Source organism: Catharus ustulatus, chromosome 27 (genome assembly GCF_009819885.2).
Source record: "Catharus ustulatus isolate bCatUst1 chromosome 27, bCatUst1.pri.v2, whole genome shotgun sequence".
NCBI classification, from domain to species: domain Eukaryota; kingdom Metazoa; phylum Chordata; class Aves; order Passeriformes; family Turdidae; genus Catharus; species Catharus ustulatus.
Window position 1 is genome coordinate 3,858,617 of NC_046247.1, and position 546,193 is coordinate 4,404,809.

The 546,193-nt window shown below is 53.2% G+C and overlaps 36 protein-coding genes and 3 long non-coding RNA genes across 80 annotated transcripts in view; 16 read left to right on the forward strand and 23 right to left on the reverse strand.

Moving 5' to 3' along the window:
• Window positions 1-3,105: 3,105 nt before the first annotated feature.
• Window positions 3,106-15,494, reverse strand: STARD7 (StAR related lipid transfer domain containing 7). The gene is made up of 8 exons (XM_033081083.2): window positions 15,049-15,494; window positions 13,754-13,893; window positions 11,409-11,458; window positions 9,707-9,817; window positions 8,419-8,501; window positions 7,251-7,350; window positions 5,592-5,676; window positions 3,106-3,405 (listed from the first exon to the last, which is right to left on the reverse strand). Exons 1-8 carry the CDS (start codon window positions 15,492-15,494, stop codon window positions 3,272-3,274), a joined length of 1,149 nt encoding a protein of 382 aa, XP_032936974.1. The 3' UTR covers window positions 3,106-3,271.
• A 5,145-nt stretch (window positions 15,495-20,639) lies between these two features.
• On the reverse strand, window positions 20,640-25,350 carry TMEM127 (transmembrane protein 127). The gene is made up of 3 exons (XM_033081344.2): window positions 24,369-25,350; window positions 22,169-22,333; window positions 20,640-20,966 (listed from the first exon to the last, which is right to left on the reverse strand). The coding sequence occupies exons 1-3, from the start codon at window positions 24,595-24,597 to the stop codon at window positions 20,659-20,661; spliced, it is 702 nt and encodes a 233-aa protein (XP_032937235.1). The 5' UTR covers window positions 24,598-25,350; the 3' UTR covers window positions 20,640-20,658.
• Window positions 25,351-25,433: 83 nt separating this feature from the next.
• Window positions 25,434-29,759, forward strand: CIAO1 (cytosolic iron-sulfur assembly component 1). Its single transcript, XM_033081207.1, has 7 exons — window positions 25,434-25,609; window positions 25,872-26,020; window positions 26,245-26,356; window positions 26,614-26,705; window positions 26,889-27,078; window positions 27,547-27,625; window positions 28,264-29,759. The coding sequence occupies exons 1-7, from the start codon at window positions 25,471-25,473 to the stop codon at window positions 28,505-28,507; spliced, it is 1,005 nt and encodes a 334-aa protein (XP_032937098.1). The 5' UTR covers window positions 25,434-25,470; the 3' UTR covers window positions 28,508-29,759.
• LOC117007814 (leucine-rich repeat extensin-like protein 5) lies at window positions 28,512-29,759 on the forward strand. The gene is made up of 2 exons (XM_033081208.2): window positions 28,512-29,344; window positions 29,384-29,759. Exons 1-2 carry the CDS (start codon window positions 28,756-28,758, stop codon window positions 29,743-29,745), a joined length of 951 nt encoding a protein of 316 aa, XP_032937099.1. The 5' UTR covers window positions 28,512-28,755; the 3' UTR covers window positions 29,746-29,759.
• Window positions 29,760-30,330: 571 nt separating this feature from the next.
• Window positions 30,331-82,429, reverse strand: SNRNP200 (small nuclear ribonucleoprotein U5 subunit 200). Of its 3 annotated transcripts, XM_033081204.1 has the most exons (45): window positions 82,310-82,429; window positions 81,499-81,662; window positions 79,704-79,875; window positions 77,548-77,740; window positions 76,239-76,294; window positions 75,939-76,037; window positions 74,484-74,636; window positions 73,098-73,197; window positions 70,290-70,426; window positions 69,363-69,446; window positions 67,367-67,540; window positions 64,272-64,409; window positions 62,825-62,980; window positions 61,263-61,433; window positions 59,771-59,964; window positions 58,808-58,931; window positions 57,675-57,824; window positions 56,544-56,654; window positions 55,287-55,418; window positions 54,092-54,280; window positions 53,035-53,232; window positions 51,926-52,078; window positions 50,756-50,836; window positions 50,081-50,164; window positions 48,981-49,087; window positions 48,759-48,877; window positions 47,467-47,621; window positions 45,918-46,107; window positions 45,090-45,263; window positions 44,251-44,411; window positions 43,131-43,358; window positions 42,003-42,194; window positions 40,826-41,004; window positions 40,092-40,243; window positions 39,176-39,284; window positions 38,266-38,374; window positions 37,629-37,818; window positions 36,580-36,744; window positions 35,995-36,116; window positions 34,982-35,125; window positions 33,978-34,154; window positions 33,075-33,235; window positions 32,069-32,150; window positions 31,493-31,585; window positions 30,331-30,527 (listed from the first exon to the last, which is right to left on the reverse strand). In XM_033081204.1, the coding sequence occupies exons 1-45, from the start codon at window positions 82,352-82,354 to the stop codon at window positions 30,384-30,386; spliced, it is 6,411 nt and encodes a 2,136-aa protein (XP_032937095.1). In that variant the 5' UTR covers window positions 82,355-82,429; the 3' UTR covers window positions 30,331-30,383. The 3 variants fall into 3 exon arrangements, with proteins under 3 accessions (XP_032937095.1, XP_032937097.1, XP_032937096.1); XM_033081206.1 differs by lacking the exons at window positions 30,331-30,527; window positions 31,493-31,585; window positions 32,069-32,150; window positions 33,075-33,235; window positions 33,978-34,154 and adding an exon at window positions 34,223-34,300; XM_033081205.1 differs by lacking the exons at window positions 30,331-30,527; window positions 31,493-31,585; window positions 32,069-32,150; window positions 33,075-33,235; window positions 33,978-34,154 and adding an exon at window positions 34,391-34,468.
• Window positions 82,430-87,679: 5,250 nt separating this feature from the next.
• Window positions 87,680-99,277, forward strand: SEMA4C (semaphorin 4C). Its single transcript, XM_033081443.2, has 14 exons — window positions 87,680-87,811; window positions 89,766-89,914; window positions 89,998-90,060; window positions 91,305-91,403; window positions 91,922-92,018; window positions 92,091-92,207; window positions 92,774-92,925; window positions 94,311-94,486; window positions 95,312-95,456; window positions 96,335-96,557; window positions 97,306-97,421; window positions 97,520-97,677; window positions 97,930-98,000; window positions 98,421-99,277. Exons 1-14 carry the CDS (start codon window positions 87,682-87,684, stop codon window positions 99,260-99,262), a joined length of 2,538 nt encoding a protein of 845 aa, XP_032937334.1. The 5' UTR covers window positions 87,680-87,681; the 3' UTR covers window positions 99,263-99,277.
• Window positions 99,278-101,422: 2,145 nt separating this feature from the next.
• On the forward strand, window positions 101,423-103,708 carry ANKRD39 (ankyrin repeat domain 39). 2 transcript variants are annotated; one of them, XM_033081315.1, is made up of 5 exons: window positions 101,423-101,882; window positions 102,124-102,227; window positions 102,463-102,666; window positions 102,906-103,085; window positions 103,175-103,708. In XM_033081315.1, the coding sequence occupies exons 1-4, from the start codon at window positions 101,750-101,752 to the stop codon at window positions 103,041-103,043; spliced, it is 579 nt and encodes a 192-aa protein (XP_032937206.1). In that variant the 5' UTR covers window positions 101,423-101,749; the 3' UTR covers window positions 103,044-103,085; window positions 103,175-103,708. The 2 variants fall into 2 exon arrangements, with proteins under 2 accessions (XP_032937206.1, XP_032937205.1); XM_033081314.1 differs by having other exon boundaries at window positions 102,906-103,708.
• Window positions 103,709-104,298: 590 nt separating this feature from the next.
• On the reverse strand, window positions 104,299-105,788 carry LOC117007874 (collagen alpha-5(IV) chain-like). Of its 2 annotated transcripts, none has more exons than XM_033081311.2 (2): window positions 104,419-105,788; window positions 104,299-104,377 (listed from the first exon to the last, which is right to left on the reverse strand). In XM_033081311.2, the coding sequence occupies exons 1-2, from the start codon at window positions 105,786-105,788 to the stop codon at window positions 104,299-104,301; spliced, it is 1,449 nt and encodes a 482-aa protein (XP_032937202.1). The 2 variants fall into 2 exon arrangements, with proteins under 2 accessions (XP_032937202.1, XP_032937203.1); XM_033081312.2 differs by lacking the exon at window positions 104,299-104,377 and having other exon boundaries at window positions 104,650-105,408; window positions 105,481-105,738.
• Window positions 105,789-105,894: 106 nt separating this feature from the next.
• CNNM4 (cyclin and CBS domain divalent metal cation transport mediator 4) lies at window positions 105,895-116,753 on the reverse strand. The gene is made up of 7 exons (XM_033081313.2): window positions 115,193-116,753; window positions 111,293-111,436; window positions 111,083-111,220; window positions 110,127-110,296; window positions 109,944-110,043; window positions 108,226-108,404; window positions 105,895-106,113 (listed from the first exon to the last, which is right to left on the reverse strand). The coding sequence occupies exons 1-7, from the start codon at window positions 116,751-116,753 to the stop codon at window positions 105,904-105,906; spliced, it is 2,502 nt and encodes an 833-aa protein (XP_032937204.2). The 3' UTR covers window positions 105,895-105,903.
• A 1,044-nt stretch (window positions 116,754-117,797) lies between these two features.
• Window positions 117,798-131,881, forward strand: LMAN2L (lectin, mannose binding 2 like). Of its 2 annotated transcripts, XM_033081329.2 has the most exons (9): window positions 117,798-117,927; window positions 118,014-118,132; window positions 119,946-120,063; window positions 121,363-121,445; window positions 123,867-123,899; window positions 126,969-127,130; window positions 129,223-129,337; window positions 130,198-130,317; window positions 130,921-131,881. In XM_033081329.2, the coding sequence occupies exons 1-9, from the start codon at window positions 117,798-117,800 to the stop codon at window positions 131,061-131,063; spliced, it is 1,023 nt and encodes a 340-aa protein (XP_032937220.1). In that variant the 3' UTR covers window positions 131,064-131,881. The 2 variants fall into 2 exon arrangements, with proteins under 2 accessions (XP_032937220.1, XP_032937221.1); XM_033081330.2 differs by lacking the exon at window positions 123,867-123,899.
• Window positions 131,859-133,565, reverse strand: LOC117007888. Of its 2 annotated transcripts, XR_004420220.1 has the most exons (5): window positions 133,213-133,565; window positions 133,011-133,131; window positions 132,625-132,929; window positions 132,431-132,542; window positions 131,859-132,340 (listed from the first exon to the last, which is right to left on the reverse strand). It is a non-coding gene; the product is annotated as an uncharacterized LOC117007888 (long non-coding RNA). The 2 variants fall into 2 exon arrangements; XR_004420221.1 differs by lacking the exon at window positions 132,431-132,542.
• A 151-nt stretch (window positions 133,566-133,716) lies between these two features.
• FER1L5 (fer-1 like family member 5) lies at window positions 133,717-155,203 on the reverse strand. The gene is made up of 51 exons (XM_033081084.1): window positions 155,119-155,203; window positions 154,912-154,967; window positions 154,744-154,835; window positions 154,555-154,663; window positions 154,352-154,480; window positions 154,145-154,273; window positions 154,008-154,070; window positions 153,565-153,615; window positions 153,240-153,270; window positions 152,773-152,888; window positions 152,588-152,699; window positions 152,240-152,319; window positions 152,067-152,135; window positions 151,928-151,971; window positions 151,512-151,588; window positions 151,357-151,439; window positions 150,457-150,570; window positions 150,230-150,374; window positions 149,787-149,911; window positions 148,859-148,962; window positions 147,817-148,015; window positions 145,944-146,096; window positions 145,362-145,475; window positions 145,051-145,214; window positions 144,681-144,973; window positions 144,404-144,567; window positions 143,870-144,043; window positions 142,892-143,003; window positions 142,617-142,694; window positions 142,365-142,546; window positions 141,593-141,751; window positions 141,399-141,497; window positions 140,636-140,785; window positions 140,369-140,567; window positions 139,786-139,874; window positions 139,642-139,683; window positions 139,421-139,561; window positions 138,964-139,095; window positions 138,737-138,892; window positions 138,563-138,654; window positions 138,037-138,207; window positions 137,457-137,605; window positions 137,020-137,159; window positions 136,570-136,658; window positions 136,397-136,492; window positions 136,007-136,148; window positions 135,830-135,929; window positions 134,709-134,917; window positions 134,516-134,625; window positions 134,300-134,441; window positions 133,717-134,222 (listed from the first exon to the last, which is right to left on the reverse strand). Exons 1-51 carry the CDS (start codon window positions 155,201-155,203, stop codon window positions 134,112-134,114), a joined length of 6,165 nt encoding a protein of 2,054 aa, XP_032936975.1. The 3' UTR covers window positions 133,717-134,111.
• Window positions 155,204-156,104: 901 nt separating this feature from the next.
• On the forward strand, window positions 156,105-174,259 carry KANSL3 (KAT8 regulatory NSL complex subunit 3). Of its 6 annotated transcripts, none has more exons than XM_033081258.2 (20): window positions 156,105-156,356; window positions 158,154-158,324; window positions 158,855-158,945; window positions 159,482-159,667; window positions 159,775-159,906; window positions 160,495-160,611; window positions 160,710-160,811; window positions 160,921-160,992; window positions 161,901-161,975; window positions 162,706-162,863; window positions 163,252-163,315; window positions 164,013-164,213; window positions 164,582-164,738; window positions 166,245-166,322; window positions 168,644-168,826; window positions 170,899-170,977; window positions 171,613-171,761; window positions 172,017-172,129; window positions 172,588-172,807; window positions 172,996-174,259. In XM_033081258.2, the coding sequence occupies exons 1-20, from the start codon at window positions 156,124-156,126 to the stop codon at window positions 173,268-173,270; spliced, it is 2,856 nt and encodes a 951-aa protein (XP_032937149.1). In that variant the 5' UTR covers window positions 156,105-156,123; the 3' UTR covers window positions 173,271-174,259. The 6 variants fall into 6 exon arrangements, with proteins under 6 accessions (XP_032937149.1, XP_032937150.1, XP_032937154.1 ...); XM_033081259.2 differs by having other exon boundaries at window positions 164,585-164,738; XM_033081263.2 differs by lacking the exon at window positions 168,644-168,826.
• Window positions 173,675-175,538, forward strand: LOC122149458. The gene is made up of 4 exons (XM_042780014.1): window positions 173,675-173,706; window positions 174,252-174,625; window positions 174,679-175,292; window positions 175,518-175,538. The coding sequence occupies exons 1-4, from the start codon at window positions 173,675-173,677 to the stop codon at window positions 175,536-175,538; spliced, it is 1,041 nt and encodes a 346-aa protein (XP_042635948.1).
• A 184-nt stretch (window positions 175,539-175,722) lies between these two features.
• Window positions 175,723-182,195, reverse strand: ARID5A (AT-rich interaction domain 5A). Of its 4 annotated transcripts, none has more exons than XM_033081466.2 (7): window positions 181,859-182,195; window positions 179,677-179,776; window positions 178,329-178,542; window positions 178,189-178,241; window positions 177,803-177,900; window positions 177,582-177,717; window positions 175,723-177,440 (listed from the first exon to the last, which is right to left on the reverse strand). In XM_033081466.2, exons 2-7 carry the CDS (start codon window positions 179,737-179,739, stop codon window positions 176,235-176,237), a joined length of 1,770 nt encoding a protein of 589 aa, XP_032937357.1. In that variant the 5' UTR covers window positions 179,740-179,776; window positions 181,859-182,195; the 3' UTR covers window positions 175,723-176,234. The 4 variants fall into 4 exon arrangements, with proteins under 4 accessions (XP_032937357.1, XP_032937359.1, XP_032937358.1 ...); XM_033081468.2 differs by lacking the exon at window positions 181,859-182,195 and adding an exon at window positions 180,135-180,156; XM_033081467.2 differs by lacking the exon at window positions 181,859-182,195 and adding an exon at window positions 180,015-180,049.
• Window positions 182,196-183,868: 1,673 nt separating this feature from the next.
• On the reverse strand, window positions 183,869-195,187 carry NCAPH (non-SMC condensin I complex subunit H). Of its 2 annotated transcripts, none has more exons than XM_033081470.1 (17): window positions 194,979-195,187; window positions 194,578-194,668; window positions 193,661-193,753; window positions 192,770-192,908; window positions 192,079-192,200; window positions 190,845-191,037; window positions 190,475-190,566; window positions 189,539-189,705; window positions 188,315-188,463; window positions 187,695-187,798; window positions 187,423-187,545; window positions 187,198-187,305; window positions 186,529-186,690; window positions 185,796-185,903; window positions 185,579-185,661; window positions 185,038-185,113; window positions 183,869-184,483 (listed from the first exon to the last, which is right to left on the reverse strand). In XM_033081470.1, the coding sequence occupies exons 1-17, from the start codon at window positions 195,185-195,187 to the stop codon at window positions 184,424-184,426; spliced, it is 2,079 nt and encodes a 692-aa protein (XP_032937361.1). In that variant the 3' UTR covers window positions 183,869-184,423. The 2 variants fall into 2 exon arrangements, with proteins under 2 accessions (XP_032937361.1, XP_032937360.1); XM_033081469.1 differs by having other exon boundaries at window positions 187,695-187,801.
• A 3,910-nt stretch (window positions 195,188-199,097) lies between these two features.
• Window positions 199,098-213,389, reverse strand: TACR1 (tachykinin receptor 1). Its single transcript, XM_033081115.2, has 5 exons — window positions 212,998-213,389; window positions 209,260-209,454; window positions 207,021-207,171; window positions 205,561-205,757; window positions 199,098-203,548 (listed from the first exon to the last, which is right to left on the reverse strand). The coding sequence occupies exons 1-5, from the start codon at window positions 213,387-213,389 to the stop codon at window positions 203,254-203,256; spliced, it is 1,230 nt and encodes a 409-aa protein (XP_032937006.1). The 3' UTR covers window positions 199,098-203,253.
• Window positions 213,390-214,194: 805 nt separating this feature from the next.
• LOC117007775 (tetraspanin-15-like) lies at window positions 214,195-252,602 on the forward strand. 6 transcript variants are annotated; one of them, XM_033081110.1, is made up of 11 exons: window positions 214,195-214,270; window positions 215,129-215,383; window positions 221,268-221,343; window positions 222,969-223,087; window positions 226,452-226,637; window positions 232,010-232,084; window positions 233,929-234,024; window positions 236,782-236,895; window positions 240,244-240,297; window positions 240,889-241,005; window positions 248,332-249,228. In XM_033081110.1, the coding sequence occupies exons 1-11, from the start codon at window positions 214,220-214,222 to the stop codon at window positions 248,557-248,559; spliced, it is 1,371 nt and encodes a 456-aa protein (XP_032937001.1). In that variant the 5' UTR covers window positions 214,195-214,219; the 3' UTR covers window positions 248,560-249,228. The 6 variants fall into 6 exon arrangements, with proteins under 6 accessions (XP_032937001.1, XP_032937002.1, XP_032936999.1 ...); XM_033081114.1 differs by lacking the exons at window positions 214,195-214,270; window positions 215,129-215,383 and adding exons at window positions 217,388-217,428; window positions 217,461-219,726; XM_033081111.2 differs by lacking the exons at window positions 214,195-214,270; window positions 248,332-249,228 and adding an exon at window positions 252,404-252,602 and having other exon boundaries at window positions 214,614-215,383.
• Window positions 252,541-289,357, forward strand: SLC4A5 (solute carrier family 4 member 5). Of its 4 annotated transcripts, XR_004420215.1 has the most exons (27): window positions 252,541-252,622; window positions 254,785-254,878; window positions 255,203-255,397; window positions 260,681-260,810; window positions 263,844-264,004; window positions 265,217-265,372; window positions 268,940-269,035; window positions 269,729-269,784; window positions 271,704-271,861; window positions 271,944-272,031; window positions 272,175-272,329; window positions 272,932-273,078; window positions 273,551-273,725; window positions 274,036-274,169; window positions 274,276-274,547; window positions 277,054-277,115; window positions 277,739-277,939; window positions 281,151-281,264; window positions 282,181-282,342; window positions 282,803-282,981; window positions 283,722-283,794; window positions 283,956-284,024; window positions 284,730-284,903; window positions 285,633-285,794; window positions 287,096-287,163; window positions 288,583-288,967; window positions 289,194-289,357. XR_004420215.1 is itself a non-coding variant. In XM_033081106.1 (26 exons), exons 2-26 carry the CDS (start codon window positions 254,806-254,808, stop codon window positions 288,746-288,748), a joined length of 3,426 nt encoding a protein of 1,141 aa, XP_032936997.1. In that variant the 5' UTR covers window positions 252,541-252,622; window positions 254,785-254,805; the 3' UTR covers window positions 288,749-289,357. The 4 variants fall into 4 exon arrangements, 3 of the variants coding, with proteins under 3 accessions (XP_032936997.1, XP_032936996.1, XP_032936998.1); XM_033081106.1 differs by lacking the exon at window positions 281,151-281,264 and adding an exon at window positions 280,124-280,237 and having other exon boundaries at window positions 288,583-289,357; XM_033081105.1 differs by having other exon boundaries at window positions 288,583-289,357.
• A 2,664-nt stretch (window positions 289,358-292,021) lies between these two features.
• On the reverse strand, window positions 292,022-312,056 carry MTHFD2 (methylenetetrahydrofolate dehydrogenase (NADP+ dependent) 2, methenyltetrahydrofolate cyclohydrolase). Its single transcript, XM_033081433.1, has 8 exons — window positions 311,971-312,056; window positions 310,343-310,527; window positions 309,513-309,635; window positions 298,250-298,402; window positions 297,705-297,812; window positions 296,365-296,457; window positions 294,416-294,541; window positions 292,022-293,413 (listed from the first exon to the last, which is right to left on the reverse strand). Exons 1-8 carry the CDS (start codon window positions 312,054-312,056, stop codon window positions 293,274-293,276), a joined length of 1,014 nt encoding a protein of 337 aa, XP_032937324.1. The 3' UTR covers window positions 292,022-293,273.
• LOC117007957 lies at window positions 306,506-306,896 on the reverse strand. The gene is made up of 3 exons (XR_004420228.1): window positions 306,745-306,896; window positions 306,683-306,701; window positions 306,506-306,644 (listed from the first exon to the last, which is right to left on the reverse strand). It is a non-coding gene; the product is annotated as an uncharacterized LOC117007957 (long non-coding RNA).
• Window positions 312,057-312,577: 521 nt separating the features above from the next.
• LOC117007985 (wiskott-Aldrich syndrome protein homolog 1-like) lies at window positions 312,578-316,310 on the forward strand. Of its 7 annotated transcripts, none has more exons than XR_004420231.1 (7): window positions 312,824-312,957; window positions 313,039-313,149; window positions 313,231-313,340; window positions 313,624-313,733; window positions 313,816-313,927; window positions 314,393-314,502; window positions 314,586-316,310. XR_004420231.1 is itself a non-coding variant. In XM_033081479.1 (3 exons), exons 1-3 carry the CDS (start codon window positions 312,674-312,676, stop codon window positions 313,421-313,423), a joined length of 399 nt encoding a protein of 132 aa, XP_032937370.1. In that variant the 5' UTR covers window positions 312,578-312,673; the 3' UTR covers window positions 313,424-313,528. The 7 variants fall into 7 exon arrangements, 1 of the variants encoding a protein (XP_032937370.1); XR_004420232.1 differs by having other exon boundaries at window positions 314,623-316,310; XR_004420233.1 differs by lacking the exon at window positions 313,624-313,733.
• Window positions 316,311-317,018: 708 nt separating this feature from the next.
• Window positions 317,019-321,697, forward strand: MOB1A (MOB kinase activator 1A). The gene is made up of 6 exons (XM_033081445.1): window positions 317,019-317,356; window positions 318,017-318,183; window positions 318,900-318,993; window positions 320,320-320,453; window positions 320,530-320,693; window positions 321,144-321,697. Exons 1-6 carry the CDS (start codon window positions 317,343-317,345, stop codon window positions 321,219-321,221), a joined length of 651 nt encoding a protein of 216 aa, XP_032937336.1. The 5' UTR covers window positions 317,019-317,342; the 3' UTR covers window positions 321,222-321,697.
• Window positions 321,698-321,758: 61 nt separating this feature from the next.
• Window positions 321,759-323,313, reverse strand: BOLA3 (bolA family member 3). The gene is made up of 4 exons (XM_033081446.1): window positions 323,268-323,313; window positions 322,551-322,674; window positions 322,335-322,423; window positions 321,759-321,892 (listed from the first exon to the last, which is right to left on the reverse strand). The coding sequence occupies exons 1-4, from the start codon at window positions 323,295-323,297 to the stop codon at window positions 321,827-321,829; spliced, it is 309 nt and encodes a 102-aa protein (XP_032937337.1). The 5' UTR covers window positions 323,298-323,313; the 3' UTR covers window positions 321,759-321,826.
• A 3,069-nt stretch (window positions 323,314-326,382) lies between these two features.
• On the reverse strand, window positions 326,383-329,693 carry LOC117007846. The gene is made up of 2 exons (XM_033081266.2): window positions 328,140-329,693; window positions 326,383-328,024 (listed from the first exon to the last, which is right to left on the reverse strand). The coding sequence occupies exons 1-2, from the start codon at window positions 328,468-328,470 to the stop codon at window positions 327,342-327,344; spliced, it is 1,014 nt and encodes a 337-aa protein (XP_032937157.1). The 5' UTR covers window positions 328,471-329,693; the 3' UTR covers window positions 326,383-327,341.
• An 86-nt stretch (window positions 329,694-329,779) lies between these two features.
• TET3 (tet methylcytosine dioxygenase 3) lies at window positions 329,780-357,899 on the reverse strand. Its single transcript, XM_033081265.2, has 10 exons — window positions 357,654-357,899; window positions 339,464-341,690; window positions 336,966-337,056; window positions 336,025-336,118; window positions 335,437-335,645; window positions 334,866-335,016; window positions 334,489-334,578; window positions 334,249-334,386; window positions 333,571-333,907; window positions 329,780-333,254 (listed from the first exon to the last, which is right to left on the reverse strand). Exons 1-10 carry the CDS (start codon window positions 357,687-357,689, stop codon window positions 331,516-331,518), a joined length of 5,112 nt encoding a protein of 1,703 aa, XP_032937156.1. The 5' UTR covers window positions 357,690-357,899; the 3' UTR covers window positions 329,780-331,515.
• A 1,408-nt stretch (window positions 357,900-359,307) lies between these two features.
• On the reverse strand, window positions 359,308-362,702 carry DGUOK (deoxyguanosine kinase). Of its 2 annotated transcripts, XM_033081238.1 has the most exons (7): window positions 362,621-362,702; window positions 361,716-361,828; window positions 361,456-361,637; window positions 360,967-361,114; window positions 360,515-360,630; window positions 360,324-360,423; window positions 359,308-359,477 (listed from the first exon to the last, which is right to left on the reverse strand). In XM_033081238.1, the coding sequence occupies exons 1-7, from the start codon at window positions 362,697-362,699 to the stop codon at window positions 359,388-359,390; spliced, it is 828 nt and encodes a 275-aa protein (XP_032937129.1). In that variant the 5' UTR covers window positions 362,700-362,702; the 3' UTR covers window positions 359,308-359,387. The 2 variants fall into 2 exon arrangements, with proteins under 2 accessions (XP_032937129.1, XP_032937128.1); XM_033081237.1 differs by having other exon boundaries at window positions 361,456-361,828.
• A 1,066-nt stretch (window positions 362,703-363,768) lies between these two features.
• On the reverse strand, window positions 363,769-370,309 carry ACTG2 (actin gamma 2, smooth muscle). Of its 3 annotated transcripts, none has more exons than XM_033081235.1 (9): window positions 370,224-370,309; window positions 366,363-366,534; window positions 366,148-366,276; window positions 365,956-366,066; window positions 365,329-365,413; window positions 365,094-365,255; window positions 364,808-364,999; window positions 364,121-364,302; window positions 363,769-364,027 (listed from the first exon to the last, which is right to left on the reverse strand). In XM_033081235.1, exons 2-9 carry the CDS (start codon window positions 366,486-366,488, stop codon window positions 363,884-363,886), a joined length of 1,131 nt encoding a protein of 376 aa, XP_032937126.1. In that variant the 5' UTR covers window positions 366,489-366,534; window positions 370,224-370,309; the 3' UTR covers window positions 363,769-363,883. The 3 variants fall into 3 exon arrangements, with proteins under 3 accessions (XP_032937126.1, XP_032937125.1, XP_032937124.1); XM_033081234.1 differs by lacking the exon at window positions 370,224-370,309 and adding an exon at window positions 367,280-368,864; XM_033081233.1 differs by lacking the exon at window positions 370,224-370,309 and having other exon boundaries at window positions 366,363-368,864.
• Window positions 370,310-370,824: 515 nt separating this feature from the next.
• Window positions 370,825-385,932, reverse strand: LOC117007826 (STAM binding protein). 2 transcript variants are annotated; one of them, XM_033081232.2, is made up of 10 exons: window positions 385,852-385,932; window positions 382,648-382,877; window positions 377,764-377,839; window positions 376,752-376,847; window positions 375,779-376,103; window positions 374,988-375,112; window positions 374,146-374,283; window positions 372,646-372,758; window positions 371,643-371,742; window positions 370,825-371,249 (listed from the first exon to the last, which is right to left on the reverse strand). In XM_033081232.2, the coding sequence occupies exons 2-10, from the start codon at window positions 382,860-382,862 to the stop codon at window positions 371,193-371,195; spliced, it is 1,245 nt and encodes a 414-aa protein (XP_032937123.1). In that variant the 5' UTR covers window positions 382,863-382,877; window positions 385,852-385,932; the 3' UTR covers window positions 370,825-371,192. The 2 variants fall into 2 exon arrangements, with proteins under 2 accessions (XP_032937123.1, XP_032937122.1); XM_033081231.2 differs by having other exon boundaries at window positions 375,779-376,106.
• Window positions 385,933-386,203: 271 nt separating this feature from the next.
• DUSP11 (dual specificity phosphatase 11) lies at window positions 386,204-394,230 on the reverse strand. Of its 3 annotated transcripts, XM_033081453.1 has the most exons (10): window positions 394,157-394,230; window positions 393,519-393,594; window positions 392,180-392,311; window positions 390,783-390,906; window positions 390,296-390,356; window positions 389,995-390,041; window positions 389,332-389,407; window positions 388,743-388,871; window positions 387,241-387,586; window positions 386,204-387,144 (listed from the first exon to the last, which is right to left on the reverse strand). In XM_033081453.1, exons 1-10 carry the CDS (start codon window positions 394,189-394,191, stop codon window positions 386,608-386,610), a joined length of 1,563 nt encoding a protein of 520 aa, XP_032937344.1. In that variant the 5' UTR covers window positions 394,192-394,230; the 3' UTR covers window positions 386,204-386,607. The 3 variants fall into 3 exon arrangements, with proteins under 3 accessions (XP_032937344.1, XP_032937343.1, XP_032937342.1); XM_033081452.1 differs by having other exon boundaries at window positions 386,204-387,586; window positions 388,743-388,868; XM_033081451.1 differs by having other exon boundaries at window positions 386,204-387,586.
• A 2,229-nt stretch (window positions 394,231-396,459) lies between these two features.
• PROM2 (prominin 2) lies at window positions 396,460-402,426 on the forward strand. The gene is made up of 23 exons (XM_033081277.1): window positions 396,460-396,676; window positions 396,865-396,914; window positions 397,038-397,240; window positions 397,353-397,473; window positions 397,667-397,730; window positions 397,809-397,898; window positions 398,015-398,214; window positions 398,297-398,371; window positions 398,463-398,526; window positions 398,643-398,802; window positions 398,912-399,064; window positions 399,396-399,519; window positions 400,016-400,107; window positions 400,188-400,272; window positions 400,378-400,524; window positions 400,617-400,688; window positions 400,762-400,854; window positions 400,951-401,004; window positions 401,312-401,392; window positions 401,574-401,642; window positions 401,754-401,843; window positions 401,942-402,048; window positions 402,129-402,426. Exons 1-23 carry the CDS (start codon window positions 396,460-396,462, stop codon window positions 402,190-402,192), a joined length of 2,475 nt encoding a protein of 824 aa, XP_032937168.1. The 3' UTR covers window positions 402,193-402,426.
• A 12,332-nt stretch (window positions 402,427-414,758) lies between these two features.
• LOC117007834 (prion protein) lies at window positions 414,759-420,142 on the forward strand. Its single transcript, XM_033081242.1, has 2 exons — window positions 414,759-414,834; window positions 417,771-420,142. Exon 2 carries the CDS (start codon window positions 417,773-417,775, stop codon window positions 418,556-418,558), a length of 786 nt encoding a protein of 261 aa, XP_032937133.1. The 5' UTR covers window positions 414,759-414,834; window positions 417,771-417,772; the 3' UTR covers window positions 418,559-420,142.
• Window positions 420,143-427,379: 7,237 nt separating this feature from the next.
• Window positions 427,380-442,757, reverse strand: RASSF2 (Ras association domain family member 2). 2 transcript variants are annotated; one of them, XM_033081431.1, is made up of 12 exons: window positions 442,676-442,757; window positions 442,044-442,208; window positions 439,020-439,095; window positions 436,933-437,008; window positions 436,000-436,151; window positions 433,768-433,856; window positions 432,101-432,249; window positions 431,112-431,213; window positions 430,355-430,406; window positions 429,609-429,730; window positions 428,717-428,814; window positions 427,380-428,555 (listed from the first exon to the last, which is right to left on the reverse strand). In XM_033081431.1, exons 3-12 carry the CDS (start codon window positions 439,073-439,075, stop codon window positions 428,486-428,488), a joined length of 966 nt encoding a protein of 321 aa, XP_032937322.1. In that variant the 5' UTR covers window positions 439,076-439,095; window positions 442,044-442,208; window positions 442,676-442,757; the 3' UTR covers window positions 427,380-428,485. The 2 variants fall into 2 exon arrangements, with proteins under 2 accessions (XP_032937322.1, XP_032937321.1); XM_033081430.1 differs by having other exon boundaries at window positions 439,020-439,133.
• Window positions 442,758-446,376: 3,619 nt separating this feature from the next.
• SLC23A2 (solute carrier family 23 member 2) lies at window positions 446,377-497,324 on the reverse strand. The gene is made up of 16 exons (XM_033081037.1): window positions 497,224-497,324; window positions 475,487-475,755; window positions 474,221-474,319; window positions 471,280-471,396; window positions 468,538-468,695; window positions 464,189-464,277; window positions 463,152-463,222; window positions 461,856-462,037; window positions 458,959-459,079; window positions 458,228-458,384; window positions 456,040-456,187; window positions 455,375-455,480; window positions 452,682-452,811; window positions 452,445-452,582; window positions 451,296-451,391; window positions 446,377-450,956 (listed from the first exon to the last, which is right to left on the reverse strand). The coding sequence occupies exons 2-16, from the start codon at window positions 475,616-475,618 to the stop codon at window positions 450,724-450,726; spliced, it is 1,977 nt and encodes a 658-aa protein (XP_032936928.1). The 5' UTR covers window positions 475,619-475,755; window positions 497,224-497,324; the 3' UTR covers window positions 446,377-450,723.
• Window positions 496,857-507,860, forward strand: LOC117007727. Its single transcript, XR_004420214.2, has 3 exons — window positions 496,857-496,969; window positions 500,837-500,948; window positions 506,144-507,860. It is a non-coding gene; the product is annotated as an uncharacterized LOC117007727 (long non-coding RNA).
• A 102-nt stretch (window positions 507,861-507,962) lies between these two features.
• TMEM230 (transmembrane protein 230) lies at window positions 507,963-513,308 on the reverse strand. 3 transcript variants are annotated; one of them, XM_033081040.1, is made up of 5 exons: window positions 513,211-513,308; window positions 511,046-511,173; window positions 510,538-510,660; window positions 509,296-509,463; window positions 507,963-508,280 (listed from the first exon to the last, which is right to left on the reverse strand). In XM_033081040.1, exons 2-4 carry the CDS (start codon window positions 511,142-511,144, stop codon window positions 509,323-509,325), a joined length of 363 nt encoding a protein of 120 aa, XP_032936931.1. In that variant the 5' UTR covers window positions 511,145-511,173; window positions 513,211-513,308; the 3' UTR covers window positions 507,963-508,280; window positions 509,296-509,322. The 3 variants fall into 3 exon arrangements, with proteins under 3 accessions (XP_032936931.1, XP_032936930.1, XP_032936929.1); XM_033081039.2 differs by lacking the exon at window positions 507,963-508,280 and adding an exon at window positions 508,310-508,459; XM_033081038.2 differs by lacking the exon at window positions 507,963-508,280 and having other exon boundaries at window positions 508,310-509,463.
• Window positions 513,309-514,104: 796 nt separating this feature from the next.
• PCNA (proliferating cell nuclear antigen) lies at window positions 514,105-517,416 on the reverse strand. Of its 3 annotated transcripts, none has more exons than XM_033081462.1 (7): window positions 517,276-517,416; window positions 516,732-516,981; window positions 515,761-515,858; window positions 515,413-515,480; window positions 515,080-515,274; window positions 514,710-514,833; window positions 514,105-514,616 (listed from the first exon to the last, which is right to left on the reverse strand). In XM_033081462.1, the coding sequence occupies exons 2-7, from the start codon at window positions 516,950-516,952 to the stop codon at window positions 514,534-514,536; spliced, it is 789 nt and encodes a 262-aa protein (XP_032937353.1). In that variant the 5' UTR covers window positions 516,953-516,981; window positions 517,276-517,416; the 3' UTR covers window positions 514,105-514,533. The 3 variants fall into 3 exon arrangements, with proteins under 3 accessions (XP_032937353.1, XP_032937352.1, XP_032937355.1); XM_033081461.2 differs by lacking the exon at window positions 517,276-517,416 and adding an exon at window positions 517,220-517,238; XM_033081464.2 differs by lacking the exon at window positions 517,276-517,416 and adding an exon at window positions 517,124-517,142.
• A 182-nt stretch (window positions 517,417-517,598) lies between these two features.
• CDS2 (CDP-diacylglycerol synthase 2) lies at window positions 517,599-538,152 on the forward strand. Its single transcript, XM_033081252.1, has 13 exons — window positions 517,599-517,677; window positions 528,126-528,268; window positions 529,180-529,276; window positions 530,039-530,136; window positions 530,836-530,975; window positions 531,388-531,446; window positions 531,848-531,930; window positions 532,884-532,971; window positions 533,289-533,357; window positions 533,892-534,044; window positions 534,277-534,396; window positions 534,929-535,032; window positions 535,597-538,152. Exons 1-13 carry the CDS (start codon window positions 517,615-517,617, stop codon window positions 535,724-535,726), a joined length of 1,347 nt encoding a protein of 448 aa, XP_032937143.1. The 5' UTR covers window positions 517,599-517,614; the 3' UTR covers window positions 535,727-538,152.
• A 5,088-nt stretch (window positions 538,153-543,240) lies between these two features.
• ARHGAP25 (Rho GTPase activating protein 25) overlaps window positions 543,241-546,193 on the forward strand; it is a 19,079-nt gene continuing 16,126 nt past the window's right edge. For both annotated transcript variants that reach the window (XM_033081471.1, XM_033081472.1), the window contains exon 1: window positions 543,241-543,601. In XM_033081471.1, the coding sequence (XP_032937362.1) occupies window positions 543,541-543,601 (61 nt within the window). In that variant the 5' untranslated portion in view covers window positions 543,241-543,540. The remainder of the gene's footprint in view (window positions 543,602-546,193) is intronic.

The following is a 546,193-nucleotide window of genomic DNA, read 5'->3' on the forward strand; positions in this document are numbered from 1 at the left end:
TTCTTTGTGGTTTTGGGACAATTCCCAGGGTTTATTCCCAGTTTATTCCCCATACTTCTGAGTCAATTCCTGCATTTTTCCCAAGTTTATTTCTGCCATTTCTGCCCCCATCCCCGGGCTTATTCCTGCTGCCACTCCTGGGGATTTTTGAACCATTCCTGGGGATTTTTCCCAGTTTATTCCTGGTTTTTTTGGAACAATTCCCAGGGATTTTTCCCAGTTTATTCCCCACATTTCTGAGATAACTGCTGTGTTTTTTTCCAAGTTTATTTCTGCCATTTCTGAACCCATCCCCAGGTTTATTCCTGCTGCCATCCTGGGCATTTTGGAACAATTCCTGGAAGTTTTTCCCAGTTTATTCCCAATGGTTTTGGGACATTTTCCGTGTTTATTCCTGGCGGTTTTGGTGCCCCTCCTGGGGATTTTTCCCAGTTTATTCCTGGTGATTTTGGGGCAATTCCTGGGGTTTATTTCAAGTTTATTCACAGTGGTTTTGGGACAATTCCTGTGTTTATTCCCAGGGATTTTTGAGGCAATTCCTGTGTTTTTTCCCAATTTATTTCTGCCATTTCTGCCCCCATCCCCAGGCTTATTCCTGCTGCCATCCTGGGGATTTTGGAACAATTCCTGTGTTTATTCCCAGGTGCCATTCCCAGGGATTTTTCCCAGTTTATTCCCCATATTTCTGAGGCAATTCCTGCATTTTTCCCAAGTTTATTTCTGCCATTTCTGAACCCATTCCCAGGTTTATTTTTTGTGGTTTTGGGACAATTCCTGAGGTTTATTTCCAGTTTCTTCCTGGTGTTTGTGGGACAATTCCCAGGGATTTTTCCCAGTTTATTCCTGATGTTCCTGGGCCAGTTCCCAGGTTTATTCTTTGTGGTTTTGGGACAATTCCCAGGGTTTATTCCCAGTTTATTCCCCATACTTCTGAGTCAATTCCTGCATTTTTCCCAAGTTTATTTCTGCCATTTCTGCCCCCATCCCCAGTTTATTCCTGCTGCCATCCTGGGGATTTTTGAACCATTCCTGGGGATTTTTCCCAGTTTATTCCTGGTTTTTTTGGAACAATTCCCAGGGATTTTTCCCCAGTTTATTCCCCACATTTCTGAGATAACTGGTGTGTTTTTTTCCAAGTTTATTTCTGCCATTTCTGAACCCATCCCCAGGCTTATTCCTGCTGCCATCCTGGGGATTTTGGAACAATTCCTGTGTTTATTCCCAGGTGCCATTCCCAGGGATTTTTCCCAGTTTATTCCCCATATTTCTGAGGCAATTCCTGCATTTTTCCCAAGTTTATTTCTGCCATTTCTGAACCCATTCCCAGGTTTATTTTTTGTGGTTTTGGGACAATTCCTGAGGTTTATTTCCAGTTTCTTCCTGGTGTTTGTGGGACAATTCCCAGGGATTTTTCCCAGTTTATTCCTGATGTTCCTGGGCCAGTTCCCAGGTTTATTCTTTGTGGTTTTGGGACAATTCCCAGGGTTTATTCCCAGTTTATTCCCCATACTTCTGAGGCAATTCCTGCATTTTTCCCAAGTTGATTTCTGCCATTTCTGCCCCCATCCCCAGGCTTATTCCTGCTGCCACTCCTGGGGATTTTTGAACCATTCCTGGGGATTTTTCCCAGTTTATTCCTGGTTTTTTTGGAACAATTCCCAGGGATTTTTCCCAGTTTATTCCCCACATTTCTGAGATAACTGCTGTGTTTTTTTCCAAGTTTATTTCTGCCATTTCTGAACCCATCCCCAGGCTTATTCCTGCTGCCATCCTGGGGATTTTGGAACAATTCCTGTGTTTATTCCCAGGTGCCATTCCCAGGGATTTTTCCCAGTTTATTCCCCATATTTCTGAGGCAATTCCTGCATTTTTCCCAAGTTTATTTCTGCCATTTCTGAACCCATTCCCAGGTTTATTTTTTGTGGTTTTGGGACAATTCCTGAGGTTTATTTCCAGTTTCTTCCTGGTGTTTGTGGGACAATTCCCAGGGATTTTTCCCAGTTTATTCCTGATGTTCCTGGGCCAGTTCCCAGGTTTATTCTTTGTGGTTTTGGGACAATTCCCAGGGTTTATTCCCAGTTTATTCCCCATACTTCTGAGGCAATTCCTGCATTTTTCCCAAGTTGATTTCTGCCATTTCTGCCCCCATCCCCGGGCTTATTCCTGCTGCCATTCCTGGGGATTTTTCCCAGTTTATTCCTGTTTTTTTTGGAACAATTCCCAGGGATTTTTCCCAGTTTATTCCCCACATTTCTGAGATAACTGCTGTGTTTTTTTCCAAGTTTATTTCTGCCATTTCTGAACCCATCCCCAGGTTTATTCCTGCTGCCATCCTGGGCATTTTGGAACAATTCCTGGAAGTTTTTCCCAGTTTATTCCCAATGGTTTTGGGACATTTTCCGTGTTTATTCCCAGTGGTTTTGGTGCCCCTCCTGGGGATTTTTCCCAGTTTATTCCTGGTGATTTTGGGGCAATTCCTGGGGTTTATTTCAAGTTTATTCACAGTGGTTTTGGGACATTTCCTGTGTTTATTCCCAGGGATTTTTGAGGCAATTCCTGTGTTTTTTCCCAATTTATTTCTGCCATTTCTGCCCCCATCCCCAGGCTTATTCCTGCTGCCATCCTGGGGATTTTGGAACAATTCCTGTGTTTATTCCCAGGTGCCATTCCCAGGGATTTTTCCCAGTTTATTCCCCATATTTCTGAGGCAATTCCTGCATTTTTCCCAAGTTTATTTCTGCCATTTCTGAACCCATTCCCAGGTTTATTTTTTGTGGTTTTGGGACAATTCCTGAGGTTTATTTCCAGTTTCTTCCTGGTGTTTGTGGGACAATTCCCAGGGATTTTTCCCAGTTTATTCCTGATGTTTCTGGGCCAATTCCCAGGTTTATTCTTTGTGGTTTTGGGACAATTCCCAGGTTTTATCCCCCACATTTCTGAGATAACTGCTGTGTTTTTTCCAAGTTTATTTCTGCCATTTCTGAACCCATCCTCAGGTTTATTCCTGGTGGTTTTGGAACAATTCCTGGGGTTTATTTCCAGTTTCTTCCCAGTGTTTTTGGGGCAGTTTCTGGGTTGTTTTCCCAATATTTCTGAGATAACTGCTGTGTTTTTTCCAAGTTTATTTCTGCCATTTCTGCCCCCATCCCCAGTTTATTCCCGCTGCCATCCCGGGGGTTTTGGCTCCGTTCCCGTGTCCATCCCCGGTGATTCCAGAGCCGTCCCCTGTCCCTGGGCAGTGTCTCTGAGCTCTCCCTGTCCCCCACACCTCTCAGGCGTACTCCAGGTGCGCTCCAGGCCGTGGCTCAGGGCTCTTGGCAGGGCTCAGGTAATCCCTGAGCTCCAGCTCCATCTTCTTGGCCTTGAGCGCGGCCGAGTGCAGCTTGTCCAGGAACTCGGGCATTCCTGGGGGAAAAAAGGGGGAAAAGGATCTGCAACAATTCCTTTTCAATAATTTCCCCAAATTTCCCACCTATTTCCCCTTTTTTCCACCAATTTTCCCTTTTTTTTTCATAAATTTTCCTTTTTTTCACCACCAATTTTTCATTTTTTTTCACCAATTTCCCCTTTTTTTCACAATTTTTCCCTTTTTTTCCCAAATTTTCCCTTTTTTCCACCAATTTCCAATTTCCCTTTTTTTTTCACTGATTTTCCATTTTTCCCCAAATTTCCCCCAATTTTTCCTTCCCCAATTTTCCCTTTTCCCCCCCTATATTTCCATTTTTTTCCACCAATTTCCCCTTTTTTCATCAATTTCCCCAATTTTTCCCCCAATTTTTCCTTTTTTCCCAAGTGCAGGAATTTTCCTTGTCCAGGAACTCAGGCATTCCTGGGGGCAATAAAGGGGGAAGGATCTGCACCACTCACTTTGCACCAATTTCCACTTTTTTTCCACCAATTTCTCCTTTTTTCCCCAATTTTCACCCCAATTTTTCCATTTTTCTCCCAATTTTTCCATTTTCCCCCCAATTTTTCCATTTTCCCCCAATTTTTCCTGTTTTTCCCAAAATTTTCCTCCAGTTTTTCAATTTCCCTCCTATTTTCCCCCAGTTTTTCAATTTTTCTCAAAACTTTCCCCCAATTTTCCCTTTTTTCCACCAATTTCCTTTTTTCCTCACTAATTTCCTTTTTTTCCACCAATTTTCCCCTTTTACTTCCACCACTTCTTCCCTTTTTTCTACCAATTTTTCCTTTTTTTCACCATTTTCCCCTTTTTCCCCCCATTTTTTCCATTTTCCCCCCAGTTTTTCCCCCAATTTTTCCTTTTTCCCAAGTGCAGGAATTTTCCTTGTCCAGGAACTCAGGCATTCCTGGGGCAAAAAAGGGGGAAAGATCTGCAACAATTCCTTTTCAATCATTTCCAATTTTTTCCCACCAATTTCCCCTTTATTCCCACCAATTTTCCCCCAATTTTCCCCTTTTCCCCCCAATTTTTCCATTTTTTTCACCAAGTTTTCCTTTTTTTCCCCCAATTTTCCCCTCAGTTTTTCCATTTTCCCCAAATTTTCCCCCAATTTTTCTTTTTGCCCCCCAATTTTTCCATTTTTTCCACCAATTTCCCTTTTTTTCCACCAGTTTTTCCTTTTTTTCACCAGTTTTTCCCCCAATCTGTCCTTCTCAAACTTTCCCTTTTTCCCCCAATTTTCCCCTGAATTTCTCCTTCCCAAATTTTCCTTTTCCCCCCAATTTTTTCCCTTTCCCCCCCGATTTTCCTTTTTTTTCCCCCAATTTTCACTTTTCCCCCCAAATTTTCCTTTTTCCCAAGTGCAGGAATTTTCCTTGTCCAGGAACTCCAAAATTCCTGGGAGCAATAAAGGAGGAAAAGGATCTGCAACAATTCCTTTTCAATAATTTCCCCAAATTTTCCACCAATTTTCCCTTTTTTTCACCAATTTTTCTTTTTCTTTCCCCAATTATTCATTTTTTCCACCAACTTTCCCCATTTTTTTCACCAATTTTTTCTTTTCTCCCACCAATTTTCCCCCCTTTTCTCCCAATTTTTCCTTTTTCCCAAAACATTCCTCCAGTTTTTCCTTTTTTCCCCCAATTTCCCCAAATTTTTCCATTTTTTCCACAAATTTTCCCTCAACTTTCCCCAATTTACTTTTTTTCCCACCAATTTTCCAATTTTCCTTTTTCCCCCCAATTTTTCCTTTTTTTCACCAATTTTCCCCTTTTTCCCCCCAGTTTTTCCTTTTTCCCTCCCAATTTTTCCTTCCCAATTTTCCTTTTCCCCCCAATTTTTCCATTTTTCCCACAAATTTTTCCCCAATTTTTCCATTTTTCCCCAGTTTTTTCCCCCCAAATTTTCTTTTTTCCCCCCAATTTTTTCTTTTCCCCCCAATTTTCCCCCCAAAATCCCCAAATCCTCCCAACATCCCTCAAAATTCCCACTAAAATCCCCCAAAATCCCTAAAAATTCCATGAAAATCCCTAAAAATCCTCTCAAAATCCCTAAAAATTCTGCAGAAATTCCCCCAAAATCCCTAAAAACTCCCACTAAAGTCCCCTAAAATCCCTAAAAATTCCACAAAACATCCCCCAGGCTGTCCCACAATTCCCAGAATTTGGTTTTTTTTGGGAATTCTCACCGCTGGACACCATCCAGCTGAGGCAGTACCGGGGGAACACGGTCTGGGGGTTGTCACTGTACGTCAGCAGGTAATCGAAGCCGTTCTGGAAAACACAAAATTCATGGAAATTAAAAAAAAAATCCAACAATTCCAACATTCCCAAACAATTCCAACCATTCCCAAACAATTTCCAAATATTCCAACCATTCCCAAAAAAATTCCAACAATTCCAACATTCCCAAACAATTCCAAACATTCTCAACAATCCCAGAAATTCCAACAATTCCCCAAAACCCAGCAGATAATCAAACCCATTCTGGAAAATATGGAATTCATGGAAATTCAAATAAATTCCAACATTCCCAAACAATTCCAACCATTCCCAGAAATTCCAAACATTCCCCAAAATCCAGCAGGTAATAGAACCTGTTCTGGAAAACACAAATCACAATTCCAACAATTCCCAACGTTCCCAAACAATTCCAACAATTCCCAACAATCCCAGAAATTCCAACCATTCCCTAAAACCCAGCAGGCAATCAAACCCATTCTGCAAAACAGGGAATTCATGGAAATTCCAACAAATTTCAACAATTCCAACCATTCCCAAACATTCCCAACATTCCCAAACAATTCCAACAATTCCCAGAAATTTCAACAATTCCAACATTCCCCAAATCCCAGCACGTAATCAAATCCATTCTAGAAAACAGGGAATTCATGGAAATTCAAATAAATTCCAATAATTCCCAATCATTCTCAAAAATTCCATCAATTCCAACATTCCCCAAAACCCAGCAGGTAATCGAACCCGTTCTGGAAAACACAAATTCCAAACAATTCCAACAATCCCAACATTCCCAAATAATTCCAACAATTCCCAGAAATTCCAACCATTCCCCAAAACCCAGCAGGCAATAGAACCCATTCTGGAAAACACAAAATTCATGGAAATTAAAAAAAAAAAAAAAATCCAACAATTCCACCATTCCCAAACAATTCCCAAATATTCCAACCATTCCCCAAAATTCCATTAATTCCAACATTCCCCAAAACCCAGCAGGCAATCGAACTCGTTCTGCAAAATATGGAATTCATGGAAATTCCAACAAATCCCAACATTCCCAAACAATTCCATCAACTCCAAACATTCCCTGAAATTAAAAAAAAAATTTTTTGGGGGTTTTGGGGATTTTCCCACCCCCAAATTTGGGATTTTCAAAGGTTTTGGGTGATTATTTTTCCTTTCTTTTTCCCCCTCCTCCCACTTTTTGAGGTTTTCTTCCCTTTTTTTCCAATCCCAGGATTTTTGGGAATTTTGGGATTTTGGGATTTTTGGGATTTTCCCCAACCCCAAATTTGGGATTTTCCTGGGGTTGGGTCTATTTTTCCTTTTTTTTTTTTTTGTTTTTTTCCCATTTTTCTGGATTTTTCCACCCCAAATTCTGCAATTTTTGGGGTCCTACCTGTCCCCCAAATTTGAGTCTTTTTTTCTCAATTTTCATTTTTTTCCCCCCACTTTATGACTTTTTTCCCCAATTTTTGGTTTTTTTTTCCCCATTTTTTGGGCTTTTCCACCCTTTTTCCCCACTCCCAGCTGCAGTCACACCCCAAGCCCCAGGATTTGAGGGAATTTTGGGGAAATTTTGGGGTAATTTTGGTGTTTCTGGGTCCCACCTCGTCGAAGCTGCGGTGGGGCCGGATCACCATGTGTGACTCGTAGCTCCGAACCCGAACGTGCTCGGGGTCCTCGGGAATGCCGGGGTGCTCCACGGCCCTGGGGGAATTTGGCAATCCCAAAAATCCAAAATTCCAGAAATTCCCATCCCAGAGGGGCTGGGGAGGAGGGGAAAGAAAAAAATTCCACCCAAAAAATGATGGGAATTGTGGGGTTGGGAATTCCAGGAATTCCAGGAGTTTTGGGGTTGGGAATGTTGGGAATTCTGAGAATTCCAGGGGGATTTTGGGGTTGGGCATGTTGGGAATTCTGGGGATTCCAGGGGGATTTTGGGGTTGAGAATTCCAGGAATTCTGGGAATTCCAGGGGGATTTTGGGGTTGAGAATTCCAGGAATTCTGAGAATTCCAGGGGGATTTTGGGGTTGAGAATTCCAGGAATTCTGAGAATTCCAGGAGGGTTTTAGGGTTGGGAATGTTGGGAATTCTGGGAATTCCAGGGGGATTTTGGGCTTAAGAATTCCAGGAATTCTGAGAATTCCAGGAGAGTTTTGGGCTTGGGAATGTTGGGAATTCTGGGAATTCCAGGAGAGTTCTTGGGGTTGAGAATTCCAGGGGGGATTTTGGGGTTGGGAATTCTAGGAATTCTGAGAATTCCAGGAGGTTCTTGGGGTTGAGAATTCCAGGAATTCTGAGAATTCCAGGAGGGTTTTGGGCTTGGGAATGTTGGGAATTCTGGGAATTCCAGTGGGGTCTTGGGGATGGGAATTCCAGGGGGGTTTTTTGGGGGGGATTCCAGGGGGGAATTTTTTTAGGGAATTCCATGGGAGATTTTTTAGGAACTTCTAGGGTGTTTTTTTTAGGGAATGCTATGGAAGGTTTTTTGGGGAACTCCAGGGGGTATTTTTGAGAATTGCCAGAGGATTTTTGTGGAATTCCAGGGGGAATATTTTTGGGGAATCCCAGGGTGTTTTTCAGAAATTCCAGGAGTTTTAGGGAATCCCAAGGGGTTTTAGGGAATCCTAGGAGGTTTTTCAGGAGTCCCAGGGGGTTTTCAGGAATCCCAGGGGGTTTTTCAGGAATCTCAGGAGGTTTCTCAGCAATCCCAGGGAGTTTTGGGGGATCCCAGGGGAGGTTTTTAGGACTCCCAGGGGTTTTGGGACACTCACCGTGACACGAGCACCATGAGGTTGCGGTCGCTGTCGACGCTGTAGCGCCGAACGTAAACGTAATCACGGGAGTACATCGGGTACTGGGGGACAGAGACAGGGACAGGGACAGAACAGGGACAGAGACAGGGACAGGGACAGCAGAGACAGAGACAGGGACAGGGACAGGGATAGAACAGGGAAAGCGGGGTCAGGGCACGGCAACAACACCGAGCCCCAACACAGAGCCCACATCCCAAACCCTGACCCCAAACCTGAATCCTGACCCCAGTCCTGATCCCAGATCCCAAAGCCAGACCCCAAAGCCAGATCCCAAATCCTGATCCCAGATCCCAAATCCCAATCCCATCCCTGATCCCGATCCCAAATCCCACACCTGGATCCCAAGCCCAGATCCCAAATCCTGATCCCAGATCCCACATTCCAATCCCGTCCCACATCCCAAATCCTGACCCCAGATCCCAAATGCCAACCCCAAATCCCAGATCCCAAGCCCATATCCCTGATCCCAAAACCTAATTCCAGTCCCAGCCCCAATCCCTGATCCCAGATCCCAATTCCAACCCCAGACCCAATCCCCAATCCCAACCCCATGCACTGATCGGGAACTGCGTGACCCAGATCCCAGATCCCAATCCCAATTCCCAGATCCCAAATCCTAATCCCATTTGCTCTCACCAGGAACTGTGTGACCCAGATCCCAATTCCCAATCCTAGATCTCAAATCCCAAACCCCAACCCCAATCCCATATCCCAATCCCATTTGTCCTCACCGGGAACTGCGTGACCCAGATCCCAATCCCAATTCCCAGATCCCAAATCCCAATCCCATTTGCTCTCACCAGGAACTGTGTGACCCAGATCCCAGATCTCAATCCCAGATCCCAAATCCCAATTTCAGATCCCAAATCCCAATTCCAGATCCCAAATCCCAACCCCAATCTCATATCCCAATCCCATTTGTCCTCACCGGGAACTGTGTGACCCAGATCCCAATCCCAATCCCAGATCCCAATTCCCAGATCCCCAATCCCTGTCCCCTCACCGGGAACTGTGTGACCCAGATCCCAATCCCAAATCCCAGATCCCAATCCCAACCCCAACCCCAATCCCCAATCCCCAATCCCAATCACTCTCACCAGGAACTGCGTGACCCAGATCTCAACCCCAATCCCAATCCCAAATCCCCAACCCCAATCCCTGTCCCTCACCGGGAACTGTGTGACCCAGATCCCAATCCCAAATCCCTGATCCCAAATCCCAAATCCCCAATCCCCTTTGCCCTCACCGGGAACTGTGTGACCCAGTGCACGATCTCGGATCCCGTGGCCGGGTCCCGCTCCACCACGTCCAGTTTGAGCACCAGCGAGTCCCACTTCTTCCGGTACTCCGTGTCCAGCTGGGACCGCAACAAACCGGGTTACATTGGGATTGGGACAGGGGAATGGGATCAGAACTTGGGATTGGGGCAGGGGAATGGGATCAGAACTTGGGATTGGGGCAGGGGAATGGGATCAGAACTTGGGATTGGGGCAGGGGAATGGGATCAGAACTTGGGATTGGGGCAGGGAATGGGATCAGAATTTGGGATTGGGGCAGGGGAATGGGATCAGAACTTGGGATTGGGGCAGGGGAATGGGATCAGAACTTGGGACTGGGGCAGGGGAATGGGATCAGAATTTGGGATTGGGGCAGGGAAACCAGGATTAAATTTGGGATTAGGGCAGGGAAATGGGATTGGAACATGGGATTGGGGCAGCGAATAAACCAGGATCAGACCTCAGGATTGGGACAGGGAAACTGGGATTAAACTCAAGATTAGGGCAGGGAAACTGGGATTAAACTCAGGATTGAGGCAGGGAATAAACCAGGACCAGAACTCGGGACTGGGACAGGGAAATGGGATTAGAGCTCAGGATTGGGGCAGGAAAACAGGATCAGAACTCGGGATTGGGACAGGGAAACAGGATTAGAATTTGGGATTGGGGTAGGGAAATGGGGATTAAAACATGGGATTGGGGCAGGGAAATGGTATCAGAATTCAGGATTAGAACAGGAGAAATGGGATCAGAACATGGGACAGGGGCAGGGAAATGGGATTAAAACATGGGATTGGGACAGGGAAACAGGATCAGAACTCTGGACTGGGACAGGGAAATGGGATTGGAACTCAGAATTGGAACAGGGAAACTGGGATGAAACTCAGGATTGGGGCAGGGAATAAACCGGGATTAAAACATGGGATTGGGACAGGAGAAACGGTATTAAATTTGGGATTGGGGCAGGGAAATGGGATTAAAATACGGGAAACTGGGACAAGGAAACCAGGATTAGAATTCAGGATTTGGACAGGGAATAAACAGGGATCAGAACTCAGGACTGGGGCAGGGAAATGGGATTAAAATTTGGGATTCTGGGGAAATGGGAATTGGGAAATGCCAGAATTCCAGGGGAAAACAGGATCAGAGGGGGATGGGAAAACTCTGGAATTCCAGGGAAAACAGGATCAGGAAAAACCCAGAAACCCAAGGAAAACTGGGATTGGGAAACTCTGGGACTTCAGGGAAATCTGGGATGGGGAATGGCAGGAAAATCCCAGAATTCCAGGGAAATCTGGGATTGGAAATGTTGGGAAATCCTGGAATTCCAGGGGAAACCCAGATCAGGAAAAACTGGGATTGGGAAAACCAGGAAAACCCCAGAATTCCAGGGAAAAGCACAGAAAAATCCCTTTCCCCCCATCCCTGAAAACCCACAGGGGATCCAGAATTTCCAGGAATGTTTGGGAAAAACCAGGATCAGGAATTTTCTGGGATTCCCAACTGGAAATCCCCCAGGATGGGTTAAAAACTTTGAATTTTCCTGGTTTTTCTTGGATCCTGCCCAGATTCCACCTGGAATTGCCAAAGATTCCCAGCCCAGCCTCTGGAAGGAGACAAATCCTGCCCAAATTCCAGGAATTCTCAGGAATTCTCAGGAATTCTGCTCACCTGGACGTTGAAGAATTGCCTGGGAGTGACATCTGTGTAGGAGCCAAAAACTGTAGGGAAAAAAAAATCCCAAAAATCAGCAAATCCTGGGAATCCCAAAATGCAAATCTCAAAAATCAACAGAGTCCTAAAATTCCCAAATTTGAGGGATAAATAAATCCTGGGAATTGGCAAATCTTGGGAAGCAACAAAACCCCAGGAACTGAGGAATCCCAGGGATCCAAAAATTCCAGGAATTCGAAAATCCCCAAAATCAACAAATCCCAAGAAGCCATTCATCCCAAAAAAAATCACCAAAATCATGAAAATCAACAAATCCTAGGAATCAACCAATCCTGGTATCAATGAATCCCAAATACCCAAAAATCTGAGAAATCAACGGATCCCAGAAATTCCCAGAAATCAAAAAATCCCAAAAATAAAAAATTCAAAAATCCCAGGAATCAACAAATCCTGAAAATCCGCAAATCCCAGGAACTCAAAATTCCTAGAAGTCAACAAATCCTGGGAAACAACAAATAAATACATCCCCTAAATCCACAAATCCCAAAAATTCACAGATCCCAGGGATTTCAAAAAAAACCCAAAATCCCAAGAATCAGAAATATCCCAAAAATCAACAAATCTAAGGAATCAATGGATCCCAAGAATCCACAAATCCCCCAAATTAAAAAAAAATCCCAGGAATCAATGGAGCTCAGAGATCCACAGAAATAAAAAAAATCCCCAAAATCAACAAATCCTGGAAATTGAAAAATTCCAGGAATAAAAAGAAATAAATTCTGGCAACCAACAGATCCCAAAAATCCACAAATCCCCAAAACTGACAAATCCCAGGAATCAAAACATTCCCAAAATCCCAAAAATCCACAGATCCCAGAGATTGTCAGAAACTAAAAAATCCCAAGAATCCAAAAATCTCCAAAAAATCAACAAATCCTGAAAATCCACAAATCCCAAAAATCAACAAATCCCAAAAATTCCCAAATCCTGGGAATCAAAGAATCCCCAAAATCCTTGGAAGGAGCCGTTCCCCTCCTGGGGCAAACACCAAAGAAAAGGTTGAATTTTACTGGGAATTCCCAGTTTTTTTTGGGAATTTTTGGAATTTCAAGAACATTGAGAATGTTGAGAATTCTGAGAATGTCAAAAATTCTGGGAATGCTGAAAATGTCGGGAATATTGGGAATGTTGGGAATCTGGGAATGCAGGGAATGTTGGGAATGTCAGGAATTCTAGGAATGCTGTAAATATTGTTAATGTTGGGAATTTGTGAATGTTGGGAATGCTGTGAATGCTGGGAGTGTTGGGAATGTTGGGAATTCTGGGAATGCTGTGAGTGTTGGGAATGCTGTGAATTCTGGGAATGGTGGGAATTCTGGGAATGTTAGGAATGCTGGGAATGTTGGAAATGCTGTGAGTTTTGGGAATGCTGGGAATGTCGGGAATTCTGGGAATGCTGGGAATGCTGGGAATACTGTTAATGTTGTGAATTTGTGAATGCTGGGAATGCTGGGAATTCTGGGAATGTTGTGAACGTTGGGAATGCCGGGAATGCTGTGAGTGTTGTTAACGCTGTCAATGCCGTCAGTGCTGCCAGTGTTGTTAACATTGGGAACGTGGTGAGTGTTGTTAACGTCGGGAATGTTGTTAACACTGTGAATGCTGTGAGTGTTGTTAGCATTGGGAACGCTGTCAGTGCTGTCAGTGTTGTTAACACTGTCAATGCTGTCAGTGCTATGAATGTTGTTAATGCTGGTAACATTGTTAACGCCGTCAGTGCTGTCAGTGCCATCAATGCTGTGAGTGTTGTTAACGTTGGGAACGCTGTCAGTGCTGTCAATGCTGTGAGTGTTGTTAACACCATCAATGCTGCCAGTGCCATGAGTGTTGTTAATGCTACAAGTGTTGTTAACGTTGTTAGTGCCATCAGTGCTGTCATTATCAATGCTGTCACTGCTGTGAGTGTTGTTAACACTGCCAATGCTGCCAGTGTTGTTAACATCGTGACTTGTTAATGCCGTCACTGCACTCAGTGCTATGAGTGTTGTTAACACTGTCACTGCTGTCAATGTTGTTAACGTTGTGAGTGCTGTTAACGTTAACACCGTCAGTGCTATGACTGTTGTTAACACTGCCAGTGCTGTCAGTGTTGTTAACGTTGTTAACACTGTCAATGTCGTCAATGCTGTCAGTGTTGTTAACGTTGTGAGTGTTGTTGATGTTGTGAGTGTTGTTAACGTTAACGCCGTCAGCGCTGTCAGTGTTGTTAACACTGTCAGCATTGTTAATGTTGTGAGTGTTGTTAACATTGTGAGTGCTGTTAGCGCCGTCAGCGCCGTCACCTCGGTACTGGAACAGGGCCGAGCCAGGGATGGGGCGGCGCCAGAGCCGGAAGTGCTCGCGCTCCATGATCAGCTCCCAGGGCCGCTCCTGCTCCCGGAACTGCTCGGGCTGCTCCAGCTGCTGCAGCTCCTGCGCCGACCTGCACCAAAATAGGGCTGCTCAGGGAGCTGCCGTGGGGCTGGGAGGGAAATTCCTGATTCCCATGGGGGTGGGAGTGAAATTCCTGACTGCTGTGAGGCTGGGAGTGAAATTCCTGTTTTCCATGGGGCTGGGAGTGAAATTCCTAATTGCTGTGGGGCTGGGAGTGAAATTCCTGTTTTTTGGGGGTGGGAAGAATAAGCTGGATGCCAAAGCCTCATTATTTTATATGCCTGGATGGGGAAAATCCCAGATATTCCCCATGTCCCATTCCCAGTGTCCCCAGTATTCCATTTCCAGTATTCCCTCTGTCCCTGGAATGCCAGTCCCAGCATTCCTGATATTCCCAGTGTCACAATTCTGACATTCCCAATATGCCCAGTATCCCATTCCCAGTATCCCCACTGTCCCAATCCCAGTATCCCGATATCCCATTCCAGTATCCTAATATTCCGAGTCCCCAGTGCCCCATTCCTGCTATTCCCAGTACTCCCAGTACCCCATTCCCAGTATTCCCAGTATCCTCGCTGTCCCTGGCTTTCCATTCCCATTATTCCCACTACTTGCAGCACTCCCAGTAGCTCCAATCCCAGTCCTGCTATCCTCGGTATTCCCAAATTCCCACTCCCAGTATCCCACTCTTCCCAGTGTCCCAGTACTCCCAGCATTCCCAGTACTCCCAGCATTCCCAGTATCCTGCCATTCCCAGCATTCCCAGTACTCCCAGCATTCCCAGTATCCTGCCGTTCCCAGTATTCCCAGTACCCCCAGCATTCCCAGTATCCTGCCATTCCCAGCATTCCCAGTATCCTGCCATTCCCAGCATTCCCAGTACTCCCAGCATCCTGCCGTTCCCAGTATTCCCAGTACCCCCAGCATTCCCAGTACCCCCAGCATTCCCAGTATCCTGCCGTTCCCAGCATTCCCAGTACTCCCAGTATCCCCATTGTCCCAGTTCCATGCCCATTATCCCAGTGCCTTTCCTGGTGCCAGTCCCAGTACAATTCCCAGTATCCCCATCATCCCAGTGTCCCCAGTATGGCACATTCCCATTCCCGGTATCCCCGTTATCCCGGTACCATTGCCGGTACCCCACACTCCCGGTGCCATTCCCGGTATCCCGGTACCCCACGCTCCCGGCGCCGTTCCCGCTCACCGCCGCAGCTCCTCCTCCTCGATGCGCTGTCCGTCCCACACGAAGGCGGCGGGGCCGAGCGCGGCCATCAGGCGGCCCCCGGGGGCTCCCCACCGGCCCCGCCCGGAGGAGCCGCCGCTCCCGGGGCCGCTCCCGCTCCCGCTCTCAGTTCTTTTCCCGGTGCCGCTGCCGGTTCCCCGCCCGGTCCCTCTCCCGGTACCGCTTCCGGTCCCTCTCCCGGTACCGCTCCCGGTTCCTCTCCCGGTTGCACTGGAGATGTCCCGGTGTCCCCAGGCCCGCGGCGCTCTCCCGCTACCGCCGCGGCGGGCGAGCAGCGACAGCAGCAGCAGCAGCGGGCGGTCCCGCGCGGGCGGCCCGGCGGCGGAGCAGGCCCCGGGGCTGTTGCTGGCCCCGCCGCGGGCTCCGTTGGCCCCGCGGGCGGCGAGCGCGGCCAGCGGCCGCCACATGCCGCCCCCGCCGCGCCGCGCGTCGCGCTCCTTCTACGTCATAGGTGCGCGCAGCGCCCTGATTGGTTGCTGGGAGGGGAAGCCACGCCCACCCGGGAGTGATCCCGGAAGTGAGTGCGGCAAGGGCGAGCTCGGGACTGGGCGGGGCTTGAGAGTGGTCACGCCGCCACCGAGGCCGTTACGGGGTCTGGGGACTCTTTGGGGTCGGGCGGTGGAGGTTTACGGGGTCTGGGAGCTCTGCGGTGTCTGCGGGGCTTAGCTGAGGTCATGAAGGGGCCCCGCTTCTGACCCTACCGGTGCCTCCGTTGACCCAGCGGTCGGTTGCTAAGCGGCGCTCGCATGTTGCGTCATCAACGAGCGCCGCGCTCCTATTGGTGCGGGCAGCCCTGCCCCGCGCGCTGATTGGCTGCCGAGGGGAAGCCACGCCCACAGGCGCGTGACACCGGAAGTCAGGCAAGGGAGAGCGGGAAAGGGGCGGGGCTTCGGAGAGACCACGCCCCCGTTTGAGCTGCTGTGGGGTCGGGGGTTATGGGGGATTATGGGAGTTATGGGGTCAGGGGTTATGGGGTCATATTGGGGTTATAGGGCCAGAGGTTATGGGGGATTCTTGGGGGTTATGGGGTCAGGTGTCATAGGGGATTCTTGGAGTTATGGGGCCATATTGGGGTTATACGGTCAGGGATTATGGGGGATTTTTGGGGGTTATGGGGTCAGGTGTTATAGGGGATTCTTGGGGTTATGAGGCCATATTGGGGTTATGGGGTTGGGAGTTATGGGGCCATATTGGGGTTATAGGGTCAGGGGTTATGGGGGATTCTTGGGGGTTATGGGGCCATATTTGGGTTATGGGGCCATATTTGGGTTATGGGGGATTCTTGGAGTTCTGAGGCCATATTTGGGGTTATAGGGCCAGAGGTTATGGAGGATTCTTGGTGGTTATGGGGCCCTGTTTGGGGTTATGGGGTGTTATTGGGGTCATTGTGGGTTATGGGGTTTGGGGGCTGTTGGAGATTGTGGGGTCTGGGGGTTTACAGGGGGTTCTGGAAGCTCTTTGGGGTTTTTATGGGGTCTGGAGGGGTTCTGGGGGATTGTGGGGTCTGGGAGTTTTGGGGTCAGGGCTTGTTTGAGATTCAGGGCTTAGGGCTGCTTTTTGGGATCCTGAGCAGTTTTTTGGGGTTGAGGGGTTTTTTGGGATTTTCTATGAGATTCAGGACAGATTTTTGGGAAGCAGGGTTGGTTTTAGGGGCCATTTTTTGGGATTCAGGACAGATCTTTTTGGGATCCAGGGCAGATTTATGGGATCCAGGGTGGATTTGTGGGGTCCAGGGTGGATTTATGGGATCCAGCCCAGGTTTTTTGGGGATCCAGGATGGATTTGTGGGATCCAGGGCTGTTTTATGGGATCCAGCCCACTTTTTTTGGGATCCAGGGCAGATTTATAGGATCCAGAGTGGATTTATGGGATCCAGGGCAGATTTTTGGGATCCAGGGTGGAATTTTGGGATTCATCCCCCTCCCCTCTCCCACCCATGACCCCGAGACTCTTTCCACCCCTTTATCCCCCCAAAATCCCACTGCCAATCCCAAATCCCAATTCCTGCCCTCCCTCCTCCCACCCCTTTTTTGGTGGCGCTTTTTAGAGAACTCTTTCCCAAAAATCCCATTTTTCACAGATTTATTAATGCCCTCTTTGCATATCCAGGGAATCCCGAAGTTTTTCCTGTCAGATCCCAAATCCTGAGGGCTTTTAGGATTTTTTTAGGGGTTTTAGTGTCGATTCGGCGCCTCCTGAGCCTTTCCCAGGATTTTTTTTTCTTTTTCCGGGATTTTTCCAGGATTTTTCTGGGATCTCCATCCTAGGGGAGCTCTTGCATAGCCGGGGGGGAAGAAAAAATGGGGGAAAAAAGAGCAGGAAAATCAGGCTAAAAAGCATCAGGACCTACAAGGAGCCAAATCCTGGGGTTAAAATTCCCTAAAAATTCAGGAGCTTCCCTTAAAAAAATCCCCAGGAAAAAAATTCCAGGAATGGGAATTTTGGTGGGAATTTGAATCCTTACAGGATTTTTTTTTTCCTATTTTTTTTTGGCCCCAAAAATTTCTGGGATTTGTCCTGGGGGGTTTCTAGGGAAAAAAAAGTGGGAATTGTGTGGGGAAAAAGCAGGAAAAGTGGGATGGGCGTGGAGGGATTTGCATAAAAGCTCCAGGTTCTTCCAGCAGGGCTCATCCCGATCTCCCAGAGCCCAAAATTCCCAAATTTTGTGGGGTGAGGGATGGGATGATCCCAAAAAAAAAACCCCAAAGGCGATCCCGGAATTCCCAGAGCCTGGAATAAAGTGCAGAATGTCCATGGGGGGGAAAGGGGAGCAGGGATGGGAATTCCCAAATTTTTAAATAGGGGGATAAATATTCCTGTGGGAAAAAGGGGATCTGAGCTGGGAGAAGGGGCTGGGATGGGATTGGGGATCCCAAAGTTCTCATTCCATGGGATCCCAAAATTCTCAGTCCAAGGGAATCCCAAAGTTCTCATTCCAGAGGATCCCAAAGTTCTCATTCCAGAGGATCCCAAAGTTCTCATTCCAGAGGATCCCAAAGTTCTCATTCCATGGGATCCCAAAGTTCTCATTCCTGGGGATCCCAAAGTTCTCAGTCCAGGGGATCTCAAAGTTCCCAATCCACTGGGAATTGGGGATCCCAAAGTTCTCATTCCGGGGGATCCCAAAGTTCTCATTCCAGGGGATCCCAAATTTCTCATTCCAGGGGATCCCAGAGTTCTCATCCCATGGGGAACCCTAAAGTTCTTGATCCACTGGGAATGGTGGATCCCAAAGTTCTCATTCCATGAAGATCCCAAAGTTCTCAGTTCAGAGGGATCCACTGGGAATTGGGGATCCCAATGTTCTCATTCCATGGATAATTGGGGATCCCAAAGTTCTCATTCCAAGGGAATCATGGATCCCACTCCCCTCATTCCAAGGAAGGTCCCAACATTTTCCTCCTGTGCCCAAATCTCTCTGGAGTGATGGAACCAACACCGGGAACGAGGCCTTGGAGCAGCTCCCGGGATCCACCCGGGGAAATGAATCCTTCCTGGGAATCCTGGGATCCATTCTGAGAAATAAACCTTCTTGGGAATCCTGGGATCCACCCAGAGAAATAAATCCTTCCTGGGAATCCTGGGATCCACCTGGAGAAAAAAAAAATCCTTCCTGGGAACCTGGGATCTACCCAGAGCCTGGGAATCCTGGGATCCACTCAGAGAAATAAATTCTTCCTTGGAGTTCTGGGATCCAGAGAAATCCTTCCTGGGAGAGCTCCCAGAATCTGCTCCAACAAATCTTCCCCTGGGAGAACCTCCCCTGTCCATCCCTGGAGGAATTCCTGGGATCCACCTGGAGAAATCTTTTGGTGGAAGAGCTCTCAGGATCCATTTATTGGAAAAGCTTTTGGGATCCACCTGGGGAAATCCTTCACTGGCAGAACTGCCAGGATCCATCCAGACCAGTCCTTCCCTGAAGAGCTCTCAGCATCCATCCAGAGAAATCAAATCCTTCCCTGGGGGAGCTCTTGGGACCCACCTGGAGAAATCCTTCATTAGAAGAGCTCCTGGGATCGACCCCAACAAATCCTTCTCTGGAAGAGCTCCTGGGATCCATCCAGAGGAATCAAATCTTTCCCTGGGGGAGGTCTTGGGACCCACGTGCAGAAATGTTTTGCTGGAAGAGCTCTTGGAATCCATCCACAACAATCCTTTATTGGAAGAGCTCTGGGGATCCACCTGGAGAAATCCTTCACTGGAAGAGCTCCTGGGATCCATCCAGAGAAAGCAAATCCTTCCCTGGAAGAGTTCTGGGGATCCACCTGAAGAGATCCTTTGCTGGAAGAGTTGTTGGGATCCCACCAGATGAATCTTTCACTGGAAGAGCTCCTGGGATCAGCCCCACCCAACCCTCCAGCAGCGCCTCTCCCAGCCGCGCTCCCGGCCTGGTGTCCGGCTGTGCTGGGGCCAGGCTCTGACTGTGCCAGGGTCAGGCTCTGGCTGTGCCAGGCCCAGTGTCCGGCTGTGCTGGGGTCAGGCTCCGGCTGTGCTGGGGTCAGGCTCCAGCCCTGCCAGGCCCAGTGTCTGTGCTGGGGTCAGTGTCTGACTGTGCCAGGGTCAGGCTCCGGCTGTTCCATGCCCAGTGTCTGTGCTGGGGCCAGGCTCTGACTGTGCCAGGGTCAGGCTCTGGCTGTGCCAGGCCCAGTGTCCGGCTGTGCTGGGGTCAGGCTCTGGCTGTTCCAGGCCCAGTGTCCGGCTGTGCTGGGGTCAGGCTCTGGCTGTGCTGGGGTCAGGCTCCGGCTGTGCTGGGGTCAGGCTCCAGCCCTGCCAGGCCCAGTGTCTGTGCTGGGGTCAGGCTCCAGCCCTGCCAGGCCCAGTGTCTGTGCTGGGGTCAGGCTCCGGCCATGCCAGGGTCAGTGTCTGACTGTGCCAGGGTCAGTCTCCAGTTGTGCCAGGCCCAGTGTCCGGCTGTTCCAGGGTCAGGCTCTGGCTGTTCCAGGCCCAGTTTCTGACTGTGCCAGGGTCAGGCTCCAGCCAGGCCCAGTGTCCGGCCGTGCCGGAGTCAGGCTCCAGCCACACCAGGCCCAGGTGTCTGGCTGCGCCAGGCCCATTGTCTGACTGCGCCAGGCCCAGGTGTCTGGCTGCGCCAGGCCCATTGTCTGACTGCGCCAGGCCCAGGTGTCTGACTGCGCCAGGCCCAGGGGTCTGACTGCGCCAGGCCCAGTGTGTCTGACTGCGCCAGGCCCAGGTGTCTGACTGCGCCAGGCCCAGGTGTCTGACTGTGCCAGGCCCAGGTGTCTGACTGTGCCAGGCCCAGGTGTCTGACTGTGCCAGGCCCAGGGGTCTGACTGCGCCAGGCCCAGTGTGTCTGACTGTGCCAGGCCCAGGGGTCTGACTGCGCCAGGCCCAGTCTCCGGCCGTTCCAGGCCCAGTCCCCAGCTCCACCAGCCCCAGTCTCTGGCTGCTCCAGCCCCAATCCCCAGCTGCTCCAGTCCCAGTTTCCAGCCACTCCAGGCCCAGTCTCTGACTGCTCCAGCCCCAGTCTCTGGCTGTTCCAGCCCCAATCCCCAGCCGTTCCAGCCCCAGTCTGCGGCCGTCCCAGGCCCGCTGTCCCGCCCCACGCCGGGGTCAGGGCGTGTAGGCGGGCGGCGGCTGGAACTGATTGACCACCTCGTAGTCGGGGCCGTAGGGCTCAGCCTCCTCCATCTCAGAGAGCAGCTCCAGCGCCTGCTCCTCCTCCTCGCTGGGGTAGTGCCTCAGCAGGTTGGCGGCCGTGGCCAGGATGGAGGCGCCGCCCGCCCCCGCCACCAGGTAGAAGCTGACGGCGAAGGTGACGAACACCTGCGAGCCGTGGTACTTCTTGTGCTGCTGCTGCTGCGCCAGGAGCAGCTCCGAGGCCCAGTAACAGAAACCGATCACCGTGGCACACTGCAGCACTGAAAAAATGGGGAAAAAAACAGAAAAAATGGGTGAGATTGGGGAAAAATAGAGAAAAAATGGGTTGGATTTGGGGTGGGTTTGGGGTCTGGGGTCTCCAGGAGCAGCTCCCAGGCCCAGTAACAGAACCTGATCACCGTGGCACACTGCAGCACTGAGAAAATGGGGGAAAACAGGGAAAAATGGGTTAGATTGGGGAAAAACACAGAAAAAAAATGGGTTGGATTGGGGAAAAATCCAGAAAAATGAGAAAAACCACAGAAAATGGGTTAGATTGGGGAAAAACATAGAAAAAATGGGAAAAAACACAGAGAAATGGGTTAGATTGGGGAAAAACACAGAAAAATGGGTTAGATTTGGGTAAAATGGGTTAGATTGGGGTGGGTTTGGAGTCTGGGGTCTCCAGTAACAGAATCCGATCACTGTGGCACACTGCAGCACTGAAAAAATGGGGAAAAACACAGAAAAAATGGGTTAGATTGGGGAAAAATACTGAAAAAATGGGTTAGATTTGGGGAAAAATGGGTTGGATTGAGGTGGGTTTGGGGTCTGGGGTCTCCAGGAGCAGCTCCCAGGCCCAGTAACAGAACCTGATCACCGTGGGGCACTGCAGCACTGCAGAAATGGGGAAAAACAGGAGGAAAAATGGGAAAAAACACAGAAAAATGGGTTGGATTGGGAGAAAAACACAAAAAAATGGGTTGGATTGGGGTGGGTTTGGGGTCTGGGCTCTCCAGTAACAGAACCAAATCACCGTGGCACACTGCAGCAGTGGGGGAACGAGGAAAAATACAGAAAAATGTGTTAGATTGGGAGAAAAATACAGAAGTGGGTTAGATTGGGGAGAACACCGAAAAAATGGGTTAGATTGGGGGAAAATGGGTTATGCTGGGGGAAAAACATTGAAAAAAAAATTTTTGGGAGTTTTGGGGGGATTTTCAGGAGCATTTTAAAAATTTCTCACTGATTTTGGGGTGTTTTAGGGGTGATTTTGGGGTGGTTTTTGGGTGATTTTGGCTTGGTTTTGGGGTGGTTGTGGCTGATTTGGGGGTGATTTTGAAGTGGTTTTTTGGGTGGTTTTAGGTGTTACCTGTGAGGATGTGTGCGAACACGTAGCGCCACGTGATTTTGGGGCGATTATTTGTGATTTTTAGGGCTGGTTTTGGGCAGTTTTTTGGGCAGTATTTGGTGTTTCTCTCACCTGTGAGGATGTGAGCGAAGGCGTAGCGCCGCGTGATTTTCAGCGCCGGGTGCTTGGGCCCGAAGACGTCGAGCAGGAAGGCGCCGAGGCTGCACAGGATGCCCAGGAAGCAGAAGGCAGCGATGACCCTGAGCAGCAGCACAGTCTGGGGGTTCATGCAGAAATCTGGGGAAAACAGGGAAAATAAAACAGCTCAGGGGGAGACAAAAAGGAGTTCACAGCAAAAAATTGGAATTTTTCCTGAAAAAACGCCCCAAAATTCTGCTTTTCTAAGCCAAAAATTGGGAAAAAAATCAGATTTTTCGACCAGGAATTCCACCCAAAAATTCCGTTTTTCCAAGCAAAAAATAATCAGATTTTTCCAACCAGGAAATCTGATTTTTCTGCCCAGAAATTCTATTTTTCTAAGCCAAAAATCTTGAAAAAATCAGATTTTTCTGACCAAAAATTCCATTTTTCCAAGTAAAAAAAAAAATTAAAAAAAAATCAGATTTTTCAACCAGAAATTCCACCCAAAATTTTCATTTTTCCAAGCAAAAAATAATTTTTAAAAAATCAGATTTTTTCCAACTAGGAAATCAGATTTTCTGCCCAGAAATTCCACTTTTCCAACCATTTTTCTGGAAAAAATGGGGTCAGAGAAAGAGAAAAGAGGATTTCCCAGGAAAAATGGGATTTTTTTGTGAAAAATTTCACCAGAAATTTTAAAAAATCCCCCCTAAAATCACAGAAAATCCCCCCAAAACTTCCAGAAACTTGTTTTACAAAAAGCGATGAAATTTCCCCAAAACCACCCTAAATAAATAAATAAGTAAATAAATAAATAAATAAATAAATAAATAACCTTGTTACAAATCAGCTTTTCCCACCCAAAAAATCTGCTTTTCCACTATAAAATTCTGCTTTTCCACCCAAAAAATTCTATTTTTCTACCCAAAAAATCCACTTTTACCCCCAAAATTTTGCTTTTTCCACCCAAAAATTCAGCTTTTCCACTATAAAATTTCTACTTTTCCACCCAAAATCGCTGCCCCAGGTCCTTGAAGTCCCCAGCAGAGATTTTGGTGGAAAATTGGAATTTTTGGGGACAGGAACCCAAACATTCCTGGGAAAGCCAACACACTGTGAAGGCAGGAAATAATTAGTGAGGGAATCAGGGGAGATTTGTTAATTAGGGATGAGTCCTGGGCATGGGGGGGGTGAGCAAGGCTGGAAAAATGGGGCAGGAATGGGAAAATCCAGGGGGAAAATGGGAAAGGGACGGGACAGGAGGGGACAGGAGGGGATGAAAGGCCCCACAGGTTCCAGAAGGTTCTGGAAGGCCCGGGAAGGTTCCAGAAGGTTCTGGAAAGCCCTGCAGGCCTGGGAAAGTTCTGAAAAGCCCCTCAGGATCCAGAAGGTTCTGGAAAGCCCCTCAGGCCTGGGAAGGTTCTGGAAAGCCCCTCAGGCTTGGGAAGGTTCTGGAAAGCCCCGGAAGGTTCTGGAAAGCCCCTCAGGCCTGGGAAGGTTCTGGAAAGCCCCACAGGTTCTGAAGGGCCTGCAGGCCCAGGAAGGTTCTGGAAGACCCCGCTGCCCCAGGAAGGTTCTGGAAGCCCTGGGAAGGTCCTGCAGGCTCTGAAGGTTCTGGAAAGCCCCACAGGCCCAGGAAGGTTCCAGAAGGCCCCACAGGGTCTGAAGGGCCCGCAGGCTTCGGAAGGTTCTGGAAGGCCCCGCAGTCTCCAGAAGGCCCCGCAGGCTCCAGAAGGTTCTGGAAGGCCCTGCAGGCCTGGGAAGGCTCTGGAAAGCCCCGTAGGCCCAGAAGGCCCCGCAGGCTCCAGAACGTCCTGGAAAGCCCCTCAGGCCTGGGAAGGTTCTGAAAAGCCCCGCAGGCCTGGGGGAAGGTTCTGAAAAGCCCCGCAGGCCTGGGGGAAGGTTCTGAAAAGCCCCGCAGGCCTGGGGGAAGGTTCTCGAAGGCCCCGCAGGCCCAGGAAGGTTCCGGAAGGCCTCGCAGGTTCCAGAAGGTTCTGGAAGCCCGGGAAGGTTCCAGAAGGTCCCGCAGGCCCAGGAAGGCTCTAAAGGCACCGCAGCCCTGGGAAGGTTCTGGAAGGCCCCGCAGGCTCTGAAGGCCCCACAGACTTAGAAAGGTTCTGGAAGGCCCCGCAGGCCCACGAAGGCCCTGCAGCCCCAGGAAGGTTCTGGAAGGTCCCGCAGCCCCGCTCACCTCGCAGTAGCTCGGGCTGCACGAAGCCCAGCACATCGGCCACGCCGAGCTCCTGGCGGGCGCAGGTGCCGCCGTGGATGCGCAGCCAGGCGGGCTCGGCCAGCGCGGTGCAGAGCGCGGTGATGGCGAGGGCGCCGGGCAGCGCCGAGGCCAGGCTGCGCTCCTGCTGCTTCGGCAGCGCCGCCGCCCCGCGCCGCCGCCGCCCGCCCGCCGCAGCTGCCGCGTACATCCCGGCACCGGGAACACCGCAGCACCGGGGACAGCGGGCACAGGCAGCCGAGACCGGGCAGGGACAGAGACACACGCCCTGGGTCACCGGGACTGGCACCGGGACCACCGGGGACAGGGGGGTACAGGCAGCCGGGACCAGGCAGGGACAGCCAGGTCACCCGTACCGGGGTAACAGGCACCGGCTCCGGGTGACCGGTACCTACTCTGGGACACCCGCACCCACTCTGGCTTACCGGTACCGGCTACGGAATAACCGGCAGCGGGTCAGCGACACCCGCCCGGGATAACCGGTACCGGCTCCGGGTCACCAGCACCTGCTCTGGGACTCCCGACACCCGCCCGGGATAACCGGTACCGGCTCCGGACTCCCGACACCCACCCGGGATAACCGGCACCGGCTCCGGACTCCCGACACCCTCCCCGGGTCACCGGCACCCGCTCCGGGTCACCGGTTCCGGCTCCGGGATCCCCGACACCTGCCCCGGGCCAGCGGTAGCGGCCCTGGGATCAACGGTACCGGCTCCGGGATCCCCGACACCCGCCCCGGGTTCACCGACAGCGGCTCCGGCTCAGCCAGCAGCGGCTTCCGACACCGGCCCTGCGTCCCCTGGCACCGGCCCCGGTCGCTCCGAACCCCGGCACGCGCTCCGAACCCCCCTGACACAGGCTCGGTGGCGGTGTCGGTCCCGATCCCGGCCCGGCAGCGCCCGATCCCGGCCCGGGCCCCGGCAGCGGCTCCGGGCCCTGCTCAGCGGCCCCGCCCCGCCGCAGTTCCGCTTTTGGTTCTGTTCCGCTTCCGGTTTCTGTTCAGCTTCCGGTTCTGTTCCGCTTCCGGCCGTGCTCCGGTTCCGCTTCCGGTGCGGGTGCCGCCATGCCCGAGGCGCTGTCGCTGCTGTGCCGGGTGTCCGCGCACCCCGAGTCCCGCTGCTGGGCCCTGGCCTGGAGCCCCAGCGGGACCCTGCTGGCGTCCTGCGGCGGGGACCGCACCGTGCGGATCTGGGGCCGGGACGGTGAGCGGGGAACCGGGACCGAACCGCGTGTGGGGAACCGGGACCGAGCCGGGAATGGGTGTGGGGAACCGGGACCGAACCGCGTGTGGGGGTCCGGAGGGTCCGGGGCTGGGACCGGACAGTGCGCGGGACCAGGGTGGACACGGGATTGGGACCTGACCTGTGTCCATCCCTGTCTCCATCCCGTATCCATCTCTGTTCCATGTCTCTGTCCCTCTGTCCCCCTGATGTCCCCTCTGTGTCCCCCCCGTGTCCGTGGCAGGCCCGGGCTGGTCGTGCCGGGCGGTTCTGGCCGATGGGCACCAGCGCACCGTGCGCAGGGTGGCCTGGTCGCCCTGCGGCCACTACCTGGCCTCGGCCAGCTTCGATGGCACCACCTGCGTCTGGAAACGCCAGGAGAACGACTTCGAGGTGGGACCCCTGCCCTCTGCCACTGGGGCCACCACCGGGACACCCCTGGGCCACCTGGGACCCACCTGTGCCACCCCCAGAGCCATCCGGGGTCCCCTTTGTCCCCAGCCCCCCAAACTCTGCCTGACTCCCTGACCCTCCCCATTCCCCTCCCCATCACCCCTCGGCAGATTGTGGGGTGTCCCCAGCCCTGCTGTGTCCCCAGCCCTGCTGTGTCCCCACAGGTGGTGGCCACGCTGGAGGGCCACGAGAACGAGGTGAAGTCGGTGGCCTGGGCACCCTCGGGGTCACTGCTGGCCACCTGCAGCCGGGACAAGAGCGTCTGGGTCTGGGAGGGTGAGCGGGGCCGGGGGGAGGGAACCCCCTGATCCCACTGATCCCACCAGAGACCCCCTGATCCCACTGACCCCCATGGACACCCCCTGACCCCACTGACCCCTGACCCCAATGACCCTTGACTCCTGACCCTGCTGTCCCTGTCCCCACTGTCCCCTGTCCCCACTGTCCCCTGTCCCTGCTGTCCCTGTCCCCACTGACCCTGTCCCCTGTCCCTGACCCCTGTCCCTGACCCTGTCCCCTGTCCGTGTGCGCAGTGGACGATGAGGAGCAGGAGTTCGAGTGTGTCAGTGTGCTCAGCGCCCACACACAGGACGTCAAACACGTGGTGTGGCACCCCAGCCAGGAGGTGAGGGGACACAGGGGACACCTGGGGACAGGGGGACAACCAAGGGACACCTGGGGACACACACAGGACACCCAAACTCCCAAAGGGACCCCCAGGGACCCCCAGACTCCCCGCAGGTCCCATTCCCATGCCCTGCTCAGCCCCATGTCCCGCCTGTGTCACTCCTGTGTCCCCTGTCCCCAGCTGCTGGCCAGCGCCAGCTACGATGACACGGTGCGCCTGTACCGCGAGGACGATGACGACTGGGTGTGCTGTGCCACCCTGGAGGGTCACACGTCCACAGTGTGGGCAGTGGCCTGGGAGCGCTCCGGCCAGCGCCTCGTGTCCTGCAGCGATGACCGCACCCTGCGCGTGTGGGAGCGCTCCGAGAGCGGTGAGGGACAGGGACAGGGTGGGGACAGGGATGGGGACAGGGGACTCGTGTCCTGCAGCAGTGACCGCACCCTGCGCGTGTGGGAGCGCTCTGAGAGCGGTGAGGGACAGGGACAGGGTGGGGACAGGGATGGGGACAGGGACAGGGCACTCGTGTCCTGCAGCGATGACCGCACCCTGCGCGTGTGGGAGCGCTCTGAGCCTGGCCAGGGACACGGTGAGGGACAGGGAATGGGGACAAACAGAGGGGGAAGGGGACAGGGACAGAGGGAAGGGACAGGGTGAAAAAAGGGGAGAGGGAAAGGGAAAGGAGAAGGAAAAGTGGAAGAGGAAGAAAAGGAGGGAGAGAAGCAGAGGGAGGAAAAGGGGAAAAAGGAAGGGTGGAGAGAAGGAGAGAGGGAAAAGGGAGGGAAGGGAGAGGGAGAGGAGAGGGAAGTGCCCTGATGTCCCCACTGTCCCCTGTCCCCAGGCAGTGGCACAGAACACAGCTGGAAATGTGTGTGCACCCTGTCCGGGTACCACGGGCGCAGCATCTACGACGTGGCCTGGTGAGTGTGGGGACAGCAGGGACATTGGGACGTTGGGGACACCTCACTGAGGCCCTGTGACCCCCCGGGTGCCACCTCCCTGGGACCCTGTCCCATCCTGTCCCCTCCCTGTCCCCTTTGTCCACTCCATGATGCTCCGTGCTACCTCTCGGGTGTCACCTCCGTGGGACCCTGTCTGCTCCCTGACCCCCCTGTCCCCCAGCTGTGCCCACAGATGCCACCTGTCCCCTCCCTGTCCCCTGACCCCTCCAGGTGTCCCCTGGCCCCTTCCTGTCCCCCCAGGTGTCCCAGGTGTCCCCTATCCTCCCTGACTACTGTCCCTGTCCCCAGGTGTCCCCTGACCCCTGGCTGTTCCCTGGCTGTCCCCTGTCCCCTCTGTCCCCCTGAGTGCTGTCCCTGTCCCCAGGTGTCCCCTCTGTCCCCCTGACCCCCGTCCCTGTCCCTTTTGTCCCTTCTGTCTCCCCTGACTCCTGTCCCCTGGCTGTCCCTAGGTGTCCCCTCTGTCCCCTGACCCCTGTCCCAGGTGTCCCCTCTGCCCCCTTGACCCTTGTCCTGTCCCCAGGTGTCCCCTCTGTCCCCTGACCCCTGTCCCTGTCCCCAGGTGTCCCCTCTGTCCCCTGACCCCGTCCTGTCCCCAGGTGCCACCTGACGGGCGCGGTGGCCACGGCGTGCGGTGACGACGCCGTGCGGGTGTTTGAGGAGGTGGCTGCGGTGGCCCCGGGTGACGCGGTGACGTTCAGCCTGGCCGCCCACGTGCCCCGGGCGCACGCCCAGGACGCCAACGGGGTGGCCTGGCACCCGCGGGAGCCGGGGCTGCTGGCGTCCTGCGGGGACGACGGGGACATCGCCTTCTGGCACTACCAGCGCCCCGAGGGGCTCTGAGGGCACCGCCCGGCCTGGGGGTCCAGCACAGCCTGGGGGCTCCAGAGAGCTGGGGGCTCTGCGAGCCTCCTGTGGCTGCCAGGAACCTGCTGGGGCTATCAGGACAACTTGGGGGCCTCTGGGAGCCTCCTGTGGCTACCAGGAGAGCCTGGGGGCTCCATCACAGCTTGGGGGCTTCTGGGAGCCTCCTGGGGCTGCCAGGAACCTCCTGTGGCTACCAGGACAACCTGGGGGCTTTGGGGAGTCTCATGTGGCTACCAGCACAGCTTGGGGGACTCCAGGATCCTCTTGGGGCTACCAGGAACCTCCTGTGGCTACCAAGAGCCTCCTGGGGCTGCCAGGAACCTGCTGGGGCTACCAGGAGAGCCTGGGGGCTCCAGCACAGCTCAGGGTCTCTGGGAGTCTCCTGGGGCTACCAGGAACCTGCTGTGGCTACCAGCACAGCTCAGGGGCCTCTGGGAACCTCCTGTGGCTACCAGCACAGCCTGGGAGCCTTCAGCATGGCCCAGGGACCTCCAGGAACCTCCTGTGGCTACCAGAACCATCCAACATCCTCCAGGACAGTCCAGAAACTTCTTGTGGCTACCAGGGTCACGCCCTGGCCTCCAGGACACTCTGGGGGCCACCAGGAGCCACCCATGACCTCCATGACATTTCAGTGTCCCCAGGACATCTTCACATCCCTCAGGACCTTCCCAAGTCCTCCAGGACCCCCAAGTTCTCCAGAACTTTCCCAGTGGCCCCCAGGACCTTCTCAAGTCCTCCAGGACCCTCCCAATGTCCCCTTCACATCCTCCAGGACCTTTCCAAGTCCTCCAAGACCTTCCCAGTGTCCCCCACGTTCTCCAGGCCCTTCCAGTGTCCCCCAGTGTCCCCTTCACATCCTCCAGGACCCTCCCACTGTCCTGCAGGATCCCCCAAGGTGTCCAGAACTTTCCCAGTGGCCCCGAGGACCTTCCCAAGTTCTCCAGGACATTTCAGTGTCCCCCAGGATCGTCCCAAATTCTCCAGGACCCTCCCAGTGTCCCCCAGGTCCCCTTCACATCTTCCAGGACCTTCCCAAGTCCTCCAAGACCCTCCCAGTGTCCCCCAGAACCCCCCAGTGTCTCCAGGACCTTTTCAAGTTCTCCAGAACTTTCCCAGTGTCCCCCAGGTTCTCCAGACCCTCCCAGTGTCCCCTTGTCCCTCCCCAGTTGGGTTTGGGATCCCTGTGGGATGTCCTGGCCCAAAGCCAATAAACCCAAAAACATTTCCTGGGAGTTTGGGCTCTGGGGGTTTGGGATCCAGGGCTCAGGGATTTGGGATCGTGGCCAAGTCAGATCCTGAAGTTTATTCCAACCTAAAAAAAACTCTGTACAAAACATTCAAACCCTAAACAGGGACAAGGGGAGGGGATTTGGGGGCAGTGATGGGATTTTGAGGGATTTTTCTGGGATTTTATAGGACTTTACAGTGTTTGGGTGGGGTTTTTTCATGGGATTTTTCTGGGACTCTGGGAAATTTTTTTTATGGGATTTTGATGGGACACTACTGTATTTGGGTAGGGTTTGTTTTTCCATTGCAGGGATTTTGCTGGAATTTTTATGGCATACTTAAGGGATTTTTTGGGGGGATAGTTTGGGATTCTATGGGGTCTGATTCTGCTGGGATTTTAATGGGATCTTTATGGGATTTTTGTGGGACTTCACAGCATTTGGGTGGCTTTTTGCATTTTTTATGGGATATTTTGGGGTTTTCCTGGGATATTTTGGTGGGGTTTTGCTGGGACATTTTGGGATTGCTGGGATATTTTGGGATTTTGATGGGACATTTTGGGATTTTGCTGGGGTATTTTGGGTTTTTGCTGGGATATTTTGGGATTCAGTGGGTGTGGCTCTCAGTCAGAGTCAGAGTCACTCTCGGCCTCCTTGACGTCCACGCTGAACTTGTACTCCTGGTCACAGCCCATGTAGGCGTCGCTCATGAAGAACAGCGTGTAGTGCTGCGTGCCCGCCGCCGGCGCCACGAAATCCAGCTTCACCTGGGGACACGGGGACACACGGGGACACAGGGGGTCACAGGGGTCAGCCAGCCTGTACCATCTGCCCTTGGTGTCACCTCAGTGTCACTCCCCTGATGTCACCTGTGTGTTACCCCCCAGTGTCACTCACAGTGTGTCCCCTGTGTCACCCCAGTGTCACCCTCAGTGTCACTCCAGTGTCCCCCCAGTGTCCTCATAGTGTCCCAGTGTCACCCCCAGTGTCACTCACAGTATGTCCCCTGTGTCACCTCAGTGTCCTCAGTGCGACCCAGTGTCACTTGCAGTGTGTCCCCTGTGTCACCCCAGTGTCCTCAGCCACCCCCAGTGTCACTCCAGTGTCCTCAGTATGTCCCAGTGTCACCCCCATCACCCCGTGTCCTCACAGTGTCCCAGTGTCACCCCCAGTGTCACAGTGTGTCACCTGTGTCACCCCAGTGTCCTCAGACACCCCAGTGTCACTCCAGTGTCCTCAGTGTGACCCAGTGTCCCCCCAGTGTCACCCACATCACCCCCCGGGTCCTCACAGTGTCCCAGTGTCACCCCCAGTGTCACCTCAGTGTGACCCAGTGTCACCCCAGTGTCCTCAGCCACCCCTAGTGTCACTACAGTGTCCTCAGTGTGTCCCAGTGTCACCCACATCACCCCCTGTGTCCTCACAGTGTCCCAGTGTCACCCTCGGTGTCCCCCATTGTCACCCCCAGTGTCACTCACAGTGTGACCCCTGTGTCACCCCAGTGTCCTCAGCCACCCCCATTGTCACTTGCAGTGTGTCCCCTGTGTCACCCCAGTGTCCTCACAGTGTCCCCCCAGTGTCACCCACATCACCCCCTGTGTTCTCACGGTGTCCCAGTGTCACCCCCAGTGTCACTCACAGTGTGACCCCCCCTGTGTTCCCAGTGTCCCCTCAGTGTTCCCCCATGTCCCTGCAGTGTCACTCAGTGTGGCCCCCCGGTGTCCCCTCTCACCTTGGCCTTCTGCTGCAGTGTCAGGCGTTTGATGGAGATCAGGCTGTTGGACTTGGAGTCCCCGATCACCACCCACCAGCCCTCCTCTCGCTTCTGTGGGGACACAGGGACATGGGGACATCAGGGACACTGCCACCTCAGTGCCACCCACCCTCTGTCACCCAGCCCACTGAGACACTCTCAGAGCTGGGGACAGAGACTCAGACTTGGGGACAGTTCTGTCCCATCCAGCCATCAATCCCATGGATCCTGACCCCACTGATCCCAGAGATCCCCTGGATCCTGTTGATCCCAATCCCATTAATTCCATGGATCCCACTGACCCCATTCCCATGGATTCCATGGATCCCACTGATCCTGATCCCATTGATCTCGTCCCCATGGATTCCATGGATCCCACTGACCTCACTCCCATGGATCCCATGGATCCCACTGACCTCACTCCCATGGATCCCATGGATCCCACTGCTCCTGACCCCACTGATCCCAGAGATCCCCTGGATCCCATTGATCCCAATCCCATGGATTCCATGGATCCCACTGCTCCTGACCCCACTGACCCCCAGCCCCCTTTACCTGTGGGAACAGGGGGGCAATCACCGGCCCCGTGACCTCCTCCTCCCGCTCCAGCTGCACCAGCACCACCACGGGGCCACCGCTGGGGACAGAGCAGGATCAGAGCTGTGGGATCACATCCCAACCCTGATCCCATCCCAACCCCATCCCAACTCCAATCCTGATCCCAAACCCCATCCCAATCCCACCCCAAACCCACCCCAGCACCACCACGGGGCCACAGAGTGGGATCAGCAGCTGTGGGATCACATCCCAACCCCATCCTGATCCCAATCCCATCCTCACACTGATGATGATGATACAATCCCAGTGACCCCAGTCCCATCCCAATGGCTCCAATCCCATTCCAATGATCCCAGTCCCATCCCAATGACCCCAATGGCCCCAATCCCATCCCAATGACCTCAATCCCATCCCAATTATCTCAATTCCAATGACCCCAATGCAATCCCAATGACCCCAATCCAAATGATCCCCATGATCCCAATTCCATCCCAGTCACTCCAATCCCATCCCAATGGCCCCAGTCCCATCCCAATGATCCCAATGACCCCAATGGCTCCAATCTCATCCCAATTACCTCAATCCCAACGATTCCCATGATCTCAATCCCATCCCAATGGCCCCAATGATCCCAATGATCTGAATCCCATCCCAATGGCCCCAATCCCATCCCAATGACCACCCCAATCCCATCCCAATTATTCCAATGGCCCCAATCCTATCCCAATGACCCCAATCCCATCCCCATGACCCTAATCCCAATGATCCCCATGATCCCAATCCCATCCCAATGGCCCCAATCCCATCCCAATGATCCCAATGGCCCCAATCTCATCCCAGTGATCCCAATCCCATCCCCAACGACCCCAATCTCATCCCAATGATCCCAATGGCCCCAATCCAATCCCAATGATCCCAGTCCCATCCCAATAGCCCCAATCCCATCCCACTGATCCCAATCCCAATGATCCCAATGACCCCAGTGACCCAGCCCCAGTCTCACCTGCGGATGCTGTCCCTGTCCCCCACCTCGTAGGACAGCTCGATGTTGGGGTAGCGGTTGCAGAAGCGCGCCACGTCGGCGATCTGCGCCTCGGGCAGCTGCAGCAGCGCCGTGCGCTCCTCGTCCTCCATCTCCATGATGTCAAACACGCTCTCCACGCCCTGCAACCAACAATGCCGGGAGTTCTGGGAATTCCCACCTCCAAACACCCCCAGGAATCCCGGGAATTTTCACCTCCAACCACCCCCAGGAATCCTGGGAATTCCCACCTCCAACCACCCCCAGGAATCCTGGGAATTCCCACCTCCAACCACCCCCAGGAATCCTGGGAATTCCCACCTCCAACCACCCCCAGGAATCCTGGGAATTCCCACCTCCAACCACCCCCAGGAATTCTGGGCATTCCCACCTCCAACCACCCCCAACAATTCTGGGAATTTGGGAATTCCCACCTCCAACCACCCCCAGGAATTCTGGGAATTCCCACCCTCAATCACTCCCAGGAATTCTGGAAATTCCAGGAATTCCCACCTCCACTCACCCCCAGGAAACCCCAGCCCCACACCTTAAAAGGCCGATTCACCCCCAAACCGACTCATCCCAGTTCTGCTGTCCCCAAATGGATTTGATGATTTCAGATTTAGGAAATCGCTAAAACCCGCGGGAATTCCGAAATCCCAACTCAGAAATCCTAAAACTCCAATTGTGGCTTTTCCCAAAAATCTGAGCATGAGATTCCCGAGCCCTGGGTGTCCCTGGATGTCCTCAAGGTGTCCCTGGGTGTCCCCAAGGTATCCCTACGTGTCCCCTGGGTGTCCCTGTGTGTCCTCTCAATGTTCCCTGGGTGTCCCCAAGGTGTCCCTGGGTGTCCCCTGTGTGTCCCTGGGTGTCCCCAGGCCGTACCTTGTCCGTGCAGCGTTTGATGTGCTCGGAGGTGAAGTGGGGCAGCTGCTTCAGGTACGAGTCCTTGGACCACATGGCCTGAGTGACCATCTGGGCCAGCTCCATGGCGGCCAGAGCTGGGCTCAGCCACCCATTGCTGGACAGCACATCCACACAGGCCTGGATCAGCCGGATGGCCTGGACAGGGACAACAGGGATGGTCAGTGACACAGACAGGGATGGTCAGTGATGGTCAGTGACACAGGGATGGACAGGGATGGTCAGTGACACAGCCACTCATTGCTGGACAGCACATCCACACAGGCCTGGATCAGCCGGATGGCCTGGACAGGGACAACAGGGATGGTCAGTGACATGGACAGGGATGGTCAGTGATGGTCAGTGACATGGACAGGGATGGTCAGTGACACAGACAGGGACAGGGATGGTCAGTGACACACGCAGCCATTGCTGGACAGCACATCCACACAGGCCTGGATCAGCCGGATGGCCTGGACAGGGACAACAGGGATGGTCAGGGACATGGACAGGGACAGGGATGGTCAATGATGGTCAGTGACACAGGAATGGTCAGTGATGGTGGGGACCACATGGGATGGACCCAGGCTGGAGCAGTTCCTGCAGAGCTGACCCCATGGAAGGATGACCCCATGGAGCAATCCCTGCAGAACTGACCCCATAGGATGGGATCCCCATAGAACTGATCCCATGGGATAGAATCCCCACAGAACTGACCCCATGGGATGGAACCCCAGGAGAAGCTCCCCACCCCACTTCCCTTGGCCATAAACCCCACCCAGCCCCTGTGCTGCCTGCCCAGCCCCAGCAGGTTTGGGGTTCAGTCCCACCCAGCCCCAGCAGGGTTTGGGCTCAGTCCCACCCAGCCCCAGCAGGGTTTGGGTTCAGTCCCACCCAGCCCCAGCAGGGTTTGGGTTCAGTCCCACCAGCCCCAGCAGGGTTTGGGTCAGTCCCACCCAGCCCCAGCAGGTTTGGGTCGGTCCCACCTTGCTGAGGATCTCCTCGGTGTCGGACTGCAGCTCGGCGCTCAGCTGCATGCGCGACAGGTGCGCCTGCAGCAGCAGGTTGGTCTTGACGTGGGGGTCGTTGAATTTGGGGTTGGTCAGTTTGTGGGGCACCTTCTGGGACAGCTGTGAGGGGAGGGGAAACCCTTCAGTGATCAAGTCCCAAATCGGGGGTGGAGCCCCAGAACCAGGAGGGACAGATGTTTGGGGATTATGGAATGAACAGGGTTGGGGTTGTTGAGGGTTTATCCCATCCCAGTCCCATTGATGCCATCAATCCCATTCCATCCCATCATCCCCACTGATCCCTTCCCATCCCATCCCATCCCATCATCCCCACTGAACCCTTCCCATTCCATCCCATTCCATTGATCCCACTGCTCCTTTTGATCCCATCCCCAAAATCCCATTGACCCCAATCCCAGAAATGCCATCTGATCCCATCAATCCCATTCCATCCCATCATTCCCACTGATCCAAATAATCCCATGGATGCCATCAATCCCACCTGATCCCATGGATCCCACCCCAATCCCAGACCTGGCACACCAGGTTGTCCTTGTGGTGCCGGATGAGAATGTTCCGCTTGATCCCATCCCATACATCCCATCCATCCCATCCCACAGATCCCATCCCACAGACCCCATGGATCCCATAGAGCCCCTGACCTGTCGCAGCAGGTTGTCCTCATGGTGCTGGATGGGCATGTTCCCATGGATCCCACCCATTGATGTCATGGATCCCATTAATCCCATCCCATTGATCCCATCCCATGGATCCTACAGATCCCATCCCATTGATCCCATGGATCCCATTACCTGTCACAACAGGTTGTCCTTGTAGTGCCAGATGGGGATGTTCCCATGGAAGCCATGGATCCCATCCCATGGATCCCATTGTTCCCACAGATCCCACAGATCCCATGGATCCCATTGTTCCCACAGATCCCATGGATCCCATACATCCCATCCCACAGATCCCAGGGATCCCCATACCTGTCTCAACAGGTTGTCCTCGTGGTGCCGGATGGGGATGTTCTCGTACTCGGCGGCGTTGGAGATGATCTCCAGCAGCCCCCGCACCTTGGTCTTGGCATTGAGGGACATGCTGAACAGTTCTGGGGGAAAACACAAAAAAACTGAGAATTTTGGGCAGAAAGACACAAAAATTGGGAATTTTGGGAGAAACACACAAAAATCAGGAATTTGAGGAGAAAAACCAAACCCAAGAATTTTCTGGAGGGAAAAAAATCAACAAAACCAGACTTTTTTTGAGGGGAAAACACCCAAACCCAGGGATATTTTTGGGAAAACACCCCAAAATTAGGATTTTTTTGGGGGTGTAAAACCTGATTTTTGGGGGAAAACATCCAAACCCAGAGGATATTTTCTGGGGGGAAATCCCCAAACCCAGCAATTTTTTGGGTGGGAAATCCCCAAACCCAGGGATTTTTGTAGGGAAAACCCCTCAGGGCAGGGATATTTTTGGGGGGAACCCCGAAAGCAGGGTTTTGGTGGAAGAACCCTCCAGAGCAGGGTTTGGCACACCCCAGGGCAGGGTTTTGGTGTGTTTTGGCACACCTATGGTGGTGTAGTTGATGTAGTAGTAGGCGGCGATCATGCCCAGGTTGAGCGGCGCCACGTCCATCTCGTCCTCGATGCTGATGCACTTGGACTGCTCCAGGTCACTGAGGGTCTGCTCCACCAGCTCCGACAGGTGATCCGACAGGTGCCGGTGGGACACGCCTAGGACAGACAGACAGGGATGGGGTGGGACACGCCTGGATGGACACACGGACAGGGATGGGGTGGGACACGCCTGGATGGACACACGGACAGGGATCAGGGTGGGAGAGTGGGGGGAAGGGGTAAGGGATGGGAATGATGTTATTGGGATGGGATAAGGGGGTAATGGGGTAATGGGATAATGGGGTAATGGGATAATGGGATAATGGGGTAATGGGATAATGGGGTAATGGGATTGGGATAGGATGCAATGGGATGGGATGATGGGATAATGGGGGGATGGGATAATGGGATATTGGGGTAGTGGGATAAGGGGAAAATGGGGTGAGGGTGTAAGGGGATAGTGGGATAATGGGGTAAGGGGGTATTGGGGTAATGGGATGGGATAAGATGGTATAATGGGGTAATGGGGTACAGGAGTAATGGGATAATGGGATGGGATGGGGTGGGATGCAATGGGATGGTATGATGGGATAATGGGGTAATGGGATGATGGGATAGTGGAGTAATAGGATGGGATAATGGGGTAACGGGGTAAGTGGGTAAGGGGGTAATGGGATAATGGCATTGGGATGGGAATTAAGTTATTGGGATGGGATGGAGTGGGATGGGAATGATGTTATTGGGATGGGGTGGGGTGGATGGGAATGATGGGACTGGGATTTGATGGGGTGGAAAGCAATGGGATAATGGGATGGGGTAATGGGACAGTGCAATAATGGGATAACGGGATAGTGCAATAATGGGATAATGGGACAGGACTCAATGGGATGGGATGGAATGGGACAGGCCAGGCTTGGCAGCACCGTTACCACACCAGAACGCCCCCAAGGGCCGTTCCCAGGCCTCAGGACTCCCTCCTGCAGCACAGACCCCGTTCCCACCTTGCAGGTTGTAGTAGTTGGGGTTCTGGGTCATCCTGCGGTACAGGAAGGTCCAGGTCAGGTAGTCCACGGCATCCTGCTTGTTCTCAATGGTCTTGGTGACGATTTCGGCGTTGAAGTGGTCGTGCATGCAGTGGTCCAGGTGTGACTCCACCGGCAGCGGCTCGTACAGGAACTTCTTGAAGAAATCCTGCAGCAGGACAGGCAGGAAAAGGGAAAGAATTCAAGAATTCATCCCAAAAATGCTGTGGGAGTGCCCAGTGTGGTGCTCTGGGAGGGTTTGGATTGTCCCCATGGTGATCCCAACCCTTAGTGAGGGTCTGGATCCCATCCCATCCCATCCCATCCACTGATACCATGGATCCCATCCCATCCCATCGATCCCATGGATCCCATCCCATCGATCCTGCTGCTCCCATCCATTCCATCCCCTCCAACCCATCTCATTGATTCCATTCCACCCATTGATCCCATCCATCCACCCCATCCTGTCCCATCCCACTGTTCCTATGGAACCCATCCCATCCCATCCCATCCCATCCCATCCCATCCCATCCCCACGTGAGGCTCCTCCACCATCCAGAGGAGGCCGATATCTGGGCTGCAATCCCAGGAAGGTCCCTGGATCCGTGCCCACCTTCTTGGAGCCCTGGCACATGATGACGCAGCGCCCCTCGTCGTCCTGCAGCGGGCGGTTGGCGTGCCCGACCATCTGCAGCACGTCGTAGATGGGGTAATCCACGTACCTGCCACGGGCACGGGGTCAGCACTGGGAGGGACCCTGACCCCAACCCCAATACCAATCCTGACCCCAACCCCAATACCAATCCTGACCTCAACACCAACCCCAATCCTAACCTCAACAGCAATACCAATCCCAACCCTAATCCTGACCCAACCCCAATACCAATCCTAACCTCAACACCAACCCCAATCCCAACCTCAACACCAATCCTAATCCCAACACCAACCCTAATCCCGACCCAACCCCAATCCCAACCCCAACCATCCTAGCCCACCTGAGATCCCAATCCCATCCCAATCCTATCCATCCTATCCCACTTGGGAACCCAATCCCCATCCCCATCCAATCCCATCTCATGGATCCCACTGATTACACTGTGCACATTGATCCCATCCCATCTCATCCATCCCATGTGGGATCCCAATCTCAATCCAGTCCCATCCCATCCATCCCATCCTTTCTCACTGATCCCTGCTGTGATCCCTTTGATTCCATCCCAATCCCATCCCAGTCTCAACCTCAATCTCAAACTCACCTCAATCTCAAACTCACCTCAATCTCAAACTCACCTCAATCTCAACCTCAACCTCAACTCAAACGCAACTCAATCTCAAACTCAACTCAATCTCAAACGCAACTCAACCTCAAACGCAACCTCAAACTCAACCTCAATCCCATCCCATCCAACCCCAATCTGAATCTGAATCCAATCCCACCTCACCCCACCCCATCTCATCCCACTCTCAATCTCACTCCCAATCCCAATTCCACCCCAGCCCCAGTGGGATGGGTTGTGGCTCACGCGTGGATCTTGCCGTTGTAGTACTGCGTGTCCATGATGATCACCAGGTGGGCCGAGATATTCATGCCCCAGCAGAGGCTGCGCGAGGCCACCATCACCTGCACAGCTCCTGGGGACAGGGAGGGCACCTGGGCTCAGGTGGGGGGACAGAGACCCTGGCACTCGGGCAGGGGGATGGGGAACATCCCAGAATTTTTAGGGGGTGGGAGGTGGAGATTCATGGAGTGATGTGGGTTGGGAGAGGTTCCAGTGCCACTCCAGCCGTGGGCCGGGACACTTTGCTGTCCCAGGGTGCCCCTGCCTGGCCTTGGACACTCCCAGGGATCCAGGAGCAGCCACAGCTCCTCTGGGAATTCCATCCCAGCCCCTCACACCCTCATTCCTTCCCAAAGTCTCATCTAAACACATGGAGTGCATGTGGAACCCTGGAATGGTTTGGGGTGGAGGGACCATCCAGTCCCACCATGGGTCCCACACTTTCCACTGTCCCAGGTGGCTCCAGCCTGGCCTTGGACATTCCCAGGGATCCCAGCTGCTCTGGGAATTCCATCCCAGCCCCTCCCCACCCTCATTCTTATCCAAAATCCCACCCCAATCTCCCCTTTCCCAGTGGGAAACCATTCCCTGTGTCCTGTCCCTCCATCCCTTGTCCCCAGTCCCTCTCCAGCTCTTCAGGCCCTGAAAGGGGCTCCAGGTGTCTCCAGGGAAGTCACACAGAGCTTGGACAAGGTGTCATCCCAAATCCAGCACTCTGGACAGTGCTGGGCTTCAGGAATGGCATTTCCAGGTGCTGTTCCCATCCCATCCCAATCCCATCCCATAGATCCCATCCCAATCCTAGTCCCATCCCAATCCCAACCCATCCCATTCACCCCAATTCCATCTATCCTGTCCCACCCCAGCCCGCGGGTCTCACCGGAGCTGAAGAGCTGCTCCACCACACGCCGCTCCATGGCCGTGAGCCCCTCGTGCAGGTACCCAACGCCGTTCACCAGCGTCTCCTTCAGTGTGGGGTCACTCAGCTTTTCCAGGTACGGCACCAGGTCCTTCTCAGCACAGTGCAGGAACCTGGCCGGAGAGCCGGGAATCATTCTGGCTGGGAAGGGCCTTTGGGATCTCCGTCCCATCCCATCCCATCCCATCCCACCCCATCCCAATCCCACTCCATGATCCTCCTGTTCTCCAGGCCAAGTCCCCTCAGCTCCCTCAGAAATTCCCCATCTCCACCTCCAACCCCATATCCATCCCTGGACCCTCTCCAGCCCCATATTCCATCCCTGGACACTCTCCAACCCCAAACCCCATCCCTGGATGTTCTCCAACCCCAAACCCCATTCCTGGACACTCTCCAACCCCAAACCCCATCCCTGGACACTCTCCAACCCCAAACCCCATCCCTGGACCCTCTCCAGCCCCATATCCCATCCCTGGACCCTCTCCAGCCCCATATCCCATCCCTGGACCCTCTCCAGCCCCATATCCCATCCCTGGACCCTCTCCAGCCCCATATCCCATCCCTGGACCCTCTCCAGCCCCATATCCCATCCCTGGACCCTCTCCAACCCCATATCCTATCCCTGGACCCTCTCCAGCCCCAAAACCCACCCCCTGGACCCTCTCCAACCCCAGCCCACCCCGTGGTGTCCCCACCTGTGGCGCTGGACGTCGGAGGCGCACGTGGTCAGGATGTTGATGGCCGTGAGCCGTGTCTGTTTGCGGGAGGGGACGAAGACCAGGACGGGTTTTTTGGGCGAGTGCTTCATGATGGCGTGGTACACGGGCTTGGCCATGGACAGCAGCCGTGTCTGCGTGTGGCTGATGTTGAAACCCTGCCAAAAATCCCAAATCCAGCTGAATCCCAAAGGATTCCCTGCCAAACTGGCAGGAAATGCTGGAAAATTCGCTCAAATCTGGTTTAAAAATGGTAACAATTGATCCTTGCATTGGTGATCAATGGCCAACCCCAATCTCAATCCTATCCCACCCATCCAAAACCCAAACCCAATGAGCCCAAGGGATTTTACCAAAAATTCATTAGACAACAATTACCAATTATCCCAGAGGATAATTACCAAGGATTAATTAAACAAGAGCTACCAACAACCCCAATGGATTATTATCAAGGATTAATTGAACAAGAGTTACCAATGATCCCAAAGGATAATTACCAAGGATTAATTACACAAGCATTACCAATGATCCCAAAGGATAATTACCAAGGATTAATTACACAAGAGTTACCAATGATCCCAAAGGATAATTACCAAGGATTAATTACAGAACCGTTACCAGTGATCCCAAAGGATAATTACCAAGGATTAAATTAACAACAGTTAGCAACGATGCCAAGGAATTATGACCAAGGATTAATTAGGCAAGAATTAAGAAGAATTACTAATGATCCCAAAGGATTATGGTCAAGAATTAATCAGCCAAGAGTTCCCAACGACCCCAAGAGATTTTCCCAAGGATTAATCAGGCAAGAGTCCCCAATGATCCCAAGGGATTATGGCCAGGAATTAATCAGTCAAGAGTTTCCAACAATCAATCACACAAGAGTTCCCAATGATCCCAAGGGATTTTCCCAAGGATTAATCACACAAGAGTTCCCAATGAACCCAAGGGATTATGGCCAAGAATTAATTAAATGAGAGCTCCCAATGATCCCAAGGGATTTTCCCAAGGATTAATCAGACAAGACTTCCCAATCATCCCAGGGGATTATGGCCAGGACTTAATTAAATGAGAGTTCCCAACGATCCCAAGGGATTATTATCAAGGATTGAGCAGTCAAGGGATCCCAAAGGATCATTTCCAGAGTCCCCACCTGGATGTGCAGCTCCAGGGGCACGGGGCGCACGTTGGGGTGGAAGTTGAAGGTGGCGGTGGCGCTGCAGCCCAGCCAGTGCGCCACGTCCTTGGCGTTGGACAGCGACGAGCTGAGCGCCACGATGCGGATCGGCCGCTCGATCTGCGACGAGATGTAGCGCATGCGCGAGCAGATCACCTCCAGCACGGGCTGTGGGGGGAAAATGGGAACAAGAATGGCATCAGGAATGGGATTGGGATGGGATCTGTGAGCAGATGAGCTCCAGCACGGGCTGTGGGGGAAAAATGGGATCAGGAATGGGATCTGTGAGCAGATCACCTCCAGCACGGGCTTTGGGGTGAAAATGGGATCAGGAATAGGACTGGGATGGGATTGGGAATGGGATCTGTGAGCAGATCACCTTCAGCATGGGTTGTGGGGGAAAAGAGATCAGGAATGGGACTGGGATGGGATTGGGAATGGGATCTGTGAGCAGATCACCTCCAGCACGGGCTGTGGGGGAAATGGGATCAGGAATGGGATCAGGAATGGGATCTGGATAGAAGATCCCATGGAAACCTCTCCTGAGCTGCCCAAGGACATGGATGGAGCAGGACCAGGAGCGGGACCAGGAAGGGGATCAGGAGCTGGATCAGAAGTGGGACCAGGAGTGGTATCAGGAACAGGATCACAAATGGGATTAGGAGTGGGATCAAGAACGGGATCGGGAACAGAACCAAGACCAGGATTAAGAGCAGGATCAGGATTAGAAATTGGATCAGGAGCAGGATTAGGCCTGTTCCTGCCTGAGATCCATCCAGGACACTTCATGGAAACCCCTCCTGACCTTCCCAAGGCATTAACATATCCCATCCCATGAATCCCATCCCATCCCATGGATCCCATTCCATCCCATCAATGCCATGAATCCCATCCCATCTCATGGATCCCATCCCATCCCATCCCATGGATCCCATCAATGCCATGAATCCCATCCCATCCCATGGATCCCATCCCATGAATCCCATCCATCCCATGGATCCCATCCCACTGGAGCAATTCCCATCAGGACAACCTTCTCCAAACCCACTTGCAATCCCCTTGGGGATGTCCCACCCCACCCCACAACACCACCAGGGCTCTCACCCCGTTCTCGCCCCCGATCAGGTGCACTTCATCCACAATGAACAGGTTGACGTTCTGCACGTTCTTGCGCTGCTTCCAGCGGCGGGACAGGATGTCCCACTTTTCTGGGGTGCTGATGATGATGTTCCCCTTCCCCAGCAGCTTCAGGTCCGTGCTGGTCTCCCCTGTGAGCAGCACCACCTTCTTGTTGAGGCGCTCCTGGAATTTCTCATACCAGTCCATGAAAACCTGCGCCGGGAAAATGGGGATTGGCCTCGGATTGGGGAGGATCCCAACTGATTTATCCGGAATTCAAACAGGAGCAGTGGTGTGATCCCCAAAATGGGAGAGATTCCCACCAAATTCCTCTCAAAATGGGGCAATTCCCACCAAATTCCTCTCAAAATGGGCCAATTCCAACCAAATTCCCCTCACATTGGGGCAATTCCCACCAAATTCCTCCCAAATTGGGGCAATTCCCACCAAATTCAGGCAATTCCCACCAAATTCCCCTCAAAGTGGGATCATTTCCACCAAACTCCCTAGAAATTGGGACAATTCCCACCAAACTCCCTAGAAACTCGGACAATTCCCGCCAAATTCCCTAGAAATTGGGACAATTCCAACCAAACTCTAGAAATTGGGACAATTCCCACCAAACTCCCTAGAAACTGGGACAATTCCAACCAAATTCCCTAGCAATTGAGACAATTGCAATCAAACTCCCTAGAAATTGAGACAATTCCCACCAAATTCCCTAAAAGTTGGGACAATTCCCACCAAACTCCCTAGAAATTGGGACAATTCCAACCAAACTCTAGAAAGTGGGACAATTCCAACCAAACTCTAGAAATCGGGACAATTCCAACCAAATTCCCTAGAAGTTGGGACAATTCCCACCAAATTCCCTAGAAACTGGGACAATTCCAACCAAACTCTAGAAATTGGGACAATTCCCACCAAACTCCCATTCCCCTCAAACTGGAACAATTCCCTGTAAATCCCCCCGAACCCGCACGTTTCCCTCGGAATTCCCTCCGGCCCGTGCGCAGCTGCGGCGGGATGCGCTCACCCCGAGGTTCTCCCAAAAAATGGAGGCTGGAGGTGGAATTGTCCCCCCCAGGGAGCTGCTGGGGCTCACCTGCTCAGCCAGGGCCTCCATGGGGGTGATGTAGACGCAGCGGCCCTCGGAGTTCTGCAGCAGCATCCTGAGGATGGCGAATTCCGCGCAGATCGTCTTCCCGCTGCCCGTGGGCGCGCCCACGAAAACGTTGTCGTCGCTGTTGTACACCGTGTTGAACACTGGAAATGGGAGAATTCCAGTGGGTTTAGGGGAAAAAAAATGGGAATGGGGTAGGGAGACATGGTCTGGATTGTCCTGAGAAAGAGGAGCTCCAGGAAAGGGAATTTAGGGAATTTCAGGTTGGAATTTATAGAGGAAAATGCTGTTAAAGAAGCTGAAAATTCCCAGTTTCAGTGAGAATTCCCTGTGGGTTTCTGGTAAAAGTCCAGGAATGGGATGGGAAACATGGCCTGGATTCAAGGCTGAGCAAAAGGATCTCCAGGAAAGGGGATTAAAAACAGATTTCTAAACTCTGGGATGGGATAAACCACAGATCCCAAAACTCTGGGACAGGATAAACCACAGATCCCAAAACTCTGGGACAGGATAAACCACAAATCCCAAAACTCTGGGAATGGGGGATAAACCACAGTTTATCTGGGATGGGATAAACCACAGATTCCAAAACTCTGGGGGCAGGGAATAAACCACGGATCCCAAAACTCTGGGATGGGACAATCCACAGATTTCTGTGATGGGATAAACCACAGATCCCAACTCCCAGAAGTCCAGGTGGGATAAGAAGAAGGATCATCCCCAACTTCCACGAGCATCAGAAACTCCAAAGCCCTCAGGGCTCTGGATCCCCCACTCCCCACAACCAAAGCCCAGCAGATCCAGGCAGGATGGACACCCACCTTGTGTCTGGATGGGGTTGAAGAAGGGGAACTTGTCCTGGTAGAGGCTCTCGAAGGCGCTGTTGCGCAGCGCCGACACCGGCAGCGGCTGCAGGTCCAGCAGCTCGGTGGGAGGAGGGTATTTCTCCGGCAGGATCAGGTGCCGGAAGGACACGGGGAGCTGAGTCTCACAGGCTGGCCAGGGGAGAGAATTTTGGGATTTTAGAGGGTTTAGATTCATGGGGGTGAGGCACAGGTTGGAAGGAGGGAAAGGGGATGGAAAATGGATTCCGAAGGTTTGGGAGAGGGGATAAACCTGGAATGGCAAAGCTCTGGGAGATAAAAAACAGATCCCAAAGGTTTGGGAGGGGGGATAAACCTGGAATGCCAAAGCTCTGGGAGAAGGGATAAAAAACTCATCCCAAAGGTTTGGGAGAGGGGATAAAAAATACAAGATAGAAGGGGTACTCAAAGAGGCATAAAACCTGGAATAAAGCCCATAAAAATAGGAATAAACCCCAGGAAAACCAGGAATAAAACACAGGAAAAGGGGCACACAGAGAACTAGCAAACCCAGAATAAATCCCATGAAAAAATAGGAATAAATCTCCAGAAAAGGGGTACTCACAGCGCCATAAAACCCGGAATAAATCCCAGCAAAACCCAGGAATAAACTCCAGGAAAAGCCAGGAATAAGCCCCTGGAAAAGGGGCACTCAGCCATCAAACCCAGAATAAACTCCATAAAAAATAGGAATAAACCCCAGAAAAAGGGGAACCCACAGAACCATAAAACCTGGAATAAATCCCACAAAAAATAGTAATAAATCTCCAGAAAAGGGGCACTCACAGAGCCAGCGGTCAGACACCACCCTGATGAAATACTGAGGGGGCAGGGGCTCGAAGACAGGCACAAAAAATGTCACCAGGTGCTCATCCTGGGCATATTTGGCCTTGAGCAGGAAATATTCATGGTGCAGGATCACCTCGCTGTCCACATCCTCCACCAGGATCCAGAAGGCCTCAGAGGAGCCATGAACCTGGAATAAAAAAGGGGAAACTCTCAATTCCCTGTCCCAGCCCTCACAATTTCAAGTGTTCTGGCCCCAAAATGGCTCCTTTTTGTCAAAGGGTTGTGTTTTCTCTCATGGTTTTTACAGCTGAACCTCAGATTTTCTGGTTTTCCCCACAATCAGGGCATTTTCCCCTCATGATTCTCACACCCCAACCCCATAAATCCCATTTCCCTCCCCCCAACCAGGACAACTTCCCTCATGATTTTCAAAATCCAGTCCCAGAAATCCCATCTTTCCCCTAGTCAGTGAATTTTCCCTCATGATTCCCACCCCCAAGCCCCAAAATTCCCCGTTTCCACTCATGATTCCTACTCCCACCCCAAAATTCCCCATTTTCCCTCACGATCCCCACATCCCAACCCCATAAATCAAATTTCCCCCCCCCCAACCAGGGCATTTTCCTCTCACAATTTTTACAATCCACAGATCTCCCCATTTTCCCTCATGATTCTCACCCATATCCCCCAATTTCCCATTTCCCCTCACAATTCCCACCCCTCACATCCTCATATCCCATTTCCCCCTCACAATTCCCATCCCCATTTCCCCATGTTTCCCCTCACAATTCCCACCTCCACTTCTCCATATTCCCCTTTTCCCCTCACAATTCCCACCCCATATCCCATTTTCCCTCACAACTCCTCACCCCTGTTTCCCCCCACAATTCCCACCCCCCACCCCCATATTCTGTTTCCCCTTACAATACCCACCCCATGTCCCCTCACAATTCCCACCCCCATATCCCCATGTTTCCCATCACAATTCCCACTCCCACTTCACCCCACAATTCCCACCCCCATATCCCATTTCCCCTCACAATTCCCATTCCCAAATTCCCCATTTCCCCTCAGAACTCCTCACCCCCTTTCCCCTCATAATTCCCACTCCCCATATCCCATATCCCCTCACAACTCCCACCTCCACATCCCCATATCCCCATTTCCCTCACAATTCCCATCCTCTGTCCCCATATCCCATTTCCCCTCACAATTCCCACCCCCATTTCCCCTCACAATTCCCACCCCACATCCTCATATCCCATTTTCCCTGACAATTCCCACCCCATATCCCATTTCCCCTCACAACTCCCACCTCCACATCCCCATATCCCCGTTTCCCTCACAGTTCCCATCCTCTGTCCCCATATCCCATTTCCCCTCACAATTCCCACCCCACATCCCCATTTCCCCTCACAACTCCCACCTCCACATCCCCACGTTTCCCCTCACAATTCCCACCCCACATCCCCATGTTTCCCCTCACAACTCCCACATCTCCATATTCCCCACTTCCCCTCACAATCCCCCTTGGCTCTGCTCCCACCTTCTCGTCCCACTGGAAGTCGGGCGCGATGGTGAGCTCCACCTTGAGCGTGGAGCGCGTGATGGGCTGCAGGTGCACGGACAGCTCCAGCTTGGGGAACAGGTGCACGTACTTGTGGATGGTCTTACCCATCTTGGGCATCCGGATCAGCTCCCCTGGGGAAGAGGGGAGGGAGGGAAGGGTCAGGGCAGGGCCCTGAATTCCCCCATTGCTGAGGGGAAATGCTGGATTCCCCCACTGCTGAGGGAAATTCCCCCATTTCAGAGTGGAATTCCTCCATTTCTGAGAGGAAATCCAAGAATTCCCCAACTTTCTGAGGGAAATCCCCCACTTCTGAGAGGAAATCCTGAATTCCCCCATTTCTGAGGGGAAATCCAAGAATTCCCCCATTGCTGAGGGGAAATCCTGAATTCCCCCATTTCTTAGGGGAAATCTTGAATTCCCCCATTGTTGAGGGAAATTTCCTCAATTTCTGAGTGAAATTATCCCATTTCTGAGAGGAAATCCAAGAATTCCCCAATTTCTGAGTGAAATTCCCCCATTTCTCAGGGAAAATCCTGGAGAAATTCCCCAATTTCTGAGTGAAATTCCCTCATTTCTGAGAGGAAATCCAAGAATTCCCCAATTTCTGAGGGAAATTATCCCATTTCTGAGAGGAAATCCTGGAGGAATTCCCCCATTTCTGAGGGAAAATCCTGGAGAAATTCCCCCATTACTGAGTGAAATTTCCCCATTTCTGAGAGGAAATCTTGAATTCCCCAATTTCTGAGGGAAATTCCCCCATTTCTGAGGGAAATTCCCCCATTTCTGAGAGGAAATCCAAGAATTCCCCAATTTCTGAGGGAAATTCCTCCATTTCTGAAGGGAAATCCAAGAATTCCCCAATTTCTGAGGGAAATCCTCCCATTTCTGAGGGAAAATCCTGAAGGAATTCCCCCATTTCTGAGAGAAATTCTCCCATTTCTGAGGGGAAATCCTGAATTCCCCCACTGCTGAGTGAAATTCCCCCATTTCTGAGGGGAAACCCAGGAGAAATTCCCCCATTTGTCAGAGAAAACCCAGGATAAATTTTCCCATTTCTGAGGGAAAATCCAGGAGAAATTTTCCCATTTCTGAGGGGATATCCTGGATTTGGGGGATTTTAACCTGGATTTGGGGCATTTAACCAGCACTTGGGGGATTTTGGCCAGGATTTGGAGGGGATTTTAACCCAGATTCTGGACATTTTCCCGTGCCACGATCCCAAGTCCCTCCCCATCCCAGATCTGGGGGATTTTGCCCCGTTTCAGCACCGATCTCGTTGTGGTTGAGGTCGTAGAGGCGCTCGAAGGGGAAATTCTTCTTCTCGATCTTCTTCACCACCTCCTCGGGCAGCTTCTTGAACTGGCGCAGGGGACACATGGACTGCCACCTGTGGGGACAGCCAGGGGCTCAGGGGACACATGGACTGCCACCAGGGGCTCAGGGGACACCAGGATCTCAAGGATTTGGGAACTGTGTGGCTCAGGACTCACATGCGCTTGTCGATCATCTTGCAGAGGTTGAGGGTCTTGTCGGTGAGCTGGGCCCAGCCGCGGTTCAGCACGATCTCAAAGATGGCTCTCATCAGCCTCCCCGCCGACTGCAGCCATGGGAAATGTCCTGGGGTCACATCCCAACCATTCCCAAATTCCCATCCCACCCCTGGGCCAGCCTGGAGGGGTTTGGGGTGGGAAGGAGCCAAAATCCCAACCGGTGTCACCCCAGCAGTGACAGTCACAGCAGGGTGAGCTCAGCCTTGAGCATTTCCAGGGATCCCTGCTCCTCTGGGAATTCCATCCCAAAATCCCACCTAAATCTCCATATGGTATCCTGGATGGATTTAGGGTGGGAGAGATCTTAAATCCCATCCCATTCCCACTTTTCCAGAGATTCAGGTGGCTCCAACCTGGCCTGGGACAGTCACAGATTCTCTGGGAATTCCTCAGAGGGAGGAATTCCTTCCCAAAATCCCACCTAAATCTCCACTTGCAATCCTGGAATGGTTTGGGGTGGAAGGGACCCCAACATTCCCCCAGTCCCACCATGGGTCCCACTTTCCACAACCTGGCTGTGGACACTCCCAGGGATCCCAGATGTTTTGGGAATTCCATCCCAGCCCCTCCCCACCCCAAAAGGAGGAATTCCTTCCCAAAATCCCATCTAAACCTGCACATGGAATCCCAGAGTGATTTGGGTTTGGAGACACCTTCAATCCCATCCCATTCCCACCCCCTAAATCTCCCACTGTCCCAGGTGGCTCCATCTTTCCTTTTCAAGCATGGAATGATAATTCAAGATTTTCCACTTCTCCAAGAGGAGCAGCTGTTGGTTCCCAGACTCCCAAATTCCCAGATTTCCAGGCTCTGCTGCCATTTTCCCACATGAGACACAAACTGGGAGTTCCCATTCCCACACAGGGCTTCCCAACACTCCCAGTTCTGATTCCCAGTGGGAAATTTTTACCCAAAACCTCAATTTTTGAGGTGGGAATGGCCATGTCTCCACCAAATGGAGCAGCCGTTGATTCCCAGTTTTTCAAATCCAGCCTTTGTGGGCCAATCCCACTGGGAATTGCAGGGGAATTCCAGCTCACCTGGGTGACGTAGACCATGTCAGCCATGAGGGCAAATCCCTCCAGCTTCAGCTGTGAGATGAAGGCCTGGAGCAGGACATTGATCTGGGAATGGTGACAGAAAAGGTCTCAGGGAATATCCCAGGAAACCACCTTTTCCTGGTGTCCAATTTCCCAGGAAAGCTGCTTTCCTCATTCCAAATTCCCAAGAAATCTGCTTTTCTTTGCCCCTAATTTCCCAGGAAAGCTGCTTTTCCTGGCTCCTAATTCCCAAGGAAACCTCACTTTCCTGGTTCCCAATTTCCCAGGAAAGTTACTTTTCTTGATGCCCGATTTCCCCAAAAAGCTGCTTTTCATGGTGCCAAATTTCCCAGAAAAGTTGCTTTCCCTGTTTCCAAATTTCCTATGAAATCTGCTTTTCCTGATACCAAATTTCCCCAAAAAGCTGCTTTTCTGGTTCCAAATTTCCCAGAAAAGTTGCTTTTCCTAGTTCCCAATTTCCCTGGAAAGTTGCTTTTCCTAGTTCCCAATTTCCCTGGAAATCTGCCATTCCTGCCTCCCAATTCCCTTCTCCCACCTCCCTTTTCCAGCCTCCCACCAATCCCCCAGATCTCTCTGAGCTTCCCAGTCCCATCCAGGACATCCCAGAGAGAGAAGGGAGCAGAATTCCCTCTGGGAGTTCCTGGCAGGGCTCACCTTGGCACTGGGCTCCTCAATGCTCTCCTTCACCGGGATAGGGACTCGTTCCAGAAGCTTCTGCAGCTCCAGCTTCTCCTCCTGGGGGAAAACAGAGATGGAGAGTGGGATGATCCCTCTGGAATGGCTCTGCAGCACCCACAAATTCCAGGTTTTCCTCATTTTTCCCAACCTCTCTCCAAGAATTTATGGAGCTGGGAAAGGGTCTGGGGTCTCTCCAAGCAAAAGTTCCCCCCAGGAGAGCTGAATCCATGACTGGGGTGGAGGGAATTCCAACTCCTGAAGGAACTAAACCCGCCCGTTCCAGATACCCGGGAGGAAAGGCAGCTTTGGATGCACATCCTGAATTTAAGGATCCACATCCTGAAAATTTATGGATGCACAGCCTGAAATTTTATGGATTTTATTGGGAGCTTGATGTCGGAGCTGGGTGTTGGTCTTGGGTGTGGGTGCTGGTTTTTGTTTGGTGTTGGGTGTCGAACATTGGGTGTTATTGAGTGTTGGACATTGCCAGTTGTGGGTGTTGGGTGTTTGGTTGGTGGATGTTGTGTTGGGTGTCGGTTTTTGGTTGGTATTGGGTGCTGCTGAGTGTTGGTTTGTAGTTGTTGTTGATGTTGGCTGTTGGTTATTGGGTGTTGAGTGATGGATGTTGGGTGATGTTGGGCATTGGATGCTGTCTGTTGGGTGTCGCCAGCGATGGCGGTTGGGAGTTGGGTGTCCTTAGGTGATGGGTGTTGAGTGTTGTTGGGTGATGGGTGTTGAGTGTTGGCTGTTGGGCATTGTTGGGTGTTGAGTGATGCCTGTTGGGTGATGTTGGGCGTCGGGTGCTGTCCGTTGGGTGTCGCCGGCAATGGCTGTTGGTTGTCATTGGGTGATGGGTGTTGAGTGTTGGGTGATGGGTGCTGAGTGTTGGGTGAGGGCTGCTGGGCGCTGTTGAGTGATGGGTGTTGAATGTTGTGTCATGGGTGCTGAGTGTTGGGTGATGGGTGCTGGGCATTGCTGGGTGATGAGTGCTGAGCGTTGGGTGTTGTTTGTTGGGTTATGTTGGGTGTTGTTTGCTGGGTTATGTTGGTCGTTGTTTGCTGGGTTATGTTGGTCGTTGTTTGCTGGGTTATGTTGGTCGTTGTTTGCTGGGTTATGTTGGGTGGTGGCTGCGGCCCGCGCACGTACCTCGCGCACGGTGATGTTCCGGAACTCGGAGGACAGGGAGAAGACACGGAAGAGCTCGATCTCGCTCAGGGTGGGTTTCAGCAGCTGGTTGTACGTCTGCACTGTCTCATTGGTGATGTAGTAATGGCTGGCGATGCGACCCAGCTCCGTCACCTGCCGGGACAGCCGGGAAACACCGGGAACGGTCAGGATAAACCACGGCAATAGGCAGGATAAACCACGGCAATAGGCAGGATAAACCATGGGAACAGGCGGGATAAACCATGGGAACAGGCAGGATAAACCACGGGAACAACTGGGATAAACCATGGGAACAGGCGGGATAAACCACGGGAACAGGCGGGATAAACCACGGGAACAGGCGGGATAAACCATGGGAACAGGCAGGATAAGCCACGGGAACAACTGGGATAAACCACGGGAACAATTGGGATAAACCACCGGCAGGATAAACCATGGGAACAGGCGGGATAAACCACGGGAACAATTGGGATAAACCACAGGAACAGGCAGGATAAACCACGGGAACAGGCAGGATAAACCATGGGAACAGGCGGGATAAACCATGGGAACAGGCGGGATAAACCACGGGAACAGGCGGGATAAACCACAGGCAGGATAAACCATGGGAGTGGTCAGGAAATTCCCATTTTTTTCCACCATCCCACCTCGAAATTCTCTTTTTTTTCCGTCATCCCATGTAGAAATTCCCACTTTTTTTCACCATCCTACCTAGAAATCTCCACTTCTCCCCTTCTACATAGAAATTCCCATTTTTCATCATCCCATCTAGAAATTCCCATATTTTAGTCCCCTCCCACCCAGAAATACCCATTTTTTTCCCACCATCCCACCTGAAAATTCCTATTTTTTCCCTCCCACCTAGAAATTATTTTTTCTTTGCCATCCCACCTAGAAATTCCCATTTTTCATCATCCCACCTAGAAATTCCCATATTTTAGTCCCCTCCCATCCAAAAATTCCCATTTTTTTCCACCATCCCACCTGAAAATTCCTATTTTTTTCCCCTCCCACCAGGAATGTTTTCCCCTCCCCCATTTTTTTTCCACTATCCCACCCACAAATCCCCATTTTTTCAGCCATCCCACCTGGAAATTGCCGGTTTTCTTGTCGTACTTGACCAGGTTGTTCTTGTCGAGCATGAGCGCCGCGGTGTGGACAAGGTCCAGGCGCCGCTGCTCCAGGAGCGGATCAGCCTTCAGGTCATCGTGGGAGATGCCGTAGAGCGTCGGCGAGCGCAGCATGCGGATGTACAGGTACGTGTAGCCCAGCCAATTCACCGCATCCTGTGGAATTCCCAAATCCTGCCTGAGCACAGGGATACCCTGGCACACCCAGGAGTGGAGCTGAGCCCGGTTAAATCCCGTAAAACAGAGATGGGAAATGCAGGGAAAACTGATTTTCCCACAAAAGCTGCTTTTCTTCATTGCAAAATTCCAGAAAAGCTTTTTCCTGGCACTCAATTTTCCCAGAAAAGTTGGTTTTTCTAGATATTCCAGGAAATCTGCTTTTTTTTGTCCCAAATTTCCCAGGAAAGCTGCTTTTCCTGTATATAATTCCCAAGGAAATCTCCTTCTCCTGCTTCCAAATATTCCAGGAAATCTGTTTTTTTTTCTTGCCACAAATTTCCCAGGAAATCTGCTTTTTCTAGTCCCTAATTCCCAAGAAAGCTGCTTTTGCTGTACATAATTCCCAAGGAAATCTCTTTCTCCTGCTTCCAAATATTCCAGGAAATCTGCTTTTTCTTGCCCCAAATTTCCCAGGAAAGCTGCTATGCCTGTATGTAATTCCCAGGAAATCTACTTGTCTTGGTCCCTAATTCCTAGGAAATCTGCTTTTCCTTGCCTCTAATTCCAAGAAAATCTGTTTTTCCTGGTCCTTAATTCCGAGGAAGTCTGCTTTTCCTTGTTTCTAATTCGAAGAAAATCTGTTTTTCTTGGTCTATAATTCCCAGGAAATCTGCTTTTCCTGCTGCCCAATTCTCTTTCCTCACCTCCTCCCCCACTCCTGGAAAACATTTGGGATGTTATTAACCCTAAAATACCCCCACATTTTTCCCTCATTTTCCACTCCCACACCAAAAACTCTTCCAAAAAACATCCCAATCCCTAAAATCCCTATGGAAAACCGGGAATTCCGGCCGACCTTGGCGTTCTGGACGTTGCCCAGCACGGCCTCGGCGTTGAGCATGTCCGGGAGCTTGGCCACCATCTGGCTCTCGATGGGCAGCTGCTGGTTGAGCAGGGACAGGTAATACTGGAGCTCTCCATGGGAGGTGATCAGGATTCCCTCTCCTTTCGTGTCGTACTGGGGTCTCCCGGCACGGCCCAGCATCTGGTACGGGCAAAAACAGCTCAGGAATCTTGGAATTCCTCAGGGATTGTCTCAGGTGGGTTTGGGCATGGAATTCTTCAGGAATCATCTCAGGATCTGAGCATGGAATCATCTGGGATGGGTCTGGGCAAGGAATTCTTGAGGAATTATCTCAGGTGGATCTGGGCATGGAATTCTTCAGGGATTATCTCAGGTGGATCTGAGCATGGAATTCTCTCAGGGCAAGGAATTTTTGAGGAATTATCTCAGGATCTGAGCATGGAATCATCTGGGATGTGTCTGGACAGGGAATTCTTAAAGAATTATCTGGGATGGGTTTGGGTAAGGAATTGTCTCAGGTGCATTTGTGTATGCAATCATCTGGGATAGGTCTGAGCATGGAATTCCTGAGGAATTGTCTCAGGTGCATATGGGTAACAAATTCTTGAGGAATTATCTCAGGAAGGTCTGAGCATGGAATTATCTCAGGGCAAGGAATTCTTGAGGGATTATCTCAGGAGGGTCTGGGCAAGGAATTCTGGAGGAATTATCTCAGGATCTGAGCATGGAATCATCTGGGATGGGTCTGGACAGGGAATTCTTGAAGAATTATCTGGGATGGGTTTGGGTAAGGAATCGTCTCAGGTGGATCTGGGTATGGAATTCCTGGAGAATTGTCTCAGGTCCATCTGGGCAACAAATTCTTGAGGGATTATCTCAGGAGGGTCTGGGCATGGAAATATCTCAGGGGGATGTGGGCATGGAATTCCTGAGGAATTGTCTCAGGTGGATCTGGGAAAGAATTCTTGAGGAATTATCTGGCCAAGGAATTCTGGAAGAATCATCTCAGGAGGTTTAGGCATGGAATTATTTTAGGAGGATCTGGCCATGGAATTCCTGAGGAATTTTCCCCTTCCCCTCCAATCCCATGACAGCAGGAGGAATGAGGAGCACAGAGGAAACCCCCACCCATGATTTTCCCTGGGATTTGGGGCTGGGAAGGTCCCAGGATGTCCCCAGGTCCCACCTGGAGGATGTCCAGCGCTCCCAGCTCGGTCCAGCGCCCCTTCTCAGGGCTGTACACCTGCGTGCCCTTGATGATCACCGTGTGCGCCGGCAGGTTCACACCCCAGGCCAGTGTGGCCGTGGAAACCAGGACCTGCAGGAAAACTGGGATCAGATCCAGCAGGAAACTCCAAATCCATGCAAAAACTGGGATCAAGTCCAGCAGGAAGCTCCAAATCCAACCAGGAAGCTCCAAATCCTACTATGAAGTTCCAAATCCACTCAAAAACCTCAAAATCCACCCAAACCCATGGATTAGATGCAGCAGGAACCTCCAAATCCAACCAGAAACCTCCATATCCAACCAGGAACCTTCAAATCCACTCAAAATCAGTGATGAGATCCAATAGGAACCTTCAAATCCACCCAAAACCATGGATTAGATGCAGCAGGAACCTTCAAATCCAACCAGAAACCTCCAAATCCAACCAGGAATCCTCAAATCCACTCAAAACCAGGGATGAGATCCAATAGGAACCTTCAAATCCAACCAGAAACCTCCAAAACCACCCAAGAACCCTCGAATCCACCCAAGAAACTCCAAATCCAACCAAAACAAGGCATCAGGTCCAACAAGAAGCTCCAAATCCAACCAGAAACAGGGATCAAATCCAACCAGAAAGCTCCAAATCCAACCAGGAACCTCCAAATCCAACCAGAAACAGGGATCAAATCCACCCAAAAACCTCCAAATTCACCCAAAACCAGGGATAAGATCCAGTAGGAACCTTCAGATTCAGCCAGAAACCTCCAAATCCAACCAGGAATCTTCAAATCCAACCAGGAACTTCAAAATCCACCCAAAAATCCCCAAATCCACCCAAAACCAAGGATCAGATTCACCCAGGAAGCTCCAAATCCAGCCAGGAACCTTTTCCCAAGCGCAGGAAATAGCTGGAAATGCTTTGGAGAAGGGACAAAGTGGGAATGTCCCCATAGCCAAGCATTGGAAAAGCCAGAGAACAATGGGAACTTGGTTGGAATTTTCTGGGACAATCCTTTGCCTTCCTTTAGCAGGGAATTCCCCAGGAAATCTGCTTTTCCTGGTTCCAAATTTCCCTGGAAATCTGCTTTTCCTGGTTCCAAATTTCCCAGGAAATCTGCTTTTATCAATTCCAAATTTCCCAGGAAATCTGTTTTTTCTCAATTCCAAATTTCCCAGGAAATCAGTTTTTTCTCATTCCAAATTTCCCAATAAAGTTACTTTTCCTCATTTCACCTGGATGTGTTTGTCAGCAAACAGATCCTCCACCAGTGTCCGGTCCACGCGCGTCATCCCAGCGTGGTGGATGGCGAAGCCGTAGGGGAGGAGATCCTTCAGCTCCAGGTTCTGTGGGAAACATCCCAGGTAATTCCAGGAAAACACATCCCAAATCATTCTAGCAAAACACATCCCAAAGAATTTCCAGAAAACACATCCCAAATCATTCCAGGAAAACACATCCCAAATCATTCCAGGAAAACACATCCCAAAGTAATCCAGGAAAAAAAACCACATCCCAAATAATTCCAGGAAAACACATCCCAAAAAATCCCAGGGAAAATAAACACATCCCAAAGAATTCCAGGAAAACACATCCCAAAGAATTTCCAGAAAACACATCCCAAAACATTCCCCTCAGGATTTTCCCTTTTCCCCTCAGGATCTCCCCCTTCTCCATCAGGATTTCCACCTTTCCCCTCAAGATTTCCCCTCAAGATTTCCCTTCTCCCTTCAAGATTCCCCCCTTTCCCCTCAGGATTTTCCCTCTTTCCCCCTCAGGATTCCTCTCAGGATTTCCCCCTTTTCCCCTTAGGATTTCCTATTTTCCTCTCAAGATTTTCCCTCTTCCCCTCAGGATTTCTGATTTTCCCCTCAGGATTTCCCCTTCCCCCCTCAGGATTTCCCCTTCCCCCCTTAGGATTTCCCATTTTACCCTCAGGATTCCCCTCAGGATTTCCCCATTCCCCTCAGGATTCCCCCTTTTCCCCTCAGGATTTTTCCCCTTTTTCCCTCAGGATTTTTCCCCTCAGTATTTCCCCTTTCCCCTCAGTATTTCTCCCTTTTTCCCTCAGTATTTCCCATTTTCCTCTCAAGATTTCCTATTTTCCCCTCAGGATTTCCCCTTTTCCCCTCGGAATTTTCCCCTCAGGATTCCCCCTTTCCCTCTCAGGATTCCCCTCAGTATTTCCCCTTTTCCCCTCATGATTCTCCCCTTTTCCCCTCAGGATTTCCCCTTTCCCCTCAGGATTCCCCTCAGTGTTTCCCTTTTCCCCTCAGTATTTCCCCATTTTCCCCCCAGTATTTCCCCTTTTCCCCTCAGGATTTCCCCCTTTTCCCCTCAGTATTTCCCCTTTTCCCCTTTCTCACCTTGCACTGCTCGGCCTCAGTCCGCAGCACCTCGGTGGAGGCGGATCCCTCGCGCAGGAACAGCCCCAGCGTGTCCTTCTCCAGGCACAGGTCCCGCATGGCCCGCGCCGTCTTGCCCGTCTCCTTCCGCGAGTGCACGAACACCAGCACCTGTGGGATGGGGAAACTGGGAACTGGGGAAATGGGGGAACTCCTGGGGGAAACTGGGGGAAACTGGGGGAAACTGGGGGAATCCTGGGGGAAATCCTGGGGGAAATCCTGGGGGAAATCCTGGGGGAAATCCTGGGGAAATTCCTGGAAAATCCTGGGAAAACTCCTAGGGAAAACTCCTGGGGAATCCTGGGGGACAATCCTGGGAAATCCTGGGGGAAATCCTGAGGAAATCTGGGAAAATCCTGGTAAAAACTGGGAAAATTCTGAGGAATCCAGGGGGAAAACCCTGGGAAATCCTGGGGGAAATCCTGGGGGAAATCCTGAGGAAAACTGGGAAAATCCTGGGAAAATCCTGGTAAAAACTGGGAAAATTCTGAGGAATCCAGGGGGAAAACCCTGGGAAATCCTGGGGGAAATTCCTGGAAAATCCTGGGAAAACTCCTGGGGAAAACTGGGAAAACTCCTGGGAAATCCTGGGGGACAATCCTGGGGGAAACTGGGAGAACTCCTGGGAAAATCCTGGGAAAAACTTGGAGAAAATCCTGGGAAAAACCTGGGGAAAATCCTGGGGAAAAACTTGGGGAAAATCCTGGGGAAAAACTTGGGGAAACTCCTGGAAAATGCCTGGGAAAGTCCTAGGAAATGCCTGGGAAATCTTGGGGAAAGCCCTGGGGAAAATCCTGGGAAATCCTGGGAAAATCCAGGAAAAAACCTGGGGAAAACTGAGAAAACTCCTGGGGAATCCCTGGGGAAAGTCCTGAGGAAAACTGGGATATCCTTGGGGAAATTCTGGGGAATTCCTGGGGGAAACTCCTGGGAAACTCCTGGGAAAAACCCATTTTTCATCCACAAAAAAGCCAAAACCTCCAGTCCTTTAAATTTCTCTGCAGCATCAGGACCTCAAAATGGGGAGAAAAATGGAAAATCCAATTTTTTTTCAGGATTGAGGATAAAATAAATCAGGGTCTGAGGGGTCTGACCTGGTTCTTGCCCGCGTGCTCCATGATTTTCTCGTAGACGATCTCGTTCATGATCTGGAAACGTTTGATGGCTTTTTTCTCTGTGATCCCCACGTAGGTCTGCTCCAGGGGCACAGGACGGAAACTGCAGAGGGAAAATATCCATGGGAAAGGGAATTTTATGGAGAAATTGTGATAAAAAATATCCATGGGAAAGGGAATTTATGGAGAAATCACCAGGAAAAAAAACGCATGGAAGAGGGAATTAATGGAGAAACTGGGATGAAAAATATCCATGAAAATAGGAATTTATGGAGAAATTGTAACACAAAATATCCATGGAAATAAGAATTTATGAGAAACTGGAATGAAAAAAAATCCATGGAGAAGGGAATTTATGGAGAAACTCCAGGGGTGGAAAAGAGGGAAAATTCATTTTCCATCCATGGACAGGCTGGGAAAAGATCTGGGATTAGTCCAGGTGCAATTAATCCATGAATTCCCTCATCCTATACAGAGAATTCCTAATTAATCAGGGTTGGAAAAGAGGGAAAACTCATTTTTGGTACTCTCAGATTCCATGGAAAACCCAAACCCTTCCAACCCGAGATCCCAAACACACTTTTAATGATGCCTCAAAAAATCAGCAAACGTGCGGTGGATGGAAATCTGAATGGAAATCCGGGTGGAAAAGTGGGAAAAATCACTTTTTGTCTTCTCACATCCCATGAAAAACCCAAACCCTCCCAACCCAAGATCCCCAAAACGCTTTTAACCACACTGCCGAAAACGTGCGGTGGATGAAAAAAACAGCTGAAAATTTGGATGAAAATCCATGGGGAATAGTGGGAAAATTCACCTTTTATCCTCTCACAAAACACAACCCAACATGCCAAAAACACCCCAAAAAAATCAACACACGTGCAGCAGATAGAAACCCAGCAGGGAATCCAGCAGGGAATCATTTCCCGTTTTTGCCGGTACCTGTTGTCGAAGTAGAAGAGCCCCTTGGCCGGGTCCACGCGCAGGAAGGTGGCGACGTCCTCGTAGTTGGGCAGGGTGGCGCTAAGCCCCACCAGCCGCACGTCCTCCTGCGTCATCTCGATGTTGCGGATGGCCCTGGCCACCAGCGACTCCAGCACGGGCCCGCGGTCGTCGTGCAGCAGGTGGATCTCGTCCTGGAGAGGGAACGGTCCTGGAGCGCTCCCTGGATTTGGGGGGGTTGGGTTCTCCACCCCAAACTCCCTGAGGAACACCTTGAGGAACATCCTGAGCTTCTCCTGCCCCCAACCCCAGATCCATCTGCAGGAACATCATGAGGAACCCCACTCCAAACCCCAGAACTCTGAGGAACACCTTGGGGTTCTTTACCCCAAACCCCAGATCGACCTTGAGGAACACCTTGGGATTCTCCATGCTGAACCCCAGAACTCTGAGGAACACCTTGGGGCTCTCTACCCCAAACCCCAGATCCACCTTGAAGAGTACCTTGGGGTTCTCTACCTCAGACTCCAGGTGTACTTGGAAGAACACCTTGAGCATCTCCACCCCAAACCCCCTGAGGAACACCTTGAGGAACCCCCTGAGCTTCTCCCAACCCCAGATCCATCTGCAGGAACATCATGAGGAACCCCACCCCAAACCCCAGAACTCTGAGGAACACCTTGGGGTTCTCTACCCCAAACCCCAGATCCATTTTGAGCAGGACCTTGGGGTTTTCCACCCCAGACCCCAGGTGTACTTGGAGGAACACCTTGAGCATCTCCACCCTAAACCCCAGATCCACCTTGAGGAACATCCTGAGCTTCTCTACCCCAAACCCACCTTGAGAATTTGGGTTCTTCACCCCATACCCCAGAACACAGAGGAACATTTTGGGGTTCTCCATTCTGAACCCCAGAACACTGAGGAACACCTTGGGGTTCTCTACCCCAAACCCCAGATCCACCTTCAGGAACTCCTTGATTTTCTTCACCCCAAACCCTGGAGGAATCCCACGCCAAACCCCGGATCCACTTTAAGGAACACGGGTTTCTCCACCTTGAGGAATCCCTTGAGTTTCTCCCACCTCAAACCCAAGATCCACTTACAGGAACACCTTGGGGTTCTCCACCCCAAAGCCCAGAAACTTGAAGAGGCCCTTGAGGTTCTCCACCTCAAACCCACCTGAGAATTCCCTGATGTTCTGCACCCCAAACCCCTTGAGGACCCCCTGATGTCCCCACCCCACACCCCTGAGCACCCCCTGGTTTTTCCCACCCCAAACTCCACATCCACCTGAGGACCCCCCGATGTTCCTCACCCAAACCCCAAATCCACCTGAGGATTCCTTGATGTTCCCACCCCAAACCCCTGAGGAACCCCAGATGTTCCTCACCCAAAACCCCCTAAGGACCCCCTGATGTCCCCACCCCCCAGCCCTGCAGCACTCCCTGATGTCCCCAGCCCTGTCCCTCCCTGCTGTCCCTGCGCTCACCAGGATGACGAGGCGCACCAGCTGGGTGTAGGTGCGCTCCCCGCCCTTGCGGGTGATGATGTCCCACTTCTCGGGCGTGCACACGATGATCTGCGTGGCGCTGATCTCCTCCTTGCACAGCTGGTGGTCCCCGGTCAGCTCGGCCACCGTGATCCCGTAGGTGGCCAAACGCTGTGAACGACCCGTGGGTGAGTGTGGGGAGACCTTTCCATGGATCCAAAATCCCACCCAAACTTCTCCTGGTGTGCTTTGGGGAGACCTTTCCATGGATCCCAAAATCCCACCCAAACTTCTCCTGGGGTGCTTTGAGGGTTCTCAAAGCCCCCTCCTCACTCCTGTCCTGGTGTTCCTTGGGATAAGATCCCAAACCCCACCGGGATGTCCCCGCCTGTCAGGAGTTGTGCAGAGCCCCCTGATCCCCCTTTTCTCCAGGCTCAGCCCCTTCCCCAGCTCCCTCAGGAATTCTCCAGAACCGTCTCCTTGTTCTCCAGCCTCTTCCCTATCTCTGTTCCCAACTCCAACCCCTCCACAATCCCAAACCTCCCAGGGACCTGATCCCAAACCTCTCTTTAGATCAGATCCCAAACCTTCCTTCGGATCTGACTCCACTCATCCGAAATCTTCCCTGGAATACAACCCCACTCATCCCAAACCTTCCTTTGGATCTTATCCCAAACCTCCCTTTGGATCTGATCCCAAACCTTCCCTGGAATCCAATCCTGGTCATCCCAAACCTCCCTTTGGATCTGACTCCACTCATCCCCTTGGATCTGATCCCAAACCTCCCTTTGGATCCAATCCCACTCGTCCCCAGCTCCTCAAGGATCCCAAACCTCCCTTTGGATCTGATCCCACTCATCTCAAACCTCCCTTTGGATCTGACTTCATTCATCCCAAATCTTCCCTGGAATCCAACCCTGTTCATCCCAAACCTCCCTCGGGATCTGACTCCACTCATCTCAAAGCCCTCAAGGATCCCAAATCTCCCTTTGGATCCAATCCCAAACCTCCCTTTGGATCCAATCCCAAACCTCCCTTTGGATCCAATCCCAAACCTCCTCTTGGACCCAATCCCAAACCTTCCCTCAGATCTGACCCGAAACCTCCCTTTGGATCTGACCCCACTCATCCCAAACCTACTCTGGGACACAACCCCACTCATCCCAAACCTTCCCTTAGATCTGACCCCAAACCTTCCCTGGAATACAACCCCACTCATCCCAAACCTCCCTTTGGATCTGATCCCAAACCTCTCTTTGGATCTGATCCCAAACCCTCCCTGGAATCCAATCCTGCTCATCCCTTTGGATCCAATCCCACTTGTCCCCAAGCCCTCAAGAATTGCAAACCTCCCTTTGGATCCGACCCCAAACCTCCCCTTGGATCTGATCCCAAACCTCCCCTTGGATCTGATCCCAAACCTCCCCTTGGATCTGATCCCAAACCTCCCCTTGGATCTGACCCCAAACCTCCCTTTGGATCTGACCCCAAACCTCCCTTTGGATCTGACCCCAAACCTCCCTTTGGATCCCACCCCACCCTGTCCCCATGCCGTGTCCCACCTTGCCGAAGCTGCCGACCATCTCCTGCACCAGGGACCGCATGGGGGCGATGTAGATGATCTTGAAGTCGTCCACGTTGATGGTGCCGTCCATGTTGATGTGTTTGCCGATCTCCCGCAGCATGCACATCAGCGCCACGTTCGTCTTCCCCGCGCCCTGCAACGGCCCCGGGGCTCAGACCAAAATCCTGGAGTTCCCTGTGTGTCCATCCCAAAAATCCCAAAATTCCCTGTGTGTCCATCCCAAAAATCCTGGAATTCCCTTCATGTCCGTCCCAAAACATCCTGGAATTCCCTGCATGTCCATCGCCAAAAATCCCAGAATTCTCCACATGACCATCTCAAAAAATCCTGGAATTTTCAACATGTCTGTCCCCAAAAATCCTGGAACTCCCTGCATGTTCTTCCCCAAAAATCCCAAAATTCCCTGTGTGTCCATCCCCAAAATTCCCTACACCATCAGCCCCAAAAATCCCAGAATTCCCTCAGGAAAGGGTCACCCAGTGCCATGTTTGTCATGTCCATGCCCTGCAACGGCCCCAAGGTTTAGCCCAAAAAATCCTGGAATTCCCTGTGTGTCCATCCCAAAAATCCCAAAATTCCCTGTGTGTCCATCCCAAAAATCCCAGAATTCCCTACAGGACCAGCCCCAAAAATCCCAGAATTCCTGACACAACCAGCCCCAAAAATCCCAGAATTCTCCAGTGCCACGTTCGTCTTCCCCGCGCCCTGGAACAGCCCCGGGGCTCAGTCAAAAAAATCCTGGAATTCTCTGTGTGTCCATCCCCAAAAATCCCAAAATTCCCTGTGTGTCCATCCCAAAAATCCCAGAATTCCCTACACCATCAGCCCCAAAAATCCCAAAATTCCCGACACGACCAGCTCCAAAAATCCCAAATTCCCAACACAACCAGCCCCAAAAATCCCCAAATTCCCTACACGACCAGCCCCAAAAATCCCAAAATTCCCTGTGTCCACCCCCAAAAACCCCAAAATTCCCCATGTGTCCATCCCCAAAATTCCCTGTGTGTCCATCCACAAAAATCCCAAAATTCCCACAGGAAAGGGTCACCCAGTGCCATGTTTGTCATGTCCATGCCCTGCAACAGCCCCAAGGTTCAGCCCAAAATCCTGGAATTCCCTGTGTCCATCCCAAAAATCCCAGAATTCCTGACACAACCAGCCCCAAAAATCCCAGAATTCCCTGTGTGTCCATCCAAAAAATCTCCAAATTCCCTACACAACCAGGCCCAAAAATCCCAAAATTCCCTACACGACCAGCCCCAAAAATCCCAGAATTCTCTTGGGAAAGGGTCACCCAGCACCATGTTTGTCTTCCCTGTACCCTGCAATGGCCCCAAACATCCATCCCAAAACATTCTGGAATTCCCTGGAATCCCCAGGAATCCCCCCAAATCCCCCAAGCCCCCAGGCTCCCCCATCCCCACCGTGGGCGCACACAGCAGCAGGTTCTCGTCCGTCTCCAGCGCTGCCCTGAACAATTTGCTCTGGATCCTGTTCAGGGTTTTGAACCCCTCAAACCCAGCCTGGGCGTACTTGGGCAGCTTCTCCACAGAAACCAATTGCTGGGAAAAGAGAAAAATAAGGAAAAAAGGGGATTTGGGATTTGGTTCGGAGGTCACAGATGTTGGAAATGGGTTAGGAGCGGTTTGGGAGAGGAGCAAAAGGGAAAAGTGGAATCACAAAAATTCCACTCATCCTAAAAGGAGAATTCTGAATTAATCAGGGCTGGAAAAGAGGGAAAATTCATTTTTTGTCCTCTCAGATTCCATGGAAAACCCAAATCCTCAAAACCTAAACTGATCCCATAGTTCAGGGTGGGAAAAATCTGGAATTAATGGATGCACAAGAAATTCCCAAGTCCTAAAAGGACAATTCCTAATTTTTCAGTGGTGGAAGAAAAAGGGAAAAGTATTTTAAAAGTAATTTTTTAAAGTATTTTAAAAGTAATTTTTAGAAGTATTTTAAAAGTAATTTTTCCAAATCCTCCCAACCTAACCCCAGTGTTCAGGGTGGGAAAAATCTGGAATTCATGGATACACAAAAAATTCTTTTATTCTAAAAAAATCCCCTCTTTCTAAAAGGACAATTCCAAATTAATCACAGAGGGAAAACTCATTTTTTGTCCTCTCAGATTCCATGGAAAACCCAAATCCTCAAAACCCAAACTGATCTCTGTATGGATGCACAAAAAATTCCCTCATCCTAAAAAGATAATTCCTAATAAATCAGTGCTGGAAAAATGCATTAAAATCAAATTTTAAATTTATTATTTAAATTTATTATTTTGCTGAGGGTTCAGCAAAACCCCAGGAGGGGAAATTGGGCACAAGATGAGCAGTGGGAAAAAGGGAATGGGGAAGTTCCTGCAGAAATGGGGAAACTGGGGGGTTAAAAAGGGAAGGAGGGATGAGAAATGGGGAAAAAGGAATTGAGAAGTTCCTGCAGAAATGGGGAAATTGTGGGGTCAGAAAGAGGGGGAGGAAAATCACAGAATCCTGGGATGGTTTTGGTGGGAAAAGATTTTAAATCCCATCCCATCATATCCCACCCCAGGAGGCTCCAATTTCCCACAAAAGTTGCTTTTTCTGGTGCCAAAAATCCCATAAATCTGCTTTTCCTGGAGTCTGATTTCCCAAAAAAATAGCTGCATTTTATGTTACTCCATTTCCCAAGAAAGCTGCTTTTCCTGGTGCCTGATTCTCCAAAAAATCTGCTTTTCTTGGTCCCAAATAACCCAGGAAAGCTGTTTTTCTTGGCACCTAGTTCTCTAGAAAAGCTACTTTTCCATGTGTCAAAAATCCCATAAAATCTGCTTTTCCTGGAGCCTGATTTCCTAAAAAGCTAAATTTTCTGTTACCCAGTTTCCCACAAAAGCTGCTATTCCTGGTACCAGATTTCCCAGCAAATCTGCTTTTCCTGCTCCCCAATCTCCTGAATGAGCTTCCCTAATTTCCCACAAAAGTTGCTTTTCCTGGTGCCCAATTCCCTTTTCCCAGTTCCCTTTCCTGGACTGCAGATATCCCAGGAAAGCTGCTTTTCCTGGTTCCTGATTTCTTCTGGAAGCTGCTTTTCCTGGTGCCAAATTTTCCAAAAATCTGCTCTTCCATGTGCCAAATATCCCATAAAATCTGCTTTTCCTGGAGCCTGATTTCCCAAAAAGCTGAATTTTCTGGTACCCAATTCCTCAGGAAATCTGCTTTTCCTGTTAACCAATTTCCCAGGAAATCTGCTTTTCCTGTTAACCAATTTCCCAGGAAATCTGTTTTTCCTGCTGCCTGATTTCCCAGGAATGTTTTTGCTGGAGGGATTTTAAACCCCCCAAAAACCATCGAGCTTCCACTGGCCCAGATTCCAAACTGACCTTGGACATTCCCAAAAATCCAGGAAAAATTCCATCCCCAAATCCCATTTCCATCTCCATGTTCTCCATGTCCCTCCATCCCTGATCCCAGTCCCTGTTTGGGATCCCCTTCAGGCTCTGCAGAGCTCTGGGATCTCCTTGGAGCTTTCCCTTCTCCAAGATTTTTGGGAAATTTTAATTTGGAAAATCTGAAGCTCCAATTCCAACTGAGCTCAGAGCTACCAACACTTGGAAAAATCTGCGTGAGAAATGAAAATAAATCAATTTCCTGCTTTATTTTGGGAATAAAAGGGTCTGGAAAGGGCAGGATTGGCCCAGATTCCAACCTGACCTTGGACATTTTTCAGGGGTTCCAATCCAGGATGTGATCAAAGGTTTCTGTTCTATCTCCATCTGCTGAGGGTGGGGCAGCGATCCTGATCTCCGTGGGAGATATTCTGCTAATGGGCATCCATTGAAACCAGCTGGGGCAGTGTTCTTTATCTCATGGGATATCTCCTGTTCATGGCCATGGTTTATAAACCAGCTGGGGCAGTGTTCTTTATCTTTTCACAGCCCATCCTTCCTCCAGCCAGTCATTTTCTGCTCATGGCCATTGAGTCCCACTGTGGCACTGATAAAATTACTGCATCCCATTGGGAGTTGCTCCAGCCAGGGGAGGAGCCAAGCATTTCCTACCCTGATCAAATCTGAGATTTGGAACATCAGAGCAGCCTTTCCCACTGGATCCCAGAGGAAAACCAGACCCTTCCACATCATCCCTGGAGCTCCAGAGGGAAACTGCACCTTGTACAGGAGCAGTGCTCCAGCTGAGCCACATCTGTCACTGCAGGAGGATGCAGCCACCATGGGATGGGACTGCTGCCAACACCCTGCCTGACTGACGGCTGTCAGGTTGTACTCTTTGTAATTCTGTATTTCTATTTTAATTTCCCTAGTAAAGAACTGTTATTCCTATTCCCATATCTTTGCCTGGGAGCCCCTTGATTTCAGAATTATAATAATTTGGAGGGAGGGGGTTCCATTCACCATTCAGACATCACGCCAACACTCCAAAGCACCCAGGAGGGAATTCCCTCCCCAAATCCCATTTCCACCCCCATGCCCCTCCACCCCTGGAGCCCCCCTGGCTGTGGCAGTCCCATTTTGGGCACAGACCTCGTCAGGCCCAAAGGGTTTGGGTTTGAGGGCGGGCACGTGCACCTCCTCATAGCCCTTGCGTTGGCGGCGGAAGGAGCCGTCCGGGAGCTGGCAGCGCTTGTTGGCCATGAAGTGACTGCCCTGGGCAAACACCAGGTCCTCCAGGTCCAGCACCTGCCGAGGGGCCAGCGCCTGGAAAAGGGGGAGAGTGGGGAGATGAGTGGGGGGGGATGGGGGGTAAAAAATGGGGGACGAAAAAATGGGGAGAATGGAGAAAAGGGGAAAATAAAAAAATGCGGAAAGTAAAAAAAAAAATTGGGGAAAGCAAAAAAAAAAAAATTGGGGAAAGCAAAAAAATGGGGAAACAAAAAAATGGGGAAAATAAAAAAATGGGGAAAAAGGGAAAATGGGGGAAACAAAAAAATGGGGAAACACAAAAATGCGGAGAATGGGAAAGAGGGGAAAACAAAACAGTGTGGAAAGCGAAACAATGGGGAAACAAAAAAATGGGGAAAGAAAAACAATGGGGAAAATTTTAAAATGATGAAAAAAAATAGGGAAAACAAAAAAAATAGGGAGAACAAAAAAATGGGGAAAAGGGGAAAACAAAAAAATGGGGGAAATGGGGAAAATAAAAAAAATGGGGTAACAAAAAATGGGGAGAACAGGAAAAACGGGAAAACAAAAAAATGGGGAAAACAGGGAAACAGAAAAATGGGGAAAGCAAAACAATGGGGATATTAAAAAAATGGGTAAATGAAACAAAAAAATGGGGAAAATTAAAAAATGGTGAAAAAAAAAATGGGGAAAATAAAAAAAATGGGGAAACAAAAAAAGGGGAGAACAGGAAAAAGGGGAAAACGGAACAATGGGGAAACAAAAAAATGGGGAAAACAAAAAAATGGGGAAAACAAAAAAATGGGGAAAATAGGGAAACAGAAAAATGGGGAAAGCAAAGCAATGGGGAAAACAAAAAATGAGGAAAACAAAAAAATGGGGAGAACGGGGAAAATAAAAAAAATGGGGTAATAAAAAATGGGGAGAACACGAAAAAGGGGAAAACAAAAAATGGGGGAAACAAAAAAATGGGGGAAACGGGTAAAACAAAAAATGAGGAAAACAAAAAATTGGGGGAAAATGGGGAAATGGGACAAATGAGGAAAATGGGTAAAAGGGGAGAAAAGGGAAAATGGGGAAAAGGAAAAAACGTGGAAAATGGGAAATGAGGAAAATGGAGAAAAAAGGGGGAAAAAGGAGGGGGAAAAGGGGGGAAAAGGGGAAATATTTGGGAAAAAAATGCGGAAAAATGAGGAAAAAATGGGAAAAATGGGGAAAAAATGGGAGGGGAAATGGGGGGGAAAATGGGGGGAAAAATGGGGGGAAAAATGGGGGGGGAAAAATGGGGGGGAAAAATGGGGGGGGAAAAATGGGGGGGGAAAAATGGGGGGGGAAAAATGGGGGGGGGAAAAATGGGGGGGAAAAATGGGGGGAAAAATGGGGGGGAAAAATGGGGGGGAAAAATGGGGGGGAAAAATGGGGGGGAAAAATGGGGGGGAAAAAATGGGGGGGAAAAATGGGGGGGGAAAAATGGGGGGGGAAAAAATGGGGGGGAAAAATGGGGGGGAAAAATGGGGGGGAAAAATGGGGGGGAAAAACGGGGGGGGAAAAACGGCGGGGGAAAATGGCGGGGGAAAATGGCGGGGGAAAATGGCGGGGGAAAATGGCGGGGAAAAGCAGAAAAGTTGAAAATAGGAGAAAGTGGGAGAAATGGGGAAATGGGAAAAAAAGGGGAAAAATGGGGGGAAAAATGGGGGGAAAAATGGGGGGAAAAATGGGGGGAAAAATGGGGGGAAAAATGGGGGGAAAAATGGGGAAAAAAATGGAGAAAAAGGGGAAATGGGGATGGCTTCTCCTCGTGTTTGAAGGGAAAGGTGGGAATCCACATTCCCTGGGCTCTCTGTGCACACAGCACTCCAGACAGGTGTTTTTGTGTGAGTCCCTGCAGGGATCTCACCTCTCCCCCCTGGTCCAGATCCATGGATTCCAGGTCGGTGTCCATGCGGGACTGGCGCACGCGCTCCCGCCGCGAGCGCTCCTCCTGTGGGGGAAAATTGGGAATAAAGCCCCAGGGAAAGGGCTCAGCCTCCTCCAAAGTGCTCCTGCTCCCTCAATTCCTGCAGGAATGAACCAGCAAGAAGCTTTTGGGGTGGGAAAATTGAATTTCCACACAAAATGTGGGTCCTGCTGAGGGTTAAAATTCAGGATACAGGGACAGGGAAGAGGCTCAGCCTCCTCCAAGGGCTGCCAGCTGCTCCTGTTCCCTCAATTCCTGCAGGAATAGACATCCAGAAATCAGAAATAACCATTTTTATAAACCAGGAATAATAATTTTTTACAGGAAATCTGAATTTCCCTTCACAAATGTGGCTCCTGTTCCTCCTATGGGGAAAAATTTGGATTGAGCCACAGGGAAGAGGCTCAGCTGTGTCCAAGGTGCTCCTGCTCCCTCAATTCCTGCAGGAATGGGCAGCCATAAATCAGAAATAACCATTTTTATAAACCAGGAATAATAATTTTTTACAGGAAAACTGAATTTTCCCTCACAAATGTGGTTCCTGTTCCTCCTATGGGGAAAAATCGGGATGGAGGCACAGGGAAGAGGCTCAGCCTTGTCCAAGGTGTTCCTGTTCCCTCAATTCCTGCAGGAATGGTCACTCATAAATCAGAAATGATAGTTTTGGATATTCTGTGAGATTTTGGGGTGATCTCAGGGTGATTTGGGGCAGCATTTTGAAGGAATTTCCTGAGAAATCAAAGCCTGGGAAAGCAGAAGCGGCGACATCAGTGTCGCTTCCCACAGACCTTGGGGGGATCCCAGCCCCCATTTCCCACCCCAAAAAGGGATCCCACAAATCCCCCAAAGCCCTCAGAGCTTCCTGACCCGGATCAGATCCTCCTTCTCTGTCTCATGGAGCTGGTAGAGGAACTTGGAGAGCTCGGGGTCGGCCTCCATCTTGCCCATGATGCGCTCCTTCTCCGCCTCGCTCTGCGCGCTGGCCAGCAGCGTGCAGTACAGGACTGGGGAAAAAGGGGAGGCATTGTGGGGAAATGGGGGGGAAATCAGGGGAATAATTATGGGGATAATCATGGGGAAAGCATGGGAATAATCATGGGGAAAAACAGTGGAAAAACCATGGAACATATAATGGGAAAAGCATGGGAATAATCATGGGAATAATTATGAGAAAAGCATGGGAAAAGCATGGGGAAAGCATGGGGAAAGCATGGGGAAAGCATGGGAATAATCACGGGAAAAGCATGGGGAATCATGGGGAAAACAGTGGAAAAATCGTGGAAAAACCATGGAACATATAATGGGAAAAGCATGGGAATAATCATGGAGAAAGCATGGGGATAGCATGGGAATAATCATGGGGAAAACATGGGAATAATCATGGGGAAAACAGTGGAAAAACCATGGAACACATAATGGGAAAAGCATGGGAATAATCATGGAGAAAGCATGGGGAAAGCATGGGAATAGTCATGGGAAAAGCATGGGGAATCATGGGGAATAATCATGGGAAAAGCATGGAATAATCATGGGAATAATCATGGGAATAATCAAGGGGAAAGCATGGGAATAATCATGGGAATAGCATGGGAATAATCAAGGGGAAAGCATGGGAATAATCATGGGAATAGCATGGGAATAATCAAGGGGAAAGCATGGGAATAATCATGGGAATAGCATGGGAATAGCATGGGAAATCACGGGAAAAACAGTGGAAAAACCATGGAATGTATAACGGGAAAAGCATGGGAATAATCATGGGGAAAAGTATGGGAATAATCATAGGAAAAGCATGAGAAAAGGATGGGAATCATTATGGGATAGCATGGGAAAAGCATGGGAAAAGCATGGGAAAAGCATGGGAAAAGCATGGGAAAAGCATGGGAAAAGCATGGGAATAAACATGGGAATAAGCATGGGAATAAGCATGGGAATAAGCATGGGAATAATCATGGGAATAATCATGGGAATAATCATGGGAAAAACTGTGGAAAAACAGTGGAAAAACTGTGGAAAAACTGGAAAAACTGTGGAACATACAATGGGAAAATCATGGGGAAAGTATGGGAACAATCATGGGGAAAATCATGGGGAAAAGTGGAAAAATCGTGGAAAAAAAACAGTGGAAAAACCATGGAACATATAATGGGAAAAGCATGGGAATAATCATAGAAAAAGCATGGGGAAAGCATAGGAATAATCATGGGAATTATCATGCGAAAAGCATGGGAATAATCATGGGAAAAGCATGGGGAAAACTGTGGAAAAACCATGGAACATATAATGGGAAAAGCATGGGAATAATTATGGGAAAAGCATGAGAAAATAATCATGGGAATAATCATGGGAACAATCATGGAGAAAACATGGGAATAATTATGGGAAAAACATGGGAAAAGCATGGGAATAGTCATGGGAAAAGCATGGGAATAATCATGGGAATAGCATGGGAATAATCATGGGAAAAGCATGGGAATAATCATGGGAAAAGTATGGGGAAAACAGTGGAAAGACTGTGGAAAAACAGTGGAACATATAATGGGAAAAGCACAGGAATAATCTTGGGAATAATCACAGGGAAAGCATGGGAATAATTATGGGAAAAGTATGGGAATAATCATGGGAAAAACAGGGGAAAAACCATGGAAAAACTGTAGAAAAACTATGGAACATATAATGGGAAAAGCATGGGAATAATCATAGGAAAAGCATGGAAAAAATAGTGGAAAAACTGTGAAACATATAATGGGAAAAGCATGGGAATAATCATGGGAAAAGCATGGGAATAAACATGGGAATAAACATGGGAATAAACATGGGAATAAACATGGGAATAAACATGGGAATAAACATGGGGAAAACAGCGGAAAAACTGGAAAAACCATGGAACATATAATGGGAATAATCATGAGAATAATCATGGGAATAAGCATGGGAATAATGATGGGAATAATCATGGGGAAAGCATGGAAATAATTATAGAAAAAGCATGGGAATAATCATGGCAAAAGCATGGGAATAATCATGGGAATAAACATGGGAAAAGCACAGGGAAATCACAGGAAAATCGTGGAAAAATCTAGGAAAAATCATGGGGAAACCGCGGAAAACCATGGAACATACCATGGGAAAATCACAGGAAAAATAACAGAAAAATAATGGGGAAAATAATGGAGAAAATAATGGGAAAACCATGGGAGAAACCATGGGGGGAAAATCATGGCGGGAAAAATCATGGCGGGAAAAATCATGGCGGGAAAAATCATGGCGGGAAAAATCATGGCGGGAAAAATCATGGCGGGAAAAATCATGGCGGGAAAAATCATGGGGGAAAAATCATGGGGGAAAAATCATGGGGGAAAATCATGGGGGAAAATCATGGGGGAAAATCACAGTAGGAAAATCACAGTGGGAAAAAAACATGGGGAAAATTACGGGGGAAAAATCATGGGAGGAAAAGAATCATGGAAAATCATGGGGGAAAATAACGGGGAAAAATCATGGGGGAAAAATCATGGGGGAAAAATCATGGGGGAAAAATCATGGGGGAAAAATCATGGCAGAAAAATCATTGAAAATCATCAAAAATCATGGGGAAAAGATGGGAAAAATCATGGAAAAAAGATGGAAAAGTGGCTGCAAAGGCAGCAGGAGCCCATGGAAGGGGTGACTCACTCATCATGCGGTGCTGCCGCAGAACTTTGATGAAGTCGAAGGTGTTGAAGCCCAGCAGCAGCACCAGCTGGTTCTCACACTCACGGTCATCACTGGCAGTCTGGGGACAAAAAATGCCGTTTCCACATCCACAAAATCACCATAAAATTCCCATTAAAATCCCAAAAAATTTCCCATAAAAAACCCAAAAATTCCCTATAAAAATCTCCAAAATTCCCCATAAAAATCCTCCAAATTCCCATAAAAATCTTCAAAAATTCCCATTAAAAAGTCCCCAAAAATTCCCATAAAAATCCCCAAAAATTAGCATTTAAGTCCTCAAAAATTCCCATTAAAATCCCCAAAAATCCCCATAAAAATCCTTCAAAATTCCCATAAAAATAAAATTTCCATTAAAATAAAAAAAAAAATCCCATTAAAATCCCCAAAAATCCCATTAAAATCCTCAACATTCCCATTAAAAAAACCCAAAAATTCCCATTAAAATCCTCCAAAATTCCCATAAAAATTCCAAAAATTCCCATTAAAATCCTCCAAAATTCTCATAAAAAAATCCAAACATTCCCATTAAAATCCTCCAAAATTCCCACAAAGATCCTTCAAATTCCCATAAAAATCCCAAAAAATTTCCATTAAAATCCAAAAAAAATCCCATTAAAATACCCATAAAAATAAAAAAATTCCCATAAAAATCCTCAAAAATTCCCATTAAAGAAAACCAAAAATTCCCATTAAAGTCCCCAAAAATTCCCATTAAAATCCTCCAAAATTCCCATAAAAATCCTCCAAAATTCCTATAAAAATCAAAAAAAATTTCCATTAAAATCCCCAAAAATTCCCATTAAAATCCCCATTAAATCCCCATTCAAATTCCTATTAAAATCCCTATAAAATCTCCTAAAATCCTCTAAAATTCCTATTAAAATCCCCATAAAATTCCCATTAAAATCCCCATAAATTTTCCATTAAAATCCCCTAAAATTCCCATTAAAATCCCAAAAATCCCCACAAAAATCCTCCAAAACTTCCATTAAAGTCCCATTAAATTCCCATTAAAACATCCCGGAGGTTGGAAAAACCATCCCAAAAATTCCAATTTTTCCCCAAAATCATGGGAATAAAGAGGGGAGCATCCCATGGAGTTGGCTCCAGAGGGAAAAATAATCCTGGAGACTCAAAAACCATCCCAAAAATTCCAATTTTTCCCAATAAACACAGGAATCAAGAAGGAACATCCCCCATGGATGACGAAAAATCCCAGGAAAAATCCCCAGGAATTCCCAACCCACAATTCCATTCAATGGGACAAAACACAAGAATTAATTTGGATCCCAATTTTTTAGGTGGAGAATTCTCCCAGATCCCAAAAAGCTGAAGGTCACAGACCTTGAGGATCTCCAGGACCTCGTCTGCCTTTTTTTGGGACACGATGGCGTCGTCGTAGAAGCGGCTGAGCTGGCGCTGCAGCCAGAAGGCGTCGATGTCCCGGGGGTGCAGGTCCTTCTTCTTGGAGCTCATCAGCTCCCCTGCAGCCACCAGCTGGGGAATACCAAATATTCACATCATTTATGAGCCTTGAGGAGGGGTTAAGGAGTCAAAATCCCATTAAATCCCATTAAATCCCAAAAAACCCCACTAAAATCCCAAAAAAATCCCATTAAAATTCCAAAAAATCCCATAAAATCCCATTAAAATGCCATTAAACCACATTGAAACCCAAAAAATCCCATTAAAATAAAAAAAAAAAATCCCATTAAAATCCCATTAAACCCCATTAAAATAAAAAAAAACCATTAAAATTTCATTAAAATCCCATTACTATCCCAAAAATTCCCATAAAAACCCTCAAAAATTCCCAATAAAAGGCCCAAAAATTCCCTAAAAATCTCAAAAAAATTCTCATAAAAATCCCCAAAATCCCCACAAAAAATCCCAAAAAATTCCCGTAAAAATCCTCAAAAATTCCCATAAAAATCCCCAAAATCCCCATTAAAATCCTCACAAAAACCCCGTAACATCCCCCCAGTTCCCATTCCCAGCCAGCACTCCCGGTGTCTCCAGTGTCCCCAGTGCCCTAATGTCCCCGTGTCCCCAGTTGTCCCCGTGTCCCCTTGTCCCACGTGTTCCCAGAGTCTCTGGCTGTCCCCATGTCCTGTGTCCCCATGTCCCCATATCCCCACATCCTGGTGTCCCCGGTGTCCCCGTGTCCCCACTGTCCCTGTGTCCCTGGTGTCCCCATGCGCCCGTGTCCCTGGCTGTCCCAATGTCCCCATGTCCCTGTGTCTCCATGTCCCCGTGTCCCCATGTCCCCTGTGTCCCCGTGTCCCTGGCTGTCCCAGTGTCCCCGGTGACCCCATGTCCCCGGTGTCCCCATGTCCCTGGTTGTCCCCAGCGTCCCAGTGTCCCCACGTCCCTGTGTCCCTGGTTCTCCCTTGTGTCCCCCTGCCCCCACGTCCCCGTGTCCCTGCGTCCCAGTGTCCCCAGTGTCCCCATGTCCCCGTGTCCCAGCGTCCCCGTGCCCCAGTGTCCCCAGTGTCCCTGTGTCCCTGGTGTCCCCATGTGCCCGTGTCCCCGCTGTCCCAATGTCCCCATGTCCCCATGTCCCAGTGTCCCCATGTCCCCATGTGCCCGTGTCCCCATGTGCCAGTGTCCCCGGTTGTCCCCATGTCCCCATGTCCCAGATGTCCCCATGTCCCCATGTCCCCATGTCCCAGTGTCCCCATATCCCCGTGTCCCCATGTCCCAGATGTCCCCATGTCCCCATGTCCCAGATGTCCCCATGTCCCCAGTGTCCCCATGCCCCCATGTCCCTGTGTCCCCATGTCCCCAGTCCCCGCTCACGTTGGCCGACAGCGTGCAGCGAACGACGGCCTCGTCTCCCTCCAGGTCATCGTCGGACGCCTCGTCCCGAACCTCGCCGTAGATGTCCTCGTCCCCCTCCTGAGGGACACCCCGGGGTCACCCACAGCAGTTCTTTGTGCCACCCACAAACCCCATTTCTACCCCTTGGGGAATGGGGGATTGGGGAATGGGGGATTGGGGAATGGGGGACTGGGGAATGGGGGATTCACTCAGGAATGTGGGATTCAGGAATGTGGGGTTTATTCAGGAATGAGGGATTTGGGTCGGGTCCATCCCCACCTCCTCATCAGACTCGAACTGCACGTTCACCCCGTAGGTCTCGTCAATGTTGTCATCTGTGGGGAACAGGCACTGAGCTCACCGGGAATTCACCGGGAATTCACCAGGAATTCACAGTGAATCCCTGGGAATTCACCAATAATCACTGGGAAGCACCAGGAATCCAGCAGGAATCGCCAAGAATTCACCAGAAATCACCAGGGAATCACCAGGAATTCACCAGGAATTCACTGGGAATCATCAGGGAATCACCAGGAATTAACTGGGAATTCTACATGGAATCCACTGGGAATTACTGGGAATTCACCAAGAATTCACAAGAATTCACCAGGAATTACCAGGGATTCACTGAAAAATCACCAGGAATTAACAGGAATTTAGCATGGAATTCACCAGGAATTACCAGGAATTCATCAAAAACTCAGCATGGAATTCAACAGGAATTACCAGGAATTTGGCGTGGAATTCACTGGGAATTCACAGGGAATTAACTGAAATTAATTTAAAATTTAAAAATAAAAAATTCCTGAAAAAAAAAAATTAAAACTCAAAAAATACCCCCCAAAAAATCAAAAGCAAAATATATATATATATAACACATATAAAAATATTTTTTAAATAAAAATCCAACCCAAAAATTAAAAAATTCCAAAATCATGAAAAATCGCGAAAAAAAAATCCCTAAAAAATCCCTAAAATTTTTTTTTTAAATCACAAAATGTTTCCAAAAAATTCCCCAAAATTCCCCTAAAGCCCCCAGTGTCCCTGCCCATGTTCTGCATGTCTTTGTCCCCTCCACAGTTGGTGATTTTGTTGCCCAACAGCTCCACTCCCAAAAATCCCAAAAAATGTCCCCAAAATGGTCAAAAATCTCAAGAAAAGTCCCAAAAATCAACAACAAATAATAATTAAACTTATATATCTATATGCACAGACAGCTACATGTAAAATTTAAAAAAACCCTAAAAAAAAAAATTATTTCAAAATAACGCAAAAAAATCACAAATAATCGCAAAAAATCGCGAAAAAGTTGCAAAAAATTTTTTTTAATTTTCCCCAAAACCAAAATTAAAATGAAAAAAACCCCACATATTTTCAAAATCTAAAAAACGAAATTAAATTTAAAAAAAATTGAAAAATCCCCTCTAAAAAGAAAAAGAAATTATGAATAAAATTAGCAAAAAAAATCGCCTAAAAATAAAAAAAAATCCCTAAAAAATCTTGAAAAAAATCCAAAAAAATCCCAAAAAATTCTCAAAAAATCCAAAAAAATTCCCTAAAATCCCCAAACTCCTCCCAGTATCCGTACCCATGTTCTGGATGTCCTTGTCCCCCCCATAGTCAGTGATTTTCTTGCCCAGGTTGACCAGCACGTGGTAGCGCGTGTCGTCGGTGGGGCCCAGCAGCAGCTCCACCTCGCGGCGCCGCTCCTTGTCCCGCAGCTTCTCGTTCTTGAGCACGGCCAGCACCTCGTCAGCAGCGCCGCACAGGATGTCCCGGGGCTGGGGGAGGGACAGGGCACTGGGAATGGGGCACTGGACTGGGAATGGGCCAGCGGACTGGGAATGCTGGGACCAGATTGGGAATGCCAGTAGCAGACTGGGAATGCCCATCCCACACTGGGAATGCCAGCACCAGATTGGGAATGCCCATTCTAGACTAGGAATGCCCATCTCAGATTGGGAATGCCAGCACCAGACTGGGAATGCCCATCCCAGACTGGGAATGCCAGCACCAGACTGGGAATGCTCATCCCAGACTGGGAATCTGCCACCGGACTGGGAATGTGCCACCAGACTGGGAATGACCATCCCAGAGTGGGAATGCCCATCCCAGACTGGGAATGCTCATCCCAGACTGGGAATGCCAGCACCAGACTGGGAATGTACATCCCAGACTGGGAATGCCCATCCCAAACTGGGAATGCTCATCCCAGACTGGGAATGCCAGCACCAGACTGGGAATGTACATCCCAGACTGGGAATGCCCATCCCAGAGTGGGAATGCCAGCACCAGAATGGGAATGCTCATCCCGGACTGGGAATGCTCATCCCAGACTGGGAATGCTCATCCCAGACTGGGAATGCTCATCCCAGACTGGGAATGCCAGCACCAGACTGGGAATGCCAGCACCAGACTGGGAATGCTGGGACCAGACTGCCACACAGGACGTCCCAGGGCTTGCACAGGGACAGGGCACTGGGAATGCCCATCCCGGACTGGGAATGCTCATCCCAGACTGGGAATGCCAGCACCAGACTGGGAATGTACATCCCAGACTGGGAATGCCAGCACCAGACTGGGAATGCCCATCCCAAACTGGGAATGCCCATCCCAAACTGGAAATTCTCATCCCAAACTGGAAATTCTCATCCCAAACTGGAAATTCCCATCCCAGACTGGGAATGCCCATCCCAGACTGGGAATTTTGATCCAGGACTGGGAATGCCCATTCTCCAGGCTCTGTGGGAGTGGCAGCAAGGGAGAGGAGAGTGTGAAGGAAAATCGTCCATGAGGGAACTGGGACATCCCTGGATCCCTGCAACAGGAGGGGATTGAAGAGTTCTCCCAACCCAAACCACTGCAGGATTCCACATGGGATTTTGGGAAGGAATTCCTCCTTTTGGGGGTGGTGAGGAGCTGGGATGGAATTCCCAGAGCCCCTGGGATCCCTGGAAATATCCAAGGCCAGGTTGGAGCCACCTGGGACAGTGGAAATTGTGGGACCCATGGTGGGACTGGGGAACATTGGGGTCCCTTCCAACCCAAACCATTCCATGATCTCACACGCAGGTTTAGATGGAATTTTGGCAAGAAATACTGGGAGAGGGGCTGGGATGGAATTCCCAGAGGAGCTGTGGCTGCCCCTGGATCCCTGGCAGTGTCCCCAAGGCCAGGCTGGAGCACCTGGCACAGTGGGAGCTGTCCCTGCCATGGTGGCTCTGGAGGAGCTTTAAGGTCCCTTCCAACCCAAAACATTCCATGGTCTCATGTGCTGGTTTGGATGGGATTTTGGGAAGGAATTCCTGGTTGGGAAGGTGGGGAGGGGTTGGGATGGAATTCCCAGAGGAGCTGTGGCAGCCCCTGGATCCCTGGCAGTGTCCCCAAGGAGCCACCTGGGACAGTGGGAGCTGTCCCTGCCATGGTGGCACTGGAGGAGCTTTCAGACCCCTTTCAGTCCCAAGCATTCCAGGATTCAATGTTTAAATGGGATTTTGAGAAGGAATATTGGGAAAGGGGTTGGGATGGAATTCCCAGAGTAGCTGTGGCATCCCCTGGATCCCTGGAAGTGTCCCCAAGTCCATTTCGGAGCCACCTGATCCTGTGGAAAACATCCCAGCCCATGGTGGAACTGGATGATCTCCAAGATCCCTCATCTCCCCAACCCATCCCTGTGGGATTACAGGGCTGGATTCCCCACCCCAGAGGTGAATTCCCAAATCCCAGGGATGATCCCAGGCTCACCTGGTCCCCCAGGGCTGCCTGGATGAAGCTGAGCAGGACCTCATAGGTCTCCCGTGTCTCCTTGGTTTTGGGTTTGTAGATGATGCCGACCATCTCGTCGATGCCCTCGGACAGCAGAGTGTACCCCTTCATCTTATTGATGTCGTGCCTGTCCTCATCCCTCTTCCTCCTCCTGGGAAAAACAGGAAAATTTGGGAATCAGAGGTGCTCACAGCACAAATCCTGCTTTTCCAGACGCTTTTATTCCCAAAAAAAAGAAGGGAAATTAATTTATTTTCATTTTTTGCTACAGTTTTTCTGAGTATCAGCAGCTCTGTGCTGGGTGGGGCTGGAGTTCCAGGTTTTCCAAATTGAATTTTCCTAAAAATCTTGGAGAAGGGAAAGCTCCAAGGAGATCTCAAAACTCTTCTCCAGTGTCTGAAGGGGCTCCAGGAGAGCTGGAGAAGGACTGGGATAAGGGATGGAGGGACAGGACACAGGGAATGGATTCAAGCTGGGAAAATGGAGATTGAAATGGGATTTGGGAAGGAATTTTTCCTGGATTCTTTGGAATGTCCAAGGTCAGGTTGGAATCTGGGCCAATCCTGCCCTTTCCAGACCCCTTTATTCCCAAAATAAAGCAGGGAAATTGATTTATTTTCATTTTTTGCTACAGTTTTTTCAAATATTGGCAGCTCTGAGCTGGGTGGGGCTGGAGTTCCAGGTTTTCCAAATTGAATTTTCCTAAAAATCTTGGAGAAGGGAAAGCTCCAAGGAGATCCCAGAATTCTGCAGAGCCTGAAGGGGATCCCAAACAGGGACTGGGATCAGGGATGGAGAGACAGGACACAGGGAATGGCAACATGGAGATGGAAATGGGATTTGGGGATGGAATTCCCACAGGAGTTGTGGCTGCCCCTGGATCCCTGGGAATGTCCAAGGTTGGAATCTGGGCCAGTGGAAGCTCGATGGTTTTGGGGGGTTTAAAATCCCTTCAGCCAAAACATTCCTGGGAAATCAGGCAGCAGGAAAAGCAGATTTCCTAGGAAATTGGTTAACAGGAAAAGCAGATTTCCTGGGAAATTGGTTAACAGGAAAAGCAGCTTTCCTGGGAAATTGGGTACCAGAAAATGCAGCTTTTTGGGAAATCAGGCTCCAGGAAAAGCAGATTTTGTGGGAAATTGGTTAACAGGAAAAGCAGATTTCCTGGGAAATTGGGTACCAGGAAAAGCAGCTTTCAGAAGAAATCAGGAACCAGGAAAAGCAGCTTTCCTGGGATATCTGCAGTCCAGGAAAGGGAACTGGGAAAAGGGAATTGGGCACCAGGAAAAGCAACTTTTGTGGGAAATTAGGGAAGCTCATTCAGGAAATTGGAGAGCAGGAGAAGCAGATTTCCTGGGAAATCTGGTACCAGGAACAGCAGCTTTCATGGGAAATTGGGTAACAGAAAATGCAGCTTTTTAGGTAATCAGGCTCCAGGAAAAGCAGATTTTGTGGAAAATTTGGCACCAGGAAAAGCAGCTTCTACAGGAAATTTAGCACCAGGAAAAACAGCTTTTCTGGGAAATCAGGAGCCAAGCAAAGCAGCTTTCCTGGGAAATTTGGTATCTGAATCCACACCTTTTTTTGGAAAATAAAGCACCAAGAAAACACCTTTCCTTGAATATTTGGTGCTTCCTTCTCAGGAAATTCAGGACAAGCAAAAACAGCTTTCCCATCCAAATTCAAGCCGCAACTTCTCCAGCAGAACTCCCAACCTCTCCCCACTGCCCAATCCCGTTATCCCAGGATGAGAATTCCCAGCTTTCCCACTCACTTGGCCCTTCTCTCCTCCTGCATCTGGGGTTTGGTCCTCTGGGCCTTGTCCCCCATTCGTGTCCCCTCGAGTTTCCCCACCAGGGACAGCACCTCCCCCGTGGGCTCATCGCGGCGCGTGCGGTCGATCAGAGAGCGGTCGGCTTGGAGCACGAGGTTGGAGTTCTGGGAAAGAAAAAACAACAGGGAGAATGGGATGAGGGGGTGATTGGGGCTGGGAGGAGTGCAAGGGGTCTTAAAGTGGGATTAGGGATCTCAAAATGGGGCTGGGGGTCTCAAGATGGGGCTAGAGAATCCCAAAATGAGGCTGAGAAATCCCAAAATGGGGCACAGGGTCTCAAAATGGGGCTGGGAGGTCTCAAATTGGGCTGGGGGGGTCTCAAAACGGGGTTGGACAATGCCAAAATGGGGCTGGGGAATCCTAAAATGGGACTGGGGAATCCTAAAATGGGACTAGGGAATCCCAAAATGGGGTTGAAGGGGGCCTGGGAATCCCAAAATGAAGCTAGGAGAAATCCAAGCGATTCCAAAATGATGGGGTGGGTGTTCAAAATGGGGCTGGAGAATCCTAAAAAGGGGCTCAAGTGTCCAGAAATGGGACCGGAGGTCTCAAAGTGGGGCTGGGGAATCCCAAAATGGGACTGGGGGGGTCACAAAATGGGGCTGAGGGTGCTCTGGGGGTCTCAAAATGGGGCCTGGGAGGGGATCTGAGGGTCCTGAAATGGGTCCCAAAATTGCGGTGGAAAGGGCTCCCGGAACGGGATGGGTTCACGGTAACGGGAAGGGATTCAGGGCACCGGGCCCGCACTCACCGCCTTGTACTCGTACTGCAGGCTACGGGCGGTTACGTCCGCCATGGCTGCACGGGGAACGGGACCGGGAACGGGAGCGGGGCCAGACGAGGCCGCGCCGCAGCCGCGCCACAGCCGCACCGGAAGCTCTCTCAGAAGAACTTCCGGGCCATGCGGAAACGGCGGCGGGACCCGGAAGTACGCCTAAGCCCGCGAGAGCGAGGCTCCGCCCATTTCGCATTCTGATTGGTGGATAGACGCTAAATCCCGCCCCCATGCCGAGAGTTGCCTGTGATTGGCCAGGCAGCCAACCCGCCATGCTTTGATTGACGTTTAAACGCCTGAGGGCTCGGAGGCGACGGGGCGGGGCAGAGGGCGTAGTCAGAGCGAAGGCCGTCGCTTCCTATTGGTTCTTTTGCGTGTAAGCCACGCCCCCTCGGTTCAGACCACGCCCCCTTTCCGGTGAGCCCACACGTGGTGCCCAAAGAGGGGACGCGACACCCCCAAATTGTCCCCAAGTACCTCGCAGTGTCCCAAGGGGGGCTCATTGTCCTGGGGGGGGGTCCCTGGGCATCGAGGGGTACCCGGGCATGAGGGGGTCTCTGAGCTCTGTGGGGTCCCTGGGCATTTGGGGGTTCCTGGGTATTGGGGGTACCCGAGCATTGTGGGGTCCCTCGGCATTTGGGGGCCCCTGGGCACTCTGGGATCCCTGGGCATCGAGAGTGTGATAAATTAGGTTCACTTTTCTGGTAGATTTAAAAAAGTTTAATAAAAGACAATAAGAGATAATAAAGTAAAAAATTTTAACAACCGGGTGCTCGGCATTCAGCCAAGAGCACCCCTGTTGCTTTGGAGACACCCCTTAAATCCATCAGCCCATTGCATGTTCATAGACCCATTATACATCTTCAAACTTTTCTACAAACTATTTTCCATATTCTAAGAACCGTTTTACACGGCCACTCCTTGAATCTGCCTTTTTAGATCATCCATGTTTCTTGGCTGTGGTTTTAATTTATTTCTCTTATCAGCCTTAACTTGGCCTGTGGTCTTCAATTTCTGCAGACAGTTGGTGCTGGTGGCTGTGTATCAGCAGCAGGTGCCTTCACTGGGTGTTATCCAACCAAACAGGCAGTTCATTTATTACAAAGACACTTCAGCTTATGCTAGTCATAAAGAAAACCATATCTTAACCATTTCAACACCACACACATAGTATCCACCCTAATATTTGCCAAAAACCAACATCATAGTATGTATTTATAACAGGGGGTACCCGGGCATTTGGGGCTCTCTGGACATTGAGGGGTCCCTGGGCACTGGGGGATACCTGAGCACTGTAGAGCCCCTGGGCATTGAGGGGTCCCTGGGCACTGAGGGGTCCCTGGGCTTTGAGGGGTCCCTGGGCACTGAGGGGTCCCTGGGCACTGGGGGAGGTCTCTGGCCACTGAGGGATCTCTGGGCATTGGAGGGTCCCTGGTCTTTGAGGGGTCTCTGGACATTGAGGGGTCTCTGGGCATTGAGGGGTCCCTGGGCACTGAGGGGTCTCTGGGCATTGGAGGGTCCCTGGGCACTGAGGGGTCTCTGGACATTGAGGTGTCCCTGGGCACTGAGGGGTCTCTGGGCATTGAAGGGTCCCTGGGCACTGAGGGGTCTCTGGGCATTGAGGTGTCGCTGGGCACTGAGGGGGTCTCTGGACATTGAAGGCTCCCTGGGCACTGAGGGGTCTCTGGGCATTGGAGGGTCCCTGGTCTTTGAGGGGTCTCTGAGCACTGAGGGATCCCTGGACATTGAGGGGTCTCTGGACATTGAGGGGTCTCTGGGCTTTGAGGGGTCTCTGGGCATTGAGGTGTCCCTGGGCATTGAGGGGTCCCTGGACATTTGAAGGGTCCCTGGGCACTGAGGGGTCTCTGGGCTTTGAGGGGTCTCTGGGCATTGGGGGGGTCACTGGGCTTTGAGGGGTCTCTGGGCATTGGGGGGTCACTGGGCTTTGAGGGGTCCCTGGACATTTCAGGGTGACAGAGGTGACAGGGGACGCGGGCAGAGCCTCCCTCTGCCTGGAGCCACCTCGGTGCTGGCTTTGGGGACAGAGCTCAGTGCCATCTGCCCGGTGCGGTGCCTGCTGCGCGTGCCCTCGTTATCTCTGCCCCGTTAATTAGTGGAGTGCGGTGCCAGTGCCTGGAGAGGTGCCCGCTGGCCATGCCAGCTGGGCCGTGCCCCAGCAGGAGTGTCACCACGTGTCCCTGGAGGTGACCTGGCCGTGCTGTCACACTGATGGTGCCCACCTGGACTTCATCCTCGTCTTCTCCTTCCTCATCCTCTCCAGGGATCCTGGCGGGGGTACTGGGGGAGATTCTGGGAATGGACCCCAAGAGTGATACTGGAAATTATACTGGGAATGGGCCCAGGGGACCCAAAAAGAAAAACTGAACTGGGATTTGCCAAACTGGGCTGAACTGGGATGAGCAGAGCTCAACTGGGACTGACCAAGCTGGGCTGGACTTGGATGAGCAGAGTTGGAGTGGGCTGAAAAGAACTGAACTGGGATTGCCCAAACTGGGCTGAACTGGGATGGGCAGAATTGGACTGGGGTTGGGCAACCTGGGCTGAACTGGGCTGAGCTAAGCCAAACTGGGATTGGCCAAAGTGAGCTGAACTGGGATGAAAAGAGCTGAACTGGGACTGGTCAAACAGAGCTGAACTAGGATGAGATGAGCCGAACTGGGATGGGCCGAACCTGCCCAAGCTAGGCTGAACTGAGCCAAACTGGGTTGGGTAAAACCAGAGTGAGCTGAGCCGAACAAGGCCAGTGAAGCCAGCTGGGCCGAGCCTGGTTAAACCAAGCTGGGCTGAGCCAAACTGAGTTGAGCCTGGTTAAGGTGGCATGAACTGGGCTGAGCCCAACCAGGACACTCTGAACTGGGATGAGCCTGGTTCGTCCAAGCTAGGCCAGTGGGGCTGAACTGGGCTGAACTGAGCTGAGCCCAACTGGGACACCATGAGCTGGGCTGAGCTGAGCTGAACCAAGCCAGGCCCCTGGGGCTGAACTGGGCTGATGGGTTCTGGATCCGACCCAAACCGAGCCGAGCTGGGCTGAGCCTGGTTGAACCAACTGGTTCCAGCAAGACCCGACTGGTTCCGAGGCGATATGAGCCGAGCAGTTCTGAGCGATCGCAATTTGGACTGGACCGCGGTCCTACCGGACCCGAGCGGTTCTGAAACGATCAGACCCGCCTGAGCGGGCCCGAGCGGTTCCGATCTGACCTGACCCGAGCCGAGCGGTTCTGATCTGACCCGAGCCGAACGGTTCCGATCTGACCCGAGCCGAGCGGTTCCGATCTGATCTGACCCGAGCTAAGCGGTTCTGATCTGATCCGATCTGACCCGAGCCGAGCGGTTCCGATCTGACCCGAGCCGAACGGTTCCGATCTGACCCGAGCCGAGCGGTTCCGATCTGACCCGACCCGAGCCGAGCGGTTCCGATCTGACCCGACCCGACCCGAGACCCCCTCCCCTGAGGGGGCCCGTGACGTCACGGCGGGGCGGGGCCGCGCGGAGCCGCGCGGCGCGCTCCCGCCGCCGCCCCTCACGGCCGCCGCCGCCTCCCGCGCCCGGCCGGGCCCCCCCGCGCCCCCCGCCCCGCTCCGCCGCCTCCCTCCGCCGCCCCGCCCGAGCCCCGCCGGGCCCCCGCCCCGCGCCGCCGCCTCCCGCCCCTCGCCGCCCCGGCCGGGCCCCCCCCGAGCCCCCCGCCCCTCACGGCCGCCTCCCGCCCCGCCGGCCGCCGCCGCCGCCGCCGCCGCGCCCTGAGGTGAGTGCGGGCCCCCCCTCCCCGCCCCGCCCCGGTATTGTTGTGGCGGAGCCGCGGGGGCGGGAGGAGGAGGAGGCGCTTTGTTCCTCCCGGTACCGAGGATCGCCACCGGCTCCCCCCAACCCGTGCATGGGGGGGCCGGGATCTCCCCCTCGGCCGCGCGGATCCGTCGGTGCACCGGGAATCCCCCCACACTGCCGGCGACAGGGGAACGGCGGGGATTCGGGTGGCCCTGGGGACCCCTGGGATGGGCGGGCAGCGTCGTGGGGACCCTGGGGTGGCACCGCCGTGGGGACCCCGAGTGGCACCGCCGTGGCCCCCCCGCCCGAGGCCGCGCACCCCCGGCCCCTCAGGGCACCCTCGCTGTCCAGCACCGAACTTGGGCACCGCGGGGACCCGGCCTGCCTGTCGTGCCCTGAGGGTGCCTGTCCCCGCTGTGGGAGCCCCGCCGTGCCCCTGGCACCCCGGCCATGCCCGGAGCCCCCCGGCTTTGCCCGTGGCACCGCGATGGTGCCGGGACGCCCCGGCCGCGGCCGTGGCCTGTGGCACCCTCGCTGTGCTTTTGTCTGCGTCGCCGCGCCTGTTGCACCCCAGCTGTGCCTGTTGAACCCCGGCCGTGCCCGCGGCAGCTTGGCCGTTCGTGTAGCGCCCCGGCTGTGCCCAGGGCACCCCAGATTGGCCTGCGGCACCCCGACTGTACCCACGGCACCCCGACTGTGACCAGGGCACCCCAGATTAGCCTGTGGCACCCCAGATTTGTCTGTTGTGCCCCGACTGTGCTCCTGGCTCCCCGATTTTGCCCATGGCACCCTGGCCAGGCCTGTGACACCCCATCTTTGCCTGGGGACCCCGACACTCCCTGTGGCACCCCAGCTGTGCCCCTGGCACCCCAGATGTGGCTGTGGCATCCCAGATGTTCTTATGGCACCCCAACTTTGCCGGTAACACCCCAGATGTGCCCGTGCCACCTCAGCTGTGCCGCTGACACCCCAGATGTGCTCCTGACACCCCAGATGTGTTCCTGACACCCCAGCTGTGCCCATGCCACCCCAGCTGTGCCGCTGACACCCCAGCTGTGCCCGCGCCACACTCAACCCCACCCCAGGAAGCCCGGCCGGGGTGTCCCCCATTCCCACGCCCGTTCCCGGCCCCCCACCCTCCCGGAAATCCTTCCCGAGCCGTCACTGGGGGCCCCCCCAGGCCCCCCCAACTTCCTGCTTCCCGCCGGGCAGGACAGAACAATTCCCGGCCGCATCCTGCCCGGCCCGGGGCAGAGCGGGGGGGCTCGGCTGGGGCACTCCCGGGGCACCGGGGGGTCCCGGGCAGGACGTGGGGGGGCGGGAAGCGGCCGGGCTCCGTTTCCTGCTCCGTGGGCTCCCCCCGGTGAGGAGGGGCCGGGGTGGGGGAGGTTCGGGGTGTCCCCCGGGGCGTGGGGTGCCCTCGGCCTCGTGACAGCGCTGCCTCAATGCCGCCTTGTCCCCGCGCCGCCCGCGTGATGCCGCCGCTGCCCCGTGGCACTGACGGGGCCCCGGCGTGGCCGTGTCCCCCCCCAGGGACCCCGCGGTGTCCCCCCCACCCCGGCGCCATGGCCCCCCGCCGGCCGCTGGCGCTCGCCGCGCTGCTGCTGCTGCTGGCCCTCGTCACCGCTGTCACCACCGCCGGTGCCACCGGGGCGTCGTGGAGCGCTGTGCCCAGGAGGACTGTCCCCTATGCGGGTGAGTGCCAGGGGGGCTCGGGGACAGTGAGGGTGCTGGTTGTGTCCCTTGTCACGGTGGTGGCTGTTGTCACTGCCTCGGGTGGCTTTTGTCCCACCCCAGACTTTGTCAGCACTGTGGGGTGGGTGAGTGTCCCCAAATTTGGGATGTGTGGGGACACAGAGCAGACATGGAGGGATGCTGCTCTGTGTCCCCAGTCCTGTGCCAGTGCCTGGGGGCCACTGCCCTGTGCTCTGTCCCCATCCCTGTGCCATGTTCCTTGTCTCCATTTCTGTGCTGTGTCTCCTGTCCCATCCCTATGCCCTGTCCCCATCCCTGTGCCATCCCGTCCCTCTGCCATGTCCCCTGTCCATCCCTGTGTCATGTTCCCTATCCCATCCTCAGCCATGTCCCCATCCCTGTGCCCTGTCCCCATCCCCCTCTGAGATCCTTTGTCCTATCTCTCCTCCATGTCCCCTGTGCCCACGCCCTGCCACCATCCCGTCCCATCCATCTGCGTGTCCCTCGTCCCATCCTCTGCCGTTTCCTGTCCCCACGCCCTGCCATCATCCTGTCCCATCCCTTGGCCATGTCCTGTGTCCCCATCCCTTTGCTGTGTCCCCTGTCCCCATCCCTGTGCCATGTCCCCCCTGCCCTGCCAGCACCCTGAGATTCTGTCCCTGTACCGTGCCAGCAGTCTCTGTCCCTGTCCTGTGCTGTCGCCTTGTGTCCCTGAGCTGTGCCAGCTCCAGCATCCCTGTCCCCATGCCATGCCCTGTGTTCCCATTGCTCTGTCCCCATGTGGTGGCAGTGCCCCCTGTCCTCTATCCCTGTCCCAAGCCATTGTCCCCCATACCATGTCCCCTGTCTCCATGCCAGACCCCACCCCTCTGCTATGCCACTGTCCCCATGCTGTCCTCATGTCCCCACACCTGGAACTGTCATCCCCGTGCCCGTGCATGTCCCCACACCCAGGACCCCACCCTCAGCCGTACCACTGTCCCTGTGCAGTGTCCCTTGTCCCCACGCCCAGGACCCCACCCTCAGCCATGCCACTGTCCCCGTGCCGCCCCCGTGCCGTGCCAGCCCCGTGTCCCTGTCCCTGCCCGGGGGCCCTGGCGCTGTCCCATCAATAGTTCCTTTCTGCGGGGCCCGGGGGTGGCCGAGGGGCGTGGGGGGGGGGCGCGGGGGGGCCACGGGGTCCCTGCAAAGGCCACTGTGTTCGGCCAGCACTGCCGGTGACAAAGGGACCTTTGTGTGCCACGGGGCCGGGGGGGTCCGGCAGGGGCGGGGGGTGCGCGAGGGTCTCTGCCCTGGCTCCCAGCTCAATGTCCCTCAGAGCTGTGGGTGGGGATCTCAGCAGGGTGTCCCTGCAGAGCTGCAGGGGGGTCCCAGACGAGTGTCCCCTGTCCCCACAGAGCTGTGGTGTCCCAGCCTCTTGTCCCTGTCCCCACAGAGCTGTGGGTGGGGTCTGGCCGTGGTGTGGGTGCTGTGGGGTCCCAGCCCATTGTCTCTGTCCCCACAGAGCTGGGGTGTGATCTAACAGGGGTTGTGGGGCGCTGTGGGTGTCCCCACAGAGCTGTGGTGTCCCATCCCATTGTCCCTGTCCCCACAGAGCTATGGGTGGGATCTTGCAGGGATTGTGGGGTGCTGTGGGTGTCCCCACAGAGCTGTGGGTGGGGTCTGGCCATGGTGTGGGTGCTGTGGGGTCCCAGCCAGGACTCCCCACAGAGCTGTGGTGTCCCATCCCATTGTCCCCTGTCCCCACAGAGCTGTGGGTGGGATCCTGCAGGGGTTGTGGGATGCTCTAGGTGGGATCTGGCAGGGGTTGTGGGGTGCTATGGGGTGTCCCCACAAAGCTGTGGCATCCCCATGTCCCCACAGAGCTGTGGGTGGGATCTGGCAGGGGTTATGGGGTGCTGTGGGTGTCCCCACAGAGCTGTGGTGTCCCATGCCATTGTCCCTGTCCCCACAGAGCTGCGGGACACGGCCAAGCGCTTCTCTCAGGGCGGGGTCTCTCACTACCTGACGCTGATGCTGGATGATGCCGAGGGGCTGCTCTACGTGGGTGCCCGCGAGGCCGTGTTCGCCCTGGCCACTGGCACCGTGGAGCTCAAGGCGAGGGTGAGCACCCTGGGGCGCCCCAAAGCTGGGGGGGATTGTGGTGGGGGGTGACATACCAGCCCTGACCCCTGTGTCACCCCCAGATCTCGTGGGAGGCGCCCATGGAGAAGAAAGCGGAGTGCGTGCAGAAGGGCAAGAACAACCAGGTGGGCACAGGAGGGCGGGAGGTTTGGGACAGTGTGCCAGCTTCAGTGTCCCTGTGTCCCTGTCCCTGTGCCCCTGTGTCCCTGTGTCCCTGTGTCCCTGTGTCCTGTCAGCTCCAGTGTCCCTGTGTCCCTGTGTCCCTGTGTCCCTGTGTCCCTGTGCTGTGCCAGCTCCAGTGTCCCTGTTCCTGTGTCATGCTCTGTGTCCCTGTGTCCTGCAAGCTCCAGTGTCCCTGTCCCTGTGTCCCTGTGTCCTGTCAGTTCCAGTGTACCTGTCCCTGTGTCCCTGTCCCTGTGTCATGCTCTGTGTCCCTGTGTCCTGTCAGCTCCAGTGTTCCTGTCCCTGTGTCCCTGTGCCATACCCTGTGCCATTCCCTGTGCCATGCTCTGTGTCCCAGTGTCCTGCCAGCTCCAGTGTTCCTGTCCCTGTGTCCCTGTGCCATACCCTGTGCCATTCCCTGTGCCATGCTCTGTGTCCCAGTGTCCTGCCAGCTCCAGTGTCCCTGTCCCTGTCTTCCTGTGCCATGTCCTATGCCCTGCCAGCTCCAGTATCCCTGTCCCTGTGTCCCTGTGCTGTACCCTGGTGTCACTGTGCTGTGCCAACTCCTGTGTCCCTATCCCTGTGTCATGCTCTGTGTCCCAGTGTCTTGCCAGCTCCAGTGTCCCTGTCTCCCTGTGCCATACCCTGTGCCGTACCCTGTGCCATGCCAGCTCCTATGTCCCTGTGTCACTGTGTCCCTGTGCTGTGCCCTGGTTTCACTGTGCTGTGCCAGCTCCAGTGTCCCTGTCCCTGTGTCTCTGTCCCTGTGTCCTGTCAGCTCCAGTGTCCCTGTCTCTATGTCCCTGTGCCGTGCCAGCTCCTGTGTCGCTGTGCTGTGCCAGCTCCAGTGTCCCTGTCTGTGTCCCTGTCCATGCCCTGTGTCCCCATGCCATACCCATTCTGCTGTCCCCATGTGGTGGCAGTGCCCCCTGTCCTCTATCCCTGTCCTGTGTCCCCAGTGTCCCCTGTCCCCATACACTCTGCTATGGCACTGTCCCACGCGTGAGACTTTGGTCCCTTTGCTGTGCCACGGTCCCCATGCTGTCCTCATGTCCCCGCACCTGGAACTGTCATCCCCATCCCTGTGCAGTGTCCCTTGTCCCCACACCCAGAACTCCCCCTGTCCCTGTGCAGTGTCCCTTGTCCTCACACCCAGACACCCCGGCTGTGTTGTCACCCCTTTAATGTCCCCTGTGTCCCCTCCCAGACCGACTGCTTCAACTACGTGCGCTTCCTGCAGAGCTACAACAGCTCCCACCTCTATGCCTGTGGCACCTACGCCTTCCAGCCCAAGTGCACCTACATCGTGAGTGGGGGGCCCCAAAACACGAGGTCCCCAATTTCCCCCTGCCCTCCCCTGGCCATGGTGGCCCTGTCCCCAAGGCTGGCATTTAGAGGTGCCCAGGGGTTGGTTTTGTGTCTGTCAGGGCAGGTTGGGGGTGTCTCCTGTGCACTTGGGGCATCCTAGATGGGTCATCTTGGAGGGGTCCCTGTCCCCAGGGTGGTCCAGGGGTGTCCCTGTGTCCCAGAGGATCATGGATGGGTGTCCTTGTCCTCATTGAAGTGTCCCTGTCATTGTCATCCACGGGTGTCCCTATCCTCAAGAGAGTGGTCCAGGGATGTCCCTGTACCCAGGAGCATCATTTAGTGGTGTCCCTGTCCCAGAAGGATAATCCAGGGGTCTCCTTGTCCCTCCTCAAGGGCTGTCCCTGTGCCAGGAGGGTGCCCAGGGCTGTCCCTGTCCCCTGGAGGGGTGTCCCTGTACCTGGGCCCTGTCTGGGGGGGACATGACTTAGTGCCCCCCACCCACCCCTGTGTCCCCAGGAGCTGTCTGGCTTTACCCTGGACCCGGTGGCATTTGAGGACGGCAAAGGCAAATGTCCCTACGACCCCACCAAGGGCCACACCGGCCTCATCGTGGGTAGGTGACACCTCTGGGAGGGGGGGAAGCCCCCTGTGCCTGCCACCCCCCCCTTAAATCCCTCCCTCACAGACGGGGAGCTCTACTCTGCCACCTTCAACAACTTCCTGGGCACGGAGCCCGTCATCCTGCGCAACCTGGGCCCGCACTACTCCATGAAGACAGAGTACCTCACCTCCTGGCTCAATGGTGGGCATGGCAGGGATGGGGCAGGGAGGGCACAGGGCATGGCACAGGGACAGGGGCAGGAGAGGCAGCAGGGACAGGGGCACAGCAGGGACGAGGCAGGGGAGGGCACAGGGCATGGCACAGGGACAGGGGAGGGCACAGCAGGGACAGGGCATGGGGAGGGAACAGGGCACAGCAGGGACAGGGGCACGGGGAGGGCACAGGGCATGGCACAGGGACAAGGGGCAGGGGAGGGCACAAGGACAGGGGCACAGGGGCAGGGGCAGGGGAGGGCACAGGGCATGGGACAGGGACAGGGGCAGGGGAGGGCACAGGGCACAGCAGGGCCAGGGGCATGGGGAGAGCACAGGGCATGGCACAGGGACAGGGGCACGGGGAGGGCACAGGGCATGGGACAGGGACAGCGGCACAGGGAGGGCACAGCAGGGACAGGGGCACGGGGAGGGCACAGGGCACAGCAGGGATAGGGACACGGGGAGGGCACAGGGCATGGCACAGCAGGGACAGGGGCACAGGGAATGGCACAGGGCCTGGCACACACCTGTGACACCACTCTCCTTTCACAGAGCCCCACTTCGTGGCCTCAGCCTTCGTGCCCGAGAGCGCGGGCAGCGGCAGCGGTGACGATGACAAGGTTTACTTCTTCTTCAGCGAGCGCGCCGTCGAGTACGACTGCTACGCCGAGCAGGTGGTGGCACGTGTGGCACGGGTCTGCAAGGTATGGGGACATCTGGGCACACCTGGGAACACCTGGGCACACCTGGGGCGGCATGAGGGGCAGGAAGTTGGCATGGGTTTGTGCTGAGCAGTGATGGCATGGGTCTGCAAGGTACAGGGCACACCTGGGCACACCTGGGGCTGCTTGAGGGGCAGGAAGTTGGCACAGGTTTGTGCTGAGCAGTGGTGGCACAGGTCTGCAAGGTACAGGGCACACCTGGGCACACCTGGGGCTGCTTGAGGGGCAGGAAGTTGGCACAGGTTTGTGCTGAGCAGTGGTGGCACAGGTCTGCAAGGTACAGAGGACACCTGGGGACACCTGGGCGCACCTGGGGCTGCTTGAGGGACAGGAAGTTGGCACAGGTTTGGGCTGACAGCATTGGGTTTGTCCCCCTCAATGTACCAGTGCCAAGCGAAGCAGGGGGTGGAATTAATGTGGTTTTATTAACATTTTAAAATTTCTGATTATTGATGTCATTATCATGAATTGTCATCATGAGGTGAATGCATTTCTATTAGTTTTCATTATTATTGTTATACTAATGAATTTTCGTTAGTATTTTTATTATTATCATTATTATGATATTAACACATCTATAATAATGTTTTCACGATCATTGTTACTAGAAAACTAATGTATTTCTACTAGTATTTTCATTATTATCATCACCATGAGATTCATGCATTTCTATTAATGTTTTCATTATTATTATAATCGTCATGAAACTAATGCACTTCTACTGACATTTTCAGCATTATTATAATTATTGTTGTTATCACTGCGAAATTAATGCATTTCTATTAGTCCTGGTGCCCATGGTACCCACGGAGGTGGAAACCTAGTGCCCATGGTGGCCTTGTCCCAGTGCCTGTGGTGGCCTTGTCCCAGTGCCCATAGTGGCCTTGTCCCAGTGCCCATGGTGGCCTTGTCCCAGTGCCTGTGGTGGCCTTGTCCCAGTGCCCATAGTGGCCGTGTCCCAGTGCCCATGGTGCTCACAGTGCCTGTGGTGCCCATGGTGGCTGTGGTGCCCACGGTGCCCTTGGCAGCCATGTGGCAGTGCCTGCAGTGATGCAGTGTCCCTGTCCCTCTGCTGACTGTGTGCCAGTGCCTGCAGTGACGCTGTGTCCCAGTGCCCACAATGACACCGTGTCCCTGTCCCTGTGCCTGTGCTGGCCGTGTGGTGGTGCCCACAATGGCACCATGTCCCTGTGTCCTGTGCCCACACTGGCTGTGTAGTGGTGCCTGCGGTGATGCAGTGTCTCTGTGCCTGTGGTGACGCTGTGTCCCTGTCCCTATGCCTGCACTGGCTGTGTGGCAGTGCCCACGGTGATGCGGTGTCCCTGTGCCTGTGGTGACTCCCTGTCCCTGTCCCCGTGCCTGCACAGGGAGACGTGGGCGGCGCACGGACGCTGCAGAAGAAGTGGACGTCGTTCCTGAAGGCGCGCCTGGTGTGCTCGGCGCCCGAGCAGCAGCTGCACTTCAACCGCCTGCAGGCCGTGTTCACGCTGCCCGGGGCCCGCTGGCAGGACACCGCCTTCTTCGGCGTCTTCCGCGCCCGCTGGTGAGTGCCCTGCACCCTCTGTGCCCTGTGCACGTGGTGCCCGTGGTGGCTGTGTCCCCATGGGCATGGTGGCCTTGTGCTGGTGCCCATAGAGGCCATGTCCTGGTGCACATTGTGCCCATGGTGGCTCTGTCCCTGTGCCCATAATGGCCCTGATGGCCTTGTCCCAGTGCACATGGTGGCTGTGTCCTGGTGTCCATGGTGATCATGTCCTGGTGCTCATGGCGGCTCTGTCCCAGTGCCCATGGTGGCCCTGTCCCACTGCCCATGGTGGTCTTGTCCCAGTGCACGTGGTGGCTGTGTCCTGGTGCCCATGGTGGTCTTCTGGTACTCATGGTGACCATGGTGGCTGTGTCCCAGTGCCCATGGTGGCGCTGTCCTGGTGCCTGTGGTGGCCTTGTCCTGGTGCCCATGTTGCTCTTGCATTGGTGACCATATTGGCCCTTTGCCAGTGCCCATGGTGGCCGTGTCCTGGTGCCCATGGTGGCTTTGCTTTGGTGCCCATGGTGGCCCTGTCCTGGTGCCCATGGTGGCTGTGTCCCAGTGCCCATGGTGGCTGTGTCCCAGTGCCCATGGTGACCTTGCCTTGGTGCCCATGGTCACCATGGTGGCCGTATCCCGGTGCCCATGGTGGCTTTGCTTTGGTGCCCATGGTGGCCCTGTCCTGGTGCCCATGTTGGCTGTGTCCCAGTGCCCATGGTGGCTGTGTCCCAGTGCCCATGGTGGCCTTGCTTTGGTGCCCATGGTGGCTGTGTCCCAGTGCCCATGGTGGCCTTGTCCTGGTGCCCATGGTGCCCCTGGCTGCCACCCCTGGTGTGCCCGCAGGGGGGATGTGGACGTCTCTGCCATCTGCCGCTACCACATCCTGGAGGTGAAGAAGGCCTTCGAGGGGCCCTACAAGGAGTACCGGGAGCAGGCACAGAAGTGGGGACGCTACTCGGGCGAGGTGCCCAGCCCCCGGCCTGGCGCGGTGAGTGCGGCCTCAGCAACGGGCTGGGCTGTGGCTGTGGGGCTGGGGGTGTCCCTGAGGGGTTGGGGTCTGTCCCTGTTCCTGATGGTGCCCCTGAGGGGTTGGGGTCTGGCTGTGGGGCTGGGGGTGCCCCTGAGGGGTTGGGATCTGTCCCTGTTCCGGTGGTGCCCTCTGAGGGATTTGGGATCTGTCCCTGTTCCTGGTGGTGCCCTCCTGAGAGGGATTTGGGATCTGTCCCTGTTCCTGGTGGTGCCCTCTGATGGGTTGGGGTCTGTCCCTGTTCCTGGTGGTGCCTCTGAGGGATTTGGGATCTGTTCCTGTTCCTGGTGGTACCCCTGACGGATTTGGGATCCATCTGTGCCCTCTGTGTCTTCCTAAGAGGATCTGGGATCCCGTGTGCCCTCCTGAGAGGATCTGAGATCCATCTCTGTGCCCTCTGTGCCCTCCTGAGAGGGATTTGGGATCCATCTGTGGTGCACTCTTGAGAGGGATTTGGGATCCATCTGTGCCCTCTGTGCCCTCTTGAGAGGGATTTAGGATCCATCTCTACCATCCTGAGAGGATGTGGGACCCACCCCAGTGCCCCATGCTCTGACAGTGCCCTGCGCCCTGATGGTGCCCCCATGCCCTGACGGTGCCCCCTGTGCTCTGACGGTGCCCCCTGTCCCCCCATGCCCTGATGGTGCCCCCTGTGCCCCCATGCCCTGACAGTGCCCCTGTCCCCCATGCCCTGACAGTGCCCCCATGCCCTGACAGTGCCCCCATGTCCTGACGATGCCCCTGTGCCCCTGTGCCCCCATGCCCTGACAGTGCCCCCATGCCCTGACAGTGCCCCTGTCCCCCATACCCTGACAGTGCCCCTGTGCCCTCCCCTGCAGTGCATCACGGACTGGCACCGGCAGAACGGCTTTGCCAGCTCTCTGGAGCTGCCGGACAACACGCTCAACTTCGCCAAGAAGCACCCGCTGATGGACGAGCCGGTGCCGCCCCAGCGCGGGCGCCCGCTGCTGCTCAAGAAGGATTCCAACTTCACCCAGCTGGTGGTGGATCGTGTGACCGGGCTGGATGGGGCCACCTACGAGGTGCTGTTCATTGGCACAGGTAATGGCAGGGCACAGGGCACAGGGATGGGGAGAGAGGGCACGGAGACAGGGGACAGAGGGACAGGGGACATAGGTCATTGAGGGGACAGAACACAAAAGGAACAGGGCACAGAAGGTACAGGGGGCAGAGGGACAGGGGGCAGAGGAATGGGACAGAGGGACAGGGGACAGAGGGACAAGGGGCATAGGGCATTGAGGGGACAGAGCACAGAAGGGACAGGGCCCAGAAGGGACAGGGGACAGAGGGATGGGGACAGAGGGACAGGGGACACAGGGATAGGGGGCACAGGGCACAGAGGGGATAGAGCACAGAGGGGACAGGGCAGAGGGGACAAGGCACAGAGGGGACAGGGGGCACAAGGGACAGGGACAGGGGGCTCAGGGGACAGGGCTCTGAGGGGACAGAGCACAAAGGGGACAGGGCAGAGGGGATGGCACAGAGGGGACACGAGACAGAGGGGACAGGGGGCACATGAGACAGAGGAACAGGGCACAGAGGGGACAGAGGGCAAAGGGATGGGGACAGAGACAGGGGGCATGGGGACAGGGGGCACAGAGGGGACAGTGCATTGAGGGGAGAGCAGGCAGAGGGATGTGGACAGAGGGAGAGAGGGCACAGGGAACAGAGGGGACAAGGCATTTAGGGGACAGAGCACCAGGGGACAGGGACAGAGTGGACAGAGGGACAGGGCACCACGGGGACAGCCCCAAGGTGCACTGTCCCTGAGTGCCCACCCTGCCTGCAGGCGATGGCTGGGTGCACAAGGCGCTGGATTTGGGCTCCCGCATCCACCTGGTGGAGGAGCTGCAGGTGTTCGAGCCGGCACAGCCCGTGGAGAGCCTGGTGCTGGCGGGCACCAAGGTGAGTGTGCCAGGGGTGGTGGTGGCACCGTGGTGGCACCGGGCAGTGTCCCCTCACCGCTGTGTCCCCTCACCGCTGTTTTCCTCTCACCTTGGCAGAAGCTGCTGTTCGCCGGGTCCCGCTTGCAGGTGGCACAGCTGCCCCTGGCAGACTGCGGGCGCTACCAGTCCTGCACCGACTGCGTGCTGGCACGGGACCCCTACTGCGCCTGGAGCCGCAACGGCAGCGCCTGCGTGCGCACCGACGGGCACAACGGGTATGGCCAGGGGACAGGGGACGTGGGGACAGGGACAGCCACCAGGGCACCCTCAGGGTGCGGTCTGGGAAAGGTTCTGCCCCCTGAGGCTGCCAGAGCTCCAGGAGCGTTTGGATTTTGGGGTGTCTGCAGGGATGCCCAGGGTGGGAATTTGAGTTGTGTGGCAGGGCCAGGGGTGGGATCAGTGTCCCTGTGGGTCCCTGAGGAGGGGACACCACGAGGACCCCCCCTCACTGTGCCCTCTTCCCACAGGTCTCACCTGGTGCAGGACGTGCTGAGCTCTGACACTACTGCCTGCTCCGTGCCACAGGTGGCCAAGCAAGGTGAGAAGGCTGGTGCCACATGGGTGTCCCCATCCCATGGATCCCGTCCCATCCCATCCCATCCCAAAATCCCATCCCATCCCATCCCATCCTATCCCATCCCATTCTATCCCATCCCATCCCAAAATCCCATCCCCAAATCCCATCCCATCCCATCCCATCCCTGTATCCCATCCCATCCCATGGATCCCGTCCCATCCCATCCCATCCCATCCCATCCCATCCCATCCCATCCCATCCCATCCCATCCCTGTATCCCATCCCATCCCATGGATCCCGTCCCATCCCATCTCATCCCATCCCATCCCATCCCATCCCATCCCATCCCATCCCATCCCATCCCATGGATCCCGTCCCATCCCATCCCATCCCACCCCATCCCACCCTGCCCCGTTCCCTCTGACCTCCCGCTCCCCGCAGGGCCGCTGACTCCCAAGAACGTGACGGTGGTGGCGGGCACAGACCTGGTGCTCACGTGCCGCTTGGGCTCCAACCTGGCTCGGGCTCTGTGGACGTTCGAGGGCCGGGCGCTGGCGGCCGAGCAGGTGCTGGTGCTGGGCGAGGCGCGGCTGCGGGCGCTGGTGGTGCCCGGCGCGGGGGCGCAGCACAGCGGCACGTACCGCTGCCTGGCCGAGGAGCAGGGCGCCCGCCTGCCCGCCCAGGAGTACCGGGTGGCCGTGCTGGCGGGGCCGGGGGCGCCGCTGGAGACGCGGGCGCCGCTGGAGAGCCTGGGCGTGGTGTGGGTGCTGGCCGTGTGCCTGGGCGCCTTGTGCCTGCTGCTGCTGCTGGCCGTGCTGTCGCTGTGGCGCCGGCTGCGCCACGAGCTGGGCAAGGGCGCCAAGGCCATCGAGAGCACGCTGGTGTACCCCATCGAGCTGCCCAAGGAGCCGCCCAGCCCGCGCTTCGTGTCCAGCACCGCCTCCGACTCGGACGAGAAGCTCTGGGACCCCTCCAGTTATTACTACTCGGATGGCTCGCTCAAAATCGTGCCCGGCCACGCCAGCACGGCCGGCAGCGCCTGCTGCCGCAACGGCGGCCCCGGGGCCGGCTCGCCGCCCGCCGCCATCCCCGGGCAGCCGCTGCACTCGCCCACCCGCATCCACCTGGGCCCCCTGCGCGGCTCGGCCTCCAACGGCTACATCCGGCTGGCGCTGGGCGCCGAGGAGCGCCCGGCCTGCGCCGACCTGGCCGAGGAGCTGCGGCGCAAGCTGCAGCAGCGCCAGCCCCTGCCCGACTCCAACCCCGAGGAGTCGTCGGTGTGAGCGACGCCTTCCGCAGCTCCGGGAGCCAGCACGGGCAGCACGGAGCGGGCACGGCACGGCCAGCACTGGTACCGGGCTGGGATGGACACCTGGCATTGGTACCTGGATGGACACTTGGCATTGGTACCCAGCTGGGATGGACACCTGGCATTGGTACCAGGCTGGGATGGACACCTGAGTCTGGTACCCGGCTGGGATGGACACCTGGCATTGTCAGCTGGCTGGGATGGACACCTGGCACCGGTACCCGGCTGGGATGGACACCTGAGTCTGGTACCCAGCTGGGATGGACACCTGGCACTGGTACCTGGGGCTGGGATGGACACCTGGCATTGTCACCTGGCTGGGATGGACACCTGGCATTGGTACCTGGATGGACACCTTGCACCAGTACCGAGCTGAGGATGTACACCTGGGACCAGTACTGGGCTGAGGATGGACACCTGGCATTGTCACCCAGCTGGGATGGACACCTGGCGTTGTCACCAGGCTGCACACCTGGCATCAGCATCCAGCTTGGGGACAGGATTGCAGCGCTGGTGTCTGCCCTGAGAACAGCAGTGTCACCCCAGTGCCAGTGCCCACCGTAAGGACTGACACATTGGCACTGGGACCCATCTTGGGGACAGAATTGCCATGCTGGTACATGCCCTGGTGACGGCAGTGTCACCCCAGCGCTGGCCTGGTGACAGCAGTGTCACCCCAGTACATGCCCTGGTGACAGCAGTGTCACCTCAGTGCTGGCCTGGTGACAGCAGTGTCACCCCAGTACATGCCCTGGTGACAGCAGTGTCACCCCAGCGCTGCCCTGGTGACAGCAGTGTCACCCCAGTACATGCTCTGGTGACAGCAGCGTGACCCCAGCGCTGCCCTGGTGACAGCAGTGTCACCCCAGCGCTGCCCTGGTGACAGCAGTGTCACCTCAGTACATGCCCTGGTGACAGCAGTGTCACCCCAGTGCCGGTGTTTACGTCGGGGACTCACACGCTGGCACTGGTGCCCACCTGTGGGGACAGAATTGTCACTTTGGCACCTGCCCTGGGGACAGGGGTGTCACCCTGGCCCTGTTCCCACCCTGGGGACACTGCCCCGGGCAGTGCCACCACCGCTGTCCCCAGCCCTGCCCCAGGCCGTGCCACCCTGTCACTCTGGGGTCCCGGTGCCCCCCTTGGGTCACCGCCCCCGCCTTCGGTACCGTGTCCCCCTGGAGGGACAGACTTGGGGACACCCCGGGCGGTGGCCTCGGGACGTTTTTTTGGGCTGATTTCGGGTTTTTCTCCCTGACAACTTTTCTATCTCCACCCCGTTCCTCCGTGTCCCTTTCCCAGGGCTCTGTCCCCACCCTGCCCTGGCTGTTTGTCCCCTCCTTCCCCGCCTGTCCCCCCCTGCACGCCCCCCTCCCCTTTTGTATAACCCCCACCCCAGTGTAATTTATTTGTTACCGAAATATATTTATTTGCTGTAAATACGTGAGTATTTTTATATTAATAATAAAAGGACTTCCCAAAAAAAATCCAAAAAACAAATCCCTCATTTTGTATTTTTCTCTCTCTCCCTCTTTGCCCGCGGAGGTTCTGGGGGGGTTCTGGAGGAGATTTGGGCTCCCCCCGCCGTGCTGAGCTCATGGAAAAAGCTCCAGCGGGGCTAAAAAAGGACAAAGCGGAGCCGTTCCCAGGCGGGGGGGCCGGGCCGGGCTCCCCCTCCCCTCCCCTCCCCGGATGCCGGGGGTCAGCGCGGGGGGGTCCCCGGGGAGCCTCTGCTGGGAACAGCGCAGGAAACGGGACCGGGGGGCTGGGAACGGGCTCGGGGCCGTGGGAAATGAGGCTGGGGGTCTGGGGGGGTCCCCATTGCTGCTGGGGGAGTCCTGGGCCCCCCATTTCTGAGGGCGGAGACCCCAAAAGTGTGGGGGGTGACCCCTGGAGCCCAGGGGGGTGGGAGATGGGAGGGAGCCAGAACTGGGAGAGCTCTGGGACCCCCAGAATGAGGAGTGGGAGCTCTGGGACTGCCATTGCTGATGGGGCGGGGCTTGGGGACCCCAAAACTGGGGCTGGGAGGGGAGAGAGAGCGAGCCCTGGGTCCCCAAAACTGGGGGGGGGGGGGGGGGGGGGACATAGAACGAGCCCTGGGTCCCCAAATTGGGGGGGGGGATGAGAGAGAGAAGGAGCCCCGGGTCCCCATTGGGGGCTCGGGGCGGCCGCTGGCGCCCCCTGGCGGCGGCACCGGGACTCTGCGGGGGGAGGAATGCAGCGCCTTCGGCCCTTCCCGGCTTCCTTCGGCCTTTCCCGGCCCCTTTTCGGCTTTTTCCGTCCTCACTCGGCCCTTTCCGTCCACTTAGCCCCTCTCGACTCCCTTCGGCCCTTTCCGCCCTGTCCTCGGCCCTTTCCGCTTCCCCTCGGCTAATTCCGCCCGTCCTCGTCCATTTCCGCCCTCTCCTCGGCCCTTTCCGTCCCCCCTCGGCCCTTTCCGTCCCCCGGTGCCGCCGGTGCCATGGCCGGTGGTCGCCGTTCGCCGCCCGCTCCGTGCTGCCCGGGGCGAGAGGCGATGTCCGCTCCGTGCTGCCCGGGGCGGGTGGCCGTGCCCAGCGTGCACCAGAGCCTGTCCGAGATGGACTTCGAGCGGGGTCCGGGGGGCTCCGGGGGCGGGGGGCTGGAGGGCTGGGTTCCCGCTACCGGAGGGACTCCCAGGGACTCTTGGGGTAGCGGAGGGGGCAGGGGCAGGGCTGGGATAGCGGTACCGCACGGGCACAGGGGGAGGGGCTGGAGCACCGAAGGGGATGGGAGGGGGCTCTGGGCTGCGGTACCGGAGGGCTCGGGGCAGGGCCCGGGCTCCGTCCCCGGCTGAGGCGGCTCCGTTGCCTGCAGGGATCTGGGCAGCGGCGCGGGACGGGGACGAGGCGCGGGTGCTGCAGCTGCTGGAGCGGAGCGGGGACCCCGCGGAGCCCGACTTGGCGGGGTACACGGCCCTGGTACGGGGGGCACGGGGGAGCCTGACCCGGTACACGGCCCTGGTATGGGGGGCACGGGGTCCGGACCGGGTACACGGCCCTGGTGCGGGGGGCACGGGGATCCTGGGGTCCTCACCCAGTACACAGTGCTGCGGGCACGGGGATCCCAACCTGGCCCGGGGGTCCCGGGGGTCCCAGCCTGTGGGTACACGGCCCTGTCCCGGGGGCACCCTCACCCACGGCCCGGTGTCCGCAGCACTACGCCAGCCGGAACGGGCACCTGGGCGTGTGCCGGCTGCTGCTGGAGCGGGGCGCTCCGTGCGATGCCCGCACCCCCGGCGGTGCCACCCCGCTGCACCGCGCCTGCTACTGCGGCCACCGCGCGGTCACCGAGCTGCTGCTGGCACACGGCGCCGACCCCGCGGCCACCGACAGCGACGGCAGAACCGGCCTGCACAAGGTGCGGGCACGGCGTGGCCGGGAGGGGGGTGCCAGAACCAGGTGGGGGGCATGGGGAGATCTCCCTGCCCGAATTGGGGGGAGGACGGAGGGACCCCTGTACAAGGTGGGTGGGGGGCACAGCGGGATCTCCTGCCCGAACTGGGTGCGAGGCGCGGGGATTCTCCTCCCTCAGGGTGTGTGGGGGGGCTCGGGGTCCCCGTGCCGCTCTGGGGGTGACACCGGTGCCCGCCCCTCCAGGCCGCTGAGCAGGGACACCGCGAGCTCTGCGCCCTCCTCCTGCGCCAGCGCCCGGCCCTCGCTTCGCTCCGCGATGCCCGCGGCCGGACCCCGCGGGACGGAGCCCACCCGGCCGTGAGGGACCTGCTGGACACCTGAGGGGACCCGGGACAGCCGGGCCCGCTCCTGGGCGCGCTGCCGGTACTGCCGCTACTTCCATGTTCCGCCTGCAGGCCCCGCCCACTGCCCTCCCGCCCAACCAATCACCTTCCACCTCCCTCTTCCCGCAGCCAATCACACTCCGCCTTTTCCTGTGGTCCCGCCTCGCAGCCAATCACATCCCGCCTTTTTCCTGTGGTCCGGCCTCGCAGCCAATCACCGCCCGCGATACCCCCCGAGGGGCGGAGCCTCGCGGTGTAAACAACCCCCGGTGGGGGGGGGGGGGAACTTAAAGGCGCCGCGTCCTTTAAAGCGGCCCCGGTACCGGGCCCCTCCCCCGGTGCCCCGGACCCCCCGCACGGCACCGAGCACACCCAGGTACAGATATAGAATCTTTATTAACCCATCTGGCAAAAAAACCCCCTCCAAAAACCCCATGAAATCAAATTCCACGGTCGGTTTCACAACCGGGGGGAGAGGGAGGGGGAGAGGGGGAGGGGCAGAACCGGGAGGGGAGGCCCCGCCCCCCCCGCCCCTCCCCCCGGAGCTCCCCAAAAATACAAATCAAACCTGAACAATAAATAGGAATTCCCGGGGGGTGAGGGGGAGAAAAAGGAGGGGTTTGCATAGAGGAAGATTTAATAAAAAAGTTTTTTTTGTTGGTTTTTTTTTGTTTTTTTTTCCTGGCTTATTATTAATTATTAATTATTATTATTATTAATTATTATTATTATTACTAAAATCTCCCCGCGGAAGGAGCTAGGAACTGATCGTCGAGATGTGATTAACAAAAATAATTCAACCTTCTCCCAATAACTTACAGGAGTTCACCCAGGGGGAACTTTTGTGCTTATTTTTGTTTTTTGGGGTGGGGGGTCCCGGGGGGTTTTGGGGGGACCCTCAGCCCCCTCCTGCGTGTACAACTTTGGTCACTAGCGCTGTGTCACCCCAAAATCCAGACCCCAAAATCCTGACCCTAAAATCCAGGTCCCAAAATCCAGATCTCAAAATCCAGGTCCCAAAATCCAGACCCTAAAAACCAGACCCCAAATCCAGATCTCAAAATCCAGATCCCCAAAATCTAGACTCGAAATCCAGACCCCAAAGTCTAGATCCTAAAATCCAGACCTCAAAATCCAGATCCCAAAGTCCAGATGCTAAACCTAAAAACCAGACCCCAAAATGCAGACCCCAAAGTCCAGACCTCTAAATCCAGACCCCAAGATCCAGATCTCAAAATCCAGACCCCAAATCCTCACCCTGAAATCCAGATCCCAAAATCCAGACCCTGAAATCCTGATCTCAAAATCCAGACTCTGAAATCCAGACCCCAAATCCAGACTCTGAAATCCAGACCCCAAATCCTGACCCTGAAATCCAGACCCTGAAATCCACATACCAAAACCCAGATCTCAAAACCCAGACCCCAAAATCCCAAATTTGTCCCCACGTCCCCCGGACCCCCCGGGCCAGCGGGGAAAGGGGGGTGGGCGCAGGGAAGGGGCCGGGATTTATCCAGGAGATCCCAAAATCACCCAAGAGGGGCCGGGATTCCCATTCCAGGATATCCCAAAGTGGTGTGGGACACCCCAAAGGGATGGGATTCCTATCCCAAAGGGCTGCAGGAACCCTGAGGGGCTGGGATTCCCATCCCAGGGATCCCAAAGGAATGGGACATCCATCCCAGATTCCCTGGCAGGTTTGGGATGTCCATCCCAGATTTCCTGGAAGGTTTGGGATGTCCATCCCAGATTCCCTGGCAGGTTTGGGATGTCCATCCCAGATTCCCTGGAAGGTTTGGGATGTCCATCCCAGATTCCCTGGCAGGTTTGGGATGTCCATCCCAGATTCCCTGGAAGGTTTGGGATGTCCATCCCAGATTCCCTGGCAGGTTTGGGATGTCCATCCCAGGGGTCCTGGAAGGTTTGGGGTTCTTAGCAGGGTTGGGATTCCTGGAAGGTTTGGGATGTCCATCCCAGGGGTCCTGGAAGGGATGGGGGTTCCTGGAAGGATTAGGATGTCCATCCTGGGGGTCTTGGCAGGGTTGGGATGGACCCTGGAAAGTTTGGGATGGACCCTGGAAAGTTTGGGATGTCCATCCCTGGTTCCTGGCAGGGGTGGGATGTCCATCCCAAGGGTCCTGGAAGGTTTGGGATGGTTTGGGATGCCCATCCCGGGTCCCTGGCAGGGTTGGGATGTCCAACCTGGGGTTCCTGGAAGGTTTGGGATGCCCATCCCGGGTCCCTGGCAGGGTTGGGATGTCCAACCTGGGGTTCCTGGAAGGTTTGGGATGTCCATCCCAGGGTCCTGGCAGGGTTGGGATGGGTTGGGATGTCCATCCCTGGTTCCTGGCAGGGCTGGGATGGTCTGGGATGTCCATCCCTGGTTCCTGGCAGGGTTGGGATGCCCATCCCTGGTTCCTGGCAGGGTTGGGATGTCCATCCCTGGTTCCTGGCAGGGCTGGGATGTCCATCCCTGGTTCCTGGCAGGGTTGGGATGCCCATCCCTGGTTCCTGGCAGGGCTGGGATGTCCATCCCTGGTTCCTGGCAGGGCTGGGATGTCCATCCCTGGTTCCTGGCAGGGCTGGGATGTCCATCCCAAGGGTCCCCAGGGCGGCAGACTGAGACCCGAAGCTCCCTGAGCCGTCGGCGCCGTGCCGGCGGAGCTGGCGCCGCCCGCGCCGCTCCCGTCCATCCCGAATCCATCCGGCCTGGAAAAGCAGCAGCAAATCCCAGCTCCTCCATTCCATTCCCCACCGCGCCGCCTCCTCCTCCTCCTGCGGCCGCTCCGGCGCCGTTCCTACCGGGAAAGGTCCCTGCAGCGGGCACGCCCGTCCCCGGGACGCGCCGGGGGCCGGGGTCAGATGGAATTCTCCAGCCCACTGTGGTTGCTCCGGCGGCTCAGGCAGTTCCTCTCATTGAGCAAACTCGTGGTTTCGTCGGCCGGCGCCGGCGGCTCCGGTTTCTCCGGGATGCCCGGGTCCGGTTTGGGGGCGTTGCTGTCGGGGGACTGGGGACAACTGTCCATGCGTGAGGCCAGCAGCCCGTTCTGGTACTCCTGGCGCGTGATCTGTGCCGGAAGAGCAGCGAGGAGTGGAGGGGGAGACCCCAAAGGGTCGGGATTCCCACCCCAACATGGTGTATTGATGGAATTCCCATCCCAGGATGGTCTAGGAGACCCCAAAGGGTCAGGATTCCCACCCCAACATGGTGTATTGATGGGATTCCCACCCCAGGATGGTCTAGGAGACCCCCAAGGGTCGGGATTGGGACCCCTACACGGTGTATTGATGGGATTCCCATCCCAGGATGGTCTAGGAGATCTCAAAGTGTGTGGATTCCCACCCCAACACTGTCTATTTATGGAATTCCCACCCCAGGATGATCTAGGAGACCCCAAAGGGTCAGGATTCCCATCCCAACACAGTGTATTGATGGAATTCCCATCCCAGGATGGTCTAGGAGACCCCAAAGAAGTGTTGGGATTCCCACCCCAAACCGGTGCATCCATCAGATTCCCATCCCAAAATAGTGTATGGATGGAAGTCCCATCCCAATATGGCGTTATTTGATGGCATTCCCATCTCAAAATGGTGTAGAAGACCCCAAAGGGCTGGAATTCCCATCTGAAAATTTTGTAGAAACCTTGAAGGATCAGAATTCCCATCCCAAAATGTTGTAGGAGACTCCAAAGGGATGGAATTCCCAAAAATTATGTAGACGACCTCAAAGTGTCAGGATTCCCATCCCAACATTTTGGAGGAGCCCTGAGTAATGTGGAATTCTCATCGTAAAATTCCCATCCCCCTCAGGGAAAGGAGTGGAATCCCCATGCCAAAATGCTGCAGGAGCCCTGAGTAATACAGAATTCCCATCCCCCTCAGGGAAGGAAATGGAATTCTCATCCCAAAATGTTGTAGAAGACTCCAAAGTGATGGAATTCCCAAAGATGGTGTAGAAGACCCCAAAGTGTCGGGATTCCCATCGCAGAATTTTGGAGGAGCCCTGAGTAACACAGAATTCCCATCCCCCTCAGGGGAAGGAGTGGAATTCCCATCCCAAAATTGTGTAGAAGACCCCAAAGTGTCGGGATTCCCATCCCAGAATGGAGTATTTGATGGAATCCTCATCCCAGAATGGTGTGGGAGACCCCAAAGTGTCAGGATTCCCATCCCAGAATTTTGGAGCAGCCCTGAGTAACACAGAATTCCCATCCCCCTCAGGGAAAGGAGTGGAATCCCCATCCCAAAATGTTGTAGGAGACTCCAAAGGGATGGAATTCCTAAAATAGTGTAGAAGACCCCAAAGTGTTGGGATTCCTATGCCAGAATGGAGTATTTGGTGGAATCCCCATCCCAAAATGTTGTAGAAGACCCCAAAGTGTTGGGATTCCCATCCCAAAATGTTGCAGGAGACTCCAAAGGGATGGAATTCCCAAAAATGGTGTAGAAGACCCCAAAGTGTCAGGATTCCTATGCCAGAATGGAGTATTTGGTGGAATCCCCATCCCAAAATGTTGTAGAAGACCCCAAAGTGTTGGGATTCCCATCCCAAAATGTTGCAGGAGACTCCAAAGGGATGGAATTCCCAAAAATGGTGTAGAAGACCCCAAAGTGTCAGGATTCCCATCCCAAAATGTTGCAGGAGCCCTGAGGAACCAGAATTCCCATCCCCCTCAGGGGAAGGAGTGAAATTCCCATCCCAGAATTTTGGAGGAGCCCAGAGTAACATGGAATTCTCATCCCAAAATTCCCATCCCCCTCAGGGGAAGTAGTGGAATTCCCATCCCAAAATTGTGTAGAAGACCCCAAAGTGTTGGGATTCCCATCCCAGAATGGAGTATTTGATGGAATCCTCATCCCAAAACAGTGTGGGAGACTCCAAAGCGTAGAGATTCCCATCCCAACATTTTGTAGGAGACTCCAAAGGGATGGAATTCCCAAAAATGGTGTAGAAGACCCCAAAGTGTTGAGATTCCCACCCCAAAATGGTGTAGAAGACCCCAAAGTATTGGGATTCCCATCCCAGAATTTTGCAAGCCCCACCCCAGCCCCGGCCCCGGCGGCGCCGCGCTCTCCTCCCGCCTCCCCCCAGATCTGCCCAGCACCCGAGGGTGGCCCCACATCCCGTCCCTGGGGGTTCTCCTGGCAGAATTGCCACCGGGATCGCCGGGAGCGCTGACCTTGACGAACTGCAGGTCGGTGAGGGCGCGCACGCTGAAGTCGGCCACGTACTGGGCGCCGCCCGAGCTCAGCTGGTTGTTGCTGCCGCTCACCGGCGACGAGCACGAGTCCGAGCGCTCGTGGTAGCTCAGCGAGGCCGAGCGGTTCAGCCCGCTCACGTGGGACGGAGAGCGCACCTCTGCGGGGTGAGAAGGGCTTGGGATCGGCCTCTGGACTAACCCGGGGTTAGGAAGGGCTTGGGATTGTTCTCTGGCCTAACCTAGGGTTAGGAAGGGTTTGGGATCGGCTTCCGGCCTAACCCGGAGTTAGAAAGGGCGTGACATTGGCCTCCAGCTTAAATCAGGGTTAGGAAGGGCTTGGGATTGTTCTCCAGCCTATCCCAGAGTTAGGAAGGGCTTGGGATTTGCCTCCAGCCTAACCTTGGGTTAGGAAGGGCTTGGAATTGTCTCTGGCCTAACCCGGGGTTAGGAAGGGCTTGGGATTGTCTCCAGCCTAATCTGGAGTTAGGAAGGGCTTGGAATTATCTCCAGCCTATCCTGGAGTTAGGAAGGGCTTGGGATTGTTCTCCAGCCTAACCGGGAGTTAGGAAGGGCTTGAGACCAGCCTCCAGCCTTTCCTGGCATTCCCCAATCCTGGATTTTCTCCCCATAGCTCAACTCTGAAGGGCACACCCCTGAATTTGGGATTTGGCCCCCTGTTTAAAAGGCAGAAGGGGCTTCTGGAATTGCCTTGGGTTTGTGGAATTATCTTGTGGAGGTTTAGGGTTAGGATTAGGTTTAGGTTTAAGGTGGGATTCTAGAAGTTAAACTCTTCCTAACAGGGGAGGTGCTGCCCCATTCTGAAGCCAGAAGAGGTTTCTGGAATTCCCCTGTGGAGGTTTATGTTTAGGTTTAAGTTTCAGTTTTACAAGTTAAACTCTTCCTAACAGGGCATGTTTAACTGGAATCCCATTTTCCACCCCACTCTAAACCCAGAAGGGGTTTCTGGAATTCCCTTCGGTTTCTGGAATTTCCTCATGGAGGTTCAGGGTTAGGGTTAGGTTTAAGGTGGGATTGTAGAAGTTAAACCCTTCCTAACAGGACATGTTTAACTGGAATCTCATTTTCCACCCTGGATCCCTGGCAGTGTCCCCAAGGCCAGGCTGGAGCCACCTGGGACAGTGGGAGCTGTCCCTGCCCACGGTGGCACTGGATGAGCTCTAAGGTCCCTTCCAACCCAAACCATTCCATGGTCCCATGTGATGGTTTGGATGGGATTTTGGGAAGGAATTCCTGGCTGGGAGGATGGGGAGAGGCTGGGATGGAATTCCCAGAGGAGCTGTGGCTGCCCCTGGATCCCTGGCAGTGTCCCCAAGGCCAGGCTGGAGCACTGGGACAGTGGGAGGTTTAGGGGGTGGGACTGGATGGGCCCTAAAGTCCTTCCCAACCATTCCAGAATTCCATGGGAGCTCTGCTGTCTCCAGGATGGCTCTGGGGACACTGACAGGGTTTGGAACCTCTGGAATCTCCCATTCCCAGGGCAGATCCAACCCAGGGATCCTGGGAAGTGTCCCCAAGGCCACCAGGGACAGTGGGAGGTGTCCCCATGGAGCCCTAAGATCCTCCCCAACCATTCCAGAATTCCATGGGGAGCTCTGATGGTGTCAGAACCTCTGGAATCCCCCATTCCCAGGGCAGATCCCACCCAGGGATCCAAGGAAGGGTCTGGGGGTGCTCACCAGATCCAGGAGGGGGGCTCAGCGCCATCACCCCGTAGTAGGAGAACGCTCCCGCCTCGAACTTCATGCACTCCTTGCCAGCCTCCACCTCCACCTTGCCCTGCCAGGGGAAAAACCAACATCAATCCAGGCCCAGATCCCAAGGGATGGGCCAGATCCCACGGGAATTCCCGTTGGCAGCACCTGCAGGATGAGGATGAAATAATCGGCCGGTTTGTTCTTGCAGTACAGGAAGTGCCGCGGGGATTTCTTGTTCTCCTCATCGAACTTCAGCTCCTGGATGACGTCCGAGTACTTGAGGAGCCGCAGCAGGATCTTCTCCGAGATGAAGTTGGGGGTGAAGAGTGTCACCTCTGGAGAGGGGGTGGGGGAAAGGGTCAGAGGTGGAGTTGATCCCTCCAGGTGAGAGTGAATTCCTGTCTTGGGATGGTCTGGGAGACCCTTGGGGCTGGAATTCCCATTTGGGATGGTGTGGGAGATACAAAGGGATTGAATTCCCATCCTGGGATGGTGTGGGAGATACAAAGGGATGGAATTCCCATTTGGGATGGTCTAGGAGATCCTTGGGGCTGGAATTCCCATTTGGGATGGTGCGGGAGATACAAAGGGATGGAATTCCCATTCTGGGATGGTGTGGGAGACCCTTGGGGCTGGAATTTCTATCCTGGGATGGTCTGGGAGACTCAAAGGGGCAGAATGTTCATCCCAGCATGGTTTGGGAGATACAAAGGGCTGGAATTCCCATCCTGGGATGGTCTGAGAGACCCTTGGGACCAGGATTCCCATCCTGGAATAGTGTTGGAAACCCAAAGGTCTGGAATTCCCATCCTGGGATGGTGTGGGAGACCCTTGGGGCTGGAATTCCCATTTGGGATGGTCTAGGAGATCCTTGGGGCTGGAATTCCCATCCTGGGATGGTGTGGGAGATACAAAAGGCTGGAATTCCTATCCTGGGATGGTGTTGGACACCCAAAGGACTGGAATGTCCATCCTGGGATGGTGTGGGAGATACAAAAGGCTGGAATGTCCATCCTGGGATGGTGTGGGAGACCCTTGGGACCAGAATGTGACCAGAGGGGACACTCTGAGCTGCTGAGCCCCTCCCTGAGGTGCCCTGAGGCCAGCTGACCCACACTGACCGGTGGACAGGAAGCGGTGGGCGGCCAGCAGGAGCTGAGGGGACACCTTGACCTTGAGCTCGTTGTCGGGGTCCTTGAAGGCCGAGAAGTCGCGCCGGTTCTTCTGGTTGCACACCCTCTTCCTGCTGCGGTTGTCAACTGTGGGGAGCAGGGGGTCACACCCAGGGCCACCAGCAGGAACCCCCTCCCACAGGCAGCCCCAAAACCTACTGTAGGTGTCGGACTCGTCCAGGATCTCGGACTTGATGATCTCCTCGATGACGTCCTCGAGTGTCACCAGCCCCAGCACCTCGTAGAAGGGGTCACCCTCGCCCTCGTTGTTCACCTTCTGCACGATGGCCAGGTGGGACTTCCCTGGGGACACAGAGGGGGGTTGGGATGGGGACACAACGCCCTGGGGTGTCCCCTGGGTGGCCCTGAGATGTCCTAGCCATGGGTGTCCTGAGATGTCCTAGCCATGGGATGTCCCAACCATGGGATGTCCTCAGGATTTCCCAGCCTTAGGATGTCCCCAAGATGTTCCAACCATGGAATGTCCCCAGGATGTCCCAGCCATGGGATGTCCTCAGGATTTCCCAGCCCTGGGATGTCCCCAACATATCCCAGCCACAGATTGTCACCAGGATGTCCAAGCCATGCAATGTCCCCAGAATGCCCCAGCCCTGAGATGTCCCAACCATGGGATGTCCTCAGGATTTCCCAACCCTGGGATATCCCCAAGATGTCCCAGCCATGGAATGTCCCCAGAATGTCCCCAGGATGTCCCAGCCCTGGGATGTGCCCAGAATGTCCCCAGGGTGTTCCAGTCATGATCTCCCCAGGGTGTCTCAGCACTGGGATGTCCCCAGAATGTTCCCAGGGTGTCCCCAGAGTGTCCCAGCCCATTCAGTCCTTCCCTGGAGCAATAAACTCAATAAAACCTAAACGAGCCCTTGGGCTGGGTTCTCACTCCCACAGTAATGACACTAATTAAGCCTGAGCTCACTCCCAGGGTAATGACACTAATTAAATGACATGGGAAAATCTCCTGGGAGGAGGAAATTTCACCTGTTTTGTCCCAAAGTCACATGGGAAAATCTCCTAAGATGAGGAATTTTGCTCCTCCTCCCACAATCACATGGGAAAATCTCCTGGGATGAGGAATTTTGCTCCAGAGACAGGAGCCACGTGGAAATGCTCCCACAGGAGCAGTGTCCTTAACCTGGGGAAACTGAGGCACCACCCTGATCTCATCCCAAAATAAATCAACTTTTCCTCCTCCAGGCTTTTCCTGGAGTGTCCTGACCTCATCCCACTCCACCTCCATCCCAAACCTGCCCTCCCTGACCCTCTGCACTCTTTAATTCCAGAGCCAGCAGCCACAAGCTCCTGGTCACTGTGGGAAAAGCTGATTTTAGGGAAAGGCACACCCCAGATCTCCTTTTTCCCTCCTCTCTCTCCACCACAGTGCTGGGAAAAAGGTGGTGCCTGAAGGGGTGAAAAAAATTCTTTTATCCCAGGGTTGTTGTCAGGGCCACCTCAGCCCCTTTATGGCCACCTGGGTGGGGCCAGGTGAGGCAGCCCAGGTGAGTCAGGGATGAGCACAGGGAGTGGCTGAGGCAGAGCAAACACAGCCAGAGGCCAGGCTGGGGTCACTGAGGGGGGGGACACATGTCAGGACCACAAAATGAGGAGAGGGAGAACATCCAGGGGGACAGGGAGGTGTCCAAAGGGTGTTCATGGAATGATGAAGTGGTTGGAGGGATCTTGGGGATCCATGGGCAGGGACACCTCCTAAAGTCTCTGGTGGCTTTGGAGACACTTCCCAGGATTCCTGGGTTGGATCTGCCCTGGGAATGGGAGATTCCAGAGGTTCCAAACCCTGTCAATGTCCCCAGAGCCATCCTGGAGACAGCAGGGCTCCCCATGGAATCCTGGAGTGGTAGGGAAGGATCATAGGGCTCCATGGGGACACCTCCCACTGTCCCTGGTATCCTTGGGGAAACTTCCCAGGGTTCCTGGGTTGGATCTGCCCTGGGAACAGCAGATTTTAGAGGTTCCAAACCCTGTCAGGGTCCCCAGAGCCATCCTGGGGGACAGCAGAGCTCCCTGTGAAATTCTGGAGTGTTTGGGAAGGACCCTGCACCTTCCCCTGTCCCAGGTGGCCTTGAGGACACATCCAGGGATCCCTGGGTCAGAGCTGCCACCAGGAATGGGAGATTCCAGAGGCTCCAAACCCCATCAGAGCTCCCCATGGAATTCTGGAGTGGTTGGGAAGGACCCTATACATTCCACTGTCCTTGGTGGCTCCAGCCTGGCCTTTGGGACACTTCCAAGGATTCCTGGGTTGGATCTGCCCTGGGAACAGCAGATTCCAGAGGTTCCAAACCCTGTCAGTGTCCCCAGAGCCATCCTGGAGACAGCAGGACTCCCCATGGAATTCTGGAATGGTTGGGAAGGACTTTAGGGCCCATCCAGTCCCACTCCCTAAACCTCCCACTGTCCCAAGGGCTCCAGCCTGGCCTTGGGGACACTGCCAGGGATCCAGGGGCAGCCACAGCTCCTCTGGGAATTCCATCCCAGCCCCTCCCCACGTTTTCAGCCAGGAATTCCTTCCCAAAATCCCATCCAAACCAGCACATGGGACCATGGAATGGTTTGGGTTGGAAGGGACCTTAAAGCTCCTCCAGTGCCACCATGGGCAGGGACAGCTCCCACTGTCCCAGTGCTCCAGCCTGGCCTTGGACACTGCCAGGGATCCAGGGACAGCCACAGCTCCTCTGGGAATTCCATCCCAGCCCCTCCCCACATCACAGCCAGGAATCCCTTCCCAAAATCCCATTAAAATCTCCATTTTTCCATTTGAGGCCATTCCCTGTGTCCTGTCCCTGCATCCCTTATCCCAAATCCCTCTCCAGCTCTCCTGGAGCCCCTTTAGGGCTCTGAGCTCTCCCTGGAGCATTCCCTTCTCCAGACTGGACATTCCCAGCTCTCCCAGCCCCGCTCCAGAGGGAAATTCCCCACTCAGAGCCTCGTGCTGGGTCAGGAAGACTCTGGATGGGGGAACTGTCACCCCAAGGGCACCACCTGTGACATCCTCATGTCCCTGGGCAGAACTCAAACCCCACAATTAGCACAGCCAGCTAATTATTCCCTCTGGATGCCTCTCCTGCCTCTGATCCAGGTCCTGACCGGGGCAATGAGGTCCCAAATCCAGGAGGAATTTGCCTCCCCAAACCCAGCCCCGCAAATTCCCGGCTCAGTGGAATTTGTAGGGCTCACCTCCAAAACCCAGCCCCGCAAATTCCCGGCTCAGGAGCCGGCAGTGGAAAAAGAAAACAGCCCCAGGCTTTGTGGCCGGAAGGAAGGAGGGAGGTTAAATCCCTTAATCAGGATCCGGCCGGGGAAAGCCGGGATAACTCCAGCCCCAGCAGCAACTCCGCGTTCCACGCACTGGTTTTGGGAACTGGGGAGCCCAGGGCAGCATCTCCCAAATCTTCACCCTGCAGGAGGGGTTTAGAATCCCTAAACATCCCTGGAATGTCACACAAAGCTCAGTTAGGAATCCCTAAATGTCGCACAAAGCTCCGTCCGAGCCTCCCGGGAGCGTAACGGGAGCCGCGGGGTCACAGCTGCTCCACAGCCGGGAGCTTTCCTTCATCCCAGCCTGACGCAGGAGCTGGAAAACCTCGGGAAAAGACCCTGGCAAGGGCAAATCCCACCTCGGAGCTTTCCACAGCCAGCCCACATCCCGTTCCTCCTCCCGTGTTTTGGGATGGAGCCGGCTCCCCGCTCCAAAGCAAAGCCCGGAGGAGGGAGCCAAACCCAAATTAAGGAGCTCAGAGATTTTCCAGCACTTCTCCCAAAGCCTCTGAGAGGGCTAATCATTAAAAACAAGGAGCATGGAAACATTCCCGGCATGGGAAAGCTCCAAATCCAGGAAATCTGGATCGGGACTAAAGTTTGGAGAGCCCTGCCTGTCCCTGATGTGTGTCACTCATTCCCTGGGATCGTGGCCACTCCTGAGACCCTTGGCACGGGCAGCTCCAACTTCAGAGAACAAAACCCCCCTGAAATTTTAAATTTCACTTCCAGCCAGAAGGAAGCAGCAACTCCACGCCCCCTCCTCACCCTTTTTGAACTCCTCCAGCATGGCATCCAGCTTGGTGTCGTGGAAGACGACGTGCACGGGGTGGTTGTAGAACTTGGTGATGGTTTTGAGGGGCGTGCAGTCGTCGGGGTCCACGAAGGCCAGGTCCTTGACGTAGAGGATGTCCATGATGTTGGACCTCTCGTCCTCGTAGACCGGGATGCGGGTGTAGCCGCTCTCCATGATCTCAGACATGGTGTTGAAGTCCAGGATGGCGTCGCTGTTGATCATGAAGCAGTTCTGCAGCGGGGTCATCACGTCCTCCACCGTCTTGGTGCGCAGCTCCAGCGCTCCCTGGATCATGTTGAGCTCCTCCCTCACCAGGTCGTTGTAGGGCTCTGTCACCTTCAGCATCTCCACCAGCTTCTCCCGGTTGTAGACGGTGCCGATCTCCTGGCCCAGGATGCAGTCCAGGAGCTTGCTGATGGGGTAGGACAGCGGGAACGTCACCAGCATGAAGAACTTGGTGACCACGATGGTGTTGGCGCCCACGGCCAGCCCGTGGCGCGAGCAGAGCGCTTGTGGCACGATCTCCCCGAAGATGACGATGCCGATGGTGGAGGCCACCACGGCGCCGATGCCGGAGCCGATGAGGTCGTCCAGCAGGATGGTGAGCGTGGTGTTGACCAGCACGTTGCCCAGCAGCAGCGAGCAGAGCAGGTAGTTCCCTTTCCTGCGGATGGGCTCGATCCTGCGGGCGTAGCGCTTCTCCTTGTCGGTGCCGCAGTTCTGCACGATGCGCAGCTCCATGGGGTCCAGCGCCATCAACCCCAGGTTGAGCCCGCTGAACATCCCCGACAGCACCAGCAGCCCCGCGATCAGGATCACCTGCAGCCACAGCGGCAGCAGCGACTTCTTCTCCTCCAGCACCACCACGTGCCCGTCCGGCCCTTGGTGCGGCAGCCAGGGCTCGCCGGGCCGGCGCTGCGAGCACAGCACGTAGGTTTTGTAGCGCTCGTCCTTGCGCAGCGGCTGCACCCACACCCGCAGCAGCGCCGAGGTGTCGCGGGGCTCGGCGGGGCCCGGCCGCACCACCAGGTCCTGCGAGCGCTCCTGGCACGTGGCGTTGCCGCTCGAGGCGTTGCCGCCCGGCCGCAGCTCGGCGAAGGCCACGCGCTCGGCGGCCCGCGGGCCCAGCCCCAGCCCGTAGAGCCGCAGCAGCGCCTCGCTGCCCTCCGTGAGGCGGATGGGCCCGCGGGCCGCCCCCTCCGCCGCCGCCGCCGCCGCTGCGGGCTTCGTGCTCTCCTCCAGGCGCAGCCCCAGCACCACGGTGTCGGCCGCGGGCACGGCGCCGCCGGGCAGCGCCAGCAGCAGCAGCAGCGGCGGCAGCAACGGGCCCGGGGATAGCGGGGTCCCCCCACAGCCGCCGGCGCTCCCGCCGCCGCCGCCGCCCGCCGCCATGTTGGGCACTGGCGGGAGCGTCACGCACGGTAGACGCGCCCACGCGGTGACGTCACCCACTGAGACCACGCCCACCCGGCGAGCGACAACCACGCCCCCTGAGAGGCACGCGCTAGACCACGCCCCATATGATGACGTCATACATGGCACGCCTTGGAGGGGTCAATGAGGTCACGCCTATGGGTGACGTCACGTATAAACCACGACAGCGACACCCAGGCCGCGCCACATTAGGAAAAGACCACGCCCTCAGCGGTTACGTCACACAAAGACACGCCCCTCCTCGCGAGGTGTAGTAACCATGGCCGCTCCTCTAATGTGACGTCACACACTCTGGGCTCCGCCCCGCACTAGGATGAAGCGGTCGGGGGGCGGCCAATGCTACAGTTACGTCACCGTTTAGGCCACGCCCATTCAGAGGGAGTCACACGGCTGGCCACGCTCCCGAGGTGGGGGGGCACAGACAGGGACACACCCCTCGAGACGCCCCACATATGGTCACGCCCAGGAGAGCACACATGGCCACGCCCCTTTATGACATCATACGGTAAACCACGGCCGCCCTGGGACGTACACGTGGCCACGCCTTCTCTATGACGTCACACACTCCGCCCCCGGGGCGTCCCACCCATGGCCCCGCCCCCCAGCCCCGCGCCTTAAAGGGGCCGATGGTGGCCTGGCTTCGGGGGCGTCCCTCGGGGAACGGGACTGGGGGAGACAGGAGGCACTGGGACCTGGAGGGGTGGAATCAGGCTAGAGGATCAGTGGGTACACCGCTATCCGGGGGAAAACAGGGTCTGGGCGGGGGAATGGGACTCAGGGGTGCGCTTCGAATTTGGAGAGGGGAGCACCAGACCTGGGATGGCACCAGGACCTGGGATGATACCAGGACCTGGGATGGCACCAGGACCTGGAGGGCATCAGGATTTTGAGAGGCACTAGGACCTGGGATGGCACCGGGACCTCTGGGGGTTGGCACTAGGACCCGGGAGAAGGGGTCACCCAGCTCAGTGGCGCTTGCCATCACCTGGCGCCAGAACTACATTACCCATAACCCCCCTCGCGCCTCCAGTTAACAGACAGCCTGATTGACCAATCATCACTGGCAGTTCCGCCAGGGGGCGGGACCAGCGGTGCGGCCCAGCCAGTGGGCGCGCGGGGCGGGGCGCGGGGCGGTGGGGGAAGATGGCGGCGGCGGGCCGGTGGCGGGCCGGGCTGGCCCTGCTGGCCGTGGCGCTGGGGCTCTGCGGGACGGGCGCCGAGCAGACCGAGGAGCACCTCAAACGCGAGCACTCGCTGTCCAAGCCGTACCAGGGTGAGCGGGGAGGGCGGGCGGTGGTGGCAGACGGTGCCCGGTGCCCGTTGCCGGTGGCCGGTACCAACGGTGCGTGTGGGCCGCAGGTGTGGGCTCGGCCAGCTCGGGGCTGTGGGACCTGCTGGGCAACGCCATGGTCATGACCCAGTTCATCCGCCTCACCCCCGACGTGCAGAGCAAGCAGGGAGCCGTGTGGAACCGAGTGGTGAGCGGGGGGCACCGGGGAGAGGCTCGGGAGCGGAGGGGAACCGGGATGGGCCGGGGGAGAGGGTCGGGGTCCGGACAGGAGGGGACCGGGACCGGGATGGGGCAGCGGAATGGAAGGGGACAGGGGTTGGATGGGGACAGGCGGGGACTGGGATGCGATGGGATGGGATGGGATGCGGTGGGATGGGATGCGGTGGGATGGGATGCGATGGGATGGGATGGGATGAGATGCGGTAGGATGGGATGGGACTGGATGTGACTGGGATGGGATGGGGACTGGGATGGGATGGGATCAGGACAGGGTTAAGGTTAAGAGATAGAGAGGATTGGGAGAGGGTCAGGATTGGGATCAGGACAGGCTTACAGTTTGGAGAAGGACTGGGACAGGGTGAGGGTTAGGAGAGGGAGAGGATCAGGGGAGGGTCTGGATCAGGATCCAGACCGGGATCAGGACACAGTGAGGGTTAGGAGAGGATCAGAAGAGGGTCAGGATTGGGATCAGGACTGGGAGCGGGGCAGGAGAGGGTTGGGATCAGGACAGGGACAGAGTTAGGGTTAGGAGAGGGTCTGGATCAGGACAGGGACTGGGATGAGGTAGGAAGGGATCAGGATTGGGAGGATACTGGGATAAGGAGAGGGACACAATGGCTGAGGGAGAGGGTGTGGGATTAGGATGGGAAAGGACTGGGATTGAGGTGGACATTGGGATGGGATGGGATGGGATCAGTGGGGTTGATGGAATGGGGTGGGATGGGAGTGGAATGGGATGAGCTGGAGGACAGGGTCCTCAGGCAAGAAGGATCAGGGCAAGAAGGAATTGGGAATGAGGAGGGCACTGGGATGGGATCAATGGGAACAATGGGATCAATAGGAGCATTGGGATCAATGGGATGGGATCAATGGGATGGGATCGGTGGGATGGAATTGGGCAGATGGGAATGGGATCAGTGAGATGGAATAGGATGGATGAGATGGGATCAGTGGGTTGGGATGGCATTGGGATGGGTGTAGGGGAGCTGGAGAAGGGGGTGAGGATTTGGAGCAAAGTTTAGGATCAAGGGGTGACTGGAGCTGGAAGAGAGGGTTGGAATTGGGCCAGGACAGGATCAGGATCAGGAAAGGCACCAGGATAAGGGGAGAGGCTGGAGGAGACCAGAGTGGGACACCCAACTTTGGGGGGTGCTCTGGGGGGCTGTAGGGACATGGAGGGCATTGGGATGTTTGGGGATCAGGGCCCACCATGGGAATGGGATTCCCACAGCAGGAATTGGGGTGGGCTGGGGGCACCATGGGGACCTTCCAGCCCTTCAGCTCTCAGTTTTCCATACAAGAGCTGAGCCCCTCTGGGAATTTGGGGGACCCTGAAGTGGGTGATGTTTTCCAACCCAAAGAATTCCATGATTTGATGAAATTTGTGGATTTCAGAATCCAGCCCCCTCCACATTTATTTGGGAAACAGTCCTGGGAGATGATCCATTGTGCTCAGCTCTTGTTGCTCTTTTTCCTTGGAATTCTGACTCCCAAAAAACCTCTGTGATTCCCTCAGCACAGGGAATTAATTAGCAGCTAATTAATATTTGCAATTAGCAGCTGCTCCTGAGGTTTTCCTGCCTGGTAGCATTGATTTTGTTGGAGTTGCTCCCTCAGTGTTTAACCCTTGGGTGACAATCAATTCCCTGGGATTAATGATGCTTTTTGGGATTAATTAACCATGATAATTGGACAGTGAAGGGAGCTTGGGGAATGGTGGATGTGGGTGAGGGAATGAGGGAAAGATTCCTGAATTTCCCACCTTTTCTGCTCTGTCCCAGCCCTGTTACCTGCGGGATTGGGAGATGCAGGTGCACTTCAAAATCCATGGGCAAGGCAAGAAGAACCTGAACGGAGATGGCTTTGCCATCTGGTACACTAAGGACAGGATGCAGCCAGGTAAAAACTGTCCCTGCCTCGGGAAATGGGCTGGGGACACCTTGGACAGGGCTTGGGGACACTTTGGACACCTTGGACAGGGCTTGGGGACATCTTGGACACCTTAGGCAGGGCTTGGAGCAACCTGGACTTGAGGAACACTTTAGACAGGGGTTGGGACACTTTGGACAAGGCTTGAGGACACATTGGGCAGGGCTTGGGGACATCCTGGACACGGTGGACAGGGCTTGGAGCAACTTGGATTTGGGGGACACCTTGGACAGGGCCTAGGAACACTTTGGACACCTTGGACAAGGGATTGAGTATACCTTGGGGAGGGCTTGGGGGACAACTTGGGCATGTTGGACAGGGCTTGGAGCAACCTGGACTTTGGGACGCCATGGACAGGGCCTGGGGACACCTTGGAAAGGGCTTGGGGACACTTCAGACACCTTGGGCAGGGCTTGGGGACACTTTGGACACCTTAGGCAGGGCTTTGGGGACAACTTGGGCAGAGCTTTGGGGACAACTTGGGCAGGGTTTGGAGCAACCTGGATTTGGGGGACACCTTCACAGGGGTTGGGGACACTTTGGACACCTTGGACAGGGCTTGGGGACACACTGGGCAGGGCTTGGGGACACCTTGGGATGGGTTTGGGGACACTTCAGACGCCTTGGGCAGGGCTTGGAGCAACCTGGACTTGGGGAACACCTTAGACAGGGGTTGGGACACTTTGGACAAGGCTTGAGGACGCATTGGGCAGGGCTTGGGGACATCTTAGACACCTTGGACAGGATTTGGAGCAACCTGGACTTGGGGACACCATGGACAGGACTTGGGGGACACACTGGACAACTTGGGGACACCTTGGAAAGGGCTTGGGGGACAACTTGGACACCTTGGGCAGGGCTTGGGGACGCCTTGGGCAGAGTTTGGGGACATCTTGGACACCTTGGACAGGACTTGGAGCAACCTGGACTTGGGGAACACCTTGGGCAGGGGTTGGGGACACTTTGGACACCTTAGGCAGCGCTTTGGGGACAACTTGGGCAGAGCTTTGGGGACACCTTGGACAACTTGGGCAGGGTTTGGAGCAACCTGGATTTGGGGGACACCTTGGGCAGGGCTTGGGGACACCTTGGGCAGGGCTTGGGGACACCTTGGGCAGGCTTTGGGGACACCATGGACAGGGCTTGGGGACACCTTGGCCTCATGGCCTCCCAGGGCTGGAACTGGATGGTCCCTGAGACTTTCCCAACCCCTTCCACAAGTGACAAACTTTGTGCCTGAGCTTCCCAACTTTTCCTTTTCCCTGCCAGGACCCGTGTTTGGGAGCAAGGACAACTTCCTGGGGCTGGGGGTGTTTGTGGACACCTATCCCAACGAGGAGAAGCAGCAGGAGGTGAGACAGGGAGGTGACACCGATGTCACACTCAGCTCTTCATCCTCAGAGCTCCTCCTCCTCCCCCCACTCCTTTTCCACAGGGAAAAGCTGGGGGTGGTTTTTGTGAGGAGAGGATTTTAGAGCCAACACCCACACTGAGAATTCTGCAGCAGGAGCAGGGTTTGAGTAAAGCTGGAGTAGAGGCTGAGCAGCCCTTTCCTGCTCCCAGGTGCTGCTGTGCCTCTTGGAAAGGTCTAAAAATCATCACATTGATGTTTTTTGGGGGTTCAGTGCTGTGGAAAAGGTGGATGGATCCAGCTGGAGGGGACTTGGGACAGGTGCCACCACTTGGGCAGGGACAATTTCCACCAGCCCAGGGTGCTCCAAGCCTGGAGCAGCCTCAAAACCTTCCCCTAATTCCAATTTCCCCTAAAATCCCCCCCAGAAATTTATATTTTGAGTAACTCCCAGCTGTTATCCCAACACCCAAAGCCTCCAGCTCCCACTTTGTGCTGGGAGAACCTTGCCAAGAAGAGCCAGAATGGGTTTTAATTAGAGGAAATAATTAATGGAATGAATGATTTGGGAGCAGGAGCTGCAGACACTGGGAGAAGCTGTGGGGAGGTTCCCAGCTGCTCATTCCCACCTCCAAAAGGGACAAAAAGAGCCCAAAAAAGGTCAAAAAGAGCCCCAAAAATGTCATGAAGAACTCTAAAAGGTCAAAATGAATTACAAAGGGAACAAAAATAGCTCTAAAAGGAAAATAAAAAACCTCTAAAAGGTTAAAATGAGCTCCAAAAAAGAGAAAAAGAGGTCCAAAAAGGAGAAAAAGAGATCTTAAAAAGTCAAAAAGAGCTCCAAAATGACAAAATGAGCTCCAAAAAGGTGAAAATGAACTCCAAAGGGAGAAAAAGAGCTCCAAAATGACAAAAATAGTTCCAATAAAGAAAATAAGAGCTCCAAAAAGTAGAAAAAGAGCTCCAAAAGGTCAAAAAGATTTCCAAAAGATGAAAAAGTTTAAAAAAACTATCAAAAAGAGCTCTGAAAAGGAGAAAAAGAGCTCCAAAAGTTCCAGAATATCTCCCAAAAAGGCAAAAATGGCTCCAAAAGTTCCAAAATGTCTCCAAAAAATGTCAAAAATAGCTCCAAAAGCTCCAAAATATCTCCAAAAAAAGAGATAAATAGCTCCAAAAGTTTCAAAAATCTCTATAAAAAAGACAAAAATAGCTCAAAATGTTCCAAAAATCTCCAAAAAAGGCAAAAATAACTCCAAAAGTTCCAGAATATCTCCAAAAAAAGACAAAAATAGCTCCAAAAAAGACAAAAATAGCTCCAGAAAGGAGGAAAAGAGCTCTAGAAAGACAAATCCAACTCCAAAACGAGCTCAAAAAGCTCCAAAATATCTCCAAAAACCACAAAAATAGCTCCAAAAGTTCCAGAATATCTCCAAAAGAGACAAAAATAGCTCCCAAAGTTCCAGAATATCTTAAAAAAAGGCAAAAATAGCTCCAGAAAGGAGGAAAAGAGCTCTAGAAAGACAAATCCAGCTCCAAAATGGGCTTGAAAAGTTCCAAAATATCTCCAAGAAAGACAAAAATAGCTCCAAAAGTTCCAAAAAATGACAAAAATGGCTCCAAAGAAGACAAAAAAATCTCCAAAAGTTCCAGAATATCTCCAAAAAAAGAAAATGGTTCCAAAAAAGACAAAAATAGCTCTAAAAGTTCCAAAATATCTCCAAAAAAGACAAAAATAGCTCCAAAAAAGACAAAAATATCTCCAAAAAAAAAGACAAAAATGGCTCCAAAAGTTCCAAAATATCTCCAAAAAAGACAAAAATAGCTCCAAAAAAGACAAAAATGGCTCCAAAAGTTCCAGAATATCTCCAAAAAAGACCAAAATGGCTCCAAAAAAGACAAAAATGTCTGCAAAAAAGACAAAAATAGCTCCTGAAAGTTCCAAAATACCTCCAAAAAAGACAAAAATGGCTCCAAAAAAGACAAAAATAGCTCCAAAAGTTCCAGAATATCTCAAAAAAGACAAAAATAACTCCAAATGTTTGAGAATATCTCCAAAAAAGACAAAAATAGCTCCAGAAAGGAGAAAAGGAGCTCTAGAAAGACAAATCCAGCTCCAAAAATAGCTCCAAAAGCTCCAAAATATCTCCAAAAAAAGACAAAAATAGCTCCAAAAGTTCAAAAATATCTCCAAAAACCACAAAAATAGTTCCAAAAGTTCCAAAAAAAGACAAAAATGGCTCCAAAAAGCCCCACTGATCTCCAGAAAGCAGAATTAGGATTTCAGCCGCTCCCAGCCCCCGTTCCTGGCATTAACCCCTCCCTGCCCTGGCTGCTCTGGGGCAGTTCCCGGGGTTTTTGGGGACTCTGTGACGTTGTTGTTGCTCTGTGCTCTCTCCTGCTTTGCGCTCACCCTGGAGGGCAGGCTCAGAAGAGGAGGTACAGCCCTGGAAACCAGGTACTGCCTCCGGAATCGCCGCCTGGAATTCCCGATCCCGAGAGGCTGCACGGGCCGGGGGCGCTGCATGGCTGGGGCTGGGCAGGGCTGGGTGGGGCAGAACCTGGGGTTTGGGGTCCATGGGGATGGTGCCAGTGTCTCCTGGAGCAGATTTTGGGGTTTGGGATCCACAGGGATGGTGCTGGTGTCTCCTGGAGCAGATTTTTGGGGTTTGGGATCCATGGGGATGGTGTCACTGTCTCCTAGAGCACATTTTTGGGGTTTGGGATCCATAGAGATGAAGCTGGTGTCTCCTGGAGAAGATTTTGGGGTTTGGGGTCCATAGGAATGGTGTTGGTGTCTCCTGGAACAGATTTTTGGGGTTTGGGATCCACAGGGATGGAGCAGGGTGATCCCGGTTACTTTGGGGCAGATTTTGGGTTTTGGGATCCACAGGGATGGTGCCAGTATCTCCTGGAGCAGATTTTGAGGGATGAAGGAGTTTGGGATCCACAGGGATGGTTTCAGTGTCCTGTTGAGAAGATTATTTGGGATAAAGGTTTTGAGCAGATTTCTGTGGTGTGAAGACCTTTGGGATCATTCCAGGATTGTTTTGAGCAGATCTCTGAGCTGTGAATGCCTTTGGGACCATTCCAGCATGGCTCCTCAGGGCTGAAGGCCTTTGAAACCATTCCAAAATTACTGCTGTGGGGTTTAAGGCCTTTGGGATCATTCCAGTGTTTTGCTGAGCAGATTTTTGTGGGGTTTCAGGCCTTTGGGATCACCTTGGTCTTGCAGTGAATGGATCCTTGTGAGGTGAAGGCTTTTGAGATCATTCCAAAATGACTTCTGTGGAGTTTAAGGCCTTTGGGATCATTCCAAGATTGTTTTTAGCAGATCTGTGTAGTGTGAAGGCCTTTGGGATCATTCCAGCATGGCTCCTGAGGGCTGAAGGCCTTTGAAACCATTCCAAAATTACTCCTGTGGGGTTTCAGGCCTTTAGGATCACCTTGGTCTTGCAGTGAATGGATCCTTGTGGGGTGAAGGCCTTTGGGATCATTCCATAATGACTTCTGTGGAGTTTAAGGCCTTTGGGATCATCCCAAAACGACTTCTGTGGGGTGAAGGCCTTTGGGATCATGCCAGGATTGATTTGAGCAGATCTCTGAGGTGTGAACGCCTTTAGGATCATTCCAAGATTGTTTTGAGCAAATCTCTGAGGGGTAAAGGCCTTTGAGATCATTCCAAGATTATTTTGAGCAGATCTCTGAGGTGTGAAGGCCTTTAGGATCATCGCAAAACAACTTCTGTGGGGTGCAGGACTTTGGGATCACGCTGGTCTTGCACTGAGGGGATTCCTGGAGGTTAAAGGCCTTTGGGATCATTCCAGGATTGTTTTGACCAGATCTCTGAGGTGTGAAGGCCTTTGGGATCATCCCAAAACGACTTCTGTGGGGTGAAGGCCTTTGGGATCATTCCAGCATGGCTCCTGAGGGCTGAAGGCCTTTGAAACCATTCCAAAATTACTCCTGTGGGGTTTCAGGCCTTTGGGATCACCTTGGTCTTGCAGTGAATGGATCCTTGTGGGGTGAAGGCCTTTGGGATCATCCCAAAACGACTTCTGTGGGGTGAAGGCCTTTGGGATCATTCTGGGATTGATTTGAGCAGATCTCTGAGGTGTGAATGCCTTTAGGATCATTCCAAGATTGTTTTGAGCAGATCTCTGAGGGGTAAAGGCCTTCGAGATCATTCCAAGATTATTTTGAGCAGATCTCTGAGGTGTGAAGGCCTTTAGGATCCTTCCAGTGTTGTTTTGAGCAGATCTTTGAGGTGTGAAGGCCTTTGGGACCATTCCAGCATGGCTCCTGAGGGCTGAAGGCCTTTGAAATCATTCCAAAACTACTCCTGTGGGGTTTAAAGCCTTTGGGATCATTCCAGTGTTGCACTGAGCAGATTTTTGTGGGGTTTCAAGCCTTTGAAATCACTTTGGTCTTGCAGTGAATGGATACTTGTGGGGTGAAGGCCTTTGGGATCATTCCAACATTGATTTGAGCAGATCTCTGAGGTGTGAAGGCCTTTGGGATCATTGTAAGATTGATTTGAGCAGATCTCTGTGGGGTGAAGGCCTTTGGGACCATTCCAGCATGGTTCCTGAGGGCTGAAGGCTTTTGAAATCTTTCCAAAACTGCTCCTGTGGGGTTTAAGGCCTTTGGGATCCTTCCACTGTTGCACTGAGCAGATTTTTGTGGGGTTTCAGGCTTTTGGGATCACCTTGGTGTTGCAGTGAATGGATCCTTGTGGAGTTTAAGGCCTTTGGGATCATTCCAAAATTACTTCTGTGGGGTGAAGGCCTTTGGGATCATTCCAAGATTGTTTTGAGCAGATCTCTGTGGTGTGAAGGCCTTTGGGATCATCCCAAAACAACTTCTGTGGGGTGCAGGACTTTGGGATCACGCTGGTCTTGCACTGAGTGGATTCCTGGAGGTTAAAGGCCTTTGGGATCATTCCAAGATTGTTTTGAGCAGATCTCTGAGGTGTGAAGGCCTTTGGGATCATTCCAAAATTACTTCTGTGAGGTGAAGCCCTTTGGGATCATTCTGGAATTGTTGTGAGCAGATCCCTGTGGGGTGATGAACTTTGGGATCATCCCAAAATCACTCCTGTGGGGTGAAGGACTTTAGGATCTCACTTGTCTTGCACTGAGTGGATTCCTGGAGGTTAAAGGCCTTTGGGATCATTCCAGGATTGTTTTGACCAGATCTCTGAGGGGTGAAGGCCTTTGGGATCATCCCAAAAGTATATCTGTGGGATGAAGATCTTTGGGACCATTCCAGTGGTTTTTTGAGCAGATCTGTGTGGGTTGATGGACTTTGGGATCATTCCAAGATTGTTTTGAGCAGATCTCTGTGGTGTCAAGGCCTTTGGGATCATTGCAAGATTGTTTTGAGCAGCTGTCTGAACTATGAGGGCCTTTGGGATCATCCCAAATCGCCTCCCGTGGGGACAAAGCCCTTTGTGGCTACCCAGGCTCTCCTCTCCACAATCCCAAGGCTCCTCCCAGACCCAGATTATTTTTCCCCTCCCTGGCAGCGTGTGTTCCCCTACATCTCGGCCATGGTGAACAACGGCTCGCTGACCTACGACCACGACCGCGACGGGCGCCCCACGGAGCTGGGCGGCTGCACGGCCATGGTGCGCAACCTCAACCACGACACCTTCCTGGTCATCCGCTATGTCAAGAGGAGGCTCACGGTGAGTGCTGCCCCACGGCTGGACAGTGTGCTGCTTTGTGTGGCTTTTTTTTTGGTCCCTGGTTGTATTTACCAGGACCAGAGAGTCCTATTATGATTTAGCCATCTCTCAGAAAAGCTCCCATTTAGCCAGCAGAGAAATACCAAAGGCCTTACTTGATGAGTTCCACAAGAGTTTTTATTTCATGCCAAGGGTGGTCAAGCAGGGATTCTCTCAGAACAAAACCATATTTATAGGTTCAGGGAGGATTCAAACTACAACCAATAAAAGTCTATACAAAGAACAGCATCCAATCTAAGTGAGAAGTTCTAAAGGTAAACTTGTAACCCTATACCCTGATGCTTTGAGAATGGTATGTCCCTTTAACCCTGTAACCCCTGCAAGACCTATGGACTGACCCCCTGAATTCCTATTGGAAAGAAGCCAAGAAGCTATCCCCTCCCCTTTTCCTGACCCATAGAAAAACCCTCAGACCTTGAAGATCTTCCTCTTTTTCTCCTGCTCTGCCCTCATGGAAGCCTAAGAATTAAACTGAGAATAATTATCCCTGAGATTAAAGAGCCTCTAATATCTCATCTGTTCTACATGATAGCACCCCAGGCCAGCTCTGCAGAGTATTTGAGGAGTGGGGCAAGGCCAGGGTGTTGTATCATAAACTGACCAATTACACAGACTAATTTCTAGCCAATTATCTTCCAAAGTCTTAGGAGAGTGACCAAATTTTTAAGGAATTTGGCTCAACCTTGGTATCTAGGATACCTTATCTATTATAGCAAGTTCCAGGGGCCAGGGGAAAATGGCTTTGGAGGAATTGTATCATCCACAGCTTTGAAAAAGGCAGGTGTGTGCTGGGGAAAGCAGGGCCTGCCCTTGAAATGGAGAAAGTAAATCCCTCCCTCTGGGTTAGAATCGTTTTGAAATTAAGGGGGTCTCAGGGAAAGGAATAACAGTTCTTTAGCAGGATATGGAACAAGGCAAACAAAATAACAACAACTGTGGAATCAACAACAAGCAGAACAGGATCCCAGTTGTAAGAGCCAAAATGAAAGATGTGGGGATCCAGATGGCTCTTGATGCTGTTTATTGTGTCAGGTCGTGGGTGACAAGAGCCCAGTCACAGGTGTCAGCATCAGCTGTAGGTTTGTCTGAAGCCCCTCTAGTTCTGGTTACAGTGCATTATTTGCTTTTCTTTTAATACATAACAACCAATCAATGCTTTTACTATTACCTATAGCCTGCCATAACCACTGACATTACCATATTCATGTTACTGTTTTCCAATCACAAGAAGTTGGTATGTTACAGTTTAAGCTACAAGTTGTTTTTCAGTTTTCTTGCAGTGGAAAATTCTACTTGCAGCATCAGCAGTCTTGTTTACCTGTAGTATCTTTTTGCTTGGTAAAAACATCTTGTATTTGAGGTGGATTTATCCTTTTCTCTGAACCATAAGAACCCCTTCCAACTCACACACCTTTTGCTTTCTTAGTTACCCAGTAACAGCAATTCTTTTCTTCTGTATCAAAACTTGCTTTCATTTCTATTCCTTCTTCAGATTCTACAATCAAAGATTTTCCTGCTGTACAGACACATCTGAGACCTTCCTGTCAAATCCCAATTCACAGAGCATTGTTTTATTTGTCCTTGCTTTCTACATCTCATAGAACTTTTCATGCTGACCAATCTTGTGGCTGTTACTTATCTCTAATTGCAGTTCTGCTGTTTCTGAGATTTGCTTTTTACAGCTTTCTCAAAACCCTCTCATTTTAAGGATTCCCACAGGGGTGCAGGGTCCAACACCAGAAGAGGCAGCTCCTGGTGTTGGGATGGTGGGGGTGAGGTTTTCCAGCAGCCTTTTCTCCTCTGAGAACCAAAAATGAGCAAATGGCAGCAACTGCCCCCCATCCTTCAAATCTCGAGGTGTTCCCCCTCCTCCCCTAAGAAACTCCCAAAAAACACCACAGAGTTCTCCCTTCCCCATCTCAAGGACCTCACCATCAGTTCTCCTTAGCATGTCAGTGGGCAAAAATTCCACAGGCAGAGAGGAAATGAAAAAGCCAAACCCCAGCAATGAGGGTGCTGCTTTTTTGGGCAGGTGCTGATCGACATCGACGGCAAGCACGAGTGGAGGGATTGCATCGACGTGCCGGGCGTGCGCCTGCCCCGAGGGTACTACTTTGGGACCTCCTCTGTCACTGGGGACCTGTCAGGTACAGCCCTGAGGGCATTCCCAAATGGATTGGGGGATGGAGTTTGGGTTTGGAGGAGTTTCCTTGCTGGAAGGATCCAGCAGGAGCCTTGGGTTGAGCCCTGAGGAGGGGTTTGGGTGCCGAGGGTTTGTCCCGCATTTCCTGGAGTTCCCTGTGGGTCTCCAGGCTGTGGGAGGAGTAAAAGCTTGGGTTGAGCATGGGCTAAAAGCTTGGGATGAGCATGGGATAAAAGCTTGGGATGAGCATGGGATAAAACCAGGATGAGTATGGGATAAACTGGGATGACGTGGAGTAAATTGGAATGAGCATAGAATAAAACCAGAATGAGCATGGGAGAAAAGCTTGAGATGAGCCTGGAATAAAACCTTGGGATGAGCATGGGATAAAACTTTGGGATGAGCATGGAATAAACTGAGATGAGCATGGAATAAACTGGGATAAACCAGGAATAAAACCAGGATGAGCCTAGAATGAAACCTGGCCCAGCCCCTGGGATACCCCTAAAGCAGGAGCTGCTGGCATTATCCCCACTGTCCCAAGAGCCACCTTCTCCAGGGAATGATTTTACAGAGCACAAACCCTTTTTTCCCTCTCTTCCAGAGGTTTTCAGCCCCATTCTAGTTCTGCTCCCACAAAAACTCATTCCTGTCTTCCAACAAAAACTCCTTTTCCCTCCCAGATCCCAGACCCAGCAAAATTCCCGTGGCTTTCCAAGCACTTATTACTCGAATAACCTCCCAGATTTTTGGGGCTGGGTTTGAGAGATTGTTTTTTTTTTAAATTCCTGCTGTCCATGGAGCACTTCCTGCCATCCCAGAGAATTCCAGAATTCCAGGGATGGTTTTTGGTGCCTTTTGCAGACAACCACGACATCATCTCGCTGAAGCTGTACCAGCTGACAGTGGAGCGCACGCCGGAGGAGGAGAAGCGGGACAGGGAAGTGTTCCTGCCTGTTGTGGACAACCTGAAACTGCCAGGAAGTGAGTGGGAATTTGGGAATGGTGGGAGCATTGGGAATTTGGGGTGGGGTGTGGAGCTGAGGAGGGAGAACAAGCCCCACGTTTGGGGTCAGGCAGAGATGGACACGGTGAGGGTGTGAGGGCTGGGCTGGGGTGGGTGGGGTTGGAGTGTGAAAGATGGGTTCTGTGCCATCCCAAAATCCCACACTCCCATCCCAAACTCCCTATTTCCCATCCCAAAAACCCCAATTCCCAAATTCCCATCCCAAAGCCCAGAGTAGGGATCCACAGGGATGATGCTGGTGTCTTGTTGAGCAGATTGTTTGGGATGAAGCTGGGTTATCTCACTGTTTTTGGAGCAGATTTTGGGGTTTGGGATCCACAGGGATGGCGTGGGATTGGTGCCAGTTTCTCCTGGAGTACATTTTGGGGGATGAAGGAGTTTGGGATCCATGGGGATGGAGTGGGGGATCAGCGCAGTGGTTTTGGAGCAGATTTTTGGGGTTTGGGATCCGTAGGGATGAAGCAGGGTCATTCATCCCAATGGCTTTGGAGCAGATTTTTGGGGTTTGGGTCCAGGATCCCAGGGGGGCTCAGGGAGGTTTCCCTCACTCTGTCCCACAGTGGAGGCACCCCTGGAGCCCATGAGTGGCCTTGCCCTGTTCCTGATCGTCTTCTTCTCGCTGGTGGCCATCGTCTTCGCCATCGTCATCGGCATCATCATCTACAACAAGTGGCAGGAGCAGAGCCGCAAACATTTCTATTGACTCGGAGATTCCTGGCCTGGCCCATCCTGGCCTTTTGCTGGCCACATCCTGACTCCCAGGGCATGAGGGACCAGCCAAATCCCTGTGGGACTCTGGATCCAGGTGGGGATCACTCGCCTTCCCTGCTGGATTCCCTCGCTGGAGAGAGAGAATTCCCAGCACCTCCTTTTGTGTGGCCACCAGAGCCCCCCATGGACAAGCCCCTGTGGGCTGGGAGGAGCTGGGTGCTGCTGGATCTCCCAGAGGGATGAGTTTTCCCGGCTGGATGAGCCAGGTGCTGCCCCCTCCTCACTTTGGGGGTTCCCACTCCCCATTTCCCAGCATGTGGCTGCCCCTGCATGTGGTGTCCTGGCTCCAGGGCCACTGCTGAGCCAGGGAGCCGGGGGCATTCCTACCTCAGGGACTGCTGGCCTCTCCTTCGCCCCTGGAGGGGTCACTGGGTCCCCAGAGGGGTCAGCAGAGGGGGAGGGTTGGAGCAGGGCTGCTCTGGAGACTCAGAGTTTGAGATGGCAGCACCCTCCTCGCCAGGATCCAGGAGAACAGAGTCCAGTCCTGCAGCTTTGCAAGATATTGCCACCCAAAACAAATCCCCAAAACAATCTCAGTGGCCCCTGGGCCAGGGGAGGACTGGGGGGGGATTTTCCATGCTGGAACTGGTGTGGTGGGAGCTGTTTCTAAGTGCCCAAGGGGGGTTGTGGCACCCAAGATGAGTTTTCCTGGTGTTTTGCCTTTTATTTTATTTTTTGTTTTGTTTTTTTGGAGATGGCCTCTCCCTGGAGCTGTACCCGGTGTTTGGAATAAACGCTGAGGGCTGTGTGTGCCGTGGTCCTTGTCACTGGGACACCTCTGGATGGGGCAGGCAGATTCCCTGCAGCTGGGGGCTGTGTCCTGGTGGTGTGGTTGGTTTGGGTGGTGAGTGACTCGGTGGGAAAGCAAAGATCAGGCACAGCACTTGATGTGATTTTTGCCAGCTTTATTTTTTTGTCCATGGTGTCTTGATCGTCGTTGTCACCTTCGGTGAGATGCTCGCCCCGTATCCACCCTCCCCACGGGGCTGTTCTGTCCATGTCCCTCGGTGCCCCACGTGGGTGTCTCCGTCGTGTCCATCCTCATCCTGTGTTGAGATAAAGGGTGGTAAGGTCATGGGTGGTCTCTGTTTGTGCTTACCTTGGTGTGGGCTGGGGTGGGCTCTGTGGAGCGGAGTCACAGGTGGGGTCTCCGAGCCCTTTGCTGTCGCTCCTCTGCTATGGGGGGGCCGGGCCATCTCCGACGTCATCCTGTGTGGGGATGGGGGGGTCAGGACATGTCTGTCCACTTCTCATTACTGGGAGGGGGCTGGGTGGTCTGTATTTGCGGTTCATACTTACCTTGGTGTGAGTTGAGGTCGTGCCTGTGGAGCGGAGTCACAGGTGGGGTCTCCGAGCCCTTTGCTGTCGCTCCTCTGCTATGTGGGGGGGCCAGGCCATCTCTGACATCATCCTGTGGGGGGATGGGGGGGTCAGGACGTGTCCACTTCTCATTACTGGTGGGGGGGGGCTGGGTGGTCTCAGTTCGTGCTTACCTTGGTGTGAGTTGAGGTCACCTCTGTGGAGCGGAGTCATCGGTGGGGTCTCCGCGCCCTTCGTTGTCACTTCGCCCCTACTCGGGAGGAGCGGTCGGGATCATCTCCATTCTCACCCACTGTGGGGATTAAGGGGTCACGTCATGTCCGTGCTCCTCCCATTAGTGGGAAGGACCGAGTGGTGTCTTTGCTTACCTTGGTGTGGGTTGTGTTGGTCTCCATGGAGCGGAGTCACTGGTGGGGTCTCCGAGCCCTTCGTTGTCGCTCCTCTGCTATGGGGGGGCCGGGCCAGCTCTGATGTCATCCTGTGGGGGGTTGGGGGTTCAGGTCATGCTGTCCTCTACCCATTAGTGCTCACGTCATGGGTGGTTTCTGTTCGTGCTTACCTTGTTGTGGGTTGGGTTGGTCTCCATGGAGCGGAGTCACTGGTGGGGTCTCCGCGCCCTTCGCTGCCGCTCCTCCGATATGGGGGTGGGGGGGTGGGGCTGGGCCATCTCCGACGTCATCCTGTGGGGGCTTGGGGGTTCAGGTCATGTCGTCCTTCACCCATTAGTGCTCACGTCATGGGTGGTTTCTGTCCCTGCTTACCTTGTTGTGGGTGGGGGTGGTCTCCATGGAGCGGAGGAGTCTCTGGTGGGGTCTCCGCGCCCTTCGTTGTGGGGTGCACGGCTCAGAGTGGATCTGACGCAAGGGTGCCTCTCTCCCCCTGCACTGGGGGGGGGGTTTCCCCTCTGCCGCCGCCGCCGCCGCTGCTCCGGATCCCGAACTGGGGCACAGCAGCCCACCGGCCTCTTTATATACCCCGGCTGAGCCCCGCCCTCTTGGCCACAGCCAATAGGAGTCGAGAATCAAGCTGGCGCCCATTGTGAGGTCATAGAGAGGAGGCGTGACCGGAGCGATCTGATTGGTCGGGAGGAGCGCCCCAAAAGGGGCGTGGCTCGGGCCCGGAGTGGGGGCGGGGCCAGGTGTGAGGGCGGGGTGGAGGAGGGGCCAGGTGTGAGGGCGGGGCGGGGGAGGGGACAGAGACACCCCCCGGGCCACCCAAGGGCCGGGGCTCTCCGTCCTTCTCTGCACGGGACTCTGCACTGGGGCTGGCATTAGGTGAGGGTTGATGACGGTGTTGGGGTCAGGGCAGTGGCACTGGGGCTGAGTTCAGAAGCTGCAGCCGAACCTGTGACTGGAATAGGGGCTGGGGTGGAGCTGGAGTTAGGGCTGAATTTGGGATCGGGGCTGGGGCTGCGGATCTGCTCCCCGACTGGTGCCCGTGTCCCTCCCCAGCCCACAGAGACAGGGACGATGCTTTGGAGGTGCTCGGACACGACTTTGTTCAAAAGGGAACATCGATGGGCAGCTCCCTCGGCACTGCTGTCGGGACAGCAGCTCTGCAGCGGGGCCATCCCCTCCTGGCTGGAGAACCCACTGAGGAGAGGGGGAGCAGCTCGGGGAGGGGGTTCAGAGCCGAGCAAACGGGGAGCTGGGGTCGCTCCTCAGCTTTTTGCCCCACTCCCACTCGAGGGATGCTCCGTGGCCGGCTGCTCCTTGCTGAAGTAATGCAGGAACTGGCGCGGGTCAGGCATCTTCACGGTCAGAGAGGATCTCTGCAGAGGGACAGAGGGCACTCAGGGCACGCTCTGAGCTGTGGGGAGGAACGGGACACTGCTGGGGCCGTGCTGACCTGGAATAAGGAATGGAGGAGCACCAGGAGCAGCAGGAAGGCCACCAGCCCCAGGCCGATCCAGAGCAGGTAGCGCCAGCGGATGCCGTGGCGCATCAGCCTCAGCGGGGAGCGCAGCCACAGGAACGAGGACTTGGGGCGCCTGCGGGGGACACCGAGCTCAGCCACTGCCGGGTCCCCTCCCTGGCGGTCCCTCCCGCTCCCCTCGGAGCTCACTTGGGCTTGGGCAGCGTTGGGTGCTTGTTGGGCTCCTCTCGACCCTTCCCCACCGGCCGCTCCTCGGCTTCCTGCGCTGTCAGCAGCTCCAGGCTGAGCTGCAGCTTCCCCTGCGGGGCCCAGGGGGGCGGTTGGGGGGCAGGACCTGTCCCTGCTGTCCCCCAGCCCCGTCACCCCGATGTCCCCAACCTACAGAGAGCCGCTGGCCGCTGTCCTCCTGCATGGTGCAGGGCCACCATCCCCGAGCCCTCCGCCTGCGGAACAGGTCCAGAGGGGAGCGCTCCAGCGCCGGGGAGCGGCACCAGGCCCGGGACAGCCAGGACAGGTCCTGCGGTGTGACCCAGCACAGGCGGGCGCTGGGGGCCGGCTGGCGCAGCCGGGTGAGCTCCAGCTCCAGGATCCCTGTGGGACAGCGAGGGGGGAGAGCTCTGGCACCGGTGGGGGCTCCTTGTCACTAAAAAGGGCTCCCTGTCACCATCAGGGACTCCCTGTCACCAGTGGGGGCTCCCTGTCACCATCAGGAGCTCCCTGTCACCATCAGGAGCTCCCTGTCACCAGTGGGAGCTCCCTGTCACCATCAGGAGCTCCCTGTCACCAGTGGGGGCTCCCTGTCACTAAAAGGGGCTCCCTGTCACCATCAGGGGCTCCCTGTCACCATCAGGAGCTCCCTGTCACCAGTGGGGGCTCCCTGTCACCATCAGGAGCTCCCTGTCACCAGTGGGGGCTCCCTGTCACTAAAAGGGGCTCCCTGTCACCAGAGGGAGTTCCTTGTCACCAGTGGGGGCTCCCTGCCACCAGTGGGAGTTTCTTGTCACTAAAAGGGGTTCCCTGTCACCATCAGGGGCTTCTTGTCACCAGAGGGAGTTCCTTGTCACCAGTGGGGGCTCCCTGTCACCGGTGGAAGCTTCTTGTCATTAGAAGGGGCTTTCTGTCACCACTGGGTCTTTCGTGTCACCAGTGGGGGCTTCCTGTCACCAGCGGGGGTTCTCTGTCACCTATGGGGGCTTCCTGTCACCAGAGGGAGTTCCTTGTCACCTATGGGGGCTTCCTGTCACCAGAGGGAGTTCCTTGTCACCTATGGGGGCTCCCTGTCACCGGTGGAAGCTTCTTGTCGCCAGTGAGTGGTCCCTTTCCCCAGTGGCTGTCCCTGTCCCCTGCGGTGTCCCCTCTCCCCAGTGGCCACTCCCTGTCCCCTGTGGCTGTCCCCTGTGGTTGTCCCCCATCCCCACTGGCTGTCCCTGTCGCCAGTGGCTGTCCCCTGTGGTGTCCCCTGTCCCCTGCGGTGTCCCCCCGCCCGAGCACACGGGGTCTCACCCAGCAGATCGTCCGCCTTGAACTTGTCATTGTCCCACACCTGGAGGATGAGTTTGGGCGGCACCTTCAGCAGCGTCTCGTCCAAACTCCACACGTGCTCCTGCCGAGGGACACGGGAGGGTCGCGGTGTCCCCAGGCCGTGTCCCCGCGCTGTCCCCGCCCTGGCTGTCCCCTGACCTTGCGGCGGATGGCGCAGAGCTTCTCGGCCGCCAGGAACTCGAAGGGGAACACGAAGCGCCAGTTGAAGGCGCCGTTCCCGTCCAGGGAGCGATAGTGGATGTCGGTCTGCTGCCGCTGCTCGGGGAGCCCGTCCAGCCACCTGCGGGGACATCACTGTCATTGCCGTGCCACCCCAGCCACCTGCGGGGACACCACTGTCACTGCTGTGCCACCCCAGCCACCTGCGGGGACACTGCTGTCACAGTGCCCACATGGATGGGGACACCCTGGAGTGGCAGGAACCCTGGGGGTGGGTGACAGGGGCTCTGGGATGAGCAGAACAGATGCTGGGGGGTGACAGGGACACCACGGTGCTGGGGACAGGATGGGGACAGCCAAGGGACTCACCCAGTCACGTAGATGTCACTCATGCGCTGGCCCAGCAGGTTGACGTCCCCCAGGTCCGCGTCCTGCACCCTCCACACCACACAGCGCAGCTCATACCTCACAGGGGACAGGGACGTGTCACCTTCTGCCGGGGGTGGCCCTGTCCCCCCGGGGGTGGCCGGTCACTCACTCACCCCTCGGCCTTGCGGGGGTCGATGTTGATGGGGGGCCCGGGGGGGCCGAGGCTGGTGGGGAAAATGTCCACCCACATTTGCACCTTGCCCTGGAGACACACGGACGGGTTGGCAGCGGTCCTCGTGTCCCCTCGATGTCCTCTCACTGTCCCCACGGCCCCAGGGGCCTCACCAGGTCCCCCCTGCACCCACCAGCCCTCCCTGCCTCGGGGACCCATCACTGCGGGGTCCCTTTGTCCCCCCAGCCCCCATCACCCACTGCTGGGGTCCCTGACACCCTGGGGTCCCCAAAGTCCCCCTGGCACACCCTACACCCATGGTCCCTGTCACCCTGGGGTCCCATCGTACCCCCCCCCCATGTCTCTGTCACCACGGTGTGCCAATCCCCGCAGTGTCCCCGCAGTGTCCCCATGTCCCTCGGTGTCGCTGTCCCCGCGGTGTCGCTGTCACCTGCTCCAGCCCGGGCTGGGCGCTGCTCTGCAGGCTCCGCGTCTCCAGGTGCTCCGGGACGAGCTCGCACAGGTTCAGCACGTGCAGGGCCAGGCGCTCTCGGGGCTCCCCGGAGTGGCGGAGCCGGGAGTGACCCCTCTCTGTGACACCGACCTGTCACCCACCCAGACACTCCAGAACCCCCAAATCCCCAAAAAAACCCTAATTCACTTCACACCCCCTAAATCCCCCCAGAACATCCAATTCACCCCCGACCCCCACAGATCCCACACAGAACCCCCAAACGCCCACCAGACCCTCTCCACATCCCCAGAACCCCCCAAATCCCCACCAGATCCTCCTCAGATCCCCCAGAACCCCCCAGAACCCCCCACCAACCCCTCATCTGAATCCTCCAAACCCTCCCCAGACCCCCCGAACCCCCGTTCCCCGTTGACCGAATTGCTGCAGCTCGAAGCTCTGCCCGTCGAGGGTCAGGGCAGTGCCCTGGGGGTTGAAGAGGGGCCCGGGCAGCCCCCGGGACTCCGTGAGCAGCTCCAGGGTCCGGCTGGGGCACAGCTGGTCCCGCCAGCACGTGGGGCCCGTGCTGGGGACAGTGGCACGGTCAGGGTGTCACCTCTGCTGCCTGTGTCCTCCCAGCCCCCCGTGTCCTCCTGTGTCCCTGCCGTGTCCCTCCGTGTCTCCTCCTGTGTCCCCCGTGTCCCCACAGCCCCCTTTGTCCCCTCTCTGTCCCATCCCCCGTGTCCCCTCCCCGTGGTTCCCTCCCCGTGCCCCCCATGTCCCCGCCGTGCTCCCGCCGTGTCCCCTCCCTGTGTCACCCCAGCCCCGTTTGTCCCCTCTCTGTGTTTTCCCACCCCCGTGTCCCCTTTCTGTGTTCCCCCTGTGTCCCCTCTCCATGTCCCCGCCGTGCCCTGTGTTTCCCCCCCTCGCCCTCCCTGTGTGCCCACCCCGTGTCCCCTCCCTGTGTCCCCTCCCTGTCCCCTCCCGGTGTCCCCCCCGTGTCCCCAGGGCACGCACGTGCGGTACAGGGTGGGCAGCCCGCAGCGCGCACGGAAGTTGGACAGCAGCCGGTTCTCCAGGTCGATGGTGGTGCTGCCGATCTCCTGGTCCGGTGGCACCTTGTCGTAGTCCATGATTGTCACCTGCAGGTCCTTCTCCAGCGGGATGGTGGCCATCAGCTCGAACATCCTGGTGGCAGGAATGGCATCAGCTCCATGGGGACAGGGAGAGAGCTGGGAGCACAGGGACACTGCAGCACAGGGAATGGGACAGCTGGGGGCACGGGGACACTGCAGGACAGGGAATGGGACAGCTGGGGACACGGGGACACTGCAGGACAGGGAATGGGACAGCTGGGGACACTGCAGGACAGGGAATGGGACACCGGGGGCACAGGAATCTGGGGAGCTGGTGCCACCAGGCCAGCCTGGCACAGGGCCACACATCATCAGGAATGAGCCACCCCAGTACCCCCCGCTCAGAGCAGGGGCCCCCAGCACAGCACCACCCCGAGGGTGACACTGCCGAGGGCCACCAGCCCTACCTGCCGAACACGGGCTCCAGGGTGTTGGGCACGTACTGGTCCCGCTGTCCCAGCGTCTTCCTGCCCAGCGACACCCGCACGTAGGGATCGCTCTGGGGCACGGAGGGGACACGGGGCTGGCACCGCGGCCGGGAGCCCCTGCCCGGCGCCCCGGGGGTCCCGCGCTGTCCTTACCAGCCCGGTGACATCGCGGGGGGACAGGTGGAGCGCTCGCACGATGTAGACCCGCACCAGGCACTCCTGCGGGGCGCTGGGGGGCAGGCGCTGGAAGCAGCGGGGTGGGGGACACGCTCCGACCTCCTCGGGCACGGGGTAAATGCGGAAAAGCCCCTGAGAGACCCCGCTGTGCCCTCCGGGGGTCCCACCCCAGCACCGGGGTCCCACGGGGGGGTCTCACCCACCTTGAAGCTGCCCACGGGCTCGGGATCCTGCCCGGGCGCGGGGGCACGGCCCGGTTTGTAGAGGGGGAAGGTCTGGCAGAAATCCTGCAGCCCCTCGAACTCGGGCACCGCCTCCAGCTCGCAGTTGTAGATCTGCGGGGCCGCGATGGCCTCGGCTCAGCCCCGTGCCCAGTCCGGAGAGAAGCCTCCCCACCTCAGCCCCGGCTCCTTCTGCGTCTTTGTCCCTTCCCCAGCTTCATCCTCACCCCTGTCCCACTCAGCTTCATCCTCCCTGTCCCTTCCCCAGGTTCATCCCCATGCTTGACCCCGTTCTCATCCCCATTCCTTCATCCCTGTCCTCGTCCTCACCCACCCCCTTCATCCTCGCTGTCCCCAGCGTGTTTCCATCCCTGTCCTGTCGCAATCCCCACCTCACCCCGTCCCTGTCTCTGTCCGCAGGTCCCGGGCTCGGGCTCACCTTTAGTCTGTCCCTGTTGGCTCTCCGTGGGGATTTGGGGCCCTTCTCCTCCATGGATGAGTAGAATTTGCTCCACCAGTCCCTCTCTTCCTCCTCCTCCTCCTCTTCCTCCTCCTCCTCCTCCTCCTTGTCTTCCTTGTCCTGGTGGGGAGCAGAAGCAGGTGGGGACAGATGGCACTGGGTGCCCTGGTGGCCCCTGGTAGCCCCATTCCAGTGCCCACCTTGTCCTCAGCCCTGCTGTTCCTGAGGTAGCTGAGCAGGTCCTGCGGGGAGCAAAGGGCTCTTGGGGAAACTGAGGCACAGGGCCAGGCGGTGCCAGTGCCCAGCGGTGCCAGGGCTGGTGCCAGGTGACCTGGGGGTCTCACCTGAGCCATCCTGACTGGGGCTGTGGCGAGGAGAAAGGAACAGCAACGTTTCCAGTGGCTGAAGGAGATGGGCAGGGAAAGGAGCTCGTCTGTGGGAGAGAGGGACAAGCAGGGATGAGGGAGGGGACACTGGGGATGGGCAAGGGATACCAAGGATGGGGCAGGGGACATCTGGGATAGGGCAGGGGACAGCTGGAATGGGGCAGGGATGTCACAAGATGGGGCAAATGGTACCAGGGAGGGTCAGGGATGGGCGAGGATGGGACCGGGAGCACCGGGATGTGGCAGGGATGGGACAGGCAGTGCCTGGGATGGGACAGGGGACACCGGGGATGGGCAGGGATGGGACAGGCAGTGCCTGGGATGGACAGGGGACACCGGGGATGGACAGGGATGGGACAGGTGGTAACTGAGATGGACAGGGGACACCGGGGATGGGACAGGGAGCACCGGGATGTGGCAGGGATGGGACAGGCAGTGCCTGGGATGGACAGGGGACACCGGGGATGGACAGGGATGGGACAGGCGGTACCTGGGATGGACAGGGGACACCGAGGATGGGCAGGGATGGGACAGGCGGTACCTGGCATTGACACAATCGCATGAGAGCCATTGCCGGCATTGCCAGAGCCCAGGAGCTGTCCCTGGCGGGGCGGGTGGCAGCGGTACCGGCCCAGGTCCCTGACGCTGGCCTGGCCCAGCAGCAGTCGCCGCTGGGTGTCTGCCCGGTCCCAGAGGCGCAGCCGGATGGGCGGCACAAATCGCTCCTCCTCGGGCAGCGTCTGCGGGACACGGCCGGGTCACCCGTGGTGTCACCGCGGGTGAGGTGCCCCCATCGCTCCCCACTCACCAGGGTGAGCATGAAGGCGTTGCTGGGGAAGTTTGGGTTGGCGGTGATGTCTTTGATCGGTGGGGTCCACAGGCTCTGCTCCCCCCACTGCAGCTCCAGGCGCGGCTCCCGCACGGCCCCGCGCAGCCCCCGCAGCCCCCAGGCCAGCACCTGGCAGGACACGCGGCCCCTGTCAGCCCGATCCGTGTCCCTGTCCCCATCCCTGACCCCTGTGCTGTGCCTGTTCTCATCCTCGTTCTGTTCCTGTTCTTGTCCCTGTCCTGCCTCCATCCCCTGGCCCTGTCTCCAAGAAATCCCCAGGATCCTCTGTCCCATCCCCGTCCATTTCCCTGTCGTCATCCCACCTTTATCCCTGTCCCATCCCTGTCCCGTCCCACCTTTATCCCTGTCCCATCCCTGTCCCATCCCACCTTTATCCCTGTCCCATCCCTGTCCCATCCCTGTCCCCATCCCCGTCCCATCCTTGTCCCCGTCCCTGCGCCCATCCCACATTTATCCCTGTCCCATCCCTGTCGCTATCCCACCTTTATCTCTGTCCCAATCCCTGTCCCCATCCCTGTCCCATCCCTGTCCCCATCCCGTCCCCATCCCACCTTTATCCCTGTCCCATCCCTGTCCCCATCCCTGTCCCATCCCACCTTTATCCCTGTCCCATCCCTGTTCCCAGCCGGCCCCGCCTCCATCCCATTCGCTGCCTCCCCTTGTCCCCACCCCTCTCCCCACGCCGTCCCCACGCTGTCCCCTCCCTGCAGGTGGCTCCCACCTCCAGTGCCACCCTCTGCAGGCGCGGCCGCAGTTCTGGGGGGATGCCGAACTCGTCCTTCCTCAGGGGCAGGGGGCCGAGCGGAGCCGGGGACCCATCCTGCCGTGAGGGGACACAGCGACAGTGGCACCGCAGCCCTGGGTGCCCTCTGTGTCACCGCTGTCACCCCGTGCCATCCCGTGCCACAGCCTCACCTCGGGCTCCTGCAGGAGCTCGAAGGCGGCCAGCAGCTCCCCGGCCGGGCCCCGCGGTCCCTGCAGGGGGTGCGGCTGCAGCCGGGGGGGCTCCCGGTGCTCCACGTCCAGCCACAGCGGCGGGGTGCACACGCACCTCCCCAGGAAAACACCGGAGCCCTGCGAGGCAGCGCCTGGGAGGGGCTGGTCCAGCCGGGGGTGTGCATGTCCCTCATCCCTGACCCAGCATCCTTCCATCCCTGACCCAGCATCCTTCCGTCCCTGACCTCCCATCCTTCCATCCCTGACCCTCCTGTCCTTCCATTCCTGACCCATCATCCTTCCATCCCTGACCCTCCTGTCCTTCCATTCCTGACCCATCATCCTTCCATCCCTGACCCTCCTGTCCTTCCATTCCTGACCCAGCATCCTTCCATCCCTGACCCTCCTTCCTTCCATCCCTGACCCCCCATCCTTCCATGCCTGACCCTCCTGTCCTTCCATCCCTGACCCTCTGTTCCTCCATCCCTGACCCAGCATCCTTCCATTCCTGACCTCTCCATCCTGAATATCTGACCCCCCATCATCCATCCTTGACCCCCCCATCCTTCCACCCCTGAACCCCCATCCTTATCCATCTCCCATTCCTCATCCTTCCCTCTGCTCCCCTCCCTCTCCTCCCTCCCTCCCTCCCTCCCTCCCTCCCTCTCTCCCCTCCATCCCTCTCTCCACACCCCATCCCTCACCCCCCCCTTTCCCCCTCCATCCCCCCCGTGCCCGGAGTGTCCCGTACCTGTCCCGGCTGGTCCCACACCTCCACCACAACAGGCGGGGGATCCTCCAGGACGCGCCGGGGGTCCCCGAACAGCAGCACCCGGGGGAACAGCAGCGTCTGCTCCCACCGCGGGTCCAGAGCCCCGCGCACCGCCCGCGTGCGCTGGCTCAGCCACACGAACGACACGTGCGCGGTGGCATCTGGTGACAAGGGCACCGTCAGCACCCCGGGCTGCCAGCGGGCCGGGGGCCGGGGGGGGGAGGGTCCCACCTATGGAGGTCCTGGCGCTGCCGGGGGCCAGATCCAGTGCCTGGAAGATGTAACAGCGGAGCTGGAAGCAGCCGGGCCCTGGGGACAGGCGGGGGGTCAGGGGTGGCCGGGAGTCCCCGGGCCATCCCTGTGCCTCCCTGGTGCCTCCCGGTCCCTCCCGATCTCTCCCCGGTCCCTCTCTGGTCCCACCCAGCCTTTCCCGGTCCCTCCCGGTCTCCAGGTCCTTCCAAGCCCTTCCCAGTCCCTTCCTGGTCCCTCCCGGTCCCCAGGCTCACGCTGGAAGGTGCAGAGGATGAAGGGGGGTGGCTGCTGCAGGGGTGTCTGGGAGGAGCTCCCTGGCAGCTGTGGGGCCACAGCTGGATGGTTCTGGACCAGGTCCTCAGTGTCCTGGGAGAGGACAGGGATGGGTTGGGGGACGCTGCTGTTCCCTGGCCCCACAACCTCCTGTCCTGTGTGCTGCTGTCCCATCATGGCCCAGGTCCATGGGGCTCTGTTGATCCTTCCAACATTGCATCCTTCCTTCCATCTCTCCTCCATCCATGTATTCATCCATCCATCCCTTCATCTCTCCTTCATCCATCCATCCATCACGCCATCCACCATCCATCCATCATTCATCCATCCATCCATCCATCATCCATCATCCATCATCCATCATCCATCCATCCATCATCCATCCATCCATCATCCATCATCCATCCATCCATCATCCATCCATCCATCATCCATCCATCCATCATCCATCCATCCATCATCCATCATCCATCCATCCATCATCCATCATCCATCCATCATCCATCCATCCATCCATCCATCATCCATCCATCCATCCATCCATCCATCCATCCATCATCCATCCATCCATCATCCATCCATCCATCATCCATCCATCCATCATCCATCATCCATCCATCCATCATCCATCCATCCATCATCCATCATCCATCCATCATCCATCCATCCATCCATCCATCATCCATCCATCCATCCATCCATCCATCCATCCATCCATCATCCATCATCCATCCATCCATCCATCCATCCATCCATCCATCCATCCATCCATCCATCCATCCATCATCCATCCTTCCCTCTCCCTGCCTTTTCCCACAGCTCCATCCCCCATCCTTCCCCCTCCCCTCTGCCCTAATCCCTCCCTCTCCCCTCCCACCCTCCTCCCTCTCCCCACCTCCCCTTCCCTCGGGGTCCCTCCTCTTCCCCCTCCCCTCCCGGAGCCCCGTGCCCGCTCCTACCGGCACTCCCTGGAGCAGGAACAGCGGTGCCACGTTTGGGGTCTCTGCAGGGACCAGGCTGCGCTGCCAGCGGCGCCGGCGGCACCGGGGACCCGCGGGAACCTTGGGCTGGAAGGAACAGCCCCAGAAGCACTCTGGCTGCCAGGCCTCGTCCTCCCACAGCTCCTCGGGGTCCTGCAGCACGGGGACAGCGTCACATGGGGACAGCGTCACATGGGGACAGTGTCACATGGGGACAGCAGCCCCGTCATCCCCATCACCCCATTCCCTGTCATCATCTTCACCATCATCATCACCCCAATCCACTGCCCTCATCCCCCAGCACCCCCCTTCTGTCACCCCCATCCTGTCACCTCATCCTTGTCACTTCCATCTCTGTCACCCCATCCTTGTCACTCCAGTCTGCCACCCTCATGCCTGTCACCTCCATCCCTGCCACCCCTCCTGTCACCTCCATCCCCTCACCCCCACCCTGTCACCTCCCCCCTGTCACTGCCATCCCCACCATCCCTTCCCTGTCCCAGTGTCTGTCACCAGGGTGCTGAAGGTGTCCGTGTCCTGTTCCCACGTCCAGCTGTCGCTGTCCCTGTGGCAGAGCCGGACCCAGCGCCGGCGCCGGAGGGTGTGGCAGTGTTGTCCCTTGCTGTGCCACTCTGCCGGGGGGCTGCCATCCTCCATGCCCACACTGTACTGCCAACCTGCACACATGGGCCAGCTCCTTCCCTGCCACCCTGTCCCTGTCACCCCCATCCCTGTCACCCCCATCCCTGTCCCCTCCCACCCTGCCGTGCCCACCACGGACCCCACTCACCGTCCTCATCCACGTCCCCCTCCGTGTCCACGTACCAGTCACTGGCGACGCGCCAGCCCTGGGGACACGCCACCTCCTCCTTCAGTGGCACCGCCACTCCTCTCTGCAAAGCCAGGCGAGAGCTGAGCCCCGTCACTCTCATGTCACCCCCGCTGTCCCCCACTCTGTCCCCACTCACGCCGTCCGTGCTGGCTGTGCCGGACGGGCTCCAGTCCCCGCCGGGATCGCGGCTCTGCTTTTCGTACAGCTCCTCCAGCGCCGCGCTCACCGCGGGCTGCGGCCGTGCCAGCACCCTGGGGACACCGGGGGACATCGCTGCTGTCACCGAGGGCCCCGCGGGGGCAGGGGGTGGCTGTCCCCTCCCGCTCACCGCCGCGGCCGCTCCACGCTCCAGGGGCCGTCCCAGCGCCAGCCCTTGGGGGGCTGGATGTGCTCCGGGGGGAGCCCCGGCCGGCCGGAGCTGTCGGAGAACGCGGGGCGCCCCAAAAGCTTCCGGGGCCCCCATTTCCCCAGCAGCCGTGTCTGGTTCTCGTACTGCGGGGACACAGGTTGGAGTCAGGGGACACCGTGGGATGCTGTCCCCTCCCCGGCGCTGTGCCCTCCCAGGCATTGTCCCCGCTCTCCCCCGCGTCCCCTCCTCGCTGTCCCCTCCCTGCTGTCCCCGCTGTCCCCTCCTGTCACCGTCTCGCTGTAGAAGCGCAGGGTCCCCTCGAGCAGCTGGGCCAGGTCCCCGCTCTCGGCCACTCGTCCCAGCCACAGCTGGACCCGCACCTGGGCCTGGATGTCCCCGCAGCCCTGCGACACCGAGTGTCACCGAGGGGACACTGGGGACACGCGGGGGGGACAGCCAGGGGACACGGGGGATGTGGAGGGGACAGAGAGCGGACACAGGGGGACAGGGAGCAGAGATGGAGGGGACTTGGAGGAGATGAGGTGGGAATAGACAGGGGAGACATGAAGCAGGGACATGGTGGGGACAGAGAGGGGACATGGGGAACATAGAACAGGCACTAAGGGGACTTGGAGGAGATGTGATGGGAATTTGGAGAGGACATGGAGGGACATGGAGGGGGTATGGAGGGGACATGGAGGGGACATGGAGGGGACATGGAGGGACACAAAGGGACACGTAGGGACACAAGGGGGCACAGAAGGACACGGGAGAATGTGGAGGGACACAATGAGGACACAGAGGGACACAAGGGGACACGGAGGGACACAAGGGGACACGGAGGGACACAAAGGTGACACCAGAGCTCGCACCAGGAACAGGCTCAGGACCTTCCTGCAGAGGCGGCCGCAGGCGCTGGGGCCGCGTGGCGAGTGCAGCACGTCGGTGGCGGGGACACGAGCCGAGGCCACCCGCAGCTGGCCCCGCAGCAGCCACAGCTGCACGTCAGGGACACCGGCCTGGGGCTGCGGGGACACCGAGGGGACACCAAGGGGACACCAAGGGGACAGGAGGGGTGTGAGAGTTACAGCATATTATGTATCATGCTATGTTATAGGTAATTATATTGTGTTATGTAGTATTATACTATATTGCATTATATTATATTACACATTATAGTATATTGTAGTATAAAATAGTATATATAGTATAGTATATTTTGCAGTAATTTCAGGATTATAAGCCACACCTGATTATAAACTGCATGTCTGGGTGTCAACTGTCTTGGGTTCCAATACAGGATGTGATCAAAGGTGTCTGTTCTGTCACCATCTGTTGAGAGTGGGGGCAGTGATCCTGATCTCTGTGGGAGATATTCTGCTAATGGGCATCCATTGAAACCAGCTGGGGCAGTGTTCTTTATCTCATGGGATATCTCCTGTTCATGGCCATGGTTTATAAACCAGCTGGGGCAGTGTTCTTTATCTCATGGGATATCTCCTGTTCATGGCCATGGTTTATAAACCAGCTGGGGCAGTGTTCTTTATCTCCATGGGATATCTCCTGTTCATGGCCATGGTTTATAAACCAGCTGGGGCAGTGTTCTTTATCTTTTCACAGCCCATCCTTCCTCCAGGCAGTCATTTTCTGCTCATGGCCATTGAGTCCCACTGTGGCACTGATAAAATTACTGCATCCCATTGGGAGTTGCTCCAGCCGGGGGGAAGAGCCCAACATTTCTTACCAAGATAAAAACAGAGGTTTTGGGATACTAAGGGAGCCCTTTCTCCACTGGACTCCAGAGGGAAACGGGATTGCTCCACATCACCACTGGAGCTCCGGAGGGAAACTGCACCTTGTCCAGGAGCACTGCTCCAACTGAGCCACATCTGTCACTGCAGGAGGATGCAGCCACCATGGGATGGGACTGCTGCCAACACCCTGCCTGACTGACGGCTGTCAGCTTGGATTCTGACTCTGGCAGGGTTGGGGTTGTTCTTTGTAATTCTGTATTTCTATTTTAATTTCCCTAGTAAAGAACTGTTATTCCTAATTCCCATATCTTTGCCTGAGAGCCCCTTGATTTCAAAATGATAATAATTTGGAGGGAGGGGGTTTCCATTCTCCATTTCAAAGAGAAGCTCCTGCCTTTCTCAGCACACACCTGTCCTCCAAACTAAAACAGCAACTTTTCATTCTTTGTCTATACATAAGCCGCACCTGATTATAAGCCGCACTTCAGGTTTGGACCAAAATTTTAGTCAAAATGGTGCGGCTTATAATCGTGAAATTACTGTTACATTATATTGTTATGTAACATAATATTTTGTGGTTATATATTACACTATGTTAGATTTTGTTCTGCTAGGTTATGTTCTGCTATATTATACTGCAATATATTATATTACATTATATTATATTACATTATATTATATTACATTATATTATATTACATTATATTATATTACATTATATTATATTATATTATATTATATTATATTATATTATATTATATTATATTACATTACAATAATCTTGCATTATTATATTATTTATTGTGATACCATTTATATTATATCATGTTACATATATTATTATTTAGAACTATCACACACAAATTTCTTTGCTAAAAACACTCCACAAAGCGAAAAACTTCCCCATCAGTGCCCTTGGAGGCCGGAATTTCAGGGATAAATTCCTGACTCTCTGCAAGGGGAGGGTTGGGTTTGGGGTTTTGGGTCTCACCTCGATGGCCAGCGCGGCCACGCGCCGCAGCCACCCCCGGGCCACTGTCCCCAAGGCGTCCCCGCGCAGCTCCGGCGCTTTCTGGGGATCGGCCTCGGCCGCGCGCCGCAGCTGCCGCAGGAGCAGGAGCCGGGAGCTGCAGAGCTGCTGGTCCAGGGTGGTCAGGGTGGGCTGAACCTCCAGCCAGGCCAGGGCGTCCCTGCAGCACCCAGAGCAGCCAAGGTTACACCAAAATGCAACCCCAAAACAGCCCAAAAATCAGCCCAAAACAGCCCATAAACACTGCAAAATCATCCCGGCTCAGGGTATCCCTGCAGCACCCAGAGCAGCCCAAATCACCCTGAAATTGCCCTAAAACAACCCAAAATCACTCTGAAATCGCCCAAAACCAGCCCAAAATCACCCTGAAATTACCCTAAAACAGCACAAATCACCCTGAAATGGCCCTAAAACAGCCCAAAATCACCCCAGAAAAGCTCAAAATCACCCTGAAATCACCCCAGCCCACGGTGTCCCTATGGCACCCAGAGCAGCCCAAATCGCCCTGAAACCGCCCTAAAACAGTCCAAAATCACCCTGAAATCACCATAAAACAGCCCAAATCACCCTGAAATCGCCCTAAAATAGCCAAAAATCACCCTGAAATCGCCCTAAAACAGTCCAAAATCACCCTGAAATCACCATAAAACAGCCCAAATCACCCTGAAATCACCCTAAAACAGCCAAAAATCACCCTGAAATTACCCTAAAACAGCCCAAGATCCCCCCAAATCATCCCAAATCCCCCAAACCCCCAGTTGCACCCCTAAAATTCTTCCTTCGCCCCAACAATCCTCGGTTTTCCCTCAAATGCTCCATTCTCTCACCAAATCCCCAATTCCACCCCAAATACCCCACATGCCACTCACCCCATTTCCACCCCAAATCGCTCTCCAGAATGTCCCAAAGTGTCTCAAATTCCCCCAACTGCCAGCCCCACTTCCCCCTCAGTTCCTCATCCCCCCGGCCCCAAACCCCGATTTTGGGATGTGGGGTCACTCACGTGCAGTCCTGGGCCAGTTCCCGCAGCAGCCTCGCCCTGATGTCCCCAGCGGTGTCCCCAGCGGTGTCACCACGGTGTCCCCGCAGCTCGGCCAGGTTCCGCTCCTGGGAACGGCCCCAAACTGATCCCAAACGGGTTTGGGATCCATTCCACCCCAAACCATTCCTAAACAGGTTTGGGATCAGTCCTACACTGAACCACTCCCAAATGGGTTTGGGATTGATCCCACCCCAAACTGATCCCACCCGGGTTTGGGGTCAGTCACACGCAGGTTTGGGGTCAGTCCCACCCGGGTTTGGGGTCAGTCCCACCCCAAACCATTCCTAAACAGGTTTGGGGTGAGTCCTACACTGAACCGTTCCCAAATGTGTTTGGGATAAATCCCACCCCAAACCATTCCCAAATGGATTTGGGATCAGTCCACTCCAAACGGTTCCTAAATGGATTAGGGATTCATCCCACCCCAAACTGATCCCAAATGGGTTTGGGATCGATCCCAAACCATTCCTAAACAGGTTTGGGGTCAGTCCCACTCTGAACCGTTCCCAAATGGGTTTGGGATTGATCCCACTCCAAACTGATCCCAAATGGTTTGGGATCCATCCCACCCCAAACTGATCCCAAATGGGTTTGGGGTCAGTCCTACCCGGGTTTGGGGTCAGTCCTACCCGGGTTTGGGGTCAGTCCCACACGGGTTTGGGGTCAGTCCCAGCTGGGTTTGGGGTCAGTCCCACCCAGATTTGGGGTCAGTCCTACCCAGGTTTGGGGTCAGTCCCACCCGGGTTTGGGGTCAGTCCCACCTGGGTTTGGGGTCAGTCCCACCCGGGTTTGGGGTCAGTCCCACCCGGGTTTGGGGTCAGTCCCACCCGGGTTTGGGGTCAGTCCCACCCGGGTTTGGGGTCAGTCCCACCCGGGTTTGGGGTCTCACCAGGTGCTGGCACAGGGTTCGCAGGAGGTTCAGGCTGTCCCAGCGGTGCCCGGCGTCCTCCCACAGCGAGGTGACAGCGGCCACCGGTTTGTCCCCAAACCACGGCAGGTGGTGGTAGAGGTTCCCTAAATTCGGGAAAATCGGGAAAAATGGGGGAAATGGGGTCAGAACAGACTCGGCCACGCTGGCGAGGGGCAGCTGCGGCTTCGTGGGACCATCCGAGATTCCCAAAGTGCCCCCTAACCCACAGGTGGCATCACCCAGGTGACACCAATCCTTGTCCCCAATCTCAAGGCACCCTCGCGGCCACGGGGACCAAACACTTTGATAACTACACTAATTAACAATTCCCAACTTTCCCCCCGCCGCACCAACCCCTTTCCCAGACCCAACACGGCGGGTGACAGTGTCCCCGGTGCCACCCGGCCGTGTCCCCAGCTCACCGTCGGGCACGGGCAGTCCCTGCGCGGTGGCGGCTGCGGCGCTGCCGATGCCCAGCTCGAGGCTCAGCGGCTCGGGGCCGCCTGGCACCATCGTGGCCGAGTAGAAAACCCCGCAGAGCCCCAGCTGGCAGCGAGGCAGGCGGCTCTGCGGTGAGAAAAAACCCAAAAAACGCTCAGCTGTTCCCTCAGGGCAGAGGTGGCACCGCCCCGTGTCCCCGTGTCCCCACCTGTGCCCGCTCGATGTCCACGGGCGCGATGGCTTCACGCTGACGCCCGGGCGGGGTCCCCACGTGGGTGCAGAGCTCCAGCAGCAGCCGGCCTCGATAAACCAGCCCCGAGTCCTGGAAATGGGGTCAGGGTGTCCTGCTTGTGCCCCAAATGTTCCCCAGCAATCCCTGTTTTCCCTCAGCTGCCCCATTCTCCATGTCCCCCGTTCCATCCCATTCCCCATTTCCCCATCCCATTCCATTCCATTCCATTCCATTCCATTCCATTCCATTCCATTCCATTCCATTCCATTCCATTCCATTCCATTCCATTCCATTCCCTGTTTTTCCATCCCATTCTCCATTTCCCCATTTCCCCATTTCCCCATTTCCCCATTTCCCCATTTCCCCATTTCCCCATTTCCCCATTTCCTCATCCCATTCCATCCCATTCCATCCCATTCCATCCCATTCCATCCCATTCCATCCCATTCCCCATTCCCCCATCCCATTTCATCCCATTCCCCATTCCATTTTCATCCCATTCTTCATTTCCCCATTCCCCGTGCCCCCCATCCCATTTTCACCCCATTCTCCATTTCCCCCATTCCATCTCACCCCATTCCCTCTTTCCCCATCCCATTTTCACCCCTTTCTCCTTTCCCCCATTCTATCTCACTCCATTCTCTGTGTCCCCCATCCCATTTTCACCCCTTTCTCCTTTCCCCATCCCATTATCTCCTAAAGTCCTTAATTTTCCCCAGCAATTCCCCCTTTTTTCCCCCAAACGTCCCATCACCCTCAAAAACTCTTCTACCCCAACGACTGCTCATTTTCCCCACAAATCCCCCGTTTCCCCCCCAAAATCCCCCATTTCCCCCCCAAAATCTCCCCATTTCCCCCCCAAAATCCCGCTCATACCCTGGCAGAGTCGGGCCGGGGGCCGTAGAAGGGCAGGAAGCAGGGCCCGAAGGAGGGCAGGAACCCTCTGGGGGGTGTCCCCTCTGGGGGCAGAGAAAAGGGGGTTCAGGGTGGGAGGGGGTTTGGGGGACCCCAAAAGGGACAACTCTGCTCACCCTCGAGCTCGTCGGGGTCCCGGGAGATCTGGGACAGCCTCAGGGTGGCCCTGCCCAGGACTTTGCTCCGGCACGACCTGGCGGGGTCATGGTCAGGGATTCCCCGAGCACGGGGGTTCCCCAAACCTGGGGGTATCCCCCAAACCCAAGGGAGCATTCTCCAAACCCACCAGGTGTCCCCCAAACCTGACGGATGTCCCTCAAACCTGACGGATGTCCCCCAAAACCGGTACTGTCACCCAAACCCAGGGGTGTCCCCTAAATCCGGGGGTGTCCCCCAAACCTGAGGCAGTTCCCAAACCCAGGGGTGTCCCCCAAACCGGGAGTGTTCCCAAACCCAAGGGACATCTCCCAAACCCGAGGGGTGTCCCCCAAATCCAGTATTGTCCCCCAAGCCCGGGGGTGTCCCCGCTCACCCACGCAGGATTTCCAGCACGATCTCGTCACAGATCGGAGGCAGCTGCGGGTGTGGAAACGGGGGCGTCCCCGTTTTTGGGGTGCCCCTGTTTGGGGAGGGGGGTGCGGGAGATGTGCGGGGATGGGGACACTCCTCACCCGCAGGGGGAAGAACAAAACCTCGTTCCACTCGGGGCGGGCATCGGGGAGGATCCCGCGGGTGCAGAGCTGCGGTGGGGACAGTTGTGAGTCCCCGAAAGGCTCCGGCACCTCAAAAGCTGCTGGGTACCCCCGGTACCCACAAATTCCCCCATTCCCTGCCCGGCACTCACCGTCCTGCCCGCAAAGCCGACCCGCACCGACACCTTGGCCGAGCCCGTGGTGCCGCCCAGGCACGGCCGCGCCGGCTCCGCTGTGCCGGGACAGGGACAGTGAAGGTTTGGGGGACCCCAAATCTCCCCCGGTTCCCACCCTGCAGCGAGCAGGGGATCCCCAAATCTACCCTTCACCCCAAATTCTCTGCGGCAATCAGGGGATCCCCAAATCCACCCTTCACCCCAAATTCCCAGCGTCCCCATCCTGTGGTGAGCTGAGGGAATCCTCAAATCTGTCCCCACCCCAAACCCCTTTGTCCCCACCCCAAGTCCCCGCTGTCCCACCCCAAACCCCGCTGTCCCCACCCCGTGGCAGGTCCTCGGCGCGGAACACGCGGATCTGCAGCGCGGTGGCGCAGGGCGGTGGCCGCAGCAGGTTGGCCTCCACATCCTCGTCCCCCGCCGGCATGTCCTGCTCCTTGGGGGGGTGTGACAGGTTGGGGACCCCCTCAGGAAGGATATTTGGGTGCGGGGGAGGGCGGGGAGCTCACCTGGGCGCGCTCTCCTGCTCGGCGCACCACCAGGCTGAGCTGCAGCAAGCCCTGGGAGCGGCCGTCGCGGCGCCGCGGGTGCTGCAGGCTCAGCCACTTCCCGCTCAGGCTGCGCCCTGGCACGGCGGGGACACCGCTGTCACCTCGGTGGCACCGGGGCCACCCCGCTGTTACCCCAGGTTCTGCCTACAACCCCCCTAAAACGCGCGGTGCTCCCCCAAAATGAGGATTCACCCCTGGTCAGTGCCGGCCTAAAATATGTCCCAAAATGTGTCACCCTGGTGTCACCAGAGCCACCTCAGTGCCACCCCAGTGCCCATGTAAAACCCCCTGAAACGCGTGGTGTGCCCCCAAAATGAAGTGTCACCCCTGGGCAGTGCCTGCCTGAAACAGCCCCCAAAATGTGTCATCCCAAAATGTGTCACCCCAAAATGTGTCACCCAGTGTCACCTCAACCCTCTCATTACCTGGGGCAGAGTAGATGGTGCCAATGTCAAGCTGTGGGGACACCAAAGGGGGTGAGAGCGCTCTGACACCCCATTCTCAAATCCCATTCCTGACACCCCATTCCCAACGCCCCATTTCTAAATCCCAATTCCAGTGCCCCACTCCCAATCCCCATTCCCAAATACCAATTCCAATGCTCCATTTTTTATCCCACATTCCCAAACCCCAATTCCAATGCCCCATTCCCAACCCCACATTCCCAAACCCCAATTCCAATGCCACATTCCCAATCCCCATTCCCAAACCCCAATTCCAGTGCCCCATTCCCAATCCCCCACTCCTCACCTCGAAGACGCCGATGATGGGTTTGATGCAGACGTTTGGTGAACGGAGCACCTGTGACAGGGAAGGGGACACGGCTGTCCCTGTGTCCCTGTGCCTGTCTCTGTGTCCCTGTGTCTGTCCCCGTGTCCGTGTGTCTGTCCCCGTGTCCGTGTTCCTGCCCCTGTATCCCCGTGTCTGTGTCCCCGTGTCCCTGTCCCTGTGTCTGCATCCCTGTCCCCGTGTCCCTGTGTCTGTGTCCCTGCTCTTGTCCCTGTCCCTGTGTCTGTCTCTGTGTACCGGTCTGTGTCTGTATCCCCGTCCCTGTGTCTGTGTCCCTGACCCCATGTCCCTGTGTCTCTCTGTGTCTGTCTCTGTGTCCCCGTCCCTGTATTCTTGTCCCTGTGTCTGTGTCCCTGTGTCCCTGCCCTTGTCCTTGTCCCCCCGGTGCCACCGACCGCTCCCACCTGGATGTGGATGGGCTGTGCCACCAGCTGCTCCGGTGTCTGGCGGAAATTCTGGCAAAACACCTGAAAAGCAGCAGAAGGACAGTGAGGGCAGGCTGAGGGACAGTGGCCGTCCCCATGTCCCCTGTCGGTGTCACCTCATTGAAGTAGGGGTTGTTCCCGCTCCGGCTGCGGGTGCGGAAATTCCGCTTCCCGATCTGGACCTTCACCACGGGTTTGATGTCCTTGCCCCGCAGCTGGCGGCCCTTGATGACCCTCACCCGGACCTGCGGGGTGGCACTGACGTGGTGGCCGCGAGGGGACGTCACCTCCGGGTGCCACCGTGCCCACGGAGGGTGCCATACCTGGAAATCCTCTTTCCTGTCTGCAGGGGCCATCGCCGGTGGCTGCAGTGCCACCTGTCCGTGCGCGGTGACAGCGACATCGCCGGCCGTGCCGGGCGGGTCGTAGTAGCAGCGGAAGGTGACGGTGCACTGCGAAGGGACAGTGACACGGGGACAGTGCCCGCTGGCACCCTGGGGTGCTCTGGGGTGGGGTGGGGGCTCACCCCCGTGGGCAGGTCCCGGTGGTCCAGCAGCGGGATGTCCCTGACGGCCATCGGCAGGTTTGGGTTGGCCACCAGCTCGCCCAGTGACACGGTGACGGCACCCAGGTCCCTGTGGGAGCGGGGGACACGGTGAGGGTGGCCGTGGCGACGGGGGTGGCCCCAGGGTGCCCACCCAGGCCTGTCACTCACCCCTGGGGCAGCGGGCAGTCCCAGCGCCGCAAGCGCAGGCTCAGCGTGTCTGTGGCGCTCAGGGGACACGTGTCCAGCGGCCACACCAGCTCCTGACGGGGGTGACACAGGTCAGGGAGGGTGACCCGATGTCCCTGTGCCACCACGGGTCACCCGGGGCCACCTCACCTCATTCCAGGTGAGGCTGCGCTCCTCGGGCACCACCTGGGTTCTCCTGGGGACGCCTGTGTGGGACACGAGGGGTGGTGGCACCTCAGGTTGGGGACGCTGGGCTGCCGGGGGAAGCCTGGCACTGGCCACATGCAAGGGCAGTGAGCGTGGCCCTTGCCGCGCGGCAGTGGCCGGTGCCACCCGGTGTCCCCAAGCCCACGGTACCTCGGAAGCAGAGGGACAGCAGGACGCCGGGACCGAAGCCGGTGGCCCCGGGAATGTGGACGGCGACCACGTGGCACCGCAGCATGGCCACGGAGCGCTGGCACCGGGGACGGAGCTGTCACCAGGGGGCTGCCACCAACGGGCCACCCCCGAGGTGCTGCCATCAACGGGATGCCACCAACGTGCCAGCCCCTCTGTCGCCAGTGATGCCTTCAGTGCTGCCACCAATGTGCCACCCCGGAGATGGCGACACCGGCTGCGGGTTTGTCACCAAGGGACTGCCAGCCCCAGGTGCCACCACCCCCTGAGCAGCACGGCCGTTAGGGTCCCGTGTCCCACGGTGCCAACGGCGGGGCCGGCGCACCGACTGTCGCGCGAGCGGCTGTGTCACCCGGTAACTGCGGCCCCGTGTCCCCACGCGGGGCTCTCCGTGACCCCACGGGCCCGCGGAATGTCCTGTGCGGGGCTGGGTGAGCCTGGAGTGTCCCTTCTCATGGGGACATTCCTGGGGACATCCCTGATCCCCGCAGGTCCCTTGTCACTGAGACATTCCTGGGGACACCTCCGATCTTCTCGCGGGGACATTCCTAGGGACACCTCCGATCTTCTCGCGGGGACATTCCAGGGGACATCCCCGATCCCCGCGGGTCCTTTTCCACTGGGACATTTCTGGGGACACCTCCGATCCCCGCGGGTCCCTCCTCACGGGGACACTTCTGGGGACACCTCCGATCTTCTCACGGGGACATTTCTGGGGACATTCCTGATCCCAGCGGGTCCTTTCCCACTGGGACATTTCTGGGGACACCTCCGATCCCCGCGGGTCCGTTCTCACGAGGACATTTCTGGGGACATCCCGCGGGAGCGCGCCCCGCGCACGCGCGCTGAGGGGAGGCGGGAGCGCGCCCCGCGCACGCGCGCTGAGGGGAGGGGGGGAGCGCGCCCCGCGCACGCGCGCTGGGGGCAGGCGCGGTGAGGGGCGGGGAAGGGGGCGGGGTCCCCGCCATGTCGCAGCGCGCCGGGGACCGCGATCGCGACAGGGAGCGCGAGTTGCAGTGGTCGGCCCGCAGGATGGGCACGTCGCTGCTGCTGCAGCTGTCGGCGCACGAGCGGGAGCTGGACCTGGTGTGCCTCGACCACAGCTACGCCAAGCCCTGGAGCGCGCACCCCGACGCCAGCGCCGCCCGGCCCGCCCGGCTGCTCTTCCTCACCCCGCGGAGACACCTCGGCAGCGCCCCGTGAGAGCGGCGGGCTCGGAGCGGGCCTGAGCGGCGGGGAGGGGGAAACGGGGGGGATCCTGCGCGGCTGTGGGGATGTGAGGGGAAAGGAGGGGGTGCTGTGGGGCTGAGGGGAAATTGGGGGGGTTCTGGGGGGCTGATGGGTGTGAGGGGAAAGGAGAGGGGTCTTGTGGGGTTGTGCGGGGAAAGGAGTGGGGATGTTGTGGGTCTGAGGGGGAAATTGGGGGAATCCTGGGGGCTGTGAGGGGATATTGAGGGTCCTGGGGGCTGTGAGGGGAAAGGGAGGAGTCCTCCAGGGCTGAGGGGCTGTGAGGGGAAAGGGGGAGCAGTGAGGCTCAGGGCCTGTGCGAGGCTGTGAGGGAGGAGTTGGGGGGTCCTGAGGGATGAGAGGAGGAAGAAATGAGAGGGGGCTTTGAGGGTCCTGAGGAGCTGAGGGGTTTTTGTAGGGATTGGGGGGACGCTGAGGGTGGGTGGAGGGCTGTGAAGGAGGAGCTGGGGGTCCTGTGAGGCTGATGAGTGCGGGAGTTGTGACAGGGAAACTGGGGGGACCTGATGGCCTGGGGAGGGGGGTGGTTCTGATGGATGAGGGGGGCAGTGAGGAGTCTCAGTTTAGAGTGTCCAGTTTGGGGTGTCCAGGGGGCTCCAGGGGCCATGGTTTGGGGTGTTCAGAGGCTTGTTGCTTGTGGGCTCCAGAAGTCTCAGTTTGGGGTTCCAGGGGGTCTCAGTTTTGGGGATCTGGGTTTGATGGTCCAGGATGCTTGGTTTGGTGTTTCAGGGAGATGAGTTTGGAGGTCCAGAATAGGTTTGGTTTGGGGGTCCAGAGGTCTCAGTTTGGGCTGTCCAAGGTACTTGGTTCAGTGGTGAAGGGGTCTCAGTTTGGAGTGTCCAAGGTGCTCAGTTTGGGGTGTCCGAGGTGCTTGGTTTGGTGGTTCGGAGGTCTCGGTTTAGAGTGTCGAGGGGGCTCGGTTTGGGGTGTCCAAGGTGCTTGGTTCAGTTGTGAAGGGGGTCTCAGTTTGGAGTGTCCAAGGTGCTCAGTTCGTTGGTTCAGAGGTCTTGGTTTGGGGTGTCCAGGGGGCTCAGTTTGAGGTGTCCAAGGTGCTTGGTTTGTTGGTTCAGAGGTCTCGGTTTGGGGTGTCCAGGGGGCTCAGTTTGGGGTGTTCGAGGTGCTTAGTTCAGTGGTTCAGAGGTCTCAATTTGGGGTGTCTGAGGGGCTCAGTTTGGTGGTCAGAGGGCTCAGTTTGGGGTGTCCAGGAGGCTCAGTTTGGGGTGTCCAAGGTGCTTGGTTTGTTGGTTCAGAGGTCTCGGTTTGAGGTGTCCGAGGTGCTTGGTTCAGTGGTTCAGAGGTCTCAGTTTGGGGTGTCCAGGAGGCTCAGTTTGTTGGTTCAGAGGTCTCAGTTTGGGGTGTCCAAGGTGCTCAGTTTGGGGTGTCCAGGGTGCTTGATTTGGGGTGTCCAAGGTACTTGGTTCAGTGGTGAAGGAGTCTCAGTTTGGAGTGTCCAAGGTGCTCGGTTTGGGGTGTCTGAGGTGCTTAGTTCAGTGGTTCAGAGGTCTCAGTTTGGGGTGTCTGAGGTGCGTGGTTCATTGGTTCAGAGGTCCCAGTTTAGATGTCCAGCGGGCTCAGTTTGGAGCTCCAGAGGTCTCAGTTTGATGATCCAGGCACTGCCAGTTGATAGCCCGGTAGTACCGAGCTCCCGGATCAATCCCACCCTGGGAGCGCTGTCCAAACCCTCTGAATGCCCCAAAGCTGCAGCAGTGGGGGGTGCCCCATCCCTGCTGTGACAGCTGTGTTGGTGGCAGGGAGGCCGATGTCCCCATCGACGTGGAGACGGTGACGCCCACACCGGTGCCGCTGTACGACAACCAGAAGGCTCGGAGCGTGATGAACGAGTGCGAGCGGCACGTCATGTTCGCCCGCACCGACGCCGACGCGCCCCCGCCGCCCGATGACTGGGAGGAGCACGTCAACAGGTGGGGATGGGAATGTGGGCATGGGAAAGGGGGCTGGAAATGGCAGGGAACAGGGAGTGGGACAGGTGGGGATGGGAATGTGGGCTGGAAATGGCAGGGAACAGGGAGTGGGACAGGTGGGAATGTGGGCTGGGAGGAGCATGTCAACAGGTGGGGATGGGACTGGTGGGAATGGGAATGTGGGCTGGAAATGGCAGGGAACAGGGAGTGGGAATGTGGGCTGGGAGGAGCATGTCAGCAGGTGGGAATGGCAGGGAATGGGAAACAGGACAGGTGAGAATGTCAGGGAATGGGACAGGTGGGAATGGGAATGTGGGCTGGGAGGAGCATTTTGACAGGTGGGAATGGCAGGGAATGGGAATGTGGGCTGGGAATCCCAGAGAACATGAATGGGAATCTGGGCTGGGAATTCCAGACAAAGGGAATCCAGGGTGGGAGGAGCACATCAGCAGAGGGGCTGGCAGTCCCAGAGAAGAGGAGTAGGAGTGGTTTGGTGTTTTGTGGTGACCCCTGTGTGTCTGTCCCCGCAGGACAGGCTGGACCATGGCCCAGAACAAGCTGTTCAATAAGATCCACAAAGCGCTGCAGTCCGACAGGCTGGCCCGCCTGGCCAACGAAGGGGTGAGAGAGGGGCTGGCTCTGTCCTTGCCACAAATCCTGGGCAGGCAGCATGGAAGGCTCTGGCCCTTGGGTCATGTAGCCTTGAGGAACAATCAGCTCTGGGCTTCTCTGAGCCGTGGCTTCTGTGGGATCATGGAATGTCCTGGGCTGGAAGGACCCACATGGATCATCAGTGCAACCCCTGCTACTGCACAGACACCCCAAAATCCAAATGCTCCCGAGGCTGTGGCAGCCTCAGGGCTGTGCCCATTCCTTGGGCAGTGCCCAGCACCCTCTGGGGGCAGAACCTTTCCCAAAATCCAGTTTGACCCTGCCCTGGCCCAGCTCCTGCTGTTCCCTGGGTGCTGTCCCAGTCACACAGAGCAGGGATCAGAGCTGTCCTTGGAAGTTTTGGATTGCTGCGAGGGCTCTCCTCAGCCTCCTCTTCCTCAGACAGATGTTTGGGCAGCCCACACTAACATTTCCCTAAGGATGGGGCTGTGCTGCCATGCTCCATCTTCCCCTGAACTGTTCCTCTGGGAATTCCTGGTTGCCAGGCTTGCAACGAGCCCGTGCTGAGGAGGATCGCGGTGGATAAATGTGCCCGCAGGGTGCGCCAGGCTCTGGCCAGCGTGAACTGGGACACCAAACTCATCCAGTGGCTTCACACGACTCTGGTGGAGACCTTGAGCCTGCCTGTGCTGGCTGCCTACCTGGATGCCCTGCAGACCCTGAAAGGAAAGGTGAACAAGCAGTGGGAGGCTCGGCTGTCACGCAGCTGCCAGAGGGAGGAGGCTGGAATTGTTACCTCGTGGTTTGGCTGTGTTTTCTCACTCCCCTCCGCTTGCAGATCCCTGCACTGATCGACAGGATGCTGCTCTCCTCCACGGCCAAGACAGGAGCAGCAGGGGCTGAGGCACTGTCCCTGCTGCTCAAGAGACCCTGGGACCCAGCAGTGGGTGTCCTGTCCCATAATAAACCAGTGAGTGTCCCTGGGGATTGTGGGGTCCCATGTCAGCTTTAGTCTTCCTATACTCTGCCTCCATCCTCTCCCTGGGCTCTTGTGCCCCTTTACACTGCTCCATGAATGGAAGGGAACCACCAGGATCATCAATCCAACCCCTGCCCATGCACAGACACCCCAGATTTCCACCCTGGCAGCCCTGCACAGACACCCCAAATTCCCTCCCTGTCCATCCCTGGCAGCCCTGCACAGACACCCCAAAATCCAAACACTCCTGGAGCTCTGGCAGCCTCAGGGCTGTGCCCATTCCCTGGGCAGTGCCCAGCACCCTCTGGGGGCAGAACCTTTCCCAAAACTCAACCCAAACCCCCCTGGCCCAGCTCCAGCTGTTCCCTGGGTGCTGTCCCTGTCACACACAGCAGAGATAAGCTGTCTCTCAGCAAGGAGAGTCCATTCTGTTGGAGGAATTCTGGGTATCCTGAGAGTGCTTTGGCTTGAGAAAACAATTAAGGAGCTGTGCAAGATCCTTCCCTCTTCCTTGTGGGGCAGGGAGGCCTTTCCTGGGAATACTGCTGTCCCTGATATGGCTTTTGTTCAACTTTGCAGAGCAAACTGCCCGGATCCCCCCTGATCCTCATCGCTTCCTCCGGCCCCGCCAACTCCATGTTCCCCACGTCCCGACGGCACCGCTTCTGGCAGTCCCAGCTCTCCTGCCTGGGCAAGGTCTGTGGGGCTGGCTGCCTCTGTGGGGCTAGCTCTGGTTATTCCTGGTGTCCCCAGCCCTGATGGCTGTCCCTGACACTGTCCCCTTTCCCACACAGGTGATCCCCATCGCCACGTCCCTGCTGAACAATGGCAGCGGGGTGGGGGTGCTGCAGTGCCTGGAGCACATGATTGGTGCTGTCAGGGGCAAGGTGGCTGAGGTGAGGGACATCAGAGGGTCCCCTTGTGCTCCCTGTGCTGTGCCACCTTGGGCATCATCCCAGGGTCTGTGCCAGCTCTCCAGCTGTGACTTTGTTTTGTGTCCCACAGATCCACAACCACTTCTCTCACAAGCAGATCATCCTGATCGGGTGGAACACGGGTGCCTTGGTGGCCTGTCATGTGAGTGCCCCAGTCCTCTGTGTCCTCAGGGGGGCTCAGGAAGGGTGTGGATCTGTTAGAGCAGGTCCAGTGCTCCAGGGGTGGAGCCAGGCTGGGAGAGCTGGGAATGTTCACCTGGAGAGGAAAAGGATTCAGGGAGAGCTCAGAGCCCCTTCCAGGGCCTGAAGGGGCTCCAGGAGAGCTGGAGAGGGGCTGGGGACAAGGCATGGAGGGGCAGGACACAGGAAATGGCTTTCCCTGCCAGAGGGCAGGGATGGATGGGATATTGGGAAAGAATTCCTGGCTGTGAGGATGGAATTCCTGAAGGAGCTGTGGCTGCTTCATTCCTGGCAGTGTCTGAGGCCAGGCTGGATGAGGCTTGGAGCAGCTTGGGACAGTGGGAGGTGTCCCTGCCATGGCAGGGGTGGGCTCCAAGGTCCTTCCCAAACCATTCCAGGGTTCTGTGATTCTCCCAGAGCCCCCTTGGCAGCCTCAGCTCAGAGCTGGATTTCAGTGGCTGTTGGGATTCTCTTTGTCCCTGTGCTCAGTCCAGGGCCTGGCTTTGACCTCTGTGGTCGTGGGCCCTTTGAATTATGAGTCATTTCATGTTTTTTAATTACTGTGTTGATCACCAAGGTGTTGCTATTAAGGTGTTTCTGTGCCTGGCAGGTGCCTGGCAAAGCAGCCTTCATTCCTGGGATGTGCTGAGCTCTGGGAGTGCAGGCTTCTTTCTCCCTGCCCGGGTTTCTATTTTGGAATGTCACTGTTGGGCTCTGGGAATGCTGACTGCTCTCTCCCTGCCCAGGTTGCCATTTTGGAATGTCAGTGCTGGGCTCTGGGAGTGCTGACTGCTCTCTCCCTGCCCAGGTTTCCATTTTGGAATGTCAGTGCTGGGCTCTGGGAATGCTGACTGCTCTCTCCCTGCCCAGGTTTCTGTGATGGAATATGTTACTGCTGTCGTGTGCCTTGGCTTCCCTCTGCTCACTGTGGATGGCCCCAGAGGGGTAAGGACCAGATGGAGCTGCTTAAAGAACTCTACTTGTCTTTAAACCTCCCTGGATTGTTCTGTGGAATTGTTCTTGAAAGTCCAGCAATAATTGACTGTTTTTTTGGGGGAATGTGTGTGTGGTTGTTGTTGGGAGGAGCTGTTGCTCTCAGAGGAGGGGCTGTAGCAGCCCTGGTGGGATTCCTGATGCTGTAGCAGGTGTGAGGAGTGATCTTGGCTTGTCTTTGCTGTAGTCTGGTTTTGGAGCTCCTTCCTGGAGGCCTGTGTCCCTGGTTATCCATTTCCTGGATCCATTATCCCTGGCCTGTGTCCCTGGTTATCCCTGGCCTGTGTCCCTGGTTATCCATGGCCTGTGTCCCTGGTTATCCCTGGCCTGGATCCATTATCCATGCCCTGTGTCCCTGGTTATCCCTGGCCTGTGTCCCTGGTTATCCCTGGCCTGTGTCCCTGGTTATCCATGGCCTGTGTCCCTTTTTATTTCCTGTGTCTTTACACAGAGCTCTGATCTCTCCCTTTTGATCCCTGTGTGACTGGATAGGGAATGATGATGGGCACAGGCACACCAGGAAGTGCTGAATTCCAAGGGCACTGGAATTCCATTAGAAAACCATTTTCTGCTCCATTTTCTGGAGCACAGTGCAGCTCAAGCAGAATTTCCCTCTGGCCTCAATAAATCCCTCCTCAGCACATCCTGGCATTCCATCCCAGCCCTCCCCTTGCTCCCTCAGGATGTGGATGATCCCCTCCTGGAGATGAAGACCCCGGTGCTCTTCGTCATCGGGCAGAACTCGCTGCAGTGCAACGTGGAAGCCATGGAGGATTTCCGCGAGAAGATCCGGGCGGATAACAGCATGGTGGTGGTGGGAGGAGCAGATGACAACCTCAGGTGAGGCTCTGCCAGGTGCCTTCTCTCTTCCTGGGAATTCTGGGCAGCCCCAGATTTGGTGCTGGAATGAGGTGGGAATTGCATGAAAATATTCCAGGTTTATCTGTGTTTGGAATAACTGCAGGAAAAACCTGTATGGGAATGGGCCTGGTTAAAGGGTGCACCAAGCAGCACAGAGGAGATTTTGGAGCATCACAGGAGTTTCTAGTGGTGAAAATGAGTAAAGGAGAGGAAAGAGAAACCTAAAACTGGCGCTGGGTGTGAAGGCAGAGCTTTGAAATGTCAGGTTGACTTTGCAAAATGCTTTGGGGAGTCCCAAAAAGTATCTTTTTCCTCATCAGGTGAAGAATGATGGGAAAAGCGTGGTTTGGTTCTTTTTTTTCCCTAGGATAAGCAAAGCCAAAAAGAAATCAGAAGGCCTGACACAGAGCATGGTGGACAGGTGCATTCAGGTAACCACGGGGTGTCCCCTTTGCAGCTCAGGGAGGAAAGAATGTCACAGGTTACATGGGGTGGGGTGGAGGGAAGCTTCTCCTAGGGGGTGATGATTGAGAGAGATGGGGATTACTGATTTGTGATCAGAATCCAAATTTTACTGTGAGCTATAAATGCTTATCTACCATTTTTAGGAAGGCTAGTATTTCTTGACTACATTTAGTTAAACATCACAGACAGACTTTACATTTCTAGTTGGTTAAATCTTCTTTCCTGTCAGCCAGTCTTGATACAATCTTCTTGTAATCTTCAAAACTCTGCTCTTGCCAAGGAATCTTGGTTATCAGACTGCATGTGCTAATTAAATCTGCAATGCTGTCAGTGTGAGTTACCACATGGAAGGGAGCTGTGAGATCCCTGGGAATCCAGGGAGCACTGTCCTGAGTGTCCCAACACATCTGCTTTGGGCACACAGCAGCATTTTGGGAGAATTTTTCCCTACATGTCCTAAATCAGTGATTTGTGAGCTTCACTGAGAAATCAATCCTTGTTCTCTCTGGAAGGTTTTGGGGATTTCCTGCCAAACATCAAACCCACGGAGCCTTACCATGTATCCCCTTGGCAATGCTTCATTTCCTTGCTTCAAGCTGTGGAGATCCAGTGCTCAGAGACCTGCCCAGCACTGAGTGCCACTCTTTATCCCAAAATTGCCAGGATGAGATTGCAGACTTCCTGACAGGAGTGCTGACCCGGGCCGAGAGCCACTCGGGCTCCGAGCCGCGCGACCTGGACGCTGAGAGGAAGAAGAAACCCCGTGACTGCAGCAGGAGGGATCTGTCCTTTGAACTGCCTGAGAGGAGCAGCAGACCTGCCTCCCCTGCAGCCAAAGTGCCAGCCTCACCCTCAGGCTCTGAGGTAGGGCCTGTGCAAAGAGAGGTTTTTGTGCCACTAAAATCTCCAAAATCCGTTGGGTGCGCTGGGACAGGGAGGTGAAAGGATACCCAGGGGAGGTTTAGGTGAGAGATTTGGAAAAATTATCTCATGGAAGGGTTGGAAGGCCTTGGTGGAGTCACCACCCTGGCAGTGTTCAAAGCACAGCTGCATGTGGCACTGGGGGACAGGGCTTAGAGGTGCTGTTGATAATGACACTTGATGATCTTTAAGGTCTTTTCCAGCCTTAAAAATCCCAGGATTCTCGTGGTGAGGGAAATGAAACCTCAGCCACAGGCCTGGTGCTCAGGGTCAGGGCTGCCTCACATGGGCTGAGTGTCCCTCTGTCCCAGCAGGACCTGTCCAGCGTGTCCAGCAGCCCCACATCCAGCCCCAAGACCAAGGTGGCCGCCCTGGCCCTGCCCAAGCCCAGCCAGGTGGGCCCCACGCAGCTGCAGAGGAGGCAGGTGCCCAGGCCAGACGCTGTCCTGACCCACAAGCAAGCACAAGGTAATTCCCTACAGCTTCCCCACCCTTCCAGCTGCCAGATTTTTTGTTTTTTCTGTCTGGACCCGTGTAGGTTTTTATTTTCTGAGTTCTGTGTTGGCAGCTTTCCATGCAGCTCAGCCCATCACAGCCTTGGGGGTTGTTTGGAATTAGGGTGGAAGGGGCATTTCTGCAGCTTGTGGAACCTTCCTTCTGTTGGAAGTGGGAAGGATTTCCTCTCTGGCTGACCAAACCCCTGTAGCCATGCTCTGATCCTTTTGGGACGCCCTGGTGTGGTGTCTCCTCCAGGGCTGCCTGGGGAGGCACTGAAGGTGCTCAGGAGATGTTGAGGCTGTTGAATTGAGGTGGGAACTGTGGTATTTGGGGAATTACAGAACCATCCTGCAGCAAACAGCTGTGGATAAGGAAGCATCTGGAGCTGTGGGGTTTTGTGTCTGTCAGAGGCTGATGGTGAATGTGGGGAGTTCAGGAGGTGCTTCTGTGGCTGAGGATCCCTCCTGGCAAACTCCAGCAGCACCTGAGGGATGGTGCCCAGTTCTCCATCCTCCCTTCTCTCCTTGCCATGCTCAGATAGGCCTGGACAGGCTGGTGGGTGTCACCTGCACATCCATGGGTGTCACCTACACCTGTGACCCTGCACATCCATCCTGGCTCCAGTAGGAGGCTGGAGCTGGGTCTGCCAGAATTGCCAGGCCCATGGACTGAGGAGCTGTGTTGCTGTGCTGCTGTAGCTGAGGCAGGCAGGTCCCAGGGGAGCAGGAGGAGGCTCTGTGGGGGAGCTGTGTCCTGGTGCTGGTTTTGTTGGGAATGCTGCAGTGATTCCTGGTGGTGGGTTTATCAGGAATGCTGTGGTGATTGCCAGTGCTGGTTTTATCAGGAATGCTCAGTGATTGCCAGTGCTGGTTTTATCAGGAATGCTGTGGTGATTGCCAGTGCTGGTTTTATCAGGAATGCTCAGTGATTGCCAGTGCTGGGTTTATCAGGAATGCTGCAGTGATTGCCAGTGCTGGTTTTGTTGTGAATGCTCAGTGATTCCCAGTGCTGGTTTTATCAGGAATGCTGTGGTGATTGCCAGTGCTGGTTTTATCAGGAATGCTGTGGTGATTGCCAGTGCTGGTTTTGTTGGGAATGCTCAGTGATTGCCAGTGCTGGTTTTATCAGGAATGTTGCAGTGATTCCCAGTGCTGGTTTTATCAGGAATGCTCAGTGATTCCCAGCTGGAGTTGCTCAGGGGATGCTATCTCACACCTCCCTGCTGCTCTCAGGCTCTGGGTGCAGCTCAGCCAGGCTCAGCCCAGCTCAGCCCTGTGCTGGTGCCTGGGGAGGGCTCTGGGTTGGCAATGAGCCGTGCCAAGGCCAGGATGTGCCCCCTGCCATGTCCCCTGTGGCTAGATCAGCAGTCTCCAGAGCTCTGCCTGCTCCAGGGTCCCCACCTGGGGGTCACAGCAGTGTCCCCTGTCCCCTGCAGAGCCGGGCTGTGATTCTGTAATTCTCTCTGATTCATTTCAGCTCAGTTTGCTGCTTTTCTGAAACAAAACATGCTGGTGAGGAAAGCTCTTCCTCCTGGCACCTCTTCATGTCTCTTTGGTGAGTATCTCCTCACTCCTCACTGTCTCTCTCCCTGTCTCCCTCCTTCTCTATGCCTCTGCTGCCTTCCTCCACCATCCTCCTGTTCCCTGCCCTGGTTTGGGGCTGGCGTGTCCCCTTGTCCCCTGCTTTGTGCTTCTCTGCTGTTTGGAGCTCCAGCCCAGGGCCCTCTTTGCCAGTAGAGACCTCAGGCTTTGCTGAGCTCCTCCCTGCTCCCTGTGGATAAAGATGGAGTCTGGATCTGATGGACTGGAGCTCAGGGGATGTGGCTTTAACCCTTTCCTGTGCTGGGGCTGTGCAGGGACAGGGATGGCCTTGGGAAGGCCCTGATGGAGCAGGGAAGGCCCTGATGGAGCAGGAAAGGCCCTGATGGATCAGGGATGGCTTTGGGAAGGCCCTGGTGGAGCAGGGATGGCTTTGGGAAGGCCCTGGTGGATCAGGGAAGGCCCTGGTGGAGCAGGGATGGATCAGGGAAGGCCCTGGTGGAGCAGGGATGGATCAGGGAAGGCCCTGATAGAGCAGGAACAGCTTTGGGAAGGCCCTGATGGAGCAGGGAAGGCGCTGGTGGAGCAGGGATGGCTCTGATGGATCAGGGATGGCTTTGGTAAGGCCCTGATGGATCAGAGATAACTTTGGGAAGACCCTAATGGATCAGAGATAACTTTGGGAAGACCCTAATGGATCAGAGATAACTTTGGGAAGGCCCTGATAGAGCAGGGAAGGCCCTGATGGAGCAAGGATGGCTTTGGGAAGGCCCTGATGGATCAGAGATAACTTTGGGAAGGCTCTGATGAGTCAGGGATGGCTCAGGGACAGTGACACTCTCTGCACCAGGGGACACAAAGGTGACAGTCTGAGCACTCAGAGGTGACTGAGTGTGCCGTGCTCTGAGGGAATGGGGGAGAGGAGAGGAGGGGAGTGGGGCCCAGGCTGTCCCAGGATGTTTTCCCCCCTGAATGGCAGTGCCTGTGTGGGTCTGGGCTCAGCAGAGGGAGCAAAGTGCAGACCCAAGGCTTTGGGAAGCTGCAGTTGTCACTCGAGCTGTCACTGTCACTTCTCCTTCAGGGTGGCCCCAGGGCTGAGCTGCCCCTGAGCACCCTGAATGTTCTGCCCTCAGCTTGGTCCTGCTCCTGAGCCAGGCACTGCCCTGAGCTGGTGCTTTTGGGGTTTCTTTTCCTCTTGAGACATTTAAACTCAGTTCCTTGCTCCCTGGAGCCTCCTGTGAGCCTCACCCTGTGCCACCAGGGCAGAGCCACACCTGGAGGGAACCTGCAGTGGGTGTGGAGAGCCTGGCCACAGCATCAAGGGCTTATTAAGAGCTCTGGATTCATAGGAGTGCTGCCTTGGCTGCCTCCAGTGTGAGACAGGGTTTGGGCAGAACCTTGGATTTGGGAATGGGATGGGAACGCACAGCCAGCACAGGTGGGAGCAGGAGGGGACACAGAGACAGCTGGGTCACACCCAGGGGCACAGCTGGGTCACACCCAGGGGCACAGCTGGGTCTCTGAGCTCCCAGGGGACACAGCTGGGCCACTGGGCTCCCAGGGCAGCCCCAAATGCTTGGAGTCACCTGAACTTTGGGGATTTGGCTATAGGGAGGTGCTGCCCCCACAGCTGAAGATGTAAAGTGTGTAAATATGTACATGTGCACATCTCTGTTGATTTTATCTCATTGTTCTGTATCCAGGTGTTGTCAGTAGGAAGGGAGGGACATCTTGGCCTCAGGGCTGTTGAATCCATGGCTGGGATGCCCAGGGCCCTCTGGAAAGAGGGAATTCTCAGTGTTCCAGGCTGAGGCAGGGGGATTGTACCTGTGTGGATGGGCAGGATGTGGCAGCTCGTGGCTGTGGCCCTAGGCTGCACTTGTGGATCCTCTGTGCTTTTTGGCATCTCCCTGGCTTTGGGGGGCTTGTGCCACTGGTGTGCAGGAGAACTCTCAGCCTGTGGAGTTTCTGCCCCAGTTCCTTGCAGTGTGGGATTTTGGGGACTTGGCTTTGCTGCAGCACCTCCTCTGCTTCACCTGGTGCCTCTCAGAGCCTGCCCAGCTCCTGGCAGGGCGGCTGGGGCATCCTGTGATCTCTGTGCCTGCAAGCACAAACCCTGGCCCCTCACCTGGCCACCAGGGCTGCTGGAGAGGCCTGATGCCAAGATTTTGGGGTGCAAATATCCCTGTGGCTGTGGGGTCTCAGGCAGGACAGGCAGGGTTGCCGTGCAGGGAGCTGGGCAGGCTGGCACGGAGGGAGCTGTGTGCATGGGCGTGTTCCCTTCCCGGCACGCAGAGCCGCCCTGGGGGCTCAAAAAGCTCCTTCTGTGTCCCCCAGTTCCAGTGTCCTCAGAGCACTCGGAGGGGGCTGACAGAGATGATGTGCGAGTGCAGCTGAAGAGGCAGCAGAGCCCCAGCCCGACCCCGTGCACCAAAGCCTCCAAACGAGCCAAAATCAAGGTGACCATTGTCTCGCACGGAGATGGCGCGGGCGGAGCAGCCCTCGGCACCCAGGCAGAAAGTGAGTTGTGATGTACCCGGCTGTGACACCCAGCAGGGGCCAGGGAGGGAGCTGCGGGTCCTGGTCCCTCCTCTTGGGAGGATTTAGCTGCAGGGAAAGGTGGAGACTCCAGGAGTGAGTTGCTGGGGGAGTGTGGCAGGAGCCTGTTTTCCCGAGGAATTCCATCCTCCTGCAAGCCAGCCTGGAGCTGGGAGGGGGATCTTGCACTTGCAACTGCTGCTGGGAGCAGGGTGAGTGCTGCTGGGAGCAGGGTGAGTGCTGCTGGGAGCAGGGTGAGTGCTGCTGGGGGCAGGGTGAGTGCTGCTGGGAGCAGGGTGAGTGCTGCTGCTGGGAGCAGGGTGAGTGCTGCTGCTGGGAGCAGGGTGAGTGCTGCTGCTGGGAGCAGGGTGAGTGCTGCTGGGGGCAGGGTGAGTGCTGCTGGGGGCAGGGTGAGTGCTGCTGCTGCTGCTGGGAGCAGGGTGAGTGCTGCTGGGAGCAGGGTGAGTGCTGCTGGGAGCAGGGTGAGTGCTGCTGGGGGCAGGGTGAGTGCTGCTGGGAGCAGGGTGAGTGCTGCTGCTGGGAGCAGGGTGAGTGCTGCTGCTGGGAGCAGGGTGAGTGCTGCTGCTGGGAGCAGGGTGAGTGCTGCTGCTGGGAGCAGGGTGAGTGCTGCTGCTGGGAGCAGGGTGAGTGCTGCTGCTGCTGCTGGGAGCAGGGTGCTGGTGCTGCTGGGAGCAGGGTGCTGGTGCTGCTGGGAGCACGGTGCTGATCCTACTGGGAGCAGGGTGCTGATCCTACAGCTGCTGCTGGGGCAGGGTGCTGGTAGTGCTGGTGCTGCTGGGAGCAGGGTGCTGATCTTGCTGATCCTGCTGGGGGCAGGGTGCTGGTAGTGCTGGTGCTGCTGGGGCAGGGTGCTGATCCTACTGGTGCTGCTGGGAGCAGGGTGCTGGTAGTGCTGGTGCTGCTGATCCTGCTGGGAGCAGGGTGCTGATCCTACTGGTGCTGCTGGGGCAGGGGTGGTGCTGGTGCTGCTGCACCCCTTGCTCTGTATTTTTTCCGCTGCTGCCTGTGGGATCTTGCTGAAGTTCCTCCCTCTGGGAGAGTTTTGTGTGCTCCAAATCCCCAAGCCAGCTGTGCTGCCTGCTCTGCTGATCCCCCTGGGGCCTGCAGTCTGGGATTCACACCCAAGCAAATCCCAGCATGCTGCCTCTGCATCCCAGGAAGAGGTGATGGACTCCATTTCTCTCCCCTGAGCCTTCTCAAGAGAGGCCCAAACTCTGGCTGCTGTCCCCTGTGTCCCTCAGGACTCAGCACCTTCCTCGTGCCAGAGCCCCAGCTCCTCAGAGCACTTCCTGCTCATGGAATTTGTGGAATTTATGGAATCAAAGGCTCCGTTCTGCTCAGAAATCCGAGGTTTTCAAAGCTGGGAAATAACTCTGCTCCTTTCCAACTCTCTGCCAGTTCAACAGCTCTGAACTGTGACAAGACACAAACCCACATCCTTCTGGAAGGTTTCAACTGATCTTCTGGCAGCTTTGAAAACCTCTGGTTTCCAGAATCCCCTTTCTTTTTTTTTTTTTTTTTTTTAATTTTTTTTTTATTTTTAATTTTCCAAACTTTACTTCTTTTCACAGAAAGGAAATGAATTGCAGAAGTAAACATGAACCCAAACGAGAATTGCCTCTTTGCCTGGTGTGAGCAGGAGGAATGCACGAGGAAGGAATGCACTTGTATCCCCCAGTGCTGCAATAAACAAATTCCGTGACTTGGCGCATCCCTGTGTATTTTGTAAAGTGTCTTTAGCTAAGAATCCTTACAAAATCACCCATGGCAGGCATGGAACAGGAGGGGATTAGTGGAAAGAACCTTTTGTATTTGGTGACAAGTGCCTGAGGTTGTTTATGGATTTTGGGGGGCGATTCCTTCCCTCACTCCGCGCGTTTTTAACCGGATTTTGCTCCAGCACGGTGCCTCAGGCTGGGATTCCTGGAGAAGATCTCTGGGAGCTGGATGAGCCCCTGTGGGTACTTGGACAGAGGGGGATCCCAGAGGATTTTTGGGGGCAGGAACTCAACGTTCTCCTTTTTGTTTTGCAGTTGTGTCCGGGAAGCCGCTGCCCCTGGGCCAGGCCGTGCCCAGCACCAAGGAGCTCTCAGGGCTGCTCTCCACCCCCAAGTGAGTGGGAATTTGGGAATTTTGGGGGGTTTAACCCTTTCCCTCTGCATCTTAGCAATAAAAATAACATTTTTTTTGTTGTAAGGGCAGGGGAAAGGAGCCTCAAAGCAGCTTCTGAAGGGCATGAACTGTGCACAGGGAGTAAATCTCATGTTGACATTTTTTCCGTCCTAATGCAAGCTTTGGGGAGCTGGGCTCTTCCTGATCCCATTCCCAGAGGAGCCATGGAAGGGTTTGGAGTGATGTGGGACGGTGGTGTCCCTGCTGATGGCACTGGATGGCCTTTAAGGCCCTTTCCATCCCAAAGCATCCCAGAATCCTGTGGTCTGGGACAGGAGAGGAAAAAGAGCTGATTTTAAATGAAGAGTGGGTTTTGCCCTGCTGTGGTGACCCCAGGAGGTGCACACAGCTCCCAACTCTCTCCCAGTTTGGAAATCCATGGATTTCTCCATGCTCCTGCCCTGGACACAGAAACTTCTCTCAGAACTGATGATCTTTAAGGCTTTCTCCTCGATGATTCCCTCGCTGTCCTTGTGCAGCCCAGCTCCCTCCTCCTGCAGCTCTGGCTGCTGGGGGCAGTGCCCTGCCTTCCCTGTGCACTTCCAGCCCTCACTGGGCTCTCTCCCTCCCTTTAGACCGAGCTCAGGCACAGAGGCCTCGCTGAACCCGGCTCAGCCCTCGATCCCCAGCAGCTCCGCCCCCAGCGCCTTCCACGCCCTGCAGAGCCGGCTGGTGGCCAGCAGCACCCACGGCCTGCCAGCCCAGGCAGCCACTGCCCTGCCAGGTACCCACCCTGCCCAGGGAGGGAATTTGGGGTGTCTGTGCAAGGCCAGGGGCTGGATTGGATGATGGCAGTGGGTCCCTTCCACTCTGGATATTCCACAATCCCATGAACAAGCTGTGGGAGGATCCCCTCATGGTGCTGTGAGGATTCCCCATCACCTCAGGGTGCTGCTCATTGCAGAACAGCTCTGCAGCCCTGGAATTTGGTGCTGGTGGATCCATCCAGGCTGACTTTTGTTGTTCTCTGGATTTTCAGGAGCAGCCTCTGCCAGCAGCCTGCTCCAGGGGCTGAGCTTCAGCCTGCAGGACATCGGCACCAAGTCCTGCAGCCTCCCTGGCAGCGCGGCTGCTGCCGCCTCACCTGTGCAGGTGAGAGCCTCTGGAGATCCCCCAGGGCAGCTGGGAGGGAGAGGAATTTTTAGGAGGCAGAGGAAGCCTGGATAGACCTTCTGGACCAGAGGAGATGAGGGATGGGCTCTCTGTTCCTGAGGCTGGGAAGGGGGTCTGTGAAAAACTGTTCCTGTGCAGCCAGCCCCAAACTGCTGAGCTGGAGAGCAGATTGAGAGGAATCCCTGATCATTCCCTGTGACACCCTGGGAAAAGCCACACCTGGCACCTCTGGGCAGCCCTTCAGTGTGAGGGGCCCCCAGGGAGGCGAGTTTGTCCCACTCTGAGCTTCAGGCTGAACTGAGATGTGCAGGCTGGGAGGGACAAACCCACCAGAACTGAGGCCAGGGACAAGTGTGGAAACTCCTGCTGGAGAGGGGATGGCTATCCCAGCGTCCCCTGTCCCTGCAGGAGCTCAGAACTGCTGTCTGTCCTTGCAGAGCTCAGCTGGGAAGGCTCCTGCAGCCCTGCAGGGCCTGGCTGCCATCACCACGGACACCGGCGCCATCGTCCGCACCATCCCCGTGGCCACCTCGCTGGCCCTGGGGGCCTCAGCCAGCGGCAAACCCACGGCCATCCACCAGCTGCTGACCAACGGGGGGCTGGCCAAGCTGGCCAGCAGCCTCCCAGGGCTGGCCCAGATCTCCAACCAGGCCACAGGTGAGCAGCAGGGAGCATTCCTGAAGTTCATCCTGATCTTGGGCTGCTGCTTCCTGAGCAGGGAGGGCAGGGAGTGTTCCTAAAGTTCCTCCTGATCTTGGGCTGCTGCTTCCTGAGCACCCCCTCCAAGGGGAAGCTCCAGCCTGGTTTGGAGGTGACCTCAGGGACATTTTCTGTGTGCTCTGCAGGCCTGAAGGCCCCAACCACCATCACAGTGACACTGAGGGGACAGCCCGGCCGTGTGGGCACCCTGAGCCAGCCCAGCCTGAGCACAGTGCAGCCCCAGCTGGAGGAGCAGCCCCAGGGCCCTCAGGTAAGGGGACACCTTTCAGGGGACACCTTTTGGGGACACCTTTCCTTGGCAGTGTGGCCATGGCTGCTCCTGGCCCTGCTGGGTGCTGAGGGGGTGCCAGGAACCAGGGCAGTGTCACTGTTGTGTCTCTTCAGGTTTGATTTGCCTTGATGCTGTGGGATGGTTTGGGCTGAAAGGGACCTTAACTCCCATCCAGTGCCACCCTCCCACTGTCCCAGGGTGATTTGCCTCAGAGCTGACACACATCCAGCATTGCCAGGAGTTCCCAGGCAGGATCCTGGCTAAACCTTGGGATTTGGGAGCATCCATGAGCTCAGAACTAAGGCAGAGCTTGGAACCCTGAGCTGGTGACCCTCAGGCCACTGGGGACAGTCACTTGTGTATGTCTGGAATTCTGTGTTAGAGGCAGCTTTGCTGCTTTTCAGTGCCCCCTCAGAGGTGCTGTGCTTCTTTCTGTGTCCCTGTCACCCTCTGGAAAAGGGATGGAGCTGGGCCCAGCTGGACTGCAGGGGGAGGAGATTCAGAACAGGTTAATTTTTCAGTCAGAGCTCGATATGGATCCTGACTTCCCCTTCCAGCTGAGCTTGTGTGTTCAGAGCAGGGCTTTAATCGTGCCAGAGCTGCTCCAAAAACAAACTAGAAGCTGTGCTGGCAGGAAATGGGGCAGCTGCTGGTTTTGTTCCTAATTATAGCCCTGACATCAGCAGGGTTACGTAACCCTGGAACGGCCCCAATTCCCCCAGGGCTTCGTGCCTGGCGTGCTCAGCAGCAGCCAGAGCTGAGATTCCCTTTGGAATTCCAGCTGAGGGCTCTGCTGAGCCTGTGCAGGAAGCTGGGGTTTAAATTTGGGGCTGAGATGAGTTTTGGGGTGGGCTCTTGCCTTTCCTTCCCTCGTGGGCAGCACAGGAGGAATCTCCCCAGGATTCCTGTGGGAGGAGAAACCTGAGGGTTTGTGTGGCTGGAAGCTGAGAATCAGAGTCAAACTGGGTTTGTTTTTACCTGCTCCAGGGGGGTTGGATCTTGTGGGGTGTCCCTGCTGTGTCCTGGGGAGGCTCTGACAGCCAGGCCTGGAGCTGGGGCTGAGTTTGGGTGAGGATGGTGTGAGGAGAGCCCCAAGTGCAGCCCTTGAAGGCAAGAATTCCTTTCCCCTCCTGAACTCTCCCCCTCTCCACTCCCAGGGACACCCATTTCAGTCACAGCCTGTCTAGCCAGGGCAGGTCTGAGCTCTGAGGGCCTGGCCTTGCTGGAAAAGGTCACAGCATCCTGGAGTGGATTGGCTGGAAAAGCCCATCCAGCCCCACCATGGGCAGGGACACTTCCCCTGTCCAAGGGAACCTCGAGGGCTGGGCAGGAACCCCACAGCACCCTGCCCCAGGAGGGGACCTGTGAGGGGACAAACTCAGGCACTGCAGGAAAAGAGAAACTTCCTGGGAGATCTGAGGGGGAGAAATGCTTCCCTGGGAGGGAAAACACTTCCCTGGGTCTCTGGGTGCTGTGGCAGTGGAGCTGTGCCAGTTTGGGTGCTGGATCCTGGGGATCTGGGCACTCCAGCAGTGGATCAGTGCCAGTTTGGGTGTTGGATCCTGGGTACTGTGGCAGTGGAGCTGTGCCAGTTTGGGTGCTGGATCCTGGGGGTCTGGGTGCTCCAGCAGTGGATCAGTGCCAGTTTGGGTGCTGGATCCTGGAGGTCTGGGTGCTGTGGCAGTGGAGCTGTGCCAGTTTGGGTGTTGGATCCTGGGGGTTTGGGTGCTCCAGCAGTGGATCAGTGCCAGTTTGGGCACTGTGGTTTCTCTGCTGTGCCAGAGTCAATGTTGGGGTCTCACTCTGGGCAATGACCCAGGCTCAGGGTGGAAGTTCTGCAGCCCAGGGTGGGCACCACATCCTCAGAGCTCTGACCCTGTCCCCTTGTCCACAGTGAGCACCCTGGAGCCCCTGTGCTGTGGGAGGCCAGGCTGGCAGCACTCTGAGGCTGTGGGAGTGGTGAGGCTGTGCCCCTGGAGCCTCCCTGTGCCAGCCTGGGCACCCCAAGGTGGCAGCTGTCCTGCAAGGCACCTCCAGGACACTCATCCTGACCTGGCACACTGTGGGGACAAGGCCAGCAGCAGCCACGCTGTCCTGGGGGCTGTGGGGACCCCCAGAATTCCTGGGGGTGGGGAGGGGGTGTTCTTCTGGGTTTGTTGCTGTTTAATAAAAACTTCCTTCTTTTTTAATTTTTTTTTAATTTTGTTGTGCTCTTGGACTGAATTTGTGGCCATGGCCACTTGGGGGGTGGCTTTTGTTGAGGGTGGACCTGGTGAGTGCTGAAGGGATGGAGGGACTGGTGATAAGGAGCAGTTCTGAGGATGCTGAGCTTTGCAGCACCCCCAGCCCTGCAGAACCTTCCCCTTTTCCCTGCAGTTCTGGGCTAAGTACAGGTGAGGTTTTGCTTTGCCAGCCATCCAGGCTCAGCCCAGCACAATTTTTAGTCCCTGTGGCTGTGGTGTGCCCTCAAACCTGAGGGGTTCCTGGTGGGATCTCACCAACCACAGAACCTCCTCTTGGAGCTGGAGGTGGCTGCCACAGGGAGCCCAGAGCCCTGGGCTGGTCTGGAACAGCTCCACTGGAGCACCTCAGAGGCAAAAAGGACCTGGAGGCAGAAAGCACCTGGAGGCAGAAAGGACCTGGAGCTGCTGCTGGGCTGGTTCCCACCTGGACACAGAATTGCTGCAATTCCCCCAAAGCTGAGGTGGAAAATCTCTTCCTTTCCCACAGGATGAGTTCAGGGAGAGGATCCCCTCAAACCCTGCCCTGGTCCCAGAAATCAAGGACACCCCAAACTGCCAGGGGGGGACAAGCCAGGGATGTTTATTCCCCTTTCCTCTGGAGCTTGGCATGGAGGTGACCAAACCCCAAATTTGGGTGCAGGGTCTCAGGGCACGGCAAGCTGGGAACAACCATCCCCCAGCATGAACAGAAACCTCCAGCACTGCTTTTGCTCCCTTTTTTTATAGATTTATGCGTGGATATATAGAAAATATAGAGAACCATGAGGCGCCAGCAGCGCAGCCACGACCAGGGGAATAAAAAGGGCGCAGTCCGGATTGTCCCCTCGCTGTCACCCGCGGGATGGCAGCGCTAGGGCCGGGCGTGGTGCGGGACGTGCGGGGAGCCGCAGGAGCGCTGCCCGTGCCACGGAGCCGCCGGGTAGAGCCGCGGCCGCGCTGAATCCCCCCCGAAGGACGTGGGGAAGCGGCCGGTGGCCAGCGGCCGGCACAGCTCCGAGCCCACCACCAAAGGGCTGGGGAAAGCCGGGATCACCAGCGGGTTCACGGGGAGCGCCGGGGTCACCGGCACGCCCCGCGTTTTCAGCTGCTCCTGGGGGCTCCCGAAGCCGCCCGGGAAGTGCAGCGCGGCTCCCTGGAAAGCGTCCGGCGGCGGCGGAGCTGCGAAACCCGCGGTGGCCACCACGGCCTTGGGTTTGGCCAGCACTTGGTGACCTCCCGGCGAGCGCGTCCCCGCGTCCCTGCCCTCCTTGGCCAAGGGGGACACGGCGCGTGGCTTGGCGGCGGGGCCGAAGGGCTCCTCGTCCTCCTCATCATCCTCATCCTCCTCGTCGCGCCCGTGCCCGGCGGGGCCGAAGGTGGCCCCGGGGGGCACCCAGCAGGCCCGGACAGCGGGGGCTCGGCTCTCCCACGGCCGCCCCGCTTTGCTCCGCAGCTCCGGGGGCTGCTCGGGCTCCCCGGGCCGAGCCGGCAAGGCGGAGGGCGGCTCCAAAAAATCCTTCAGGTTGGAGAAGTACCCCCAGAGCGGGGGGCAGCCGCCGGGCTGCAGCCCCTCGCTGCGGTAGGCGTGGAAGTAACCGGTGAACACGGCGGGGGCCGGGCCCCCGTCCTCGGCCCGCGGGCAGCCCTGGCTGTCTCTCCCTCCCGGGGATGCCTCGTTCGCCTCGCTCGGAGCTCTGTCCGGAGCTCCCGACGGCTCCGGGCTCCTCTGCTCAGCCAGGCCAAGGCTGCTGCCCGGCCGGGCCGGCTCGGGGCCGCTGTTGCTCGGTGCCCGCCGGCCCTCGGGGCAGTGGCGTTTGTGGCAGTGCAAGGACTCGGCCTTGCTCACCTGCGCCAGCAGCTTCTTCTTGGCCAGCGGGGACATGATGGGATGGTTCCCTTTGGAGTAGAAGCTGGAGAAGAGGCGCTTGTAGGTCTCGCTGTGGGTCCTGCAGGGGCTGGGACACTCCCCCGAGGGGCTGGGGGCTGGGTTGGCCGGGCTGGAGCGTCCGTCTGTCCCCCGGCCCCGTTCTGGTGCATCTTCCACGCCCGCCTCCGGCTGCCCCTTGTCCGGAGCCAGCTGCGAGCAGAGGGGGTCGGGTGTGGGTGCCCAATTCCGGGCTGGGGTCCGGCTTCCCTTCCCTTCCCTTCCCTTCCCTTCCCTTCCCTTCCCTTCCCTTCCCTTCCCTTCCTTTCCCCTCCCCTCTCAGCCCCTCCGCACCTGCTCTCGGCCCTTCTCCTTCCTGGCCCTCTTGCTCTTGTCGTCCTTGGACACCTTGTACTGCCTGCGGGGTTTGCTGGGGGGCAGCGGCTTGTCCTCCTCGCCCTTGAGGTGCCGCACGTAGGGAAGGACGAGCCTGCGGAGCGAGCGGGGAGCGCGGTGAGCGCTGAGGGAAACTGAGGCACGCGAAGGGACAGAGCCCCGGACCCGCCCGGCCCCACCTCTCGTAGTGGCGCCGGGTGCAGGTGGCCGCGCTGGTGCTGCCGGGGCTGCCCCCGAGCTCGTCGTACACGTTCTTCCAGAGCCGGCGGCCCGTCACCTGCAGAGGGAGGAGAGAGGGTGAGCCCCGGCACTCAGGGGACATTCCGGGCACTTCGGGGACATCCTGGGATCCAGGGGACACGCTGGAACCCAGGGGACACCCAGGCACCCAGGGGACATCCCAGCACCCCGGGGACACCCTGGCAACCCAGGGGTCACCCTGGTGTCCACCCCTGATGTCCAGGGGACACTCCAGCACCCAGGGGACACCCTGGGACCCAGGGGTCACCCTGGTGTCCACCCCTGATGTCCAGGGGACACCCCGGCTCCCACGGCCACCACTCACCAACTCGTAGGCTCCCAGCTTTTCCACAGCCTTGTAGATCTTCCAGAGGTTAACTGGGAATAAAGGGGAGATGCTGAGGCTCAGGAGGACACGGGACCTGTGCACGGCCACCACCCCCTGTCACCAAGGAAGGGACATACTCTGTTTGAAGCCGAGGTGCGGGATCCTCTCGATGGGCGTGCGCCGCTCCTTCATGAACTTGTAGAGGCTGACGAGGAAAGCCTCCTCCTCCTCCTTGTCGTTGTCCTCCTTGTCGTTGTCCTCCTTGTCCTTGACCTTGTCCTCCTTGTCCTTGTCCCCACCTTCTCCCACCGCCTCGTCCCTCTCAGCGCCATCCCCGGCCCCTGGCGCGTCCTGCGGGACACGGGGCTGAGTTTTGGGGACCTGCGGCCCGAAATCCGCACCCCCCGCAGCCCGGCGGTGTTCGGGAAGCTCCGGAGCCATCCCATGGTCGGGGAGCTCCGGGCCCGTTCCCGGTTCAGGGAGCACCGGACCCATCCCATGGTCCGGGAGCTCCGGGTCCGTTCCCCGTTCAGGGAATTCCGGGTCCGTTCCCCGTTCCGGGAGCCCCGGGTCCGTTCCCGGTTCATGGGGAGCCCCGGGCCCGTTCCCCTCTTTGGGGAGCCCAGTTCCTGTAGCCCCGGGTCCATTCCCGTTCCCCGTTAGCCCCGGGCCCGTTCCGGTTCCCGTTCCCCGTTAGCCCCGGGTCCATTCCCGTTCCGGTTCCCGTTCCCCGTTAGCCCCGGGTCCATTCCCGTTCCGGTTCCCGTTCCCCGTTAGCCCCGGGCCCGTTCCGGTTCCCGTTCCCCGTTAGCCCCGGGCCGGTTGCCAAGTTGGTCAAAGCGCTGGATGCGGGCGAGAACACGAGGAGCGGCTTCCAGGAAAACAGACGGGCAGAAATTCAGAATTCAGCTCCCCCCCCCCGCACCGCCGCCGCCTTTCTCAGCTAAAAATGTTCCTCGTTTGTTTGTTCTACATTTTCCGGAGTTATAAAACTTGTTGCTATTTTTGGGCAAAGAAGCTGCTCAGCTCCCAAGTCCGTCCTTTTATATTTTTTTTTAGTCTTTCTTTTTTTAATTTTTTTTTTTGGATGATTCTTTCTATTCATTTAACGGCTTGTGACAGACACCGGATTTAAACGGCTGAAAGAGTTCAAAGCTTTCTTTTCTTTCTTTCTTTTTTTTTTTTTTGGGTGAAATAAAAAGCTGCTGGAAGGAGGGAAAAGCTCCAGCGCCAAAAAACCCAACCCCCTTTTCCTCATAAGCATGAAAAATAATTACAAGAACGATCCTATTTCTATGGGACCACTCGCTTCTCCCCCCAAAAATGCCAATTTTGGTCCTTTGCCCCTCTCTCCCCCCACCCCAAGCTGGGAATTTCACATTTCTCTGCCTCATCCTCACTTCCACCGGCTCGGCTCGCCCTCCTCCCTCCCTCCCCCGGATTTTGGGGGGGTCAGCACCCCCAAGCCAGCCGGGGAGCACTCACGGCGGGGTGGGCGGTGCTCGGGGGTTCTTGGGGGTCTCCTTGCGGCTCTTGGTTGTTCTCCATGGGGGGAGAGTCGCTGGCTTTGGGTTTAGGAGGGGTCCTGGAAGGGAGAAAAAAGGGGGCAGCGTGAAACCCCAAATTGTTGCTGCTCTGCTAAAATTTCGGGGTGACCCGGGAGGATTTGGCGTTGCCCGCGGCCCGGAGCTGCTCCGTCCGTCCGTCCCTCCCTCCCCGACCCCCACATTCACGGCTCGCCACCCCCCAAATGTCCCCGCCGCCCCCCCCACCAGTTTTTGAGGAAAAACCCCGAGGAAACGGCGAAAAGCGGCGATGCCAACCTGGGGAAGGAGCGGGGCGGGCAGGGGGTCCCCAGGAGCTGCCCACGCCCCCCGGTCCCCAGGAGCTGCCCCCGCCCCCCGGTCCCACCGAGCCCCTCCGGTGCCCCCGGTCCCGCTCACCGGCCACGCCCGCTCCACGTGACCGCGGGGAGCGCCCGAGGGGCGGGGCCGCACCGCCAGCTCGCTGCCCATTGGCTGGAGCCAACACGCCCCTTCTCCTATTGGTCACCGGTGCTGCCTGACCCCGCCCCCCGCGAGGGGCACGCTGGGAGTTGTGGTCCTGAAGCCGCAGCGCGCGCGGGGCTGTGGGTGAGCACACCTGAGCACAGGTGTGTGCGGGGTGCAGGTGTCACACACACACACACATATACACACTCTCACACGCAGGTGTTTATCAGGGTCAGGTATCACACACACACCGGTGTTTATCAGGTTCAGGTGTCTCACACACACACAGAGAGGTGTTTATCAGGTTCAGGTATCTCTCACACACACACAGGTGTTTATCAGGTCCAGGTGTCACACATACAGAGGTGTTTATCAGATTCACGTGTCTCACACACACAGAGGTGTTTATCAGGTTCAGGTGTCTCTCTCACACACACACACAGGTGTTTATCAGGTTCAGGTATCACACACACACCGGTGTTTATCAGGTCCAGGTGTCTCTCTCACACACACAGGTGTTTATCAGGTTCACGTGTCACACACACAGGTGTTTATCAGGTCCAGGTATCTCTCTCACACACACACAGGTGTTTATCAGGTTCAGGTGTCTCTCTCACACACACACAGGTGTTTATCAGGTTCAGGTGTCTCTCACACACACACACACAGAGGTGTTTATCAGGTTCACGTGTCTCACACACACACACACACACACACACACACACACACACACACACACACACACACACACACACACACACACACACACACACACACACACACACACACACACACACACACACACACACACACACACACACACACACACACACACACACACACACACACACACAGGTGTTTATCAGGTCCAGGTATCTCTCTCACACACACACAGAGGTGTTTATCAGGTTCACGTGTCACACACACACCTGCACACAGGTGCAGGTTCCAGCCCCGTGTCCCGCCCCCGCGGTGCCCCCGCCGGCCCCGGTTCGGTTCCCGGCACCGCTGACGCGATTTCCGCCCTTCCCGGCCGCGCTCCTCGAGCGCAGGAAACCGCCGGGCACTGGGGAAGGTGGGGAGGGAGGGGGGGCGGGGGTTTTGGGGCGAAACGCGGCCGATTTGGGGCTGAACAACCCCCGCCGGTGACGGGGTGCGGGGGGCTGGGGGCGGCGCCCGGGCTCTAATTACACACTTAATGAGATAATAACAATCATCATAATAACAATAATCCCGGGCGCGTACTCGAACTCATCCCGAACCCCGCCCCGCTCCTCAACCCCGCGGCGTGTCCGCGGCTCCTTCTCCTTGCCCCCATCACCCAAATTCTGCCTCTTTAGGCCCAAATTCGCGGGGCTGGAGCGTCACGGCCCGGAATAGCGCGGGAGCGCTGCCAAGCCGTGAGTAATGGGCTGAAGTCATCCCTTCCCCATCCCGCTCCGCCGGCTCGGCCCAAACCCCCCCGGCATCCTGGCGGGCGATACCGGAGGGGCCGGGGGCTCACGGGGGCGGCCGCAGCTCCGGGACCCCCTCGGGAACCCCGGGGCTCTCCCCGCTTCCTGGTGGTTTCGGCATTTTGGGGTTCGCGGCCGGTCCCGCTCGGGACGGGGCGGGTGCGGGGCGGGCGGAGAGACCCCCCCAGCCCAGCCCAGCCCCGCGGGACCCCCGGGACTCACCGGAGGAGGCTCGGGCCGGGCTCGGGGCGGCCGGAGCAGCGCGGGTGTCGCGGAGCGGGACCGAGCCCGGGATGAGTCAGCCCCGCTCGGGGAAGTGGCGTGTGCGAGCCGGAGCGGGGCGAGCCGCAGCCATTGACTCTTTGCTTACCGGAACGGACGCGCTTTTGGGGGTTCTCCCCCCGCCTCCCGAGTGACTGGGCCGGACTTTCCGGTCCCCAAAGCCCCGCTCCCCGCGGTGGAGCCGCCCCGAGGGTGGGGACACAGCGGGATGCTCCGGGCTCCTGGTCCCGCTCCCCTTCCCGAGGGTCCCCAGCATTCCAGGGATGCTTGGATTGGGAATCCCAGTCCTGCGGGACCGGAGCCGCTCACACGTGGGGGGCACTCGGGGCTCAGCCCCCCGAGAATCCCCCCCGTTTCTACTCCTGAAAGAGTCCCGAGAAATAAGAAAAAAAAATAAAAATCCCCCGGTGACTCATTTTGGGCCAAAAACCCGAGAAAACAGAAGCGGGGGAAGTCAGGGGGGGAGCTGGGCTTCTGCCCCCCTCCGGGGGTAGGAAGGGGGTGAAGGAGCCGCGGGTGCCACCGAACCTCCCATTTCCAGGAAGGCTCCCCGCGATGAACCCGGGATTTAACGAGAATGGCTGAAATCAACGGCGAAAACCTCACTCGGGTTTTTATTCCCAGCTTTTATCCGGGCTGGGATGTCCGGAGCTGCGGGAAGAGGGGCCCTGCCTCAGTTTCCCTTCGCACCCGGTCCAGCCTTCCCAGCTCCATCTGCGCTGGGATGGAAGGGATTTCAGGAATAAACGGGATTTTAGGAACAGATCTGGATTCAGGAGTAAGCGGGGTTTTAGGAGCAGATCGGGGTTCAGGAATAAATAGGATTTTAGGAGCAGATCGAGTTTCGGGGTCCCGAGGGCAGCCGAGCACCCCTGGGTGGGACCCCGTGTGGGAACTGTCCCGATCCCACAACTCCAAGGATTGAAAATCCCGAAATCCTTCCGGGGTCTCTTGAGGAGGGGCCTGGAGAGGAGGGAGCCCCGAGAGCCCCCTGCCCGCGGGCTGCGACCCCTCCCCGATTTTGGATCCCCTCCCGGTGCTGGGACTCCTCCTTAGAGCTGAGACCTTTCCTTTGGGTCCCATCCTCAGAGCTGGGACCAGCCCCCGGTGCTGCTGGGGCCCCTCCCCGGTGCTGCCCCTTCGCCCCCCGCCCCTTTCGTGGCCGGGTCCGGGAAAGGCCCGGAGGAGGAGGGTGAAGAGGAGGGTCCGGTGCCTTTGGTGCGGGATCGCTGCAGCCCTTCCCCAAATCTGCCTTCGCATCCCCCCCACAGCCCGGGCGGGATCCCCTGGAGCGTCAATCCCGGGAACAATTCCTGGAGCAGCAGGCTCTGGAATATCAACGCCTGGAGTATCAGTTCCTGGAAAATCATCTCCTGGAGCAACACCCCCCGGAGCCCAAATCCCTGGAAAATCAGCCCTTGGAATTTCAATCCCAGGAGCAGCAGCCGCTGGAATTTCAGTCCCGGAGCAGCAGCCGCTGGAATTTCAATCCCGAGAGCAGCAACCGCTGGAATTTCAATCCCGAGAGCAGCAGCCCCCAACACCCTGGAGTCAGGGGAGGGCCGCAGATCCCGAAATCCCCGCGGAGCACCGAGAGCGGCTCGGAATTCCCGGAGCAGAGGAGCGGGAGAAATCCTGGGAACAGCGGGGGAGGAGCGCGGGCAGAGCCCGGCCGGGCGGGAACTGCGGCTCGGGATGTTCCAGCCCCAGGAAAAACAGGAGCAGAATTCCAGAGGTGTCCAGAGGAGGAGATCCCTCCCCTGTGGATCCTTATCCCAGGACAAGCAGGAGGAGGAGGAGACTCCCGCCTGATCCCGATCCCAGAGTTTGGCTCCTGGAGCCCATTCCTGGCTGCTGTTCCAGCCTCAGATCCCTGGATTCCTGCTTTTTAGGGAATTTGCTGCCCCACCCCACTCCAGGGTTATTTCAGGGACTCCTTCCAGGCCCTGCTTCAAAGTCTGCATAATTTATTATCCTTAACCAGTAAAAAAGGGGAATAATTCCAGGGAATGGAAGGAACGGGGGCCAGGAGTAACAGTCAGTCCAAAAACTGGGAATTACAAACTGGGAAGGACACAGGGAGGGAATTTTGGGATAGAGACAGGAAAATTTGGGATACATAGACAGGAAATGTTGGGACAAAAAGAGAATTTTGGGACAGAGAGAGAGGAAATTTTGGGATAGAGATAGGAATTTCTGGGACACAGACAGGAAACATTAGGATACAGACAGGAAATTTTGGGACAAAAAAGGAATTTTGAGACACACAGAATTTCAGGACAAACAGGAAATTTTGGGACACACACAGGGAATTTTGGGACAGAGCAGCCTCTGCTGCAGGTGCTGGAGTTCCCAGTGAGCTGCAGGAATTCCCAGTCCAGCGAAGAGCTGCTGGATGGATCCTGGCTGGAAGCAGCTGAGCTGTCCCTGTGTCCATGCAGCCTGCAATTCCAGGAATCTTGCTGGGATTTGGGGATCTGGGGATGATTCCTCAGTGATCCCAGATCAATGTTCCTGTTTCACCACAATATCTGACAGGTCCTTGGTGCTCTCCAGCCGCAAATTCTGGGAATGGGAAGGAAAAGTCAAGTCTGCCAGGGCCAGCCTCCAGTTCCCTTTGGAATTAAATCCTGTGGGAATGAGGCTTGGGAACAACCCCAGCCCCTCCTGCTGCTGCCTGGGGGCTCTTCCAGGGAATGTGCAGGAATTTCCTCAAGGAAAAGGTAGAAAGGGGATGCCCAGGAGGGGTTGGAGTCTCCATCCCAAGGAATTCCTGGATGTGGAAGGAATCCAGGTGGGGATTGGGCACAGCTTGGAATTGGTGACCTTGGAGAGCTTTTCCAGCCTCTGGAATTCTGGGATTCTGTTCCCTTACCCAGAGTCTGAAATGCTTGGGACAGCTCTGAGGGACAAACCCTGCCCCAAGCTGGGAATGTTCCCATTCCCTGGAAAAATCGAGATGCATTGGGAATGACCTGGGATGGATTGGGAATGAGCTGCATTGCTGTATTCCAGGGGAAAAACCAGGATTCAGCTGCATCCCATGGAGTTCCCAAGATTGTGGGATGAGCTGCAATCTATGGAATGCTGGGATTGTGGGAATGGCTCCCAGCCCTCACCTTCTCGTTGGCCAGGTGCAGGAGGCACACGAAGGCCAGGGGCACCGACAGGTTGGTGGCCATGGTGGGAGGGAGCCTGTGGAACAGCAGGATCAGGATCAGAGCCCAGGAATCCCAAGGAGCAGGGATTGGATCCTGGATCTGCCAGGAAGGGTTTGCCAGCCTGGCTTTCCTGGGAACACCCACAGGGATCTTCCTGGTCCCATTCCCATTTGGGATTTTCCCATTCCCATTCTCATTTCCATCCCCATTCCTACAAGGGAGTTTCCCATTCCATTTTCATCCCCATTCCTACAAGGGAGTTTCCCATTCCATTTCCATCCCCATTCCTACAAGGGATTTTCCCATTCCTGTTCCCACCCCCATTCCCATGAGGGATTTTCCCATTGCCAATCTCAATCTCAATCCCATCCCCATCCCCTGTCCCATTCAGGATTTTCCCATTTCCATCCCCATTCCCATGAGGGATTTTCCCATCCCCATTCTCAATCCCATCCACATTCCCATTTGGGATTTTCCCCATTCCATTCCCATCCCTGACCTGTGGAGCAGATCTTTGGTGAGGTCACTCAAGGCCTTCTCTCCGACCACTTCTGGGTCCGTCCCTTCCTTGGGTTCCTCCTCCTGCTTGGGAGAAACCAGGAACTGCAGAGCCCTGAGATTCCCAGGAAAACCCCTGGAAACCTCAGTCCAAAGGGGTTTATCCCATGGAACTGGGCAGGAATTGCAGAATTCCCAGCAGGAGTTTCCCTCCCCACCTCTGCTGCCGCTCCCTGCTCTGTCAGCAGCTCCCACATGTTCTGCTTCAGCCGCCTCATGTCCATCCTCTTGGCAGTCCTGGCGTACTGGATGTTGATTTTATGGATCTGGGGAGGGAATCTGGGATTAGCTGGGATCATTGGGATCACCAGCAGGATCACAGCCACAACTGTCATCATTCCTGATTTTCTGTGGGAATAACAGCGAGGGCGGCCTGGCTGCCCAACCCCGGTGTTCAGTTTGGGAATTGTTCCTCTGGGAATGGCAATCCTGGGAATTTCTCCTTTGGGAATGGTAATCCCAGGAATTATTCCTCTGGGAATGGCAATCCCAGGAATTGTTCCTCTGGGAATTGCAATCTCAGGAATTGCTCCTTTAGGAATGGCAATCCTGGGAATTGTTCCTCTGGGAATTGCAATCTCAGGAATTGCTCCTCTGGGAATGGCAATCCTGGTGTTTAATTTGGGAACTCTTCCTCTGGGAATGACAATCTTGCTGTTTAATCTGGGAATTTTTCCTTTGGGAATGACAGTTCCAGGAATTATTCCTCTGGGAATGACAATCCCTGCCCCATCAAAGGAATCCTGGCAATCCCTGGAATCCTGCACCACTGGGGTGTCCTGGGATTTTTAACCCTGGAGATGCTGGGAGGTTTTTGCTCCAGCCCAGTGCCCAGGGAGGATTTCCCAGTGCCATGAGGAATTCCCAGTGCTCCCAGTCAGTCCCAGTCACCTTCTGGGGCTCAGCAATGAGCTCCAGCTCCCCGCAGGCCGGGACGTTCCCCCCGTTGATCCCGAAGAGCTCCGGAGCCTCGGGAGGAGCTGGGAGCTGGCTCGGGAATTCTGCAGGATTGGAATTGGGATCAGGATCAGGATCATCATCGCTGTCAGGGACCTGCAAGGACACGAGGGGGACATGACCAGAGTCACCAGAAATGTTCCAGAGGGTGGGATTGCTGCCTGGCTTCCCCATAGGATTGGGATTTATCCCCGTGGAACTGGGCCAAGTCTGAAGCCAAGGCAGGTGCAGGGAGCAGCAATCCTGAAGTTTTTCCATCCCTGGGATGTCCCAGCCTGGGATAGTGGGAGCTGTCCCATGGAAAGGCTGGGATGAGATGGGATTGATCCATCCCAAACTGGGATTCTGGATCAGAGGACACACAGGGATCCCAGGATTTATCTCAATCCAAATCCCAGCCAGCCCTGGAGGGGCCTGGAAGGAAGCGAAATTCCAGGAGGGATCAGCTCTGAGGGGAGGGATGGAATTCCCTCTCCTGGAAAAAGCTGGGATGGAATTCCTGCAGCTCCTCCTTGGCAAATCCATCCCTGGGAATGTCCCAGGCTGGGCTGGACACCAGGAGGGCCCTGAGGAATTCCCTGGGCAGGGATACTCTGGCTGTACCTGCAGGGCGGGGCAGAAGTTGGAGGTGTCGTTGGGATTGTTGTAGTCGTAATCCTCAATCCCAGCCTCGGTATCCAAGGCTCCCACTGGATCTGAGCTCCGGCTGAGCTGGGGGAAAAGATTCCAAAATATTCCTGGAAAAAGGCTGGGCCTCTGGGATCACCCCCTGGGATGATTCCTTGGGATGATTCCCCCCTAGGATGATTCCTTCAGGAATTCTCTCACCTTGACCAGGGGTTTTAGGAAGAGCTGCCCCAGATTTTGAGGCTCGTAGTTGAAGTCTGCAGGGAGCGTGGTGCCCCGGAGGTTTTGGTTTTCCAGGATGGATTTGGCCAAAGTTGTGGATGCCTGGGAATGGAATCAGACAGTTCCATGGAAAAATGGGAAGCTCCAGCAGCTTTCCATGGAAAAGCAGGGAGTGTTTTGTGTGGAAAGGGGCAGGTCTGCAGTGCCTCCCACACACAAAATCCCAGGAATTCCAGGGGCTCTGTGGGCACCTTGGTCTTACGGAAATGGGTCTGGAAGTCGATGTCCTCCTGGAAATCCAACTCGAAAACCTTCCTGGGAATCCTCCGCCGGGAATCCTTCTCCAGGCCTGGGGCTGCTGAGGGACAGAGGGAGGAAAAAGGGAAGGGGGGAAAAAGGGGAAGGAAGGATTCCAGGAAGGAAAGAATGGAAAAAGAGAAGGAAGAAAGGAAGGATGGAAGGAAGGATGGAAGGAAGGAAGAGATGGGGCTGTCACTGCCTGGCTCGTTCCCAACTGGAACATCCCCTCCAGGCAAAGGATTTTTCCCCTTTTTTATGAGAAAGCAGCTGGGATCAGCCTCAGCTCCCAGGTATCTGTGGATTTTTGTGGGAGCAGAAACCAATCAAGATATGGGGATGAAGAAGTGCCATGGGATTTTGGGAAGGAATTAGAGATCTTCCCATGCCAGAATCCCAGGACTGGAGCCCTCCCCACCCCAGAATCCCAGGACTGGAGCCCTTCCCATGCCAGAATCCCAGGACTGGAGCCCTCCCTATCCCAGAAATCCCAACACTGGAGCCCTTCCCATCCCAGAATCCCAGGACTGGAACTTTTCCCATGCTGCAATCCCAGGGCTCTCAGGGCACTCACGGGGCTGCCGGGGCCGGAAGCGCCAGTGCTCAGGGCCGGCCCACATGGCGAGGGTGCGGGGGCTGAAGTAGGAATATTCGCTGGGATTCAGGGACACGTGCAGGCTCAGCGTGCCGATGTCACCGTCACCAAAGGGAGCTCCCTCTGCCCTGCAACAGGAACAGCAGGGCTCAGCATTCCTGGGATTTGTTATCCCTGACCAGCATTCCTGTGGCATTCCCAGGATTTGTTATCCCTGCTCAGCATTCCCAGGGTTTGTTATCCCTGCTCAGCACTCCTGGAATTTGTTATCCCTGCTCAGCATTCCCAGGGTTTGTTATCCCTGCTCAGCATTCTCAGGATTTGTTATCCCTGCTCAGAATTCCTGTGGCATTCCCAGGATTTGTTATCCCTGCTCAGCATTCCCAGGATTTGTTATCCCTGCTCAGCACTCCCAGAATTTGCTATCCCTGCACAGAATTCCTGGGATTTGTTATCCCTGCTCAGCATTCCTGTGGCATTCCCAGGATTTGTTATCCTTGCTCAGCATTCTCAGGATTTGTTAGCCCTGCTCAGAATTCCTATGGCATTCCTGGGATTTGTTATCCCTGCTCAGCATTCCCAGGGTTTGTTATGCCTGCTCAGAATTCCCAGAATTTGCTATCACTGCTCAGAATTCCCAGGATTTGTTATCCCTGCTCAGCATTCCCAGGATTTGTTAACGCTGCTCAGCATTCTCAGGATTTGTTATCCCTGCTCACAATTCCTGCAGCATTCCCAGGATTTGTTATCCCTGCTCAGAATTCCCTCAGCATTCCCAGGATTTGTTATCCCTGCTCAGCATTCCTGGGATTTGTTATGCCTGCTCAGCATTCCCAGAATTTGTTATCCCTGCTCAGCATTCCCTCAGCATTCCCAGGACTTGTTATCCCTGCTCAGCATTCCCAGGATTTGTTAGCCCTGCTCAGAATTCCTGTGGCATTCCCAGGATTTGTTATCCCTGTTCCAGCTCCAGGAGTGAGGCACTGGGGGCTCCAGAACCTTGGTTCTGCTGGAAAACCACCTGGATTTGCCAAAGTTCTCCTTGGAAGGCAGAGAGATCCCTGGAATACATTCCTGGATGCACCCAGGACTGGAGCAGGAAATGAGCTCCTCACAACAACTGGTGATTCCTCCCTGGGCGCTGGGAATTCCTCCCTGGAATTCCCCCCAGCCCAAATCCCAGCCCTGGATCCCCATCCCCACCTCTTGCTGTTCTCCTGGGGTTCTGGGCTCCTGTCTCCATCTGGAGAATCGGGTGGGAATTCCAGCTGGGAGGGGGCCCAGCCCTCCCCGTTGTCGCTGTCGGGATCCAGGTTGGGATCGAACACCTGCTCGCTCCTGCGGAACTTCTCCAGGAGCGCCGACACCGACTGCAACACAGGAATGTGCCTGGGTCAGGAATCCCTGCCTGGATCAGAAATCCCTGCCTGGATCAGGAATCCCTGCCTAGAATGGGAATCCCTGCCTGGATCAGGAATTCTCCTCTGGATCGGGAATCCCTGCCTGGATCAGGAATTCTCCTCTGGATTGGGAATCCCTGCCTGGATTGGGAATTCTCCTCTGGATTGGGAATTCTCCTCTGGATCAGGAATCCCTGCCAGTATTGGGAATTCTGCCTGGAGCAAGAATTTTCCTCTGGATCAGGAATCCCTGCCTGGAGTGGGAATCCCTGCCTGGGGCAGGAATTTTCCTCTGGATCAGGAATCCCTGCCTGGGGTGGGAATTCTCCTCTGGATCGGGAATCCCTGCCTGGATCAGGAATTCCTGCCTGCATTGGGAATTCTCCTCTGGATCAGAAATCCCTGCCTGGATGGGGAATTCCTGCCTGGACTGGGAATCCCTGCCTGGGGTGGGAATTCTCCTCTGGATCAGGAATCCCTGCCTGGACTGGGAATTCTCCTCTGGATCGGGAATCCCTGCCTGGATCAGGAATTCTCCTCTGGATCAGAAATCCCTGCCTGGATCAGAAATCTCTGCCTGGATCAGGAATCCCTGCCTGGATCGGGAATTCTCCTCTGGATCAGGAATCCCTGCCTGGGGCAGGAATCCCTGCCTGGATCAGGAATTCACGCCACCCCAGGGGTCAGGAATTCTGCCTGGATCAGGAATTCCCAATCTGGATCAGGAATATCCACCCACCTCGTTATGGGTCTCCTCATCCCACTTGGTGAACTGGAATCCAGCCAGGGAGGAGCAGATCCGGCGTTTTTCCAGGCACGGGGCCAGCAGGGCTGCAGAGAGGTGGGATACAGGGGAAGAATTCCTGGGATACCAGCAGGAATTCCCACCTGGATCAGGAATTCCCAACCTGGCTCAGGACCTCAAACCTCCAAAATTCCTGCACAGGATCTGAAATTCAGGAATTCCCACCTGGTTCAGGACCTCAAACCCCCACAATTCCCAGTTTTCCAGCAGCCTGAGCAGCGAAGAAGGGCCCGGGAAAACGAGTTAGATAAGGGGAAAAAAGGCAGAGGGGAAAAAGGCAGGGGGGAAAAAGGCTGGTATTTACCTTTGAGCCCAGCCACAGGGACAGGGTGGGAGCTGGGCAGGGCCAGGCTCTCTGAGGAGGAGGGCAGGGGGACAATGTCCGAGTGGAAAAGGAGGCGGCTCTGGAAGCTCTGGCAGCGCAGCCCCGTCAGGAAAATCCCAGCGGTGCTGCACTCATCAAAGGAGGCAGCTGTTCTCTGGAACATGGGATCCACCTGGAAATCCAGGAATGGGAATTAGGGAATGGGAATCAGAGAATGGGGATCAGAGAATGGGACAGAAATCAGGAAATGAAGATGGGAATCGGGAAACAGGAATCAGGGAATGGACATGGGAATTGGAGAATGGGGATCAGGGAATGGAGACAGGAATAGAGGAATGGAGAGAGGAATGGGGGAATGGGGATGAGAATCCAGGAATAGAGAGGGGAACCAGAGAACAGGGATGGGAATCAGGGAATGGAGATGGGAATTGGAGAATGGGGATCAGGGAATAGAGATGGGAATTGGAGAATGGGGATCAGGGAATGGAGATGGGAATTGGGCAATGGGAATAGGGGAATGGAGAGGGGAATCCAGGAATGAATTCCCTCTGATCCCAAAGGAAAACGAGCCCCATGTCTCCTTCCCACCCCTGGGAGTGTCCCAGGTCAGGCTGGACCAGCCTGGCAGAGTGGGAAGTGCTGGAATGGGATGAGCTGAGGGGTCACTTCCAAGCCAAGGCATTCTAGGATTCCAAGTGCTGGATTTTTAGGATTAAATTCTTCCCTCTGCGCCCCTGGATCATCCCTGGGAGTGTCCCAGTCTGGGACAGTGGGAGCTGTTCCTCCCCATGGGAAGGCTGGGATGAGATGGGATTGATCCATCTCAAACTGGGATTCTGGGATCAGGGGACAAACAGGGACAGGAGCATCCCAGGATTTATCCCAATCCCAGCCAGCCCTGGATGGGGCTGGTAGGAAGGGAAGCTCCAGGAGGGATCAGCTCTGAGGGGAGGGATGGAATTCCCTCTCCTGGAAAAGGCTGGGATGGAATTCCTGCAGCTCCTCTCTGGTAAATCCATCCCTGGGAATGTCCCAGGCCAGGCTGGAGTGGGCTGGCATGGTGACCTTGGCTGGGATTTAAAGCCCTTCCACCCCAAACCATTCCAGGATCCTTTTCCCAGCCTGAACTCCCACAGTGGTGGCTCTGAGATGCCAGGGGAATGGAAAAGCAGGAAAGCAGGGATGGGGAGGATGAGGAGGAAGCCGAGCTCACCTCGTGCCTGCGGGTGGCCTCGGACACGTTGATGTTGCTCAGGTTCTGCTCAATGGTTTTGAAGCTGTGCTTCTTCTTTGGCTTTGCTTCTTTCCTGGCAGCCCCAGGGCCTGGGCTGGAGTCTGGCATGGAAAAAGGAACAAATCCCACCTCAAAATATGGGCTGGAATATCCCAAAGGAGGGAGAAAACCTGGAATCTGTGCAACAAACTGCAGCGGGTTGGAATTCCTCAGGTGGGATCTGCTGGGATGAGCAATGTCCCAGAGGCTTTTTATGGATTCCACTGGGCAAAAACTGCCCCTGCTTGATCCTAAACTTCTCCTATCTAATCCCAAACTGCTCCTATCTAATCCCAAACTGCTCCTATCTAATCCCAAACTGCTCCTGTTTGACCCCAAACTGCCCCTGCCTGATCCCAAACTTCTCCTATCTAATCCCAGACTGCCCCTGCCTGATCCCAAACTGAAATCTGAAATCACTGAGTGACAGATCCAGCTCCTCCTCCCATCCCTCCCTGCTCCAGCATCCCAGGAGAACCACCCTGGAATCTCCCAGCCCTTGGAGAATTCAATTAATCCCAAATCTATTTGAAACTCCCAACTCCAAAAGCGCACTGAGGCTCCTCCTATTGCTGGGTGGGAAATGAGGGAATTTCCCAGGATTTTGGAGAGGAAAAGAGGGAGTTCCCACCTTCCTGGGAGGTGTCTGGGTCCTTGGCAGGGGCAGGCTCCTTGCCCAGGTGGCTCAGGACCTTGAAGGTGTCGGCATGGACAGAATCCACACGCACAGCATAGATCTTGGCGCTGGCATCCAGAGTCCCGGCTGCCACCTGCAGAGGAACAGCGAATACAGCTGGAAAAAATCTCACCTGGAGCATCCCAGAGCTGATTTCCCAAGTGCTCTGCACCCCCAGGAAAATCATGGATAACAGGCAGATAACAGGTGAAAGCTATGGATCTCCCCCAAAGGGGTGTTTTCTCCATAGCTCACTTTGATTTTTGGGGGCATCATGGCTAAAAAATCCTTTAGGAATTATTGAGTTCAGCCATGGGGAGAAGCAGAGAGGGATGGGTTGGATCTGCCAGGACCTTTCCTTCCTCAGGATCACCTCCTTGGGATCATCCCATTTTCCCAAAGCATGAAGAGGTGAAGGGGATGAAATTCCAAGGGTCTTTTCCAAGCCCAGACCCCACCAGGAAGGCCAAGACCCCACCCCAGTGACACCAGAGCCCCTTCTCCCATCCCTTCCTCAGGAGCTCCTGGGAACCACATTCCAAACTCCTGTCCCTGCTTATCATGCAGGAATTCACCTTTCCCTCCCAACAATTTTCCCCAGCAAGTTCTTGGATCAGAACCAGCCCAGCACCACCTTCCTTCCTTTCCCAAAACTTCTGAGGTCTCCCAAGTCCTGCTTTGAATCTTTTTTGAACACCACAACTAGGAGCACTCGGCTTTTCAAGGTGCCTCCGATTCCTGCTGCCTCTCCCAGGGAGTTTTGGTGGCAGCAATAGAGGTTTCACATTAATTAATCCCAGTGTTAATTGGAGGTGGAAACAAATGAGCAGCAGGGACCCCTCTGACCTGGAAGTTGGTGAGCTCCGAGTTCTTCTGCTTCAGGATGTCAGTCATGTAATCGATCAGGTGCAGCCCAAAGGCATTTTTGGTGGTGATTTTCTGCAACAAAGCACAGCTGGGGACCCTTCTCCTGGCCAGGGCCACCCTGGGGACCCAGGGGACAGCCTGGGTGGCACTGGGGGAGGGCAACACCAGCCTGGCAGTGGCCACGGTTTCCTCTTGGCAGAGGAATGGGGAGAGGTTGGAGAGATGGACAGAGAATTGTCTGTAATTTAATAGAGAATTGTTTGAAATTCAAACTCGGGCAGGTCCTGCAGTTGGGGAGGGCCAGCCCTGCACACTGGCACAGGCTGGAGGTGATCCCTGTGGAGAAGGAGCTGAGGGACAGCAAAGTGTCCCTGACTAGCAGAGTGTCCTGGGGACCAGACCACCAGGGATCACTGGGAAGAGCATTCCCATCAGGTCAGGGAGGGATCCAGCCCGAGGGTGTCCAGCTCCAGCATCATCAGGACAGGAGAGACAAGGAGCTCCAGCGGAGGGGGACAAAGATGAGGGATCTGGAGCATCTCATCCCTGATGATCAAAGGCTGAGGGAGCTGGGGCTGGGCAGAGAGGGGATCTCAGCCCTAAATATCCAAGGGCAATGTGGGAGGATGCATCCAGGCTCTGCTCCATGGGGCCCAGCCACAGGATGAGAGGAACAGGCAGGAACTGATGCCCGGGAAATGCCACAGGAATTTTTTTCCTGGGATTGCCTAGAGATACTCCAGAACCGTGTAGACAGAATCCACGTGCTGTGGGGTGGTCCTGCTGGCACCAGACACCTTTAACCTGCCCCACCCCGAAGTGTTTCCAACCCGGCCCGAACCGCGCTGAGCGGGTTTTAAACCCCCCAGGGCCTAAACGCGGCTGCTCCGACTCACATTCTCGGTGGAGAGCTTGATGCAGGTGCTGTAGTGCTCCGCGATCTGCGCGTTGCTCCAGTGGGACAGCGGCGGCTGCCAAGCCTCGGGCCTGCGGGACACAGAGGGCTCGGTGACCGGGCTGCCCCTCAGCCTGGGACACAGCGGTGTCGGTGACCGGGCTCCCCCTCAGCCTGGGACACAGCGGTGTCGGTGACCGGGCTGCCCCTCAGCCTGGGACACAGCGGTGTCGGTGACCGGGCTGCCCCTCAGTCCGGGACACAGCGGTGTCGGTGACCGGGCTGCCCCTCAGCCTGGGACACAGAGGGCTCGGTGGCCGGGCTCCCCCTCAGCCTGGGACACAGCGGTGTCGGTGACCGGGCTCCCCCGCTCTCAGCCCAGGCCCTGGGCACCGATCCTACCTGAGCGAGGGTGAGCCGAGGCCCTGTAGCGACGAGTCCACGGCCCTGGAGCGACGGCGCTGGCGCCTCTCGGTCTCATCATCGTTGCCGGGACACTCAGCGAGCACGGGAGTGCCGGTGCTGCCGAGGGCCCGCGGGGTTGGCGAGAGCAAGGAGGTGGTGGCGGTAGCGGCGGCGGCGGCAGCGGCGCGGGGGGCGCGGGCGGCCATGGCTGCGGCTCCGCGCCGCGCTGAGGGGGAGCCCGCCCTCTCCGGGGCCACGCCCCCTTCGCGCCTTCTGCCCAATCAGCGCGCGGGGTGCCAGCCTGGCAGCCAATCAGTGCGCGGCGCTCCCGCCCCCGAGGCGGGTTTGAACGGCGGCGCGCGCTCGGTAACGGCCGTGGGGGGGGGCGAGGGGGAGGGGCTGTGCTGTGAGGGAGCCGGGGGCGGGGGGGACGGGAAGGGGCGGCCTCGCCATTTCCCCGATCCCGTAATTCCCGGCTCTGGGATGGGAGCGGAGCGGGCTCCGCAGCCCCGGTGCTGCCCTGGAACACCCCGGGAGGAGGAGGAGCCGTCTGAGCAACACTGCTTATCTCGGAATCAGTGAGGTTGGAATCTTTGGGATCCCCGTGTCGAAGCTGGGCCCGATTCCCACCTTGGCACTGAGTGCCCGATATGGCCCGGGGCCCTCCAGGTGTGCCCCGACATTCCCTGTGACCCTCCGGGTGTAATTCCCACATTCCCTGTGACTCTCCGGGTGTAATTCCCACATTCCCTGTGACTCTCCAGGTGTAATTCCCACATTCCCTGTGAAGCTCACCGGCTCTGGGAGAGCACCGAGAGGGAAATAAATCCTTGGCTTTTCCTTGTGGAGCATCCCTTGTGCTCTGGGAGCTTTAGGGGAAAATTAGGATGGCCTGGATGTCCCCAAAGCTTGGGAATTCCATTGCATTCCGAAGTTTGACCTGAACCCACCCGGAGCAGGAGCTTTTCCAGCATTCCCAGGCCGGTATTCCCGGCTGAACCCTTGGATTTAGGGATGAACCCTTGGCTTTAGGGGTGAACCTTTGGATTTCGGGATGCTGCCGTTTTTCCCGGCGGCTTTTCCCGACTGTGCCACTGGATGGAGCAGGAGAGAAAGCCACGGACTGATAGCCGCAGGAGTTCGGGAATGATTTCCAGGATTTCCTCTCCCTGTAGGAGCAGCCGAGGGATCACAGAATCATGGAATTGTTGAGCTTGGAAAACACCTTTAGGATCATCAACCCCGAGCTCCAGCGCGGGATGGAGCTGTGGGATCACCCAGGGGAAATCTGGATTTAGGGAATGGGGGTTTTGCCATCCAGGCTATTCCAGGCTCCCGGGAAGGGCCGATCCAAGGAAACGCTGCTCCCTGGGAGTGCCCAGCCCTGTCCTCGGGACGGGGGTGACAGTCGGGTTTTCATAGAACCCCCTCCAAACACAACCATCATTTCCAAAAGAGAAAAAATCCCATTTTTCCTAAGGAATATGTGGATTTAGAGGCAGTCCTTAACCCTCGAATCCCAGTTTTATTTTGGCTCCATCCATCCCTCCGGGCTCGATTCCCACGCCAGGAGGGAGCCGGAGGGATCTCAGCTCTGCCTCCATCCAACCCCAAAAATGGCAAAGGAGTCAAGGCTTGGAGCCCTGAATCTCCTTGGAAGAGCAGCCTGGAATCTCCTTGGACGATTCCAAACACCCGGGAGGCCCCGGATAACTCCCAAACCTCGAGTATCTGAAACACTTTTGGTTTTTTGTTTTTTTTTTTTATTGTCCCCCTGATAATTTGGGGGCTGAGCAATGGGGTCGGTCCCTTCCCTCGGCTGTTCCAGGAGAACAGGAGAGGCTGGAAAATCCCAGGCTGAGTTGGGGATGTGTTTTCCCGGGAGCAGCCCCCGCTTTCCGTGGCTACGGTAAACAAATCAATCTCTGCATCCCGGAGGAGACTCCCAGGAACTCGGATGGATTTTATGCCCAGATAAATCATTCCTGCCCTGGCAACCGCGCCGGATTTTTCCCCGGCATCAGCAGTGCCGGCGAGGGCAGGAGCATTCCCGGATGGAAGTGGGAATTGAGGGAATGAATCATTGTGACAGCTACGGTGCAAATGGCTTTGATCCTTTCCCGGCTCCATAAATCCCTGCCAGGACTCGGGAAAGGTTCGGTTTCCAGCTCCCCACATTCCAGAGGGGTTTGGATTCCTGAAATCCCCAGGATTGGGGATGCTCCTGGGTACAGGGAGAGGTTTCCTTCAGGAGCTGGGCAGGAGGAATTGTGAGCTGTGGGCTTTTCCAGCCGGGCTCAGGAAGGGTTTGGGAGGATTTGGGGAAAGGGGAGGAAATGAGGATTGGAAACCTTGCCGTGAATGGGCAGGGAATCCCAGCCCTGGGACCAACTGACCATCCCCAGCCCATTCCAAGTCCCTTCCCTGCCTCATTCCCAGCCCATTCCAAGTCCATTCTCTGCCCCATTCCCAGCCCATTCCCTGCCCCATTCCCTGAAGGGAAGCCTGGCAAAGACCTTGGATTTGGGATTTCAGGGCATCCTCCCCCTGCTTTCCCCTTCCAGGGCTGTGTCCATCCCTGCTGGCAGCTCCAGGGCTGTGTTGGGAGCTGGAGGTGCAGGGAAAGCTCGGGAGAGGGAAATGGGTTGGATCTCTCCAAGATTTTATTGGGAAGCTCTGCCCTGCCTGGCTGCTGCACACAGCTCACATCCAGCTGGGATGGATTCTTTTCCCTTTAGTGGGAATGATCTGGAAGAGGCTGGAGCACGACAAAGCATGGGATGGCCCCAATCCCTTCTCCTGCCCCTGGGAATGGCCCCAATCCCTTCTCCTGCTCCTGGGAACGGCCCCAATCCCTTCTCCTGCCCCTCATTCAGTGGGAATGGCCCAAATCCCTTCTCCTGCCCCTGGGAATGGCCCCAATCCCTTCTCCTGCCCCTGGGAACGGCCCCAATCCCTTCTCCTGCCCCTGGGAACGGCCCCAATCCCTTCTCCTGCCCCTCATTCCCTGGGAATGGCTCCAATCCCTTCTCCTATCCTTTGGAATGGCCTCAATTCCTTCTCCTGCTACCCTAGGAACAGCCCAAATCCCTTCTCTTGCCCCTTATTCTGTGGGAACGGCCCCAATCCCTTCTCCTGCTCCCCTGGGAATGGCCCCAATCCCTTCTCCTGCCCCTGGGAGTGGCCCCAATCCCTTCTCCTATCCCTTGGAATTGCTCCAATCCCTTCTATCCCTTGGAATGGCCCCAATCCCTTCTCCTACTCCCCTGGGAATGGTCCCAATCCCTTCTCCTGCCCCACATTCCCTGAGAATGGCCCCAATCCCTTCTCCTGCCCCTCATTCCCTGGGAATGGCCCCAATCCCTTCTCCTACCCCTCATTCCCAATGAGTAGTGACAATCTGAACTTTGGTGCTCCCTTTCCTTGTGTTTTATCCCCAATTCTTGTGCCACAAATCCCAGGATTTCCCAGATTTTTGGTGCCATGTCCAACATGGCCTTGGACACTCCCAGGGACCCAAGGGCAGCCTCAGCTCCTCTAGGAATTCCATCCCAGCCCCTCAGGGAGGGATTTCTTCCCAAAAAAATCCTGGCTGGAGCGTGGTTCTCCCCAAGATTCCATAAATTCTCCTCCAACCCCTCCCTGCCCATCCAGTGGCTTCAATGAATAATTAATTTCTAATTAAGCCCATCAGAGCATCCTGTGGAAGCAATTCCCTTTCTCCCCTTTTCCCCTCCTTTCCCCTGGAATTCCTGATGCTCAGGAGGTTCCTCAGCCCTGGAAACACCAAATCCAATTGAATTCCTCATTTTCCAGCCCAAAATTCCTACCCAGCCCAGTTGGTTCCCAATTGCTGCTCGGAGCTCAGTAATTACCGAGATAATTATCACTAATTGCTGCTGGGAACAAGCTGGAATTCTCCACCCTCTAGGAACCCCAAATCTGCTGGAATCTGCCCCAAAATGAAACCAGGGATTCCTGAAAAACACGAATTCACTTCCCTCTGGATGTTTTGAACCTAAATTGTTCTTCCCTTAGCTCTGATTTTTTTGGGAAGCATCCCCAAGCCCCCTGGCTGCCATGGAAACAGCAGGATCTGCCCCGGGAGCCATGAACTGCCTTCAATTCCCATTTTTTTTATTTTTAATTTTCTGGGATATTTCGGACTCGGCATTAAGCAAACATTTATGCAAAACGCTGGAATGCATCCATGGTAATGAGGCTGAACCAGAGCGGGAATTCAGCGGGATGGGCTCGATCAAAGCTGCAGATCCCGCTCAGAAAGCACCAAAACTGACAAAACTTGGGGTTTTTTTGGGTTTCCCAAGGAACTGGAGATGGAGGGATAACCCAAAGCACCAGGAATGTGGAATTCCCTTTACTTGTGTGGCTGACGGGGATTTGTGTCCCCAGTAAAGGCTCAGCCTTGTTTTATGGAGTAGGGGTGAAATTCCCCATTTGGGACAGCCCTGGAGAGGGGATGGGATGATCCCAATGGATCTGTTGGGATCTGAATCCTGCTGGGAAGGGATGATCTCAGTGGATCTGTTGGGATCTAAATCTGCCAGGAAGGGATGATCCCAATGAAGGAAATGGATCCATTGGGATCTGAATCCCATCATGAAGGGATGATCCCAATGAAGGAAATGGCTCCATTGGGATCTGAATCCCACTGGGAAGGGATGATCCCAGTGAAGGAAATGGCTCCATTGGGATCCAAATCCCACCAAGAAGGGATGATCCTGATGGATCCATTGGGACCTGAATCTGTCTGGGGTGGAATGATCCCAATGAAGGAAATGGCTCCATTGGGATCTGAATCCCACCAGGAAGGGAGGATCCCAATGAAGAAATGGCTCCATTGGGATCTGAATCCCACCAGGAAGGGAGGATCCCAATGAAGAAATGGCTCCATTGGGATCTGAATCCCACCAGGAAGGAGGATCCTGCCCAGCGTTCACGGGAAGCTCAGCCAGGATCATGTGGATGTTTTTCCCTTCCCTCTTTTTTCCAGGATGACATTGCTGATGGAAAACCAGCAGCCAGAGTGGGACAGAGCCAAGCCTGGGAACTCCACTTTGATTAAAATCCAGAATTCCAGCCAGCCTCCCACAATTCCCACCTGGAATGTTCTGCCAGCAGCGTGCCAAAGGCTTGGAAAAGCACAGATTGCACATTCCCAGCAGAGCAGTGGGATCTGGGAAGGCCAGCCTGAGAAGGGGAGCCAGGATCCAATGCTGGGAATTGCCCAGGGAACAGAGTGCTCCTGAGCCTTCCCCATGCTCCAGGAGGGATTGGAGCCTTTTCCCTAATTTGGGAATCAGTGTTGTGCTCCCAGACCTGAATTGGAGGAGGAATTTTGGGAATTGTCCCTTTTCTTGTTTTGGTGATGTTTCAGGGCAAACCCCTCCCACTGAGGGTGCCCCAAACTCATCATCCACATTTTTAATGGAATTTTAGCTTTTGCACCTCTCAACCCTCCTCGCCTCATTAAGGGATAACAAACCATTCTCCACATCAAAGGAACATTTATCCATGAAAATCCATGCTGGGACAATCCTGAGATGCTTTGGGAAGGACAGCTGGGTTCCCTCTCTCCAGCTGCTGCCACCCCAAATCCCGAATTCCCCAGGGATGTCAGAGTCACAGGAATGGGATTTGGGGTGGATATTCCACAGGGATGGGATTTGGCATGGATATTCCAGCTGGAATGGGGTTTGGGATGGATACTGCAGAGGAATGGGATTTGGGGTGGATATTCCAGCAGAAAGGAGATTTGGGGTGGATATTCCAGTGGGAATGAGTTTGGGGTGGATATTCCTGAAGAATGGGGTTTGGGGGTGGATATTCCAGTGGGAATAAGATTTAGGATGGATATTTCACAGGGGTTTGGGGTGTATACTCCACAGGGATGGGATTTGGGATGGATATTCTGTGGGAATGGGATTTGGCATGGATATTCCAAGGAAAAGGGGGATTCCCCTGCTAAACTTTGCATTATAATGGTTGTGTCCATTCTTCAGCTGGACATGGGATTTTGGGGCAGGGTTTAGGAGAGGAATAAATCCCAGAATCCTGGAAAGGGGAAGGCTGGAAGGGCCCATGGTGGGCCCTGAAGGCTGAAAATTGGAATTTTTTTGGATTATGGTGACTTTAATTGAAAATAGACCCTGGGAACTCCTGGGCCGGGCTCTGTGACCTCACACCAGGGCTCCGGCAAGGACACGGAAATCCCAAAAAACCCGAATCCCGTCATTCCCCGTGGGACTGTTCCGTAAACAGCGGATCCTGCGCTTCCATCCTGGAATACGTGGCCGTGAGGAGCCCTCAAGGGACAGAAAATAAAAACAACAATAAAGACAAGGATGGGCGGGGCAGGCCTTGTATCCACGGCAATCCCAGAAAAATGCTCCAAACAATGGGAATTGCTCCCGGATGGATCCTTGGCTGTGGCTTCCAAAGGCGCCGCCGGATCCTTGGCTGCAACTTCCAGAGGCTACCGGGGTTTTTGTGTCAAACAGAACCAAAACAGGACCAGGCCTGTTTGAATCCCAGCAAAATCCCCAAATCCAGCAAAATTCCCCAGATTGGATTGGTTCTGGGGGAGGGACAGTCCCACGTGGATGGGTGGATTTAGGGATGGATTTGGGGGCAGATTTTGGAGCAGATGCTGAGGGTGGATGGTGAGGGATTTGGGATTTGCTGCTCCTGTTCAGTCAGAATGGGAATTTCTATGTTTCAGGATACAAAGCAAACCAAAGATTTTGGGGTTGGGATTTGGGATGGGGGAGTTTTCTGGGTGCTTCCAAAGGGTGGGAGCGGAGCTTCGGGGTATATCCACCGATTTTCCTTCCAGGTGATTTTCCTTCTGCAGATTTTCCGTCCAGATGCCAGGGAAGAGGTACAGGAACTCCCCAGCTTGGGAACTGAATCCCTGATCTGAGAGCTGCCTAAAAATCCTGGAAAAGCCTCTGGATTCAGCCATCCAGGAGATAGGAACAGAGCAGGGACTGGGACATTTCTCTGGAGTTCATCCCTCATTTCTCCAGTGTTCCAGTGAATCCATGTCAGAGCCCGATTTCCGCGCCCCGAACGAGAACTTGCAGCAGCAGCTGGGAGCGAATTCCCCACAGATTGTCCCCAGATTTGTGGCTTTGTTCCCAACAAGCAGAGTTGATCCACTTGGAGAAGCCCAGGGAAAATTGTCCATCCGAACAGAAATGTTCCATAAATCCATACACACATCACAAACCTCGTGGTTTTTGCAAAGAAAAAAAAAAAAATCCCTGATTAAAACAAAATCCAGGAGGTGGAAGGGAATTCTCCAAACCCTGGGGGTGAAAGCAGCTCTGGAGAATTCCTGATCTCCTTCCAACCTTGTTTTGGGGATGGAATCCATTTCCAGGGTGTGGGAATCACTTTAGGGTGGTCTCTCCTTTTCCAGAGCTCCGTGGCATTCTGGAGTCCATCCAAGAGGAGTTCTAGGGAATCACAGAATTCCTTGTGGCAGTTGAGGAACAGCAGCTAAAGCCCAGCTCAGCTCAGAGATCCTTCGGCAGATTCTTTGGGAGTGCCTTCAGGAGAACCTTCAGACATCCTTTGGGAGAACCTTCAGGAGATCCTTCAGAGAACCTTTGGGAGATCCTTCGGGAGATGTTCGGGAGTTCCTTTGGATGTGGGATTTTGGGGCAGGGTTTAGGAGAGGAATAAATTCTAGAATCCTGGAATGAGGAAGGAACTTCAGGAGATCCTTCAGAGATGCTTCAGGAGATCCTTTGGGAATCTCTGCTCTGACGAGCGGGTTTGGAGCAGCAGCAGGAGACTACAGAGACTACAGAGAGGGATGTGGATACTGGAGATGATCCAAGGCCATGTGGGAAGTCTTGGATCTGTGCTGCAGCTGATGATTCCCTGTGGAGCTGGAAAAAGCCTTTTTGGGATTCAAGATTCCCCTGGATATCGAGCGGGGAGAATGAAATGAAGGATGGGAAATGCAGGGTGAGGTCGTTTTCCATGGGGTTGGATGCACTGAGAGATCGCTCCTGCCCCACAGAGAACACAGAAGCGCCAGCCAGTGTTGGAATTCCAGAGAAAAACCCGGCTCCGTCCCGTTCCTGCACCCCCTCCATCTCCAACCAGGCAGTGAAAACATTCCTGGTGTCCAGCCCCACACAGAACTCATCCCAAGGAAAAGACACAGGAAAACAGCACGGGAAACACTGGCACAGCACAAGCAGGGTGGGTGACACGAGGTGGCACTGAGGGGACATCCCTAGGTGGGGGTGTTGGAGTAGAAGCTGAAGCTCTCGGAGACCGTCTTGGAGTCGCTGCGGGAGGAGCCGTTGGAGGTCATGTCCAGGGAGAGCCGCTCAGCCCGGCCGGGCTCATCTGGCTCCTCGTCGGCCGCGCCGAGTGCCGAGGCCACGGTGGCGGTGTCCATGCGGCTCAGCTTGGACACGGAGCTGTGCGTGTGCAGGAAGCGTGCTGAGCGCAGCTCCAGTCCCTCGTACTCGCCGGCGCTGACCCATGGGCACCACCGGAACGCGTGCTTGAATCCCACCCGGAACCTGCGCCACAGGGACGGCACCAAAGTGGGGTGGGCCAAAGGGATGGATGGACATGGACATGGATGGGGAACGGGATGGAGATGGACAAAGGAATGGGATGGAGATGGCCACGGGAATGGGATGGAGATGAACAAAGGAGTGGGATGGAGATGGACAAAGGAATGTGATGGAGATGGACAAAGAACCGGGATGGAGATGGACAAAGGAATGGGATGGAGATGGACAAAGGAGTGTGATGGAGATGGCCATGGGAATGGGATGGAGATGGACAAAGGAACGGGATGGAGATGGACAAAGGAACGGGATGGAGATGAACAAAGGAACGGGATGGAGATGGCCACGGGAACGGGATGGAGATGAACAAAGGAGTGTGATGGAGATGAACAAAGGAGTGTGATGGAGATGGACAAAGGAATGGGATGGAGATGGACAAAGGAATGGGATGGAGATGGACAAAGGAATGGGATGGAGATGGACATGGGTGGGGGAAGACACAGAGATGGCCACAGGAACAGAATGGAGATGATCATGGGAGTTGGGAAAGACATGAACATGACCAAATGAATGGGATGGAGATGGCCAAGGAACAGGATGGACATGCCCATAGGAGTTGGGAAAGACATGGAGATGGCCAAAAGAATGGGATGGACATGGCCAAAGGAAGGAGGAGAGAAAGCTCAGCTTTTCTAAAAATGACAGAATTTTTATCTTTCACTGAGTGGAGGAAAAACCCACTGGGAGGTGAAAAACCCATGGAGAAATTAAAAACCCGCCGAGAAATGAAAACCCCCCTGAGAAACAAAATAACCCCACTGAGAAATGGAAAACCTGCTGAAATGAAAAACCCCCTGAGAAATTAAAAACCCACTGAGAAACAAAAAAACCCACAGAGAAACGGAAAACCGCCTGTAGATCCCAATTAGGAGTTGGGATGGTTTCAGTTGCTGTTTGCCCTCGAAATCCACAGGAATTAGGAAAGGCTCCAGGTAAGAATTGTGCCACCCCCACCTCAGCTGGAAATGGCAGAGGGGTGGGACAGAACCATCCCAAAAAACCCCATCCATACTAAAAACCCCAGCCATTCCAAAAGATCCCATTCATGCTGAGAAACCCCACACATCCTAAAAAACCCCATCCATGCCAAAAAACCTCACCTGTCCTAAAAATCTCACCCATCCCAAAAACCATCCATGCAAAAAAAACCAGCCATCCCAAAAAACCCCATCCATGCTGAGAAACCCCATCCATCCTGAAAAACCCCACCAATACCAAAACCCCCATCCATCCCAAAAAACCCCATCCATGCTGAGAAATCCCACCCATCCCAAAATCTCCACCCATACTGAGAAACCCCATCCATCCTGAAATACCCCAGCAATAACAAAACCCCCATCCATCCCAAAAACCCCCATCTATCCCAAAAAAAACCACCCATCTCAAAACACCCCATCCACACTGAGAAACCCCATCCATCCCAAAAAAACCCACCTGTCCCAAAAATCCCACCCATCCCAAAACACCACATCCACAGTGAGAAACACCACCAATCCTAAAAACCCCATCCATGCTGAGAAACCCCATCCATCCTGAAAAACCCCACCAATACCAAAACCCCCATCTATCCCAAAAAACCTCATCTATCCCAAAAAACCCCACCAATCCCAAAACCCCCATCTATCCCAAAAAACCCCACCAATCCCAAAACACCCCATCCACACTGAGAAACCCTATCCATCCCAAAAACCCCATCCATCCCAAAAAAACCCACACATCCCAAAACACCCCATCCATAATGAGAAATCCTATCCATCCCAAAAAACCTCACCCATCCCGAAAAACTCCATCCATGCAAAAAAACCCCACCCATCCCAGAAAACTCCATCCATGCAAAAAAATCCCACCCATCCCAAAAAACTCCATCCTGAGAACCCCCAGCCATCCCCTCCTCCGGGACCCCACGGCATTGCCGTCCCCGCCGCGTTCCCGTCCCCGCCGCGTTCCCGTCCCCGCACCTGTCGTTGAGGCAGCAGTAGATGATGGGGTTGTACATGGTGGAGCTCATGGCCAGCCACATGACGGCCAGGTAGACCTGCTGGATGGACCGGCGCCAGTACCACTCGGGCCGCAGGTACTGCAGCGTGAAGTACACGTGGTAGGGCAGCCAGCAGAGCGCGAAGGTGCACACCACGATGATCATCATCTTCACCACCTGCCGCGGGGGACAGCCGTCCGCGGTCAGTCGGGAATGGCCTTTTCAACTGGGAATGGCCTTTCCGACCTTGGGAATGGCCTTTCCAACTGGGAATGGTCTTTTCAACTGGGAATGGCCTTTCCGACCTTGGGAATGGCCTTTCCAGCCAGGAATGTGTGGTCAGTATTTTGGTTAAGCCACTTGTGTGGAGATGTCCTAAACCCATCCATTGGTCAATCCATCCTAGGGAATGGCCTTTCCAACCAGGAATGGTTTTTACAGCCTCAAGATTGGCCTTTCCAACCTTGGGAATGGCCTTTCCAGCCTCAGGAATGGCCTTTTGGACCAGGAATGGCCTTTCCAGCCTCAGGAATGGCCTTTTGGACCAGGAATGGCCTTTCCAGCCTCGGGAATGGCCTTTCTGACCCGGAATGTGCTGTCAGTATCTTGGTTAAAACACATCTGTGGAGGAGGTGTCCTAAACCCATCCATCGGTCATTCCAGCCTCTAGAATCCCTTACCTTGAGTTTGGCCATGACCTGCTTATGCTTGGGATTGGCCAGGAATTCTGGATCCAGCCCCTCCCCGAATTCCTCAACTTCCTCTTGTCCGAGACTGCTCACGGTTGGGATTGACCAGGAATTCTTGTCCTTGTCCTTTTTCCTTTTTTATTGCCTTTCCCTCCTCCTTTTCCCTCTTCTCCTTTTCATTCTCCTTTTCCTTTCCCATTCCCTCTCCCTTTCCCTCCTTTCCCTTTCCTTCCTTTTCCTCTTCCTTTCTTTTTCCTTTTTCCCATTCCCCTTACCTCCTCTTTTTCCTTTCCCCCTTTTCCCCTTTCATCCTTTTCCTTTTCCATTCCCATTCCCTTTTTCCATTCCCATTCCCTTTCCTATTCCCCTTCCCTCTCCCTCCTTTCCCTTTTCCAGCCCCTCCCGGAATTCCTCACCCTCCTCTTGTCCGAGACTGCTCATGGTTGGGATTGACCAGGAATTCTTGTCCTTGTCCTTTTTCCTTTTTTATTCCCTTTCCCTCCTCCTTTTCCCTCTTTTCATTCTCCTTTTCCTTTCCCATTCCCTCTCCCTTCCCCTCCTTCCCCTCCTTTCCTTCCTTTTCCCTTTCCTTCCTTTTCCCTTTCCTTCCTTCTTTCTTCCCATTCCACTTACCTCCTCCTTTTTTTCCCCCCCCTTTTCCCCTTTCATCCTTTTCCTTTCCCATTCCCTTTTTCCTTTTCCATTCTCTCTCCCTCCTTTCTCTTTCCCAGCCCCTCCTGGAATTCCTCACCTTCCTCTTGGCCGACACCTGCTCGTGGTAGCGGTCGGAGGAGTCTCCGGGGATGGCGCTGGCCCAGAGCGTGCGGCCGACGGCGGCGTAGGCGCAGCCGATCACCAGCAGCGGCAGCAGGTACAGCAGGACGGTCATGGAGAAATGGTACCTGGAAAAAAATGGGATAATCCCTGGGGATCCTGCAAGATGCTCATGGAGAAATGGTACCTGGAAAAAACTGAGATAATCCATGAGGATCCAGTGTTGGGAATGATGTGGAAGCACTAGGAATGCCATGGAAACATTGGGAATGCCGTGGAAACTCTGGGAATGCTATGGGAGCAATGGGAATGCTGTGGGAATTTTGGGAATGTTGTGGGAATACTGGGAATGTCATGGGAGGACTGGGAATACCATAGGAGCACTGGGAATGCTGTGGGAGCACTGGGAATACTGGGAATGCTGTGAGAATTCTGGGAGTGCTGCGGATCACTCAGGATTTCTGTTAAAGAGGAGTTGGTTTAAAAGGAAACCCAAGAATTTCAGGTTTAACAAGGAGGGGACGGAGGCTCCAGTCTTGTAGAAAATTCTGAAAATCCTCTCTTCCCTAAAAACTGAGCCCACAAATGTGGTGGTGCCAGCTTGGAAAACTTCCCAAATCTTGCCTGGTTTTGTGGGAATTCAATTCCCAAGGCTCTGGGGCCTCTGGGTGGATTTTGGGCCTCCAATCCCAGCTCCCTCATCTTTCCAAGGATTTGGATTCCAATCCAGGCCCTGTGTCCACTCCCAGCTCTGCTCCTGCTCCTCTTCCCAGGAGCTTGGATTGAATCCCAGCTCCAGAGGGTGAGGACTGGCTCTGGGAATTCTCCTGCAGGGAACGGGGCTGGCCCTGGCCCCGCTGCTGTTCGGTGCCGCAATCTCATTTTCCCGGCCCTAATTCCATTTGGGATGGCCTTGGCGGGGCTGGATTTTGTTTTGCTCATTCCAGAGGCGTCTCGGCGGCTCCAGAGGAGGATTTTGTTGTGGTTCCCATGGAATTCCGGATCCTCAGAGCGCTGCAGGAATGTCTGCAGGAGCTGCAGGATAACGTCAGCAGCACAGAGCCTCATTCCCAGAGGGGTCTGGGCTCCCAGAGCCCTTCCAGACAGCTCTGGGAATTCTTTTGGGATGCCAGGCATGGAAAAGCAGTGGGATTGTTCTGCCTGCAGGATTCCCAGGATCACAGCACTCTGGGAAATTTGGGGTTTGCAGCTGGAAGGTTTTTGGGATGGAGGATCACGTGGGAATTGCGGGATGCCAGAAGATGGAGTTGCCACCTCCTTTTCCCTGGCAAATCCCGGGAATGTTGGCATGGAAGGGATGTCCCTGAATTCCCAGAGGATCCAGGGGGATCTTCTCCCTTCCTGAAAACCCCAAAGAGCCAAAGATGGAATTCCTGATCCCTTTGGGAAGCAGAGATCCACAGCCGGATCGAATCCCATGGAATTCTTGTCTCTGGCTGAAACCAGGGACATTTTTCAGGAAAAAACCAGCTCTGCCTGCTGGGCTTCTGCTCCCCAGAACTTTTCCAAAGAAAATCCCTCCCCAAAGTGTTGGAATTCTGTTTTCCCTGGTTTTTTTCCTCCTGTTTTCCCTAGGAACTGGGAAAAGGACGGAATTTTTCCTCCTGGTGCCACAAACGGAGCAGCTGCCACCAGAGTGTTCCCGGAATAACCGCTCTGAGGCCATGGAGCGGGGAAAGGGCTGATGTGACGCCTCTGGAATGACCCAAACACCTGTCCCGAGTTATTTAGGGCAGGAAAATCCCGTCCTGGGATCTGCCCGGGGAGATCCCGAGGATTGGAGACACCTGCCCTGGCTCCAGCAGAATTCCACAGCCCCAGTTCCACAGCTCCCGTTCCTCCCTCCACAGGGCTGGAGATCACAAACTCTTTTATTCCCTTTTTTTATTCAACTTCTTTATTCCCTTCTTTATTCCCTTCTTTATTTCCTTTTTTTATTCCCTTTTTTTATTCCCTTCTTTATGCCCTGTTTTTTATTCCCTTTTTTTATCCCCTTTTTTTATTCCCTATTTTATTGTCTTCTTTATTCCCTATTTTATTCTTCCCCTCCCCCCTCAACACCTGACATTTAACACCCCTTGGCAAACCATTCCCAGAACCTCTGGAAATTCTGGGAGCTCCCATTTCCCCGTTTTCCCTTTTCCTTTTCCTCTCCATTTCCAGGATTTCCCCCAGATTTCGCCGTTCCCACTCACGCTTTTCCGGACGCGTCTCCGCCGGGCTCTGGCCACTCCACGAGGCAGACGAAGCGTCCCGGGAGCTCGGCGGTGACGGAGAAATATCCCTGTGGAAAAGCCAGCAGGAGCGCCAGGAGCCAGATCAGCCCCACCAGGACCTTGGTGGCCGCTGCAGAGAGGCGCGGCCGGAGCGGGTGGATGATGGCCATGTACCTGCTCGGGAAAAACGGGAATCAGGGCTGGAAAATCCTGGAGTTCCAGCTCTGGGAACAGTGGGAATCAGGGTTGGAAAATCCTGGAGTTCCCTTTGGGAAAAGTGGGAATCAGGGCTGGAAAATCCCAGAGTTCCCTTTGGGAAATGTGGAATCAGGGCTGGAAAATCCTGGAGTTCCCTTTGGGAACAATGGGAATCAAGGCTGGAAAATCCTGGAGTTCCAGCTCTGGGAAGAGTGGGAATCAGGGCTGGAAAATCCCAGAGTTCCCTTTGGGAACAGTGGGAATCAGGGCTGGAAAATCCCAGAGTTCCCTTTGGGAACGGTGGGAATCAAGGCTGGAAAATTTGGTGTTCTGGGTCTGGGAACATTGGGATCAGGGCTGGAAAATCCCAGAGTTCCAGGTTAGCAAACAGTGGGAATGGGAGTTGGAATAGCCCAGTGTTCCAGCTCTGGGAAAAGTGGGAATTAGGGCTGGAAAATTCCTGGAGTTGTGGATCTGGGAACAGCAGGAATGGGAGCTGGAAATTCCCAGTGTTCCCTTTGGGAAAAGCAGGAATTAGGGCTGGAAATTCCCAGTGTTCCAGCTTTGGGCACAGTGGGAATTAGAGCTGGAAAATCCCAGTGTTCCAGCTTTGGATCTCCTACATTTTTCCCAAGTGAACCCATTCCCAAGAAGAGCTGGGAGCCGGGAAGGGCCATCAGAAGTGCCCTGGCACCAACGAATCCCAAACAAAGGACAGGGCGGGAATTTGGGAGCTGAGGGAGCTGCCACATCCCAAATTCATCAGAATTTCCCTGAGGCACTGCTGTGCCAGCCCCGATCCCGAATTTCCTGCCATTGTCCGGAGTGTTCAGAACAACTTCCGGCTGTTTTTCTTTCGTGCCCAGGGCTGGAGCAGCTCCAGGGAAAGGAGGCAATGGAGGAACTTCCAGCAAAAATTCTGCATGAAAAAATTCCACTGGGGGATTACTGGAGAAGCCCTGGATTCCCCTGGATCCTGGGAAGTGTCCAAGGCTGGGCTGGACGGGGTTTGGAGCAGCCTGGGATAGGGGATCCCAATCCCACCCATTGCAGGATTCCATGGATCAAACCACAATCCCCACTTGCTCCATGGTGGCTTTTCCAACTTTTTCTGGGGCTGCTCTGTATGCTGGGAATTGCCTGCAGGGAGCAGGGAGGGAGAGGAGCTGGGGAGAATTCCCAGCTCCAGATCCCATGGTGCTGCCGGACTTTGAGAACATGAGGCTCATTCCCTGCCACGTTCCTGATTTTTGGTGGGAATCAGGAATTCCAGCCCCATCCTAGCTGTGACTGGAACCCCAACCCAGCCCTGCTGCTCCTGATCCTGGCTCTGCCCAATCCCAATTCCAATCCCAGTCCCAATCCCAGTCCTGGCTCTGCTCATTCCCATTCCCATTCTGAATCCAGGCTCTGCCCAATCCCAGTCCCAAGCTCTCATTCGCAATTCCAGCTCTCCCCATTCCCAGTCCTGATCCAGTCCCTCCCCATTCCCAATCCCAGTTCTGGCTCTCCCCATTCCCATTCCCATTCCCAGTTCCAGCTCTCCCCCATTCTCTCAGATCCTTCTGCTGCTGGCCAGGAGCAATTCCTCCTTTCCAGGCTCCTGGAACAAGTTCCTGCTTTTCCTGCCTTTCAGCTCCATTGTCAGGTCCCAGACACAGGAAAAAGAGGAATTTTTCCAAGGATTGAAGATGCCTGGAGGGGCTGAGGATGGGATTTGTTCCCTTCCCGATTCCTGGCTGGAATTTGGGATGCAGCCGGAGCACACAGAGGCTGCAGCTTCCAGGTGGGAGCCTGGATTTTTTGGGAAACCAAGCCTCTCTTCAGGGTTTGCAGGTGAGGAAGACTTTTTTTGAGAATGCTAATCCTCAAAAAATTCCAGCCCCATCCTCCCAGATCTTCCTGTTGTACTGCAACTTACCTGGATTTGCTTTCCTGTTTTTCAGGGTGGATCTAAGGCTGTAAATTCAATTCTTCACCCCAAAATTCATCCCTAAAATTCATCCCAGCCCCAAAGGGGCTTTTCCAGCTGCTCCCAAAGATCCTCCTGGATCAGCAGCATGGGAGAGGAGCTGGAAATACCCTGGTTTTTATTGATTATTGCCTCAATTCCCGTGGATTTTAGGGAGAGGATTCTGTGACAAAACCAAACCTGGGGCTGTGTTTAATGCCCGTGGAGCCTCATCCACCCCCAGCTCTGCTTCCCGTAGGGAATCTTGGAGCCAGTGGCTCCAAAGGCACTGGAAAACAGCAGGAAAAGCCTCCTCCCCCCCACCCACCCCTTCCCCCGGATCCCTGCCAGAATTCCCTTTATTCCCTGGGAACAGGGAGAGGAGAGGCAGCAGACCCTGGCTGGGTCTGGGAATGTGGCCTTGGAAAAACGCTCAGAGGAGCCATGAGGCTGCCCCAGAGCTGGGAATTGTCCCTGACACCAGTGGGAAATGTCCCCAACCCCAAATTTCCAAGATCCAGGGCTTCCAGGGGCTTGGTGTTCCCCAGCCCCAGTGGGATCCAGCTGAGCTTTGGATCACAGCCTCAGTGGGATCTGGGATCTGGCTGAGCTTTGGATCACAGCCTCAGTGGGATCTGGGATCTGGCAGGGAAAACCCAACCCCAGCAGCTGAATGGTGAAATCCCAGAATCCCACTGGGAGGCTATGGCCTCTCCCACTGTATCCATTCCTGGAATCCCAGTGGGTCTGCCCAGGGACAGCCCCAAGCCAGGATGCTTTTCCCAGGCTGAGCTGCACCTCAGACATTCCCAAGCCAGCCCAAATCCATGGAATGGCTCCTGGCATGGGCACAGGGTTTGTGAGGTGAGGCCATTTTGTACCTTAATTCCAGAAAGTGGAGTTGGAAAGGGAAAGGGAAGACAAGGCAAGGAAAGGAAAAAAGAGAGAGAAGGGAAGGAAAGGAAAAAGGATTGGACCCAAAGGAACCTTCAGCACCTGCACCAACCCTGGAGCCTTTCCCGAGCTCCCAGTGTTCCCAAAGGGTTCCCAAAGCCACCTCCAGCCAGGGCTGGGTTATTTTTACCACCCAAATGAGCTTTGTGTTAATTGTGACAAAACAGATGGAGCTGAGCTGAGCCCATGCCTGGGATCTGGGCTCTGGGCAGGAGTGACCCAGTGACCCTGATCACTGACCCATGTCCAGCTTTGGGCAGGAGTGACCCCATGGCCACAGCCACTGACCCGTGTCCAGCTTTGGGCAGGAGTGACCCCATGGCCACAGTCACTGACCCATGTCCAGCTTTGGACAGGAATGACCCTGGTCACTGACCTGTCCCTCTCCCTGGGCAGCAGTGACCCCATGGCTGTGGTCTCTGACCTCTCCCTGTCCCTGTGCAGCAGTGACCCCATGGCTGTGGTCCCTGACCTGTCCCTGTCCCTGTGCAGCAGTGACCCCATGGCTGTGGTCCCTGACCTGTCCCTGTCCCCGTGCAGCAGTGACCCCGTGGCTGTGGTCCCTGACCTGTCCCTGTCCCCGTGCAGCAGTGACCCCGTGGCCGCAGCCTGACCTGTCCAGCGCGATGGCCGTCATGGAGTAGATGCTGGCGAAGACGGCGGCGATGGGGAAGAAGTTGTGGAAGCGGCAGTAGGCCGGCCCGAAGTACCACTCGTTGTGCACGGCGTAGCTGAAGTTCACCACGGTGTTGAGCGCGGCCATGGAGGCCTCGGCGAAGGCCAGGTTCACCAGCAGGTAATTTGTGACCGTGCGCATCCGCTTGTGCGCCAGGATGATCCACATGACCACGGCATTGCCCACCACGGCCACCACCACGATCAGCGCGTAGGCCACGGCCCACAGGGCCACCTGCCACGGCGGCTGCACGAACGGGTTGGCCCAGGACTCGTTCAGGGAGGTGTTGAAGTGCTCCAGCTCCGCTGCCAGGGGCGGGGAGTCCTCCATGGCCCCCAGAGATGGGGAGAGGGGCACTGTTGGATCAGCTGGTTTGGGGTGCGGGTCACTCCAGGATCACCCAATTTGGGATGTGGGGCCCTTCTGGATTAACTGGTTTGGGCTGTGGGGCCCTCCTGGATCAGCAGGTTTGGGGTGCAGCGTCCTTATGGCTCAGCCAATTTGGGATGCAGGGTCCTGCTAGTTTAGGGTTCAGCAGGGTCAGTGCACAGCCAGTTTTGGGGTGCAGATCCCTCCTGGATCAGACAACTTGGGGGTGCAGGGCCCTGCTGCCACTATGGGGTGTGGGGCTGCTTCAGGACATGGGCACCTCCCCATTCAGGGGCAGCTTTGGGGTGCAGGACCCGTCTGGGTGCAGAGGGTTTGGGATGCAGGACCCGTCTGGGTGCAACAGGTTTGGGGTGCAGGACCTGTCTGGGTCAGGGTGCAGAGGGTTTGGGGTTCTGGTCCCTTTGGTGTCCAGGTGCAGCCAGAGCCTGAAGCGCGGCCATGGCACGGCTGGGTCAGGGTGCAGGTCCCTCCCGGTTCGGGCACGGCAGGTTCAGGGTCCTCCCCTCTGGACTTGACTGCGGCTGTTTCAGGGTTTGGATTCCTACCGGTTCAGGGTTGCAGGTTGCAGCTGGTTCGGGGTGCGGGTCCCTCTCGGTTCGGAGTGCGGGTCCCTCTCGGTTCCGGGTCCGGGTCTCTCCCGGTTTGGCACCAGACTGGGTTGCAGGTGCAGCGGAGCAGGCGCGGATCTCTCCTGCTTTGGGATTCAGTCGGTTCGGGAAGCAGCCGGTTCAGGATGCGGCTCCTCTCGGAACCTGCAGCGGCGGTTCGGGATGCGGATTCCCCGGGTTGGAATGCAGATTCCCCGGTTCGGGATGCAGCAGGTTCGGGATGCGGATCCCCGCTCGGTTCGGGATGCAGCCGGTTCCGGATGCGGATGCTCGCTCGGTTCGGGATGCCGGCGGTTCGCGATGCGGATTCCCCGGCTGGGCATGCAGATTGCACGGTTCGGGATGAGGATCCCCACTCGGTTCCGGACGCCGCCGGTTCCGCCCGGCCCCGCCGCGGGCTCGGGGCGCAGCCGGTGCCGCGGACCCGACTGCGGCGGGCGAGGCACGAGCGGCGCTTTTATGGGCGGCGCGGGCGGCGCCAGAGCGGGCGGGCAGAGCTGGCCTGAGGACAGCCCTGTCCCCTCCCCCGGTACCCCCTGTGCCCTCCCCCGGTCCATCTGTCCCCTCCCCGGTCCGGGAGCTCCGCAGGCCCCGGTGCCGCCGCTGCCGGTCCCGAATTTCTCTCCTTCCCTCTCCCCATCCCCTCTCCCACCTATTTTCCTCCCAAATCTCCCCGGGCGCTTTTGGGGGCCGACTCCAGAATAAGAGGGAATTACAAGATCCCGATAATGACAAAGCTCCGGGATTTTATCGATGATTTATTTTATCTTTCTTTATCCCGGACCTTTCCAGCCCAGCAGCCGCGGGATCGCTCCCTGCGCGCTTCGCATCCCCAGAGAACAAAGCAAAACCTTGGAATGATTTCCCCGTGGAAAAGCTTTTTCCAGCCCGGCCCCCCGCCCGGCTTCCTTCCTTCCCTCATCCATCCCAGGGCCCTTCTCGCAAAAAAAAAAAAAAAAAAAAAGGGCTGGAAATCCCCTCTCCATGAAAATCCCTCTCCATGAAATTCCCTCTTCTCCCGGCCGCTGGAATTTAATTAAACTGGTAACAGGGAATTGTCCCTTCCCGCAGCCCGGGTTCGTATCCAGGGATTTGAACAACGCTGCTGCCAGAACCATCCCGGCCCTGCTGCTCCAGCTGGGAATCCTGCCAGGAATGCTGCCGGGAATTGTGCCAGGAGCGCCGCTTCCCCCTCGGGAATTCTGCTTCCCCCTCGGGAATTCTGCTTCTCCTCCGGGAATCGCCCGGGGAAGCCGCGCTCGCCCCTCCGCTGTGGCCGGGGATGATCCCAAATCCCGGATTTGGGGGCAGAGGAGCCGCTCCCAGGTAAATCCCAGAGGAATTCGGGAGGGAGCCGCTGGAATTCTTGGCTGCCGGGTCGGTTGTGGAATCCGGACCGACCCTGAGGTTTATTCCAGGCGGGATCTCGGCGTTTCCAGGGGGATCCCGAGGCTCCCGGGCCGCTCGATGGTGGCATCCCCTAAAAACTCGGGAATGGGAGCGATAGCTGGGAACCCGGGCTGGGAATGGGAGCTGGGAGTGGGAGCTGGGAATGGGAGCTGGGAATGGGGGAATGGGAGCTGGGAATGAGGGAATGGAGTTGGGAATGTGGGAATGGGACCAGGGAATGGGGGAATGGGAGCTGGGCATGTGGGAATGACATTCTGGGAATGGGAATTGCGGGAATGGGAATTCCAGGAATGAGATTCCCAATCCTTGGCCTCGCCCTGGCATTTTGGGGCACAGCCGGAAATCTGGGAAAGGCCAAATCCCAACCCAGGGACTCCCGGCTGAGGGAGGATCAGGAATCCCAAACACTCAAAGCCATTCCCAGGAAATTCCCCTTCCCTCTACCCCCAGCTGCCCCAGGGAGCTCATCCCTCCCTCCTGCCTCAGTTTCCTGCTGGGAAAAGGAGGAAAGTCTTGGCAGCTCCCGGAGGGAAGATCGGGATCTTTCCCTGGGTAAGGAATTGGAATTCCGGGCGGTGTCTCCATGGAGCAGGTCCTGGAAGGAGCATCTGTGCAGGAATTTGGGAACCTGGAGGGAATTTCAGGTTTTCTTCCCTTTGGAAGGGATTGAATTGAAAGGAAATCGATCAATCAATCAATCAATCAATCAATCTGGGGCGGACACCCGAGGGGTTTTCTGGCTCAGCTGATCCTGATCCGGCTGGGACAGCTCCGATCCCCCCAGATCCCAGAGCTGCTCTAGGCATGGAATCCTGATATTCCTGCCTCTTCCCATTCCCAGGGATCCTCCAACCATGTGGAATTATTGGGAAAAAAATCAAATTCAAGGGTTTTTAAGGGGAATAAAAGCATTCCTGATTTCCATGTGGGAATTCTGCCGGCCCCAGGGCTGAGGGATGGCAAAATTCAGCTCAGTGGGAAGCAAATTCCTCTTTTTGGAGGGTGATGATAAAAAGGTTTTGTTCTCTTTTATCAACTCACCCCAAAAAGGAGAAGTGATCCATCCCTGCAGCCCTGAATCCGGGACCTTTTGGGAATGAGGTGACCCTAGGTGGGATCTTGGTGTTAATTCCTGGGATGTGCTTGGGGTGTTCTGAGTTATCCCAAAGGAGGTTTGGGATTTGCTGGGGGTCAAGGAAGAAGGGAGGGAGCCTGAAATTCCCAGGAAAACCTGGGACTGCCAGGTCAGGAATCTCATCCCAGAGTCTTCCTAAGCTTTTTCCACAAGGACAGGGACTCCAAACCCCAAATCCCCTGGTCCTGGAGGAGATTCCATCCTTGGCCTGCTGGAATCGGGAATTTTCCATCCTCGGGGGTTCCACCCACCCCAACTGAGAGCTTGGATCCCAAAATTTGGGAATGTGGAGCAGTGGGAGCAGCTTCAGGCTTTGCCTCTTCCCCAGATTGAAGCTGTGGGTCCTGAACCACCAAACCCCCTGGAATTGGCATTTCCTTGGAATTGGCTTTTCCTTGGAATTGGCGTTTCCCTGGAATTGGCATTTCCCTGGAATTGGTGTTTCCCTGGAATTGGTGTTTCCCTGGAATTGGCTTTTCCCTGGAATTGGAATTTCTCTGCAATTTTAGCTGGGATTGAAGCAGCACAGGTGCCTCAGGCTGGGATTGAATCTGCATTTGGTGGCTGAGGGAGGGTTTCTGCATCCCATTCTCTTCCTCCTCCTCTTTCCAGGGTACTTTCAGGATTTGGAATCCCCCTGCCCCCCGCCTGGATTTGGGATTTGAGCCCCACCCAAGGTGGGATTTGGGATTCAGAGCCCCCCTGCTGGATTTGGGATTTGGAGCCCTCCCCCCAAGATTGGATTTGGGATTTGGAGCCCTCCCCCAAGGTTGGATTTGGAGCCCTCCCCCAAGGTTGGATTTGGGATTTGGAGCCCTCCCCCAAGGTTGGATTTGGGATTTGGAGCTCTCCCCCAAGGTTGGATTTGGGATTCTAAGACTCCCCTGGATTTGGGATTTTGAGCCTGCCCAAGCCTGGATTTGGGAATTGAAGCCCCTTCCCCCCGCCACCCCTAGCTTGGATTTGGTATCTGCAGCCCCCCAAGGCTGGATTTAGGATTTTGAGCCTCCCTAACCAGACATGTGGAAGTTTTGCAGCTCGAAATTGGGGAGCTTTTCCTAAATCCAAATTGGTTTGGATTTTGTTTGTTTGATGTTGCCTTTTTAGGCACGGCGACTTGGTTTAAGTTCGACACGGCGGCTTTATTTTCGGGCCATTCGGTTTATGTGCTCCCGGACACCAATGTGGTGGACAGCAAATGGCATTTATTAAAGGGTTACAGGGGTTTTTATAACTTGGGCAGTCAACATCGTTTCCTTCTGCTCACATCTGGTAGGGTGCGGCCAGCTGCTGAGCAGAGGTTCGATAGCTTCAACTGCAGAGGGGAGGGGTCCTTTCTAACTGTACAGCCCGTTATCTTCTGCATGCCTGTCCCTGACTCTCCAAATTTTCCCCCTCCCTCATAATTAGTAAAAAACATAGAAAGTGTAAACGTTATAAAGCTACAAAGGTTAGTAAAGTTAGTATAAAAATTGTAAACATGTTAGTAACAAGCACACCTCAAAGTAATTGTCGGCGTTCGATAAACATTATGTTAACTTCTTCTAAACGCTTCTTAACGAACGGCACTAATTTGTTTAGTATGCAAGGCCTGAAGATTAGAGTTAGCAGGATTATAGTTAGAAGGTTTATTAGGGTAGAAACTAGAGTGGTGAGCCATGGCTCGAACTATCTTGGTTGAGGTTTTTTTTTTTTTTGGGTTTGCTGGTATTTTGGACACTGCCGGGCTGCTTGATGGTTTTTTTTTTTTCCTTCTGGTAGTGGAGTGTGCGAGTTGTGGGGATGTTTGATGATCTGGTCTTGTAAATAGAATCTCACAACTTTCATTAGTTTTACTTTGAAGGTCTGGTTTGATAGATTTGAGCGGACACTATTTAATTTTTCCATCTTTTTTAACGGCTGCATACTCCTGCTTCGTGAGCGCTAGTCTCCAACTTTGTTTTTACTCTCCTCGTTCATTTTTGATCACTACTCGTGGGCATTTTTTTAGTGCTCGAGTGGCCCAGTGTTTCTGGGCCGGACTGTTTGTTTTATCTCTGTTAGGGAACTGATTTAACGCTGGTAGCGCAGTTGCTAGTATGCGCACCTGGTCGCTCGGGGGAATGGAATTGGTGAAACCTTCTGTCTTTGCTAGTACTTCTAGTTTAGTTTTTAGAGTTTGATTTGCTCTTTTAATGATGGCTTGTATGGGATGCTATGCACTAAGGCAATGTTTTATTTCAAGATGAATGCTTGGACTGTTTTTGAGATGAAATTTGGGCTGTTGTTTGTTTTCATTTATTTCGGAACCTTAAGCTATGCCGTGGCTGTCAGCCAATGTTGGATGGTTGCTTTGGAATAGGTTTTGAGATGCTGTGTGGCCACAATCATACCGCTGTATGTATTCACGGTAACTGCGAGCCACACTCGGGGTTTTAACAGCTGGCATTGTGTAAAGTTTGTCTGCCATATTTCTGAGGTTTTGAGGCTTTTGAGGTTGACGCTGCTTGACCACAGTGGTGATTTCTGGCAGTGAGGGCATGTGGCGACGACGTGCTTCGTGTCCGCAGTAGAAATCCCCCATTTTTTTACAAGTGCTTTAGCTCCGATGTGAAGGGATTTATGCAACTGATGGCCATCTCTCAGTGTTTACACACCTTTTGTGGCGGCGTTCGCCTTGTCATGGCTAATCTGGTAAAATCCATTGATCGGGTCATGGCTGTTGATGTGGATGACTGAGATGGTGCTTTTCCGTGAGTAGAGCACTTTGATTGATCTTAAGCCTCTCTCCGGGTGTTTCCCCGCCTCCCCGCTTGCCCGTGCCGTTCGGCGAGCTTCCTGCTTTTCCATCCCTTACATCATAGCCAGTCTCATCGCTACGAGGTTCGGCGCTATTTTCAAAAGTGTATGGACGCGGCTTTTCTCAACCGCTTCGGGCTTTGATATTATAGCGGCGTTCCGCGCCTCCTCCGCAAGCCTCTGCCAAAACGCCTGCGCTCGCTCCCCTTCCTCAGGTGGTGATTCCAGCCCCAGGGATTGCGGAGGGAGTTCCAGCGATTGCGCGTCCGTGCACTTGTCGTGGTTGATCTCATCCGCAGTCTGCGTTGCTCCCCCGACCCCCAGCCGCGGCGTGGCTAATAAACAGGTTCACGTAGCCTTCCAGGTCTCTTGCTCTTGCTGAGCTTTTTGTAGAGCTTGTATGACCTTGCCTCATGATTTGAGGATTTTTCCTGAGCTTGAGGACATCGTTTCCTCAGCCAGGGCTCTAGTGCATTTTTTCCATACTTCTGGATGAAGTATATCAACCGGGCGGTCTATAATCCTTATCTTTATCAGTCTCGGCACCGCGAGAATAAAATCTTTGAGCTTACAATCAATACCCCACTGCCTGTGGATTTCACTTACGACTCGCGCGAGAGTTTCCATCTTCTCGCTGGTCCGGGAGCGTCCTCCCTGCTGCACAAGACCGGCTGTGCAGCCACCGGTTCGCCATCCAGGAGACTCCTGAAACCCAGACAATAGTCGTGTCCCGCGTTTTGGCAGCACTTGTTGCCTTTTTAGGCGTGGCGACTTGGTTTAAGTTCGACACGGCGGCTTTATTTTCGGGCCGCTCGGTCCATGTGCTCCCGGACACCAATGTGGTGGACAGCAAATGGCATTTATTAAAGGGTTACAGGGGTTTTTATAACTTGGGCAGTCAGTGTCGTTTCCTTCTGCTCACGTCTGGTTGGGTGCGGCCAGCTGCTGAGCAGAGGTTCGATAGCTTCAACTGCAGAGGGGAGGGGTCCTTTCTAACTGTACAGCCCGATATCTTCTGCATGCCTGTCCCTGACTCTCCACAGTTTGTTTGTTTTTGTTTTTGTTTTTTTGGCACTCAGAGGGTGAAAGCTCCCGGTTTGGAGCATTCCAGGTTGGGATTTACCTCTCTGGGAATTCCTGGAGGGATGAAAATATCCCGGGGGAATTTAGGTACTTCAAGAATTTAATCCTTAAATTGGGGTGGGATTTTACAACCCTGCCTTGAGTTTAAACCCCCTCACTCTGGAGCTGCCAGAATCCTGGATTTTCCCTTTCCCCCCTTTTCCTTCTACTCCCTCTTTTTCCCTCTCTTTCCCTCCCCTCTTTTTTCTCCTTTCTCCCTATTTTCCCCTTATTCCTCATTTCCCCCACTTTTCCCTCATTTCCTCTTTTCCCCATTTTCCCCATTCCCTCATTTCTCCATTTCCCCCATTTCCACTTCCCTTCTTTAATTTTTCCCCTTTCCCCCATTTCCCTTTCCCCCATCTCTCTTCCTCCATTTCCCCTTTTTCCCCCATTTTTTCCTTTCCCCCCCATTTCCCCTCTTCCCCTTTCACCTTTTTCCCCATTTCCCCTTTATTCCCTTTTCCCCTTCTCCCCATTCCCCCCATTTCCCCCTTTTTTCCTCCATTTCCCCCTTTTCCATTCATCATTTCCTCTTTTCCCTTTATTTTCCCATCTCCCTCTTTTTCCCCTTTCCCCTTTCCCCACCCACAGCCCCTGATTCACTCCCGGGATCGATGCCCTGTTAATGATTAAATCCCATCACTCCCGCAGCTCCAGCTGGGAAAACAAACCCAGGAATAAACCCCGGGCTGCTCCCCCACGGCAAAGCTCCAAATCCTGTTCCAGGCGGGATTTTGGGATCAATTCCTTCTCTTTTCCCAGGTCTGTCCGGCAGGGCCCTGCCCATTAAACGGAAAAAACGGAATAAATAATGGAATAAAGAAATGGATCATTCCAGGTCGGTTCCTGCTTGTTCATCCCTGGGGGTGGAAAGGGAGAATTTCCGCTGCCGGAACGGCCTCTGCTCCTCCGGGAGGGAAAGCAAAGGGAATTCGATTTGAATTCCTTGGGGCAAAAGAAGAAAAAAAAAATAAAGGAAAAAAAAGATTAAAAAAAAGGGAAATTTAAGGAGCTCTTGGCTCCCAGTGCAGGGAACTTTACTGCTGGGCTGGAGGTTAAACATCACCTGGGTCAATGCCCTGATGGGGAATTATTGAAAAAAAAAATTAAAAATTCCAGTTAAGGAGTTTTTAAGAGGAATAAAATCGTTGTGGTCATTCCTGATTTCCATGTGGGAATTCTGCCAGCCCCAGGGCTGAGGGATGGCAAAATTGAGCCCCATGGGAAGCAAATTCCTCTTTTTGGAGGGTGATGATAAAAGGGTTTTGTTCTCTTTTATCAACTCACCCCAAAAAGGAGAAATGATCCATCCCTGCAACCCTGAACCCGGGATTTTTTGGGAATGAGGTGACCCCATGTGGGATCTCGGTGTTAATTCCCGGGATGTGCTCGGGGTGTTCTGAGTTATCCCAAAGGAGGTTTGGGATTTGCTGGGGGTCAGGGAAGAAGGGAGGGAGCCTGAAATTTCAGGGAAAACCTGGGATTGCCAGGTCAGGAATCTCATCCTGGACACGGCCCCTCGGTCGTGCTGCAAATGAAAGGAGCCCTTAATTGGGGTCTCCCCTTAACTGGGATCTCTCTTTGGTTTGGGTCTCTCTTGTTTGGGATCTCCCCCTATTTGGGGTCTCCTTTGTTTGGGGTCTCCCTTTGATCAGGGTCTTCCCTGTTTGGGGTCCTTCTTTATTGGGGTCTCCCTTTGGTTCTGGTCTTCCCCTTCTTTGGGGTCTCCCCTTATTTGGGTTCTCTCCTATTTTGGGTCTCCTCTGGGTTGGGGTCTCCTTTTTTTGGGATCTCCTTTGTTTGGGGTCTCCCTTTGGTTCTGGTCTCTCCTGTTTGGGGTCCCCCTTTAGCCGGGGTTTCCCCTGTTTGGGGCTTCCCTTGGTTGGGGTCTCCCAAATTCCTGGAAAGCTCCACCCTTCAGCCGAGTTCAGCGCTTTAGGAAAGAATTTCCCTCTCTTTTGGGGGTGAAGTTTTTGCTCCGGCTCATTCAAAGTGACGGTGACAAAATAATAAAAGAAAATAGAATTTTTAAAAATCAAAATCTGAAGAGATTTAAAAAAAAAAAAACAACCGAAATCTGAGGGGATCCAAAAGATCCAAATCCTAGTGGCATCTAAAAAATCAAAATTTGAGGCAGATCAAAAAAGACCAAAATCGGATGTGCTGAAAAGGATCAAAAGCCGAGTGGGATCCAAAAAAAATCAAATTCCCAGGGGATCAAAACATGAAAATCTGAGGGAATCGAAAGAAATCCCAGAGCCCTGCGTGGCTCGGAGGAGGGCTCAGGAGCGCAGGTGATTCCTGAATTCCTCCGGGATAATCCCGGATGGAAAATCCCCTTTCCAGCCTCGTTCTTCCCTCTGTGGGCAGGAATTCCCTCCAAGCCCGCAGCCTTTAAAGAGTTAAGGCGGCCTCGCTCTGCCCCTGCCGGGCGGAAATCGGCCAAGTTCAAATTCCCCGCAGCAATTCCAGCCGGGAATGAGCCGGGAAGAGCCGCGGGGATGGCGCGGACCTGCCGCGATTCCCACTTTTATTATTACGGCATCAAATTCGCGCTCTCCGCCTACGCCACGCTCTTCTCGGTACGTTCTTTTCCCCTTTTTTCCCCATTTTCCTCATTTTCCCCTGTGTTTCCTCGCTTTCCCCGGTGTTTCCCCTCCCCTGGGGGGCGGATTTGGCTTTTCCAGCCCCTTTCGTGTCCAAATTTCCCTTTCCCAAAACCCCAAATCCTTGAGGAAAACCCGCGGACCCTCCAAGCCTCCGGGGCCGCCTCCAAACTGGGCGATTTTGGGGGCAAACTGGGCAATTTTGGGGCTGTTTGGCTCCAAACTGGGCGATTTTGGGGATGTTTGGTACCAAACTGGGCGATTTTAGGGTCCAAACTGGGAGATTTTGGGGCTGTTTGGCACCAAACTGGGCGATTTTGAGCTCCGAACTGGGCGATTTCGGGGTGAACCTGCGCGTTTTGGGAGGGATTTCCAAGCTCATCCCCCACTGGGTGATTCCTTTGTGGCAGCGAATCCCTTTTGGAACAGGAAAAAAACGTGGAAATTCAATTTTTTTTCACCCCCTGTAGATATCGAGGGTGTTTGACCCGCGTTTTTGTAGGAGAAATCCCAAATAAAATGAATTTTAGGCGGCTTTGAACCCCTGAACTCTGCTCGGGGCGGGATTTCTGGGAGGTGCCAACACCTGCGGGAGAAGGGAGGGAAAAACCAGGAATTCCACCCACTTTGGGGGTCTCTTTTTGGGGTTGATTTTGCAGAATTCTGACTTTATTTCCAAATATTTCCTCCCTAGGGTTAAATAACCCCGGGGTGGGGTTGATTTTTCCAGGTGTGAGCACACAAATTCCTCTGCAGGTGCCCGGAAATGATTTTAATTTCGGTTTTTATTTCTTTTTGAGCCGTGAATGAGCTCGGCCTAGCCCTTGTGCCCGGGGGCTTGGGCTGATGCCAGAAATCACCAAAAATTGGTGTTTTTTTGGGAATGTCTCCCAGATTTCCCAGGCTCTGTGGGATGGGAAAGCTCTGAGGTGCCAGACCTCTGGAACATTCCCAGAAACCCCCAAAATTCCAGATTTCTCCTGCATTTCTGGCTCAGGTTGGAGTTTTGGGTGCGATTTGTTCAACAATCCAAAAAAAATCCCAAAATTTGAGTTCCCCAGGAGCCGACCCTGCACAGTTTGGGGTTTCCCAGATGTTTTTGGGGCGTTGAATGACCAGCAGGATTTTTCTCCCAGTTCCACATTGGGAATTGTGGATGAACCCTGGGACAATTCCCAGATTTTGTGGGAATTCTGGGAGAGCTCCATGGGCAATCCACCAGCGAGAGGCTCGGATTGGTCCAAAAAACGGGAAAACAACCCCAAAAAACCCCATTTTTGGGGCTCCAAGCCTTCCTGCCTCCATCCCTGGGATGTTCCCAGGCAGGAATTCTGCTCCAGGGAATTCTGTGGCTCCTGGGAGCCTTTCAGCCTGACCTAATTCTGGCCTCATTTGCATAATCGCAACCCAATTAATTCCGAGAACCCTCCAAGCCTCGTTAACCCTGTTGACGGGGCTGGGATGTTTTTCCCAATAAAACCAGGATTTTGTAGGAATTACCTTTGGAAGTTGTGCTCCTTGGAATAAAATCTCGAGGTATGAGGGCTGGAATTGGTGATTCCCGGTTTTCCAGCTGTGGAAAATCGGATTTCAAGCCGGTGAATCCTTTCCAGGGATTTTGTTACATCTGGAAAAATCCAGGAAGGAGCCTGGGATGAGCTGGAGAGCGGCTTTAAACCTGAGAATTGGGACTTGGTTTAATCCAGCCAAGCAGAGATTTGGGATTTTCTTTTCCTAATAAATCCTCTCCTTCTCTTTCCTTGGAAAATCCAAAAATATTAAAAATATGGAAGTTTCTTTTCCCACAAAATGGAGAGGAGATGTTTCAACTGACCCCGCTAAAAATCAGGATTTTGACATTTTCTCTGGACAAAAATCCCATTCCTACTGTTTCCTCTGGAGAACAAAAGGCTTTTCCCAGGATTCCCTCTGGAGGAGCTCACAGCTCTGGGAGAGCTTTTCCCAATTCCCACCTGACCTCGGGATGAGCTGGGAGCTCCTCCCACCCCAGAGCTTGGTGTTAATTATTCCCTATTCCTTAATTGCTCCTATCCCAATCCCATGGCTCCAGGAATTCCACAAGGATGGGGCCTGACCTGAGTTTAAATTAAGCCAGGAATGTTCTGGAACCCTGGAATTGTCCAAGGCCAGGCTGGAGCATCCCAGGATAGCAGGAGGAGCTTTGAGGCCTTTTCCATCCCAACACATTCTGGGATTCTCTGGAAACTCAGGAATTCAGCAGGATCAGCTCAATATTTCCATGGGAAATGAGAGGGGTGAGCCCATCCCATGAAAACTGGGAAAAGAAAATCCTGGGATGAAGGAGCCACGATGCCCTGAGGCAGCCTCACAATTCTGTGCCCTTTCCATTCTCCAAGGATGTTTCTCATCCCTGGAAATGCTGTTTTTAGGCACTCCCTGTGCCCATCCCAAAACCTTCCTGAGTTTTTCCCGCTGGGAAGCGAAGGTTTGAAAGTTTTCCATTCCGGGATCAGAATCCCTTGGGAATGTTTTGAGAATGCTGGGATTGATTGGAGCTGGGTATGAAGAAAGGGAGGAGGCTCTGAGTGCTCCAGGGGCTTCAAAATGGGCAGAAATTGGGGAATTTTGGAGCTCAGGGTCCATCAAAGCCAAGCAGAGAATCCAGGCAGGGAGAAGTTGGAAAATCCTGTGTGGAATCCATGGATGGATCCAGGTGGATCCATCACTGTGAGACATTCCCAGTGTGGGAAGTATCCTCGATTTCCTGTTATCCCAGGCAGAGCAGGGATAATGCTCCTGGGCTGTGGAACATTCCAGAACCATCAGGGTTTTCCTTGGACATCTCCCCCCTCACCCTCTCCCTTGGAGATTTTCCACCCTGAATCCTGAAAATCCCTAAAACCCTAAAAATCCTGAATATCCTGAAAACCATGGAAACCATGAAAATCCCAAAACCCCTGAAAATCCTAAAAATCCCGAAAACCCTGAAAATTCTGAAAATCCCCAAAATCCCTGAAAACTGCAAAAATCCTGAAAACCATAAAATCCCAAAAATCCTGAAAACCCTAAAAATTCGAAAACCCTGAAAATCCCCAAATCCCTAAAAACTTCAAAAATCCTGAAAACCCTGAAAATCCCGAGTACCCCAAAAACCTCCTGAAAACCCCCAAAATCCTTCAAATCCCGCCAATCCCGCTGCAGATTGTGGGGCTGCTAATCCTGAGCATGGGGATCCTTGGACATTTCCCACTTTCTCCTTTCCCTCAGAGACTTTTTTCCAACCCCAATCCTGAAAACCCAAAAATTCCAAAACCCCCGAAAATCCCAAAAACCCTGAAAATCCCGAACATCCCTGCAGATCCTGGGGCTGCTGATCCTGGGCGTGGGGATCTACGCCGAGGCGGAGCGGCAGCGGCACAGGACCCTGGAAGGGATTTTCCTGGCTCCAGCTGTGCTGCTGCTCCTGCTGGGAATCACCGTGTTCCTCGTGTCCTTCGTGGGAATGCTCGGGAGCCTCCGCGACAACCGGACCCTGCTCCGGACGGTGAGGATCGGCGTGGGCTGGGATCCCTGGGAGGGAATTCCGTGGATCCTGAGTCTGGGAGATCTTAAAGAGGGAATTCTGTGGATCCAAGGTCACCTCCACGGTTTGGGGATCACAGGGAGGGAATTCCACAGATCCCGAGTCTGGGAGGTCTTAAGGAGGGAATTCCATGGATCCAGGGTCATTTCCATGGTTTGAGGTTCCCAAGGATGGAATTCCATGGATCCAGAATTTCTACCATGGTTTGGGGATTCCAGGGAGGGAATTCCGTGGATCCAAGGTTACCTCCATGGTTTTGGGATCCCCGGGAGGGAATTCCATGGATCCCGAGTCTGGGAGGTCATAAGTAGGGATCCAAGGTCCATGGTTTGGGGATTCAGAGTCAAAACTGTGTCTGGGAGGTCTTAATGAGGGAATTCCATGGATCCAGAATTTCCACTGTGGTTTGGAGATTCCAGGGAGGGAATTCCATGGATCCTGAGTCTGGGAGGCCTTAAGGAGGGAATTCCATGGATCCGGGGTCACCTCCTTGGTTTTGGGATTCCTGGGAGGGAATTCTGTGGATCCCAAGTCTGGGACATCTTAAGTAGGGAATTCCGTGGATCTGGGGTCACCTCCATGGTTTTGGGATCCCTGGGAGGGAATTCTATGGATTTGGAGTCACATCCATGGTTTGGGGATCCTGGGGAGAGAGTTCCATGGATCTGGGATCACCTCTATATGTGGGGGATCTCCAGGAGGGAATTTGCATGGAACTGAAGTCAAAATTACATCTGGAGGGTCTCCAGAAGGGAATTCCATGGATCCAGGGTCACCTCCATGGTTTGGGGATCACAGGGAGGGAGTTTCATGGATTCAGGGTCACTTCCATGGTTTGGGCATCCTGGGCAAAGAATTCCATGGATCTGGAGTCTGGGAGGTCTTAAGGAGGGAATTCCATGGATCCAGAATTTCCACCATGGTTTGGGGATTCCAGGGAGGGAATTCTGTGGATCCTGAGTCTGGAAGGACTTAAGGAGGGAATTCCATGGATCCAAGGTCACCTCCATGGTTTGGGGATTCCAGGGAGGGAATTCCATGGATCCTGAGTCTGGGAGGTCATAAGTAGGGATCCAAGGTCCATGGTTTGGGGATACAGAGTCAAAACTGTGTCTGGGAGGTCTTAATGAGGGAATTCCATGGATCCAGAATTTCCACCATGGTTTGGAGATTCCTGGGAGGGAATTCTGTGGATCCCAAGTCTGGGACATCTTAAGTAGGGAATTCCGTGGATCTGGGGTCACCTCCATGGTTTTGGGATCCCTGGGAGGGAATTCCATGGATTTGGAGTCACATCCATGGTTTGGGGATCCTGGGGAGAGAATTCCATGGATCTGGGATCACCTCTATGTGTGGGGGATCTCCAGGAGAGAATTTCCATGAAACTGCGGTCAAAATTACATCTGGAGGGTCTCCAGGAGGGAATTCCATGGAGCCAGGGTCACTTCCATAATTTTGGCATCCCAGGCAAAGAATTCCGTGGATCCAGAGTCTGGGAGGTCTTAAGGAGGGAATTCCATGGATCCAGAATTTCCACCATGGTTTGGACATTCCAGGGAGGGAATTCTGTGGATTCAGAGTCAAAACTGTGTCTGGGAGGCCTTAATGAGGGAATTCCATGTATCTGGAGTCAAAAGTACATCTGGAGGGTCTCCAGGAGGGAATTCCATGGATTCAGGGTCACATCCATGGTTTGGGCATCCTGGGCAAAGAATTCCATGGATCTGGAGTCTGGGAGGTCTTAAGGAGGGAATTCCATGGATCCAGGGTCATTTCCATGGTTTGAGGATCCCAAGGAGGGAATTCCATGGATCCAGAATTTCCACCATGGTTTGGGGATTCCAGGGAGTGAATTCTGTGGATCCCAAGTCTGGGACGTCTTAAGTAGGGAATTCCGTGGATTCAGGGGTCACCTCCATGGTTTTGGGATCCCTGGGAGGGAATTCTATGGATTTGGAGTCACATCCATGGTTTGGGGATCTTGGGGAGAGAGTTCCATGGATCTGGGATCACCTCTATGTGTGTGGGATCTCCAGGAGAGAATTTCCATGGAACTGAAGTCAAAATTACATCTGGAGGATCTCCAGGAGGGAATTCCGTGGATCCAGGGTCACCTGCATGGTTTTGGGGATCACAGGGAGGGAATTCCATGGAGCCAGGATCACTTCCATAATTTTGGCATCCCAGGCAAAGAATTCCGTGGATCTGGAGTCTGGGAAGTCTTAAGGAGGGAATTCCATGGATCCAGAATTTCCACCATGGTTTGGGGATTCCAGGGAGGGAATTCTGTGGATCCCAAGTCTGGGAGGTCTTAAGTAGGGAATTCCGTGGATCTGGGGTCACCTCCATGGTTTTGGGATCTCTGGGAGGGAATTCCGTGGATTCAGGGTCACTTCCATGGTTTGGGTAGCCTGGGCAAAGAATTCCATGGATCTGGAGTCTGGGAGGTCTTAAGGAGGGAATTCCATGGATCCAGGGTCATTTCCATGGTTTGAGGATCCCAAGGAGGGAATTCCATGGATCCAGAATTTCCACCATGGTTTGGGGATTCCAGGGAGGGAATTCCGTGGATCCCAAGTCTGAGAGGTCTTAAGTAGTGATCCAAGGTCCATGATTTGGGGATTCAGAGTCAAAACTGTCTCTGGGAGGTCTTAAGGAGGGAATTCCATGGATTCAGAGTCACCTCCATGGTTTGGGGATCACAGGGAGGGAATTCCATGAATTTGGGGTCGCTTCCATGTCTGGAGGATCTCCAGAATGGAATTCCATGAATTTGGGGTCACCTCCATGGTTTGGGGATCCCAGGAGAGAATCCATGGATCTGGAGTCCCCACTGTATTTTCCCTCCTGAGGTCCATGCCAGGTTGCAAATTCTCAGAGAAAAGCGAATTCCTGAGGAAAAGCAAATTCCCAAGGAAAAGTGAATTCCCAAGAAAAAGTGCCTCCCCCTGCCTACCCAGCCCAAGTTTTTGGGAGTCAGGAGGTGAAAAGCTGGGAGTTGCTGAGGACAGGAAGGAGCAGGGAAGGGAAAGCAGCAATCAGAGCCTTGTGCAGATCAGGAATTGTCCTTTCCAGGATAAATCCCAGGAACAAAAGCAATCAGGGAAAGAGGAGCTGGAGGAGCTCTTGGAGCTGAGCTGGGCCTGGCAGCTGCAGCTTTTGGGGGTTTTATGGAAAACAACACAGAAATTGTGTTCAAAAATACCAGATTTGTGGTTTAAAGGATCTGGGATTGTGCTTAAAAGGATCCAGGATTTGGATTTGAAAGGATCTGGATTTGGATTTATAAGGATCTGGGATTGTGTTTAAAAGGACCTGAATTCATGTTTTAAAGGATCCAGGATTTGTGTCTAAAAGGATCCAGGATTTGTGTTTAAAAGGATCTGGTATTGTGCTTGGAAGGATCTGGATTCATGTTTAAAAGGATTTGGGATCATGTTTAAAAGGATTTAAAAGGACCTGGGTTTGTGTCCAAAAGGATCTAGGATTGTGTTTTAAAGGATTCAGGATTTCTCTTCAAAAGGGTCCAGGGTCATGTTTAAAACTGGATTTGTGCTTCAAAGGATTGGGAATCTTGTTTATGGGGATCTGGGATTCGTGTTTCAACCTGAGTTTGTGTTTATAAGGATCTAGGATTTGTGGTTAAACCTAGATTTGTGTTTTTTAAAGGCTCTGGGATTTGTGTTTAAACCTGGATTTGTGTTTATAAGGATTTGGGATCTGTATTTAAACCTGGATTTGTGTTTTAAAGGATTGATAATCTTGTTTATAAGGATCTGGGATTTGTGTTTCAACCTAGATTTGTTTTTAAAGTATCTGGGATTCGTGTTTTAAAGGCTCTGAGATTCGTGTTTAAACCCAGATTTGTGTTTATAAAGATCTGGGATTCGTGTTTAAACCCAGATTTGTGTTGATAAAGATCTGAGATTTGTGTTCCAAAGGCTCTGGGATTCGTGTTTAAACCTGGATTTGTGTTTTTAAAGGATCCAGGGTTGTGTTCAAACCTGGATTTGTGTTTTTAAAGGATCCAGGGTCGTGTTCAAACCTGGATTTGTGTTTTTAAAGGATCCAGGGTCGTGTTCAAACCTGGATTTGTGTTTTTAAAGGATCCAGGGTCGTGTTCAAACCTGGATTTGTGTTTTTTAAACGCTCTGGGATTCGTGTTTAAACCTTGGTTTGTGTTTATAGGGCTCTGGGATTCGTGTTGTGAAGGATCCGGGCTCGTTTCTCCCCGGAGCCGTGGGATTCCCTCTGGAATTCTTGTTCCCGGATGATTTGTGGCTGTTTGTGCCTGCTCGGGGCTGCTGGAGGCTCCATCCATCTCCCGCCCCCGCAGCAGCTCCGTTCCCATTTTTCCACAGGGAACAGGCCGTTCCTGACATCCCAAATCCTCGGGAGCGATGGTCTGGAAATTCCAGATTTGTGCTCCGAAGGGACAGGACAAATTTTGGGTTGGAATATCCAGGTTTGGGGATAATTAATGAGCAACAAAACCTTGGAGATATTAAGGGAGGGATTTATTGATTCCCAAGGTTTCTGTGGGAATTAGCGTCGTTTCTTGGGAATTTGGATTGATGAGCTCATTAACGGCCGCGTTAATTGAATCGGAATTGAGCAGCTCTTCCTGACTCAGCATCCAGAGCCGGAGAAAGATTTCCTCGGAAAGTTTCTCTATGAAATCTGGAATTTGTTTGGCGCTTTGTGCCAGGGAGACCCTGATCCCTTCCTGATCCCTTCCCAGTTCCTTCCTGATCCCTTTCCGATCCCTTTCCGATTCCTTTCCAATCCCTTACGGGTCCTTCCCTGTCCCTTCCCGCTCCTTTCCCAGTCCCTTCCCAGTTCCTTCCTGATCCCTTCCTGATCCCTTCTTGATCCTTCCTGATCCTTCCTGATCCCTTCCTGGTTCCTTTTCAGTCCCTTCCCAATCCCTTCCCGATCCCTTCTTGATCCTTCCTGATCCTTTCCAATCCCTTCCCAGTTCCTTCCCCATCCCTTTCTGATCCTTTCCCAATTCCTTCTGGATCCCTCCCCGCTCCCTTCCCACTCCCTGATCTCTCCCTGATCTCTCCCTGATCTCTCCCTGATCTCTCCCTGATCTCTCCCTGATCTCTCCCTGATCCCTTCCCATTTCCTTCCCGATTCCTTCCCAATCCCTTCCCGTCCCCCCTCTCTGGGATGGATGGTGACATGTGGGGACACGGCCAACAAGGGCAGAATTTTGGCCAAAATTCTGGAGAAAACCGTAATTCTGATGAGGAATTCCTGGCTTTGCTGGTGTCTGGGTGTTGGAGTCAGACCCAGATCTGAGATCATCCGTCCTCTCCTCATTCCAGTTCTTCTGGGTGCTCCTGCTGATCTTCCTGACGGAGCTGCTGCTGATCCTCATGGAGATCATCTTCGAGAGCAAGGTGGGAGCAGGGGCAGCCCCAGGGTCACCTCTGGGGCCTGGAACTCCTGGAAATTGTTTTGTCATTCCCAAAAATTGAGTGGTTATTCCCAAAAACTGAATTGTCATTCCCAAAACCAGAATGGCTATACCCAAAAATTGAGTGGTTATTCCCAAAAATTGAATTATCATTCCCAAAAGTTGAATGGTTATTCCTGACCATGGAATTATTAATCCCAAAAGCTAAATGGCTATTTACAAAAATTGAATTGTTACTCCTGAAAGTTGAACTGTCATTCCTGATCATGAGATTGTCATTCCCAAAGACTAAATTTTTATTCCTGACCATGGAATTCCCAAAAGTTGGATAGTTATTCCCAAAAATTGGATGGTTATTCCCAAAAATTGAATTGTTATTCCTGAAAATGGAATTGTCATTCCTGACCATGGAATTGTTGTTATTCCCAAAACTGGAATGGTCATTCTTTGGGCAGTAACTCTGGGATGCAGCCGGAGTTTTAAAGTTCAATTGATTTAAAATGAATTTGAATTTAATGGGATGATATCAAAAGTTAATTAAACCCCAAACAATGACAGGGGGAGGGAGGGGGGAGTCACACATCCGACCTGGCATTGTGGGAAGCACAAATCCGCCTCTGGAACAATGGATGTTCATCAAACTCCCAAATCCCGGCATTAATTGGATTTCAGATGAAATCAGGAATTAATTCCACAGCCTCCAAGTGCTCGTTATGCAAATCAGCTCCGTTGATATGCAAATGAGGCCTGGGGGATTAATGGGGTGTTGGGATCCTGGGGAGGGAGGGAGGGGTGGAAAGGGAACAGAACCCCAGGAGCTTCAACTCCCAACTGGAAAATTGGCATTCCCAAAAATGGAATTGTCATTCCCAAAAAGGGAACTGGGATCAGCCTTTCTGGGGACAGAGCAGCAGGAAATGGGCAAAGCCAGGGATGTGTTGGTTTGGTGAAAACCAGGAATGAAAATATTCCCAAGGCTCCCTGAGCTGTTTGAGGTTCCCAGGGATGATTCCTGTTTTCCCCGTTCCCAAGTTCTCTCCCCATTCCCTCTCTTCCCAACCTTGAATTTTCCAGTGTACTGAAAATTGAATTTCCTTTTTCCCTCCCTTTTTCCAGCTACTCTAACCTCAGGAAAAAAATTCCCTTTTCCCCTCAATTAATGTTCCTACCTGGTGAATTTTTGGGAATTATCATTCTTACCTGGTGGATTTTTGGGAATCGCGCCTCCCCAGGAACCTTTCCAGGCATCCCTAAAATGCCTTTTCCATCCAATTAGTGTTTAATTAATTCCCTGAAGTGCCAGCCCCAGTCCATCCACACCATTCCCTGCTGGAATTCCAAGGGATTTCTTGGGATCAGGAAGAATCCAGGGCTCCATGAGGGCTCTGCTCCCACTTGTGGAATATTTTTCCATGGATAATATTTTTCCATGGATAATTCTCCTCTCAGAACCCTCGATCAGAACTAAAATCCTGATTTTCTGTGGGATTGAGGAGTTTGGAGGAGTTTGAATTGTCATTCCCAAAAATTGAATAGCTATTCCCAAAAAGTTGAACGGCTATTCCCAAAAATGGAATGATTATTCCCAACAATTGAATCAAAATGGAATCAAATCCAGCAGAATAGGGAAAATCAGATGGATAAAGATACCTTACCCTGCCTGGATGTGCCAGGAATGGATCCAGACAGCTCCAAAATGATGGATTTGATCCCAGGAAATCACCTTGGAACGCGGTAAAATTCCTTCTCCGGTGCCAGCTGTGAAAAACCTGGAATGTTGTGTTGTTTTCCCTGAGTTTTCCCACATTTTGGGTTTCTCCATCCCAGATGAACGAGGTTTTCCACTCCAACATCCAGGAGGGAATCCGGCACTACTACGATGACCTGGACTTCAAAAATATCCTGGATTTTGTGCAGGAAAAGGTTTGGATGGGAAAAGGGGGAACTGTTCCAAGGAATGGTGAATCCCATGCCCCATTTTCCCTGGATTTGCAGTTCTTCCCATCCCTGGGGTGTTTTCCTTGGGTATCTTCACCTGGTTGAGTTTTCCATGGGATTTCTTGCCCAGTTTTGCCTCCCCAAGCTCAGCCCAGGGGGATTTTTTGGGAATTGTCCTGGGATTTGTGTGCCCTGGGAGGAGCCTTGGGCTTGGATTGCACCAGGATATTTCCATTCCTGTCTTTAGGTGGGAAATCTCTGGCTGGAATTTTTTAGTCTCTTCCCAACCCACCCAGAGAGAGGGAGGAGGGAAAGAAATAAATTTAAAATCTTCTTCAGGAATACAAAAACCCTTGGAAAAATCCCTTTTCCCTGGAGTCCCCAGCAGCAGGACAGGCCCTGATTCCCATGGGAAAATCCCAGATTTGTGGGGGCTGGGAGGAGAGAGAATTCCAATCTTTCCATGGAATCACTGAGGTTGGAAGGGCCCTCCAAGATCAAACCCAACCATTCCCTCACATCCCATGGGATTGGGAATTCTGGGATCGCTCCCGTGCTCCGTGTGGATGTTTCTGCTGGGAATTTCTTGGCTCTGAGCATTCCTAAATGGGAAAAAACCATGGAAAATCCCAAAACTTGAGGAGGGAATTCTGGGAATGTCCCAGGGGAGATTGGGGAGCAGAGCCTAGCTTTGAGCATTCTTAAATGGGAAAATCCATGGAAAATTCCAAAACTTGAGGTAGGAATTTTGGGAATGTCCCAGGTGAGATTGGGGAGCAGGGCCCAGCTTTGAGGCTGAGCTGCTCCCAGAGAAAGGTTGGAGTGCTTGGAAAAGCAGGAAAGAAAAGGGATTTTCCCCATTTTTTAAGCACCAAACTCATCCAGGAGCAGATTTTGGGAGAGGTTTTTCCCTCTGCTCCCCTTTTCCAAGGGAAAGCAGGAAAAAACTCCGGCCCAAATTGCCTCTGTTTTTCTGGAATCATCCCAAATCCACCAATTTTATCCCTAAATTTGGAGTGGAGGAGCCTGGGAAGCTCCTTCCCTTTGTGATTTAAAACATTAATTCCATGGATCCTCCTTGACTTTGGGATTTTGGGCCTGGCCTTGTTAAGCTGAGCTGAAAACCAGGCTGGGAACCCTCAGGTGTCCTCAGATTTGGGGAAAGATTGGAATTACCCTCAAGTTTTACTCCAACCTCCCCAGGACCAGGCTGAAATTCTGCATGGGTGAGAAATGGAGCTGGGAATTCCTGGCCTTTCTTAGAGCTCTGGGAATCCACAAATCTCCAGGAAAAGCAGATTTATTTCTGAGAATTCCTGCATCTCCAAACAATCTTGGCTCAAGCTCCTTCTAGATGATTCAGTGGCATTTTCCCACCATTCCACAGCATTTTCCCATCATTCCATGGCTTTTTTCCAGCATTTTCCCCACCTACTTCTTCCCTTTGGGATTTTCCTCCCCTTTTTCCATTTCCAGCAGTTTTTGGAGAGCTGGTCGCTCTCCGTGGCACAGGTGGGACCAAAAGAAATCCTGAAATTCCAGGTGGGAATCCAGGAATTGTAAATCTGTGCCTAGGATGGAGCAGGGCAGGAGGATCCCAGGAATTTTTCCTGCTTTCCCTTGGAAAAGGGGACCAGAGAGAAAAACTTCTCCCAAATTCTGCTCCTGGATGAGTTTGGTGCTTAAAAAATGGGGAAAATCCCTTTTTTTCCTGCTTTTCCAAGCACTCCAACCTTTCCTGGCCATTCCAGGCTTTTCCTTTCAGGAGAAAATCTCAAATTCCGATTGTTTTCTGTGAGGAGGGATGAGCTGGTTTGGAACAGGCTCATCTTTATTCCGTGGAGGACACGGAGTGACTTTGATCGGAATTTTTTTTATCTTCACTGCGGGAAAAGAAGGAAAAAAAGAACTTTTGTTGTTGTTCTTTTGTTTTTTTTTCCCTTTGTAGCTGCAGGATTTGATCCCAATTTATCCTGACAGGAAGAGAAATCCCTGTGGGGCTGATGGGGGTTTTGTGGAATGGCTGAGAGTCACCAAATCCATCCCTGAGGGCGCTGCCGGAGCCATCCCTGCCTCAGGAAAAACTGGATTTGTCACCAGGAATTAAACCATGGAAGTGTGGATGAGGCTGATCCCATGGATGCATCTAAGGCCCTGGGAAAGCCACACCCAAATCCCTCTAAAATCAGGATAAATGGGAAAAAATTCCCACTTCTTTTGCCCTTCAACTTCCCTGGGAGTAGGGAAAAATTGAGAAGTGAAGATGCAGGGAATTGGATTGGAATTACAGAATGGTTTGGGTTGGATGGGATCTTAAAATTCCTCTTTTTCCATGAGCAAGGACCCCTTCCCCCACCCAGTTTGTTCCAGCCTGGCCTTGGGACACTTTTACAGGATCCAGTTTCTCTGGGAATTCCATCCCGGCCCTTCCCCAAGGAAGAATTCCTTCCCATTATCCCAACTAATTATCTCCCATTATATCCATGGGAATTCATTCCCTGTTACCCCAGGGCCACCAGGCTGATTCCAAACCCCTTTCCCAGGATTTTTCTGGAGTTTCCAGGTGCTCCAGGGCTGGGGAATTCCCTGGGAATTCCATCCCTGCCCTTCCCCACCCTCCCAGGGAGGGATTTCCCAACCCAACCCCAAATCCCCGTGGAGCAGGAATCCTTTCCTGGTTTCTCCTGGAATCCCGAGGTTTTCCAGCTCCCCCCTCACCCTCTCCTTGTGTTTTTTCTGCAGTTTTCCTGCTGTGGAGGGGATGAATTCCGGGATTGGGAAGTGAACCAGTACCACGCCTGCAACGGCAGCGGGGCCCTGGCCTGCGGGGTGCCCCATTCCTGCTGCGTGCGCGGGGTGAGCCGGCCCAAAATTCCCAGCAAACTCCCTCTTCCCAACAACTTTTCTGCTTCATGGCATTCCCACTTGGAATTCCATCAGGAGAGAGAGGGAAGGAGATGGAATAATAATATTTATTTACAGAAAACACGAGAATTCCAGAGAAATTCCCTCTTCCCGCTGGTTTTTCTACTCCAAGGGGTTTCTGCTTCATGGAAAAAGGTTTGAGGGAATTTCAGCGTGAGAGGATGAAGGAGATAGAATAGGAATGTTTGTTTATGGAAAACACCAGAATTCCAGAGAAATTCCCTCTTCCAGGAGTTCTTTCCATGCCAAAGGGTTTCTGTTTAATGTCATTCCCACCTGGAAAAAGGTCTGAGGGAGTTTCATCAGGAGGGGGGGGAAGGAGATGGAATAATATTTCTTTACAGAAAACACCAGAATTCCAAGGAAATTCCCTCTTCCAGGAATTTTTTCCATGCCAAAGTGTTTTTGCTTAATGTCATTCCCACTTGGAAAAAGGTTTGAGGGAATTTCATGAGGAGAGGAGAATGGAGCTGAAATAGGAATATTTATTGATGGAAAACACCAGAATTCCAGAGAAATTCCCTCTTCCTGCTGATTTTTCTACTCCAAGGGTTTTCTGTTTAATGTCATTCCCACTTGGAAAAAGGCTTGAGGGAATTTCGGCGTGAGAGGATGGAGATAGAATAGGAATGTTTGTTTATGGAAAACACCAGAATTCCAGGGAAATTCCCTCTTTCAGGAGTTTTTTCCATGCCAAAGGGTTTCTGTTTAATGTCATTCCCACCTGGAAAAAAGTCTGAGGGAGTTTCATCAGGAGGGGGGAAGGAGATGGAATAATATTTCTTTACAGAAAACACCAGAATTCCAAGGAAATTCCCTCTTCTATGTGTTTTCCATGCCAAAGTGTTTTTGCTTAAATGTCATTCCCACTTGGAAAAAGATTTGAGGGAATTTCATGAGGAGAGGAGAAAGGAGCTGAAATAGGAATATTTATTGATGGAAAACATCAGAATTCCAGAGAAATTCCCTCTTCCCACTGGTTTTCCTTCTCCAAAGGATTTCTGGTTTGCAGCATTCCCACCTGGCAAAAGGTTTGAAGGAATATCTAAGGAAGAGGATGAAGGAGATGGAATAGGAATGTTTATTTATAGATTAGTCTGGAATTTTCTGGGATTGTTGAGGCCGATTCCAGAGGAGTTGTTGGGAATGCTGAGGGTTCCAGCTGTGGGATATAAAAGGTTTGGAAATGAATTATTTGGGAAAAAAATGGCAACAGCTTGGAAAGATTTGGGAATGTTTGCCTGGAGAAGGGAAATTCCAGGGAAATTTTGGAGCTACTTCCAGAGCCTGAAGGGGCTCCAGGAGAGCTGGAGAGGGATTGGGATAAGGGATGGAGGGACAAAGAATGGGAAAATGGAGATAGAAATGGGATTTTGGGGTGGAATTCCCAGAGGAGCTGTGGCTGCCCCTGGATCCTTGGGAATGTCCAAGGCCCCACTGGAGCCACCTGGGACAGTGGGAATTGTCCCAGGGTGGCCCTGGATGGGATTTAAAGTCCCTCCCAGCCCAAACCATTCCAGGATTTCAGGATCTGGCTCGGCTCCATCCCAGCCTGGATCCTCCCCCAGTCCCATTCCCATCCAGATGCTGCAGGGCTTGGAAGTTTCTGGGATCTCGTTCCTGGTCTCGGCTCCCACTGAGGAGGAACGAAGGGATTTTTGGGGAACTAAGGGATTTTTGAGGAATTTGCTACCAGCAGGACTGGGAAGACTGGGATTTGGGAAAAGCTGGAATTCGGGAAAAGCTGGAATTCCAACTCCCCACATGGAACTGGGCTGTGGAGAGAGTGGAATTCCAGAGCCACGCAGGTCTGGGGGGAATTCTCACGTTTGGGAATCTGAACCAAGCTGGGATTTTTGGTGAAGTGCTCTGAGCCCAGATTGTTTAATCCAACCCTGCTCCTCCATGGAGTCCACACGAGGATAAAACCTCAAGATCTGGGAAAAACTCCAAATATCCCAGCAAAGCTGGAGAACTCCAAAAAAGGCTCTGCCGAGCTCCGGATCTCCGGGGATATCAGCGCCGGATCCGAGCCCTGGCACAAGGAAAATTCCTCATCAATCCCTCCTTGTTCCAGGGGTTTTTAATGGAAAAAGAGGGAAATGTGAAGGGGTTTAATTAGCTGTGAGGGCCTGATATGCAAATGAGATGCAGATTTGAGATCCTCTCTAATCAGGGCCTTGATTAATGACTCCCGAGGCTCCTGGAGATGGAATGAGGAATTCCTGCCGTGAGGATGGGCTGCAGGGAGCCAAAAGCACTTTTTGGGTATTTTTACACTCCTGTGGTTTTTCTGGGGGCAATTTGGCAAAAAAAAAGCAAACAAAAAAATAAAACAAGTCAACAGGGAGCAGAGAGAAGAAAAAAATTCCCTTAAACCAGAGTTGGGGGAATTTGGGAAAGATTTTGGGAATGCTCAGGGCCAGTTGGAGCAGCCTGGGATTTTGGGAAGTGTCCCTTATGTGGAATGGGATTCAAGCCCCTTTTCCACCCAAACTGTTCCAGGACTGCCTGAGCTGGGAGGATGCTCTGGGAGGAAAATCCATTGAATCCATGGAATTTCCAAGAGGGAAAGCCCCCAGCTGTGGCTCTGACACCTGGAGAGGTTTTTTGGGAAGTGAGACCTCACCAAAGGCTCTGGAATCTCTAGAGGCAGAACCTGTGAAGCACCAAAACTTTGGGAGGGATTTGGCCTCGTTCAATAAGGAATCAGCCCCAGAATTCTGGGAAAAGATCTGGGAGAGCTGAATCTCTTGGGAATTACCTGATCTTAAATCCCATCCAGGGCCACCCTGGGACAATTCCCACTGTCCCAGGTGGCTCCAGCGTGGCCTTGGACATTCCCAAGGATCCAGGGGCAGCCAGAGCTGCTCTGGGAATTCCATCCCAGCCCCTCCTCACCCTCACTCCATCCCAAAATCCCATCAAATCTCCATTTTCCCAGTGGAAAGCCATTCCCTGTGTCCTGTCCCTCCATCCCTTGTCCCAAATCCCTCCCCAGCTCTCCTGGAGCCCCTTTAGGCTCTGGAATGTGCTGGAAGCTCTCCCTGGAATTTCCCTTCTCCCGGTGAACATTCCCAGCTCTCCCAGCCCAACTCCAGAATCCTGGAATGGTTTGGGCTGGGATTTGCCCTCAAGACCCCTCAGTCCCACCCAGGGGCAACCCAAATTCTGAGGCACCAGGCCCCAGTTGTCCCATGCTGAATTCCTGATTTCATTTGGATTTCTGGCATTTTTCCATCACCTTTCCCAGGATAAATCCATTCCCGTTCTCTGCAGGTTCCCGGAGGAGTGGTGAACACCCTGTGCGGGTACCGCGCCCTGGACAAGGAGGTGACCTTGGAATTTTTGGGAATTCGCTGCTCCTTCTTCCCCAAATCCCAAAAATCCTACACTCCCTGCAGGAATTCCTGTTCCCAAGCAAGGCTGGGATGCAGCTGCTCCAAACTCAGTTTTGGGGCTTTTCCCTGGAATTTTTTGGGCACTTCTGGTGCCCAGGGATCCCAGCCCCTCCTCAGCACAGGGATTCTCACCTGGGAATTCCCTAAACATTCTCAGTGGGGGAAAAGGGTGGAGGGATCCAGGATCTGTTCAGGGAACCGCCAGGCACGGAAATGTGGGAATTCCTGGGGAATTCCCAGCAAAAATGTGGGAATTCCCAGCTTGGAGGGGCCATAGCTGAGGGAATTTGATGGTCCAGGATCTCTCCCAGTCCTGCTCATGGCCCCAAAATCTGGGATTTAATCCTGACAACATTTGTCTCTAAAATTTCCTTTGGAAGTGTAAGAATGAAAACCTCTCCCCCTGGGGCAGTGGTTTGGGCAAAAAAAATCCCCAATCTGAGCTTGTTCCTGACAAAACTCGTGGGAAAGCTGCAGTTCCTGGGAATACAGCAGGAATTTGGGATCCTCTCCTCTCTCCCAGCGCCTGGAGCTGCTCGGCACCATCCACGTCCGGGGCTGCATCCACGCCGTGGGGCTCTGGCTCAAGGACAACTTCCAGGCCACCTTGGCCATCGTCTGCTCCCTGCTGCTGCCTCAGGTACGTGGGGGATCCCCCAGGAATTCTCTCCCTTGTTCCTGGAATTCTGAGTTGGAAAGACCCACAAGGATCAAGGATGAGCTCCAGTCTGAGGTCTCGGCTCTTTTCCTTGTGCTGGAGGGTGGAGAAGAAATCCTTTGGAATCCCAGTTCCAAATGGGATTTGTGGCTGGGGCAGGAAGTCATTCCTGGCAGAGTGGGCTCAGATCCCTCCTGGAATCCAAAATTTGGGATCCAAGAACAGCCCCTGGAAGCAAATCCAGCAAATCCTGCCCTGTTTCGATTCCCAGCCCTCAGCAAACAGAGCGGGAATGGGACCCCAGTAAATCCCAATCCCAAATTCCACTCCAAATAAATCCCAAATTCTGCTGGGTTTGCCAGGCCTTGGATCTCTCCTGAATTCTTCCTGACCAAAATTTGAGGATTTACTCTGGGTTTGACCTTTTTTGGGACTTATTTCAAGGCCCACAGAAACCTTCCCTTCTGTGGCAGCGTTGGGATTGCTGGGGGTGGCACTTCCCAGGGCTGGGGTTTGATCCCAATGGGAATGAAATGATTCCTGGTTTTATTGTTGAAGTTCTTCTCGGTTTTCTGCTCACACCAAAAGGCAGGAAGGGCTTGGACAAAACAGCAACAGGGGGAAATTTGGGATAATTTGTCAGAACTGGACTTGGGGCTCGCAGATGGTTTAGACGCGATCCTGAGGCAGGGGAGCTGTTCCTGGCTGCCAGTTCTGAATTTTCTGGGAGAGTTTCTTTCAAAATGAGCATTCCAAAATGCAGGAATGGGGGACAAAAAGGGCTGGAATGGGGGAATGGGGCTTGGGCAGCCAATCCCAATTTATCTCATCCCAGTCCATTGGTGCCGCCTCCCGCGGCCTCATCCATTAACAGCCAGCTGCTAATTGGGAATGCTGGGGAGAAATCTGCGGGAATGCTGAGCCCTGATGGATCTGGAGTGGTGCCGTTAATTGGGAATGCTGGGGACAAATCCCCAGGAATGCTGATGGATCTGGAGAAGTGCCATTAACTGGGAAATCCACGGGAATGCTGATGGAGCTCAGCACGAGCTCCTCCTGCAGAGCCGGAGCAGCTCGTCCTCCCCATCTGCTCCCGAATTTCAGCACTTGGAAGATAGATTGGGTTGGATCCTGCCAGGATTTGGAGGGAATTCAGAGGGAAATGGGGCTGCCAGGAGCTGCCAGCCCTCAGACAGCTCCCATTCTGGAAATCCATGGGGAGAGGATTGGAATTGTGGATCTGGGTGGGGAGGGGTGGATGTGAGGAGGGAACAGAACCAGGAATTTTGGGAAGAGCGCAGGGACTGAGCTGTGCCAGCCCTGCCCTTCATCCCACATGGAAAATGTCCCAACCTCCTCGGTGGGAAACTTCCCAGATGCTGCAGGGAAGGTTGGGATTCTGATTCGTGTCTTGGGATTCTGAACCATGTCCTGGGATTCTGAGCCATGTCCTGACCATGGCTTTGGAGTTTTCCCCACTTTTCCTCCTTTTCCCTGTGGTCAAACTTTGGCCTTGGCTGAGCCCCAGGGCTCTGAGCTTGAGGACCTGAGCTTGGTTCCTGTCCCTCATCCCAGCATCCCAGCTTTTCCTTGGATCTGGCAGGAGCACCAACTCTTGGATACTGGAAAAATGATCCAAGGAAAGTTCCGGCTGGCTTGGAGCACCCTTGGAGAGTGGGAATTCTTGTGTTCTCTCCCCACCTGGGAACGATCCCACCTGACCTTCCCATCCCACAGGAAGTGCCAGAATTTCCAGGTTTTCTCCTCTTTTCCCATGTCTGGGTGGGACCCCGAGGTGCAGGAGAGGTGGAGTCGGGCTCAGGGAAAGCTGATCCAGGTGGGATTGGCTGCGACTGGAGACCTGGGACAGGGAAAATCCCACCTGGATCCAACACTGAGGGGGAGCCACTCCTGAGGGAGTCCAGCATGCCCCCAAATGCAGGCTCATTCTGGCCTTTTTTAAAGGGAAAACCCCAATCCCATCTTTCCCAGTGTTGATTTTCCCCTCCCTTCAGAGTGAGGCACAAACTCCACCTCCATCCATCCCTGGAATTCTCTTTTTTCCCATCTCCCAGCAACCCCAAATTTTCATGTTCCAACCCCAACTCCGTGCCCTTCATCCCACACATTCCCTGTCATTCCCAAGGACCTTTTCATCCCAAAATCCCCGCCATGGCCTCGGGCTGGCTGTGTTTAATCATGGAGCAGCCCTGGATTCTCCAGTGGGAGCAGCTGAGCTCATCCATCCTTCTCCTGCCTCCGCCTCCGCGTCCTTCCCTGCCTCCCGCAGGATTCTCCGCGGGGCTGTGAATGTGCTCGGGCTGGAAATGAGGCGCAAAAACTCCAGCCTTGTTCTTCCAGCAGCTTTCAGGGAATGAGGCTCCAGCTCCTTCCTTCCCAGGGACTTTTTTTTCGCCCCTGATGTTATTCCAGAGAATCCTGGAGTGGTTTGTGTTGGGAAGGAGCTTCAAGATCTGATCCCACCTCTGCCATGGGCAGGGACAATTTCCACTGTCCAGGGTGCTCCTGCCTGGCCTTGGACATTCCCAGCGATCCAGGGGCAGCCACAACTCCTCTTGGAATTCCATCCCAGCCCCTCACAACCTCATTCCTTCCCAAAATCCCATCCAAGTCTTCCCGTTTGTAAGAGCCAAGGGATGCGGGGTTCCAGATGTTTATTGTGTCCAGATGATTCAGCAATTCATGGGTGACAAGAGCCCAGTCACAGGTGTCAGCATCAGCTGTGGGTTTGTCTGAAGCCCCTCTAGTTCTGGTTACAGTGCATTATTTACTTTTCTTTTAATACATAACAACCAATCAATGCTTTTACTATTACCTATAGCCTGCCATAACCACTGACATTACCACATTCATGTTACTCTTTTCCAATCACAAGAAGTTGGTATGTTACAGTTTAAGCTGGAAGTTGTTTTTCAGTTTTCTTGCAGTGGAAAATTCAGAGACATTTTTTCTACTTGCAACATGGCATTTTTGTTTGCCTGTAGAATCTTTTTGCTTGATAAAAACATGTTTTTGATTGAGGTGGATTTATCCTTTTCTCTGAGCCATAAAAACCCCTTCCAACTCGTTTTACCCTTTGACTTCTCAGTTACCCAGTAACTAAGTAACCCAGTAACTCAGCAATTCTTTTCTTCTATATCAAAACTGACTTTCATTTCTATTCCTTCTTCAGAGTCTACATTCAAAGATATTTCTGATAAACATACACACCTGTGAGACCTTCCTGTCAAATCCTTGTCTTTCCCAACACCCTTTCCCAGTGGGAAGCCATTCCCTATGTCCTGTCCCTCTATTGCTTATCCCAGATCCCTCCCCAGCTCTCCTGGAGCCCCTTCAGGCTCTGGAATGTGCTGGAAGCTCTCCCTGGAATTTCCCTTCTCCTGATGAATATTCCCAGCTCTCCCAGCCAGGCTCCAGAGGGGCTCCAGAATCCTGGGATCATTCCCTGCCCCTCTCAGCCACTGCAATAAAACAGAAATGGGAGCAGGAAAACCTCAGCAATCCTTGTTTTTCCCCTTTAAAAACAAGAATTTTTCCCATTCTGAAGGAGGGCTCCCATCCATCCCCAGGAATTTTTTTCCCTCTGTCCCATCCATCTCCAGACTCTGCATTGCAGCCGTTCCCTCCCCGGAGCGTCAATCCCGGAGATCGACGGCTCCATTCCGTAAAGAAGCGCAGAATTATCCTCGAGCCAGGCGTGTTCCAGGCCAGCATCTTCATCTCCCAGTGACAGGGATGGAAAACGTTCCCTTTGCAAAAGGAACATTTCCTTGGAAGATTAATTTGGGATTTGTTTGCTCTCCAATCCCTTGGGAGTTCCTCGAGCCGTGGCCAAGCATTAACAGAGTGAGAAAACGGAATAATCGGGATTTTTCTGTCTGACTTCCCCATAAATCCCAATCCCAAATCAAAAAAGGAGGGGAAAAACCCCACTCTGAGCTTTGTTAACTCTGGAAATGCCTGGAATGGTTCAGCATTCCATGTGACCAGGATCCTTCCAGGACTAGGGAACGTTCCCACATTTCCATGGAAAAGGGTTTTTTCCCCAGGGAATTTTCCTTGCTGAAGTCAGGCACAGCCCATGCCTAAGGAAAAACATCCATGAACCCCTGGAAAATTAGGTGAAAAAGGAAGGTTGAGCCTTTTCCTTTATTCCTTCCCAAACTTCCTGAGCCCTTTATGCAGAGAAGGAAGAGAGGATCTGTCCATCACTTCCAGGGAGGATTTGGGGTGGAAAAATGATCCAAAGGAACCAATGGAGACACCATGAGCAAAGCTGGACTTTGGAATGGAGCTGAGCCTTGGAATTGTACATGGGAGACAGGAATCAGGTTTAGAGGAATCACAGAATTCTTTGGGTTCAGGAGTGTCTCATTCCATGGGAATCATGGGAATTCCCACGACTCCCACTGGAAGTTTTATGAATTCCCTTGTGTGAAGCTCCTGGGATTTATTTACCTCCTGGCGGAGCAGCTTTTCCATGGATTTTCACTTTCTGGGCACTCAAAAAGCCTGGGAAGGGTAAATTCCAGCTGGGAAGTTCCCTAACTTCCAGTGGCAACAATTCCCAAGCAGTTCTCCTGGATCCCCATCCTGGAAAAAAAAAAAAATCTGCTTTTTAATTTTTCCAGCCCCAGCTTTGCTTGGTTTTGTTCCCGTTTTCCCCCGCAGCGACTCCTCCCGAGCTCGGCGGTGCCGTAAAATCCACGGATCCGCCGGCGCTCCGGGAAAACGCGGTACCCTCGGATATTGGATGCATCCATAATTCCTGACAGCTTCCACATTTCTCATTAAGTGGGAGAGGGAATTTAGGGCCGGGCTGGGATGGGAATGGGATCGTAACTCAGCGGCAGTGACGGCTCTGGGATTCGGGATCCTGAACGGGGGCTTTGGATGGTTTGATTGCCTTCCAGAATTCCCCATTTTCTCTGGGATTTGGGATCCTGATTGAGGCCTTTGGATTATGTGATTCCCTCCCAGAATTCCCCATTTTCTCTGGGATTCGGGATCCTGAACGGGGACTTTGGATGGCTTGGTTCCCTTCCAGAATTCCTGATTTTCCTTGGCATTCAGGATCCTGATTGAGACCTTTGGATGGTTGGATTCCCTTCCAGAATTCCTGATTTTCCTTTGGATTCAGGATCCTGAGACCATTGGATTATGTGATTCCCTTCCAGAATTCCCCATTTTCTGGAATTCAGGATCCTGATTGAGGCCTTTGGATGGTTTGATTGCCTTCCAGAATTCTCCATTTTCTCTGGGATTTGGGATCCTGATTGAGGCCTTTGGATGGTTGGATTGCCTTCCAGAATTCCTGGTTTTCCTTGGGATTCAGGATCCTGAGTGAGACCTTTGGATGATGTGATTCACTTCCAGAATTCCCCATTTTCTCTGGGATTTGGGATCCTGAGTGAGGCCTTTGGATGGTTGTATTCCCTCCCAGAATTCCCCATTTTCTCTGGGGTTCAGGATCCTGAGTGAGACCTTTGGATGATGTGATTCCCTTCCAGAATTCCCCATTTTCTCTGGGATCCCTCAGCAGGAGGAGCAGGCGGGATCACTGCCCCAGACCTGGCTCTGTTTCCATGCAATGCAAACACAAATCTTCCCAGGAGGGAAAAATGACAAATTTGCCCTAAAATCCCTCATTCCAAAGGTTTTTCCGGCTCCACGGGAGCGGGATTTTAATCGGGAGTGATGACAGTTTAATAATGGGAATGAGGCTGCAGCTTGACATCCGTGGAAATGGGATTGGAAAGCTGAAATTCAGAAGGATTTGCTGTCGGATGGGGATCAGCACAATCCCATTAGCCCAGTGGTGTTTCCAGGCTCTCCCCAGAGCTCCTGGAATGTCAGAGCCATTCCCAAACTTCCCACACATGTGGCAGCCTCACTCCCAGAGAATTCCAGACTTTCCCCTCCAGCACCTGCAGTGCCTTTTCCAACCCAAAGGGCAGGAATTCTGGAATTCCCAGAGCTGGGAAAACCCTGGAACCACCAGCTGTCCTTCCCAGGATTGGGATTGATCCCATTCCCAGGGAATCCCTGAGGATCCATGGGAGACACTGGGAAAGTGGGAACGGGGCAGGAGCCAGCTGAGGGCTCCAGGGTGGGCTCAGTGATGGAAGAACATTCCTGGGATGGGATTTTCTGCTTTTTTGGAGTTTGGGGAGCTGTTGATCCATGGAAATCCCTTAGGATCCATGTCCAGGTGGATTTGGGAAGAGAAAATCAACACTGAACTGCTTGGAGAGAAGCCTCTGTGCAAGGCCCAGCTGCTCCCAGCTGCTGGGAGAGCATTCCCAAGGGTGGGATTTTCTGCTTTTTCTGAGTTTGGGGAGCTGTTAATCCAAGGAAATACCCTTGGGATCCACTTCCAGTTGGATTTGGGAAGGGGAAATCAACACTGAACTGCTTTGAGAGCAGCCTCTGGGCGAGACCAGCTGCTCCCAGGGCTGGGAGAACGTTCCAGAGATGGGATTTTCCACTTTTTCTGGTTTTGAGAAGCTGTTGATCCAGGGAAATCCCTTTGGGATTCACATCCAGGTGGATTTAGGCAGGAAAAAATCAACACTGAGCCAGGAGCTGGGCTGGGAGAGCTGGGAATGTTCACCTGGAAAAGGGAATTTCCAGGGAGAACTTCCAGCACATTCCAGGGCCTGAAGGGACTCCAGGAGAGCTGGGGAGAGATTTTGGATAAGGGATAGAGGGACAGGACACAGGGAATGGTTTCCATTGGGAAAGAGGAGATTTGATGGGATTTGGAGAAGGAATTCCCAGAGGAACTGTCCAAGGTTGGAGCCACCTGGATCTCTGGAAATCGTGGGATCCATGGGATGAGCTTTGAGGGCCACCCCAAACCATTCCAGGATTCCATGGAGATAGAAATGGGATTTTGGGAAGGAATGAGGACAGGGAGGGACTGGGATGGAATTCCCAGAGGAGCTGTCCAAGGTTGGAGCCACCTGGATCTCTGGAAATCGTGGGATCCATGGGATGAGCTTTGAGGGCCACCCCAAACCATTCCAGAATTCCATGGGCAGGTCCAGATGGGATTTTGGGAAGGAATGAGGACAGGGAGGGACTGGGATGGAATTCCCAGAGGAGCTGTCCAAGGTTGGAGCCACCTGGATCTCTGGAAATCCTGGAATCCATGGGATGAGCTTTGAGGGCCACCCCAAACCATTCCAGAATTCCATGGGCAGGTCCAGATGGGATTTTGGGAATAAATATTGAATATCCCCGGAACCTCCAAGTCCATGCTGGATTGGGAATTCCACCCCACAGGTGCTGGGCCTGGCCATGGCCTGGCTGCACTGGCAGCAGCTCAACGAGATCCATTCGCGCCTGGATTCCGTGGATTCGCGGCTCCTGCAGTCGCGGGATCTCAGCTTCGCCTCCCTGGATCTCCGCGGCGCCGGCTGGTGCTGGTGCCTGCCCAGGGAGGGCGGATACATCCCGGTAAATCCCGGTGAGGACGAGGAGGAAGAAACCGCCTGCCACAGCAAGGTGTGAGGAGGACGAGGAGCGCAGAACATGGAAAAAAAATGGGATTTTTCCTCTCATCTCCTTTGGGAGAATTGTAAAATAATGGGATTTTTCTTCTCAGCTCCTGTTGGGAAGAATGTAAAAAAATGGGATTATTCCTCTCAAGTCCTGAAGTTTCTTTGGAAAAACTGTAAAAAATTGCAATTTTTCTTCTCTGCTCCCAAAATTTCTTTGGGAATACCGTAAAATAATGGGATTTTCCTTCTCAGCTCCTGTTGGGAAGATTGTAAAAAAATGGGATTTTTCCTCTCAACTCCTTTGGGAGAATTGTAAAATAATGCAATTTTTCTTCTTAGCTCCTGTTGGGAAAATTGTAAAAAAATGGGATTTTTCCTCTCAGCTCCTTTGGGAGAATTGTAAAATAATGCAATTTTTCTTCTTAGCTCCTGTTGGGAAAATTGTAAAAAAATGGGATTTTTCCTCTCAGCTCCTTTGGGAGAATTGTAAAATAATGCAATTTTTCTTCTTAGCTCCTTTTGGGAAAATTGTAGAATAATGGGATTTCTCCTCTCAGCTGCTGAAGTTTATTTGGGAAAACTGTAAAAAAAAAGGGTTTTTTTCCTTTCTTTGGGAAGAATGTAAAGTAATGGGGTTTTTCCTCTCAGCTGCTGAAGTTTATTTGGGAGAATTGTAAAATAATGCAATTTTTCTTCTTAGCTCCTGTTGGGAAAATAGTAAAATAATGGGATTTTTCTTCTCTACTCCCATTAGGAAAGCTGTAAAAAATGGGGTTTTTCCTTTTATTTTGGAAAAAGTTGTACAAAATGGGATTTTTTCTCCCAGCTGCTGAAGTTTCTTTGGGAAAATAGTAAAATAATGGGATTTTCTTCTCTACTCCTGTTGGGAAAACTGTAAAATAACGGGATTTTTTTCTCTTAGCTCCTGTTGGGAAAAATGTGAGAAATGTGAATTTTTATTCTTAGCTCCCAAAGTTTCTTTGGGAAAACTGGGGGGAAAAATGGGATTTTTTTCCATTCAGCTCCTGATGTTTCTTTGGGAAAAATGTAAAATAATGGGATTTTTTTCTTTCTTTGGGAAAACTGTAAAAAAATGTGGGTTTTTTTTTCCTTTCAGCTCCTGAAGTTTCTTTGGGGAAACTGTAAAAAACTGTGGGAATGCCTGAACCCTCCCTAGACTGCGAGGGGGGATTTGGGATTTTTCCCCAATAAATGGAATTTCTGGTGGGAATTTTTTTGTTGATCCAGGTGAGAATTCCATCCCAGATCTCTCAGGATCAGGGAATTCAAAACTGGGGAGGGGTTGCTACCACTCTGGAGTGGAAGAATTTCAAAAGTAGGAAATTTATCCCCAAAATGTGGGGCTTTTCTCCCAAAAAAATGTGGAGGTTTATTCCAAAAATATGGAGTTTTATCCCAAAAACATGGGGCTTTATCCCCAAAATTATGGGGTTTTATCCCAAAAATGTGGGATTTTATCCTCCATAAACGTGAGGTTTTATCTCCAAAATATGGGGGGCTTATCCCCCCAAAAATGTGGGATTTTATCCCCAGAAATTTGGGGAAAAGAAAAAGGGAAAAAAGGGAAAGGAAAAAAAATTAAATTAAAAGGGAGAAGTGCAAGGAGAAGGAAAGGGGAAAAAATGTGAAATATAAAAGGGGAAAATGGGAAAGGAAACCAGAAAAAGGGAAAGGGAATGGAAAAGGGAATGTGGGGGAAAAGTGAAATAAAAAGGGGAAAAAAATAGAAGGAAAAAGGAAAAATGTGGAGAAAAAAAAGGGGAAAAGGGGGGAAAAAAGGGAAAGGACAAGGGTCCAAAGTCAGCTTTTCCCGAGAGGGTCGGAAATTCCATTTTTTTGGTGGCAATTCTCATTTATTGGGATATTTGAGTTCTCCCTGGACTCCTGGGCTCTGTCTCCCTCTCCCGACCATTCCCAGCCTTCCCTTCCAGCAGATTTTGGCCAAAATCCGGGAGTTTTTGGAGGTGGGAAAGGTAAAAACTGGAGCAGCTCAGGGAATTGGGATCAACTCGGATATTTAGGGAATTGTTTCCTTGTGGACTCCAGGGATTTTCCTTTGCTTCCTTCTTTCTTCCCCCTCTCTCTGGGAAATTGAATTAAAACTGGGAATTTATAAAACCCCGAGGGATGCAAGGTGATAAATTCCAATGAATTCCTGTGGATTCGGAGGGAAAAAGCAAAATTCCCTTTTTTTCTCTTGATTTCCAGGACAAAATTTCCAATTTCCTGGTGGGGGTGGGAGCGGGTTCTCATCCTGGGAGGGGAAGGAAAATCCCTTTCCATCCCGAGTGGAATGAAAATCCATTTTTCCCAATAATTATATAATGATATCGATAACTATATAATATAATAAAATGTTATAATATAAAATAATATAAAATAAGGTAATGTAATATTCTATTACATTATATTATGTTGTATTATATTATATTGTATTATATATTATTTATTATATATTGTGATATATATTTTTATAATTTTAAGATATAATTATATATAATTGTTATTATATATAATAAATTATATAATAATAATTATTGGGGAAATTTAATTTTCCTTCTGCTTGGGCTCCCAGCTCAACCATTCCCATAGAGAATGAAATGCCTGGAAAATGGGAAAAACAGGTTGAAGCAGGAAATCCCCAAATCTTCCCTCAAAATCCAACATTAATAAGGAAACTGAGGACATTCCCAAATTCCCTGATTCACAGAAAAGGGAAAATCCGATCCAGCAGGAGCCGGGATAAAGCTCAGATCCCACCCGGACTGGGACATGGGATCGTTCCCAAGGGAAAATTGGGATCTCATCCTGGTCTGGGATGAGTCCAAAGCTCCAAATCCCATTTCCTAATCCTGTTTTTTCTCTGGAATGAAGGACCAGGGCTGTTGGATGGGGAATTATTGACATTCCTGATAAAAGGCTGGAGGGACCGGAGGAATCCGGGCGGAAACGGCAGCGGAGCCACGGCCGATTCCCGACCCCGAATTCATGGATGTGGAAAGGAAAATGTGGAATTGGGAATTATTCCAGGAATTCCAGGGCAATCCTGACCCTAAACCCACCCAGGCTGGGGGGGATCCCCCAGGGCTGGTCCCAGCTCTCCAGGGGGTTTGGGATCATCCCATGGATGGGGATTTGGGATCATCCAACAGAGGGGATTTGGGATCATCCAGTGCTGGGAGTTTGGGATCATCCCACTAAGGGGATTTGGGATCATCCCATGGATGGGGATTTGGGATCATCCAGTGCTGGGAGTTTGGGATCATCCCATGGATGGCGTCTGGAATCATCCCACTAAGGGGATTTGGAATCATCCCATGGATGGGATTTGGGATCATCCCATGGAGGGGATTTGGGATCATCTTTCTGAAGGGAATTTGGGATCATCCATTGGTTGGAGTTTGGGATCATCCCACTGAGGGGATTTGGGATCATCCCATGGATGGGGATTTGGGATCATCCCACTGAGGGGATTTGGGATCATCCAGTGCTGGGAGTTTGGGATCATCCCACTGAGGGGATCTGAGATCATCCTTCTGAAGGGAATTTGGGATCATCCAGTGCTGGGAGTTTGGGATCATCCCACTGAGGGGATTTGGGATCATCCCATGGATGGGGTCTGGGATCATCTCACTGCTGGAAATTCCTGCCATTCCCTAAGATCCAGGCATGGAGCACAGAAATCAGAGCAATTTCCTCCCGAATCCCTCTAAAATGAACCAAAATCCACAGAGAAAAAAATCCCCCCCCAACTCCAGCAAACCCAAATCCTGCAGGTTGGGTGAATTTCCCACATCCCAGTGGTCCCACATGGAAATCCCATCCCTGGGCAGGGCCGGATTCCGTCGGCTCCGCGTTCCCTCCCGGAGCTCCCCGTGATCCTCCGCGCTCCCGGCATCGACCGACGCTGCCCAAAATCCATCGGCAGCCGGAGCCGCCGGCACTGGAGTTGATGGGATGTGGGAAGAACAGCTCTGACTCCAGGCAATCCCGGCTTTCCCTGAACCTGCTCCGCAGCCCCTTCCCAAATATTTTTCTGGAGGGAGCTCAAGGTGAGTTTGGAAGGGGAAATCTCATTTTTGGGGTTTCATGGCGATGGTGACGGCAACGCTTTGCTTTCCCTGTCTGGATTTCCACAGAATTTGAGTTGGGTTTTCCAGCAGTTCTGCTCCGGGTTGGTTTTCAGGGATTTAAGGGGGAAAATTATGTGTGGGAAATATCTGAGGGAAAATTCCCAAATTCTCCAACCCTGGAATCGAGCGGGACCTTTTGTTTATTCAAGTCTAACAAAGCCTGGCTTTACCCCGGGGGTTCTTTGTGCTGCCCAGCTCATCCAGATTCCCAAAAAATCCTGGTTTTCCCCAGCTGGAAGGGTCTGTATCCCAATCCATCATCTGAGAACCCTGACCTGCCGGAATTTCCTGAGGGTTCTGATCCTTTATCTTTTAAATGTTCATTTTTAAGAGTAAAACTATTCCTGCCTGAGACTGGGATGCGTTTTCTTGCTTTTTCTGCTTTTCCAGCTTCCTAAAATCCTCAGAATTCTCCCCACAATGTTTTTGGGAAGCCAAGACTTGTGGATGACGTTATCCCAAAAACTCCCCAGTTTGGATTTTCCCTCCAGGGGAAAACCCCTAAATTAAATAAATTCCTGCCTAAAGTGTCAGATTGATGGAAAAAAATCCCAAATCTTGGAAATAGAGTTTAAATCTTACCTGGGATGGGGCTGGAGCTGGACTGGGATAAACTGGATTTGAGCTGGACTGGGATAAACTGGACTTGAGCTGGACTGGGATAAACTGGACTTGAGTAGGAATGGGATAAACTGTATTTGAGCTGAACTGGGATAAATTGGATTTGAACAGGACTGGGATAAGTTGGATTTGAGCAGAACTGGGATAAACTGGATTTGAGCTGGACTGGGATAAACTGGATTTGAGCTGGACTGGGATAAACTGGATTTGAGCAGGACTGGGATAAATTGGATTTTCCAAAGGGAAAAAGGGTCAAGAATTCACACCCTGCCAGGCCCAGCAGCTCTGGGCATCCCTGTTTGCCAAGGATTTTGGCTGGAATTGGGATTTTTCTCCTGAAAAGAGATGGAAAATGCGGGAATGCCGCTCGGGATCGCCCTCCCAGTGACCTTGGGAGGCATCGACCGGGCCGGGAATAGAAACAGCCATGCCCGGGCAGCCGAGTGTGAAAGGCAATCACTGGAGGTCAGCTAATTAGGGAGTCATTAATTAATTAATAATCAACATCCCTGGCAAAAAAATCCCACTGGGATCCAACGGGGAAGCAGATGGAAGTGAAAAGGAAATGTGGGATCAGAGATGGGGAAAGGAAAATTTGTGCTGGAAAATCCCTTTGGGATGTGCATGGTCGCCCCAGAATAATGGGGGACTCCAGAATTCTGGGAAATTCCAGGGAAATGTGGGATCAGGGATGGGGGAAGGAAAATCCCTTTGGGATTCCTCCCTGGAATAAGGGAGGCTCTGGAATTCTGGGAAATTCCTGTCGGGAATTGTGCCAGGCTCCGGAATTCCAGGAAATTCCTGTCAGGAGTTGTGCCAGGAAATCTTTGGAATTCCAAGAAATTCGTGTCCAGGAATGGTGCTGGGAAATCTCTGGAATGTTCTCCTCCACTTCATGGACCCTCAGAACAGCAGGAATTGGAGGCTGGGGATAGAATCCCAGGGAAATCCAGCTGGAATTTCGGGAATATGGAGAGAGGAGAGAAGGGATGGCACAGAATGAGTCAGGGATGGCACAGGACAGGGTGGCACAGGACAGGGTGGGACAGGGTGAGAGTGGCAGAGGAGAGGGTGGCACAGGACAGGACAGGGTGGCACAGGACAGGCAGGGCAGAAGCAGGCAGTGCTGGAGGGTGCCCACTGATCCCAGGGAAGCTCCCGCCTCTCCCACTGGGAATCCGCTGGGATGTTCCCAAGTGAAGGATTCCATAGCAGGAAGCTCCTGTCAGGTGTGCAGAGAGGTTCTTCCCCCACCAATCTCATAAAATCCTAAATCTTATAAAAATCCCAAATCCCACAAAATCCCAAATCCCACAAAATCCCAAATCCCATAAAAATCCCAAATCCCGCTATAATCCCGTAAAAATTCCCAATGCCACAAAATCCCAAACCCCACAAAATCCCAAATCCCATAAAAATCCCAAAACCCATAAAAATCCCAAATCCCACTCCTTCCCCAGGTCCCCCCGAGCAGCAGGACCATGCTGGAGGATGAGGATGGGATGAGCGAGCGCGGCCTCAGCAGCTCCCGGAGGAGATTTGAGGATGAGGAAGGTGAGTGAAATCCCGGGAATTGGGAATTGCAAGATGTGGAAGGTGAGTGAAATTCTGGGAATTCCCAGAGTGGAGATTCCAGGATGAGGAAGGTGAGTGAAATTTTTCAATATTCCAATTATCACTCCACCCACATCTTTTTCACCAGGATTTTTTCTCCCAGAAGAGTGAATTTTTTATTCCAATTTCCACTCCATCCATGTCATTTTCACCAGGAATTTTTCTCCCAGGAAAATGAATTTTTTCCCGCAAAATTCTCACCCCACCCACAGCATTTTCTCCCTGTAAATGGAATTTTTCCCTGACTCTCTCCCCCCTCCCCAGATTACCACTCCATCTACATCGGGGTGCCGGTGCCGCGCGGTTACCGCCGCAAGCGGCGCCGCCGGAGATCGCCGGGCTCCAGCCGCGACCGCACAAGCGAGAGCGAGCGGCACTTCGGCCACCGCGAGCCCTCGGACACCGACGACGGCGGCCAGGGCTGGCCCGAGAGCGGCAACGACAACGCCAGCAGGACCAGTGAGTTCCCAAAAAATGGGAAAAGGTTCTGGAGCATCCTGGGATGCGCCCTTGGATCGCCTCAATGGCGCGATTGAACCAACGCGGTTGGGCGCCGCTTCTTCCACCCGGTCCTGGGTTTGGTTTTGCTTTGGGAATGGGATTTAATTCCTGGAATTGTAGTTCCAGAGAGTTTTTGGGAATCACACCTTGTTCCCCATGGGGTTTTTCCTATTGAAATGGGATTGGAGGGCTGGAATTTGGGTTCCAGACAACTCTTGGGACTCACACCGTGTTCCTGACAATTTTTTCCCATTGAAATGGGATTGGAGGGGTTTTCCTGGCTGGAATTTGGGTTCCAGACAACTCTTGGGAATCACACTGTGTTCCTGACGGTTTTTTCCTATTGAAATGGGATTGGAGGAGTTTTCCTGGCTGGAATTTGGGTTCCAGACAACTCTTGGGAATCACACCGTGTTCCTGACGGTTTTTTCCCATTGAAATGGGATTGGCGGGGTTTTCCTGCTGGAATTTGGGATCCACACAACCTTTGAACATTGCACCTTGTTACTGATGGGTTTATCCCATTGAAATGGGATTGGGGTGGATTTGGAGGGGTTTTCCTGGCTGAAATTGGGATTCCAGACAACTGTGGGGAATCACACTCTGTTCCCGATGGGTTTCTCCCATTTAAATGGAATTGGAGGGGTTTTCCTGGCTGGAATTGGGGTTCCAGACAATTTTTGGGTATCACACTGTGCTCCCAATGGGTTTTTCCCATTTAAATGGAATTGGGGTGGGGTTTTCCTGCTGGAATTGGGGTTCCAGGTAACTTTTGGGAATCACATTGTGCTCCTGATTGGTTTTTCCCGTTTAAATGGGATTGAGGTTTTCCTACTGGAATTGGGGTTCCAGGTAACTTTTGGGAATCACATTTCCCGTGGGTTTTTGCCATTGAAATGAGTTTGGAGGGATTTTCCTGGCTGGAATTTGGGTTACAGGAAACTTCCAGGTATCACACCTTGTTCCCAACGGGTTTTTCCCATTTTAATGGGATTTGAACGGTTTTTCCTGCTGGGATTGAGGTTCCAGACAACTCTTGGGATTTTTTTTTTTTTTTTTTTTTTTTTTTTTTTTGAGGTTCCTGACGGGTTTTTCCTGTTGAAACGGGATTGGGGTGGGTTTGGAGGCATTTTCTTGCCTGAAATTGGGGTTCCAGACAACTGTGGGGAATCACACCATGTTCCTGACGGGTTTTGCTGCTCCAGGGAAATCTCCTTAGGGAAGATTAACATTTTGCACGGGAACGCGGCTGCCGAGCCCTTCCAAGGGCTGGGATTTTTCCAGCCCCCCCCGCCCCGCTGGAAATTTGCATTCGGGTTCAGGCCCAGCGGGGCGGCTCCGTTTTTCCCTTCGGGAGCTGAAGTTTTCCAGGTTTTTTTGCACGGGAAGAGGATTTTTATTCGCTGGCAGCTCCTTCGTGCCCTCAGCAGAGGCGGGAGCGGGAGCGTGTCCCCTCCTTTCCCTCTTTTCTCCTCCTTTCCCCTCTTCCCCCTCCTTTCCCCCCTTTTTTTTCCTCTTTTCCTCCACTTTTCCCTCTTTTTCCCACTTCTCCCTCTTTCCCCCTCCTTTTTCCTCCTTTTCATTTTCCTTCCCCTCTTTCCCCCTCCTTTTCCCTCTTTCCCCCTCTTTTCCCTCCTTTCCCCTCTTTTCCCTTTCTTTTCATTCTTTCTCCCCTTTCTCCCCTTTCTCCCTTTTTTCCCCTCATTTCCCCTCATTCCCTCTCTTTCTTTTCCCCTCTTTTCCCCTCTTTTCCCTTTTCCCCTCCTTCCTACAGGCACAAGGTGCAGCTCAGAGATAACTCCAGGCTGCCCTATGGCCTTGGACACCAAAATTCATTTTATGGAGCAAAAATCCCACTCCAAAAAACCCCCCTCCGCCCCACAGAATCCCAAGAAAAACCTCCCTCATCCCGGTGGTTTTTTTTTTTCCCCCCTTAAAAATAAAACCTTGATTTTGGAGGGGCTTTTCCCACCCCGCTGCGAGTGGGGAAAGAAAATCCCGCAGGGAACGACCCCAGATCTTGGATTTTTTGCGCTTCTCTCCCGCTTCCCGCTGCTTTTCCAAGTGCATCCCGGCGGTTTGGTAACTTCCCGTCATGGGAGCCAAAGGAGAGGGAAGGTTTTTATTCCCGGTAATCTGCTCCCTAAGCCGCGGGAGTTTAGCGAGCCGCAGTGGATAAAGGATAAAGGAACTCCAGGGCTTTGGAGTTTTTTGGGACCGCGCAGCGAAGGTTTGGGGTTAAACCGGGGAGAAACAGGGGAAGAAATGGAAACAACTCCAGGTAGGGTTTGGGTTTTGGTTTTTTTTTTTTTTTTTCCCAGCACTCCGTGGTGGCCGTGGTGGGAGGGGGAAAAAATCTCCATGGGTTTTTTTGGTTTTTTTTTTCCTATTTTTCCCTTGGAAAAGCAACCTGGGGACTTCCAGATGAACTCCGGGTGCAGAGATCCAAAGCTCATCCCAAAAACAAACGGGGGAACTCCCGGCTCCAGCTGCTCCAGGTCGATTTTGGGAAGGGTCAGAAATGCCCCAAACCTGGGGGTTTCTTGAGCGGGGAAGCAGCGTTGGATCACACGGGATGTGCATCCCGCTCTCCTGGTTTTTGGGGAGCTGGGGACTCCTCTGAGGCAGGGAAATCCAGGGAAAAGCTGTGGAGAATCCACGGCAGCCCCTCGATAATGCTGGACCTTAAACCAGGCTTAGTCCCGGCTCTGCCGCATTCCCTCATCCCCAAATTTTATCCCGGTTTTTTCCTCTCTCTCCCCAAAGCCAGAGCGGGAATTTCGGTTTGGAAAAGGATCCCCAGCGAGGTTTTGTTGCTTGGCCGGGGCTGGGATGTGGATAAAGGAGATTTCAATCATTCCTGTCCTGTTTCCCGTGGAAACGATCCTAAACATTCCCTGGGAATCTGGGCTGAAATCCCAGAGTTTTCCCATCCTAAAACCTGATTCAGAGAGATCTGGATGCCCCTCAAGGGGCAGGGGCTGATTTTGGGATATTTTGTGGGGTTTCTCCCCTCTCCAACAAACACCTGCTGCTTCCCTGATTTTCTGTGCTGGCTGGAATTCCCAGGAATCAAAAACCCTAAAGCAGGGAGAGCTGGGTGCTCTCTCAGGCGTGAAAGGGTTCTCCAGGTGAACAAATCCCAGGAATTTTGGCTGCCTGGCCGAGCCAGGGTTGGTTGAACACCTCGGCGAGGGAGGGGAGCTCGAGTTGGGAGCTGGATTGATGCCCTAAAATCTCGGAGGATAAGGAGAAGAAGCTGAAAAAAGCTCTTTCTGTACAAGATTTCCTTCAGGTTTTGGGTTTTCAGGGGTGACACCGCCCTGAGACCCCAAAATGAGGCCCTGGCAGAGGGTGAGGAGGGAAGGATCCATTTTCAAACCCCCAAAGAGGGAATTTGAGCAGAGCCGGGAGCAGCAACCCCAAAATCAAGGGCGAGAATTCCAAATCCCCTTTTCCCACCAGAGACCCCACCCAGGACAGAGATTTCCAGCAAAATCCCTTCCCTTTTTTTGTGTTTTAGCTCATCAAATTTGGGATTTTTTGGGAACTTTTGGTGTGGGGAGGTGGTTGACCAGAATTTCACCCCATTTCATCCCTTTTCCGAGAACAACTGCCAGGCTTAGAGAGCCTGAAACCCTCCAGGCACGGAGCCCAGCTCCAAAATTCCCGGGAATATTAATAATCATAATAACAGATTTATGGGAATGACAGCAGGGCTGGACTGTGGGGCTTTGGGCTCGGCTTAGAAGGGTTTAAGTTGTTTAAGCAGGCTCAGCCTAAAGGGACATCCTCTTCCTTTGGGATCTGGACTCCTCTGCTTTGTGCAGGAAAGAGGGAAATTCCCATTTTTCCCTGCATGTATCCATGGAAATTCAATTCCCTGATTTTTTAAAGTGCTGCATTACCCAACTTTGTTATTCTCAGCTTGGAGGAAAGGAGGATTTTGTCCCAAAATTCAGATTTTCCCAGCCTGGATCATTCCTGCTGTGTTGGGAGATGTAGAATTATATTCCAAATACACCATTTCCACAGAAAAGGACAATATTCCCATTTTTCCCTGCATTTATCCATGGCAATTTTATTCTATGATTTTTGAGGAGCTGCATTACCCAACTTTGTTATTCACAGCTTGGGATATTATTGACAAATTGGGATATTATTCACAAATTATTATTCACAAATGGGATAAGGTGCTGGGAAACTGGAGAATTCCAGCTGGGAAATGGGAATAAAGGACATTTTAACATCTTCCCAGGTTTTTTTACCCTTCCACACTTTTTCCAGCCAGGCCAAGAGTGAGATCTTTCCCACTCCTGATCCATTAAAAAAAAACAAAAAACAAACCTCACCTGCTCCATCCTTAATAAAATCATCAAAGGAGCTGCAGGTAGAATTTGCTTCATTGACCTGGAATCTTTTCCATGGGAAGATCCCAAATCCAAGCAGGAGAAAAGGAGGATTTTCCCCAAAAATTCCCTGCTGAATTAGGAAATGCAGGATTCAGTTCCATGTATTTCAGGTGGATTTTCACCTCTTCCTTGGAGGATCCGGGGTTCATCCCCATCCCTGCCACACCCAGGGCTTGGATTTCTCCCCAAATCCACCAAAATTGGGAAGTTTTGCTGTAAAACCCCTTGAGGGTAGAGAGGGTTAAGAGAAAATCCAAATTTTCTTTTTTTTTTCCTCCCTGTGAGTTTGTCACCCTCCCATGGGAATGTGCTGGGATGGAAAAGCCTTTCCCACCTGGAGGGTGCCATGATCCCAATCCCATTCCTGGATTGCTCCACAGGGAGCAGGAGGCCATAAATGCCCCGTCCCAGTTGTTTGCAGGAAAAAAAAAAAGGAATTTTCCCTGCTGGAATGGTGGATTTGTGTCGTTCCCCCACTTCCCCTCGGGAATGCAGTGGGAAAAGTGGGAAATCCCAGCGTGTCGTGCTGGAGGGGTTGAATTGTGATGGATCCATGGGAAGGAAAAATGTGGGGGAAAATGTTCAGGAAACTCCTGGAGAGGGAAATTTGATGGGAATTTGTTCCTGGACTCTTATCCCACTGCTCCTTTCCCCAGCATCTCTTCCCACAGGGAATTCAGGACGGGATCATTTGCAGTTCCCCCATTCCTCCCCTTAAACATTTTCCTTTTTTTTGTGATCCCAAACCATCCTCGGGGGCCTTTCCCTGTGGGAATGGAGCGGGATCATTCTGTTCTCCATGGAATTCCGGCTCTTTTTCCCCTGGCAGTGTCCCCGGCCGCCGAGCGGCTCCGTTACATCCTGGGGGAGGAGGACGAGCTGCCCAACCCCACACTCTTCACCGAGATGGACACGCTGCAGCACGACGGCGACGAGATGGAGTGGAAGGAATCTGCCAGGTGAGAATGCATCAAAAGGAAAAAAATCCCATCCCAAAATATCCCCGCGGGGAAGCGGGGTCGGGAAATGAGCGTCGGTTTTGGTGGTGTGAAAAAAGAACATTCCCAAATCAGGGAAATGGGATTTTGGGGAAGGTGGGGAAATGGAATATCAGGGAATGAGTGTCAGGAAAAAAAGGACATTCCCAAATCAGGGAAATGCAGGGAAATGAGATTTTGGGGAAGGTGGGGAAATGGAATATCAGGGAATGAGTGTCAGGAAAAAAAGGACATTCCCAAATCAGGGAAATGCAGGGAAATGGGATTTTGGGGAAGGTGGGGAAATGGAATAGCAGGGAATGAGCATTGGGAAAAAAGGACATTCCCAAATCAGGGAAATGCAGGGAAATGGGATTTTGGAGGGGAGGTGGAAATGGAATATCAGGGAATTAACATTTTTTTAAATGGTGTTAGAAAAGGATATTCCTGAATCAGGGAAATGAAGGAAAAGCAGGATTTTAGGGGAATGGGCACCTCAGCTGCGTCCTAAGGATGGGCCAGAAGAATTCCCAGTTTATCCCATATTTCCTCAAATTTGATCAATCCCTTTTCCCCCTGGAGTCACCAGAGCCCTGCAGGAAGGGCTGGGAGGGTGAAAAAATGGGATAAGGTGCTGGGAAACTGGAGAATTCCAGCTGGGAAATGGGAATAAAGAACATTTTAACATCTTCCCAGATTTTTTTCCCCCCTCCACACTTTTTCCAGCCAGGCTAAGAGTGAAATGTTTCCCACTCCTGATCCATAAAAAACCATAAAAAACCCAAACTCCACCTGCTCCATCCTTAATAAAATCATCAAAGGAGCTGCAAGTGGAATTTGCTTCATTGACCTGGAATCTTTTCCACGGGAAGATCCCAAATCCAAGCAGGGTTTTCCCTTCCTGACCTCAGCTTTAAGGACCAGCGGGGTTGGGGTTTTTTGGGAAGGGGGTCCAGGTGTTATCCCAAAGCCTTTCCTGGGGAATTTCCCAGCTTGGGTGTGGAATTCCCACCCCAGGGATTGGGATAGGTTGGGATCAGGCCCTGTGGATGCCCATCCCAAATTTTGGGCTGATTTTTTTGCATCAACCAAAATTTGGGAAGCTTCTCAGGATCCCCCTGGTTCCAATCCCTGCTCCCACTCCACAGTGTCTGGATTTTGTTGGTAAAATCTTTAATTTTCCATAAATTCCTGTTTATTTCTGCCTTCCCACTCTTTGAAAAGCTTGGAAGGAAAAAAAAATCCACGTTTGCATTGGGATTTTCATCAGGGAGAGTTGGAGGTGGAGATTTCCAAATTTATCCTTTTTTCCAAGTTCCAATTCCCTCTCTCCAGCTGAGTTGGGACCCTTTATCCTCAGGGGAGCAGCTCTGTGGTGTGAGCACCTAAATCCACAATAAATGGGGGGAAAAGTGGGAATGTTGGATGCTGGGAGCAGCAGGGAGGTGGGAATTCACCAGAACCCCACAAATGAATCCTGGGATGGCAACCCCGGGGCAAAGGCGGCGCTGGAATCGTGCCCTGAATCCCACACTCTGACCCGAGCTCCCTAATAACCCAAATTCCTGGGAAAACGGGGCAGAGAGGAGAGGAACAGCGGCGTAATCGGCTTTGGGAGAGCGGCGCCGGCGCTTGGCGGGAGCCACCGCGGGAAGCTTGAATTCCATCCCCGGGAAAGCCGAAGGGCTGGAGGAAGGGATTCTCCAGAGGGAGCTGTGGGATGGGAGCCAGGGCCAGCTGTTGGGTTTTGCGGTTGTTGGGGTTCTGCTGGAGCGTTCCTGGCGCTCCTGGATGACATTTTGGGAGTTTTTTAGTGGGCACACCCAAGGTTTTCTCTTTGCTGATCCCATCCTGGCCTTTCCACATCCTTCCCCCTCAGCATTCCAACCACCAGCTGCTCCCAAAATCCCTTCTCTGTCCTTCCCGCCTGAGCCTCAGACAGGTCAGGTTAAACTCCAGGGAGGAAAATCCGTGGAAGAAAAGCAACTTTTTTCCCCAAAAACCAAGAGCTGCCCTTCCAGGAGCCCGAGCCCCATTCCCAGGCATTTAGGAGGAATCATTCACCTCATTCTGGAAGTTTCTCTGGAGTCTTCATTGTGAAATCAAGGAAGGGAAGGGCTGAATTCCGAGGGTTTGCAAATTCTCCTCCTCTGCAGCGGGGATGGAGTGCCCAGGGTGGGAACTGAGCATTCCTAAGGAATTGGGACATTGGGAACGCTCTGGGATCTGCTCTCCCACAGGAGATCTGCTCCAGGCAGGAGCAGATCCAGGCTCAGGCCAGGTCACCTCCATGGAAAAGGCTCCCAAAACTCGCTGGAGCAGTTTGGGGAGGGAGAAATCCATGGATTTGGGTTTCCTGGTGGGACAGGGAGCTTTTCCTCCAATCCACAGTTACCAAACCTCTCAGGAGTGATTTGAGGAGGGAAAAATCCATGGGTTTGGGTTTCCTGGTAGGACTGGGAGTTTTTTTTCCCCTCCACGATTCCCAAACCTCTCAGGAGCAATTTGAGGATGTGGAACTCCATGGATTTGTGTTTCCTGTTGGGATTGGGAGTTTTTTCCCCACTCCACAGTTCCCAAACCCCACAGGAGCAATTTGAGGATAGAGAACTCCATGGATTTGTGTTTCCTGTTGGGATTGGGAGTTTTTTCCCCACTCCACAGTTCCCAAACCCCACAGGAGCAATTTGAGGATGTGGAACTCCATGGATTTGTGTTTCCTGTTGGGATTGGGAGTTTTTTCCCCACTCCACAGTTCCCAAACCCCACAGGAGCAATTTGAGGATGTGGAACTCCATGGATTTGTGTTTCCTGTTGGGACTGGGAGTTTTTCCTCCCCTCCACAATCCTGGAAGCAGCACTTTTGAGAATGACTCCAATGGATTCTCCCTTCCCACACCAGATAATGAACAAGATTAATTAATCCAGGCTTTCCAAGCAGGGAACCTCCCCAGGAAAAACCATTCCCGTATCCCCACACCCACCCATTCCAGGTCCATCCTGCTCTCGTTCCAGGTGGATCAAGTTCGAGGAGAAGGTGGAGGAAGGCGGCGAGAGGTGGAGCAAACCCCACGTGTCCACGTTGTCCCTGCACAGCCTCTTTGAGCTGCGGACGTGTCTCCAGACGGGAACGGTGCTCCTGGACCTGGACGGATACTCCTTGCCCCAAATTATAGGTGGGAGCCCCTAGAGGGTTTTCTCCCCGTGTCCTAAAATGCTGGGAATGGATTTAATCTCATTTATTTGCTCCATACACAGAATTTATCTGGGAATGAGCAAAGGGAGGAGTTGGGAGCCTTCCAGAAATTGTTGTGTTGAGTTTTGGAGGGGATCTGGGAGTCACTGCAAATTTTGGGGGTTCTGAGGTTCACTCCTAGATCACCACGGGTGGGGGTTGCAGACAATGTCAATGAGGAACAGATCGAGGACAGGAGATTTTGGGGGTCACTGCTCAAGGAGCAGATTTTAGGGAGTTCTGGGGGCCATGTCTGCGTGTTGCAGACAGTGTCAGTGAGGATTGAGAACAGATTTGGGGGATCCTGGGGGTCACCCCTGGCTCACTGCTCAAGGAGCAGATTTTGGGGGGTTCTGGGGGTCACTCCCGGGTCACCATGGCTGTGTGTTGTGTTGAGAAGCAGATCAAGGATGGGACATTTTGGGGAGGTTCTGGGAGTCACCTCTTGGTCACTATGACTACATGTTGCAGACAATGTCAATGAGGAGCAGATGGAGAACAGATTTTGGGGTATCCTGGGGGTCACCCCTGGGTCACGATGGGCGGGTGTTGTAGACAAGAATCAGATTGAGGACGGGATGCTCAAGGAGCAGATTTTGGAGGGAGTTAGGGATCACTGCACAAGGGGAAGATTTTGGGGTGTTCTGAGGGTCACTGCTCAAGGAGCAGATTTTAGGGGGGGTTGGGGGTCACTCCTGGGCCACCACGTCTCTGTATTGCAGACAATGTCAATGAGGAGCAGACTGAGGACAGATTTTGGGAGTGTTCTGGGGGTTACCCCTGGGTCATGATGGGAGGGTGTCGCAGATGATGTCATCGAGAAGCAGATCGAGGACAGGAGATTTTGGGGGAATTCTGGGGATCACCGATCAAGGAGCAGATTTTGGGGGATCCTGGGGTTCACCCTGGATTACCGTGTCCTCGTGTTACAGACGATGTCATTGAGAAGCAGATCAAGGATGGGAGATTTTGGGGGGTTTGGGGATCACTGCTCAAAGAGCAGATCTGGGAGTTTTGGGAGTCACTGCTTAAAGAGCAGATTTGGGGGGTTTTGGGAGTCACTGCTTAAAGAGCAGATTTGGGGGGTTTTGGGAGTCACTGCTTAAAGAGCAGATTTGGGGGTTTTGGGGGTCACCACGGCCGTGTGTTGCAGACGATGTCATCGAGAAGCAGATCGAGGACGGGCTGCTGAAGCCGGAGCTGCGGGAGAAGCTCAGCTACGTCCTCCTGCGCAAGCACCGCCACCAGACCAAGAAGCCGATCCACCGCTCCCTGGCCGACATCGGCAAATCCGTGTCCTCCAACACAGGTGAGTCCTCCTGTCCCGCCTGGTGGCACCCTGGGGCGCTGGGGAGGGACATCTCGGGAGAAGGGAAGGAGGAACCCAAGGGTTTGGGACACCCACATGTCACCCTGGATGGGAAGGAGCCCAAAATTCTGCCCTGGTGGGTTTAGGGGTCACCGGGAGCTGGGAGCCAAGGAGGTGTTTGGGACAGGGACGGAACTGTGGGACGGGGACAGGGATAGGGACAGGGACAGTGCTGTGGGACAGGGATAGGGATAGGGACAGGGACAGCACTGTGGGACAGGGACAGAACTGTGGGACAGGGACAGTGCTGTGGGACAGGGACAATGTTGTGGGACTGGGATAGTTCTGTGGGACAGGGACAGGGCTGTGGGACAGGGACAGGGATGGGGACAGGGACAGTGCTGTGGAACAGGGACAGGGATAGGGACAGGGACAGCGCTGTGGGACAGGGATGTGGCTATGGAGAGACAGAGTCACTGCTTGGTGACGTCACTGTGTGATGACATTGTCATGTGAGGGACAAGATCATGGTGTGATGACAGTGTCAGTGTGTGGTGACATCACTGTGTGGTGACGTTGCATGATGACACCATTGTGTGAGGGAGAATGTCACTGTGTGATGACATCATGTGATGACAATGGCACTGTGTGAGGACATCGTTGTGCGATGACAGTGGCACTGGGTGATGATGTCACAGTGAGGACAATGGCACAGTGTGGGGTCAATGTCACCGTGTAATGACATCACAGTGGGGAAATGTCATTGTGTGATGGCATCACAGTGGGGACAATGAGTCTGTAATGACATCGCTGTGTGATGACAACGTTACTGAGTGATGATGTCACAGTTGGGACAATGACTCTGTGATGACATCATAGTGGGTACAATGTCATCATGTGATGATGTCACACGAGGACAATGGTGCAGTATGGAGTCAATGTTGCTATGTGATGATGTCACAGGGTGGCAATGCCATTGTGTGATGACCTCACAGTGTGGACAATGGTACCATGTGATAACATCACTGTGTGATGATGTCGCTGTGGGGTCAATGACTCTATGTTATGACATCACAGTGGGGAAAGGTCACTGTGTGATGACATCACAGTGGGGATGATGACTCTGTGTGATGACATCACAGTGGTGAAATGTCACTGTATGTTGACATCACAGTGGGGATGATGGTGCAGTGTGGAGTCAATGTCGCTATGTGATGATGTCACAGGGTGGTAATGCCACCGTGTGATGACATCACAGTGCGGACAATGGCGCCATGTGATAACATCGCTGTGTGATGATGTCACCACGGGGTCAATGACTCTGTGTTATGACATCACAGAGGGGACAATGTCACTGTGTGATGATGTCACAGTGGGGGTCAATGACTCTCTTATGACATCACAGTGGAAAAAATGTCACTGTGTGTTGATGGGGTCAATGACTCTGTGTGATGACATCACTGTGGGGACAATGTCACTGTGTGATGACATCACCATGGGGTCAATGACTCTGTGTGATGACATCACAGCGGGGACAAGGGTGCAGTGTGACGATAACATCACTGTGTGATGATGTCACCACAGTCACTGACACCATGGGGTCAATGACTCTGTGTATCACGACATGGCAGCGAGGATAACGTCACTGTGTGATGATGTCACGCGAGGACAATGGCGCAGAGGACAATGGCGCAGTGTGGGGACCATGGCTTGGCACCGGGGTTTCCTGGCGCGGCCGCCACAGACAAATCCGGTCTGCTCCCAGCTGATCCCGCCTTTTCCCTGCCCTTACAAAAGGAGATTTGGTTGTTTTCCCGATTATTCGCTCAGGTTTAGCGGGAGGTCACTCGGTGGAGCCCGGGATTTGCTGGGCACAGCAGCTGCTGGGAGTGACCATCAGTGACCAACATTCCCATTCCCGTATCCGACCCCGGATTCTGAGCCAAGATTTGCCCGGGAGCCTCCAAGACCCAGCCCAGCTTGGGAACGTTGGGTTCGGCCCCTGAAAATGGGGTGGAGGGGATGGAATCGCTCCGAGTTCCTCAAGAGTGACATTCCAAAGAGGAAATGGCAGAGAAAGGGGGTCCCTCCTATTTCCTGTGCAGACAGCAGCTCCATGGTGGTTATCAGGATAAATCCTGCCGGCACGGGAATCCAGCAGGGATTTCGGCGCTGGTTTGATTTGGTTTAATGATAAAAAAACGAGCAGAGACTCTGTGGGGGCAGCTGGGGCCTTGCAGAAACATAAAACAGCTTGGCAAAGTGTTCCAGAGAGTTTCCCAAAAGGAATTTTTGAAATTTAGGAGGTCTCCCGAGAAAATGTTGGGCTTAAGACAGAAAATCCAGGAGGGCAAAGGAAATGTTTAGAGTTAATTCAGCTCCAGTATTTGAGATGAAAAGTGGGATTCGTCACCCATTTAGGGAGGAGAAATGTGGAGCTTGGTGGAGGAAAATTTTGGTGGAAATATTTTGGAGCGTGGAGTCCATGGCAGATCCCAAGCGTGGGTTTTTTGGGAGAAATATGGGATTTAAACCCCAAATTGGGTGTTGGGTCTTGCCAAGGAGCAGAAATGTCCCCTCTGGAACCGCTGACGGCCAAGAAGGGAGCACGGGGGTGGGGTGGGGGGTGGTGGCTCCTGTGTGGGGCAGCAGGATTTGGGGTGGGACATCTTCATCAATATCCCCTCACTGCCAACAGGATGTTCCGATGGGTGGGATAAGAGCACGGCAGGGAAAAGCAAATCTCTGGTGTCTCTGTGCCAGGCAGATGAATCTTCTTGCCTGCCCCTGATGTTCCCCACAGGATCCCACTCCGACATTCCCAATGGGATCTTGCCCCCAACATTCCCAATGGGATCCTACCCTCAACATTCCCAATGGTATCCTGCCCCCAACATTCCCAATGGGATCCTGGCCCCAGCATTCCCAATGGGATCCTGCCCCAACATTCCCAATGGGATCTTGCTCCCAATGTTCCCAGTGGGATCCTACCCTGACATTCCCAATGGGATCCTGCCCTCAATGTTCCCAGTGGGATCTTGCTCCCAATGTTCCCAATAGGATGTTCCCCACAGGATCTCACCCTGACATTCCCAATGGGATCCTGCCCTCAATGTTCCCAGTGGGATCCTGCCCCAACATTTCCAGTGGGATCCTGTCCTGACATTTCCAAAAGGATTCCACATCAACATTCCCAATGGGATCCTCCCCTGACATTCCCAATGGGATTCTGCTCCCAATGTTCCCAATAGGATGTTCCCCACAGGATCCCACCCCGACATTCCCAATGGGATCCTGCCCTCAATGTTCCCAGTGGATCCTACCCTGACATTTCCAAAAGGATCCCACCTCAACATTCCCAATGGGATCCCACCCTGACATTCCCAATGGGTTCCTGCCCCGACATTCCCAATGGGATTCTGCCCTGAAATTCCCAATGGGATCCTGCCCTGATATTCCCAACACAATCCCACTCTGACATTCCCCACAAGATCCCACCCCACATTCCCTACGGGATCCCTCTCCTGTCTCATGGCCCCTCTCTCCTCTCTCCTCTCCTCTCCCCAGCCCGCAGCCCCGTGCGGGGCCCGGCCGCCGGCGCCGCCTTCCACCGCTCCACCGAGGACCTGCGGATGCGGCAGAGCGCCAGCTACGGCCGCCTGCGTGAGTGGGGGACACCGACCGGAACATCCCTGGAAAAACAAATTCCATGGGAAAACAAATTCCATGGGGAAAATTCCCAGTTGCAGAGGTGGAGTGGGAGGTTGAAATGAGGGCCCACCACGGCCACTGTCCCAGAAGCGCAGCACGGAGCTCGGGATGAGCGCGGGTGCTGGTGTAGCTCAAAATCCTTAGGGTGGAGGAAAAAATTCCTTGAAATCTTTAGGGAGGGAAGGAATGGAGCTTGGAAGAGCACGGGAATCCTAAAAGATTTCTTGGCTGGGAGAGACCAGGTGGGAAATCCCATCCGAACCTGGGAGCTGGGTTTGTGCAGCTGAAACTGGAAATGTTCCCATTTCTGGAGTTTTGGGATCATTAGGGTTCGAAAAGAACCCATGGAAAAGATCACAGAAGACCAGCACTGCCACCATGTCCCCAGAATGTCCCAAGTGCGACATCCAGAGGGTTTCTGGACCCTTCCAGGGATGGAGATTCCATCACTGTCCCGTGCCAGCCTTTCCATCCTTTCAGAGAAGGAATTTTCCCTAATTCCCGGGGTTTCCCAGCACTGCTGCTGCTTTGCAAGCCCGAATACCATTGACAATATTTTATTTCTTTGCACGAATTCTCCCCACTGAGTTTTCTCCTGGCACCAGGGGTGGCTTTTCCTCACATTCCCTCCCTTCCCTGCACCAGGTCACGCCCAGAGCCGGAGCATGAACGACATCTCGGACACACCGAGCACTGACCAGGTACCCATCCCAAAACCCTGCTGGGAGGATGTCCCAACGCGATCCCTGCTGGGCTCTGGGGATGTTCGGGTCCGTGTGAGCCTTGGCTGGGTCGATACCGGCACAAATTCCTAATTAGGGGAGTTAGGGGCTGTGTTGATCCCTGGGGATCCATGGGGAAGCTGCCCCAGGTCTCAGCATGGAATTAGGGATGAGCCAGGAGTTTGGAGCAGCTCAAATCCATCAGGGTGGGGTAAAAACTCCTTTCAGATCTTCAGGGAGGACAGGAAAGGTACTCAGAAGTGCAGGAATCCCAAGGGATTGGCTGGGACAGGGCGGTAAATCCCAGCTGAGCTCTTGGGGCTGTGCTCAAGGATTCAGCTCTGGAGATGAGGGGTTGGAAATTGCGGTGGGATCTGCTTTTCCTGGGGGTCTCTCAATGCAAAGGTCAGCTGAGAGGCCATGGGTGGCTTTTCCTTCTGGAATGGCTTTTAGGGAAACAGCTCCAGCTCTGGCAGGTCCCAGGGATGGGATGGATCAGCAGGATTTTGTCCTGCCCCCATCCCAGACTTTTTTTGGGAATGGTTCATTGTATGAGCTTTGCTTTGTTTCTGTTCATGATTTCATTGTAAACCAAAGGTAGAATCACCAACCCTGTGGGTTTTTAGGGGATGGAACGGGACGGGACGGGATGGGATGGGATGGAATGCGATGGGATGCGATGGGATGGGATAACAAGTTGTTTTGAATTTTTAGGGAACGGGATAACAACTTGCTTTGGGTTTTAGGAAATGAGATGGGATAACTTGCTTTGGATTTTTAGGGAATGGGATGGGATAATAGCTTGCTCTGGGTTTTTTAGGGAATGGGATGGGATAACAACTTGCTTTTCCCCCAGGATGTCCTTGCTGGGTTACCTGGAGTGATGCACTTTAGTGCAAGTCAAAATACAATAAATAATGTTTGATTTCCTCTGATTTCATGGATGGAAATCCACGTACTGCTGGGAGCCTCAGGACAGGGACACCACAAAGGTTTCCAGACCACCTCCTGAAATGAATCCATCCCAGTTCCCGCTCAGGAACCCCAAATATCCCCTCCAGCAATGGGGTTCGGAGGGTTAATCCCAAAATATGCAAAGCATTTAGGTTTAATCGCCCTATTAGGCCCACTACAAAGGGACTTTTTAAGTGTTACATGAAGCTTAGTGGCCACTGGTAACTCCTGCTCTTATTCCAGAGCTGCTGGAGGAGTTGCTTTATTATTATGATTTTTTTTTTTTCCATTTGGATTTAAAAGATTAGGACGGGGCGAGGCGGCTGCCCGGCTCACATGCCTCCCCTCATGCTGCCATATAGATTATCATAACTCCCTGCCTGGCTTGGTATTGAACCCTTTTAGGCTTGTATTGAACAGAGCTGCGGGGGAGAGGAGACCTGGGGAATAAATCCATGGATGAGGTTTTCCTACTCCCATTATTTGTTTGAGCTCCCAGAACGGGGTTGGGAGGAACGAGATGTGAAAACCTCCCCCCACCCCATGCAGGGCTGGAGGGGCTGCAAATAAACTCCAAAAATGGAACAAACCAGTTCCACCATCCCTGGGGTTTGGCTCGGGTTTCCATGGGAGGAATTTCAGGGAGTTTTCCTTGAGGAGAACCCAGGAGAGCAAAACCAAACGTTGCTGATTGGGTTGCAGAGCCCTGGGGATGCAGTTTAGAGCCAGTCTCACTTTTAGCCACATTTCTGAAAAAATTTGGCTTTGTGAATTTTTCCTGCCTGACTCCTAGGTGTGACTCCTCAGTCCCCACATCTGGGAGTTCTGAGACAACCAGAGGGGAAATCTTGGAGCCTGAGGCTTCAACTTTGGTGGAAAAAAAAGGGGGGGGAAAGCCAAATTTTGGCAACCACTCCTTTGCTTGATCTTGTCTTTCCCACCAGCTGAAGAACAAGTTCATCAAGAAGATCCCCAAGGACGCCGAGGCCTCCAACGTGCTGGTGGGGGAGGTGGAGTTCCTGGAGAAGCCCTTCGTGGCCTTCGTGCGGCTGCTCCAGGCCACCATGCTGGGCGGGGTGACAGAGGTGCCCGTCCCCACCAGGTGAGCGCCGTCCCCTGGGGGCTGGGCAGCCTGATGGCATCACAGCGCCAAGGCCACCAACGTGGTGCCTTTCCCTCCCCAGATTCCTCTTCATTCTCCTGGGTCCAGCGGGAAAAGCCAAGTCCTACAACGAGATCGGCAGGGCCATCGCCACTCTCATGGTGGACGATGTAAGTAGTGGCCATCCCTGGCCCTTGCTGGGGCTAACAACCGACCAAAACCCAGCGATTTCCACCCTATCACCCCCAAAATTGAGATTTAAACCCCCTGGAGGCCATGGCCAGGCTGACCCCGGTCCCATGCCCACCCCCAGCTCTTCAGCGACGTTGCCTACAAAGCCCGGGACAGGGAGGATCTGATCGCCGGCATCGATGAGTTCCTGGACGAGGTCATCGTCCTCCCGCCCGGCGAGTGGGACCCCAACATTCGGATTGAGCCTCCCAAAAAAGTGCCCTCAGCTGAGAAGAGGTGGGTGGGGCCCATGGGGCTGGACCCAGGCTTGTGGCCACTCCCTTGTGTCCAGGTCAGGGAGACAAGAACCTCCCGACTTTGGAAATGCTGGATTTGCAGTAGGTTTTGTTCCAGGTCAGGTTGGAGCCATTTCCACTCTCCTGGAACAACTTTTAGTGGTAGGTGACCCTGTCGGGGGCAGGAGTTGAATTGGATGATCCTTGAGGTCCCTCCCAACCCCGCCCATCACACAACTCCACGAATTGAGCAAACTCAGCTCTGGATCTGTCCTAAAGCGTTCCAAAACCCAGCTCTGGATCTGTCCAAATTCACCCCAAAACCCACGCTCAGTGCAGGCTTAGAGCTTCACCAGAGCCTTGGCAATGGTCCTAACACTGGGACTCGGCGGTGCCGATCCGGCGATGCCAATCCAGCGGTGCCGGTCGGCTGGTGCCGATCCAGCGGTGTCAATCCAGCTGTGCCAATCCAGCAGTGTCAATCCGGCAGTGCTGATCTGGCAATGCCAATCTGGCGGCACCGATCCGGTGGTGCCGATCTGGCGGAGCCAATCCGACGCGGTGGTGCCGGAGCGGATCTGAGGTGGTGCCGGTGTCCTGCAGGAAGTCGGTGTTCTCGCTGAACGAGGTGGGGCAGATGAACGGTGCCGCTGGCGGGGCAGGCGCTGGGGGTGGTGGCGGCGGCGGCAGCGACGATGGGGAGATGCCTGAAGTCCACGAGATTGGGGAGGAGCTGGCCTGGACCGGCAGGTGAGCAAGGAGCCGCCCCCAAAACCTCCAGAGAGTGCCAGGATCCGTCAGCCTCTCCTACGGGCTCATCCTGGGGTGTCCTGGGACGCGGAGGGAGGAAATCCTGGTGGGAACAGGTTTTTGTCAGCACCAGGACAATTTCTGTGTATTTATATAAAATTGTGGTTTTGTATCAATAATTATAAATCTCCCAACTGGCCAGAGCAGCTGTGGCTGCCCCTGGATCCCTGGAAGTGTCTAAGGCCAGGCTGGAGCAGCTTGGGACAATGGGACGTGTCCCTGCCATGGCAGGGATGGGATGGGATGGGATGGGATGGGATGGGATGGGATGGGATGGGATGGGATGGGATGGGATGGGATGGGATGGGATGGGATGGGATGGGATTTAAGGTGTCTCCCAACCCAAACTGCTCCAGGATTCCATGACTCTGTTCTGGTGGAAGTCACCAGATCCTCGGCGGTGTCTCCGCAGGTTTTGCGGTGGCCTCTACCTGGATATCAAGAGGAAGCTGCCCTGGTTCCCGAGCGACTTCTATGAGGGTTTCCATATCCAGTCCATCTCCGCCATCCTCTTCATCTATCTGGGCTGCATCACCAACGCCATCACCTTCGGGGGGCTGCTGGGGGACGCCACCGACAACTACCAGGTGTGGTCTGAGGTGTCACCAGTTTGGGGACAAGAGGATGGGGTGGGATGGGATGGGATGGGATGGAATGGGATGGGATGGGTTTACCCTACTTGTGCCATGCCAAGCTTCTGGGGGTGGACATTCACTGCCAGGTAGGACTGGCAGCCCTGGGATGCTGGAATCCCCTCCATGGCTATGCCAGCAGCAGTGCTGGTCCCAACCATCCCGGGTGGGCCCAAGCCAAGGCCCCTCAGCCCCATATTGGGGGATCCATGGGGCCATGGCATGGCCTGGCACCCCCATAACGCTGCCTCTGCTCCATCCCCAGGGGGTCATGGAGAGCTTCCTGGGCACGGCCATGGCCGGCTCCATGTTCTGCCTCTTCGCTGGGCAGCCCCTCATCATCCTCAGCAGCACTGGCCCCATCCTCATCTTTGAGAAGCTGCTCTTCGACTTCAGCAAGTGAGTGCTGGGCCACCCCAGGGGACAACAGGGCCTGTCCCCACGGGGGTGGGATGTGTCCCCAGCACCTGGCCACCCTCACAGGACTGCGTGTCCCCTCTTCCAGAGGCAATGGGATCGACTACATGGAATTCCGCCTGTGGATTGGGCTGCACTCGGCCCTGCAGTGCCTTATCCTGGTGGCAACCGATGCCAGCTTCATTATAAAGTACATCACGCGCTTCACCGAGGAGGGCTTCTCCACCCTCATCAGCTTCATCTTCATCTACGACGCCATCAAGAAGATGATTGGGGCCTTCAAGTACTATCCCATCAACTCTGACTTCAAGCCCGACTATGTGACCATGTACAAGTGCGAGTGCGTCGCCCCCGACCCAGGTGAGTTCATCCCGGGGCCGCCTGGGCAGGAGCCAGGGGTGGGAGGGAGGGTCCCAGCCTGGATGAATCCCACGGATCGCTGGCCTAGGATGTGGCAGGAGGCAGCTGCCTGGGGTGGAGAGACCTCATCCTCATCATCCTCCTCTGAGGGGGTTTGGAAGATGGAGGAAGAGCCTTGTCCCCCTTGGATGAAGGACTCGGTGCTTCCCGGGACACAGCAGATGGGGAGTTGGGATGTCAGCCTGGAGCAGCCAGACCTGGATGGATAAAAAGAAATATGGGGGGAAAAGGACATTTCAGGCTGTTTCTGACTGCTGCTGATGGAAACTGAATCTCCAGAAAACACCTGGAGTAGTTCTGTGCTCTCCGGTGGCTGGGACACCCCAGGATGTCCCAGCTGGGTGTGGAAACCTCCATGGACTGTTCTTCCTCCTCTTTTTCCACTCCTTTTCCAAAAGGAGAGGCCATCAGGCTCTGAGCAGATGGTCCTTCCATGGTTTTGCTCTTGGATAGACGCCCTGGATGATCCCAGATCTGAGTCATGGAGCCCGGACACTCCCGGGAGCAGAGATGGCTTTGGGCTCACGGCAGTGACCGCCTGCTCTCCCAGGAGCTGAATTTATGTCAAAAATCTAAATTTTGGGGAGCAGCAGCAGCAGACTGACAATGGATGAAGATGATGATGGATGAAGATGATGATGGATGCAGGTTATGGTGGATGAAGGTCACAGTGGATGAAGACAATGATGGATGAAGATGATGGATGAAGATGATGATGCGTGAAGGTGACGGTAGGAGAAGATGAAGATGGATGAAGATAATAATGGATGCAGGTCATGGTGGATGAAGATCACAGTGGATGAAGGTCATGGTGAAGTTGTGCCCATCTCCTTCCTTCAAGAAAAGCATCCCCAACCCCCACCCAACGCATTCCCACTGCCTCTGCCCCTCCAAGGAGAGCCCTGACCTGATGGGAACCACTGAGATTGGGCTGGATTCTGCATTTCCCCTCAATTCCTGCTCATCCACCCCTCCATGAGCACCGCGATCCCACCAAGATCCAAGAGCCCAGAGCAGCACCCAGAACCAACCCAGCCCTTCCCAAACCGAGCCCCCCAAACCCGACCCGCGGAACCCCCGGAGCTGGAATTCCCCAACGGAACCGTGAGCACCCCCAGGATCTGCCCGGCGGCTCCCACGGGAGGAGCCTTCAGCCTCCAGGGAGGTCTCCCCCTTCTCCAAGCCCCCATCCCAAACAAACCCCGAGCAGCCGTGAGGCATCCGCACCCCAATTCCCAATCCCACTCCTCGCCCTGGCTGCCCAAGGCAACCGTGTCCACACCAGATTTAAAATTCCTCTAGAAATTATGTTTATTCTCCCCTCCATCCTTAATTTTTTTTTAATTCCCTTTTTTTTTTAATCCATGCTGATTTTTGATTATTATAACTGATTTGTCCCGTATTTGTCTCTGCTGCACACATCAATTGGGGCTGATTTCAATCTCAAGTGAGTATCACCTTCTAAATATTAAAACTATTTTAATATTTGATACTCTTCCCCCACGGGGGGTTCCCTTCCCTTGTTATTTTTTTTTCCCATGTATTTGACTTTTCTCTCTCTAAAAAGGTTTGTGTAGAGCCCTTAGGGTTCCTCTCTTTAATCCCACCGGTGCTGTGCCACCTTTAAAGGCATAGAAATCCCAAAAGAGGGCTCACAGAAAAAGAAAAAGGTTGTGGAGGAGAAAAATGAGAACAAAGCTGATGTTTTTAGGGCCGGGTTTGTTCCCCAGAGCTCGGTCCCGGCAGTTTTGGGGTCTCAGTCCTAACCCAGCTTCTCCTTCATTAATCCCCGGTGCCGGGGATGGAGGCGGCAGCCGAAATTCCCGCTTGGCGAAGAGGATGGAAGAGGGGGGCGGCAAAGCGGTGCTGGAATTCCCGAATTCCTGAATTCCCTCTTTTAGGGGCACCCTGAGAGAACCCAGGGGTGCTCCTGGAGCTGCGGAGCTGCGTCGCCTGAAGAGCCGAGGAGGAGAAGGTGCTGGGGGCTTGAAAAGATGGAATTTTGCACTGATGACACCAAAACACTCCAAACAATTAAAAAATATATATAATAATTTCAAAAGCTGCAAATTTGGCATTATTTGGGTGCCAAATCAACCCAAAAAAACCCCAGGCTGCTTGCCCAGCCTTCCACCCCCGTGGTTTTAAATCCACCCCACTCCTGGCGGCTTCCCTGGGAAGCTCCTGGAAATTTTAGGAACTGGGAAGCTCCTAAAAAATCCTCTCTGGCCCCGGAGGGAGAGGCTGCCGCGGGAGCTGCCGCGTCCTCCCCGGCGCGTGGGATTAATCAGGGAGAAGTCGCTGTGGGGTTAGAAAAGCGGGATTTCCCCCCAAAATCCCGGGATGCCGGTCCCTGCCGGGCTCAGCAGGTGAAGCCCAGCTGGTGAGAACGCCCAAAAGTTCCGTTTCAGCCCCAAAACCTCAATAACTGACTCCTTTCCCGCAGCCAACGCGACCTTGTTCGATGCTTCAGCTCCAGTGGCACCGAACACCACTAATGTTTCTCTGGTAAGAAATGGGATCTGCTCGTCCCAGTGGGAAATTTGGGATCGGGGAGGGCAGATCCGAGGGATTTCAGCACCCAGGGAGCGGGATGGGCCAGCTCAGAGTGAGGGAAACTCAAATTTGGGCTGGTCTGGGTTCCCAGCAGGACTCAGCAGCGCCAAATCCACGCTTTTCCCCCCCAAAATTTATACCAGCTCTGCGGTTTTCCTGCGGTTTTGGATATCCCAGTGGCAGCAGCTCTGGAAATTCGCATTTCTTTGCGTGCTGAAATGGCTCAAACTGCTCTTCTTGGGAGTTTGACCAGGAAATTTCCATTTTTTGCAAGATGCAGTTGCTAAAAACACTTATTTTGTTCAATTCAGTTGTGAAATTTCCCTTTTCTTGCACAATGCGATCCTCAAAGCACAAAATTCGGGGGTTTGGACAGGAAATTTCCCTTTTCTTGCACAATGCGATCCCTTAAGGTACAAATTTGGGGGTTTGGACAGGAAGTTTCCTTCTCTTTTCATGCTGCACCTTAAAAATACCAATTTTGCTCAATTTGGGCTGGAATTCCCCCTTTCCCTGCACACTGAAATAATTTCAAATTTTGCTAATTTTGCTTTTTTTGGGGGGTCTCCCGCCAGTCCAATGCTATCAACCTCACAGCTCTGGACTGGACCCAGCTGAGTAAGAAGGAATGTCTCAGATACGGCGGCAGCTTGGTGGGAAAATCCTGCAAATTCGTGCCTGACCTGGCCCTCATGTCCTTCATCCTCTTCTTCGGCACCTACTCCATGACTCTGACCCTGAAAAAATTCAAATTCAGCCGCTATTTCCCTACCAAGGTAAGGAAAGGACCAGGTTCTGCCAACCCCTTTCCCAAAAACAAGGGTAAACAGGAGCTACCAGGAGTGTTTGGTGGAGGTGAAGAACTCCAGGAAAATCAATCCCTGTTTTCAGCAGGTTTTGGGATCCTCCATGAGGTTCCTGATTTTTGCAGTTCTGTGAGGCTGTTGATGACATCCTCCTCTCCAAACTGGTGTTGGGTTAATAGGTGGACAATTAAAGGGTGGAAAATTAACAGGTGGACAATTAATGGATGAGGAATTTGTAGGATGATGGATGAGGAATTTCTGGGATGATGGATGAGGAATTTCTGGGATGATCCCACCCACAGGGCAGTGGTCACCGGCCCAGAGTCCGATGGACATCAGTGACCAGTGATGTCCAGGGGTCCCTCCTGGGGCCAGAGTTAATTAATGTGCTCATTAGTGACGGAATGAAGGGGTCAAGGGCACCCTCAGGAGGTTTGCAGGTGATACCAAGGGACAACCTCAAAGGATGGGGACGTCCAGAGGGACCTAGACAAGCTCCAGGAGATCTCACGGGGTTTGAGCATTCCGAGTGCTGGAGGTGCCCCTGGGATGGACCCAGGCTGGGAGGAAGGGATGGATCCAGCTGGGAGAGGGATTTGGGGGTGGCTGAGAGGCTGGACATGACCCCAGAGGTGCCCTGGGCTGATCCACAGCCTGGGCAGCAGCTCCAGGGGATTCTGCAGAGCTGGGACCTCACCTGGAGGATGTGGAGCTGCTGGGGGTGCTCTGGAGTCGGGCTGGGAGAGCTGGGAATGTTCACCTGGGGAAGGGAAGGATCCAGGGAGAGCTCAGAGCCCCTTCCAGGGCCTGGAGGGGCTCCAGGAGAGCTGGGGAGGAGCTGGGGACAAGGGATGGAGGGACAGGACACAGGGAATGGCTTCCCACTGGGAAAGGGGAGATTTAAATGGGATTTGGGATGGAATGAGGGTGGGGAGGGGCTGGGATGGAATTCCCAGAGCAGCTGTGGCTGCTCCTGGATCCCTGGAATGTCCAAGGCCAGGTTGGAGCAGTCTGGGACAGTGGGAGGTTGTCCCTGCCATGGCAGGGGTGGCCCTGGGTGGGCCTTGAGATCCCATCCAACCTAAACCATTCCAGGATTCTCTCCCTTGGCTCTCCCTATCCCAATAACCCAAATCCCAATAACGCCTCACCTGGTGGAGGAAAGGTGAGGAAATGTGGATTTCGGGGATTTGTTCCCAGGTTATTTGTGACTGAGTGGAGCTGGAAAGACCCCAAAGCAAGAGCAAACCTCTCCATCCCAATTCCCGTCCCACCCCATTAATTCCCTTCCCACCCCATTAATTCCCTTCCCACCCCATTAATTCCCTTCCCACCTCATTAATTCCCTTTCAACCCCGTTAATTCCTGTCCCACTCTGTTAATTTGCCTTCCCACTCCATTAATTCCTTTCCCACCCCATTAATCCCCCTTTCCATCCCAATTCCCTTCCCACCCCATTAATTCCCTTCCCACCCCATTAATTCCCTTCCAACCCCGTTAATTCCCGTCCCACCCCATTAATTTGCCTTCCCACTCCATTAATTCCTTTCCCACCCCATTTATCCCCCTTTCCATCCCAATTCCCTTCCCACCCCATTAATTCCCTTCCCACCCCATTAATTCCCTTCCAACCCCGTTAATTCCCGTCCCACCCCATTAATTCGCCTTCCCAGTCCATTAATTCCTTTCCCACCCCATTAATCCCCCTTTCCACCCCATTAATTCCCTTCCCACCCCATTAATCCCCCTTTCCACCCCATTAATTCACCTTCCCACCCCATTAATTCCCTTCCCACCCCGTTATCTCCCTTCCCACCCCATTAATTTCCTTCCAGCCTCATTAATTGCCCTTCCTAGTCCATTGACTGCCCTTTCCCACCCCATTAATTCCTTTTCCCACCACATTAATTGCCCTTCCCATCCCATGAATTCCCTTCCAACCCTGTTATTTGCCCTTTCCCTCCCCATTAATCCCCCTTTCCATCCCACTAATTCCCTTCCCACTCCATTAATTGCCCTTTCCCTCCCCATTAATCCCCCTTTCCACCCCACTAATTCCCTTCCCACTCCATTAATTGCCCTTTCCCACCCCATTAATTCCCTTCCCACCCCATTAATTCCCATTCCAACCCCGTTTCCCTGTCTTGCCTCCAGGTCAGGGCTTTCATTGCTGATTTTTCCAATGTCTTCTCCATCCTGATCTTCTGTGGAGTGGACGCCTGTTTCGGACTGGACACCCCCAAACTCCACATCCCCAGTATCATCAAGGTTCGGCCTCCTCCCCTCTCCTCTCCCCTCCCACGCTCTTTTTCTAGCTCCTTTCCAGGTTTTTTTTGGGGATATCGCAGCTCCAGGCACCTTCTGAAAAGCTACTTTGTCTTTTCTAACAATATTCTAATTTTCTGACTTTCTTTCCTCTCTCTATTTGTTGTTTTCCCCTCCTTTTTTTGTTGTTTTTTCCTCCCTTTTTGGTTGTTGTTCCTCCCCCCATTTCTTTTCTTCAATTTTTTTGTGTTTTTCCTGCATTTTTCCCCTCCCCCCTTTTTTTTTTGTTGTTGTTTTTCCTCCTCGATTTTTTCCCCTCCTTTTTCTGTTGTTTTTTACTTCTTTTGTGGGTAATTTCCCTCTCTTTTTATTGTTTCCCCTTCCTTTTCTTATTTTTCCTCCCCTTTTTCTTAATTTCCCTCCTCTTTTCATTGTTTTTCCTCTCTTTTTCCTCCTCTTTGGTATTGTTTTTCCTTTTTCCCCCTTTTTTCCCTCTTTTTTTGTTTTTCCTCTTTTTTTGTTGTTTTCCCTCCTCTTTTTATTGGTTTTCCTATCTATCCACTGTTTTCCCTCCTTTCTTCCCTCATTTCTATTGGTTTTACTCAATTTTTTGTTTTCCCTCCTTTATTTTTTCTTGTTTTTCCTCCTCTTTTTGTTCATTTCTTTCCCCTTTTTATTGTTTTTCCTCATTTACTTATTATTTATCCTCCTTTTTTCCTCTATTTTTTGTTGTTTTTCCTTTTTTCTGTTGTTTTTATTCTCTCTTCCCCCCTTTTTTTCTCCTTTTTTGTTGTATTTCCTCCTTTTTTTGTTTTTCCTTTTTTTGTTTTATTTTGTTTTCCCTCCTTTTTTAATAATTTTCCTCCCTTTTTTGCCATTTCTCCCCCTTTTTTCTCTCTCCCCGTCTCGCCGGCAGCTCCGTAAGCTCATTAGCGATTTCTCAATCTTTATGTCCATACTAATGTTTGTGGGGCTGGATGTGCTTTTTGGACTCAACACCCCAAAGCTCCAAGTGCCCACCGATTTCAAGGTAAAAAATCCCAAAATCTGTAAAATCCCATTCCGGAAGGATTTCTCCTCCCCCATCCAGGGGGTGACATGAGATCCCAGTGGGAATCCCAATGGTGATCCCAATGGTGATCCCATTGAGGATCCCAATGGTGATCCCAATGGTGATCCAAATGGGCATCCAAATGGGAATCCCAATGGTGATCCCATTGGGGATCCAAATGGGAATCCCAATGAGGATCCCAATGAGGATCCCAATGAGGATCCCAATGGTTTTCTCATTGGGAATCCTAATGGTGATCCCAATGAGGATCGCAATAGGAATCCTAATGGGGATCCCAGTGGGAATCCCAATGAGAATCCCAATGGGAATCTCAATGGTGATCCCATTGAGGATCCAAATGGTGATCCCAATGAGGATCCCAATGGTTTTCTCATTGGGAATCCCAATGGTGATCCCAATGAGGATCCCAATGGGAATCCCAATGGGGATCCCAATGGTGATTCCAGTGAAGATCCCAATGGTGATCCCAATGAGAATCCCAATGGTGATCCCAATGAGGATCCCAATGAAGATCCCAATGAGGATCCCAATGTGGATCCCAGTGGGAATCCCAATGAGGATCCCAATGTGGATCCCAGTGGGAATCCCAATGTGAGTTCCAGTGGGAATGCCAATGAGGATCTCAGTCAGGATCCCAATGGTTATCCCCATACGGATCCCAATGCGGATCCCAATGAGAATCCCAATGTGAATCCCAATGGTTATCCCAATGTGGATCCCAATGAGAATCCCAATGAGGATTTGGGGGTGATTTGGGGTGTGGGATTTAGGATGGATCTCACATGGGGCAATGGGGTTGTCCCCAAACTCCATCCCTTGGGTTTTCCCAACCTGTGCCACGTTCCCGAGGTTCTGACCCCGTTGTCCTCCCCAGCCCACCCGCGTGGACCGGGGCTGGTTCGTGTTCCCCTTCGGGAAGAACCCATGGTGGGTGTACCTGGCCAGTGCCCTGCCCGCCCTGCTCGTCACCATCCTCATCTTCATGGACCAGCAGATCACGGCCGTCATCGTCAACAGGAAGGAGCACAAGCTAAGGGTGAGACCTCCAGGGGATCCCCCACAGCACCCCAGGATCCCCCACAGCACCCCATGAATCCCCCACAGCACTCCAGGATCCCCCACAGTGCCCCAGGGATCCCCCACAGCACCCCAGGATCCCCCACAACACCCAGGGTACCCCAGGGATCCCCCACAAGGTGCCCCATATCCATCTGGGGTGCAGCAGGGTGACACCAGGTACTTTGGGGTGGTACAGGGTGGCCCGTATCAGTGTGGGATACGTCAGGGTGACACCAGGTACCCCATATCAGCGTGGGGTACATCATAGTGACACCAGCTGCCCCTTGTCCATGCAGGGTGCTTTGGGGTGACACCAGGTGCCCCAAGGCTGTTCAGGGTACACCGAGGCCCTGCTGGAGGCCTCGGGGGGAGCCTGGGGACACCCCATGGTGCTGGGCTGGGGGTGACCCCACAATGGCCCTTGTTCTGTGTTACAGAAAGCAGCTGGGTACCACCTGGACCTTTTCTGGGTGGGCATCCTGATGGCCGTGTGCTCCTTCATGGGGCTGCCCTGGTACGTGGCCGCCACCGTCATCTCCATCGCCCACATCGACAGCCTCAAGATGGAGACTGAGACCAGCGCCCCAGGGGAGCAGCCCCAGTTCCTGGGGGTCAGGTGAGTCCTGGGGGCACAGTGGGTCTGAGCAGTGTCCTGGAGCTGGGGGGACATCCCTGTCCTGGGGACATCAGGGACAGCACGGTCAGAGAGGGATTGTCCTGTCCTGGAGGGGACAGCAGAGTCAGGGGGGAACTGTCCTGTCCTAGACGGGACACCATGGACAGGGAGGGATTGTTCTGCTCTGCTCTGGGCTGGGGTGGCCTCAGAAAATGCAAAACTCACCCAGTTTTGGGTGATGCCGTGTAAAAAAACAATAAATTATTGGGGAGTGTCCAAAGGAGGGACACGAGGGTGGGGAAGGGTCTGGAGGGGCCACACGAGGAGTGACTGAGGGCACTTGGGGGGTTCAGCTGGAGAGACTGAGGGACACTGATCCCAGCTCCAGCTTCCTTGGGAATGGGAAAGGAGGGACAGACCCTGAGCTCTGTGTGACAGGGACAGCACCCAGGGAATGGCTGGAGCTGGGTCAGGGGGGTTTGGGCTGGGATTTGGGAAAGGTTCTGCCCCCAGAGGGTGCTGGGCACTGCCCAGGGAATAGGCACAGCCCCGAGGCTGCCAGAGCTCCAGGAGCGTTTGGATTTTGGGGTGTGTGTGCAGGGCTGCCAGGGTGGGAATTTGGGGTGTCTGGGGTTGGATCTGTGATCCCAGTGGTTCAATCCCATCCCCACTCGTGACCCTGTGGTTCCTTGGGGTGGGGAACACAGCAGGGGCTGATCCTGCTCTTGTCCCCACTCCAGGGAGCAGAGGGTCACCGGCATCATCGTCTTCGTGCTCACGGGGATTTCAGTTTTCCTGGCTCCAATTCTGAAGGTAAAACATTCCCGTGCTCCCCTCCCTGCAGAGATCTGGGGAAATGGGGATAAAAACCCAGATCCTGCCCAGTCCTTGTGACATCCAGCGCTGGGCCCTGGCTCTGGGGAGGAGCTGCTGCCTTCCCTGGGCTCAGGGCTGTGCTTGTTCCCTGTTCCCAGTACATTCCCATGCCGGTGCTCTACGGGGTCTTCCTCTACATGGGTGTGGCATCACTGAACGGCATCCAGGTGAGTGCCCTTCCTCCTCATCCTCCAGCTCATCATCATCCTCCTCCTTGTCCTTGTCTTCATCCTTCTTGTTCTCCATCCTCCTCGTTGTCCTCATCCTCATCTTCCTTGTCCTCTGTCCTCCTCATCTTCCCATCCACCTCCTTTTTCTCCTCCTTCTCTTTGTCTTTATCCTCGTCCTCATCCTCTGTCCTTCTCCTTGTCCTTGTCATCCTCCTTACCCTCATCCTCCTCATCCTCCTCATCACTCTCCTCTGTCCTCCTCCTTGTCCTCACCCTCTTTGTCCTCATCCTCCTCCTCACTGGCCACAGACTGTCCCACACTGGCTCAAAAAGGATTTTTACTCTGAAATTTCCATGCATGGGACAGCAAATACCCAAAACCCTGCAAGAAACACCAAAAACCTGCAAATTCCCCATTTGGAGGGGAATAAAAGAGGCTTTTCCTGGGCAGCCTGTGGGGTGGGGCAGAGGATTAATCCTAGGCCTTCCTCCCCAGATGGTTTTGGGATCAGTTCAAGCTCTTCCTCTATTTTGGGGACTAAAGAAGGTTTTTCTGTGGGATAGGGCAGAGGATTCTTCCCCAGTCCTTCCTTCATGGGTGGTTTTGGGATCACTGAAGCTCTTGCACCATTTTGGGGACTAAAAGAGGGTTTTTCTGTGGGGTGGGGCTGAGGATTAACTTGGACCTTCCTCCCCGGGCAGTTTTGGGATCGCTGCAAGCTCTTCCTGATGCCAGCCAAGCACCAGCCCGACTACGTGTTCCTGCGGCACGTCCCGCTGCGCCGCATCCACCTCTTCACCCTGGTGCAGATCGTCTGCCTGGCCGTGCTCTGGATCCTCAAATCCACCGTGGCCGCCATCATCTTCCCTGTCATGGTGATCCCATCCTTGATCCAAAAGGGACTTTTGGGATTTAATGGAATTTTTGGTGTGGTCCCACCATGGCCGCCATCATCTTCCCTGTCATCCCATCCTTGATCCAAAAGGGTTTTTGGGATTTAATGGAATTTTTGGTGTGGTCCCACCATGGTCGCCATCATCTTCCCTGTCATGGTGATCCCATCCTTGATCCAAAGGGATTTTTGGGATTTTTGTTGTTGTTCCACCGTGGTCACCATCATCTTCCCTGTCATGGTGATCCCATCCTTGATCCAAAAAAGTTCTTTGGGATTTAGTGGAATTTTTGTTGTGGTCCCACCGTGGTTGCCATCATCTTCCCTGTCATGGTGATCCCATCCTTGATCCAGAGGGGTTTTTTGGGATTTAATGAAATTTTTGGCGTGGTCCTACCATGGCTGCCATCATCTTCTCCATCATGGTGATCCCATCCTTGATCCAAAGGGATTTTTGGGATTTAATGAAATTTTTGGTGTGGTCCCACCATGGCTGCCATCATCTTCTCCATCATGGTGATCCCATCCTTGATCCAAAGGGATTTTTGGGATTTAATGAAATTTTTGGTGTGGTCCCACCATGGCCACCATCATCTTCCTGTTGATGGTAATCTCATCCTTGCTCCAAAGGTTTTTTTGGAATTTAGGGGATTCTTGGCTTGGTGGTCACCAGATCTTGGGTTGAAATGCTCTTGGACCTCTCCCCTGCCAGATCCTGGCCCTGATCCTGGTGAGGCGACTCCTGGATTTTGTCTTCTCCCAACATGACCTGGCCTGGATTGACAACATCATCCCTGAGAAGGAGAAGAAGAAGGAGGACGACAAGAAGAAGAAGAAAAAAGGCAACAAAGGCGACAGCAGCAGCGATGAGGAGGTGGGCATGGGGTCACCAGGGGGCTCCCGAGGATGGTGGGGACATCCCAGAGCTGGGGAGCGAAAATTCCCACTGAAACTTTGGGTTTGGGATGAAGGTCTTGGATTCCTGGAGCTGTTCCACTGCACGGACAGAACTGGCAGAGTGAGGGGGGCTCAGGGGCTGGCAGGAGGCTCCAGGGAATGTCCCAGAAGCTGGAAAATCACGGCAAAAAAAGGAAACCCTCAGGCAGAAGAGCCCAAATCCCCCGGTTTAGGGCACGGCACCCATCACTCTGTGCAACTCCTGCCCTGGGATTTGGGAAGAGGAAGGCAAAGCCTCCTCCTCCTCTGGAGGTTTTGGGTCCCTTTGGGAGCTCCAGGCGGTCTCAGAGCCTTCACCAGGAATTTCCCCGTTTCTTCCCCAGTTCCCACCTCCCTCAGTCATTAAGATCCCCATGGAGCCCCTGCCCGCGCAGCCCCGAAACGGGGGCCCCCATTGCCTCAGCCGTAAGTAACGAGCCCAGGAGCCTCTCCCTAACCCCTCCCGTGGGCTCCGCTCGGCACTAACCCCGCTGGACACCCCAAATCCCTCCTGGATCACCAGGATCAGGGCAAATCCAGGAGGGGAGAGGCACAAGAGCGGCAGCTGCCAGAGCACCGCTCATCCCAAGGCCTGGAGATCGTCAAGATTTCCTCAGATCTCAAAAAAAAAAAAAAAATCTGGGAATCTCCTGGGTTTCACCACCCCCAAGATGGTGCTGATGGGGGTTTGTGAAAATTATCCCCATTTGGGATGGTTTGGAACTCCCAAAAGCCTCTTGGGAAAGAGCACATTCAGCTCCACCTTCACCAAAAATCCTGGGAATAAATTTGAGAGGGTTCATTCCAGGCTGCACCAGGACCCCAGCGAGTTTTAGCTCAGTTTAACTCCTCAACTGCTGCTGGCACAGCTGGCTGGGCCTTTCCTCTCACTGATCACCCCCAAAATCAGCGATTCCCAGATTTCTAACAGAAAGGTGGAACTGGTGATTCTGGCCCCAGAAAGGTGGGACTGCTGATTTTGATGGCAGAAAGGTGAAATTGGTGATTTTGGTCCCAAAAAGGTGGGATTGCTGACTTTGGTCCCAGGAAAGATGGAATCGATTATTTTGGCGCAGGAAAGGTGGGATTGGTGATTTTGGTCCCAGGAAGATGGAATCAGTGATTTTGGTCCCAGGAAAGGTGGAATCGGTGATTTTGCCCCCAGGATGCAGCGGGGAGTGGGGCCAAGGGGCATTTTTGGGGTCACCTGGGGAGTGTTTCAGCTGCGTGTCCCCCCAGGAAAGAGGGCCTCCACCTGGAGCTTTGCGTTCTGACTCCTCCCCGAACGGTTCGGACATGGATCGCAGGTAACCGGGATCCCCCTCCCCATCCCTGGGGGGAAATTTGGGATCCTCCCGGCTCCACCATCCCTGAGCAATTCCCAAATATCCAGGCAGATTTTCACAGCATCCCTGGATTTGGGGTGGTTTTGTCATCCCCGCTGTGGGGTTGGAGCTACAGAAATTCTGCTCATTGACAGCCACGGGGATTTTTCAGGCTCTGAATCCTGAAATTTTGGGAATATCCTCCGCAAATTCTGCGGATTGATGGGAAAACTTCAGATTTTCATTCATTTCTGGGCAGTAGCCTGGAATAAAACACAAAACTTTTCCAAACAGCGCTAAAATGATGATATAAAATAAAGTTTTTAAAGTAAAATTTTCAGGGGCACAGGATTTCTACAGATTTTATCAGGTTGGAATGTTGGAGTTGTTTCTTTGCCTTTGGAGTTCTGGTGGAAAATAAAATATCCGTGTCAGGCTTCTCACTAAGACTAAACAGAATTCCAGTAGGAATTTAAAGGGTTAATTTATTATTCTGAAAGCTAAGAGAAAGGGTAGGAAAAATGCCAAAAATATAACTATGTGTGAACAGTCTATCAAATATATGAATATATGAAAATTAAATATGAAAATATAGTAAAATCATATGAAAAATATATAGGAGTAATATGTGAATATATGAAATATATATGTATTAAAAATACATGGAAATTATATGGAAAATACATAGCAAAAGAGATGAAAACCATGAAAAATAGATATAAAATATATTGAAAATTTATGAAAAAGATATAGGAATAATATAGGATATATGAAAAATAGATGAAAAATATATGACAAATACATGAAATAGATATGAAAAATATAGACGAAAAATAGATGAAAATATATTAAAAACATGAAAAATATATGGGAATAATATATTAATGTATGAAATAGAAATTAAAAATATATGGAAAATATAAATAAAATATATTTTAAATATATTAAAAAAGGAAAAATTATTTTTCAATGCACAAAATATATAGAAAATATATGGAAAATATATGGAGAATATATGAAAAAAAGTGAAAAATATATATTAATATGGATGATATATGAAAAATATCTACAAATACATGAAAAATACATAGGAATAATATATGAAAAATACTGAAAAGATATGGAAAACATGAAAACCAGATATAAAATACATGGAAAATTTATGAAAAATATATAGTAATAATATATTAATATTTTTAAAAATACATGGAAAACATGTGGAAAATACATATGAAAAATATATTTAAAAATACATTTTTAGAAAATTATAAATACATGGAAAATGTAGGAAAAATGATATAAAATGTTTCAAATCTTCAGGCACCAGGCTCCCCCAGGGCGGGTTTGGGGTGGGGGCAGCCCCCCTGGCTGCTGACCCCCCTCTCCCCTCCTGCCCCCCAGTATCACCCTGCACCTGAAGATCTCGTGCCCATCGTCTCCCGCCTTTAACTACTCCCGAAACCCCATCTGTGCCGTGCCCCAGGTGAAGATCGAGATGGAGTCGGACTACGAGGACAGCGACACGGAAAAGGCTCCGCGGGACGTGGGCAGCGAGACCACGCTATAGCCCCGCGCGCCGCCGGGCGGTTAATTTATATATATATATCGATATCGCCATATTCATATATATATATAAAGGAAATTGGGTTTATTTCTCTCTGCCGGACGCGCGAGGCCCCGGCGGTCCCGGCACTCCGGTAGATTTTAGGGTCGCGCGTTCTGGAATTCCCTCTCTTCCCATTGGGAGAAAAGGCATCGCCGCTGGCGGCGGAATGGGGCCGGAAAGGTGAAATTGTGATTTTGGCCTGGAAAGGTGGAATTGGTGATTTTGGCACTGAAAAGGTGAAATTGTGATTTTGGCACTGAAAAGGTGAAATTGTGATTTTGGCCCCATAAAAATGGGATTGGTAATTTTGGCCCCAGAAAGGTGGAATTGGTGATTTTGGCCTAGAAAGGTGGAATTGGTGATTTTGGCCTGGAAAGGTGGAATTTGTGATTCTGGCCCCAGAAAGGTGGAATTGTGATTTTGGCCTCAGCAAGTGGAATTGGTGATTTTGGCCTAGAAAGGTGGAATCAGTGATTTTGGCCCTAGGAAAGTGGAATTGGTGATTTTTGCCTGGAAATTCGGGATTGGTGATTTTGGCCCCAGAATGGTGGAATTTGTGATTTTGGCCCTGCTGTGGTTGCTGGGCTGGAGGAGCTGCAGGTGCTCGGGGCTGTGGGAGCAGCCAGGATGTGCCAATGGAAAAGGGGAATGATCTGGGGAGGTGTTTTTGGGGTGGGAGCAGGTTTGTGGGGCTGAGAGGAATGGGGAGAGCACATCCCTGCTCCAGACCCCTGGAATCACCATGTGGCTCTTGGGGAGCCCCGTCCTGGGGAGGGAATCGTGAGTGGGGCTGCTCCAAATCCTGCTGGGCATCCCAGGAGCAGCAGCGGGGCTGGAGGAACCTGACTGTGCTGGGAGAGGGAGGAGGAGGGGGATGAGGAGGAAGAACAGCAGGATGGGGATGAAGAGGAGGAAGCTCCTGGGATGAGGAGGAGGAAGCATCTGGGATGAGGATGAAGAGGAGGATGAGGAGGAAACACCTAGGATGAAGATGAAGAAGAGGAGGCTCTGGGCATGAGGAGGAGGATGCATCAGGGATGAAAATGAAGAGGAGAAGGCAGGACAGGATGGGGATAAAGAAGAGGAAGTACCTGGGACAAGAAGACTTCTGGGATGGGGAGGAAGAGGCACAACAGGATGAGGATGAAGAAGAGGAGGCTCCTGGGATGAGGAGGAGGAGGCAGGATGGGGATGAAGAAGAGGAAGCTCCTGGGATGGGGAGGAAGAGGAGGCATGGCAGGATAGAGAGGAGCCAGTGTCTGGGGAGGGAAGGGAAGGAGGAGGAGCAGCTCAGGGTGAGGGGTTTTTCCACCTGAAGGCAACAAAGGGGGACAAGCGAACAGGGAATGGGGCCTTGGCTCCTGCAGGGAGTCGGGAATGGTTCCTGAGAGAATTGGGAATGGTTCCTGAGGGAGATGGGAATGGTTCATGCAGGGAGATGGGAATGGTTCCTAAGTGAGTCGGGAATGGTTCATGCAGGGAGTCAGGAATGGTTCCTGAGGGAGATGGGAAGTGTTTCTGATGGAATCCAGGCTGGTTTCCACAGGGAAATGGGAACAGTGGCTGCAGCAAAGCCGTTTGATCACCCACCCCACATCCTCACCCCTGACCTCTCCCAGCCCCAGCCCTCCTCCAACCCTTCTCCCTCTGCAGGAATCCCCTGGCTGGGGGAGTCCCAGGATTCTCCCTCTGGAGGAATCTCCTAGCTGGAGGAATTCCTGGATTCCCTTGGGCTCTTCTGCCCAGGGGCTCCACTCCCACCCCAGCCCCTGCCCCCCAGTGCTCCCAGTTCCACCCAGCAGTATTTTGGGGTCCCCAGGGGGCTCTTCCCACCCGGGAAAGGAGCAGCTCGGGATCCAGGCAGGCTGAGCTGGGCTGGCTCTGCCATTTTCCCAGTTGTGCCGAGGCTTTAAAGGAATTTTCTCCACCCACGGCCCAGGCCCAGCCGTGGTTTAGCAACCCCTCAAATCAATGTTCTCCCTGTTTTTTCTGGATAAACCCTTCAGTTCTGTTCCCTCCCAGAGCCCCCAGGCCCTTTCCATGAGCAGGACCGACCTGACACTCACACCAGCAGCACTGGGACACCAGTTCAGCACTGCAACTGGGACCAGCTCAATACTGCAAGTGGGACACCAGTCACACACCAGGACACCAGTCACACACTGTAACCAGTCACACACTGCAACTGGGACCAGTTAAACATGCAACTGGGACCAGTCACACACTGCAAACTGGTCTGAACTGGGCACAGGACAATCCCTGTAAATACTCAAACCCCACAAAGACTTGACGGCCGTTTCCCATTTCCAGTTTTTGGTTCTGGCAGCTCCTGGGCACACCTGGCAGTGCCCTGGGTTGGCCCTGGTCCCCAGCACTCGAGGGGTTCCCTCGTAGCTCCTGTCCCCACCCTGTGCTCGCTGCAGCGTGCTCCAGCTGGGCTCTGACATTTGCAGCCAGCAGGTTTTGTTCACTTTTCTCTGCTTCCCAGGCTTGTGGGCTCTGGGAGCTGCACCGGAGGGCAGAGCTGGAGCCAGGCTGCTTTGGGCTCAGTTTGTCCCTTTTTTGGCAAAGCTCCCCGCGCTGTTTTTGGGTTTTTTTGTACAAAGCGCAGCAGCCTCGGCTCAGCCACCTCCAGCACGGCACCACTTGAACCATTTTGTATTTCTCGGTGATACAACCTAATAAAAACCTTGTTTCCACGAGTCTCAGCCCTCTGTGTGTTTCTGGGGCACATCCAGGAATCCCAAATTTCCCTCCCCACAGGGTTTTGGCAGGAGGGGGTCAGCGCTGGGGCTGCAGAACCAGTGGCACCTCCAGCCTTTTGGAACCCAAAAAGTCGGAATAAAACCTCTGAGATTGTCGAGTCTGGCATCACAACAAACCTTTCCTGCTCTGAGAAAGGTGAGATCAGCCCCTCTGGAAAGAGGAGAGCCCAAAATTCACCTGGACAATCCTGCAGGGAATAATCAGAGCCTGCAAACAAATTCCTTCATCCCCTGCTGTGGGTTTAGCCAGGGAACATGCAGGAAGCTGGGCAGGATTTGTCCAGGTAGGAAAGGACGAGATTTTTCCCACTTTTCAGCCCAGGTGGATCAGTTTTGTCTCTCTGGGTGGGAGCCCTGCTGAGAGGCAGCTCACAGAGGCTGCAAAAACAACTCCTGCTCCTTTCCAGAAGTGAAATAAACTGGTCAGTAATTATTAATAATCAGGGCACAGAGAGGATTTTTTTTTTGTCTTCTCACACTTTATTTAGCCAGCCTGCACTACTCACTGAGCACTCACACTTTACAACACAGTGCAGGAAACCTCCACCCCCCACCCCGGTGTTCTTTGGTTAGGAAAAAAAAAAAAGGCTTTAAAAAATTCACAATCCAAAGAGCAAAAAAGCTCAGCCTAGCTGCACTCCAGAACATGTTACACCAGCCCAGGACCTGTGCAGGCCCAGGACACAAATATGGCTTTCATTGGAATTTTTTTTTCAAGTAATTCCTCTACAGAAGAGCTTAAACTAAACATACAGCGCTGAGGAGGAAACTGGGAATGCCAGGAATTGGAGAACAGAAGCATGGAGGTGAGAATCCCATGGGATTGCTGGGATTGCCAGGATCTCCAGCAGCTCCTGCAGGAGCTGGGCTGGCTCAGGAACGTGGATAGTCCCAGCTCAAACACAAACAGGAGTGTGGATAATCCCAGCTCAAACACAAACCAGGAGTGTGGATAATCCCATCCCAATCACAAACCAGGAGTGTGGATAATCCCAGCTCAAACACAAAACAGGAGGAGTGCCCAAACATAAAGCAGGAGCGTGGATAATCCCAGCTCAAACACAAAGTAGCAGGAGTTTGGATAATCCCATCCCAATCACAAACCAGGAGTTTGGATAATCCCAGCTCAAATGCAAAACAGGAGGAGTTTGGACATTCCCTGCCCAAACATAAAGCAGGAGTTTGGATAATCCCAGCTCAAACACAAAGCAGGAGTGTGGATAATCCCAGCTCAAACACAAAGCAGGAGTGTGGATAATCCCAGCTCAAACACAAAGCAGGAGTGTGGATAATCCCAGCTCAAACACAAAGCAGGAGTGTGAATAATCCCAGCTCAAACACAAAGCAAGAGGAGTTTGGATAATCCCAGCTCAACCACACTTCCAATAAATACCTGTGACCTGCGAGTGGGGAAAAGCCCCACGTGCGAGACAATAAATAAAAAATATTGCATTTTCTATCGGCCTGTTTGGGAGTCAGTCTGGAATGTCATGGGCCAGAAAGGCCCTGGTTAGGCCCAGCTCAAGGGCCCCTCGTTAGGCCCAGCTCTGAGGGGCACTTGGCTAGCTCTGGCTCTGAGGGACCCCTGGCTAGGCCCAGCTCTCACAGGTGCCTCACTAGGCCTAGCTCAAGGGGCCCTTGGCTAGGCCCAGCTCTGAGGGGCCCTTAGCTAGGCCTGGCTCCTAGGGGCCCCCAGCTAGGCCTGGCTCAAGAGTCCTGGGCTAGGCAGGCAGAGCCTCGAGCTGTTTGGGTTTCAGCAGTTTCTTGGCAGCGATGATGGTGTTCTTCATCAGCATGGCCACTGTCATGGGCCCCACGCCGCCGGGCACTGGCGTGATGTAACTCGCCTTCTTCCTCACCCCTGAGGGGAAAAGCTTGGCTTAAGGGCCAGGCCAGGCTTCCCAGCCTAAAGCCACCCAGGTTGTGTCAGGATTAACACTTTAAGAACGGGCTCCAGGTGGGTTTTTGTTGGTCTGGGGGCACGGCCTAGTGAGTCCAGCCTGGGTGTGAAAGGAGCTTAACTGCCAAGGCCAAGGTCGGGAAAGGCACCAAGCCAGGCCTAAAAGTGCCAAGCCAGGCCTGGAAGCACAAGGGTCCAAAACAGCAAAAAGCCAGGCCTAAAAAAGTACCAAAAAGCAAGGCCTAGAAGTGCCAAAAAAGCCAGGCCCAAAAAAGTGGCAAAAAGCAAGGCCTAAAAGCGCCAAGGTCTGAAAGCACCAAGCCAAATCCAAAAGCACCAAGCAAAGCCTGGAAGCACAAGGGTCCAAAACAGCAAAAAAACAGGCCTAAAAGTGCCAAAAATCCAGGCCTGGGAGCCCCAGAAAGCCAGGCCTAAAAGCACCACAAAGCTGGGCCCAAAAGCACCAAGCTAGGCCTTAAAGCACCAAGCAAAGCCTGGAAGCACAAGGGTCCAAAACAACAAAAAGCCAGGCCTAAAAGCACCAAAAAGCAAGGCCTAAAAGTGCCAAAAAGCCGGGCCCAAAAGTACCAAGCCAGGCCTAAAAGCACCAAGCTCTGAAAACACAAAAGCCAGACCAAAAAGTACCAAAAAAGCTGGGTTTAAGAGCACAAGTAATGAGGCCTAAAAGCACACAAAGTCAGACCTCGGAGCTCCAAAAAGCCAGGCCCAAAAGCACCAAAAAGCTGGGGCAGGAAGCACCAAAAAGCCAGGCCTAAAAGTGGATTTCTAGCACAGAAACATGAAATGCAAGAGCAGGGTTGGAGCAGAGGTTGGGACTCAAGCACTGAGGCTCAGGAGGCTCCTCTGGAGCGTCCCCACAGGAGATTCCCGAGCTCAGTGACACAAACCAGGCTTTGTCCCTGCTCCTCAGTGCCCCAAAAAGGATCCAGAGCTTTTCCTCACCTTCAAAGTCCACGTCCCCGACCAGGCGGGGCTTGGCCGTGACGGGGTCCTGCACCCTGGTGATGCCCACGTCGATCACCGCCGCGCCCTCCTTGATCATGTCGGCCGTGATCAGGTTGGGGATGCCTGGAAAACACAGCCACAGCCTCAGAGGGGCTCGGCCTCCCCCTGATCTCAGTGCTCCCAGGGTGTTCCAACCCACCTGCACCTTCCTGCTTCTCAAAATTATGGGATTTAGGAATCTTCAAGGTGTTTTTTCCAACATAAATCATCCTAAGGAACGCAAATCTACCCCTTTGATGCCTCTCATCCCAACATTCCCAGCATGTTCCAACCCACCTGGCTTTCCTGCCTCCCAAAATAATCGGGATTCAGGAGTCTTAAGGTGTTTTTTCCAACCTAAGAAATGCAGATCCCCCTCATCCCAATGTTTCAAGGATGTTCCAAGCACCTGGGCTTTCCTGCTTCCCCAAGAAATGGGATTCAAGAGTCTTAAGGGGTTTTTTCCAACCTAAACCATCCTAAGAAATGCCAATCTCCCCTCAGTGGCACAACCAGCTACTGGTGGCTCAGCTCAGATATTTCAGCTGGAAGAAGGGAAATTTCAGTTGGATTTCTGGAAGGAATCTCTCCCTGGGAGTGCAGCTGTGGCTGCCCCATCCCTGAAAAGTGTCCAAGGCCAGGTTGGATGGGGTTGATCTGGTGAGAAGTGTGCAGGGGGTTGGAACAGGATGACCTTTAAGGTCCTTGCAGTCCAAATTCTGTGATTCTGTGTTCCCTGATAATCTCTGAGCACAGAACAGAAATCCTCCTCCTCGGGGAGTTCTGGCAGAGCAGCCAGGACCTGACTCCCCTGCAATGGGAAACCTTCCAGCATTTCACCTCTGTGGCTCTTTGCTGCATTTTCCATCCACACTGAGGCAGGAGGAGCTGGGGCAGTGCCCAAATCCATCCCAGCCCAGCTGGGCTCAGCTTTGGCTGGGCCAGGGAGGGAAGGAGGGCTGGGAGAAACTTCCTGGGGCTAACCAGGGTGGGGTGAAGGTCTGGTTTGGCCAGATATCGGGGGGATCCACCCCCAGCCTGGTTTTATCTCCATCCTGGAGTCTCCTCCTGCTCTGCTCACACCTCCCAGGTCACACCCACCCCAACTTTGCCCAGAGCCTCCCCCAGCACTCCTCGGCTTTCCAGCACTTTTCATCCATACCCCATCTTCAGCTGGGCCTGGGGGGTTTGGGGTTTGGGGAAAGGTTCTGCCCCCAGAGGGTGCTGGGCACTGCCCAGGGAATGGGCACAGCCCTGAGGCTGCCAGAGCTCCAGGAGTGTTTGGATTTTGGGGTGTCTGTGCAGGGCTGCCAGGGATACCCCAAAATCTCACCCTGGGTATCTGTGCAGGGCTGCCAGGGATGGACAGGGAGGGAATTTGGGGTGTCTGTGCGGGGTTCCAGGGATGGACAGGGAGGGAATTTGAGGTGTCTGTGCAGGGCTGCCAGGGATGGACAGGGAGGGAATTTGGGGTGTCTGTACAGGGTCCCAGAGATACCCAGGGTGAGATTTTGGGGTGTCTGTGCAGGGTTCCAGGGATACCCAGGGTGAGATTTTGGGGTATCTGTGTAGGGTTCCAGGGATGGACAGGGTGAGATTTTGGGGTGTCTGTGCAGGGTTCCAGGGATACCCAGGGTGAGATTTTGGGGTATTTGTGCAGGGATCCATGATCCTGCTGATTTCCCTCCCAGCCCAGCCCATCCCACGACTCTCCCTGGCAGTTCAGGCTGTGATCAGCTGCTCCCTGCCAGGCTCCCCATCCCAAAGGCAGAACCCCAAACTGGAGACACCAAATCAGATTTTCAGCTCCACCACAGGCGATCCCAGCTCCTCAGAGACCCCCTCAGAGAGCCCCCAGGACATTCCATGGCCAGCATTCCCAGCAGGAACCCCCCAGGCCCCCTCACCTGCAGCTGCCACCACGATGTCAGCACGGATGGTGTGCTGCTTCAGCTGCTCCTTGGGCGTGTAGCGGTGCGAGATCGTCACCGTGGCGTCACCTGCGGGGACAGGGGCAGCAACTCACACACAGCTCCCAAACACAGCCACTGCTCTGCAGCTTTGTTAGAAGCAATCCATATTGATCAGGGTCTAAGCCAGATAAAGAAATGACAGGCTAATAATTACCAGAAGCTTAAGCTAGAGATAAAAGAGGTATTAGTTGCCATTATCAGTTACAGAAGATGATTATAACAACAAATTGTAACCAGTAAAACAGTGACTAACACCTGGACTTTATACCAATCAAGCACAAAGCAGGGGACCTTGGATTGTGCCAGAGGGTCACAGAGACCTTATAAAAACTTCCTTATTTCATCCTTTAAGAAGACTCACCCAATTCAAGAGAAGAATTGTGCACACGTGATGGACTATTGGCCTCACTTTAATACAGAGAAGGGATGGGAGGTGCTGGGGTTATTCATATGCATGGAATGTACGACTTTGGAAAATAAATAGAGGGCAAAGGAACTTTGTAGGGTTCATCTTTAGGGAATTACCCCCTAGAGTGACTTAATAAACACACCACTTTGTAACTTCAGTTAGAGAAGCTTTGTCCATGAAGGTATTGGTTTTAAGGAATCATCTTCACCTCCAAGGCTACCCCAGAGCTCCTCAGAACATCAGGGGCTGCTGGTGAACCCCAGGATCAGCCCTTGGAGGGAGAGGCACGGATTTGGGGTGGGACAGGACAAGAAGTTGCTGAAGGAGACTTGGAGGGTCCTTCTGGCTCTCCACAATGACAGGAGGGGGCAGCCAGGGCAGGGTCAGGTTGTGCTCCCAGGGAACAGGAACAGCCTCCAGCTGTGCCAGGGGAAGCTGAGGTTGGATATCAGGAAAAAATCCATCACAGAAAGATGGGAAAATCTCAGAAGAGGCCACCCAGAGGGAGGCCCCAGGCCTGGAAGGGTTCACACCATGTGTAGATGTGGCACTTGAGACCGTGGGTTGGTGGTGCCCAGGGCTGAGTGACAGTTGGATTCCACGACCTTGGAGACCTTTTCCAAATCTGTCATTTTAAGATCACGTTGAGGATTATTTCACCCCAGGCCAGATCCCTGACCAGGGAACTGCTGAGAGTGCTTCAGGAAGCTGAAAGGGAGAGGTGGGAAGGTCCTCGGGAACTGCAGGAGTGCTTCAGGAGGCTGAAAAGGAGAGTTGGGAGGGACCTTGGGAACTGCAGGGAGTGCTTCAGGAGGCTGAAAAGGAGAGTTGGGGGGGTCCTTGCCCGAGGCCACCCCGCCCCTACCTCCGGGGCGCTCGTGGCTGCCGTCGGTGTGGAGCAGCATCGCAATCGGCATCCCCACGTTCTTGGACCTGCCCGCCACCACCACGTTCCTGCCCAGCGTGGGGATCCCTGCAGGGGACAAATCACACAGGCACAGCCTGTCCTGAGCTGGGAGGGACCCACAGGATCTCTGATCCAGCCCTGGGACTGCACAGACACCCCAAATTCCCACCCTGGCAGCCCTGCACAGACACCCCAAAATCCAAACGCTCCTGGAGCTCTGGCAGCCTCGGGGCTGTGCCCATTTCCCTGTGCCCCCTCCCTCTGGGGGCAGAACCTTTCCCCAAACCCAGCCCAAAACCTTTAGACTCAGCTCCAGCCGTTCCCTAGGTGCTGTCCCTGTCACACAGGGTTCAGGTGTCACCCATGTCACCCTTCATGCCTGACCCTTGAACTCTCCAGTTGGGATTCCTTCAACCCAAGCTGGAATTCCAAGGAGTCAGCCAAACTCAACATTTGCTTTCCCCCAACTGGAATTCCCAGGACCCTGCAGCATTTGCTCTCACCTGTCCTCTGGATGATCTCCCAGACGCCCCAGGGCGTGGCAGGCAGCATGGAGTCCTGGTCCAGGCACATGCGGCCCACGTTGAGCACGTGGAACCCGTCCACGTCCTTATGCGGGCTGACGGCGTTGCACACCCTGCGCTCGTCGATGTGCGCTGCAGAGGGCAAGGAGCTCTCAGGGACCAGCTGTGCTCTGCAGCTCTCATCTTCAGCTGCAACCTGAGCCCTGGGATGGAGCTCTGACCCCGAGCTTTGAGCTGGAATTGTGACCCCAAACTGGAGCTCTGACCCCAGCTGCAGCTCTGACCCAAAACTGGAATTGTGAGCCCCAAATGGGAGCTTTGACCCCCAGCCTTCAGCTGCAATTGTGACCCTGAGCCCAAATTGTGACCTCACAATGGAATTGTGACCTCACAATGGAAGTGAATTGTGACCCTGAAGCCAAATTGTGACCTCACAATGGAATTGAATTGTGACCCTGAGCCCAAATTGTGACCTCACAATGGAATTGAATTGTGACCCTGAGGTCAAATTGTGACCTCACAATGGAATTGAATTGTGACACTGAGCCCAAATTGTGACCTCACAATGGAATTGAATTGTGACACTGAGGCCAAATTGTGACTTCATGCTGGAATTGTGACCCTGAGTCTTAAATTAGAATGTTGTCCCTGAGTCCAAGTTGTGACTCTAAGTCCTGGCTTGGAATTGCGACCCCCAAGCCTTCAGCTGCAATTGTGACACCAAACAGGAGATGTGACTCCAGCTCCTGAGCTGGAATTGTGACTCCAAACTGGAGCTCTGACTATGAGTTTTGAGCTGGAATTGTGACACCAAACTGGAGCTCCGACTCCCAGCTTTGAGCTGGAATTGTGACACCAAACTGGAGCTCTGATCCCCAGCCCTGAGCTGGTAATTGTGATACCAAATGGAAGCTCTGACCCCAGCTGCAGTTCAGACCCAAAACTGGAATTGTGAGCCCCAAATGGGAGCTTTGACCCCCAACCTTGAGCTGCAATTGTGACCCTGAGCCCAAATTGTGACCTCACCCTGGAATTGTGACCCTGAGTCTTAAATTGGAATTTTGTCCCTGAGCCCAAGTTGTGACTCTAAGTCCTGACCTGGAATTGTGACCCCCAGCCTTGAGCTGTAATTGTGACACCAAACAGGAGATGTGACTCCAGCTCCTGAGCTGGAATTGTGACCCCAAACTGGAGCTCTGACCTCGAGCTTTGAGCTGGAATTGTGACCCCAAATAGGAGCTCTGACCCAAAACTGGAATTGTGAGCCCCAAATGGGAGCTTTGACCCTCAGCCTTGAGCTGCAACTGTGACCCTGAGCCCAAACTGTGACCTCATACTGGAATTGTGACCTCACAATGGAACTGAATTGTGACCCTGAAGCCAAATTGTGACCTCACAATGGAATTGAATTGTGACCCTGAGGCCAAATTGTGACCTCATGCTGGAACTGTGACCCTGAGTCTTAAATTGGAATTTTGTCCCTGAGCCCAAGTTGTGACTCTAAGTCCGGATCTGGAATTGTGACCCCCAGCCTTGAGCTGCAATTGTGACACCAAACAGGAGCTCTGACCCTAAACTGGAATTGTGATCCCAAATGGGAGCCCTGACCCTGAGCTTTGAGCTGGAATTGTGACCCCAAACTGGAGCTTTGACCCCCAGCCTTGAGCTGCAATTGTGACCCTGAGCCCAAATTGTGACCTCACACTGGAATTGAATTGTGACACTGAGGCCAAATTGTGACCTCACAATGGAATTGAATTCTGACACTGAGGCCAAATTGTGACCTCACAATGGAATTGAATTGTGACCCTGAGGCCAAATTGTGACCTCACAATGGAATTGAATTGTGACCCTGAGGCCAAATTGTGACCTCACCCTGGAATTGTGACCCTGAGTCTTAAATTGGAATTTTGTCTCTGAGCCCAAGTTGTGACTCTAAGTCCGGATCTGGAATTGTGACCCCCAGCCTTGAGCTGTAATTGTGACACCAAACAGGAGATCTGACTCCAGGTCCTGAGCTGGAATTGTGACCCCAAATGGAAGCTCTGACCCAAAACTGGAATTTTGAGCCCCAAATGGGAGCTTTGACCCCCAGCCTTGAGCTGCAATTGTGACCCTGAGCCCAAATTGTGACCTCACACTGGAAATGAATTGTGACACTGAGGTCAAATTGTGACCTCACAATGGAATTGAATTCTGACACTGAGGCCAAATTGTGACCTCACACTGGAATTGTGACCTCACAATGGAATTGAATTGTGACCCTGAGGCCAAATTGTGACCTCACCCTGGAATTGTGACCCTTAGTCTAAAATTGGAATTTTGTCTCTGAGCCCAAGTTGTGACTCTAAGTCCAGATCAGGAATTGTGACCCCCAAGCTTTCAGTTGCAATTGTGACACCAAACAGGAGATCTGACTCCAGCTCCTGAGCTGGAATTGTGACCCCAAATGGGAGCTCTGACCCCGAGCTTTGAGCTGGAATTGTGATACCAAACTGGAGCTCTGACCCCAGCCCTGAGCTGGAATTGTGACCCCAAATGGAAGCTCTGACCCAAAACTGGAATTTTGAGCCCCAAATGGGAGCTTTGACACCCAGCCTTGAGCTACAATTGTGACCCTGAGCCCAAATTGTAACCTCACAATGGAACTGAATTGTGACCCTGAGCCCAAATTGTGACCTCACAATGGAATTGAATTGTGACCCTGAGGCCAAATTGTGACCTCACACTGAAATTGAATTGTGACCCTGAGGCCAAATTGTGACCTCACAATGGAATTGTGACCCTGAGTCTTAAATTGGAATTTTGTCCCTGAGCCCAAGTTGTGACTCTAAGTCCTGACCTGCAATTGTGACCCCCAGCCTTGAGCTGTAATTGTGACACCAAACAGGAGATGTGACTCCAGCTCCTGAGCTGGAATTGTGATTCCAAATGGGAGCTCTGAGCCCCAGTCCTGAGCTGGAATTGTGACACCAAACTGGAGCTCTGACCCGGAGCTTTGAGTTGGAATTGTGACACCAAATGGGAGCTCTGACCCAAAACTGGAATTTTGAGCCCCAAATGGGAGGTTTGACCCCCAGCCTTGAGCTGCAATTGTGACCCTGAGCCCAAATTGTGACCTCACACTGGAATTGTGACCTCACAATGGAACTGAATTGTGACCCTGAGCCCAAATTGTGACCTCACAATGGAATTGTGACCTCACAATGGAATTGAATTTTGACCCTGAGGCCAAATTGTGACCTCACACTGGAATTGAATTGTGACCCTGAGGCCAAATTGTGACCTCACCCTGGAATTGTGACCCTGAGTCTTAAATCGGAATTTTGTCCCTGAGCCCAAGTTGTGACTCTAATCCTGACCTGGAATTGTGACCCCCAGCCTTGAGTTGTAATTGTGACACCAAACAGGAGATCTGACTCCAGCTCCTGAGCTGGAATTGTGACCCCAAACTGGAGCTCTGACCTCGAGCTTTGAGCTGGAATTGTGACCCCAAATAGGAGCTCTGGACCCAAAACTGGAATTGTGAGCCCCAAATGGGAGCTTTGACCCTCAGCCTTGAGCTGCAACTGTGACCCTGAGCCCAAACTGTGACCTCATACTGGAATTGTGACCTCACAATGGAACTGAATTGTGACCCTGAAGCCAAATTGTGACCTCACAATGGAATTGAATTGTGACCTCACACTGCAATTGTGACCCCCAACAGGAGCTCTGACCCTAAACTGGAATTGTGATCCCAAATGGGAGCCCTGACCCTGAGCTTTGAGCTGGAATTGTGACCCCAAACTGGAGCTTTGACCCCCAGCCTTGAGCTGCAATTGTGACACTGAGGCCAAATTGTGACCTCACACTGGAATTGTGACCTCACAATGGAATTGAATTGTGACCCTGAAGCCAAATTGTGACCTCACAATGGAATTGTGACCTCACAATGGAATTGAATTGTGACCCTGAGGCCAAATTGTGACCTCACCCTGGAATTGTGACCCTGAGTCTTAAATTGGAATTTTGTCTCCGAGCCCAAGTTGTGACTCTAAGTCCGGATCTGGATTTGTGACCCCCCAAGGCTTCAGCTGCAATTGTGACACCAAACAGGAGATCTGACTCCAGGTCCTGAGCTGGAATTGTGACCCCAAATGGAAGCTCTGACCCAAAACTGGAATTTTGAGCCCCAAATGGGAGCTTTGACCCCCAGCCTTCAGCTGCAATTGTGACCCTGAGCCCAAATTGTGACCTCACACTGGAAATGAATTCTGACACTGAGGCCAAATTGTGACCTCACAATGGAATTGAATTGTGACCCTGAGCCCAAATTGTGACCTCACACTGGAATTGTGACCTCACAATGGAATTGAATTGTGACCCTGAGCCCAAATTGTGACCTCACACTGGAATTGAATTGTGACCCTGAGCCCAAATTGTGACCTCACACTGGAATTGTGACCCCCAAGGCTTCAGCTGCAATTGTGACACCAAACAGGAGATCTGACTCCAGCTCCTGAGCTGGAATTGTGACCCCAAACTGGAGCTCTGACCTCGAGCTTTGAGCTGGAATTGTGACCCCCAACAGGAGCTCTGACCCAAAACTGGAATTGTGATCCCAAATGGGAGCCCCGACCCTGACCTTTGAGCTGGAATTGTGACCCCAAACTGGAGCTTTGACCCCCAGCCTTGAGCTGCAATTGTGACCCTGAGCCCAAATTGTGACCTCACACTGAAATTGTGACCCTGAGTCTTAAATTGGAATTTTGTCTCTGAGCCCAAGTTGTGACTCTAAGTCCGGATCTGGAATTGTGACCCCGAGCCTTCAGCTGCTATTGTGACACCAAACAGGAGATCTGATTCCAGCTCCTGAGCTGGAATTGTGACCCCAAATGTGAACCCTGACCCCAGCTGCAGCTCTGACCCAAAACTGGAATTGTGAGCCCCAAATGGGAGCTTTGACCCTCAGCCTTCAGCTGCATTTGTGACCCTGAGCCCAAATTGTGACCTCACACTGGAATTGAATTGTGACCCTGAGCCAAAATTGTGACCTCAAACTGGAATTGAATTATGACCCTGAGGCCAAATTGTAACCTCACAATGGAATTGAATTGTGACCCTGAGCCTAAATTGTGACCTCACCCTGGAATTGTGACCCTGAGTCTTAAATTGGAATTTTGTCCCTGAGCCCAAGTTGTGACTCTAAGTCCTGACCTGGAATTGTGACCCCCAGCCTTGAGCTGTAATTGTGACACCAAACAGGAGATGTGACTCCAGCTCCTGAGCTGGAATTGTGACCCCAAACTGGAGCTCTGACCTCGAGCTTTGAGCTGGAATTGTGACCCCAAATAGGAGCTCTGACCCAAAACTGGAATTGTGAGCCCCAAATGGGAGCTTTGACCCTCAGCCTTGAGCTGCAACTGTGACCCTGAGCCCAAACTGTGACCTCATACTGGAATTGTGACCTCACAATGGAACTGAATTGTGACCCTGAAGCCAAATTGTGACCTCACAATGGAATTGAATTGTGACCTCACACTGCAATTGTGACCCCCAACAGGAGCTCTGACCCTAAACTGGAATTGTGATCCCAAATGGGAGCCCTGACCCTGAGCTCTGAGCTGGAATTGTGACCCCAAACTGGAGCTTTGACCCCCAGCCTTGAGCTGCAATTGTGACCCTGAGCCCAAATTGTGACCTCACACTGGAATTGAATTGTGACCCTGAGGCCAAATTGTGACCTCACAATGGAATTGAATTGTGACCCTGAAGCCAAATTGTGACCTCACAATGGAATTGAATTGTGACCCTGAGGCCAAATTGTGACCTCACAATGGAATTGAATTGTGACCCTGAGGCCAAATTGTGACCTCACCCTGGAATTGTGACCCTGAGTCTTAAATTGGAATTTTGTCTCTGAGCCCAAGTTGTGACTCTAAGTCCAGATCTGGAATTGTGACCCCCAAGCTTTCAGCTACAATTGTGACACCAAACAGGAGATGTGACTCCAGCTCCTGAGTTGGAATTGTGATTCCAAATGGGAGCTCTGAGCCCCAGTCCTGAGCTGGAATTGTGACCCCAAACTGGAGCTCTGACCCCGAGCTTTGAGTTGGAATTGTGACCCCAAATGGGAGCTCTGACCCCAGCTGCAGCTCTGACCCAAAACAGGAATTGTGAGCCCCAAATGGGAGCTTTGACCCTCAGCCTTCAGCTGCATTTGTGACCCTGAGCCCAAATTGTGACCTCACACTGGAATTGAATTGTGACACTGAGGTCAAATTGTGACCTCACAATGGAATTGAATTGTGACCCTGAGCCAAAATTGTGACCTCACAATGGAATTGAATTGTGACCCTGAGCCTAAATTGTGACCTCACCCTGGAATTGTGACCCGGAGTCTTAAATTGGAATTTTGTCCCTGAGCCCAAGTTGTGACTCTAAGTCCTGACCTGGAATTGTGACCCCCAGCCTTGAGCTGGAATTGTGACCCCAAACTGGAGCTCTGACCTCGAGCTTTGAGCTGGAATTGTGACCCCAAATAGGAGCTCTGACCCAAAACTGGAATTGTGAGCCCCAAATGGGAGCTTTGACCCTCAGCCTTGAGCTGCAACTGTGACCCTGAGCCCAAACTGTGACCTCATACTGGAATTGTGACCTCACAATGGAACTGAATTGTGACCCTGAAGCCAAATTGTGACCTCACAATGGAATTGAATTGTGACCTCACACTGCAATTGTGACCCCCAACAGGAGCTCTGACCCTAAACTGGAATTGTGATCCCAAATGGGAGCCCTGACCCTGAGCTTTGAGCTGGAATTGTGACCCCAAACTGGAGCTTTGACCCCCAGCCTTGAGCTGCAATTGTGACCCTGAGCCCAAATTGTGACCTCACACTGGAATTGAATTGTGACACTGAGGCCAAATTGTGACCTCACAATGGAATTGAATTCTGACACTGAGGCCAAATTGTGACCTCACAATGGAATTGAATTGTGACCCTGAGGCCAAATTGTGACCTCACAATGGAATTGAATTGTGACCCTGAGGCCAAATTGTGACCTCACACTGAAATTGAATTGTGACCCTGAGGCCAAATTGTGACCTCACAATGGAATTGTGACCTCACAATGGAATTGAATTGTGACCCTGAGGCCAAATTGTGACCTCACACTGGAATTGTGACCTCACACTGGAATTGAATTGTGACCCTGAGGCCAAATTGTGACCTCACCTTGGAATTGTGACCTCACAATGGAATTGAATTGTGACCCTGAGCCCAAATTGTGACCTCACAATGGAATTGTGACCTCACAATGGAATTGAATTGTGACCCTGAGGCCAAATTGTGACCTCACACTGAAATTGAATTGTGACCCTGAGGCCAAATTGTGACCTCACACTGAAATTGAATTGTGACCCTGAGCCCAAATTGTGACCTCACACTGAAATTGTGACCCTGAGTCTTAAATTGGAATTTTGTCCCTGAGCCCAAGTTGTGACTCTAAGTCCTGACCTGGAATTGTGACCCCCAAGGCTTCAGCTGCAATTGTGACGCCAAACTGGAGATCTGACTCCAGGTCCTGAGCTGGAATTGTGATCCCAAACTGGAGCTCTGACCTCGAGCTTTGAGTTGGAATTGTGACCCCAACAGGAGCTCCGACACCAGCTGCAGTTCTGACCCAAAATTGGAATTGTGAGCCCCAAATGGGAGCTTTGACCCCAGCCTTGAGCTGCAATTGTGACCCTGAGCCCAAATTGTGACCTCACACTGGAATTGAATTGTGACACTGAGGCCAAATTGTGACCTCACAATGGAATTGAATTGTGACCCTGAGCCCAAATTGTGACCTCACAATGGAATTGTGACCCTGAGTCAAATTTGTGACCTCACACTGGAATTGTGACCTCACAATGGAATTGAATTGTGACCCTGAGGCCAAATTGTGACCTCACCTTGGAATTGTGACCCTGAGTCTTAAATTGGAATTTTGTCTCTGAGCCCAAGTTGTGACTCTAAGTCCTGGCTTGGAAATGCGACCCCCAGGTCTTCAGCTGCAATTGTGACACCAAACAGGAGATCTGACTCCAGCTCCTGAGCTGGAATTGTGACCCCAAACTGGAGCTCTGATCCCAAGCCCTGAGTTGGAATTGTGACCCCAAACTGGAGCTCTGACCCCGAGCTTTGAGCTGGAATTGTGACCCCAAACTGGAGCTCTGACCGCGAGCTTTGAGCTGGAATTGTGACCCTGAGGCCAAATTGTGACCTCACACTGGAATTGTGACCTCACAATGGAATTGAATTGTGACCCTGAGTCCAAATTGTGACCTCACACTGGAATTGTGACCTCACAATGGAATTGAATTGTGACCCTGAGCCCAAATTGTGACCTCACAATGGAATTGTGACCCTGAGTCAAATTTGTGACCTCACACTGGAATTGTGACCTCACAATGGAATTGAATTGTGACCCTGAAGCCAAATTGTGACCTCACAATGGAATTGAATTGTGACCCTGAGGCCAAATTGTGACCTCACACCGAAATTGTGACCCTGAGTCTTAAATTGGAATTTTGTCTCTGAGCCCAAGTTGTGACTCTAAGTCCTGACCTGGAATTGTGACCCCCAAGCCTTCAGCTGCAATTGTGACCCCAAACTGGAGCTCTGACTCCCAGCTTTGAGCTGCAATTGTGACACCAAATGGGAGCTCTGACCCCAGCTGCAGCTCTGATCCAAAACTGGAATTGTGAGCCCCAAATGGGAGCTCTGACCCCCAGCCTTCAGCTGCAATTGTGACCCTGAGCCCAAACTGTGACCTCAAACTGGAATTATGACCCTGAGTCTTTAACTGGAATTTTGTCTCTGAGCCCAAGTTGTGACTCTAAGTCCGGATCTGGAATTGTGACCCCCAAGCCTTCAGCTGCAATTGTGACACCAAACAGGAGATGTGACTCCAGCTCCTGAGCTGGAATTGTGACCCCAAACTGGAGCTCTGACCCCAGCTGCAGCTCTGACCCAAAACTGGAATTGTGAGCCCCAAATGGGAGCTTTGACCCCCAGCCCGGAGCTGCAACTGTGACCCTGAGCCCAATTTGTGACCTCACAATGGAATTGAATTGTGACCCTGAGGCCAAATTGTGACCTCACACTGGAATTGTGACCTCACACTGGAATTGAATTGTGACCCTGAGCCAAATTGTGACCTCATGCTGGAATTTTAACCCCAAACTGAAGCTCTGACCCTGAGTCTTAAATTGGAATTTTGTCTCTGAGCCCAAGTTGTGACTCTAAGTCCGGATCTGGAATTGTGACCCCCAAGCCTTCAGCTGCAATTGTGACACCAAACAGGAGATGTGACTCCAGCTCCTGAGCTGGAATTGTGATTCCAAATGGGAGCTCTGAGCCCGAGCTTTGAGCTGGAATTGTGACCCCAAATGTGAACCCTGACCCCACCTGCAGCTCTGACCCAAAACTGGAATTGTGAGCCCCAAATGGGAGCTTTGACCCCCAGCCCTGAGCTGCAACTGTGACCCTGAGGCCAAATTGTGACCTCACAATGGAATTGAATTGTGACCCTGAGCCCAAATTGTGACCTCACACTGGAATTGTGACCTCACAATGGAATTGAATTGTGAGCCTGAGCCAAATTGTGACCTCACAATGGAATTGAATTGTGACCCTGAGGCCAAATTGTGACCTCATGCTGGAATTGTGACCCTGAGTCTTAAATTGGAATTTTGTCCCTGAGTCCAAGTTGTGACTCTAAGTCCTGACCTGGAATTGTGACCCCCAAGCCTTCAGCTGCAATTGTGACACCAAACAGGAGATGTGAGTCCAGCTCCTGAGCTGGAATTGTGACCCCAAACTGGAGCTCAGATCCCCAGCCCTGAGGCGGAATTGTGATCCCAAATGGGAGCTCTGAGCCCCAGTCCTGAGCTGGAATTGTGACACCAAAGTGGAGCTCTGACCCCGAGCTTTGAGTTGGAATTGTGACACCAAATGGGAGCTCTGACCCATAATTGGAATTGTGAGCCCCAAATGGGAGCTTTGACCCCCAGTCTTGAGCTGCAATTGTGACCCTGAGACCAAATTGTAACCTCACAATGGAATTGAATTGTGACCCTGAGCCCAAATTGTGACCTCACACTGGAATTGTGACCTCACAATGGAATTGAATTGTGACCCTGAGCCCAAATTGTGACCTCACAATGGAACTGAATTGTGACCCTGAGGCCAAATTGTGACCTCATGCTGGAATTGTGACCCTGAGTCTTAAATTGGAATTTTGTCCCTGAGCCCAAGTTGTGACTCTAAGTCCTGACCTGGAATTGTGACCCCCAGCCTTGAGCTGCAATTGTGACACCAAACAGGAGATGTGAATCCAGCTCCTGAGCTGAAATTGTGATTCCAAATGGGAGCTCTGAGCCCCAGCCCTGAGCTGGAATTGTGACACCAAACAGGAGCTCTGACCCCAGCTGCAGCTCTGACCCAAAACTGGAATTGAGAGCCCCAAATGGGAGCTTTGACCCCCAGCCTTCAGCTGCAATTGTGACCCTGAGCCTAAACTGTAACCTCACAATGGAATTGTGACCTCACAATGGAAGTGAATTGTGACCCTGAGGCCAAATTGTGACCTCATGCTGGAATTGTGACCCTGAGTCTTAAATTGGAATTTTGTCCCTCAGCCCAAGTTGTGACTCTAAGTCCGGATCTGGAATTGTGACCCCCCAAGCCTTCAGCTGCAATTGTGACACCAAACAGGAGATGTGACTCCAGCTCCTGAGCTGGAATTGCAATCCCAAACCAGAGCTCTGACCTTGAATCTTGAGCTGGAATTTGAACCCCAAGCTGGAGCTCTGACCATGAGCTTTGAGCTGGAATTGTGACCCCAAACTGGAGCTTTGGCCCCAAGCCCTGAGCTGCAGCTCTGCCCTGGAGCCCCCTCACAGTTTGTGGCCTGAAGCTCCTCAGCACTCCCAGTTGCAGGCTGCCAGCTCCCAGCACAGGGCACTGGAAGCACTCTGCAATCCCAAAACCACTCTGCTCATAACCCAGAGTATTTCCAGCCTCAAAGCCACACCCAGTTCAAACTCCCAGCCTGGGAAATTGATCCTCCAGGACAGGAATAGATTCCATGACCTGCAGAGACTGAACCCTGCGGGCAGCTGCTGCTGAAGGGGAGGATCAGGGCAGGATTCCCCATCCTGCAACCCTTGGGAGCTTTCTGGGAATGCAGCAGGGGGGAATTTACTGCTCACCGGGCAGGGGAAGCTGCACCAGCAGCCCGTCCACGGCCGCATCGCTGTTGAGTTTTCCGATGAGTTCCAGCAGCTCCTCCTCGGTGATGGAGGCCGGCCTGAGGATGGTCTCGCTGCTGATCCCTGCAACGGCCACACCCACGGCATCAGCCAGCCACAAAAGGGCAACCCATCCACATTTTGTGGGTTTGAACTGCCCCGCTTCACTGCCTGGCTACATCTGGGTGGAGCACCCGAGAAAGAAAGGGTTTGTGCAGCTCCAGGCTGGAGAGACCTTCACAAGGCTTGGGATTTGTTGTTGAGGATGGTTATGTGGGGCTGGTGGACTGGGAAAGGGTGTTTGGGACACTCCCAGAGCTGGGAGAAACCCCAGCAAAGGCTGTTCCCCGAAAAAATAAAACCACAGGGCCCAAGAGGCCTCTGGACATGGTAAAAAAGGGATGTTTGTCTAACTCCAAAAGCAGCTTCAGGTGTTAACCCAGGTTAAATGACACCATTGACTGCCCCTAACCCTGAGCAGGACCTTGGATTGCAGGATGGGAAGGAGTCAGACAGCAGCAAGGGAAAAGATGGGAAAAGGAGGCCAAAAATCCCCTCCTGTGCTTTTTATGGATCTGAGAGAGCTGAAAAACCCCAATCGGAGAGCTTGAGTTGCCCTGAAGGGTCCAACAGATCACATTTAACCACACTCCAGCACAAGTGGGCAGCCACAAGAACCCAAATTCTGGGTGAAGGCAAAAAGCCAACAGGTGGGTGCACCCCAAAGAGCTTCCAGCATTGAGGATTCCCAACCAGACTGTGCTTTTTTGGGAAGGAAACCTCTCACTCACCCACATCAGCCGCTGCTTTGGTTTTGTTGAGGACGTAGGAGTGGCTGGCCGGGTTTTCCCCCACCAGCACCACGCTCAGGTGGGGCCTCCTGTTGCCTGCAGCCACCCACTGCTCCACCTCGTGCCGCGCTTCCTGCCGGATCTGCCGGGCCAGCTTCCTCCCCGAGATCACCACGGCGTCCCCCCTGCAGCAGCAAAGTGTCACCACAGCCCCGGGGCCACCAGCTGCCAGCCCCGGGCAGGATGGAGCAGGAAAACCAGGGGGGAAAGGCTCTGTCCCTGTGCTTTGTCAGGGCCTTTGGCAGCAGCACACTCTAGGCCTGGTTCCAGCATCAAAGCTGGGAACAAATGAGGCAGAATCAGAATATCCTGAGCTGGATCACTGCCCCAACTTCTGGCACAACACCCCAAAATCCCACCCTGTGCATCCCTGGGAGCGTTGTCCAAACATTCCCTGGGCTCTTGCAGCCTCGGGGCCGTGCCCATTCCCCGGGGACTGATCCAAAACTCACTGGGATCTTCCCCGGAGGCTGGGCTGCTCCCAGGGAGAGGGAGAAGCACCAGAGGTTCTCAGGGCCAAAGAGTGAGCTCAGAACACTCCTTGGAGCAGGGTGGGATGCTCAGGGGTCTCTCTGCCCCATCACCCCAGAGCCTGGGGAGTGCTCAGAGGTCTCTGTCCTTGTCACAGCAGTGCCCAGGGAATGGTCAGGGTGGTCTCTGTCCCTGTCACACTAGGGAATGCTCAGGGGTCTCTGTCCCCTCCATGCCAAGAAATAATCAAGAAGAGGGGGTGGTCTCCTTCTTTCTCACTCAGGGGTGTTTCTGTCCCTCTCACCCTAGCGTCCAGAGGGTCTCTATTCCTTTCATTCTGGGGATGATCAGGGTGTCTCTGTTGCTCTCACCCGGGAACAGCCCTGCTGTGGGCTGGTCTCTGTCCCTCACATTCCGAGGGATGAGCATAGAATCTGTCCCTCTCTCTCTGAGGGGTGTTGCAGGGTCCCTGTCCCTGTCTCTCTGAGGGATGTGCAGGGTCCCTGTCCCTCTCTCTCTGAGGGTGTGCAGGGTCTCTGTCCCTCACATGCTGAGGGATGTGCAGTATTCTCTGTCCCTCTCATTCTGAGGGGTGTGCAGGGTCTCTGTCCCTCTCACTCTGAGGGATGTTCAAGGTCCCTGTCCCTCTCATTCTGAGGAGTGTTCAGGGTCTCTGTTCCTCTCTCTCTGAGGGATGTTCAGGGTCCCTGTCCCTACCTCTCTGAGGGGTGTTCAGGGTCTCTGTCCCTCTCGTTCTGAGGAGTGTTCAGGGTCTCTGTCCCTCTCTCCCCGGGGATGATCGGGCTGTCTCCATGCCCCCAGCCCGGGGCCGCTCCCGCTCCCTCCCACCACAGCCCCACACTCCCACGCAAGGCGGCCGCGGGATTTCATCAGCCTGCAGCGCCCGGCGCGGCCGCTGGGGCCCGCCCGCTCAGCCCGGACCCGCAGCGGCCGATCGGGCCGGACCCCGTCCCTGGGGGCACCCAAACCGGGCTGGGCCTGCCCCCGCCCAGCCCTCAGCGAGCGGAGCGGGGCGGGCACTGCTCCCAACCTGCCTCCCAGCCTCCCCCACACCCCCCCGGTGTCCCGGGCCGTACCGGGCGGCGCTGAGCTGCAGGCGGCGGGCGCGGGGCTCCAGCGCGGAGCGGCTGAGAGCGCGGAGGGGCCGGAGCGCGGAAGCCATGGCAGGACCGAGCCTCAGCAGCAGCGGGAACAGCGCTGAGGGCAACGCGGCTGCCCGCCCTTTATATAGCGCGGTGAGCCCCGCCCTCCCGCGGCAGCCAATGGGGTTCCGCGGCCAAAGTGATTGATCCAGGTTTGCACCTGAACCGAATTCAGGGTGCGGAAGAGCTCCTGCGGCCGAGCTGAAATCCAGGATTCTGACCGGGCAGCGACCGCGGCAGCGCCAAACGAGATGAGAAACAACATAAACACATGGTTGTTTAATGGATGTAATTAGTGTCAGCTCTGCAGCTCCCGCAATGGGCAGGGTGTGGGTGGCTGAGAGGCTGGACATGACCCCAGAGGTGCCCTGGGCTGACCCCCAGCCTGGGCAGCAGCTCCAAGGGGATTCTGCAGCACCTGGAGCTGCTCCCAAAATCGCGGTGTGACCCCGGCCCCTCCCCCACCCCACCCTCACACCTGGCCCCTCCCCCACCCATCCCTCACACCTGGCCCCTCCCCCACCCATCCCTCACACCTGGCCCCTCCCCCACCCCGGGCCCGAGCCACGCCCCTTTCGGGACGCTCCTCCCGACCAATCAGATCGCTCCGGTCACGCCTCCTCTCTATGACCTCACAATGGACGCCAGCTTGATTCTCGACTCCTATTGGCTGTGGCCAAGAGGGCGGGGCTCAGCCGGGGTATATAAAGAGGCCGGTGGGCTGCTGTGCCCCAGTTCGGGATCCGGAGCAGCGGCGGCGGCGGCAGAGGGAAACCCCCCCCCCCCCGCCCCCCCTAGTGCAGGGGGAGAGGGGCGCCCTTGCGTCAGATCCACTCTGAACCCTGCACCCCACAACGAAGGGCGCGGAGACCCCACCAGAGACTCCTCCGCTCCATGGAGACCACCCCCACCCACAACAAGGTAAGCAGGGACAGAAACCACCCATGACGTGAGCACTCATGGGTGGAGGACGGCGTAACCTGAACCCCCAACCCCCCACAGGATGACGTCGGAGATGGCCCAGCCCCCCCCATAGCAGAGGAGCGACAACGAAGGGTGCGGAGACCCCACCAGTGACTCCGCTCCATGGAGACCACCCCCACCCACAACAAGGTAAGCACGAACAGAAACCGCCCATGATGTGAGCACTCATGGGTGGAGGATGGCATGACCTGAACCCCCAACCCCCCACAGGATGACATCAGAGCTGGCCCGGCCCCCCCATAGCAGAGGAGCGACAACGAAGGGCGCGGAGACCCCACCAGTGACTCCGCTCCACAGACACGACCTCAACTCTCACCAAGGTAAGCACGAACTGAGACCACCCAGCCCCCACCAGTAATGAGAAGTGGACATGTCCTGACCCCCCCAACCCCCCACAGGATGACGTCGGAGATGGCCCAGCCCCCCCCCCACATAACGGAGAAGTGGCAACGAAGGGCACGGAGACCCCACCAGTGACTCCGCTCCACAGGCACAACATCAACTCTCATCAAGGTAAGTATGAACCACAAACACAGACCACCCGGCCCCTTCTCAGTAATGAGAAGTGGACAGACACGTCCTGACCCCCCCATCCCCATGCAGGATGACATCAGAGATGGCCCAGCCCCCCCATAGCAGAGGAGCGGCAACGAAGGGCACGGAGACCCCACCAGTGACTCCGCTCCACAGACACGACCTGAGCTCACACCAAGGTAAGCATGAACTGAGACCACCCAGCCCCCACCAGTAATGAGAAGTGGACAGACACGTCCTGACCCTCCCATCCCCACACAGGATGACATCAGAGCTGGCCCGGCCCCCCCACATAGCGGAGGAGCAGCAACGAAGGGCGCGGAGACCCCACCAGTGACTCCGCTCCACAGGCACGACATCAACTCACACCAAGGTAAGTATGAACCACAAATACAGACCACCCGGCCCCCTCCCAGTAATGAGAAGTGGACAGACATGTCCTGACCCCCCCATCCCCATGCAGGATGATGTCGGAGCTGGCCCGGCCCCCCCACAGCAGACGAGTGGCAGCGAAGGGCTCAGAAACCCCACCAGTGACTCTGCTCCACGGAGACCAACCCAGCCCACACCAAGAGACCACTCAGTCCCTCCCACTAACAGGAGAAGGATGGAGATGACGTGACCCTCATTCCCACAGTGGGCGAGAACAGAGATGATCCCGACCGCTCCTCCCGAGTAGAGGTGAAGTGACAACGAAGGGCGCGGAGACCCCACCGATGACTCCGCTCCACAGATGTGACCTCAACTCACACCAAGGTAAGCACGAACTGAGACCACCCAGCCCCCACCAGTAATGAGAAGTGGACAGACATGTCCTGACCCCCCCATCCCCACACAGGATGACATCAGAGCTGGCCCAGCCTCTCCACAGCAGACGAGTGGCAGCGAAGGGCGCGGAGACCCCACCAGTGACTCCACTCCATGGAGACCAACCCAGCCCACACCAAGGTGAGCATGAACAGAGACCACCCAGCCCCTTCCCAGTAAGGGGGAGGAGGATGGACATGACCTGACCCTCATCTCCACACCAGCCTAGGGTGGAGACCATCAGGCCCCTCCATCCCACAGGAGGACCGAGGCAGCCCGGCCGCCATCCAGTGGAGGTTAGGAGTAGACCTGCTACCTCCTTAGTTGGGGGACAGAGAAGAACCCAGACCTCCCCAATTTCAAGGCTGAGGACAGGATGGCCTGGTCACCACCCACTAGGGGTGGAGGCTTGGAGTAAATCCCAACCCCTCTGTAACTGGAGGAGGGAGAAGCAAAGGATCCCTTATGGTGAGCAAGGTGAAGATGCCGAAGAAACCCCAGCTCCTCCATAGCGGAGGATGGAGATGGTCTTGGCCCCCCTAAGTGAGGTGAGGACGATGGAGGCCACCCTGTGCCCCCAAATGGAAAGATGAGACTTCAAAAGATCAGACTGACAGAGCCCCCCCAGCACTCTTCCAGGGTGAGAAGGATGGAGACTGCTGGAGCTCACCCCAATTAAAGCAGGGAGATGGGGGCTGGGGGATTCTCAGGATGTCACCCCCATTAAAGGAGAGAGATGTGGACCATCTGACCCCCACAGTTATGGGAGGAGGATGGAGAGGAAGAGTGATAAAATGGAGAGTGACCTTCCCTGGGCCTCCTCAGGTCTGCCATAGTTGGAGAGCCCCCATAACTCACCAGCATGAGAACAGACAGCCCAAACCTCCCAAACATTTCCCAAAGCCTGGCTTTGAACTGAGCATCTCGGGGACACCAGCCAAATTCAGATTACCAGAAATCAAAATCAACAGCCGATAAGGGAATTGGGCTCATAATTTGGCTCGTAATTTGGCATTTGGCTGCTGATAATTTGGCTGAGTTTGACTCTCCCAGCAAAGCACTTGTGATGAAATGCAATCAAACTGCAACCCCAGGGCAGGGAGCACCAGACAGCCAGAGATCACTTCCATCCCTATCACACTCAGGGAAGTGATGGCCAGGCTTCAAGGCTCCAATTGTTCTGTGGGTAAAGAGGCACAGAGACACCCTCCTGAGTCCTTCTAAAGTGTCCTCCAGCTTGAGATGGACAGAGATCTTGAGCATCTCCTGGGATCTAGATGAAATGAAAATAAAAACTGACAGGAATCTAACAATGCATAACAGGCTTGGACTGATTATTAAAGTGTGAATGAGGTCAAATCTAACGAGTGGTATGAGTTTTGTTTAATGGTAAATGTCAGGTTGAGGGAAAGAAAATGGGTGGGGGGCGGGAAGCAAGAGGGTGGCAGTGAGATTAAAGCAGAAAAATCCAGGGATGATTCTCAGCTCAGCTCTGAGCTTGGCTTTTTGGATTCGTTCTTCTCCCTCAGCCTTGTGCTGCCAGAATGGGCAAAAAGTCCTTCCTGGCACTGGCTGAGGATTTAGGAAGGGACTGGAAGTGGGGTGGGGGTTAGAGTTGGAATTGGGGTTGGGTATAAGGTCAGGGTTAAACGTGGGCTTTGGTTTAGGGATTTGGGTTTAGGAAGGGGCTGGGTTTGATGTCAGCATTAGCCCTAACCCAGCCCCATTTCTGGTCCCAAGCCCACAGGGAGGCAGGGCTGAGGGTCCTAGCCCCATTTCTGGGGTGCCCAGACCCAGGGGGAGGGATCTCTGAGGGTCCCATCCCCATTTCTAGTGCTCCAAGGCCTATGGAGGGGGGTCTTTCTGTTGGAAACAGGGATCCTCGGGAGTTTTGGGTCTACCTGTTGCCTTCCCGCTTGTAATAAAGGGTTGTTATTTTTTCACTTTCATCTCTTCGTCTTCATTTCTTTCTGAGGGCGAGGGATTGTTTGAATCCTAAAGGAGGGTAACTCAGACCATTAAGTTCTCCTGTCAATTTTCTCTTACACCGAGCTGATGACAGATTCATCATGTGGCTCCATGTGTGGGGGTCCCAGCCCCATTCCGGGGATGCCCAGGTGCACGGGGCGGGTTCTCTGGGGGTCCCAGCCCCATTCCGGGGATGCCCAGGTGTACGGGAAGGGATCTCTGGGGGTCCCAGTCCCATTCCGGGGATGCCCAGGTGTATGGGAAGGGATTTCTGGGGGTCCCACCCCCATTCCAGGGGTGCCCAGGTGTACGGGGCGGGGTCTCTGGGGGTCCCAGTCCCCTTTCTGGGATTCCCAGCCCCATTCCGGGGATGGCCAGGTGTACGGGGTGGGGTCTCTGGGATTCCCAGCCCCATTCCGGGGATGCCTAGATGTACGGAAAGGGATCTTTGGAGTCCCAGCCCCATTCCGGGGATGCCCAGGTGTACGGGGTGGGGTCTCTGGGGGTCCCAGTCCCCTTTCTGGGGGTCCCAGCCCCTCTCTTGGCGCTCATTTCTTGCCCCGCCCCACGTGGGCGTGGCCATAGCAATAGGGCTCAAGGCAGGGCCACGCCCCCTCAGCGAGGTTCCCGCCCCTTCCCGGAGCTCTCGCGAGAGTTGGTGGCGCGGGCGGGTCCCTCAGCGCCGCCCGGCCCGGCTCGATCCGCTCTCAGTCCGGCCCCGCTTCTCTCAGTCCCTTCCCTCAGCCTTTCCTGTTTCCCCCAGCACTTCCCTCTCCCTCAGTCCGCTTCCTCAGCCCTTCCTGCTTCCTCAGTCCGCTCCTTCACCCTCCCTTCTCCCTCATTCCGTTCCCTCTCCGCTCCCGCATCCCGGCCTCTCTTCCTTCCGCCCGCTCCCTCAGCCCTTCCCGGTCCCCGCTCCCTCTCCCCTTCCCTGTCCCTCAGCCCATTTCCGCTGCCCTCAGTGCATTCCCGCTCCTCTCACCCCGTTCCAGCCCTGCCTGCCCCGTCTCGCCATGAGCTTCCTCTTGTGAGTGTCCGGGCTGCCCTGAGGGGAGGGTCCTGAGGGCGGCCCCGAGGGGCTTCAGCGGAGGGAAAAGGGCTGTGGGGAGAGGCTGGGGGAGGTTGTGGATGGGGGAATGATTTGAGGAGGGATGGAGGGTTGTTCTTTGAGGTGGTTGAGGAGGGGAAGGATTTTGGGGGAGGCTCTGAGGATGCAGTGGGGAGGGATTCGAGAGGGGAGTGCTGGGCTTTGAGGGGAAGGTTTGGGGACTTCAGGAGCTGGGGACGGCACAGGAGGGTTCTGTGGGGAAGGTTTGAGTGGAGTGGTTTGTGCTTGGGGGGTTCCTGAGTGTGTGTGGAGAGTGAAAACCCTTGGAAGGAATCATCGGGAGGGAATGTACAAGGAAGGGTTTCCTCAGCTGTGGGGAAACTGTGACAGGACCTGAGGACGCTTAGATTGGATTTTCGGGGAAATTTCTTCACTGCAAGGGTTGGAAAGGCTGCCCAGGGCAGCGATGGAGGGAGTGCCCATGCAGAGGGTGTCCCAAACACGGGTGGATGTGGCACTCGAGGAACGGTGACCATGGGGATGGTGCCACACTGGACTCGATGATCTTGGCAATCTTTTCCAACCCATACCCATCTCATGATTCTGTGGCAAACTGGAAATGCTTCTCCCCCTTCTCAGTGGGAGCCGCTCTTCGAAAACATTCAAGCCAAAGAAGAACATTCCAGAAGGATCCCACCAGTATGAGCTCCTCAAACACGCCGAGGCCACGCTGGGCAGCGGCAACCTGCGGCAGGCCGTGATGCTGCCCGAGGGGGAGGACCTCAACGAGTGGATTGCTGTCAACAGTGAGTCCTCTGAGAGAAGGAAAACCCCAAAATTTATCCTCAAGCAAACCCCTGAATTGCCCAGGTCAGGGTAGCTGAGGTGGGATAAAAGCAGCGGAAGCAGGGCCCACGTCAGGGGGGTGTTGTGCAAGGAGGAAGAGACAAAGCTGTACCAAAGCAGCACCGTTGTGGTTTTGGGGTGGGTTTTTAGCAGGTCAGGCTCACACAGGGGATTTTTTGGTTTGTGAATGGTTATTTTGGAGTTAGAAAATCAGCACCATGGGCTGTAAAAGCTGCAGTATAAATGATCCAGAGAGACAGTGGAGCTCCATTTCCCCCAAACTCCAGGACTGTGGAGTTTCCTTTTTTGTTTTCTGTTTTCAGATCCAATTTGGTTTGAGCAGCTGCTTCAAAGCCTTGCCCTTTGCTTCTTTGGAGGTTAGAGAGGGAAAAAATAATTTTGAGCAAGGAAGGTAGAGATTCAGGCCAGGAAAGTCTCTCCTGTATTACTAAACCCATCAGGTTTTTGAGGAAGCTAATCCCACTTTTTCTATGGAACTCTAAGTGGAGCTGAGGGTGAAAAATCCAAATCAATCCAAATCCCTGGGTGGCTGAGATGTCTGGAAGTCAGGTGGTTTTGCCGAGACTTTGGTGGGACACTGACAGGAAGCTCTGGGAGGTGCTGCAGCCTCGCTGTGCTCACACCTGGCTCAGCCCAGGGCGCTTTCCCTTCGCAGCCGTGGATTTCTTCAACCAGATCAACATGCTGTACGGGACCATCACGGAGTTCTGCACCGAGAGCAGCTGCCCTGTCATGTCTGCAGGGCCCAGGTGAGGGCCAGGCAGAGCTGGAGAATGGATGGGACGTGTCCAGGTGGGATTGAGGTGCCACATTTTGCTCCTCTGCTGTCATTTATGGTCACTCCATCTGGGTGTGTCATTTCTCTCATCCTTCCCTGTGTCTGGAAGCTGGTGAGAGGTCTGGTTTAACTGGGAGGGACTGGTCTTGCTGGCAGTCTGAAGGAATCCTGGAATGGTTTGGTTTGGAAGGGACCTTAAATCCCATCCAGTCCCACTGTCCCAGACTGGCCTGGGACACTTCCAGGGATGTGGTGAATTATCAGGAGGCACATTTAATCAGCTTTTAATTTAATTTAATACTTAAATTTTCATTTTCTAATGTGGCACTGCTCTGTGGCAGGTTGGAAGAAGAGAGTGAACCCTTTTTGGGGCCACCTGGTTGATTTTAGGTGTGAATTCCTGCAGGGATGCCAGGGGTTGGTCCTGCACTTGTGCATTTTGCCAGGGCAAAGCCACAGCTGGGAATCCTCTTTGGGAGGTTGCCAAGGCTCTCAGTTTGAGCCCAGCACCCTGTGGGTGCTGTGGAACTCTCCTACTCTGCAGGATCTGCTCTGCCAGTTCCTGCCTCTATTTTTGGGGCCGTTTCCTGTCACAGCTTCCTGCCCGGGTGAAAAACAGAGAAGGTTTTGCTGCTTTTCAAGGATCCTGTAAAACAGCTCTGAGAACAGGGGGCTGTGTTGTTGTGGGATGATCCCAGAGGCTGTGGGACAAATCTTGTGTGACCCAAATTGATGGATCTGAAAGCCACAGAGGGGAGTTAATCCAGGGAGGGGGTGATGGCCCTGATGCTCCTTTGGTCAGCTTTTGGTGTGTTTTAAGGAAATGGTGATGGCAGAGGAGGCTGCCACAGAGCTGAGGAGCATTTTTAACATCTGAGGGGCACTGTGGATCTCTGGGAGCAGGGACAGGATCTGAGGGAATGGCTGGAGCTGTTCCAGGGCAATGTGGAATGGAGATCAGGGAAAGGTTCTTCCCCCAGAGGCTCCCCAGGGAATGGGCACATGCCAGAGCTCCAGGAGCATTTGAACAGCACTGCCAGGGATTGCTGGGGGTCTGTGCAGGGCAGGACTGGATTGATGATCCCAGTGGATCAGGATATTCCAGAATTCTGTGATTTTTGAGCCTGAAACCAGAGGGGTCAGCCCTGACCGTTGAATCAGGAAACCCAGATAAGCCAAGCTTTGCTCTCCTCAGCCCTGAGCGGCTCAGGCATTGCTCCTGGGATCAGGGGGGAAGCCCAAAGCCTGAAATCCCATTTTTCCTGTGGGAGCCAGGGCTGAATCCCCCTCCCCACAGGTATGAGTACCACTGGGCCGACGGCACCAACATCAAGAAGCCCATCAAGTGCTCGGCGCCCAAGTACATCGATTACCTGATGACGTGGGTGCAGGACCAGCTGGATGACGAGACCCTCTTCCCTTCCAAGATTGGTGGGTGCAGCCTTGTGCCCTGGGACAGCCCCTCCTGGCTGAGCCATCCTCTGATCCATCTGTCCCTGCCTTCCAGGCGTCCCCTTCCCCAAGAACTTCATGTCGGTGGCCAAGACCATCCTGAAGCGGCTGTTCCGCGTCTACGCCCACATCTACCACCAGCACTTCGACTCGGTGATGAGGCTGCAGGAGGAGGCTCACCTCAACACCTCCTTCAAGCACTTCATCTTCTTCGTGCAGGTGAGCTGGGAGGGATTGCACCTTCCCTCTTGGCTTTTGGATTGAAATCTCCAGGGTGTCTGGTGGTAACACCCAGCTCTCCCTTCATACCCAGCTGAGCCCTTTGTGGTGTTGGGCTTCCGTGGGGTTTGGGTTTTTTATGTTGGCTGTAAGTGCTCGAATTTCCATCTGGGGTTTTAATTACCAATCTGCAGCAAACAAAACCAGAATTGGAGAATTCAGAGGGTTTGTAGCTTGGGAATTGACTTGAAAGGAACAGCACCAGCACCTTTTTCTTTTACTTTCAAGCCTGTTCTGTGACTTGCTGTACACAGCAACGTGGCAGAAGTTTTGTTGCAGAAGAAATTGGATTTCTCCACAAGGAACAGGAGTGGTGCTGGTCCCAGGAGCCATGTGCAGGGTGACACTTTACAGCTTCCTTCCCTTCCTGTGTCTCCTTTTCTCCTGCAGGAGTTCAGCCTGATAGACAGGCGGGAGCTGGCTCCTCTGCACGAGCTGATTGAGAAGTTGGGCTCCAAGGACAGATAAAACCCCCCAGGAGGACCCTTCTGGCCGCTCCTTTTCTGCTTCTTCAGCCACCTCCACGCTTGGCTCCAGAGACTGGACAGCACCGAGTGGCCTCAGTGCTGCTACGCAGCCCCTGCTGGGCTGGGCAGAGGTGGAGCAGGTTCTGTCCTGCACTGGAGCAGCTTCTGCTCCAGGTGCTGCCCACAGCTCCTCTCTGGACTCTCCAGCCCGAGAGCGCGCCCGGAGCGGCTCAAGCTTATTTTTGGAAGCGCTTTTATTTTTGTTTGGTTGTTTTTGGGTTTTTTTTTTTATAAAAGAGGTGCACTTTGGCCCAGAGCCTTAAGCTCCCCGTGGGGGGTGAGGAGAAGTGCCTGGCCCCAGGGTGGGCTGTCCCTGTCCCTGGGTAAGAGGAGCAGCTCTGGCTGTCCCACGGGTCCCTCCTGTGTGGCAAAGGCAATAATAATAATAATAAACTTTCTTCCTGCTCTTCTTTCAGAGCTAGAGGGGCTTCTCTTCTTCTGTGCTCCCTGGGGCCCTGATTGAACACACAACACGGGGTGGGATTCACACCCAGGGGGGCAGCCCTGGGCCCCTCCTGGAGCACTTTATTGGTGCTGGGAGCAGCCTCAGGGCTTGGGGGCCGAGGTGAAGATGCGCAGGCCGTGCATGTGCTTGATCTCCTCGCTCAGGGCCTGCAAGGCAAGCACAGCTCTCAGCACAGCCCTGGGCTGGGTGGGCCCCACACTGAGGGGCTGCACCCTCAGCCCCAGGGGACTGGAGGCTCTGGGATAAGATAAAAAGTGCAGTCACACACAGAATTCCCGGTGCTGCGTGTGCACAAACCACACCCTGCGGGGGTTATGCAGCAAATCCAAAGAGTATGGGGACCCTGCACAACTGCCCAGTGCTGTTCTGCCCCCAGAGGGTGCTCAGACACTGCCCAGGCTCCCCAGGAAATGGCCATGGCCCCAGAGAGCCAGGAACGTTTGCACACTGCTCCCAGGGTGGGGTTTTGGGGTGTCTGTGCAGGGCCAGGATTGATGGGTGCCTCACCCCCATTCCAGCTGCTCCTGCTCCCTCAGCCATTCCCTCTCTCCCACCCCGTGCCCCAGGGCAGCCCCCAAAGCCCCTGACCTGGTTCACCATCTGGTGCTGCTGCACCACGCGCTTCTCCCGGAACTCCTCGGACTCGATGTGGATTTCGTACATGGCACCACAGCCTCCTGCGAAATTCCAGTCGGTTCAAGGCAAAGCTCGAGCCAAAGGGTGGCACCTCTGTGCCCTCACCCTCCGGACCCCGCCCCTGCCACACCGCGGGGGTGTTTGAGGACAATCAAAGTTTTTCCTTACCTGAGATATCCACCACCTTGATGGCCGATGCCCGCGGGAACTTCTCCCGCAGCACCCGCGCCAGGCGCGACTCCCCGTCCGTCTGAGAGGCGAAACCGCGCCAGGAGCGGCAGCGCAGCAACAGCTGGGGGGCGAAACCGGCCTGAGGAACCCGGGGGGACCCCAAAAACACAGGGGAAGGGAAGGGAAGGGGAAGGGGAAGGGGAAGCTGCCGGCACTGAAGGGGAGGCACAAGAAGCTGGGGAAAATTAGGAGATTAGGGTGAACTGGGAGAAGGAGGGATGGAAACGGGAGGTGCCATCACCGGTACCGTGAGGGAGGGAGGAGGATTAGGAAGGGGATGAAATCCCCTTCGGGCGATGGAAACGGGGCTGGGGGGGCTACCTGGAGGGACACGGCGAAGAGCAGAGCACCGGGAGGAAAGGGGGGAAACCGGGAGACTGTGGAGAACGGAGGGAAGGAGAGATGGAAACGGGAGCCGCCTTTCACCGACACCGGCACAGCGGCTCCCAGGGTGGGGGACAGGGGTGAGCGCGGCTGGGGCACCTCCCCCACAGCGGGGCCCGGTGGCCGCTCACCGTGACGGGGCGCGGGCCGCGCTTACCGGCACCGGGGGGGGACACACAGAGAGGGGACGGGCCGGGAGGGGAGTACGGGCAGAGGGACAAGGGCCAAGGGCAGAGGGACACACAGACGCGGGGACTGACGGACACTCACCGGGCCCCGGCCCAGCCCCGCCGCCGCCATCCCGGGGCGCGCGCCGGGGTCACCCCCGGCTCAGCCAATCAGCGCGCGCCGACCGCGGCAGGGGCGGGGCCAGTGCTCGCTGCACGAGCGCCCTCTGGCGGCTCGGAGGACCCTGGAGTGTCAGCCCCGAGGGGTCCCCTCCTGGCCCCTGAAGAGTCTCACCCTGACCCCACAAAGAACCTGATCCTGACCCCACAAGGAGCCTCATTCTGTCCCGTCCTGACCCCATAAAGGGTCTCACCTTGCCCCCACACAGGGCCCCTCCTCACCCCCTTGTGCCCTTAAAGAAGGTTCTGTCCTGCACCTCTCCTCATTCCCATATCCAGGATCCCATCCTGACTCCATCCCATCCCCACCCCCATCCCCATCCCCATCCCATCCCATCCCATGGATCCCATCCCATCCCATCCCATCCCATCCCATCCCATCCCATCCCATCCCAATCCTGCTCCCCATTCCCACACTCAGATCCCCATCCCGCCCCTCTCCCCCTCCATTCCAGCCCCATTCCATCAGGAATTCCACATGAGCCTTGTGTTGAGTGCAAAAAATAAATATAAAATTTATTAAAACACCCACAATATTTTAAAGATATCAGGAATAATACAGCCCACGGCCCCGTGGCCGCGCCAACTCAGAATAAAATACAAATTAAAAAAAAAAAAAAACAACAACAGAACAAAAAGAAACAAAACCAAAACCAGAGGGGAGGATCCAAACTTGCAATTTTTAGGCATCCTAAAAAATAAATTTACTGAAACACTGGGGGAAAGGGGAAGAGAAAAGAAGGTTAAGGGGGGAAAAACAACACAAAGAGGCGGAAAAGAAAAAGGGAAAATTATACAAAATAAAATTATCAGCATAAATTTACTGTCCTAGAAGTATCTACAGTTTAATACACATTAATCCTATTGCCTTGAGACATGGGAAAAAAATCTACCGGTCCTCAATCCGCCCCGGAAAAAAACTTCATTTCAAGTAACCACAGTCCCGAGCCGACCAAGAAATCTTCAAGTGTGAATTTTTCGGAGCCGCCGGGACACCCCTGCGGTGTCTCCCCCCTCCACCTGCCGCTGTCCCATCTCGATTATCCCAAAATAAAAAAAAAAAAAAGCCCAACAAAAACGCCGAAACACCCGCTCCGCCGCCGACCGAATTCCCAAATCCGAGAAGAAACGGCGCTTTTGATTTTTCAGTTTGGAATGACCACCTCTTTTTCCTTCGCGCCGCGGTGCAAAAACAAAACAAAACAAAACAAATTTTTAAAAAAATCCCACCGGCCAAAAAACCTCCTCGCTCCTGGAATTAAAATGAGGCTGAAATTCCGGCGGTTTTGTAAATCCCTGAAGGATGCGGAGAAATGAGGAAAAACCCGGGCGGAAAGGGAAAAAGAGGAGGGCGGAAACGAAGAGGGGGAAATGAAGGAGGAAACACCACTGCGAAAGGATCCCTGATTTCGGAAAAGCTTCACCCCGGACTCGCTGGCGGGGGCTGGGGAGGGGCTGAGGTATTTGCCTGGGGGGGCGCGGGGGGGAGGAGTAGCACCAATAAACCCCAAAAAAAAAGTTTAAAAAAAAAACAAAAACAAAAAAAAAAAAAAAAAGAGAGGGAAAGGGAAAAAGAAAGAGCCGGGCAGAAGCGGGATGGGTGAGGTGGGGAGAGGATGAGAGCGAGGAGCTGCGGGAGCGCGGGGCTGGGCCTGGGCAGGGCGGGGCTGGACACGGGCTGGACACGGTGATGGACACGGGCTGGACACAGAGATGGACACGGGCTGGACACGGGCTGGACACAGAGATGGACACGGTGCTGGAAACAGATGGACAGGGGCATGGATGCAGTGCTGGACACGGACACAGGTTGGACACGGTGATGGACACAGAGATGGACACGGGCTGGACACGGTGATGGACACGGGTTGAACACAGAGATGGATGCGGTGCTGAACATGGGGCTGGCACGGGGGTGGTGCTCTAGGGGAGCAGTGCCAGAGCCAGGCCTGGCTGGGGGTCTGTGCGGTGTCATGGGGGTGCCCCAACAGCACCGAGCTGTGCCCGTGCAGGGTGGGCAACCACCGTGTCCATGCTCTGTGCCCAACCACCATGTCCATGCTTTGTGCCCAACCACCGTGTCCATGCTTTGTGCCCACCCACCATGTCCATGCTCTGTGCCCAACCACCATGTCCATGCTTTGTGCCCAACCACCGTGTCCATGCTTTGTGCCCACCCACCATGTCCATGCTCTGGGCCCAACCACCGTGTCCATGCTCTGGGCCCAACCACCATGTCCATGCTCTGTGCCAACCACTGTGCCCATGCTCTGTGCCCATGCTCTGGGCAACCACCATGTCCACACACCATGTCCAAGCCCCACGGCCGAGCGCTGTGTCCACACACCCCGGCTCAGCACCATGTCCACACACCTGTGGCTGAGCACCGCGGCCGAGCACCACATGGACACACCTGTGGCCAAGCACCATGGCCGAGCCCCACGTTCACACACCATGTCCAGGGAGTGTGGCCAAGCACCATGTCCACGCACCGTGCCTGAGCACCAACATCAAGCACCATGCTCAAGCACCATGTGGTCAACCACATCATGCCCAAGCGCCACATCCAAGGACCATGGCCAAGCACCACAGCAGAGCACCGTGCCCAGGAACCATGGCCAAGCACCAAGTCCATGCACCAGGTCCAAGCACCAAGCAGAGCATCCATGTCCATGTGCCACGTCTGAGCACCGTGTCCACCTACCACGTCCAAGCACCATGTCCACAGTGTATGGCTGAGCACCACATTCACTCACCATGTCCACTCACCATGTCCACACAGTATGTCCACGCACCATGTCCACGCACCATGTCCACTCACCATGTCCACTCACCATGTCCATGCACCATATTCACTCACCATGTCCACTCACCATGTCCACTCACCACGTCCATTCACCATGTCCATGCACCATGTCCACTCACCATGTCCATTCACCATGTCCATGCACCATGTTCACTCACCATGTTCACTCACCATGTCCATTCACCATATTCACTCACCATGTCCACACACCATGTCCACACACCATGTCCACTCACCATGTCCACTCACCATGTCCACGCACCATGTTCACTCACCATGTCCACTCATCACGTTCACACATCATGTCTGAGCACCACGTCCGAGCACCACGTCCACAGTGGCATGGCTGAGCACCATGCCCGAGCACCATGTCCATGCACTGTGTCCGTGCACTGCGGTCAAGCACTGTCCACATGTCCTGGCCAAGCACTGTCCACACATCATGTTCACACACCACAGCTGAGCACCACATCCACGGTGCATGGCTGAGCACCACGCCCGAGCACCATGTCCATGCACCGTGTGTCCACGCACTGTGGTCAAGCACCATGTCCACTCACCATGTCTGAGCACCATGTCTGAGCATTGTGGTCAAGCACCATGTCCACTCACCATGTCCAAGCACCATGTCCATGCACTGTGGTCAAGCACCATGTCTGAGCACCATGTCCATGCACTGTGGTCAAGCACCATGTCCACTCACCATGTCCAAGCACCATGTCTGAGCACTGTGGTCAAGCACCATGTCCATGCACCATGTCTGAGCACCAAACACAGCAGCACCATGTCCACGCACCACGTCTGAGCACCGTGCCCGAGCACCATGTCCACGATGCGTGTCCAAGCACCACGTCCGAGCACCACGTCCATGCACCAATGTCCGAGCACCATGTCCATGCACCAATGTCCGAGCACCACGTCTGAGCACCGCAGTCAAGCACCATGTCCATCACATGTGGCCAAGCACTGGGACCGAGCACCACGCCCACGCGTCACGTCTGAGCACCGCACTGAGCACCACGGCCAAGCACCGTGTCCACAAGGTGTGGCTGAGCACTGTTCCTGAGCACCACATCCAAGTGCCACATTCATGACCTGCGGCCAAGCGCCACGTCCATGAGCTGTGGTTGAGTACCACGTCCATGAGCTATGGCTGAGCACCACGTCCATGAGCTGTGGTTGACCACCACGTCATGAGTTGTGGTTGAACACCACATCAATGAGCTGTGGCCAAGCACCACGTCCATGAGCTGTGGTTGAACACCACATCCATGAGCTGTGGCCAAGCACCACGTCCATGAGTTGTGGTTGAACACCACATCCATGAGCTGTGGCTGAACACCATGTCCATGAGCTGTGGTTGAACACCACATCCATGAGCTGTGGCCAAGCGCCACGTCCATGAGCTGTGGCTGAACACCACGTCCATGAGCTGTGGTTGAACACCACATCCATGAGCTGTGGCCAAGCGCCACGTCCATGAGCTGTGGCTGAACACCACGTCCATGAGCTGTGGTTGAACACCACATCCATGAGCTGTGGCCAAGCGCCACGTCCATGAGCTGTGGCTGAACACCACGTCCATGAGCTGTGGTTGAACACCACATCCATGAGCTGTGGCCGAGCACCATAACCGAGCACCATGTCCACAATGTGTGGCCGAGCACTGAGCCTGAGCACCAAGTCCAAGCACCACGTGTACAGTGTGTGACCAAGCACCGTGTCCGAGCACCACACCCAAGCACCACACCCACTGTGTGTGCCTGAGCACCATGTCTGAGCACTTATGTCCACAGGCTGCGTCCGAGCACTGCAGCCAAGCACTGTGACCACACACCTGGCTGAGCTCCTATCCAAGCACTGAGACCACACACCTGGTTGAGCACCCCGTCCGAGTCCTGCAGCCGAGCACCATTGACCACACGCCTGTTCTGAGCGCTATGGGCGAGCACCATTGACCACACACCTGGCCAAGCACCATGACCACACCTGGCTGAGCACCATGACCACACACCTGGCCAAGTGCTATGGTTGAGCACCATGACCACACCTGGCCGAGCACCCTATTCAAGCACCATGACCACACACGTGTCTGAGCGCTGTGGCCGAGCACCATGACCACACCCGGCTGAGCCCCCCGGATTTTCACCTCATCCCGGGACCACACCCGTGCCCGGACCCGCAGGGAACGGCTCCACCTCGGCGCTGGCCGGCGGCACACCTCGGACGCGGCACCTCTTTCAGTTTGCATAAACCCAACCGGCTCCCAGCACGCCTCGAGCTGTCGCTCCGGAATAGTAAACTTCCTTCTCAACGACATTGCTTAATTTTTTTTTTTCTTTAAATCTTGGTTCCTTAATTTGATATATACATTAGTAGCACCTCAGCGAGATGGAATCAGGCAGAAGCGTGATACAGTTTGTTAAAACACCATAGCACCGTTTGTATTACAAGATTTCATTAATAAAAATATGCCTTATAGAACCCACAAAGCGTACTCCAGTATTAAAAGGAAAAATCAGCAATTGAGGCACCTCAGGGATTCTGGTTTCCTTCTCCTTCCCATGCCTCATCCCAAGAGCATCGAGATGGGGGGGGATCCAAATTGCATCCCCCGTTTCCTGCCCAAGGCAAAGCATCGCGGCCAGAAAAACCAAAGCGGGACGAAGGAGCCGGTCGGGGCTCCCCGTGCCAAGCCCTCCCTGGGGCTTCTACCGCAGGTGTTGTTCTAGCACCATTGTGGCCACGACCTGCTGCAAAATCAGGTCCCCACATCGCACTCATTAAAAACATCCCTCCCCCCGAGCTCCGTGACCCTCACGGCTTCGGCACGGGGCGGGACGAGCGCGGCCGCCGGGATGGGTAAAGGGAAAAGATTTTGCTTGGAAACAGCCTCTCAGCAGCAAGGGGTAAAGAGCTGTGCATAGATTTCGAGTTTGTGTAGAAGTCTGAAGCGTGCGAATTTGTAATGACTGAGAGTTGAGGTAGGTTAGACGTTTATGTAGTGTAAAAACGTGAGACTGCAGCAGTTCTCGCTCCCCGACCCGCGGCGCCGGCAGCTCCCTGCTCTCCCGGGCTGAACCCGCCGGAGCCAACGCCACGCCCGACTGACCCCTCCCTGCACCGAAAAACCTCTGAGCAAGCAGGACTTAGACAGGTTACACGGACCATCGCCTTCTCTGAGCGCTCCTTCTCCTCTTCCAAGGCACCCCCGTCACGCCAGCCAGAGACCCCGGGCGACGCCAACGGGGCCGGCACCCGAATCCGGCCCCGGATCAGCCGGGTCCCCTCTCCGCGTCCCGAACCACAGCGACACGGCGGGGCCCCGGCATCGCCCGCGGGCATCCCTAAAATCTGACTTGCCGTCGACTCTTACAATCCTGATATGCTATTGGGTATTTGTAAGAAAAGCGGGAATAGCTCGTTGAGTTTCCTTGTCAAATATACGCGACTTTACAGATTACGGTTAAAAAAACGAACAAAAAAAAAAAAATCATTAATGATGAAGGACGGACAAAGCATGTTAAATATTCTGCCAGTATTTACAGTTCTCCCACGATAATCTTGTTTAAAACATACTGCTTCAAGTTGGGGGGAGTGGGGGGAGAGGAAAGAGGGGAGTTGTTTGCTTTTTAAGTTTCGCTTTCTTTTTTTTTTTTTTTTTAATCTAGGTGAAAGTGCTTTTAAAAAAATTTCTTTCCCTATTTACAGGTTTAAAATCAGACCACGTAAATGTTCAGGCTGTTTTACCGAGATCCTGCTGATCCGTGCCCGTGCGCGAGGGAAGGAGGGTGACAGTAAACACGAGGTGATCCCGCACGGTGACGGCGTCGGCGCTGCCTCGCTGGCTCTCCAAAAGGCACCTCAAAGTGCAAAAGCAACGACCCCTCCCCACCACGGGGATGCCGGCCCCCGGCTCCGGCCACGCCGCGCTCCCGGGGAGCCGCGGGGCAGCTCGGCCGCGCTCCGTCCGTCCCGGCGCGGCTCCGGGGCCGGGCGCGAAGTCTCGGCTGAGAGCGTTCGAAAAGCACCACGCGGTTGTCGTCGTTGCTGGGTTATTGGTTGGGTTGGGGTTTCATTTCATTTTTGTTTTTGTTTTTGTTTTTTTTGCGGGAAGAACGGTGATCCGTAGGAAGGAGGGATGGCACCCGGGGAGAGAAAGAGCACCGAGCCACGGCAGCGCTGGCCGCGGCTCGCCGGCACCGGCGGGGAAGGCGGACCCGGCGGGGTTTGGCCAGCCAGGTCTTGGGATTTGCTCTTCCCAGAGCCGATTGCACGGAGAAAGTCCCCCGGAGACGGAAAGCACCAGACTTTAGCAACAGTGATGTACAGAGAGCAACACTCGCTATTCACAGTTTGGGGTTGGTTTGTGTTTTTTTCCTGTTTTTTTCTATTTTTTTTTTTCTTCTGTTTTTGTCCCGTCGGCTCCTATGGAGACGCCGCCGCTGCCGCTTGCCCTGGGGCCGTGGGCAAAGGAGCCCCAAGTCCGAGCCCGAGTGCAGCCCCTCGGCAGCAGCATTCCCCAGCCCGGACGTGTCCTGAGGTCTCCGGCACCAGGAGAGACGCCGGCTTGCTCTGCGGCGGCAGAACCGATCCTGCCGGAGGCGAGGAGCTGAGCAGAGACGCGCCGTCCCGGGACAACGCTGCCTCCCGTTGCTGTGAGAAAGGACTCCTCGAGCTGCAAAATTGGTGTTTTTAGGTCCTTGGAATAAAAATAATCGGATGTTCAGCATGTCCAGCTGACGGTAAAGCACACGGTCCCACCAGCCCCCACATGGCAGAGCTGGAGGGAGTCACCTCTTGCCTTTAAGCTGGTTTGGTGTTCAGGTTGGTTTGGATTCATGATTAGGGTGGTTTTTCAATGTTGGCTTCTCTTTCAAAGATCAGCTTCGTCGTTGTCATCAGAGTACAAAATAAAATAAAATCAAATCCAACAAATAGGCCATTTTAAGTGGAATTAAAAACCTCTCCTTGCGAAAGGATGCTAGGAAATTCATCCGAGGCTAGATTAAAAAACATGGAGATATAAATATGAGATTACCTAAAATCATCAAACAGCATCGTTCCTCTCGGGTTTTTTAACCAAGTTTTGCTTGGTTTGCCAACTCCTCGCCAGGCGCAGCTCTCTGACAGCGTGAGCCCACTCCAGCTGCGCTGCTCCCGAGCGCACGCGTTGGGTTCATTTCCTATGCGTTGGGTTTTTTGTTTTTGTTTTTTTTTGTGGTTGTTGTATTTCGCTTCGGTTTTGTCTATTTACTTTTGTTTTCTTCTCCCCCATGCCTGAGGAGAAAGCACCACGAAGCAACGCCGTCTCCGGCGCTGCTGAGGGTTGAGGTAAGATGGGGCCACGGCGGTCACCTCCGTCTCAAATCCAGCGGCTGTAGGGGCCCGTCACCTTGGTGTAGGCGTAGGAGGACACAGTGATGGCGGAGTTGGTGGGGATGGCCACCGCCTGCCGCGTGGGGACAGAGTCCCTCCTCTCCTTGCTGGGCGCCTCAGTCGCCAACGCGCCGCCCCACTTGCGCTTCTTGGCAAAGGCTTTGGCGTCCGGCGGCAGCCCCAGACGCGCTGCCTCCTCCTGCCGGGCCCGAGCCCGCTCCGCCAGCTGCTTCATCTTGGCCTCCCACAGCGCCAGGCCGTGGTTGGGCTGGTTCAAGTTCTTGTGTTGGTAGAAGACGAGGGAGATGCGGGTGGGGTGGCAGCGGTTGGGTTTCTTCAGCGGGGTGGTGGCGTGGAGCTCGCGGCGGGCGCACTCGATGAGGATGGAGCCGTGAGCAGGCGCCACGGCCACGCCGCCAATGTTCTCATCCAGGAAGTTGTGCTCACTGTCCGACCACTCCTCTTCTTCTTCTTCCTCCTCTTCTTCCTCCTCTTCCTCTTCCTCCTTCACCGCCTTCTCCGGCAGATCCTCCTCCAGGCCAAAGGGGTCCCACGGTTTCTCCCGGCGGGGTCCTGCGGCCCCCTTCTCACCCACCGCTGCCTCCCACGGCTTCTCTGGCAGCCCTGGGCTGGGTGCCGGTGTCCTCCGCTCCTCCGCCTTCACGGAGCCCCATGGCTCCTCGGGGAAGCTGGGGAGCCCTGGCAGAGCCGAGCTGAACCCCAGTGACCCCAGCAGGCTCGGGGTGCCCGAGCCCGCCAGCGCCGTCTCCCCCAGCTTGCAGGGGCTCCAAGGTTTTGGCAGCAAGCCCGAGCCGTGCGCCGCTGCCGGCGCCGGCTCTCCCGCCAGGACGTTGGACCACTGCTTCTCCGGCGGTGGCAAGCGCACGGCAGCATCGAAGGCGCTCAGCTTCTCCCGCCCGCCCGAGCCCGGCGTCAGCGCGCTCCACGAGTCCTCGGCCGTGCTAGTCCTCTCGGGGGAAGCCGTGCCCCGGGGTGCCTTGAAGGGGCTCCACCGCTGCTCTGCTGCCGTGCCGTGCGCAGGGACGGCCGGCAGCGTTAAGCCAGTGCCGGGCATGGCCGCAGCGCTGGGAAGGGGCTCGATGGTGGGCGGGGGGTCTGGAGGCTCCTGCTTGATGGGCCGGCTGCCAAAACAGTTCTGTGCAAACGATGATGCCTCTTCCGAGCCCGAGCTAGTCCTGTGTGTCCCGGCCATTGCTGCCGCCGCTTTCTGCTGGTTGGCATAGCGGTTGGCTCGCTCATAGGTGCGCTGGTGATGGTTTTTGCTCCGCACGCTGTGTGGGATGGGCTCAGGGAAATTGGTGTTCCCGTAAGGGTGGTTGAGGTTCTCCTGCAGCGCCGAGACGTCGGGCTTCTTCTCGTAGCCATTGCTCACCCAGCTGCTCCCACTCCTCTCAGGTGCCCCATAATTGAGAAACTGTGAGGGGAACACGTGGTTGCTGGAAAAGCCGTAATACCCGAAGGAGGGAAGCGCGAACTTGGAGTGAAACCCGTTCACGGAAGGCAGATTGGGCTGTGCATAGTAGGAATGGTAAGAGTAAACACTGTTCATGCTGTACGGGTCGGAGGGCCGGCAGCTGCCCAGCACCGAGTAGCTCTCCACCACCGCGTTGCCGTTGTACTTGAAGGCGTTGTAATGGCTCTGGGGTTCCACCTTGATGGAAGGTTTCAGCGGTTGCGGGGGTATCCCGCCTTTCAACGCCATACCTGTGGGACAGCACACACAGCTCCCATGACCTGCCGGCTGAGAAAGTCACCGGAGGGGAGCCAGGACCCAAAACTGTCAGCCAGACTCAGAAATCCCACAGTGACAGGTCTGCCAGCCAACAGCAGAGGTTGGCATCACTCCCCATGACCTGGCGCACTGGCATCGATTCACACCTTCGTGAAAACCCAGGTGGCACAGAGATGCCACCCAGCACCACAACACAGCAGCCCAAGAAAGTGCCCAACCACATCCCCATCCCCTCACATGCTTTCTGGGCAGCTCAGGGCAGCAGGACCTCACCTCTGCCCTTGTTACCTGCATTTGGCTGGAGCGTGGGGAGCTCAAGTGCTTCCTGCTTGATCTTCTCTGGCGTCATCAGCTTCTCTTTCTGCAGTTTCTTCTTCTCGGCAGCAGCTCTCCTGGCTTCCAGCTGCCGCTGCCGGCAGGACTTGGCAGGCTCAGGCAGCTTGCGGACCTCGCGGGGGAAGGACGTGAGCACCTGGATGGCCCCGCTGCCCACCTTGGCGTTCTGGTTCTCCTCGCTGCCGAACTCATCCGTGCTGGACATCTTGTAGAGGGGGAGGACGTGCAGCTGCTCATCTTCAGGAATTTTCCCCACCACACGATTGTCTTCCTTCGTCAGCGTGCAGACCTGGCCAGAGCAGGTGCTGTCAGTGGAAGGCTGATGGATGCAGCCTGTGCTGGACAAGCCAAATCTCCCACTTCTTCCCCACGCTGACATGAAGCCACAACCAGCCTGGCATCTCCCCAGTCTGCTCTGGTCCCCAGTTGCTATTTGGAAACCTCCCACAGGGTTTGGGTTGGACAAAAGTACGTGCTGGTCCCTGTTAGACCTGAGCAGCTCATGTGAGATGTGCCCACATCAAAGACCTGGAGTCATGCAGGAGGGACAAGGGGGATGGAGCCCTTCAAACAGGAGCATCCCAAATCAAGGGGGTGCACCTCAAAAAGCCCTGCCTGGCACCTGCTTACCACAGTGCAGCCGTTGTAAAGGTTATGCTGGTCCTTGTGAGCATGAGCACAGAAGTCCATGCATGCCGTCACCCCCGAGAACGGCCTCCCCTCCTTCAAGCCCAGCCGGCAGTCGATCGCTACATCCTCGTTGGTGACCTGTGGAAGGAGGAGCTGGTTACCCAAAATCCCCCAACACCACCACCCTGCACCCATTCCAGCTGTGTGGCAACCATTGCCAGGGGATGGGATGACCAGGACCTGGTTTTGGTAGGCTTGCGGCGCCAGCCTCTTGTAAAGTGGAGCAACCTCGGTGGCCAAGTCCTGAAAGCTTCTCCGGAGCAGCTCTTCCTGTGCAGGGAAAAGAGGAGGATGTTACCCAGGGGTTTCAGAGCCCACAGACACCACATCAACACTTCCCACCATATCCACCACAGCACAAAGCACACGGTTTAAATTCCTTGTGAGGATTTGGTTGTTCAACCTTCAGCCTCATTGTCTGTTGTGCTTTCACTTCCTCGACCCTCTGTCTCTTCCCTGGGATTTCTGCAGAGGCCCCATTCTCCTCCTCATCCCTCTAGTCTATAAAAAACCCCACAAGGAATCCCATTCTCCTTCGCTCCAGCCACATCACCCACCTCTTTGGGATTATCTCCCACCAGCCTGAACTTGCGGGGAGTTTTGCTGCGGGCATATTTGCAGCCGTTGAAGTACATGCTCCAGGAGCAGCCGAAGGAGAAGGAAGCACCGCAGGTGTTGGGGTCCTTGCCTTGGCACGCGCAGGTCCGGCTGCAGGGGGGACACAGAGCAGGAGCGTCAGCCACCAGTGCTGCGTGGTGCCGGCAGCTCTGGGAACGGGAGGGAGCCCCGCATCCCGTTCCACATCCCATTGCTGCATCCCATTGCTGCATCCCATTGCTGCATCCCATTAATGCATCCCATTCCTACATCTCATTCCCACATCCTGTTCCCAAATCCCATCGCTGCATCTTGGTCCCTCATCCCATTCCTGCATCCCATTCCCACATTCCTACATCCCATTCCCAAATCCCATTGCTGCATCTTGTTCCCATATCCCATTCCTACATCCCATTCCTGCATGCCATTCCCACATCCCATTCCCACATCCCATTCCCACACCCCATTCCCACACCCCATTCCCCACCCCGTCTCCCCACCAGGCTGTGCTGTGCTGGCAGTGGGACTCACTCGTCGTTGAGGCCGCAGCGGCGGCTGGTGGGGTTGCCGTACTTGGTGAGGGTGTCGGTGAGCTCCTGGTACAGCGTGTCCCCCAGCGTGCGGGGGATGCCCTCCCAGGCCAGGATGAGGATGATGATGACGGCGTTCTGGCAGTGGTGGCCAGCCCGGTGCCGCACCAGGCACAGCAGTTTCTCCTCTTGGTTGTGTCTGCGAATCACCTGGGAAACAGTGGAGTCAAGTCAGACCCCTCCAATAAACACCTCCAGGAGTGGGGAGATCCCACAGGCGGGTCCTGGATGTGCTGGATGCCTTCTCCAGTGCCCTGTGGGTGTGTGGGGGCAGAGCTGGGCATATTCCCGTGGCTGCATTCTCCTGTGTGCTTTGGGAGGCTGGGGCGAGCTGCTGGCACCGGACACGCCGTTCCACAGGTGCCGAGGCTGGGGAAGCCACAAGGAGTTTCCCTCACTTCCTCCTTTCCAACCAGAGACTGAGCAGCCCTCCCCTGCCCACTGTGGCCACACCAGCCTGGGAATCCTGGTCCCCAGGCATGGAGGAGACAAGCTCAGGGAGGCTGCAAGGGGGATGAGAGGCACTCACCCACTTGGCGATGGGGCAGCCCCGGGAGCTCTTGCCCTCCTTGCCCGTGTAGATGACCTTCTCAATGCGGATGGCCTTGCCCTTCTCGCCGTACCTGCGGGGGCACGGCCGTCAGCCCCACAGCGCCCACACAAGAGAGCCCCACTTGTCTTCATGGGCCCCACTCACCCTCAGGAGCCCCCACTCACCCTCAGGAGACCCCACTGACCCTCACAAACACCCACTTCCCTGACAGGACCCCACTCACCCTCAGGGGATCCCACTGACCCTCACAAACACCCACTTCCCTGACAGGACCCCACTCACCCTCTCAAGTCCCCAGTGCCCTGACAGGACCCCACTCACCTGACAGGACCCCATTCTCTCTCTCAAGTCCCCACTCACCTGACAGAAGCCCACTCCCCCTGACAGGACCTCACTCACTCTCTCAAGCCCCCACTAACCCTGACAGGACCCCACTCTCTCTCTCTCAAGTCCCCACTCACCTGACAGGACCCCACTCATTCTCTCAAGTCGCCAGCGCCCTGACAGGACCCCACTCACCTGACAGGACCCCACTCACCCTCTCAAACCCCCACTCCCCCTGACAGGACCCCACTCACCTGACAGGACCCCACTCACCCTCTCAAACTCCCACTCCCCCTGACAGGACCCCACTCACCTGACAGGACCCCACTCTCTCTCTCAAGTCCCCAGTGCCCTTACAGGACCCCACTCACTCTCTCAAGCCCCTACCCACCTGACAGGACCCCACTCACCCTCTCAAACCCCCACTCCCCCTGACAGGACCCCACTCTCTCAAGCCCCCACTCACCTGACAGGACCCCACTCCCCCTGACAGGACCCCACTCACCTGACAGGACCCCACTCACCCTCTCAAACCCTCATTCCTCTGACAGGACCCCAGTCCCCATGCTGTCCCTGTGGTGAGGGGCTCTTACCTCTCCTCCATGAGCTCCCGGATGGAGGCCACGGTGGGCCCTGAGCCCAGGTGGGTGTAGTACGGCCCCTCGTCCTTCTCCACGATTTGCTCTGCAGGGACAAGAGCAGGGGACAGAGATTTTGGGGTTTGCACCTTTGCTGGCTGCCCTTGAAGGATTACAAATCCCCATTCCCTCAAACCGAGCACTTCTGCATCAAAAATCAGGGGTTTGTTCAATAGCAGCTCCTCATTCCCTGCTCTGGAAGATTCTGCCAGCACTGAAATGCTGCTGGGGGACGGACCCTCACTCATCAACACCCACTCCTTTTTGGGTCCCAAAAACCCCCCTGAGCAGTCACAGCCCTTCCAAGCACCCTGGCAGTGACCATGGCTCCATCCAGGGAACCTGCTCTGGCCACTCGAGCTCTGCTGAATGGGAAATTCAGATTCCAAACTTCATCCTGGACCTGCTGCTCTTCACCAGCTCCAAACCAGGGCTCCTGTCTGGAACCTCTCCTGGCCACCAGCCCAAAGCCATCACAGGAGGATTTGGGGGCAGGAAGTTATCACTTTTCCCAGAGGATTTTGGGATGTTCATGGGATGCCCTGAGCTGGCTGAGCCTGTGTGAGGAAGGAGCTTGGGGGAGAGGCAGAAGGATGAGGGGGGTACAGGAGAAGGATTTGAGCTACAGGAGAAGGATTTGGGTAATGGGAGAAAGATATGAGCTATGGGAGAAGGATTTGAGCTACAGGAGGAGAATTTGGGAGACAGGAGAAGGATTTGGGCTATGAGAGAAGGATGCTGGGGCTGCAGGAGCATCCTGGAGCTATGAAAGAGGGATACTGGGGCTACTGGAAGACACTGGGGCTGCAGGAGGATTCTGGGGCTTCAGAAGAAGGACAGTGGAGCTACAGGTGGATCTTGGAGTTACAGGAGACAGATGCTGGAGCAGCAGGAGGATTCTGGGGCTTCAGAAGGACACTGGGGCTACAGGAGGATTCTGGGGCTTCAGAATAAGGACAGTGGAGCTACAGGTGGATCTTGGAGTTACAGGAGACAGATGCTGGAGCTGCAGGAGGATTCTGGGGCTTCAGAAGGACACTGGGATACAGGAGAAGGACACTGGGATACAGCCCTGCAACCAACACCCCCCTCACACAACAAGTCCCTGGGGGCTTTCAGGGCACAAAGATGATGGTGTGGGAAGCCATGAATGTCCCAGGCAGCCCCAGGGTGAGGGGTGGATTCCCAGGATGCTCCAATGCCACTGGTTGGGATGCATCCAGCACCACGGCCAGGACTGGTCTGTCTTTGCATCCCTCTGCTCTTCACTGCCCTGATTTTCATTCCCCTCATGTCCAGCTGGCCAGGAGCCAGGCTGAGGAGAAAGCCAGGCTCAGCTGGGCTGCAGCTGTCCAGACAGGGATCAATACAGGACACATGGAAAAGGCTCATTTTATTACAGCCTGCAACAGCACCGAGCCCAATAAAGCACCGAGCCCAGCTCCTGCTGCATTTCTTTCTCCCACAGCTTTTCCTTGCAAAAACAGAGAAGTGGAAGGGGGGGAATCCCCCCTTTCCCAGCCCCTAAAGAAATCTTTTCCTGGGAGATTGGGTTTGAGCAGCTTCAGGAAAGCTTTCCCTCCTCTCTATGGAGTTTGGGCTCATTCCTGCTGCCATTTACAAGCAAATAAATTAATAATCATAAACCTCACTAATAAAGTGCAGCTTGTGATTAGCCCAGGGCCTCCTCTTCCAGCAGTGGGGGGTGTTTTCTCCAGCTGGATGTCCCAAATCCTCACCCTGCTGATCCCAGGGGAGCACAAAGGTCCAGTCCAAATATAGGGGAGGGAATATCCAGCTCCCCACACTTGGATGGAGGTGGACTGAAAGGACAGGGTAGGAATTCTCTAGCACTTGCTGCACAGTCTAACAAATGCCACTATGCGCCAAAATAACACGTACAAAACCTCCAAAAATATGATAATTTGATGATTTTGCAATGCATCCCAGTGGGATTGTCCAGCAAACAAGGCAGCACCCCAGCAGCAAGTATTTCTCCAGTGACAAGCAGAAGCATCAAGCCAAAGTTTGGGTTACTCAAAGCAACCTGAAGCAGCTAATTTGGCTGAAAATACCAGGAATAAGCAGGTGAGAGGGGGTTTAGGTGGGTCTGGGCACTGGGACCACCCTGGATTCACAGGATTCAGCTGGTTAAGGTTAAATAGAAGGAAAACCCAGAAGTTTTGCTGCTCATCCAACCCCCCCTTCGCACAGCCAGTGGTACCAGTGCCACTCCCGTGGTGACATAGGCAGGCACTCGGGATTTCCATCCAACTGTAAAACTAAGAGAGGATAAGAGAAAGCAAAAGGGAGCTCCACAGCACTGGGGTTTGTGCATTTTAGTGCCTCACCTCCCCAGAACCCGGGGCTTTGCTGGCACCACGGCTTTGCTCCAGCCAATCCCACCCTGCAAAGGCACCTCCTCCCCACCCCCAGCACGGCTGCTCACTCACCAACACAGTCACAGGTGGGGAATTCTGCCTGTGCCCTCTTGGCTGGCGTGTCCAGGAGGCTTTTGGTCGGTGTGTCCAGGTATTTGAGCGGAGACTCCAAAAAGCCGCTCAGGGTCGGCGTCAGCGGCACCTCGTCCTTGGTGGGTGTTCTGGAGACGTCGTCCGCGTCCGGGTTTTGGCTTTCCTCAGAGTAAAAACACGTGGTGGACACCACGGTGATAGCACCAGAAGATTCGATTTTGATCTGTTTGGGGGAGCGGGCAGTGAAGGGTGGCTCTGACAGCGGTCCCTTCCCTGGAGAGACACTTTTGGGTCCGGTTTGGGGAGCGCTGCTCGGAGCCGGGGCGGCGGCGGTGGCTGCGGGGGGGGACCCTTGTGGGGCTGATGCTGGCCCCCCCGGCAGCTCAGCAGTCCCAGGGGCGAGCGGGGCAGGCGTCTCGGGAGGCGGCAAGTTGAAATTCTCCCCAAACTCGGCTTCGAATTGTCGGATGAGCTCTTCCAACTTGTCATCCACCATGATGGGAGCTGAGGTGGCCGGCGGGGGGGCAGCCGGTGCTTCCTCCGAGCCGGTTGAGCCCGCCGGCGCCGAGTGAATTTGGGGGCCCCCGCCAGGGGCACCCCTTTCCTGAGAGTCGGAAGCCGGGGGGACGCCGTCCAGTGCGTTTGGTGGCGGGGGGCATGCGGCAGGCAGGGGTAGTGCAAGAGGCTGGTGTGGGAAGGCCGGCGGCGGCGGCGGTGGCAGCTCCGTTTGCATCTCTTCTGCAGGGGGTTCAGCGGGGGGTTCGGCGGGCGCCCGAAACCCCTCCAGGCTGATCTGCCAGAGGGGAGGGAAGAGCGGCTGCGAGTCCTTCTGCTTCGCCTTCTTGATCTGCACTTGCTTGCGGAGAGGTTTGGCCGGCGGGGGCTTTTCGGGCGGCGTTTTCTTCTTCTTCTCTTTGGGCTGCTTTTCGAAGGGCTTGGGGGGCACAGCCGGGGCGCTGGGAGCCCACCAGCCGCCCGGCCGGTCTGGGGGTGCTGCTGCCGCCGCCAGGCTTTGCTCAAGGAAGAGGCTGCGCTTGTGGTGGAGATGCTGCTGCAGGACCAGCTGCGTTTTCTTGTGCAGGTCGGGCTCCGGCGGTGCCGGCGGCAAGCGGGGGCCGCCCGGTGCTTCTCTGCTGGGTGTTTGCTCGGGGGGTTCTGTTTTGGGGGCTGCCACTTTGCCGCCCGTTGCTTCGGGTCTCTTGAAAGCCGCCTTGATGTAGTCGTCAGCATTACCCAGCAGCTGCTCCAGCTCTGCCATGGGGTCTCCAGCCCCCGCTGCCCCCTCGGCCTCCAGCCCCCAAGTGGCCGTGAAGTTGCCCCGCGGAGGTGCCGCACCAAAAAATGGCTCAGGTGCCGCTCCCGGCTCCGGAGGGTACCGGGGCTCATCCCCTCGCTGCCACGCAGCCCCCGGCGGGCCGAGGGGGCTGGGGCCGAAGGGGATGGTGGGGGGTGGCGGCGGCGGGGGCTGCCCATCACCCGCGGGCTGGGGCAGAGCGGCCGAGAGCTGCGTGAGGGCTTCGATGGCTATGGCGGTCTGCAGGCTGATGTTCTTCTCCTTGGCGATGGTCAACGCGCTCTGGGAAAAGGGGAGGCCGTCGGGCGGGCACGGCTCGGCAGCCTCAGGCACCGGCTGGGGGTCGATAGCACCTTCTGGGGGAGGAGGCGGGGGGATGGCGGCGGCGCGGGGCCGAGGTGATGCCAGCTCTTCTCCGAGAGCCGTCTTGATCTTCTGCTCCAGCCACTCCAGGTAGTCGGGGCACTCAGGGCCGTCGCAGTTGCAGTTGGGGGGTTTCACACCGTGCTTGGCCAAAGCCAGGGCGGCCTTGAGGGCGTGCAGGTCCTCTCCCCGTGGCACCCCGTCTGCCGTGCCCAGCCCGCCCCGGCTCATCTCTGAGTCGAACTTCTCGTACAGCAGCGACGGCGATCCCGGCGGTGGGAGCCGGTAGGAGGAAACGGCTTCGGCCACCGCTGAAAAGGCCACCAGGTTCCGGACGTCTTCCAAGTGGGCTTTGCCAGCGGCGGGCGGCTGGCCCGGCGACCACCTGCTGGGCTCCATCAGCACAGCACCCCCCGCCTCCGGCCGGCCCCCATTCACCAGGCTCAGCCCGCTGCCCTCCTTCAGCCGCCTTTCTTCCACATAATTAATTGGCCCTTCTTCCATTTGGCTTCTGCTGGGTCCATCAACTGCGTTGCCCGCCGAACCTGTCTGTGAGGAGAGAGAGGGAAGAGACGTGAGCATCCCCACGTGCCATCACCTCCAACCCTACTTTTTTCCCTCCTCTTCCTTTAGTTCCCCTTTCCTCATCTCATTTTCTGACTGGGGAAGGGGATGAAGATGCAGATGAGCCACTCGAGAAACCGATTGCTGTTGGCAAAGCCACGCGGGTTCTGCCTGGCTGACAGAGGAGCAGCTCGGCTCAGAAGACGGCCCCGTGCCACCCACGTCCCCACCCCGCCACTCGCTTTCGAAATTGCTCACGGGATTTCCATCACCCACCGGGCGCGACACGCACAGGGTGGGACAGGGAGGGTGTTCCTGGTTGCGGTGACACAGTTTGCCCCCAGTGAAGGAAGCAGCACGAAGAGAGGGGGGGTTTTGGAGCCGTGCCATGAGCCAACATCCTGACCGGGAGCAGCCAGGAGGACGCGGCATGGCAGGAGGCCGCCGAGTTGGCTACGCCGGTGCCAGGGGCTGCTTTCACCTCAAATAACCCGGCGGCTGTATCAACACGGCTGCTGGCAGCACCGGCCGTGCCAGGGACACACCAAAGCCACCAAAGCCACGCCAGCGCCAGGCGGTGGCACTCAGGGAGCCCAACACCCCAGTCTGGGCTGGACACCCCGATTAAAACCCTCCAAGGGATTGTGCCAGGCATGGAGGGGGTCTTTAAGTTCTCTGAGACGCTGTCCCACCTCGGCACTGAGGATTTCGGGCCGTTTGCCGATAACCAGGGGGAGCTTCCGGCAAGCTAAAAATACAGCAAAGTTCACTGGAAAAACCGTGCCAAAGCAAGCAGTGGCTGTGGGCAGAGTTTCCTGCCTCTGGATGGCGGCTCTTGGGAAGGATCCACAGCTCAGATTCGTGGAGAGGCCCGAAACACAAAGTTACGGCTCCGAGTGAAGCCGGTGTTTTAACCCTTCAGGCACCACAGAGTCCTTCACCCTCCGCGCTGAGCGCGTGAGCAGAGCCACGCTGGAGAGATAAGAAGGCTGCTGACCTTGGCGAAACCTCGGAGGAACCACCCTCAGCACGATTCTTTCCAAAAAAAACCCTTTTCTCCAGCGGTGAAAATCCCCGGGGAGCACAGCGCGATCGCTCCGGCATCACCCCGGCGCTGCCGTGGGTTTTCAGAGCGGCTCCGGTGCCTCCGGGGCATCCGCGGAGCCGCGAGCGATGGGACCAGTCCGGCAGGTCTGGGGAGAAAGCGCTCGCCCCGCAGCCCGGGCAGGGTGGGGACAGCACGCCTCCGCTCTCCTTTGCAAACCCGGCCTCGCCCGTCCTTCCTACGCCGTCATCTTCCTCCTCCTCCTGCCCAGCCAAAGGGGATTTTCCCAACGCTCTGACCCGCCCCCCCCCACCAAAGGTTCGGGGGGACACGCTGGTGGCCCCGAAGTGTCGCAGGGAAATGATGGCAAATCTGTTTTGCTCCGGGTAGGGAGAGGCCCCAAGGGTTTCCCCTGGGAGGAACCTGCTGGGAAAGGGCAGGGGAAGCCCCGAAAATCAGCCGCAGGGCCAGGGAGGCACCTTGGGCTGCTCCATCCCATAAACTGGGTTATGGAACCAGGCTGGGAATGTAGGAAAATAGTTCATCGTGTGAACTAAAGGAAGGAGCAAACATCCCCCGCTGCTCCTAAAGGGTTAACCCGAAAGCCACAACCTTCCCCAAATCAGTGGAGAAAGAAAACTTCACACACACACACACATATATATATATATATATATATATATAAAATAATTCTTTTTCCTGGTTCTCCCATCCACCTCCTTTTGTTCCTGGCCCTGTTGGCTGGAGAAGGAAAGACCTCGCAGCTTCTCCCCCAAAAGCATCCGCAGCAATCCCCCCTCTCTGCCCTGGACACCAACTCCTCCGCCCTCAGCCTATTTTCCTCGGAAAAGTGCTGCCTGCCCAAATCTCCCGGACCTCCTTCCATTCACCCCGGGAAAGGATAAAAGCAGGGGAGAGGAGGCAGTGGGGGAGGGGAGGAAATAAAATAAAGAGAAAACCAAATTATACAGTTCGAGTTAATTCAGCTGCTCCTGCACATCCCTTTCTGCATCCTCCGGGCACTATAAAAGGGGAGAAAATCCCCGTGAGGATAAAAACTTTTTTTTTTTAATTCCGTTTTTCCTCTCTCTCTTTTTTTTTTTTTTTTTTTAATTATTATTTGCTCCTCCACCCCCTAGTTTAAATACCTTAAACAGAGAAGGGAAAGGAGGGGGAAAAAAATTACGAAAAACAAAAACCACACAGGCTTGGAGCGTTTCCAGCCTGGGCTGCGCTCCCTGGGAATAGTCCGGAGCCGTTTGTAAGGCAGCGAGCGCTGGGGAGCGCGGCGGGGGCACGGTGCCGGATTCAGGGACGGCACTTACGTGTGCAGGGCAGGGAGGAGAAGCCGCGGCCGGCGGCGGCACCGTCCGGGCCGGGAGAGACCGAGCGGGAGCCCCGGCCCTCCCCGCCCCCTGCCAAACCAGCTGCAGGAGCCATTAGTGCCGGCGCCGCGCGCACGTACGGACCGGCCGACGGACGGACGGACGGACCGATGGATGGACGGATGGATGGATGGATGGACGGACGGATGGATGGATGGATGGACAATGGAGACCTCACGCCGGCCCCGCCGCCCGTCGGCCTTGGCCGGGCCCCGAGAGCCGCCTCGACCCCCACGGGGAGCACGGGGGGAACCCGGCGGGGAGGGGCGGCCACAGCTCCGGCTGCTGGGGCAGGAGCCGCGGCCCTAGAGATCACTGCCCTAGAGATCACTGCCCTAGGGATCACTGCCCTAGGGATCCCACTGCCCTAGAGATCACTGCCCTAGGGATCCACTGCCCTAGAGATCACTGCCCTAGAGATCCCTCTGCCTTAGAGATCCTTCTGTCCTAGAGATCACTGTCCTAGAGATCCACTGTTCTAGAGATCCCTGTGTCCTAGTGATCCACTGCCCCAGAGATCCACTGTTCTAGAGATCACTGTCCTAGAGATCCCACTGCCCTAGAGATCACTGCCCCAGAGATCCACTGCCCTAGAGATCCCTCTGTCCCAGAGATCCCTCTATCCTAGAAATCCACTGCCCTAGAGATCCCTCTGCCCTAGAGATCACTGCCCTAGAGATCCACTGCCCCAGAGATCCACTGCCCTACAGAACCCACAGCCCTACAGATCCCACTGTCCTATGTCCTGCTCCCCTGTAGATCCTATTGCCCCACAGATCCCCGTGCCCTATACATCCAGTGACCCATATATCCATCAATCCTGTATATCCACCCACCCTACATAACCTATACAACCACAAACCTGTATGTACAGCAAATTTATACATCCAGTGGCCCTATATAATCATCTTACACCTCCACCAACATGCATATCCAGCAGCTCAGACATCCAGCACCTTAAATATTCTGCAATCCCACATATCCAGCAACCCTAAACACTCAGCAATCCTAAATACCCAAGTCCTGTATACCCAACCATGGGACCGACACATCCAACAATCCTATATGGCCAGCAGTCCATATATCCAGCAACCTTATCTATCCAGCATCAGCCCTATAAAATCAGCAATCTTATACATCCAGCAACACACATATTCCACAATCCCATACACCCACCAACCCTAAACAACCAGCAACCCTAAATTCCTGAGTCCTATATACCAGCAACCCTATACATCCAACATCCTACATGGCCAGCAACCTGGATATTCCACAGTCCTATACATCCAAATCCCAAAGTAGCCTCAGACTGACCCAAAAACCAGGGACAAGCTGTGTCCCAGTGGGACAAACAGACACCCTGTCCGTCCATCCATCCATCCATCCATCCATCCATCCATCCATCCATCCATCCCTCCTTACAGCCTGAGTTCCAAACTCGCTTTTCCCCCTTTATTTTTCCCCGTTTTCACTTCTTCAAATTATTCCTTTCAACCCTTTGCTGGTACAAAAAACAAACAAAACCCACCCAAAACCAGTAGGAAAATGGATTTTAAATCCCTCATACTCCCAAAACGCCTGGTCCTCCACACCAGGGTCCCAAATATTCCCCAAAATAAATACTTTGGGAGTTTGTTAAACCCGTTTCCAAACGAGTCAGGAGCTGCAGAGAACAGAGCGACTCAGCACATCCACAGCAGCCACTTGACATCATCCCACTGCAAAAACCTCACAATTTGAATAAAAGTGCAGCATTTGGGGGGCAGAGGAGCGCGGAGGAAGCTCGGTGGGAACGCCGAGCTCTTCCCAGCCGCACCGGGGTGGCTGTGGGGGCACCGTGTGCCGGGGCTGCGGCAAGGGCACGGCCGGGAGCCGCAGAGGTCAGTGGGAGCTGCTGCCAGCCGGCGGCACGGGCCAGCCAAGAGGGAGCTTGGCTGCCGGCCCCACTCCAGTGGAGCCCGGCCAGCCCCGGCACTTGCATTGTGGTTTTCCTCCTCTGGCAACAACCCCGGGGATCCTCCGTTGGGATGGTGGCTTGGGGGCGCTGCCGGGGGAAGCCCTGAGCATCCCTGAGTGCTGGAGACCCTACAGAAACAACCTGCTGAGCTGGTGCCACCAAGGGGCTGTGCCAGGGATGGGAGTGCTGCCGGAATCACGGCACTGATGCTCCTGGGGAGCACCGTTCTGCACCACCAGACCCCAAGAGATAGGAAAGCCCTTCCCAATCCCAAGCCAGCCACAGCCCCCAGCTGCCAGCGGGAGGCAGGCCAGAGAGGAGCAGATGACCTAAATCCAACTCAACGCCCCTGAAAAGGGAAATCCAAGGAAATCTTGGAAGGCCAAGTGCCAAGTCAGAGCAGAGAGAGCCCCCAGCTCCCCCTGGCTGTCCCCAGCCGGGGTACCCACGGTGCCGGCTCGCGGTCCTGCTGCCTCCTGTCGCCGCGGGCGGCCACGGCCGCCTCTCCCGCTGTGTTTTCCAAGCTGTTTCCGTGGCCCTGGCTGACCCCAGCGCTGGGGCTGAGCTGCTCACTCCTGTCCTCATTTAGCCCGAAGAAAAGCCGGAATAACAGCAATGCCGAGGGAGCTGAGCTGATTTACGCTGCGGGAAGCCCAGCTCTGCTTTACCCCAGTCCCAGGAGCTCTTTCAGGGACCCCCATGGCCATGAACCTCTCTGGATGGTGCTGATACAACAATTCCAGCCCCTTCTCCTCCTCCTTTGGGGTAGGATGAGATGGTTGAATGTGATATAGTCCCACTCGCAGCTCCTGCACCACCATCTCACCACTACTGGGGGCTTCTGAGGGAGATGGGAGATTTTTTCCCATCTCCAACCACCCCACTTCCTCCAGGAAAAGTACTTTCCCTTTAGGAAGGGATGCTTGAGGTGGGGATGTTCAGGATCAGGGTGGCTGGGGAATGGATGGTCAGTGTGGATGCTTGGGGTTGGGGTGCTCAGGGTGAGGATGTTTGGGATCAGGAATGCTCAGCAAGGGGATGTCTGAAGGGGGAATGCCCAGTGAAGGCTTTGGGTTGGAATGCTTGGAGGGGGGGATGCTCAGAGTGAAGATGCTTGGGGTCAGGACACTCAGAGCAGGGACATTTGGAGCAGGGACACTGGGGGCAGGGACACTCAGAGCGGGGACCTTCGGGACAGGGATACTCAGAGCAGGCACATGGAGCAGGGACACTCGGGACAGGGACACTCACAGCAGGGACACAGAGTAGGGATGCTCAGGGCAGGGACATGGAGCAGGGACACAAAGAAGGGACACACAGCAGGGACACAGAGTAGGGATGCTCAGGGCAGGGACATGGAGCAGGGACACACGGAGCAGGGACACAGAGTAGGGATGCTCAGGGCAGGGACATACGGAGCAGGGACACTCGGGGCAGGGACACTCGGGGACGCTCAGCACCGCGGACAGGCGAGCAGGCACTGCCAGCGGAGGCTCCCTCCCGCTGGAGCAGTTTTTGGGAAGCCGATCCGCGGCCAAGCCACGGCGTGTGTTCCCCCCACGCTGCTCCTGCCCAGCGCGGCGCGGAGCCCAGCCGGGAGCCGCCAGTTGGCGCGAGCAGGGGAAAGGCTTGGCACGGCACGGAGCCCCGTCAGGGACAGGGCTGAGCTCTTGAAAGGGAAAAGAAGGAGGGGAAAAAAAAAAACAACCAAAAAAAACCCCACGGGACTATTTTTGTTTCAACACAGCTGGCTCCCCTCGTGCCGGCTCCCAGATTGGCACCGGGGCCGGCTTGGCAAGGCTGAATCACCGTGCGTGCTCCATCCGGGGAAGGGAAAGGAGGGATGGAGAGGAAGGGGAAGAGGAAGGGGAGAAAGGGAAGAGGAAGGAGGAGAAGAAGGGAAGGAGGAAGGGGAGGAGGCAGAGGAAGGGAAGAGGAAGAAGAGGGAAATGGAAGAAGAAGAAGGGGAAGGAGATTAAGGCAAAGAGGAAGGAGATAAAAGCAAGATGAAGGAGAAGGGAAAGAAGGGGATGGGGAAAAAGACAACAGGGAAGGAGAAGATGGGAATAAAGAGAAATGGGGAGAAAGGTGAAAAAGGGAAGGAGGGGGAAGAAGGAATGGAAGAAAGGGGGTGGGCAAGCAAGGGAAGCAGGGATACAAAAGGAAAATGGGGAGCAAGGGAAACAAGGGGAAGAATGGGAAGAGGACAGGCAGGAAGGGGATAGGGGTGGGGAAGGAAGAGGACCCACATGGCAAGGAAGTGGAAGTGCATGGGCCATGTGGGAATGGCCTCTCCTCACCCCTCACCCGGCCCAGCTGCATTTCCCATCCCACTCCAGCCCAATTACCCAGCCCCACTGCCAGCACTGCCCACAGGATCAGGATCCATCCCCTCCCACCACTCCAGCCCCCACAGCCCCCCGTGCACTGCAAACCAGGGAGAGGAAAGCCAGATTTTGAGGAGCAAGGAGGAAAGGTTTTCCACAGCCATGCACTGACCAAACTGCACCCCAGTTTTCAAGGCTTTGCCCTCTGCTTTGAACAGAGGAGGAGTCCTTGCACCCTTCTGGTCCCCGGGTGCAAGTCAGGGATGTTCCAGCCAGCACCCACGGGTGCTTGGCTCCCCTCCAGCTCATCCCCATCCCCTCATACCTGGGGGATGCTGCCGTGCCCCCCCTCCCCGGGACGTGGGGCTCCTCACGCCGCCGCACAGCCCGACCTTCGGCAGAGGAGGAGGAGGAGAAGAACCGCGTGTGCTGCTGCCTCCCACCCGGCAAGCACGGGCAAGTCGGCGGCGCGACGGCCGGCGGGCAGGAGCCGGGAGATGAGTGGGAGCCGGGCCCTGCCCCATCTGGGAGCAGGGAAAACGCCGCCCCTGCCAAAGCCGGAGCTGGTTTCGCCGCCACGACTCGTTTCCCGTGGGGAAAAGCATCTCGTGGCAGGTGGGAGACGGGACCCCTTTGGATTAAATCCCTTTCCCAAAGCTGGAGGAAGGTGGACGGCGAGGAAAATGCGCTGGCAGCACGGATGCTGGCTCGGCGTCAGCAAACTGCAGCGCGCTGTACAAAGAAGTCCCTTTTTCTACCCAAAAATTTCAAGCTCGCCCGCTATCCCCGGGGGCCGGGGCCGCTGAGTCAGCACCGGCACTGCTGAGTCACCAGGGCCACCTCAGCCGATGAGCTCAGCGCGGGGGTTTGGCATCTCCACGCTCACCCGCACTGCCGAGCCCCCACGAGTCTTTTGCCAGCATTTTGGGGTCTCACCAGCTTTTTCTCACCCATCCCCAAAACCACACCGATTGGCATCGCCTTAAATCCGACACTACAGAAACACAACCAACAAAGGGTGAGGAAAGCCGGGGAAGCCGGTGACGTCTCAACTCTTCCCACCCTCCAACCAGCGCCGTGGTCCCCTCCACAAACACCTCACCACAGACCACCCACAAGCCGCGATGGCAGCACCGTGGTCACCCGCGCCCTCCCCGTCAAAAATGGAAACGGTGAAAGAACAGAAAAACAACGTCTGGTTTTGCCTTTTTTTCCCACCCTAGCTGGGGTCAGCAGCACCACGGGGGAAAGCGCCGACGCCGCCTCCGGCTTCCCCGGCCCGGTGCCGGTGACGGGGTTGATGACTCACGGGGAAGGAGGGGGGCAAGCGCCGCGTGTTCGGGGCCCTCATGTTTGTAAACCTAAAAAAAGCCATGTGCGGGCAGGCAGCGTGCTCCGTGCTCCGGCCGGCGGCTGATCCGCAGGGGAGCCAGCGTGATCCCAGTATGAGCACAGGGTGATCCCACTGTGCTCCCAGTGTGAACCCAGTGCGATCCAGGGAACAGGCAGCATGATCCAGAGGATAGGCAGTGCAATCCCAGTGTGATCCACAGGGCAGGCTGTGTGCTCCCAGTGTGTTCCCAACGTGATCCAGTGTGCTCCCAGTATGCTCCAACACCAACCATCCCCACCAGGGAGGCTCATGGAGATGCCTGGCACCTGGCATGGCTGAGAGAAGCCACTAGGGCTGATGCAGCCACGGTGTTAATTAAGTGTCAGGGCTTTAATTGCAACGGCGTTAATTGGTGCGGATTTAGGCGCCGGAGCTTTAACTGCAGTGGCTTCAATGCAACGGCCCTAAGTGCAGAGGTTTTAATTGCAACACCACCGGGTTCCTCAGAGGCTCAGGGTCTGTAGAGCCCCTCACTCTCTCTGTCATTCCTCATCCTGCTCCCACTCTCTGCTCCACCTCAGCAGCTGCAGCTCTGGGATGTTTCTCCATCCTCTCCAGCTGTGGAGAGCAGGGCTGTGCCACCAGCCCTGCAGTGACAAACCCTCTGGCCACCCCACGGCATCCCTGGCCTCCGCACTGACAATTGCAGCATTTACAACTTGCTCTACTCCTTTTTTTTTTTTTTTTTTTTTTTTTTTTTTAACAGCATTTTCAGGGCTCGGGGTGGTTCAGAATTTTTTTTTCCCCTCATTTGGCTGCAATAGGAACTGCAGGCTCAGGAGCTCATGGTCCCCAGCTCCCCCCTTCGACAGCAAAATCTCATTTAATCAAAAGATGCAGTGACTGGATGTGCAGAAGCACTTCGCTCTCGCTCTCTTTTTCCCCCTTAAGAACTGCCATTTTAGCTGTAGCAAACAAACACGCTGCATTGTCCCCGCGACACCGCTCCCTCTGACAGCACTGCCGGCAAATCCCAGGCCACCATGCCACCCAGCAAAAGGGGATTTTGGCCCCGGGACAGAGGAGAAAATTGGGGCTGAGCTGGGTTTGCGGGGCTGGCAGTGGTGTGGCGGGCAGATGTGGAGCGGGGACAGAGCTGATCGCAGCTGTTTCACCTCCAGCCTCTTCCCGTTTCATTTCATCTCCCCTTGGATGCCGGCCCGGGGAGCGGGGGATAAATAGAAAAAGCTCTTTCATCCTCAGAAATGGTCTGGCACCCTTTTACACAGAGCTCAAAGCACCGAGATTAAAGCGCTGGCAGAGGAGGGAGCAGGGGGGTGTCCCCAGGAGGGAGCTGGGGGCATCTCTCTCATCCCTGTCCGCAGTAGGGACAGCGAGGGGATGGGGACAGTGGCTTTTGGCGCTGGCTCCTTCATGACATCCCCTTGAGAGGATTCCCTGAGCACACGTGAAGCGGGGACACGGCAGTGCCACAGGAAAACGGACAAGGAAAGCTGGCATGTGCTGGCACCGAGGACCCCAATGTCACAGGAACAAGGGAGCCCAGCACAGGCAGGGAGAGCACTAGGATCCCAGGGGAACAGGAATGGGGACAACAGAGCCCTGTCCACACAGGGAAGGGACTGGGGATGCCAACGGCATGGGAATGGGGAAAAGGAACTCTTGTGCATGCAGGTAGAGGACTTGGGACCCTGATGGCATCAGAATGGGGACACGGGACCCTGCATATGCAAGGAAGGGATTAGGAATGCCAATGCTTGCAGAAACAGGGAGCAGGGACCCAAGTGTGCACAGCTGGGGGACAAGGGACACTGGTGCACACAAGCAGGGCACCAAGGATCCTGATGCAGCAGGGATAGGGACTGGGGAACTCCCACAGGGAACCCCAGTGCTATGGGGACAGGGACACACACTGCCACAGGGACAGGGAACCCTGGCACAAGCAGGCAGGGCACTGAGCACGCTGATGTCACATGGATGGGGACCAGGGATCCCAGCACACACAGGCAAAGGACCACAGAGCCCAACACTGTGGGAATGGAGACTGGGAACACTGGTACATGCAGGAAGGAGTCTGAATATCCCAACGGCATGGAGACAGGGACCAGGCACCCCAGCACATGCAGACAAGGCACCGGGAACCCCATGAGGACAAGATCTGGGGACTACAGCACATGCAGGAAGGGGACTGGGGACCTTGATGCCATGGGGACAAGAATTTGGGACTGCAGCACATGCAGAACCAGGACCAAGAGCCCTGGTGCCATGGGGACATGGACTGGGGACTTCAGCACATGCAGGCAGGGGACTGGAGACTCCAACACCATGGGGACAGCACCAGGGACACCCCAGCAAGGACTGTTTGGGACTCAGACCCAAAACACAACCATGTGCCCCAGAGTCATTGTGCCACCACTTTGCAATCCCGATTCCCAGCTGGTCCAGCAAAGCCCCTCACTCAAAGGAAAGGCCAAAATGCTGGGGACATGCACATTTTGCCTTCCCCAGATCCAGAGCCACCTTCCCCCTTAATTACCTGCAAAAAAGTGTCCATGTCGGGCAATCCGAAAAAACAAACCTCGTCAACGCTAACCAGGAGCCAAAGGCCAAGACTGGGGCTCGTTTATGGGGCCACCGTAACAACCTGCGAGGACTCTGCTCCGGCGCTGCCCAGCCCTTCCCAGCATGATGCAACCTCTCAGCGCATCCCAGCACCCGGCACGGCGCCGAACCCACCGCCCCGGCACCTGCCACCGCTTCTATCTATGATTCCTTTTTTTTTTTAGTTTGTTTTTTTTTTTTTTTTTTGCACAGCATCCGCCACTCCGGAGGCAGCTCCGGCGTTGGCGGGCGCACGCGCCGGCGCATCCCCGGGTGCAGGATCCGGAGCATCCCCATCCCTGCGAAAACACGTGGTGCCAAAAGCCGCTCACCGCCGACTCCGAACTTCGGGGCGGCCGCACGTTTATTTGGCAACGCTCTCCCCCTGACCTCGGCGACGTCCCTTGGAGCCAGCAGCATCCGCAGCCGCTCGGGCGCCAGAACTGCCAAACCGCGCCACTCTCGGCGTTGGGATAACCAAAATCACCTCCTGGGCGGGCGAGTGAGCCCCCCCTGAGGAGGAGCAGCTGGTTTTTGTGCCCACCTCCACCAGGCCGTGACGGAAAGCGGGGGGTGCCCGCGCCGGGCCCCGGGGCCTCGTCACGGCGAGGGATGACAGCTGCCACCGGCCGGTGACGTCACGGTGACGTCACGGCGGGGAGCCTCATCGCCCTTGTTCGCATCACCCCGCCGCACCTCTGAGCTCAGGACATGTCGGGGACGGCCGGGATGAGTTCATATAAATAATGATTAATAAAGGCGGAAAGCACACGGGGGAATAACGATGTGGGGCGACGCGGGGGAGGGGAGCGCACCTTAAGGTTTATCGCCCTCCCACCCCTATCCACTACCCCCCCCTCCACCCCCACCCCCCCCAGCACGAAGCGATGCTGGAGGGAAAGGAAAGGGATAAAAGAAGGAAAACAGCCACAAAATGGGGGCGGTGGCGCGGGGCGTGTGTCCCTCCCCAGGCCCCGCCGCTTTGTCCTCACGGCCCCGCGGGGCCGCCAACACCGTGGGGGGGGGGGGGGCTTTAACCTCCCCCGCACCGCCCCGCAAAGCCAGGGCGCGATTGTTTTTTTGGGGGGAGAAGGTTTTGGGGGGGTGCAGAGGGAGTGTTTTGAGGGGGGAAGGGGTGCGCTTACCTCGCCGCTGCCCCCGCGCTGCCCCCGCAGCCCCCGCCAGCCCCGCACGGCGCCGGCCCTCAGGAGGAAGCCATCTTGTCTCCCTCTCCTCGCGCTCCCTCACCGCCGCCCCGCTGCAGCCGGGGGGGGGAATGAGCGCCGCATCCCTGCTCCCCCCCTCTCCTCCTCCTCCTCCTCTTCTTCCCTCCTTCCTCCTCCTCCTTCCTCCTCCTCTTCCTTCCTTCCTCCTCCTCCTCCTCCTCCTCCTTTCCCCCCCCACGCGCAGCCCCCCCCCCTTCCCCACGCAGTGGCACCGCCCGCCCGCTCCCTGCGCTGCGCAGGAGCGGGGACATGAGGGGGACACGGGGGGGGTCGCGTGCGCGGGGGACGCGTGAACCCGCAAAAAAACGGGGACAGGGGACCCCAAAGCGGGCACCGCGGGCTGGGGGCCTCGGGAAACTGAGGCACCAACCACGGGGGTGCGAGATACAGAAGGAACCCCCGGGCATGGGGGGACACAGAGGGGACACGGGGGGGACACTGGGGGAAACACGGGGGACACAGAGGGGACACGGGGGGGGGGACACAGGGAGACACTGGGGGGATCCGGGTGGAAACACGGGGGACACAGGAGAGGGGACAGTGGGTGGAAACACGGGGGACACAGGAGAGGGGACACGGAAGGACACTGGGTGGACACAGAGGGGACACAGGAGAGGGGACACTGGAGGACACTGGGGGAAACACAGGGGACACGAGAGAGGGGACACTGAGGGGAAACACGGGGGACACAGGAGAGGGGACACTGGGTGGACAGAGAGGGGACACGGGAGGACACTGGGGGGAAACACGGGGGACACAGGAGAGGGGACACTGGGGGGAAAAGGGGGGCACACAACGGGGACACAATGATGTGGGGACATGAGGGGGACACCTGGGGGGTGCAGTGGAGCACAGAGGGCTCACAAGGGGGACAGGGACAGGGACACAGACACGCAATGCCCAAAAGCCCGAAATGGGGTCCCAGGACCCCCAAACCCCGGTCACTGTGTCATTGTCCCCCCAGGACATTGAGGGGTCAGTCCTCATGGGGAGTGGGAGCAGCCAAAAATCCTGAGAGCAGCCAGGGGAGCTCCCAAAACGCTCTTTACACCCCTCCCTCCGATTTTTTCCTGCCGTTAAACCCCTGGCAACCTTTTTAATGTTTGTCCTTTAATTTAGTTGGGTTCATTTCGGAACATTTACCATTTAGGGCCCTCACCAACTTGGAGACACCATTAATTTGAGGACGTCACTAATTTGGGTCCCTGAATTAATTTGGGGACATCAGACCTTTGCGACATTTAAATCCTCCTCCAAAAACCTGCACGATGTCCTATTGCCCCTTCTTCCCCGAAATCCAGGCCCTGCTGAAGAATTGCCGGCGTTTTCCCGTGGGAATTGGACGGAGAAAGGGTTAAGGTGGGGCTGGATCCTTGAAAAAGTCCTGGTGGAACTCAGCTCCAGCTTTTCCAAGCCCTCTTGGAGCTGGCAGGTTCCCCTGTGATGCACGGAATTATTTTGGGGGGAGCAGGAGAGAGAGAGAGAAGGGAAAAAGGGGAACGAATTCCCCCCAAACTTCTCCATCCGGGCTTGGAGGTGATGCTCCTGGAAGAGTTTTCCAAACCGATTTCTTGGCTAAATCACCACCAAAACGGCTACAAACTCAAAACTCCCAAAGGTTTCTCCAAAAAACTGCTTTCCACTGGGATCTGAGGACCCATAAAGTGTACACTGGGTTGGATAAACACGAGTCCAGGTGGAAGCACAAGCACAGACCTGACATCCCCATCCCTGCAACATTCCCTGGAGCAATATTCCCTTTTTCTCCCCTGAAAAGGCCACGAGTCAGCCAAGAGCCCTCCAGGACCCGACTTTTTCTCCGAGTGCTGCGACTCCCATGGGAATAAATGGGATCAACTGGTGCAGGGAACTGGTTTTTCCCAAATTTCCAGCTTTGCACGGTGGCTCCAAGGGTTGCAAACCCCTTTTGCCTGGCCCGGCTCGGCTCTGCCGGGCAAGAACTCGCTGCAAAAAGCGCGGCGGGGATTTAATTCTGACAGACGCCTCTTCCCTCCCGTCCTCCTCCTCCTCCGCTCCAGCATCCATCGGATTCGCTCCCGAGTCCTTTGAGCTGCTCACATCACAGCCCGGCCTGGAAATATTTCCATTTTCCAGGCACGGACACGGTGAGAATCTCCCCGGATTACCCGGGGACAGCCCCCAGCAGGCGGGTGACTCCTGCAGGTGACACCGGCATGTGCCGAATGAAAACGAGCCAAACCCAGCCTGTCCTTCACCCCATCCATCAGCTGGTTTTGGAGATGCTGGGCACGTTTTGGGGCGATTTCACGCTGGCAGAGAAAAAAAAATATTAAAAAAAAATCCCACCTCAACTCTCCAGGGAAAGCCTCGGAGATGGACAAATTTAGTAACTTTTATTAGTAATGCTTTAAATGAGATTATCCCTAATCGCCAGCGCTCGGCCCCGAGCCTGGCTGCCAAATTCAGTTAGGGGCTCTCATTTCGAGGATGAACGGGAATTTTCGAGCGCCGGGAATGCTCCAGGGACACCTCGAGCTGCGCCACATCCCAAAACCACAAAACCAAAGCGGTTTTGGGGGCCTGGTGGGCCCATCCCTGCTGGGAATGGGGTTTTCTCTGGGTTTTTTTCAGGGTTTGAGCAGGACAGGTTGGAGCATCCTTCCCTCGGTTGGAGCGGACAGCAGCGCGTTCCGCGCTAATGAGCGGCTGCCCAAGATGTTGATTAGTTATGCAAATGAGTGGGAAAGACACTCCGAACCGCCTGGGAAGGAACAGAGCTAAACCTTGACCTCTGCTATCTTCCTCCTCCTCTTCCTCCTCCTCAAACCCTCACGGATGGGGACACGGCAGGAAATCCCCCCAAGAGGGACAGCAGGAGCTCCAGGCAGAGCTGCGAGGGCACAGCCGGCTCTCCCAGGCCGGGCCGAGCTGGAGGAACTGGTGGAACTGGTGCTGGCTGCCCGGGCGGCTCCGGCTGCCAAAGCACCCCGGGAGAGACGCCGGGACGTGGGAATTGCGGCACACCCCGGCCCCGGCTCCTGCGGGATCCCCCCACTGCCCGCCCTGCCCCCAGCAGCATCCTAATAAAATAAAAAAAATCATCTTTCCCCCCATATCCTGTCTGGAAAAGCGCTGGGCACAAACCCTTGGCCGCCAGTTCTCGGTTTTCACCGGCGTTGTGCCAAGGGTAAAGTCCTTCCTCAGCCTCGCCGAGCCACCTGTGCCAACGTCCCCACCACCCCATCCCACCCTTTGCATATTCCAAGGGGAAAACCAGCTGGATGCAACTCAGAGGCCGCTCAAACCCCAATACCACAAAAAAAAAAAAAAAAAAAAAAAAGAAAGCAGTGCCAATTTTTTTTTTTTTTTTTTTTTTGGCGGGGGGGTGTAAAGCACTAAAAATCAACACCGAGCAGATGTTTCTCCCTCCCACGTTGGAGACCCCCCCAGATGGAGCAGCACCCCCCACCCCCTTCCCTTTTTCCCTGCCTCTTGCGTGGGCACAAAATGCGAGATCCCGGTTACAACCACCCCGGCCGGTAAAACCAGAAGTGCCGAAGGAAGGTGTTGGAAATTTTTGGGTGAAGAAAACGCCGCAACTTGTTAGCTCCGTGATGCTCCCCCCTGGCACGGCTCTGCCTTCCCCCTCTTTGCCACCCCCTTCTTTTTGGGGACCCCCTTTCCCCCCGACGGCACCCGGGTGGGTTTCGCGCAGCGTTTTGCTCTTTCACGCCAAGAAATTCCAAGGAATTCGGTTTAAAATTGGGTTTTGTTCCACCCGTCCCGCGGCGCTGTTTTGGGGATGTCCCAGGGACGAGTTGAAATTTTTGGGGGGGTGGGTTTAAGGCATCAAAGCGGCCTTTAAGGCAGCAGAAAGTCCCATTTCCCACGGAAATACCCTTAAAAAAACAAACCCATCCACCAACCAAGGAGGGGCTTTCCCTGCCCACCCCGACAAGCCCCCTCCAAGTCACGGTGACGTTACAAAGGGGTCACAAACCACCCCGAAAAGGTGGAGGTGTGGGGATGAGAGGGGGGACGGATGGGTTGGGGGAGCTGGGGATCGCTCACCTCCCTGTGGAGCCCCTCGTGCCTCTCCATCTCCATCCCGGGGGGCAGCGTCAGATTCCGGGGCTCCCCCCCGCCGTGGGGGCGGCTGGCCCGGGCTGCTGGAGCCCCCTGCCCGGCCACAGGGACATGCCGGGGTCACCGTGTCCCCCGCCCTGGGGACACCGCCGAGTTCTGCAGGGACAGAGCCGAGCGAAGCCGCGAGTCACCCCGACTTTTAATTTCCACGCCGATTCCACCCGGGGGGGGCCGGCCCCGCTGACTCCCCACCCCTCCCTCCCCCGAGCCCCCCCAAAACCGGGGTGCTGCCTCCCCGCTTTTAATCCCACCCCTTATTTCTTCCAACCCCATTTTCCTTTCCTCTTTTTTTTTTTTCTTTTTTTTTTTTTTTCCTCCTTTTTATCCCCCCTCCAACCCGCGCTGCTTCGCCACAACTTCACAACTTCAGCCGCGCACCGGCAACTTTCCATCTCCCCCCCCCTCCCCAAATTTAGATAGAAAAAAGCGTTTACCGGAAAAAAAAAAAAAAGGGGGTTCGACCCCCTCGTTGTACCGGGGGCTGTGGGGGCTGAGCGCACTCCCTGCCCGGGGGATGGCGGGGACCCCGCAGGGGCTCCGGGCAGCTCGGGATGTCGCCGGCACCCCGAGGGGACCCGCGGAGCTGCCGCACGTTGCTGCCGCCGCTCCTGCTCTGCTGCTTCCTTTGTTCTGCAGCGCCCGCTCGGGGGGACCCGCCGGGCGGCCGGGGGGCTCCGGGCAGCGCTCGGGGGGCACCGGAGCCGCGGGGATAACGGGGAGGGGGTGCGGGGAGAGGAGGGGTGGGGGTTGTGAGCGGGGGTTTTGTTTTTTGTTGGGTGTTGTTGTGGGGTCGCTGGGTGCGGGGTTGTTTTTATGGGATTGTTGAGGGTGGAGGGGGCATTGCACGGCTCTGTTGGTTTTGTAGGGGCAGCTGCGGCTCCTCTGTTGTTGTTTTTTTTTTTTTTTTGTAGGATCGTTAGTGGGGTCTCCCTCCGTGTTATTGTAGGGCCTCCGGAGAAAATCCCAGCCCCCCTCCCCGAGCATATCCTGCTCCACAGACCCCCAGATCCCCCCTGCCCTGCCCCAGGCTCCACCACTCCCTGCCCCATATCCCACCCCACAGGCTCCCAAATCCCCACCCCAATCCCGCCCCCCTCCCTTCCTGTGGGGCAGCTGCCCCACCCGTGTTTATATAGGATCTCAGCCCCCTTTTAGGTGCCAAATCCCCTCGCTTTTCTCCCAGATCCTGACCCACGCCCCCCAGGGCACTGTTCCCCCCCGCCCCATCACGACACCCCAAAACCGGGGGAATGATGAACACTGTCCCCCCGTGTCCCCCCTAGAGCCGCCCCGACCCTCCCCAGCCCTGGTTCGAGACAGGAGCAGCTCCGCAGATTTGATCTTAATTTAAGGGGAAAAAACGAGATACAAAATAACAAAATAAAGGGGTTGCCTGTCACCTAAACACCGGGATTTCCCATGGGAATTCAAGCAGTGCACGAAATCCACCTCAGGGCGTTCCCCAGCTGGGGATCCCTAAAGATGGGGAGGGGGTCACAGCAAGGACCTGGTCCCCTGAGCACGGGGAGCCAACCCTGCCCCCCAAAACTCCTCCCACAGCTCTGAGGATCTGCCTCAAATCCACCCCTGGTCCCGCACAGACGGGCTGAGGAGGCAGCTGGGGACCAGGACGTGTCCCTTGTCCTCGGATCGGGATCTTCAGGCAGACCCTGACCCTCCCACGGCTCCCACAGGGTCGGGATGTGACGGCAAAGTGTCGGCACTCAGCGATGTCACAAAGGCCTCCACCTGCAAGGACAACCTGGCTGAAGGGGTGGCACTGGGATGGCACTGGGATAGAACTGGGATGGTGTAGGAATGCACTGGGATGGTGAAGGGATGGAACTGGGATGGTTCAGGGGTGGCACTGGAATAGAACTGGGATGGGGTAGGAATGCACTGGGATGGTACTGGGATGGTATTGGGATGGTTCAGGGGTGGCACTGGGATGGTACTGGGATGGTTCAGGGGTGGCACTGGAATAGAACTGGGATGGTGTAAGAATGCACTGGGATGGAATTGGGATTGCACTGGCACGGAACTGGGATGATGTAGGATTTCACTGGGGTGGCACCAGGATAGCACTGGGATGGAACTGAGATTGTACAGGAATGTACTGGGATGGCACTGGCATGGCCCTGGCACTGCAATGGTGTAGGAATGCACTGGGGTGGCACCAGGATGGCACTGGGATGGTGTAGGAATGCACTGGGGTGGCACCAGGATGGCACTGGGATGGCACTGGGATGGTGTAGGAATGCACTGGGGTGGCACTGGGATGGAACTGGAATGGTCCTGGCACTGGGATGGCCCTGGGATGGCACTGGCATGGCCCTAGCACTGCAATGGTGTAGGAATGCACTGGGGTGGCACCAGGATGGTGTAGGAATGCACTGGGGTGGCACCAGGACTGTACAAGACTGGCACAGGATGGCCCTGGCACAGCTGAGGTTACACCACCTCAGACCCACAACGTGGAAATTATTTTTCGTGAGGGAAAATGGAACACAGATGGAGGCTCGGACCCAGTGTGGCTCTGATGGCACCGAGAAGCCACTGGGCTGTGCCACCCCACCTGTGCCACCCCTGTCCCACCTGTGCCATGAGGACGCCCTGCACGGCCACGTCGTGCTCGAAGTCCTTGTCCACGTCCAGCACCAGGACAGGCGCGCGCCGCGCCTCCGCAAAGTGGATCCTGCAGGAGGGAGGCAGGGAGGGATCAAACCCCCCAAAAACCACCCCCAAAGCTGGGGGCACCCCGAAGCTGGGCACGGGTTGGCACTCACTCCGTGGTCCTGTCCACCAGCCAGTGCTCGTGCTGGGCGTGGAGCTGCTGCAGGTACCCCAGCTGGATCCCGCCCTCCTCCTGCCTCGCCCTCCGCCGCAGCCGCTCCAGGCACGTCTGGGGCAGAGCGGGACAGACGGGAGGACAGCGGGACAGACAGGAGGACAGCGGGACAGACGGGAGGACAGCGGGACAGACAGGAGGACAGCAGGATGCAGGAAAACGAGGGGTCAGTGGCAGAGAAGGAATGTGGGAAGCATCAACCCGGGAGATGCTGCTGCCCCTTCTCCCCAAAACCTGCCCTGGAATCCACGGCAAAATTCCCACCCACATTCCCATGAAAGAGAAGCAGGTCCTGCTCCTCCAGGGCAGAGATTTGAGGTGAAACCCCAACATTCTGGCAATTCTGGCAGGATTCAGGTGGACCTGAGGCCTCCTGCTCGCAGCACACACCTGGGGCCTGGCCTGCAGGTACAGGAAGCCGTGGAGGGCGGCGCGGGGCCCCAGGTGCCGCAGCAGGAAGTCGTGCCAGTCCTGGTAAATGGCCCATTCCAGGGGCTGCAGGTGCCCAGCCTCAAAGAGGTTCTTGGCAAAGACGTACCTGGGAAGGGATGGACAGAGGGGCCGGGCAGCTCCATGACCTGGTAGCTTCACAGCCTGGTTTTTTTCAGCCTTTTTTTTGCTCCAATGAGGAAGTGCAGGTGGTTAAATCAGGGCAAGAATCCCTCATCTGGGGCATGTGCAATGCCCATCGAGCCTGGCATCACCCAAAGGTGTGCACCCAACACAGGTGAGGCTGGGGCTGCCCCCAAATTACCCCAAAATCCCATTCCTGGAATCAGCATCACTCTGGGCTCTGCTCACCCTGAGGACCCAACATCATAATCCAGCTGCTGTGGATGCTCCCAATCCCTTCACCTCTCTTTTTGGGGTGCTGGGTACCTGTCACTGAACACAGAGCGCTCAAAGACCCTCACGGGGGGCGGGGTCTGGGGGGGCCCCTCCTCTGCTGGCTCCAGCATTGCCTTCAGCCGGCTGATGCACGAGAAGGTCTGGAAGGTGTAGGACCAGCGGGCTGGCTCCTGGTACATCATCTGCAGCAGGTTGGCAGAGCCCACGGACGCCTGTGGAGGGACAGCAGGGCATGAGGGGGTTCCAGGGTGGCGCTGGCAGAGCCGGGGTGTGGCCGGGATCGCCGTTACCTGGGCACTGCCACCGGCTGGCACCTTGCGCCACTGTGCCACGGGCTCTGTCACCAGGTGCCATCGTGGGAAGGTGGCACCCAGCAGCTTCAGGAAGGTCGATTTCCCCACGGCTGCAGGAACAGAGGGAGAGCAGGGTGAGCCTGGGTGAGCCCCCTGTCCTGGATCTTGGGTATATGGGGTGAGCCTGGGTGGTCCCCAGCTCTGAACTATGGGAATATGGGGTGTCCCCCACCAAATCCCAGAATGGGGTGAGCCTGGGTTTCTCCCCTCTCCAATCCCAGTGACACAGGGTAAGCCTGAGTGTCCTCTTGTGATAAATTTGAACTCGTGCTCCAAATCCCGTGATCCTGGAGCGAGCCTGGATGTCCATCCTTGCTTCTAGGGATGTGGGATGAGCCTGTCCCCCCATTCTAGCCCCTGGAAACCTGGGATGAGCCTGAGGGTGCCCCTGCTCTAGCTCTCAAGAACACGGGGTGAATCTGGGTGTCCCCCCACACCAAATCTCAGAAATATTGGAGTGAGCCTGGGGTTTCCCCACTGTGGCTACTGGGGTAAGCCTTGGTGTGCCCCTTCCTGGCTCCTGGGAATGTGAGGCGAGCCTGGGTGACCCCAATCTGACCCCCGGGAACCTGGGATGAGCTTGGGTGTCCCCGCCTTGCCGGCTGCTGGGAACGTGGAGTGAGCCTGGGCGTCCCTCGCCCGGGGGGAGCCTTCGTGTCCCCCCTCCCAACTCTCAGGAGCTCGGGGTTTAGGGGTTCCCCCCACAGCAATGCCAATTAAGATAATTACAGCCATTAACTCGCACCCCGAGATGCCGCAGCCCGCGCCGCCCCCTCCCATCGCACCCCAAATCCTCCCGCTCCCCCCGCCGCCCGCTCTGTGCCCCGTGTCCCCCCCGGTACCGATGTTCCCCTCCAGGGCCAGGCTCAGGGCGGCCCCGCACCGCCCCATGCCGCCACTGCTTCCGCCTTCCCGCGTCATATGCTAATGAGATGCTAATGAGCGGGCGCGCCACCGCCCCGTGACGTCATCGCGCGGGAAGTGGGCGGAGGGGCGGAAACAGCGGGGGGAGCGGAGTGGGGGGGGCTGGGGGCGAGGTTGTGATTTATGGAAATGAGACGCTGTCCACAGCAGTGCGGGGGGCAGGGGAGAGAGGGTGGGGCGCATAACGGGGGTCGGGGTGGACAGAACAGCGTTGGGGTCACCAAAACCGCGCTGGGGTCACCAAATCCATACTGGGGTCACCAGCATGGGACTGAGGACGTCAACGCGGGGTTGGGGATCACCAATACAACATTGGGGTAACCAAAAGCACATCGGGGTCACCGGCACAGGGTTGGGGTCCCCAGCATGGAGCTAAGGATAACAACAAGGGGTTGGGGTCACCAAAACAACTTTGGGAGCACCAGGACAGGGCTGGGGTCCCCAGCATGGAGCTAAGGACAGCAACAAGGGGTTGGGGTCACCAAAACAACATTGGGGTCACCAAAACAACTTTGAGGGCACCAAAACAACATTGGGGTCTCCAACAGGGGGTTGGGGTTAAGGGTGTGGGGTCAAGGACATGGACATGTGGTTGAGGTCCCTAACGTGGGATTGGGGTCACCAGCTCAGAGCTGGGAGCACTGAAATGGGGTTGGAGGCTTCCCCTGAGGGTGGCATCAATGTGGGGCTGGGGACACCACTGTGAGGCCAAGGGTGTTGATGGCTGGGGGTATCAGCGAAGGGTCAGGGGCACCAACAGAGCACTGGGGACACCAACATGGGGTGGAGGGCATCACTGTGGGGTTGGGGACACCAACATGGGGTGGAGGGCATCGCTGTGGGGTTGGGGGCACCAACATGGGGTGAAGGACATCATTGCAGGGTTGGGGTCACCAATATGGGGTGGAGGGCATCATTGCAGAGTTGGGGGCATCAAGGCAGAGTCAAGGCTGTCAGCAGGACATGGGCACCAATGTGAGGTCAGGGCTCCCCCACCCTACCCCCACCACCCTGAGTGCCCCCCAGCCCCTCCCAGCCCCAGATCTCCCAGGAAAGGTGCAGAGCCTGGAGAAAAGGCTTTTTATTGCGCAGTGGGCGGTGGGGAGGAGCAGCGGGGTCCGAGGAGGAGCGGGACACCCCAGCCTGGGCACGGGGGGTCCCCCATGGGGCAGGGAGGGGGCTTAGAAGCATTTTCGGTGGACGATGGAGGGTCCAGCCTCGTCGTACTCGGGTTTGCTGATCCACATCTGCTGGAAGGTGGAGAGGGACGCCAGGATGGAGCCGCCGATCCACACCGAGTACTTCCGCTCCGGCGGGGCGATGATCTGCGGAGACAGAGCCTGTAGGACCAGCCCCAAACCCGCACCGGGACGGGGTCTGGGGTGCTGGTGGCTACAGTTTGGTCACCCAGCACCTACTTTGATCTTCATGGTGCTGGGAGCCAGCGCGGTGATCTCCTTCTGCATGCGGTCGGCGATGCCCGGGTACATGGTGGTGCCGCCGGACAGGACGTTGTTGGCGTACAGGTCCTTGCGGATGTCGATGTCGCACTTCATGATGGAGTTGTAGGTTGTCTCGTGGATTCCAGCAGACTCCATGCCTGGGGTGGGAGGGGGTTGTCACCTCCCAACGCCCCCGTGCCTCCTCAGGGCTCCCCAAAAGAGCCACAGGGGCACCCAGGGGTCTGTGCCACCATTTGCAGTGCAAAGAGCTTTGGGGAGCCCCAAAACGTCTCCATGGGGCACCCACGGGAGGTGGTACACGGCCCACCCCAAAGGGCCTTTTCTGTTTGCCTGCTGGTGGGGATGGGGCAACCACTCCCAGGGAGAGTTGGGGGTGGGCTCACCGATGAAGGAGGGCTGGAACAGGGTCTGGGGGTGTTGGGGGTGGGCTCAGCCATGAAGGAGGGCTGGAACAGGGTCTGGGGGCACTGGGGGCACTGGGGGTGGGCTCACCGATGAAGGAGGGCTGGGACAGGGTCTGGGGGCACTGGGGGTGGGCTCACCGATGAAGGAGGGCTGGGACAGGGTCTGGGGGCATTGGGGATGGGCTCACCGATGAAGGAGGGCTGGGACAGGGTCTGGGGGCATTGGGGGTGGGCTCACCGATGAAGGAGGGCTGGAACAGGGTCTCGGGGCAGCGGAAGCGCTCGTTGCCGATGGTGATGACCTGCCCGTCGGGCAGCTCGTAGCTCTTCTCCAGCGAGGAGGAGGAGGCGGCCGTGGCCATCTCGTTCTCGAAGTCCAGGGCCACGTAGCACAGCTTTTCCTTGATGTCACGCACGATTTCCCGCTCGGCTGCGGGACACGATGGCAGGACAGGCTCAGCCTGATGACACCATAGTGGCACCGTGGTGTCCCCGTGCCCCAGCCCGCCGCCCCTGCCCCGTACCCGTGGTGACGAAGGAGTAGCCCCTCTCGGTGAGGATCTTCATGAGGTAGTCGGTGAGGTCGCGGCCGGCCAGGTCGAGACGCATGATGGCGTGGGGCAGGGCGTAGCCCTCGTAGATGGGCACGTTGTGGGTGACGCCGTCCCCAGAGTCCAGGACGATGCCTGGGACAGGGGGGAAGGTGAGGGGGACACTCCAGGCTGGCCTGGTCCCTGTCACCCACGGTCCCCTACTCACCGGTGGTGCGGCCGGAGGCGTAGAGGGAGAGCACGGCTTGGATGGCGACGTACATGGCGGGGACGTTGAAGGTTTCAAACATGATCTGGGAGGGGACAGCAGAGGGGCAGAGGGTTAGGGGAGGGCACAGGAGTCGCCAGCACACCCAACCCATCCCCTGGGGGCTGTGCCTTCCTGGGGTCAGGGCACTGCATGGAAAAACACACGGATCGCTGCGGTGCAGGCAGAAACAGGTGGGGGTGGTGGCATTGCAGGGACACATGGGGCAGTGTGTGGCACAGAGGACAGGGACCACTGACCACTCTGGGAAACATGTGGGTCATGGGGAAATGTGAGTCAGGGGATGGCTCAGGAACGTGGGTCAAAGGGTGGCACAGGAATGTGGGTCACTGCAGTGCACAGAGCCACATGGGGCCATGCACAGCACGGTGGGGCAAATCCTGCAGGTCCACATGCTGCCGAGGGACTCCCAGGGCCATCAGGCACAGGAGCTTCCCACTGGGATCTCTGCCCTTATCCTGCACCCCACCCCACACTCACCCACCCCACAAAACCCCCAAAGCCCCCAGCCCTCCCTGCGGTTTTGGAGGGTCCAGCCCCATCCACGGGGGTCCTGCAGTGCCGTACCTGGGTCATCTTCTCCCGGTTGGCCTTGGGGTTGAGGGGTGCCTCGGTGAGCAGGGTCGGGTGCTCCTCGGGGGCCACACGCAGCTCGTTGTAGAAGGAGTGGTGCCAGATCTAAGGCAGGCAAAGAGTTGAGGTCTCACCCCAAACTGAAGGCAGAGCTGACACCCACTCCCTGCTCTGGCAGGGTCTCACCTTCTCCATGTCATCCCAGTTGGTGATGATGCCGTGCTCAATGGGGTACTTGAGCGTGAGGATCCCCCTCTTGCTCTGCGCCTCGTCGCCCACGTAGCTGTCCTTCTGCCCCATGCCCACCATGACACCCTAATGCCGGCAAGAGAGGCCTCGTTAGCCACATCCCGGTGATCAGAGCGGGGCAGGGGCTGCCCCCAGCCCCCCTGGGTACCCACCTGGTGCCGGGGCCGCCCCACGATGGAGGGGAAGACGGCACGAGGGGCATCGTCACCGGCAAAGCCGGCCTTGCAGAGGCCGGAGCCGTTGTCGCACACCAGGGCGGTGGTTTCCTCCTCGCACATGGTGGGGCTGGCAGCGCTTGGTGCTCAGGGGGACCTGGGGGAGAAGCTGCCCAGGGGGAAAAGCGGCGTTAAAGAGCGGCCAGGGGACGAGGGGTCATCCCACAGCACCGCGTCCAGCTTTGGGGTTGGAAGTGTTGGAGTCCTCGGGGATGGCCAGCCCTGGAAATCCTCTGTGGGCTGTGCCCAGGGATAGCCTGACCCCGGAGGGGGGTGATGCTCGTTCCCCGTGGGTGCTGCTCCGTGCTGCTGCTGCTCCTCCATCCTTCTCCAGCCAAAATCGGTGCCAGTGCCCCCTGCTCCTCCTCCCCGGGGAGCTCCGGTGCTGCCATGCCCGGCTGGTGCCCCCCAGAAACAGGCAGGGAGGTGCCAGGTGATGCCCTCTCATCCTCTTCTGTCTCAGCAGCCTTTTGCTGCTCTGACCTTGCATCCACTCCCAAAAACAGGGGGCAAAAAATTGCCCTTCCCAGGGGGTGCCCCCTGGGCCAGAGGATGAGCTCCCAAATCCAGAAGGAAACAGGCAAAACCTTGCAGGAGCCCAAAAAGCAAAAAAAAAAAACCCAAAACCCAAATCCCAGGGATTTGTGCAAGAGCACAGCCTGCTTTGGCCTCAGCCCAGCTCTCATCACCTCCAGAGAGGCCCCCAGCTGTGGGGTCGTGCAGAGGCTGACAATGCAAATCAAACCCCAAAAATGCTGAGGCACCCCAAACCACCCCCACCCCCCCGGGGTGCTTTTGCTGCCTGCTCTCCTCCAAGGAAAAAGAGAAGCAGGGCTGGGCAGGGCAGTACTCACCACAGAGGCGAGAGCTCCTTTCCTCTGGGACCGAGCCCCGATGTGCCGTGGGTATAAATACCAGCGAGCCCCAGGAACCTCAGAGGCGGATCCGCTCTAAACAAAGACCCTAAATAGGCTCAGTGATGGTGTGTTGGCCATATGGCCATATAAGGTGTTTTATTTCATTAAATTGACCTTGGGCTGGTGGTAGGACCCAGCACAGTTAATTATTGTAGGAAAATGTATGGTAGGGATGCTTGGGAGGCAACGGCCCAGTTGTGAGTCCGTTCCTTTTATGCTCCGCTCCGATAAACAAGTGAGACTCAAGTCCTTATAAGCAACAGGCTGGGAAGAAGGAGGTGGAAGTGACTGCAGTTCCTGGGGAGCGCGTGGAGAAACCCCACGGGGGTGGAGGTGGCTGTCGGGGCCCTGCCGTGGGGACACCCCGGAGCCGGGAGGGGAATTTGGCGTGGCTGAGATGCCGGAGCCACGCGGGGTTGGTGCATCGGCTCCTCCCGGCCTCGGCTCCCCCCTCCATCCCTGGCATCCAGCACTTCTGGGATGCCTCTCCCTGCGGTTTGCTCTCTCCGCCCCCATTTTTGGGGTTTTGCTATCCAAAGCCCCTCGTGCCCCAAATCTTCAGCCTGAGCCGGGCCGGGGGCTGTAGGTCCAAATCCCAGCCCCGCACTGAGCGTGAGCCTTGTTCTGCTTCCTCCTGGCAGGATTTTGGAGGTGGGATGATCCCTCAAGGGGCAGAGTGAGTGCTGTCCCCAGCACAGCCCGAACCTTGGCAGTGGGAGCGGAGCCACAGAGGCCCCTGGCCCTGGCAGAGGCCAACCAGCAGCTCCCAAACTCCTGCTGCCTTTTTAAGGACAACGGGCCCTCACCAGGGAGTCTCCTGGAGCACCCAGGGGAGGCAGCAGAGATGCCCTGGAGTCACCCCCCACAGCTGGAGGGGCTCGAGGGAAACTGAGGCACAGGGGGCCCAGCTGATCCCGAGCTGTGCCCGAGGCAGGGACATCCCAGCACTGGAGCAGTGACAAGGAGCTGCCACCCCAAGCAAGGGATCCAAAGGTCCTGGTGTCCCCCATGGTTCCAGAGAGAGGGAACAGGCTCTGGGCTGTCACCCATGGGGCAGGACAGGGACATGGTGTCCCCCAACACTGCCAGTCCATTCACAGCTCCAACATTCCCCAGGGATGGCTCTGCCAGTTCCCTTTCCCTGTGAAACAGCTCACAGGAGCTGGATTTGTCCCCTGGCCCTGCCTTTAGTGTCCCCCCACACCCCCAGCCCTGGGGTCCTGCTGTCACCCCACACCCCAGCCGGGCTGGGTCCCTGCCAAACATGAGGTCACCGAGGGGAAAGGCTGCCATATATGACAGCCTTGGAGGAAAAAAAAAAACCTTTAAAATAAATGATTCCCCAAACCCAGCAGACTGGAGGTGGGAAAAGGGGGTTGCTGGAGCTGGAGAGCCCCACGTGGAGGCAGCACAGCTGTCACTGGCAGGATCCCATCCCAACCAAGGCAGGGAGACATCCCCAAACCCCAGAGACATCCCTGCCCCCTGTGCTGGTCCCAGCACCCCCAGCTCCCCCTGAGCACTCCAGGACTCATCCCTCCTGCTGGGGACAGAGCAGCTCTGGGTGTCCCCATCCCTGGGGGATCCCCGAGCATCCCGGCCCAGCAGGGCTGGAGCAGGGCCGGCAGCAGCGCAGCCCAGCCTAAAAAGGAAAGGTTTGGCCCCCGCAGCCAATCGAGCCGCCGGCGGGCCCGGGATGCTCGCAGGAACGCCAGGCATCCCCCGGCACGGGCGAGGCAGCAGCGCCCTGGGACGAGCAGGGGGCGAGCCCTGCTTGGCCGCTGCCTTTCGAAACTCCCGGCGCCGGCCCAGCCCTCTGCACCTCCCTCTGCGGGGGAATGGTCAGGCCGGGAAGCTCTCGGGATGCTCCTGAGGATGGGCATCTCTTTGGTGAGGTGGAGATAAGCATTGCTGCCTGCCTGTGGGAACCCCCTCAAAAACACATGGCCCGATTGTTCCAGCCAATAAATCATTCCTGGAGAGTGTGGTGTATGCTCGGGTTCAGCTCCTCCCAAATCCAACCCAATCTGGGGTGGTTTTAAGGTGTGACAGTCACATCTGGCACAGCTGGAGAGCCAGGGTGGGTTCGTGGGACACGGCAGCAGTACCAGGATCTTGACATTCACTGACACACAAAGTGAAGAACTCAGGGACTTGGGGTGAAAAAATGGGATAAAAAAATCTGTGAGCTCAGGGAGCAGTGCTGGGCCCTGACCTGAGGAACTCCCTGCTCAAGGAAGGTGAAAAAGTCCCTGGGACAACACCAAAGTGGTAATGTGCCACCAGCTCCTCTCCTGGAGCCAACTTCACACCTGAGAGCTGCTGGGATGAATCCCTTGGGATATTCCCCACAGACCTGAAGGAATTGCTGCTTTGCAGGATGGGATTTTCCACTCTGTGTCCCCACACTGCTCCAGGGGAGCCCTCAGGGTGAGGAGCTGTGCAGAGCTGTGGGATGAACAATCCTACATGGAAACTGCACCCCCCCCCCTCCCGAGCATGGCTTAAATTAATTAGGGCTGAAAATGAGTTCCCAGAGATGCCCCGGGGCCAGCCTGTTCCCAAAAACGAAAAGCTGGGAGCAGCACTTGACACGCAAACGCGGCAATCCCCAAAGAAACGGATGCCCCCCACCCCCTGAGCCAGACCCCACCCCACGGAGAGAGCTCAAAGAGAAGGAGTGGCACAGGAGGCCGGGCCCAGATAATGCCATCCATGTGTGGAAGCCGCGGGTTGCTGGCTGTACAAGCACACAACACGAGCATGGCGATGTTTGCATGCCAGGTGGGAAGGCAGCTCCGGCCCCTGCCCCTCCCCGCAGCCATGTGCCGACCATCCCAGCCTGCTGGGGGATGTGCAGCACGCCCCAGCTGCCTCCCACCTTGGAATGCTGCTGCTTCCCTCCCTCCCGAGGGTGGGGGCTCAGCCTGGAGCACGAGGAAGGAAAATCTCGGCTTGGCACCCGACTAAAGCGCCTCGAGGAGGGTCCCACACAACAGCGACGTCACGGAGCGCTGGGATTTGGCAAGGACAGGCTTCCAGCTGCTCTGGGATGTGCAGAGACAATCAGGGATCTGGGAGTCAAAGCTGCTGGAAATCCCATCTTGGAGTGGGATGGAAATGGTCAAAGCTGCTGGAAATCCCAGTGGCAGCCAGGAGACCGAGCTCCTCCACGGTGACACCAGGGCATCCCCCAGCCAGGAAAAGGGATGAAGTGCCCAGACATCCCTAAACACTCCTGGGATGCAAAGCAGGGCCACATCCAGGGATCTTCAGCCCTGAAATGCTGAAAAAGGGATCCCAAAGGAGGTTGGACCCTCTTCCCTTCTCAGGCAGACATATGAGTGCCAGGAAGCAGCACTGAGCTCCTGTGGGGGTCAGAGGGGTCAGCAAGATTCGATTTTAAACCATAGGAAATATTTATCTGCTCCTGGAAGCTGTGCTGAGATGGAGCAACCCAAAACAAAGGACAGAACAGGGCATGGGTTAAACTGGGCAAGTCCCAAAAGCACTTGAAGAGGTTTCCACACCTCAGGGTTGCAGCAAGTCACGGGGAACCTCCCCAGGAGGCTGTTCAAGGCTTGGATTAGAGTTAAACATCTGCTTTAGTGTTGGCTTCTGTCTCTGAGCTCCCAGCTGGCTTCTCCCCACACCTGCAGCCCCTGGCAGCCCCACACCAGGCACTGAGGGTCAGGGGCTCCTGCAGAGAGCAGGGATCCAACTCCACCACGGACTGGGAGGGAGGGGAAGGATCACTACACGGTAGAAATCATCTGCTACAGGAGAACAAAAGTGATTCCCTAGGCCTAAAGGAGGTGGGTGGTTGCTGTGAAGGGACAAGGCAAGAGGTTTATCGGAGATCCATCAGCACCACGTCTCTCTCCACTATTGACACGTGATTGCAGGTCTGGAAGAGAGGAGAGGAGGGGATGAGGTTATTCAGATGTTCCCACAGCTCAGGTGAGTTTTCTCTACCTCTTGACACAACCTGCAGTCAGTGCTTTCCCAGAACAGCCCTTGGATGCAGCTCCTTGGATCACCCCAACTGCTGGCCCTCACAGTGACCATGGCAGGCCCCAAACACAAATCCTCCCTCAAACAGCCCTGGGCCACAGCCAGGAGCTCTGCATCACATCTCCAACACCTGGAAAACCTGGGAAGCTCCTGCACCTCCACTCTGGGAATTGGAGAGCAGCCCCTGCCAGGCTGAGCCTCCTGATCCCAGCCCAGCACCTGAATGTGGATTTAATTCAGTGCACAACACAGCAACTCCCCTCCCCACAGCCCCCACAGAACTCACCGTGAAGAGAGGGGGGTCTTTGGGGTGTGGGTGGAATCCCTTCTGCCGGCAGGATGAGATCTCCTCCAGCCCATGCTCTGTCAGCTTGAAAAACCCAGTCCTGGAGCAGAGGAACAGCAGCTCTGTAGCTCCAGCCTCTGCAGCCTCTGCAGGCCCAGCCACATCCCCTGGGGCACGTTTGGGGCCATTCAGCTCCAGCAGGAGCAGGGAGTGAGGCTGAGGGACACTCCAATTCCTGGGAAACTCTTCTCCCCAGCTCTGAACCTCCTGTCAGGGCTGGGCAACCCCTGCCCAAACACAGCCCCTGGAAACAGCTCACAGGAGCTGTCCAGTCACATGTGTGACATTCCATCCCCAGGCCAGGAATTTGAGAGGGGAAGGGTGTGGCTGACAGCCCAGGCAGAGGGAAAAGCCTCCCCAGCCCACACTGCTGGAATGCACACCCACTCCTGGAATCATCCACACTCACGCCTCGAAAAATCCACACTCACTCCTAGAATTCACTCTCACTCACTCCTGGAATCATCCACACTCACTCCTCAAAAAATCCACACTCACTCCTAGAATTCACTCTCACTCACTCCTGGAATCATCCACACTCACTCCTCGAAAAATACAACCTCACTCCTAGAATCACCTTCACTCACTCCTGGAATCAGCCACACTCACCCACTCCTGGAATCCACCTTCACTGACTCCTGGAATCCACCCTCACTCACTCCTGGAATAATCCACACTCACTCACTCCTGGAATCCACCCTCACTCCTCAAATGATCCACCCTCACTCCTGGAATCCACCCTCACTCACTCCTGGAATCACCCACACTCACTCCTGGAATCACCCACACTCACTCCTGGAATCATCCACACTCACTCCTCAAATAATCCACCCTCACTCCTGGAATCATCCACCCTCACTCACTCCTGGAATCCACCCTCACTCCTGGAATCCACCCCCACTCCTGGAATCCACCCCCACTCCCTCCTGCAATCCATACTCACTCCTGGTATTTGGGAGAGCACACGATGGCAATGGACTCTGGCAGCATCATCTGGTAGGAGCAGTGGGTGTGCAGGTCCACACTGGACAGGAAGGCTGTTTGGGTGGGGTGGGTCTGCAACAGGGACATGGGGACAGCAGTTACAGCAGGCCAGGAAAATCCTCCCAAGGGATCTGCCAAGGGAACCTTGTGGCAGAGGACAGACAGCTCCTTGCAGGGCACAGGGGACACAGCTTGGGTGGAATTGTGGAGTGGTTTGGGTTAAAGCTCATCCAGTACCACCTCTGCCAGGGGCAGGGACACCTCCCACTGTCACAGGTTGCTCCACATCCCATCCAAGCTGGCCTTGGGCACTTTCAAGTATCCAGGGGCAGCTACAGCTTCTCTGGGAATTCCATCCCATCTAACCCCTTGTCCTATCATACTCCCTGCTCTTGTCCCAAGTCCTTTCCAGCTCTCTTGTAGCCCTTTATTTTGATTGTCCTAAAACGTGTGCTCCTGTTTTCCATGTGGAGTTACAAAAGGAGCTCTACATTCCTGCCACATCCCATGAACAATCACACCTTGAAGCCACAACAACGTCCTTGCAGGGCTGAAGTGCAGCTCCGGGGGCTTGGCACATCTCACAGTGCCACAGTTCTCCAGGATATCACATTCCATGGAGGATATCACATTCCATGGAGGGCTGCACAGCCCCTGACAGGCACCACCTCACCCAGCTCCTGCTCACAGCATGTTTCACACCTCAGCTCCTGCAGAGAGCCCTTGTTCCTTTTGCTGCTTGGGTTTTGTTTTTTTTTGCCAAGACCAGCAGAGGAATTCCAGGGGTCCCCGAATGTGGCAGGGCTGTCCCTGCAGAGGTGGCCCTGGAGCAGGCACTCAGAGCAGCAGCATTTCCCTGCCCAAGCCCTCAGGCAGCTGCTGCTTTCGAGAGATTACTCAGCTTTGCTTGGCACGGATCCGACTGCCAAAGGCTCCGTGGGGACACGGGGCAGCCGGGGAGGAGCCTGCAGCTGGCACAGCTCACAGCACAGGGACACAGTGTGGGAGATGTGTCCCTCTAGGACATAGAACCACCAGAGCTGGCTTTTAGCTGGAGGAAACATGACCTTCATGTTGGAGATCCACGTCCAGAGAATCCCAGAATGGGTTGGGTGGGACCTTAAATCCCATCCAGTGCCATCCCTGCCATGCCAGGGACACCTTCCACCATCCCAGGGCGCTCCCAGCCCCATCCAGGACACTTCCAGGGATCCAGGAGCTGCCACAGCTTCCCTGGGCACCCCATCCTCACAGGGAAGAGTTTCTTCCCAATATTTCATCTAAACCTTTCCTCCCTCCCTTTCACAATGCACATTAACCAGGCCTGGATTTCTCCATCAGAGAAAGAAACCCAACCAGAGGCTGCTGCCCATTCCCTGCCATCTCCTCCAGTAACTTCTCCAGCAGCCCCTCCCCTTAGGGCTGGAGGGCAGAGAAGTGCCAGGGCAATGGAACTCACGTGGATCCAGCCCAGGGTGACGAGGCCATGCTGGTCCTGGATGAGGAAGAGCTCCTCCTCGTTCTCTGTGGTGCAGGAGTCGGGGCCTCCCAGCTGCTTGGGGACGATGACGTGGGTGATGGTGAATTCATTCCTCATCTGCAAGGCAGTGGCAGCACAGCAGGCTGTAACACCCCCCAGACATGAGGGAATTTCCTAAGCCTTGGAACAAGCCCATGGATGCATCCAGCACCCATCTGCAGGTGCAGCTCCAAGTTACTGACAAAGGAGTTGCAGGATTTTCTTCCCGTTTCATTCTCCCTGCTGTGCAGAGCACCCACAGGAGCTCAGAGAAGTCCTGGACACCCCCCAAACCCAGCTCTCCACTCAAAAGGGGCTGATGCCTCATTCCTAAACCATCCCCAGTGTCTGGAAGCAGCTGGACTGCAGGAAGTTGCTACATCAAACAACTTTGCTTCAAAGCAAACTTCTGGGAGTGACTCGGGGCAGATGGGCTGGAGCTGCCAACAAAACCTGGGCACGCAAAGTCTGGGGGAGAACAGTGTCCTGCATGAAGGCCACCAGCTGGGCCACCCAAAGGACAAGTGCCTGGAGCTGCCTGCCACCAGGAATGTCACCAATGGGAGAGAAGAAGCTGAAGGGGACTCAGGGTGGGGAAACCCTAACCCAAAAACAAGGAAAGGGAGAGGCACATCATCCCTAACACTCACACAGAAGCCTGACACCACACTGAAGAACTCCAGGACAAAAATCAGAGTCCCTGAGCCACTTCCAAAGTCACAGCACTGTGCCAAACAGTCCCTGTGCCACTTTTGGGGTCTCCATTGGAGTTGTTTCCTTACCAGCTTCCCGCAGAGGATGCCGCAGGTCTCCACGCCCCGCACCGTGTTGGCATCAGCCAGCTGCAGGAACTTCTGGCACAGCTCCCTGGGGACAATGACCTGGCGAAGGACATCCACACCTGCATCTGTGGGGAGGAGGGCAGCACAGTCAGGAATGCTGCAGAAGTGGTCCCTGAAGGGATGAAATGGAGAAAATCCACTCCAAATGGAGAAATATCTGGGAAGATCAAGTCCCCTTTCAGCGGCAGGCTCAGGGAAATGTGTCACTGTGACACTTGATAAAGGACAGGCACCACCTCTCTCAGAACAGGGAAGGGAGATGGAGAGGGGGAGGATCCCCTAGCAGGGGGGTCAAAAGGAGTGTTTTGTCAGCAAAAATTAAATCACACCCTCAGAAAATGTTATTTAAAGCAGGATGTGTTGCTGGGCAAGACTCAGCCATTGGACATGTCAGGATCAGTATTTTGGAACCGTATTTAGTGGGATTTGGTCAGGAGGAGGATTCAGTCAGCCCAGCCAGAAGCTAAACCCCAATCTCCAGCAAGTACTTGCATGGAGGAAAGGCAAACAGGCTGCAGACCCTGGAACAGCAGAGAGACTGGGCTGGAAAAGCAGGGAGGGCACATTCAGAAGAGCAGACAGCTCCCCCCAGCCCTGTGAGCATTCACAGGACAGCAAACACCCAGGAGGGATGGAGCCACGATCAGGTCATTCCAAGAGGCTCCCAGAGAAAGTGGCCATGTTTGGCTCAGCCCCAGCAGGGGAGAAGGGATGCTCCAAGAGGTACTAACTGTTCTCTGTGCTCCCCAAAGCACTGGGCTTCAAAGATCTGTCCACAACAGGAGGTTTGGACGGGACAGTCCCTGCTGATGGAGTTGCTGGGTGAACTGGAGAGACTGGAACCTTTGGGATTAAATCTGTTGGGGGTTTTTCCACTCCAGGGATGAGGGGTCCATCCATAGACTGTGGCTCTGGCTTTCCAAATTCCTGTGCTATCCTCAGACGCTCCTTCTCCAGCTCCTGCCGCCGGATCATCTCCTCGAAGGCATGGAACTGCTCCTGCTCTGCCTGCTGCTGCTTCATCAGGGCTACCCGAGTCTTCTCCTCCTCCAGCTGCTGCTGCAAAGCCAAAGTGTGTGCAAATTACTCTTCCTCCTCCTGCACCAAGGAGGAACATGCCCAGGGACAGGAGCAGAGAGGGGGACACCGGCCCAGGGCAGAACACCAAGCCTCTGCAGACCCCCAGCTATTCCCAGGTTATTCCAAAAGGATCTGCAAAAAGTCACCAGCAAACAGCATTTTCTGGAAGGAAACTTCAGCGTGCAGGGCACAGATCCAGAGTCAGCTGGACCAAGGGCAGGAAAACCACTGTTTTACCCTCCCTCTTCCATGGAGGGAGGTTGATCTCCTCTCCTGTCTCTAAAGTCACACTCATCCAGAGCTAAACAGACTGCAGAGGTGACTGCTTTGCCCACAGAACCCCAGATCCTTGTCCATGCTGAGTTACTGGACTGTAAGACCTGGATGTGATGTTGGGACAGAGAGAACAACCCAAGCAAGCAGCCCCAGCTCAGGCTGGCTGGGGATGCATGGGGAGAAGAGCCAGGGATACCTCTGACAGAGTCACCCACAGTGACAGCAGGGGAAAAGGTGGGGCCACCCAGACTGGACATTCCCAAGCACCCAGGGAGCCCTGGAGCTTCTAAACCCTGAGAGGCTGAGGGGCTCCTGGGGAGCACAGGCCTCCAGTCTCCTGTCACTCACCTCCTGCTCCTTGTACTTAGCATAGTCCTTGGCGTACCTCTTTAGCAGCTCCTCCTTGAGCTCTTCGGCTCGGGGAAAGGCTACTTCCTTCAGTTTCTGGGGGAGGAAACACAGCATCAGCCTGGGAAACAAGACGAAGAGTCCAAAAACCACCACCAAAATCACTGAGCAAGAGCTCAGGCAGTGCTAGCCTTTTCTCTTCTGGACAGCACTGAGCAGAGGAGATGCAGCTTCTTGTGGCTGGGAAGAACCTCCAAGGATTCCCTGGAAAATCACTGCTTGGGACATCCAGCATGAACCACACATAATCTTTAAAAAGCAGGGAGTTGAACAGGGAAGAAAGGACACCTCAGTGCTCAACAGGAGATCATCTGGACACCACAGCCAGTCCAGTGAAAGTGCAACGGGGTAAGAACCCCCCAAACCATAACCTGGAGAACTGTGGAATTGTTTAGGTTCAAAAATACTTCCAGGATCATTGAGTTCAACCATTCCCCCAGCACTGCCATGTCCACCACTAATCTGTGTCCCCAGGTGTTTTGAAACACTTCCAGGGATGGTGGAAGCTGGTGCCAGGACTGGACAATGTTTCTGGGGAAGGAATTTTCCCAGTAGCCAACTTCAGCCTCTCCTGGGACAATGTGAGACCGTTTCTCCCTGGGAGCAGAGCCCGACCCCCCAGCTGTCCCCTCCTGTCAGGGAGTTGTGCAGAGCCACAAGGTCCCTCCTGAGCCTCCTTTTCTCCAGGCTGAGCCCCTTTTCCAGCTCCCTCAGCCGTTCCTGGGGCTCCAGACCCTTCCCCAGCTCCATTCCCTTCCCTGGACATGCTCCAGCCCCACAATGGATTTCTTGGAGTGGGGGGCCCAGAACTGAACTTCAAGGGGTCAGAACTGCCTGGCCAAGCCAAGGTTTCTCAGCATTTGTGTGGCTCACTCATCCCAGAACCATGGGAGCCCAAGGTCCATGACCCTGACCACATTCCCATTCCAGACCTGGTGCTGTCCCCACTCACTTTGACTGTCTCCCTCTTCTCAGGAATGACGGCGCTTTTGTAATCGCGGTGCTGCGGCAGCTTCTCGATGAAGAGCCTGGAAAAACAGGACAGAAGCTGCAGCTCAGGACAGTCAGTGGTGTTTTGGGGGATCCCTGTTCTCCCTCTCAGGGCAGTCTGTCTGTCTGCAGGAGCCCTCCACCCCATAACAGCCCCTGGAGCTCTGCATGGCACTCAGATCTCACTCAATCCCAAGGGAGCCTCACACAGGTTTTCCTTCCACCTGGCCTCTGGAGATGATCCTCAGGGATAAACTCATTTGTTTGGAAGAGAACCATTAATAACCTGGTCTGAACCATCAAGGGCACCAAGGTGACTCAGGGAGGTGCTCAGGCACCTGCCCACACCTGGGAGCATCCCAGGATTCCATCCAAGCTCAAGAACTCAGCTGACTCAGAGCTCCCCGTCCTTGTGCATGAAGGGACAGAGAGTTTGTGCAGGAGGGGAAATTACTTCAGACCTTGGCCAGGGAAAACTTGCAGGTGAGCTGAAAGCAAAAAGCAAGTTCCCAACAGCCCCAGCTGCTGCACCAGGAGCCTTTGGGCTCTGCAGCCTGAGGACCCCAGGTTTTCCAGGCAGGAGGGAGAATCCTGGCTTTGGGGATGGAAATCGAGACTGAGCTCAGCACCATCCCACTCACTTCCACCATGCCAGGCTGCTCCCAGCCCCTCCAGCCTGGCCTGGGACACTTCCAGGGATCCAGGGGCAGCCCCAGCTGCTCTGGGCACCCTATGCTTCCTCACCCTCACAAGGAAGAATTTCTTTCTAACATCCAATCTATAGCTCTGCTGTTCTGTCCTGTCACTGCTCAGGTCAAAAAGTCCCTCTTCTCTTTTTTAGAAGCCTCCTTCAGGTGCTGGAAGGTCATAATGAGATCCTTCCACAGAGTTCTACAAGCACTAAAACAAGGAGAAAATCCCACAAACAAGGGGCAGTTCACTCTGGCTCAGCCCTCTGATGCTCCCCAGGCTGGAGACACCTTGAATTAATCTGTGACCAAGTCCCCAGCGGTGACAGAGTGCTCAGGGTGAGCTTAGCCAGGCCCTTCTCAGGCTGGCTCTGGGCATCCACAAAGCTTTGGGGATAACCTCAAATCCCTGCCCTCCTTCCTGCTTCAGCACCCACTGAAGGATGTTCAGCCTCCTGCCCAGGCACAGGGTAAAAGGGGAAAAAAAAGGGAAAAAAGGGAAAAAAGGGGAAAAGGGGAAAAGGGGAAAAACTGTGCCACAGAGAGCAGAACAAACCAGCCAAGTAAAGCCAAGCAGGAAAAACTCAGTGGGCACAGAAACTCTAAGAAACCTCTGTGTGTGCAGTAAACAAAGCCAGCTGCTCCAAGCCCTCAGGGACAAGGAAGGACTTTTTGCCTCCCTGAATGCTCCTGGTGAGGATGCAGGATCAGCACAGACTGGAGCCCTGGAGAGGCTGTGGCTCCCTCCCAAAGCCCCAGTGAGGTCCCTGCCCCCAGCTGGGGGTGTGAAGTAGGTCACTGTGCTGAGGAGACACAACAAGGCCCTGAGTGCTGCCAGCAGCTTGTAGATTAAAATGGAAGGGATTAATTAGGAAGGATTAAGAGCAGATGCTGGCCTGGGCAGGATGGAAAAACCAACAGAGACAGCTGGCTTTCCACAAGTCAGGAAGTGGGGGGAAAAATGGGCAGGAGGATGAGAGGAGAGCTCAGGCAGGCAGAGGAAAACTCCAGGGCAGGAGCTGCAGTGGCAGGCTGGGATGGGGCAGAGGAAGGGCTGGAACAGCTCATGTTTCCTATGGACAGCCCTGCTGAGGCCTGGCAAGACCAAAACCTCCCAGGGCCAGGAGTTTTGGGCTGGTTCAAACCTCTGCCTGCTCCTGAGCTCAGCAGAGCAGCAGCTGTTTGGCACCCAGCAGCCACAGCCAGGACTATTTTTAAGCCCAGCTCTGGCCAAGCTGGTGGCTCTGGAGGCCCTGGGACACCCCCACAGGTTCCTGGAGCTGATCCAAGCACATTAGGGAGCCCAAATATTCCAGAAAAGTTGTGTCTTGTTATTTTTTTCTTTCTTTTTTGGCTCAAAGTCGTGTCTTGTTACTTTTTTTCCTTCTTGTTTGGCTTTACCAAACTGAGTGTTCCTGCTGGTGATTCAAGGAAAACACCCACTCAGATCAAGGTAGGGGAAGCTGCTCAGAACCACAGGCAAGGAAAGACTTGCAAGGTGGCAAGAAATGTGTTAAAAATCCTGGAGATAATTGTGGAATCATGGAATGGTTTGGGTTGAAAGGACCTCAAAGCTCATCCAGTGCCACGACAGGGACACCTTCCACTGTCCCAGGTGCTCCAGCCTGGCCTGAGACACTTCCAGGGATCCAGGGGCAGCCACAGCAAATCTGGGAATTCCATCCTAGCCCCTCCCCACCCTCACAGGGAAGAATTTCTTCCCAATATTCCATTCATCCCTACCCTCTGGCAGTTTAAAACCATCCTCCCTTGGCCTGACACTCTCTGCCTGTGCTAAAAGTCCCTCTCTCCCTTTTTTATGACTCCTCTTTAGGCAGCAGAAGGGACTCAGGTCTCCCTGTTGAACACTCTCACCTCCCCCAGCCTGGCCCCACTCCTAGGAAAGGCAGAGCAGAGCAAATCCATGAGAGGCTCCACTGAATTGCCAGTACCTCCTCCTGCTCTCTGGATCTAGAAAACATCAAACCTATTGCTTGAGCTCCAGCTTCCCATCTTCCCTGGAAGAAATGACAGTGGCACTGAGTTCCTATCTTTGGACAATGCAGGGCAGGAGCTCACATTGGTCAGGGGTCAGCTTTTGCACCCTCTGGGCTAGAAATGCCAGGAGATTGATTTGAAAGCTGCTGGGAACACAACCCAGCACTTCTGGCTGCTACAATGAACCAGCCTGCAGTTCATTTGTTTAGTTAAAAAGTTTCTTCTTCGGGCCCAGCTGCGTAACCCTCCTGGAACCCTTCCCAAAGGTTTTACACTTCCCAGCTCCCCCTGCAGCCTCCCTGGCCCTCGCCACCATGCCCATAAAAGCTCAGGAAGTGCGAGGTGGGGAGGAAAGCTAATCAGAGAAAAATGTGTTGGGTTTAAGGGGCAGCAACCCTGCACATGGGGGCAGGGAGGGAAAATGCCCACGGAGATGCCAGCCCTGTTTTGGTGGAGTGGGGAGAATGGGCACAGCACAGACCACAACCAGAGGTACTGGGTGGAAGCAGGAGGGACAGATTTAGGGAAAAAAAAAACCCTACAGGAACAGGACACTGCACTGTTGGAATCAGAGTTTTCATCCCTTTGAACACCCACAGGCACACAGCTGTGTTTGAGGGGGCTGGGTTTTGTTGCTGAGGTGTAAAAATAAATCCCTGAGTACTCCCTGGTCCCAAAGGAGGAACTCCCTGTTGTAGAAGGCTGTAGTAGCCCCAGAGTAAAGAGTAAAACAGGCTCAGAATAAAACTAGCTCAGAGTAAAACTGGCTTCTCCCCTGAAGGTAGATTAGCAGAGACACCACAACACAGCCTCGATCCTTTAGGTAGACACAAAAATCCCTGACCACAGATCCCTGCCCAGCTCTAGGATGTCACAGCCAAGATAGAGAAAAACCAAGGCCAACTCAGGTGGTGAAACACCTGCAAACTTTGACCTACAGGTCAATAAAATATCTCTGCTGCTGGCAGAAGTCTCCAGAGGGACAGAGTGACACAAGATTAGCCTGGTTTCCAAGGAAGTTTCATTCCCATAATACCAGTATCTGTCACAGACTCCTTCCATTGGTGCCCAGTGACAGGACAAGGAGTGAGGGCTATAAACTAAACCACAAAAAGTTCAACCTCATCCTGAGGAAGAAGTTCTTTCCATGGAGAGTGGCAGAGGCCTGGAACAGCTGGAGTCTCCCTCTCTGGAGACATTCCAAACTCACCAGGACCTGGCTCTGTGTCACCTGCTCCAGGTGACCCTGCCTGGGCAGGAGGCTGGACTGGATGATCTCCAAACCAAATTTTTTGGGGATTACAGATTCTGGAAACTTTCACAAGCAAGCTGCACCTGAGGCTTTGTGCCTCACCTTGCCCATGTGTCCTGGTCAGTCTGAGCTACATCTGTGCTTTGTGCCTCACCTTGCCCACATGTCCTGGCCAGTCTGAGCAGCACCTGAGGCTTTGTGCCTCACACCTTGCCCACATTTCCCGGTCAGTCTGAGCTGCACCTGAGGCTTTGTGCCTCACACCTTGCCCACATGTCCTGGCCAGTCTGAGCTGCATCTGTGGCTTTGTGCCTCACACCTTTCCCACATCTGGTCAGTCTGAGCAGCACCTGTGGCTTTGTGCCTCACACCTTTCCCACATTTCCTGGCCAGTCTGAGCTGCATCTGTGGCTTTGTGCCTCACACCTTGCCCACATTTCATGATCAGTCTGAGCTGCACCTGAGGCTTTGTGCCTCACACCTTGCCCACATTTCCCGGCCAGTCTGAGCAGCATCTGTGCTTTGTGCCTCACACCTTTCCCACATCTCCTGGCCAGTCCCACCAGCTGTGGCTTTGTGCCTCACACCTTTCCCATGTGTCCTGGCCAGTCTGAGCTGCACCTGAGGCTTTGTGCCTCACCCTGCCCCCATCTCCTGGCCAGTCTGAGCTGCACCTGAGGCTTTGTGCCTCACACCTTTCCCACGTGTCCTGGCCAGTCTGAGCTGCACCTGAGGCTTTGTGCCTCACCCTGCCCCCATCTCCAGGCCAGCCCCACCAGCTGTGACACTGCACATCTGTCAGGAGCAGAGCTCTGGCCAGAACCCAGAGCTGTGGAGCTCTCCCATCTCTCCAAGACCTCGCAGCCCCCTGAGACGTCCCCAGAGCCCCTGCAGCCCCCACACTCACGTGATGTACTTGTTGTAGAGGATGAAGGCGTGCTCCAGGTTGCCCTCCTCGCAGTAGACCGTGGCCATGCGCAGCATCTCCACGCCCGAGCGGAAGTAGCGCCGCGGGGGGATGTCCTCGCTCACCTCCACGCTGCTCCCCGCCTGGATCAGCCGCCGCACGCGCTCCTCCGGCGCCAGGCTGGCGCTGCCGGGGCCCGGCATGGTGACACACATGGGCCGTGTGGGGCTCTGCGGGAGCGAGACACGGGCATCAGGAGTGTGGGGAACGGAGTCACAGGAGAATGGAACCGCGGAATCACATTCGTGGGGATCATGGGATCACAGAGTCACATAAATCACAGAATCACAGAAATCATGGAATCACAGAGTCACGAGATCATGGAGTCACAGGATCATGGAATCACAGAGTCACAGAGATCATGGAGTCACAGAGTCACGGAAATCATGGAATCACAGTCATGGGATCATGAGATCATGGAGTCACAGGATCATGGGATCACAGAGTCATGGGATCATGGAGTCACAGAGTCACAGAAATCACGGAATCACAGAATCGTGGGGATCATGGGATCACAGAGTCATGGGGATCATGGGATCACAGAGTCATGGGATCACGGAATCAGAGTCACGGGATCACAGAATCACAGTCACAGAAATCACGGAATCACAGAGTCACGGGATCATGGAGTCACAGAGTCACAAAAATCATGGAGTCACAGAGTCACAAAAATCATGGAATCACAGTCATGGGATCATGAGATCATGGAGTCACAGGATCACGGGATCACAGAGTCACAGGATCATGGGATCACAAAGTCACGGAAATCATGGAACCATGGAATCACCGTCATGGGATCATGAGATCATGGAGTTACAGGATCATGGGATCACAGAGTCATGGGATCATGGAATCACAGAGTCACAGGAACATGGGATCACAGTCACAGGATCATGGGATCACAGAGTCATAGAAATCACGGGATCACAGTGTCACAGCGATCATGGGATCACAGAGTCGTGGGGATCATTGGATCACAGAATCATAGGATCCTGGGATCACAGAGTCACAGAATCATGGAAATCATGGAACCACGAATCACAGAGTCACGGGGATCATGGAGTCACAGAGTAATGGGATCATGGGATCACAGAATCGTGGAAATCATGGAACCATGGAATCACAGTCACAGGGATCATGAGATCACAGAGTCATAGGATCATGGGATCACAGAGTCACGGGATCATGGAGTCACAGGATCATGGGGTCATGGGATCACAGAGTCACGGGAATCACAGGATCATGGGATCACAGAGTCACAGAAATCACGGAATCACAGAGTCACGGGATCATGGGATCACAGAGTCACGGGATCACGGAATCAGAGTCATGGGATTGTGGAGTCACAGAGTCATGGAAATCACGGAATCACAGAATCATGGGATCACAGAGCCATAGAAATCATGGAATCACAGAGTCACAGGGATCATGGAATCACAGAGTCACAGAAATCACGCAATCACAGAGTCAGGGGATCACAGAGTGACAGAGTCATGGAAATAATGGAATCACAGAATCATGGAATCACTGAATCACAAGGTTGGAAGAGACTTTTAAGATCATCGAGTCCAACCCATGCCCCAACACCACCTCAACTAAACCATCCTGACCCAACGGGATTCCCCAAAATCATCCTGTGCCAACAGGATCATCTCAATTCCATCCTGACCCAAAAGGCTCCATCCCAGATCCATCTTGACCCAACAGGATCATCCCAATTCCATCCTGACCCAAAAGGTTCCATCCCAGATCCATCCTGGCCCAACAGGATCATCCCAGATCCCTCTCTGCCTGTGCTGTGGGAGGCACTCCCGTCACCCCAGGAATGCACCACGACCTGATCCATGTGGGAATCACCACAGACAGGAGCTGCTGGATTCCTAGTGGAGGCAGCAAACCCAGAAATCCTCCACAAGACTCCTCCTACTCCACAGAAGTAGTTTTTCCTTGGTAAAACTCCCTGAGCCAAGGGAAGGGTTCAACTCCCTGTGAAATGGCACTAATTTCCTAGAACATGTAGAAATATCCTCATCCCTGTGGGGGTGGTCTTTAGTGAACACCTTTCCTGAAAGCCTTCCAAGAAAAATCCATTTTTATATTACCTCCTCACTGAAATCACCTCCAGTTTCGTTTGCAAACTGAAAAAAGACAATTATTCTGGGCACCCAGATGGGAGCCAGTAGAGCACCTCAGCTGCCACATGTAGTATCAGGAATTACTGAGGCACCTCCCTAAGGGAGGGAAAGGAGAGGAGCCCCTCTTGGGGCTCCCCAGAGCAGCACTCCCTTTCTGAGGGCAGGCAGAGACATGTTTCCCAGCTCACACCCCACGGGAGCCTCTTTTTCTGTGAGATTCAGAGGCTCCTGTGCCAAAACCCTTTGGGATGTGACAGCCACAGCTCCACTGGAGGTGGGTGCTCAGCTGTTCCCCAAATCCAGAGCTCTGAGCCACTTCCTCAAAATAATCCCTGTCACATCTCACAGTCCTCTTCCCCCTGCTAGAACATACTCCACTCATACCTGAAACTCCCCTCGAAATCCCACACAACCCCCCCAAGCCGCAGCCCCCAAACTCCAGCCCCTCCCCAGCCCACCAGGAGAGAGGGTGACCCCTCCACAAAATCAGAGCCCTCCCCAAGTCCCACAGAACCTCGCCCTAAAAGGGAGAGCAGGGAAGACTCTCCTGCATTGCCTGTTCCCCCCAAAATGGGAGCCCCAAAACAAACTCCTCTGCCCTAAGGAGAAAAGACGGCCCAGGCAGAGCGGCCTGCCCGGATCCCTTGTCCTGAGGGGAAACATCTCCGAGCCGTAAGCAGATCCCCCTCCCCAAGGCGAAGGCTCCCAAAGCCAGACCCAACCCGCAAAGGGATTCTCCTTCCTAAAGTGACTATCCCACAGCCAGAACACTCGGAGCGGGTCACTCTCCTTAAAGAGAAGATTCCAGACCCCCCTGACCGCGCCTCGACACGAGACGCCCCCCGAATCGGAGCCCTGCCGGCGCAGCCTCCCAGGAGAGGCCGGGACGCCCCAGCAGCACCGCGGCTCTGGCGCCTCAAGCCGCCCCCGATGCTCAGAGGGACCCAGCAGCAGAGCCGGGACCCCCCCTCATCCCGCACGGCCCCCCTATCCGCGGCCCAGCCCTGACCTGGCGAGCGCGGCCGCCGGTTGCCCCTCAGCACTTCCGGGTTCTCCCCCTCACGCCGTAGCACCGCCCCCCTCGCTTCCGACAGCCAATCAGAAGCCGCCCCAACATCCGGGTAGGTAGAAGCACACCACCTACTTCCGCCCTGTTGCCTCAGCGGAACGTTGTGCGTCGTGACGTCACAGCAGCAGCTCTTAAAGGGGCAGCGCCAGTTGGAGAAGCAGCGCTCATCCCAAACCCAAACCCGAACCCAAACCTAAACCTGGCCGTTCTCACCCCAAAACCGGGCCCAACCCCCCCGCAGCGCGGATCCTGCATAGGCCCCTCAGGGGAAATGATTGCTTCACACGCAGGGTGCAGTTCGCACAACGTGGAAATTTACTTTAGCAAAAGTGGATAAAAAGGAGGAAAAACAAACTCGTGCTTACACATTCAGTCCTGTTTCTTATTATGTGTTGAGAAAAATCAACAAAAGGCCATTTTGTTGAAAGATCTAGGGATGCCTGAGGATGTTTCTTTAGGATTATTCCAGCTCTGTCTGAGTCTGTGTTTATTTTTATTCCCCACATCCCTCATGGATCAGCATTGGATTAAAAAATTCCTTGTAAAAGCATGTAAAAGCTGGGGAGAGCAGAAAACAGAATGAAAACCAGCCCTGTCCAGCTGCCCCACATCTGGCCTGGCAGCTCCTGGTTGAGGCACAGCTGCTCCCTCCAGGCCCAGGAGGGTTTTTGTCTCATGGAACACATTCCCAGTCTGTCAGGACATCTCCTGCTCCCCCAGTCTGTGTTTACTGCGCTGGCGTTTCCTGGCAGGTGAGGGCTCCTGAGGCAGGCTGGGCTGGGGGCTCTGAGGGGGGAGCAGCTCCTTGTGCTTCTTCTTGGAGGGTGGTGAAGACCAAGAGTTCCTGGGGGCCAAACTGCAGGGCTGCCTCTGCTCCAGGTGATTCTGTTCAATGTGATTCCGCTTCTGCTGCCTCTGTTCCAGGTGATTCTGCTTCCTCTGCTTCCTCTGCTCCAGATTATTCTCTTCCAGGTGATTCTGCTCCAGAGGGTTCCACTTCTTCTGCTTCCTTTGCTCCAGGTGATTCTGTTCCAGATGATTCCCCTTCTTCTGCTTCCTTTGCTCCAGGTGATTCTGCTCCAGATGATTCCACCTCTTCTGCTTCCTCTGCTCCAGATGATTCTGTTCCAGGTGATTCTGCTTCCTCTGCTCCAGGTGATTCTGCTTCCTCTGCTCCAGGTGATTTTGTTCCAGGTGATTCTGCTTCCTCTGCTCCAGGTGATTCTGCTCCAGATGATTAGATTTCTTCTGCTTCCTCTGCTCCAGATGATTCTGTTCCAGGTGATTCTGCTCCAGATGATTCCACTTCTTCTGCTTCCTCTGCTCCAGGTGAGTCTGCTTCCTCTGCTCCAGGTGATTCTGTTTCTGGTGATTCTGCTTCATCTGCTTCTTCTGCTCCAGCTGATTCTGCTCTAAGTGATTCCACTTCTGCTGCCTCTGCTCTGGATGATTCTGCTCCAAGTAATTCTGTTTCATCTGCTTCTTCTGCTCCAGATGATTCCACTTCTGCTGCCCCTGTTTCTTCTGCTGCCTCTGCTGCAGATGATTCTGCTCCAGATGATCCAGTTTTTTAAGCTGCCTCTGCTCCAGGGCCCTGTGCCCATGTCCCAGCTCCTGGGGCTGTTCCTGAGCCGTGGGGCCAGGCCACTGCTTCTTCTTGCTGCTGCCAGGGTTCCTGTAAGGAAATTTGGGAGTCAGTACCCAAAGAAGGGCTGCTTGGGAATGCCCTGGGCCCCTCTGGGTGCACCCAGAAAGATGAGAATGCACAGAGAGGTTCACTGCTGATTTCTGACAGGTTTTCAGCAGAAGTGTTTTCTGTGCCCCTGAGGTGATGCCTTGGGTTTCAGCTTTTATATATTTTTCAGAATCTCTTAGTGTGTGACTCTGAAACTTCGTATTAGGTGCTAGTTAAGTGTTAAGTGTTAGTAAGTTCTCTTCCCAGTAGGACAAAACAATCCCTTCCCAGCTGGTGAATTGAGGACACCCAAAAAGCAGAAACAGTGGCTAAGGGAAGGGGGCAAGCCAGAGGGCTGAGACTTCATAGCCTGGGGCTGTGGTTGGACAACTGACCCCAATATGTAGATGAAACAAAATTTATAAAATGTAGAGTCATGACCAGGATCCATCTTGGATTTGATTTGGGTGTAGCCCTGGCCAGGCTCTTGCATCCTTTCAATAAATACCTGTTTTATTCCTTTTGCTCTGTCTGGTCTCTGTTCCAGGTCAGCCTTTTCAGGCATCAGAGGGAGGAGGGGAAGGAGCCACGGCTGTGCCAAAGCTGCAGTGGCTGTGCCAAAGCTGCAGTGGCTGTGCCAAAGCTGCAGTGGCTGTGCCAAAGCTGCAGTGGCTGTGCCAAAGCTGGCACTGGCTCCCAAACGTGTTCTGGAGATGCTCTGGGAGCTCCCCCACAGCCAGGAGCTGCCAGAGGTCACATCCCAGCTGGGGAAAGCTCCTCCCTGCATGCCCTGCTCCTGAAGCCTGGGAACAGTGGCAGAATCCCCACCTCACTCCCAGGGAAGAGCTGTCTCACTTTGCACTCCATTCCCTGAAAATTCCCAGCCCCACTGGGATGCAGCTCCCAGCCTGCCAGGATATCATCTCATTCCTACTGGCACAGAAGGGCATTCCCAGGCACAGCTTTGCACAAGGGCTTCACTTGTTGGCATTTTGGCTCTGAACAACTTTCAGAGAGGTTTCAGGGTTGGGTTTTTTTGCCCTCCCAGAGCTGGCAAAGCCCTGGGTGAGCTGCAGCTTGTAAAAATCTGTCTGGAATTGTTTCCAAAGGGAGGGAGCAGCTCCTTGAGGCTGCTGGGGAAGGGGCAAACACCTACCTGGGCTCTGCTAGGGAGGGCTGGCTTGGGCAGTGCTGAGGGTGCTTCACCAGCTGCTTTTGGGGCTTGGCTGGGGTGCTGCCTTTGTTCCTGAGGACATCTGAGCCCGAATTCTTCTCTTTACAGCTGCTTTTGAAGGGAATTTTAAAGACAATTCCAGATGTTTTCACAGGAAAAACAGAATGATCACATCAGCTCTTGCACACCCAGGAAAGGAAGCCTCGTGTTTTTCCATGTGGTTCCAATCCCAGCATGGTTTGGGTTGGAAAGGACCTAAAATCCCATCCAGTCCCATCCCTACCATGGGCAGGGACACCTCCCCTATCCCAGGCTGCTCCAACCTGACCTTGGACACTTCCAGGGATGGAGAAGCCCCAGATTTTCTGGGAATTCCATCCCAGCCCTTCACCTCCCTGACAGGGAGGGATTTCTCCCCAGGATCCCACCTAACCCTGACCTCTGTGGGTTTTAAGCCATTCCTCCCTTGCCTTGGCTCTCAGTGTGTTCTCCCAGCTCCCCTCCTGGAGCCACCCTGAGCTTCACTCCCCTCCCCAGCAGCTCTCCTCACTCCTGGAACAGCCAAACTCACTTTTTCAGGGCTCTCTTCTGCAGATCCTGGATGTAGTTCATTCTCTCTATGGGATGCCCTCGACACTTGTTGAACACTGGGGAGAGACAGAGTTACCCCAACACAAGAGTTTTGGTTTTAGTTTGTAACTGGGTAGAAACACTAATAAATGTAATGGTTTTGGTTTATTAATTTGAACTTTTTTTTGTTGTCAGGATTAGGAGGAAGGTAATAGAGGCTTAACTTTAAATGGTACAAAGAGAAACTTCTAAGAAAAAAAAAAGTAGAATAATGCTTTAGACTTTTTTCCCTACTGAAAACATATAGAAAATAGTTAGTAATTTTAACATTCGTTTATTTTAAACACTAATGTTTACTTATATTTATAGTCAGAACAATTATATTTACTTTATAATATTCTTATGTGTTAGAGGGAAACAAGACATTTTTTATAGTTTAAAAAAAGTGAAATTTTAGTTTATGACTTTTATTTTTATTGGGATTTTTTTTTTTTGCTGAAGATTTCAGGAAATCTTTACAAACCAGCACAGTAATTCACCCCTCAGGGCTGCTGAACAACTGAAACCCTCCAGAAGGGTTTTAACCCCTTCACCCAAGCACAGTTCCCTCCCTGGAGCCATCCCAAAGCTCCCTGAAAATTCCCCATGCCAGCAGGATACTCACACTCTATGGCAGCATTTGGCTCCATGCCTTCAACATCAATCAGGTACCTGCACAGAGCAGCAAGAAATCCCAAATTACACAATTAATTATGAAAACACTCAGGGGCTGGTGATGATTCAAACAGGAAAAAAAAGAACTTGGGAGTTTTAAACGTTTATGTGCCCCAATGGAGGATCAGCATTTACTGCTGGATTTTGGGGTGAAAACTGTAAATCCTTGCAAGTCTGGGATCACACAGATCAGTCCACTCTTGTTTCCTCCTGGAAATGCCACCACTGAACCCAGCTGAGCAAGAACTCACCTGCACACCAGGTAGCCAGTCCTGTTCAAGCCATGTGTGCAGTGCACCCCAATGAGTTTATCTGCAACACACACAGGGGATATTCAGCTGCTTTTCCTCCCAAATCTCTCCAAAATGAGCCCATCTGCATCAACCCTCCAGCACAATGAACAGAAACAACCACACACATCACCATGGCTATGTCTAATTAGCACTCAGCTCATTAATTCTGACAGCTCATCTGCACAACCTCAATTAAGGCTCAAATCATCACAGAATTCTGCAATGGTTTGGGTTGGGAAGGACCTTACAGTCCATCCAGTGCCACTCCTGCCATGGGCAGGGACACCTCCCACTATCCCAGGTGCTCCAAGTCCTGTCCGACCTGACCTGGATTATCAGAGGAAAAATCCAATTTATTGCCTTGTAATTCCCATGTCAAGAGAAGGAAAAGAAATTCCTGCTGGCCCATCCCAGCAGCAGCAGAGTCAGGGAGATCCACACTCACCATTGTCTTTGTTGGCTGTCAGAAACCTTTTTACAAAGTGTTTGAACCTTGAAATGGTTTTTCTGTTTGGGATCTTGTGCCCCATGGTCAGGATCTTCACATAGCGCAGCGTGGGTGGCAGCTCCTACAGAAAAAACCTCAAATCACTTCCAGAAAAAGCACAAGATTTTTATTAATTAAAAATCCCAGGTAATAAACCAGGAGAAGATGAGTTTTCCCATCAAGCCCTAAAAAACAGCTACACAGTTTGTTACAAAAAAGAGGTATAATAAAAGAAAGGTATTTTATAAATATAAAACATACAGTAAGTATAAATGTATTTATAAAATATAGTTTAAACTCTGCTAGCAGTAGCTTGTTTGTATAAGAAATTTTCATAAGAAATGAAAAGCCAGTTAACAAAGCAAACTATTCTGATAAGCAAGTATGTGTGCACCTGCATAAATAAATCAGTAAAAAAGATGTAAAAATCAGTAGATGCAAAAGATCAGTAGAAAACATCTAAGTAAAAGAAAGATTTTTAGCATGTACACACAAAACACCTTTAAACCAATGAGTTAGGGGGCAATAAAACTATCAGCCAGTAAGAGTTCATCACAAAGTCTGTAAAAATTGTATAAAATGAGTTATGTAAATTAAAAATTTGCTTTTCCTGCATGAAAAAACGGAGTCTCAGCTAGGCTGTTACAACACACAGTTTTAGTAAGAAAACCCATAAAGAAAAAATATATAAACATGCCTAAAAAGAAAAATAAAAACATGCCCAAAAAGAAAAATATAAACATACCTAAACAGAAAAAACTTTACTAGACATATACACTAGCCATTAGCAACCAATCAACTACATTTCAATGATTTACTAAGCCATGAAATTCAAACTTCTGATACCATTGTAGTGGTTTTGCTTCACTAACTTGAAATTTTTCTGCTCTGAGATAAGATTAGGAGGAAGGCAAAACAGGCTCAATTTTAAATGGTACAAAGAGAAAATGTATTAATAGAAACTATAAGAAAAACCTGTAAGAAAAACTTGTAAGAAAAACACATAACTGTAAAAAAAACCCATAACTCTAAGAAAAAAACCCGTAACTGTAAGGAAGAAAAACGTAAGTGTAAGGAAAAAAATGTAACTGTAAGGAAAAAAACATAAGAAAAAAATTATTTATTAATAGAAACTATAAGGAAAAAACTGTAAGAAAAAAACAAGCAAGTAAAAATTTCAGGAAACCTTTACAAACCACCGCATACCAAATACAAACAAACCATGCACAATAAAGATTCAGGTATTCTACTCCAAAAAAAGACAAGCATTTTGTCTGTCTCATTTGTAGCTCTAAGCCAAAACCACAGCAAGGGCCAAGTTGTTGTTTTGGAGGATCCCCCAAAGCTGCACTGACCTCACGCCCGTAGTAGCGCGTGGTGCACGTCAGGTCGATGATCAGCCCCAGCTCCTCCTTCCTCTCCTCCACCTCCCTGATGAGGTCATGAGGGGAAAATCTGTCTTCTGGCAGAAGGTTCTGATCAAAACTCTGCAGGAAATGAGGTTTTAAAGCAGTTATTAAAATTTGGGTGTGCTGTGGTGGGTGGGGATAGGCTGCTGCTCTGGGGTGTCCTGGAGGAAGGAGCAAAGGGAAAATCACAGTTTGAGCACTGAATCCTGGGGTGGTTTGGGCTGAAAAGGACATTTAAACTCATCCAGTTCTGTGGACAGGGACGTGCTCAGGACCTCAGAGCTTTGGGGCAGCTCAGCTGAGAGTTCCCAGGGGTGAATGAACACTTTAACCCCGCAGTGACAAACACATCCAGGCACTGCAGCTTTCCTGGTGGAAGCTGGAAACCAGGGACTCAAATACATGGAATCACAGAGTCACCGAGGCTGGAAAAGCCCTTCTACACCATGGAGTGCCAGCTGTGCCCCATCCCCACCTTGTCCCCAGCCCACAGCACTGAGTGCCATGGCCAGGAGTTCCTTGGACACCTCCAGGTGTGGGGATTCCAATCCTCCTTGGGCAGGTTCAAGGCCTGACCACCCTTCCCAGGAATAAACTCCTCCTGATGTGCAGCCTAAGCCTCCCCTGGCACAGCTTGGGGTCATTTTCTCTCCTCCTGTCCTTGTCCTTTGGGACCAGAGCCCAGCCCCATGCCCAGCTGCTGCCACACTTGAGGCCTTATGTTTCAGCTCTCATATTTTTCAGATTCTGTGCTGCCTAGGCATGTACCTCTGAGCTTCATAAGTGTTAGCAAACTCTCTTCACAGTTTAGTCAGACAAACAATCCTCTTCCAGCTTGAGAACCACGGACAACCATTACAGCTTCAGGCCCCAAAAGCATAAACAAGAGGGAACTGAAGAGAGCAAACAAGGAGGGTGTGCCTGAAGCTGTAATTGGACAAAATTGGACAATTAACCCCAATATGTAAATGGATCAAAACTTCTAAAAGTGTGAAAACTCGTGGCCAGGATCCATGCTGGGTATAGCCCTGGCCAGGGACTATGTTGTACTGCCCGAGGTGGATCCTTTAAAGGCCTCTCAATAAATATCTACTTTATTCTTTTAGCTCTGTGTATTCTCTGCTCCAGCTCAGCCTCTCCAGGCATCACACTGACCCCTCACAGCCCCCACGCCTAAAATCCAGCTGTGGCACTCAGTGATTCCCTCAGGGAATGCTCACCAAGCCACACTTTCCCACAGCTGTTACCCATCCCAAAGTGCCCCAGGACCCTGCTGGCCCCTCACCTCCTTCAGGGGCACCTTGAAGGCGATGAAGCGCGTGCCCGGCATTCTGTGGCCCAGCGGGATGTAGTCCGTCCACCTGAGCCCAAACAAGTGTGAAACCAGGCCAGCGACCCCCGGGCCGGGCCCCCCGAGCACCCCCAGACCCGAGAACACAATTCCCCCCAGCTTGGGAACCACCAATTCACCGCGGAGCCCCAACCGCCCGCTGGCATCAGACCCTCACAATCCCCCATGTCCAGGGACCCCCTGACCCATGGGCTGTCAAACCCCCAGTCCTGGGGACCCTTAAACTCCCCCAGTCCTGGGAACGCTCAAGTTTAGAGCCCTCAAACCTCCACCAGACCCAGATTTCCCAAAACCCTCCTCCAACCTCCTCTGGGCCCGGGACTCCCAAATCCCCACGGCCTCAGAGACCCTCAAAACCAACCCTGGCCAGAAATCCCCAAGCGTCCCCAGGCCCCAGGACCTTCAAACCTCCCAGACTCAGAGTCCCTCGTCCCTCCCCACCCCACGGCACCCCTGTGACGGTGCCACGCAGCGCCGCCACTCCCGGTCCCGGCTGGCTTTTGGGTCCCTCCCAGCAGCCGGGAGTCCCGGGCCGGGAGGAGGCGCGGGAGGGGCGGCCGGGCCGCGCTCACCGCTCCGGGACGCGGCAGGATCCCCCGCCCGCCATGATGGCGACAGCGCAGCTTCCGCTCGTGACGTCACTTCCGCGCACGCCGCGCGGACCCGCGGAGCCACGCGATGTCACGCCCCAAATGGAAACCACGCCCACAAAAAAAAGCCACGCCTCCCGCGCGACTCCCTGGGGCTCTCGCGCCGCGTAGCGGTCACAGGTGGTACTGCAGCTCCGCAGCGGCACCGCCGGCGCCACCGAACCGGGACCGAACCGGAGTCACCTAACCGGGAACCGAACCAGGACCGAACTGGAGTCACCGAACCGGAGTCACCAAACCAGGGACCGAACAGGGACCGAACCGGTGTCACTGAACAGGGACCAACCATTGCCACAGGGCTGAACCAGTGCCACCACATCGGAGCCGAACCAGTGTCACCGCTCCAGTACCAGCCTCACTGCCCCAGTACCAGCTCCAGTGTCACCATTCCAGTACCAGTACCAGCATCATGACTCCAGCGTGTCTCTTTGCTGGTACCAGTATCACTGTTCCAGTCCCAGCAGCGCCGTGGAGTGGCATCCCCAGCCTGTGCCAGTACTGGTACCAGAACCCCTGACTTGGTCCTGGTATCCCCAGGAGCAGTGTCCCTAGTCAATGCTGGAACTCCCAGGATCTGCATCCCCGACCCCATCCTGGCATCAACTACTAGCATCCCTACCCATTCCCACAAGTATCCCACAGGTGCCACCCTGAAGGGCTGCCCCACGGGCTCCCCGTCACAGCCACACTGTTCTGGCATGGCTCAAACACAGATGGGAGCAGCAGCTGTCCCTTGGGCCAGGAAGAGAAAGGACAAAACCAACCCAAAATCATCCCCTCCCACCACTGGGGCACACGCTCCATCCCTTCCCCTTGGACTGAAAATCACCTCCACCCCCCAAAAAAACCATTATTGAAGATTGTTGGCCCTGCAAAAGATCGTGGATAAGGAGAAATCACCACGGGAAATCATGGTGGGAGTGGGAAATGATTGTGGGGATGGGAAATCATCAAGGACGTGGAAGTCGTGGTGGGATTGCAAATCCTTGTGAGAATGGGGAAGGCGAGGTTGGGGTTAGGAAATCACCGTGGGAACGGGAAATCGAGGTTGTGGTTGGGAAATCATCGTGAGGATAGGAAATCACGGTGGGAAATCATCCCCATCACTGCCCCAGCAGCAGTGTGGGCAGCAGGGGCTCCCTTGCCGTGCACAGACGCACTCACACATGAACGAACCCTGCTGAAAATCCCAGGATTTTCTGGTCCAGGATGGAACAAGCCGAGACGGGACAGGATTCTCCTGTCCCAACATCCCACTCCCCAGCAGGTGGTGGGGATCAGCCTGGAAGAAAGCTGCTGGGTGGAAAGCCCCTTTTCCAGAGGGAGGGGAACACCCGCATTAGCATCAACGCCGGGGAGACGGGGCCGTGGGCAGGCGGGGCTGGGGAAGGGCCGGTCCGACCCGCCCGGCCGAACACAGTCCCGACTCTCGGGATGCCCCGGGGCCGCCTGGGCACAGCGGGGCTGCTCCCCCCGCACCAAGAGATCAGGTTGAACCTCCTGCGCTTCCAGCCGAGCCTGTAATTAGCGCTCGAGCCATGCCGGCGAGTGGGATCCGGGCCCTGGGAAGGAGCCGTGGCCGCCTCGGGGTGTGAGACAGGCGCTGGCTGAGGCTGGAAAACTCATCTCACATCCGGCCGGCGAGTGGGCATCAGGGTCCCTCTCCACGTGTTCCTCCTTCTTTTGCCCTCTTGTTGCTACCCCAGATATCAGGATGCTTTTCCAAAGAGTGATTCTGATCCCGGGTACCCCATCCACACACGAGGATCCCCCCACAAGCGCTTTCCCACTCCCTAAGTGATGCCCAAAACCCCAAATCCCTCCTTTCAAGGTGTCTGCAGGGGGTCCTCCAGCCCAAGGACAGGGGGTTCACCACCCCCCATCCCTCTCCCCAAAACCCCAGGGAGGCTTTGCCATGGGTTTGGGGAAAGGCCTTGACAGTGGGGACCCCGCGGCGGTGACTCAGGGATGCCGAGGGTTGCGAAACAGGCCTGGGATGGTTTGGGAGACGCCTCCACGCAGCCCCGCCAAGCCCAGCCGCCCCGGGGAACCCGTGGGGGGAACAAGCCACGGCAGCGTCTGGGCTTTGCGCGGCGGCTGACCCGTCAGGCAGGTTTCCCGGAGCAGCAGCCCAGCCGGAGCGAGCCGTCCGGGGCCGGGAATGCCCCTCCGCCCGCTCGCAGGCTGAAGGAGCCCCCGGCTCTCTGCTCTCTACGGCCGGAGCCATGCGGGCGGTCGGGTTCCTGCTGGCCTGGGCACTGCTGCATCCCGCTGCCAGCCAGCAGTGCCACCCCTCCAGCCCCGGCGGCGTCCTGCGCTTCACCGACAGGCACGCCGAGATCCGGGTGCCGGCGCTGCACCGCGTGCCCAGCTCGCTCGATCCCCTCTACGGCCTCGTCCGGAGCAGCCTGGACCTCATCCAGCAAAACCCGCTGCCCACAGGTGAGCTCCGAGCCGGGGAGCCACGACCCCGCGGGTGCTGGGACCTCAGGCCCAGAGCGGCTCCAGGGGCCCCCAGGAGTTCAGGAAGAGGATTCTGCCTCTGTCCCGGTGCTGCTGCTGCCCCAGGAAGGTTGAGGATACATGGGGTGGGGCCTCCTCTACCTGTGCCATGATTTATTTTTTTGCAGAGCTGCTCAGGACAGCCCTGAATGACCCCGGCTCGGTGCGAACGTCGCAGGTGAGCCAGGACGTGGGGCGAGGGATGCCATGGGAATGTTTCCCACCTGGCGGAGGGCACCCGGGCACCCGGAGCGGCCCCAGCTCGGTGCAGAGGTGCCAACGAGGCTCTCCCGTGGCGCAGGTGGTGCAGTACGAGCTGGGCTATGTCGTCTGTGCCGCCGTGGCTTTGCTCTTCACCGTGGCCGTGCCGGTGGCCGGGATGTGCTTCTGCTATTGCCGGAGCCGGCGGCGGTGCGGGGGCCGCCTCCGCGCCCACCGGCGCTCGCTGGGCTGCCGCCGTCGCTGCCTGCTGGCCTGCCTGTCCTTCACCTCCCTCGTCATCCTGTGAGTGCCCCAAATCACCCCCCAAAACTCGCGCTGGGCGTGGAGAACCGCGTCCTCCGGGACGGGGATGCTCTGGCGGGCAGAGCCGTCACCGCCTGCTCATCCCCCGCAGGATCAGCGTCACCTGCGCCTTCGTCACCAGCCAGCGGGTGAAGGGGCAGATGGAGCCTGGGCTGGGGGCTGTGCCCTCCACCCTGCGCACGCTGCGACAGCACCTTGCCAATGTCCCCCAGGTGGGTCCCCGAGCGGCCTCGCCCCCGGCATGGGGCGCTGCCCAGGGATGGCCGCATTTCCCTCAGGGGATAGTTTGGTAGGCAAGAGGAGGTGACGTGGCTGCATTAAAAATGCATTTTGGATGGCAACGCGGGGCTCCCTCCCCTCCCGGCGGCTGCTACCCACTCATGACCTGCTCCTCTTTTCTGGCAGGGGGTGCAGATGGTGGTCGACAAGTTCGAGGTGCCCCGAAAGCAGATAATCTCCGACCTGGGGGGTAAGCACGGCACCGGGCAGCACCCCGAGCTTGCCCCGGGGATGGATGAGGCGGTGACGGTGCCTCGGTGCCTTGCAGGGCTCAGCCGGAGTGTGGGGCTTTCCATTCACGGGCAGCTCAAGGCCATGACCTACGCGGCGCTGGAGGACCTGCAGGACAGGGCCGGAGGTACGGCGGGAGCGCGGCTGTCCCCGGCACCGCCGCTGGGACCGCCACTGGGGCTGAAGCCTCGCCGGGGCGGCCGAGCGGAGCAGCGTGAACTAGCCCTGGGCTTTCTCTTTAAGACCTACAGACCTCGCTGCACCATTTACAGATTCTGCACAGGACGGCGCGGGCGCTGGCGGCGGCGCGGGCCGAGCTGGAGCCGGCGCTGCGGGAACGAAGGCACCGCGTGGTCGCGCTCCTGGACGACCCGCGCTGCACCTCGTGCGCCAGCGTCCTGGGCAGGGCACAGAGCCTGGAGCTGGGCGCCGACTACAGCAAGGTGGGCACGGGGCGCTGGTCCCCCAGTGTCACCTCCCCACCCGGCTGGCCCGGGGCTCACGGGTTCCTTCTCCCACTCCAAGGTGCCATCGGTGGAGAAGGTGTTGAAGGCGCTGGCCGGTCTGCCCCGAAGTGACTTTGCAGAGATGATTCGCCAGGTTGGGTGGTCTGGGTGAAGTGGGGTGGGTCCAACACGGGCGGGCAGCTCCAGTTGAGCTGCTCAGCACAGCACCCCGTCTTTCCTTGCAGGGCAATGGCACCTTCAACTCCATCCCGGAGCTGGCCGTGGAGAGGATGGCACAGGTTATCCAGGGTGAGTGGGGCTGCCACACCGAGTGGGGACATCCTCCACGAGCTGAATCCCAGTTTGGGGACACAGGGTGGGATGCAGGGACCATCCACCCCTCCAGCACAGCCTTGGCCCCGCAGATCTGCGTGGCGATTTGGCCCGCGCGGCAGAGAAGGTGCAGTCCATCGCCGATGGATTCCCCCTCCCCGACTACACGCGGCCCGTGAGCAAGGCGCTGCTGAAGGCAGAGGAGCGGAGCCAGCCGTACCTGCGGGAGGTGGAGCGCTTCGAGCGGTACAGGTGACACTGGGGACAGGACGGGGCACAGGGGTACAGCACAGAAGGGCAGAGAGCTCCAGGTGTCTCAGCCCCACATCTGGAGGGTTTGCCCTGCTGCTGCTCCCTCCAGGTGGATCGCGGGCACGGTGCTGTGCTCCATCATCCTCCTCATCCTCGCCTGCAACGTGACGGGAATGGCCCTGGGGGCTTATGGACTTTCCAAGCGGGAGGACCCCAGCGACTACGAGTGCCGAGGAGAAGCTGGGGCCAAGTTTCTCCTGGCGTAAGCGTTTCCCTGGGTGCTGGGGGGCTCTTCCATCTCATACCCCCCCAGAAAAAAAAAAAAACCCAGGCAAACCCAAGGGAGGGACTGGGAGCCGTCCCAGAGGAAAAGCTTTTGAAGCCACCGCCTGCGCCGGCAGGTTTGGGAGAAGCTGCTCCTCCCTAGGAGCTGGCAGCTCCCGCTGCCCGGCACACCCCTCTCCCAGGGCCCTGCCCAGCCCGGCGTGCCCGGGCTCGGGAAGGAGCCGCGGGGCTGCAGCTGGACGGGCAGGCCCCTTCCTGCCCGCTCGGGTCTGCAAAGCCACCACCGGCCCCTCCTCTCTCCCTTTCAGCGGCGTGGGCTTGGCTTTCCTGTTCTCCTGGCTCCTCATCCTCCTGGTTTTCGCCACCTTCCTGGTCGGGGGCAACATCCAGACGCTGGTTTGCAGGAATTGGGTCAACCACGAGATTTATAAGGTGGGTGGCCACACATCCACCCATGGCCCTGCAAATCTCTCTTTCTGTGCACCAGACCACCTCTAAATCCGACTGGAAAAGCCCCGTCCTAGACCACAAGATTAAGTTTAGGATTAGCTCCTCAGATTTGCATCATCATCAATTGCCCTTGTGATGTTAATTCACTTCCTAATTGCTGTTTCCGGTCCTTGGGCAGCCCTGGGGCGCTTGGGGCCGGCAGCTCGGTGTGATGGGGCTGGGAGAGGGATTGGGGGAGTGGGACTGGGGTCGGGACTCTTCCCATGGCAGTGCCACACACGGGCAGGTCCCAGCACGGGCTGTCCCCCCAAACACACCGGGCTCTGCAGTGGGAATGTCCAAATAAATAGAGGCAAAATTAGTTCAGGCTACCATGAGCTACCCCAGGATGCACCTGCGAGGGCAGAGCACCCCCAGAACCACTGTTGGGAGCCCCTGTGCCTTACCCCGACCCTGTTTCTCCTCCTGTTTGGCCCAGTTCATCGACACCCCCGGGAATCTCCCTCCGTCCATGAACATCACCCACCAGCTGAACCTCAGGAGGGATTCCAACCTCAGCTCCGCGTACCGGTGAGCGCCGCAGGATTCCCCCCACCTGAGAAGCCAGGGCGGATTTGGGATCGCTCTGTTAATGTCCCTGTGCCTTCCAGGGAGTGCAAGAGCGGCGCGGGGCTCTGGGAGGTGCTGCAGCTCGACAGGTCCTACGACCTGGATGAGCACCTGAAAACCCCCAAGGTGAGGGCTGGCTCCAGCCAGAGCTGCCGGCAGCGGCAGGGGGACGCACGAGCTGTACTGGGGTTACTGGGAGCCCCTGCAGAACCTCTTGTCTGACCCGCACAGTACGCGGCTGATTTCCAAAAACGCCTGGGAGACTTCACGGCAAACCTGGGAGACGTGCGGCTCCTCCGCAGCGAGGGCAGGCAAGACCTGGAGACCTTTGCTCGCAGCGGAGTGGACGAGGTGGACTACGGGCGCTTCCAGGAGGAGGTGAGGTGCTGGCGGTGAGCTGGACCCCGCTGTAAGATGTGCCCCACAGCGGAGCTGAATTTTGGGCAGCCCCCGACTCTATTTCCCCGCAGATGAAAAACCCCGTGGTGCAGACCAGCCTGCCCGGCTTGGCGAGGAACCTCGAGGGGCTGCAGAAAATGCAGGTGAGAGGCGGGGCGGGCGGCGGGGGAGCCCTCGGTGCCCACGGGGACGCGCTCACCCCGCTGTGCCCCTCAGAGGAACAGCACGGTGGCCGGGCGGCTCGCAGCAGAGGCGCGGGCGCTGTGGCACATGCAGAACTCCACGGTGCAGTCGCAGGAGGCTTTGGTGGTGAGTCCGTGCTGGGTTGGCAGCAGCGGTGCCACTGGCACTGCCTTAAAGGGGGCAACGAGGTTTCTGAGCCTTTCTCACCTCCCTGTCCCACAGGCAAAGCTGGGGGAAAGCGTCCAGTTCCTCTCCCGCTTGGCACCGCACCTCAAGGTACTCACGCGTCTCTTCCAGCCCCAAAAAACTTTCAGCGCCCCATGGGTCCCATCTGCCAAAAAAAAAAAACCCATTTGCAGGGTGATGGGAGAGCCTGGAAAAATGCCAGCCAGGAGAATCGGTCTCCTCTAGTGATTAGATTTGCTGTTGCAAATCAGAAATCCCCCTGCTCAGGGCACACCCCTCTTTCCCTGCACTCCGGCAACCAGACCCGATTTGGAGCTCGGCTGCTCCCTGCACCCCCGGGCACCCATCCCGCTGCTCCGGGCCCTAAGGATGCTCTGCCCTCCCTGTGCTTCCCCAGGAGCGGGTGAAGAGGACGCTGGCCACCACGGCTTCGGTGGAAGCCCGGCTGCCCGTGCAAGCCCAGCAGATCCTCCGGCAGGTGAGGTGGGGCTGGATGGACCATCGGGGGTAGAATTCCCAACAGCCAGGAGGAAAGAGGGCGCTGAGAGAGGGCACCGGGAGCCTTCAGCCCTCATTTCCCAGCCGATACCAGCCCGGAGGTGGCTGGAGCCCGGCTGGGAAACGCGGGGTTCGATCGGCGCTGCCTTCCCCCTGCCCAGGAGCTCGGCTGCTTCACCAGGAAGGAGCTGCGGTATTTCGCCCAGTACCTCAACTGGGTTGGGCAGACGGTGAGTGCTCCCATCACCCCTCCCGGGAGCCCCCCATGGATCCCTCCTGCAAGTAAAATGCACCCCAGCAGCTCGGTGTGGGCTGACGCTCCTCTCTGCTCCTCGTTCCAGCTGAGGGAGGACGTGGCTTCGTGCCAGCCGCTGGCCACGGCCCTGGACAATGGGCGAGTCATCCTGTGTGACCGCATCGCTGACCCCTGGGTAGGATTCCCCTCCCTGGGGCACCCCAAACCCCTCCGGAGCCCTGGGGCTGCCCCTGCCCTGCCCGCACAGCTCAGCCCCGTGCGTTCTCCTTGCAGAACGCCTTCTGGTTCAGCCTGGGCTGCTGCACCTTCTTCCTCATCCCCAACATCATCTTCGCCGTCAGACTCACCAAACATTTCCGCCCCATCCGCAACCGGCTCATGTGAGAGGCTGAGGGGGACACGGGGACGGGGGATGTGGACTCCTCCCTGACCATTCCTTGTGTTTTCTTCTCCTTTGCAGCTCCACGGGGTCAGAGGAGACCTGTCCCTTCCACATCCCCCGTGTCACGGCGCTCAAGCTCTAGGAGGGGGCTCTGCCGGGCGCGGTGCCCCAGGAGCTGCCACAAACCCGTGACAAACACTGCAGGGCTCCAGATCCCTTTGCCCCCTCTCAGGGCTTTGGGCCCCTCTGTTGTCGCTTTCTCGGTGTCCTTTGGGGTTTGGCGTCCTCCCCGGGTGTGGGGCAGCCGGCGATTTGGGCTCCCGCGGGAGCTGAGCACCCATCGGGGATGGTCCCGGAGCCCGGCTGGTCCCGGCTGGGAGGGGAGGCTGCCCCGGCTCCCCCCAGCCTCTCACACCCACAGGGAAGGGCGCCCATGGCTGCCCCACCACAATTCCTCACCCTCGGGGACCCCTGGGCGCTGTGGGGCACATTAAAACCCTCTCCTAAAAAGCTGCCCTCGGCTCCTTTGTTCGTGCCCTCACATTCCCGTTATCCACAGGGAACGGTTCTGAGAGGGCTCTGGGAAGGAGGGGGGCCCATGGCTGAGGGGCTCTGGGGATGAGGGGGCCCATGGCTGAGGGAGTCTGGGGATGGGGGGGCCCATGGCTGAGGGGAGCCCATCGCTGAGGGGCTCTGGGCATGAGGGAAGCCCATGGCTGAGGGGCTCTGGGGATGAGGGGGCCCATGGCTGAGGGGCTCTGGGAAGGAGGGGGCCCATGGCTGACAGGGGCCCAGGGCTGAGGGGTGCCCATGGCTGATGGGTTTTGGGGCCAGAGTTGTAGCCAGGGGAGCTGAGGGGGCTCCAAGGTTGAGGAGTTGCCACAGCCAAGGGGGGACTTCAGGACTGGGATTGTGGCTGAGGGGGCTCTGGGGTCTGACGGGGTGACAGGGACACAGGGGCTCTGGGGTTAAGGAGGTGACAGGGACATAGGGACTACAGGGCCAGGTCTGAGGGGGTGACAGGGACATGGGGGCTGCAGGGCCGGGTCTCAGGGGGTGACAGGGACATGGGGACTGCAGGGCCAGGTCTGAGGTGGTGACAGGGACACAGGGGCTCTGGGGTTAAGGAGGTGACAGGGACATGGGGACTGCAGGGCCAGGTCTCAGGGGGTGACAAGGACACAGGGGCTCTGGGGTTAAGGAGGTGACAGGGACACAGGGGCTGCAGGGCCGGGTCTCAGGGGGTGACAGGGACATGGGGTCTGCAGGGCCAGGTCTCTCAGGGAGTGACAGGGACACAGGGGCTCTGGGGTTAAGGGGGTGACAGGGACACAGGGGCTGCAGTGCCAAGAGGGCCCTGGGGCTGAGGCCATGGATGGCCCAGGCCCCTGGCAGTGCCCCGTGGCACTCCCATCTCCTACCCCCACCAATAACCAGCACACAAAACCCCTCCCACTGCAGGGGTGGGGGCACTCCTGGCCTCGAGGTGATATTAATTAGAATTTAATTAGGCCTTAATTAGAGCTGAGGGGCTCACTGCAGGTGAAGGAGGGCTTTGCAGTGGGTACAACCATGGAATGGTTTGGGTTGGAAGGGACATTAAAAAATCGTCTTGATCCATCACCTGGCATGGGCAGGGGCCTCTCCCAAGGAAGCCCAGTTTGTGATTTTTTTTTTTTTTTCTGTAAAATTCCTACTTTTCACTCAGATCCTTCATCCCCTGCTTTTACAGGGCTTTGTCCAAGCAGCACATTATTCACAAAAACCCATACAGGAGTTTGCAGATCCACCAAATGAAGATTTCCCTCCGTGAAATGCTCTCTGCTTGCCAGCTGAGAGAGAAATGCCCCATTTTCATGCATTATTAAAAGGCTTTTCCTACCGACAGCCAGGAATCATAAAAATCACCTGGTTTATGCATTATTTAGGTTCTGTCTGCCCGGAGCCAGCTGGTTTGAAGCAGCTCCTCAGCCGGCAGAGGTCAGCATTGGAAAGGCTTTTTCCAAAGGGATTTAGGGAGTGAAAATCCCCAGGATTTCTGCAGGAACCCCCATTCCCGGGGGATGTCCTCAGCCCATCTGGAAACCATCTGATAACATCAGAAATCTGCGTTAAAATGGAGGATGTTTGGCTCAGAGGGGGTTGAGGTGGAGAGAGGTGTGTGGAAAAGTGATGTTCTTACCTGGGCTTCAGTCAGGGAACAAAATGCTCCCAGCTGGATGCACTCCAAAGGCCTAAAGCCACAAAATTCTGAGATAATTAAAAAGGAGAGGCTTGCCTTGTTTTTATAAATTGTTTTTTATAAGCCCCTCTTCATGGTAGTGTCATTATTTTAAATACTGTAATACCCACTTGGTGGTGCAGGAGAGCAAAGGGATTATTGACTTTAAATGTTAAATAACAAAAGCAATAATGTTCACTGAGTCCATCCACTGATTAAAGAAATCACAGAAACCTGGAGTTGTTTAGGCTGGAAAAGAGCTTTGAGGTCATCAAATCCAGTGGCTTTGCAAACAAATGAGATTAATTCAGCTGGATCTTCTTCCTGAGTTTTTTTTTCTTGTAGCTGGGCTACTCTAAATAACAGACAAATAACGTATGGTAGAGGAATTCACCCTAAAATAAATGTTTGTTATAGATCCATGAATATCTCTGTTCCTTTCCTGGGATGTGGATAGATTAAAAAAGCGAGGATCTTCAAGTTAATGGTAAATCACCCATGAATCGTCTAGAAAATTGTCCTAAACCAACTGAAGGGCACTTTGTAGGGAAAAAAAGTGAAGATGGGCTGGATAATGATTGCTCACTTCAAGCAAAGCCAGGATTTATCATTAACCAACCTGGCAAAGGCAACTTCTCCTCCATTACTTGTATTGGTAAATTAAAGACTGAAATCAGCTAATTTCTAGCTCCTAAATGTATTTTTAAAATGATTTGGTGTCTCCTTTGTTTTTTTTACTATCTCAGTATGCCCAGATCAGTGTTCTTTTAGGTTTTTTTCTCTCAGTTTGTCTGGATCTGACTTCCTATCCAGTTTATGTGTTCTTTGCCTTCTAAGGACTTAATTAACTGGTGTTGATTAAACCACTTCCCATTTGGATTTCAGCCCCTGGGATACCTCACCTCCCTCCTGCTGTTCCTGCTGCCCCGGGAAGTGTCTATAATTCATAAAAAAAAAATCAATAATTCAGAAGGCTGCACCTCTGTCAGCTCTCCCTGCTGGGCTGGGAGCTCTGCTCAACCCAGGTGCTGTTCCCCAACTCCTATTTCAGTGCTCAAATTGTTCTTTATTCCCGGAACTGAGGAGAAACGCAGGAAAAGTCCAGCCAGTTTTTCTAGGGTCAGCTATTCCTGCAATTCTAACAGCATTCAATTTCACCATTCTTATTCCACTTCCCTCCATTTGCACCCTATTTTCCATTGAGTACCAACCTCCTTTTCTTCTCCACAAAAAGGACTCATGACCTCTTCCATCTGCTGTTCTCATTGTCCCCTAAAAACAGCTCAGGAAGCTGAGACTCAACACAGCTGCCATGGAGAGTTGTTCAGAATTTCATCTCTGTGCCCAAAATGTTCCTTTTAAAGCTGTTCCTGCAGCAAAGCTCCGGCAATGAGTGAGGGAGGAGCAAGATCCCAATTCCCAGCTGGATTTCGTTCAATCTCAGCTGAGGAGTCGATGGAATTGTACCAAACTTCTCATTTTTTTTTGAGGCATGGATTGATTCCCTACTGACTCCTAAACCCAGCTGTCTGAGAAACCAAATCCCACAGGTTTTGCTCCCATTTTCCTTTGTTTTTAACATGAATATTCCATGGATTTTTGATGCCACAAAAATATCTTGGCGGTACAAAGGTTTCAGGCAAGAAAACACCCTGTGAAATACAAAGTGTGCTTTATTAATACTGATTATTAATTGCTAATTAATGGCTGCAGGCAGGACTTTTCTTCTGAGGTGTTTCTGGTGTTAGTTCGGGATGAACACCCAGCCCTGACCTTCTACTGTGAATGCAAACCCAAATTCCTTCATTTTCTGTGCTTTGATCGTTGTTCTCTGCCCAGCCTCCCTCTGGGCTCGCTGGGGGAGGCACTGGAAGCCAAACCAGAGGCCAAGGTGGCCAAAGCTTCTGGGCAAAGAGCACCTTCCAGGGCTGGCAGCTTTAGGGCAAACTGAGGGACAGGAAAAATCCTTTTTGGGTAAAAAAAGTCCTTTTTGCCCATCTCTGGGGTAAAACAGCCTGTTCCCAGCAGGGCTTTGGCCTCAGGTGCTGCTCCCAGCCAGGTTTATTTCCATCATTTACAAACCTCCTCCTCCATCCTCTGGAAGCACCACAAGATAAAAATCACTCTGCAGCTTGTGCTGGATACCTCTGGATCTTTCCTCTTGCTGGCACGTGGATCATGGCTCTCCCCAGCCCTGAAGGGCCTGTGGGCTCCTTGCCTGCTAATTCCAGCTCTCTGCAGCAATTCAATATGATTTAATTGCCCTGGTGTTCTCCACAAGCTGCTTTAGAAAAACTGAGGAGATAAAATCCAGGAGAATTGTCAGCTCTCCTTCCTCCACTCAGCCCCTAAAACTGGCACATCCCAGCCCCACCCTCTGTTAATGAGCTCTGATTTTATCCAAAATATTTTCAGCTGGGGAAAAACCCCCTCATCATCAGCTTCCTCATTTCCTGCATTTCTCACTTTCCCGTGGCATAATCCTGGGTCAGAGGCAGGAATTTTATCTGGGGTTTTCAGTGGTCTTGGCACAGGATGAGTAAATCACCCAGAGAACCTCGGGGGAGACGCTGCAAATTCGAAATAAACTCGAATTTTCCTGAATAAAACCCTTTGGAACGCCAGCTGTCTTCAACTCCAGCTGAAACCCAGCAGTTAACCCGGGATAAACCTCCGGGGTGGTTCCGAGCAGGTTTTATTTCCAGCAGCTGCGGCAGAGGGAGCGGCGTTCCAGCAGCGCTCCTGCATCCCTCGCATCCCTCCATAGCCATGGAAACGGCCCCGCGGGAGCACCGTGCCCATGGCAACCCCGCAGGAGCATCCTGAGCATCCTCAGAGCCTCCCCCTGGGCTTCTCCTCGTGCCAGGTCCGAGTTTTGGCTCCTTCCTGCTCCCGGCAAAACTTTTCATATGGGCAGCTCCCCTTGCAGGGTCAAATGGCAGATTTGATATTTAATGATGGAATATTTGGTGTATAAAATTTCCCTGTGTCTAAATAAAGACAAACTTTATAAAGAGCCTTCAAAGTGCTGCTTTAAGGGTCAGCAAAGGTTTGGGCAGAATCCTGTGGGGTCTGGGGTCTTCAGCCCAGCTGGAAGATGTTCCAAAAGGGACAGGAGGGTGCTCATCCCATGGGAAACTGTTCCAAAATGTTATAAATCCTGATGGATAAAACCAAATTTCCCTCCTGACCCACATTTCCCAAGCCTGGTTCCTTTGTTTATTCTCATTTACACTCAGAGAAAAAAGAGAGTGGAACCCCACAAAGTCCCTGGAACACTTCCCATGGAGGGAAAGGGGAAAATCTGGGTGGAAATTTCCTCTCCAGCTCAGGAAGAGGATTTACACGTTGGGTTTAATCATCTCATCCTCCCTGAGAAACCAGGTCAGGGCAGGAAAAGCTTGTTGAGTTCTCAGGTGAATAAACAAGACAAAGGCCTCCGCCAAAAATGGCGGCATCAAAGCAAAACACAATTAAAAAAAATTTTAAAAGTTAACTTTTAAATTCTACTTTTAAAATTATTTCTCCACTTCCATCCTGGCCCTTGTTTCAGCCTATCACTTGATTTTTTCTGTTTGTTTGGGGGTTTTTTTGTTTGTTTGTGGGGGTTTTTTTGGTATGTTTTTTTTTTGTTCGTTTGTTTGTGGGTTTTTTTGGTTTGGTTTTTTGTTTGTTTGAATAAAAACTAAGCAATTATCTGCATTTCTTGGGGTCAGCTCACCCCCAACCTCTTTTCCAAGCAAGGAAAAAAAAAAAAAAAAAAAAAGAGATTTTTCCTGCCCTCAAGAAGCACCCAGAATGTACTCCCTGCCCCAAAAACGTCAATGCCCGAATTTCAACAAGTCCCTGCATCATCCCGGGTGACACATCCCAGGCTTGGAGTGATTCCCAGAGTCCAGGATGACAAAAATCCCAACATTTTGGGATCGGTGCCAAAGCAATGGGAATGAGCCTGAGCCTGTCCCGGGTTATTTTTGAGGAGGTGACCTCAGCGCTGCCACCTGATGTCACCCAGGGCACTCCTTGCCCGGAAAGTTCCTCCCAGGGGGATCACGAGTCCAAAATAATCCGGGAAAGGAGGGAAAACCTCCTGGTGAGTCACGTGTGAACAACCCTGCTCCGAGGGGAAAAGAATTTGAAAGAATCCAATTTTTCCTGCCAAGGAGCCGGTGCTGGGTAATGGAATTTCAGGGGATTTACAGGAATTCCAGATTTCTGGGAAAGGATTTGTTCCCTGGAGCTGTAGACAGGATCCAACTCTTGGAGAAGAAAAAGGAGATTTATCCATCACAAAGGGCACAAGGAGCCCTTTCTGGGAAGCTTTTCCGTGGCACAGCAGGGAATTGTTGGAGTCCTGCAGCAGCTGCCCCCGGGGTTATTTTTAACTGCAGAGCTGGGCCCAAACTGGAGCAGGAAGGAGCCACTTCTCCCATCTCCCAGAAATTCATCCACACGCTGCCTCAAACACAATAACTCCATTTTTCCCCCACTTCAAAGCATTTTTCTGACCAGTTTTTGTTCCAAAATTATTTTTTTCCCAAACCAGCATATATATATATATTTAAATTAATTAATTTTTTAAATAAAAGCTGTTGTTTCACCTTCTAGCACTGCAGTGATACCTGGGAAAGGCCAAAGGCATTAATAAAATTGAATGTGATATTTGTTTATTTATGCAGAATAGCTGAATTTTTATTTATATAACTGATATTTATATGATTGCTATAAGGTACTTGCTTGAATTTAATTGATTTGTAATTTATTGAAACATAGATTATTGGTTGGTAAAGGTTAATGTATAAGCTCATTAAATTTTTTTTTAGATATATTTCTATTTTTAAATGGATATTTATGGGATAGATTTTTTATTTTTGAAGGTGTGAAGTGGTTTATTATAAGAATAGATTGTAATATTGTAATTACAGGTAATGACAATAATATATTATAATTATTGATATGATATAATATAGTATGATAAAATATAGCATGATATAATATAGCATGATATGATGTAATATATGATAAAATAATACGAATAACAATATCATATTATAATATACTATATTAATTATATTATATTTACTTAATAACATAATAATCGAATAGTATAATAATATATAATAAATTGTAATAATAATTAAAATAGTAATAATTGATATTAGATAATATAAACTGATTAAAAATAAAATTATTATAAATAAAAATACTAATAAATAAAATTAATAAATAAATACAAATTTTTATAATTTTTAATGGGAGTTGAAGAGCTTATTTTAGTTAGAATAGTAAGGTTTGAGTTCTGTTTCAGCAGGGTTTTTATGGTAAGGTTTATTTTTCTGAGGCACTATCCCATGCAGGGGATCTGCCCTGGCCTGGGTGCAGCCCTGGAGGGGAGGGTAAGGAGCTTACAGGGGCTGCCTGGAATAGCAGCGAGCTCAGCTGTGGGGTTATCACCCTGAGAGATTGGAGCAGCTCCAGGGACCTTTCTAACCCCTGGCCAAACATTTCTAACCCTACTGATAAATAGAACCCCTGGATAAACATTTATAACCCTATTGATAATTAGAACCCCTGGATAAACATTTATAACTCTATTGATAATTATAACTCCATGGATAAACATTTATAACCCTATTGATAATTATAAGTCCATGGATAAACATTTCTAACCCTATTGATAATTAGAACCCCTGGATAAACATTTATAAACCTATTGATAGTTATAACTCCATGGACAAACATTTATAACTCTGTTGATAATTATAACTCCATGGATAAACATTTATAACCCTATTGATAATTAGAACCCCTGATTAAACATTTATAACCCTATTGATATTTATAAGCCCATGGATGGACTTTTCTAATCCTCAGGATAAAGAGTTCTACCCATATGGATAATTATAACCCCATGGATAAAGATTTCTAACCCCAAAGGATGAACATTTCTAACCCCAAAGATGAACATTTATAACCCCATAGATGAACATTTCTAACCCCAAAGACGAACATTTCTCACCCCAAAGATGAACATTTTTAATCCCAAAGGATGAACATTTATAACCCCATAGCTGACCATTTCTCACCCCACAGGGTGAACATTTATAACCCCAAAGACGAACTTTTATAACCCCAAAGGATGAACATTTCTAACCCTAAAGATGAACTCTTATAACCCCAAAGATGAACTTTTATAACCCCAAAGGATGAACATTTTTAACCCCAAAGATGAACTTTTATAACCCCAAAGGATGAACATTTAGAGCCTTTTTAAGGCCTTGTCCACGAGCAAAGCTCAGGAGGGTGAGTGCAGCCCCCAAGACTTATTCCAGTGGCCATTCCCACAGAAGAGAAAGGAATATTAAATTAATTCCAAAGTGATGTCACCGAGGGAAGCAGATCCACAAGGAAGGGACCAACTCCTCCCCAGCTGCAGAGCCATAAATTGAATTATTTTTTCCTTGGCTGCTCCACAGAGCCAAGCAGAAAACCCCTCTGGAAGCAGCAGGAGGTGCTGAGTGGAAAGTTTAGCCGCGCGGTTTTTCCCCTGCGTGGTTTTCCTGTCCTGGCACGTTTCTCTGGGATTTGCTGGGACTTCTCCTCCTCCTCACCAGGGGTTACATAACGATGACTCCCTGGAAGAGCACGTAATTAATGCCCTGCTCCTCCCATTTCCTCCTCCTGGCCTGTTTTCTCTCACAGAAAAGGCAAAAAATTTAAATAATTCACAGAATTGTGGGATGGTTTGGGTGGAGAGGACCTTAAATCTCATCACAGCTTCCACTGTCCCGTCCAACCTGGATCAGAACACCTTTTATCTTTTTTTTTTTCAGTCTTTTTATCCTATTTTTGATTCATACAGAAAAAACCTACCTCCAGGTTTCAGGAGCAAAGGAGAAATGCCATCCATTCAATCCTGCAGTTGAACACAGAATGATGATGCAGGTCAAGGTTCCCACACAGAGCATGGAAAAGCCACTAAAAATGGGCTACAAATGATTTTTTTTCCCTCTGGAAGGAGAGCTGTCTGCAGGGCTACACAGCCCAAGTGAGCAACAAGGGCCTGACCATGAAAAAAACCCCATAAAATATCCTCATAAAGGCTCAAATTTTTAAAATTACAAACCAAGATGGGAAAACCCTGAGTGGCATCTTTCCTTCTGGTTGGGCTGGAAGTGTCCCTGGGGGTTTTGCCACCACCCCTGGTTGTCCCCAAATTGGATTTTCTCTGCTCTCAGCCAGGCAGCAGCCAAATATCATCTCCCAAGAAAAACATTTTTTTTAGAAAAAAAAGGAAAAAATAAGAAGAATCCAGAGAAAATTCCCAAGAAAAATCCAGGAGTTTTGCTTCAAAGAGACAATTCCATGATGAGAATTCCAGCCCAGCTCTGCAAAACACATCTCCTTAACCCTCTGAACACAATGACTCCCGATTATTTTTCCCTTTGGAGGCTTTCAAGAGGTTTCTGGATGAACTCGGTGGAATCTGAGCTCGAGTTCAGATTTTTTTGCCGGCTCCAGAGAGTGAGGGCGGGGTGGGGCACTTCACCCTTTCCTCAAACCCCACCAGATCACCCCAAAATCAATCCCCAAAACCACCTGGATGCCTTCCCTGCCTCTGCAAAGCAGAGCTGGGTGAATAAAAGCATTTTTGTGAATTAAAATGATAAAAAACCAACCTAAAATCAATAGGAGGTGATGAAGGAGATGAACCTCCCTCCCTCCCCAGCTCAGCCAAAGTCAGTGTTTAGAGAAAAACTCATCCCATTAATGATTTCTGAGCTGGCCCAGGGCCTGCTGCATTGTTTCCACTTCCTCCAAACCTCCAGAGGAGATCAATGCAGCTCCTGGCTTGAGTCTGAGACAAATTTTACCCCAGGATGTAAAAAACAAAACCATTAAAGAGCTGCTGTGGGTGCACCAGTGGGGAGGTTTCAGCCCTGATGAGTTCCATGATAAATTAAAAATTCATTAATAATCCATAGGCTGCTCCTGATTGATGTGCAGCTGGGATCTGACAAAATGTCTCTATTTCTGCAAACAGAAATTCTCTTTCCAGAGGGAAAAAGGATTTATTCTTCAGTTTTGCCCAGAGCATGGTTTTCAGTAAATGTTCTTTTCAGATAAATAATTTGCTGGTGTTGTTACTCTTCTGGAACAAACTGTCACAGTAAACCCCTGATTTTTAGATTTATGCAGGATTAATTCCTCCCAACCAGCCCATTCCTGGTTTCTGTCTTTTCCTGGCATGGGATTTGGATGAGTACTTAAACCCAAACCAGGCAATCAGGAGCCATCTGCTCATCCACATGGAATAAATTTCTCCAGTAGGGCAGAGCTTCCACAGGCCTCAATCCTACCTATTCCATTTTCTCCTGCCTGGATTAATATCCATATTTTCCCATTTCCCTGCCAGACAGAAACCACTTTTATTTATTTTAACCTAACCCAAGGCTGTGGAGCACCAGGGCAAATCCCTTTTCCATCCAGATGTGCTGTGTGATCCAGGATGGTCCAACTGTTTTGGGCAGCCTCAATATTAAAATTGTAAAATCCTGGAATTTGGTTGGAAGGGACCTCAAAATTCATCCAGGGCCTGCTCCAAGCTGGCCTGGGGCACTTCCAGGGATCCAGGGACAGCCACAGCTTCTCTGAAAAACCCTAAAAGTTGGGAAATTCCCCCATTCTGGTCTTTAGGTCTCTGTATATTCCAGCCATGTATCCAAACCCTTTGAATTTGCCATCCCATGATTTTTAGTTTTCTTCTGTGGCATTTCCTCCCATGAAACATCAGGATTCCCCGACATAAAGTGAGGTTGCAAGAGTGAGTTCTGCTCCCCTGGGAGGAGTGAGACAGATTTGAAACACAAATCCATCCTTTCTCCCACAGCTCTGAGGGTTTTATTTCCTTTCCATCAACCCTGGGAGCAGCTCTGTTCCATGGGATAATGGATTTGGAGCTGCAGTCAGCAACTGCTAAAAGCATCCTGTCCTCTCCCAGAGCCTCCACCAGGAGATTTCCAACCCACCTCAAACCCTGGGATTTCTTCAAATAAAAAAAATCCATGCACTGCAATTTCCCAAGATTCCCAAAACAGCCCCAAACCTCCTCATTCCATTTGGTATTTTTCCAATAAATCACCAAGATTTTTTCCAAGATTTCCTCAGGCAGCCCCAAGCCTTGATATTCCTTCAGTATAAAATCCATCTGCTGCAATATTCCAGGATTTTCAGATCAGCCTGAAACACTGGCAATTCTTCAATCAAACCATCCAGGTGCTGCGTTTTTCCAAGATTTTAAAATCAGTCCCAAGTCCTGATATTTCCTCAGTATAAAATCCAAATGCTCCAATATTCTGCGATTTCCAAACCACCTCAAATCTTGGTGATCCCATCAATGTTTCTTCAGTAAACCATCAAAATGTTTCAACTTTCCAAGATTCCTAAACCAGCCCCAAATCCCAGTGATTCCACTGTTATTTCTTCAATAAACCATCAAAGCACTGAAATTTTCCAAGATTCCCAAATCCTGATGATCCCACTAACATTTCTTCAATAAACAACCTGAATGTTTCCATTTCCCAACATTCCCCACACCCTGATATTTCCTCAGTATAAAACCCAACAGCTGCAATATCCCAGGATTTTACAATCAGCCTCAAACCCTGACAATTTTTCAGTTAAACCATCAGCGTGCTGCAATTTCCCAAGATTTTAAAATCAGCCTCAAGCCCTGATGTTTCTTCAGTATAAAATCCAAATGCAGAAATATTCCAAGATTTCTGAATTGGCTTCTTCAATAAAACCATCCAGGTGCTGCAATACTCCAAGATTTTATATTCAGCCTCAAACCCTGATAATTCTTCAATAAAACCACCCAGGTGCTGCAATATTCCAAGATTTTATATTCAGCCTCAAACCCTGACAATTTTTCAGTTAAACCATCAGCCTCGAGCCCTGATATTTCTTCAGTATAAAATCCAAATGCAGAAATATTCCAAGACTTCTGAATTGGCTTCAAACCCTGATAATTCTTCAATAAAACCATCAGTGTGCTGCTGTTTTCCAAGATTTTTAAATCAGCCCCAAGCCCTGGTATTTCCTCAGTATAAAATAAAACTGCTGCAATATTCCACGGTTTTACAATCAGCCTCAAACCCTGATAATTCTTCAATAAAACCATCAGTGTGCTGCAATACTCCAAGATTTTATATTCAGCCTCAAACCCTGATAATTCTTCAATAAAACCATCCAGGTGCTGCAACACTCCAAGATTTTATATTCAGCCTCAAACCCTGACAATTCCTCAATAAAACCGTGGAAATGCCAAGATTTTCCAGGCGCTCCTTTGGCTGCTCCCCGTCCCCGGGGGATGATTTGAGGTGAAGCCGGGGGTTGTGGGGAGCTGGCTGCGGTTTTCCCCGGGGAAGGGGATGGATGATGAATGATGGATGATGGATGCAGGGCTGAGCCTTGCTCGGCTCCTCCCTCTCGATATTTATTCCTGCGCCGAGCTCCGCGGCTGAATCACCTCGGAGCGAGCGGGCAGCGCCTTCCCAGCCGGTGAGTGCCGGGGGAAAAAGGGACACGGGGGTCCGGGAGGGATAAATCCAGAGACACAAGGAAGGTTTGAACTGCCTCTTTCCTTGCCCTGGCTGCCTAAAAATTGATATTCTATAGCGGTTTTTTAAAAGCCAGAGCCCTGCTCCTCCCCGGTCCTTGTTTACTCAGCGTTTACTCAACGCTGGCGTTGGTGGGGGATTTCTTCTCCGAGGTTTTGCCTTTTTCCATCTGCTCCCCCGTTGTTTGGGGAGGTGAAAGAGAAAGGAGCGAGGGCGAGATTTTTAAACCCAGAGGTGACGTTTTGAGGGAAATTCCGATCCCCAGAGCCTCAGGCCGGAATTTTCACGCCAGCATCGCCAGGAGGGTCGGGACGCCCCCACCCCCGAGCATCTTCCCACCTCCACCTTCCCCACCTCCCTTCTCCCCCTCCCCGGGGCCTTTCCCAAGGTTATTTCCAGGGGTGTTTTGGCAGCCGGCTGTTGGTTTTTCCCCTCCAAAGCGGAATCTCCTTGCCAACACCGAGCCCGTAATTGCTGCTTGCGATCGCTCCTCGCAGCCTCCATTTTCCGCCAAGGGAGCGCAGAGTTCCTCCAGCAAGGATAAAAATCAGCTCCGGCACAAACCACCTGAATTAATTCCTCATTTCCAGCATCCTCCGGTTGGGCGAATTTGGGGGAGGAAGGTTAAAAAAAAATTATAGATCGAGTGAATTCACGCATTTAATATTAATGTCATGGTCAGGCCATAAATAGAATTTCCGAGCAGAGGGATCCCAGCCCCAGATTTTTCTTCTCCGAGAGGAATCTGTGATTTTTTTCCTGGGAGAAAAAATTCTCCCGGATTCCCAGGAAGCAGCTCCTGATCCCCATCAGGGGTTTGTGCCAGGGAACTAATTTATCTGGGGCGAAGCTCGTTAATTAGTGCCTGTGCCCTGTTTATCAGAGCTCTAAAAGCAATTAGAGGAGCAGCTCAGCGCTGCCAGGCGCTGCAACATTCCAAAATTCTTAAATCAGCCTCAGACCCTTCGATTTCTTCCATAAAACCATCGCAGTGCTTTGCCAGACCCCCTCCTCATCCAGGGCCTGATTTATTTTTTCCCCCCATCAGAACTCACAGCGAAGAGTGATATCTCCAAAATTAAACAGAAAAACGGGAGAGTTTGCTGCCTCTTCCTCCTCCGTTTTTAATTTTCCCGAGCACCCAAGGGGCTGGTTGTTTTTCCCAGCCTTTTTGCTATTTTTAACCCCCCTGATCTCATCCCTGCCCCCAGCGGGTGGGTGCTGCGGGGTGAGGGAGGCAGCGAACCCTCTTCGGAGCGGGCACCTTGAGCCCAGATTTTTCCATGAAAAAGCAAATGCCAAGCCTGGAATTCCTGCCTGTCACCTTTAGGGTCTTGCTTAGGATCCCACCCAAAATGCTGAGCTTGAAGAGCTTTAATTCAAACATTTCTGGACATACAAACAGATTTTTTGGGGGGCATGGGAAAGGGAGAAAAAGCATCATTAATGAACCCAAAGAGAATAATTTGTTTTTTGTGGCCCATAAAGGCGTGTGTAGGTGGCAACAGGAAAAATTCTGTTTTAAACAGAGGCTTGTTTGGCCATTTTGGCTGCTCAGGAAAGCTCAGCATCTCCTGCCAGCCTTCAGGTTATTCCTAGGGTAAGTCCATAGCAAGCTGCTGAGAAGAAAAAAAAAAATTTAAAAAATTTAGGAGCCAAAGGGAATTGTTCCTTGCTGTAACACGAGGCAGAACAGGGATGCTGTGAAACGCCCACCCACACCGAGAACGCTTCTCTCGCTCTCCCCAGCAGGCAAGGAGCGATTTTGGGGAGACAAAAAATCCCTTTTCCATCGCTGCACTGGCACATTAAACACAGGGGAGCGGCGATTCGGTGCCCTTGGCATTGCGGGGAGGCATCCGGAGGGGTCTGGCGGCTCGGGAGGTGTTTCAGGAGGTTTTTCCCGAGGATTTGCAGCCCTGTGTGGATTGTCTCAGCCGGATTATGCAGCCAGGGAGGGGATGGCTCATTAGCCCCCGGGGTTTCAGCCTTGCCAGCCCCCCGGGTCGATGTGGGAGATGCTCGGAGTGCCAGCAGCAAACGCTGAGTCAGTGCGCGTTGAGTCAATGGATGTTGGCAAACACCGAATTCCAAAAATTCCGGTTTTCACCTAAGGCCTGGCGCCCATTAACAGGAATTTGGGGTAAAACGCGCTGAATTTGGGAAAAGAAACCCCCCGGGGTCAGGCTGGGCGTTGCCCTCCCGGCAGCACTGAGTAATCAAAGCTTTGGGGTCGGATCCATTCATGGCGCCGATCCTGGCACAGCAGGAATCCCATTGCTGCCCTCAGACTGGGCAGGTTTGATAAGATAAGCGGAGTTTTACCTCAAAGTCAGGTGAAGCATTTTCTCCCAAAAGCTTTTCTTTCACCACTTAAAGCTACCATTGCCAGCAGCAGCGTTCTGTTGGGGGGATATATAAAAATACATATATTTAAAAAAAAATATATAAATACACATGCACACACACATAAAAATACGTTTATCAATACATATATAAACCTATATTAAAATACATAAATACGTATATAAATACATAAATATGCATATATAAATAGATAAATACGTATATAATACATATATTCATAAATACTTCTATATATACATTTATATATATAAATACACGTATTATAATTTCTATATATAAATACACATATTATACACACACATATCTATACATATATATATAAATATAAAATAATTTACATTTATCTGTAAATAAAGGGTTTGTGGAAAGGAGGATAAACACATTTTTAGTCCAGTGCTGTTTATTCTGCAGTGGGATTTGAGGGGCCCAGCCGTGTTTTGTGTGACCCACAAGGCAGGCAGGGCTGGTTGGGGGTGTGGCCCTGCCCTGACGCTGTCCTTGTCCCCGCAGCCATGGCCAAGCTCCTCGGCACCCGCTGCCTGCTGCTGCTGCTGCTCCTCGGCGTCTGCACCGACATCGCCTCGGCCAAGAAGGGCAAAGGCAAACCCGGCTGGGGCGGGGGGAGCCATCGCCAGCCCAGCTACCCCCGCCAGCCCGGCTACCCCCAAAACCCCAGCTACCCCCACAATCCGGGCTACCCCCACAATCCAGGCTACCCCCATAACCCCGGCTACCCCCACAACCCCGGCTACCCGGGCTGGGGACAGGGCTACAACCCGTCCAGCGGAGGGAGTTACCACCAGAAGCCCTGGAAGGCGCCGAAAGCCAAGCCCAGCTTCAAGCACGTGGCGGGGGCGGCGGCGGCGGGCGCCGTGGTGGGGGGCCTGGGGGGCTACGCCATGGGCAGGGTGATGTCGGGGATGCACTATCGCTTCGACAGCCCCGACGAGTACCGCTGGTGGAACGAGAACGCCGCGCGCTACCCCAACCAGGTCTACTACCGCGACTACCGCGACCAGCGCGGCCCCGTGCCGCAGGACGTCTTCGTGGCCGACTGCTTCAACATCACCGTCACCGAGCACAACATCGGCCCCGCCGCCAAGAAGAACGCCTCTGATGCTGGAGGGGCCACCAACCAGACGGAGGCGGATCTGGAGGTGCGCGTGGTGACCAAGGTGATCCGCGAGATGTGCATCCAGCAGTACCAGGAGTACCGGCTGGCCTCGGGCACGCGGCCGCACCTCGCCGACGCCTCGCTGGGCGCCCTGCTGCTCCTCGTCCTCTTCGCCCTGCACTAGAGCGCCCCGCGGCTTCCAGGTGTCGCCCGTGTCCCCGAGGGGTCCCCGCCCCGTTCTCGCTTGCGGTTGGTTTTGGTGAGGAGCACCTGGGGCGCTCCCCGGAGTGTCTGGTTCAGGCAACGGGATGAAAATTTCCTTTTCTGCCCCAAACGTGTCCCCAGGACGTCGCTGGAGCCCAAAACCGCGGCCACCACCTCCTCCTCCTCCTCGGGGCCACCCCGAGAGGGACCAGGCAGAGGGGAGCTCTCCTTGGCATCCCTGCAGGAGCGTTTCCAGAAATCCTTTTTGATAACAGGCAGGGTTTGATCTCACCCCTCAGTCCCCACACCCCCTGTCCCTGGGGCACCCCAGCACCGCAGGGCATTTCAGAGGGGCAGTGATGGGGTTTTCAAGCTGCCAGGTTGCAATTTGAACTGTTAAATCTTAAAAAAATAATTCCCTTCCCCGTGTACATGAAGAGCTGCCACTCCACAACCTGCATGCTGCAAACTGCCCCCTGCAGCAACACACCAAAATAAAGTCATTTTCTACTCCCTGTCACAGCGAGGCTGAAGCACCAGTCAGTCTTTAGAGGCAGAAAATGCTGCTGAATGCCCCAAACACCCCCAAAATGGTGTTACAGCCTGAGAAAAAGCTGTTTTGGATGCCCTAGGTGACAAGTCATGTTCATACTTCAGCACCTGGACCTAAAGGACGTTAAAATGCTGCAGAAAGGATTCTCAGGGGGGTCAAGCACAAGGCAAGAGACTGAAATCGGCTAAACCATGCTGGTACAGCAAACAGCATCGGGAAAATTGGGCTGGGAAGGGAGATGCTTTAAAAAAAAATCACATTTGTGAGTAATTCCTTTGCCCTGTGGAAGCAACGGGTGAAATTCTTGCTTCTGGTGTCGATGCTGGGCTGGGGACGAGCTGTAACATCTGTGGCGCTGCGCTTGTCGAACCGAGCTCGATTCAATATCTTTCGTGTTTTTATTTTTTTTTTTTTTTTTTTTTTTTGCAAGGCACTGAATAACACTGTCCTAAATGAGATATTTTTCCTTTTTTTAATTTTGGTTGTTTTGCATCGGTGTAAGCTAAGTGAAGATATATTCTATATATTATATACAAATCTATATAAATAGAGAGAAAATTAACCTTTCAGGATACCCACCGGAAAAGCAGGGCTTTGAGGTGCCCCATACTTTGTGATAAGCGGATGTTTTGTAAACCCTGTCACGGTGCATGCCCGGGATTTGCCGTGCTGAGCCTTTTCTAAGTGTTCCACGTCTGGTACAAATTAAAACGGATCAAGCCAAGGTGCCCGGCAGCCTCCTTCGTGCGCCAGCCCCCGGCCGGCCCCGCAGCCGCTGAGCAGAACAGAAGCGGCATTTTCCACATTTTCCACATTTTCCACCCTCCCTGTCCTCCCTCCCCGGCCTGAGGGAGCCTTTGTTCCCTTCCAGCACCAAATTTGGCCCAAACCCCACAATCCCAGTTAACCTTTTTTCCTCCCCTGCTCCCACCAATGGTATCGCTGCAATCCAAGAAGTGTTTTCTAATTTCTGTCTCATTCCAGTTTCTGTCTAATAAAGGAGTTTTTACATTTGCTGTTTCAGTGGCGTTAAGCCCAACCCAAACCCTGCTTAATCATGGAGTCCTGGACACTTTGTGAGTGCTTTGGGTGGAAGGACCTTAAATCCCACCCAGGGCCACCCCTGCCATGGCAGGGACAGCTCCCACTGTCCCAGGCTGCTCCAACCTGGCCTTGGACATTCCAGGGCTCCAGGAGCCACAGCTTCTCTGGGAATTCCATCCCAAATCCCATTTCAATCTCCCCTTTCCCAGTGGGAAGCCATTCCCTGTGTCCTGTCCCTCCATCCCTTGTCCCCAGCTCCTCCCCAGCTCTCCTGGAGCCCCTCCAGGCCCTGGAAGGGGCTCTGAGCTCTCCCTGGATCCTCCCCTTCCCCAGGTGAACATTCCCAGCTCTCCCAGCCCAGCTCCAGAGCAGCCCCAGCAGCTCCACATCCTCCAGGTGAGGTCCCAGCTCTGCAAAATCCCCTGGAGCTGCTGCCCAGGCTGGGGATCAGCCCAGGCTCGATGCATATCGGTCTCAATGGGATTTATTTCCATTTATTTGCATTTCTGAACCAAAGCCCCAGCTCTGACAAGCTGCAGCCCCGCATTAGGAAGAGGAATTCCCCCAAAAGCAGGGAGGAAAAAGCTTCACCCCATCCAAAAGGAGGGGAAAAAGGAATGAAGGAAAAAAAATAAATCCCTCTATTTTCAGAGATGAACTCGTGGGTATTACCAGGAAGAGGCTCCCAGCGCTTGCACCATGAACTCTCCTGGGGAGGGTTTGACCTCAGCAGCATCAGAACTATAAATTTCTAATTTTCAACCCCAAACTCCCCATCTTCAATTCCCTCCATTCCAATCACGGGAAACACATTGGCAATGCTCAGATGAGCTCAAAAATAACATTTCCTCCTTCCTGCACGCACAGCACCGTGGGTTTTTCACCCATCACAGGGGTTTAGGGCGATTTTTGGAGCCATCTGCTCAGCAGGGAGGGTCAGAACTTTCCTGGCTCTGGGAATACCCAAGTGGGATGACAGGCTCTGAACTCTTGTGTCCTTTAAGGACAGCTGGATCAAATAACCCCTCTGGGCTTCCTGGAGTGATCTGTTGGAGCAGAGAAATTAATTAATTAGCTAAACACTCCAAATCCTGGAGTGTGCACAGGAGCCAGGCACACAGTACTGTCTGATTTACCAGGATGGTAATAAACACACCCCAAAGTGTAAATACAATAAAACCCGAGGTTGTTTTTTTTCAAAGTCTTCTCCAAACCTCTCATCACACAGTGCTTTATCTCCACAAATAAACACCTCCCGTCCAGGCAGACCAACTGAATACATTTTTCCTGCCTGGAAAAAGCCGTAAAAAGAGGAATTTTGGTGCACAGCTGCCCAGTTTGCAGAGAGCTGGAGGAGGAACAGTCTGATTTAGAGGCTTGGGATGCAAAGCAAGAACCCGGACCTCAGCCGGGGCTGATTTAATCCCTGTGGCAGCTCCGGTGTCGGGATCCCGAGCCAACAGCTCCATCTCCCGTCCGAACGCAGCTGCAGCGCCCAGGGCTGGTTTTACACGGCTGAATATCCAAAAAACTCCGCTCCACGAGCCGGCTGAGCTTTGTGCCGCTCACTCGGTCGCTGTTTGGCAGCTGGGAGCTGCCTGGTTGTGACTCCACCACTCACCTGGAAAGCGCATCCCGAGGGATCTCGGTGTCCGGGGATGCTCGAGGCTCTGCAGGCAGAGAGTTTGACCCCAGAACTCCTCAGAACGAGCTGATTAACCAGGGTCTTAATGGCTGTTAAGATTTTTTTGGTGGTTTTTCTTTTTTTTTTTCTGCAATGGGGGCTGGAAATGAAACGGGGGGAAACGGAGCTTTTGTGTTGGAGGGACCTTAAATCCCATCCAGGGCCACCCCTGCCATGGCAGGGACACCTCCCTCTGTCCCAGGCTGCTCCAAGCTCATCCAACCCGGCCTTGGACACCCCCAGGGATCCAGGGACAGCCACAGCTTTTTTGGGAATTCCATCCCAGCCCCTCCCCGCCCGGAATTCCTTCCCAAAATCCCATCTAACCCGGCCCTCGGGCAGTGGGAAACATTTCCCATGTGAAAAACCTTCCCACGTCAGAAGCATCCCCGTGTCTTGCTCAGTGATGGGAGGGGAAAGGCAAGGAAAAATCAGGAATGTGATTTAGGAAGTTCCTGCAGCATTTCTGAGCTCAGATCAGGGCCAGGAGCAGAGAATGCTCGTGAGGGATGAACACTGAAGCTTAACCCGGGTCTGGATGCAAAATAAATGGTGGGAAATGCAAATCCGAGCTGTGGCCGGGGGTTCTGCCGGGCTCATTCGGTGTTTTCAAATGAGCCCATTAAATAAGAACCCCTCGGGGCATTGTAGGCGTGGATGGGTTTGTACAGCCTAAATTAAAAGTTGCTCCTCAGCCAGGGATGCTGATGGTTTGGACAAGGCTGTGGCCTCGGGGACATCCCTGCTTCAAAAAGTTGCTGAATCCTTTAGGAGCAAAATTACTTATGTATTATTTTAAAAGAATATTTCAAAAGAGCCCCCCCAAAATTAAATATCTGTTGCCTGGGGTTCAACCTCGCCGCCTCCTGGGGAGATGATAAGGACATTCACATCCCCAAAAACCTTAATTCCCAGGAGAGATGACCCACTCACAAACACCCAGCCTCAAAACACCCTCAGTGAGCACTCACCTGCTTAATTAATAAGATTTATAAGATTAATAAGATTACCTGCCCAGAAACTTTTTTGGGATAATTTTCCACCTGGCACCGCTTTATTTTCTGTTCTCACAGCAATGGTTGGGATGCTGTGGCTAAAACCTGTATTTGGGGAAGGTTTAACCCCCCCAAGAACAGGGATTAGAGAAGAAAAAGCAGCTGCTAGAGGACAAAACCTCCCTCACTGCTCCTTTTCATCTCTTCCACGCAGGATTTGCCTCCTCTGTGACAAACACAAATCACCCGAGAGAGGGTCAGTCCAACAGCTGGGTGTGTTTTGGGCAGGAAATGCTGAAAATTGGGTTATCAAGGATTGGGACGGATCCCTCGGAGATTCCCATTCCCTACGCGGCTCCCGCTGCTAAAGACGATGCATTTGGTTGAAATCAGAGGATGTCTCAAGGCCAAACTTTATTGCAAGGCGGAGGGCTCCGTTTCTAAGTCCCACACCCCCCTCCCCGCGAGTCCCAGCGCTCTTCTGGGGGGAAAGGAGCGGATTTTGGTAAAGCCGTGCAACGGGAATCCAGGCTCGGGCATCGCTGCGGGTGCGGATTTCCACAGGTCCTTGCAGGGCTGGCTGTGCTCCGGTGCGGTCCCGGCTGGGTTCTCAGCATCCATCGGTCCCGGGTGGGGTTCGCAGGATCCGCGCTGCTCCCGGTGAGCACCGGGCCACATCCAATCCCCCAGGCAGTCATTTCTCTCAGAAACACCTCCGGGCTCGGCCGGCCGGGGGTCCCGGTGCCCCCTCAGTGCTGCAGCCCGTGGCTGACCAGGCAGGCTCCCGATGCCAGCAGCAGGGTGAGCCCGATCCCGGCGCTCCGCTCTCGGGGGGCTCTGCTGGGGGGTCCCCGCTTTCCCCCCAGCTCGGGCCAGCCCCCGGCGTGGAACCCCCCCGCGGGTGGCGGCTGTCGCGCCGCCGGGATGCCGTGACCCAGGCGGGACGGCCGCGGGCGACCGAGCAGCCCCATCCCGTATCCCGCGGCAGCGCCGGCCGCGATGGCTCCGGCAACCTTGGAACCGCGGCCCGGGGCGCCCCCTCCTCGGGACACAGCGCGGAAACCCCCGCGGAGCCCCCCGGCCCCGGGGCTCCTCCCGCCGGCCCCGCTCCTCCCGCCGGCCCCGCGGCGGCCGCCGGCAGCGTCGCTGAGAAGGGCGAGCAGCAGCATCACCGCCCAGCACCAGGCGTGGTCCGGGGGCCGCATCCTGCCCCACCTGCGGAGCAACGAGGGGCGCTGAGAGCAGCGATCCTGGCCCCGAGCAGCGCCTCTAACGGAGTTCTCGCTTTGAGTGGATTTTTGTGTTTAATTGACTTATTGGAACCTCGCTGAGTCACCTCCGAGATGGGAGGGACCCGTAACGACCCGGCGGAACTCTTCGGTGGGTTGGTTGGTGAGGAGGTGTTGGGTCACAGGTTGGACTTGGTGACCTCAAAGGTCTTTTCCAGCCTGGTTCGTTCTGTGAGTCTGTGGTTCTGTGGGTGTCGGAGTCTGTGAGTGTGTGATTCTGTGAGTCTGTCGTTCTGTGGGTGTCTGAGAGTTTCTGGTTCGGTCAGCCTGTGGTTCTGTGGGTGTGTGAGTCTCTGGTTCTGTGACTGACGTATGTGGGGAGGATCGAACCCCCAAACTTGATCTTATTATCACCAAGCTAACCTAATGTCTTTTAACTCAATATATTATCTCTATTTATCTCAGTATATTATCATCTCTGTTTTATGATTTATTTATCTATTCATTTATTGTCAGGTCACTACGTGTGTGTATATATAAAATTATATAATATATATAATTATATATATTATATGTTTATCATATATATAACAATGTGGTCAATAACCAATAATTTCTAATAGAAACCATTAATATATAATAATAGATAATGTGTATTATATTCTTATATTGTGATATTGATAAGTATTATATTGTTATTATATTTTTCTCTATTCATACATATTTCTATATATTACATTGATATGTAGTTAATGCATTCCAGTGGAAGGTGTCCCTGCCCATGGTGAGGGGTTGGCCTGGATGATCTTTAATGCCCCATTCCAGGATTCTGTGATTGAACTCATTACTGCACATTTTTACCTCACCCCATACTTTTACCAAGCAGGGAGGGCGGGCAGGGTGGGGCAAACAAACCCTCCCAACTCCCCAAATTCCCCCAAAGCCTGGGGCAAACAAACCCTCCCAACTCCCCAAATTCCCCCAGAGCCTGGGGCAAACAAACCCTCCCAACTCCCCAAATTCCCCCAAAGCCTGGGGCAAACAAACCCTCCCAACTCCCCAAATTCCCCCAGAGCCTCCATTCCCATCAGCAGAGCACAGCAGCCCCGGGATGAGATCCTGGCCCCGTCCCGCCCCCCGCAGCCCTGGCTGAGCAGACAGACTCATTGTGCTGAAGCTGCTGAGCCATCGCGGGCCCCAAATCATCCCCAAAACAGCCGCGGCCGTGTTGACAAAAGGCTTTTGACAAAGCAGAGCCCCCCTGGCCGGCAGCCCCGGCCGTGGCATCCCTGTGTCAGCGATTCCCTCCCTGCTGGAAGGTGCCAGGCCTGACCCCAACCCCCCCCTTTCCAAACCCAGCGCTTCAAAAATGAAAATCAGCCTTGATTTATTTAATTTGCCTGGTTTTCCTGCCCTACTCCTCCAGCTTTGGGGTTATTTTAAAGAAAGCACAGAGAAGTGTCCCCCTTCCAGCTGTTGGCAGCTGCACCACCACTGAAAACACCACAAAACTGGATGGCAAATCCCACGAAAAATCCCGACACAAAGATTTTTCCCTTCCTATTTTCCCTCCTCGCACTTCCCCAAACTTAGGGATCACCAGCCAGAGAAAATCCCAGCGCTGGAGCATCCTGGGGCTCCTCTCCCCATCCCAACCTCCAGCTCAGGTGTTTATCAAACCCTTCTGATTTTCACCTTTCTCTGCACCCAATTCCTTCTCTTTTCACCCCACAAATCCAAGGGTGCTGCCCTTACCCGTGTGCCAGGGCCGCTGCTGGCTCTTGCCGTCTGTGCCCGCCGGGCTGGGCTCGCTGCGGACTTTTCCGGTGGGATGAGCGGGGACGATGCCCCTCCTGCGCGGGGAGGGATAACGCGGTGGGCTGGCTGAGCTCTGGGGACAGCTCAGCTTCCAGGAGACCAAAACAATCCGAGTTTTACCTTTGGGGAGTGAAATACCCAGAGGATGGAGCCTGCCGGCCCCGTGCCTGGGAATAAATCATCCCTGAGAGCTGGATAATATTCCAAATATCCCCAATATTATCAGAACTAGAACTCCTCAGTGCATGGCTCCTGTGCACACTCCAGGATTTGGAGTGTTTAACTAATTAATTACAGTAATTTCATGATTATAAGCTGCACTGAGTATAAGCTGCACTTCTGGGTGCCAGCAACTTTTCATTCTTTGTCCATACACAAGCCACACCTGATTATAAACCACACATTACAATACAGAGTGTGATAAAAGGTTTCTGTTCTATCACCATCTGTTGAGGGTGGGGGCAGTGATCCTGATCCCTGTGGGAGATATTCTGCTAATGGGCATCCATTGAAACCAGCTGGGGCAGTGTTCTTTATCTTTTCACAGCCCATCCTTCCTCCAGCCAGTCATTTTCTGCTCATGGCCATTGAGTCCCACTGTGGGACTGATAAAATTACTGCATCCCATTGGGAGTTGCTCCAGCCAGGGGGAAGAGCCCAACATTTCTTACCAAGATAAAAACAGAGGTTTTGGGACACTAAGGGAGCCCTTTCTTCACTGGACTCCAGAGGGAAACGGGATTGCTCCACATCACCACTGGAGCTCCGGAGGGAAACTGCACCTTGTACAGGAGCACTGCTCCAGCTGAGTCACATCTGTCACTGCAGGAGGATGCAGCCACCATGGGATGGGACTGCTGCCAACACCCTGCCTGACGGGTGTCAGTAGTACTACTTTGTAATTCTGTATTTCTATTTTAATTTCCCTAGAAAAGAACTGTTATTCCTAATTCCCATATCTTTGCCTGAAAGCCCCTTGATTCCAAAATTCTAATAATTTGGAGGGAGGGGGTTTCCATTCTCCATTTCAAAGAGAAGCTCCTGCCTTTCTCAGCAGACACCTGTCCTCCAAACTAAAACAGCAACTTTTCATTCTTTGTCCATATATAAGCCGCACCTGATTATAAGCCGCACTTTGGGTTCGGACCAAAATTTTAGTCAAAATGGTGCGGTTTATAATAGTGAAATGCTTCATCAGCTCACTCCAGAGAGCCCAGAGAGGTTATTTGATCCAGATGTCCTTAAAGGACACTAGAGGTCAGAGCATGTCACCCCAATATTCCAATATTCCCCAAAAATCCTGCAGAAATTTAGATGTAAATTTAGAAGTTGTGTGCATTTCTCATTGGGAAACCTTTCCACTGGGATTCAGGTAGGTTTTACTCTTTACCCTCATCTCATTTTTTTACTCATTTCCATGGCATTTCTATCCACACAAAGTGATTTGTTGTGGACAAGCTAGGCTCTGACTCAGGGGGTTTCATTCTGCATTAAGTTGCTACATATTTTATTTCCTTGTTAATCCACGCAGCAGTGCCACAATCATCCTTCAAACACATCAAAAGCTCCTCTCGCTGTACAACACTTTCCTGAAGGTGAGTTAAAGGTGGAAAAGGTACCATTAAAATTAAAAACAAAACAAAAAAAATTTACAAAGATGCATTGCAAAAACTCAAAGGGGTGGGGGAAAAAGTCAGAGGTTTAGTTCACATCGAGGTATAAAATGGATATTGCTGGTTTAGCCTGGGAGGAAAGAAGTTTTTCCAGCTGCTGGTTTCACCAGGATAATTTGCTGGCACCGCTGGGAAATGAGATTTGGAAAATAAAATCCTCTTTATTTCTGCCTCCCCCTCCTCCTGCTTCCCCCGTTGCCCATCCAGCATCCCTTGAGATGCTCAAGGCCCTCAGGCATCCCTGCGAGTGCTATTTGGCATTTACAGCTTCCAGAGAGGTTTGACATCACGGTTTTCTTAAAAATCCCTAAATATTAGTGCAAATTAGAACGGGGGACCGAGGGGGCCGCACAACCAGATGCAGGTTTGGGGAAGGCGCCAGAAAAAATGGGATTTTCTCCTGTGCTGGAAATCCACCTGTGAGCCCCCAAGTCAGGGTCAAATCCCCCCCGAAAATCTCAGCCAACCCTTCGGATTTACAAAATCCTCCCAACACCTGTGAATTATTGCGGTAGGAATGTGCTTTTCTCTAAAAAAAAAAAGAAAGAGGAATTTTTTGTGCTCTCTTGCAGCAGGTCCTTCACCAGGAGCCACACCAGGTATTTCCAAACTGAGCCCTCAAAATTCCAGCTCTGGATTGCTGGCAGCTCTCACTCAGCTCCATCCTTGCCTTTGTGCTGCTCACAGATTTCCTCTTTTTTTGTCGTTGTCTTTTTTTTTTTTCCTCCCTGTGCTTTCCAGGGATTTAAGGTTTTGGCTGAAGCTGCCGCCAGCTCTTCCTGGGAAGAGCCCCCCGAGGATTCTGCAGGGATGAAGGCGTGGGAGGGGGTTTGGCTTGGGGCTGGAGCCCTCCAGATGGACACCAGGAGCGTTTCAGGGTTGGGATTTTTTGCAGCACATCCCACGGACGCTCACATCGCCGTCGGGCCCTCGGAAATCTCCTCCAGCCTCTGCTCGATCATCAGCCGCAGGATGGAGTACCTGGACACGAGGGAAAAAGGGATTTTTCAGCGTCCAAGAAAACCCTGCAGTAATGCAAACCCCACATTGGGGATGCAGGGCTACATAAATGAATTTTTTGGGACCAAAGCAGCCCCTCAGGAATGTCCTTCCCTCCTGGCATTCCCCCCAGCCCCACGTACTTGTGCTTCAGCTTCTTCACTTCCCGATCCTCCTCCTCCTCCAGCTTCTGGATGAAGCTCCTGAGGATGGGCATCTCAAATTTGATGTACTGGGCGACCTGGGTGGGAGAGGAGCAGCAGGAAATGATGAAGAGGGTGATGAATTGGCACCCCCACCCCATCCTCTCCTTAGATTTAACCAAGGATCCCAAAATTTTGCAGCAAACCCTAAAAAAAAGATATTTATGACCATCAGCTTGTGCAAACAAGTGAGCACTGGATAATTATTGGAAAAAAGATCCACCTAAGGTTTATTTATTTTAATTCACCCACTGGCTGCGAGAGGCAGCTCTGTCTGAGCTTCCCCAGAGTCTCAGAGCTGCTTAAGCCCAAATTCACCCCAAAAGTGCCCGGTTTGATCCGGGATTTCAGAGCACAGCCGGCCCGGCGAGCCGGCAGATGGCACAAGGGCGCCGCTCCCACCCGGCTGGAAAAACAACAACTTGGCTGCTCTGAAACTGCTGCACCGTGATCAGATTCGGGGTGGCACTGCAGGGCTGGGAGCTGCTCGTGGGACACAGAACAAGGAGTTTCCCGAAGGATCGGGAGTTTCCACGGAGGGAGGCAGGAGCAGAGCAGCTCCTGCAGCCCCAGCACGCATCTACTCACAGGGATGAATTCCTCACAGGGAGGCCAGGGAGGGGCTGGGATGGAATTCCCAAAAAAGCTGTGGCTGCCCCTGGATCCCTGGAAGCGCCCCAGGCCAGGTTGGATGGGGCTTGGAGCCACCTGGGACAGCGGGAGGTGTCCCTGCCATGGCAGGGGTGGCACTGGATGGGATTTAAGGTCCCTCCAACCCAAACCACTCCACGATCCTGCAACCCCCCCGGGATTTCCCAAGGGTGACACTCACGTCGTAGGTGACCTCTTCCACCTGGTCCTTCTCCATGAGGAACACCTTGGACACCTGCTCGCAGGGGCCCTGCAGGATGCGGGCGAGCAGCGGGAAGTCGCTGCCGCGCAGCTTCTGCTTCTCTGCAACGCCAGAACCGCGGGCTGGGCACCGGAACGAGGGGCAGAGCCGCGGGGATTGGGGCGCTCCCGGACCGGGCTTTGGGGTGCTCGTGTCTGGGGGGTTTGGGGTGCTCATGCCCAGGGGATTGGGGTGCTCACACCCTGAGAATTGGGGTGCTCATATCTGGGGGGTTTGGGGTGCTCACACTAAGGGGATTGGGGCACGCATATCCAAGGGTTTGGGGTACTCACACCCAGGGGATTGGGGTGTTCACACCCAGGGGATTGGGGAGCTCACACCCAGGGGATTGGGGAGCTCACACCCAGGGGATTTGGGTGCTCACACCCAGGGGATTGGGGTGCTCATGTCCAGGGGGTTTGGGGTGTTCATGTGTGGGGATTTGGAGAGCTCACACCCAGGGGATTGGGGAGCTCACATCCTGGGTTTTGGGCGCTCATGTCCAGGGGTTTGGGACTCTCACACCCAGGGGTTTGAGATGTTCGCTTCCAGGGGTTTGGGGTGCTCACACCCAGGAGTTTGGGACTCTCACACCCAGGGGATTGGGGAGCTCATGTTCAGGGGTTTGGGGTGTTGACATACAGGGGTTTGGGGTGCTTACACCTGGAGTAATTTGGGGCACTCACCTCCACTCGTGTGCACCATGTACAGAGCAAACTCCTCTGCAGAGTTCTCAATCTGGGGGGAGATACAAAGCTCTGCTGAAGGGACAGGTTCTGCCCTGGTATACTCATTACATATATATAAATAATATATATTTATATAAAATTATATATTATATTATTTGTTTAATATTTTATATTAACATATTTTATAAAATCTGTATGCATATTTTATACATATAAATATTTATATATAAAAATTCAGGTATATACATATAATCTGAATGAATGTTTTCTATATGATGTAAAGATGTTATATATATAATAAAAAGATTTATATGTAAAAATTCATAAATACAATATCTGGATGTAAATTACATATAAATAATATAAATAGCTCTATTTATATAAATATAAATATAAATATAAATATAAATATAAATATAAATATAAATATAAATATAAATATAAATATAAATATAAATATAAATATGAATAAAAATATAAACATTAACAGAAATAGAAATATAGATTGAAATATAAATAGAAATATAGATAGAGAATAGAAAATAGGATATGAACATAGGAACATGAATATGAATAGATATAGAAAGATAGAGATAGAGATAGAGATAGATTAAATCCAAATGCAAGTTTTATACATATATATAAATATATATATAAAACTATAAATATATAAAATATATATATTTATTTTAACCACACCACAGGCTGCATGCAGAGCAGCCTGGGAGTGCTGAGGGGAGGGTGCAGCCCTCACCTTGAATTTGTTGAGCAGCAGTTTGAGCACCTGGGGCGTGGTCATGGCGCTGTTGATGCGCACGTTGGTGACAGAGCCGTAGGCGGGAGTGAACACCGAGGTCTGTGGGGCACAAACAGCTCTGAGAGCCCTGCCCGGATCCCAGCAGGATCCTGGAAGGCTCTGGAGCCTGGAGAAGCTGAGCTGGAACACAGACTAGGCAGAACTAAAGGAATAAAATCAGTATTTGTTGAAAGGATACACCATGGGCAGTGCTGGGGCTGCACCCAAGTGCAATCCAAGATGGGATCCTGGTCATGAGTTTTACACTTTTGTAAGTTTTGGCTCTTCTACACATTGGGGTCAATTATCCAACCACAGCCCCAGTCTGTGAAATCTCAGCCCCATGGTTTGCCCCCTTTCCCTTGCTGTTGTTTCTGCTTTTTGGGTACTGGGTGTCCTTGATTCTCCAGCTGGGAAGGGATTGTTTTGTCCAACCACCCTGTGAAGAGAACTTACTAACACCTTGTCCTGGGTTGCAATGAGCAACAGTATGGATTCTATCAGTATCTGTTAAAAACCAGGTGGGGCAGTGATCTTTTCCACAAACCATCCTTCCTCCAGGAAATATCTCCTGTTCATGGCCATTGAGTCCCACTGCATGATTGATAAAATTCCATCATCCCTTTGGGAGATGCTAGATAAAAACTGAGATTTGGAACACCAAGGCAGCCTTTACTCACTGGTTTCCAGAGGACAGGGTCACTACTTCAACAAGAGCACTTCATCTGGACTGCTACCACCATGCTAAATACAACTCTGTCATTGGTTTTTCTTTTCTACTACTGCATGTATTCTATTTTTCCCTCTTTTTTAAAAATGTGTTTCTGAGTTGGAATCACTCACTGGTTTTGCTTTCAAAGGAGTACATACCTAATAAGATGTTACACACCAGGTAGTAGAGATTCTGAAAAATGTCAAAGTCAATGCCCAAGGCAGCATGGGCTCACCTTGTGGTTGTAGAAGTGGCCGTTGATGGAGAAGCGGTGCCGGCGCAGCCGCCGCTGCTCGCCGGGCGTGCGGGCGCTGCCGCGGGGCCGGACCCCGACATCGCTGCGGGTCCTCATCAGCTGCGGGGCCTCCTCCGCCGGCCTGGGGGCTGCAAAACACCAAAACACCCACGGGACCCTGGCCATGGGGACTGGGACACTGGGAGCACCCTGGCTCTCCTCTGGGATGCACGGATCGGGAAAACCACCCGGGGTTCTCCTCTGGAGCTCCGGGTGTTTTTGGGCAATGCTCCCAGCTTGGGGTGGGATTGTTGGTGTGTCCTGGGTCCAAAATCCTTGTGATCCCTTCCCACTCAGGAGATTCCATGATTCCAGAATTTTCCTGCTGCAAAACAGCCCCTGGGAGTCCCCCCCCCACCCCAAGAACAAACTTCTCATCCCTACAAACTTCCCAGGACACAGCAACCTGTTTATTGTCCCCCAGCTCCTGAGGAAGGTCATTAATTCAGAATTAACCACCTAAATCCCTGCTGCCACCTGGAACTCAAGCATCTTCCCTCTCTTTTCCATAATTTAACTTTCTCTGTTCTCCTTCCCTTTAATGAGAGCAGGCAAACGAGGGCAGAGCCTCAGATCTCTGCATGAAAACTGGCTTGGATCCAGATTATTATAAACCAGCTCTTCATCCATTTTTAATGAACCTCTCAGGCTCCAGCTCTGGGTGTTTTAATCCAAAGTGTGTCTGCAGAAAGAGGAAATCTCCGCCAGGAGCTGCTCCAGCTGCACACACAGTGACCAAGCACTCTGGATGAGCTGTGCACACACACCAGGCACTGATTTTTACTGGATTTTAGGGGAAAATACAATAAAAGGATTTTTTTCCTTATGTGCTGGCAGAGGATTGAGGCCATAAAGCTGAAGGGAACCATGTGGGGTGGGCACTGCCTGGGAAAGATTTAATTACAGGGAGGAAAGTGTTGTGAGTGGGAGAGCAAGAAGAAAAAGGAAAAAGTTGGAGGATCACAGATGGAGGTTCATGGATCAAGTTTGGCTCAGCTTCTCTTGAAAGGATGAGCTCATCCTTCTCTACCCCCAAACCCCCCAAAAATACCCAAGAAACCAGAACTTCTGCCGGGTCAGAATGCACTCAGCGGGTTTTCCCTGCGGGAATTGCCGTGGGACAGCCTGTGCTCAGCTCCTCAGAACAAGGGGTTAACGAGGCTCGTCCTCCTCTACAGAGGAGGAGCCGGGAGGGGACAAACCCTGGGGACAAACGCTCCGAGGCAGCGATGACTTCCCCATGGTAACGCTTCCCAATGCTCCCATTCTTCTTCCCAAACGGGAAGGGGAAGCTCCAACATCCTCCTTTTCCTCCTTTTCCCTGCAATCCCACGAGGGATCTCTGCTCCATCCCCTCGGTCCTTTCCAAGCTCCACCACATTTCACTGCTGCCCCTTCCCCGAGAAACAAACCCTTGGGAATCAGGGAATTATTGGGGTTGGAAAAAAATCATCGGGTTTTGCACGATCCGGGGAAAAAATGAATAAAATAATCCAAGGTGCTTTGGGAGCACGATGGGAAACTGAGTGTGGAGTGAAGGACAAAGCCTGGTTTGTGTTTTCCCAAATAAAACCGGACGGATCGTGGTGGGTCCGAGCCCGGCTCACCTGCGCCTCTCCCGGGACTCTCCGTGCTGGGCGCGGCGTCTCCGTCCATCCCCGGGATGTCCGGCAGCGTGCTGGGCTTCAGCACCGACCTGGGGAGGACAGAGGGTGCTGGGTGTCCGTGTGTCCTGTCCCTGTGTCCCTGTCCGTGTGTCTGTGTGTCCGTGTGGGGTCCAGGGAATTTCTGCCCCTCATCCCCCCCCCGCCTCCCCCAGCTGATTCCAGCTGGGACAAAAAACCTGGAGGAGGCATCTGGTGGGGAAACCACAAACCCTGACGGGCTGGGGGGGAGGTTTTGGGGGTGCCTCTGTGATTTTGGGGCTGTCTATGTGGTTTTGGAGGTGTGTGTCTGTGTTTTGGTGTCCCTGTGTGTTTTTGGAGATCTCTGGTTTTTGGGGCTGTGTATTTTTGGGGCTCTTTGCTTGTTTTTGGGGCTCTCTGCACGTTTTTTAGGACTCTCTGCCTGTTTGGGGGCTGAATGTTTTTGGGTTCTCTGTTTGTGTTTTTTGGGGTCCTGTGTGTTTTTGGAGATCTCTGGTTTTTGGGGCTCTTTGCTTGGTTTTTAAGACTCTCTACCTGTGTTGGAGACTGAATGCTTTCGGGCTGTGTGTGTTTTTGGGGGTCCCTGTGTGTATTTTTCGGGCTCTGTGTGTGGTTTTGGGGCTGTGTATTTTGGGGCTGTATATTTTTGGGGCTCTCTGCACGTTTTTTAGGGCTCTCTGCCTGTTTAGGGGTTGAATGTTTTTGGGCTCTGTGTGTGTGCGTTTGGGGGTCACTGTGTGTTTTTTGGGCTCTGTGTTTTTCAGGCTGTGTATTTTTGGAGCTATCTGAGTGTGGTTTTGGGGCTGTGTTTTTGGGGCTACCTGCTGTTTCTGGGGCTGCCTGAGTGTATTTTTTGGATCTGTGTGTGTTTTTGGGGTTGAGTGTATTTTTGGGACTGTGTTTGTGGGGCTGCCTGCTGTTTCTGGGGCTGTGTGTGTTTTTGGGTCTGTCTGAATATATTTTTGGGGCTGACTGCTATTTCTGGGGCTGTCTGAGTGTATTTTTGGGACTGTGTTTTTGGGGCTACCTGCTGTTTCTGGGGTCACCTGAGTGTATTTTTGGGTCTGAGTGTGTTTCTGGGACTGAGTGCGTTTTTGGAGCTGTCTGAGTATGGATTTGGGGCTGTGCATTTTTGAGGCTGTGTGTGCTTTCAGGGCTGAGTGTGGTTTTGGGGCTGAATGTGTTTTGGGGGCTGAGTATATTTTTGGGGTTGAGTGTATTTTTTGAGGCTGAGTGTGGTTTTGGGGCTGCCTGCTGTTTTTGGGGCTGTGTGTGTTTTTGGGGCTGCCTGAGTGTATTTTTTGTGTCTGAGTTTGTTTCTGGGACTGTCTGAGTGTGTTTTTGGAGCTAAGTATGATTTTGGGGCTGTGTATTTTTGGGGCTGTGTGTGCTTTCAGGGCTGAGCGTGTTTTTGGGGCTGAGTGTATTTTTTGGGGCTGAGTGTGGTTTTTGGGTGGTGCTTCTGGGGCTGCCTGAGTGTATTTTTGAGGATGTATGAGTGTGGTTTTGAGGCTGCCTGCTGTTTCTGGGGCTGTGTGTGTTTTTGGGGCTGCCTGAGTGTATTTTTGGGTCTGAGTGTGTTTCTGGGACAGTCTCAGTGTGTTTTTGGAACTGAGTATGGTTTTGGGGCTGAGTATATTTTTGGGGCTGTGTGTGTTTTTGAGGCTGTGTTTTTGGGGCTGAGTGTATTTTTGGGGCTGTGTTTGTGGGGCTGGCTGAGTGTATTTTTGTGACTGTGTTTATTTTTGGAACTGTGTTTTTGGGGCTGCCTGCTGTTTCTGGGGTTGCCTGAGTGTATTTTTGGGGCTGTGTATTTGGGGCTGCCTGGGTGTATTTTTGGGACTGTTTCTGGGGCTGCCTGCTGTTTCTGGGGCTGAGTGTGTTCTTGGGGCTGTGTTTTTGGGGCTGCCTGAGTGTATTTTTGGGACTGTGTTTTTGGGGCTGCCTGAGTGTATTTTTTGGGTCTGAGTGTGTTTCTGGGACAGTCTGAGTGTGTTTCTGGGGCTGTGTGTATTTTTGGGGCTGAGTATATTTTTGGGGCTGAGTGTATTTTTTGGGGCTGTGTGTGTATTTGGGACTGTCTGAGTGTATTTTTGGGGCTGTGTGTGTTTTTGGGGCTGCCTGAGTGTATTTTTGGGACTGTGTTTGTGGGGCTGCCTGCTGTTTGTGGGGCTGCCTGTGGCCCTGACTCACCCGTGGGCGCCCAGGTTGCAGCCCGAGTGCCAGGAGGAGGAGGAGGGCGGCGGGCGGATGCGTTGGTTGTCGTCCTGCATCTGCAGGCGGATGGGGCGGCGCAGCCCCCACGAGATGTTCAGCAGCCCCTCCACGATCAGCTCCCCTTCCTCCTGCAGCACACACAGGGATCAGCAGCTCAGGGAAAAGCTGGGAATGTGGGTGGGGAGGGCTTTTCCAACCCAGATTTTCCGTGGTTGTGGGATTTTTTTGGGGTCCCTCTTGCTCCTGGGGATGGTAAAGGGCAGATCTGCCTGGGAGCTGTGCTGAGGCAAATCAGGGTTGGGAACAAGGCATGGAAAACTCAGGACATGGAAACGGGAAGGGACTTCAGGGACCAATTCCATCTCCACTGAGAGGATCCATCCCCAGTTTACAGAGCCCAAGGACAGGGCTTGGAGCACCCTGGGGTAGTGGGAGGTGTCCAGATCCACCCACAGATCATCCTCAAGGTCCCCTCCAATCCAAACCATTCCATGTTCATATGGGATTTTGGGAAAGAATTCCTGGCTGGGAGGGTGAGGAGGGGCTGGGATGGAATTCCCAGAGGAGCTGGAGCTGCCCCTGGATCCCTGGAATGCCCAAGGCCAGGCTGGAGCACCTGGGACAGTGGGAGCTGTCCCTGCCATGGCAGGGGTGGCACTGGAGGGTCAAATCAATCCAGGATTCCATGGGCAGGTTTGGATGGGATTTGGGGAAGGAATATTAGGTGAGGGGCTGGGATGGAATTCTCAGAGAAGCTGTGGCTGCCCCTGGATCCCTGAAAACACCCTGTGACAGTGGCAGGGGTGGGACAGGACTGACTTAAGGTCCCTTCCCACCCAAAGCATTCCATAATTCCCTGATTCTCTGTCTCAATTCCCTCAATTCCCCCCTGCCCGGGGCATTTCTCACCTCCCGGTGCCGCAGCTGCAGGTTCTGCCCCTCGTAGTAGATGTTGTAGGTCTTCAGGTGCAGGAGCAGCTCATTCCTGGGGAAAAAAAATGGGAAAAAATGGGAAAAAAGAGCTGAGCTGGGGTTGGGGGTGAGGAGGGAGATGCTGCAGGCAACACCCAGCGAGCCCTGAGCTGCCCAGGGCTGATCCAGGGAAAAGCAGGAATTGCTTCCTTGGTGAGGAACTGTGCTGCTGGGGACCCAAAAATTCCTTAATTTGAGGCACATTTGGGTCTTTCCAGACCTCCCTTGTTGAAGGTTTTTGCTGGAGGTCCAACAATTTGCACCCACATTTAGGGGGAGAAACTCCCCGTGGCTGTGTCCCCACAAATCTTAAAAGGCACAAGAAACCCCATCAGAGCTCAGGGCAGTTGGTCATGAGGCTGAAAAATAAATCAATTTTCTGGGGGTCACACTGGAGTCACGAGTGATCCCAGGCAAGGTGGTCACGTCAGAGCTCTGAGCTCTGCTCCGGGGGCAAACTCGTGATAAAAATACAAATGAAGAGAAAAATAAGGGCAAAAATCCAGATAAAAATACATTTTTAAAGGTGGAAATAAAGACAGATATGAAAATAAAATGAAACCAGCTCAAATCACAGAGATTCGGGGTAGGAGAGGGGGGAATTTCACATTTCTGCTTTATCTCCTTTTCAATCTCCCTTAAATCCAGGAATCTTTTCACTTTTTTTTTCCCTAAGAACTGAAGAACAATTATTAATCAGGACTCTTTCAGCAAAGCCCATTTTTGTGGGATGTTTTAGAGCATTTGGCCATACTCCTAAGGAAAAATCCAAATTTCAAATCAAAAATTCAAAATTCAAATCCCACCCAAAACTGTTTTCTTGTTAAGGAAATTGCCTTTTTATAATGTTATATATTGTGTTTATAATGTTGCATACTGTTATGTATTATGTATGGTTCTATTATTATATATTGTTACACATTGCTATATATTGTGTATTTTATATATATATATATAAATTAATATATTATATATTTAGCTCAAAGAAATCTTGTATGTTATAGGTCATTATATATTGTATTTATAATGTTATATATGTGTTTATAATGTTACATACTGTTATATTTATATATTGTTATGTATTGTTAGATATTGTTATATCTATATATTATATATTTTTATATCTATTACATATATAAATTAATAAATTATGTATTTAGCTCAAAGAACTCTTGTATGTTAAAGGACATAGCTAATACAGTGTGTATTGTATTTGTAATGTTATTTATTGTTAGATATTGTTAGATATTGTTATATGCTGTTAGATATTGTCAGATACTTTATTTATTGTCAGATAGTGTTAGGTATTGTTAGATATTGTCAGTACTGTTATATATTGTTAGATATTGTTAGTTATTGTTATATATTGTTAGATTTTGTTAGATTTTCTTAGATATTGTTAGATATTGTTAGGTATTGTTATATGCCCTTAGATATTGTTAGATATTCTCAGGTATTACTACTTGTTAGATATTTTTATTTATTGTTAGGTATTGTTAGGTATTGTTAGATATTGTTAGATATTATTAGATATGGTTATATGCTTTTAGATATTGTCAGATATTTTTATTTATTGTCAGATAGTGTTAGGTATTGTTAGATATTGTCAGTATTGTTATATATTGTTATACACTGTTAGATTTTCTTAGATAGTGTTATGCTGTTAGATATTGTTAGGTATTGTTGTATGCCCTTAGATACTGTTAGATGTTCTCAGGTATTACTACTTGTTAGATAATTTTATTTATTGTTAGATATTTTTATTTATTGTCAGATATTGTTAGATGCTGTTAGATATTGTCAGATATTTTTATTTATTGTTAGATATTTTTATTTATTGATAGATGTTGCTAGATATGGTTATATGCTGTTAGATAGTGATAGGCATTACTATATACTGTATATTTGTTACAGATAACACTTTACACACCCTATTACCCATTCCAGGCCGCAGATTACCCATCCTACAGCACATCCACCCCCATCCCCATCCCCCGGAATTCAGCAAAGCCCCCGGGCCTCACCTGGAGATGAATTTGTCCTTCCCGCAGGGCACCGCATCCCCTCCGGCCAGCTCCATCCCCGGGCATGGGAGCCGAGCTGCGGGGGAACCAGAGACAGCTCAGGGGGAAGCAAAACTAATAGAAACAACAGAAATAAATAGAAATAATAGAAATGAAATAATAGAAATTATAGAAATTATAGAAATGATAGAAATAGAAATCACACCCCCACAAAAAGAAAAAAAAAAAGCCAAAAGCACCCAAAAATAGAAATAAAAATCCCGCCCCCCGGTGCTGGAAGAGGCTCCGGAGGTGCGGGCGGGGCTCGGTGCGGCTGCTCCGGGGAAGGAGGAGATCAGATAAGGGCGGAGGCACCGAGAACTCACTGAAAATTTAATCCCCGCCGAGCTAGCCTTACGCTAAATTTGCATTTGGAGCATCCGCGGGTGTCCCAGGGACGCCAGAGCTGCGGGAGGGAGGGGGGTAAATGGAAATTGTTCATTTTCTCTGATTATTTTCCTCTTTTTTCATCCTAAAAAACTTCAAATGTGCGAGTCCAGGTCCTGCTGCATCCTTGGGCATCCCAAGCCCGGGACCAGAGATGAATTTTCCAAGGCAGAGATGCTCAGCTGATTCTTCAGCCTTTTTTTTATGACCCCACCTGGATTTTTGGGCCATGCAAACGCTTGGGAAGTCCCTAAAATCCTAAAATCCCACCTTGGGGCAGGCCCTGGCTTAGGTCTCAAGTGGGATTTTTGGACAATATGAAATGGAATTAAAACGGGGTTGGGGGTGGAGGGCTTGGGGTGCTCATGGGTTCAGAACAGTTTGGAAATCGGGTGTCAGAGAATGTGGAACTGGGATGGTTTTGAATGACAAAGGAAGGGCTTCTGGGGTCGTGCTTTTCCTTGGCTGAAATTCTAGACAGGATTTCATTTTTCAGGGTCTTTTCCCTCCCTTCCCTTCTCCTAGAGGAGAAACTGAGGTGAGCAGAAAGAATTTGCTCCACAAGCCGCTGTTTTTTCCCACCTCCCACATTGCCATGTGCTTCCTCCCCGTCCCCTGAGACAAAAAAAACCCTTTTCCAGAACGAAAAAAAACCCAATTCCACACCAAAATCCAGGCCAAGGTGGTAAAACCGGTCAGAGGATGAATCTAAACCCTAAAGCCTCTGCACGGGGTTCCATCCTGCACGCTGAGATTAATCCCCGAGAAAAAAAAAATGGATTTGCAACAGCAAAAATATTCTGTGGCAGGTTTGAAACCCCGCACGAGGCTGGAGCTGGAGCTGGAGGGGAAGGGCAGGAAATCAGCCCAGCCCAGCCCTGGGGCTCTGGGTCTGAGAGGAGAAAAAGCAGAAGAAAAAATCGGCACCGAAAAATCGCAGAAGAGCTGACAAAGCTGTGGGTTTCCTGAGGAGGTGCATGAGGATTTTGGCAAAATTTGGAAAAATCCAGCACCAACCCTTCTCCTACCCCAGCAGCAGCCTCTCCTGCCTCCATCAATCCTCCCACAGGGAACAAACCCAGGAATAATCCTGTTTATCCATCAAAAATGGAATTTCACAGCTGGTTTATGGGTTTGGGACAAACCCTTGGGGTTTTGGGGAGCAGCAGCTGCGTGTGGAGCCCTAAATTTGGGGGTTCCCAGCTGTGAGGTGCAGGAATGGCAGGAATGAGCATCCCCTCGTGGTGTCTCCTGGCAGGAGATGAAAAGCTCTGGGGACATTCTGGAAGACACAGCAGATGCGAAAACGGTGCCAAAACCACCAAAGTGAGTGAAAAAAACCCGTCCTAGAGCAGCAAAAACACCAAAGTGAGTTTAAAAACCGCCTTCCTAGAGCAGCAAAAACACCAAAGTGAGTGAAAAAAAACATCCTAGAGCAGCCCAGGGTGGAGCCTTTGGTACCACTCGGAGATTTGCTCCAGAGCATCCTGGTGATGCCCAGGGGCAAAGCCGAAGTCCCAGCTCTCTCGAAGGGGATCTGCAGCCACAAAACAGGGCCAGTTTTGGGGTGGAAGGGGAGCTCCAAAATGCAGGTTCATCCTCCCGTGCCGAGGAGTCGTTTCCTGTTTACGCCCCGGCTCTGCCACCTTCTCCTCCGTCATCACATCCCCTTCCTAGCGCTGAGGAAAGGGGCAAATTCTTCCTTTTTTGGGTCTGGAGAGAACCAGGCTGGGAGTGGAGGGGAGAGGCGGCTCCTGGAGATTCCCCAGGCGCTGCTGACCCCCGGTATCCCACCGTGGCTTGGGAAAAGGCTGGAAATCACCCTGGAAAAGGCTGGAGATCACCCAAATCAAAGCGCTGGCAAAGTGGAAGTTACTCCATTGCTCAAGCGTGGCAGTTTGGGGCCGTTCCGTGCCTCAGTTTCCCCCTCGTTGCTGACGCGTTTCCTGCCCGGCTGAGCCTCTCCTGGTGCTTTCCAAAGCGTTTTGAGCACAGCTCCAGGTCAGACCAACGCCCCGTGCCAGGAGGATTCGCCCCTCTCTGCCTTCTCTCGGCTGCTCCTGGGCCTGACGGACCCCACGGAGCCCAGAGTTGTTCCCCTCCCTAAAAACAACCTCCTGAAACCCCTTCCACATCCTGAGAGCGCCTGACCGCATCCACAGCTTCTGCCGAGCTCCCGGGGACGTGCACAGCTCCAACACAGCAAAACACGGAAAAAAGTGGCAAACCCTCCCAAAGACGCGTTTTCAGCAACACAGCGATTTTCTTCCCTGCTCCCGCAAACAAATCTGCGGTTTTGGGGGGTTTTGCTGCCTCGGTCCCACCGCTCCCCGCAGCAGCCGGGAGCCTCGGGAGCATCCCCGGCATCCCCCGCCGGGGCGGGAGCGCGGATCTGGCGCAGCCGAGGGATTGTGGGAATATCCCTGTCCCCGGGAGGCCGCGATGTTCGCTCCTGCGCCAGCGCCGCCGCTTCCCGCAGCCCGGGGCGGCTTTTACCCGGCCCAAGGGCGCTTCGATCGCAAAGCATCACCCGAAGGCTCCGCGGAGCCTCCCCCGGCCGGGGCAGGACCGGACCCCGCGGCCGAGCGCTCAGCTCACCCCGTCCCGCGGATCCTGCGCTGCTGCCGGCGCTGCCTCCGGCCCGGCCGCTACTCCTGGGCTGGGATTCCTGCCCCGCGTCCGGCGCGCATCCCTACGCGGGGAGGTGCGGCTGCTCCATTGTTTTCCAGCGCCGCTATTGTTCTCCAGCCCGATTGCTCCGTCCTGGAAGGGGAGAGGGGAAGGAGGGAGCGCTGAGCGCTGGTGGAGTCACCAGGAGATGCCGCGGGGGTGGCGGGTCCCTTGGGGACAGGCGAGGGGACCCACTGGCCGCACTCGGGGTGGAGCCCTCGGGGAGGAGCCGGTGTCCCCAGGGCTCGTGGTGGGACAGTGGCGGGCGGGTCTGTCCCGAGCTGACAGGGCGAGAAGGTGCCGGGATCGGGGTGGGAGACACGGGCGCTGCGGCTGCTCCAGCCCAGCTCGGAGGGCGATGCCGAGGGCACTCGGGGGTGCCGAGGTGACACCCGGGGTTTGGGGCCGGGTCCCCCCCGCTCCGGGCGGGTTTCGCCTCCGCTCGCTGCGGCTGCGGGTGGAGGGCGATGGCGCGGCTCAGCGCAGGGTGCGGGGATGGAGAGCGGGATGGGGACGGGATGGGAATGGAGGTGAGGACGCCCCATCCCGCCCACACTCACCCGGTGCCGGTGCCGGTGCCGGTGGCGGTGCCGCTCCGCTCGCAGCCGGTGCCCCCGTAGGGCCGCCCCTGGGCGGGGCGGGCGGGGCGGGAGCGGCGCGGGCGGGGCCGGCGGTGGCAGCGCGGGGGACGCCCCCTCCCGCAGCCGGGGTCATCCCGGAACCCGGATCCCGAAGGACAGCCCGGCTCCGGGATCCCTTTCCGGGTGCCAGGGCTGGGGACCCGAAGGATGCCCCTCAGGGAGCCGGGCTGTCCCCGCCCGGACATCCCGGAGACATCCCTGGAGCAGGTTCTGTGTTCCCTAAGGACACCCTGGCTCCACCCGGGTGGCAACTCAGGACCAGGATCTGAAAGGATTGTCCATCCCTGGTGCCAGAAAAAGAGCTCCAAAGGGCGCCCCATCCCCACTATAACAATCAGGATCCCAAAAGATTCCCCATTCCCGATGTCAGGATCAGGAATCCCAAGGGATTCTCCAACCTCGTTGCCAACACCAGAATCCCAAAGGAATCCCCATCCCACACAGCCAGGCTGGAAATGTTCTTGTAATCCAGAATTCCCAGAGGGAGCTTTGTGGGCTGCATCACGCAGGCTGGAGTGGTTTTCTCTGCCTTAAAAAGCCCCAAATCCTGGGAAGTGCAGTGCCAGAGGCGTGCAGGCAGAGCCTTGGCTGCTCTGTGGTGGGCAAGGGGCCCAACCTCAGCCTTGGGATTGCACCCGGATCCAAAACCACCCCTGAGAAGGGGATGGAGGAGGAAATAAATTAAAATAAAATCAGTCTGGAAGCAGCAGCTACAGCTGGGGGTCACAGTTTCCTTGGAGCTGAAGCTCAGCATTCCCAGGATCAGGGTCCCATCCTGCCCCTTCAGCCCCAGGACCCTGGGGAGAGTTTTGGGGGGAGTTGGGGGGAGCTCTATTCCAGAGGAGCAGGGGCCATATCCCTCCTCCTTTGTCTGCTCCTGACCTTTCCCAGTGCTTTGTGGCTTCTCTGGGCTGTTTTTCTTTTTAAGGAATTTGCCTAGAAACAGCCCACACGAAAGGGAAAAAAACAACCCCAAAACAAAGAAATAATCAAAGCAGCTTCTTGAGCCAAACAGGCGTCTGTGCAGGCACAGACTGGAATGGGCCTTTTTTCCTTGATTTTTTTGAATTTCTATGTAAAATATGAGAAGTTCTGGAGGAGCCATCTGGCTCAGGGAAGCACTGACTCGGCGAAAGTGAGCGGGGCTGGGTCAGGATTGATATTCCAGCAGCATCTCGAGGGCTGGCAGGGATGAGAGGCCCTTTGTGGTGGGAAGAGAGGACAATGGAGCCAGCCCCAAACCCCAGGGATTCAGCCTCAGACACAGGGAGAGCTTCCCCTGACCCTCAGCTTGTGGGGTGGATGCAAACAGAAAAATAAAATTAAATCTGGGGTTGGGGGTGCACAGGGATATCTCAGCTGCAGAAGTGGGGTTAAATGCTGATTTTTGCCATGTTCTGCTCACTGCCATCAGAGCACAGGCGGTGGGGGGAGGCTGGAGCATGGATGGGGGATTTATTTAGCAAATAAAAGGAACCTGACCCATTCCTGCCCTGTGAGGGCTCCCTGCAGCTGTGAGGCTGCTGCTGCCTCCACAGCAGGGTGAGCACAGATCCATGGGGAAGGAGAAGAGAACTTCCACCCCTCAAGCTGCTGAAAACCCCCCAGGAAAAGGCAAAAAGTATAGCACCTGTTCTGCAGGCTGAGTCAGCATTTCTGTGCTGAAAGCCACGCAGGGATCACAGCAGATGCCTTTCAAACCATGATCCTGGATGGATTTACTGCTGCCAAAGACCTCAGTCAGGCCCCAGAATAAAGCACCAGCTCCAAAATTCTCCAATATTCAACGATTTCCCCCCAGACCAAGCAAGCAGCCAAAATCCCTTCTTTTCCACCTTGGCAGCTTCTCATGGTTTGAGCTTTAAGCCCCCCCAGCTGATTGCCAGTAAATACCGAGCAATATCCCACTCTTGGATCTGTGTTGGTGTGGGAGCATCTGGGAGCTGTTAGGGGAGCTCTGAAACCAGATGGGAAGAGATGTGGCTCTGGAAAGGCCTCTCCTCGTCCCTGACCTTGTCTCTGTCACAAGATTCCCTCCCCTGTGTGGGAGTGTTTCTGAAAATCCCCAAGTTTTGAGATCCTGCCCAGGATCTGCTCACCTTGGGTCGATGCTGATTCGGGTAAGACACGAGGAGAAAACACAATTATTGCCTGAGCTGTGACCCTGCAGCACAGGGGATCAGCCAGGATTAGGATCAGGTTTTCATCACAGCCCCAAACCTGGAGTGCTCAGAAATCCCTGGCCCTGCTCCCAGCTGCTCCTCTGGCTCTGAGCCCACAGCTGCTCCCAGCCTCTCGCTGTGGATTTGGATTTTTTTTTCTGTTTTAGTTCCCATCCCACTCCACCATGGATATCCAAGTTTGGGAGGTTCTGAGGAGCAGCTCCCTTGGGGGCTGGGTACCCTCAGCCAGGTGTGCCCAGCTCCCAACCCCTCCCAGGTAACCTGCTGGTGCTCCGGGCTTAAACCTGGAATTTGCTGCAGAAAAACGAGAGCTAGGGATGAGCAGAGGTGGTGACCAGCCAGGAGACACTCAGCTCCTTCAGCCACACACTGGGGGACCTGGAGGTGCCTCAGTGAGAGCAGGGAGGCAGGAATCCCAGGAAGAATCACAGGACAGGCAGGGAATCCCAGGAATGGGCAGGGAGGGAACCCCAGGAATGGGCAGGGAGGGAACCCCAAGCATGGGCAGGAATCCCAGGAATAGGCAGGGAATCCCAGGAACAATCCCAGAACAGGCAGGGAAGCTCAGGAAGGAGTAGGAATCCCACAAGAGACAGGAAGGGAACCCCAGGAATGGGCAGGAATCACAGGAACAGGCAGGGAATACCGGGAACAATCCCAGAACAGGCAGGGAACCCCAGGAATGGGCAGGGAGGGAAGCCCAGGAACAGGCAGGAATCACAGGAATAGGGAGGGAATCCCAGGAGGAATTCCAGGAACAGGTAGGGAATCTCAGGAACAATCCCAGAACAGGCAGGGAATCCCAGGAAGGAGCAGGAATCCCAGAAGAGGCAGGCAGGGAATCCCAGGAATGGGCAGGAACCACAGGAACAGGAAGGGAATCCCAGGAAGAATTCCAGGAACAGGTAGGGAATTTCAGGAACAATCCCAGAACAGGCAGGGAACCCCAGGAATGGGCAGGAATCCCAGAACAATCCCAGAACAGGCAGGGAATCCCAGGAATGGGCAGGCAGCTGTGCCTCTCCGCCATAAACCCAGGAATCCCACGTGTCCACATGGTGGGAGCAGTGAGATGAGAGCAGTGAGGTCATTTGGGGGCTGGATGGAATTTGGGGGTTGTGGTTTTGGGCAGCAACTGCTACAAAACCTCTGGGTCTTGCCACCACCTGGATTCAGAAATTAATTATCCATTGGGAAGAAATCAATCAATTAGGGAGGAATTCTTCTCTGTGAGGGTGGGGATGGAATTCCCAGAGGAGCTGTGGCTGCCCCTGATCCCTGGAATGTCCAAGACCAGGCTGGAGCACCCTGGAACAGTGGGAGGTGTCCCTGCCATGGCACTGGATGAGATTTAAGGTCCCTTCCAACCCAAATAATTTCAGGATCTGGTCATTCCATGATTCTCCACCAAAGGAACTGTGACACCACACTGCCACACTGCATCTATGCCCGCGTTTATTTATACTGAACAGCTTTAAAAATACAGAATAAAATAGCTTTATCTACTATTATTCACAACATCTGGTCCAAATATTACATTTTTAAATATTTAGTTGTTTAATGAAGCAATGTTAGAAAAAAAAAAGGAATAATAAAAAAAACTCCATAAAAGAATTACACATCTTGGAACAAGAACAACAAAAAAAAAATCACCCCTTCCCCCCCTCCTCCCCAAATAAACTTTTGCTGTTGAACAAAAAAGTTTTACAGCCAAAGTCAGTCACAAAAAGTCATGGAGAAAACAAAATTTATCCCCACCGCCTAAGAACAGTCAATAGTTTGTTACGCCAGAGGTTGTTCTAACAGACAAATACAGGAATTATTCGGACTGGCAGCACGAGGATTGCCCAGAAGGGCAGAGGCCACCCTGGATGTCCCTGCACAGCCACAGCCCACCGGGAATTCCAGCCAGGAATGCTCGGGGGTGGCTCCACCACTGATCCCAACTCTCACCCAGCCCTGAGGGCTCCCCCAAAGCAGGGAAACTGCACCCAGTGACCCCCCCCCAGTGCCCCTGCTTCGAAAAAGGAAAGGAAAAGGGGAAAAGAAAAGCTGCTTTTGGTTGAAGAAGGCCACAAAAAAGCAAGGTGAAGGTCATGCTGGTCTCACACAGGCGTTGCACACATCAACCCAGCGATTCTGGCAAGCACAGGCTGCTCAGGTGGGGTGGAGGCATCCAAGGGCTCAGCCAAACCTGCAGGCAACGGGGCTCTGCCACCACGAGTGCCTGGGGTGCTGTTTGTACCCGAAATGACAGGATTTCCACACTTTTGGGGGTGTAAAGGATGGGTCACACTCACTGGTGCTCCTCAGGGCACCACTGAGAGCTTTTCTCCAATTCTGCCCTGGAAGCTCCGAGGGCTCAGCAGGGAGGAAACAACAAAACCCTCCAGTTTTGGGTAGGAACACAAACATGGGTAAATAAAGTATACACAACCACTATAGATTCGTCAATGAAGAAATTCTACCATCACATGACATTGTCATGACACTCATACCACTCCCTCCCAGGAAAAGCGCCGCCGTTATCCTGAGCGGAAATGTTATTTTCTTAATATATGGAAATAAAATACTGCAATATTCATGTACAAACCAAGTTGTCATATTTCAAGTCAGTATTAAAAGGCAATAAAAGCAAATTTGGGGTTGAAAAGGTTGAGCTTTCTGAGCGAGGTACGTGGTCAAGTCCCTCCGATATGACAACGTGAATCAGTCATAGCTGTCAGCTACGAAACCTAAATTTCTCTAGGCATAATTTGCAAGTATTTGCTTTAGAAAATGTGTTTCAACATGTCAGCAAGAACCCTTAATTTAACCTAAAAAAAGTACAAGAGAATATCAATTACAAAAATCCCAAGTTACTTTGTATACACTGATACCATCTCTGATATGACAAAATGAGATTTCTACCATGAATATTTGCCCTTCCCTCTCAAAATTGGTTGAAACTTCTCATGGCCTCTTCATTCACCTCTCAGCTGCTGCCTTCCCTGGGTGGTTGGAGTTTGGCTGTTGGAAAGGCAGGGAAAGACAGAGGAAAATCCAGCACTGCATTGGCAGTCAAGTTACACCTGGACACACACAACTCGTGTTTAATGCTCCCCAAAACTGCAGCTTCATCCTCTACCACCATGGGCACCCAGCTCCCTGAAACTTCCCAGTAGCCACTTGGGAATGTGCCCAGAAGGGACCAGGAGAAGGGACAAGGAGAAGAAGGGACCAGGGGAAAAAAAAGGGACCAGGGAATGGGAAGGTGGGACAAGGACTGAAGGTCCAAAATCGCCCCTGCATCTCACAAACCCAGGGTGAACTCAGGGATTTCCCCCCAAAGCAAAGCACTGCTCTCATCCCCCTGGGAGGGCTCCAGGAGCCCCAGGAGGGGACAGAGGAGCTCCTGTTCCCACATCCCCTGTGCCCATCTCAGCCCAACCCTTCCTCCACTTCCAGAGTGCAGGGCTCACCTTTCACCATGGGAACAGGTGGGGATTTGTCCCACTGACCAAATGGAATCAAGTGACCCTAATTCCAGCTGCTTCCCAGGACCAGGGGGGCAGGGGAATGGGCACAAATCACAAAAAGAATTAAATCCAACAGAAAATTGGACTGCACCTGCTTGAGGAGTGCTGTGGGAAGGAGGGGTGTTCTGCTCCAGGGAGGAGAGAGAACTATCCCAGGATTTGCTGCCCTGGGACTCTGAGTGTCTTGGGAACCTCCACTGAGAACTCACCCAGATTTCCCTCAACAGGGTGAGAGAGACAAACTCTGCTCTCAACCCCTCCTCTCTCTGGAGTTAGCTGGAAATGAAAAGCTTTTTCCTCCCTTTCTCCACTTTTACAGGATAACCAACTTTGGCATTTGACATCACCACAAGCCCTCAGGTCGTGGCCTGTGTTTTCCTTTTGCATGGGTATTTTAAACCTCTGCCACACATCTTTGGTTGCACGGAAAGCTGGGGAATTTGGAAGCTTTGTGCCACTGAGCAGAGGGCCCCACACCCAAACTGTGTCCAACACCTCACTACCTGGAGAGGAAAGACTGAAAAATGAGCAAAAATGATTCTGTTTCACAGGCAAACCAACCTCATCTACTACACAACGACTCTTCCGACCAGCTCTCGAGTCCAACTGACACCAAGACTGCAAACTACTGAAAGTTCCCCAAAGGAAGCAGGAACAAAGGCATGCTTGGACATGGGAAAAGCGGGATAAAACAGTTTGTGGAAACAGCCATGGCATGCTGAGAACGATATCCACAGAATCATTCCCACTCTACACTACTCAGTACTGATCCGTCAAGCTCTGTCCTTGCCCTCCCCACCCCACAACCCGTCCATGCTTCAATAACCCAGAACAAATTCCCCTGGGAGCAGACTTAGAGAAAACAGAGTTCCTGTGCTCCTGTCCAGTAGTCAAACTTGGATAAATGTATCAGGGGGTTACAGGATCTACTGTTATGGTTTTCCAGGAATACAAAACGCAAGCACCGTAGAGCATTACTGGCCTTGAAATTACATTACACAACATTTCCCTGATGATCTCCACAGCTGAAAATGCTTTTGGGGCCACACTGAAGTCTAAAACTAACTTGCAATAGTAAGAACATTAAACAGGAATAAAACTGTTAATCATGAATGCATGATGAGCATGAACACCCACATAACAGCAGAGCTGAGACTATTCCAGGAACAAAAAAAGAGATCTGAGTGGTGCCCTGATTGGACCCAATACCCGTGAACCCATCCAGTGGGTGAGGCTGGCAGGTGCAGTGTCTCTGCTGTCCCAAACCCCCTTCCCAGTAGGAAACAGCCTCTGGAGAAGCCTCACAAGAGGAGAAGAATGAGTCTTGTGCAGCATCAGCAAAAAAAAAAACCAAACCCTGCTCAGAGCCAAGCCAGGAGTGCCGGCAGCATTTGGAGCACGCGGCTTTCCTTGCAGGGAACAACTGTTAATTGCTTGGAGCTGCTAATTAGCATTTCTGGCAGGAAACACCTTGTTGGACACAGGCACTGAACTGAAACACAGCCTCCAGGTCCTGTCTGAGTTCAGGTTTCCCATCCCAGCCTCAGAAAGAAATCCTGGGCACTGTAATGTGCTGGGAGAATCGCAGGTGGGGAAAGCAAACGTTCAAAAATGAGAAATGCTGTGAGTAAAATAAAGTGGCTGCAGCACTGAGCCAGTCAAGGTTTTCAAGGGTGAAGTTATTCCAGAAACTTCCTTCTGAGCACTGGATGTGCCACTGAAATCACAGGTAACTCAGAACTGAACTCTCATGATTTGCCAGCATCAGCTGAGCCCGGTTTCCAGGGCGCTGAGAACACGGAATGTGCAAATCACTGAGTGGCAGAACAGCATCTATGGGACTTAATTAACATGATCACAAGGAAATCTTTTTCCTCTTCTCTCTTCCCCCCAACTCTTTCTCCAAGGTTCAGTTTTCTCAGCATAACCAAAACTGAGGGCTTCAATAAAATCACCATAAAAACAAAAGGTTTGCAGCAGCACCTCCACACCTCACCTAAACCATTTCAAACCAACACTTAGGTGCACAGCTCTCTACAACTTCCCAAAATCAGCAGGATTTGCCACAGAGACACTAGACCTGGCTCCCACCACCCACAGCAGGAAAAGCTTTTTTTTTTTTTTCTTTTTTTTTTAAAATCTGTCTCAGCTCTGGTTCCAGAATTTAAATGCAGATATACAAAACATAGATTTTAATGCTTCTTAATCAGCAAGAAACTGCAAATACATCTTTGACTACAACTAGATAATATCATTTCAGCTAAGGCTATACTGTAGCTTCTGAGTCTTCATCTGAACTCCTGCAGCTACTGCTTTTCCTGAAGCCTTTCCACGTGTATCCCATGAAGGTGGGGCTGATGGGCAGGAAGCTGAAACATCTGTATTTTTTAATGAAGTTCATGCCAAAAGGCAGATCATATGTTTCCATGCCATCCAGGGATTTGCTTCCTTTACCAACCCCTTTCTTCCATTTCCGTATTCCCCTTTCTTCAGGGCTTCCTAGACATCAAAATAAAAGGAGAAGAATGTATATGTATGGATATCTTTATATGAATACACAGGCCTAAAACAAGATCTTCCAGACACCTGTAACTGGAAGTCAAGTCAAATTTTTCCTCTTGAATGGAAGCAGGTTGGATATCAAAGCCAATTTTACTCTGTCTCCTGGAGACTGGTTTGGTTTTTAGGGTTTAATTTTAACCTGGGAAGGATTCTCAGGGGAAGGTGTAAGGACTCTGTGTGGAAACAGGCAGCCCCAAAAGCAGGGATGTCCTGCTCCTGCTCCTGCCCCAGCCCAGGGAATGCTGTGGCAGCCAGGGAAGGACAGCTCAGGCTCACCTGGGATGGTGTTGTCCAGGATGAAGGCGACGCAGCCCCCGACGAACATGGCTGTGGTGAGCAGGACGTTCAACACCTGATCAATGCCTGCTATTCCTGCAGCAACAGGGAAAACCTGGCTGGGCTTTTGTTCATCCACATCCTGATCTACACCCAGGCCAAGCAGGAGCAGTGCTGCTGAGCTCAGTGAGGAAGCCACGTGGGGTTGGTGCAGAAGAACCTCCACCCAGTGCACCACCACGGGACATTGTTCCCCAAACTGCAACCTCAGGAACTCTCAGTTGCTCACAAAAATATCACAAAACACCATTTTAAGTTCCTACTGCAGACACAACTAATCTGAACTAAGCAGAAAATGATGAAATGGAAAAAGAAACGTTCAGATTGTGAAATCGTGGAGACTGGAATAATTATTTTTATAAATCTTTACTTTCTAAAGGGGCAAGAATTCACAGCCCCAGTTATGGAAGAACACTGCATTAACCACATAAAGCTTAAAGGATCTACTTTTCTAACCACTCACAGCAGGACAGCTATGCCCTTAAATCCTGGTCTGAAGGCATAGTGGAAAGAAAAGTGAGTTAATATTTTGTTTAAAAAACCCCAAACAAATGCAAAGCAGTGAAATATTTCCTTTGAGTCCATCTCTGGTGACACACACTGGCATGACCACTGCTGAGGGGAGCATTTAAACAGAAAATCTTCCCAGTGAACTCCTCAAGGTTACAATCTGACTAACAGCCTGCAAAGGAATTCACTGAAAGTAAAATTCACACTCAGAACACATCTGAGTGACAAAAAGCTGCAACTCCCAAACAATTCCCCACCTTCCAAACTCTGCCTTGGTGTTTCCCTTTAATCTTTTAACATCATTTACAGCTCACATTCACCCTTTCAGTTTTTCTTTCAGCCTGGTTGGTAACTGCCTCCTTCCACTGCTCTACAATGCACCCAGAGAAAGCAGGAAAGCTTCAGTTGTGTCCCACTGAACATTCCCTGCAGGTCTCAACCTCCCAATGAATTCTCTGAACACACACACAGCTCGTGTGGATGTACAGCCTTGGGTTTCCTCTGCATGACTGCACCTGGATGGATTCTCCATGTGGGCACAAGGCACAAATGCTGCTGTGAAGGAGCAGGAGGACATACCAGTGACCAGGGGGTTCTGCTTGAGATAGCTTGGGAGGACGAGCCCAAAGAAAATGGAAAAGCCGAGCACGAAGAGATTCCGAGAAGAATTCAGATCGATGAACTGGAGGTTTGACAGACCCACAGCTGTGATCATCCCTAAACACAAAAACAGCTTTTAGATAAGTCTTTTCTTTCAAAAAAACCAGGACAGCAAAATGCTCAGAAGCAGCAAAGAGGAGCACAAAGCTCCCTTACCAAAGAGGGTGCAGAAGAGAGCGCCCAGCACGGGGTCGGGCAGCGAGGCAAACAGAGCGCTGAACTTGCCCACCATGCCCAGCAGCAGCATGAAGGCTGCTCCATACTGGATCACCCTGCGGCTCCCAACCTGCAGGGAAAACAGGACAGACACTGGGTAAGGTGTGCTCCCAGCCCAGCTCACACCTGGTGTTCTGTTTTGTTGGTCAGTGTTCGTTTGAGCTCCTTCCCAGCTCCCGCGTGTTTTGTTTTGGTGCTGGAGGGCTCAGCCCTAAAACCATCTGGAACTGCCACAATCACCAGGAAATTGGTGAGAGAGCAAAATGGACAAACCACAATGAGGAGAGATGGCAAATGGAAAAAAGAAAATCAATTCCATGTGCTGCTGCCCTTGGACAGGGGAACAGATTGAACAGTTAGCAGGTGTGGTGGTTTGTAACACCACAAAGGAAGGAGGTGCAGGATTTTTAGACTTAAATTAGCAGCTGGTTTTGTGACACCTTCAGAGACCAGGGCTGAATGCAAATCAAGGCTGTGCTAACACTGAAACCAAGGGCCTGCACTTCCTTCCCAGTTTTATTTTAAGCATTCGAAATTCAAGCAGTCAGTGATTCTCTGTGGTGCAGGGGTGTTGGATAAACCTGAGCAGTTGGTATTTTAACAGACTTCTGCTGCCATAAGAGGTGCCCCAGGGACAACAAAAACTCCTTTACATTAAGATGGTTTCTAGAAAAGCCCTTTGCAGGTCCCCTGGCACAGAGCATGAGAGTTCAAAAAGGAAATATTCATTTGTTCATCACGTGTGACTGAGCTAAATGAGTGAAATGAGAAACAACAGATCCAACAGGCCTGAGGAGGGGCAAAATTCTTCCTTCCCCCACATTCCTCACTGCTGAGCTCCAGGTGAGCTTCTCTCCCTGCAAACAGAAGCTACACCATGAAGTGGAATTACAACAGAATTTAGCTGGCACCTTTCTCTACTCTTTATAAAGATAGTAATTTCTGCAGGGCCACTGAGATCTTGCCCTGCGATTCTCTTCCTGCCAGAAACAGGCAAATTCTTTGAAAACTTTCATGATAGTGACATTTATTTATGCAAACAAATTAAGCTCCTCTGGAAAGCTACTGAAAACATCCCAGGCAGCATTTAGCTCAGGCTCTGTATTTATTCCCAGCACACACACTTACAGTGATTATTCTAAGTGCATAAAATTGTACCTGGTGCCTCCATTTCAGCATCACCACTATGGCAAGAGCTGCTTTAGCCCCAACTAATCAGAGTTAATTGATCTTCCTCTCATCAAGTAAAATACACACTGGCTCAAAGACCTTGCAGCACCTCCATTTAAATTCTAAGTGTAATTATACACCAATTTCAAGGGAGGGAAATGCCCTGGGATCAGCAGCACTGAAGATTTCCCTTCCCATATCAAAAGCAGAGCACCTCTGTGCCAAAATTCTATCTGAAGCTGAAAAACTGTTGGGTTTTGGGGAATGAATGTACAGGCAGGGGAACAAGAGCAAAGCCTGCTGCAGAGGGACCCAGCTGGGCCATTCCAGGCAGCTCCACTCCCTGCCACAGCTGCCACTCCAGCCTTCAACTGCTCCAGCATGAAATGCACACTCATTTCTGTGGGCTGTTCATTAAAAAAAAGTGCTGTTAATTCATCTCAATCCCATGAAGTAACAATAGAAAGGGAGCAGAACAGAATAAACCCTTCTTTAAGGATTTTTTCCTGACCAAAACTCCTCCTAGAAGATTTCCATGGGCAGCTGGATGGTGACTGGTACAGACAGCAGATGGTGCTGTTAATGCTGAATTGCACCCTGAACCCAGCAGAATCTCCCTTTGTGCAGCAGAAGGAATGGCTGAGGACAAGTCTATCATTTATATGAGGGATGAGTTACACACATTTTCTGTCCCTGCACAAAGGATTTATGGTCCCCATGTCAAACACCCAACAAGATGTTATTATATAATAAATAAAAAATAACAAATTATGTTACTCTTATGCTAAAGCACACAATGATGCTGCTGCAATTTCTTACCAAGGTTAAATTAACAATATCAGGCAGATCTCTGCAGTCCAAGGCCTCTCAGCTCATCCAGGCACAGATCCAGCCCCACACATGAGCAAAGGAATTCCTCAAGCACTCACACATTTTGTTGAGCAACGTCAGGAGAAATACGTAAACCCCTAAGCCTTAAACCCAAACATCCAGGGTACATTTAACTCTGACATGACTCTGAATGCAGCCCCTGTGCCAGTGCAATGTCCCAGTACAGACACAGACAAAGCCCAAGCACTTTACATTGCATTTTACTGTGTTTGAGGCATTAAAAAGTCACTTCCTACTGATGCTTTCAGAGCAAAGATACCCAAAAAGCACCAATTTCTACAGAGTTTGCAGCGTTTATGCCTCAACTCAAACCATCCCAGAGCCCTGGAATGCTGCCTGGGCTTCCAAGAGACAGTTTATGCAGCAGCATCTACTTTATGTGGATTCTATCTGAATAAAAGGATTTTTGAGGTCCTGATGTACAACCATGCATTTCTCAGATAAGAGCTGGTACAGACAGTCAGGTACACTCAGAATGATCTGGGAAGTCTGGAGCAGAATGGGCTCCTGGAAGAGGATTGTGAGCATAAGGAACACTTGAGCCCCTGAGGGCTCACAGCAAAGCACTTCACCTTTGTGATGCCCAGGACCCCAATGTTGGGGCTGGAAGAGGTGGATCCATTCCCTGTCCCAAACACTCCATCCAGAACACAGGAGAGACCCTCGATGAAAATCCCCCTGAAAATCCCAAACAGAACACAAGAGTCACATTGATACAGTGATTATTTTGGAGGGCACAGATTCACTGGGAGGGTGTTTCATGGCTGAATACCACTGGGGCATCTGTTCCATCATGGAATTATTGTAATTCATGTTTCAAGCTCTAATACACTTGGAAAACACATTGGAGTTCTATTTCCTAAACTGAGGAAATTATATAAAAATTATATAAAAAATTCACTTAGAACTTCAGAGCTCTCTTTGTTTCTGAACTGCACTCTAGGTGATTTTGACAACCCCAATTCCAGAACCAGTTCAGAGTTCTATCCCTATGGAAATTGTGTTACTAACTTCCACAGATTCCAGCAGGAATAGGACTGGGACCCAAATCCTCCATGTGTAACACAACAACCCAAGAGATGACAGCTCCATCCTGGATTTCAGATCTGTGGCCTTTGCATTTGACCAAACTGCAACATTTAATCTCACAGCACATTCCTGTCTTATCCCAATGGGGGAAAAACAGTGAAAACCCAACCAGCCTGAGCCACTGGAAGTATTTGTGGTTTGGACCAACCTGTTGATGGCATGGATGGGTGGAGGAGGAGCACAGGACAGCCTGGCACAGGCGTAGTAATCCCCGATGGACTCGATGATGCTGGCGACGACGGCGCTCAGCATCCCGATCACCCCCGCAGCAGAGATGGTTGGCAGCCCCCACTGAACTGTGAAGAGAAGAAAACTGAAACCTCTCCTGCTCCAGGAAACAGCCTGGGTATCAAACAAACTGAAACCTGATGGAATTGTGGAATGGTTTGGGTTTTAGGATCTTTTTAGGATCATTGAGTCCCGCTGTTCCCCCAGCTCTGCCCAGCCACCACTGACCCTGTCCCCAGCCCTCCACACTGCTGCTAAATATCCTCAGGGATGGGGATTCCACCCCTGTTCCAGGGCTGGCAATCCTTCTGGGAAAAAAATGTTCTCCAACATCCAACCAGAACCTCCCCTGGCACAGCCTGAGGCCGTTCCCTCTCCTCCTGTCCTTGTTGCCTAGGACAAGATCCCAAATCCCACCTGGCTGTCCCCTCCTGTCAGGGAGTTGTGCAGAGCCACAAGGTCCCCCCTGAGGCTCCTTCTCTCCATGCTGAGCCCCTTCCCAGCTCCTTCAGCTGCTCCTGGGCTCCAGACCCTTGCCCAGCTCTGTTCCCTTCCCTGGACACACCCCACCCCCTCCATGTCCTTGTTCTGAGGGGCCAGAACTGACCCTGGGATTGAGATGGGGCCTCCCCAGTGCCCAGCACAGCCCTGGGCACTGTTTATTTATCTTTGATGGAAACAACAAACTCCCTTCACTCTAACACAGTCTGGCAAGTTCAAGGAGATGAAAAGAGCAAAGGAAAAACCGCCAAACCAACTGCTTTGATCACACTTGGAAAAATCCCAGAGAACCATAAAACCCCACTAAAAAAAAATTCCTCCTGTTCAGGAATCAGGAATTAGAGCTACAGCATGTGAGAAAACAATTGTGGCCAGTGAGGCAAATGCCACTTAATTATTATTGCTCCAAAAACTCACTTTGGTCACAAGTTTAGTCTACCAAAGAGAATGGCAACAACCAGCTCTGATCACTGCACAAACACCTCCCAGCTCCACATTTTTGTAGTAGAGAAAACAAGATTAATTTAAGCCTGCAGAAAAGCCTGGCAGGTTTTCCACAGCAATTGCCTTGATGCTTTTATCTCTTTGAAATAGATGAGCCTCCTGCAACAAAGGGATCTTCAGTCACACAAGAGTGAATGAACCTCACAAATATGAAAGAGCTGATCAGGGTGGGGAAGTTTTCCTCCTCTTCTTTCCCAAAAGCTTCTATTCTTCATCTGCTGCTTTAGAAGTGGTTTCTTTTAAGAACCAAAGTGTAAGGAAAAACACAATGAAGCTGCCTCATCATAGTGTGGTGGCATAGCTGGTAATTCCTGTAATTCTATTCTAAAAGAATATTATTCCCTAATTACCCCGTTAATTTCTGAAGGGTGAACAATTGTGCAATCTCATGCCATAAACTCAGCCTTTACCAGCTTTCAACTTAGAGCTGGCCAACATAAAAATGCATCCAAAAGGTTGTGTAAAGTGTTTGGTGCTCTCTTGTAAATAATTTCATTGCTTTCTGATAAGCAGGGCCTGGCATTCTCTGACTTGCCTGTTCCAGCACTGCCTTGGCAAGTCAGGGCACTTTTATGCCAGTAAAAGTTGTGCTCGTTCAGGAATGGGTGTGTTTGGGGCAGGGAAGTGCAGTAAGCTGGGAGAAACTTCCCACAAAAGTGATTCTTGACACAAGGAGAGTCAACAGAGCTGTAAAAACCTGTCCCTGGCATTGTATAACATCAATAGGATTGCCAAGGACAGATAAATCAGCCAGTCCTTGGATTTCCACGTTATAGATACAATCACTTGTTATCAGAGGAGTCACCCACATAAATCCTGCAAACTGCAGTTCCAGAACCTCAGCCTTCCTTGGATGAGACCTTAAGGTAGCAACTGAAAACTGAGTGGTGTGTGTTAGAACTGTGCAATGGTTTGGACTGGGACAGCCCCACCCCTGCCATGAGCAGAGACCCCCTGCACTGCCCCAGGCTGCTCTGAGCCCTTCCAGCCTGGCCTGGGACACTCACAGGGTGCACCATCCACCACCAGTGAGAGAGAGCCAGCAGAGCTTCTGGAACAAGAGGAGAGGCAGTGCTGGGCTGCTGGGGAGCAGGCACACTTACAGGGGTAGGGCACCTTGAACCAGGGGGCCACCAGCAGCACGCCCCGGCGCGCGTCCGTGCGCGCGTAGAAGCCGTACTTGGAGCTGTCCGGGGGGAACACGTCTGTCACTGTGAAGATGAAGCACAGCAGCCACGACACCAGGATGGCCAGGATGATCTGGGGGAGAGGAGCAGAGAAGGATAAAGGAACTCTGAGTGCTCACTGGGGATGTGCAGCAGGGCTGTGAGTCTGAGAGAGCAGCAAATCCCACAGCAGAGCTGCAGGGCGCGCCCCCTGCCCCAGGAAGGTGCTCCCACAAAATCCTGGCAATCAGAGCAAGCTCCTTCTCTCCTTAAGTCTCCAGATGGGCACTTGAACAAACTAGGGAATTAGTCTCAGTTTTACCAGAGGAATAGAGCAGCCTTTCAGCAGGGGTAGAGGAGTTTAGGTAAAAGGAGATGGTCAGGGTCAGGTATCAGCTCTGAGGGCTCAGTCTGGGTTCTCTGTGTGCACAAACATCCCTCCCCTCCTGGGCCTCCATCACTGCAACAGTTCCTCAGCAGAGCAGACACCAGTGGCCACAAAATCAGAATATTATGGCCAACAAGCCATTACATTTCAATAAATCCATTCAAGCTTTGATCTCATCTTTGTGAGTTTTCTATTGTTAAGGAAAATCAACCCCCGCTCCCCAAAACAGAAATGATTTTTTTTTTTTCCCCCACAAGGAAGAACAAGTTCAACAACTTACAGGGAACATCTTGAAAAGTTGCAGCCTATATGCTGTCCATCCTTTCTTGGATTTATAAATGGGCAAGGGAAATTTGACATTTCTGGCATACTGAGAAAACAACAATACTAGGAAAATAGTCCTGAGGAAAAAAGGAGGAGGGTGGGACAAGAAGAGAAATGTAATTAGCACCAATATATGATCAATTCTTCTCAGCACAAACCTCTTCAGACCCTTCAGATGCAGAACATAAATGCAGATTTTCAATTTAAGCAGAAGACAAGGCAGTAAAATTATTAAAATTATTATTCCTCAAATGCCAAAACAGAATTTGAATTCTAAAGTGCTGCAAAACTCAGCAGCTGCAGGCAGATAAAATGAATCAGGAACAGGCCCAGACTGAAGGGAGGTTTTCAGTTAAAATTCCTGTGCTGCCCCTTCTTTCCTCCCAGACTCCACCTGTGATCCAGGGTTGCTCTGTAAAGCACAGAACTTGCTGCCAGCAACTGTGAACAAACAGAAAAACTGAAGGCCTGTATACATGCAAAAATGTAATTTTTACATTTCAAAATTTGCATGAAACTCCAAAGCACTTGAAATATTTCTATCAGGGAAATTTTTCTGTTCTTAGGATTAATTTTTTTTTCATTAAGAATCTTTCACTGAATAGCTGCAAATGAAGCAGAATGCAGCAAACCCCCAAGATTTACTGCAAGTGCAGTTCATCAGTATTAGATGTGTCAATTATTATGCATTACCCCCCAGGGAAACTGCCAAGCTCCTCTAGACATTAAAAATTAATTTTTATAGCTAAAATAAGCCCCCACTGCACTGAAAAATCACAAGCCAGAGCACATTGCTCAATTCTGAACAAGCCAAGCCAGCTCTGCTCTGAAAGGGCCTCCCAAAGATTGGAGCTGTCTGAAGAGACAAAGCTCTGCTGAAATCTGAGATTATGTTTTTATCAGCTGACTTGAAAAATAAAAAGGATTTTCAGCCTCTCTCCCTCTTCTGCCCCACATCAGACACAAACCAGTTTTCCTCTGCCTCAGTCTTCAGGAACAAGGAGGGGCATTTAAAGCCCTCAGCACTCCAGGAGAAAAGCAAAAGGCACTCATTTTCCATGCAGGAAACCCCAGAATCTTCCCCAAAATCCACCATGGGAAGATGGGCTCCACTCCCTCACCAGCTCTGAGGACAGGGAGCTTTGGATTTTATTTAGTACAGAGTTGTAAAAAAAAAAAAAAATCCAATATTCTACTATTGCAATGAATTTTCTATTGGCTGCAATGCAGAGGGGCTGTGAAACAGCACCAAATCTTTGAATGCCCAAGGAAAATTTGGATAAACAGGCAAAGCCTAACTCAGGAATAATTCCCCTTTTTACAAACCACAATGCAAAGTGTCTCATAAATAAAGCACCAATGGAACAAGTCAGGTCAGGAAAGAGGGAAATTGGGAATCCTGTCCACGAAAGACACCTCCAGCTCTGCCACAGCTGATCCTGCAGGGCCAAGGAGAAATCCACGACCTTGATCTCATCTCAGAGTCACTTTTGAGTGGCTCCCCAACAATCCAGTGCACATTTTCACATGGCAGAAGCCACAAACACTTTATTGACTAGGTGGTATTTGAATCCCGCTCCTGAATTGATTTTTTTTTTCATCTACAAAAATGTCAACTTTAATTACATGTTTCCATGTCCAATTCAAAGATCTGCTTGATTCACTTAATGTTAGTCCCAACTTGCACAGAATTTGTTTTACAGGCAAATAAAACGTTCCTTTGGATCAGCTGCTTAATAGAATAGAATCACCAAAATACTCATGATGCCAACATCCAAGATAAAAGAGAATTAAAGAGCCCTTTTAATCATAAGCTGCACTTACAGAATACTTTACATGTTCAAAGCACTGTGCAAACAGATTAGTGAGATCACAATCTGATCTCATCAAGGCATTCCTCCTGCTCCCAGAGCCAGCACAGTCGGCTGCTGCACATGGAACACTGGAACTGCTTCACCCTTTTCTCCCTAAAATGGGGTTTCCAGCCCTATTTGGCTGCTTACCCACACAGGGAGCTTTTGTCTTCTCTTTGTCTCATTTCCCTCACTTATTCTTTTTCATTCTTTCATTTCCCTGGCCCCTACAGCTGATGGCACACACATTCCCTGACACTCCCTCTAAAAGCCTTGTTGTCCCCTGGACAGGATCTCTCTGCTCATGGCTCAGCCACTGGTGGTGTTTATGGCAACACTTGTGCCCTCTGTCATCACCCAAATGAATTTCTCTTGGAAAGGGTAAGCAAATCAGTACCAATGGTAGAGGGACCAGCACCAGCAGTGATATTTACCTGCTGCTGCAGGAGAGGAAACAGGCAATGCCAGTCCAGAAATACAAATTGTTCACTGCATTTCATCTCTCTAATCTTTTCTACAGTACTGAACTCCACCTGGCCAATGGCTCCCAGATCAACTCCTGCTTTATAAAATTCTGCTCTCCACATTTCATTTATGGCCACTGTCCTTTCCCCTCTCCTCAAGTTCACATTAGCATGGGATGGCTTGGGTTGGAAGGAACCTTAAAGCCCATCCAGACCCACGGAGGAGCCATGGGCAGGGACACCTTCCACTATCCCAGGCTGCTCCAAGCTCTGTCCAACCTGGCCTTGGGCACTTCCACAGACCCACAGCTGCTCTGGGGCCTCCCCACCCTCCCTCCCAGGGAAAGATTTCTTCCCAGGGAAAAGCTTATCCAGGCAACTCCCCTGAACTGCTGCTGTCCTTATTCCCACACTTCCAGCACACCTTACCCCATTCCTGCTCACAGTGTTTCTCCACATTGGCAGCACGTGGAGAAAACACATTTCCCCAGCACCCCAAAGCTGTGCCTGCCCAGCAGCACCCCAGGGGTACTCACAGCATGGCGATGCCCCAGTGCTTGCCAGCTCGCTCCCCTGCAGCCTGGAAGCCCGAGAGGCCGATGAGGGCCACGGTGGGGGTGATGGTCAGGGGGCCGATGTAGCGCAGCAGAGCCCCGGGCAGCCCCAGCAGCCCGATCACCACCTCGATCAGCGAGGACATGATGATGGCACCTTGGATCTGAACACACAACAGGGCAGAGAGGCAGCTCAGTGCCATCTGACAGGCAAAGCCAAACCGTTTGTTTTTCTGCTCTGGATTACAAACTGCAGTTAAAAGAATTCAGTGACACAGAAGAACTCAGCAATTTTTTTTTTTTTTTTTCGTCATAAAACAGCTCATTATGTTTAAGTGACTTATTGCTTTAAGCATAACACTTATGGTTTTCTCCACAAAACTATTACACAACAGACCAGTGGGCCAGTCTGGAAGCTGTGTGGAAAGCACATCACACTGTCAGACAGGAGACCTGGGGTCCAGGCTAACCTTTAAGCTCTCAGATCGAACGGCAAGGGTTGGTGCGCCACGAGGTGATGCTCCTAGCTCCTAGGGGCAGAGTGTGTGCTGCATTGGTCACAAGTGCTCCTTAGAAGCTGGATTAGAGCAGCGTTGTGGTCTCAGGAGACTGTCAGCCCTCTTGGCTGCAGGGCTCTTGGCAGGATGTAGCTATGGTTTGAACATGGGGAAGAGAGAGGGGTTGTTTTTAATTAAGAAAAAGTTGGCAGCCCAAAGCAACGGGATGGGAGATCAATTCCATGACACACGCCTTCATTTGGACTACTCTACCTGCCACCCTGGCATGGCACAGCCCTCAGCCTGCCCTGCAGGGCACCATGACTTCACACTGCAGTGCTGTGAGTGGAGAAGGAGCTCCAGGTATTTCACAAGTCTCTCTTATCACTTAAGACACTTGGGAATGAACCAGATTTCCTAACTGCAGATTCACCTTCCAGAGGCCAGCCCCACTGCACAAGGACAGCAGGCAAGAGGCCTGGCAGCAGCTGAACTGCTGCCAGCGAGCACAAATCAAAGTTACAGGAAGAGTTTTCATCTCACTCGAGCATTTCACTGCACATCTTTTGGAATGTGGTAACTAACTCCTGGTATTTGCTGTCCAGCAATGAACAGGTGGAAAAGATGAAGACTTCCATGAAATGAGTAAAGGGATATATTCAAATGGAGATCGCAGTGAAACAAGAAATTACCAACTTAAAGACAAGAACACACAGATGATTAAGTGAGAAACTTAACTGGAACTGGAGAGAGTGACAGCAAAAGGCAACTCCCACATTACCTCTCGTATCCGGGGGTACCAGATGTGCTCCGTGTGCAGCAGCTCTGCTGTTCCATTGGTAACTGTTACATCTTGCAAAAGGGAGAAGAAACACAAGCATTTATTGATTTATTTCTTCCCCAGGCACTCTGCCACACTCCACACAAAACAAATCCCTCCTCACGCTGTGTCTGAGCCCCAATTCACACAGGGAGCAAATTCTGCTACAAATGAAGTGACACCAGGCTCACCTTCCCCAAGAGCCACCCCTCCCCTCACCCTCTGCTCCAAAGGGGGAAAACACCCTGACCTGCAGCCAGAAAGTTCCAGCTGTTCCCCAGCTGAGGTCACTCACTGAATGAGCTGACCCCATGGCACCTTTGGAGGTGAAAGGGTTCAGGGGGAAGATGCAGTAAAATTCTTCTTGAAAATCTGGAGTTGTGGGGAAAATTGCTTTGCTACCCACCCAGGGTTATCAGACAGCCTCAGCACTGAATTCAGCACCTCAAAAAACTGCCAGAGCCATTTCCACCTTCCAGTCCAATCTAAAGCAAATGCTCCCATCCCAACCACAATCTTCTCCCTCTGAACTTCAAACCTCCCAGGATGATGACAGAGCAAGAGTGAAAAAGAACATCCAAATCTTGTCAAAACCTGTCAGGTATGAATTAAACAGGGGAAAATCCTGGTCTGGAGGTGATGCTGTACATTGCTCAAACTCCCTCCTACTCACATCAAAGCAATTCAAGTTGGACTCACTATTTCCAAATATTTGGAACATTATGGGAAGGAACATTTACAGAATGTAAATGAAACACAAGAATTACTTCATGTCACGTTTACATTTCTTTTGTCAACAATTTTATATTTTAAAAATCCCCAAAACCAGAACTGCACAAGGACATTTTCAGCAATCTTCTTTTGTGGCACAGTATTTTAACACTGTAAAAAGACAGGTTTCCCATATTCTCTGCTCATGACTCCCAGGTTTTACATCAGAAGCTCTGGCAGCTGGGCCATTTGTCACTTAAACCTGAACAAGGATAAACAACAATTACCTGTGTTATTGCACTTCCACTTCTCCAGAGAGAGAATTGCTCTGGCAGGTGCTAAGAATGCAAAAGCACTGGCTTGGAACAGGGGTAACCTGGTGGAAAGGGAGAGGAGAAATGGTGACATTCTATGGGGTGAATGCAGTGGAGTGGCTCAACTTCTACTGAGTTATAAAACTGGAAAATAGGAGGATTTCTCACCAAAAAAACCCAAACCCCATCAGAGAAACAGAAAGACTTCACAAGCCAAAGAAACCACAGCAGCTGCCTGAAGTTATCAGCCAGGTAACTGCAGGGGCCAGGCACTGCAGGCAGGCTGTGGCTCAGCAGCACAGGGACACAGATGGACACTGAGCTGGGGACCAGGGTGCTGAATGTGCAGCTTTCACCATCCCAGCTCTCTGAATGTGCAGCTTTCACCATCCCAGCTCTCTGAATGTGCAGCTTTCACCACCCCAGCTCTCTGAATGTGCAGCTTTCACCATCCCAGTTCTCTGAATGTGCAGCTTTTGCCATCCCAGTTCTCTGAATGTGCAGCTTTCACCACCCCAGCTCTGTGAACGTGCAGCTTTCACCATCCCAGCTCTTCTGTGAAGCTGCAGTTTTCACCATCCCACCTCTCTGAAGCTGCAGCCTGCAGGCTCCATCCCTTCCCTCTGCATGACTCCAAGTACACTCATTTTTAAGTACAATGTGTCAATAACTGCTGGGTTGATGGGAGTAGATTAGATGTTCCAAGTGGTTGCCACCAATAAATACAAACACCACAAGAATTTCAAGATGACATTCTTAGCATTGATGTTTATACTTCCCAAAAGATTTCAGGATCTGAAGAGGATCTACCCACAGAATTCACTGACCTCACCATACCTTGTGTAACAAATCTCCCAATGTTACTTAACTCCAGATGCACTTGGAACTGTTCTACAAATATTGACATTGCCATGAGATTCCCTTTAACAGGAGACCCCAAGGTGTGACAGGAAATTGCTCAGGGGCTGTTTTACAGCACCTGGAAGGCAGGGCAAACACCAGGGCAGGAAAAAGAGCTGCTCAGGTTCAGGTAGAGATCAGCAAATGCTCAAAGGAGGAGAAGTGTGGGGGGAAAGTAGTGTACACTGAGCACAGGGAAGATCAAACCAGAGGCATGTTATTAGTGGGAGATGAGAAGTTCACAGGCAGGAGTTGGAGCAGTTTGGGCCATGGGCAATTTCAAACCCACCAAATGCTGAAAACTCCATTAAAAACTCAAACTTCATAAACTCCATGAGCCATCCAAGCATGGCTGGCTGGACATAACTCCCACTGGGAGTTCCTTCAAGCACAAATCCCAGCTTTATCTCCAGGAAGTCAGGGCTGGTGGCTCAGGGAATGAGTCAGCCCATTCTGCCAGGCTCATTAAGCAAAGCTGGTGCCCATGGCAGGTCTGCAATACCTGGAACAAGCTGCTACTGCTCCATCCCACCTACACAGCCCCTCAGAGGTTTGGTAAACACACACTGCAAACACATTCTCCAGTGCTGAGGTCACTGCTGCCAGCTTGGGTTTTTCTGTATCCCAATAAACACCAGCACACTGATGGAAAATCACATCTCAGCACGTCCTCAACTGTTACCTGTTACTCTCTCTAACTGAGACAACTCCCAAAAGACTCAAAATAGTGTTTTTTTTTTCCTAAGGCAGACAAAAAAAAAAGTAATTTAATTTTTACAATTTTTTAAACAAATTGCTCCAAATCAGTCACCAGGATCTGTCTCTTTCTCAAGTGACAGCTGCAGTTTGGAATGTGACTTCCAGATTTGAAGGCAGCCACTCAATGCCAGCCAGCTAAAGCACCAAAAGCTTCAAGTACCAAAGCTCATTTAAATTTCACATCTAAATCATCGAGCTGCTCCATTTTGGCACTGGCCCTTGTGAAGACAGGAGTTTTTTCTGCAGCAAAAGGCATCTGGAAATGTCTCATTATGTTCACATGTCCCACAGATGTGAGGAAGCTGAGCCAGTGCAGTGACAGCACCAGCACTGCCACCCTGCATGGATTAAAGCTCTATTTGATGGTCTCAGTGCCACTAATTACCCACTAATGAACCTCTGCCAGAGCTGGGGCTCACTGTTCACCCAGTGAATAGCTGGAATTCCTAGAACTGGTCTGGGTACCAAACTGACCACAACTCCGCCCCGTAATTGAGCTAAATCCATCTTTAAGGACCCTTAAACCATGGAATTTGACCTTTTGAAACCTTTATTTGCTGAAATACTTTGCAGTTGACAGACTTGCCAAGGAATACTTGCAAATCTCATTGAGAGGCCTGTGCTGCTGTATCCTATTCCCAGCCTTACATAAACCCCCCATCACATGGGGAATAGTTATAAAACATCCAAGCGTGGAAATTTCCTTCTTAAATACAAGTTATTTTAAGACCCAAACACAGTTTGGCCTTGAGGGATATAAAAATATAAGTACAGTGCAAATGGAAGCCAATGAAAAGGGAAAAAAATCCCAGCAGGGTGGAGGGCAGGGGTGGGATTACAGAGAAAGAACAGAGAATTTCAAAATGATGGCACCATAATAATTCTCTCTGAATGAGCCCCAAAATCCCTCTCACTACAGTAACAAGACTGGCTAGGGAAATTTAAACAAACAAACCCAAATATGACAAATTTCCAGACAAGGTACATGAGGATTTATGGTTGCAGCATAAAGAGTCAACCAGGTAGGAAATAAAATTACTGTGGGGAGTCTTTACTGAAAGAAAATACACCAGGGAAAGAAAGTTTGATTTTTCAACCATTTTCACTTTATTGTTTTGTCATCCCAGTGAACTTCCCAAGACAGAGGAGTGAGCTACCAAGTCCACTAAGACAAAACAATATAGGGAAGGTTGGTTTTTTTTTTTTTTTTTTCCCCAAAAAAAAAAGTGAACCAAAGCAAGCTCAAATAGCACCAAAGGGTGCACTGGAAAACCTGGAATACCTGGAAATGTTTTAGATGAAAAGCTGATCCACCACAGGTTTGCCTTCTGCACCCTCCTGAGACACCTCAGCCACCTGAAGATTCTGGTTCTTAACTAAATCTTTAAAAATGTGGAAGGTGTTGAGAATTTTCTAGTGGAAGGCAAGATTTCAGCTCATATTGTTTTGAAACTGAACTGAATGGCTCAAGGATTAGCTCAGTAACCACCTGAGGGTTAAACATGCACTTTTCTTCTGGACTGGGTTTATTCAAGAAGATGCAGAAATAACTCTGCAGGTTTTAGTTATTCCCAAAGTTTAGGACAGCATGGTAAACGTGTGCAGTGGTCACACTGGAGCACAGGTTTTTAAAGATTTATCTCAATAAAACAACATCCTGTTCTTGCCAACACCAGATTTCTACAAGGCCACCCCTTGGTGTGTGTTCACAACTGCAGGAATGATCACTGCCCGTAACTCAGAGCAGGTAACAAATAAACCTAAATTATTTCATGGACTGAGTTTCCCCCATCATTTTCCCCTGCATTTTTAACTTGCTAATCCCTTCACAGGATCAAGAATGTAATTTGTTGTAGGACTGCTCACAACTACCTAAATATTGCCAAGAATTTCATTCAAGAAATTAATAAAAACACCACAGTTAGTTCCTGTTTACCAAGGTGTATGAATTTTTCATCTTCCAGGAACACTTCTTCCCTCTCTTTTCTGCTGGGTTTCCTCCTTCTCCCTCTCCCCTCTCCTTGCTGTATTTTCTCACCTTGGGATGCCTTGTGTTATTTCAGATCCACCTTTTTTGGGAGAAGCTTTCTAAAAGCTTTCCCCAACTGCCCTGTGTGGGAACAAAGGACTTTTGGACAGTAAATTAGTGTGATTATGGAGAAGTTGATTTATTGTTTACTTTTAATTTTCTTATAAATTTGAAAACTACTGTTAATGTGATCATGAATTTTTTGATTGGTGCTTTATCTTGTTCATGCACCTCACATCAGCCTTGCAGGTAAAATGACTGGTTGCAGTTTAGAGCATTACTGCCCACCTTTATTTTGGCATTTTCATCTTGATATTGTGTTTTCAGCTTTTTCTCTCCCACTTTAACACAATTTATGTGTTGAAGAGTTCTAGAAAGTTTCATCAACTGCAGCACAACACTTAAAAATGGCTCATCCAGTGCACCTGCTATGAATAATGGTTTATAACTAAAAAATGTACAAAACCAGCTAAATATAGTTTGGATGGTGCACTTAATACAAATTATGGCCTGGAATGTTCAGATACATTGCTACAGCCTGGTGGATTTGTGTTTCTCCTCTGGAAATCCCCCACACTCCTGACCCTGGTAAATCCCAAAGGATGCCCAGGCAGCCCCCAGCCCCAGGTCTCACCTGCAGCCAAAGGTGGTCTGCAGCAGGGTGGTGATGCCCACGCAGAAGAAGATGGTCCCAATGAGCTGGCTGGTGGCCCACTGGTCAAAGCCCACACACATGGCATCGGCCAGCAGGAAGGGCACGGCGATGGTCCCGCTGAAACACGTCAGGTAGTGCTGGGGGCACAGGGGGGGTTAGAGCTGCAGCCAGCAGCAAATTCATTCATTCATTCATTCATTCATTCATTCATTCATTCATTCATTCATTCATTCATCTTGGACTGGGTTTCTTCAAGAAGATGCAGAAATAACTCTGCAGGTTTTAGTTACAGTAATTTCACGATTATGAGCCGCACCATTTGACTAAAATTTTGGTTTGAACCCAAAGTGTGGCTTATAATCAGGTGTGGTTTATATATGGACAAAGAATGAAAAGTTGCTGTTTTAGTTTGGAGGACAGGTGTCTGCTGAGAAAGGCAGGAGCTTCTATTTGAAATGGAGAATGTAAACCCCCTCCCTCCAAATTATTATCATTTTGAAATCAAGGGGCTTTCAGGCAAAGATATGGGAATAGGAATAACAGTTCTTTACTAGGGAAATTAAAATAGAAATACAATACTACAAAGAAACAAACCCCAAACCCTGACACAGTCAGAGTACAGCCTGACACCCGTCAGGCAGGGTGTTGGCAGCAGTCCCATCCCATGGTGGCTGCATCCTCCTGCAGTGACAGATGTGGCTCAGCTGGAGCAGTGCTCCTGTACAAGGTGCAGTTTCCCTCCGGAGCTCCAGTGGTGATGTGGAGCAATCCGGTTTTCCTCTGGAGTCCAGTGGAGAAAGGGGCTCCCTTAGTGTCCCAAAACCTCTGTTTTTATCTTGGTAAGAAATGTTGGGCTCTTCCCCCTGCCTGGAGCAACTCCCAATGGGATGCAGTAATTTTATCAGTGCCACAGTGGGACTCAATGGCCATGAGCAGAAAATGACTGGCTGGAGGAAGGATGGGTTGTGAAAAGATAAAGAACAATGCCCTGCCTGGTTTCAATGGATGCCCATTAGCAGAATATCTCCCACAGAGATCAGGATCACTGCCCCCACTCTCAACAGATGGTGATAGACTAGAAACCTTTTATCACACTCTGTATTGTAACTGTGTGGTTTATAATCAGGTGTGGCTTGTGTATGGACAAAGAATGAAAAGTTGCTGCACCCAGAATTGCGGCTTATACTCAGTGCGGTTTATAATCGTGAAATTACTGTATTCCCAAAGTTTAGGTCATCATGGTAAACATGTGCAGTGGTCACAATGGAGCACAGGTTTTTAAAGATTTATCTCAATAAAACAGTAAATTCAATACTTTTAATTTTACTTATAAATTTTAAAACTACTGTTTATGTGATCATGATTTTTTTGATTGGTGCTTCTATCTTGTTCACACACCTTACATGAGCCTTGCAGGTAAAATGATTGGTTGCAGCTCAGAGCATTACTGACCACCTTTATTTTGGCTTTTTTCATCTTGGTATTGTGTTTTCAGCTTTTTCTCTCCCACTTTAACACAATTTATGTTTCATTAGCCTTGAAGAATTCTAGAAAGTTTCATCAACTGCAGCAAAACTTAAAAATGGCTGATCCAGTGCACCTGCTATGAACAATGGTTTAAAACTAAAAAAATATAGAAAACCAGCTAAATATAGTTTGGATGGTGCACTTAATACAAATTATAGCAAATTCATTCATTCTTTCATTCAGCAACAGCTTTTCTGGGGCATCAGCAGCTTTTCTTTCTGCTTCTGAACCCCCAGCAAAGCTCCTGCACCCCTGAGGTTTCCTTTCAGGACCTCCCTGAGCTCCTGTTCCCAATGTGGGGATCTCTGATTTCTGTGATTTCTCTGAGTTCCACAAGGCACTGAAACAACTCCACAGCTGCTCTCCTGAGCAGGCACCCAGGTAACTGTGCTGAGAGCAGCCTCCAGCCCAGAAATAACTCCATTCACACACAAAACTCCCAAGCACCAGCAGCTGGGCACTGGTTAATTCTTCCTGAACCTAAGCAGTCAAAAGCAAAACAAACAAATTTTCACCATACTCCACCCACAAATAAAAAGAGAATTCCTGCAGAACTGCCTGTCCTTGAGGAAAAGGCAGAAATAAAAAGGATGTTTTGGAATGTGTTTGTTTGGAGATCTCAGCATCCTTTGCAGAGATTACCAAATTCTCAGCATTCCTGTGGGACAGATGTTATGACCACTGGAGAAGGGAAGGAGATGGAACTGGAGCTGCTCTGCTGCCCACAAGCAGTGGCTGAGCTGGAGGAGGGTCCAGCCCAGTCTCTGCAGGATTCTCCTGCTCCAGGGGGCTCCTTGGCAAGCCAGGTGCAGGGTAATGCTCTCAGAACTGAAATAACTGCAGTAGCAGCTTTAATATTCAACACTTCAGGTCCAAACCATTCTCTCTCCATCTTTAACTCCAGAGGGGCCTCATGTTCCTTGTGAAGGCCACACTGAGCCTTTGCTCACTCATTTATGAACAGTAGCTTGTAACTCTTAAATATTTAAAGTGAATCTCATAAATGCACAAACTGAGAAATCATTCTCAGAACAATGATCTGAGTGGGATCAGCTTCAGAAGAAACCTCTGAGCACCTTCTTCAAACATGTGAGAGTAGAGAAGGATAAAACTCACACACACAAACACAATGAACTGGACAGAAAAATCCTAAACAAGCTTTGAAGAAAAAACCATCTCTGTTCTGGGATGTACCTGCAAGCCCAGGAATATGCAGAGGTACCAGGGAGGAACATCTTCAATGGTGTAAATCATGTCAGTCCTCTGGGCATCCAAACTGCCACTGCTGTCCAGGGTCTCTGCCAGGGAGCTCTGCAGGAACAAGGGACACCAGCAGGTTATTGCTGCATGGAATAAAGTGAATTTAAACTCCCAGACACTCCAAGGCTGGTTCAGCACTCCCAAGCAACACTGATTTGTGACAATTTCAGAGCCCTTCACATCCAGCTCCTGAATTTGTATCCAACATGTTCCCTTCTGACAGCCATTCCCTGTTTTTTTTTATTTACAATTGCTGATTGATGACAGAACTATCTGGCAGCCAAAAAGTGTCTAAAAATGGATTTGTAATGACAAGACTGTTAAAAACCCCCACCAAACCCCCAAACCACAAAAACAAACAAAAAAAAAGAAAATAGGGAAGAACTGGAACTAAGAAGCCAAGCCTGGCTGTTTCCAAAGCAGAAGAGTTCTGTCCTTGCATCAGAGACCAAAATCACTGGCAAAAATAAATCCTCATTATGATAATTGCTTCCCTGCTTTGCTCTTACCCTATTTCATCTTGGTTAACCACTTTTGGCTGAAAAATTTATAATTTTTCTTCTGTCCCTCCCATTTATGAAGTCAGGAAAAATGCTAATTATTATACCCAAATTAATCCCCAACCAATTTCTATCAGTCAAGCAGAATTCCTCTAGGAATTTCAATTCCCCCAGGAATTAAGGGAGGCCACTCTGTGCCCAGAGAGCCAAGGGACAATTGATCAGAGACATTCACACATCAACACCCCTGCAAATTTTCCATTAAAACAAGGCCCAGCTCTGTCATTTCTCTGTCACAAATGAGTGGAATCCTCTCCCTCCAACCCTCTGGTTTGGAAATTCCTGAGAACCACAATGCTCCCAGCACAACAATAAAAGCAGGAGGAAGTATTGGATTTTGTAATTTCAGATCAAGTAACTAAAAAATTACCTTACACAACAACTGCTCTGCCCTAATCCAGCCCAAGACACAGCAAACCCACGTGAAGCTGCCTCACACAGAGCCTGGGAACTCTGCCAGACTCGTGATTGCCTCAAACTGTCTCCACTTCTCCAAAAATCCCAACACATCCACGGATTATGTTGAGGTCATCTCCACTTGGTGCCACTTGCAAGCTCAGGGAGCCAAACTGACCCCTGGTACTCCCCCCTCAGCTCAGCCTCCTGCTGGGAAAACAAATCCACTGAGATAATTCACATTGAGGGAGTGCAAGTGAGCACTGTGGGAAGGTTGAGGGTGTTGCAGCAGAAGAGAAAAATATAGAAACTCTCATCTCAGGGAATTTGTTAAAGCACTTTGAGCAATCCTCTCCCCAGGATTCAGGGCCTGCACTGAGTCAGCAGGGGAACTGTCCCTGCCCAACCCCTCCTGCAGCACCAGTGACAGCTTCTCACTGACTGAAAAAGGAACTCATTATCTCCTGACCCAATTCTCTAATAAAAAAAACCAAAACAACAAAAACAAAAACCATATGGAAAAAAAACCCAGGAATTTGAATCATGGAGTGGTTAAGGCTGGAAAAGCCCTTTCAGATCACCATGGTCATCACCAAACCACATCCACTCATTTTTGAACATCTTTTGGGGGTGGGGACTCCCTCACTGCCCTAGGACATCCCTTCCAATCCCTGACCACCCTTTTCATTGAAAAATTCCTCCTGATGTCCAACCTGGCCCTTCCCTGGCTGGATTGCAAAGATCTTAAGGCCCAGTAGGGCCATGGGCAAGGACACCTTCCACTATCCCAGGTTGCTCCAAGCCCATCCAACGTGGCCTTGGATGCTTGCAGGGATCCAGGGGCAGCCACAGCTTCCCTGGGCACCCTGTGCCAGGGCCTGCCCACCCTGTTCATTCATTGTGAGCCACAGCAAAGTTTTCAGTCAAGGACATCTGGTTACTCAAAAGCTCACAGTCTCTTTTAGGTGAATTACTCTCCATCATCCCCAGTTCTGATCACATGGATCAACTGGGAGGGAGGAAAGCACTTGTTTGGTAAAAGCAGGAACATTTTCATGTCTAGAGATGGCTTATCTCATTGCACAATTCCACCCAAACACCTTCTGCTCAAGGCTTTTATCAGATTGTGTCTCTCCACTCCAGCCCCAGCATGCTTCAAAAATCAGCCATCAAAGACTTCCACAGGTCAACAAAAACCTGTCCATTAAATATGAGTGTGATGATGATGGTTGTGGGGATGTGAGACACCTGGGCAGAATGAGCTGGGAGTGCTCCAGGCCCAGCCTCCTCTGAAACCCAACACCAACAGGTCTGTGGCTCAGGAGGTGTTTGAAATCTGAAATTCAGGAGTGAATTTGGGTGTCTGAGTTGGAAAACTTTAACTGCATCTCTTGGTGTCATCTTTGCCCCAAGAGAAACTACAGCTTGAAGGAAGGAGCATCATGATGCCCCTGCTTGGAACCAGGAGTTTTGTTCTTATTTCTATCAGACATTTGGAAAGCTTTGGTCAGGTTGAGGCTTTTCAGAGACAAGGCTCTACACCAGGCCAGTCTGACTGAACATCTTAGAAGTTCAGATTTACCATAATCCTCATCCTTAAACAAAAGCTCAGATTCACACCATCTCAGCTTGCAGGATTATTACTGAACAGGCCCAAGGAATGAAGGAATGGAGAAAAAAGCTGGGAAAATCACAACCAAGGGCATGAACTGCTTCCACCATTTCCTGAGTCATGCCCCAAGTGCTGCAATCAAAATGTGTGACCGGGAGTCAGGAGGGCAGAACTGCCTGGGGTGATGTGAATCTGCAAGTCAGCAGCTCTGAGACAGGAAACCTCACAGCCAGGGGAGGCTGTGTGAGCAAAACATGAGTTTAGAGAGCAAGAATGAGTTCCCACCTGGCAGGGAAGGCCCACTTACCTTTTCTGCTATGCCATTCTCTGTAGTGTAGATGGCCATCAGCTCTGTGTCCTCTGTGTCCTGGTCACCACTGGATGTGGCTCCACCATTTATCACAACCTTAAAAACATCAAAAAAGAGAAACAATGAGGTCTTTTAAAATAAACATTTCCTCTGTGATCACACCTTGCATGTCACTCAGTTTTCTCTCTTGGTGCTTGACATCTGCCTCTTGACATTTTGTCAGAAAACATGAGGATCATGGCAAGTCATCATTTCTGTAACAGCAGGGCTAGGGACAGAGAGAGACTTGACAGACATCACAGAGAGTTCCTTAAAAACAGCACAGAGAGCTCCCTAAAAACATCACAGAGAGAGCTCCTCAAAAACATCACTGAGAGCTCCCTAAAAACACCACACAGAGCTCCTGAAAACCTGGGCAGTGTCAGCTTGGGGCAGGGGGAAGCAGCAGCAGACTGGCTGGGAGAGTTCTTGTGAGGTAATGTGTACAACAGAATGATTAAACTGAAAATGTCAGTAGGAGCCAAGCAAATGTCTCCCTGCTGCTGCCTCCCACTCTCAGCTGAGCAGCTCAGGTGGTCAATGCAGGCTGGGCACGAGCCCAGGGGGGCAAGGAGGCTCTGCTGAGGCCCCTCAAGGGCTGTGTCCAGATCTGCCCCCTCACAAGAGACACCCTGAGGGGCTGGAGCATGTCCAGGGAAGAGAATGGAGCTGGGAAGGGGCTCAGCCTGGAGAAAAGGAGGTTCAGGAGGGACCTTGTGGCTCTGCGCAACTCTCTGACAGGAGGGGACAGCCCCAGGTTGGGCTCTGCTCCAGGAACAGGGACAGGAGGAGAGGGAATGGCCTCAGGCTGGGCCAGAGGAGGCTCAGGGTGGATACTGGGGAATATTTCCTCACTGAAAGAGTTGTTAAGCACTGGCACTGCTGCCCAGGGCTCTGGTGGTGTTCAGAACCAGAGCAGATGTGGCACTTCCTGATTGAGTGGACATGGTGGGATCAGTAACAGGCTGAGGATCCTGGAGGACTTTTCCAACCTCAGCGATTCCATGATTCCAGCCCAGGGGGGTGCCTGCTGCAGGAGGACAGGTCAGTGCTGTGACCATGCAGTCCTGGCAACAAGGAACAACCACACACAGCAGGACCAGCCGTGTTTATCCACAAACGCTCAGGGGAGCAGAGCTTTGGCACTGGAAATGAAAGGTGTGTACAACTGGAACATTATCCCTGGTTCCCACTGAGCCTGACTGCAGGGCTGGAAATACTCACAGGCAGGGTGAAGAAGGTGGGGTGTTTGGATTCATCCTCATATTTGCCCTCTGTGGAGCCTCCTGCCTCCACCGATTTGGCCGTGGTGTTCTTGCCAATCCCCATCGTCTCCAGCACGTCCAGGACTTGCATGCAGCACCCAGGAGGTGCTCCTGGGACAGGCCAAGAATTAAGGACAGCTGCTTATTCCAACAGCAGCAGCTCCAGGAATCACACAGGAGCTCAGTAATCCAGCTGGGACATCAGGGTGTCATTGGCATCAACAGCTCCTAGGAGGAAAGGGAGAAATTAATATTTTTTATTCCCTAAAATAGATGTGCAGAAACAGTCCTCTCTGTTGAACATCCTAACCCAAAACCATCCCCAAATTCTCAGTTGCATGAAGAACATTCCAAGTAATCTGCCCAAGGACACTGAAGGAACTGTTTGAAGATAAACTCAGTATTTTACTGAGTTTCACTTCTCTTTTGGCACAGGAACAGGAAAGATCAGACACCTCAGTGAGTCCCTTTTGTTCTCCCAGATGGGTCACTACAGTGCACTTTTCCCACATTTGCTCCTTAAATCAGAGCAGCCAGTCCACTGTCATCCCACAATTTCCATTTCCAAGACAAAAGAACAAGAATTAACATATCTGAACCTAAACTCCTCACATGACAGCACAGAAAATCCTCCAGCAAACCAAGTTTTGCAACTTGTGGTTACTGAGCTTTAAACACAGAATGCAGCTGCCAACACCTGCAGGTGAAACCAGGTCAGGCACAGGTGAAAGTACAGGAGAAAACCTGAAAAATGGTCTCTTGAAAGCCACAAAAAGTGGAATTTTCTGTAGCAGAAAGCACTGCAGAACCCACTCACAATGCTGTTACTCCAAATGGAAGCTCAGCTGAACCCCAAGGTGCAAACAGCTCATGGACACTCACAAACTCAGGTCTGGATTGGAAAAAAAGAAGCAGAACTTGAGTTTTTCCTAAGTCTCCCTTCCAGATGCTGCTCAGGAAATGCCAACAGCTCCTGTCTACTGTAATTGCAATAATAACTGAACTTGAGAAAGACACTTCTGCTGAGGGCAATTCAAGACTGTACTAATATATGAATACTAATATTTCAGAACCTCTTAATAGCTGTTAATTGCCCATTTGTTGGAAAATTCTGGTTCCTTGAGGTGAAAGAAATATTAGATCTTTTAAAGTGATGTAGGTACCTCCTGAAAAGTTACATTAAAAAGATGATTTGGGCACTGAGATCCCTTGAAGCATTAATTAAATCAAGATGGGATGGAAGGCAGTGCCTGCAAATCAGGCTTAAGATTTGTTTGTGAGAGTAAATATTAAGGTAGCATAATTATTTCTCACTTGAAGACTGTAGAAGGTTGGTTTGAATACTCACTGGCTTGCTCTGGAAAAAACCTGTCATTCCCATTTTCACAATAAGCACAGAGCTCCTCTTCAAAGGGCAGCTCCAGGCAGAGAGGAGCCAGCTCCTGGTGAAAGGTTAAAGCTTTGGAGGCACAGGGGGTCTGGGCTGGGATTTTTGGAGAGGTTTTCTGTTTGCTTTCACTGTAGAGCAATGAAGGTTTGGGTTTTTTTTGTTTTTTTTCTCCTAGCACAAAAGAACAAAGAGAAAAGAATCTGCCTTCTTCTGTCATTGCAGATGTATTTTATTCTCCAAGAAAATCAGAGATGGAGACAGGCAAGGTTTAGTCTGGCAGCTTTATCCTCTGGAACTGGGAAGGGAAAGGGCAGCAGGACACCTCCCTAAGCCAGGGCCAATAAATCTGGAGCCAGGGAAGCTGCCACTCACAGGATTTGCTGCTCTAAGGTGCTCTGGCACCCTAAGCTGCTTAGTTGGCATTAACCAGCATCTCCAGAAGGAAAAGACAAGACTCTGTAATCCTGCTCTGCTGGGCACTGCACAACAACAGGGCTGCTGTCTTCTCCAGGCCTGCAGCACTCCTGGGGAATTGCTCTTGGGAATTCCAGCAGGACAGCAGCAAAGCTTGCCTTGGATCCACTGACTGCTGACACACTGGAGCTAAAATAACAATTCCCAACCAGGCAACTCCCAATTTACAGGCAAAAATCCTCTTTGCTGCTTTTCCTAAAGAGAGGGAGGGTTTGTGTCAGGAAGGGTTGGTCCAAGAAACACCAGGAGAATTAATTTCCCAGCTCTTCTTGCTTCTACTCAGCAATTAAAATTAACAGCACAGATGATCATCAAGAGATTTCTGGAATGCTTTGATTGTCAAAAAAAGCAGTAGATAAACTCTGCTGCTGCCTAAAGCTATCTGGGAGATCATTCCTTATCAGCCCCGGTGTCCCAGGACATGACTCAGGCATTTTTACAGCCCTCCAGGGCAAATCCAGCTCCTCAGAAGCTAAAAAGTCCTGGAGAAAGAGATAAAACTCATTCAGGCAGGTACACTCAGTACAACCCATCACCTGCAGGCTGGGATCAAGTGGAAAGGCTGGAAGTGAAATTTCTGTCGGGACTGATTAAAGTTCACATTTCCACATGGAATTACCTCCAGTGCACAGGTGTGTTTAACACAGAGCTGCCAGGGTTTACAGGGCTGGAGATAAGATTTAAACAAAGGGCAGGAGATAGCCCAGGTGCAAGTTAAAGAGGAAAAGTCTCCTGGTCAGAGAAAAGCCACTCTGCACCTTCATCCTCTGCCTTTTCTCCAGCAAAAAGTTCCCTGCAGCCATCAGGAGAGGACAAGAAGAGGTGGCAGTGTCAGGTCTGGCACACCATTACCTTCTCACACTTCCAGGACCACCCACCACATTCTCCCTTTTGCCAAGGTTGTTGCTATTTCTTTTAAACAAATTAGGATGTATTTCAAAGCTGGTGGAAAAAAGACAAAACCCATCAGAGATATGGAGATCTACAATGCAAGACTGGGTTTAAATGCTCTTTTTCTTCCTCCAGAACCTCCACCATCCATAAAAAACATCCACAGGGACACAAAGGTTTTCCTTTGTTTTCCAGGTCTGCCCAGAAAGTTTCCACTTCACGAGGTACCCACCTGCCTGTGAGTCAGTAAAAAATCCTTTCAAAGTTCATCTCTTAAGTAGATCCAAGGGTTAACCTGGGCAGGACAGAAGGTGCAGAATGATATAAAGAGCTTACTGCCATGGGAGGGAAAACTGGCCATGAACCCACAAAGGAGCAGGCCATGGAATACAGACACCTCCCTTGCATGCACTGTTTCCTTTAAAAGCACTGGATATAGATTTTGGCTGAACCACACCAAAAATATTGCATAGATCAGATTTGCTGTGATGGCAATTCCTCCCTCCAGTGTTGAAGGCCCAGTGGGAGGACATTCAACATGAATTCAACACTAATATTTGAATCCAGAGTTTGGCAAGGCAAAGACTGGGGAAAAAAAAAACCTGACCTCCAGGCTGTGACATTCCTGGACAACTGACAAGTTCTTGGAGCTCTTAGTTTGGGTTGATTTGGGGTTTTTTTAGACTTCTCTTAGATGAGTCAAGGCTTTGCCAGGTGCTGGCAGCACCAGGACTGGGCAGCAGGTCATGCTCAGGACATGGCAGTGCTGTAAAGCTCATTTGCAACAGGCAGACCTAGAGATTTACCCTCTGGAGGAAGCTCAGGCTCCCTCCATGACTTCCAGCTCTGAAAATCACAGTTTTTCCAAAGTGAAAGGATCTCCAGCAGCTCTGTATACTCCCTTATTTACCAAACACAAACAAAAAACCTTCTGAAGGCTGAATTCTAGTTGGATCCTGAATTTCTCTCAGCTGAGGTGAGCCCACCATGCAGTGCCAACCAAAATCCTTGAGGCTCCCCCTGTCCCTTCAGACAATCCCTGCCCTGGTCCCAGTCAGTCCCTGTGGGCCTCTCCTCCCCACCCTGTGGAAAATCAGGGACTGGCCTGAATTTGGTGGCCTTCACAAGAGAAATATTCATAAAGCAAGCACAACAAGTGTGGTGATAAAAGCAGCTGGGGATGGAGCAGCCCAGGCTGGGGTTTGTCCCACGTCACACTGCAGGGGAAGGAGAGCTGGCACAGTCAGCCAGGACCTTCCTGCCTGCTCAAGAGCCAAAAAAACTCTGGTTGTTGCACCCACTAAGGAGATTAGAATCAAATTAAGGTCACCACTTAATTACCATCATCAATTTATTATTTTAATTAGCTGTCAGGTTCGTGTGAACAGACCAACTTTCTCCTGCAAGCAGAGATGATGCTCAGCCAGAAGTTGTCCCGCTTGAGGTGCCTCTGCAATTTCACCACCTCCCATGGCACTTCCAAGTGTTTGGCACCTCTGAAACTCGGGCACATGATGTGTTTTAACACAAATCAAGGCATCCTCTAGGTCTGAGATTGTATTTTTGGCAGCAGACACACAGTAGAGACATGGACAGGGACTTAAGACTCCCTGCATGCTATTTTCTTGTTACAGGCACCAAGACTGAACAGAAGATAAAACCAGATTTAACCCCATTTGTTCAGGTTTAAGGCTGTGGGAAGGACACACCAGAAGCTGAGGCTAAAGCAAAATTTCAGTTCCTGCAGTGTCACAGCTGTGAAGAATTGAAGGCAGTAACAAACACATAGGATTTACTTGGTTTGGGGTAAAAAAGCTCGTTTAGGCAAAGCAGCTCAGGAGAAGTCAGAGAGAAATCAAAGCAGCCCTGAGGAACAGAGCTGCCATGGATTCCAGCAGGGAGACACAGAGAAGGGACAGGCTGGGATTGGCACTGGAATAGCCAGGGAGCTCTAGAAGGGAAGTTGTGCAAGGAATTCCTTGCCCAGAACCCTTCACCAACTGCTCAGGACACAGGAGCAGTGCAGACAATTAAGGAATGCTCCAGGGGCTCCAATCCAAGTTTGCTCACAGAGCAGGGCTGTGCCTGGCCAGACACACAATTCCACACCAAAGCAAAGCAATTCCCAGTTAATTATGGAATTGCAGCTTTCTCCAGATCCCCACTGGTTGTAGCTACACCCCCACAGAATTTCTGTATTGATTTTGCGCCATTAAGGTATTAAAATCCAAAATCTCATATTTTTTGTTATTAGCCAGACCTTGCCTGCTGTGCATCAGCTCCAGGCACTGGATTTATCAGTTCTCACTTTTCTGCTGTTGTTAATACCACAAGTTCCCCTTTTCCCTCTGCATCCTGCACAGCTTTCCACACCTATTTCACAGCTCAAATAAATAAACATTCGAGTTGTTTCTGAGAATGTTAGAAATGAAATAGCACATTACCTAGGGGTTTTCAAATATTAAGGACCAAATGACAAGCCACCAAAAGAGCACCAACTTTGCTACTCAGAGGAGTCCAGACAGTCCTCAGAAAAACGTTCTCCCCAGTAAGAAAAATCCACAAATATCTCATCAGCGAGGTTAAAAAAGCCCAGTAAGTACCTAAACGATGCAATCTCAGCCCTGTCTGCAGAACCACAACCACAAGTCGAATTGCTTCACGCTGTTAAACCCAGATCTGTGCCTGGATACGACACCTGTGAGGTCCCACCCACTGTGCACATATGCAGGGAGTGCCTAAAAAGCATTTTTTCTGCCTTCCAGGGCATTTTCACCATCTCACAGGTGTGAAGAAGGTGTCTAGAACCCACACTTAATTTTCTCTTGCTACTTGTAAAAACCATCCTCCTGCTTCAGTGTTAGACCAAGCTTTTTCTGGGGCTGTTTGGAGCAGCCTCTTTGGTCCAGGAACTCGTGATTTGTCTTTAGCAGGGGCCTCTCCAGTTCCTTCCCACCAACCGAAGCTGCACTGAAACGCCACCACATCCTAAATGCTCCAGAGATTTCCCTCCTCCACTGAACCACATCCACAACGGAAGAAAAGCAGACTCCACTTTTAACCTAACACCACCCAGTTCATCTTCACCTGCAGCACAGACGAATAAAATGCTGCTCAACACCCAAATTTCCCAACGTTTGAGTTTTACAAAACTCAATTTAGGTTTTAGGTACTTCAAGAAGCTTCTCTCTTCGCTTCAAAGCACAGACATATTCTTTGGAGGCACTCATGAATTTGTAAGTAGTTGGTATTTTGACTGCCATCCAGAACGGTGCTTTAATAACTGACCAACGTTATTAGGGCAAGTCTACACAAAGCTAAGCAGAAAAGTTATGCCTAGCTCAAACCTTCAGTGTATTTAAAGCACATTAGCTCAATCTCATTAACTTCCTGTGTGAATGAGCTCGTTGAGAAGGGGACTTAAATCCAGCTGAATGAGATGTTTAACAAAGGATCTCACAGCTTTCAAAAACTGCAAGTTTGGTTAGTCAAGTTATTAACTGAGAGCTTAGCTAGGCTGTGATTCCAAACTAGAATAGCTGAAATCTGACTGTTTCCAGCATCAGTCACCCTGAAAGGTGTTTGATCAAAACACTGCTGCCCAAGCAGTTCCCACTCATCTTTCACCCCATTACTCCCATTTTCTTGTTTTGCCCAAATTCTGTGCAGCGCATTTGCCACTCCCCCGGGGGACCCCACCAGTGGACAGGGATGAGAAAAGGACACGGGAGAATTAAATTCCAAAGAAGTGCAAGCAGAAGGTGGGAGATGGTGATATCCAGCTCGTTATCTGTACACAGAGCAGCACAGCCCCTGCTGAGCTCTCCAGACTCAGGGAAAATAAAAATTAAACCCTGAATCACTGCTTGTTCACAGGAGCTCAGCACACCTCGCAGTGTATGGCACACAGTAATTTGATTTAGAATGGTATCGAGTCCTTACAGTCTCCCTAGGGAGAATTAATAATTTCGGCATTCCAATACCTCCCGTTATTATGGATATTAATACACAGCTCGTTAAGCTCCTTCACGGCCCTCAAAGCAACCTGAGCTCACACTGGGTCCTTTCTCAGCCTGCTTTGTACTTGGACTTGGCACTTTGATGAAAGCTCCCTTCTTTCCAAGACTTTAATCACATTAAGACAAAGGTGGAGTTAGGGACTCATCTAAGAAAAATTCCATTTATTAAGTAAATAGAGGTAAGGTGCCAATTTTCCAGCTCTGGATCTGAAGCTCTTTCCCAAAAGCTGAGGCATTCCTGTGGCTACTTTGGAAAGGGAACAGCTTGAGCCCAGTAATCAATACAAACCCAGCAACTGATCCCACTCTTGAAAAGTTTTACACTGAGTTATCTATTAGGCTTGTCTGGAAATACACACTTCACTTCCAATTAGCACAACTGATTATGATGTGGAATTAATAAGCTCTCAGAGATTAACCAAGATGCTGTACTTTGTGCTCAACATTTCTTAAAATCTCTTTTACTACATAAATATAATATAAATGTTTCCAATTTTAAAGATTAAAAGGAAAGCAAAGTTTATGGATAAACATAAAAGATCATGCACTTTTGAAATAGTAAATATCTCTCTTTACAGTGACAGCAATTTTAAAATGAGAAATTAAATCCTCAAATCTTTTAAGATACAGCAAGTTCGTTATTAACACCTGCAAACACACGTTTTAAAGTTTCTTATTTCATACTGCTGACACCAAATCAGTTGAATTTTTGCAACCATCCCCACCAGACTGTGAATCCCAGGGCAAACCTGCACGAAGTTCTCAGAGGCAGCTCCTCCAGTCCAGGGCCTGAAGATGCAGACATCCATCCCCCAGCACTCTTCCCCTCTTTTTATACTTCCCCATTGTGTAACTGTTCCGTGCCCAGTCCCAGCCCACAGTTACACAAGGTGGGGCAGGAGGCAGCCCTGGACACCCTGCTTACTCCCTGCTTACTCCCTGCTTACTCCCCGCCTCCGTCGGGGTTACGCAAAGCAGCCCGGCCCCGGGAGCTTCTGCTTGGCCACAAACTACAGAGAGTAACAACTCACGAGAGAACATCCAGCCAGATCCTCCAAACACAACTGGCACAAATATTTACATGCCTGGCTACAACAGCAGGAATCAGGATGGGGCTTTTGTCCAAGTGTTTTTCCATGAGCCTCTCTTGTGCAACTTGCACAGACATGTTTTTATCAGCAACTGGATACATTTTCCCAGATCTCAGAGCTCTTCCCTAACATAAGGGTCAGTGATCCAAAACCTCACTGGGAACTGAAACACACCACCACTCGTGCTCATCCACTTCCCCAATGGAAAATGCTGAGTAACAATGATGGGCACAGGGCAAAGAGAGATGGAAAGGGATGCAGGAGAAGTGAAAGATGTTAAACAACAATAAAACCAATATGAAGTAAATAAAGGGTTGCCAAGCACTGGAACAGGCTGCCCTGGGAAGTAGGTGAGTCCCTGTCCCTGGAGGTGTGTAAAGGCCATGGAGATGTGGCATTCAGGGTGTGGTTCAGTGGTGGACATGGTAGTGCTGACTTGATCTTCAAGGTCTTTTCCAATCCAAACAATTCTAGGATTCTGGAATTGCTTCCCATGGATCTCCTCCTTGCCCCACTCCCTTTCTGTGGGAGCACAGCACTGCCTAAGGCTGCCCTTACACTTCTGAACATCACTTTGGAATTTGTCACATCACAGCTGTCACCGAGATATTCACCCCCATCCCTATCCCCCAATTCCCTTTTCAAAGGACTAACGAGACACCATCACCCTACAACTGATACTGAAGCCACAACCAGAACAGGCACCCAGGGAGCAGCTTCTGCCCCAATTTACCAGCACCAACTCCACCCCTTGCACCCAACTGAGAGTGGGCCAAGAGTGCGGAGCTCAAGGGCACAAGGATGAGCTCACTGTACCTGAAATGCCCTTTTTGCACCCCAACGTGTGCAGGCAGGGACAGGCTGCCAGTGCTGTCCATCCCCTCAGGCTCCATCCAGCCCCCCAGGTTCCATCCAGCCCCCTGGGGTGTGTCCAGCTCCTCAGGCTCCATCCAGCTCCCCCAGGTTCCATCCAGCCCCCCACCAGGTTCCATCCAGCCCCCCACCACTGCAAGGAGATGTTGAAGTGTTTCCCCCTCCATTCACTCCTTTTCCAATTATTAGATCCTTTCCTTTCCTCCTTCCTTCTGAATTCCAAATGTTTTCATAAACAGAGATATCTTAATTTCAATGCAAAGAAATCTTAGAGCCCGTAACACAAACATCACCAAACCTTAAGACCACAAAATACCAACTGCTGTACCCAGCCTGGCTGAAGATCACTGATCTGTAACACTTTTAAGGAACGTGCTGGAAATTGTTTTAGATTCAAGGTGTTTGATGTGCTCACAGGGACCTACAGCACTGAGTCATCAATGACAAGAGGAAAACTTTTAGGTTTTGAAAGAAGTAAGCCATTTGTTTTTTACTCCAATGTCCAACCATTGTTTAATCCAACTATATTTTTAAATAGTTGGATTAAACAATGCCAGGGACTCAAATACTTCTTGTCCTGAATATCTCAGTTCAAAGTATAACTGGGTTTAGTGCAATTAAAATTCTAAAGCATACAATCAAAGACTCATCTATTTACCTTGCAATTAAAACTAATCGCTCCAAAATTCACCACCAGTGAGTGGAGAATTACCATGATTTCAATGATTTCATCATTTGAACAATTTATTTCTGATTACTCTGCATTTACACTAAATCCAAATAAACCATCTGCTAATCTGATTACAGTAATTTCACTACTATAAGCCACACTGAGTATAAGCCGCACCTCCGGGTGCAGCAACTTTTCATTCTTTGTCCATATATAAGCTGCACCTGATTATAAACTGTACATTACAATATAGGGTGTGATAAAAGGTTTCTGTTCTATCACCATCTGTGAGGGTGGGGCAGTGATCCTGATCCCCGTGGGAGATATTCTGCTAATGGACCATCCATTGAAACCAGGCAGGGCATTGTTCTTTATCTCATGGGATATCTCCTGTTCGTGGTCATGTTTTATAAACCAGCTGGGGCAGTGTTCTTTATCTTTTCACAACCCATCCTTCCTCCAGCCAGTCATTTTCTGCTCATGACCATTGAGTCCCACTGTGGGACTGATAAAATTACTGCATCCCATTGGGAGTTGCTCCAGCCAGGGGGAAGAGCCCAACATTTCTTACCAAGATAAAAACAGAGGTTTTGGGACACTAAGGGAGCCCTTTCTCCACTGGACTCCAGAGGGAAACGGGATTGCTCCACATCACCACTGGAGCTCCAGAGGGAAACTGCACCTTGTACAGGAGCACTGCTCCAGCTGAGCCACATCTGTCACTGCAGGAGGATGCAGCCACCATGGGATGGGACTGCTGCCAACACCCTGCCTGACTGACGGCTGTCAGCTTGGATTCTGACTCTGGCAGGGCTTGGGGTTGTTATTTGTAATTCTGTATTTCTATTTTAATTTCCCTAGTAAAGAACTGTTATTCCTAATTTCCATATTTTTGCCTGAAAGCCCCTTGATTTCAAAATGATAATAATTTGGAGGGAGGGGGTTTACATTCTCCATTTCAAAGAGAAGCTCCTGCCTTTCTCAGCAGACACCTGTCCTCCAAACTAAAACAGCAACTTTTTGTTCTTTGTGCATATATAAGCCGCACCTGATTATTAACTGCACTTCAGGTTTGGACCAAAATTTTAGTCAAAATGGTGCAGCTTATAATTGTGAAATTATTGTACTTTCACTTCAATCCCAGGTGCCAAGATTGATGTGGGGACAGATCCAAGTATGGTTTGTTGGGTTACAATTCCCTGCAGTGAGCAGGGACTGGAATCACTGTCACACTCCAGGAGAATGCCAATTCAAAATGAAACTCCACTCTCTCAAGCACTGGAATATTTCACAGTGCAGCTTCATGTTCCAAACTGGTGTGGAAGCCAGGTGGGAATAAACAGCTGAGAGCTGTGTGTGGCTGCACTTTGCTGTGGGAGGGGAATCAGAGTAGATTTGTCTCGCTCTGCCTCAGCCTAAGAAGCTTGGTTGTGATGGTCTGACACAGCTACTCATCATTTTTATTACCTGCTTAATGCCTGAAATGCAAACTGGTGGAAGCATTTCTGCTGCTTGGAAATGTTACTCCTAAGAGGAGTTCACTTTGATTATTAGGAGAAAATCCAATTTTCTGCCTTCTTCTCAGACACTCAGTGTTCAGTCTGAGGATGAACCAACACTTCAGAGTGCTCCAGCCAAATTCTGTTTGTTCTTGAACACACATGAGAAAACTACTGACAATGTTCTGAGCTGAAATATTTATTCTGAGGATTTATTCTCTGCAGTTTTGCAGCACCCAGGCAGGATAAAATCCTTCTCTGAAGTCCCCTATTCCTCCTGCACAAGGGTGGCACACAATGGTTATGTCCCATCACCAAAACCACAATAATGCAACCCAGGCACTGCAAACACCTGGTAACCAAATCCCTCTCTTGAACCTGCAGTAAGAACAAAAAAAACACCCAAAAGGAAGAGGGATGCAGTCACTCAGTGCCATCCTGTTTTTCATCCAGAGGGCAAGGTGGAAGAGATCTTGTTTCTGACAGCTCAATGAGCCCCCTCACTACATTTTTGTTGCCATCTCCTAATTTAAGAATTCTTCCTCCCAAAGCCACAGCAAATATGTGATCTTTTACATCCGTTTATTTAATCAGCAGCCTCCCATGAACACTCTCCAGAACACTTAACATAATACAGCAAACACAGAAAATAGCATCACACACAAGCACAATAAATAGATCCACTTCCACCCACAACTGGCAACAGAAGAAAGCCTCAGCTATTAAGTTTGATCTTAGAGTGATGTTTATAAATTCACTGAATTATGAATTCCTTGAAAAAGCATTTACCAGAAGATCTGCTGTAATATGAAAACACCTACTGCTCTTCCCCAGTGCTGACTCAAATTGACACCAACAATTACTGGAATTGCTTTGAAAGCTTCCCAGGTAATTCAGGGAGTGATGCCCAGTCCTGACTCCTGCTGGGAGTGCTGCCCTTGTACCTGGCTGAATCCACAAACCCCTCCCTCCCAGAGAAAGGACACCTTGGGGTAATCCATGGCCAATGAATCCCACATTTCCAACTGGACAGTGCAATGCTTTGTGGCCAAAATTCTGTTCTTAAATCCCTACCTCATCTACAGCCTGTATTATTAAGGTAACAGAGCTTTTCCTGCACCTGTATTTTTCAACACTTGTAAGAAGAACCCAGGATCTGAGATGTACATCAAAGCAGACACAGAGTTCTGTGTAAAAAGGTAATTACAAGATGGAAGTGCCTTTAAGAACACATGTGGCTGATTTCTTGGCAAGAAATAAGGAATCACTGTCAAGAAAGAACAACAAAAGAATAGTGAAGCCAAAGCCCTGCACTCCACAGGCAAAGATCAAAACACTTCCAAAATTCCTGGAGAAGTAATGTGCTTTTTGGGACGTGTTATTGTATTCACCCTGCTCATAAACTAAGTCAGACTACTTTACTGGAGCTCCAGGTATTCCTGTAAATAAAGGCAAAAGCTCTAATCCTTTGTCTTCGAAGAAAAGACAGAAGCAAAGCCTGAGCAACAGAGCAGGGCAGAGGCAGCAGAGCCTTAACGCGTCATTACCTTGATGTATTCCCAGATTACCCTTAACACATCATTACCTCATGTATTCCCAGATTACCTTTAACACATCATTACCTTCATGGATTCCTGGAATCCCCACCCCTGGCAGTGCCCAAGGCCAGGGCTTGGAGCAACCTGGGATAGTGGGCACTGCAGGAGCTCTGAGGTCTCTCCTGTCCCAACCCATTCCATGCCCAGGAAAGGCCAAATTTCACACACCAGTTACCAGTTAGTTTGCACAATTAGGTTTTAGCTTTCCCTGGTTTTGGGACTGCTAATAGTTTCAAAAGAGGGGGTTAAACTCCTGTACAGAAAAATCCAGCAGGCTGTGCAAAGAACATACAAAGTCCCACCCTTTAGCTAGAGCTGCTGTTACTTTAATTTTCTAAAGGCAAAACACTTCTGTGCCAAATAATTTGTTTATAGTTTTTCATTCAATATGACATTTGCTTGGATGCCTAAAAATCGCCCTGCATTACACAGGGTGAAAACTCCAGCTGCAAGACTAAATGCTTTAAAAACTGGAGGGGGGAAAGTTTTGGTCAGTGATCCTGGGATCTTGTTCACAGCTCAGTAATTCACAGCCCTGCTGCTCCGGCAGCCACAACTCCTCCTCCCACCAATCTCAACCTCCTGCATCCAAAATGAAAAAAGCCCTTTTAATCTTCAAAGCATGGCCACAAGTCAATCTCAACTTAGCACACTTTTTAATTTTCTTTTTAATTATCCAGCAGGGAGAGTTAGGCCTTTCTCACCCATTGACCTTTCGCTCCTTATTTTTTCCTGGGAATACTCAGTGAATTTACACCTCTTAGAGAGAAAAGGTTCCAAGGCTCCCAAGGTTGAGGGGCAGAGCCAGTGTGACTCTGCATGTGCAGGGATCTCTGCTGAGCTTCCAGGACAGGCTCCTCTGGCTCCAGCACTGCAGGAGTGCAATCCCCACACGGCTGCTCCAACCCCTTCCCTCCCCTGACCTGGAGTCAAACCCAAAGCAGCAGCAGAACACAGGGAGAGCATCTCTCAGTGTCACAGAGCAAGAACAGATGCCATCATTCTCTCTATTAGCAACAATAAATGCTGATATTCCCACCAGTAACTGGTGCCCAGCTGTTTGCCCCAGGAGCTTTGGTCACCAAGCACAGCTTGGTTGCCCACAGCCACTGGGGAAAAATTAAATCATTATTGCCATTAATGATATTTAAGCCAAAGCAGCACTCCTTACTCCCTGCCCACATACCAAAGAACTGTAAGCAGCCCTGGGTTTGATTCCCACATGTTAAGCCAACCAATTACTAATTTATTAATTTCAGAACAAACCTGGCAGTGTTTCAGTGCTCAGCCAGCCCTGCTGGGTGACTCCCCTGCTGCTGTTTCAGGCAGGCTCAGGTGAAAGCAGCTCCTGCCCAGCCACCAGCATTAATCTCCTCAGAAATGTGCATTTATTGTTCCCTCCACCCTCTGAATCCATGGGGACAGTCCAAGGGGACAGGACTTGCTGGAGCCCAGTTGCCACCTCACCCCTGTGTCACACACCAGGCAGAGAGGGGGAATGTCACCCAGTGCAGTGGCTTTGAAGATTTCCCTCCCTGTGTAATTAAGAATGCATTAAATAGAAATTAATGCATTAAATATCCCCGTGAGCAACAGAATTGGTAAAGAAGGTTAAATGGCTTCTTCAAGTAAAGGGACACAAATGGAACAGCCAGTTTAACACTCAGCTGGCTGCTCAGGAAAAGCACAAAATCAGAGTGTCTTCAGAGTTCACACTACTTACAATAATATTTATACCAACTATAGGTTATTGAAGGAAAACTTATTGGTTTTTGGGAAGATTTTTTTAAAAAGTACTGCAGCAAAATTTAGTAAAAGAAACTTCTATTTACCTTCAGTATACCTCTTTGTGATTTCTGCCAGTAAATCAATAATTTTTTAACCAATATACTGTGGGTTTAATGTTCTGCCTTAATGGCTGCTTCATCTTCAGGGCTCTTTGGCAGATGTGTTTCAGCACTGCTTTTAACAAAATAATCTCAATTATTCTTACTTAATTGGCTTCAGATAAATGCAAGACTTCTTAGCTGCTGCTGTTTGAAGGAACAGCACTTCAGCACACATTTTGCCCTTTGAATAATTAGAAGAAAAGACCAATGCAGATGGAGTACACCTAAGTGAGCTCCAAAATGGGGCTAATGCTGATCACAAAATCTTTACCAAAGCCCAACAGCCAGGGAAGGGAGCTCAGACAGTGCTGTGGGTTCAGGCTCATTTATTCTGAGAAACTGAATAGAAGCTTTAATTGACAGCTTTGCTTGCTTCTATTGTGGCTGATTAGGCATCTCCATGAAAAGCATTAGCTGTGTTTGATCACCTCCAAAGCAGAGCAGCTCATTAGCAGGGGATGTTTACACCAGCACAGCTCTTCCCCTGCTGCAGGAAAGGTTTTCAGAGGAGGATCATGACTCCAATGGAGCCCAGCCTTCCATCCTCTGCCCTTCCTGGTATCTGCCAACAGGACAGATGGACAAGGAAAACATCTGACAAACCCCCAAGACTTGGGAATTAAAAAAAAACCCCAAATCCTCTCCCTCATCCATCTTTTTTTTTTTTGAGCTTTAAAAGCATCTATCAGTGAGCTGAAATAATTACAAATAACAAGTGTCCAACAGGCTGAATAAACCAGACCAGAGCCCTGTGAAATTATATTGGTAATAATGCCTCTGCTCAGCACAACCTCCCAAAACTCCACACACAAAATTAAATGGCACCCATGCAAATACATCCAATACCAGCAAATTACTGGTAATTGTTATTGTTCCCAGAGATGAAAGGACACAGAGCAGTATGAGAATACAGCAATTATTTCCTGCACTCTGAGCAGCTTATGAACAGGGACCTGCAGCTCCAGTTTCTTTCTTGTCAGTCTCAATCCAAATTTCTCTTTAGGTTTGGTCTTAATACAACAAAATGCTCATCAGGAAACCATGATCTGCCAGCTTTTATCCAAAAAACCAATGTGTTAATATATGATCAAGCAAATGCTGCTTGCATCAGAGTTACCTTTCAGAAACAATTCTGCAGAAAAAAAAATTAAAAAGAGAAGGGGAAAAAAAAGCTGCTGTAATCTGTGAAGAGCTGGTGCTTTAGAGCTTGCAAAAAAACAAGGATGTGTTTCCTTTGCATGGGTATGGTGAGGGTCTGGATACAGGATTTTCCACACAAAGAACAAGTAATAAACAGAGCAAAATTAGTTTTTTCCTGTCAGAGGGATTCAAAGACTCCATAAAAATTCAAACCTTCCCACAGCAGAGTCCACTGACTGTTATTAGCTCTGAGACTCTGAGCTGATTTCAATCAATCAGCACACAAAAGCAAAGGTTGCTAACTTTGCAGTGCAGCACTTTATTTTCCTTCCAAGCTCCTAAATAAAAAGTGAAAGTCATGGAGTCACGTGCCTGTTTTATGAGATCCTCTTCATGACCTTCAATGCTGCTAAGAACATTTACACACAATTCCCTTCAAAAGCACAACACAGCAGCACCTGAGCTGAGCTCCAGGATGAAATTCAAGACACTCCAGACAAGTGGTAACAGCAGTAAGGTCAGAAAAATAGGAAACTCTTCAGATGGTGGCTTTGGGCAAGAAAACAGGGTGCTGAACAAAGCTGGGCTTGGTGATCAAAGATTTCCAGCATTTCCTTGCCACTGCTCAGCAGCAGATCCACAGGACTTCCAAAGGGCTGGGAGCCTGGGATAAGCTCACATTAACCACCCCAGCACATAAACACAGCCAAGTGCATTAGTGTTTAAGGCACTTTCCTATTAAAGCTGCACTTTGTGGTGTTAACTTTTACAATCTCACAAGTGGGTAACAGCCAGCAAAGCACTAAAATGGACATTAATGCCCTGGGCTGCCATTTCAGGGCCATGCAGAACAGGAGTAAAGCCAATTAAAATGTGTCGCTCCATTGAGAGCCCAAACTGCTCAAAGCTCACCCCCGAGGTTATGCCCGTGAATGTCAGTGCATGAGCCCCCCTGAAATTGCTTTTCACTTACTTTCCCACCACCCTGCATTCCCAAAATGCTTCAGCCAACTGCTGGAATGGCACGAGCCCTGCAACAGTTTGATTCAAATATACATTCAGACAACAAACTGGAGGGCACGGGGCCATTCAAAATCAAATTCAAAATCATTGGGTGACTCACATTTCCAAACAGTCAAAACCAAAAAATGGTGAGTCAATCCCTTTCCCACAGTACCCATTTGAAGCCCATTTTTTCAAGCAGTTTTACTCTAAAGTGAGCATAAAGTAGATGACAAATTCAAACAGTCCCTTTTATCAGGAAGGGCTGGTTTAACCCAAACACGCAGAAACAAGGCCAGTTGTTGTTTTCAGATACAGAACTAGGAAAGCTCACACTCCCAGGTATTGTGGGACAACTCAGCTCCTCCACCACAACAACTGGACTCCTCTGCTCCTAAAAATACAATTATCAGACAAAGCTTTTTTTCTCAGGCACTTTGCTGACGCAAGTCCAAGATCAAAACATTCCTGCTTCAGAGGACAGAGATGTATCAGCCTCCAAAATAGGCAGCTAAAATCCAGCCATGCCATGCCCCCAAGGTGCCTGGGACACTCTTAAAAACACACATCGATTTATTACTGCTTAGTAAAGTAGGTTTTGTGGGAAGAATAAAATATTCTGCTTGCCTGAATGTGTTGAGAAGGGACTCTGGAAATTCCCTTTTAGCGAAATAGGATAAAATTTATTCTCTCTTGAAGCTGCTATTTAAAAGCAATATTAAAATGAAGTAAGTAAAGGGCAGACACTTGGATGTAAAGTGCATTCCCTGCCCCCATCCCCTCCTTAACCAGCACCTGCATCTTCTGGCCTGAGAACTGAGACACGGGGAAATTCAGATAATTGAATTTCTAATTAGAAACTCATTAAAATACCAGTTTTACAGTTACCTCGAGCCCAGCCATTCCTCAGCAAACAATCAAACGGAGCTGTGGAATGGGAACACAGAGCATCTCAACCCACTCCCAGCGCACAGCAGGGAGACACCAACCCGGTGCTTTGGGCACAGCCTGGTGGCCAATCCATCCTTCCCAAACATCATCCCGGGAGTTCTCACAGCCCCGGGGCCACGGCAGAGCCAAGGGCAGAGTCACAGCTCGCAGGGAGGGTGACTCACTGCAGACGGGGCTGATGACAACACTGGGGAGCACAAAACCCAGACCGGGCTCCCGGTTCCGTCGCGGGCACGTGGCGTTGCCAATGCCACACACGCTCCCAGGGCTTGGCCGAGATTAACACGAGTGGAAGGGATGAAATTACAAGTCCAGTTCTCCCCCCTCCTCTCTTTTCCCCACCAAGTGCCAGCGATGTCTCAACACCCCAATTGCCTTTCCAAGGAAGTAGCTCTGCTCCTTTCCGGGCCAAATTGCCATGGCAAGAAATCCCCGTACAGATTCATCTCCAATAGAAAAACATTCAGACAGCAAACATTTCCTTCCCACAACCTGAAAACAGCCAAATATCAGCAGATTTCTTTCCTGCCATCAAAGAAATCCTGTCCTGAGACAGCTCATAACAACTAAAAACATCTGTCCATAAAGCAAATGTGCTCCCAAGTACTGACAGAAATATTTAGTGCACCCCACAAAGCTGGCTGTGCCTGAACACTTCACCCCGGGAAGGCTGGAGAACACAGCAAGAACTTTCATTTATAATGATTTCTTTTACTCTGCCTTCACTACGTCAGGATGCTTGTCTCTTACTCATCCTGACTGTCAATAGTGTCTTCCTGCAGCTTTTAAGTAAAATAACCCCCACGGTAACTGTTGTCAGGCCATGTCATGACCACTGAGGCCTCATAAATAACACTTGATATAAATAGATTTTCCAGCAACATATAAACCATCAGCTCCAATGGAAGTAGAAGGGTAGAGTGCAGCCATCTGCATTTCCTCCTGTAAGCATAAACACCCAAAGAAGTATTTGAAAGTAAAACAAATCTGCTGAAGAAATGGCCCTACAGAAACTTCTGGGGTTTGAGATTTCTTACGTGGTTCACACAAAGACGCTGACAGGAGCAGCTACAGCAGAACAAGACCTTCTCAGGAAGAAATCCTTCCTTGGGAGTGCTGGCACAGGGTGCCCAGAGCAGCTGTGGCTGCCCCTGGATTCCTGGCAGTGCCCAAGGCCAGGCTGGACACTGGGGCTGGGAGCAGCCTGGGACAGTGGAACTGTCCCTGCCACGGCAGGGGTGGCACTGGGTGGGCTTTGAGGTCCCTTCCCACCAAAACAATTCCAGGATTCCATCACCTTCCTATCGACACAGCTGCCTTCCCTGCCCCAGGGATCAGGAGAGGTTTAATCGCTGCAGTTCAGATCAGTCAGGAGAGCAGCTTAGCAGCCACTTCTGGAGGAATCCATACCGACAACGCCTGGAGTTTCACCCATTTTCCTTTCAATGGTCTCCAATCAACTCCCACAACACAACAAAGCCCCGGGATACTCCACCATGCTGAGGAAGGTGGCTACACCAGGAAGAAATCCCCAAACATACTGACAGAATCAAAGATAAAAAACTCGGTTTAATTTAAAAAATATTTCAAATAGGAACTGCATACAAATGCAGTATTTTCACAGGTTCTTCTTAACAAATGTGGGGGAAATCCACAGTCAATGTTTTCTGTTAGGAAAAATCCAAACCTCAAACACTGCCATTATCTCAAGCTTCTCCTGAAGACGTCTCCAACCAAGTAATAGCAAAAAGAAATTATTTCTATTTCTCCACTGGAATTCAACTGTTAGACGACCTCATGAGACAGAAATTCTCATATCAGCAAGGTTTAAATACACCCACACGCCACCCAATATGGATTTAGGGAGGTACACTCAGGTCTGCCTGGGCTCAGGGAGGGCAAAGAGCACAAAAATTCCCTGAACAGATGTGGCTGCCACAGAAACACAAGGTTTTGTGGGCCAACCCCTGACTGAGCTGCCATCCCCGCAGGGGACACTGCCAGGGGGTGAGGGACAGGAGCTGCTTCAATTGCTGCTAACACCCAAGAAACACCCACCAACCTGCAGCCCAAATCCTCCCACGGTTTGAGGAGGTACTTTTCCTTCCGATTTGTTTTCAAGCTGAAAATGCTGAAGAAGCAACAGGCCCGTGCTCTGAGAACCTGATGCCCATCCTGCTCCTTCCATCTGCTGAGAGCCTCGTGCTTCCAGAGAGTTCAGCAAAGCTAAGCCTGGCTCAGGGCAGGGCTTATAGCCCAGTGACAACACAGAGATGCTCTTAAACCATTCGAGTTCGGCCTGATAAGCCACAGCAGGAGCACAACCCACCCTTGAGAAGCCCAGCTCCTCTTGTCCCCAGGGCATTGACAAGACATTTTCAAGTCCCGTTCGCATGGTGACTAAGCCAAAGGCTTGTTTAAATCCATGATAAAAATCTCAGGGCTTGTTTAACCTCCTTGCTAGCCCAAGGTTGAATTTGTTTCAGTGCATCTCCATGCTAACGCTGCTCTAATTTCAAGCTATCTGGATCATGACTGGGAGCCAGGAGTAGGGGTGCAAGAGCTCATCAGCTAATCCAATTGTTCCACATACCTCAAGGACTATTTTCCAGTTTGCTAACCTGAGCTACTTGTTGCAATAATCCTTTATCTACACTGAAATCAACTGAAGACCAAGGTGTGCAGTTAAGCCTGGCTCAGGCACTGTGCAGCCCATCATTCCAGCATTTATTCTGCTTCTCCACTTCGTTTTACAGCCTGCATCAAACTCCACCTGCCAGGAAAAACATTACCCAAACCAGCTCTTTATTTAAGTTTAAACTGGGTAATTTAAAGCCTGCTCAAGCCTGGCAGCACTACACTGCAGTGAAGACACAGAGATATATTAAGCTCCCTGTAAATATGGAGTATTTCGTGTTTTTATTAAAAATTAAAGCTCATCAGCAACAGGGATCATGGCATTTACCTGTCACTGAACTCACACCAAGAGTCAGCTGCATGTGAGAAATGACAAAGCAGAAAAAATTATCAGGCCAGGTCTTTACCTTGTCTTAAACACCTCGAGGGATTCCTCTTCCCTGCCAGAACCTTCCACCAGCTCTGCTGCTGCCTTTGGGGTCAGCCCAGCCCGCACTCACCTGGCCAGGAGAGCCCCAAACTGCCTCAAGGGCTGCTCTTCCCTGCCTTCAAAATGACAGCGACGGCTCCAAAATGAAGGGACGGGGATAAAACTGTAAAGCCTCTGCCTCATTCCCAGCTTTTATGGAAAAAAGGCAAAAGCCACTTCTAACAGGAATATATGATAGCGGTTAGTCCTTATTCTAGGAAACCTAATAGGCTTACAACAAGCTTTGTTCGGGCATTTTTCTGTGCTACCGACATCACTTCTTTCTACCAAAAATGTACCTTAAAACAAAAGAAAACCACACATAATATCGAATGGAGCTTGCAAGTTAAAACCACAAAACCGAAATATTTACTGCCTCGATGTGCACTGAAAAGGAAAAGAAAAAAAAGCAAATAAATAATTTTAAAAGGGGTGGGGGGGGAAGCCTTAAAGCGTATCACGAGAATGGGATCAGGGAAGAGCGAGGCCACCCCTTCAGGACCAGGGGAGAATTAACCTGCATTTCTCCATCCCATCTGCAAGCTTACGGCTCTGCCACCCATTTTGTTTCAGATTAAAGGAAAAAAAAAAATTAAAAAATAACGACCTCAGCGGCACAGAGAGACGACCCCACCCCGGGGATGGATGCCCGCCCGGTCCTGCTCTCCGTGCAGGTGACCCCGCCGCAGGTGCCACCCCGGGCATCCCCCCGCCCCTTCCCCATCCCCCGGAGACGATGCCGAGCCCGAAAACGCCGGCATGGAGCACAGGGAAGGGATTATTTACCGCACAAATGCGAGATAAAAGGGAGAGGAGAGGTGTGGACGGCGCGGGAGCCGCGCGGCCAAGGTGAACCGCGGCCGGCTAACATGGTGGAGGCTGCGGGGAGCCGCGACCCCCCGGCCGGCGGCAGCGAGGGGCGAGCCGCGGGTGTGCGGGGCCAGCACCGAGGTGACAGCGGGCGGGAGGCTGAGGGGAAAGGGCTGAAGGGAGAGAGCGGCGGGGAAAACGCTGAGAGGAAAACGCTGAGGGGAGAGCGCGGCGGGGAAGCGCGGCGGGGCTGCTCCCTCAGGGCGGGAGCAGGACGGGGAGGACGCGCTCACCTGCCATGGCGGGCTGAGGGCGGCAATGGCGCTGGGGGCTGCGGCTCCGCTCCCCTCGGTCTCCACGGCGAGTGCGGCGGGGCCGGGCGGCCCCGGCAGGCAGAGCACGGGGCGGGACGGGCCCCGCTCCGCCCCCCACAAGATGGCGCGGCCCCGGCCCCGCTCCCTCAGGGCTCGGCCGCCATGGCGGCCCCGGCGCTCGGCGGGGGAACAGCCCGGTGTGCCCTGAGGGAGAGGCCTCCGGCTGCAGGGGTTTATGCATGAAGGACGCAAACGGCAGAGTCACGGCATGGGGCAGGTTGAAGGGACCGCAGTGGGGCTCTGGTCCAAGCTCGCTGCTCAGGCAGGGGCATCCTGGAGCACATGGCACAGGGCTGTGTCCAGAAGGGTGTGGGATATCCCCGGCCAGGGCCGTTCCGCAGCCTCTCTGGGCAGTGCAGCACTGAACAGGCTCTCCAGGGAATGGCCATGTCCTCAGGGCTGGCAGGGCTCCAGGAGTGCTGGGACAAGGCTCTCAGGAGCATGGTGGCATTGTTGGGAAGTCCCGTGCAAGGCTAGAATTGGATCCGTGGTGCTGATGGGTCCCGTGCAGTTCAGGAGGTTGTGTTATTCTGTTATTGTGGTTTTAGGAATCAGTGCTTGGTCATCCATACAGGAAAGTTCTTCCTCATGTTCAGGTGTAATTTTGTGTGCTTACGTTTCTGCCCATTGCCTCTTGTGCCATTGCTGGACCCCAGGGAGCAGAGCCTGCTCCATCTCTGACACCTCCTGCCGATATTGATGGATATTTGTGGATATTGGTGGATATTGATGAGGTCCCCAAACAAAGCTCCTTGGGCCCCTCATCTGGGGGTCCCTCTCCAGCCCCCAGGAAAATGTCTTTGCCTGGTGTCCCCAGCCCTGGCCCTCTTGGGGCTTTGCTTTGGGGTTTCTTTTTTCTTTGTTTGTTTTTTAATTATTATCTTTTAAGGAAAATCCAGCTTTTACAATTGGAGTGTGAGTTTAGGGAGTAACAAAAGAATCACAGAATCATTTAGGTGGGAAAAGACCTCTGAGGTCAAGCCCAGCCCGTGCCAAATCACCATCACCCCAACCAGACCATGGCACTGAGTGCCACATCCAGTCATTCCTTAAGCACCTCCAGGGCTGGTAACTCCACTGCCTCCCTGGGCAGCCCATTCCAATGTCTAATCACCCTTTCTGTGAAGAAATTCCTCCTGATACCCAACCTAAACCTCCCCTGTTGTACTAGAGGAGGCTAAAAGATGACACCTCCACCACATCCACAAGCCTGAAAACACCATTTTCCCTGAGATTTCCAGTTTTCTGCTGGGGGCCAGGACAAATGTGACACAAATGTGACACAAATGTGACACATCTCCCCCAGCCCACAGAGCTGGCTGTTTTCAGGCACGGCTGACGTCTGCAGCTCCGGTAGGCAGCGCTGGACGCTGCCTCTCTCACGTCCCTCTCGGCAACATCTGACATCTCTAATGGCTTCTGACAACGTTAACTCACTCTAATTTGTGTCCTGCCCTTTCCAGAACGTGCAGTTCTCAGACACATCAGCTCGTGGCTCCTTCCCTTTCTCAGGGCTGTTCTGGGCTGAGCCCCTGCAGCTGATTCCTGCCCTTTCTCCTTACACCGGCTGTCCTTGAGGAGATAATGACCCATGCTGGGCTTTCTCCCCCAGCCCTGCTGGCTTTTAATTAATGATCAGCCCTGAGTCGATGGGAAAGGGCTCCCCAGACCACTGGCACTAACTGGACCCTGTTTCACCCAGACCTGCCATTCTCTGTTGATCTTTTGGGTTGCTGTTTGTGCAGTGTTTGGCAACCAGGAATGTTGGCTGGGTGTTTGTTGACCAGGTTGGAGAGCTGGTCCAGCTTCCCTCCCACTCCCCCATAAAGAGGTTTCATCCAATCCCATCAAAAGCCAGGAGCTTGCTTTCAGACCAGAGACCCCACGAGGCCTCTGCAGCATTTGTGCTTATCCTCAGGTATATTTTTTTCCACGTTCACTGCAATACTCTCCTGGCTAAGCTTTTTTTAAAAGGTTTTCCAATGAGAACATATGGAGAACTCTATAGGGCAGGGCTAAGGCACAACGCCTGATTATTGATCCTTGCCATTATTCAATACCTGGCCTTATCCCAAACGTAGACACAGACTTCAGTGCAGCTTTTAAACGCTAAAAGCCTTTGTTTGTCAGGGTTGGGGAGTGTGGGGCCATGACAGGAGGGACATTTTAGCAGTGCCAGATTGATGGAGGCTGCAGCAGTTTTGCTGTTGACAGGAGTTTGTGCTGGAAGACAGATCGTGCGTGCTCAGTGTCCCTGCAAGGCCTCCCTGTGTTCAGGATCAGGGACAGAGACACAGCTCTGTTTATTTTGTTTTTGAGTGTTACAATTTTCCAACCTGCCCTCCCCAAGTGAAAGATGGCAGAGGGAAATACAGGTAATACAGTGAGAGAAAACACATCAGTCAGATTGAAAAGTAACAGATAAAGACCTCAGGGTTGTGATAATCCCAAGGACAAGCCAGGGAAGGATGATAAAGGTGGATTTAGTGCTCCAAGAATTGAATTTGACACAGCTAGACGCCCTGGAACCATGGGCTCAAACCAGTAAAGCCTTTTTCAGTCCTTTTTAATCTTAAATTGATAAATTCCCTTCCAGGTGGCCTCCCATGCTGCAAAGTCTGAGAAAATTCCCTGGCAATTCCCTTGTTCAGGAAGTCAGAGCCCATTTTATGCCATCACACTGTCCAGCTACAGACATAGAAACAATTTTACTGGGATATAATTTGTGTTATTAAAATGTAGCGAAGAACCCTGAGGTATTTATCTAAACATTCAATCATTCCCTGCCTGAATGATTCCCAGGTCCATAAAAATGCTGGAAGAATTGGAGCCATGGGATGTGCATGTCCTTCATCACCACACAGCAGGAGAAATTAGCAATCATTAATCATTTGAGATCCAGAGTCAGACACATTCCCTTTGTTTTCTCCTCTACTCTACATCTTGTCTGGATTACTTGAGCTCCTCAAAGCTCACTCAGGGACTTACCTGAACAGGTGAGGTGTTGCTGCACACTATCACAACAGTCTAAGGAAGCTTTACTGAGGACATTCCCCAGTTTTTATTTTGGTTGTTTCTTCATGGCTCTGTGTGGATCAAAAGGAAGGACAAGACTGCAGGTCAGGGTTTTTCTCAGATGCAGCATGGACATTACTGGCATAAATTTCAATGCTGAATTGTTTTTGGCCGGCGTCTCTTGCTCAAAATTTCCATTTTAAATCCAAGAGTTGTCTCTGCTGTGATGTGAATCATTGATCTGAGCACATGATGTCCAAAAGACCAAATCAAAATTTCACATCCAGGGGTGGTATCTAGTGAATGGCATCCTCACCCTTGGCAGGGCAGTGGAATGAGATGGTCCCTTCCAATGGACCCAAACCATCCTAGAATTGGTTGGGATCCATAGCTCCTATCCAATCTTGTTTTCTTGGCATGTTTTGAGTTTAGTTTTTATAACATTAAAAAAAGAAAATTAAAAATAAAAATAGCCTGCCTTGCATTAGATTAGTAACATTCTGTGTGGATCCCACAGATGGAGTCCAGCAGTTAAGAAGAACCCAGCACTCCTGTCTCTGGATAATATCTTTCACTGGATTAGATGAAATAAAAATGGAACCCCTGCTATTTCAAGAGCAGTCTAGGAGGTGAGTGGAAACTCCCCCAAATAAGCAAAAAAAAAGTTAACTCACAAACAGTGGTTTGTTTTTTTTTTTTTTCTTCTCCCTCTGGAATATGGAATTGTAACTGGGGAGAGGAGCTGGGCAAACCCTGGTTTCACTCTGTGAGGTGAGGAAAGGAAGTGTGAGCTTGGTTAAAATGCCACCTACACCACCTGGTGGGAAACTCCAGCTCCCGACCCACAGGAATTTTTCATTATCTCGGGACAGCCATGACTCGCTGTTCCCCTCAATGTCAGGTGGAAGTCGAGTCAGAAAAAACGTGTTTCATTCTCAGAAATGGGCTCTGCCAGCCGAGCTCAACCCCCCGGTTGTCATCAGCAAAATGGAGGCAGGAAACATTTGTAGGGAGTTTAATTAATGCAAAGTGCTCTCGGTAGCAGAGATCGGAGATCTCGGGCCAAGCACTCAAATTACGGAGCTCCAGCCAGCGACCCAGGCGGCAGGGACCGGGGGAGGCACAGCAGCGCTCTGAATTCGTGTCATGAATAAATCAGGAGGTGAGCAGCAGAGATCTGCGTGCCTGCAGAGCTGTTGGGTCCCTGCTGCTCCTCTCACCGTGGTTTCCCCTCTGGCAGCTTTGGAGAGAGGAGACCTTCCTTCAGCTTGGGGTTTGCAAAATATTTTGCAAGTGGAGACGAGGTTGTGGGAGCCAGGAGAGTACAATCAATCAGGAGAGTGCAAACAACTCATCCCAGGTCCCTCTCTTGTCCCTTTAGCGTTGCTCAAACCACACCAGCCATGGGATATTCATCCCAAGCTGCCAGGAGTACAGAGCAGGGAGAGTGCTCCAGAGTGCTCCTGGTGACACTAACTCAGCTGGACAGCCTGTGCTCTGCAGGAGAAGGCAATTTTCCTGCTGCTGTTCTGTCTAGTACCTCAAGGCTGTACCAAAGAAATGAGATTTCACTTGCTGAGTCAGGGACAAAGCCTGTGTTTGACAGGAGGAGGAAATGGGCTGAGTCACCTCTTCGAGTTCATCCCCAGGCTGCTTCCCAAAAACACAGCTCCTGAAATGAGCTGAGAACCCTTAAATCCTGGGCAGAGTGTGGGCAGGAGGAGGCCAGGAAAGCAGCCTGCGTTTGTCCTGCCTGGTCTGTTCTCCTGCCAGGCTCTCCTTGGCAGGATGCTGAATCCCTGCAGCCACATCTGTCTCAGAGGCACGGCAGGAGCCCGGGGCTGATGGCTCCCGATGGTTCTGCTCTCCTGGGCACAGTCACCCTGGAGTTCTGTTCCATTAGATCTTCTCAACATTGGATGAACCCTGAGGCATCTGCAGGGATGGTTTTCAAGGGGGAGACAAGCTGGGGTTTGTCACCTTGTGTCACATTCACGTGTGGCTCCTCAAAGTTGTGGGAATAGAGAGCGGCTCCTGTGGGCAGATGTGGATAAGCAGGACCAGAGCTGCTCATTCCCACTTAAACTACTTCCAGAATGAGGTGGACATGGTGCACAAAATAATTTTGAGGTCCATTAGAGGAATTTTATAGCACAGAATAAAAGAGGTTTTCTTAAGCCACCTGCAGTGGGAGTTCAAGTGAAGGTCCTTCACTCTGCAGAGCCTGGTGGCTGCTTACTCATCCCTCAGCAGAGAAGTGAGAGCAGAGACACAGTCCCTGCTCTAACCCACTTGCAAGTCATTCCCCAAAAACATCCTCAGAGAGGAAGGATGGGCTTGGGTCACTTTTACCCCGTGACTCATTTAATCCCTCGTGTGAGCATAGCAACAAAACCACACAGTGACATCAGGAGTGACACAGACACACCAGCCTCCTCCAGCAAGGGGAAGAAGGCAAAATAAACAAGTGGTGCTGAGACATGAGTTAGACCAGGAGCCCTCTACAAAGCAGCTGCTGAAACTGAGCTGTCCAAACCCCACTGGGACACTGGGAGTGGTCACTCACACACGGAAAAGCAGAACTCCTGGAGGGAGAACTGCCCAAAGCAGAGCTCCAGGCAGGTCCAGCTCTGGGACTGACTGTGGAGACACCCTCAGTTCCTCCTTGCCCTGGCAGCTGGAGCAGGGCTTGTCACGGGAGTGCAGAGTGGGCAATTATAGAAGCAGGGATGCCACAGGGCTGGCCAGGCTCTCTATTTATAGTTCCCTGCCAGCACAGCTCTCCCTCTGTGCTCCTGCTCACAGGTGAAGGCACAGGCCATGCCCTGAAAGGCCAAGTGAAAACAGAAAGAGGAAGGACTAGCAACCCCTTTTATGATTAGAACCAAGAATCAGAGCTGGAAGGACAAAAAAGAAATCCACAGAGAGCCAGGAACAATGAACTCCAACTTCTCCCCTGAAAATTGCCCTGTAGTTGGTTAACCCCTTCCCTGCCTGAAGTGCCACCTCTCTGCTGTTCTTAATTGGTGTCACTGAAGTGTTCTGCAAGCTCTGGCCCCTCTTGCCTTCTTGAATTGTTTCCAGCAGAGGTGGGAGAAGGACTGTGGGCCTGCCTGTTCCTCTGCAGCCCTGGACCCATGGCCAGGGTGGGAGGAATAGCCCAGGACAGCATCCCAGCCACTGCCCCTGCCCCAGGGATGATCCACTCCAGACTGAGCCTCTGCCAGCTCCAGGGTGGCAGCAGGCCAGGGATCCAAGTCAAAGAGTTGCCTTTGTTTCATGGGGAGGATTAAACCACGAGCTGTTTGTGAGCTGAACTTTGAAGTGTCTCCCCAGTGATCTGAAATGCGATCATGCAACAGAGAGACCTCTACAAATACTCTTTTTGTGTTTGAAGTTGGAGACCTTCCACTGGTTTATTTTTAGGCATGCATTTGCACTGGCCCTCTTACAATCCTGCCTCTGTTCTTGTGCAATAAAAGACAAAGAGGATTCACTTGACCTCCAGTATCAAATACAGAAAAAATAAGGCATTTGTCTGGAAAAGAACCACCCAAAATAGCAGGGAAGAGGTCATGCTGTGATATGGACTGTTAGTGTTGAGAGACAAGAAAAATGAGGATTATAGGAGCTGGCAGGCTTCTTCTAATGACACATTAATGAAAACTGCTAGAAAATTAAAAGGTGATGCTAATTAGTATTTGTAGGTTTAAGGACCTGAGATCTTTCCCTTTTACACTAAACATGTGCCTGAGAGTAAGAAACAATCCCTGCTGAGGTGAGTTCTCAGTTTTCTTCGAGGATTTGTTCTCGACCCAGAGCATTTCCTTTGCTACATGTGGCTTTAGCTGAGAAACTGATACTCCTGCATCAACCAGCTCATGTTCCCCAACCTCCTCACAGCCCCTCCTCAGGCTTTGCAACACCCAGATGTACACAATTATCACTGCATTCATCTTCTGTCTTGCCCCTCCTTGAAGAAGCTGGGGAAAGAGCCCAGAGGATCTGACTGGATGTTTAATTTCTGTCACATCAGCAGGGCCATCTGCACCAGGCATTTCCCACTGACAAGAGAAGGAAGGTTAAAACCTCTCATGACAGGTTAACAGCATGATTTGCAGCAACAGCTTAAATAAATGGTTGCAGGCATGAAAGAGTAGTAGGCAGCTAATCCTTTAAAGACTTAGGAGCAGCTACTACTTCAGCCCAAGTAAATATTTCAAAACAAAATTAATTAGTGGTGACTAGTGGATTTGCTGCCCTTTGCTTTAACAGCCCAGGATGAAATGGTGATTCCTCCACAAAATTTTTGCTTCAGTGCCAAATCTGCTGTTTCACAGGAGCTGAAAGTCCTCTCGGAGAAGATTCATCACAGATTTGTTCCTCTCTGTAACTGCAGAGCTGGAAAAGCTCTGCATGAACCTCATAGATCTGTGTTGCTGAGGGAGGGGAGGTCTCTTTGTGCTGCCCCAGGGATGAGGAAAACAGCATGGCTCAGAATCCAGCCCAAGTACAGTGTGGAGGAAGGAAATGTCACTTCCTGATGCTTATCAGAATAAAGCCCTGTCCATGCAGGTCACAAAACAGAGCTGCCAGTAATTGCCTTACTTCCAATTGAAAGCAGTTCCTTAATCCCTGCCTAGACACAGGAAAGCAGGGAAGGAAAGGCCTCAGGGAAACAAATCCTGAATCACAACAAACCATGGTCTGCCTGAGCCCACAACAGCAAACCAGTCAATTCAATCAATTGGAAACAATAATTTCTGATCCACAATGGAATTCTTCCCTCCATGACCCTTGGCTCCACCTCAGAACAAAGCCAACTCTCTTGGAAGGCTCTGTCAGGGCCTTGCTGGACTGTCTGGACTATTTTTAATCAAATCCAGCATTCCTAAAAACCCTCAAGCTGCTTTTGTACTCAGGAGGGGGAGAGGAACTGTGTGCACGTGCACATGCACATCCCACACAGGACACAGGAGAGGGACACAGCACCTGCCTTGGAGCAGGGCAGCACAGCTGGGCCAGCACAGAGCCTGGGAAAACAGCAAAAATCATCTCTTTTCATCAGGCTGAGACTGCAGGAAGTGAAGGCAGGACTGGCCCGAGCTGGGAGTGTGTCTGCAGTGGTTGGGAGGCCAGGGAGATGCAAGGGCTGGGTGATGTCCCCTACCTGTGAAGGGATGCAGCTCCTGAGGACAGCAACGAGGACAGGCCAGCTGGGAAGGCAGGAGCAGCCACAGAGTCCTGGAGCTTTCAGGACAGAGATCTTGAGAAGAGCAGGACAAACACCCCAAGGGAAGGGCCAGGAGAAGGCTGGAGGTGAGGTTCAGGAACAGGCAGAGGGGATGAGGAGCAGGTGCATGGGTGGGGTGATGTTCAGGACTTTTAAGGACCAGGGAGAGGGGGAGGAGTGTGGAGAGTGCTTGGAGCAGCTCATTCGGAGCAGGGCACAGCAGAGATCCCTCTGGAAGTTGTGCTGAGTCATTTCTTCCTGCCTTGAGGGGTTTTTACGTGGCTTTTGTGCCACAGCAAATCCCTATTTCTGTACCGAGCCTCTCTGGGAAGAGTGATGCTGAATTTGGCTAATTGCAGGTGACAGAAAGCAAAGCTGGGCTGGGCTGAGTGCTCCTGCAGGAGAGCCCCAGGGAAGAACAGAGATGCTGCTGCTCATTTTGCTGTTTGCTCACACACAGCACTGGCTTCTGGCTGTGTATAGCTTCACATCCTCTCTGTGCTCTTTCCCTCAACTTCTACTGAAATGTTCTCAGGACTAAGGTCAGAGCCCTGCTGCTCAGCCCAGCCTCCTCACACCTTTCCCACACAGGACAACACCCAGCCAGGCCCTGACCATGAGGTTATCAAAAAGTGAGAGGAGATGGAATTCACTGCTAGAAAATGAACAAGGAGTTACAAACTTGAGTTTCCATGGGACCAGCCACAGGTTTTGCTCTTCTCCCCATCCCATGTCCATGCTGGACCTCTCAGAGAGAAGGAGCAGCAGTGATGCCAGAAACATCTATGGGACAAATCTGGAGAACTGGCACCTGCTTTCCCAGGACTGGCCTGCAGCTGCTTCCCTGCAAGTGGGAATTATGTCGCTGGGGAATGAATGGTTGGACTCAGTGATGTTAATTAAAGGTTTCTTAACAATTCTATGTCTCTTACATGGATCTGTGTATGGAAATGTGCAAAATCCTCAGTGTGAGAGTCATTGTGGCTGGGGAGCTTCAGCCAGAGAGGAACTGGGACAGGGTGAGGGATCCCTTCAGGGCTGTGGCTTCTCCTGCCCTCACAGCTCACACACAGTCCCCAGGCTGGTGAAACTCCTCTCCCCATCCCTTCACCACTTCCAACAACCTAGAGCACAATTTCTGCCTCTCCTTTCACCATTTGCACAATACTTTGGTTAATTCTGGCTTTGTTCACTCAAAAAAAAAAAAAAAAGTGATTGACTAAAAAAAAAGTGATAGACTAAAATCTTTGTTTTTCTAATGAATAATACCAGGAGGATTTCTGGGGCACAGGACTCCAGAATGACATTTCCAAATCTTTCCAGCAACTCCATGGCATTAAGGTAATTAATTGTGAAACTACACTCTGCAACAGCAATTGAAAATAGCATTGAGAAGACACTCATAAAGCAGAGAAGAGCCTGGAATCTGCCTGCTTGTTCTTTCTCCAGAGCTTCTGTGCACAGTAACAGCCATCAGGCTCTATAAATGCTGCTTGTTTTTCCCTGAGACAGCTGCCTTGCCTGCAATGGAGGAAGCTCCACAAAGGGAGCAGCTATTCAGTGTTCCCTTCATTCATCAGTGCCTTATCTGTCATTCCAGCCCTGCTCTAGAACCACAAACTCCCTCCCAGGCCTTTTCCCATTCCCCTCACTGCTGCAGGGAATCAGTCAGGGCTCCTTAAAACCTGGATGTCAGCTTGAATTCCTCTGGATCCAAGTATTTCCCGCGGCTGGAATCCCCTTTTTCTTTCCTAGAAGTGTTTCTTTTTTTCCCAGTTAGATACGAAAAACCCCTGTGGAGAGAACTTTTTCTTCTGGCCATCCCTCACACAGCCCTGCTTATTTATCCACTGTGCTGCCTGAGGACTTTGCTTCCATCAAAGAAAAGCAAATTCATTAATTCCTTTCCTCCAGGAATGTCAGCATGTTCGTAGAATCAGAGTCACAGAATGCCTCAAGTTGGAAAGAACTCATAAGGATCATCCAAGTCCAATTTCTTCTGTCCCCTACATTCATCCTGCTTAGGTGATCCCCCTTCCCAGCTTTTTGCATCTTCTTCCTCCCTTTCTGCTTTTTCCATCTAAACTTTCCTTCCACTTCCACTCCCCAAATAAACCCAGGTTCTTGTCCCCTAAGAGAGGCTGATTCATGGTCTGACGTCAGCAGCTGCTCTCCTGGCCAGAGCCAGCTGGAATTGACACATTCCAGCTGCTGCCAGCAGCAGTGTCCCTTGTCCCCTGAGCCACCCCAGCTGCAGGGGCTGGTGGCAGGGAGGGAACGTGCCCAGCTGTGCCTCCAGAGGTGGAAAGGGAGATCCTGATTTAACCAGTTCTTCCTCAGAGTGCAGCACTGGGATTCACACAGGGGAGTGAGACAAGTGAGGGAAGAGATGCAGGTTAAAAAAACCAGCTTGGCTCAGGGTTTGGGTTTAATCTGGAGCACTGAAGGAGGAAGAAAGGCAATTCTGGGAGTACATTCAGAGCAAGGTGTTTGTCCAGCCCTGATCTGTGGACAGCTCCATGGCCTGCTCTGCACTGTCAGTCACTCCTGCCCCCTCCTTCCAGAACGTTCACCCCACCTGGGGCTCAGGTGACAAGTGTGGAGTGCTTTGTGCAGCCTGACAATGCTGGGGCTATTCCAGAGCTGCTGCCTCCCTCACTCCAGCAGCACCTGGGAGCTGGAGGCAGCACAGCCAAAGCCCAGGACAGTTTTTAGTGCACTCTGACTCCTGTGAAGGTGGGAAAGACAAACTTATGGTTACAGAGAATATAGAACTTTATTCATATTAAATGCATCCACTTGCATCACTCCAGGACACCAAGACACCCCAGTTCAGGAGACAGCCTGGTTTTACCTCACAGAAGTGGAGCCATCACTCTGTTTTCCCTGAATGACACATCAGCAAAGCTGGCAAAGCAATCCAGAGGGGGTTTGTTCAGTACAAACTACACAGAGAACTTCTCTGCACAGCAAATTATCTACACAAGGACTAAAGGACTTCAAAAGACAGACAGCTGGAATTCAAGTGTCTCCAACACCCACATTTGTCAAGCCCAGGATTTCTGGTATTTAGACATCTGAGTCTGGGTTCCAATCCTTCTCCCAGTATCCATCTGGTTGTTCAAGTAACAGGCAAACTCCAACACCAGTCCTTGTGAAGGATGAAGATTTTGCCAAAAGCAACAATGGCACGGGGAAAGCTCGCTTGGGAAGGATGTGTTTGTGAGGAAATGAGCTTGGCCAGTCTGACAGGGAGCTGTGGAGCAAGTGCACTGTGTGGAAATCACTTCCTGCAAGTGCTGCTTTCCCCCCCTCATCAGACTTTATTTACTCCAGGCAAGCTCAGGACTTCCAGTAGTTTGGAAGCATTTCTGATGGACAGAGAGCAAAAGGAGAATTTAACTACGGTCTGTGTGCAAAGGTAACGCAACAATAACCACAATCTCATGGAATGCTAAAATAAACTCTGGAAAAAACAGAGAAAACAAGTATCTGCTGCTGAAACCAGCTCATCTATTTTTGGAAAATTGCAAGGATTGCCTCGCCCAGGAAGAGCTTCCCAGTGAGCAGAATTATGCAACCCCAAGAGGAAAAAATAAATCCCAAGTTCTTTGCAATTCCTTTTGGTCAATTCCGGGCTGGAGCCCCCACCCCCCAAACTGGAAAACCTGGAACACCTCAAGCCCAGGACACACATCAGCTGTGCCCTGCCAGCATCAGGGGAACTAGCAGCTCTGACCAACCTAATTAGAGCAGGATTAATTAAGGGTTCAGTCGTCGAAGTCGGGGATGTCGTCGTAGGAGTAGCCCCGGTAGCCCTTGGAGGCGTAGTAGGCGATGCGCAGGTGGTAAAAGCCCGGCAGGAACACCAGGATGCCGATGATCAGCACGGGGATGGCCCGGTCGGTCTCCTGCAGGGACACACAGCCCGGGGCACTGACACCTGCAGGAGGGGCCCTCCTCCCTCTCACACCCTGCCTGGCCTCAGGGAAGTGCCCCTGCCTGGAGTGAGGTGATCTGTGAGCTCCTTTAAACCCAAACCATCCCGTGGTTCTGTGATCCATCCCCAAGGCCTGGCGAGCTGAGAAATAAAAATCCATCTTCCATCAGAAATATCTCAGCTGCTGTCAGGCTCAGCCCTTAATCCTGTCCTGGCATCTCCTTCTTGCTGCAGGAAGCCCTCAAGAAACCTCATCCTTCACCAGGAACCCCCATGGACGTGCAGCCAGGGCTGGGAACTGCTCCATCTGTGCCTGGAGTGCTGCTGATAGAGCCCAGAGGCTGCTGCTGCCACAGAGATAACGCAGAGCTGCCAGCCTAGCCTGAGCCCACAGCACAGGGAGCAGGGGAGAAGCACCCAGAACTGCAGGAGCAGCTCCCCTTCCCATGGATCACAACCACAGCCAGATGGGGAAGTGCTGCCTTGCCCCACACAGGGTCTGGCAGCTCCCCCCCTGTCTCTGCACGATCTGCACAGGCTGAGATCTCTCCAGGACAGGGATGTGACCCCCCCAGGGACTCTCAGCCCTCTCTAGAGATGGCCAGCCCAGCTCTGAGCCTGCTCCAGCCAGGCTGACTGCAGGATCCCAGGGAAAGGGGGCTGCCAGCACAGCCAGGCTGGGGTGGGAATCAATTCCCTGCTCCCTTCCTGTGGCTCTGAAATTCTACACTGAACATGATCACAGGATCCTTGAGGCTGGAAAAGACCTTCCAGGTCATCAAATCTAACCATGACCCAGCACCACCCCCAGGGTCACCACTAACCCATGTCCTGGTGTTCTGAACACTCCCAGGCATGGGGACTCCACCACTACAGCTGTGCCAGGCCTTTCCCACCCTTTCCACGACAAACCTTTCCTAATTCTGAATGTAAACCTGCCCTGGTGCAACTTGAGGCTGTTTCCTGTCACCTGCTGGCCCATGAGGGCTCAGGGCAGCTCTGGGGACAGGACAGGAGCATGGCAGAAGTGCCATGAAGCACTCACCCCTTTGCTGATGTACCCTGCCAGCAGCAGGGCTCCGATGATGATGAGGAAGGTCCCGATCATGAAGAGCACCACAGCCAGTGCAATGGCCTTGTAGGGGATTTTGGGTGGGCTCTTCTTGAACTGGATGGAAAAACCCAAATATTGAGCAGCTGAATGCAGCACAGCTCCCCTCCCAGCGCAGTACAGATGTGACCCCACAGCTGGCAGAGGTGACACAGGACAAAGTGCTGCAGCAGCTCCGCTGCTGGGCTCTGTCACAGCCCCTCCAGGAGGAATTCTGCTCAGGGAGACCCTGCTGAACCAGCCCTTACTCCCAGTCCTGTTCCCAGGACGGCTCTTTGGGCTCTCCAGAGGGGAAGGACCAAGGGTTTGGCTCCCACCCGGCTCTGTCCCTCCCTGAGCTGCAGCTGCTCCACCAGAGATACATGAGAAGCAGCTCCCTGTGCAAGGCCAAGCTGTGGCTGTCCATCCTTGTGGTTTTACAGCTTCCTTTCCCACTTTTTACCTGCAGGTCAATGTATCCATCATCGGTGCTGGAGAGCTTGGAATATTTGACTTTGCTACTGGGAATCCCAGCAGAGAGGTTGGTCCGTGACGACATCATTCCAGGGGGGCCTGGGCATCAGCTACAGCCTGGAAACCAAGGGAAGAGCAAAACAGGAGAGAAACCTGAGTGGTGGCAGTCTGAGAGACACAGGACAGAAGGTTCTGAAGAGAAACTCCTGTGTCAAGGCTGTGCCACCCAATGGGCATCTCTGTTCCTCTTCATAAGTTAAAACTTTTCCAACAGAGGATCTAAGCATTTCATTTGAAGCCTAAAATACAAAATGGATACAGCTACTGCAATACTTGGAATCAAGAACCTGTGCTTCAAACTAGATTGACATTCCAGGGTAGGGCCCAGGGTCTGACCCAGCTCTCACTCCACAAGGAACTCCTGCTGCCAGCAGGGAGATATCCAAGCTCTGGCTGTTCCTGAACCAGCAAATAAACCCAAACCAGAGCTAAACAAAGCAGCTTTTCAATCACCAGGAGATTTTGCAAGAGAGCAATTTTTGGAAAAAAAAAACAACCAACCAAATAACCAACCCAAACCACTGGAAACTGGAATGAAATGGAGGTGTCATGGAGACAGCAGGAGTGACTCAGAGGGAGCAGGACAAGGGGACAGAGTGTGAGTGGTGAGGTTACCAAACCCCAGGGACAGCCCAGGGTGTGCACAGCAGGGTCCCAGTGCCAAGGGGACACTGGGGACAGGGATCAGAGCCAGCTGCTGTCCCTCAGAGCCTTCCCATCCTGCCAACCTCCCCCTGCCACAGGACTGGGCTGGGCACCTCTCCCAGCAGGACATGGATTCCCAGGGGAGAGGCAGGGAAGGGCTCCCCACACCTCCCAGCCTCAACAGAGCTCTTATTTTCTGAGAAAGTCTGGAAGCGAGGGAACAAAAGCAGGTATTCCAGCAGTGCCAACAGGAAGGGATAAAAACTCTGTTTCCACAACACTCTTCAGCATCAGAGATGATGCATCCACTCAAAACACTGAGTCTTCACTTGAACTGAAGCCCTTTGTCTCCCCATCCCTCACCCAGCTTCATTCCTCCTGCTGTAAAATTGACTTTTATAAAATCCTCCCTGATCCAAAATTTCCATCACTGAACCTTTGGTTTGACCTTTGGGCTTCTGCTTTAGTAGCAAAAACCAAACACAGACAGAACATTTTCAGCCCCATGGATGATGGAAACACCCCTCAGCTGCAGGGTGGCATTCCCTGCTCCCCACACATCCTTGTTTTTCAGGTCATGACCCAAACACCCCCAGGCTCCCCCACATGCCTGAGGGTAGATGTGAAGGAGGGAAAAAAGCCAGAATAAACCAACCTTTCTGCAAGGTGCCAGATTTCCCAATTCTGCCTCACTTTGCTCTCTGTTCTTACCCACTGCCCCATTATTTACCAAGCTGTTCAGGGGCTTCTCCAGAATTATTAATTAATATTAATAATTATATATAATTATTATTATTATTTATTATTATTATTTATTATTAATTGTTATATAAAATTATTATTATTTTACACTTGCACAAGCTGCCCTGTCCTTCCCATTGCCTCACTTACCAACAAGAAAGAGGCTGTTAAAGACAAATGTGTATGAAATATAAATATAAAATAATCTCTTAGATCTCAAGTTTAAGGGCCACGTTCAACTTCCCTGTGAGCACCACAAGGTTCCAGAGCAGGAAGCAGCACAGTGCTATGGTTTTTGGGAGCCAAATAAATAATCGGGGCCTGTGGCCAAAGCAATTAATGCTGCAGTTCCAAATTTCTAATACTGCAGTTGGCTTTTAAACCCCGCGAAGGAGCCGGGAAAGCCAAACTCAGTCCGGGATCCTGCACCCATCAAGCACAGCCCCGCATGTCCCGCACGGCACCGGGTGACAGCCGCCACCTCCCGCGGGGACACCCGGGGACATCGGGGATGGGGGGACCGGCACGGAAATCCACCCAAACCCACCCCAAATTCACCCCAACTCATCCAAATCCACTCCAAACTCACCCCGAACCCACCCAAATTCATCCAAACCCACCCCACCCCAACCCATCCAAGCGCACTGCGGACCCACCCGAGCTGCCCCCAGCCCGGCCCGGCTCGGCTCGGCCCAGCTCGGCTCGTACCTGCGGCCGGCCCGCCCCATCCTGCCCTGCCGTCCCTGCCCGGCCCTGCCCCGGGAAGTCGCTGCCGCTGACGCCGCTGACGCCGCTTCCCTTCCAGGTCACGCTCGGGCCCGCCCCAGCCTGGCTCTGCCCCGGCGATCTGCGGCTCCTGCCGCGTCCCAGCACCGCCTCAGCAGGGGGAAAGAGCGCCAGGTTGTTTATTTATTCAGCGCCAGGAATTGCTAAAAAGCTTTAGGGCGAAAGCTCTTCCATCGCAGATCTTTTCAGCTAAGGAAGCTGGAGACCTCGGCAAGGGAAGCGCCTGAGCCACCCCTCGGGCTGAGGGGAAAATCAGTGTCTGAACCCAGCATCGTGGGATGGGGAGTGCTGGAAGGGACCTTAAAGCCCATCCAGTGTCACCGCGGGCAGCGACACCTCCCTCTGTGCCCGGGTGTCCCGTCCAGGCTGGCCTGGGACACCCGCAGCCCCTCCCCAGGAGTGCTGGTGGCAGCAGGAGCCCAGCGATGCTGTCCCCAGCCCGAGCAGGGGCTGTCCCCAGCCCCGAGCAGGGATTGTCCCCGCACGGAGCCGGCTCGTGGCCGACACTGCCCCCTGCTGCCATCCTCTGTCACCCGCCGGGGACAGCTCCAGGCGCTTTGTGCCCAGCATTCTCGTGTCCTGCCGACCCGCGGGAAGTGCACAGCCTTCCAAAAAATACACTGAGCATCGGGCAGTGGTTTAGAGTGGAAAAAGCCCTTGCAGAATCGTGAATTCCAACCGTCAGGGCAGCAGACTGGCACCTCTTCCACACCTCTGAGTGATCCAAACTGAACTCAGCCTTGAGAAGGGAATCAGGGCACACCAGCACAGCTTCAAAAGCATCAGTCCATCCACCCACATTTAAACACCACAAACTCCACGAAATTATATTTTTTATTTCCATTTTCCAAGTTTCAGTCAGAATATTGGCTTCAAAAATAAATGAAGTAAGGTCACATAAACTCATGGGATAATAAAACAGCAACCCTAAGCTACAGCTCCACAGGGGAAACTCCAGAGAATATCTTGACCCATTAAATATTGCCCCTTTTCTCCAACAGCAGCTGAAAGGAGTAAGGAATTTCACCTTCAGACAGCATCCAAGAGAGTGTTGGGAGTACAGGAATAGACTAGAAAAACTCAGCTTTCCTATTTCCAATGATACCAGGATAGCAAAATAGTGAATTGAAAAAATATTTACAAAGATATCTACAAGACATGGCTACAGTGCTCCCAGGATGCTCCAAGGCTCTGGAATTGCTGCCTTCAGGCAGGAGGCAGATTCCCCCACCAGTCCTGCTCCAGTTAAGAGCCTTCCTGCTGGTCCTCGATCTTTGGGGCCAGGTAGTACTTGAGGTGTCCCATGTCAGCGATCTTGTACTCCACAACTGGGGAAGAGAATGAAAAAAAGGTTCACGAGGTTCTACATAAAATCCAGCCTCAAGTCCCCAACTGCCCTCAGGCAGAGCCATGGTACTCACCCAGAGGAACATCTGCAGACATGCTGAGTGTGACTGTGGGGGACAGGGGCGTGGCTTTGGTGAAGAAGTTCAGGTACCTCAGGGCAAAGGTCAGCTGGACCGGCTCGTTCATCTCTATTGTAACCTGGGAAAGCAGGCTGGGCTCAGCAAAGGATTCCAGAGCCTGGCACAGCTCAGGCAAAGCCACCCTTAGTGCTGCAGCTCCCAGGGTAGGGCTAAACTGGAGGCATTCAGGGCCTCCCCTCCATGAACCAGAGGGAGACACGGCCCAGACCCTGCTCACTGCAGGGTGCACACCTGAGCTCTCAAGGCCCTTTCCAAGCTATTCCCCACTCCCCAGGGCAGAAGACTTTGCAGCCACCCCACTCACAGCCTCCTCCTCCTTGTCCACGTTGCTGGTCTGGGACAGTTTGATGTTGCCGTTGCCCAGCTCGCCGTTGGCCGAGAACTTGACGCCGTCCTTGGCGCAGGAGATGACGACGGCGTCACCGATGTGGCTCAGGTCCCGGCAGATGCGCGCGAATTCGGCCGAGGGCATCTTCACCACACAGCTGTACTCCTGCTCCTGGGGGCACAGACACAGCCTGCCAGGGCTGGGGGCTCACAGTGACACCCACAGTGACACCCTGCCAGCACTCCAAAGCACGTTGTGTCCTACAATCTGATGTGAATGTGGCAAAGCCCCACAGCCCTTGTTACTTACTGGGATTCCCAGCTGCTCCACATCAAGATCCATCAGCTTCATCTCGTAATCAGAAACCTTCTCCTGGTCTGGAGAAGCAGAGCAGTTACACCACGTGTTTACAACAAGTGACAAACATCAAGTAAACTGCTGCCACTCCCCACTCCCTCCAAAAATGACATTAAAGTTTTCCTTTGTTTTCTTGGAATTGCAACTCTGGGAATTTCCCAACAGACTACAACCTCCAAACTGTTCCAAGAATCAGGTGTCCCTTCCCACTCCTGCAGAATCCATTGCCATTTCCCTCCCTCCTGCACCCCACTCCTGACACATTCCAGTAACAAATGAACTCCCCAATCCAACACTCACTCGGTGCCTCGAACACCAGGGCCAAGGTGTCCGCGTTGTCCTCGGCCCGCAGGGTGATGATGTCCTCGTTCCCTGCACATTTCAGGATTTTGGACATGCTGGAGGGGAGAAAAGCAGGTGACTCATGGGGCTGAGAGCTGACAGAGCAGGAGGGGACATATCACAGTTATCAGGCTCTCCTTTTAACCCTGTTGATAAAGTGGGTGTATGGGGAGACTCCCCAGCCTCTGGCCAGTATCTTGCAGTGCTTGCCAACCCACAAAGTTCTTCCACATCTGCAGGGTGGACCTTGCCGTGCATCAGTTCCTGCCCGTCCCTCCTGTCCCACGGCTGGGCCCTTCGAAGCAGAGCCTGGATCCATCCTCTGATCCCTCCCAAGGGCATTTACACACAGGGATGAGTTTTCCTCTCTCAGCAGTCTCTTTCCGAGGCTGAAGAGCCTCAAATCCCTCAGAGATGCTCCAGGCCCCTCATCTTTGTCACCCTCCGCTGGACCTGCTTCAAGAACTCCGTATCTCTCCTCTCGCGAGGAGCCCAGAGCTGGGCACAAAATCGCCTCACAGGGGGCAGGAACGACCACTTCCCTGACCACGTTCCCCACAATTCTGGAAGGTCTTTCCTAGCGACAGGACTTTAGAGTTGTCACTGGTTCCCCACAGGAGGGCCATGGCGGCGGCCCCCGCCAACTCTGCCTTTTCCCGCCACTCGCCGCCGGCAGTGACGTCACGGCCGCGACGGCCCCGCGCGCGCCGCGAAAAACGGCGCGAGAGCCGTGAGGGGAATGGCGGGGGAGGGAAGGGCTGAAGGGGCTCCCAGCGGCCTCGGGACCCCCCACACCTCCACAGCCCCCCCGGTCCCCAGATCTCTCCTCACACCCCCTTCGGGCAGGGCCCGCTCTCCTCAGCGCCACAGCCCCGGGCCTGCTCGGCCGCCTCATACCAGCGCCCGATGAGACCCCGCCGCCGGCTGACCTGGCCAGGTTGACGCCCATGGCGATGTTGCGGTCGCAGCGGTACGTGTCGAAACCCTCCGATCGCAGCGTGAGCTGCACCAGCGAGACGTGTGAGGAGTCCATGCTCTGTAAGCTGATGCCGCCCGAGCCCAGGTCCCAGCAGGCCTCGGTGATGAGGTCCTTGAGGGCCTCCAGCACTCGCTTGAGCACTGAGCCCTGCACTAGCCGCGCCTCGAACATCTTGGCAGCACCAGCGGGAGCAGCACAGACTGAAGACAACGGCGGAAAAACTGAAACTCAAGAGAAGCGGCCCGCCTAGCCCTCTTTATGCACTCCGCCGCCCCGCCCTTCGGCGCGCATCAGCCAATCACCAGCGCCGCTCTCCTTCAGCCCAACCCCCTCCAAGCTCACATGCAGCTCCCCGCCGCTCTCTGGCCAATCCTAGCGCCGCGCCTCTCCTTAGTCCCGCCCCTTCGTGCGGCGGGAGCCAATCACCGCGTGGCTTACACAGGCCCGCGTCCCGTCTCGCTGCGCAGCGATGGCGGCAGGGCCGCGCACGGCACCTGTCCGTACGGCGCGCCTCTCTTCAGGCACTGTGTCCTGAGCGAAAACCAGCAATAACTTGAATCCGTTTGTCCCTTAGGACCAACTCCTCAAGCTTCTCCCAGCGCCCAGGGACTTCCCCCCCGCGCTCGCTCGCCCGCCCCCTCTCTCAGCGGCGCACGCGCGCCACCCATCATGGCGCACCGCATCATCCGGGTACGCCTGGGCGCGGCCATGCCTCGGCCTAGGCCCCGCCCCCTCCGCCCGTCCCGCGCCGCCCATTGGTCGGCGGCTGTTTCCCTGGTGCCGCGTCGCCCCCTGGCGGCCGTGGCGCGCGGCGCGGCGGACGCGAGTCCGGCATGAGCGAGGTGCGGCTGCGGGCCGGGCGCGGCCCCGGCGGGGCGCGGGACCCCCAGGACAAGGTGCGGAGCGGCCCCGGGGGGTGTGAGGGGGCTGGGGGCACGGGGGGAACCGGGGAGTGCTGGGGGGCGCGGGGCCTGTGCGCCGCGGGGTCTCGCCGCCCCGCGGCCCTCGGGCTGCCCCGCGCCCGGGGGATTTGCCCCGCGCTCGGTTTATTAGGGCCTGGAGGAGCCGATCCCACCCCTGGGGTGTTCGGAGGAGCCGCCCCGGAGCGCGGAGATCGGGGCGGGAGCTGCGTTTGTGGGACGGCTCAGGTGGGGTCACGAACCTCCCTGAGGGCAGAGCGCGGTGCCTCCCAGGCCATCCCCGGGGAGAGAGGTGGGGATTCCAGACCTGCCCTTAGGGAAGGGTTTGATACCTCCTGATCATCCCTAGGGAGTGACACAGAGGTGGGGATTCCAGACCTGCCCTTAGGGAAGGGTTTGGTACCTCCTGATCATCCCTAGGCAGTGACACGGGGGTTACAAACCTGCTCTTAGAGAAGGGTTTGGTACCTCCTAAATCATCCCTACGGAAGACACAGAGGTTACAAACCTGCCTTTAGGGAAGACTTTGATACCTCCCAAATTGTCCCCAGGGGGAGGGGTTCCAAACCCCTCAGGTTCCCTTAGGAAAGGCTTTGGTGCCTCCTAAGTCATGCCCAGGGAATGCTCTCCCTGAGAGGGCTCTGGGAGTTTAATGAGGGTTGACATTGCATTTCTCCAAACAGTTTCCTTTTTATGGCAGAAAGCAAACCTGGTTCTGTTTTCCTGTAATGTCTCTCCTGTTCCAGCCCTGAGCCTGGCTGGATGCTCACGGTCATTTGTCACCCTTGTCATCTCTGCTCCTGCGCCTTCCCAAAGAGGAAGGCACCAAGAGGAATAAACAGCCAGGGAAAACTTTGTAAATAACATTTGCAGCGTCACAGGGAGCAAAAAGCTGGAGGGAAGAGTGTTTCTTGCTGTGCTGGTGTTTAATGCACTTACCTTGGGACTGGTCCATCAGCCCTCAGCAGCATCATATTGATGTTTTCTCCATTAGTGCACGAAGAGTGCAGCTCAGGGCAGCACAGAATCATCAGATAGAACTCTTTTGCAATTTAAATGCCATTTAAATGCAATTTTAATGTGATTTTAATGTGATTTCAATGCCAGTTAAACACCTGCTGGATGCTGTGTGGGAAGGTTTGAGGAAAGTTCGTGGTGCTGATGTGCTCAGGGAGGGATCTGGGACAGAAGGAGGCAGCAGGGGTGGGAATGGGTCACCCTGCTGTGGGTCTGGAGGCTGTGCCTCTCCCTGGAGCTCTCTGACATCAAGGGAAGGAGCTCTGAGATGGCTCCAGTTCTATGGTGGTTGTGCACAGGATGAGACCTTGAATTTATTCTGCAGCAGAAAACCTTCAGGGAGTTTGATATTCCAGAACTGTGTTGAGAGTTGGAAGACTGGCAGGGCTGGTGCCGAGCTGGGATTCGCTTTAGTTCCTCATGCTGTGCCCCTAAAGAAAGTCAGAGGGCAGTCCAGTTATCTCCACGCTGGTGTTTTCATGTGCAGTGAGCATTCTGAGGGACTCCTCTGGTATTTCCTTTGAGCTGTGACCTGGAGTGTCCTTACTAGAGAGAGGGAACGTTGATGTTGTGCTGCTCCTCGTGAAACAGCTCAGAATGAATTGCAGGAGGGAAAAAAAAAGGAGTGAAATGTTCCCAAGCAGTGAGGAACAGCTCCTCCAAGGTGCTGAATGTGATGTTTCATAATAGAAGGCAGTGATGGGAGCAGAGAATTTCCCAAAATTGCCAAATGCAGCTGCTGGGAGGTTACCTGGTAACTAATCCTTAGTGAAACCTCGGTGCTGTGCTTTCCACGCTCAGTGGCAGGGTTTGATTTCCTGCCCTGAGACCCAGCAGTTGTGGTTTTAGTGCTGGAAAAGCCTGGGAGCAGCAGAAGCACTCCTGGTGCTGTTCCTGCTGGTGTGGGGCTGCCCAGGCTCTGCTCTCTGGGGAGGGGACAGTGCCATTCCTGCTTTGTCACACTCGGAGCCTTGCCAGAGGGAGTAATTCAGCATTTTTAATGTGACAGAAACCCTGGAGGCTTCTGGAAAGAGCTCTGTGTTGGCAGAAATTCCTTATAATGGGATGTAAACATAAAGATTGTGGTGTTTTGTGCTCATTGCCACTTTTCTGTTTTGGCAAAGGAGAGTGAGCTTGCTCTTGCTGCCCCAGAGGTCTGTCCTCACTTCTGGTTGTTTATTGTTATTATTTATAGTAAGATCAGGATGGCAGGGGTGGTGGGGGATGTTCCTGCTGTCCCCTTGTGCAGGCTGAGGCACTCAGTGTTCTGAACATGGAACAGTTCTCTGCTCCTGCTTCCAAATGTGCTGTCAGTGGTGTCAATAGATGGAGGGTGCTGAGAAGATGGAATTTGGGATGTTTCCAAGGAGGAAAAATCCCCAGTACCCCCAGAGGTAAAACCCTTAAAATCACAGGATCACTGACTGGTTTGCCTGGCCTTGCTGACACCTGAGACTTCAGGAAAGCACAGATTTGGGTTTGGCAGGCTCAGGTCCAAGTCCACTCCTTGGTTAGTCCAAATAAACTGGACCAGCAGAGAAATGTGAACGAGACAGTGCAAGGCACAGAGTGAGCAAATTAAATAGTTTGGTAAGGGTTTTTTTTCCTCATTACATTTTGGAAAAATCTGTACAACCTCCTGAGGAATTGAGGGTCAGAAGGCACTGGCCTTGGCGTGATGCAGGCTCTCATTTCAGAGGACAAAAATAGCTTTTTCCTGCAGGAACCTCCCAGTGTGAGCAGTTGCTGCAGAGCTGTTTGTTCTCCCCAGCTCTCCCAAACAACAGCAGATTGAAATGTCTGTGCAGGCTCCAGCAGACACAGCTCCAACCTCCCTCAGGCACCCAGAGGCTCTTGCTCTCCTGTTTCTGTGTCTCTGCAGTGAAGTGGCAGTTCAGAAATGCCACTCAGACCCAGGAGAACCCAGCAGCTCTCCCCAAAACATTTCCATCACGTGCTCAGAGGGGAGGCAGGTTCCTTTCTGAGCAGCAGGAAGTTCTGGGGGAATGCCAGAACCACCCACCGAGTTTTGTGCTCCTTTTGTGCCATGAGCTGGTGCCTGATGACTTTTCCTCCTTGATTTCCTGGAAGCAGCTGCCCCTGGAGTGAGTGTTTGGGGTCCAAGGAGAGTGGGAGCTCCTGCTGAGTCCCAGGGATGTGTGACTTGACTTCCATGGGTCCTGTGTGTGATTTCCATGGATCCTGTGTGTGACTTCCATGGATCTGTGTGTGACTTCCATGGGTCCCCTGTGTGTGACTTCCATGGAGATCCCTGTGTGTGACTTCCATGGAGATCCCCCATGTGTGATTTCCATGGAGATCCCCTGTGTGTGACTTCCATGGAGATCCTGTGTGTGACTTCCATGGAGATCCCCTGTGTGTGACTTCCATGGAGATCCCTGTGTGTGACTTCCATGGATCCCATGTGTGTGACTTCCATGGAGATCCCTGTGTGTGACTTCCATGGAGATCCCCTGTGTGTGACTTCCATGGAGATCCCTGTGTGTGACTTCCATGGAGATCCCTGTGTGTGACTTCCATGGAGATCCCTGTGTGTGACTTCCATGGAGATCCCTGTGTGTGACTTCCATGGAGATCCCTGTGTGTGACTTCCATGGAGATCCTGTGTGTGACTTCCATGGAGATCCCTGTGTGTGACTTCCATGGAGATCCCTGTGTGTGACTTCCATGGAGATCCCCCATGTGTGATTTCCATGGAGATCCCCTGTGTGTGACTTCCATGGAGATCCCCTGTGTGTGACTTCCATGGAGATCCCTGTGTGTGACTTCCATGGAGATCCCCTGTGTGTGACTTCCATGGAGATCCCTGTGTGTGACTTCCATGGATCCCATGTGTGTGACTTCCATGGAGATCCCTGTGTGTGACTTCCATGGAGATCCCCTGTGTGTGACTTCCATGGAGATCCTGTGTGTGACTTCCATGGAGATCCCTGTGTGTGACTTCCATGGAGATCCCTGTGTGTGACTTCCATGGAGATCCCTGTGTGTGACTTCCATGGAGATCCCTGTGTGTGACTTCCATGGGTCCTGTGTGTGATTTCCATGGAGATCCTGTGTGTGACTTCCCTGGATCTGTGTGTGACTTCCATGGAGATCCCTGTGTGTGACTTCCATGGATCCTGTGTGTGACTTCCATGGATCCCCTGTGTGTGACTTCCATGGAGATCCCTGTGTGTGACTTCCATGGATCCCCTGTGTGTGACTTCCATGGATCCCTTGTGTGTGACTTCCATGGAGATCCCTGTGTGTGACTTCCATGGAGATCCTGTGTGTGACTTCCATGGAGATCCCTGTGTGTGACTTCCATGGAGATCCCCTGTGTGTGACTTCCATGGAGATCTCATGTGTGTGACTTCCATGGAGATCCCTGTGTGTGACTTCCATGGATCTGTGTGTGACTTCCATGGAGATCCCCTGTGTGTGACTTCCATGGAGATCCTGTGTGTGACTTCCATGGAGATCCCTGTGTGTGACTTCCATGGATCCCCTGTGTGTGACTTCCCTGGAGATCCTGTGTGTGACTTCCATGGAGATCCCTGTGTGTGACTTCCATGGAGATCCCCTGTGTGTGACTTCCATGGAGATCCTGTGTGTGACTTCCATGGAGATCCCTGTGTGTGACTTCCATGGAGATCCTGTGTGTGATTTCCATGGAGATCCTGTGTGTGACTTCCATGGATCTGTGTGTGACTTCCATGGAGATCCCCTGTGTGTGACTTCCATGGAGATCCCATGTGTGTGACTTCCATGGATCCTGTGTGTGATTTCCATGGAGATCCTGTGTGTGACTTCCATGGATCTGTGTGTGACTTCCATGGAGATCCCTGTGTGTGACTTCCATGGGTTCTGTGTGTGACTTCCATGGAGATCCTGTGTGTGACTTCCATGGGTCCCCTGTGTGTGACTTCCATGGAGATCCCCTGTGTGTGACTTCCATGGATCTGTGTATGACTTCCATGGATCCCCTGTGTGTGACTTCCATGGATCCCCCCTGTGTGTGACTTCCATGGATCCCCTGTGTGTGACTTCCATGGATCCCTTGTGTGTGACTTCCATGGAGATCCCTGTGTGTGACTTCCATGGAGATCCCTGTGTGTGACTTCCATGGAGATCCCCTGTGTGTGACTTCCATGGAGATCCCATGTGTGTGACTTCCATGGATCCTGTGTGTGATTTCCATGGAGATCCTGTGTATGACTTCCATGGATCTGTGTGTGACTTCCATGGAGATCCCTGTGTGTGACTTCCATGGGTTCTGTGTGTGACTTCCATGGAGATCCTGTGTGTGACTTCCATGGGTCCCCTGTGTGTGACTTCCATGGAGATCCCCTGTGTGTGACTTCCATGGATCTGTGTGTGACTTCCATGGATCCCCTGTGTGTGACTTCCATGGATCCCCCCTGTGTGTGACTTCCATGGATCCCCTGTGTGTGACTTCCATGGATCCCTTGTGTGTGACTTCCATGGAGATCCCTGTGTGTGACTTCCATGGAGATCCCTGTGTGTGACTTCCATGGAGATCCCCTGTGTGTGACTTCCATGGAGATCCCTGTGTGTGACTTCCATGGATCTGTGTGTGACTTCCATGGATCTGTGTGTGACTTCCATGGATCTGTGTGTGCAGGCTGAGCCTGGCTCCCAGCACATCCCATAGCTGAGCCAAACCAAGCTGCTCTCTGGGATCAGGGGATGAATTTTCTCTGCTGTTTCAGCTGCTCCGCAAACATTTCTGCTTTCTATGCTGTTGTTATCTTCTAAAGGTCTCCATTTTTAGGCATGTCCTGATTTCTGTACCTGTTTCCAGCTGGAATATGGTTATTTTGGGATGGGGAAGGGAGTCCTACAACAACATGAATGAAACCTGAGCTTTTTGTGTTTTTCCAGACAACAAACCAAGCAGCCAGATGCCAGCTTGGTGGAGGGATAGGAGAAACTTGACTGATTTCCCTGCTGGTAATGTCACAGCACAAAACCAGGGTAAAAAACACCTGCAAAACCCTCCCCCAGTGGTTTTTTGGGACCTTCCTACAAACCAAGCTGGAAGTTTGATTTTTCCTTCTGGTGTTAATGATCACCAGACTTCTTGTTTCACCCTCCCAAGCTGCAAATCCCTGGGAGAGAATATCCTGTAATTTGGGAGCTATGGGATGAATTTTGGCCATGATGTCACCCTGGTGGCTCTGGGAGGTAAAAGAGGGGAGAGGAATAGAGCAGTTTGCCCAGATGTAGGAATTAAAGCTCCTTCTGGAAAACATTGAGGTTTTCATTACTGAGGCTGCTGGGTTTGTATTCATTAAATTAATTGCATTGGCTTTGATCCTGCAGATGTGCTCAGAGGTGAGAACAGAGTGGGTCCCTTTTGTTCCAGTTGTCAGCTCTGCTGCCTGAAAAAAGCAACTCTATTTCCCTTTTCAGCATTTATTTTACAGTAACATTTTCTGTCACAGCTTTTTGTTAAAACCTGGCAGGAAGTCTCAATAAAACAGTGCCTGGCTTGAAGGAAAGTACCTAAATAATGGCTAAATAATTTCTTGAGCTAATTTAATCTGCCAGTGTTGAATACTTAACTGTATATCTGTACTGGGCAGAAGATTTTTGGCAGGGAGAGAGCAGGCTCGTTTCTATGGCAACTGAGATCATGTCATGGATATTTGTGTAAAAAACCCTGTGCTCACAGCTTCCTCTGAGAGAAAACCATGTCAGTGGGAGCACAAATTTCTTACCACCCTCTTGAAGGAGTCGAGTTGTTCAAAGAAAGCTCAGATGAACTCTGTTCTCTGTGAATCTTTTAATTCAGGGTGATAAAATATCTGTTAACCAACGTTGCTCAGAGCTGTTGATTTCATGAATAGAAAAAGTGTGCAGGTGTCTGGATTTTCCCAGCTCTGGTTCAGCAGTCAGGACACACAGCCCTCACAGAGATTTGGGGTTTTACTCTATCTCCTCATCACAACTTGTGTAGAAATCAATGATTTAGGCTAAATTCCTATCTTGGCTTTATTCCTGCATTCCTTTACCTCATGGTTCTGTAAGAAGCCTTTAATACTGAGATGATAGAGGAAGAGGGAGCCCTGAGCTCACCTGCAGGGTTGGACAAAAAAACCCTTCAGTTAAATAACCCCATAGTGGTTAGAAAGCCCCAGTGCTGTGGGAGCTGTGCCCTGGGATGGTGATCCTGGAGGGGACTGTGGGAGCTGTCCCCAAGGCAGTGCCACAGGGTGTCCCCAGGCAATGCCACAGCTGGCTTCAGTGGCCCACCCCGGGCTGCATCAGCCAGGCTTGAACACGTTATTTAGCACCCACTCAGCTGCTTAAAGTGATGATTTGTAGGCTGATGGGGGAAATTTGCATAAAAGGTATAAAAATAGTGCCAATTACCGTAGCCTATATCTGGCACAATGTCCTATAAAATGTGGCAGGGATCAGGCTGTGGCAGGGCTCAGGCTGTGACAGGGATCAGGATGTGACAGGGATTGGGATGTGACAGGGATCAAGCTGAGCAGGGATCAGGCTGTGACAGGGATCAGGCTGTGACATGGATCAAGCTGAGCAGGGATCAGGCTGTAACAGGGATCAGGCTGTGGCAGGGATAAGGCTGAGCAAGGATCAGGCTGTGACAGGGATCAGGCTGAGCAGAGATGAGGCTGTGACAGGGATCAAGCTGGGCAGGGATCAGGATATGACATGGATCAAGCTTAGCAATCAGGCTGTGGCAGGGATCAGGCTGGGCAGGGATCAGCTGAGCAGGGATCAGGCTGTGACAGGGATCAGCTGAGCAGAGATGAGGCTGTGAGAGGGCTCAGGATGTGACAGGGATCAGGATGTGACTGGGATCAGGCTGAGCAGGGCTCAGGATGTGACAGGGATCAGCTGAGCAGGGATCAGGCTGTGACAGAGATCAGGATGTGGCAGGGATCAGGCTGAGCAGGGATCAGGATGTGACTGGGATCAGGGTGAGCAGGGCTCAGGCTGTGGCAGGGATCAGGATATGGCAGGGCTCAGGTTGAGCAGGGATCAGGATGTGGCAGGGATCAGCTGTGACAGGGATCAGCTGAGCAGGGATCAGGATGTGACAGAGATCAGGATGTGACTGGGATCAGGGTGAGCAGGGCTCAGGCTGTGACAGGGATCAGGCTGAGCAGGGATCAGGATGTGGCAGGGATCAGGATATGGCAGGGATCAGGATATGGCAGGGCTCAGGTTGAGCAGGGATCAGGATGTGGCAGGGATCAGCTGTGACAGGGATCAGCTGAGCAGGGATCAGGATGTGACAGAGATCAGGATGTGACTGGGATCAGGGTGAGCAGGGCTCAGGCTGTGACAGGGATCAGGATGTGGCAGGGATCAGGCTGAGCAGGGATCAGGACATCAGCTCGGTTCCACCATCAGATTCCTCATTGCTTGAGCTTTGCTTTCATCTCCTCTTTCCCAGGAGTGGAAGTGAGGAAGGCACAAGTGCTGTTTCACTTTCTTTTGGTCTCTGAGCACTTTGGGAGGCTTCTGATCCTCCTGGCCCCAGGCAGGAATGATTTGCCTGCTTTGCACTTGGGGCAGTAAAACACAGGGATGCTGCTTGGATCCCTTCACCAGGCTGTGACCTGTGTGGGGTGAGGGACACCGGGACTGCATGAGAAACGTGCTTGAGGATTTGGAGTGCAGTACAGTACTGGTTTTGGTCTTGCTGGAGCTATTTTGATTTCTCTCAGGGGAATTCTGCAGAGAATCCTTTTGTTGAGCACATTGCAATGGGAGTAGAGGCTGGAGCTAAATACAGAGTGTAGATTGCCTAAAAGCTGATCTGTGCTGTGCTGCAAGATGCCAAATCTGTGCTCTCCAGGGAGTTTTATCATTTCCAGTCTCTTTGCCTGCTGCCATTTGCAGCTGCCTTATGGATTTGTGCTCCCAGGTAAATGGCACTAAATCTCTCCAAAATCTGAAGTCCAAATGGATTTAATGGGTCAGTTAAAAAACACCTGAACAAAAGCCAGGTGGAATTTCAGTGCCAGCTCCCCACACCCATGTGAGGGCTGGCAGAGGTGCTGGGTTGAAAGCAAACCCAAGCTCTCCCTTCCCAGTGGATGAATGGAAGGGAGGAGCGTGGAGGGAGGTGAAGAGGAGGTGACACTGGTGCTGCTGGTGGTGGCTGGAGCTGTGCTTATCCCTGGCAATAATCTCTGACATCACCGAGGTATTTTTAGCAGCCTCCACCTGCCAGTGCCTCGCTGTCCTTGTCTGATTTCAGATCCTGGCCTGCAGCCATTGACACGTTCCAGCTTGGGGAGTAATTACCTTTTCCTGCTTGAAATAAGGGAATAGCTCCTGCCTTGCTGCTCTGCTGAACTGCAGGCATCCCCAGCCATCAACTGCACCCAGCAGATTTGATTGTTCTGGAAGCCCCGGGGGTGAAGTGTCATTGTTTGCAGAGCTCCCAGCATTTGACAGCTCAGCTCCCCCTGTGCTTTTCCTGCCAGCAAAGTCACTTTTCCGGGGGTTTTCAGAGGGCCAAGGGCATGAACTTTGCCTTGCCTGGATGCTCCCCAGGGCGTGGCCTTTTCCTTCCTTGCTTCCAGGAGCAGGATGAAGCTGTGCTGCTGAAATGAGGGGTGAAATGTGGAGCTGTGTTTGTCCTCTGTTCAGGGGCTGGGTCAGAGTGAGAAATGCCAGGACTCACCTGGAATCCCCTTCCCAGGGTGGGCTGGGGCAGAGCCTTCAGTAACTGCTTCTCCTGGGTTTATTCACCCCTAAACACAGGACTTTGATCAGGGCTGAGTGCTGGAGCAGTCCAAGGGGCAGGGAAAACACAGAGCACGTGTCCCTCTGGAGCAGATGGGGTTTCTCCTGGGGCCAGAGGGGATGGTTGGGTCAGGGTGATAAGCCAGGCTCTTCCTCCTCAGCTGCCTGAGGCTGGGCTGAGTGTTATTTTAGTAGCCTCAAGCAGTCAGCACTTGGGAAGGCTGTCTGGAAGCCTTGAGCCTGTCCACTTGGAGGCCTTTCTTCCTGGCTAATTTGGGCAGTGCTACATTCTTTGAGACCTGCCTGGGGATTGGGACCTTGTAAAAATTCCTGCTAACAAGCCCTGGAGCACTTGCTGCTCTTGGAGATGCTCATTAATCAACCTCAAGGCATCTGTAACTGTGCTTGGGAGACAGGCTCTCTTCTGTGCCTGCTGCTGAGGCTGAGGGACCTTCAAACCCCTCCTGGATGCCACCTAAAACACCTGGGGATGTTTCTCATGTGTTTGTTTACCCTTGTGTAACACCCAGAATATTTTCCTCTGCTCCCTCTCTCGTGCAGAAGCAGAGTGGGGGTAAGTGTTGGAGCCAGCAGGCTGGCCCAGGTTCCTCCAGGGTGGCTGCTAAAGCTACTTGTTTCTCTTTGTCCTGCAGGAGTCAGAGTCTGAGAACAAGCTGGATGGAGAGACAGCGTCAGACAGCGAAAGCAAATCTGAGTTTGGGGGCTCATCCCCAGTGCCAACCTCGGATGACACCCCAGAGGTGCTGAACAGGGCCCTCTCCAACCTGTCCTCGAGGTAACACTCCCTGAGCAGGCTCTGTCCATCCTGTCCATGAGGTGACACTCCCTGAGCAGGCTCTGTCCATCCTGTCCATGAGGTGACACTCCCTGAGCAGGCTCTGTCCATCCTGTCCATCAGGTGACACTCCCTGAGCATCCTCCTGTGCCCTCCCAGGGCTCTGCACCTTCCCCATGGTTCCCTGTGGCGCTGGGGCTGCTGGAAGTTGGAGGAGCAGCTTCTCCCCAGCTTCTCCTCAGCCTCCCCTGCCCCTGAGGCCATGGGAAGCAGCAGGGTCTGAGCAGTGCTGGGGGGATCTCTTCTGCAGCTCCAGGCCTGGGTGGGGCACACCCACAGAGCTCATGGGTGGCTTTGGTTTGAGCTGTGGGATTTTCAGCCCTTGCTGTCACTGAATTCTGCAGGAATGCTTGAGGAGTTGCACTGTTAAGGACAGAATTTGGGAACAAGCTGGGGATATTCTCCACAAACTGCTTGGGAGGAAATTCTTTTTTGGCTTTCCTGAGTGTGCTGTGAGGATAGGAGAGGCTCCCAGCAGGAAAGCAGTGAGGGTACAACATTCCAGGGGCCATCTCTCCTCATGGAGAGCAGTGGAGAGAGGGGGAATGGTCTCCATTTTATTTGAATTTATCCTGCAGCTCGTCCAAGGTGTGGGAAAGCTGCAGCAGGACAGGAGGAGAGGCTGCCCTGGCCCATCAGTGCCCTGGGAGATGCTCAGCTTTCTACATTCACTGAGGCTGGGGTGCAGCTGCTGCAGCCAGGCCTTTATCAGCACACCAAGGTCTCTCTGCACCACTGAGAGGAATCTTGGGCTTCCCAGAGCTCAGTTTGCTTCACAGAGAGCAGAAGTACTGTTTGGCTGCTTTGCTGTGTCTTGTCTTCCTCTGATGTTTTCCTTCTCTGTGGCCCAGATGGAAGAATTGGTGGGTGAGAGGCATCCTCACACTGGCAATGATCACCTTCTTCTTCATCATCATCTACCTGGGCCCCATGGTCTTGATGACAATAGTAAGTGCTCCAGAAAGATGTTCTGACCTTCCCTGTAGCAGGGAGAGGTTGGTGGGGAGCTCAGGGCCTCGTGTTCTGGAGATTCTGGATTCTTCTCCATGAAAGAAACCTGGGAGGAATCTGTTGGTCAATGTTGGGCTGCAGTTGGAACTGACACAAGGGGTTGCTAAAAGCCTCCTACAGAGGAAAGGGGAGGGAAAAATGCCATCCTGAGCTTCCAATGTGGGATTGGGAGGGAAAAATGCCATCCTGAACATCCCATGTGGGACTGGGAGGGAAAAATGCCATCCTGAGCATCCCATGTGGGACTGGGAGGGAAAAATGCCATCCTGAACTTCCCATGTGGGATTGGGAGGGAAAAATGCCATCCTGAACTTCCCATGTGGGATTCGGAGGGAAAAATGCCATCCTGAGCATCCCATGTGGGACTGGGAGGGAAAAATGCCATCCTGAGCATCCCATGTGGGATTGGGAGGGAAAAATGCCATCCTGAACTTCCCATGTGGGATTCGGAGGGAAAAATGCCATCCTGAGCATCCCATGTGGGATTGGGAGGGAAAAATGCCATCCTGAACTTCCCATGTGGTATTGGGAGGGAAAAATGCCATCCTGAGCATCCCATGTAGGATTTTGAGGCTCCTGCAGTGCTGATGGCAACTGCTGAAGGACCCTGTGCTCTGCACATGCTTGGTTTTTGTCTCCTCAAGGGAAGAGGTGTTTAACCAGCAGGAATTGCAGTGCCTGGATGTCCTTTCTGTGCAGGTGATGTGTGTCCAGATCAAATGTTTCCACGAGATCATCACCATTGGTTACAACGTGTACCACTCCTACGACCTGCCCTGGTTCAGGACGCTCAGCTGGTGAGTGAGGGGCTGCTCCCCCTCCTCTGTGTGCCCTGAGCCCTCAGCTGGGCACACAGGGGACACAGCCACACACCCTGGGCTGCCAGGGACCTGTGCTGGCAGCACTTGGAAAGGAAAATCACAGAATCCCAGCATGGTTGGGCTGGAAGGGACCTTAAATCCCATCCAGTGCCGCCCCTGCCCTGGGCAGGGACACCTCCCACTGTCCCAGGCTGCTCCCAGCCCTGTCCAGCCTGGCCTGGGACACTGCCAGGGATCCAGAGGCAGCCACAGCCTCTCTGGGAACTCCATCCCAGATTTTGGGAGGCACAGGGTGGAGGATTTTGGGAATCACAGGATGCAGGATTTTGGGAATGACAGGATGGAGGATTTTGGGAATCACAGGATGTGTGATTGTGGGAATGACAGGATGGAGGATTTTAGCAATCATGAGATGTGGGATTTTGGGAGTGACAGGATGGAGGATTTTGGGAGGCAGAGCCAGTTGAGCAGTGCCACCTGAAGGCCAAACCCAGAGCCCAGCTGTGACCCATCCCAGTGTGGGGCTGACAGGTGCCACTCCTTGGGATGAGGGAGACATTTCCAACCTGGGGAGGCATTTCTGGCTGGCAGAAGCAAAACCAGTGTCAAGACTCAGGGTTCATCCACTTCAGAGCCTTTTAGGGCTCCTGCTGACAAGATTCCTGCCCTCCCCAGGTACTTCCTGCTGTGTGTGAACTATTTCTTCTACGGGGAGACGGTGACAGATTATTTCTTCACCCTGGTGCAGAGGGAGGAGCCCCTGAGGATCCTCAGCAAATATCATCGCTTCATTTCCTTCGCCCTCTACCTGACAGGTGGGCACCACCCTGAATAATGGCTGGGCTGGAGGGAAAAAATCACCTGTCTGGAGTGCTGTGTCCAGAGCAGGATCCACTCTCAGCAAATCATTTCTGCTCCCCTGAGATGCTGGAAGGTGGCAAATCTTTTTGTAGTAGTGGTGGCAAATTTTTCCATGAGGTTCTGGAAGAGAAAACTCCATAATCTTCATGGGGCAGCCATGTTCATATACCCAAGTGCTGCTTGGTGTGACTTCCAAAGCAGTGCTTTCCCCTTTCCCCACTCAAATGTGCTCCTCCATTCCAGTCAAACCCCACAATCCCTTATTCCAGTCAAATCCCCAGCAGCTTTGTGGTATTGTGGACCAAATGTATTTCTGGCTGTTGAAGGCACATTCCCACCACTGACTTCCCTCCTGTCTCCCCTCAGGTTTCTGCATGTTTGTCTTGAGCCTGGTGAAGAAACACTATCGCCTCCAGTTCTATATGGTGAGGTTAAAATTAATTAATTAATTAAAATTCATGTTTTGGTGAGGTTAAAATCCAGGTCCTGGTGAGGTTAAATTCAGGACATGGTGAGGTTTAATCCAGATCTTGATCAGGTTAAATTTGGGGTTGGAAAATGAGTCAGTCAGAAATCCAGCTTATCTGTTCAGATCTTCCTTCAGCAGTGAGATGTTTATTGGCAGCAGAGCGGTGCCAGGCCAGTGCTGGCCCCACAGTGCCAGAATAACTCAGCACAAGACAGCTTGTCCTGTTGATCTGGCTGGTTGACAAACAATAGATAATAAATGAGCTTTCTGAGGGGTGAGGTGCCCTGGTGATGGAGCTGTTCTGAGGAGCCCTCTGAGCTCTGGGCAGGCTGGACAAGGTGCTCTCCTCTCTTGCAGTTTGGCTGGACCCATGTGACGTTGCTGATTGTTGTTACCCAGTCCCACCTCATCATCCACAACCTGTTTGAAGGAATGATCTGGTGAGTTTTCTCTGCCCCCTGAGCTGGTTTGGTTTCTGCAGCCTGAAAAAAACCCTGTGTTTTCACAGAATCCCACACTGGTTTGGGATGGAAGGGGCTTTGGTGATCATCCAGTGCTGTGGGCAGGGACCCCTCCCATTATCCCAGGTTACTCCAGCCTGGCCTGGGGCACTCCCAGGGATCCAGGGGAGTCCAGGGCCTCACCACCATTATAGTAGGAATAAATTCCTAATACCTATTAGTTTTAAATCTCAAAATTTGGTTTGGAGTTAAACTGTTCTCTCAAAAAAGCAAATGACCAAGGAGGAGGTTCATGTGAGGGACCAGCCTGTTCAGAAGAGCAAAAGATCAAGGGAGCCCTCAGAGACTTAGGCCTTGCTTTGTGCCACATCACCATATAGAGAGGTGTTGTAAAGGAGAATTTTGTAAAGTTGCTGTGGGGTGCAGGGACCTTTCAGGTGTCTTTGGAGTTGGGTAGGTGCTTTCTGCTGATTCCCCAAATGGCTGGGGAAGTGCTGCTCCTGTGGTAAAAGGGCAGGAGGGGGAACCTGCCATCCTCAGTGCAGCTGCTGTGCACAGGGGAGGCCCCTCTGTGGGCCAGGAATGAATTCTGGCCACTTCAGCGTTGTGTGGTCCCCAGCGAGTCACACCTCCTCCTGCTGAGGGCTAAAATGCAGGAAATATTTACACAGAGCTCAGGAGGGGCGTGTCCAGTGCCCTGCTGGCTGTGGCTAAAGAAAAGCTGCAGTAAACAGGCTCTTGTGGGGACACAACCTGGTTTTTAGTCACTGCAGTTACCCCCAGATTCCCCTTGGAGCTTCTCGTGGCTGTTCTTGCACGGAGCTGGAGGAGGGGATGGCCCTGCAAAGTGCCCTGTGGTGGCAGCTGCTCACTGAGCCTTGCATGTGTGTGGTGTTGGCACTTGCCAATGGTTTGACCCTTGTCCCCTGCAGGTTCATTGTCCCCATCTCCTGTGTGATCTGCAATGACATCATGGCCTACATGTTCGGGTTCTTCTTCGGCCGCACGCCGCTCATCAAGGTTTGGCACATTTTGGGATACAAAACACTGAACTTTGGGTCTTAGCACTGTGCTCCCCCAACTCCTGCTTTGTCTGAAGCAAACTCCAGATTAGACTGGTGTGCATCCCAGTCTTTGAGGCTCTGAAATGAAATCACTGAACTGTTGAGGTTGGAAAGATGATCGAGTCCAGCCACGAATGAACCATTTCATACCCAGGCACTGGGCTCAGCTTCTGACCAAGCTCTTTGTGGGGTGGTGGCACCCCTTTGTGCTGCCTCAGGAAGGGCTACAGGGGTGTATCAATAATTGTCCCCTTTGCTCTCTCTCTCTGGCAGCTCTCCCCAAAGAAGACCTGGGAGGGTTTTATTGGAGGATTTTTTTCCACCGTTCTGTTTGGATTGCTGGTAAGTGACCATCATGGTACTTCTTCCACTGAAGTTTTCCTTTCAAAGGGTCCCAGTGTTCTGTTTAAAAAATGCAGTCAGGCTGAATCTCTGTCAGCTATTTCACCTTTTCTTGCTGCCCAGGTTTGAAGTGGCCCCTGGCTGTGTGCAGGCACTGCTGATGGAGCTGAGTGCTGGAGGAGGTTTTTAATCCCTGTTAGATCCTGTGATGTGCTCATTACAATAATTAACCATTTTCCCTCTGCTGCCATTGGATGGTGCTGTGCATCCTTTCAGGGGCTGTGTGGGGAATTCCACACTCCTGGAGTGCTTTGCCCTGTTTTTATGACCCTCTCTGTGGCTGCTGTTGCTGTCCCTCTACCTCAGGGTGCAGCCTCGCTCTTCCTCTGCCTTCAGCCGATTCCTGCTGCTCAGGGGGAGTAATCTCCTTAATGAAGCTGACAGCATGGTTCCCTCCTCTCCTTGCACAGCCTTTCCCTTTGGGAAATCCCTGAGGAAAACATGAATCCTGTTTTCTTTCTCTTTTTCCTGGAGCTGTCCTACGTGATGTCCGGGTACCGCTGCTTCACCTGCCCCGTGGAGTTCAACAACGACACCAACAGCTTCACCGTGGACTGCGAGCCCTCAGAGCTGTTCCAGCTGCAGGAGTACAACATCCCCGTGGTGCTGCAGTCTGTGGTGGGCTGGGTACGACCCTCTCTGCTCCCTGGCTCTTAATTAGTGGGGTAGGATCACTGAGGAGAGAGCAGGGCTGTGTTCTGAAGTGAAAGAACAAAGGTGCATCCAGAAAAAAGGGGGATTGAGAGCTCAAAGGGATTATCCCAAGTCTGGTGGGACATTACCCCAACTGAGCTAAAACCTGGGGGGCAGAGAAAGAGGGGCAGGCACTGAAAATGCTCCTGTGCTGTTTGTCCTGCAGAAGACCGTGAGGATGTATCCCTTCCAAATCCACAGCATCGCCCTCTCCACCTTCGCCTCCCTCATCGGGCCCTTCGGCGGCTTCTTTGCCAGTGGCTTTAAAAGGGCCTTCAAAATCAAGGTGAGATCAAGGTCATGGAGATTCCAGGGAGGAAACACAAAGTGGGTGCTGCCACTTGAGGGGAAGGGAGGTTTGTTCAGTCACAGATGAACTACTGGAGCAGGATCTGGGTTTTTTGATCAAAAGGAAGAGACCTTAAGATTTTAACTGTGATCTTCTAAACCCTGCTGTGGTGCAGGTAGAGGAAGGAAGACTTAGCCAGGAAATTTTGCAATCTGAGGTTTCCCTTGATGTCTTGCAGGCTGTTTCACATATAAACAGCCTGTGCTCAGTTCAGATGCCTTGAAAGGTAAGGCAGGGTGGCAGCAGATAAACACTTGCCTTCCCTGACCTTTGAGTAACAGAGCTGAGTTGAGCCTCGCTGCCCCTCAGGCACCAGGAGCTTCATGAAGGAGACATTAAACAAAATATCTCCTTGGTCTGACTTTGCCTTCTGGGAAGAACTGGGGCAGGGGGTGAGCATGGTGAGTGGGGGCACCAAAGCCAGCACAGATCCTGGGAAGGGCTCAGTGCCATCCCTCTGCTCTGCCAGGACTTTGCCAACACCATCCCGGGCCACGGCGGGATCATGGATCGCTTTGACTGCCAGTACCTGATGGCCACCTTTGTCAACGTGTACATCGCCAGCTTTATCAGGTGGGTGAGCCCTGCTGGGGGGGCTGTGGCACTGCCAGGGCAGGGGCAGGCTGCCATCAGGGGCATTGTGCTCTCTGACTGATTTAACAGCTGAAAATACAAGGCAGAGGAAGCTGGGGCTTGAAGAGGGATCTTCAGCAGAGCTGGAAATGCAAGCCTCGCTTTCCATGGGCTGTTACTCCAGTCCCACTGAACTCTGTGTCCCTTCTGGGAATTCTGGACAGGTTTCTAGAGTCAAACAAGTAGGGAAATCTAATTTTGCAGCACTGTCAACATTCTGTAGGCAAGCACAGAGGAAAGGAGCCTGTGGGTACATGAAGGATGTGCTTGGGGAGCTGAGGCTGTGTGTGGCTGCTTTCAATTCTGAGCAGCAGCACTTGCTGATAAGATGCACAGTTCTCTTCAGATAGATTGGGTTTGGGGGGGTTATTTTGTGTTTACAGTTCACCCTTCCATGCCTTTTGAGTCCATTTCCACATCCCAGCTGGAGTTAGGCTCCCAGGGCAGAGCTGGGGAAGGCGTGGACAGCTCAGCCCCATTGCTGACGATGCTTTTGTGTTGCAGAGGCCCCAACCCAAGCAAACTGATCCAGCAGTTCCTGACCCTGAGGCCAGACCAGCAGCTCCACATCTTCAACACTCTCAAAGCACACCTGGTGGACAGGGGAATTTTGGGCAGCCTGGAGGATGCATAGACACAAGGTGGTTGGAACAGGACTGAGAACAGACAGGCCTCCTCCAGGGAATTCCTGGCTTGCCTGATTTAAGACAATAACAAGGCCTCATTTCACTGTAACTTTTCTTCCTTTCTTGGTAAATGTTTGCATTTGTGGTTTATTTTTTTTAATAATATATTTATAGAGCTTTGGTTCAAACGAGCAAATCTTGGGTTTGTAGCTGAGAAGGAGTTAAGGCTTGGAAGATTTGGGTGGAGCAGGAGGGTGTGGCTGTCCTGGTGGAGTGTTCTAGACCCTGCAGGAAATGCAGGGAATGCAGGAAATTTCCCTGGGTTTGGCAGCACAGCCTGGCAGGGGAGGGGGGCTGAGCTGTCTCCTGGCTCTGGGACCATCCTCCTCTCCAGGGCCAGCTGGGGGTGCACTGGGAATTGTCCCAGCAGTTCCTGCCTGTGGGAATCCCCTTGCACAAGGAAGAGGATTTTGTACTAACCCAGCCCTGCACCTGCAGTGCTCTCACCTGCTGCTACTGCAGTGCCTCTCACATTCCCTCCCTCCCTGATTTGGCAAATCAGATTTTTGTAACCAATTACACCAGAAACAGACTGGGGATGAGGAGTCAAGGAAGTGGCAGTTGTGTGTGGGAATGTGGGAGGTTCAGATTCCTCCAAAACTGGTGGAAGTAAATAAGTTTTAAAGAACATTGAAGTTTCATAGAGCAATTCCTGCCAAGTGAGAACAGCTTTTAAATCACTTGGTTTATTTTCAGCCATTAAATAACCTTTAAAAACCACACTTCTTCATTTCTCCAAGGTTGGAAACCCCACACTGGGATATTTGAAGTTACCTGGGGAGCAGTTTCCAGCCAGTTTTGTTGCTGGGTGGGCTCCAGCTGCAGCTGGGGGTTTTGTTTTCTTTCAGGGATCATGTCTGTTCCTTACTTGAGTTGTAGAAGTCGTGCTGCTGAGTTTATCACAGTCTGTGTTGCATTTCAGTCTGGGTTCATTTCTCTGCAGGCTTCTGTCCTGCTTTGCTCACTGAATCTTGTCAGAAATAGTTTGTACTTTATAGCTGCAAGTTTTATTGAAGTCCTTTCCTTTATTTTGTCATACTTTTTTATTATTTAAAAACGAGAGCCCTAAAGATTGTAAAACTTTGCTTTTTGGTTTTTTTTGTGATCAGATAGTGAAAATATCCCCATTTACACCTCATGCAATGTTCCCAAGCACGAGGTGACTCTGATTTTCCTTCTTTCCATAGTTTGTGCATAGGAGAGAGAAACTTTACCTTATTTTAATCTGGGGAATGAGTGACAGGGAGAGTTCATACAGAAGTACATTGGTGTTTTCAAGCAGTTGCTGCCACAAACCTTTAGCCACAGACCCCCCCATGTGAGTCCTGCACCTGCTGCAAGCTGGCTTGGCATCAACAGAAAATAAACCACCTGAAAATGCCCCAAATTCAGAGCTTTTACTGCATATTCTGATTATGCCACTGCTTTCATTTAGCCTGAGTGTGTGTAAATACACAGCACAGGTCCCAAGCTCTCTCCTGCATTTCTGCAGGACTGTGGTGGGCTCTGCTCTGCCTCCCTGAGCAGGAGCTGGGGTTTGTGCTCCAAATGCAGGTGTTTGATGGAAAGCCCAGGCTTCAGACAAGGCTCTGTTCTTACAAGCTTGGCAAAGTTCTGTACTGAGCCAGTTCAGGATTTGGTTTGGTGTTCATACAGATTTTTCCTGGTTCTGGACCTGTTCCCTTCCAGCTTGAATTGGGCAGGGGTTTCTTTTCTGCTGATGGAACAAATTTTGGTCCAAGCCCCTGACACAGAAACTGCAGGGGAGAATCAAGGTGCTTCCATCTGGCATTGCCCAGGGCCAGCATTTGGGCTGTGTTTAATGAGGGCCCTGCCAGGAGCACCCATGGGAGCAGGGTGGAAGTGCCAGGGTTTGCTTTGCCCTGGGAGCTATTTCAGCTGGTGCTGGTCTGGATTCTCCCTGCCCACTGCCAAAATCCCTTCTTGTGGCTGTTGGCCCACAGGCAGAAGTGACAGTGTTGATAAATATTACAAAGGTGTGCTCTGTTCATTGCAAGAAATTTCTTCAGTGGGTCTGTAGTCTCCTGCTTTAAACCTTTTTTTTCCTCTTCTGTTGTCATCAGTGGGGCAAAGCTTTGCTGCAGGCTCTGGTTTGGGGCAGGTCTGGGCCTTTCTCGAGGGTGTCAATGCAGGATGTGGGCACTGGAGGGCAAAGCAGTTCCGTGGAATAGCTGCAGGAGAAGCAGCAGCAGCAGCTCTGCCTGTGGGTGGCTTCCCTGGTCAGAAATGCCCTGATCAAACAATTCCCTGGTCAGAAATGCCCTGATCACCTTTATTCCTGTTTCTTCCCTTCCAAACCTGGGCTGCTCCTCACAGGGAAAGCTGCCTGGGAAGGGTTTCCTGCATGGAAAAAGACCAAAAACAAACACTTAAAACTCATTGAAGTGAATGGGAACAGTGGGTGCAGGGAGGAGGAAGGGAGGGAGGTGGGGGTGGTTGGGATTGTTTGCAAGTTGTGCAGCTGCACTCATAGGATCAGGATCCTCAGTTTGGTTAGAGGGGGCCTTAAAATGTTGTTCCAGCTCCTTTGCCATGGGCAGGGAATCTCTCCACCAAGTCTGATCCTGAGCACTGCCAGGGATGGGGAGGTTGTGACTCCCTGAGCAGAGATGAAAAGCTGCTGTTCCTGCCTTTGGCTATTTCTGAGGCTGGAGCTGATGCCCAGGGATGGCCCTGCAGGACCCTGGTGATGCTTCAGCTCTCGGGAATTTGTGTGTGGAGGGGCCAGAGTGACCCCAGGGATGGGGCAAGTTCTGCAGCTGCAGGGCTTGAGCTCAGCATGGCACAAAAAATGGATCCCAGTGGGCTCCAAAGGGAAGAGCAGAGCAGGGAAGGGGAGGTGGAACCAGCTGGGATTGGTGTGTGACAGGAAGGACACTGTGTGAAGGTCACAGGGGTCACTGGCCAGGGATGTCCATGGGGATGACCCTGGGCAGCTGCTGGGGTGTGCTGGGCAGGACACTGGATACCCCCAGGGTTTGTTTTTTAGGGGCTGCTTGGGTTTGGACACAGGTTTGACCCACAGCTGGGCCAGGCCTGGGGACACCTGGATGGGAATTTGCTTTTCCCTGCCTACTTGTAGACCAGGTGAGAGGCAGTGGGGGGAAAAAACAGACCTGGGTTCTGCAGCCATGCTGTGGGATCAGTTAAACACAATTCCCTGGGTTGGACAGCCATTCCCAGTGTTAAACAGAATTCCCTGGGTTAGACCCACATTCCCTGGGTTAAACCCACATTCCCTGGGTTAAAAAATTCCCTGGGTTAAACCCACATTCCCAGGGTTAAACAGAATTCCCTGGGTTAAAGAGAATTCCCTGGGTTAAACCCACATTCCTAGGATTAAACAGAATTCACTTGGTTAAATCCACATTCCCTGGGTTAAACAATTCCCTGGGTTAAACCCACATTCCCAGGATTAAACAGAATTCCCTGGATTAAACAGAATTCCCAGGGTTAAAGCCCATTCCCTGGGCTCAGCAGGGAATCCCAGAGTCCCATTCCAGGGAGTGTCCCCTGTGTGCAGGGAGCCCCCAGTGGCCTGTGGGGATTCTTGCCCTCTCTCCCTTCCCTCTCAGTGGGGTGGGAGCAGGGCAGGGCTGTGTGAGCCCATCCAGCCCCTCCTTGGGACAGCTCAGTCCCACAAAGCAGCGCATGGAAGCCCCGGGGTGGCAGCTCTGTGCTCCTGTAATCCCTGTGCAATCCCTGTTCCACCACCGGCTTCTTTCTCTGTGCATCGTTCTTTTGATTCCAGTTTTAGCTACACAAAGTAGAGTTGCCTTTCTTTGACCGAATGTTCGAATGTGAAATATTGTATATTTTAAAGTATTTACCCTATTTATATACTGTATGTTACTGTTAAATAAATATAAATTCCATTATGTGGGGAGGAGTTTCATTCAGCGCCGTGGGCTGCTCCAAGCTCCCGTTCCCTCATTCCTTGCCCTGTTGTTCTCCTTCCTAAGGGATTTTCTGCAGAGCAGACCTGGCTGTGGTAAGGACACAGAGCTGAGCATGAACAGCCACATTCCCTGGGGGATTTGGGGTGACCCCAGGCTCATCCTGAGCAGTGATGAGGGGAGTGTTGGTACTGCTCCCCTCTGCAAAATCGGCTCTGGGAATGTGAAAAATCCTTGGGAGTTCCACTTGCCATAAGTTATTCCTTCATTTCAGCCCTTTCTCCTGACTTGCTGGGGGTCAGGAGGGCAGAATCCTCTGTTTACCCAGCAAGACACTATTTTTAGCTCTGGTGTTATTTTGTCTGTTTTTCTGACTTTATCAGCTGAGCCAAAGCAGCCCCTCAGCTGCCTCTCAGGGCTTCCTGTCACCGTGTGGGCACTTGGAGACAAATTCAGCCTCCAGCAGCAGCAGCAGAGCTGTATGGAAACCATCGAGGTGGCTGCAGATCCAACTCCCACATTCACCAGGGGCACCAATATTTGATATTCAGCAAGATGTGAAGCAAGGCAAAGGCTGATGAGCCCTTTGTGGGGTAAATCTGTCACAAAAGGGACCCTGGGGTGCTCAGGCAGCAATGAGCTGACACAGGCACTGGGGCCAGGCAGAGGTGATGGCACAACCCTTCAGCCTGTGCCAATTGAATTGGGTCACACCTGGAAAAGTGCAGATTCCCAGTGGGAATCCTGGTGCTCTCTGTGTTCCAGCCTCAAGTCCAGGCTGCCTCCCTGTGACCTGCTGTGCATGAGATCCTGATGGAAGAGGGATGGAGAAAAACAACTTCAGGAGCTGAGATTTGCCTTTTTTAGGTTCTGCTGAGGCATGGAAGGTTTAGATTGGATTTTGGGAAGGAATTGTTCCCTGTGAGGGTGTGAGGGGCTGGGATGGAATTCCCAGAGCAGCTGTGGCTGCCCCTGGATCCCTGGGAGTGCCCAAGACCAGGCTGAACAGGGCTTGGAGCATCCTGGGATAATGGAAGGTGTGGAAAAGGACAGAACTGGATCATTCCTCAGGTCCCATCTGACCCAAACCCATCTGGAATTCCATGGTGCAGCTCAGGAGCAGCCTGCCCTGAGGAGTGGCTGAGAAAAAATTCAATTTGCTGTTGTCCTTCCCCAGTTCTGCCAGGTCCCTGAACAGGAGGAGGCTGAAGCAGCTCTGGGCTGCTGTGGGGTGCCAGGGAGGGCTGAGCTCTGTGGTGTGACCACAGCCTTGGGCTGAGCTGCACTTTTGGGCTCAAGCAGAGTTTCCGTTTTGGAGGAGGGGACGGGGCCGCGTGACATCCTGCCCGTGACACGGCTGGGAAAGGGCTCCAGGCTGCAGACACTGCAAACAGGGTCAGAGTGTGTGAGCCCCTGGAGCTCCTGCTGCTGCCTGGAGCACAGGCTGGACAGAGTTAAAGGAATGTAATTAAAAAAACCTTCAAAGGATTCACCTTGGGCAGTACAAGAGCCTGGCTGTGGCTCCACCCAAGATGGATCCTGGTCACGAGTTCTCACACTTTTATAAGTTTTGTTCCATTTCCACATTGGGGTTCATTGTCCAATTCCAGCTCCAGGTTCTGCAGCCCCATTCTCCCAGATTCTCTTCTCAATTTGCTGCTGTTTGCACTTTTTGAGGCTGAAGCTGCAGAGATGTCCTTGGTTCTGGGGTTGGAAAATGATTGTTTAGTCTGATTGAGCTGTGAGGAGAACCTGTAACACTTTATATGAAGTTCAGTCAGACAACAATGCAGTACAAAATCTGGAAAATATAAAAGCTAAACCTTAAGGCATTACTTCAGATGTCTGCAGATATTACTGACAGTTAAAACTGGTGCTTAATCCAGGGCTCACTCAGGGCCCTCTGCTTGGGGTACAACAGGAACGGAACCAGTTGAGGAGTTTGGGTCCAGAGCAGGTTTTTGGGTTAATCTTGTCATGTTGGGGGAATGTCCTGGGCTGTTCTGCTGTGAAATTCCACACTGTCACATTCTCTGCACTTAGGGCAGTGGAATCTGTGAGCTGGGGATCTCTGAGCTGGCTCCAGTCACTGCCCAGAGCAACAAAGTCATTTTTCAGCTGTGATTAACCCAAATTAAACCCAAATTAATTACCCCAGCGGGCTCCACTCCAGCTGTGTTTTGACAGGGCACCCAGCACAGTTTCAGCTTTTTCCTTTCCTCAGTTTAAATTACAACACTGAACAAAATCTCCGTTGCAGGTGGCTCAGTGGCTCCTGGGCACAAAGCTGGGCTGGGAATCACAACAGGAACTGGCGGCCACGGCCTTGCTCATCCCCCTGCTGCTGTTCCTGCTTCTGCTTGGGGCAGCTTCCCTCTGCACAGGGCTGGGCTTTCCCAGGGTGGGGGAGATGGGGCTGGAGCCTTCACCAGGCCTTGGGGGGACCCTGCTGTGGCTGGGAGGTCAGAGCAGCTCCCATCAGTTGTGAGTTTTTGGTGGAATTCATTTCCTGAGCTGTCACCGCTGCCTGGTCGGGCACAGAGGGGATGCAAAGCTTTGGGAGAGCAAAACTGCAACTGCTGAGCTCTGCCTGCTTTGGTCATTGCCAGCTTTTAGGGTATTTGTGAAATTTAGGTCAAAGTTAGTTTAGGTTAAGTAAATTCAGGTTAGATAGAGGGAAGGAATTGTTCTTTCTGAGGGCACAGGTTACCAGAGAAGCTGTGGCTGGCCCTGGATCCTTGGAAGTGTCCAAGGTTGGGCAGGATGGGGCTGGGAACAGCCTGGGACAGTAGAAGGTGTCCCTGGCATGGCACAGGTGGCACTGGATGAGCTTTGTGTCCCTTCCAACCCACCCCACCCCCTTCCATGGCTCCAAGATCCCTTGGTGCTCACCTCTCTGATTTCCATGCCTTTTCCTCCCACAGCTTCCTCATTTCACCCCCATTTGGTTTTTACCACTGGCAGAAGGCACATTGCCTGTGGAATATGCAGGTGAACACACAATCTCAGAGAATTCCAAACTCCAACTTGCTTTCACTTTATGGTCCTATGGCAAGTATGCTAACTGCACGTTGTACAAAAATGAACTTTTAAAAATAGCCTGCATTGCTGCAAGCAGTGCAAGACCAATCTCAGAAATTCCTTCATAAATCAGCCAAAGATCCCAGTACAACACATGGTTTCCAAGATTGATGGGTTGATAACATGAAGTGTACCAACTCTGTGGCCTTACCTGAACTGCACTAGAACCTGTGCAGGGGGCTCCATGTTCTAACACCATCTGCCAGAGTTTGCCACTGTAAAAACCTTCAGTCAGCCATGGGGACACGTCAGCAATTAAAGGAACAGTCAGAGCCCCCAGTGCCTCAGGGGATGCCCCACATGGGCACAGACATCACCCTGAGCTCACACCTGAGCTCTGCCCTGAGCAGAGCCTTGCCCAGAGCCCCGAGCTGGGCTGCTCCTGCTCAGAGCAGCTTTCAGAGCCCCGGGAGGACACCCAGAGCTCCTGACACCACTTCCTCAAATGCCCCGAGCGGCGCGTGGGGAGCGGCCCCGGGCTGGGCTGTGTCCCCTCGGCCAGCACAGGGGACAGCAGGGACAGCACACCTGGCATCACCTGAGAGCATCCTGGGGAAGGCAGAGCTGGGCAGGAAAGCAGGGCAGGAAAGGACTTTTATGGGGTTTTGCAGAGCTGCTCTCAGAGGCAGGAAGCTCGCTGGCAAAGCAACCCTCGCTGAGCTGCTGCTGTTTGTGGGGGGACCCCACGGGACCAGCGGGGACTGGTTCCAGCCCATCTCCCAAGCAAGCTCACCTTGAAGAAACAACAAAACAAACCTTCCAAAATGTCCCTCAAGCTGCCACGAAACTGGGATTTCAACCTGAAGATGGATGCTGCAAAAATAGGTACTGTGAGTGTTTTCTTTGTGCCCTTCCGTGCCTGGGGGTGGCTGTGGCCAAGCCCAGCTGAGATTTTGGCTCTGGCCTCAGTGGGGGGACCTGGCCACCAAATGCCACTTTGGAGAGAGAGCAGATGGTTTGCAAATGATTTGCAAGAAGTGATTTCCAAAGCTGTCAGCGAGGGATGCTGTGGGGACGAGGGGTCAGGGCTGCTGCCCCCCAAACCCAGGTTTGGGAGGATTGAAACCACCCAGGCCCGCTGTGGTGACACAAACCCTGCAGGAGATGAGGCTCAGGCCGAGGGATGTGGCCAGGTTGGAGGAGCAATCTGGCCCTGGCTCAGGTGTCCCAGCCCCTCTGACATCAGTGGTTTCCTCTCAGGGGTGCTGAGCAGCTCCCAGGGCTGTGGGACAGCCTCACCCTGGGACCTCCTGACCTTCCTCCTGCCCCTGGCCAGGCTTTGCAGGGCTCTTACCCACCCCAGGATCCTCCTCCAGCATGGAAACCACAGGAGGACCCTTGGGAAGGGGTGTGGGATCCCTGTGTGGGCTCCAAACCCCAAACCCCAGAGCCTGGGGAGGGTCAGGCAGCCAGGGAGGGGATTTAGGGCGATGCTGGTGTGGTCAGCGAGGGCTGCAGAGCCCAGCCTTGTGCATGCCCTGAGCTCAGGCCATCCATGCTCCTGGCACTAGTGCCAAAACACGGCCAGGGCCACGCTGGGGCTGGATTTGTCCCCGGAGCAGAGGTTGGACCTGTCTGCTCTCTGCCAGGCAGGGGCGGCCTGGATGGATTTTCCTGCAAAGGCAACTTGGATTTTTATCAGTGGCCAAACCATTATGTGCACACAAAGCCCCAAATGAAGGGATGGAAGCCCCAAATGAAGGGATGGAAGCCCCTGATGCAAGATGAGAGCTGGGATGGCCCAGAAATTCGAGCTGGGCAGAGGCTCAGTGCCATCTCCACACTCCGGGGGAGAAATCCCCCAGAATTGTCACAGAAACATCCTGGACTCCTGCACTACTCATTCTTAGGATAATTAATATTTTTTTTTGCCCAGAGGAGCAGTGGGTGAAGTCAATCAGTAGCTCAGAAAAAAAGGCTGGGGGAGACACCAAGGGTTTGGAGAGCTGAGGGTGGAGATGGGACAGAATCTGTGTTGGTACCAGGAATTGCAGTTTTTCAAGAAAATCTGCTTGTGATTAAATCCCTGGTGCTTTCTGCAGCTTGCAGCTGCGGGATGAGTGTGTGAGTTTTGAATCTTTGCAATATTTGGAAATTGCCACCGCCCTCACTGGCTCCTCCTGGCCTGGGGACACTTCCCCCTCCTCACCCCAGGCCTGGCTGTGGCAGCGTTTGGAAACCCCAGAAAACTGCAGAGCTTTTTATTTCAGTGAAACAGAAATTCCCTGGTGAAATCTTTTACTGGTTTTTCATTGCAGGGTGCCCAGGTCCCTCTCCTGGGGCAGGAGCAGGGGGTGCCAGGGGGTTCCTGCCCAGGACAAGGCTCTGCCCAGGGGCAGCGTTGGTGGTGACCCCTCTGCCCTTTCTGCTGCCACACTTTGGCTCCTGGTTTTGGGCAGGGAGCAGCAGGACATGGGCACCTCTCTCTGCTGGGGCTGCAGAGGGAGGAGTGAGGATGTTTTGGAGGAAATGCCCAACCCAGAGGCCGTTAGTGCAGGAAACGCTTTGGGGGCACCACCGAGGGGGTTTCTTGCTCTGGGGGATTTGGGGAGGGGAAGTGGGGACACCCCTGACCTGAACCGCTGGAGGCCTGTCTGCCAAGTGTTTTCCACCTCAGGAAATCCCCATGTGCAGACCCCAGGCCGAATTCCCCTGCAGCCAGGGCATCGTTTTTGCCTTGCAGCCATAAATGCAAACTCTGCCCAGATGGGTTGGCTCTGGGGGCTGCAGTGCCTGGTCCAGAGGCAAAAAATCCCTGCAAGGCTTTTGCTGTCACAGAGGCATCAGCCCTGGCACCATGCAAAGGTGACAGGGACACTGCTCTGCCCAGTGCCAAATCCACACTGGTGTTCTTTCCATCCTTGGAGGCTTCAGCCCCACAAATGTGAGTTCTGCCCCACTGGGAGCACCAGGCTGGCCCAGAGCAAAGCAGTGACCTCCAAACTGTTGGGGTCACTCTGCTGTGCTGCTGCTCTGGGGAGGGCACAAAAACCAAACACTCCCATTAAAAACAAACAACAACCCAAAACACAGTGCTAATGATTTTGTTCTCACTTGCAAGACAATTCCTCCCACGCAGGAAAAAGGAAGCGCACACTGGCAGCTACTGCAGCCACTTCCTTTGTAAACTGGGGCCAGTTCTCGCGGCAGAGCACGGCCGAGAGCCTCTCCTGTGTCCCTCTGTCCCCTCTCCTGTGTCCCTCTGTCCCCACTCCTGTGTCCATCTCTCCCCGTGTCCCTCTGTCCCCTCTCCTGTGTCCCTCTGTCCCCTCTCCTCTGTCCCTCTGTCCCCTCTCCTCTGTCCCTGTGTCCCCTCTCCTCTGTCCCTCTGTCCCCTCTCCTGTGTCCCTCTGTCCCCGCTCCTGTGTCCCTCTGTCCCCACTACTGTGTCCCTCTGTCCGCACATCCTGTGTCCCC

Bases quoted from the DNA above. Each gene is read 5' to 3' on its own strand.
- STARD7 (XM_033081083.2), bottom strand. From the start codon at position 15,494: ATGTGGCGGCCGCTGGCCGCGCTCGCCGCCCGCGGGGCCAACGGAGCC. The intron at 8,502-9,706 runs GTGAGGGCAAAG...TCTGTCCCCCAG, and splicing joins ACTGGGTCACACAGTTCCCG to TACCCGATGTACTCCCGTGA. The intron at 5,677-7,250 runs GTGGGACCCAGA...TGTGTTTTCCAG, and splicing joins CCCACCGCAGCTTCGACGAG to AACGGCTTCGATTACCTGCT.
- TMEM127 (XM_033081344.2), bottom strand. From the start codon at position 24,597: ATGTACGCGGCAGCTGCGGCGGGCGGGCGGCGGCGGCGCGGGGCGGCG. The intron at 22,334-24,368 runs GTGAGCGGGGCT...TGTTTTCCCCAG, and splicing joins GCAGCCCGAGCTACTGCGAG to ATTTCTGCATGAACCCCCAG. The intron at 20,967-22,168 runs GTGAGAGAAACA...CCATTTTTTCAG, and splicing joins CTTCGCTCACATCCTCACAG to TGCTGCAGTGTGCCACGGTG.
- CIAO1 (XM_033081207.1), top strand. From the start codon at position 25,471: ATGCCCGAGGCGCTGTCGCTGCTGTGCCGGGTGTCCGCGCACCCCGAG. The intron at 26,021-26,244 runs GTGGGACCCCTG...GTGTCCCCACAG, and splicing joins GCCAGGAGAACGACTTCGAG to GTGGTGGCCACGCTGGAGGG. The intron at 27,626-28,263 runs GTGAGTGTGGGG...TCCTGTCCCCAG, and splicing joins AGCATCTACGACGTGGCCTG to GTGCCACCTGACGGGCGCGG.
- LOC117007814 (XM_033081208.2), top strand. From the start codon at position 28,756: ATGTGGCTACCAGCACAGCTTGGGGGACTCCAGGATCCTCTTGGGGCT. The intron at 29,345-29,383 runs CACGTTCTCCAG...CCCAGTGTCCCC, and splicing joins AAGACCTTCCCAGTGTCCCC to TTCACATCCTCCAGGACCCT.
- SNRNP200 (XM_033081204.1), bottom strand. From the start codon at position 82,354: ATGGCGGACGTAACCGCCCGTAGCCTGCAGTACGAGTACAAGGCG. The intron at 55,419-56,543 runs GTGAAATGAGGA...GTTTTCCTGCAG, and splicing joins TTGCTGACAAACACATCCAG to GTCCTGGTTTCCACGGCCAC. The intron at 54,281-55,286 runs GTGGGACCTGGG...TGCCCGTACCAG, and splicing joins GAGCGCTGGACATCCTCCAG to ATGCTGGGCCGTGCCGGGAG.
- SEMA4C (XM_033081443.2), top strand. From the start codon at position 87,682: ATGGCCCCCCGCCGGCCGCTGGCGCTCGCCGCGCTGCTGCTGCTGCTG. The intron at 95,457-96,334 runs GTGAGTGCGGCC...CCTCCCCTGCAG, and splicing joins CCAGCCCCCGGCCTGGCGCG to TGCATCACGGACTGGCACCG. The intron at 98,001-98,420 runs GTGAGAAGGCTG...CGCTCCCCGCAG, and splicing joins GCCACAGGTGGCCAAGCAAG to GGCCGCTGACTCCCAAGAAC.
- ANKRD39 (XM_033081314.1), top strand. From the start codon at position 101,750: ATGGCCGGTGGTCGCCGTTCGCCGCCCGCTCCGTGCTGCCCGGGGCGA. The intron at 101,883-102,123 runs GTCCGGGGGGCT...CGTTGCCTGCAG, and splicing joins CGAGATGGACTTCGAGCGGG to GGATCTGGGCAGCGGCGCGG. The intron at 102,667-102,905 runs GTGCGGGCACGG...CCGCCCCTCCAG, and splicing joins GCAGAACCGGCCTGCACAAG to GCCGCTGAGCAGGGACACCG.
- LOC117007874 (XM_033081311.2), bottom strand. From the start codon at position 105,788: ATGGAGGAGCTGGGATTTGCTGCTGCTTTTCCAGGCCGGATGGATTCG. The intron at 104,378-104,418 runs TTCAGGGTCAGG...CAGAGTCTGGAT, and splicing joins GTGGATTTCAGGGTCTGGAT to TTGGGGTCTGGATTTCAGAG.
- CNNM4 (XM_033081313.2), bottom strand. From the start codon at position 116,753: ATGACGTCATCATATGGGGCGTGGTCTAGCGCGTGCCTCTCAGGGGGC. The intron at 108,405-109,943 runs GTGAGCACCCCC...CTCACCCCGCAG, and splicing joins GAGCCCCCCTCCTGGATCTG to AGGTGCGCTCTCCGTCCCAC. The intron at 106,114-108,225 runs GTCAGCGCTCCC...CTTCCGGCACAG, and splicing joins CCGACCTGCAGTTCGTCAAG to ATCACGCGCCAGGAGTACCA.
- LMAN2L (XM_033081329.2), top strand. From the start codon at position 117,798: ATGGCGGCGGCGGGCCGGTGGCGGGCCGGGCTGGCCCTGCTGGCCGTG. The intron at 118,133-119,945 runs GTGAGCGGGGGG...GCTCTGTCCCAG, and splicing joins GAGCCGTGTGGAACCGAGTG to CCCTGTTACCTGCGGGATTG. The intron at 127,131-129,222 runs GTGAGTGCTGCC...TTTTTTGGGCAG, and splicing joins ATGTCAAGAGGAGGCTCACG to GTGCTGATCGACATCGACGG.
- FER1L5 (XM_033081084.1), bottom strand. From the start codon at position 155,203: ATGCTGCGGTGCCACGTGGTCGCCGTCCACATTCCCGGGGCCACCGGC. The intron at 144,974-145,050 runs GTGAGCGGGAGG...CGGTGTCCCCAG, and splicing joins AGCGTGGAGCGGCCGCGGCG to GGTGCTGGCACGGCCGCAGC. The intron at 139,684-139,785 runs GTGAGACCCCCA...TGCTCCCCGCAG, and splicing joins CCCCAGTCAGGATGGCTCAG to GACCTGCTCAGCTACCTCAG.
- KANSL3 (XM_033081258.2), top strand. From the start codon at position 156,124: ATGTCGCAGCGCGCCGGGGACCGCGATCGCGACAGGGAGCGCGAGTTG. The intron at 161,976-162,705 runs GTAAGGACCAGA...TTGCTCCCTCAG, and splicing joins CTGTGGATGGCCCCAGAGGG to GATGTGGATGATCCCCTCCT. The intron at 164,214-164,581 runs GTAGGGCCTGTG...CCTCTGTCCCAG, and splicing joins CCTCACCCTCAGGCTCTGAG to CAGGACCTGTCCAGCGTGTC.
- LOC122149458 (XM_042780014.1), top strand. From the start codon at position 173,675: ATGGATCCTGACTTCCCCTTCCAGCTGAGCTT. The intron at 173,707-174,251 runs GTGTGTTCAGAG...CAGCCCTTGAAG, and splicing joins TTCCCCTTCCAGCTGAGCTT to GCAAGAATTCCTTTCCCCTC. The intron at 174,626-174,678 runs GCTGTGCCAGTT...TCCAGCAGTGGA, and splicing joins CTGGGTGCTGTGGCAGTGGA to TCAGTGCCAGTTTGGGTGTT.
- ARID5A (XM_033081465.2), bottom strand. From the start codon at position 178,686: ATGGGTCCGGTGCTCCCTGAACCGGGAACGGGCCCGGAGCTCCCCGAC. The intron at 178,242-178,328 runs GTATGTCCCTTC...CTTTATTCCCAG, and splicing joins GCACCTCGGCTTCAAACAGA to TTAACCTCTGGAAGATCTAC. The intron at 177,901-178,188 runs GTGAGTGGTGGC...CTCCCTCTGCAG, and splicing joins AGCTGGGAGCCTACGAGTTG to GTGACGGGCCGCCGGCTCTG.
- NCAPH (XM_033081469.1), bottom strand. From the start codon at position 195,187: ATGGCCGCCCGCGCCCCCCGCGCCGCTGCCGCCGCCGCCGCTACCGCC. The intron at 187,546-187,694 runs GTGCCCACAGAG...TTCCATTCCCAG, and splicing joins CCCATTTCCGTAAGACCAAG to GCATCCACAACTTTGGCCAA. The intron at 186,691-187,197 runs GTACAGCCAGAG...GTGTCCTTGCAG, and splicing joins ACTTCTGCCCCGCCCTGCAG to GTCCCTGACAGCGATGATGA.
- TACR1 (XM_033081115.2), bottom strand. From the start codon at position 213,389: ATGGAGGACTCCCCGCCCCTGGCAGCGGAGCTGGAGCACTTCAACACC. The intron at 209,455-212,997 runs GTCAGGCTGCGG...TTTCCCGAGCAG, and splicing joins ACGGCCATCGCGCTGGACAG to GTACATGGCCATCATCCACC. The intron at 205,758-207,020 runs GTGAGGAATTCC...CCCCCGCGGCAG, and splicing joins AGGTGTCGGCCAAGAGGAAG to GTGGTGAAGATGATGATCAT.
- LOC117007775 (XM_033081108.1), top strand. From the start codon at position 215,042: ATGAAAATCCCTCTCCATGAAATTCCCTCTTCTCCCGGCCGCTGGAAT. The intron at 215,384-221,267 runs GTAAATCCCAGA...CTCTTTTCCCAG, and splicing joins GGCAGAGGAGCCGCTCCCAG to GTCTGTCCGGCAGGGCCCTG. The intron at 241,006-248,331 runs GTACGTGGGGGA...TCCACCCCACAG, and splicing joins GCTCCCTGCTGCTGCCTCAG to GTGCTGGGCCTGGCCATGGC.
- SLC4A5 (XM_033081106.1), top strand. From the start codon at position 254,806: ATGCTGGAGGATGAGGATGGGATGAGCGAGCGCGGCCTCAGCAGCTCC. The intron at 273,726-274,035 runs GTGTGGTCTGAG...CTCCATCCCCAG, and splicing joins ACGCCACCGACAACTACCAG to GGGGTCATGGAGAGCTTCCT. The intron at 274,548-277,053 runs GTGAGTTCATCC...CCTTTCCCGCAG, and splicing joins GTGCGTCGCCCCCGACCCAG to CCAACGCGACCTTGTTCGAT.
- MTHFD2 (XM_033081433.1), bottom strand. From the start codon at position 312,056: ATGGCTTCCGCGCTCCGGCCCCTCCGCGCTCTCAGCCGCTCCGCGCTG. The intron at 310,528-311,970 runs GTACGGCCCGGG...TTGCTGCTGCAG, and splicing joins CTGCAGCTCAGCGCCGCCCG to GGGGGACGCCGTGGTGATCT. The intron at 294,542-296,364 runs GTGAGGGGGCCT...TGTGTTTTCCAG, and splicing joins CATCGTGGTGGCAGCTGCAG to GCATCCCCAACCTGATCACG.
- LOC117007985 (XM_033081479.1), top strand. From the start codon at position 312,674: ATGGACGCCAGCTTGATTCTCGACTCCTATTGGCTGTGGCCAAGAGGG. The intron at 312,958-313,230 runs GTAAGCAGGGAC...AACCCCCCACAG, and splicing joins CCACCCCCACCCACAACAAG to GATGACATCAGAGCTGGCCC.
- MOB1A (XM_033081445.1), top strand. The intron at 318,184-318,899 runs GTGAGTCCTCTG...TTCCCTTCGCAG, and splicing joins CGAGTGGATTGCTGTCAACA to CCGTGGATTTCTTCAACCAG. The intron at 320,454-320,529 runs GTGGGTGCAGCC...CCTGCCTTCCAG, and splicing joins CCTCTTCCCTTCCAAGATTG to GCGTCCCCTTCCCCAAGAAC.
- BOLA3 (XM_033081446.1), bottom strand. From the start codon at position 323,297: ATGGCGGCGGCGGGGCTGGGCCGGGGCCCG. The intron at 322,424-322,550 runs GTAAGGAAAAAC...GGAATTTCGCAG, and splicing joins CAAGGTGGTGGATATCTCAG to GAGGCTGTGGTGCCATGTAC. The intron at 321,893-322,334 runs GTCAGGGGCTTT...CTTGCCTTGCAG, and splicing joins AGCACCAGATGGTGAACCAG to GCCCTGAGCGAGGAGATCAA.
- LOC117007846 (XM_033081266.2), bottom strand. From the start codon at position 328,470: ATGTCGTTGAGAAGGAAGTTTACTATTCCGGAGCGACAGCTCGAGGCG. The intron at 328,025-328,139 runs GTGTGGTCATGG...GTGCTCAACCAG, and splicing joins TGGTCATGGTGCTCAGCCAG to GTGTGTGGTCTCAGTGCTTG.
- TET3 (XM_033081265.2), bottom strand. From the start codon at position 357,689: ATGGAGATGGAGAGGCACGAGGGGCTCCACAGGGAG. The intron at 334,579-334,865 runs GTGGGTGATGTG...TTCCCTGCACAG, and splicing joins TGGGAGATAATCCCAAAGAG to GAAGAGCTGCTCCGGAGAAG. The intron at 333,908-334,248 runs GTAAGCAGGTGC...TGCTCTGGCCAG, and splicing joins TTTACAACGGCTGCACTGTG to GTCTGCACGCTGACGAAGGA.
- DGUOK (XM_033081237.1), bottom strand. From the start codon at position 362,699: ATGACGCGGGAAGGCGGAAGCAGTGGCGGCATGGGGCGGTGCGGGGCC. The intron at 361,115-361,455 runs GTACCCAGCACC...ATCCCTTCCCAG, and splicing joins CGCTCTGTGTTCAGTGACAG to GTACGTCTTTGCCAAGAACC. The intron at 359,478-360,323 runs GTGGGACAGGGG...TTGTCCTTGCAG, and splicing joins AGGGCGTCCTCATGGCACAG to GTGGAGGCCTTTGTGACATC.
- ACTG2 (XM_033081235.1), bottom strand. From the start codon at position 366,488: ATGTGCGAGGAGGAAACCACCGCCCTGGTGTGCGACAACGGCTCCGGC. The intron at 366,067-366,147 runs GTGAGACCCTGC...TGCCTGCCTTAG, and splicing joins ACTGGGATGACATGGAGAAG to ATCTGGCACCACTCCTTCTA. The intron at 364,028-364,120 runs GTAGGTGCTGGG...CTGTCTCCGCAG, and splicing joins CCAGCACCATGAAGATCAAA to ATCATCGCCCCGCCGGAGCG.
- LOC117007826 (XM_033081231.2), bottom strand. From the start codon at position 382,862: ATGTGTGTCACCATGCCGGGCCCCGGCAGCGCCAGCCTGGCGCCGGAG. The intron at 376,107-376,751 runs GTGAGTGACAGG...TTGGCTTTGCAG, and splicing joins CTAAGTACAAGGAGCAGGAG to CAGCAGCTGGAGGAGGAGAA. The intron at 371,743-372,645 runs GTGAGTATGGAT...CCTCTGCTCCAG, and splicing joins TGCTCTCCCAAATACCAGGA to GACTGGGTTTTTCAAGCTGA.
- DUSP11 (XM_033081451.1), bottom strand. From the start codon at position 394,191: ATGGCGGGCGGGGGATCCTGCCGCGTCCCGGAGCG. The intron at 390,907-392,179 runs GTCAGTGCAGCT...TTTTTTCTGTAG, and splicing joins CGCGCTACTACGGGCGTGAG to GAGCTGCCACCCACGCTGCG. The intron at 390,042-390,295 runs GTGAGTTCTTGC...TGCTCTGTGCAG, and splicing joins ACTGGCTACCTGGTGTGCAG to GTACCTGATTGATGTTGAAG.
- PROM2 (XM_033081277.1), top strand. From the start codon at position 396,460: ATGCGGGCGGTCGGGTTCCTGCTGGCCTGGGCACTGCTGCATCCCGCT. The intron at 396,677-396,864 runs GTGAGCTCCGAG...ATTTTTTTGCAG, and splicing joins GCAAAACCCGCTGCCCACAG to AGCTGCTCAGGACAGCCCTG. The intron at 400,108-400,187 runs GTGAGCGCCGCA...TGTGCCTTCCAG, and splicing joins AACCTCAGCTCCGCGTACCG to GGAGTGCAAGAGCGGCGCGG.
- LOC117007834 (XM_033081242.1), top strand. From the start codon at position 417,773: ATGGCCAAGCTCCTCGGCACCCGCTGCCTGCTGCTGCTGCTGCTCCTC.
- RASSF2 (XM_033081431.1), bottom strand. From the start codon at position 439,075: ATGGAGCTGGCCGGAGGGGATGCGGTGCCCTGCGGGAAGGACAAATTC. The intron at 436,152-436,932 runs GTGAGAAATGCC...TGTGTGCTGCAG, and splicing joins TGCAGCTGCGGCACCGGGAG to GAGGAAGGGGAGCTGATCGT. The intron at 432,250-433,767 runs GTGAGCCGGGCT...GGTGTTTTGCAG, and splicing joins GAGTCCCGGGAGAGGCGCAG to CCCCCAGGCCGGCGGAGGAG.
- SLC23A2 (XM_033081037.1), bottom strand. From the start codon at position 475,618: ATGCAAGTCCTGGACGTGCTGGAGACGATGGGGATTGGCAAGAACACC. The intron at 468,696-471,279 runs GTACATCCCAGA...CTGTGCCCCCAG, and splicing joins GCATATTCCTGGGCTTGCAG to CACTACCTGACGTGTTTCAG. The intron at 452,812-455,374 runs GTGAAGTGCTTT...TTTTCCCTGCAG, and splicing joins GGGTCCTGGGCATCACAAAG to GTTGGGAGCCGCAGGGTGAT.
- TMEM230 (XM_033081040.1), bottom strand. From the start codon at position 511,144: ATGATGTCGTCACGGACCAACCTCTCTGCTGGGATTCCCAGTAGCAAA. The intron at 510,661-511,045 runs GTAAAAAGTGGG...TTTTCCATCCAG, and splicing joins ATGGATACATTGACCTGCAG to TTCAAGAAGAGCCCACCCAA. The intron at 509,464-510,537 runs GTGAGTGCTTCA...GTGTCCCTGCAG, and splicing joins CAGGGTACATCAGCAAAGGG to GAGACCGACCGGGCCATCCC.
- PCNA (XM_033081462.1), bottom strand. From the start codon at position 516,952: ATGTTCGAGGCGCGGCTAGTGCAGGGCTCAGTGCTCAAGCGAGTGCTG. The intron at 515,275-515,412 runs GTAAGTAACAAG...CTGTGCCCCCAG, and splicing joins TGGAGCAGCTGGGAATCCCA to GAGCAGGAGTACAGCTGTGT. The intron at 514,617-514,709 runs GTGAGTACCATG...TCTCTTCCCCAG, and splicing joins GTCTGCAGATGTTCCTCTGG to TTGTGGAGTACAAGATCGCT.
- CDS2 (XM_033081252.1), top strand. From the start codon at position 517,615: ATGAGCGAGGTGCGGCTGCGGGCCGGGCGCGGCCCCGGCGGGGCGCGG. The intron at 528,269-529,179 runs GTAACACTCCCT...TCTGTGGCCCAG, and splicing joins CTCTCCAACCTGTCCTCGAG to ATGGAAGAATTGGTGGGTGA. The intron at 533,358-533,891 runs GTAAGTGACCAT...TTTTTCCTGGAG, and splicing joins CCGTTCTGTTTGGATTGCTG to CTGTCCTACGTGATGTCCGG.